Consider the following 477,812-nt stretch of genomic DNA (forward strand, 5'->3'; position numbering starts at 1 on the left):
CTTCCACTCCAATTTATTTTTTGATACTTACACAAAGGGAATTTCTGCAGATAATAATAGTAGCTAACATTAATTGCCTATCATATGCCCGGAACTATACTATGTGCTTCCTGTCTCTTTTAATATGCACAGCCACATCATAAAGTCACAACTTTTTTTTTAACTTTACAGATGAGGCAAAAGAGGTTTGGGGAGATTAAAGAACTTACCTAAATTCACAAAGGTAGCTCAGAAATTACAACACCAGGAATCCAAGGTCTCTGGCTTCTAAAAACCCTGTTTGTTTTTGCTTTCTTTGCTTCTAGCCTGTTTGCAATCTTCAATGTCTATCCCTATCCCATCAGCCTTTTCCTTCTTCCATTCTTCCAACCCATGAGTCCTTCTTTGGTTTTACTTATTTCCTTAAAGATTTACTTGTTAGCCATTTCAAGGAAGTCCTTCACTGCAGGATCCTATTCTTCCACCATGTCCACATCTGTCCCCAGCCCTCCTTCTCTCCAGTCTCTCCTCCCAGCTGCTAAGAAAGGCTGGAAAAAGAAATGAATACACAGGATAGCTCCAACCTCTGCAGATGCAGATACACAAAACTCCCTGCATCTTTAGCTTTTTTCTAACTCTCAGGGTTGCTTTACGGTTCTTATATAATGAACCAATCAAGTACAAAGTGCCTTGTAAAGAGAGCTATAAAGCACCCTGCACGTGTGCAACTAACTATTCACCCTCCTTTTACATGCTCAGGACTTCAACTGAGTTACTCTGTGAGCAAGAATATTCTGTGTGCATCGAAGCAGAGAATGGCACATGTGTGTCCAAGGTGAAGGGAGAATAGAGCCCTAAGTAATATTGAGGTTGGCCAGGAAAATCTCTACTTAACATTACTGCCAGAGTCCAGCTTAAAACTTCATTGAGGTTGTCATAAGCGAGTAAGACAGGAAGAAAATAGTACTTTCTCACTTTAAATCTCCCGAGGAGGGTTCCCCTCCCCCCAGCACCCTCGAAGTTTTAAGTTTTTGCAAACATCCCCCCTTGCATTCACAAGGTCCTGCCCAGGTTCCCGTCCCTTCTAGTACTGGCCGTCCCTCTTCCGGGGGTTTCCGCCCCTCCGACCCCCGCCGACCCGGGGTGGACTACAACTCCCGGCGTGCCGCGCGCGTCCGGCCGGCTGCACCGGGGCTTTGCGCGTGGCGGTCGCCGAGCTCCGCGCGGGGCAAACCTCCCGGCGCGGCCATGCGGGGAGGTAAGTGATCCGCTTGTGCGGCCAGGGCTTGGGAAGGCGCCCGTCCTCTCCTCTCTCCAGGATGAAAAAAAAAAAACGAAGAATGCCGCAATAAAAACCGCCCTGCCCTCCTTCATCTCGGCCGTGTGTCCAGTGCTCCTGCAGCTCGTGCACCCACGGGCATGGGCTCTCACCCTGGCGTGGAACTGGGGGCAGAAGCGTTCCCTGCCCCACGGAGAGCCGCGGCTCGCCTGGGGCTGCTGGCAGGGCTCGGGGAGCCGGACGGGGTGGTGGCAAGACTCGGCGGGGTGCTCCGCGAGCGCCACACCTCCACACTCCACTTTCCAAAGACCGGCTTCCCCCGGGAGCCCCCACACTAAACGCCAGCGAACCGTCTCTCCGTGAAAGTCTTAGCCAGAAACTTTCCCCGCTCTGCCGCCAGTGCCACAGAGAGTCGTGTGGCTCTCGGCCGGGGCTGCTGGTCCCAGACGCAGCCTGGCGTCTTCAGTCCCCACCGTCCCATCTCCAGGCCAGTTCTCACTTGCCCCTGAGACGCCATTCCCGGCGCGGTGAGGTCGGCTGTGCCCTCGGGCGGCTTCAGGCTCGACGCGCCTGGAGTCGGATCCCGGGAGGCAGGGACCGGCGGCTCCTTTGGCGAGTCCTTTTTGCCTGGGGGATGAAAGCTGATCTAGAAAAGAAGCCAATCAAAGTCAACAGCTTCCAGCCCTTCCAGACCGCCTCCCCTCCCGCTACCTGAGCTCATTCCCAAGTGGGTCTAAAGTTCTGCTCCAGAATCTTGACACCAAAGTTATTTCAGCATATAATTTGGAGATTTCAAGATCTCCAAAGTTATCTCAGCATATCCCATAATGTGCTGGATCAGAAGGTCTTGTTTGGTTGCCTCTCTCTCCCCCTCACCCCCACACACCACATACCTACCACACCCACACACAAAGTACACCAAATAGTGCACACATCACACACATTACACACTATACTTTATGCTACACACTACACACACGTCTTTTTTATCAGCAAAGGATTGATGTCAAACAGTTTGTTGGAGGGAGTGTGTGAGTACTACTGTGTATATATATATATTTATATTCACAAGTGACAGTTTACTACCAAAGTTAGAAACTAGCTGGTAAGTGAAACCTCCTGTTGTCATAATTTAGAGTGTCTTTGTGGCTCACTTTTTATAAAACGGGATTAACTTCCTACAACATCTTCTGAAACTTTACTCTTGTGTCACAGGCAAACTTTTGATCACAGCAGGCCAGATGGGAGGGGATGTCCCTTTGTATATGTAGGAAGAGATGCTTGGAAAAACTTCAGAGAATCCTTTCTCCTGTGGCCGTGTCTAAGGAAGAGCTGGGTGTAGCTACAGTTTCTTTGCTTTTTCCGCTTCAAGAGCGGAGAGCTGAATATGCTTTTGTTCTGAGCAGCAGTGTCAGGACAACCCCCGCTCCCCTGTACACAGAACTCCCAGTCCAGCCTGCTTCCAATTTGGATTTACTGGGAGAATATATTGTTCAGGAATTTCAGATCAAGTCCAAAAGCATTATGGAATCTGTTGGTGAAAGAGCTCCTTATCTCTATAAGAGTCCATCATTTGAGATCAGCACCGGTGAAAAATCCGCATGCCTGATACATGCTCAGAAGATAGCGCTAAAAAATATTTAAACTTTTACAATTGGTTCCTAGATTACTGTTGTTTGTTTGCCTTTTCAAGGGAGCAATGGCAAATATTTGAACTCTTTCTAGGCAGTGATCTTCAAGGAAGTCGAAAATTTCTGATATCATTCCTGAATTAAGGAAAGGACAAATTTTTGACCTTGAAATTCAGGTTCCAAATTTAAATCAAAGTTGATCTCCTAGTGTCTTTAAGAATTATTTTTAAAAAGGAGGCTGGCAGTTTTCTCCTCGGATTCTACCCGAATTCTACAGGGTATTACAGCAACAGATAACTTTTTCCAGGATCTTTCCGGGGAACCTGTGTTCTCTGCCCTATCTTGAGTGGTTTTGTTGACCATCTTGACCTAAAAGTGTCCAAATGAAGAGGCAACCATGTATGTTTTCTGTGTATGTGCAGAACATTTATGGGATGAGATTGTTTCCCTGGAGAAGTGGTTTAAGCCAAGAAAGGAAACTGTGAGAATGACCAGTATAACTTAAACAAAAGAGCTTGCCCAGCCTCTCTGCTCCACCTCCCAGTTTTCTGATTTGGTATTTAGAATGATGGCAGGAGAGACTGAATTTTGGGGTGGGTATAATATCTTTCTATTCATATGTAACTAATATAGTACCAGGTACTCATAGATTATAAGTGATGGTTGAATTTCTCAAATTATGCTTTTTTTGCAACTAGGATAAACAGTTAAAGTTAAACCTCCCAGAACTAATTGTTTTTGTTTTGTAGAATAAGGTTTTGTTTGTTTCCGTTTGAATTTTGCTGGCTTCATTTGGCAGGATAAATGCCAAAATAAAAGAATGTGGGCATATTCAGGAGATCTGGTCATCTATTTTGCATCCTCTCTGAAATATGTTACTTCCTGCATAATGAAGTAAAAGGATTTGCTGCTGAGCAGTGCTTTCCTCATTCTCACAAAGGGATTACTTAAAAGCCAGCCCTGGGAACTTTGTCCAGGAATCTCTATTGGGAAAAAAAAGAGTAAAACGGGGACTGCAGCTTCCAAGTGTTCTCTGGTTATAGCCCATAAGCACTGGGTTTTCACTCTTATTTTTCCCTAAGGGGAGAAAAAGAAATAGTTTAAACATGACATTCATGCTCTGAGCAACAGCTAAGACCTATCATGCAGCAACAATGAAGGGGAGGGAGAAAATAAGAAGCTATTGAGACAGCTTGTTTTTCTTTGTACAAGACAGGTGCAGGGAGAATTCTGCAGGTTTTGGACTCCTGATTCATTCACTTGCACTAATTGTGCTGAAGGTAGTTAGCAAAAGTGAACAGGCACACTGTAGCTTTAAAAAGTCAGCCATGAACCAGAAGGCAGTTGGTGCAGCTTGTGTGTGATTCCTAACGTCATGTTGGCTGAGAGCCAGCCTGGTTTTATTTCACTGTGTCAAATTGTACCTCCTTATTGAATTCCTTTGCCAGCCTACTTTGTGAAAGAAAACATTGGGGTTTCTTTGGCTGTTCTTGATAAGCCTATAAAAAATGATATTTTTTAGTTGCTTATAGGTAGGTTTTCTTTTTACTCTTCCACAAAAAAAGAAAATAATAGTAATAATAATAAGACAATGTAGTGTGATGTTGCAGAGTATCATTGTGAGTGTTTTGTTTTGTTTTTTCTGAGATGCTTAGAAAATGGTGAATGTGTAACAGTTTCCAACTGAAGTGAAATCATATTCTGTTAGCATGGATCAGCAGCACTATCTTCCTGTGTACTCTGTAACGGTGTGTGAATGTATGCTAATATCTATATGTATATTAAATGTTGGATTTCTCTATCAATGATCTAAGTGGTTTAGCAACTGGAAGTTTGTGTGTATGTGTGTGTTTCAGGAGTGAAGATTATCCCACACTTACAGTTTTATTTGTTAATCATCTACTTCTCTCACAGTGATAAAATCTTGCGAATATACTAAATGATGCACTTGCCATGTAAGAGTAATCCCTAGAGAAGGAGTGCCGAAGTATAAAGTGATTTGAGTGGAAATGTATTTAATTTATGAAGCCAGTAATTTATGGCTTCAGCTGAATAAGAGCAAACACGTTTCGGGACTGTTTCTTCCTTTTTCTTTTCTTCTTAAAGCAGTTTTGTTCGTAGCTTTTTCATTTTGCTAATTGCATATTAATTGAGGAAGGCTTTTAAATTTTTCACAGCCCTCATCCTACTAAACAAAAAGAGTGATGGATGCTACAATATCTCCTTAAATGTTTTGATGATTTTTCATACATCTAATGAGCTACCTACTCTTTCTTACACACACACACACACACACACACACACACACACACGCCAGCACCACCTTTCTGTGCTAAGGGCTATCTGGCATTTTTTGTGAGCTTCCTGCTTTACCACAGCATGGCCATCTCACAGACGGGTTTTTGAGGCTTTCGTTGAGAATGTGAGGTAGGGGAATACTTGCTGACAAAAGCTTTAAGTGTCCTTCTGCATTGCAATGAAACAATCTAGGAGCAAGGGGGAGTGGACAAAAAAACAAATGCAATAAGAAAAAACAAATCACAGCCCATAATGGGAGGGGGGCAGGAAAAGGGGGATTGTTTTTCTCTACTTTGACTCATTTATGAGTTGCAGTGTCTTAAGTGAGAGCTAGGCACCCAGAAGAAGCTGTGCCAGTTCACACAGCCCTTGTTTTGAACGAGGATTCAATTTCATTTGCAAATGCTTATTGTCAAAGCAGGGAGTGCCAGTACAGATGAAAGCACCCCAGTCTGTCTCCAGTTCTTTAGGTTTAATCACATCTCTCCAATCGCCGAGGGAACTGGAGATTTAAACAAACAGACGTGAACTGGTGTGAAGCTGTAAAAGGGACCATTATGTTTCCGATTCAGAATATATATTCTTCTCTCACTTTCTAAGAATTAAACACAAGCTTTTCTCCCTTATTGATTAGTTGCTGAAGTAAAGGAACCCTGCAGCCTTCCCATGCTATCTGTTGACATGGAAAACAAGGAAAATGGCTCTGTCGGTGTAAAAAAGTAAGTGAAGCTGGCTTCTGAGTTCTGCTTCTGCAAACAACAGAGGGACTTGGTTTCTATTTTCGTACTTCTTGCTTATCTGCTACAATACACAGTTTGGGGGTCGCCTTGGTTTGTCTACACTGGCCACCATTCTCCCTTCTCCCCCCTACCCCAGTTACCTTTTTCTGTATTCCATTTCTAAGACAGAGATGACTCAGACATCAAAAAATATATAAAAGGTTTGTGTATCAGGCTTTGGAACAAGGATGGTTGAGGATTTCAGCCCTGCATTCTGTATGTTGAAACAAAACCTCCAAGCAGAGACTCTTCCATAGACAACACAGAATGGGGGCAGAAAATAGAGTTCGAGTTTTTTTCTGAAAAACAATCACCTCTAACTGAAGAGCTATAGTGTAGGAAGGGAAAAAGCTTCAGTAAGAATACTAGTTTAAGAACTCCGTCCTAATTTTATGAACTGTTTAATGAATGTGAAACATTTCAGTGCATACATGGTGTTTATTTTAATGTCTTTTCTCACATTTGAAACTTGTGTTTATGTGTTGTGTAAGAGTTATATACTTGATTCTTTTAAATAGGAAAATTCAATTGCATTATGTGACATAATATTTTGATATTTATGAGTATATAAAAATGTATATTCTCAGGAGTTATAGCAAAGCAATAACTACTTTGATTACAAGGAGAAAGTAAGTTCCAAGAGGGAGTTATCTGTTTCATTTCTTTCCGTATCATTTAGTTTAAAGTTGCCATCAACTTGAGCTTTGGAGGAAACTAATTAAATATAATCCATGGAAGCTGTGATATCTAAATGAGGAAACAGTGTGCTATATGTTTATGAATAGAAGGTATATTTTGCTTCACAGCAAAGTTACATTAAAACTAACTTAATAAAATCTGTTTTTTAAAGTTCTCGGGTAATTTATATATCAGCGCCATACTGCGATGCTTATTACCATCCCTGAAGTTTGGGGTAGGTAGGTGGAGGAGAATTGAAAGAAACAGATGCTGTTTTAAGCATGAGTTAGATCAGTGTTATCCAACAGTACTTTCAACAGTGATGGAAATGTTCTGTATTTCGGCTGTCTAAAATGGTAGCCACTAGCCACATGTGGCTAAGAACATGAAACGTGACTAGTATTAGTAAGAAACTGAACTTTTAATTCTACTTAATTGTAATTAGTTTTAAAATTAACAGCTTTACTGAAGTATAATCTTTGCATAATAAATTGCATGTGTGTAAAGTATAAAATATGGTAAGTATTGATATTTTTATCCCCTCTTGAAACTACTACCACAATTAAGATAATGAACATTTCCATCACTTCCAAAATTACCTTACGACCTTTTGTAATCTCTCCCTCCTCTCCTTTTCTGCCCCTGTATCCACTGGGCAGGATATATGCTGTCGTTATAAATTACGGTGTCGTTATAGATTATTTTGCTTTTTCTAGAATTTTATATTAATGAATGTGTATACACACACACATACATACTTTCTGTCACTCAGCATAAATTTGGGATTTATCCACATTATTGTGTATATCAATACCTCATTACTTTTTATTACTGAGTAATATTTCATCGTTTGGATCTACAACAATTTGTTTACTATCATCCAAATGATGATAGACATTTGGATTGTTTCTATTTCTTAGGTATTATAAATAAAGCTGCTTTGATCATTTTTGTACAGGTCTCTGTGTGGACATATGCTTTCATTCTCATTCATAATTACTTAGGAATGGAATTGGCTGGGCTCTATGGTGGATGTCTGTTTAACTTTTTAAGAAACTACCAAACTATTTTCTGAACTGGTTGTCCCATTTTCACTCTCACCAGCAGTGTGTGAAGTGTTCCAGTTGCTCCACGTCCTCATGAGCTTAGTGTGATCATTTTCATGTTAGACATTATCAGGTGTTTTATGTTTTAATTTTAATTTCCCTCATGACTAATGATGTTGAGCATCTTTTCCTGTGCTTATTTGCCATTCATGTATCTCCCTAGATGAACTGTTAAGCTTTTGCTCATAGTTTTATTGGGTTAGTTTTTTTTCATATGTATTGTATAGAGAGTTTTTATATATTATGAATATGTCCTTTATCATATATATTATTAGAAAATATTTTCTTTGAGTGTATGACCTGTCCTTTCATTCTCTCCATAGTATCTTTCAAAGTATGAAAATTTTTAAATTTTAATGAAGTCTAGTTTAATCCATTTTTTTTCTTTTATGAATAGTGCTTTTGGTGTCATATTTAAGAATCACTAGCCTAATGCAAGGCTACTATTAGTTTCTCCTATGTTTTCTTTTAGAAGTTTTATAGTTTTAGGTTTCAGGGTTTAGGACTATGATTTTTGAGTTAATTTTCGTTTGTGGTATGAGATAAGGGTTTGAAGAGTTGAAGTGCTTTGTGTGGTGGTGGTAGTGGTGCTGGATTTTTGCCTATGGATAGCCAATGTTTCCACCTCTGTTCAAACACTTCTGCAACTTTGTTGAAAAATAATTGATCATATATGTGTGGGTTTATTTCTGGACTCTCTATTCTATTCCATTGATCTTTTTGCATATATTTATGCCAATACAACACTGTTTTGATAAATATAACTTGAAATCAGGTAGTGTTAGCCATCTAACTTTGTTCTTTTTCAAGGTTGTTTTGCCTCTGTACATGAATTTTAGAATTAGCTTGTCAGTTTCCACCAAATTCTTTTTTAAAACCTGTTGACATTTTGATTGGCATTACATTGAACTATATATCAGTTTGGAGACAGTTAGCATTTTAACAATATTGTGTCTTCCAACAAATGAACATAGTATTTTTCTCCATTTGCTTAGGTCTTTAATTTCTCTCAGCAATGATGTGCAGTTTTCACTATGCAGATCTTGCACCTTTTTGCCAGACGCATCCCTAATATTTCATGTTTTTGATGCTATTTTAAGTGATATTGATATTTTAATTTGAATTTTCAATTTTTTTATTATATATAAATGCAATTGATTTTTATATTGATCTTATATGCCACAACCTTGCTAAACTCACTTATTACTTCCAGTAGCTTTTTAGTAGATTGCACCATATTTTATAACATAGACAATTATATCTCGTGAATAAAGACAGTTTTACTTCTTCCTTCCCAATCTGAATGCCTTGTATTTCTTTATTCTTCTTTATTACTCTGAGAAGAACCTCCAGTGAAAAGTTGGAAAAAGTGGTGAGCTGGGTGCTGGGAGGCCAAAGTGGGCAGATCACTTAAGATTAGGAGTTTGAGACCAGCCTGGCCAACATGTGAAAACCCCATCTCTACTAAAAACACACACACACAAAAAAAAAAAAGAGAGAGAGAGAAATTAGCCAGGTGTGGTGGTGCATGCCTATAATCCCAGCTACTCAGGAGGCTGAGGCAGGAGAACCCTTTGAACTGGGGAGGCAGAGATTGAAGTGAGTCAAGATTGTGCCACTGCACTCTAGCCTGGGTGACAGAGCGAGACTCTGTCTCAAAATAATAATGATAATAATAATAACAAAATAAGAAAAAATAAAGAAAAAAATGAAAACAGGCATCCCTTTGTTCCTCATCTAAGTCTTTTTCATATCTACGTTCTTCTGTATGTATGTATGTGTTTTTTTTTCTGTATGCTTTTAAGATATTCTTTTTTTCATTGGTGTCTTAAGCAATTTGGTTATGAGACTTGGTGTGGTTTCCTTCATGTTTCTTGTGCTTTTTGTTGTTTGGTTTCTTGAATCTGTGCATGGGCCTAGTTTTCATCAAGTTTTGAAAATTGTCAACCATTAGTTTTCAAATATTTTTGGTCTCTCCATTTTTCTTTTGGGACTCCAGTTTTAGATGGATTTGCCCACTTGAAATTGTCCCATAATTCATTGATGATCAGTTCATTTTTTTAAAGTCATATTCTCTGTTTCATTTTTGATAGCTTCTATTGCTTTGCGCTCATGTTCACTAATCGTTTCTTCTAAAATGTCAAATTGTCGTCAATTCCACCAATGCATTTTTCATTTCAGACAATGTAGTTTTCATCTCTCTCTTTTTAAAATTGTTTTAGTCAGAAGAGTAAATATGGCCCCCATTACTCCATCTTGATTGGAGGTAGAAGTTCCATTTAATTTATATAGCCACAGGTTACTAGTGGCTAACACTGAGTAGGGCAGAGTTAGATTATAATGCAGACTCCAGAAAGAGACAAAACATAGAGTCTTAAGGCTATATTGTGGAGGGGGCTACTGTATACATTGTAAGATGTTTGTCAGCATCCCCAGCTTCTACCAACTAGATGCCAGCAGTACGCCTCTCCAGCCTTGACAATCAAAAATGTCTCCAGACATTGCCAAATGTTCCCTGAGGGGAAAAATTTGCCTCAGTTTAGAACCATAGGCTAACCCCCACCTGAGTAATGTGTGACAGGGTGGCTTCTAGGCATCAGAAACGAGCTTACATATTTGTACTGGTTATTTCTGCTTGAAACTCTTAAAAGATCGTGGAGTTTTAAATACTCCAATTTGAAGCTTCTGCTTGCTTTCTTTACCTATCATAGAAGAGAAGGGCAGAGAAAAAGAGAGGGAAAATATTAACATTTTGGAGAATCTGGGCAAAGCGTATATGGGATTTTTATACTATTCTTGCAACTTTTCTGTAAGTCTGAAATTTTTTTAATTAAAAAAAAAAGCTATTTTATTAGTTGAGAAAGAAATTTTTTCTTCGTTAAGGAAAGAAGCAACACTCCTAGCCCAAATAGGAGACCAGGGGGAATTAAACACGGCATTGCAATGGCAAGTCTCAAGTTTAGAACACTTGGATTTTACCTTGCTTTTGTTTCTTAAATAGTAGAAGAATATTCAATAAATAAATCACTGATTTCTCTCTGCCTCAGTTCTCTTGAATGTAAAATAGAAATAGAGAGTTGTGAGGATCAAAAGGAAGCAGTTATAAATTATAGAGTGATACAGCAGTGATAAACTTTATATATTGCAGTCTTTTTTTTTAAAGTAACTAAACAGGAGCTCAAGAAGTGAATACTTAAAAATGGCATGAGAAAGTGGCAAGCCTGAAGTTTGAACCCAGCTCTTCCGACTCCAAGATAACTTTTTTTTTCTTCATACAACTTTTGTTCTATAACTATCCTCACTCAGTCCCATAAACTGGAATGGGTTTCGTTTTAGGCAGTCTTGAGGCAGGCATATTCCAAGGTTGGATCCTGGTTCTTGTGTCATTGCTACAAGAGATAAAAAAGGTAATTGAGATGCATATGTCAGGTCTTCTCATTTGAAACTTGTTGACCTAAATGACCGTGATGGGATAAATGCTACCTTGAGAATTTTAAACAAACATCATGCTGGACTCCTCTCCTCCCTTCCTTGTTAAATTCATTTATTCCTGCTAAAGTCTCCCAGCCTCGACCAACAAAATTCTTAGATCTTTAATGTGGACCCTTGTTCAGATCTCTGTTATTCTGTATATTATGAGTCAATATGATTTTGGCATGACAGTTACCAAGGCTGATTCCACTTGAACACATTCTGAAATGGAAGAGTAAGTGAATCTTATATTTAATTTTATATTCAGGGTCTTCAATAGTAATAACCAACAAATCAATCAGAAAAGCACAAACAGAAAAATACCAAAGAAAAATGGCCAAAACATGAGCAAACATTCCATAGCAGAGGAAAAATATATGGCCAATTAACATATGGAGAGATGTTTAGTACCATTAGTGACCAAGAAAATGCAGATTAAGATTGTAATGATGTACCCATTCACTTGGCAAAAATTTAAAAATGTGGCAATACCAGTCAGCGAAGATATGGATAGGATACAATGCTAGTAGGAATATTAACTGATAGGGCAGCTTTGCAGAACAATTTGATATTATTTTCTAGTGTTAATCGAATATTTTACAAATTAACAATTCAATTTCTGAATATATATATCAGTCAGTGTTGCCCAACAGAAATAAAATCTGAGCCACATTTGTAACTTTCAATTTTCTAGTGGTCATATTTAAATAGGTAAAATAAATTTTAATAATATATTTTATTTATCTCATTATATCATTTAACATGTAATCAACATGACATTATCAATGGAATATTTTTTTTTTTTTTTTTACTAAATTTCCTGAATCTGTTGTGTACTTTACACTCATAGCAGGGGGGTTCAATCTTTTGGCTTCTCTGGGCCACATTGGAAGAATTGTCTTGGGTCACAGATAAACTACCACTAACAATAGCTGATGAGCAAAAAGAAAAAACAAATCATAATGTTTTTAAAAAGTTTGCAAATTTGTGTTGGGCCACAGTCAAAGCCATCCTGGGCTGCATGGAACCTGTGGGCCACAGATTGGACAAGCTTGGCTTCTAGTAGCTCTCATTTTGGACATAACATTTTCATTGGTCATATTTAATCTGCATTTATATTTCCTAAAATTTACAGTTCAAAATGTAGGATCACATACCTAAGTAATTCCAAACATATTTAAAAGTTTTTCAATAACTGAATTAAGTGAGAAATTATTTTCTTGTAATATTTGCATCCACATTGACAAAACTGATTTGTCTTGATTTGACTTGCAAGCAAAACCATATTGACTTCAAAGCTACTTCTGTTCAAGTTAAGTCAATTTACTAACATGTGTCAACTCAATATTACCCAGATTGAATTCAAAGAGGTTTTGCATAAATTGATAAGCAACAATATTTATCAATTTCAATAAATATGCAAATTTTCTTGAAGTTTATTCATGTTAGAAAATGTATGAAATTATTATTGTATATTATATTGCACTCTGAAAAGTTGCAATTTTAGTCTAAACTTTTGTTCCTCTTTAACTAGGTCACAAATCAGCTTTTCCTTTCCTTAGAACTTCAAATTTAGCTTTTTCATATGCTGTGTGCTATCAAAGTTACTCAGTCATTTTTGTCTTTAATTTTTGAATATTTGGCCAGACATGGTGGTTAATGTCTGTAATCCCAGCACTTTGGGAGGCTGAGGTGGGCAGATCACTTGAGGTCAGGAGTTCGAGACCAACCTGGCCAACATGGTGAAACGCCGTCTCTACTAAAAATACAAAAATTAGCCGGGCACGGTGGCGGGCACCTGCAATCTCAGCTAGTTGGGAGACTGAGGCAGGAGAATCATTTGAACCTGGGAGGTGGAGGTTACAGTCAGCTGAGATCATGTCACAGCACTCCAGCCTGGGCGACAGAGCAAGACTGTCTTAAAAAAAAAATTAATATTTAACAAGCATTTCTTTTATTTCAACAAAATCTTGAATTGAACAGTACAGCAAATCTTTGTAAATCTTTTCCATTACTTAATCAACAAACATTGGTAAAGAACACAGATTATTATGTTCATTGTCTTCTATTTCTTTGAACAGTTCCATTACTAGCATTCATCCATAGCATTTGCTACGCTCAACAATTCAACAATAGCATCTGTAACACTTTTCAAGTTTGCTTCAGAAAACAGAACATAGATACCATACAGTGGAATGAAGGAGTAAGAAAACATTGGTCTTTTGTTTTAAAATTACAATAAATTCCAATTTTTAAAATTCAGATTTTTTAAAAAACTAATATTGCTGAAGCACCATCCATCTGGATAGAATTTAATTTTTGTATATCTAACTAAAATTCTTTGACAGAGATAAAAGATTCGAAATATCTAAACCATGAATTTAGTTTTTCAAGGTATAAATTGATGTTTCTTTATAAATTAGGAAGTCTTTGGAGATAAAACATAGCTCAAGTATTAATTAGGCAGTGTCTTTATGTTGTACTTTCATCTAAAACTGAAGTTTTAATGAATGGCTTTTTACATTTTGAATCAGTTGGTCTTAGGTTTTGTTAGAAAGACCTTGTATTCTTCAGGCAATTGTTTGGTGGCTTGATTGGAAAATCTTTTACTTTTTATTACATACCTGTTTAGTCTTTTCTGATAATGTTTTAGCAAAACTTCTATAACTGAAATAACTGTATGTCCATTGAAAAATTGGTCTTTTATCTATGTAAAGATCTAAACCATTTATAGCTAAACAAAGTTATAAGCTCAGATTCTGTTTTAAATCATATTATCTTTACTTTTTTTACATAACAAACTGCATTTTTTTCTCTTGCAATGTTCTAACAAATTGCAGTTGTTATTTATCATGAAATTTCCAACATACCTTCTTTCGGTCCCTTTTTTCTTTATTGTCTGTTACTAGTTTCTGTATCTCCTCTCAATTCTGATTTCTTTTTAGATTTTAAAATTTGTCTATGCTTATTTTTAACTAAAAATATTTAATTATATAATAATTAAAATAACAAAAATGTAAATTTAATTACCAATAACAAGATACAAAGGGATCCTCATAACTTGTGCTGTCCACAAGCGTTCAACAAACACATTACAGTGTTACCTGGATTAATAGGAAAAAGTTATTTGAGCTGAATCAATCTCTAACACCAATTAAATGGGGGATGTACTACCAGAGAGGACACATGGACCTGCCATGAGAGCTTCAACAATAGTACCCTATAGGTTGGAACAGTTTGAGCAAAATGTAGGCAAAACAGAACAATGGAGTTGTGTTTAACATAAATACATTTTGTATCACTTCAAGTTTTTACATTTAAACTAAATTAAATTCAAAACTTAGTTCCTCAATCAAATTTTAAATGCTCAGTAGCCACATGGTACTAGCTGCTACCATATTGAAAAGCACAAGTATATACCCAAAATAAATTCTTGCATCAGGGAAAGGTTATGTGAACATGAGATTGAGGATGATGATTAACTTAGGTGAGGAGAGCATGAATGGGGAGCTCTGAATCATATAGATAGATATGGTTATTATTACGATTCCAGATTTTATTTTGCCTAGTAGGTTCATGGGTATTTATTTCATTATTAAAAATAGCTACCTAAATAACTAAGATGGGGCCATCTGAATAGTTGAGATATCCTTTTTGACAGTTTTAGTACACAAACTCTGTATATCCGTATGTATACATAATAACACAAGACTATAAATGTATATTCACATGTACTAAAGAATGTACACATATGTGGGGGCATACACGAAAATGTATGCATATATTCAAAACACGCACACAAGTAAGCTTTTATTGAACAAATGGGATCATAGCATTCTCTTTTTGTGGATTTCAGATGCACAGATTTGGGATTAATTACAAACTTGGGTCCATGACACACTTATCATTGATCTATGTTTGGCCATGTTAGATTCATGTTAGAATTTTTACTAAATTTTTTAAATCCGTGTATTTAACATGTATGTGCATATCTGTTCAAATCATGAAAGTTCTTTTTTTTTTTTTTTTTGGCCATTTGCTTAGTCTTTCTTACTCCCTTTTTCAGATGAAAAATGTCTTTTTCTCCCCTTTTTCATTTTATCCTAGGATGGGAGGAGGAACTGATGTTCCCACATGACAGATGCATATAGTAAGTTTCTTTTAAACAGGAAGCAGTTTATTTCCCTACCATCACCATGCCCCTGAGCCCCTCAGTGGAGAAGCCCTACTGCAGTAGAAAGTTCTCAGTGATGAAGCTTAGCAAGGACTTTCAAAGCAAACCATTTCTTACTAATGCTACTTCTTTTCTTATACATGTGTCTTCACCATATTCCTCTGCCTTTATGTTCAGTGTGTTGTTTCGTTTTGAAGCAAAAGCATTTAAAAAAAGTTTTTGGAACTAACATTCATGTCATAATTAGTAATGTGATGCATTTTTTTCTTGGTAATAAATGTTGTAAGGTTTTGAACTAACTGTAAAATAATTACTTTTGAAATAGTCCTCTCTGAAACCTAACTATATACCTGTTAAGCTATGTATTATGTTAAGTAAATTACCATTTTTGCTCATGTGAATTAGAGTATTAGAAAGTGAATGACAGAAGTAAAATATTAAGGTAGATTTAGAAATTATTATATTATTGCTAGAGTTTCAAAACTCTGGCTTCATTGTAGAATTTAAAAAACTTGTATAAAACATTGTAGAAAAGAAAACTTTGTACAACAATAGTAACAATGGCTTCTATTACTTAGCTCATTAAAAAAATTCAACCATGTGGCGGGGTAGGGGCTCACACCTGAAATCCCAGCACTTTGGGAGGCCAAGATGGACGGATCATGAGGTCAGGAGTTCGAGACCAGCCTGACCAACATGGTGAAACCCTGTCTCTACTAAAAATACAAAAATTAGCCGGGTGTGGTGGCACATGCCTGAAATCCCAGCTACTCGGGAGGCTGAAGCAGGGGAATTGCTTGAACCCAGGAGGCAGAGGTTGCAGTGAGCCAAAATCGTGCCACTGCATTCCAGCCTGGGAAATAGAACAAGACTCCGTCTCAAATAATAATAGTAATAATAAAGTCCAACCATGCATACATGTACAGCAATCTACAGGTCAGTCAGGTCTCCATCTCCATGAGAAGCATCACATCTAGTATTCAATAAAAAAAACCTTACAGGGTACTTGATTGTTTGCCTGGAAGCCTGATCTGGCTTCTCATGAAAAAAGGAATGGGAAACTGATTGAAGTAACTGCATGCCTATAACTGTGACGGAAGTAACTGTGTGCTAAATTTAAAAAATTTTACATTTGTTTATTTAAAAAAAACCAGCTTTTGTTTATTCACTACTAATCCTGTCCTCTTGTAGTATAGAGCATAAATAATCATCAAGCCTCAGATATGTCTTTGAAAGCAACGAGGGGATTTTATTTAGCTTGCTAGGTAGTTTCTGGGCCATGTTTCCATCAGGCCCACTCTCGTCTGTTCTGTCCACTGTTCCCAGTCCCCACAACCTCACTGTCCTGACCCTACCAGAATGCAATGATGTGATGGTTCCTGGAATGCTCTTCTTCCCAAAAAACAGCAATGTGGAAGGGGTGGAAGGGGGTGTAGCAATGATCATGATGGTAAGATGTTGTATCCTAAAAGCCAGGGAAAGTCTTAACTCCCAGGGCATTGTAACTGGTTAATTATTAAATATCTCTTAACAGATAGTCTGTCAGAAAATGAAAAGAAAGGAACAAACAGCATAATTCAAACCTGAAAAGTGACTTTTCTAGCCAGGATCTGATGTTGTAAACCTTTTTGCAGATACATATAAGTTAGAATGTGCTGTGATTCATTATGTTCCTCTTTCTTTTTTTCTTTCTCTTTCTCTCTTTTTCTTTCCTTTTTTCTTTTTTCTCTATTTCTTTTTTAATGTGGTAAGAACACTTACTATGAGATCTACACTCTTAACAGATTTTTTAAGTGTACTATACAGTATTGTTATTTGTAGGCATAATTACAGCAGATCTCTAAAATGTATTTGTCTTGTAGGCTGAAATTATATCTGTTGATTATCAACTCCCCCTTTCCCCCTTCCCTTAGCCTCTGCCAATCACCATTCTATTCTTTGCTTCTATGAGTTTATTTTAGATACCTCATATAAGTGGAATCATGCAATATTTGTCCTTTGACTTTCTTATTTCACTTAGCATAATGTTCTCAAGCTTCATTTATTTTGTTGCAAATGTAAGAATTTCCTTCTTTTTTAAGGTTAAATAATATGCCATTGTATGTATCTACTGCATTTCTTTTTTGAGGTGGGTCTTCCTATGTTGCCCAGGCTGGTCTAAAATTCCTGGTTCAAGGGATCCTCCCATTTCAGCCTCCCAAGCAGTTGGAATTACTGGTATGAGTCACCAAGCCCAGCTATTACACTGTATTTTAAAAATCCATTAATCTTTCAATGAACTTGTTTCCATATCTTGGCTATGGTGAATAGTGTTGCAGTGAATATGGGAGTGCTAATATCTCTTTGAGTTCCTGATTTCTATTCCTTTGGATACATACTCTGAAGTGGGATTGCTAGATCACATAGTAGTTCTATCTTTAACTTCTTGAGGAATCTACGGTTCTGTAGCAGCTTCCCCATTCTGCATTTCTATCATTTCTACCAACAGTATATAAAGGTTATGACTTATCTACATCCTTGCCAAAATTTCTCATTGCTGTTCTGATAATAGCATGCTAAGAGATGTGAGATGATATCTCACATGGCATTGATTTGCATTCTCTTGATTGGTGATTTTGAGCCTCTTTTCATATACATACATGTTGGTCATTTGTGTGTCTTCTTTTGAGAGATATCTATTATGTCCTTTGACCATTTTTTAAATTGAGTTATTATTTTTTTCCTATAGAATTGTAAGAATTCCTTATATATTTTAGGAATTAACCTCTTATCAGATACATAGTTTGCAAGTATTTTCTTTCATTCCATAGGTTTCCTTTTCATTCTGTTATTTCCCTGGTTGTATAGAAGCTTTTTAGTTTTATTTAGCCCTGCTTGTCTATTTTTGCTTTTGTTGCCTATGCGTTTGGTATCACATCCATGAAACTATTGCCAAAACTAATGTCTTGAAGATTTTCCCCTATGTTTTCATCTAGAAATTTTACAGTTTCAAGTCGTATGTTTAAGTCTTTATCTTGAGTTGATATTTTGTATATGGTAAGAGATAATCCAATTTTATTCTTTTGGACGTGGATATCCAGTTTTTCCAATGCCATTAGTTGAAGAGACTCTTCTTTCCCCATTTTGTATTCTTGGCATTTCAGTCAAAGATCATTTGACCATATATCCATAGATGTATTTCTGGGCTCTCTGTTCTGTTCCATTGATCTATGTCAGTCTTTATGCCATTGCCATACTGTTTAAATTACTGTCACTTTGTAATATATTTTGAAATCAGGAAGTGTGTTGCTTCCAGCCTTGTTCTTTTTCAAGACTGTTTTGGCTATTCAAGATCTTTTCTGGTTCCGTATGGATATTAGAATTTTTTTATTTCTATAAAAAATATCATTAGGATTTTGATGAGGATTGCATTGAATCTGTGGATTGCTTTGGGTAGTATGGAAATTGTAACAATATTAAATCTTCCATCGATGAACTTGAGTTGTCTTTGCATTTGTTTGTGTCTCCTTTAATTACTTTCATCAAAGTTTTATAGGTTTTAATATGTAAATCTTTTACTTCCTTAGTTAAGATTATTCCTAAGTATGATGTTATTATAAATGGGATTGTTTCCCTAATTTTCTTTGCAGATAGCTTATTAATATTGTCTAGTAATGCAACTGATTTTTGTATGTCAATTTCTGTATCCTGCAACTTTGCTGAATTTGTTTATTAGTTCTCACAGGTTTTTTTGTGGAGTCTTTAGGGTTTTCTCTATATAAAATCCTATCATTTGTAAATGTAAGGACGGTTTTACTTCTTCGTTTTCAATTTGGAGACTGTTTATTTCTTTGTCTTGCCTAATTGCTCTGGCTAGGATTTCCAGCACTATGTTGAATAGAAGTGACAAGAATGGGCATCCTTGCCTTGTTCCCTGATCTTAATGGAAAAGTTTTCAGTTTTCACCTTTGAGTATGATTTTAGCTATAACTTTTTCATAGATAGCCTTTATAAGGTTAGGTAATTTCCCTCTATTCCTACTTTGTAGGTTTTTTTTTTTAATCATGAAAGGATACTAAATTTTATCAAACACTTTTTTATCTTAGATGATTGTGTGATTTTTATCCTTCATTCTGTAAATGTGGTATGTCACATTAATTGATTTTTGTATGTTGAACCATCCTAGGAATAAATCCCACTGGGTCATGGTGAATGATCTTTTTAACATACTGTTGAATTCTGTTTGCTAGTATTTTGTAGAGGATTTTTACACCTATGTTCATCCAGGATATTGGCCTATACTTTACTTTTCTTGTGTGTCTTTATCTGGCTTGGTTTGAGGGTAATACGGCCTCATAAAACAAGTTCAGAAGTGTTCCTCCTCTTTAATTATATGGAAGAGTTTGAGGATTGGCATTAATTCTTCCTTAAATGTTTGGAAAAATCTCCAATGAAGTCTTCTAATCCTGGGCTTTTATTTTATGGAAGGTTTTTGACTACTGATTTAATCTCCTTACTAGATAGGTCTGCTTGGATTTTCCATTTCTTCATGATTCAGTCTGGTGGGTTGCATGCTTCTAGGAACCTATCCATTACTTCTAGATTATCCACTTTGTAGACCTACAACTGTTTATAGTAGCTGTATGACCTTTTTCATCTGTAGCATCAGTTATAATGTCTTTTTCATTTCTGGTTTTATTTGAGTCTTCACTCTCCTTTTTCTAAGCCTAGCAATTTTGTTTATCTTTTCAAAAGCCCAAGTTTTAGTTGATTTTTTCTTACTGTTTTTCTATTCTCTATTTTATTTTTTGGTCTAATTTCTTAAGGTATAAAGTTAGGTTGTTTGATATCTTTTTTTTTTTTTTTTTGAAAGAAAGAAAAAGAATAAAGAAGAGGAGGAAAAAGGAAGAGAAAGAGAGAGAGAGAATGGGAATATTGCTTTCTTGCCCAGGCTAGAATGCAGTTTAATAATCAGTATTGAAAACCTCTTTTATACCAATAATTATACTTGATGTAAACAGGAAGGAATAAGGGAAGAAAATAACAAACGAGCAGCCAACCAATATTTCATTTAAACCTATGAAATGCTATGCGATTACTGAGGAGTGATTTACTTCCAATTATGTAGTCACTTATGGAATAGGTGTGAGATGGTAATGTATGTTTTATGTATTTGAAGTGGAGAGTTCTATAAATGTTTATTAAGTTTACTTGTTCCGGGTCTGAGTTCAAGTCCTGGATGTCCTTGTTGATTTTCTGTCTCGTTGATCTATAAAATCGTTAGCTCTTCTTGTTACATTGATCCTTTTGCCATTATGTAATGTCCTTCTTTGCCTCTTTTGCTCTTTGTTACTTTAAAGTCTACTTTATCAGAGGCGAGAATTGCATCTCCTGCTTTTTATTTGTTTATTTTTACTCTCTGATTGGTTGATAAATCTTCCTCCTTCTCTTTGTTTTGAGTCTTTGTGTATCGTTGCATGTGAGACGGGTCTGGATGCAGCATAGCAATGGGTTTTGGCTTTTTATCCAATTAGAATATATATAACTTTAATACTAGCATTTGATGCTAGCTGGCTGTTTTGCCCATTAGTTAGTGTAAATTTTTCATTGTGTTAAAGCTCTTTTCTTTTTGATATATTTTTGGAAAGGCTGATATTGGTTCTTCCTTTATATGTATAGTGCTTCTTTCAGAAGCTCTTGTAAAGCAGGCCTGGTGGTGGTGAACTCTCTAAGTACTTGTTTGTTCGCAAAGGATTTAATTTTTTCTTCGATTATAAAGCTTAGTTTGGCTGGATAGGAAATTCTGGGTTGAAAGTTCTTTTCTTTAAGGATGTTAAATATTGGTCCCCACTCTTTTCTGGCTTGTAGGGTTTCTGCTGAGAGATCTGCTGTAAGTCTGATAGGTTTCCCTTTATGGGTAACCTGACCTTTCTCTCTGGCTGCCCTTAGTATTTTCTCCTTCATTTCAACCCTAATAAATCTGGCAATTATGTGCCTTGGGGTTAGTCTTCTTGAAGAATATCTTTGTGGTGTTCTCTGTATTACCTGGAGTTGAATATTACCCTGCCTTGCCAGGTTGGGAAAATTTTCCTGAATGATATCCTGAAGAGTATTTTCCAACTTGGATTCATTCTCTTCGTCACATTCAGGTACACCTATCAAACGTAAATTAGGTCTTTTCACATAGTCCCATATTTCCTGGAGACTTTGCTCATTCCTTTTCATCCTTTTTTCTCCAATCTTGTCTTCTCGTTTCATTTCACTGAGCTGGTTCTCGACTTCTGATATCCTTTCTTCTACTTGATCAATTCGACTGTTTAAACTTGTGCATGCTTCACGAAATTCTCGTGTTGTGTTTTTCAGCTCCATCAATTCACTTATATTCCTCTCCAAATTGTCCATTCTCGTTAACATTTCGTCAAACCTTTTTTCAACGTTCTTAGTTTCTTTGCATTGGGTTAGAACAAGTTCTTTTAATTCACAGAAGTTTCTTATCACCCACGTTTTGAAGCCTGCTTCTGTTATTGGAACACATTTGTAATCTATTAAGCCTTGTTCCGTTACTGATGAGGAATTGCAATCCCCTGTAGAGGGAAAGGCATTCTGATTTTGAGTATTCTCTGCCTTTTTATGCTGATTTCTTCCCTTCATTATATATTTATCCGTCTGTTGTCTTTGTAATTACCGACTTTCTAACTAGGTCTCTGAGCAGACATCCAACTTGTTGATTCCCAGCGCCGATATCTGAGCAGTCCACTGCACCGGCCAAAATAGCAGTGTTAAGATTGATGGTGCTTTTCTGCCCGGGAATCTCCGGACTCTGCACCAAAAACTGGTGCGCTAAGGCACCAGCAAAACCGCCACGCCGGCCACAAGAGTTGCCCTGGCGACACGTGGGGCTCCTCTGCTGGGAATCTCCTGGTCCGTGAGCAACAAATATTCGTCTGAAAGTGTGGCGTCCTCTCATTCTCTGCGCTTTCACTGGGAGCTAGGAGCCCGAGCTGCTAGTGATCAGCCATCTTGGATCTCTCTCATCTTTCTTTTTTTAATGTAGGTATTTGTGACTATAAACTTCCCTCTTAGTACTGCTTCGGTTTCATTGTGTAAGTTTTGATATGTTGTATTTTTGTTTTCATTAGTCTCAAGATACTTCCCAATTTCACTTTTGATTTATGTGACCTATTGGTTATTTAAAGTTGTGTTGTTTAATTTCCATGTATTTTTCAGTTTTCCTTCTGCTATTGATTTCTAGTTTCATTTAACTGCAGTCAAGAAAGATATTTAGTATGATTTCATTATTTTTATATTTGTTAAGAATTGTTTTGTAACCTAATACGTGGTCTATCCTGGAGAATGCATCATGTATGCTTGAAAAGAAATGTATATTCTGCAGTTGTTGGGTTGAATGTTCTGTATATATCTGTTAGATTCACTTAGTCTACAGTGTTGTTCAAGTTCACTGTTTCTTTGTTGAATGGTTTCTGGAATATTGGTAATGTATGGGAATTAATAGTGATACTTGTAAATGGTACTATTTTATTTTTTGTACTGAAGCTAAAATTCATTTCTTGATATGGTATAGTTATCTGTTCATTCTGATATATGGTCTCATGATAAATAACTCTTTGATAATTCCCTTCAATTAAATTATAATGGGTTAAGGATTGAGTCTGTTTATTATTTTGAGTTATACTATTTTTTTCCATTGCAAAAAACTGCCTTGAAGTGTACATTTCAAAAGAGTAAAATGCATAAAACTATAGTCACCTAAGCATATTAAGACATCATATGTTTTTAAATGTGAAAACAAAAGGAGTTTCAATCAATGCCAGCAGAATTCACAGACATTGACTATGTATCTTTTATACTTTGTCAGCCCTCAAGGGCTGCTCTTTCTTATATAGTTTCTCGCTAGTGAGATCCCTACAGAAGGAAAACCAAGTTTGTCTAAGCAGCGAAGCCACACCCAAATCCTTTGGAGCAGAGACCATTGTACTGTGGCTCAGAGCAGGGAGGGAAAGTTCTTCAGGTAGTCTCTAGACTGTTGTGCTTAGTATTGAGTAGGATATGAAATATTTATATGTTTGTGTTTGGCATGAATTGTATCTGATAGTGAATAAAAAGCATTCATTGATCCTGCTTGAAAAGAGTGTTCTTGGCTAGGCACAGTGGCTCATGCCTGTAATCCCAGCACTTTGGGAGGCTGAGGTGGGTGGATCACGAGATCAGTTGATCCAGACCATTTTGGCTAACACGGTGAAACCCTGTCTCTGCTAAAAATACAAAAAATTAGAGGCTGAGGCAGGAGAATCACTTGAACCTGGGAGGTGGAGTTTGCAGTGAGTCAAGATCGCGCCACTGCACTCCAGCCTGGGCGACAGAGCGAGACTCTGTCTCCCACCCCCCACCCCCAAAAAAGCAATGTTCTTATTTACCCTAGAGGATTTTATTTGTACTAGAAAGTTAAGAACAGGTAGGAAAAGAGGCCGTTTATAAGATCCTTTGTTTTCAGAAAGATGGGTTGGGAAGACATTCTAGGCAGAGGTGTGCCAAGGACAGAATGCTGTATGATTTCCGAGGAAAGCCATTACCTTGAGGGAAGATACCTATACAAAGGAAATAAATTGTGCAGGAAGATGCTCCATCTGTCTGGGGCACCTGCTCCTAGTCTTACTGGTGACTGAGGGCTCCAAAGCCTCTCATCCACACACCTAGCACACCCTGACTCACATTGCCATGTTGACTTTCCATCCTTCCTTCACCCAACTATTTCCCCTGTTCCTTAACCACATTTTGAAATAGAGCAGGAAACAAAACATCATGACCCTCTTCATCCCACAGCTGACCTGAGATTATCCTCTTCATTAGACTATGAGTTTCCAATGCTTAGTAAATGCCTGGCTCATAGTAGGCAGGTTAAAATTAATTAAGGGGAAATTAAACTAGTCTCTTTATAATGAGCAGGACTAATCCCTAAAAGTTGAACAGAAAGGGTTTGACTAGCATAAGCAAAGCCATGGGTATGGGAAAGTCTAGGGTGTTGCCCAGTTAGGTTTGAGCCAAGCATCTAAGGTCTAAGCTAAAGAATTTGGATTATACAGAAGGTTTGATGAATTATTTGCCTTTTCAATACTTTCATCACTTTAATGTACTGCAACTAAGCCACTCAACTCTTCTTTATCTGAATAATTAAAAATCAAAACTGTTCTGTCCAGAATCTTTGAATCATCCTTTTTCTTTTTAGGCCTGCCATTTAGCCAGATCCCTGCTTGTTAGCATGAAGGGAGAGGGAGAAATGAGTGGAAATAACACGAAGGCTCATTTGGTTGCTTCATCCTTAGGTTTGTCATAGGCAAAGAGATCAATATTAATTTATTAGAATCAGAATTAAATTGCTTTTAGCCAGAGGCTGTTTTAAGACATGAGCAAAGAGTAGGTTAATTTCATTTTAAAAATAAGCTATAAATATCCAGGCGGCACAAAGTTAGATTGCATTGCTGAGTGTAAAAATAAGTAAAATTCAGAATTAGCTTTATTAAAAAAGTAATGTGACAAATATATTATCATAATAAGATAACCAGTCTCTAAAGTAACTTTTGCTTTGAACTTTGAAGTGGAAATACAATTGATGAATATAATGGAGTTGTGATATTATATGAGTATCCTTTTGACCTGACCAACTCTCAGCATCTGTAATGTCATAAGTACCATAAAATGTACACATGCTAGATTTAGAAAAACAGTTTCAACTACATTCTGCCTGCCTTCTTACAAAGGGAAATGGAAACTTTTGCTGCCAGACTTAAAATTATGATGTGCCAACATGAAAACCTCATCATAAAGGCTCAATTGATCTGCATGTATCTGCCAAATTTGTTATTATTGCTTTTCTGTCCCCATAGTTGTATCTCTCTAGCTCTCTTTAAAAATGAGGTGATTGTTTAATTAGGGCATAATCATTACCTAGTGTGAATTATTCACACATGATATAATTTTTATCAATGCTTGATGTACCTAATCATATGCACAAAGGACTAAAAGGTGACTGGGCTAAATGAAAACATTGATAATTTGATTAAGTGCTGAGATTTCTTGCTAATTTTTAATAATAAAGCTATATATAGAATATATATTTTAAAGATTCTGTGCCTGGAAAATACTCATAAATTTATCACATTAACATGTATTATATTCTAAGAAACATTTTGCTCTGACGATAGCGAATAATAAATATCATGTGTCTCAATTTGAACAAAATATCAGTCCTTGGGGAAACATATTGCATTCCTAGCAGAGAAAGGTGCTGCTTAAATCTGTCCTCCAAAATCTTCCCGAGTCAGATGTTATCTGGCTTTGGCACTCTCTGGCTCCTGCCCCGCACACCCTTCCACTTGGCCTACCCTTGTGTTGTTTTGAATCATCACCAGCTCTCTCCTTAAAACTGTTGCTGAAACCACTGGAAGAGCCCAGTGAAATCATCCATGGCGCATAACACAAGCAGCCTAGAAGTGATGGTGTGTGCCTGCGCAGATGTACCTCTGCAAGCCATCCCCTCTCTGGGGCCCTGCTCAGAGTGTGTTGAGGGCAATAAATGCCTTTTTAAACTGCCATTGAAAATCTTCAAGTGTTCTAGGAATACTGAACTAACCGGTCCTCCCTGACATAGGTCCTCAACAGCACTTCGTTCACCCCTCGATTTGAGTATTCCTCAGAGCTGACTGTTTCCACATCTGCTTTCCCTCACCAGATTGCTGGCTCCTTGACGGCAGGGACTATGCATTCCCTGTCCTTGTAACCCTGCATCTAGCACAATACTGAGAAGACAGGCTTTCAATAAATACCTGTCATGTCAATGAATAAGTATGGTGGAAAAAAAGCAAAGACTTGGAGTCAAACATATCCGGAATCCAATCCTAGCTTTATCTGCCATGCGATTTGGGGTGCATTTCTTAACCTTTGTGAGCCTTTGTTTCCTAAAAGCAGGTTACGGTAGCCAGTTCACAAAGATGCGGGGGCTGATACTGAGTAACGTGTGAAAAACAGATTGTAAGTTGTCAGTGCTCTCAGGCTGTTAGTCTATTGTAATATTTTTGCTATGTATCAACTGTGCACCAGTCAGACTGTGCCAGGTGCTGCAGCTATAGAGATGAAGATAGGTTTTTCTTCTCAGGATATCAGTAGTCTAATGTGACTTTTTCCCACATTATTTTGACTTTGGGCGGGGGGCGGGGGCTATCAGACTTTTAAACATAGACAGATCGATCATTAAATGTATTGGTTGGTTTCTAACTCCTTGTTTCTTCTCAGTGAGTTCCCTTACCCTCCATATGAGAGAGTGCCCGGTTCCACGTTGCTCCTATTCATGGTCACTGCCAGCAGTTTTACAAGTCTTTATTCTCTGGAGTATTGCTATACTCAAGAATATTTCAAAATTATGGGAGTCATGATGTTACATCCCACCGGAATAAAAATCAGGAAAGCCTCCCATCCTAAAATTACAATGTAGCATATTTTATTAAAATTGAATAATTATTCTTTAAATTTTTTTTTAGTTTTAGGTTTAGGGGTACATGTGAAGGTCTTTGATAACTATTCTTGGTGAGGAAAGGCAACTAACTGAAGTCAACCATGGGAAGAGTGAATTCAGATGTTTCCTGGGGCACTTGAAAGTGTGTTCCACGGGACTCTGTGCTCACCACTAGAAGTCAGCTAATTAGACAACTGAGAAGATTTCTTGGAACTATGAACTCCTTTCTAAATATTCTTCAAGGACACCTTAAGAGAGAGGGAAGGAAAATGGTGCCTTGAAGAGGGTCCTCAGTGCCAGTTGCTGATTGCTTATGTTGCTAGTGTTATCGAAAATTCCAGCACATAGATAATTTTTTTAAAAATTTACCATTGATTTAAAAACACATAGTTAATATTTAGTAATGTTAAGGTGAAAAATAGTTTTTCTTCCCGATGTATATTGCCTGTTAAATGGTGGGAAGATTGTGTGTGTGCATGTGCGCATACGGGTATGTGTGCATACAAGCGTGCAGTGGTTATAGATTCACCATCTTTAAGCCCAAAAGAGAAAACATTTAGAGTATTGGCTTTAAATGTTTTTAAATTAAGTGCTGCTGAGAAATGAATGATCACATGTGCCATTGATCAGTGACTCCCTTTAACTAGTACAGAAGTTGGTTTCGTTTTCTTAAATCAAATATTTTAGGTTCCTGCTTTGGGCAAAACATTGTGCTGGAGAATTAGGTGGCTGGATGCTTGACTCTTAGACCTTTAAAGATCTTCAGGAGTCCCTCAAAATCTAGCCAATTTTTTTTTTCCATTAAAAGTAGACTGGATATTTTCAACTTCCACTAAATATTGAACCTCTCAAATTAGTTCTAGGCCCAGCTCTCCTCTCATCCTCTCTCGAGATTTTAGTTACTGTCTAAATGCCTCTGTCTCTCACAGGTGTACCTAGCCCACTCTTCTGCTTTGTGCTCTAGACTTATATCCCACATTAAATCTCCACTTGGATATAGACAGTACCCCAAATTTAGTATGTTCAGCTCATCCTGGGAGTGCCATCTCAGTAAAGTTACCAGCACCCATCCAGCTCCATGACACTTCTACTCGCTCCGTTCTCTATGTCTGGTCCAGCACTACATTACACTGATTTTATTCATTAACTATCTTTTAAATCCACACACTCCTCTCGTTTTCCATAGCCACCACCCTAGTCTAAGTTAGCATGATCTCTGGCTTGCATGACTGCAATAGATTTCTCACTGGCTCCTCTCCAGCATCCTCTTTTTCAAAATGTGAATCTGATCAGGTTGCCCCCTTTACATAAGGGCTTCTCATTGCTCTTAGCAAAAATCCAGAATCCTTAGTGTGACCTCCAAGGTCTGCATGGCTCCCTTGTTTCTGCCATGGGCCTAGAATAATCTTCATGTGACTTCTTTATACAGTTAACTTCTGGCTGCTTTTTAGATCATACCTGAAAAGAAACTCCCACTGGAAAGCTTCCCCTATCCCTTAAACTATCATAGTACATGGTGCTTGTCCTTCTTGGCGTTTAGCATAACTTGCAGCTGCACATTTACTTGTATGACTGTTGATCAATGTCCACTCCCCACAGGACTGTAAGGCCCATAAGAAAAAGGGTGGTCTCTGTTTTGCTCTCCAGTGTATTCTATTGGAGAGGTGGGAAGAGGCTTTGTCCTGAAGGACCTCCAAAGCAAAATTAGGCTATGTAATTGGATGTACGCTCTGGGAAAATCATCTTGGATGAAGTGTAGAGAAAGATAGACAAATACTCCCAATTCAGAAATGAGGCAGAGTCCCAGTAACTGCAGGTCAATACCATTCTTCTTTCTTCTAATTCATTGTTCCTTCCTCTCTGAACACATTGAGGAGTGTTCCCCGTAGACCCTCTCAGACAAATGCTTGATTCTCATCTGTTTATTTATTTGAACAATATGGATTACATTCCTAAGTACATGCTTGATACTAGGAATAGTAAAATGGAAGTGGTCCAGGCTCAAATGCGTGTCTCCAACCTGCATCTCCCACTCTAGTGGGAGGGTACAATCCAGTGTGGAAGGTGCTACAATGGGAGTCTGAGTGAAGTTCTAGAACTCAAAGGAGGTTATGACTAAAATACTCCCTTGGAAGAGCCAGAAAAATGCCTCAAAGAGGAGGTAGTTACTGATAGAAATGATAGGGTTTTGTTCAGTAAAGTCAGGTGAGGGGGCATTGTAAGTGGCTGGGACAGGATGTGCAGAGGCTCAGATCTATGAAAGGACTTGGCCTGTTGTGGAATGGTTTATCTCTAGATGTGTAGGGATGGGGCTAGGGAAGGTGTTACGAAGACAGGAAGAGAGAGAGGTATGCTGAGGTCACACTGTAAAAGGCCAGGTCTTCTGAACTCAAAAGTATGAATGTCATACTGTGGGCTGCCAGCAGTCACTGGACCACTCTCAATGTCTCTGGATTAAAAACCAGAGGAAATAATTTACATTAAAGCTCAAATGGTTTATTAGCAGTGACTAAGCCAGTGAGAGTATCATCATCTGAACCCAAGGAACACGAGAGGCCTGCCCCAGAAGACCCAGCTGTGAGCCTGGCCACACCCTTGTGCAGGCACTGCCATGAAAACTGTCTGGATTTGTGTTTTGCAGTTCCATGGAAAGTGGGAGACCACCTGATCCTGCAGACTGGGCTGTGATGGATGTCGTCAATTATTTCCGAACCGTGGGATTTGAGGAGCAAGCTAGTGCTTTTCAGGAACAGGTAACTTGGTCTAGAGAAACACGTGACGAACATGTGATGAACCCATAGTTACCTCCTTTCCCGACAGTGGGCAGAAGGGAGTGAGGAGGAAGAGGACCAAAGAGCAGGGAGGGATCAATGAGGTGCTGAGAAACTGAGGGGAAGGGGAATGGATGTATCAGGTGAATTATCCCTTCATGCAAGGGGAAAACTCAAAGCCGGAGACAGTGGCAGCCGTGGAGAGGAAGGCTAAAGTTCATTAACATCTGTCCTCTGAAAGACTCAGGGGTGGAGTGAATCAGTCCTACCTTCAATACAAACACACTAGAAGAGTACAGAAACAGAAGAGAAAGGAAAGGCAGGGACAAACCTGACCAAGGGACATGTGGTGCCTTCTTACACTGGCCTCGGCACCCAGTGAACTATTAAGCCCTCTGCAGTTTGCTTTCTGGGTGCTTAGCAAGGTAGAGCAGAAAGAGCACCAGATTGTAAGTCGAATCCTGGTTCTTCTACCTCTCTGTGACCCTAGGCACATTACTACGTCTCTCTGAGTCTTGGTTTCACATCCGTAACATCAGACTGTCAATAACTTTATAGGGATGTTGTTGTGAGGATTAAAGGACAATTTATGCACAATTTATCATAGGTTCTGGCACAATGTTAATGCTCAAAAAACGGATTTCCTTTCCCTTAGGTCCAGGGTTGGTATCAGAAAGAGGGAGGAAGGGGCAGAAATTCGTCCCAATGGTCTAAGTGATTCACAGCTCCATGCTGCAGGCTATGCCAAGTCTGCAGGGGTGGTCTTCAAGGGGCTTTGACCTGAGGAGGCAAATGGGGACAGCACAGTGTGGTTCACTCCAGGCCAGTTCTGTGGGTAAACACAGAGTTCCTATTTCTCTATCAATGAAGCCTGCAGTTTTCTAAGCATTCCATTTGCTTTTCAAGTATCATAATATTGTCGGGAGAAGCAAAAACTGAAAAATGTGTCTGGCTGCTTGTTTCATATCCCTTCAGCCATTTTTATTCTCTTAAGCGATTAGTTATATGGCCTGATTTGGATAAGGTGAACTTTTCTAATATTGCACACGCCAATTTCTAGATTTCCTTCAAGCCATATTTACTTCAGACTTGATCTTTGTAGATATGTATTTTTTTCTAATTTAGAAAACTTGCTAAAATAGCAGCTTAAATTACTTCACATCCACCAGAAGAGCTAAAATGAGAAAGATTGATAACACTAAACGTTCACGAGGGTGTGGAGCAACTGGAACTCTTTCATTATTGGTGAGAGTGTGAAATAAACATTCAGACATCTGCCCCATAATGCAGCAATTTCACTCCTGGGTATTTACCTAAGGGACATGAAAACTCATGTCTGTAAAACGATTTGTACAAAATTGTTCTTAATAGCTTTATCACAATGGTCAAAAATTTGAAGCCTAAGTCTATATCAATAGGGGAATGAATATACAAACTGTGGCATATTCATACAATGGAAATACTCCACAGTAATAAAAGGGAATGAACTACTGTTATGTACAACCATTTGGATGAGTCTCAAAAACATAATACTGAATGAGAGAAAGCTTACATAGCTGAGTTCATACTGAATGGTTCTATTTAGATAAAGTTTCAGAACAGAAAAATGAATCAGTGGTAAAAAATAATCAGCTGCCTCTGGCTGGGTGGGGGTGGAAAATGACTCGGAAGGAGTATGAGGGAAATTTCAGGGTGATGGTAACATTCTGTATCTTGATACAGGCTCGGGTTGCAGGTATGCATGGGTCACTGCTTGCTTTACACAAGCATAACTGAGAACAAATTTGAACAGCCACTTCCTTCAACTCTCCTCAGGAAAGCTTTGCCCTGCAACTTGACAGAAACAGGCAGGGATGGAGAGCATCCCTAAACCACCTTTGAAAAGGGCAAATCCCGAAAGGGCAGCACGGTTGCCCTTGATGTGGGGGAGGAAGAATACTGATATATACAACTCAATTTAAAATGCAATTGAGTTGGCAATTAAATAGAAGGGTGACTATATGGACATATATGTGATAAAGCAAGTACAGAAAATGTTAATTGTAGCATCTAGGTGTTCAGAATATGGGTATTTACTCTAAAACTCTGATGAGTTTTCTTTACGTTTGAAAAACTTTTATGATAATTGTGATGGAAAAGAACTGCTCAGGTTGGAAAGTGGAAGGAAGGCCGCTGATCAGCTGGAACATATTTTGTTTTTCATTGGTGCAATGTCCATTTGTGTCATTGCAATTGAAAAGCTCTCTTCTAAAATTAAATTTAAGTGATATTGTAGATGATTATCAAAAACATACTTAGCTAAAAGGTCTCTTGGCCAGATTCCCAGCTGACCAAAAGCCCTTTGCAGGTTGAGCTTTTGCTGAGACTCCTTGGAGGCAGACATCTCAGACTGAGGGTACCCAGTGGTCTCTAGACCTTCCAGATCCTGTGAGATACCTCAGAAATTGGACTGCCAGCTCTGAGCCTGGCCATGAGCAGGCCCTTTCTCTCACGGATGACCTCATTCTGGCACCATGGACACTGGGAAGCATAATGGGAATAAACTCTTCTAAAGCATTTCATAGAGAAATCCTTCAAGGGAGAAGTGAGCATTGCCTTGCTGCTATGTTCAGCCTGCCAGCTCAGAAACCTGAGAAATGAATTCTCAAAGGATCAGAGTTCTGCAAGCATGGTCCAGAAGCTTGAGTTTCTTCATTTTCATGGAAGAGTGCTTGGGTGGGGAAAGAGTCTGCCTTGAATTTGACTCTGGCAGTGATTCAAATCTCATTTCTCCTTTTCCCATTAAAGGAGGTAGAGGGCAGGGAGGGCCAGGCTTTGGCTGGTGAGATAAGTCGCTGCTGTGTATTCATGAGAACTGAGGATTGGATCCTCTGCCATGTTAACTTGCTTCTTCCATCATCACACTACAGAGGCCATCAGCATTTTACCTCTGGAGTCTTCCTGGCAGTGAACCCAGTTGGTTAGCACCCACTCATCATCCTGATGGGAAGACTGCAGGCCATCTCCAGCCCAAGTACATGACCCTTCCAAGGTACATCTTCTAGATCACAGCAGCTGAGAAACAATTAGAACAGCTGCTTCCTAAAACTCTCTGCAGGAAAGCTTTGCCCTGCAACTTGACAGAAGCAGGGCAGGGATGGAGAGCATCCCCTAAACCACCTTTGAAAAGGGCAAGTCCCTAAAGGGCAGCACTGTTGCCCATGATGTGGGTAGCTTATTGTTTCATGGCTGACTATTGTGGGCTGAATGTTTGTGTCCCCTCAAAACTCTTATGTTGAAAACCTAACCCACAGTGTGAGGATATTAGGAGGTGGGATCTTTGGAAGGTAACTAGGTTTAGATGAGGTCATGAGGATGGAGCCCCCATGATGGGATCAGTGCCCTTATAAGAGGAGAACAAGATGCCAGAGAGCTTACTCTCAGGTGTGAGGACACAGCAAGAAGACCCTCTCTATAAGACAGGAAGAGAGCCCTCACCAAGAACCCAGCCATGCTGGCACCCCTGTCTTGGACTTCCAGCTTCTAGAACTGTGAGAAATAGCTGTCATTTATGCTGCCCAGTATACAGTATCTTGTTCTCGCAGCCTGAACTGACTAAAATACTGATATTATGGCAAACATGTCCGCCATCAGATGGCCTGACTTCCAGGAGAGTATCTGTCTTTGTGGTATGGTCTCATAGCACAGTACTGGAAACTGTATGGCTGCAGCAACCAGACTCTGACGTGGCTTTCTAGCAACATGACCTCTTGAAAGATACAAGGCCACTGAGCAAGATTTGTCAGAGGGCAAGATTTGTCCTGTGTTTCTGTGGTATGGAGAAGCAACTGGATTGTGCTGATGGTCTTTACCTAACCTCCCTTTCCCTGTGCAGGCACCCTGCTGCCACAGAACAATGATCTCCATTAAGTTTTCCTCTGCTGCAATTGTCTTCATCAAATTTTCTTCTGGCAGTCCTCTTTGGAGCCTTCTGTGAATAATGATCAAGAATGAAGGCCTAAGTCCCTGCCTAGGCCATCACGAATAACCCAGTGTCAACAGCATGTATGTTTTGGACAGCGATGTTGCTGCTCCTTGGGTTGGCATGTGTTTTGTGTCATCAGAATTGCAGTTGTTCACCGTGTGGGGAGTCTGGCCCCCCGGATTCATTCAGCTAGCACTCCAAAGGTTCATCAGCCTATGAGAGCAGCAGGCAATGGGAGCCCTGAAGACGACAGTGATTACAACCTTGTCAGTACCATCTCTCTTTCCCACAGACACTGTGGTGTGGTGGCTATTTTCCCAAGTGCCTTCTAGCAGACAAATGTTTTAGGCTGTGGTGAAGGGAATGAGTGAAAGTCATGACTTCTGATATGTTTTCTTCCAGTTGACTTATGGTTACTGGATGGTCCTGGAGAATTTGCCTTTCTAGGACTGATTTCTATAAAGTGAATTAAACAGAATACTGAGTTTAAAAAGCAGAATACTACTCAAGCTCCTGCTTTAAGAGTCAAAATATGTCATCTTGGAATTGGTCCTCAGGAAGTATGCTTTCAGGCACAACACAGGGCACAAATCACTTGAGACACAGTTGAGCTTTTGTGAATAGATTTTTCTTTTTTAAATGGCATTTTTCCATGGATATGGGCTGCTTGGCTTTCAGGAGTCTAAGGTACCTCAGGAATTTTACTTTGATAAGAGCTTTGGTTTTTAAGAGACTATTTTGACTAATCTTGTTCAAAAGCATCTCTCTCTTCCTGACAGAGAACATTTAGGATAAAGTTTACTTTGTCAAACTCTAAAGGCTAAATGAGCAGCGTTCTCTGTTGTAAAGCCATCTATGGGCAATGCATTTAGTTGCCATTTAAGGAACTCTGCAGTCTAGTAAGTAACTTCACCGCTCAAATTGGACCCTAAATGCAAGTCATAGTTGCAAGACAGCTCTGCCTGTTGTGGTGTAGCCACTTCATTTCTATGTCTTTGTCTGTTTGACTCACGTACTTAGAACATATATGAAGAAGATGGAAGACAGGAATCTGCCATTCAATCAATGTCGTATAGTTCATATTATTCAGATTTCTCAAACTCACAAGCAACATTCATGATTTTATTTCTAGAATAATATGTATCTCTGAGATAATCATGGCAAAATAATATGAAACTCAAGGTAACAAATTAATTTTACTCTATTATCTCTTCATTTTTCTTAAACCATGTGAATAAGAATAGTAGTTTTACTCTGAAATGCCCAGCTGGTTGCTTAAGTCATTCATTTGAAATGCAAAGATTGACATCTCTTTTCAGATGGCTTATTGCTAACTTTTGATAAGTTTCTGGAGTCACTGACTTGATAAAAAAATAAATAAAATTTCTTATGGTTACATGTTGCCGAGTAATACTAACTACCTCAAAATGGAATCGTAGGGTGGGGAGGCCAGTCAGAACAACCGTGAGCATAATGTTCAAAGCACAGCTAAATTGAATTCAGTTGTAGTAATTCTAGATGGAGATTTCTAATTAGAACAGAGATAAATCTAGGTTTTGTGGAGCCTAAAGTTTATACAATTCGAACAGCCCTCCTTGGTAAAAAAAAAATTACAAAATTATGGTTACAAACTTGTTAAGGTGAAACTTAAACATGATTAGCTTTCATGGCAAATCTGGCTTTGAATTAGACCAATTACAACCTCAAAAATTGACAATAACTTGATTTACTTCATCAGCAATAATACCAAGTACTTGAAAATATTTAAGGTGCTTTGATGCCTGATAGTTTTCAACAATTGAAGGCCACTGAAATGCTTAAAATATGTTATAGCATAATGAACAGGGAAAGTGGCAACCCAATTTCTGCTGATGTGTCCTTTCAGCCCATGAAAATTTAGAAAAGAGGTGAAATCGGCCGGGCGCGGTGGCTCACGCGTATAATCCCAGCACTTTGGGAGGCCGAGGCGGGTGGATCATGAGGTCAAGAGATCGAGACCAAACTGGTCAACATGGTGAAACCCCGTCTCTACTAAAAATACAAAAAAATTAGCTGGGCGTGGTGGCGCACACCTGTAGTCCCAGCTACTTGGGAGACTGAGGCAGGAGAATTGCCTGAACCCAGGAGGCAGAGGTTGCGGTGAGCCGAGATTGTGCCATTGCACTCCAGCCTGGGTAACAAGAGCAAAACTCTGTCTCAAAAAAAAGAAAAGGGTGAAATCACGAGTAAATGGGTAATGCTAACAATAAGAAAGTAGCCAAGAAAATTGAAAACTGATAAGGAAAAGTTTTTAAAAGTTTATTTTAGATTCATTGGTACATGTGCAAATTTGTTATATAGGTAAACTGTGTGTCACAGAGGTTTGGTGTACAAATTATTTCATCACCCAAGTAATAAGCATAGTATCCAATAGGCAGTTTTTCATCTTTACCCTCCTCCCACCCTCCACCCTCACATAGGCCCCAGTGTCTATTTTTCCCTTCTTCATGTCCATGTATACCTATTGTTTAGCTTCCACTTATCAGAACATAAGGTATTTGGTTTTCTGTTCCTGCATTAGTTCATGTAGGGTAATGACCTCCAGCTCTATCTATGTTGCTGCACAGGACATGATCTTATTCTTTTTTAATGGCTATGTAGTATTCCATGGTGTATATGTACCACCTTTTCTTCATCCAGCCTACTGTTGATGGGCACTTAGGTTGATTTCATATTTTTCCTATTGTAAATAGTGCTGCAGTGAACATACAGGTTCATGTGTCATTATGGTAGAACAACTTATATTCTTTTGGGAATATACCCAGTAACAGGATTGCCAGGTTGGATGGTAGTTCTGTTTTAAGTTCTTTGAGAAATCACCAAACTGCTCTCCACAATGGCTGAACTAATTTACGTTCCCACCACTACTGTGGTGGGAATTCACTTTTCTCAGCAACCTCACCAGCGTCTATTTTTTTTTTAATAGTAGCCATTCTGACTTGTGCAAGATGGTATCTCATGGTTGTTTTGATTTGCATTTCTCTAATGGTTAATGATATTGAGCATTTTTTCATATGCCTATTAGCCATATGTATGTCTTTAAGAAGTGTCTTCTGAGAAGTGTCTGTTCATGTCCTTTTCATAATATTTAATGGGGTTGTTTGTTTTGTTTTTTAGCTTGTTAATTTGATGAAGTTTCTTATAGATTCTGGATATTAAACCTTTGTTGAATGCATAGTTTGCAAATATTTTCTTCCGTTTTGTAGATTGTCTGCCCTGTTGATAGTTCTTTTGCTGTGCAGAAACTCTTTAGTTTAATTAGGTCCTATTTGTCAATTTTTGTTTTTGTTGCAATTGGTTTTTAGCATGTTCATCATGAAATCTTCGCCAAGGCCTATGTCCAGAATGGCATTTCCTAGTTTATCTTCCAGGGTTTTTATACTTTCAAGTTTTACATTTAAGTCTCTAAACCATCTTGAGTTGATTTTTATATATAGTGTAAGGGGTCCAGTTTCAATCTTCTGCATATGGCTATCCCAGCATCATTTATTGAATAGGGAGTCCTTTCCTCATTGCTTGTTTTTGTCACTTTGTCGAAGATTAGATGGTTATAGATGCATAGCTTTATTCCCGTGTTCTCTATTCTGTTACATTGATCTATGTGTACCATGCTATTTTGGTTACTGTAGTCATGTAGTACAGTTTGAAATCTCTTTGCTAAATCGTAACAAGAGTCACCTTTCCTCCAGTTCCCAACAAGTTCCTCATCTCCATCTGAGACCACTTCAGCATGGACCTTATTGTTCATATCACTATCAGCATTTTTGTCAAAGTCATTCAACAAGTCTCTAGGAAGTTACAAAATTTCCCACATTTTCCTGTCTTCTTCTGAGTCCTCCAAATTGTTCCAACCTCTGCCTGTTACCCAGTTCCAAAGTCGCTTCTACATTTTCGTGTATCTTTTCAGCAATGCCGCACTCTACTGGCACCAATTTACTGTATTAGTCCATTTTCACACTGCTGATAAAGACACATCCAAGACTGGGCAATTTACAAAAGAAAGAGGTTTAATTGGACTTACAGGTCCACATGGCTGAGGAGGCCTCACAATTATGGCAGAAGGTAAGGAGGAGCAAGTCACATCTTATGTGGATGGTAGCACGCAAAAATAGAGAGAGCTTGTGCAGGGAATCTCCTCTTTTTAAAACCATTAGATCTCCTGGGACTTATTCACTACCACAAGAACAGCGTGAGAAAGACCTGCCCCCATGATTCAATGACCTCCCACTGGGCCCTTCCTACAACATGTGGGAATTCAAGATGAGATTTGGGTGGGAACACAGTCAAACCCTATCAGCCATTCTTCAAGCTCTGAGAATCTTTCCTCAGCTTCATCTATTCTGCTGAGACTATAATAATGAGACTCTTGAAGTAAGTTTTTCAACTCTGCCAGATCAGTTTGATTCTTTCTTAAAATGGCCATTTCATCTTTCAGTTACTATATCATTTTATAAACCTTAAATTCCTTGTATTCTGTTTTAACTTCCTCTGGAATCTCAGTGATCTTTGTTCCTATCTATATTCTGAATTCTATGTCTGTCATTTCAGCCATTTTAGTCTGGTTAAAAAATCATTATTGGGGAATGAGTGCAGTCATTTGGAGATAAGAAGATGCTCTGGCTTTTGAGTTGCCAGAGTTATTACATTAGTTTTTTTTGTTTCTTTTTTTTTTCTTGTGGGCTCATATTTCTTCAATCTTTGAAGTTGCTCTCCTTTGGGTGTGATTTTTTTGCCTTTCTCTTCTTTAATGCCCTTGGGGGTTTGATTGTGGTATAAGGTGACTGGCTTTATTTCTGCAAGATTTTAGGAGGACAAGGCTCAGCTTGGCACTTCTGGGTTGCATGCTGTAACTCGGAGGGGCTGGTACCAGGCTACCTGCTTTGTTCTCTGGCCCCTTGTGATTAGCAACCTGCTTTACTGGAGGGATCAAGGTATTTCCTGTCTGCTGGCCACAACACTCTGATGAGGGCTGCTGGCAAAAGAGTTATACTGGGGTAGTGGCAACAGGATCTGTGGTTGCTCATGCATGCCAGCAGCCACAGCAGCCTGTCAGGGTGCACACACATTAGCTGGGGAGGAACTTTTTCTCCAAGTTGAGAAGTGAGTGGGAGGCAGGCCAGTAGGGGAGAAGCCGCAGCTAGAGGGTCATGTAGGCATGAGGGCTCTTTTCTAAGAGAGAAGACATCCAGACTTACTCAAATCCAGGAAAGTAGCCAAAAGAATTGGACAGATGAAAATTGGAATACATTGAGGAAAGTTAAGTGAAGCAAACTCCCTGAGGATAGAGAAAGGGATGAGATCAAAAGAATATGGAGGAACAAGGATGTGGAGAAATTGGAACTTTTGTACATTGCTGGTAGAACTATAAAATGGTGCATCTGTTGTGGAAAATAATTTGGCATATTCTCAGAAAGTTAAGCATAGCATTACTCTATGACCTAGCAATTCCACCCGAAAGAATTGAAAAGAGGGAATTAAACATATACTTGTACTTTACAGTGGATATATAGGACACATAAAGGGATGAGATCAAGAGAATATGGAAGAGCAGAAATGTGGAGAAATTGGAACCTTTGTAAATTGCTGGTAGAACTATAAAATGGTGCATCTGTTGTGGAAAATAATTTGGGAGACTCTTAAAAAGTTAAGCATAGCATTACTGTTTGATCCAGCAATTCCACCCCAAAAAAATGAAAAGAGGGAATTAAAGAGATACTTGTACTTGTGCAGTGGTCATTATAGCATTGTTTACAATAACCAAAGGTGAAAACATCCCAAGTGTCCGTGAACAAATGAACTGATTTTTAAAATGTGCTGTATACATATAATGGAATATTATTCAACCATAAAAAGGAATGAAGTTCTGATATGTGCTACAACATAGATAAACCTTGAAAACATGCTAAATGAAATAAGCCAGACAAATATAGCATAATTCCATGTACATGAAATATCTAAAATAGGCAAATTCATACAGATACAATGAAGATTAGAGGTTACCAGAGGCTAGGGGGAGGGGGGAGTTACTAAGTAATGGATGGAGAATTTCTTTTTGGGGTGGTGTAAGTGTTTTTAAAATAGCAATAATTGCATAAGACTATAAATGTAATCAATGCTACTGTGTACTTAAAATGGGTAAAATGGCATATTTCATGTTATATTAATTTTATCCCAATAAAGTTTTTAAAATGTAATGCCAGCCATAATAAACATCATGATTCAATTTGGTCAATAAAATATTCAAGTATTTTATTTTTAAAAATATTAAGGAATTAGTGCTGGGCAAGACAGGGTTCTTCTAAGTTGGGGACATAGGTGAAGCTGTGTACAGACATAAATAAGATTGTCTTATGTGATGGTTAATTTAATGTGTCATCTTGACTGGGCTAAGAGATGCCCAGATGGCTGGTAAAGCATCATTTAGGGGTGTGTCTGTGAGGGTGTTTGTGAAGAAGATTAGTATTTGAATCAATAGGCTGGATAAAGAAGATGGCCCTAACTGATGTGGGTGAGCATCATCTAATCCCATGATAGCTCTAATAGAACAAAAATGTGGGGAAAGGGTGAAACACTCTGTTTGACCTGAGACATCCATCATCTCCTGCTCTTGGAAATCAAAGCTTCTGGTTCTCAGGCCTTCAGACTCTGACTGGGCTTACATCATCAGCGCCACCTCACCCTCCCATTCTCAGTCCTTCAGACTTGGACTGAATTACACCACTAGCTTTCCTGTTTTCCCAGCATGCAGCTTGGTCATCTCTAACCAGTATCTCATTGGTTCTGTTTCTCTGGAGAACCCTGACTAATACACTTTGTCTTCATGGACATTAAAGGAGTTCCTGAAAACCTCTGTTTCCTTTGCTAAACAAGAGTCAAGCTCCTCTGCTTGTGGTAGATGGGGATTTGTAGAGATTTAATAAAGAACTGGAGGAGAGCAGTGAATGTTACGAATGGCCACCAAGGGGAATGGGAGAGGGAGATGACCAAGGATAACAAAAGAACTGTTGAGGTATTCTACTGGCCAGCTGAGATTGGTACACTGCAAATATGTAGTGTTTTGTCTTCATGGTTTCTTGATTTTTTTTCCCAGCTCCACTAGATAGAGGAGTGAGAGAAGCTGAACTGCTGGACTCATCCTGGATGAGGGGTTTGTGGGATAGACACAGCAAAAAGCTAATGACTTAAGAGGGCTATTTTAGAGGACTAATAAAAGAGTGGCTCCCTGGTGAATCACTAAGTTCAGACTCGATACCAAAAAGGAGTCGGAAAGGGACTGATAACCCTGGAAAAAGTGGAGTTGACATGAAAAAGTGGGTTTAATGGGAGTGAGGAGTGGGAGACAGAACAGAATATTGGGCTTTCAATGTTGCAGAGATGGGACTCTTTTAGTTGATGATGTAATACGAATAGGTTGTAAAAGTGAAGGGGAAATTGTAGAAATGGTTGGTGTATTAAAATAGACTAACAGATATGACAAGTAGTGTATAATGGCTTAATTATAGTAGAAGTTTATTTCTTGCTCATACAAATAGTCCAAGGTAGCTGGTAGGGATTTTCTGCTTTACTGTAATTCAAAGACCCAGGCAAAGGAGGCATTGTTATCAGTTGAATAGCTTTCAAGATCATCTAGGCATTGACATAAGTTAGCATAAGGAAAAAGAGTAAGGAGAAGCCTGTGCAGGTAGTCTTATGGACCTGAAAGAGGTATGCATCATCCCTTCACATCTCATTGGCCAGAGCTTAGTCACATGGCCACACTAAGTTTCAAAGAAGCCTGGGAAATCTGTAGTTGTGTGTCCTGCAAAAAAGAGCAACCAGCAGCTTGCTTTTTTAAAAGCATTTGTTGTTTTGATGCTGCTGCTCAGTTTAGTTCTTAAGTCCAGAGATAAATTTTGAAAAGGCTAACATTAAAAGATCCTTCACTGAATTAGAAGAAACTGTTCTAAAATTCATATAGAATAAAAAAAAATTGCTCATAGAGCCAAGACAATCCTAAGCAAAAAAGAACAAAGCTGGAGGCATCATGCTACCTGACTTCAAACTATACTACAAGGCTACTGTAATCAAAACAACATGGTACTGGTATAAAAACAGATGCCCAGACCAATGGAACAGAATGGAGAACTCAGAAATAAGGCCACACATCTACAACCATCTGACCTTTGACAAACTTGACAAAAACAAGCAATGGAGAAAGGACTGTCTATTTAATAAATGGTGCTGGGAGGACTGGTTAAGCATATGCAGAAAATTGAAACTGGACCCCTTCCTTACACCTTATACAAAAATTAACTCAAGATGGATTAAAGACTTAAATGTAAAACCCAAAACTACAAAAACCATAGAAGAAAATCTAGACAATACCATTCAGGACAAAGGCACAGGCAAATATTTCATGACAAAAACATCAAAAACAATTGCAACAAGAGCAAAAATTGACAAATAGGATTTAACTATACTAAACAGCCTTTGCACAGTAAAAGAAACTATCATCAGAGCAAACAGATAACCTACAGAATGGGAGAAAATTTTCACAATCTGTCCATCTGACAAAGGTCTAATATCCAAAATCTACAAGGAACTTAAACAAATTTATAAGAAAAAAAAACTATTAAAAAGTAGGCAAAGGACATGAAAAGGCAATTCTCAAAAGAAGACATTAGTGCAGCAACAAACATGAAAAAAAGCTCAGCATCACAGATTATTCAAGAAATGCAAATCAAAACCACAATGAAATACCGTCTTACACCAGTCAGAATGGCATTTATTAAAACATCAAGAAACAACAGATGCTGGCAAGGTTGTGGGGAAAGAGGAATGCTTTTACACTGTTGGTGTGAATGTAAATTAGTTCAACCATTGTGGAAGACAGTGTGGAAATTCCTCAGAGAGCTAGAATCAGAAATACCATTTGACCCAGCAGTCCCATTACTGGATATATACTCAAAGGAATATAAATCATTCCATTACAAAGATACATGCATATGTTTGTTCATTGCAGCACTATTCACAATAGCAAAGACATGGAATTAACCCAAATGCCCATCAGTGATAGCCTGGATAAAGAAAATGTGGTACATATACACCATGGAATGCTGTGCAGCCATAAAAAGGAACGAGACCATGTTGTCTGCAGGACATGGGTGGAGCTGGAAGCCATTATCCTCAGCAAATTAACACAGGAACAGGAAACCAAATACTGCATGTTCTCACTTATAAGTGAGAGCTGAACAATGAGAACACATGGACACAGGGAGGGGGACAACACACACTGGGGCCTGTTGCGGGTAGGGTGGGGAGAAGGAGAGCATTAGGAAAAATAGCTGGCCGGGTGCGGTGCTTTACACCTGTAATCCTGGCACTCTGGGAGGCCGAGGTGGGTGGATCACAAGGTGAGGCATTGGAGACCAGCCTGGTCAACATAGTGAAACCCCATCTCTACTAAATATACAAAAAATTAGCTGGATGTGGTGACGCATGCCTGTAATCCCAGCTACTCGGGAGGCTGAGGCAAGAGAATCACTTGAACCTGGGAGGGAGAGGTTCAATGAGCCAAGACCGCGCCTTTGTAAGCCAGCCCTGGTGACAGGGTGAGACTCTGTCTCAAAAAAAAAAAAAAAAAAAAAAGCTGGCTGGGCACGGCGGCTCAAGCCTGTAATCCTAGCACTTTGGGAGGCCAAGGTGGGTGGATCACCAGCTCAAGAGATCGAGAGCATCTTGGCTAACACGGTGAAACCCCATCTCTACTAAAAATACAAAAAATTAGCCAGGGTGGCACATGCCTGTAGTCTCAGCTACTCGGGAGGCAGAGGCAGGAGAATCACTTGAACCCTGGAGGTGGAGGTTGCAGTGAGCCAAGGTGGCGCAACTGCACTCCAGCCTGGGCAACACACACACACACGCATGCACGCACACACGCGCGCGCGCGCGCACACACACATACAGACACACAAAAAGCTAATGCATGCTGGGCTTAATACCTAGGTGATGGGTTGATAGGTGCAACAAACCAGCATGGCACACATTTACCTGTAACAAACGCACATCCTGCACTTGTACCCCGGAACTTAAAATAAAAATTAAAAAAAAACTTTTTTAATTAGCTGAAGAAGACTTATTTGATAATCCGTGGGAGCTCTTAAATTCTAGTTATATTTTGTAAATCTATAATTTAAAAAAAATCTGCCTAGTTTAATCTCTATGACCCAGTTTTCTCATTTGATGAAATGAGTTTTACTTATTTCCCTTCATTAGAAATGTGCTTAAGATTTTGTTTTGTAATACAGACCCTTTATCACTCACTTTGTGCCAGTAGCAAATATTAAATAACACTAGGAAATACTCATGAAGTCACCGAAAGCATTCGCCCTTACAGTGAGCCAAAATGGATTTTGTGTCTGATTTCAGTGCAAAAGCCATTTCGCTGTGACTGTTACTTCAGTAAATGAAATAGAGACTTTTGAGCCACACAAATAGTTTCTCTCTGAATAAACTGCTCAGTGTTGATTTTTAAATAAAGTGAAGCCTCCCCAAAGTATATATTATCCACTTTAAATTTCCCACCAATAGGAAGGCAAGGCAAGCACAGCCATCAGCTGAGAGTCATTGGCTGAGAATGTTGAGCTCATAGTCACTCCACCCACAAGGAGCTGCTGACAGGGGGTGGGGCAGGGGTGAGGGCATGTGAAGGAGAATTTCTCTCCAGAAGATACTTCATCCCAAGAGCCATGTGATAGTATTCAAAAGGCCTTAGTGTAAACCTGAATAGTTCACCATCTTCTTTTCCAACCTCATATAGAAATTCTTCAGAAAACTAACCCTGTCTTGGTGGGGAAAGGCTGTTTAAAGAAACATGGTGAATTACTAAAAGTACTAGGTATGCCTCAAAATGCTTCCTCCTCTGATAGTAAGAAAGCTTATCGCCAGCTGGGTCTACAAGTACACCCAGGCAGGAGCCCAGAGAACAAGGAGGCATCTGAGAAGAAATTCAAACAAGTAGCAGAGGCCCATGAGGTCTTGTCTGATGCCAGGAAATGAAATGAGTATGACACACCCAGAAGGAACCAAACCGAAAGGGAAGACAGAGGAGATGGCAGACACAAAACACATTTGGAGGAGGAACTATGCTTTGAGAGGCCACGCTGTGTCTTTCAGAATGTCTTTGAAGATGAAGACCTCTTCTCAGGAGATGATTTTTCCACTGGCCATGTGGGTTAAGCCAGGAGATTCCACTCCTCCATCTTTGATGTGACTCCCATGTTGGATACAGGATTTTCCACTTTTGTATCTCTGGGCTCCAGAGCGAGTACCTCTACCTCTGAGACATTGGTACCCCTTGTAAGCAGTGGAATGAGAAACTTCAGACTGGTTGCCACTTGTAGCCAGTCCGTAAATGGCAAGAGAGTTGTTACAAAGAAAGTGCTAGAAAATGTGAGGGGGAGGAATGAAGCAGAAAAAGAAAGACTGTTTCATGAGATTCCTCCACATCACTGGTAAGAAGTTGCCACTGTATTCTTTAACAGGGTGTTTTGATGCTTATGGAAGACTGAATTGGATTTGAGAATGTGTTGAACTGGGATAGACAGAGTTCAGCTTAGCTCAAACCTCTCATTTCACAGAGGAGGGGAATAATGTGACAGATGTTGACATAAGAACCTAGTAAGTAGCAGGGCAGAGCATCCTTCCCCAGTCTTCTGATTTTAAATTAAGCCTCCTTTCCCTTACGTACCATCTAGGACAGTAGAGACCACCTCCACAAATATGGCCTTCCCAGTCAGCGCAGAGCCCTACCATCATAAATCCCATTGACTTCTCTTAACTGTTTTTTTTTCTGCCCTACCTTGCAATTGCCTTGTTGCCTTTCTTGATGGGTACTCTTTGTCTCTTCCTAGGCTCTTTTCTCTTTGCTGCTTCTGTTCCCACCCATTCTTTCTTTCTATACATTTCCCATGGACCATATCACAAATAGGTTCAATACAGAGTTACCTATGTATAGATTAATGCAGAGAGAGTGAGTGAAAAGTACATGGGTTAAGATCATGCTTTTCAATTTTTTAATTTTTTTTTATTTTAATTTTGTAGAGACAGGGTCTCACTATGTTGTATGCCCAGGCTGGCCTTGAATTGCTGGGCTCAAGCAATCCTCCCACCTCAGCCTCTCAAGTAGCTGGGACTTCCATGCCCAACTTTTATATGCTTTTTCAAATAGGTAGCATTTATTGAGTGGTCAGTGCACGTCAGGAATTTTCACAAAAGTTACCTCAATAATACTTTCAGCAGTGAAATACAGTAGTCACTTTCCCCCATCATATAGATAAGAAAATAAGGCTTAGAAAAATTCAGTAATGTGTACCAGGCCCCACTAATAAGCAATAAAGTAGCGTCTTAGTCTAAAGCACATGCTTAGCTAGTGAGCTATAATATCTATGAATCCTACTCATTTATTTTTAAATCTAGCCTCTTGCCCTCATTGGAAATTTAAACTATCATCTCTAGACTTTACTTCCATGTATGAGTACTTGCTGGAACTTAGTAAAGACGTAAACATTTTTTTATTGCCCAACAGGAACCTGAAGATTACTTTTACATGAAGACACAACCAGTGTAAAAGTTTTACTGACACTAACAAATGATTATCAGCTAACACAATTCCCAAGATGTGAAATACCTTTTGTTTTGGATTTCATCATAATGTACATACAAAATCTTGGGTTTGTTTTGTTTTGTTTAGCTGGAGTTGGTCACACTCCAACTCATTCATTTATGTTAATACACAGACTGGGTTCCAGAGGAGTTGTTCCTTATGGAAAGTTCCAGATAGAGTCTGCATTAGAACCTCTCCAGTTTCCAGTCCCAAGCTCGTTGTAGTGCAGCATGCTGTTGACAGAATTTGGATTTCACTTGCATCCCATGGAAGTTATGTAACAAGTTATTAGTTTTCTTAATCAAGGAACTTGCCTGTGTGTGCAATTTTTATGAAACGATTGTTTTATGTAGTCTTTGAACTTTTTAATCTCAGTATATTGTCTGAGTCTAAACAGGAATATGCCTACATCTTCCTGGCAAAGGGGAGCACACTTGCGGAAAGGAAGCAGAAGGTGGATTTGGAATCAGAACACATCCTATTTCTTTCAAAGCCTCTCCATTTCCACTTAGTAGTCACTGTGAACCTCCTACATGTCAGGCACCGTGCACGGTGCTTTGCATCCATAATTTCTAATCTCTAAAGTCCTTCACGGGTTTATTTCCATCTTACAGGTGAGGAAACCGAGGTGCAGGGCAGTTAAGTCAGCCACCCAGGGCCACATAGTAGTTTGTGGAGACAGGATTCTGCAGTTTGCCTGACCATAAGTTTCATTTCCATCATGCTCTATTCCACTCTCATTCCTTTGAGCTGCTCTAGTCAGGGTTTAAGGGGAATGTTTGGTTTTATGTATGAATTAACTATATTTATTTCAACATTTCTAAAACGAGGATTTCCAGATGGAGCTTTCTTTTACCAACCCTGGTCTGAGGTGAACTGCAGTGTGTCTACTGAACAAAAGGAAAATCAGATTGGAGCAGAAACATGATTTTTCCATTTTCTCTTAAGTAAAATCCAAATTTCAGCATTTTTCACAGGCATACTTGGCTTTTGACAGAAATGCTGAGTTGTCAAAGGACTTTTTGCCAGCAAAGATTTTTTTAAAAATTCACTTTGAGTTAGTTGAGAAACTTTTCTTGGTGTATAGAAATGAAAGCAGTGTCATCTCTTCCTGATGCCTATTTAAAACATGTCGTAAGTGAAGTGTGAGCACACAACAGCTGAGGCAAGATGGAGTGCAGGAAGGGCTTTGCCGTTCAGGAAAACATTCTGAGCCTATGTGCAAGACACAGCTTTAAGGTCACCTCTAAATTAGTCTCTGTGACCTCACAGTGTCTTCAGCACAGCTACTGTGCTTTCCAGGGGCCAGAGGCTCCTCCGCCAACTCTCAGACCTGCAGGTTTCACTAAACAGCAATCTCTAGGATTACTAGTTGCCTAAATAGGAAGAAAAGTACTTTAGGATTATTGGGTCAATTCCTGTGTCCTTAAGGAAATTTTCTATTCTTGTCCTATCAATCAACTGCTTTTTTATGTGTTACGGTCTCTCACAAACTAATGTGAGATAGTTTGTGTTCTGGTAGCTGACAGAAGAAAGATTTCCCAGACTCAAAACCACCATAGACCAGGTAGAAGTAATTCCTTGTTCTGCTCTGGTTCATATTAGGTGGTTGACAAGTAAAATGAGGACCTGGTCCTGTCAAGAATGATGGAAGGGATGATGACAAGTGATTGTATAACTCATAGCTCACGGAGCGTTTGCAAGAGCAATTTCTCATAGAATCTTGTCAAAAACCCTACCAAGGAAGAAACAGAAGAGAAGGGACTTGCCTAAGGTCACAAAGTGGGTGTTTCTTCAGCCGCCTAGCCTGCTGCTATTTCTCCCACACTCTTAGGCATTCAAAGCACATTTTCTTCCCAGCCTGGCAAGCAAGGCACATAAGAGTTGGAGGAGCCACCCTGGGATAATGTGGGAGGGAGTCTCGTTTTATGTATTTGCAGCTATGCATGGTGTCCCCATGTCTGTCGGTCAGTGGATGAGGTAGGTGCAGAAGTATGTGGGTAAAACCATGAACAGAAATGTCACAACTCACCGACCATGCACAGCTGGTTTATCTCTTGAACCCAAGTCACCTAAGAACCAGCTCATGTTCTTAAGAGAGGTAAGGTTCCCACAACAAAAAATAACAAAAATAATGTGGTATTCAGCATTCTTCTAAGTGCTTCCTTTCCAAAAATGTCAAACCACTTTGTATGTATGGAATCCTCATCTCTTTTGTGAGAAGCCTGTTTTTATTTCACCCCAAAGCTTTGTAGTTTCTCCAGAATACCTGGAGTGCAGTGTACCTGACTCTGTGTGCCTAAGGGTGCAGGGAATGGACTCTGAGCAGAACAGGGAAGGGATTTTCAGCTGGCAGGGCCCTACCCCTCACCACCTTATTTGGAAGTTTGAGGATCCATTGAGAGGGAGTGTGGTAGGGGAACTCATCTTGGAGAGGTTGATTTTGAGTTGAGGTGGATGGTTCCCCCTTTAAAGGGCAGGAAACTATCCCAAGGTGTGAGTCATTTTTCTAATCCCCATTGTTGCAATTGTCTAGACTCCAGGAAACCTAAGACTCTAGTCCCCATAGGACCATCTAAAACACATATATTTAAGTATCAAGAGAAGCAGAGGGGGATTATAAAAATAACATTGGGCCGGGCGCGGTGGCTCAAGCCTGTAATCCCAGCACTTTGGGAGGCCGAGGCGGGTGGATCACAAGGTCGAGAGATCGAGACCATCCTGGTCAACATTGTGAAACCCCGTCTCTATTAATACAAAAAAATTAGCTGGGCACGGTGGCGCGTGCCTGTAATCCCAGCTACTCAGGAGGCTGAGGCAGGAGAATTGCCTGAACCCAGGAGGCGGAGGTTGCGGTGAGCCGAGATCGCGCCATTGCACTCCAGCCTGGGTAACAAGAGCGAAACTCCGTCTCAAAAAAAAAAAAAAAAAAAAAAAAAAATAACATTGGCTTTGGCTGCAGGTATATGAGAGTTCAAATTCTATTCACCCCTTTCCCAACTTCACGATCTTAGGCAAGTGAACTTCTTGCTTGATCCTTGGCTTGCCTGTAAATTAGAGATGATCATCTCTGCCCATTCTAATTTACAGAGTCGTTTTAGAAATTAACTTCACAGAAAATTCTGCATAAACTTTAATAGATTTTAAAAACAGAAAGTGTCATTATTCCTTTCAGAAGCAACATCTTTGATCCTTAAGGATACATGCTGTAAGCTTGCTATCTGTTTTTTGAGATGTGATGTTTGTGATAGGAGCTTGAAAGCAAGATCAGCTATGGATTGTGTTTAATGCCAGAATAAAGCTGAAAGATGTAAGATAAAAATAGAAGATTGCATTTTTTCCATTTTGGCACTACTACAAACATAATGTTTTTAGCTTGGGCACAATTGGTATGACTTTTACTTCCGAACTTCCTTTTCTCTTCATTATCCTTGAGCTTTTGGACTCACATGTTGGCTTTACCCTCTGCTTCTATTATAGGAAATTGATGGAAAATCCCTGCTATTGATGACAAGAAATGATGTGTTGACAGGACTTCAGTTAAAATTGGGGCCTGCTCTGAAAATCTACGAATATCATGTAAAACCTCTGCAGACAAAGCATTTAAAGAACAACTCTTCATAGTACAGTCAAATTGGGGTCTTAGACCTCAAAAAATACATAATGACATAATGTAGTTTCATGTGATGAAACTTTGTAAACAGAATACATACATGTGTATATGTAAAGAATTTCAATCAAATGAAACGTTATCCTATTGGATAGACTAGGCAATTCATCAGCTGACCTGAAATCAGCCAGGAGGAGCAAGGACAAGATGCGCACAGGGTTGTTTTCCTCATGGAATGTGTTAAATAGAATGATCTTTGACACGATTAGACACTCCTCCCCAGAAAGGCTTTGAAATCATAAGGATTTTCATCATCTCTTTATAGATTGCTTTCCCAAACTCCTTTAAAAAAGAATTTAATTGAATGACAATCTTTTGGTTACAGACTTAGGAAGAGTAAAAAAAAGAACATTTGGGGAGGGGGAGAAAGAAGAAAGGGATTGCTGTCTCCCTTGAATTCCTCGGCTCCTTAGAGCTTGTGTTACTTGGATGGAATTGCCGACACCCTTTTTTATAGAGGGTTCTCCACTTGACCTTATTAAGGTTTTATTGGGATACGCTGCCATGTTTGAAATGAACATGCGTCATGGCCCCTTCAGGAGCAGACTCGTAGCTCTGAAAAGAGAAGCTCCATTGTGTACTGAGGGTATCCATCCATATCCAGCTAGCTTTCAAATGGTGTAATGGTATTTTCTGCATAGATTTCCTTTTAAATTGGTTCTTTGTTTTTGAAGAAAGCATTTTTTTTAACTTTATGGTTTTATTTATAATAATTTGTTTCTGAGCAATTTGCTGAGAGTTATAGGTCAAAAAGCCTTGTTACTAGTACAGAATATTTTTATATATATTCCTTTATGATGGTGTAATTTTTTTAATTGTCCTATGCTTTGTTCAGTTCCTGGTTTAAGTACTTGTTTTTAAGAACTTGGAAAAAGTGGGCTTGCTACCTCTCTGTTCAAAGAGACATTTGTTCAATCTCTGTGTGTCAACGCCTTGTTGAATTGGTGCTTTGTGGTTGCAATAAAGCATTGCTTCAGTTTGTTACCAGTGTATCTTTGATATTTTCTCTTTGGCTGCTTCTTCAGTTGGGATTAAGGATTAAGGTCTTCTGGAAACTAGGGAGAGAAAATTAAGCATTTGGGAGGGGAAAAACTTTAGAAGTAGAAATTATATAAATCTATATGTGGATTTAATTTCTTTATAAAGTGACTCATTCAAGTAAATCTCATTTCTTCTTTCATTCCCAATTTTAGGTATTATTTTAGCCAAAGTTTTTTTTGTTTGCTATAGGCCGGTGGGGGTCATGATTTTTTTAAAAATTCTGATAAAAACTACTGACTTCCTCTCCAGACAAAAGCTCACATTTCCACATACAAAACTTGCAAAGAGTTGGTGGACTCATAATTTCCCTCTTCCTCCTCCTCAAGTTAAGAGTTTCTATTTTAGAAAATATCATAATTCAGTCCCCTCTGGAGATAATTTCTTGAAAGAACAGAAAGTCTGAAGATGATAGTGAAAAAAACATAGGAAGTGGTATAGATAGTAGGTGGGGTTTAAAAATGCATTTCAAATTAATTCAATTAGAGAGCAGATAGAGTATCTGAAATTTAAGTAATGCTTTGTTTTCACTGTAAGTGGGAAAAGTGGTTACAAAAGAGACATTTTTTTAAATCTCTAAGTTCCCACAGTCTAAGACCAAAAACACAAGTAAAAGGCAAAATATAGTTAAGTGTTGTGAGGAGTGATGGAGACAAAAGGTGAGAATGGCAGCTGAGACCTGGATAGGAAAGAAGGGATTCCTGGATCAAGAAGAAGGAAGATGGAATGAGAATCTTGATTAAAACCTCTGTGAGGGAGTTTCCCACAGTAGACTCATGATGATGTTTGACCCCTCTCTACTTTAAAGGGGCAGTGTGAGGTATTTCCTAGCCCTGCTTCTGTGCACCCACCTAATACCTTCTGTAGTTGTTTGGAATAGGTTTGGCTGTGAGCGATGGAAACTGTCTCTCCCACCCCCACCTTTGGACATCTTTGGTCACAGGGGTTAGAGGCCTTAAGCTTTCAGCAAAGCGAGGTAAAGCAACCAAGAAATGTTTATTAATAAACAAGATAGACATCAATTAATAAACAAGATAGACACCAACTTCCCTCTCATGCAAATGTTCAGATAGGGGAACCAGAGCCGGTGCCCTACACAATGGTAGGGACACAGTTTCCTTCTATTGTTTTCTTCCATGATGCATGACATACATTCCCAGAATCATTTCAAGCCCAAATAGCTGCTGTTTCTTTGCCATCGTCACTTGAATTCCAACCAGTGGAGAGAAGAAAAGGGGAAAGGAACAGACCTTCCTTTAAGGATACGTCCAAGAAATAGTACATACTATTTCCTCTCATATCTTGTGGACTGGAAGTCAATCACATTACTTGAAATATTTCATCTTTTTATTGGAAACCATGAGCCCAACTAAAATTCAAAGTCCCATTATTCTGTAAAGGAAAAGGGATATTAAGAGACAACTTGCTGTTACCACTGTCCACTGACCACTAAACACTCATAGCAAATGACACTAAAAGTTCGTCTTTGGCTGTATTTTTCTCAAGATTTGAACTTGGGTTCAACTAAGTCAACTAAACCTCAGATTTGGACTGCTCTCTGATACTTGGGGGCAAGGGGAATTGAAGAGCAAACAAAGTATAAAATCATTCCTCAGCCTCTGATGAGAGCATTCAGGCAAAATTAGCAATTTAAAGATAGTCTGCTTTCCCTACACTCAGCATAAAGGCCTAGGATAGGCAGGCCTGCTTGCCTTGGCAATAGCTCAAGGTGATTTCATCTCCCTCTATTTAGGGGAAAACCAATGTGATCAAAATAGGCCAAAAAGAGAGGCTGGAAGTACTTGAAATTCAGCAGGTAGGCAGCCTTTGTCTCCAGACAGCTGTAAAAACCAGAGACAACTGATTCTTTTTCAGATCACACTGGATTTCTGTTAATGTGATCTGGATCTGCAATGAGTAGCGGATACATGTGCTGCGTAGGGAAGCACCTCATGGATGTGAGCGTGCCCTGATGGCAATATATGTAACGGTGAGGTTTATACGAGAATTGGCTAATGTTGAATTTGACTATTCTCAACCGGAGAAGCAGACAAGATATCAGAATCAGAAGCAATTTAAGAAAATAATTGCCACTCCCCACTGCCCCCACATTTGAACCTCTAATTCAGACTCCGCAAAGAAGATTGAGTGAATTGATTTAAAGATGAGGTCACAAACTGGCCTCTTTTCAGTGGAATCTAAAACAACATGTTTTCCTTTGGCCAGTGCAGGATGTGTGTGTTTTTAAAACTACATTTACACACTTCTAGTGAGGCCGAAAACTCCAATCTGTTACTCCTGCATTCCCTAATGTCTTAAAACCAGCAACTTCACATTTTTACATTAACAGGGCCCTGAAGGCAATTGAGACATCAATTTTAGACACGGCCCCAAACACACACCCAACCCAATCTAAAACAAAAAACAGAAAAACAGTAAGCCTCCTTAGAGTGAGTTCATTGAGGAATTAAAAATTGCAAATAGATTCAATTGAAAAGAAAACAAGCTAGCATATTGTATTGGAATGTGCAGCAAATTTGAGCATCATTTTTTATACCTAGTGGGCATGATGAATATGAAGAAAAAGAGGCCAGTTGGTAGCAGTCTTTTCATTCTGTCCTTAGCAAATATCTCATGTGAATACAGTTTTTTGTCCCTCCGAGATTAGCATCTGCAGTCAGGGGCACACACTGTCCTTCAGTTGCATTAGTGAAAATATCTTTGGGGGAATTTAATTTGCAAAAGTCTAATGACCCACAGTTGCCCAGCCATTTCCATATTTGGAAGCCAAATGCAGAAAGGACTTACTGGTGGTGATTCATCTGTCTTTGACAGTCCTTGTAAATGGGATCTGCAGGGGTCAGGTCTGGGCCCAGAGCCATTAAGTGTTTTCTGGAATGATTTGGAAGATAAAGTTAAATGTTCAAAGAGCTGACTGCTGCAGGACAGATACGCCTCTTAGGAGAAAACTTGTTAACTCTGCCTCTAAACCAAGAACAGAAGCCACAGGAATGAGAGAGCAGGCAATGGATGCGTTAATGAACAGCTCGTTAGTTTCATGCTGTACCTCCATAGGCAATTAAAGAGTCTGGGTACCATTTCTGGCCAATTGTGGCAATACTATAGAGCAAGAAGAAGATTAAAATGATTGCATCCAAGTTCATTTGGTGAGTGTGGCTGTCTTATGTCTTAGAATCCCTTGGAGAACCCCAAGGAAGAGTTGTGTCTAGGCTAGCAGTGAAGCAGAATAAGGGAGGATCCTGTGGCTAAAGCAAGCTGACGTCCCTTCGCCTCAGTTAAGTTAGACTGTTCCTGTCTACAACCATCTTTAGGGAGAAATCAAGAAAGCTGGAGATGCCAGGCCTTTCCAAATAGAAACTGTGCCCCTTTTCCTCAGAGCAAGTATACGAGCCAACCTGCCACCTTTTTTAAAGACGTGGGAAAATGGTGAGTAAAGGTGTAAATAATACTGAACATACTCGTTACCTGCAGAGGATGCCTGACTCAGCCAGATAAAGGAAAATATGCTGCAAAATGATTTATGCTATTACCCAGGCACCACCCATGGGGCATCTTTGGTCACACGGGTTAGAGGCCTTAAGCTTTCAGCAAAGTGAGGTAAAGCAACCAAGGAAAGTTTTGCCGTGAGGGCCTCTGGCTCTCTCACTGGATACCTATGGCAAAGTTTTCCAAATTAAATGTCTTCTTTCTGAATCAAAGGCAGCAGAAGCATTCAGCAAATTGTGTTTCATAGCCCTTTTCAATGGATTACATTCTATTTTTATGTGCTGGGGAATATGCGTTTGAGAAGGATACTATAGAATTCATCAGCTTGTAAACACATTTTGAGTGGAAGTCAGTAAAACTGCAAGCTGCCAGCAGTTTCTGCCTATAATAGTTAGTGTTTGGGATAGTATTCTGTCTGCTATACTGAGCCCAACGACACCAGTTGAGGTACACAGTAGGTAGTGTGTGAAGTCACTGAAGTTGCACCAGATAGACCTGAACTTGAATCCAGTCCTGGCATCTACTGGACATGGGAACTTGGATAAGTCGTATGGCTCCTCTTAGCCTCAGGAACCTCATCTATTCTCTAGTTCAGATGCAGAAACAGAGTAGAGCAGCATCAGCCTAGCAATGCTCAATAAAAACAGAATGTGAGCCACTTACATAAATTAAAATTTTCTAGTAGTCATATTTGAAAAGGTGACCCGGAAAAAAATAATTAAAATAATATGATTTTAAGCCAATATATATTGGCTTCCTCTATCATTTTAACATATAATCAGCATAAATATTATTGATATTTTATAAAATCTTTTCATCTGCCTCTGAAATCCAATGTGCATTTCATATTTACTGCACATCTCAATTAGAACAATGTAGCTCAAGTGCATCATTCAGGATTAGTTTCAGTTGAAAAAAATAACAGTGGCTTAAGATAGAAATTCTCTTTTATGCATATGAGTTTGAAGGTAAGCAGTTCAGGGATGGCAGAGCTGTTCCATAATGTTTTGGTCTCAGCCTTCTTGTGCGGCTCCACCATCCTCGACACATAGTTTCCCATGTAGTCCAAGGTGGCTGCTTGGGCTTCAGTTATCACAACTGCATTCCAGCTAAGAAAAAGAGGTAAAGAAGGACACCTCGTATGAGAAACTGCACATAGCACTTTCCTTGATATCCCTTTAACAAGAACTTAGTCATTTGGTGATACTTCGCTGCAGGGGAGGCTGGAACTGGAGTCTTGATTTCAGGAAGCCAAGTATCCAGATAAACAAGGACAGGAGGGTGGATACTTTGGAGAAGCTGGCCGTTCTTCTATAGGACCAGTCTCATAAGCTGATGGAGGACTGAATGAGAGTACACTATACAGTTGTTTGTATTACATTAAAAGAACATTAAAAATATGGTTTTGTTACTATGATCTCATTCCACTTCGAGCTCAGTACTGTCACAGAACTTATTGTATGCTGAGCCTAAATACTGCTCATTGGATGCATCCTAATACTGCTAAAAAACAAAATTATTTTTATAGGTGGATGAAAATGAATATTGGGTGGTACTGGATGCTTTGTTTTCAAAAGGGCACATAAGCAAAAAAAAATTTGCATTATTTAAGCTCCTTGAAAAATTGTTATGCTGAGTTAGGGGAAATGTGCTAAGCAAAATGCATATAAGTTTTTATTGGTCCCCAAATACTTAATAAGTTGGTTTGAGGCATTGGGGAATTCTAAATGGATCCTGTTCCCAATCCAAAATGAGTGTTCAATGACATTCAAAATAGTTTTCTAAGGCTAGGGAAATGGAGGCCTATGGTACTGTTGTGATTTTAATGAAGGTATATGTGAGTCATAAACAGAAAAAAAATTTTTTAATAAACTGAAAAAAGTCTGACTGGAGCTGCATTCATAACTTGAGCCAATTAGGTTGACACCAGTTTGCTAAATTGTCTATTTGGGCAAATTTCTGTTATGAATTTTTAATGCTAAGGTGACTTCTTTCCACCAGAATCTCTGTAGGTTATTCATGAGCCTTCTATATGGTGTGTATACAGAATGCAAAGTAGGTTAACATTGGCCTAATCCACACATAGTAAGGAAAACTGTGCAGCTATGCATCCATAGTGGCAGATGTAGGAATCCTGGACTAGGGGTCAGAAGACCTGGGTTTTGTTCCCAGATCTGCCATTGATACATCCGCAAGATCTTGTACAAGTCTTAACCTCTCTTGCTTCAGTTGCCACTAAAATAAACATGTCTAATTAGAGGTTTATTTCAGCACTCAATTTCTATGATTTTCTAAAAATGCAATGATCTGAGTTATATGTGTCATTGGCCCCCTCCTCCATTCAATTAAAACTCACAGCACTGTCACATTCTACAACGTCATTTCCCTTTCATAAATGTTCTAAAGTTTTGGTTGATTATGGTTCTCTCTGTGCAGTGAGCTGGGAACAGCTGTTTTATCTTGAGAATTGTCAAGTTGGCTGATTGCATACCCCTATAGCTTTAAGTTTAAATCACTCTCACTGTGTTCCCTGGTAGAAGTATCCCCCTAGGAATAGGCCCTCTACACAATCAGAGCTTAGAGTTGAGGGGGTAGGGGAAGCACAGATTTCCATGGTAGATCACTGGGAATGATAGCAAGTGGGACTATTTCTATTTCTACATCTTGGTTACCAGATCCACATGTTATACCTATTGGGGACATAACACAATATAAGAGCTAAGTATTTAGGGGATGCACCTGTATCCTGGAGGACAGCAGCCCAATATCACAGAGTATTATCTCCAAGCTGACATCACAGTTGTGCCTTTAAGAGATTATTCCATCACTCTCCGAGACCAGAAGCTTTGGGATAGTACAGTATGTTATAGGATTCTATGATTAGTTATAGCTTGTCACAGTTCTTTTACTTTAAAGAGGGTCTCTTTGTCCCTAGGTCTGAGTGGTGGTATGTGGAATTTTGTAAGCCCTTGGTTAGTGGTGCTGACTGAGACCCTGTGGGTGAGCAGGAAAGGCAAAGTCACCCAAAATATGTGTCCATTTTAGTCAAGATTAATCACTAGCCTTTTCAAAATAAAAGGGGTGCAATATATTTAACTTGCTGCCAAGTAGGTACCATATCAAGGTCTCACTCAATATTGGTCTCTACTGCTGGAAGTTTGGATATGTGTTAGCAACAGTTATTATTAGTAATGGAAAGCCAGATCCCAGGCTTTTCCTGCCACCATGGCTATTCATGAGTTCCTTGTGTCAGTGCTGGGACTGCCAATGACAAAGGGTGACTGACATCCACTGGCAAAGCCATTGTCTGCTTGATTGTTTAGTGTCTTGTCCATGGCTGATGCTCTTCGGTGGACAATAAGATGCAAAGCAAAAATCTTCACATTTCATGTCCACCCGCGCAGGCCCATTTACAAGCTTCTTTCCTCTCACCAGTCTCCTAATCCTTCTCATTCCAAGTGTCTAACCAACCAACCAAGCCAATTGCCACTGCCCACAAGTTTGTATATGTTATTACCTAGAAACACATTACACACAAAGTAGATGATTGGTGTATTTCCTAAAACTGTATTCCTTGGGAAGATTTTCTTTCAACACTGTCATAAGAACCACCCTCTCCCTAATGGCCATAGTGTGAGGGGTGCTGAAGAAACAGCAGTGGATAACATGGGGATCTGGGTTACCGGCTCATGTGCCTTTCTTGTGCCCTTTAGTCCTACTTCTACCTGCTCCTGGATCTGTCATTTCCATCTTGCAATGGATTCTGCTGGGCCTGCCAGATCTTAATAGTTGGTGGGTTTGACAGAAACCAGCTCATGATGAGCGTCTCTGGCCACAAAGTCTGTTGATGTTCCATGGTCAGACTTTAGTTTTTACTGAAACCCAGTTAATAACACATGAGGAGCTATTTTTCAAATGGTGAATGATTCTCTGCTACAGATAGCATAGCCTAGCTCCAGAACCCTGGGAGTTTATGTTGGAATTTTCCCATTAGGTCTTGGCATAAGCCCCTGTGAGACTGTAAAACATATCTTTGGTTTTCACCCAATTTCCTGGCATACAACTCCTCAAATCTTTAGAATCTCTAAAGTGATGTCTTTTTGTATGCTAATAACTGACTGATGGAAAGCAGTCCCTAGGTAGCTTAAGGATAGGGGCTGGTCACTGGAAAGACCAAGGTTTGATTAGAGGGTGGGGACTTTCAGCCCACTCTCAACCACTGGGAAAGAGAAAGGGACAGAAGGTTAAGTTGATTACCAATGGCCAATGATGTAATCAATCAATCCTGTGTAATGAAGCCTTCATAAAAACTCAAAAGGGCATGTTTCGAAAAGCTTTCAAATAGCTGAACCCATGGAGGTTCTTAGAGGATGGTACACCCAACGGGGTAGGCATAGAAGCTCCGTGACCCTTCCCCCATACCTAACCATATGTATCTTTTCATCTGTATCCTCTGTAATATCCTTTATAATAGATTGGTGAATGTAAGTAGGTGTTTCCCTGAGTTTCAGGAACTGTTCTAGCAAATTAATCTAACCCGAGGAGGGGAGTGTGGGATCCCTGATTTATAGCCAGTTGGTCAGAAGCACAGGTAATAACAACTTGGAGCTTGAGATTGGTGTCTGAAGGCTGCCTGGAGTGGGGCGATGGGTGGCAGTCTTGGGCATTGACTCCTTAACCTGTGGGATCTGATGCTATATCTCAGCAGATAAAGTAAGAACAGAACTGAATTAGAGGACACCTAAAGGGTGCCTGCTGCAGAATTGATTGCTTGCTTGTTGGTGGAGAGAAATTCCCAAACATTTGGTCACAGAAGTGTTCTATGTTGGTTGTTACTGCTGACTGAGAGAATAAATACTTGTGTTTTAGTCCACTCACAGCCCCACACAGCATCTTCCTGAATCAGAGACATCTCTAACAGCATAGAATTTGCTGATTCACATGGTTCAAGCAGAAGGAATATTTGTACCCAGTCTGGACCTACTGCAGTGCTTTTTACTTTGGTGGGCCCCATGCAAAGCTGGGAGCCTTCCTTGCCACCCAGTAAATGTGCTGGAGCAGTATTACCATGTATGGAATATGAGTCTTCCAAAACCAAAGAGAATACAGACACTGTGCTTTCTTCTTAGTGGTAGAAAGCTTGAGACGCAGTAATGTGTCCTTTATTTTGGAGGGGATATCCTATAATACCCTAGACTCTGGATCAGCAAACTTTTCCTACAAAGGGTCAAAGGGCAAATATTTTAGGCTTTGTGGACCAAATACTCTTTGTTTCAACTGCTAACTCTGCCATTATAACATAAAAACAACCACAGACAATATATAAGCAAATAAGCATGGCTGTGTTCCAATAAAACTTTATTTACAAAAACAAGTGGTGGGACAGATTTCACCAATCCCTGTCCTAGACCACCAGACTGCTAGAAATATCACTAATGTGGTGGGGCTTTGATCAGCTTATCTACCATTCTTCAGAGTATAAGTGTCACTTCTTGGTCATCCAGTCCAATTAATATGATGGGTTTAATGGACAGATGTGATGTCCTGTGGAATGTCCTGATAGTCCTGGTCCCATATACAAAGGCTAGAAAATTTAATGTCATCCTGGGGCAAGACCATAAATGTACACAACTGTCCATTCATGTGAGTGGAAACTGCTTCTCTTCTTGCTTCTTGATTTGAAAATTGGATGAGTTTGATCCAGCACCCATGTATAATCTTCCAGCTTTTACCTACATTGGCTGGGCCTTTGCCACTCTTTTGGCCTGTGATCTCCTTCCTTCCTTAGCAAGCCCATCATGTTTCTGGCTGGTGTACAGTGTGACTTACTCTATTTATAGATCTGGTGGTCAGGAGGTGGGGATAGATCCCAAGGGGGCATGTGTTTCCTTGTAGACAGAAGCTTCTGCATTATCTTCAAGCAAGAGGAGCACTGCTAGCTTTTAACAGGGAGAAACAAGCCAGTACTGCAGGCCCAGAAAATTCAGGGACAGCTGAGGATGCAAGATTTCAAGTGCATCAGTCAGGACCCTGACCTTACTGTGACAGAGCTATTAAGGGTGGAGAATTCAATTTTCCTTGGAGCTCTGCTATTCTTCTAATTAAGACCTGGATCTGAGCCTAGGCTTTTTCTGCTATCTAGATATATACTGTCTACATGTGTTGCCAAGGAGGCCCTCTTGCATTCATGCTCTACTTTATATTAATCATCCTCCACTTTTCATTGCCTTTCTTAATGTATTAATGGTCCCCAGTGACACCCATCCAAATTCCAAAGTGCTTATAATAACCATTTCCCTCACACCTCTCAAGCATTTGAGATTTTTGCCCCTTCCAGTGTATTCCTTTCTCCAGTATCTTATCCCAATTCACCTCTGCAGACAGTTTTAACAATCTTGCGTGGTTGCAGCATTCCAAAGGCTCACTGCCAGTGAGCCAGTGGGTGATCCAGTTCCAAAATCCCATTTTAGAGTCTCCTTCCTGGAACCACTCCTGGTATCACAGTCAGCTTCCCCATGAAAAATACAGGAAGACTCTGAGATTGTCATGCAGGAGGCACCACAGCATCTTTAACAAGAGCTTTATCCCCTATTTTGTGGCCACAGAGAAAACATTATCATATATTGAGGATAGCAGGGTGAAGATGGAACGAGCCTGAGGCCCGATGCCATCACAGAATTGGCAATTCCATCCTGTGATAGTCTATTTCTTAAGCTTCTTAAGCAAGCACAATGTCCTTTCTGTTTAAGACATTCTTAGGTATTCAGTTACTTGCTGCCAAAGGCATTCTAGCTTATGCATGATCTCAGTTAATGCTTGGTTACCCTGTGCACTGTGAGGTAGGTGTTATTAGTATTCTCATTTCATAAACAAGAGAGCTTAAGCTTAGAGAGTACTTGTTCAAGGTCACACAGCTAGAAATTGGTGAGGCCCAGTCTAAACCTTAGCACTATCTGTATCCCAGGTCCATGATCTTCAACCTTTTATAAGCATCTGTGTGACAATCGATCAAACTGGGAGGGGGATGGTCTATCTCCCAGATCTGAAGGAGAGAGTAGCTTATGTATAGCTAAGATCCACATACACCAGAAGAGCTACCCTTAAGAAGCTCACTGACACCTTACTTGGTGTATTGGGTTGAATACACCAAGTATTGGTGTATCCCAATGGGTTGGATACACCAAGTATTGGCCCTCAAAACAGAAGTCCATGTCTTCATTGTCAGAACCTGCAAATTTGACCTTATGTGGAACAAAGATCTTTGTAGATGTCATTAAGGATCTTGAGATGAAGAGATCACCCTGGGTTATCCAGGTGGGCCCCAAATCCAATGACAAGTGTCCTTATAAGAGTCATACAGGGAAGACCTGACAGACAGAAGGAGGAGGAGGTAATGTGGCTGTGATGGCAGAGACTACAGTGATGCAGCTGTGAGTCAAGGAACCCCTGAAGGCATGAGAAGCTGGGCGAGGGAAAACAGAATCTCCCCTGGAGTCTCTCGAGGTAGCACAACACTGCCCACACCTTGATTTTGGACTCTGGACTGCAGAACTATGAGGGAATACATCTCTATTGTTTTGCACCACCAAGTTCATGGTAATTTGTTATGGCAGCCTCAGGAAACTAATACGCCTGGAATCCTTGTCTTTTTTTCTGGCTAGTTTTTTTTTTTTTTCTTATGTAAAGGGAGTAGTATACCTTCTAAGTTTGGTTGAATATATTCCTCATGTGGCAAATTTCTGTTGGAATCCTTTATATTTTAAAGATACTGTGTGAACTGCTTCCTTAGCAGAGGTGGAGGCACCTGTAGAGACATGAATGAGCATTTTTCTGGGAAGAAGGTCCAGAGCCATTATATTCTCAACAGGGTCTTGATAAGCTCCAAAAAATTAAGAATTTCTGAGAGGGAGCCTGGGCAAATGGAAGAATGAGAGGTAGCTGAGCTCTAAGAGAAATGAGTGCTAAGACTGAAAAATATAGAGATGAAGTTTCAAGTATGTGGAAGCCAGAAGGGTCCTGTATGTCTGGTTAGAAGGCTTCAAGTATCTCTCTTTGGGAAGAAGCTTTGGCTTCCTCATGAGTGCAGGCAGGAAAGCACTTCGAAGTTGTAAAGGACTAGCAAAGGTGACTGCAAAGGGCCAACTCCACGCAGCTCAGAGTCTAGAGGAGAGGATATGCTCTTTCTGGACAAAGTATAACGAAGTTACAAAAAAGTTCAAATTTCTCTAGTTAAAATCTGCAGGTGATTGAAGAAGGTAAATTCTGTTTCAATGACAAATCAGTAAAATGCTATCTCAACAGACTTATTATGTTTCTATATTGGGGTAGAAAAAAGAGAAGATAACATTGGTTTCTAAAAATAAGGAATGGCATGAACTTAAGTCTGACTCTAAAAAGGAAAAGGAAAACGAATGAGATATATTTTCTGAGTCTGTCACTATGAAAATTATGAGATGAAATTTAAAGAATATGGAACAAATCTTAGGCAGAATCTTGGCTGCCAAAACCACAAGCCCCACATGACAGCCTGCTCCATTGAATGCCATGGAAACTGCCTCCCCGGCAGCACGTAGGCTTGGAACCACCTGCACGATTCCTCCATGAAAACACCTGAGAGAGGGTTGGGGTAAGCAGAGAGAGAGAGAGAGAGAGAGAGAGAGAGAGGGAAGGAGGGAGGGAGGTGGGGGAAGAGGGGAGAGAGTGTTGTAAGGGCAGCTCTGCTTCTCAGAGAACTGGAACTGAACCCCTGGAGACTTCCTAGCAAAATCATGAAGTGTTTTTTAAAACAAATTACCTCACAGGTGTTTACAGTTCAGGTCTGCCTGCCCGTCTGCCAAACTGAAAGGAACAGGTGAAACCCAAACCTGGTTTTCGGCACCATCATTCACAATTGTAACAGGGAAACATCCTTCACAACACAGGAACTTGCTCCTTGAAAATTTCAAATGCTACAGGCTTTCCTGCCACATACCTGGGCTATAACATCCAATAGCTCATTTGCAATCTATTGCACTAAATGTGCTAAGAGCTCAGGAGAAGCAAAATGCACATATGTATAAATGGGCCACAATTCTGTCTAAAGATGCCGCTCTAACGTGGGTTTCTCTGAAGCAAAGCCAGTGTTCCTAAAACTTACAATAATATGAGAACATCAAGTAAGAAAGGCCTAATTAAGTTGGGGTTTTTGTTTTGTTTTGTTTTTTGTTTTTGAAAAGTCATGTTAGTCTCTTTCCTCTTGGAACACAATTAACAAATTTGCAGAGGAATAAAATGTACCAGTCATTTGGCCAGGTAAGTTACATGATGTAGAAGCACATTTTGTGACATGAGTATTCAGTGTAGCACAACACTTTCCTCATCAAATTATTTCATTGTTCTTATCCCACATTAATTTCCAAGCAGGCACTCGCTTGTGAATGGCCTCCAGCATCTTGTAGGGTTTGCTGCTCTCAACACCTCCCATCTCTTGCCTGACCCAGAGGCCAATGATGGCTTTTCTATGTGGGCCTAATAACAAATGAAAAGGCGGTGCATTTATTACATTCAACAAACACGTATATATAAATGTCTATGTGTCAGGCCAAATACTACCATAGCACTTGACAAGCATTAACCCATTTAATCCTCAAAAGACCTGTGAGGTAGGTTCTCTTTTCACCTCCATTTTACAGATGAGGCAACCTGTCTTAGACTTACTGAGAGGTGGAGCTAGGATTTAAATGAATTTGTGCAATTAACCACTATACAATGCAACCTTAAGTAGTGGTATTATAAACGTGAGTGAAGCTGTATTAACAAATAATACTAAGGGCTCATATGTACCCATTTCTTAAAAATGGAGATTTTATTTTATTTTTTTAAATAAAGTTTTTTTTAATGGAAAAGGTTATCTAGAATGTTCATGTGGACAGGTTTTCATCATGAGTTTCTACAATTATAATTTGTGAAGATTTATTATATGTATACAATGGTAGTGTTAGTCAATTGATATAATCAGCCCTCAAATCTGTATGCATCTTTAAATCATCAACTATAAAAGAAATAATTGTTCATATTTGGAAGATTCAGAAAGGTACATAGAAAACACTCATAATCCCATCGTCCAGAAATCGTCATTGCTGATATTTTCACTTATATACTCTCTAGTCATCTATGTGTACATCTACCCATCTGTATATTGGCTTAACATTTATTAAATGTGACATTTTGTGCACATAAGGGATGTATTATTCAAAGAAAAACAATTTATACTCTTTTTCAGTATGCTTATATGTACTAAATATTATCTAAGGATTGAAAAAGTTTAAAATCAATGCATTAAGATCACAGAAGTACTATCAGAGTGGAAATAAATCATCAGTGATATGCTAGAGCATTCTTAAAATCCAAATATTCAGTCAAAGAAGTAACAATGGTGATATTTTTCAATATAATTTTATTTCCTTTTCTGCATTACTTAGGAGCATCAGTAGGATGAAAACATTTGTTTTTTTAAAGCTGTGCACAAATTAATTGATGTGACACACCCATTAATTCATGATTATCTTCCTAATAAATTGATTCTAAAGCTTCTCGAAGCTAGGAAGGCATAAGACAACCAAAAAGAAATACTGATGTATAACTGTTGTAATACTTCTCAGCATTTTAAAAGTAAACTATAGCCATAAAGCATGTTATAATTACTAATAAGGTAATCCACAGAATGCCTTGCTGAGCCAGGTGTAGAAGAAATAAATTGTTTAGTATTGGAGGAAGGTGAACACTATAAATCAGTATACTAGTGTGAAATTTTGCATGGCTACGTGCTATAATCTCCAGCATCACAAATGACTTAAGGAATTCCTCAGCTGAGAGTGGACTCCTATTGGTGGCCACAATGTCACAGTCTCGAAGACAACTTCCTCTTGACTGTACCAGTAATTTTGCCATATGGATTGTCTAATGGCAGCAAGACCTGTAGAAAAACCACATGGTAACTTAAGAGACATTAAAATAGTTCTCTCCTCCTTTCTAAGAATCAATTATTAAAACAACGAAAACAACAACTTGCTAAACAGGAAAATGTATATGTCCTCCAGCAAAGTTACTTCAAGCATGGTAATGCCTTATTATTCTGGCAATAGTTGAGAGATGAGTCAATTTTCTAGAAAATTTAAAAGGTTTTGAAAAATGTTACTCATCGAGATAGAAATATTTCTAAAATGCATTCCATATCTCTGCTTTTTAAATGCAGTGTATTGAACACAATTGACCTTTTCTTGGTGACTCACTTTGGCCATGAGTCATTGGCCAGTGCTGTAGGATCACCGTGCCCTCAGAAGTGTCTGAGGTCTGCAGGGCTGTTCACTCAATTCTAAATGGCTCCAGACAGCCGTGCTTTTAGAGTTCTTCCACCTTCCCACCCTGTCATTTGTCACTCCTCTGCTGGTTCTAATGTGTCTAACTTCCTGTTTCTCATGTGCTATGTTCACTTTGTACACACCTGCTGGGTGAGAGTCCAAGAGTGGCCCCAGCCATTCTCAAAGTACAGACACAAGGACAGCTTGTTCAGCAACTCAGGTGCCTTTTTATGCAGAGCCCTGATCCAAAGGAACTCAGGCCTTCCTGCCTTCAAGTCCCCAGCTGGGCTCCATGAGGGAGCTGTGAGTCTGACTTCCTAGAGGGAAGAACCCTGTGGCCGCGGCCTCCCAGCACGCTGGGATTAGTGCAGACCTGAGGTGTGAGGGGGCCTCAGGAGACTTCCTCTCTCTGCCTGGAGTCCTGAGCTAAGCACTACTCCAGCCATGGCACCTGACCCTTTTTTCTAGTTAGGGTCCATTCGTTTTTGCCTCTGATGGACTTAGCCAGGATTACTTTCAGGTCCCTCTTCTGCCCTTTAGAAGGCTTTAAAAAGGCTTCATGTTCTAATTAATGACATTCTAGTAGCCATATCCTTCCCTTCCTCTAAAGTAAATAGTGCTGCCTCTCCTTGTGGCTGGATGAACAGCATGTGGGACCAAGGCTGCTCTCCTAAGCAACTCAGAACTCTAGATCACCTATGCCGGGTACCTAACCATGACTTTTGTTTCCGGATGTGACTCCCCAGCCTCCACCTGCAGCTGATGGTGGTCAAAGCCTGCCAGAGGCCACCCACATTACTTGCAAAACAGAAAGGAGGTACCTAGCCTGAAGGATTGTGAGGCTCCTGGGGTACCAGGTGCAGAATGTGGGACCTTCTGAAGACCCATTCATTAGCCTTTATCCACCAAAGGATATGAGTCTATGGGAGCAGAGCTATGCTAATAGATAGCTCCTTCCCTATCTCGGTCCCCAACAAATACTGAAAGAAGATACTCAAAGTAATGTTTTCTAGATTATAGAAGTGTGTGGGAAGCTGAAGCAAACTGAGAAATATTATCATCTTGAATGTAGTCCAAGAGGGAAGAATGATTCTGATCTCCCAAGAACTGACCACACCAGGCCACCAGTAAGGACTTCAGGCTGTCTAGTCAGACACGATGAGTGGTTTAACATTCTGCCATGGCTTAAAAAAAAAAGGAGAAATGCTTTTTCCAAGACAAGCTGTTCTTTTCAAAAAATTAATTTTCTCGTTTTACCTTCTGTAATTGCAATTAGAAACAAAAATACTCTTTCATCTTTTCCTGTGTGTATTTCATGCCACTGAATTGACTACTTAATCAAAAGGTAGGAATGATGGAAGAAAGTAAAAATAGAATCTTCTTTTTCTCCTCATTGCCTCATGATGGAAGAATAATGAATTTGTGAGGCACTTTTCCGAGAAGCAGATCTCAGAGCCGTTTCCTTGGGCACACACTGTTCCTTCTCTGTCTTTTCCTCTCTACAGCTTCCAACCTTATATAAGCATTCATCCACTTCAAGGGCACTCCAACCTCAGGCATTGAAAGTCCCAGAATTAAAGAGGGCTCTAATCACTGGCAACTATAAATATTCCCCAAAGCAACAGTTGCTAAGAGTTTTATTCAGTGACATTATCATCCCAGGTTTATAAAAGGGAGGCAGAAGTGGGTGGGTCAGATATGTGCTATAAATATATTTAAAGTTCTCTTACCTCTTCCTTGTTGATCAGACCCATTTTGGACATGTCTATGTTGAAGTAGTGAATGTTTGGCAGGCTGATTTCCATGTCTTCTATCTGGAATCCACAGTGGTATGCATCACATTAGGAGCTGCAAGCCTCCATGTCTGTCGCTCCAGCCACCCTCGCCCTCCCCTACCCTTGTGCCCATTACTCAGGTTCTCTCTCCGATTTGGAGACACCCTCTGATGTTCCTCCACTGCCCGACACTGTTTTCTCTTGCTAGTTCTATGATTAGATGGTGGGCTCACCCTTCTCCCCGTCAGTGTACAAAATGTGTTTCTCTGAAAAGAAAGGGCTCCTCGAGTCAGAAATCTGGGAGACCTCTTTGACATCCAACTGGCCTCCAGTTACTAGCCAGTCAACTTTCTAAATTCCTCCTCATTCCACTCCCTCCTTTCCAGGCCGGCACCTAATGTTTACAGGCCTTGCGGTAATAATTGGAGATCCACATACCAAATGTATAAAGATTTTAAAGTTACATAAATCAAGCTAAATTTTTTTAAGTGAAATATGTTTTACTCTTCTAACTTGACAAATATACCCTTCATAACAACCTGGAAAGCCAGGTATCAATTTAAAATTCTCTAACTCGTTGGAGTACCATGCCAGAGCATGGCAGCATGGGAAGAGCCAGACCCTCGCCTACGCCCATCCCACCTTCTCTCTTGAACTCACATGGGTAGACACTCCAGCTTGCATGTCAAGCACCAACAATACCTCCTGCAAACATCTGCTTTTTTGCCTACTCTCAGGCCTAAACGTGAACACCAATAGCATGATCCGCCCTCTGGAAGACAGACCTCAAGAAGTGATTTGTCCAGGTTCCAGAAGTAGTCTCAGGGCTATTTGGACAGGAAATTCTGGAGAATGCATGGGCCTCTGCAGGGTATGTTGCTGTGGCCCCACTGACTCTTCACCCAGTGGAGGGAGGCCTAGCCAGAGGAAGGTCTGAAGAGGGCCTCTAAAGTGCTGAGCCATGGCCAGAGTCCCACTTGCCCAGGTCTAAGGGTGGTACTCCTCCTTTCCAGCCCCACCATGGCCCAGACTCTCCTTTCAAGATTCTGAAATAGATCCCAACATGTCTCCTTGCCTGTGGTCCATCAACCTTTTAATTCATCACATTTCTGTCAGAGTGATTTTTCTAGAGTCCAAATCTGGCACAAAACATCCTGCTTAAACCCCTCAGTGGCTCCCAGAGGCCTTCAGGATAAGGTACAGACTCTATAAATAAGGCTGCAAAGGCCCTCTTGACTGGCTGCTGTGGTTCCTGCCTCATCTCTAGGCACATGGAAAGACTATAATTCATTCATATATATTCATTCACATGTGGTAGACCCAACAGTAAACGACTGTATCATGCTATCTCTTGTCTCCATACCTATCCTGCTGCCTCACCCTTGAGAGTAAACCCAGATAACCTCTAGACTCAAATCAAACACCCTTCCCTCTAGAAAACCTGGCTGAACCCATCTCCCATACCTGAGTTAGGTGCTTTGCTCTGTACTTTCATAATACTCTTTTCTCTATTGTATTGTTACTTATTTTGTTTGTTCACTGAACGATGAGCTCTTTGAAGGTAGTGACTATGTCTAATTTATCTTTGTATCCTTTGTGTGCTGCCAGAGACATAATCACCATTCAATAAACGGATGAATGAATGGGTGGGGAAGTGGGTGGATGGACAGATGGATAGATAGATGGATGGATGGATGGATGAAATCTCTCTACATCTATCTTTCATTCTCTGGTCCTCCTAAAACACAGAACCTTTGTATAATTACCCCTTTCCCTCAAGGCATTCAAGTGTCCTCAATACGAGGCTTAAATCAGTGGCAGGTTGAAGGGACTCAAAGAATTTTCAACAAAACTCAAGGACTACAACAGTGGCCTGTGTTTTCAGGTTAGACAGATTTTTCCATTTTGTGCTCCCTTCTCACTTGCTATAACAAGCTTTTGAACAACAACAGATGTCATTTTTCATGTGTCTTCCACTTTCTTATTTTAACTCTCAACTCTTTCTCAGAGCTGACAGAAGACACACGTTTTCCCAATCCTCAGAATGGCAACTGACACAACATACCTCAGGGACTCGACTCAGGGAGACCACCTGGATATCATAGAGGGTCTTCTGCACAGACGGCGAGTACTCGCCTTTGTCATAGGGCCCAGCAAATTTCTCTAGGACAACGTCCCGAATGGTGTCCCTAAAACACAGAGAAGGTCACTGAGGATCCTGAAATGATGGAATTTTAGGAATGTGTTAGAAAGCAAAGAAACAGTGACTTATCTGTCCCCAGAAAACAATTTCATTGATGTTTTTAGAAGAGAGTAGTATCTTATAATGCCAAAAACAAAACACCTCACTTCCCACTCCCCTACACACACACACACACACACCCCCCATTGAACAAACATACTGAGCATCACTAGACTCTTCATAGTTTGGCCCCAGGGCCCAATGGGCACTTCAGGGTAAATTTCCCATCATGTTTGAAGAACCTATGAAGAGGACTCCCAAGTTCTCACCATCTTGCTGCTCTGCTTGGCTAGTTCCTTGAATTGTTACATTTAGGGGTTTACTCTGTGCCATACTCTGTGTTTTTAGGTTAGACAGATTTTTCTGTGCTAAGCATTTTATGTGATGATGTCATTGAATTCTCTCAATATAGCTGAAGTAGGTACTATTATTATCCCCAATTAGAGATGAAGAATTTGAGCTTAAAAGTTACATGATCTGCTCTAAGTCTCTCTTTTTAGTAGGAGGCCCAGCCTACAGTACTATCCTGCCTCTGGCATGTTTAATTTCATGCTCTTTTCAACATAAATACATCAGGCTGCTGCTCATGGAGAGTACTTGAAATAAAAAGGAACGAGGACTGAGGTGACATTCTTGTCATGCATTTAAAAACCTATCACATAATAAAAGAAGCAGAGAAAAACTACACCAGTGGGAGGGAGTGCTGTGGGAGTGGGTGGTAGGGGAAGGGTATGCATGCAGATTCTAGCTTATAGTAGGGTAGAAAGTGCTAACAGAGCTTTAGCAAAGGAATGAGATACTTAATCAAAAGGCAAGTTCTAAAAGTTCAGAGGCCTAATTACTCCCTGTCAGGTTATTATAATAATAATCATACCTTTATGTTGTGAGTTGTCAGAATCAAAATGGAGTCACCTGTGTCAGACTCCAGTGAAATAAATAAATAAAGCCAGGAAGCTGAGGGAGGGCTCTCACACACACATGGCCCCAGGAAGCTGAGGGAGGGCTCTCACACACACATGGCCGTAAGAACTATTGAAAAGACTCTCTGAAGGGCTCTTAGGTATATATGCTTGTAACAAGAATTTTGCCAAGGACTTTTCAAACTGCGGCTTGCAACGTGAGTCACAAGACAGCTAGCAGAATGAGGTAATTGCCTGACACAGTCTCCACTAATGAGCTGGCGTTAACTACTGCGATAGCCACTGTAACCAGTGTTCTCTTTGTCTCAAAACAAATATACACATTTTCCTTTTGCTTTTAAAAGCTTCCCCTTGCCTCAACCTCTTAGGATATACCTATGGTTCCTGTAGCCCACAAATTTGCAGATTCCCTATGTGTTCCTAAATAAATTCATTATCTTTGGAGAATCTATCTCAGTTTGTTATTTCAGTTGACAGTATTTTTAAAGCATTTACAACTTATAAAATGCTTTTATGAACATCATGTCATTTTTAGTTTAGCCTAGATTGACCAATTATCCTAGCTTGCCTGGAACCAAGAGGTGTCTTGAGACGTGGGACTTTCAGCATTAAAATCAGGGAAGTCCCTGACAAACGAGAACGAGTTGGTCACCCTTGTTTAGCCCTCCCTGCGTCACCATAAGGTAGTAAGGCCAGATATTCTTTTCATCTGATGCAGTGTTTCTTCAAGTGTGGTCCCCAGTCTAGTGGCATCTGCATCCCCTGGGAGTTTGTAAGAAATGCACATTCTTGGGCCCCACCTCAGTCCTACAGAATCAGAATCTCTGGGGGTGGGCCCAGCAAGCTTCATTTTCTGATTCTGTGCGATTCTGATGCACATGCATGTTTGAGAACCACCAATTTAATAAACTGAATAAACAGAAGAGATTTCTGAATAGTGGGAGGGGAGGTTAAGTTGAATGGCCTCTAAGTTTCCCTTTCAGATCTAAGACTCTATGAAGTCTGTGCCCCTGGGACAAGGGCAGACACTACTTGCACACGTTCATACCAGGTAGCCTCGAAGTCCACATCCCTGCACTGGTGGTAGCGCCACTTGCAGTATACTTGTGTGGCAAAGCATCGGTCCTTCACCTCAGGGAGGGTGGTGAACTGGTCCTTGATGAAACCTTCAAATCCAGACTGGGTTGTTTTCAAGACCTTGAGGTCTTTGATTCCAGAATGAATAACTGGGGGTCCTGTTTCAAGTAGAAGGTCAGGAGTGGATTAGGTCATAAACAAAACAGTGCCTTGTTGCTGATACTTAGCACAGAGGATCCTGGTGATTAAAACGTGACACATTCTGTACAAAAACTACACCACTCCCATGATTTCGGTCATCCTATTTCCTCTGAAGTCCAAGTGAGGAGGATAGTGTACCTTTCTTTCCATCTGGATTCCATGACTCCCTGCCCTGTCTTGCCCTAGAAAAACTAAAGGTCTAAGAATAACCTCCATACTGTATTGAAGGCCACAGAAATGAATACCTTTCTCTCAAGTACATGCGGGATGTCTTCTCAGCCAATTCACCTTATGTATTTTGAGCTTCATCTCCTCCAACAGGTGATCATCCTGCAATGTGTTAATAAACTCCTTAAGAGCCATTCCTCTACCTGCTACTGTGACTCCTTTCCTGGGGGTAGTCCTCATGCTGATCATCTACAGTAGCTGAAGATCCCAATCTCCACTAGGCCCTGATAGCATCCTAGTTCCCTTATGGTTATCAGCTCAGCAAAACCAGGCAACTTCATAAATGGGTAGAAGCGTGGGCCTGCCTGAGCCTAAATAAGACTGTGAAGATGAAGCTGGTGACTCACAAGGGATAGATCTGCATATTTGATATGTATAAAAGCTTTTGTTTTTTCTGCTGAAGGAGACGGGACAAAGTTGGTTCATGAGTACCTGGGGGAGAGAGGAGAGTGGGAAACAATAGAAGGGATGATATGGCTCTCCTTCTGTCTCTGCTGCCCCTTCATAAGGTAATGGGGAGGTGGAAGGGTGACAGGCATCATCTAAAACAGAACAGCATTAACATTACCATGACCTTATTTCTCTGCACAGGCTGGCAAGGATTGGGGACATTCAGGAAGCACTTGGCAAACCCTAATAGCAAAGTGCCACGGCATGATTATTAAGGTCACCTCTTTTCAGTCTCTTCATTAGTTCTGACCAATATCTACGCTTCTTGGTCCGTTTAGTCTAAAAATCAAGGGTTAGAGGTGTCAGGTATCACCACACATAGTCTTAGTTGAAGAACAAGAATATAATTCATGATCTTCAATTAAAATCCAATGAAGTTCTTAAAAATCCAATGGTTTACATCACCTATGTGGTTTCTATTGCTACAGTTAACTCAGGAGCTGTGTAGTTTCAAAAGTAGGTAAATAAAGTCTAGATTTCTGTATTTTCTATACTTCAGTATACACCTACCAGAGAGAACAACAGCCAGTGGTTAGTGGTAGATCTGCTGATTAAATATGTCCTGATTAAAGAAGATATTCTGTGCAGAGCATTCCAGAATAATACAGCAAAAACAGGAAATTATTCTTGTTCAACTTTCTGAAGCACTTATTGGAAGCTATAGCTGAAGAAGGAGCAAGAGAAAGATACCAGCAATGCCTTACTGCCTTCAGTTGGCTGGGTTTATCAGATTCTAAATGTATAAAGTCATGATCCCACAAAATCAGCATTGCTGCATGCAGTGAGTATAAGCCTCAAATCCAGCAGAACTACAGAAGCAATCAATAAGTATTTATTGAATGAATGAATGAGTTAAACCAAATTGATTCATGTCGAGGAATAAGTATCTCACAACTTAGTATCTTTCTTTTCTAGACAGCTCAGTTCCATCAATCTTTACCATTTCCCTTCCTGGTCCCCTCCAACTCACACACAGTGTGGCAGGGGGTGAAAGGAAGGGTGTTAACCTTGGCTAAGAACCTCCTGTCTGTAGACATGCCTTTGGTTGCTGCAGTTTTCAGTCTTTATCTTACTTAGTCCTCAAAACTCTATAAAGCAGATATTTTAATGCAGGTGGACTTTTGCCCATAGTCACATGGCTAGAAACTGTCAGAGGCGGAATTTAAACTCAGCACCACATTATGAGATCTCATGCTTTTCTTCCTGCTTTTTGGATCACTTACCATCTATGCAATATTTCTACCTTCCTTTGACCCTTTCCCCATTTGTGTTCTATAAGTGGCCTTTCCAGGAGACAAGGTTGCACCTCCTATCCACAGTGTGCTTTGAGGACCTCAGATAGAGCCCCCTGCCTGAAAAATACCATCTCCACTGGTCTGAAATAGAGATTGAATAATCACTTTTAGAGTCGGCTTCTATGTATCTAAAAAAACTTTGTATTCCTTAAAAATTTCCTATTGAAAGCCACAAATATACCCCTTAAAGGAGTGACTCCTTAAGCCTTTGTAAGGTACTATGATAAACTACTTCCCATGGTAAGCCTTTCTAGAAAAAAATTCCTATAGAAATAAAACATGGGTTTGCAATCAGGAGCAGGGTTAAAATGAGTAGTAGAAACCCTTGCAGGAGAATTAAAAGAAGGTGAAAAAGAACCAAAGGCAAACTTTACCTACATCGTTTTCTTTTTATTCATCGGGCCTTGACTGCTGGCATCCACGTAAGCGAATCAAACTTTGACTCCTTCAATGGTGTTGATCATAAAAGGATTCCTGGATGTAATGTTGCCTAGTGGTTGAATCTACAGCTTTGGGACTCAGATTCCTGGAACTCAAATCCCAGGGCTCTCCCTGTATCCTCAACCCCCATTCTTATAAGCTCTATGCTCCTGAGGGAATAATTTAACCTCTCTCTACCTTGATTTTGTCATCCGTAAAATGGAGACAATAATCATACCTATTTCCTAGAGTTGCTACACGTCTAAGAGAATGCGCATAAAGGACTTAGTAGAATGGCTGACCTACAGGAAATGCTCTACAAACATGATGATGATGGTTTTGCCATAATTGACTTTTGTATTAACTTCAACCACTTGTAAATATTTCCCATGTTTCACAAAGTCTCACTGGGTTCTGAAAACTACTTCTAATGTGCCATCCTATCCATCTCCAGCCCTGGAATTTATTGACCTTACGGGAGTGTCAGTCCTACTAGGCCACTGTGAAATGATCTGCTTTCTCACTGGAATTTAAAATGGAGAAAGCAGTTGCATTTTTAAAATGTGTTTTGGCATCAGTTTCACACAGAATAAAATGTCTCATGTTCCCCAAGACAATTAACTATCGCCACAGTTTTGGCAGAACACAAACCATCTACTTTGGTGCTCTCGTCATTCTATAAAACAACAACAACAACAAAAACTATTCTCTCTGAATGTTAAAAGAATTTTTCCCTGGCACACATCAGACATGCTGGATGAAATCAGAGAGCTTATTTTATCTTCTCTGTTGGCAGTGCCCCAGCTTTCTGAACATTGGTAAGAACCTGAGGCTTTCAAAATCATGGGCCCATCAACTAAAAATATGATGCCTCACACACTGTAAAAAAGATTCCCATTTAGACTAACAAGAAGTAATTCAAAAAGACCATCCTTTTCTAGGTTACGCCCCATGAAATCACTTAATCAGCTTTTTTGTTTCTTTCTGCCATGGTTATGGAGTAATGCAAAAGAAAGATTTTTCACATTTCACTTTGCTAGAACATGATCTTTTTTAGCGTTTAGTGTCCTCCTACACACTTAGCAAATTGTGGCTTATCTCTCAGAGACGCATACATCCTACCCTTTAGCTATCTAAGGGAAAGTAACTCACTGCAAATTAATAGAAAATAAGCCCAATTCCTTACCTACGCATCAGGTGTCACAAGGCACAAAGCTTTATTGAGCTAAGAAAAAGATCAGATCTTGTCATAAGAAGATAATTGCTTCCACATTTAACACCTCCAAAAAGGACACAAATAGCTGAAAGGGGGATATTTTAAAACCATATTAAATCATTCTAGTAGAAAATCTCGAACTTGTAAACTGCCAGAAAAAGTAAAGATTAATTAAATATTTGCCTTGGAGAGTTTATTTAGCTCATGCAGGGAGAGCGAAAGCTCTCTGTGCAATTCTGGATGGAAAGAGACGACATCATCCAGATGGTAGGAAATTAATTGGGCTTTTGTACAACGAGGTGATGATCAGGAAGATTTTAAAAGACCACAAGCCTGCCAGGAACTTTTCTTACAGAGGAACCGAAAAGCACTTTAGTCTTGATATCGAAAGGACACAACAGATGTTTTGGCAGTAGCCATCTCTGTCCTGGATCTTCCACTTCTTCCATTTTACTTCTTCTCTCTGACCGTCTTGTCACCTCTTAAATCTGTTCTCCTCCAGGACAGATTTCATCAGCTGCCTTCCTTACAACTATCCCCCTACCCTTACTAGCCTTCATGTCAATAGTTGTATAGGAAGTATTTTTCACTACCAGAAGACACAATCTAGTATTTGAGGTCTTTTCTCCATCTTCCATTCCTCTATTTAACTACACTTCAGCTGAATTTCATAATTAGTGTCAAGTGGGAGAAATCTGATGCTAAAAAAACTGTGAGTTATAATTCAAATATTGCAGAGGTTTGGGGGTTGATTTAGTTCAAATTAGTGACTCAATCATACCAATGACTTCAAAGCTCCATTAAGCTTGTAGTTCTTCACTGATACATGATAGAAAGAGTTCTGAAGATTCAATTCCATATGATACCTAAACCAACAACCTGCATCATACACATAGGGCCTAGTTCTTTTCTCAGGGCTTGAGAAGTCACAAATGTAACACCAGCCCTCATTCCTTTGGGTGAACAAATTTATTTCTCTCTTCCAGATTCTCCCGTGAAATCAGCAGGCTTTGAAACAACTGAAATACAGCCTAGTGATGTAGCTGTAAAAGATCCACTAAGAAGAAACCATGTAATGGGAGCAATTCCCAGGGTTTAAAGTGGTGTTTGAAGTTCAGTAGGATTTCTAGAAACGTTTGTTCAGTTGCTACGTAAGAATCAATATAGCCCATTGGGAGAAACCCAGTCACACCTCCAGCTGGGAAGAGTCCTTTTGGAGGTGGCATGACTGAACGTGTGATTAAGCCCATGTGTTTGAGGGGGCAGAAGTCTTAACATTCTAGCAAGTCCCCCAGCAAAGGCACTACTCAGGTGTTCCTTTTCTAACAACAGCCTTCACCATGTGAATTTCTGAGTGGTATGTGTGTGTAATATAATTACTGTTTTCTTTGGTTAAGCCTATACAAGGGCATTTCTTATGACAATGATTATAACATTTTCTCACATTATAATTCCTACAGTTTCAGCTCTTGGATAATAAGAAAATAAAGAATTAAACTTTGCTACCAAAAGAGCATACATCCCTACTCTCCAAAGAGGGACAGAGTAGAAATGTCATCTTCACACACACAACTCTGAAAGATACTCACACCCATATATATGTGCACACACATCCTATGTACACTTAAGGCAACAGATGTCTCTTCCCCTATCCCAATCCCTGCCAGCCCTGCATGAAATCAGAGGGAGAGTGAGGGGCTGGATTCTAGATGAGTCAAGCTGGAGCTTCTGGGAACACTGCCACAATGATCTTAGTACCCTGAAGCTTTGTAGTTTTCTGCAGAAAGAAAAAGTTTTAACCTGATTATGGTGGCTAGTTTTTCTACTAAGCCGCAGCCAGGTGATTAGATTTCAAGCTAATAGCAACTCCTGGTCATTCCTAGAAAGAACAGGATATAAAGAGAAGTCCATTTTCCTTTTGTGATCAGCAGAGCCCTATATTTGGCCATTTCTCTTCCATCTCCATGGCTCTGCTGAAAGTATTCTGGGAAGTTACCAATGATGCCTATTTGCTGACTATGTAGTTTCTCATCAGTCCTCTCATAACCACAACTTCTTAACTCTCCTATGGCAGAGGCTAAATCTACTTGCTCTTCCTCCTGGCACTCAGCTAGATGACATTTCACAGTATCCTTTGCAGTGAGGTGTGGCTATGTGACTGAGCTTTCTCCAGTAGATATGATCCATGCTGTTTCCAGGCCAGGAGCTTATGCTTCAGGGGCTTTACCCCTCCTTTTGCTCCTCCAAGCTGTTTCCTTGGTTGTCTAGTATGGAGATCTACTCTCAAGGTGACACCAAAAAGTAAGGATTAAAAATGTAAAACCATCAACCTGGGTTCCTGAAGAACTTCATGGAACACAGCATCCTCCTGACCCCCATAGCCCCACACAAAGACACTGAACTGGACTTTTACAAAAAGAAGTAAATTTCTAGTGCTGAGCCACTGCATATGGGTCTATTTGTTACGCATCTTGGTACGTCAGTAACTCAGAAATCCCTAATTTCTTAAAATGTTTTTTTCTTCTGTTTCCATGAGACTATCATCCCTTGTCTTCCTTCTATCTCTCTAAATGTTCTTCTGTCTCACTTTTTAAACTGCGCAACCCTTACAATGGGGAATTTTCCTCAGGCCATCTTCTCTTTCAAACTCTTCTCACCTGGTATGTTTTTTCTGGAATGGTTTCCTTCTTCCCTATGGCTTCGCCTACCACTAATCTGCTGATGGGCCCCAAATCTATCCCCATTACATATTCCCACATTCACCAGCTTCCCACCTGAAAACTTCCCCTGTGTGTAATCTCTTTAGTCAGTTGCCCAGTCCTCCCACTTTAGGGCCAACTTTAACTCCTCTTTCTTTCCAATCTTCCATCCCTATTCAACCACTAAGGCCTATTGATTATCCTTCAAAAATGTCTCACATAATGCTTCCCACAACCTCCCAGTCTCTCCATCTCTATTTCTACTACCTTAGTTTAGACCCAATCACTTCATCTTTGCAAGAAGTCTCCAAACGTCTCACTACTGCCTGTTTCTCTAGCCTGTCACCATACCTTGGTCAGAATTTCTGAACAAAAACATGCATCTACTAATCTGACCATTAGTGACCTTCTCTGGTTCTCTGTTGTCATTCTAAACAATAATTATAGCTGTTATTTAAGGAGAGCTTCCTATATGCCAAGTACCATGCTAAATGTTTTAATAAAATAAATTTAGCATTTATCTCCTTTGTTTCTCTGGACAATTGTTTTTTGTTTGTTTGTTTGTTTTTTGTACTTTAGGTTCTGGGGTACGTGTGCAGATCATGCAGGATTGTTGCATAGGTACATACATGGCAATGTGGTTTGCTGCCTCCATCCCCCCGTCACCTACATCTGGCATTTCTCCCCGTTACCCCTCCCTGACCTCCCCACCCCCTGCTCTCACCCCTAGCCCCCCCAACAGACCCCAGTGTGTGATGCTCCCCTCCCTGTGTCCATGTGTTCTCATTGTTCAACTCCCACTGATGAGTGAGAACATGCTGTGTTTGATTTTCTGTTCTTGTGTCAGTTTGCTGAGAATAATGGTTTCCAGATTCATCCATGTCCCTACAAAGGACATGAAGTCATTGTTTTTTATGGCTGCATAGTATTCCATGGTGTATATGTGCCACATTTTCCTTGTCCAGTCTATCATCGATGGGTATTTGGGTTGGTTCCAGGTCTTTGCTATTGTAAACAGTGCTGCAGTGAACATATGTGTGCATGTGTCTTTATAATAGAACGATTTATAATCCTTTCTCTGGACAACTGTTGAAGTGAGCACTGGTATCCTCATTTTACAAATTAAACCCACCAATGTAGTATAAGTAACCTTGTTCTCAATCACAAAGTTATTAAGTAGTGGAGCTCAAATTCAAATACGATTCATTCTGACCTCCAGGCCTCTTGCTTAACACTGTGCAAAACTGCCTCCATCTTACACTAAACTTGTATATAGCACATGAGGCCCTTCAGATTCCAGCCCAAACCACTAACTTCTTTATCTTCATCTCCACTTCTTACATTCTAGAAATCAGACCCACTGAACTTGTTACTGTCCCTCAAACGCTTTGCCATTTCCACAGTTAAATAAATTACTTCCCCAGCATAGTCTTCAGCATGAGACAAGTACTCAAAGTACTTCACTTCCCCTCTTGTACTCCTCATGAATCATACTCATATGTATCCTGTTCCTTCTGCCTATAATTCCCTTTCCATCAGAGTATACCCAGCATACTCTGAATCCGTTTTCAGAAGTCAATTGGAATATTTTTCCTCCCCTGTCAAGCCTTCCAGATAGATTGCTCTGGAAAGAGTTTCTTGCACCTCTCGGTTCCCATAGCATGCCTTTAATTCCTTCATCGTAGTCTTTAGCCTCTCATATTGCAATCAATCTGTCTCCTATTATTCATCTACTGTAAACTCACTAGGGTCAGGGAACACCTTATTCCTCTCTTTATCTACGGCCCTTTACATACGTAATAGGTCCTCGAAGTCTAACTGATGAATGAATAGTTTATGAATGAATGACATAAGAACTTTTCATAAATGCTCTCATTGTTAATTAGCTCTCTTGAGACCTAATCCTAGCTGCTGTTATTATTTTACATAATTGAAAAATGTGCTAAGCATCCCAAAAGTCACCAAAAAGCAGTTTCAAGCTGTGCTGATCAATACAGTAGGCACTAAGCCATATGTGGCAACTGAGCACTTGAATTATGGCTAGTATAACTTGAAATGAGCTACAAATACACAGAATTTTAAAGACAAATTTGTAAAAAGAATGTAACATATTCCATTAGTAATTTTTATACTTATTACATACTGAAATATTTTTGATATGTTAGTTTAAATAAAATATATTATTAAAATTAATTTCCCTAATTTCCTTTTGCTTTTCTAATGTGGTTATTTAAAAAAAATAAAATTACATATATGGCTTGCATTGTATTTCAGTTGGACAGCACTGATTTTGAGTTTCTAATTTTATGAGGGATGTTAATGAGCTTGGGTAGGATAACACTGAGTCAGGAAACTTTTCTTTCTCTCTCCTCCAAAGCCACATATCAAAGACAAGAGGGAAGGAAGAAAGGAATGAAGGAAGAAGGGAGGGAGAAAGAGAAGGGAGAGGGAAAGAAAGAAGGAACCAGAGAGACAGAAAGGAAGGAAAGAAAGAAGTTAGTTCCAATTTAACTTAACAAATAGCTCAGAAAGCTAATATAGCACATGACTACACACCTGGACGATAAAGATCATCTTTTCAATCAAAAACAACAACTATTCAGTCTCTTTTATATAACATTAATTTTATAACTGTTAATCAAACATTGAGAAGGCCCTAGCTATGTCTAGACTTTAATTCAGATAGTGGAAAATTTAAAAATAGCTAATACACTAGAACTTTCTAAGGAGGGCTTTAGCCAAAAGAACTCAGAATGAGAAGGGGCATTATACTTTATGAACTTTATAATGTCTGATATTTACTGGATGCCACTTCAAATTCTTACTAAAGAGAGCTAGAAAAGGAAGGCAGGGAAGGGGAGGGCAGGGAGGGGAAGGAAAGAGGAGATAAAATAACAGCAAAGAAAAAAAAGGGAAGAGGAAAGGAGAAGAGGGAAGGAAAACAGGAGAAGTTAAGAGTCCATGGTTACATTTTATAACAACCATTAAAGTTTATTTTCTACTGGGATAAAGACATAATTGCCAGCTTTGGCTCCATGGTTCTTAGAGGTCCTCTAGCCTAACTTTTAGCCAATTATTGAACTCTGCTCTGACAAGCTCAACAAATCTCTGGAATACAAGCTGTGGAAATTTTAATATCTGCTAAGTTCAGTTATCAGTACTCATAACACCTATATTACAATTATGTTTCAGAATTATTTTTGAATTTTTTTTTTTTTTTTCTGAGACGGCGTCTTGCCCTATCACCCAGGCTGGAGTGCAATGGTGTGATCCTGGCTCACTGCAACCTCCGCCTCCCAGGTTCAAGCAATTCTCTTGCCTCAGCCTGTGGAGTAGCTGGGATTACAGGCACATGGCAGCACACCCAGCTAATTTTTTGTATCTTTAGTAGAGATGGGGTTTTACCATGCTGGCCAGGCTGGTCTTGAACTCCTGACTTCTTGATCCTTCCACCTCGGCTTCCCAAAATGCTGAGATTACGGGCGTGAGCCACCGAGCCTGGTCTAATTTTGAAATTTCTTAGCAAATAGGATTATATAACTACCATTGCTATCTTAAATTAGATGCATTTTATAGAAATTATAATATTAGTGGTTTTATTACACAAATAAAATTTCAGAAAAACTTGACTATTTAGTAAATATTTCCTATAAAGGTTACTACAATTGTGACATGGTATGGTACAAAAAATAGTGGTCAGAAAATTCAGAGATTTGGGATCTTTTCAGCCTGGTCCTTTTTTTTTTTTTTGAGATGGAGTCTCGCTTTTGTTGCCCATGCTGGAGTGCAATGGGGCAACCTCCCAAGTAGCTGGGATTACAGGCGCCCACCACCACGCCCAGCTAATTTTTTGTATTTTTAGTAGAGATGGTGTTTCACTATGTTGGTCAGGCTAGTCTTGAACTCCTAACCTCAGGCGATCCACCCGCCTCAGCCTCCCAAAGTGCTGGGATTATAGGTGTGAGCCACAGCGCCCAGCCTTCATTTTTATACTTTAAGACAAAAAGTAGATAATTCTTTAATGTAATTCAAGTCACAATATTCATTCCTATCTCAGATTTAAAAGCCTTAAACATTCTCTGCAGTTTTCCTCCAAGTTAGTGAACAGCGTTGTTTAGAAGAAAGGAAGAAAAAAGAAAACAAAAACCCCCTGAAGTTGCTACTATAGAATCAAAGCATGAAAAAATAGTTTCTTACCACTTCTCAGCTGTTCAACCTCACAGAAGTGTGTTCCAGTGGGAGTGTGAATAAATGCATGGACATGCTTAACTCCATTCTGAAAATTACGGAAACAAATTATTTCTAGGAAAAATTCAGTACTTGCCATAAAGCCAATTTCATTAATTAAACTGAGAGCACAAATAAGCGAGTTAACCTTTTCAAGCCGCTTCCAAGGAATTTCTTCCACATAGACTTGAGTTCGGATGACATGGTTAAAAGAAGAAAGAAAATGCTGACAAATATTCACAGCAAAGGCTTCTATGCTTTTGATCTGTAAAAAGAAACAAAATGCTTCAAACCAGAAATAACTGTCTCATTTAAAAATAATTTATAAATACTGTTAAATGAAATTATGGGAGGTCATTGCTTTGGACTAAGCTCCTGCATTAGGCCCCAGCAGACCAGACCAAAAAGGAGTCGCTTGGGCTAAATGCCATATAATCAAACTGAAGCTTTAAGGAAGTAGACAGATACCAAAACAGACCAGTTTTTCCTGAAAACAGGAGATTCCAGTCTACCTGAGTCAGTCTAGTAAGGAAGTCCCCTCTGCTTTAACTCTTACCAAAAAAGTAACCTGAACCCTGATGTTAACCAATCAGGTTTTTTTGTTTTTTGAGTTTTTTTCCCCCATTGTTCTGTTTCTGGTCCCCACCTTACAAAACCCAATGTTCTGTCCTTGCCTAATTGGAGCTCCTATTCTTTTTCGTGGAATGGAAGCTGCCCCAATAGTAAATAAAAACCAATTCAATCTATAACTAAATTTATTATAATTTTGTCTTTTGATATTACTCATGACATTGTCTTTCCTGATGAATTGCTTTTTAGAATGAGACAAGCACAGAATAGAAAGAGTCTGTCTCAAGAGGTAAAGGTGTTTATCTTTAAAAAACTATAGTAACATTTTTACTAAAGCTCACAAATGAAGTTAATAATCACCATCACCAGGTGAGACTCCTGTTTTTAAAAGAAACCCGTCTTGCAGGACAGGATGTGTCAGTGGATGAGCAAAAAGTAACTTAACATTCAGATTCTTTTCAGTGAGCTCAGTCATCACTTGTACCAACCACAGCGCACCATAGCACTCTGAACTCTATGAGATTTGCAAATGGGCTTCTGAGTTTCCCAAGGAAAATTGTTAATGAAGAGCCACCTCACCTTTCTTGCCTTGCATACAGGCCTTCTATTGATCCCAGCTGTCCACCCACATAATACAGCTTCCATATTAATCCCCAGGCAATATTTATGGTCTTAGGACAGTCTGCAAATTGTTAATGGCTTTGCCTATAATTAAACTTATTTGTACAGCCTTCCCCAGTATAGTTCTGTTTTATACTTGTTGGCCCAGAATAATTATGAATAACATCCTATTTTGAGTGCAAGTGTCCTGGTTTGGATAAGAAGTTATATGATCACTCTACCATAATGGATGATTTTCAGTGGGTTTTAACATTCAAGTCCATTCTTCACTTTTCTGCAAACTCCTAACAGTACAGGAAATATAAGAATCTATTGTACCTGGCCCTTGTCCATATCACAGTACAGGTCTACTTTCAAATGATTTTTTTAAAGAGTGCAATTCCTTTTTCCATAGCCCTGTCTATGTTTGCTGGGTCATTCTGATTAGCAAGAGAAAAGTTCAGGGTGGAAATAGGACTTGCAGAAATTATATTGCAATGTTTGTTCATTTAATGAATCATGGGTATGGATGTCATGAAAAAACACGAGAAAAGAAGCTTTCCAGTCTAAATTTCTTGTCTTTTTAGACTTCTTGTCAAGTAAAAAAACAAAAAAAGTCACCTTGAATTGCCCAGAAATCTGGGTGGCCTCACACAGCTTCACTCACACTTGAAGAAACCAGATGTGGACATGCTAAAATATCAGTTCTATCAGATCTAAATCTCACTTGAAAAGTCCATTTAACCACTATATATCAATAGTAAATGGTAATAGAGTTGAGAAAGTTAGAATGGCATTAAAATTTGGAAAACAGATTTTAATAATAAAAATAAATGTATCTTATACTCAAGATTTCCATCTGTATTAATAAGTGAAATGATTTTTTTTCTATAAATGTACACCATTCCAAAAAAATAAAAAATAAATGGTAAGACTCAGAAATTCATGACAAAAATGTGTAAAATTGTATTCTAAAATTCTTTCAGGACCTTGATTTTCCTTTGATTCTAATTAGAGATAACATGTATTTTGTCCAATAAGATTCTCTGCCTAAAATATTGTAGTGAGATGAGAGCCAAGGCAAGAAAGATGGGAGGTTTGTTGTTTTCTTTTTTTTCCAGCAGTTTTCTTCAATCTTGAGACCTTTAGGATAGAAAAAAACATTTCAAAAAATGACTTAAATGTAAAAATAGGTTAAAATGCAAAGGGAACTTGAAATAAGCAAGTAACGCCTCATGCTGTTTTATAGCAAATTCTACATCAAGACAGGCAGCATCTAAGAAGAATGACACATACTCCTTTAAACTTTGCCAAGGCATGAACTGTGTTCTTGATGGTGTCTGTAGGGATGATATCTGAATTGTCTCCACGCAGGTAATCTTTTTTGGAACTCAGAGTAAGTTGCACTGAAGTTGCCACCTCTTTAATGCTGTGATATTTTCCATCTCGCTGAATATGGAGGACTTTTACCATATCCTTCCCATAGCCAGTTCGGACAAACTCCACCTCATCGTTCTGCAATGGAAACACAGGCATCTTATTGAAGAAGGCTACATGAAAGCCAAAAGTTAGGTGCAATTTATTTAAGCCTTAATTTGATTAGACAATTATAAAAGATGAGATTCAGAGTATATATGGAAGCAATATCTCATTCTACTTTTGAAAAAGAATGGGAACTTGTATAGAAAAGAGAGAATCCCAAGAAGCAAATGAAAATATATTGGATTGTTCTGAAGACTGACAGGCAGAAGGCTTTCTTGATAATAATAATAAATACATTAATAGGACCTCTCGGGTCAAAACTATACTAACTTGCTCTGCTTTATTTAATCCCCACTAACCTAATTCTTGTAACAGCACTGTAAAGTCCTTATAATCTCAGCGTAAAATGGGAACTAATATTCCCATTTTACGGCGGGAGAAAGTGAGTTTCAAAGATATTAAGTGATCTGCCCTAGTTCATATGGCTAGTAAAGCTAGTAAAGGACGGAGCGAGGACTTGCACTCAAGTGTATTGACTCTAAATTGTAGAATGGCCACTACGCAAACTGATTTTCTTCTATAAAATTTCTTGACTGTATTAGTTGGAAATAATTGCATGCCCTTTTTGTAGAGAGTGATATTCCAGAGAAAATGCTTTGTGATCAATAGAAACAATTTGAAAATTGCCTTTTCTACTTGCTGCCGGGAAGAGGAATAATTAGTGACAGGGTCCAGATTACCTTCAGGAGTGCAGAGCCGAGGCTGTCTGGCTGCAAGGAGAGCTATGCTTTTAGTGAAGAGATACTTAATAGAAGCCTGGTGATTGATTCATTACTACTCTTGTCTGAAGCTGGAGCCTTAGCTCATGAACACATTCATCTCCACCGGTATATTCCCCAAGATTTGTCCCTGGGCTTTACTGCTGTTTGAGGAAAGAGGCAGGAGGGAGCAGAAGAACAGAAAAATCTTATTTTATTTAGCACAAAATTGAACATTAAAATGATAACGAAAGAAGGTGACAAAAATAAAAGTGAATAAAAAACAGCATGTAGTGAGAGTCTGGGTAGAGAGACAAAGAAGGAACCTCACCTGCAAATCACACTTAGGATATTCAGATTAACCAAGAGCTGCCTAAACATCTATTTGAATAAAAAATCACCAGACCCTCTGAGGGGAACTTAGGAATACTAGCCAACGTCAGAAAAGTATTGTTCTTAAAGCAGCTGGGGGAGTGGGGGCGTGCTGGAGGCTGCCTCCAATCTTGGACATACAGCTGGGCAGGGCAGGCTGTTGTTGGTCATTTAACATCCCCTAGGGAGTTAAGATGTCTCAATTCAGTTCTTTCTTGTGAGAGCTTAGTTAAGGAAAACTCTTGGAGAGGCCTCTGAAAAGCCTCTGGACCAACATTTGGGGGACTCATCCTGAAGAAAAGGGTCAATAAGAAAACCAAAGGAGCAGACTCAAGGGATCTCAGTAAGAACTGCAAGACTGATAGGGAAAGAGAAACTGTTGTGTGGCAAAACTCTGCCACTTAAGAGCTTTGTGGCTTGCAACAAGTAATTTAATGTTTCTGAGCCTAAGTTTCCCCATTTGTGCAAATGGAGAGAAGCACCTCTACCTTGTAGAGGTGCTGGTGAATGTCAAAGGCCTGGCTTAGTTCCCAGTAGCTAGTGGTACACTGAAATTAACCCCAGCAATAGAGGCGATATCAGGCCTGGCCGTGGAAGCAGCAGCAGCAGAGGTAGCAGAGGGGACCTTGATTAAGGGCACCCATTTTCAGAGTGGAGAGCACTGCGGGCAGTAACAGGAAGACTCTGGTGTATCTTGAGCCACAAGGGACTCTACCTGAAGGAGGAAGGCATCTGGCTGGGTTGGGGCCCTTGGATGGTATAGGCTAGAGTCTGGAATGAAAGGTCTCTGAGATCATCCATCATCCCCTACACATACCAGGACTCAAAACATGTTACTCCTTAGCTTCATCCCTGCCCCTATATATTCAAGCAACAGTAGTTTAGCCTATAAAGGCAGTGGTACCTATGCGGTACATAGAACGATTAAATGATAGCTGCCCTTCATATCCTCATTCCTGTCCAGCTCACCAGCGTCGTATCTGGCCACACGCCATTGCGAACTGCTTTAGCTATGCTGAGCTAATCATGGCTGCCAAGTGTTACATGCTTTCTCTGTCTGTTGGCCTTTGGATTTTCTGTTCCTTCCTTCTAGAACACTTCTTCCTCCTCACTACCCAAGCACCAGCCTCTTCACCTGCCTAGCTTCTTCTAGACAGCCTTCAGGTCTCAGATGCTACTTCTCCCGGGATCCACCCCAGCCCTTCAAGTCTGGAGTAGTTGCCCCTTTTAGTGCTCTCAAAATACTTGTTATTGCCTTATCAGAATATTTATCAAATTACATTGCAACTGCCTCTTTATGTGTCTGATTCATTCAAAAACAGTAAACTATGAAAGCAGGAACAAGTTTGATCTTGGTCACCATGGCAACCTCGGCACTCAGCACAATGCCTGGAACATAAGTAGGTGCTTAATAAATGTGTCATGAATGAATGGATGGTGCCACCACCGCCTCCACTGCTTGTGTGATGACACAGAATAGTTAATGAAAACACACAAAGGATTTCAATGCAGGAAGAGCCACTTAAGCTCAGATCCCAATTTGGAAGTCCTTTTCCTGGGAAAGGAATTTATGTCCTCTGATTACCACAGCCTGGAGATCACAGGCACAGCTGGCCAAAGAACAAAAAGCCAGGAAGGGCAAAATTGAATATAGAGAGAGTCAGTGAGGCAGCACAAAGTGTTCACATTGCTAATAAGACAGCCTTTCAATGAAGCACAGTCATCCCAGACCAGAGATCATGCAAGATATGTGCGGGACAGGTCAGTGCTCCTCAGCAGGACTCTGACTGGGCAAAGGAGAGGTTTGCCCTTGAGCAAAGTTTGAGTAATCACGTTTACTGGCAATGAGTCCATATGAAAGGAACTAATCATCTGAGCCTGGAGCAGGTGGAACAAGTCTGGTGTGGGACACCCAAAAGTGTCCCTGCACCCAAAGAGCAGATAATGGCCTGGACCATAACCAAGGCTAGTCTCTCCCAGTTGTCTAATCAGAGAAATCAGAAGGAGGTGTCAGACCCCCCTTCCCTGCCCCGTGTAGAATGTAGGGAATGGTGCAGAGATCTTATACAGTAAAATACAAAGGGTGCTCTCTTCTGCAGAGTGGGCAGGTGGCTGAAAGGACGGGCTTTGGGCTCTGCAGTCAGGCAGCCCAGGCGGAATCCTTGTTCTGCCACGTATCAGCTCTGAGTGGAGGCAAATTTCTCCATGTATAAAATGGGAATAATAGTAGTGTCCATCTCTAAGGACTGATGTGAGGCTAACATGAGAAAAAAACATAAAGCACTTAGAAAAGTGTTTTACCAATAATCATTACTCGATTAATAAGCACTTATTAGCTATAATTATCACTGATAAATAATCACATCAAATTTTGCATTAAAGGATCTTTCCAGTTATTGATAGAGATGAATAACTAGAGTGCACACCAACCGAGAACTGGAGTGGTCAAATCAAAGGGCTGCCTCTATGATAAGGCCTACCGCCCTCAGGTACATGGCCTTCTTTAAATGTTCATGAGTACTGATACTCACCCCTTTGGTTGGTCTTCCTCAGGCTTGTATGGTTGCTTGAGAAGTTATAAAAGTAAATTAATTTACTCTGAACAAAATATCAGCAGTAATAATTTCCTTTTTTTTTTTGGAGACAGGGTCTTGCTCTGTCACCCAAGCCAGAGTGCAGTAGTGTAGTCACAGCTCACTGCAGCCTCAACCCCCCGGACTTGAGTGATTCTCTCACATCAACCTTCCAAGTAGCTGGAACTACAGGTGCACACCACCACATCTGGCTAACTTTTATAGCTTTTTTTAGAGATAGGGTCTCACTATGTTGCTTAGGCTGGTCTGAAACTCCTGGGCTCAAGCGATCCTCCTACCTTGGCCTCCCAAAGTGCTGGGATTATAGGTGTGAGCCACCATGCCCAGCCAGGAATAAATCTCCACACAAGAAAAATCTCCTTTTCTTAAAATATAAAGGGATTACTTATCTGCAAGTAATGTTGGAGAGAGCTCTCAGGGATTTTAAATGGTTCATATATTTTCACTTCTGCAATAAGATAGTAAGTGTTCTCTTATTTTCAGGCCATAATGAAAGTGATATAGATTGTCATTACAGGTCTCTGGATTCTTACCTTAGAGTCTTTTAGCCTCTAGAAGTCTCAGTGGATGGATTTGGGTTGGAACTGTGTACTCCACGATGTTATAACTAAAAGTTTATTTGTTTAGGGAAGGGGAGAGGTGGATCATTCTGAGAGAGAATTTGTAGAATTTCATTAGATTCCAAAAGGCTTCATGACTTATAAAAGTTTAAGAACCATTGCTTTGTGTAATTGGTGTTCAAGTTGTTAGCATCACTTTGATCAAACTGACTTTGCCACCGTCTGACAAGTAGCCATGAGGCGGCAGGAGGGAAATGACTTGGTCATTTTTAGTGTACAACTGCCTGGATGCAATGGAACAGTACTGTAAAGATTAAGGCTCTAACGGCTGACTGCCTGAGTTTAATTTCTGCCTCTACCACCTGCTAGCTGTATGGCCCTATGCAAGTTACTTAATTTTTTTGTTCCTTCGCCTTTTGATCTGTAAAATAGGGTAATGACAGCAGCTATTTCCTATCATTGTTGGGAGGTTGAAAGTGACTAGCACGTAGTGTCAGTAACTCTTAGCTATTATTATTATCTGACCTGCCAATTTGACAAAAAAAGGATTTTTCATATTCGTTTCCATAAGTAAGTGGCAGGGAGACATCCTTGTTTATCTCTTTTTTTTTTTTTTTTTCATTTTTAGAAACAGGATCCCACTATCTTGCCCAGGCTGGAGCATAGTGACTATTCATAGGTATGATCCCACTACTAATCGGCACAGGAGTTTCATCTCTTTTTGATAAAGAAGACTAAGGATCCCATACAGGTGCATACTGTTTTGTGCTATAGATGTACAATTAATAAAACAAATCCCTGTCAACACTAATCATATTTTAAAAGAATCCTAGCTGCTTATGCACATTGAAGGCAAATCTTTACATAAATCTAATATTCTTCTCCACCCACATGCCATACCTTTTAGCTCTGCGCATATTTATGCATCTTCCTTTTAATAATAATACTCACATATTTGTACTTACATGTACCAGGTACTAAATGAATTTCTCCATTTTCTAGTTAAGCACTGAGGCAGAAAGAAGTACATTTCTCTGGCCACACTATCAGGATTTGACTTCAAGTCTCTGTGATTTTAACCACCAACCAACACACTTAGAATGCCCTCTCTCCAAAGGGCGTAGCTTATCCCACATTGGACCTCCTCCATAAAGTATTCCCGATGCCCCCAAGAGGAAATAACACCTCTTGCCTTTGAACTCCCAGTGCACTTTAGGTGAAGTTACTAGCTGCTGAGATCACTATTCTCATGTGTGTACATGTCTTAGTATTCCCAATATCAGTGTCTTGAAGGCAAGATCAAGTCATCTTTATATTTCCCCATAGCACCTGACAATGCTTTGAAAATTGTCATAAATTATTTGTCCAAGAAACAAGCTTCCTCATTTTGTAGATTAGTTCAGAAAATTTAGGTCATTTTTATTTTGGCAGGAAAAACATTGTTTTCAGCTCTAAGTCACTCATCAATGGAGCTTCAGGTTCATATTTTCAAGTTACAGGATGAGGTGGAGTGGTATAGGGAGATTCAGCCTATATCAGCACATATTTTCCTACAAGAACTCTTATAGAGAAAATATATAAGGTTGATTTGTGTGGCTCATGAGCTCAAAATCATTCTCAGAAAATAAAAATCCTTGTGAAACCACCCATGGGCCTCTATATTATTAAATATCAGCAGATTATTACTTAAACCTTTGGCACATACTCTTTTTTTTTTTTCACAGAACTGCCTCACTTTAGAGGCTTCTTTTAGCTATAGTCTTATATTTTTGATTCTAGCATGCCATACTTCAACATCAAATTCTGCTGGCAAAGGCATATATTTAAGGTAATTGTTGTGTTTAATTTTAGCTTTTCCAATACTTAAATACAAATTTTTATTTGGTATATGTGTCTGTTTACCAAATGTGTGTTTATATATGTAGTTTTAATTAGAGAAAAATGACTGGAAAAATATTAGGAAAGAAAAGGGGAAACTTATAAATTTAAATTTTAAAATGACTAGAATTTTCTCTCAAGTTTTAGAAGAGCTTCTATAAGCATCATCTCTCTCCTCCATAATAGAGAGAAATACAAAAATCTAGTTGTATAGGACCCATCACATATAGATAAATATCAATTCAGTTGCAGTGTGCCATAAAAGAAGGAAAAATGATCCATGGTGACAGCCTCTTTTGTCTTCAGAATGTGGTAGAGAAGTTGCTCCAATTATTTTCCCAGCTTTCTCCTTTGCCTGCTATTTTTTGGGAATTCATGAACAAAAAGACTTCAGAGAAAATGCTCAAGTAACGTGAGAAAAATGAGCGCTCATATGGACAATCTTAATATCACTTTGGTAGATCTTAACAATATACAATAATAAGAACAATGATAGTGAATAATCTTAGCGATAGCTGATATCTTTTTGGTTGCCTAGGACCTACTAAATATTAATGGGAAAATATTGATATCCAGTAGAGAATGGCATGTTACTTTAACCTGTAGAGTGGCTTATTATTGCTATCACGGGGGAAGCTATGTGTTATGTTCAAAGAATGACTGTAAAGGGATTTGTCAAACAGATGTTTTCAGAACAGTGTAACAACTCATCTACATAATTATGGCAGAAACATAATGAAGACTCCATTTACAGGAGTCTTCTTTTCACTCTTTCATCTATTACCAAGAAAGAGAAACTCATCGCTAAATGCAGGGAGAAATACTAATTTTCTTGCCAGCCTTTCATAGCACCAAAAGCCTTAAGGCAAGGAATCTGGAACAAGGCCCACAGGAGCTTCTAGGATTAGAGGCAGAAGATGCCACAATAAAGAATTGATGGAGACCACCAAAAAGGCAGCTGAAAGAACATTTCACTGAAATTCATACATTGAAAGATGTCTGTTTCCTAATAATGTCTTGAAAGTAAAAGAAATAGCAGCAACTGTTTATTAAGAGTTTGATATGTCAGAAATCAGCATATATTATTTCTTCTACTTCTTTACAAGCCCTGTAAAATAGGTCTTTTTATCCAACTTTGACCAAAAAAGACACTAGGGTTAGGTAATATCCCAAGGTCACATAGTTATCAGGTGACAGAGACAGGATGAGAGCTCAGCCCACGTCCCTCCAGATGACATGCTCTTTCCCACTACATCATACTCACTACACCCACTTTAACGGCTGGCCCCTTCATTCATTAGGGAAAGAAAGGAAGCATTTATTCTGATTCCAACAAAGCAGGGAATTGGCTATGCTGCTGGAGAAACTTGCATTTATATACCACTTTATCATTTTTAAAATTTCCAATCTCTGGGATCCATATTATCTTGTCTATTCTTCACAAATCCTGTGATTTGGTAGAGAGAATCTATTTGAAAATAAACCAGCCCAGAGAGGCCGGGCATGGTGTAATCCCAGTCTGATGCCTGTAATCACAGCTACTCGGGAGTCTCAGGCAGGAGAATCGCTTGAACCAGGAGGCAGAGGTTGCAGTGAGCTGAGATTGCGCCATTGCACTCCAGCCTGGCCAACAGAGCAAGACTCCATCTCCAAAAAAAAAAAAAAAAAAAAACCCAAAAGAACAAAAACACTAGCCCAGAGATGTTAAGTAAGCTACCCAAAGTCATACAGATGTACAGATGACAGGCAGACTGATACAGTAGAAAATGTCCTGCTGAGATGGAAAAGACACTATGCTAGACAAAACTTACCACACACTGAAAGCTACCCCAGCTCAAACCAGCCCTTTTTCTAGCACTTCAGTCACTTTTATTGTTTTAATTACAGAGGATTCTGAACTCACATTAATTCTGTGTTTATGGTGAGAAGTTTTAAGCTGGAAACAGTAGGAAAATCTTAGGGTGGTTGCCCCTGAGGGCAAGATGGAAGTTTGGCTTCATGCCTTCAACAACATGGCACTCATTGGAGTGGAACACAAACTTTTATCTGATAAAGAGCATTGAAAACACAAATAACGTGGGCTTGGGGTCATTTGAAACCTCACCAAAGGACTGATTCCAGTCTACTGCAAGGAAAAGAAAGTTACTTTGTCATGGAAGAAAAGGAAACAAGGTGAGAAGGCACCAGCATTTATGAGACTCAGTTATGACAGGGGCTGTGCACATAGTGTCTCACTGAATCCTGAGAGCACTCTATGAAGGTAGAAATCACATGCCCCACCTTTAGAAAAGGAAGCTGAAGTTGCAGTGAGCCGAGATCATGCCACTGCACTCCAGCCTAGGCGACAGAGACAGACTCCACGTCAAAAAAAAAAAAAAAAAAAAAGAAAGAAAAAGAAAAGGAAGCTGAAGCTCAGTATGGTTGATGTTGATCATTTGATGGAAAACCACATGGCAAGTGAGAGGCAGAGCCAGCTGTGGACCCCAGGTCTGGCTGATTCTTCTTACTGTGCTTAGCTGCCTCTCTGACTTATAAACATCATGATAAAATTCTTTCTGATGGGATTTTTACCTACTGCATACCCACTTTTACATATTTTCTGATTAAATTCATTCTGACTTCCATATAACCCCAAAATAGATGTCTCTGAAAACTGTTTCTTGTTTTTTTCCTCTGACTCAATCACAGCAGGATCTGAAAACTTTTTCATTCAATCTATATATTCACTTGTATTTATTTAGCTCCTTCTAGGTGACAAGCACTGTGGTATGTGCTGGAGATGCAACAGTATAAACAAGGCAGGCACTGTTCTGGCTTCATAGAGTAGAACAAACTTCTGTAAATAATCAAGAAGTTAATTTGTATGCTTTTTAGGCTGTGGGGTCTCTGTTGCAACTGAACCCTGCCACTGTAGCATAAAAGCATCTGTAAGTAATACATAAATGAATGGGTGTGGATGTATTCCAATAAAACTTTACAAAAATAGGCAGATTTGGCCCACAGGAGTTTTCCAACCCTTTCTCTTTAGAGGAGGACTCAGAAAGATAAGCAAGTAGTTAGTAACACATCATGTAATTACTCTACTTGAGAAAATACAGTGAGCTCTGCGAATATATTGCAGGGACACCTAAGCCAGATTGGGAGAGATCAAGGATGGCTTCCAGGAAGAATTGGCATCCTCAAAGCAACCTAATGGATGAGTAGGAATTAACCAAAAATAATTTTCTGGTCCTCTTCCACTTATTGTATTTATGTTTTCCTTTAACCACATTTCTCAATAAAGATTCTTTAGTCTATAAATACTTGAGTCATTTGCTTGTCTTACTCTTTTTCATCCAAATAATTCAAGTCCTTTCCCCATCCTCCCACAACAAGTATATTAACTTTTTCCTTCAGTATGTCAATTTCTAGATTTTACTCAATCCATCAACAGTTCTGTAAAAATCTAAGCAAAAATAAGCTGAACTTTAACATTTAAATTTTATGGTATGTAAATAATACTTCAAAAAGCTACTGGAAATAAATAAATAAAGCTAGCATCCTGACTCCCAGGAGTCCTCAGAGAATGACTGAACTTTGATGAACCAGTAGAGAACAGGTTCTTGAGAAACACAACTTTATGTCAATCCCCCAAAATACTAACAGAATGTGAACTCATAGCCAAAAATCTAAAGTACACACAATAGCAAGGTATTATGAGAAAGAGCTTCAGAAATAACAAATAGAAAAGCCTGATCTGCAAAGACTTCAGACATTTGAATAAGATATAAAAATATATTTAATATTTTTACAGAAATAGAAGATTGGGTGTATGAACAAAAAACAAAACCATAAGAAAGACAAAGTAAATTTGAAAAAATAAACAATAGAACTTGTAAAAATGCATTAATAAGTGAATTAAGAAACATATTAAACATAACTCAAAAAGAAGTAAAATATATATAAGTATAATTTGTCAATGTACAAATAAAAAATAAAGATTTAAAAAAATATTTTTAAAAGAATTAGTTATTTGGAAGAGATAGATTAGGTAACAGATTAATGCTGCCAAAGAGAATTAGAGAACTGGAAGACAGTCCAAATAAATAATCATAAAAATTAATGCAGACATACAAGGAGCTAGAATATATGAACAAGACATAAAATGTTCTCAAAATACATAATAAAGAGAACATGGAAGAGGCACTATTTGACGAGCTCAAGATTGAGATTTTCCAGAATAAATGGGTGACTACAAAACTTCAATCATGAAATTAAAAGCCATTACCTAGCTAAGAATTCTTATTTGTACACTATATAGTACTTGACCAAGTTACAACGAGGGTATTTTCCACTGTTTTTACAGGCAATCAGATTATGAAGGAACTATGGTATTTACATAATATTACACTGCTTTGGCTTCAAAAGCAGATAATATTATGAAAAACATTCTGTACAGTTTGCATTTTCTTCATCGACCAAATTCATAGGTTTCTTTCCAAATTACTTTGCTGTTTTTAGTAAAAACTGAAACACACTGGACTATGGGGTTTAGGTAATGTTGAAACCCCTGAAGATCTTCAAAGTCTGGTACAGTGTTAGACACAGTAGTAATTGTATAAGAAAGCTTGATGACTGACAATCAGCATGATCAGGTTAGCAACAATGGGAGATAAGGAAGTTTATTGAAAGTGACATCTGAAAGAAACCAACTTAACAGTGTCTTTCCAGACCTTGAAATAAAACTGGATTTAGCAAATATCATTCTAATACAGATGTCCCTCAACCACCTTACAGGGAAAGCTCAGGTTGTAATAAGAATCATCTTAGCTAACATTTATGAATCATTTACTATTACCAGGCACTGTGCTAAGTGTGTAATAAGGAGAAGAAAATAGGAATAATTTTAAATCCTATTCAACAAACTGTCTTTAGCCCTACATGACTGAAAACAAGTTGCTTACATTCTCTAAATACATCAGTGAATCCTATTCCTGGTATGTATCTGTTATTAGCTATAATACCAAAAAGTCTCACAAGATAAATAAATAAGTAAATAAATAAAATTAATTTGGCCAGGTGCAGTGACTCACATCTGTAATCCCAGCACTTTGGGAAGCTGAGGCAGGCAGATTATCTGAGGTCAGGAGTTTGAGACCAGTCTGGTCAATATGGCAAAACCCCATCTCTACTACAAACACAAAAATTAGCCTGGCATGGTGGTGGAAACCTGTAATCCCAGCTACTTGGGAATTGCTTGAACATGGGAGGCAGAGGTTGCAATGAGCTGAGATCATACCACTGCATTCCAGCCTAGGTGACAGAGTGAGACTCCATCTCCTATTTTTACTTTAACAGAGAAGAGTAAATATCTCTCTCTCTCTGTACACACACACACACACACACACACACACACACACATTTTTTGAGACATTCTTGCTCTGTCACCCAGACTGAAGTGCAGTGGCAGCATCATGGCTCACTGCAGCTCAACTTCCTGAGCTCAAGCAATCCTCCCACCTGAGCCTCCTGAGTAGCTGGGACTACAAGTGTGCGCCACCATGCCCGGCTAATTTCCTTTTAATTGTATGTAGAGAGACAAGGTCCTGCTCTGTTGCCCAGGCTGGTCATGAACTCCTGGGCTCAAGCAATCCTCCTGCCTTGGCATGCCAAAGTGTTGGGATTACAGGCATAAGCCACTACATCCAGCCAGTAATTTTTAAAAAATTGACAAAACTGTTGGGGTTGTTGAAATCCTTTTTTTTCTGAACACAAGAAGAAAATATATAAAACAAAATGAGGCCAGGTGTCGTCGCTCATGTCTGTAATCCCAGCACTTTGGGAGGCCAAGATGGACAGATTCCAAGGCCAAGATGAGAATACTCCAGCCTGGGTAATAAGAGTGAAACTTCGTCTCAAAAATAATAATAATAATATCCATCGAGGAATGGGTAAGGAAAATATTTCTCCGTTTAACCAATTTAGTCTGCTCCCTGCAGAAAACTGTGAACCTGCCAAATACAGCATAGTCTTGGCCTCATGGCAGTGAGTTTCAAAATGTAGGGTACACCAGCATCACCCATAAGCTTATTAAAAATATAGATTCCTGAGTCCAGTTGGAAGAATCTGATGTAGCAGGTTTGCAATAAGGCTTAGAATTCTGCCCTTTTTGCAGGCACCACAGGTAACTGAGCAAGTGGTCCAGAGCCCTCCTCCCAAAACTCTGTCTTAGGAGAAATAGAGACACAAGCCCTCCCCTTTTCTATGAATCCTGAGAATTGTGAACAGTTCTAGTGCAACCATATATGTAATCTGATTTACAAGGGTTCAGTCTGGTCTGGATCCTCTGATCTGGAACTATTATAGTTATCATAGTGATTATCAGAGAGACAGATTAGGGGCAGCATTATTTCTAGGCATGAAGTAAACTGCTATTGATTATAATAGCAATTTTAATAATTGATTCAAAAGTAGGCATTAAATAAATTATTTTCATATGTCTATATACTCCTTCCCTACTTTACAAAGAAATTGGTCTGACCTTTTTATAGTTGTTAAGGTAGTGGGCCATTTTCTCTTGGTTTTCCACTTCAGATTCAGCTTCAAGAATGAGAAAGCATAGTTTGGGCAAAATAGATGTTTGTAACACTTTTTATTAACCTGAAGAGTGGGTGATCAATATGTTTGCCTATTGCATAGCAGCTAAGTGGACACCAAGGCCTCTTAAAGTAAAGCACACTGAGTGGCTAAAACCAGGGAGGTGGAGAGAATATGTAAACATCTTTGGTAAAATACAGTTAAATTTACTGTTACGTTGTAGAAACCCTCTAAAGTACTGCTTAGTAACTGGTTCCTTAAGAGAGAAATTTATTATAAGTGTCAGATCCTAATTATTACTAAGACATAAGGTTTTATCATTTCTGTTTAATATATGAACCACCTGCATTTGCTCTCACTCATTGAGTCAATCAGGATGGGAAGACATGAAATATGTTTAATTTAACATCTATTTATTAAAATGAAGTTCCCCTGCCTACTGAATTTTACACAACACAATGTTCACTCCAAAGAGTTAACTATATTTCCCTTTTTTTCTGCAGAACTTTCTGATGACTTTGCAAAGCAGTTAACAATTCAGCACAAAGGCATCCGGAGTCACGCTGGCACGTTGTGACAGAATCGCACAATTACATGGGATCCATCCCATTCTGAAAATGCCCCGAACAGCGAACAGAACAGGTAAATGGAATCAAACGTCAGAGCCAGCATAGCCTGAGAGCACCTTGAAACTCAGATTCCACATTTATGGAGAAAGTGTTCTGCTGTGGCATCAAATAAATGAAACAGAAAATGATGGCAAGACTTCTAAGAACATCTTTTGCTTTGCTCTTCCTTGGCCTCTTAGGGGTGCTGGGGACAGCAACAATTTCATGCAGAAACGAAGAAGGGAAAGCTGTGGACTGGTAGGTAAATGAAATGAAAGGATTGCTGCATGCAAACAGCCTCAGTATGGGAGTCAGCCTGGCTCACTGCGAAGTTCCTAAGGGGAACGTCCATTCTCTTTCCTCCCTTTACAAATAAAGGAAGTTAAAGTGTGCAAATGGGCCAAACTCCCAGGCAGGGGTAGGCTTCTGAGTGAGGGAGTTTCCCTCTGAGAAAGAGCTGAGCAGCCCCTCTTGGACCTGATTCACTGTTCTCAGCCGGGCAAGGCTGATAGCCACAGAAATGGGATTGAGCTGACAGCTTCTGTCAGCTGGCAATTTCTTTTAATTACATCATGGCTTTTCCTAACAGAACACGTCCAACATCCTTTTAAAGATTGACAGAGTAGAGAAGGCAGATTACTTTTTTCTGAAAATGGAGCATGCACTTCTCCTTATGAGAAGGAGAAGGGCACCTGGTCACACACAGCACTGTTTGCCTAACCTCGTTTTGTTTGGCAGCACAGGCAGCTGTTGCCGTGAGTGGGAGGTAGGTCACTGGCCTGTTGAACAGTGTCAAAGACATTAAATACTGTGTTGTATTATAGTCATGAGTATTCCTAAAGCTTTAATCACTTTTTCACTCTTTAATTGGGATATTCAAGTTTGCCATTATGGTTGGTGTCAAGCTTTTTGTGTAAACTTCAGGCTAGAGAACACTGATATACTCAAGGCAAGTGGTCCGTCTTCCAGCAGTTACTGAGCTCAACCAAGCTCTGTGTGGAGTTTCAAAAATAAAAATATGGACAATATATGGTTCCTATCCTTGAGGACCTCACAGTTATGTGGTAAGGGCATAAGTGGAACACTAGGGAGCGGAGAGCCTAGAAAGCTTCTCCGAGGATATAGTTTTTGAGCTAAGTTTTAAGAACAATTATGAAGTAGCTAGAAAAGGAATGGATATGCAAGGGTATCTCAGGCCAATGAATGAGGAGGTAAAGAGGCAAGAAGCAACATGGAAAGTTGGGAGTTGCTACTAGTTTGGTATTTCTGGAACTTCAGGAGAATACAGGAAGATGACCAGAGTTGAGGTTAGAGAGGTGAGGAGGGCCGGGGGTCTGTGTGCATTTCTGGAACTTCAGGAGAATACAGGGAGATGACCAGAGTTGAGGTTAGAGAGGTGAGGAGGGCCGGAGGTCTGTGTGTATTTCTGGAACTTCAGGAGAATACAGGGAGATGACCAGAGTTGAGGTTAGAGAGGTGAGGAGGGCCGGGGGTCTGTGTGCATTTCTGGAACTTCAGGAGAATACAGGGAGATGACCAGAGTTGAGGTTAGAGAGGTGAGGAGGGCCGGGGGTCTGTGTGCATTTCTGGAACTTCAGGAGAATACAGGGAGATGACCAGAGTTGAGGTTAGAGAGGTGAGGAGGGCCGGGGGTCTGTGTGCATTTCTGGAACTTCAGGAGAATACAGGGAGATGACCAGAGTTGAGGTTAGAGAGGTGAGGAGGGCCGGAGGTCTGTGTGTATTTCTGGAACTTCAGGAGAATACAGGGAGATGACCAGAGTTGAGGTTAGAGAGGTGAGGAGGGCCGGGGGTCTGTGTGCATTTCTGGAACTTCAGGAGAATACAGGGAGATGACCAGAGTTGAGGTTAGAGAGGTGAGGAGGGCCGGGGGTCTGTGTGCTGAGCTACAAGGTTTGAACTTGACTTGAAAGGGAGCTACCGAAAGACTTCAAGCAGGGGTGTGAATGGTCAGATTTGCACTTTAGGAAGCTCACTGGCAGTATTGTGAGGCTTGGCTGGATGGGGAGCAGCCAAGAATCACAGAGCCCAGGAGCATTTTCACAGAATTATAGGTGAGAAGAGGTGTGCACCTCGGTTAAAGAAGTGGTTGTGGGAATAGAAAGAAGGACATGCTGAGAAGACTTGGTGGTAGATGGGCTGCAGCAGGTAGGAGAAGGGGAGATGTTAAGAAATAATTTTAGGTTTCTGCTTCTTGGACTGCGTCAGTATGTTCCCTAATAGTGTGGGATGAGCAGATTTGGAGCAAAATATTATAAACTTGGTTTCAAAAATATAGAGTTGGAGGTTTCTGGGACATCTTTGTGTTTGGGTTTCTCTGGACCTCAGCAGAGAGGTCTGGGCTAGAAACAGATTCATGACTCTTGATTACATAATTAGAGATGGTCACCCTGGAAAAATGTTTAAAAGTACTAGCTCTCAACTGGTGTGCCATGGCACACTGATAGTTCACAAACCCTTCACTGGTGGGTCACCAAATTGTGATTGATGTGGTAAATCATTTTTGCCACAAGTGAATGGACATATTGCTTAGCAATGTCTGTTAGAGAGAATATAAGCACTTGTTGCCAAGCTGCTAAAATCTACTGAGAAAGGCAAGGAAAGAGACCATCAAGTCAGCACCAAAGAATAGTTTCATGTTTCTTGCCACATGTGAGGACCTGACCCTGTGAGTAAGAAAGCATAGCAGGGCAGGAAAGAGTTCACTTAAATAAAGTACAAGACCAAAGAGGACCAAGTGAAGAGTGTGCAGCTTTTACGGGCTTGTGACACTGTGGTATGGTAATAGTGTATATATTATAATGGTTGGTGCACTGTGAGTGTTTAGGAGTTAATGGTGGGGTTCATGCTATTAGAAAGCATTTGGCTAGATAGGTGGTTCTCAACCAAGGGTAATTTTGCCCTCAAAGGACTTTTGATAATGTCAGGAGATAACCTTGATTGTCACAGCTTGGCAGTGCATCTGGCATCTAACAGGTAGAGGGCAGGGATCCTACAATGCACAGGACAGCTCCCACAACAAAGAATGATCTGGCTGAAAATGTGAATAGAGCGCATTGAGAAACCCTGAGCTAGGTAATCCAATAACGCCTTAATACTACCTTGGCAGAGCTACCTCTCCTCCCTGTGAGATAGCCAAGGGAGATACACAAATAGTAAAGGAAGGAAAGGGCCTACTTAATTACTTGGTTTTGGCCCTGAATCACCAAGAAAGAGTATTCTGATAAACTGAGCTGAAGAATGAAGCTTAGAACAGAGGCTCAAACTACCTTCTACCTCTTCTGAAGCCCAAACCCAAATCTCATACCCAGTCAGCCAACTGCATGGTCTGAGTCTTGGCCTGCTGCCCACTGTAGCCATATGGACCATGGAAGCAACAGAGAAAGCCACTCTCAGTGTATATGGACTTCCAGTTCAGGGACTCCACCCAGCAGGATAACCAAGGTCTTAGAATATATCCAATCAGATTTTTATTTTCTTCTCTGGAGAGGAGCAAAGATAAGGGTGAAGAAAGAGGCAGAGAACTTGAGCAAATCCCTCTCCTTAGAGGCCTTCCATGAAATGTGAGAGATATATTAAAGTGTGTAACACAGCTACTGCCACAGGAAAGCAGTCAATAAATGTTAGTAATTCATAATTATTTTGCCTGCTAGGTTTACCTTTTATAAGTTACCTAAAAGACAAAATAAGGAAAGTGAAGAGACTGGGTTAGAGTACCTGTACTTAGACTCTACAACTAGAAGCTGGAGGAAGAGTGTGCAACTAATGAATACCACCAAGAGTGTATTGGGAAGGACATTACAACAGCTATATGAAGCATATGCCTCCAAGGTATGTTATGTGGTTAATTGTTCACTTGAATAATATAAAATGCATAGAGCTGAATCCAAAGGCTTCAACAGAGTTTTTCTGTTCACCCATCCAACTCCCAGTCCTAGCACCTTGAAGTAAGCTAGCTCAGAACCAGCTCAAGACAATTATCGGAGTCAATCTAAGACCTTAGGAAACATGTCATTATAGTCTACAGCAATGCCAAATTCACTTGGCACCATGTCCAGTGGTATCACTGGGCAAGGTATGAACTAATTGTATATTGAAGTCTTCTGGCCGCCAAAATGTCTGTCAGTTTGCTTATTCATCTAATAGAGATAGGGAGAGGAGCCTCTGCTGCTATAGGGCAATACTGATCTGTGATTAACGTGCCATGAGTTATGGGTTGTTTATGTCATGGTGTTGATCAGTGGTGGTGAGCTCAGTAAAGGGTTCTACTTGATATTCCTTTTAATTCATTGTTTTAAAAATGATATGTTGAAAACTAGGACTCTAGTTCAAGGCCCTAGAACTAACTTGCCTGGATTATCCCTGCTGTATCTGGACTTTATCAGGCAATGAGCTAACCAGTCAAAGAGACACAGGTAAGTAGGCCTGCTGGCTTAATGTGGGCATGCTCCCAATATTCCAGGCACCATCTGTTGCTTAGTTTCAAGATACTGCTTTCCAACCAGGGGTGACAAGTAAAATCAAGGCATGATTAACATCCAATTATACTCACGTATGCATTTCCTAACAATAACTTAAAGAGAAGTAAATATATAACATGACTCTGTTCCTATAAGATGCTGGACTGTATGCTGAGCCTTTACATATGTTAAGTAATTTAATGCCCACAACAACACTGTTTTAGCCTCTAGCATTACTGCACGTGTGTATCTGAGTATTTACTCAAAATGTACAGGGAACTGTCATTGTGTGTGGTAATAGTCATGTTATTTACTTGCCATTAAGACCAGCCTTCAGAGCCAAGTTACAAAGTTAAAACTTATCTGTAGGCTGTTTGAGAACATGTGATGTGCCAAGCACTTTTCTAGATGCTTTTTAAAATTGTCTCAACAATCCTGCTTTGAATAAACAAATGACAGGTGACCCTTGAACCATGCTGGGGTTGGGGGACCGGCCCTCATGCAGTCAAAAATTTATGTGTAAGTTTTGACTTCCTGAAAATTTATCTACTAATAGCCTACTGTTTGACTGGATGCCTTACTGATAACATCAATAGTTGATTAACATATATTTTGTATGTTATATGTCTTATATACTGTATTCTTACAATGAAGTAAGCTAGAGAAAGGAAAATGTTATAAAGAAAATCATTAAGGAAGAGAGAATATATTTACTCTTCGCTAAGGGAAATGGATCATCATAAACATCTTCATCCTTGTCATCTTCCTGTTAAGCTGGCTGAGGAGATGGAAGAAGGGGAGGAGCTGGTCTTGCTGTCTCGGGGTGGCAGAGACGGAAGAGGTGGGGAAGGTAGAAGGGGAAGCAAGAAAGGCAGACACACTCAGTGTAACTTTCATATGAAAATACATAATGACTTTTCTCTATTTGCTTTTTAATTTCTCTAATAATGTTTATATACAGCAGTAATCCTTTCTTCATCATTTGCTTTACTTTCAGTGCCCGTTATCACAGAAGGGTTCATGTTGCAAAAGAAGTTCAAAACTTTATTTTTTTCTTTTGATACTGGGTCTCACTTGACACCCAGGTTGGAGAGCAGTGGCACCATCAGAGCTATCTGTTGCCTTGACCTCCCAGGCTCAGGTGATCCTTAGGTGACACCTCAGACTCTGGAGTAGCCGGGGCTACATTTTTTTTTGTTGGTAGAGACAGGGTTTCGCCATGTTACCCAGGCTGGTCTTGAACTCCCGGACTCAAGCAATCCACTCACTTTCGGCTCCCAAAGTGCTGGGATTACAGGCAAGAGCCACCGCACCAGGCCTAAAAGCAGTCCTGAATGATCCGAATGCTTTTACCAATTGTCTCATGTTGATTTGTGTCCTTGCACCACCTCTTCTATAGCTTCTTCCTCATCATCTGGCTCTGGTTCCATTGAGTCATGTTCTGTTAATTTCTCTAGTGTGGTGTCTATTTGCTTATGAATTTCTCCAAGAATCATATCTTGAAACCTATTATCCCTAACCTTTCTTGCCATGTCCACAATCTCTTTCATGACTTTCTTGACTGACTCTATAATAAATCCTATGAAGTCATGCACAACATCTGGACACAGTTGTTTTTCCAGCAGGAATGTACTGTTTTGGGCTTGATGGCTTTCATGGCTTTTTCTATAACAGCAATGGCATCTTCAATGCTGTAATCCTTTCATGTGTTCTATCATGTATTCCACAGCACTGACAATCCTTTCCAGAGAGCATCATATGTCATGAGCCTTAAAGGTTCTTATGAACCTGATTGAGAGGCTGAATCAGAGGCATCATGTTTGGGGCAAGTAGACAACTTTGACACCTTTGGTGTTGAACTCATGGGATTTTTAGTGGCCAGTGGCACTATCCAATACCAAAACAACTTTAAAAGGCAGTTTCTTACAGGCAAGGTATCTTCAGACTTTAGAGACAAAGCATCAATGGAACCAATTAAGAAAAAGGGTTCTTGTTGTCCAGGACTTCTTATTGTACAACTGGCAGCTGGTATTTATCTTTTTCCCTCAAGGCTCAAGAGTTAGCAGCTTTATAGATAGGTGCAGTCCAGATTGTCAACCCAACTGCATTTGCACAAAACAGTAGAGTTAGCCTATCCCTTCCTGCCTTAAATCCTGATGCTTGCTTCTCTTCTTTACCAATAAATGTCCTTCGTGGCACTTTTTTCTAGAATAAGGAATTTTCATCTGCATTAAAAACCTGTAGGAAGACATCCTTTCTCCTCAATGATTTTCTTGATGGCATCTGGGAACCCATCCGCTGCCTCTTCGTTGGCAGAAGCTGCTTCTCCTGTTACCTTAATATTTTTTTAGGCCAATTCTTTCTAAAATTATCAAACCATCCTTTGCTGGTATTAAACTCTCTAGCTTCAGATTCTCTACCTTCCTTTTGCTTTGTCATATAGTGACTTCGCTTTTTCTCAAATCATATTAGAGTCTATGGTATTCCTTTCTTATAGCAATCTTGCACCCATATAAAAGCTGCATTTTAATTTTAAATATGAGATATAAAAGTATTTTGTAAAAAGTGTAAGGTTTTCATGCCTGCTGGCATAGCTGCAGTGAGGGCTTCATGAATTTCCTTTTCTTTTTTCACAATGGCCCTTATGCTGGATTCACTTATCTTGAAATGGCAGGCAACTGAAGCTGCAGACCTCAATCCACAGTACATATCAAGCAATTCAACATCTTCTTGTAATGTCATGACTTGTGTCTGCTTTTTAGAAGCATTTCCAGCATCAGTAGTAGCACTCAGTATCGGTCCTATGGTTTTATTCAAGGTTTCCGATATTGTCCCAAACATGATGAAAAATACACAAGAGCTGTGAGAGATCACTCTTGACCACAGTATGCAATTTACTGGAGAGAAGAACTGCTCACATGAAGGTTGTTAGTGTCATGTGGCATTATCAGCAGATATTCACAAGACTTAAGCTCACTTCAATGGTGACAGGAGGTGGCTATCAAATTATTACATTAGTACAATATTACTATCGTTAAGTTAATGCAGTTATGACTTAATAAACATGTTTGTTTACATTTCTTGACTGTGAATGGCACCATGTTTGGTCTGTGTTTGTGTATGTAAATTTTGATGAATTTTAACTTTTTATAATAGATTTGTATATATTTTAGAGCAGCAAATGATAAAATAGACTAGTATCTGCACTGTTCCCTTCCCCATTGCTGAGACTGCTAGGGGAGGAAGAAGGAAAGAGTGACATTGTAAAGCCTCTGTCATTACCTTAGTTGGAGTAGATAGCTCTTTGCTTGGCTGAATACAATAATGATCTTTGGAGGTACAAAGGTAGCCCCATACCCTAGCAGGGAGATACAGTTAAACTTCTCTGCTAAACAAAAAAGGGATGGAAAGAAACCATGAATTACAAAGCACAAGAAACATGAAGAGAGACTGGGGTAAGGCCTCATGGTGATGTAAAACCATTCAATATTTCTTATCTTTTGTAAAACCTGCTCACATGCAATGTCTTTAGTGAGGTTCTGGGGGGAAAATGACAGTAAAGGGAGTGACTTCCATGCCTGATTGGCACAGAGCCAAAAGAGAGCAACAGCAGTGGGTGATATCTAAGTGAGACTCAATGTTCTTTGGAAGCTAGAATTATGTGCCACAACTGACTGTGAGAATATTACTCCTCTACCCCCTGACTGGAATTGAACTTCTCACAGAGAGTGAAATGCAAGATTAGACGAACTGGTTTTAAATCTCAAGTGTCAAGGTGACCAAGGCCAATAGTTGGGTTACATTTGGAATTGTTTCCCTTCTCTTGCCTTTACAAATAAGAATCTTCCATGCACCTTCATAAACATTTATCAAACTATATTGCCTATACTTGTCTCTCTATATTTTCTGCTAGACAGGGGGCAGAGACTGCACCCCTCTTGTTCTACACTCAATAGTCAAAACAATACCAAATATGTGTTAAAGAAATAAACCTATTCAAAGGCACATGCCTATATCTACCTATTCTTAAGTCCATGGTCTTTTCCCTTTATCAATAGCCTCTCTTCTCACTAAGGCTACAACCCACTTAACCTCAGCTGGCTGTTACATGCAGTTAGAATAATAAACTTCGTTTATCATAAAGAATAAATTCCTCACTGGATCATCCCAGAATCCCTCCATGTTGTACCCCAAAGGCACACAAATGTCCTCATTTCCACATTTAATGCAGGCTCATAGAGTAACTAACTCTTCAGGGTTCTCCAGAGGATGATATGAATGCTATTCAGTAACTATGAACAATAATGATAAATGAAGGTAAGAAAACAGCTTACTTTTCAGGGTATTCCCAAACACAGTAGACAAGAATGCTACAACAGACTATGTTGTGCCTTTAACATTATTTTTGTATTATATCAAATAATTAAGCAACTGTGAGAGACTTCTTTATTGACTTTGTTTTCAAAGAAAAAAGCAAGGGCCTTTTTAAAGGAGATAGGTTATCCTTTCCTGCTTTTAATTATGTCACTGAGATTTTTTTAATATCGACATTATTGGCTTCAATAAAAGCCATTGTATCATCACACAAATTAAATGGAACCATCCAGAACAAATATTAGCAAGTTTCTAAAACATGACAAATAGAGACTATTGAAATAATAGCTTTATTTTGGCTCTAAGATTTGGCTGTTTGAAAATTGACTCATATTTTGCCTTAACAGAGGAAATCCAATATTACACAGTAAATTTCACCACTTTTTAAAGCAGGGAAAAATCAAGTTGGAAAGGTGAAGTGACACTGAAAAATGGATTGCAGAAAAATCCTCCCATAACGAGAGGAAGGGAGAGCAGATAATGAGGAATCCTGATTAAACACAAAGCTACTATCCAGCAGTGAAGTGAAGCACAAAGTGGGCAGAGGAAATCGGATCCTGACAGCCGGTTCTGCACTGTGCCTATGATATCAATGGAAAAAACCTCAGATGCAATCCTTGGTTGGTTGTTCCTACTTCATTTCCTGAACAAATAATTCAGTACTCCTTTATTATACACTGGTTGCTTAATCAGAAACTTGGTTCCAAAACAACCAAGAGAAATAGGAACATTGCCCTCACACACAGATCACAATGCATAGGGCTCCTGTCACATGAGTAAAAATCATGCATAGTTAAAAATGAACTTCCTTTCCCCTGTCTTACATGTCACAGGCTTCATATTGATGGGGAAGTTGCCTATTAGGGGAATAGATGACTTCTCAGTGTATTAATGAAAGCAATGTATTGCAGGCTGGGTAGTTGGTAGAAACGTTGTGAGAGTTTGTAAGTGGAAGATTTACGCCATTATAACCCTAATATATTCCTGCAGAGTAACAACACAGCCTATCTAATATACAATGATGGAGTCCCTAAATCTGTGAATTACAGCAGGAAGTATGGACACACCAAAGGTATGATGATTCTTGGTTTCTCTTTTCTATTGGAAATTAACATTTTCTTAAACATTTCATCTTGAATATTCTTATATTCCATACTAAATAGATAGCTTTTCTTCTTAATAGTTTGAGTCATTGAAATGTATAATTTCTATATCACAGGTTATAATATAATTGTATAATTTGACTTGGCAACCTCATTTTTAGAAATCCCATTTTATTTCTTAACATATTTTAAAATATATGCTTTGCAGCAGGAATTCAGGTACTGATACTGAGGACACACAAACACCAGCAATTATATATATATATATGCACATATACATATGTACATATGTATATGTGCATATAGCATATATGTACAAAAACATTTTAGTCAGAGTTATTGAGATAATTTATATAGAGTAAAATGAACTCTTCTTAATATATAGTTCCCTTGGAAATAAACATTTTTGAAAAACTGTTTTAAATAGTTTTATATTAATTTTTATCATGTTATTTATATTACCACATATAGTAATTTTGATTATACTTTTACAATTTTTCTACTTATAAACTTTGCATATGTGTTTGTACACTATAGAAAAATTCAAAATACAGGTAAACAAAAAATCTATAATCCTAATACCAATTAGATAAACCATATTTAATCCTTTCCACTTTTTCTAAAGTACGTATTTTAAAACATTTTTACAAAACTACTGTAATGACTATTTTTCAACCTTTTTCCAATTTAATATGTCATAAATAACTTTCCATGGCAACAAGTATTCAGAAGGTTCCAAATTCAAATGCCTTCAGGGAGCAGGCAAACGAGGTCAGCAAGTGGAAAGGAGGCAGTTACTACTCAACTTGCCTGATAGGGACACAATTTTCCAGGAGATGTTGTAAATTAATATTTGTGGAAAATCTCCCCAGTTTTTAAATGTTGGCACTAAATTCGAAGTTTAAAAAACATTCTGCAAGCCTAATAAAATGTATTCATAGGCTGGATTTGGCTCAGGGGATGCCAGTTTGCAGCCTCTGATTTAGAATATAGTTTGTAATGGCTGACAAAGGTCAGGAACATTGAAAACTTTTTATTTAGCAAAGTTGCTCTCCTGAATGCCATATTTACAGGGAACCCAACAATTTTCATAACATGCTACATTCTTCAACTTCTCCTCCAACAATCTCCCACACTATTTCTACTCTACCCTGCTAGCTGCCACAAGAGTTTGAGGAAATGGCTGTAAAGGGAGGAGGGCGCAAGATCAAGTGGAAAGGTTCTCTTGGCCAACAGGTGCCCTAATATCCTATGGCATTCGTACCAGGAGGATAGGATTCCAGCAAATTGGCACACTTTTTTGCGCAGAAGAGAACTCTTGAAGGTCATCCAGTTCTGTTATATAACAGAACTTTCAATATTTTCCACCTTGACACGGGTATTGATTCTATTTCCACCTGAAGAACAACAGTATGCTTTCTTAAAATATGCTCTTTGAAAAAAAAACAGCTAGAAGGCATTTGGTTTTTACTCTAACAATTAGGCAAACATAAGTGAATCTTATGTTTGCATAGTCACATGCAAACTGGAAAGTCTAGCTATCATACCAAACCTATCCTGATAAATTTATAAACATAGAAATAGTCATAGACATCTGTTTTACAGAGTTCTTTTTGCCATGTCACAAAATTATAAAAATCTTTCTATTTTCTTCCATATTGGCTTTCATGTTATTTATTTTGCTCTAGAGATTTTTACAAATGTTATTAACTAGGATGCTTTAGCATAGCTTCATTTTTTTCTCTCTCTCTTCGCTTCTTTTATTGGGCTTGTAGAAATGGTGACTCTTCTGCCAATAAACAGGCAGCAGTTTCTTCTAACAAATTATTGCAAGTACATTTCTTCATTTGATATTTTCTCTTTCAACTCTGTTTTTTAGTTGGTTTTTGAAAACAGCCTAGCTGCTTAACAGTAAAGACACTTTCTAAATCTTGCCAGGTGACTGTATAGTTTAACAAGGTCAAATTCCAATTTAGCAAATTTGTATTCTGCCAAAACAAATTTTCCTTGTGATTTCAACATGAATTTCCTCTTAACTTTTCATAGGATGGCTACCTTGGTCCCTTTTTGTGATGGCTTTTTATCAGTAATCAGGCAATGTGATATGTGCCAGAATTGTATTTGAAATCTTTGAAAAATAAGCATGATCCTTGTGATTATTAGCTTAATAAAACATCAGCTTGAAGCATAAATGGGCTTAAATGTTGCCACTTTGAACCCTATTTTAAAAGAAGCTTTGTTTTTCTGATTTATCTTTGTTAAATGTATTTTTGGTAGGTTTTCTGCTGTGGAACAGAGTCCAAGGGTTCTGGCTGATTCACTCTATTCCTCAGTTCCCTCCAATTCCGGAAGAAGGCTATGATTATCCACCTACAGGGAGACGAAATGGACAAAGTGGCATCTGCATAACTTTCAAGTACAACCAGTATGAGGCAATAGGTAAAACTAGAGTATGTGAGAAAAAAAAGATAACAATGTTGGAGAAAGCATTTGGAAATAATATTCATAAACGTGTCATTTCATTTGTTAATCTATTCATAGACCCTCTGATACCTAGATTCTAATGCTGGTTTTGCCATGGTGAGGTCTTGGGTAGGCTCACTTACTGGGCTTTGGCTTATAATCGACCACTGCAGTTGTTGAACTTGATCAGGGCAGTAGTTTCAAATATATTCAGGTGGCTGGTAGATAACATATATGAGTGAAACAGACAGATGTTACGTGAGAAGTGGGGATAGTGACAAACTAAGGTGTTGATTCTCGCCTAGCTTCCCTCAAAGCCTCAGCTCCATCATGCTGTGGCTCTACAGGAATACAAGTCCAATGATTATAGATCTCCATATTTCTCATGAAGTACCAGAAACCTAGGGGGTGTGTGTGTGAGAAAGAGAGAGAGAAAGAGAGAGAAGAAAACTGATTTCTACATATGAGCTCAATCTTATTTTTTTTTAAGTTTTCCAGGCCACATGTTCCTTGTAGGCTACCAACATGACACCTCTGAACCAGAAAATCTTCCTTTAAGATTTCAAGCTCAGCCAAAAATACTTAGATTTGGCAAACTGTGGCAGGAAAGGAGAAGTAGGAACAGGTTAGTAGCTAAATAGTAGTGAGAAGCAACTTGCCTATAGATATAGGAGGTTTAGAAAATGTTTTTTATCAAATTTCCATCTTATAGCAAGGATCATGAGCTACTCACCCAAGTCAAGCTCTAGTCTCACTAACTGAAATCATGTAATGATTAGAGAGCTGAATATCACAGAGATTAGGCATACACACTGAGGAGCTGATTATTCTTGAAGCTGTTGCATTGGCACATGGAGTTCTCAACTTTTGTACATGTATATGTACATTTAGAAGAAAAAATATATGGTCTACAAGGCTAGATTACCTGGGTTTGAATATCAATTTTATCAATTACAAACTTTGTAATTTTGGGTATATGATGTAAATTTTCAGTTAATTCATCTACAAAGTAAAGATAATGATAACAACAGAATTTACTTGATAATATGGTTGCTGTGAGGATTAAATGAGTAAACCCATGTAAAACTTGTAGAACCATGTCTGGAAACTAGGAAGTGCTTAACAGATGTCAGTTATTTTAACCAAAAGTTATTTGAAGGCTATTGGTTTAAAGAAAGAAATGGCTTTGTTTTTGTGTTGTTTTGTTTTTTAATCCACAACAAAATCTATAATATCAAGAGGCATTTCCATTTGTGTCTTAATTCTCAACATTTTTTTTATTGTCTCTTGATTCAGATTCTCAGCTCTTTGTCTGCAACCCAAATGTCTACAGCTGTTTCATTCCGGCCACCTTTCACCAGGAGCTCATTCACATGCCCCAGCTGTGTACCAGGGCCAGCTCATCAGAGAGTCCCAGCAGGCTCCTCACCACACTTCAGTCAGCCCAAGGACAAAAATTCCTACATTTTGCAAAGTCTGATTCTTTTCTTGACGGTATGAAAGACCATCATCAAACAACAGGCTATATAACTCTGCTGTTGAACTCATTAGGGATAGCTTAGAGAAATATTCTGAGTTTTCAAGGAAAGAGAGATGAAAAAAGGAAGCAAAGAGGTAAGGAAAAAGGAAAGTCAAGGATGAGTTTCAACATTAGCCTGTTATACTTGAATATCCAGGTTACTGAGTCAACCACAAAAGTATCTCACAACCATCCAACCAAGGGCCAGTGAAAACTCACAGTCTCCAGCCTCTGCTTGGCATGAGGCCATAGCTATCTCTATTTCTTCCAGTCCCTGAGCAGTTATTTTAAGCCTTCCTTACTCTCAAGCCCTTTACACTACTCTGCCCCCTCACTTATAGCTTCCTTTTCTCCTTCATAAATAGAACAAAAAATCACTTAGGGAGAAACCACGTCAATATGGCACCCCCACCTCTCCAGCAATCTTATCTGTTCTCCTTCCTATCTCTGAAACCTATCCCAGCCTCAGCATACTGGATCCGTTCTCCTTGTTCCATTTTAGCTTTCCCACTACCAGGCTCCTTCCTCATAACATACAAAGATGCCTAAAAACCCTCCCTCAACTCTAAAGCATTTATAGTTCTATTTTTCCTTCTCTTTCAGATTTATTTTTTTAAAAACTCATCAGGGCCTTCACTTGCCCAATGTTCCTTCACTACAGTCTTCAATGTTCCTTCACTGCAGTCTTACAGATTCTGTACGTAGACACTTGAATCTCTCCCCAAGCACCAATGGCTGTCTTAGATGACCTCACTGTTTTCCTTGCTTATTTGCTTCCTTACTTCATATATTGAATAAAATTTACTGAATGCCTACTACTAGCCAAGCCCTGTGTTAGGCAGTAGAGATCTCAAACTTGAAAGGACAGAGATACTCTTTGCAGAATGTGGCACTGTTGAAATTCTTTCCTTTTTGAAACTCTCACCTTCACTGGTTTTAGGGAATACACAACCCCCAGTCTTCCTCCCACTTCTAAGTTTCTTCTGCCAGGTCTTCCTCTGACTACTCTTTAGGTGACTGAGTTGCCATGCGGCCCTCATCTTTCCTTATCTCATTCTACATACCCATGCTGGGCAATTCCAGCAAGCCCTCCAATGATTCTTAAGTCTAGATCTCTACCCCAGACCTCTATACTGACTAAGTTATTTAACAGCAAGTGAGACATTTCTACTTGAAGGTGGTACAGCCACATGAAGCTCAACATGCCAAACTCACCTCATCATCATCCCCCACAAACCTACTTTTTCTTGTATTCTACATAGTCAACCATCTCTTCTTTTAGTCTACATAGTCACTCTCCATCTCTTCTTTTTCTACATAGTCATTCTCCATCTCATCTTTTTCTCACTCCTCTATCAAACCATCAAATTCAGTCAGTTCCAGATCCTTAATAACTCTCACATTTATTGTATCTTCTCCAAACTCTCTGCCACTGCCATGGGTCACATCTGTGTTTATTGACACAGTTATTGTGACAACCTTATATTTTTCCTTTCTTGTTTCTAACCCATCCTTCCCAATTCATCCTGCCCATTGCCTCTCAACTGATACTTATGATCATAAACCAGTTTCTATTAATTCTTTACTAACATTTCTTTAAAAACTCTCCATTGGTTTCAGGAAAATCCAAACATTTTGGCATGATTTACAAAGATCCCTAGAAACTGGCCCTGATTCCTTCTCTAGCCTAATTTTTTCCAAAGGTCTTTCCAGGACAAAGACCTATATTGCTTAATTCGTTTTATAGAACAGAAGATGTTTGCAAACACCAGCATCATCGTAGTAATGACAATAATAACTTTCATTTGCACATGACTTCAGCATTTACAAAATGTTTTCTCATCCACGATCTCAATTATGTTGTTATTATTGTGCTTGTGACATCCACATATCAGGGGTGAATGATGATTTCCATTCCAGAATATATTTTCAGGGACTAATCTAAGTGTAAATACCAACCTCACTATCTTTCTCCTCTAGACATCTTTGCAGCCTGGATGGCTCAACAACTGAAGACACACTTGTTAACAGAAACCTGGCAGCGAAAAAGACAAGAGCTTCCTTCAAACTGCTCCTTTCCTTACCATGTCTACAATATCAAAGCAATTAAATTATCACGACACTCTTATTTCAGTTCTTATCAGGATCATGCCAAGTGGTGTATTTCCCAAAAGGGCACCAAAAATCACTGGACATGTATTGGAGACCTAAATCGGAGTCCACACCAAGCCTTCAGAAGTGGAGGGTTCATTTGCACCCAGAATTGGCATATTTACCAAGCATTTCAAGGATTAGTATTATATTATGAAAGCTGTAACTAAACTTGGTGAAAGGGCGCATGCACTGTCATTGAAAACCTTGACAACGGGTCTTCTTCCATTACTCCTTCTTTATATTTTAAAAGCCTGTTTATATACTCATAACCTGCATATCACAAAATGGAACACTTTTCTCTCATGTTTACCATTTAATCTTTTATTTAATAGTAATTTATTTACTTTGCACTTATATACCATAAACATAAACCACTATACATAACTGAGAACAGAGGAAATAAAAGGAACAATATTTTTCCACATTAGTCAACTCCAATTATTTATTGACTGACTGGCCACCTAGTAGATTAAATTTCATCTCCTTCACAAAGACTTCCCTGATCTCTTCCCCCACCCTTTTTTTGAAGAAAAACAAACAGCTCTTTCTGCATATTCTTGCACACTATTTGGTCATACTGCTCCTGAAGTTCTCTCTCACTGGTTTATGGTTAAGAATTATTTGTCATTCTTTCAGCTGCTACTTACTAATGTACGATCTTGAGCCATTCACCTGGATTCTCTGAACCTTGTTTTTGTTTCATCTATGAAAGGGAGATAATAGGTAGGTATATCAAGCACCTAGCACAGAGCCAGGCACATAGATGACACTTAAAAATACTGGTGGAATTTGAGTTTGAATTCCAGCAAAAAAAAGAAAAAGACAAAAGAACTTTTAGAAATGAGTAATATTTTTCAAGAAAAATATTAAAATCACATTAGGAGAGAAAAAACTGCACAAGTGCAACTCATCAACTTGAAGGAAGTAAAGAAGTGTAACATAATGAAACCAGAATCAAATGCAATAGGCCTTTTTTTTTCTTTTTTTTTTAATAATAGAGATGAGGTCTTGCTTTGTTGCCCAGGCTGGTCTTGAACTCCTGGGCTCAAGCAATCCTCCCACGTTGGCCTCCCAAAGTGCTGGGATTACAGGAATGAGCCACTGCACCCAGCCAAATGCAATAATCTTAATTTCAATGTGTTTCTTTTTCTGGCATTCTTATCACTAAATGTAACTATTACATAAATGGATAATAATAAACTTGTGTTAAGTACTAGCTGCTTAATAACATTTGACGTATGCATTGTTCACAATTTCAAGAAGCTTACAACCTAGAAAAAGTAATCCCAATAATTAAAGCTAGCACTTACTGAACACTTACTATGTAATAAATATTCAACCCATATTAATTCAGAATTAATTACATTCTTATTTAATTTTCATAACAATTCTATGTAGTAGGAACTGTTATTATCCTCATTTTACTGACAAGGAAACTGAGGCCTACAGAGTTTTATAACTTGCCTAGTATCATAGAGGTCCATCTCACCTCTGAGGCTATCGATCTTGTTATCTCTATACCAATCAAAATTCATGGCACTAGTTCAATGACAAACAGAGGAAAAGCTAACTTGGTTTTCCTGTCAGACACAAGCATAAACTATGTTGAATGTAATCTAGCTAACTAACATGCTTGCAAATATAAGGAGGCCTGAAAAAAAATTATCTGGCCTCTGAGAGAGCATCTGAGGCCAAAAAAGTATAGGTAATCCCAATAATATAAGAGAAAAATTGTAAAGTACAAGATCCTGACTTTAAAAGTAGAGGGCCAAAACTTGATCCAATGGTAAGAGAGAGATGAATGAAAAGGCAAAATAAAGCAAAAGTGAAGACACTCTATTGGACTAAAAATACATAATAGGTAGAAGCCTTCCTCCCTAAAAGGTACATTCAGACCCTCTAGAAAGTGGCTTCATCCTAAACTCAACAAAACAATCTGAAGAGAGGAGAATCGAAATTCGATTCATAAAATTAAGAGTGTAGGAAGGTAACAAAGAAAAAGAACATGCTGGCCCACTGGAGACATACATTACAGATGTGATTCCTGCTGAAGGGGCAATGGGAAGTGGCCACACCTTCCTTGAGGCAGAAAAAAATGCTGGAAAGGAATTGAACAGTCCAAGTAGTTCAAGAATACCAAATAGTCACCATGGGAGGGGTGTTGGTATATCTTGGTGATGGTAATTCCTTGTTGTAGAACCTAAAGCAACCACAATAAACCAAGGAGGGCTAATAGTGTTATCTTTCTCAGGCATATGCCCAGGACTGCTACCCAGTCATGCTGATACCTGCAGGGAGACAGGCATGGTCATGAGCGCCTGTAGTCCTACCTACTCAGGAGGCTGAGGCAGGAGGATCCCTTGAGCCCAGGTGATTGAGGCTGCAGTGAGCTATGGTAACACCACTGGACTCCAGTCTAGGCAACAGAGCAAGACCCTGTCTCAAAACAAAAACAAAAACAAACCCCCTCCCCAACACTGGAATGACTATTTCACTTAATGCAATGTCCTCCAGGCTTACACATGTTGTTGCACATGACAGTATCTCATCCCTTTTTATAGCTAAATGGTATTCCACTGTGTATATATACCACATTTCTTTTTATCCATTCTTCATTGATGGGCATTTAGATTGATTCTATATCTTGGCTGTTTTCGAATAGTACTGTGATAAACATGGGAGTACAGATGTCTGTTTGATATTCTAATTTCATTTTCTTTGGATGTATACCTAGTAGCGGGATTGCTGAATCATATGGTAGATCTATTTTTAATTTTTTTTAGGAACTTCCATACTGTTTTCCATAATGGCTGTACTGATTTACATTCCCACCCACAGTGTATAAGGGTTTCCCTTTCTCCACATCCTCACCAGCATGCATTATCTTTTGCCTTTTTGATAGTAGCCATTCTAACTGGGGTAATATGATATCTCATTGTGGTTTTGATTTGCATTTTTCTGATGGTTAGTGACTGATATGGTTTGGCTATGTCCCCACCCAAATCTTGAATTGTAGCTCCCATAATTCCCATGTGTTGTGGGAGGGGCCCAGTGGGAGGTAACAGAATCATGAGGGTGGGTCTTTCCTGTGCTGTTCTCATGACAGTGAATAAGTCTCAAGAGATCTGATGGTTTCATAAATGGGAGCTCCCCTGCATACACTGTCTTGCCTGCTGCCATGTGAGACATGACTTTGCTCTTCCTTTGTCTTTCACCATAATTCTAAGACCTCCCCAGCCACGTGGAACTGTGCTTCCATTAAACCTCTTTTTCTTTATAAATTACGCAGGTCTGTGGTATGTCTTTACTAGCCGCATGAGAATAGACTAATACAATGACGTTGAGCATTTTTTCATGTACCTGTTGGCCCTCTGTATGCCTTCTTTGGAGAAATGTCTACTCAAGTCTTTTGCCCATTTTTAAATCAGATTGTGCTTTTTACTAATGAGCTGAGTTCCTTACAAATTGTAGATATTAACCCCTTGTCAGGTGTATAATTCACAAATATTTTCCCCTTTTCTGCAGGCTGTCTGTTCACTTTACTGATTGTTTCCTTTGCTGTGAAGAAGCTTTTTGGTTTGATGTAGTCCTATTTGTTTATTTTTGCTTTAGTTGCTCATGCTTTTGAGGTCTAGTGTAAAAACATTCTTGCCTAGACTGATGTCATGTAGCGTTTCTCCTGGATTTTCTTCTAGTGATTTCACAGTTTTGGGTCTTACATTTAAATCTTTAATCTATTTTGAGTTGATTTTTGTATATGGTAAGAAATAGGGGCCCAATTTCATTCTTTTGCATGTTGATGTCCAGTTTTCCAAGTGAAATAAGTTAGGCACATTAAGATACATACTACACAATCTCACCCATACATGGAATCTAAAATACTTGATCTCATAGAAATTGAGAGTAGAATAGTGGTTACCAGAGGCTGGGGAGAATGTGGGGAATGGAGAAGATGGGAAGAGGTTGGTCAATGGGAAGAATGTTACAGTTAGGAGAAGTTCTGGTGTTCTATTTGTGGAGTAGAATGGCTATAGCTAATAAAAATGCATTGTATATTTCAAATAGCTAGAAGATAGGACTTTGAATGATCTCACAATAAAGAAATAAGAAATGTTTAAGGCAATGAATATGCTAATTACCATTATTTGATCATTACACAATATATACATGTATCAAAACATCACATTGAACCCCATGAATATATACAATTATTATGTGTCAAATAAATAAATAAATAATTTGATTATATTCACAGAAAAAATTGTAATGAAAAACAAGTCTAAGTTGAGAGTGTATCTTACAAAAAAGTATAAGATTGTGTTTGGCTGGAAACTACTTAATGTGATTGTGGAGAAAGTAAAATAAAAAAATAAATAAACAGAGTAGAGGATGGCAGTTCTAATGTGGAAATGGCAAACCATTCCCACTCTGCCCTCACACCCTTCTTATAAAAACTATTTTCCACAGTCTGTTGGTATCCAATGACCCTTTTCTCTCCAGCTCCAAATCACTGGACTAAGAGTAGGCTGTGACACCAAAGAAAGTAAGTCATAGGCCAAGCCAAGGCAATCAGATATGGGAGAAAGTTTAAAGTAGAGGTACCAAGATTAAGTTCTGGGGCTTGGACACTTGATCTGAAGGTCATGTGTACTGGAGATAAGATTGTTGTTTTCTGCCATGTGCACACCAAAGCAGAAAATGTGGGGCTGCAGAAGCTGGAGAATGGTGCAGACACACTGTAAGAAGCACAGAAGAACAGACAGAATGAAATCAATTCCCAACTGTCCAGATGTCAGTTGAGTTCCTTAAGGAGCTAAGCTTGTCTCCTTGGTTATATAGTCTATGACATACCCATATAGTCTTGCATTAAATGCCCCCAATTTGAGCTCAAGTTAGTCTGAGAATGTTCCTGTTTTCTGCAAGCAAACAATTCTTGTCTAAGTCATGTAGAAACAAGAATGATATTGTGATTGCAGTTCCAATAATCATTTCAATTGAAATAATCATTAAGACATAGGTCATAAACAATTCTCACAGTCTCACAATGTCACATGTTTTACAGACTAATACAGAACATGAGTTATAAAAGAAGTAAACTTGTACTTATAGCATAGGATGAAGAATATGCTTTCACAGGAAGGAACAGGAAGAACTTGGTGGGAATGAATAAGGAAGAGCAATGATGTGGCTTCAAGTATTTAGACATTTACTAAGGATTTCATTCAACTAGTATAATTCTTGTTTAACTTTTGGCTTCACTGACAATGTCATCTTCCAAAGAGATAAAATGATTAGAGGAACCTAAGTCTTGCAATTTAGTCCACTCTGAACCTAAATCTTACAAACAAGGAGGGGTCTGTTAGTGAAATGAAAATAAGGGGATGGGCACAGTGGCTCATACCTATAATCCCAACACTTTGAGAGGCTGAGGCAGGTGGATCATTTGAGCCCAGGAGGTCAAGACCAGCCTGGGCAACATGGCAAAGCCATGTTTAGAAAAAACAAACAAACAAAACAAAAATTAGCCAGGCATGGTGGTGTGTGCCTGTGGTCCCAGCTACTGCAGGGGCTGAGGTGGGAGGATCACCTAACCCCTAGGAGGTGAACAAGGCTAGAGTGAGCGATGATCACACCACCACACTCCAGCCTCAGCAACAGAGTGAGACTCTGTCTCAAAAAAAAAAAAAAAAAAAAGAATATCCTAGGAGACAGGTGTCCCTGGATGATCATCCAGGAAAGAAAAGCTGAATATAGCTGAAGTTTTAAAAGTCTGAGACTGAACTACAGAAAAAAATGTGATTCACTGGCAAACAACTCTTGAAGGAAATGCAGCTCAAGAGATTAAAATGAAATTCTATGTTATTTCTCCATAAGGAGGAAAGGGAGGAAGAATCTAGAGAAAGCAATGTAACTACATAGCCTACCTTCTCACAAACTCATATATATACAACCTAACTATGTATATATTATGGAAAAAAGAGATCAATGAACAAGGAAAAATAAAAGAATGGTACCAACTTGTACACAGAGTTACATGCAGGCTAATACCTCAATGCTACTGGTTGTAAAAAGAAAATGCCAAAACCAAACACCACATGTTCTCACTCATAGGAGGGTGTTGAACAAGGAGAACACATGGACACAGGGAGGGGAGCACTATACACGGGGGTCTGTTGCGGGGGAGTGGGGGGGACAGCGGGGTGGGGAGTTGGGGAGGGATAGCATGGGGAGAAATGCCAGATATGGGTGAGGGGGAGGGAGGCAGCAAATCACACTGCCATGAATGCACCTATGCAACAACTTTGCATGTTTTTCACATGTACCCCAAAACCTAAAATGCAATAAAAAATAAATAAATAAATAAATAAATAAATAAATAAATAAATAAAATTTGGGAATGCAAAAAAAAAAAGAAAATGCTAAAGGTAAAAAACGGTTTATTCTTATGTATGGATCAGGATTACAATGGAGCTAATAGTAGTTTGTGAATACCAAAAACAACTTTGTCTCTTTTATTTCTCTCTTCTCAGTCAAGGTGAATGATACTTGTCTTGGTTTTTGTGTGTGTGTTGCTGTAACAAAATACTTGAGGCTGGATAATTTATAAAGAAAAGAGGTTTGTTTAGCTCATGGTTCTGCAGACAGGGAAGTTCTAGGGCATGACCCTGGATTCTGGAAAGCCAAAGTTAGGAGTGATGATCTAGGGTATCTGGTGGATTTCTAAGCAGTAAAGCACTCAAGAAGTGGCAGGGGCATTTTAACAGCTTACACTCAGTTACGGAAGCAAAACATTGACCTTAAAGTGAAATTTATAGGTAAAAGAGAAACAGAGGGTAAAAATTTGGAAAATTTGTTGCCTAGCCATGTGTTAGAGAATCAAAGAGTATTTTCAGGAGAGGAATCTGAGGATGTATCTGAGCAACCATTTACTAAAGAGATCAGTATGGCTAAAAGGGAGCTTATGTTGTTCTATTTTCTGCAAATATAACAGAATATCGCAGATTGAGTAATTTATAAAGAAAAGATATTTATTAGGCTCATGATTCTGCAGGCTGGGAAGTCCACAATCTAGGGGCCACATCGGGAGAGGGCCTTCTTGCCACATCAAAACATGGCAGAAAGCATCACATGATAAGAGATGGACAGAGAGCACAAAACAGAGAAAAAGAGGTCAAACTCCTGCAATAACTAAGCTGCCCTTGTGATAATAGTATTAATCCAATTATAAAGGCAGAGCCCTCATGATGTAATCACCTCTTAAAGATCTCAGTTCTTAATATCATCACAATGACAATTAAATGTCAACATGAGGTTTGGAGAAGATATCCAAACTACAGCAGAGCCCAAGCACTTTCTCCAATTGAATCCATTAAACATACTCTGTACCAGGCACTGTAATGAACAGAAGGAAGAAGGAAGAAGACAGACAGTTCCTGCTCTTACAGATTTTATAGTTCACTGTGTCCTTAGCCCTCTTCCAAAAACATTTTAAATGATTTTTGTGAGTGTTTGGAAAATACACTTATTAAATTTGTATACGACATGCAGGTAAGAAAAATAACAGATCCAGCAGATGATGAAATTGGCATCCCAAAGGATCTTGAAAGGCTAGCATATGGGTTAAATCAAACAATATTAAATATAATAAGGATAAATGTAAGATTCTTCCCTTTAAACAAAACAAAATAAAACACAATGTTCACCACAGAGATATAGGTTGAAGAGAAATATAGTTTAGCAACAGATGATGTACAAAATTATCCGAAGGTTTTGGCAGAAAACTCAACATGACTAAACAGTGCGATTGGCTGAAAAAAATTTTAAAAATACAATGTTTAATTGAATGAACAAAGCATATCCTAGAAAGGGTAAGGAAATAGGCTGACTCTATCCTGTATTAGCGGTCTAGGTGCCACTCTTATAAGTAATATAGGTGGTGTGTAAAAGAAATTAGCCAGAATGAGGACAGCTCCTGAGATTGCAGAAGGAACAGTAGAAAGAAATGCAATTGTTTATCCCTGAATAGTCTAGGGATAGGATAGGTGTCTTCAAATATGTAAGACTGCTCTGTGGAAGAGGAGTCTTAGTGATTAATCATAGTTCTATATGATGTCTAGAAGCAGAACTAAGATAAAGAAATAAAACGTCAAGTGAGACAGATTCAGCTCAAATTAAGTGCAAACTATGTTGTCCAAATCTCTTACCACGGCCTATGAGTTCTGCGGGATCTTCCATGGGCTCCCTCTGTAGCCACATCTCTACTTCTCGCCCACCTACTCACTACACTTCATCCATTGTCCTTCTTCCTATTCCTCAAACTCAACAAATCCAACCCCACCTCAAAGTCATGCACTTGTTCTCATTTTCTGAAAAACTCTTCTCCCAGGTGTGCACAGAGCTGGCCCCTTCTCATCATTAAGGCCCTCAATATTAAAGTAATTCTTTATGAGAGGCCTTTCCTGGTTGCCGTATTTAAATTAGCATTTCCAATCACTTTCTAACACAACTCAGTATTTTGTTTTAGCATTTACCACTACATAGTATTATCTTAATGAGGGAATATGGATTTTTGAGTCTTGTTCACGATTGAATCCCCAGTCCCTAGTGTAATGCCTGAAACATTAGTTGTTTAGTAAATATTGGTTGAATGAATGAATATAAAAGACAGCAAGATCTGCCAAGGTAAGTGTTTGAGTACAGACTAAAAGCTCATTGGGAGGGTTGTGTAGAGGGGATTCATGCATAAACTGAGGACAATCTTAAAGTATTTTTCAGTATTGAAATTCTATAATTATTAAACTGTGAAACACATTATAATTATACTATCAGTTCAGAGAGATATGATTAATGAAGACTGGAACAGTCAAGAAGCCTTCAATTAAGTAGTGGAAATTTACAGCTTTTCAAGGATGGGTGGAATTTGAACAGCTGGAATGGGAGGGAAAGGATTTCTAGAAGGAACGACTGGCACGAGCAAAGTCTTAGAGGCAGACCTAAGTACCATATGAGGAGAAGACCGTAAGGAGCTAGGCTTGACTAAAAGAGAGAATGTGGATTGGGAAATTGAGAAAAATGAGATAGATAGGTAGAGTGGGGCTGCAATGCAGGTAGGACCTTAAAACCAAGCAACGAATTAAACTCAGTGGGCAAACTCTGAATATTCTTCAGGAGATAGATGAACACCATGATAAAGGCAATGATTTAGGAAGTTAATCTTCAGCATGGTGTGTCTGAGTCCTATAATTGATTTGAACTAAATAATGTTCCTTCGACTCTAAAACAGTTGATTCTTTTTAAGTCTATTTCATTTTAGGAGGCTTTTACAATAATCCTGATGTAAAGTGATAAGGTCCTGGCCCAAGATATTAACAAGTGAAACAGGAAAATATCAACATGAGAGACATTTCTCCAAAAAAGTAGTCTGGATTTCATGCCTAAATTAATAATATCTGTTATTATTTTCATAATGAGAACCTAACATATAGTAGGTACCCAATAAATATTTGCTTATTTATCATAAAATGATCATATTATTGAACATCAGCAGGCTATCTGCAAGCCTCTATAAGAATGGAAATGAATCTGCATATATTCTCTCACTCAGATTTCTTTGTCATCAGTGTCCTGCAGGTAGCTGGCTCATCATGGTCAGGTGGAAAAGATGTCGTCTACTGTAAATAGACAGCATCTGTGACCTATAACCATGACCCTATTAGAATCATGCTCCATACAGACCAGTTGTTATAACCTGATTTATGAGGAAGTGCCATATTGGGATTTAAATGATGTCTTATACATCTTGCCAGCACTTACATAAATGTCGTCTTTTCCAATTAATCACTTTAAAACTGAATGCAGCCAAATGAATGTAGCTCTTTTGAATTAATCACTTTAAAAGCCCATGCCCTAGTCTCATTTTTTCCCACCCTTTCTGACACTTCTCTTTAGAAAAGGCTTTCAGAAGCCCCATTCCAGCCAAACAACAACAAAAAAAGGTCTCTTCACTCTGTAGGCAGTGTGATGCCATGTAACTCTTACCATGTAACTCTCTGCCAAACACCCTTTAAAGCATCCACACAACTCCTTGCCTTAAGCAGTGATGGTTAGAGATCAGGATCCAGGCTTTCCCTAGCCCCAGTACACTCTCTCTTCCTTGTTAACTGGCCCTTCTTTTCTTCTCTTTCCACATGCCCCATTTATTTCTAACATTGCTTTTTTTTTTTTCCTGTTGTTTCCCCATATTTTTTGTAAAGCTCTTCGAAGGAAATGTTAAGTATATTAGCGGTATTTGAATCAATTAAGTATGGCATCCCATAAGAGCCCAGTTGGATTCGGGTGGTAGCGTAGTACAATATAACAGCTCTGGAACCACTTTGTCAAAACATAACTTTGTCAACCTTGAGCAATTACCAGCTGTGTGACCTTGAACAAATTACTTAACCTCTCTAAGGCAGTTTCTAAACTGAAAGACAAGAACGTTAATAATAGGCATAAGGCAATCTATGTACAACAGTTCAGTGCCTAGCACATAAAAACTCTATCTTCCATTTTTAACTGCCAGAACAACAATTAATATTAACTATATTAATTAATCCTATAATTCAGAAGTTAAGGGAAAGTAAATGCTCTGTCTGTACCACATTCTAACAACTACCCAATTCTGTGAAGAAGTCAGTCTAAGAGATTGGTAGAAATAAAGGAATTGAGAAAGCTATTTATTTGAATTGTTCCCTTTCTCCATGGTGATAGTGTTTTCTCAATAACAGACAAATAGATAAAAACCAATCTTTTTTCTTACTTTATCTCATACTTGACGGATGAAGAGGAAATGAATAGAAGAAATATTCTCAAGGAAGAGGAAGCTACAAACACAAGTGCAAAAGTCTTACAAACATCCATGAAGTTCTTTGCAAATGCTGTCAGTATGAACGAAAGTTCCTGCTATAACATTAACAAGCAGATTAAAGGGAGCTGCTGCAATTATTTACAGAGCAAACAGACATGACGCCACAAGAACAGGGTTCTGGAATTTTAAATTACAGTCCTGGTACTTTAGGTGCTTCAGACAATTTAACAAACCCTCAAAGCCTTGATTTCCTCATCTGTAAAATGGAGAAAATTAAGAAAAATAACATGCATAAGGTTCTTACACAAGATAAACAGGCAGTATATATTTCATCTCTACACTCTTAGGGCAATGTTCTCTGAATAAAATTGTGTGTTCTGATCAAGGTTTCTAGGCTGCAACGTCTGAAGTGTACGTGGTGCTTTAGTACAAAGAACTGGGTATTAGGCAGTCAGGTGTTCAATAAATATTTGGTCATTTGTTTTGGCTTTAATGGAAGTACTTTGTGTACCCAATAGATAGTCCAGGATATTCTTCATTACCTTTGTGGATAGGGAAGCGATCAGTTTGCTAGGTCTGCAGTATCCTAATCTAATCCCAAGATCCTATCTCTTTTATTCACCAATTCACCACTGTTTTTCTTCATTTCCTGTAAGATCAGGAAGTTTCTGGCAATTTGGCAGGAGAGCTAGCCACAGAAGACAATCTTTTTGATATACTTGGACTGTGTTAAGCTTCCCCTATGTTCGAATTATCACTGTACAGCTAAGACACATTTAAAACAGAATTAAAGGAGAGGTATAATTTAAATAATTATCCTAAATAATAGATTAATCTCAATGTCATATATCTACACCTTCTGGAAAGAGGACTGTTTCCCTTTGTTTCCATTTTGAGTGAAAAGATTGCTGATTCATGAGGGGGCTGGGAGCTGCTGACGTTGGAGATAGATCTGAGCCACTTTGGGTCAGCCAAATGATGAGCGAGAGGTAAGGGGCAAAGGGAGAAAATTGCAATCCCACACTTGATGTATAGGTTAGGGAGGTAGTTTTTCCTCCCAGAGTCATTAGACAAAGATTTTGGCAATGGAGCAATCTGTCTCTAGGGTAGCTGGTTCCTAGAGAGCAGAAAAAGAAGCCATAAAAATCCAGCCACTTTTGCCACAGACAAAATAATTTGTCCCCACTGTCAGAAAAACAAAAACAAAACACTGGTCAGATCTCATGACTAATTTACTGCAATGCCTAGTAGCTCAGGACTATATGCAAATAAGGGTTTAACCAGTCTCCTGATGACTCAGGTCTACACACCTCTGTGAGATGGAGAAGTGTCTGGGGACCAAGGAGAGATTGGTACATGCTGCAAGCCTTGTCAGCTGTTTCCCTATATCCAAGAAATCAGACTTGCAGCTAACCTCAGTCCATTCCTTGGCCCAGTTGGAGGAATGGAGGCAGGCCAGTTCAACCATCTTTCCATCAGGGCTTTGCAAAAAAGACACCCAAGTGGCTGAACAAGTTGTCCCTGTGTCTGTGTCTGCACTTTAGGAATGGCTGCAGCCTCTCTTAGGTCCTCACTCAGCAGGTTTATACAAAGTGAAGGCAACACATAAGAACCAGGAAGTCTTAGGCTGAGGCAGAGGATCGCTTGAGTCCAGGAGTTTAAGACCAGCCTGGGCAACATAGTGAGACCTTGTCTACAAAAAAAAAAAATCTTTAAAAACTAGCTGGGTATGATGGTGCATGCCTGTAGTTCCAGTTACTTGGGAGGTTGAGGCAGGACTTGAGCACGTCATTGAGGCTACAATGAGCCATGATCACGCTATTGTACTCCATCTTGTGCAACAAAACAAATTTCTGTCTCAAAAAATAAAAAAGAAAAAAAGGAGCAGGATATCTTGGCAAACACTGACAACAGCAGAGAAGTGACAAATGACAGGGTGAAAAGACAGAAGAACTATAACGGCACAGCTGTCTGGAGCCATTTAGCATTGGGTGAACAGCCCTGTGGACCTTAGTGGCTCCTGAGGGCATGGCAGTATTACAGAATTGAACAATGATTGATGTCCAAAGTGAGTCATCAAGAAAAGGTCAAGTTGTCTTCCGAATATTTCACTTAAGAAGGCAAAGTACTATGTAAAACATTTTGGAAAAATCACTTTCCAAAATGAAAATTTGAAATTGGCATTTAAGTTTGGGTTATATTTTGTTTATGATTGATAGTACCACCACTTAATATATTAGATAAACTACAATATTAAAAATCTTCATCCAGAAATAATTTTTATTTATATGTTCTTATGGATATATAAGTATATTATACACACATATATACATTCACACATGCATATGTGCCCACACCGTATATATTTTTTAATCATCTCTCACCACTGGTTATTTTATTAAATAGATCTCATATCTTCCTACTTCTTCCAGGACTTGACACCATTATTTATCTCTTCCCACTTCTTAGCCACTTGCTCTCTATTAGATCTTTCTCTTTACCATATAAACGTGTTCAAGGCTCTCCCACCTTGAAAACAAAACAAACAAAAAAACCTGCCTGAGTTCTATAGCACCACACCCTATCCTAGAACTGACCTATGCCCCTCCTTTTTACAATCAAACTTGTAGGAAAAGGTCTTAATCTTGTGGCCACCTCTCCAGTGACTCTTCTCTTGCTAATTTCCAATTTTTTTTTTTTAAAAAAAAGATTTATTTGTATCATTTGCACATTTGCCTATGCCACCTTCTTAAGCCAGGCTCTCCTCTACACCTCTGTGATTCTGCCTTGCCTTATTTTATTTCTTCCTCTGACTTACCTGGGTCTCCTTTCAAGTTTCCGTTTCTCTGTTTGAACTCTAAATGTCAACACTTCTCAAGGTTCTATCTTTGGATCTCTTCTCACTTGAAATATTTTCCCAGGGCAATCTTACCAGCCATCACTTTGATGACACCCATATTATATTCTGACAAAGTTCTCACTTGGGGTGTGTGTGTGTGTGTGTGTGTGTGTGTGTGTGTGTGTGTGTCTGCATGCACATGCATGTGGGTGTGTACAACCATGTAGTAAACACCTCCACCTGGATGGCACTGAAAACATACCATATCCATGACTCCTATCTGCTCATCAGAACAGCTCCTCCTTAAGTTTCCCTTTCTGGGAACCATTAATCCAGTAACCCGGCTTTGGAGATATGTGGACTTTTTTTTTCCTTCATTCATTCGTCCAAACAATCACCACCACCTCTTGACTGTGCCTCATTAACATCTCAAACCTAATCCTTCCAGCTTGCCTCCTATGTGCTGCTTTATCTGCACTTTGGATCAGGAAACATCTTTACTCTCCACTTTAATGCATCAGTTCTCTTTGATTCCTAGATGTTTTGCCTCTGCTCCTTTGCTCCTCTTTGGAATATGAGACTTGGTTACCCAGCTCTCCCGATTTGCCTCACAACCATTGTCCTGGAACTCTAGAAGATTTACTCTCACTCACAATCTAGGCCAGAAGGCTTGGTCCTAGTGTACAGTCCAAGGACCACTTCTCCTCTATTCTTACCAACTCCTCTCCCTCAATAAGGACAAGAGAAACAGGAAAATTTCTCCCAATTGATGACAGCCCCCTACAAACCATAGCTCAATTATTACTCTATATTGGAAGTGTTGGTTCTTTTGTTGGCCTCTACCCTATGCTCTAAATTAAAATTTAATATCTAGATAATCTATGAGTCTGCTTCTATTATCTGCCTTTTCTCTTTATTATTGGCCAAATATTATTGCCTTGTCCCATATCTACTAGTTTTTTATTATGTGTCAGACATTGATATAAAAAAGATGAAGATTCCAAATGCTATCAGAGAGGGTTCTCCCTTTCCTCTGTTAGGCAAAGAGGGTAAGGAATTAGTCATTTCAATTACATGAGAAAATGAGGTGTGCTGAGTGTGAGCTGCATTTTTACTAAGACTTGCTCTACCTTTAATTTGCTCCTGTTCTAGGGCATGTTCCTTCTGGGCTTGTGATTGTGAGCCTAGGAGTCTTCATCTCCTCAGACCTGAAAGACTGCAGGAGATCCACCTCTGTCCTTCAGAAGTTCCAGCCTAGATCTTTAGCCCTCTCTCCCTCATAGCTTCAATACTTGGCAAATGTCTTAAGAAAAAACTGGAGGTGTATATAAGGCAAGGTCTCCAGAGGACCTGCTTCCTAAGCATCACAAGACAGTGAGAGACAGACTTCACTCTGTTTTTTAAAAGTGTTGACCCTAGTTTCATATCCCTCTGTACAGTACCAGAATTCAGAAAATAAGTTATGGGAAAATCAGCCATGTGTTTGAGTTGCCTTCTTTTTATTTGTCACGTCGTCCTTTTATAACCGTCAAGAACTTTACTGGTTTTTCCTTGTCCCAGCAGAGATTCTCTGTGTAGGCAAACTCTTCAACCCACACTCAGAGTCATCATATATCTGGTGAAAAAATATAAGATAATGTAAACTCACTTTGGAAAGGATTCTACGCTATCTGGAATTTTGACTCATCTAATCCATGCTTCCACAGAAACTCGATGCCTTTAAAACATAATTTTTATCATTTATCCAGATTACCCCAAGTTGTTACACTGTGAGTGTTGGTCTTCCATGGACATCTACATCTTATCCAGAAGCAAAAGTCTCACTTGAAAAATTCACACTTTAAAAAAAATCCCTTGTGAGTCCTATCTCAATATTTTGTGCATAATACACAGTAACTTGTCATATGAATTTTTAACAAATGAAGAAAGAATTTTTAATGAATGCCTCCTAATGAAATAGTAATATTTTACTATGAATTTAATGCTTACTGATAAATAAAATACCTTCAGTTCAAGAAAGAATGTGGGTCGGGCATGGTGGGTCACACCTATAATCCCAGCACTTTGGGAGGCCAAGGTAGGTGGATCATTTGAGGTCAGGAGTTCGAAACCAGCCTGGCCAGCATGGTGAAACCCCATCTCTACTAAAAGTACAAAAAATGAGCCAGGCGTGGTGGTGCATGCCTGTAATTTCAGCTACTCAGGAGGCTGAGGCAGGAGAATTGCTTGAACCCAGGAGGCAGAGGTTGCAGTGAGCTGAGATGGTGCCAGTGCACTCCAGCCTGGGTAAGAGTGAGACTCATCTCAAAATAAAAAAAGAAAGAAAGAAAAAAATGTGGTCCATATTCAATATTCATTTAATTCTTACAATACCCTTATGTAGGAGTTCTAATAATGATGATGAGAAGGCTAGAGACAGCTACTATTTACCAAGTACTTACTATGTGCCAAGCACCATGCTAAGTCTATATATAAACTCATTTACATAGATTTACATATATTAATCCATTTGAACCCTACAATAAGCTGGGAGATAGGTATTTCTCTCCTCATTTTCATGAGGAAACCAAGACTGGGAAAGATTCATTGACTTGTCTCAGTACTCAAAGCTGATAAATGGAAGAGTTGGGATTCAAACACAGTATGTTTAATTCCCAGTCTTAGATATTTTTCACTGTACTCCAGCTTTTTGTTAGGTATGATATCACAGTTTTCCTGTAGGATTTAATTTAAATACCTGGAATTCTCCATCTTATAACCTTTCCTAAGTATTCCAAAAATATAATTATGAGTGAGCAATCCCAAGATGAACTGAAAACACTTACAAGTGGACAGATGGACGTGGTTGCCTTTTAATGGTAGAAATAGTATTGCCTTATTTACCTGACATTACATTGCCTGGTCTCAGATGTGGATAGCAATAATAATTTTTAAGATGGATGATTACTTAGGATTAGGGATATGTCTGTGGCCATAGTAATGAGTAACCCTGAACCTCACAGGAATTAAACTTATTACCTTGACTTCATTAGCACCTAACTTTTAACCTCTGAGTTAACCAGCCACAGATCAAATAGATCAAATAGCACTTTATAATAGAATAATATATTAGTAAAAATGAAAGCTATTCCATTTGTTTCTTTAAAATTAATTACTTAAAAAAAAAATAAAAGACCTAATGTCACATGTTAAATTACTTCTTGTCATTTGGAAAAAGAGAAAGATTTACTTAAAAAGAACAAGTCAGCCATTTGGATCCTGTGTGAATAAAATGCACGTTTCTTTGGTGCCAACTACATTTCCCCTTATTCATCTATTTCTCTTAAAATGCTTGTAGAAATATTTTGATGCTGTGTTTCCATTCAGGGTACAAAGGAGATGAGAGAAAAGTGATCTGGCAGAGTATTTAATCAGGTATATTATGAGATAAGGATAGCTTTAGTTAAAGCAGCATCTAGAGATTAGAATTCTTTCGTTATAAAATGTTCAAGGAAAATAAGTGATATAAACTTCTCTTCACCGAATAAAAATTTTAGGAAGTAAAAGATTATCAAAAGAGTCCTGGATTCTTTATTATTTCTGCCTGTGAGCTATTATTATTCTTCTGTGAGCTATATTATTAGGGAAATTAAACTGTCATACTTTCAGAAAGAACTGTCTTCACCTAAACACTTCCTTTATGTGTATAAATATCTCTGATACATGTGTGTGTATCTTATGTAAATATAAATATATGCATTTAGCTGTACACACACATATACATATGTACACATAGGCTTATATATGCCTGGATATATATAAGCTAAGCTAGGTCTTTTGTGTAAATTATTACATAGATATTTCTTGATATTTCAAGGTGCTTCCAAATCCATTTTATAATTTCCTCATCATAAAAGTATGAGATGGTTATAAGAGAAGAAATCATGGTACAAACAGTTAAATGTTCTGTCCAAGATGACGGAGCAGAAGCCAGATGAGAGCCTGGTTGCCTGATCCTTCCTGTTCACGATGCTGCCACCCCCGCTTGATAGGCTGTGCTCCAGCTGAGTCTGAGAAGGACACCATGTCCCCATTTCAATTTCCTTGAATCAATTCACTCAAACGAAAGGTCACTTTAGACAGAAATCCAGTTTGACTGATTTCTCTCAGTGTATTGACCAGTTTAAATAAAACAAGCAAGTCAGTGTCTTTCTATCTGTGTCACACAGACACTGCCCTGATACTAACCAGGTGGTATAACACCAGCCTCCACGACACATTTAAAACCCTATCTTCTGGATTAAACTCCTTTCTCTCAAATTAGAAAGTGACTAAAAAAAAGGCAGGACAGAAAAGATGAAAAGACAGTTGATGACCCCTTCCTAAGCAAACACTTTTCAAATACAAAGGCTAAAAAAAGCTTTGTTTAAAAATTGCAAGCACCAGGGAGCAAATGTATCGATCGTATCATTATTTTTTTCCTCCTCGTTGCTAGGATGTGGTCTATATTAAAAGATAGTCGTTGCCTTGGTGAAAAATCTTCCCAGAGCAAAGTAATAGTGCTCCCCCTGCTGACCAAGAAGTCCACGCTGTTATTTTCTTGTTTTGTTTTTCAGTTTAAAACAAAATGAAAAGGGCAATTAGACATCTTTAGCAAATAATTTTGGGCTTTACCTACAAAATTGTATTCCAAGAATGTCAGAAACTTACTTAGATGATCCCTGAAATATTCCTTCCTGCTATATATAATAAGACAAAAAGTAAATTCTGAGCAGGTGTCACTGCTTCGGGTTGTCTTTGTTTCTTCTCTGTCTCTCTCACTCTTTTTTTTTAAGAGTCTCGCTCTGCCACCCAGGCTGGAATACAGTAACATGATCTTGGCTCCCTGCAACCTCAGCCTCCCGGGTTCAAGCGATTCTCCTGCCTCAGCCTCCTGAGTAGCTGGTACTAAAGGCGTGTGCCACCACGCCTGGCTAATTTTTGTATTTTTAGTAGAGATGGGGTTTCACTATGTTGCCCAGACTGGTCGTGAATTCCTGGCATCAAGTGATCTACCCATCTTAGCCTCCCAAAGTGCTGAGATTACAGGCATGAGCCACCATGCCTGGCCTGTTTCTTCTCTTTTAACTCAGGGTAAGCCTAGTGACTCAGATTCTTCTCTCTTTAATAAAATTATTTTGGAATGCCACTGAATTTTTATAAAGGCCCAGGACAAGAAATTGCTTATAATGTTAACTAGTGACTTTTGCTAATCACTAGTTACTTGTAATGAAGGAAAGAGAGAAAGAGAGAGAATTCCACAAAGGTCTTAAGCGTCTTGTACCACAGGTTTTATTAAATGCATCTAACATTGAAGCTGAGAAGTGGTAGGAATGGCCTGGTTAGATTGTGGAGGGGCTGGTGAGCCCCACTGAATGTGAGGTGCCTACAATTTATCCAGTTAGCTATTAGCAGAGGCAGTAGAGTTCGGGAGAAAGATTGGGGCATGGAGTTATCAATTTTAAAATCATCAACCTATATGTTACAGATGAAATCATGAGTATGGGTGAAATCATCCTAAGAAAGAATGTAGAAAATGAAAAGACGATTGAACATGGAAACTTGGGGAACATCACCAGCAGTTAAAGAATAAGCAGAAGAAGAACCATTAATGGAAACTGAAACAGAAAGCTTAGAGATTTTGGAGAAAAACTAAGAGAAACTATTATTGGATTGAAGTCAAGGAGAAGAGAATTTCAAGAAGAAAGAAGTCAACAGTGTCAAAAACCAATGTCCAGAAGGACAAGAACTTCAAGAAACCATTGGCTTTGTTAAGAGCACTCTGGTAACCCCAAAAGAGTTTCAGTATAGCAGTGGGGGTGAAAGCCTAATTTTAGTGGCTGTTTAAACGATAAATGAGAAAGTAAAAGTAATGAGGATATACAATCAAGAAATTTGGCAATAATCAAGAGAAACAAGGTAGCACACTAATGAGAGACTGGGGCAGAAGACTGACTGACTTGAACATGTTTGAAGGTTAATGAGGAAGAGCCGATGAAGAGGGAGAGACAGACGAGAGAAGAAATTATTGGTTCAGCCAGGTTCAATAGAAGCCGGAGGGAGAAAAGGATCAAGAGCACTGATTGAGTTTGGAAAAGAATAGGAATACATTTTCTTCTAGGACAACTAGAAAGTAGAAAAGGAGGTACACGTGACTTCTGAACAGAAGAGGATGATTTTAGGAAGATAGCATGGAGATGAGGGCAAAGAGAGGCAAAGATTGCATGTTACCACAGTTGTTATTGGAGGAAAGGAAAATCAACTAAAAATGTGTGAAAGCCTCTCAAAGCAGTATGGAGGGAATGAGAAATATAAAACTGAAGGAGATGAACATTGACGTGATTGAGCGGTTTTCTCCAGCAGCAACAGGTGAACCAAAGGTGAGAGAAGAAAAAACTAGTAATTGGGTGGATTCAGAGTTACAGATTGCCATGGCCAATGGAGTGGACAAAAGAGCAATGTCCTGGTGAGACGGCAGCAGTGAATATTTGCCTGTGGCATGCAGGAGGATCATGAAAGGAAATAAAGTCATCGTGGAGAGAAAGGACGGGCTGAAGGGGGAAGGGTGAGGTTGACAGTTTGTGACACTAAGATGGGATCCAGAGAACAGAGAAGCTGAAAGGGCTGAAATGCTGATTAAATGGGAGAGTGAACAAAGATAGGGAGAGTGAAAGACAGAGCTGGAGTCTGGAAGGGGTTTTGAGAATTCAGGATGGCTAGGAAGGCCTACAGGTTGCTAAAGGGGATGATCAGGAACACTCTGAGGCAGAGTGAACTAAGAGCCTGATGCTCTAACCCTTGTAGAATGTGGGAAGATGAACCTAAATATCAGGTTACAATGACTGTAAGAAGGGAATAGCCTCTAATTTTTTAAGCCCCTACTATGTACCTAGCAAACTGTGGGGGTAATCTGCACATTATCTCGTTCAATTCTCATTTATTTGTTGCCTCACTGTGAGAAGTTAGTATTATTCCCATTTTACAGAATATGAAACTGAAGCTCAGAGAGATTAAGTTATTCTTTTCCCAAGGTCACTCAGCTAGTAAATGACAAAGATAGAAAGATATGTTCCCCAGGCTGTAAGCTCATACTGTGTAGTTCAGGCTTGTGTCCCCAGCAGCAAACAATGCCAAGCACATTTTAGGAGCCCAAAAAAATTTCAAGAAAGACAGGAAAGAAGGAAGAAAAGTAAGTCATAAATTAATGACAAAAAAAATGAATAAAGGAAGGAAAGACTTGACAGCCCACATGCTTTCCTCTATATTCCAATGCCTCCTCAAAATATATGGTCTAACAGGATGGCAAAATTTAATTACCAGCTGTAAAACACGAAGAAAGTCCTCCAATTGCTCCCTTTTTCTTCCCCCACCATTCACATGGGATTTTATTTTTAAATCAGAGCCTAAGCTAAATTAAGATTTCTACATCAAGCCTTCCTGGTTATCTTCTATCTGTCCTAAATTGTCATATGGAGCACGTAAATAAAACAATCTGTTCTTCTCTAACATGAACCTTTCCAGAAACTATCACAACTATCAGTTTCATGCCAATCCTCCCTCCACTTCCATTAAAGTAATGAAAATACATCTAGACTCCTCTAAGGACAGAAACAATTGATATAAAAGAAAATTCAGCTGAATTTTGCTAGTCAGAAGCCGAAGTGAGAACAAGAAATGTTTTGTGTCCAGACTCACAGGGAAGTTACTTTCTCACCACAGTCTTCTTGTGAAAGGAGAACATTTTCACAAGTCTCTATTTTTGCTAAATATTTTTAAGAGTGTAACGTTATAATAAGAGAAAAGTTAGCACTTATGTACAGGCTCTTGGAATATTTTCAAGGACCCTCATCAGTCAAACCTTGCCTTATGACATTCACTGCTACAAAGTGTTGTGTAGCCTGTGACTGCCAGGGAGCTGGCATCCCACCCTCTAAGTAGGTTGGGGGCAGGCAGACAATAATCTTAAGTTCATGAGAACAGAGATCAGACCTCCAAGGGGCAGGTGGAAGTACAATGTGAAACTCTTTGGCAATCTTCATCTAGTAAATTAGGCACTTTTCAGAGGTCTTCTGTAGAGCAATATGTTGATGGCAAGTGTAGCTGTTCTGGGAATTCGGGTGTGAGAAGTTGAAGGACAGTAGAGACCCACTGCCCCTCCATCAGCACAGCTCTATTCTTACTTGTTTTATAAACTGGACATCCAGGTAAGTTTCTTTTAAGCAAAGATCATGCTGATTAAACAACAACAACAAAACACAGATAAGCTCCAAGGTTCGTTCTAGTTAAAAACATGTGATGATTATAATTCTATGAAGCAGCTGCCCTAAAGGTGGAACGCTGAGATTTGCCATGGTTTAAGGAGATCCATAAGGACCTAGTTGTTCAAAAATCTATGCTGTAAAATTCTAGATGGAGGAGTGAAGGGGGAAAGGTGACTAGGAGAGACCCAGAATGCTCTTGGGATGAAGGGGGCCTGTCAAGTGATCCTGAGGGAATCTCAAGGAATCAAAGGGCAGTGTTGGGGCCCTGAGGGCCTGTAAAGGAGAAGGGCCTTAAAGACTATGGAGTGCTTAGGAAAATTCCACACTGCAGCTAAAACTGGCCCTAAATCCAGAGTAGGCAAAAAGCTGGAATTCTTTCTGGTATCAAGGGATACATAATTAAGGAAACGCAGGTGATAATTCTTCCTAGAATTGACAGAGATATTCCTCAAGGTCTGAATACTGGGTTTGTGTCAAACAAACAAACTTGGCTAATGAGAGGGAATTAGCATCTATAATAAGACAAGGTGAAATAAATGTTTGAGAACCTTGGGAATGGATGCAAAGTAGAAGGAAAAAAGAAAATAGATCCTTGTCTATTCTAAGCCTGAGGAGGAGAGAAGACAGTGATACTCAAATTCATGGTCAATAGAGAAAAGGTAATGTTTTACACATATTTGTAATATTTTATGTAGCTAGGATTCATTTTTAGTTTATGACTAATAACACCTAAAGACAGTTGCTATTAGTAGAAAAGTATAAATTGGAGGCAATCTATATATTCACTAGGATATTTCTTTTGACTCTTGAAAATCTACATCCTCCCACAGCAGCCTGCACATAGTAAGTGTTCAATAGATGTATGTTGAATGAAGAAATAATGAAAGGTTTTTGCGAGTATCAAGCCATGGGATACAGTCTCATGGCAGAAGGTGGTGGGGGAAGGTGGATCCTTGAGAGGTCTTACATCAGTGTTAGTGGAACATCTTCAACACTATTATAGATGTTAAGACTCAAGTTAATTATACCTATGTGGAAGGGTGCTGTAAGGAATCTCTGCAAATTAAAAAATATGCTAAATCTCTTACTAGCATTATATATAGAAACCAGAGTCTGCTGTCAGGGACTAGCTTTGGGAGTAATAATGTTAAAGTTTTCCGAGCATTAATTATAAAAAATAAAGTCAATTTAGCATGACAGCAGTGTAGTGCAGTCAAGTGCATTTAATGTTATTCTAGGAAAACACAAACAGTGCAATGTAAATAAAGACTTTTTTGGAAAGTAGGACGAGTGTGAAAGCTGGTATAAGTTTCACACCAGCTGCATGACTGGTGTGAGTTTCTATATATAAAAGAAAAGAAAGCATCTTTTAATACTGTTTCTTGTCAACAGATTTTCCTAGTTGAAATTGTGTGAACTTAGATTAATACAGTCAGGAACAGACTGCTCTTTTCCATCGAAATGTCCTAAATTCTTTCTACTTGTCACAATTTTGTAACATGGGATGTTTCTAAAAACACAAAATATTAATTAGAATCATGATTGTAGGCTGGGTGCAGTAGCTCACACCTGTAATCCCAGCACTTTGGGAGGCCGAAGCAGGCGGATCACCTGAGGTTGGGAGTTTGAGACCAGCCTGACCAACATGAGAAACCCCATCTCTACTAAAAATACAAAAAATCAGCCAGGCATGGTGACACATGCCTGTAATCCCAGCTACTCGGTAGGCTGAGGTACAAGAATCGCTTGAACCCAGGAGGCAGAGGTTGCAGATCATGCCATTGTACTTCAGCCTGGGCAACAAAAGCGAAACTCCATCTCAAAAAAGAAAAAAATCATGATTGTATTTCTACTCCAAATCTGATCACTTGTTTTTTAAATAAAGATATACTGAGCTAATGGTTCAATGTTCTTGCTTTGTTTTGTTTTTGAGACAGACTCTCGCTCTTTTGCCAGGTGCCAGGCTGGAGTGCAGTGGTGTGATCTCAGCTCACTGCAACCTCTGCCTCCAGGGTTCAAGCAATTCTCCTGCCTCAGCCTCCCGAGTAGCTGGGACTACAGGCGTGTGCCACCATGCCCAGCTAACTTTTGTATTTTAGTAGAGATGGGGTTTCACTATGTTGGCCAGGATGGCCTCGATCTCTTGACCTTGTGATCTGCCCGCCTCGGCCTCCCAAAGTGCTGGGATTACAGGCGTAAGCCACCGCGCCCAGCCTGGTTCAGTGTTCTAGAAAGGATTCCCTACTTTTTGTTCAACTTTTTTACTATATCGTAACTCATTATTAACAACAAACTTTAATCATGACAAATAACCCTGGAAATTAGTAACAAACTCTCGGTTCATGAGGGCATGCATATTCCAGAATAGATGATGGAGTAATTATAAAATCAAAATCCACACTGGGCACGGTGGCTCACGTCTGTAATCCCAGCACTTTGGGAGGCCAAGATAGGCGGATCACCTGAGGTTAGGAGTTCTAGACTAGCCTGGCCAATGTGGGGAAGTAGCCTTGGCTCTACTAAAAATACAAAACGTAGCCAGTCAAGATGTCAGGCACCTGTATTCCCAGCTACTTACCTGGGAGGTTGAGGCAGGAGAATTACTTGAACCTGGGAGGCAGAGGTTGCAGTGAGCTGAGATTGCACCACTGCACTCCAGCCTGGGTGACAGAGCAAGACTCCGTCTCAAAAATAAATGAACAAAAAATAAAAATCCAGTCTTATAGCCACTCTATTGTCACCTTTGCCCTCTTTAATTCCATTATTAGCACTGCAGCCTATTTAAAAAAAATCAGAACATTTCACTTCTTTGCTCAAAACTGCACAATACATAAAATGCCAAATCCTTATAGAGTCTCTAAGATCCTGTCTGGCCTCATCCTCTATGACTGTATCCCATGTATGCTGCATAGCACAGCTGGAGTGGAGTATATATTTTCTAGTCAGGATCTTTGCAAATCTCTTAACTGTGCATGGAACATTCTTCTTCCATACATCCCCATGGTTTGCTCTCCTACTCCTCAACAACTTCATTCAAATATCTTACCTCTTAGGTAAGGAATTTCCTGTCACCCTATCTAACACTGTAGTATTACTCCCCACTATGGACATTACCTGCCCCCTTTATCTGTTTTATTTTTTCTTCTTAGCATTTATAACCATCTTACATAATATATATTTTACTTCAGTATCTCTGTCAGTTCTCCCAACCAGAAAATAAGCTGTATGAGGGCAGGGGTGTTTCTGTCTTGTTCTCTGTAGTAAGAGAGTGCCTGGTACCTAAACAGGAACAAATATCTGTTGAATGAACTGAATGAAGCCAAATAGCACCGATTTCTTGAATCAAAAATAAATAGGAAAAAAGTGAAAAAAAAGTAACAAATTCATTAAGCTTTACTACTTTGTACCAACTGTTCTTTTTCTTTTTTTCTTTCTTTTCTTTCTTTTTTTCTTTTTGACAGGGTCTCTCTCTGTTACCCAGGCTAGAGTACACTGACACAATCATAGCTCACTGTAGCCTTGATTTTCTGGGCTCAAGCAATCTTCTCACCTCAGTCTCTGGAGGAGCTAGGACTACAGGTGTATGCCACTGTGCCTTGGTAATGTTTTAGTTTTGTAAAGACAAGTTCTCACTATGTTGCTCAGGCTAGTCTCAAACTCCTGGCCTCAAGTGATCCTCCTGCCCCAGCTCCCAAAGTTCTAGGCATACAGGCATGAGCCACTGCACCTGGCCAACCAATTGCTTTTGATAAAATTAAAACACTTATATAGATTGCATCTTCTGATTAGTGGATTTTTTCATTTATTCAATGGTTTCTATCTTCTATCCCACAAAACCTCCCAAAGATGATGTAGTAAATAGCAAAAGAAGTGCTTTGCTTTTCATCCACTGTATCGATTCCTCACCACCAACTTAAAGGTACAGTAAGAGAGATTAGGAGTAAGAGCAAAAAACATAGATAATGTCAAATTGGGCAAACAGTCTCTGAAAAAAAGACAGTCTGTTTTACCAATGGAAATTATCAAATGTAGGCACAACATGATTTTCTTTAAAGAGACACCCTAACTGGTTTGAGTTGTTGAAGCCACTGAAATACAATGAATATACTATATATATACACACACAGACACATACACACACACACACATGCACATACATATACACACACTCATGGACTAGAAGATAATTGTCATTATACAAGGAGGCAGTGTTGTGCATAAAACCCAGAGATTCTACTTCCTTAGCTAAGTCACAGACATGAATCATCACCATTAACCCAAAACCACTAAAGAAAAAAAACCAGCATAATTTTTGACTGTTTTTTTTTTTTCACATGACTAGTGGTCCAACTTCTCCAAAACTCATTATCTCCTCAACGAAAGTTGATGTTGCAAGAAAGCCAACACAAATGCATTTATAAAACCCCACCGAAAGGTATTCTGTGTAAATACTCACTAAGAATGCAACCTTGCTTCAGGTCAAGATTTTGCCTTCTGTAGGAACTTCCAAAAGATTTTCTTTGCAAAAGCTTTTAAGAAGGTAACTTTAAATGTAAAAAAAAGTAGATGGTTTTCTATCACCATTTAAATTCTACAACTTTTGGGTGGCTGGCAAGATGGCCAATACTTCTGGTCTGTAGCTCCCAGCAAGATCAATGCAGAAGGTGGGTGATTTCTGTATTTCCAACTGAGGTGCCCAGCTCATCTCACTGGGACTAGTTATACAGTGGGTGCAGCCCATGGAGGGCGAGCCAAAGCAGGGTGGAGCGTCCCCTCACCCTGGAAGTACAAGAGGTCAGGGAACTCCCTCCCCTAGTCAATGGAAGCTGTGAGGGACTGTGCCATGAGGAACGGTGCACTCTGGCCCAGATGCCACGCTTTTCCCACAGTCTTCGCAACCCACAGACCAGGAGATCCCTTTGGGTGCCTACACCACCAGGACCCTAGGTTTCAAGCACAAATCTCGGCAGCCATTTGGGCAGGCAACAAGCTAACTGCAGGAGTTGTTGTTGTTTTTCACACCATAGTGGTGCCTGGAACTCCAGCAAGGCAGAACCGTTTTCCTGGAAAGGGAGCTGAACCCAGGGAGCCAAGTGGTCTAGTTCAGCGGATCCCACCCCCATGGAGCCCAGCAAGCTTGAAATTCACTGGCTTGAAATTCTCACTGCCAGCACAGCAGTTTGAAGTCGAACTGGAATGTTTCAGCTTGGTAAGGGGAGAAGTGTCTGCTATTACTGAGGCTTGAGTAGGAGGTTTTCCTTTCACAGTGCAAAGCTGTGGGGAAGTTCCAACCGAGCAGAGCCCACAACAGCTCAGCAAAGCCGCTATAGCCAGACTGCCTCTCTAGATTCCCCCTCTTTGGGCAAGGGATCCCTGAAAGAAAGGCAGCAGCCCCAGTCAGGGGCTTATAGAAAAAACTCCTATCTCCCTGGGACAGAGCACATGGGGGAAGGGGTGGCTGTGGGTACAGCTTCAGCAGACTTAAACATTCCTGCCTGCTGCCTCTGAAGAGAGCAGAGGATCTCCTAGCACAGCACTCAAACTCTGCTGAGGGACAGACTGCCTCCTCAAGTGGGTCCCTGACCCTAGTGCCTCCTGATTGGGAAACACCTCCCAGCAGGGGTCAACAGAGATCTCATACAGGAGAGCACCTGCTGGCATCTGGCAGGTGCCCCTCTGGAATGAAGCTTCCAGAGGAAGGAATAGGCAGCAGTCTTTGCTGTTCTGCAGCTTCCACTGGTAATACCCAGGCAAGCAGCGTCTGTGGTGGACCTCCAGCAAACTCCAGCAGACCTGCAGCAGAGGGGCCTGACTGTTAGAAGGAAAACTAACAAACAGAAAGGAATAGCATCAAAACCAACTAAAAGGATGTCCACACATAAACCCATCCAATGGTCACCAACATCGAAGACCAAAGGTAGATAAATCCACAAAGATGAGGAAAAACTGGTACAAAAAATGCTGAAAATTCCAAAGACCAGAACACCTCTTCTTCTCCAAAGGATCACAATTCCTTGCCAGCAAGGGAACAAAACTGGATGGAGAATGAGTTTGACTAATTGACAGAAGTAGGCTTCAGAAGGTGGGTAATAATAAATTCCTCTGAGCTAAAGAAGCATGTTCTAACCCAATGCAAGGAAGCTAAGAACTTTGAAAAAAGGTTAGACAAATTGCTAACTAGAATAACCAGTTTAGAGAAGAACATAAATGACTTGACAGAGCTGAAAGAAACAGCACGAGAACTTCATGAAGCATACACACGTATCAAAAACCAAATCAATCAAGTAGAAGAAAGGATATCAGAGATTGAAGATCAACTTAATGAAATAAAATGTGAAGACAAGATTAGAGAAAAAATAATGAAAACAAAAGAACAAAGCCTCCAAGAAATATGAGACTATGTGAAAAGACCAAACCTACATTTGATTGGCATACCTGAAAGTGACAGGCGAAATGGAACCAACTTGGGAAACACTCTTCAGGATATTATCCAGGAGAACCTACCCAACCAAGCAAGACAGGCCAACATTCAAATTCAGGAAATACAGAGAACACCACAAAGATTCTCCTCGAGAAGGGTAACTCCAAGACACATAATCGTCAGCTTCTCCAAGGTTGAAATGAAGGAAAAAATGTTAAGAGCAGCCAGAGAGAAAGGTCGAGTTGCCCACAAAGAGAAGCCCATCAGACTAACAGTGGATCTCTCTGCAGAAAGCCTGAAGCGAGAAGAGAGTGAGGACCAATATTCAACACTCTTAAAGAGAAGAATTTTCAACCCAGAATTTCATATCCAGCCAAACTAAGCTTCATAAGTGAAGGAGAAAGAAAATCCTTTACAGGCAAACGAATGAGAGATTCTGTCACCACCAGCCTGACTTACAGGAGATCCTGAAGGAACATTAAACTTGGAAAGGAACAATGGGTACTACTACTGCAAAAACACCAAATTGTAAAGACCATCGACACTATGAAGAAACTGCATCAACTAATGGGCAAAATAACCAGCTAGCATCATAATGACAGGATTAAACTCACAAATAACAATATTAACCTGAAATGTAAATGGGCTAAATGCTCCAAATAAAAGATACATACTGGCAAATTAGATGAAGAGTCAAGACCCATTGGTATACTGTATTCAGGAGACCCGTCTCACATGCAAAGACACACATACGCTCAAAATGAAGGGATGGAGGAATATATACCAAGCAAATGGAAACCAAAAAAAAAAAAAAAAAAAAAAGAAAGAAAAAAAAGGCAGAGGTTGCCATCCTAGTCTCTAATAAAACAGACTTTAAACCAACAAAGATCAAAATACACCAAGAAGGGCATTACATAGTGGTAAAGGGATCAATGCAACAAGAAGAGCTAAGTATCCTAAATATATATGCACCCAGTATAGGAGCATCCAGATTCATAAAGCAAGTTTAACTTAGAGACCTACAAAGAAACTTATACTCCCACAAAATAATAGTGGGAGACTTTAACACCCTACTGTCAATATTAGACAGAACAATGCGACAGAAAATAAACAAGGATATATACAGGACTTGAACTCAGCTCTGGTCATAGCAGACCTAATAGACATCTACAGAACTCTCCACCCCAAATTAACAGAATACACATTCTTTTCAGCACCACACAGCACTTATTCTAAAATTGACAATATAATTGGAAAAAAACACTCCTTAGCAAATGCAAAAGAACAGAAATCATAACAAACAGTCTCCCAGATTATAGTGCAATCAAATTAGAACTCAGGATAAAGAAACTCACTCAAAGCTGCACAACTACATGGAAACTGTATAACCTGCTCCTGAACGACTACTGGGTAAATAACAAAATTAAGGCAGAAATAAATAAGTTATTTGAAATCAATGAGAACAAAGACACAATGTACCAGAATCATTGGGACAGACTTAAGACATTGTTCAGATGAAAATTTAAAGCACTAAATACTAACAGGAGAAAGTGGGAAAGATCTAAAACTGACACCCTAACATCACAATTAAAAGAACTAGAGAAGCAAGAGCAAATAAATTCAAAAGCTAGCAAAAGACAAGAAATAACGAAGATCAGAGCAGAAATGAAGGAGATAGAGACATGAAAAACACTCCAAAAAAATCAATGAATCCAGGACCTGGTTTTTTGAAAAAATTAACAAAATAGATAGATGGCTAGCCAGACTAATAAAAAAGAAAAGAGAGTGTGATAGAATATTAGGAAAAATAATGGCAAGAAAAAAGAATAAATAAATAAATAAAAAATAAAAAAAGAAAAGAGAGAAGAAAGAAATAGACACAATAAAAAATGATAAAGGGGATATCACCACTGATCCTACAGAAACACAAACTACCCTCAGAGAATACTATAAACACCTCTATGCGAATAAACTAGAAAATCTAGAAGAAATGGATAAATTCCTGGACACATAACAACCTCCCAAGACTAGAGCAGAAAAAACTTGAATCCTTGAATAGACCAATAACAGGTTCTGAAATTGAGGCAGTAATTAATAGTCTACCAACCAAAAAAAGGCCCAGGACCAGACGGATTCACAGCCGAATTCTACAAAAGGTACAAAGAGAAGCTGGCACTATTCCTTCTGAAACTATTCCAAACAATAGAAAAAGAGGGACTCCTCCCTAACTCATTTTATGAGGCCAGCATCATCCTGATGCCAAAACCTGGCAGAGACACAACAAAAATAGAAAATTTCAGGCCAATATCCTGATGAACATTGATACAAAAATCCTCAATAAAATACTGGCAAACTGAATCCAGCAGCACATCAAAAAGCTTATCCATCATGATCAAGTCAGCTTCATCCCTGGGATGCAAAGCTGATCCAACATATAGAAATCAATAAACATAATCCATCACATAAACATAACCAATGACAAAAAACACATGATATCTCAATAGATGCAGAAAAGACCTTTGACAAAATTCAACACCCCTTCAGGTTAAAAACTCTCAATAAACTAGGTATTGATGGAACATATCTCAAAATAATATGAGCTATTTATGACAAACCCACAGCCAATATCATACTGAATGGGCAAAACTAGAAGCATTCCCTTTGAAAACTGGCACAAAATAAGAATGCCCTCTCTTACCATGCCTATTCAACATAGTATTGGAAGTTCTGGCCAGAGAAATCAGGCAAAAGAAAGAAATAAAGGGTATTCGAATAGGAAGAGAGGAGGTCAAATTGTCTCTGTTTGCAGATGACATGATTGCATATTTAGAAAACCCCATCATCTCAGTGCAAAATCTCCTTAAGCTGATAAGCAACTTCAGCAAAGTCTCAGGATACAAAATCAATGTGCAAAAACACAAGCATTGCCATACACCAATAACAGACAAACAGAGAGCCAATGGCTACAAAGAGAATAAAATACGTAGAAATACAACTTACAAAGGATGTGAAGAACCTCTTCAAGGAAAACTAAAAAAAACACCGCTCAAGGAAATGAGAGGATACAAACAAATAGAAAAAAATTCCATGCTCATGGATAGGAAGAATCAGTATCATGAAAATGGTTATACTGCCCAAAGTAATTTATCGATTCATTGCTATCCCCATCAAATTACCATTGACTTTCTTCACAGAACCAGAAAAAAACTACTTTAAATTTCATATAAAACCAAAAAAGAGCCCATATAGCCAAGACATTCCTAAGCAAAAAGAACAAAGTTGAAGGCATCACACTACCTGACTTCAAACTATACTATAAGCCTACAGTAACCAAAACAGCATGGTACTGGTATCAAAACAGATATATAGACCAATGGAACAGAACAGAGGCCTCAGAAATAACTCCACACATCTACAACCATCTGATCTTTGAAAAACCTAACAAAAATAAGCAATAAGGAAAGGATTCCCTATTCAATAAATGGTGTTGGGAAAACTGGCTAGCCGTGTGCAGAAAACTGAAACTGGAGCCCTTCCTTATACCTTACACAAAAATTAAATCAAGATGAATTAAAGAGTTAAATGTAGGCCGGGCACGGTGGCTCAAGCCTGTAATCCCAGCACTTTGGGAGGCCGAGGCGGGTGGATCACGAGTTCAAGAGATTGAGACCATCTTGGTCAACATGGTGAAACCCCGTTTCTAAAAATACAAAAAATTAGCTGGGCATAGTGGTGCGTGCCTGTAATCCCAGTTACTCCGGAGGCTGAGGCAGGAGAATTGCCTGAACCCAGGAGACGGAGGTTGCGGTGAGCCGAGATCACGCCATTGCACTCCAGCCTGGGTAACAAGAGCGAAACTCCGTCTCAAAAAAAAAAGAGTTAAATGTTAAGATTTAAAACTATAGGGATTGATCCAAGATGGCCGATTAGGAGGAAGTCGGGATTGCAGCTCCAAGAGAAGGCACAGAGGGTGAGTGGACGCCGCATTTCCAGACGTATTTTTACTGCCCACAGACCAGGAGATTCACAGGAGGAGGAGCCCCAGGGATCGCCAGCGCCATTGGTCTGACCGGCGTGGCCACTCGGCCTATGCCCTGGGGTGGAGGGGAGCGGCTTGTTGAGCAGAGTGAGAAAGACTGAGTCCCCACTGAGCCAGCAAGGGGAGCTGAAGCAGGAAGTCAAGCCAGGAGATTCCTGGGCAAGGGCGCACCACGAATCTCAGAGCCGCTGCTTCGGCTGACGCAGTGGCTCACAGGGCAGCAGATTTTTATGCCCACGGACCAGGAGATTCACAGACGGAGGAGCTCCACGGGTTGCCAGCGCCGCTGGTTGGAATGTAGCGGCCGCTCGGCCAACACCTGGGGCAGGGGACAGCGGCTCCTTGTGCAGAGTGAACAAGACTGGGTCCCCTCTGGGCCAGCAAGGGGAGCTGAGGCAGGGAGTCAAGCCAAGAGATTCCCGGGCAAAGAGGGCGCCACGGGAAGCACGGCTGAACCCAGGACGGTCCAGCTCAGTGGGGGAGGGGCGTCCCCCACCGGAAAACACCCTGCAGTTCCCAGGGCAATTTGCCGTAACCAAGGTAACCCGCCACTACAGAGACTCTGACACTACAGGGGCGGGCCAACATAGAGGAAGCAGTTCTAACTACACCCATATAAACAGGACTGCAGGGAAGTTCACACGGAAGCTGGGCGGAGCCCACAGCAGCTCAGCGAAGCTTCTGCAGGCTGAGTGTGACTAGGCTGCCACATTGTGGGCAGGGAAAACGATAGCAAGACAGCGGGAAATCATAAAGCCCTAACTCCCTGGGACAGAACACCTGGGGGGAAGAAAAGGGGGTTTATGAGTTCAGCTGCTGCAGACTTGAAATTACCAAAACCAGAAAGACAGCAACTACAAAGTCGATAGGTGGATAAATCCACAAAGATGGGAAGAAACCAGCGCAAAAAGGATGAAAACACCCAAAACCAGAACACCTCTCCTCCTACAAGGGAGTGCAACTCCTCACCAGCAAGGGAACAAGACTGGAGGGAAAATGAGTGTGATGAAATGACAGAATCAGCTTTCAGAAAATGGATAATAAGAAACTTCCATGAGCTAAAAGAACATGTTCTAACCCAATGCAAAGAAACCAAGAACCTTGAAAAAAGACTTGATGAAATGCTAATGAGAATGGACAACTTAGAGAGGAATATGAGTGAATTGATGGAGCTGAAAAACACAACATGAGAACTTTGCGAAGCATGCACAAGTTTCAACAGCCGAATTGACCAAGCAGAAGAAGGGATATCAGAGGTCGAAGATCAACTCAATGAAAAAAAACGAGAAGGCAAGATTAGAGAAAACAGGGTAAAAAGGAATGAACAAAGTCAACAAGAATTATGGGACTATGTGAAAAGACCTAATCTACGTTTGATAGGTGTACCTGAATGTGATGAAGAGAATGCATCCAAGCTGGAAAATACTCTTCAGGATATTATCCAGGAAAACTTCCCCAACCCAGCAAGGCAGGCCAATACTCAAGTCCAGGAAATACAGAGAACACCACAAAGATATTCCTCTAGAAGAGCAACCCCAAGGCACATAATCATCAGATTCACCAGGGTCGAAATGAAGGAGAAAATACTAAGGGCAGCCAGAGAGAAAGGTCAGGTTACCCATAAAGGAAAGCCCATCAGACTCACAGCAGATCTCTCAGCAGAAACCCTACAGGCCAGAAGAGAGTGCGGGCTGATATTCAACATCCTTAAAGAAAAGAACTTTCAACCCAGAATTTCATATCCAGCCAAACTAAGCTTCATAAGTGAAGGAAAAATAAAATCCTTTGAGAACAAGCAAGTACTCACAGATTTCATCACCACCAGACCAGCTTTACAAGAGCTCCTGAAGGAGGCACTACACATAGAAAAGAACAACCAGTACCAGCCACTCCAAAAACACACGAAATGGTAAACAGCATCAACACAATGAAGAATCTGCAGCAACCAATGGGCAAAACAGCCAGCTAGCATCAAAATGACAGGATCGAATTCACACTTAACAATATTAACCCTAAATGTAAATAGACTAAATGCCCCAGTCAAAAGACACAGACTGGCAAATTGGATAAAAAGCCAAAACCCATCAGTGTGCTGTATCCAGGAAACCCACTTCACATGCAAGGATACACAAAGGCTCAAAATAAAGGGATGGAGGAAGATTTACCAAGCAAATGGAGAGCAAAAAAAAGCTGGAGTTGCAATTCTCATCTCTGATAAAATAGACTTTAAAGCAACAAAGATCAAAAGAGACAAAGAAGGACATTACATAATGGTAAAAGGATCAATGCAACAAGAAGAGCTAACGATCCTAAATATATATGCACCTAATACAGGAGCACCCAGATACATAAGGCAAGTTCTTAAAGACTTACAAAGAGACCTAGACTCCCACACAATAATAGTGGGAGACTTCAACACACCATTGTCAATGTTAGACAGATCAACGAGACAGAAAATTAACAAGGATATCCAGGATTTGAACTCAGACCTGGAACAAGCAAGCCTAAAAGACATATACAGAACTCGCCACCCCAAATCCACAGAATATACATTCTTCTCAGCACCACATCACACCTACTCTAAAATTGACCACATAATTGGAAGTAAATCACTCCTCAGCAAATGCAAAAGAACGGAAACCATAACAAACAGTCTCTCAGACCACAGTGCAATCAAGTTAGAACTCAGAATTCAGAAGCCAACCCAGAACCGCACATCCTCATGGAAAATGAACAACTGTCTCCTGAATGTTGACTGGATAAACAATGAAATGAAGGCAGAAATAAAGATGTTCTTCAAAACCAACGAGAACGAAGACACCACATACAAGAATCTCTGGGACACATTTAAAGCAGTCTCTAGAGGAAAATATATAGCAATAAGTGCCCACATGAGAAGAAAGGAGAGATCTAAAATTGACACCCTATCGTCAAAATTGAAAGAGCTAGAGGAGCAAGATCAAAAAATCTCAAAACCTAGCAGAAGACAAGAAATAACTAAGATCAAAGCAGAATTGAAGGAGATAGAGACACGAAAAACCCTACAAAAAATCAATAAATCCAGGAGCTGGTTTTTTGAAAAGATCAACAAAATAGACAGACCACTATCCAGACTAATAAAAAAGAAAAGAGAGAATAACCAAATAGATGCAATAAAAAATGATAAAGGGGATATCACCACAGATTCCACAGAAATTCAAACCATCATCAGAGATTATTACAAACAACTCTACTCACATAAACTAGAAAACCTGAAAGAAATGGATAAATTCCTGGACAGTTGCCTCCTCCCAAGCCTAAACCAGGAAGAAGTCGAAACCCTGAATAGACCAATAACAAGGTCTGAAGTTGAGGCAGCAATTAAGAGCCTACCACCCAAAAAAAGCCCAGGTCCAGATGGGTTCACAGCCGAATTCTACCAGACATACAAAGAGGAACTGGTACCATTCCTTCTGAAACTATTCCAAATAATCCAAAAAGAGGGAATCCTTCCCAAATCATTTTATGAGACCAACATCATCCTAATACCAAAACCCGGCAGAGACTCAACAAGAAAAGAAAACTACAGGCCAATATCCATGATGAACATAGATGCAAAAATCTTCAGTAAAATACTGGCAAGCCAATTGCAACAGCACATCAAAAAGCTTATCCACCATGATCAAGTAGGATTCATCCCGGGGATGCAAGGCTGGTTCAATATACGCAAGTCTATAAATGTAATTCACCACATAAACAGAACCAAAGACAAAAACCATATGATTATCTCAATTGATGCAGAGAAGGCCTTCGACAAAATTCAGCAGCCCTTTATGCTAAAAACTCTCAATGAACTAGGTATCGACGGGACGTATCTCAAAATAATAAAAGCTATTTATGACAAACCGACAGCGAATATCATACTGAATGGGCAAAAACTGGAAGCATTCCCTTTGAAATCGGGCACTAGACAAGGATGCCCTCTCTCACCACTCCTATTCAATATAGTACTGGAAGTTCTAGCCAGAGCAATCAGGCAAGAAAAAGAAATAAAGGGTATTCAATTAGGAAAGGAGGAAGTCAAATTGTCTCTATTTGCGGACGACATGATTGTATATCTAGAAGACCCCATCATCTCAGCCCAAAATCTCCTGAAACTGATAAGCAACTTCAGCAAAGTCTCAGGATACAAAATCAATGTGCAAAAATCACAAGCATTCCTATACACCAATAACAGACTTAAAGAGAACCAAATTAAGAACGAACTGCCATTCACAATTGCTACAAAGAGAATAAAATACCTAGGAATACAACTAACAAGGAACGTAAAGGACCTCTTCAAGGAGAACTACAAACCACTGCTCAACGAAATAAGAGAGGACACAAACAGATGGAGAAACATTCCATGTTCATGGTTAGGAAGAATCAATATCGTGAAAATGGCCATACTGCCCAAAGTAATTTACAGATTCAACGCTATCCCCATCAAGCTACCAATGACCTTCTTTACAGAACTGGAAAAAACCACCTTAAACTTCATATGGAACCAAAATAGAGCCTGCATAGCCAAGTCAATTCTAAGCAAAAAGAACAAAGCGGGAGGCATCACACTACCAGACGTCAAACTCTACTACAAGGCTACAGTAATCAAAACAGCATGGTACTGGTACCAAAACAGAGATATAGACCAATGGAACAGAACAGAGGCGTCGGAGGCGACACAACATATCTACAACCACCCGATCTTTGACAAACCTGACAAAAACAAGCAACGGGGAAAGGATTCCCTGTTCAATAAGTGGTGTTGGGAAAACTGGCTAGCCATATACAGAAAGAAGAAACTCGACCCCTTCCTGACACCTTACACTAAAATTGACTCCAGATGGATTAAAGACTTAAACATAAGACCTAACACCATAAAAACTAGAAGGAAACCTAGGCAAAACCATTCAGGACATAGGCGTAGGCAAGGACTTTATGACCAAAACACCAAAAGCATTGGCAACAAAAGCCAAAATAGACAAATGGGACCTAATCAAACTCCACAGCTTCTGCACGGCAAAAGAAACAGTCAATAGAGTGAATCGGCAACCAACAGAATGGGAAAAAAATTTTGCAGCCTACCCGTCTGACAAAGGGCTGATATCCAGAATTTACAACGAGCTAAAACAGATTTACAAGAAAAAAACAAACAAGCCCATTCAAAAATGGGTGAAGGATATGAACAGATACTTTACAAAAGAAGACATACATGAGGCCAACAAGCATATGAAAAAATGCTCATCATCACTGGTCATTAGAGAAATGCAAATCAAAACTACATTGAGATACCATCTCACGCCAGTTAGAATTGCGATCATTAAAAAATCTGGAGACAACAGATGCTGGAGAGGATGTGGAGAAATAGGAACACTTTTACACTGTTGGTGGGAGTGTAAACTAGTTCAACCATTGTGGAAGACAGTGTGGTGATTCCTCAAGGACCTAGAAATAGAAATTCCATTTGACCCAGCAATCCCATTACTGGGCATATATCCAAAGGATTATAAATCGTTCTACTATAAGGACACATGCACACGAATGTTCACTGCAGCACAGTTTACAATAGCAAAGACCTGGAACCAACCCAAATGCCCATTGATGATAGACTGGACAGGAAAAATGTGGCACATATACACCATGGAATATTATGCAGCCATCAAAAACGATGAGTTTGCGTCCTTTGTAGGGACATGGATGAACCTGGAAACCATCATTCTCAGCAAACTGACACAAGAACACAAAATCAAACACCGCATGTTCTCACTCATAGGAGGGTGTTGAACAAGGAGAACACATGGACACAGGGAGGGGAGCACTATACACTGGGGTCTGTTGGGGGGAGTGGGGGGAACAGTGGGGGGGTAGTGGGGAGTTGGGGAGGGATAGCATGGGGAGAAATGCCAGATATAGGTGAAGGGGAGGAAGGCAGCAAATCACACTGCCACGTATGCACCTATGCAACAACCTTGCATGTTTTTCACATGTACCCCAAAACCTAAAATGCAATAAAAAAAAAAAATTAGATGCAGGTTTTCCATTTAGGATAATGAAAAAAATTCTGGAACTAGGTAATGGTGATGGTTGTACAACATTGTGAGGGCATTTAATGTCACTAAATTGTATATTTTAACATGATTAAAATGGTAAGTTTTATGTCACATGTATTTTTCCACAGTAAAAATTTCATTCTAGAAAAAAAAAAAAATCTAAAACTATAAAAACCCTAAAAGAAAATTATCATCAGAGTGAACAAGCAACCTACAGAATGGGAGAAAATTTTTGCAATCTATCCATCTGACTAAGGGCTAATATCCAGGATCTACAAAGAACTTAAACAAATTTACAAGAAAAAAATAAACAACCTCATCAAAAGTAGGCAAAGGATATGAACAGACACTTCTCAAAAGAAGACATTTATGTGGCCAACAAACATATGAAAAAATGCTCATTATCACTAGTCATTAGAGAAATGCAAATCAAAACCACAATGAGATATCATCTCATGCCAGTCAGAATGGCAATGATTAAAAAGTCAGGAAATAACAGATGCTACAGAGCATGTGGAGAAATAGAAATGCTTTTATACTGTTGTGGGAGTATAAATTAGTTCAACCTTTGTGAAAGACTGTGTGGCAATTCCTCAAGCATCTGGAATTAGAAATACCACTTGACCTAGCAATCCCATTACTAGGTATATACCCAAAGGATTATAAATCATTCTACTATAAAGACACAAGCACACGTATGTTTATTGCGTCATTGTTCACAATAGCAAAGACTTGGAACCAACCCAAATGCCCATCAATGATAGACTGGATAAAGAAAATGTGGCACATAGACACTGTGGAATACTATGCAGCCATAAAAAGGATGAGTTCATGTCCTTTACAGCGGCATCGATGAAGCTAGAAACCATCACTCTCAGCAAACTAACATGGGAACAGAAAACCGAACACCGCATGTTCTCACTCATCAATGGGAGTTGAACAATGAGAACATATGGACACAAGAAGGGGAACATCACACACTGGGGCCTGTCAGCAGGTGGGGGGCTGGGGAAGGAGAGCATTAGGAGAAATACCTAATATAGATGACAGGTTGATGGGTACAGCAAACCACCATGGCACACGTATACCTAAGTAACAAACCTGCATGTTCTGCACATGTATCTCAGAACTTAAAGTATAATTTTAAAAAAGATAAATTTGCCATATGACCTAGCAATCTCACTCCTACCTGTCTACTGCAAAGAAATAAAAATGTATGTCTACAAAAAAATCTACAACTTTTGAAATGTTTAACTTATTTCAACAGTAATTCAAGTCTTTACTTCATTTAAATGGAACCTACAGGTGTCCAGGGTTTTGCCCATGGTGAGGACCGAGGATTTCCCTTATGGAATTCTATCAGAATCTGATTAACTTGCTCTCGGATATAAAGGTATTGATGAAGTATGCCAGGGAGATTAGAGTTACAGCTCAACAAAGTCAGAAATCAACTGGAGCAATAAGTTGTGCTTGCAAAATCAACTCTTTTCCACAAAGAACATTGATAACAGGCTGTCTTTCTTCTGCTATTAGCTTTCTCCCAAACCCATTTACTCTCCTCTCAGGTGGTGGGTGCTCCCCAAAGTAAAATCATTTTAAATGCCACCTGCCTAAAGCAAATCAAAATTAGAAGGGAAAATCTGCTACAGGACAATAACGCAATGTGTCTCAAGTCCAAACAAACTACCGGTTCAAAGTTTGAACAATTAGCACCACAGTCCTACTTTTTATGATACCAAAAACTGACTGCTAATAGAAATACATCTTTTTTGAAGATAGATGATATTTCTCTAGGCATACTCCTAAAGCCTAATCCAGGAGTCTCGGTGACCCAATGAGCTGCATTTTTACAAATCGGTTTCTGGAGAACAGGATATGTGCAGAGCTCTCCCTAGACTCTTATAAATATATCCAAAGAGCGCTCTTCCAATTGTTACACAACATTCTTTTCAGTTCTCCCCACTATATCAAATCAATGTTGACACATATTTGAATTTGATGAAAAATAGATTGCAGGAAACTTTTTGGATATCAGGGTAACCTGAGCATGCTTTATTATTAAAAAGCAGAATTTTTTAAAATTGAAAACTCAAGATACTTCAAAATTCATTAAAGTTAGATATTATTTTTTTTCTATCATACACAAATAAGACAGCTTAACCATGTACTCTTCACTGTATGCCTTTACCAAAATGAAGGTCTAAGAAGCAGCCTCAGAGCAAAGTCCCTCTCTACCTTCTCTCACCCTCCTGTCTCTTACCCCTCATCCTCCCTCTGGTCAAGTCATAGAAACTAGAATCTGGGGCCGGGTGTGGTGGCTTATGCCTGTAATCCCAGCACTTTGGGAGGCTGAGGCAGGTGGATCTCTTGAGGTCACGAGTTTAAGACCAACCTGACCAACATGGGAAAACCTTGCCTCTACTAAAAACACAAGCATTAGCTGGGTATGGTGGCCGATGCCTGTAATCCCAGCTATGTGGGAAGCTGAGGAGTAGAATTGCTTGCATCCAGGAGGTGGAGGTTGCAGTGAAGCCAGATGGCACCATTGCACTCCGGCCTGGGTGACACAAGAAGACTCGGTATCAAAAAAAAAACAAAAAAACAAAACAAAAACAACATAGAAACGAGAATCCCTCTTCCCTAAAATGGGTCATAGAAACCAGAGCCTCTTTTCCCCAAAGTCAGCCATAAAGTCTAAAAATGTTACTCTAACCTTTCCCACCACCACGTTTCTGTGTAATAGCTGGCCATAAAGCAATTAAGACCCTTATTCCAGAGGGGTCCTACCCCATACTCGTGAGAAGAAATCCTTTGCAAAGAGAGGCCAAGAGAAATCTGAACAGACAGACGTTGCTGAGTTTTCCCACTCAGTCTATTTGCATTAGCTCATACCCTTGATTTCTGATGACGGTTCTACATAGCTGTCCACACTTCATTGAACGTAAGCACAAAAATGGACAGTTTTTCCTGTATCTTTGAGTTTTCATTCTGAAGCCTCCCATGTAGTGTAAAATTATGATCGAACACATTTTAAAAGGCAGAGATCCCTTTCTTCAAAATAAATGCTAATTAGAACCCCAATTTTTAGATAGATAAAACAAGGATACCCTGGTTGAAGTGGGAGTGGAGGCTCAGACCCCTTTAACACCCACCATCAATAGCCCTCAGACCGCAGAAACATCTCTGTCCAACCCTAGAGATCTGCAGGAAGTAGTTTGAATCCACTGCTCAAGACATTCTTAATTTTATTGTTGGATTAAGCCAAGCCACCAGAGATACACACATTTGAACAGCGATTAAGGCCCTTGTAGAATTAATTCTCTGAAAGTACTAAGTCAAATGTACTCAAATTGTATTGAGGTAACTTATTTTAAAATTAAATGAAACTTAAGAAGTAACCCAAAGACCTGCGCTACCTAGAATCATATTTAGCAGAGTGGCCAGAAGTGGAGACTTTGGAGCTAGGCTACCTGGGTTTGAATCCCAGCTCTGCCATTTATTAATTTTGTGATCTGATGCAAGTTACTTAACCTCTTTGTGCCATTGCTTCCTCATCTGTAAAAAGGAGATGAAGACGATAATATTACCTACTCAGAGAATGCTAGGAGAAATTAATTAATTTAAGCAATTTGAAGAAAGCTATTTATTATTTATAAAGAGCCATGGAAAATCCTTTCCTTTAGTCCTCAGTATTAAGAAAATTGGTCAGGCACAGTGGTTCACCCCTGTAACCCTAGCATTTAGGAAGCTGAGGCAGGTGGATCGCTTCAGCTCAAGAGTTCAATATATGGTGAAACCCTGTCTCTACAAAAAATACAAAAATTAGCCAGGTGTGGTGGCACACACATGTAGTCCCAGCTAGCTGGAGGGCTGAGGCAGAAGAATCACTTCAACCTGGGAGGTCAAGGCTGCAGTGAGACAGGATCACACCACGGCACTCCAGCCTGGGTGGCAAGGTGAGACCCTGTCTCAAAAAAAAAAAAAAATTTTATCTATACCCTGAAAAATGAATTATTTTTATTATGAAAACATTGTAAATTCTTCTTTAGTGTGGTAAAATATAAGGATAGGTCTCCATTTCTCCATCAGGACCCATGGGAAGCACAACTAGTCAATCTTTCCCACTGAAAACATGTAAAGCCTCCGAATTTTTTGCAACAGAGATGTCCAGGTAGTTACTATTAAGAAATTAAAGTTGGCATATAAGTACAACCTACTACTCTCCCATGGCTAGAAGTACTCTTTCCAGTAATCCACCCTGTATTCTATGTGGGAGAAACAGCAAGACCAAGGAAATGAATACAGAGAAATACCAAGCATATTCATGAAATAGCAGATATTCAAGAAGTCAATGTAAGCTTTTATTTATCAAACACTAATATTGATAAATATTAATTCCAAACTATTTAAATTTGTTTTAAATTTTAAAATATTTTTCTATTATAAACATTTTAAAATATTAACTATTAATAATATGAATTTCATAGTAGCCCTTTGAAGTAGATACTATTATCCTTGTCTTACAGATAAGAAAACTGGGACAAAGAAAAGTTAAGAAGCTGCTCAAGATCACACAGCTAGTAAATGCTAACCCAGGCAGTCCAGCTGCAGAGGCCAACTTTCAACAACCCTGCGATGATGCTTCTCTTTAAGCGTAAGAAAGAGACAATGTCAGAGCCATGCTTTAGGGGGATTAACCTGCTAGGAGGAAGAAGGATGAACAAGGAGAGCGAACAACATAATTACCATTATGCGTTAAACTCTTAATATATGTTAGGCACTGTACTGAGTATTTTACACATGTTCTTTAATTTACTTCTCACAATTCTTTACGATCAACACAATTATTATTTCCATTTTAAAGATAAAGTAACTAAATAACAAAGAGATTAAGCAGTGGCACCAGGTAGTAAGTGGCAATATAGGACTCAAACCCAGTTCTACCTAAATCCAAATTCACATTCTTAACTACTCACAAGATATGACTTTAAGTGACATATGTGAAAACTAACAGGAATGAAGTAAAACCAGTGCAGGATATATTGTGAAGGAGAACTCCATGAAGTTTAGCAACTGTTTCAGTATATTAGAGAAAGGGGAGGAGTCAGAGATGACTAAGGTTTGAAGGGTGAGTAACTTGAAGAAGTGACACTTCAAAGAAATAGGGAAGTCAGAAAGAGCCCAGCCTCCGAGAAAAAGATGAGTTCATACTTAGACAACACTCATTTCTAAGCAGGGAAATAATGCATGGAGAAGAGAACTACCATTTTCATGTGAGTTTATGCCACACATCCATCCAGGTTCTCCAAACCCCAGAGTCTGGACTAGAACTCCTGGTTCTTGCCTGCCTGAACAGATTTTTCTGACTTCCTCTACTATTTGAACAACCTGCCTGATTTTAAAAGTTAAGTCAGAAAAAAGAATTAAAGAGAGTGATTTAAAAGAGGGTGGACTTTTTCCTCCAGGAGTTTCTGGTCTGTGCTTAATTCTAATGCAACCAACACATGTCTCTGCACAACAGCCAGCAGCATTTTGGCACAAGATATTCAGGGACTGTCATAACAGGCAATGCTAACCAACCTAGCAGAAATAAGAATTTAACATTTTTGTGAAAACTACTGCTTCCTCCATACCCACCACGACCACCAAAAGGTAATGAGGAGAGTTTCTCTGAGGAAAAAAAACTCACGATTTGTGGTTAAATGTCAGGTTTCTGCCATTAATTAGTAGCGTGACCTAAGCAAGTAACTGGATTTTTCTGTGCTCATGTAGTTCCCTCGTATATTAACTGAGTGAGTTGGCTATATTCAATTTAACTCAGATTTAACTAACATTGACTTGGCCAATGCTAGGATTCTTTTTAACTCTTTATACTCCATTATTCAAACTGATAGAAAGAAGGGGCAACGGGTCTTCAGCCTAAATAGATGAGAGCGGAAAGTAGTGCTATAGTTCATTTCATGAAATTCTCTTAGTTTATAAACCAAGAAAGTGAGGTACAGAATCTTGATTCATTGCAAATAAAAAGCTAGTTAGCAACCAAGTCCAATCTAGAATGAGCCCTGATTTGCCTTCTTGGGCTCTTCCTACTATACCACAGTGTCGTTTCTACCCAGCTAGTTTAGCAGTGTTTGTCTTAGATCAACTCAGAATGAGTTACAAAAGAAAAAAAAACACAAAGCCTGGCTGATCTGAGAGAGACTTATGTGTTGGATTTAAGTTCTTATAAAATCCCATAACACTTCAACTGCAACATAAAAGTATTAGGCTATGTTACACGCTATTTATAGCAAAGTATAATGGCTAGAGCCTCAGACAGAACTTCTGTTCTTACTGCCTTAGACACAGCCTAACTTCCAAAAGGTCACTCTGAAGTTGTGACTCCTGAGACAACAAAAGAGAGGTGATGGTGCCCTCCCCACCTGGGGAGTGCACCTGACCAAGTCTGCATTTGATGCCCACTTTGACTTTGCCAGTGGAGGAACAAAGGAGGAAAAAGATGTTCAGAGCTAAGTAGACAGGAAAGAAGGTGGGTGAGGGAGGGTGCCAGTCAAGTCCTTCAGCAGCATTGCAGATCTCTATCTTTAATGCCCCATCTCTTTACTTCTAGCTCTAAGAAGCATACAGAAATAGAGGAACAGCAAATACAAAATTCAAAAACAGAAATTCTAGTGAGAGTTGGCTTGGCACTGCCATAGGAACTCTAGGCAGAAGTACACACTGCATACCCCAAGAGCTGGCTCTGCTCACAACTTCCATGCTGAGCTGTGAGGTTTAATAAGACTACCTGGTCGATGCCTTAGGTTCCTTAGACACAGGCATTAAATAAACTCAGAAAGACTAGTAAATAGAACTAATTCATTGTTTTTATAGATAAGAGTCTTTTTTTCCTTCTAAATAGAAGTAAAAATGAAAAAGATAAATTTAACCACATTTTTCCTTTGAGGCAAAACAATCTGAACCATAAAATAGCTGCCTACTCTGAACACAAAGGAGCATATCTCCTGTGACCCTTGCATGTCAAGTCTTCCTAGGGCCCTTTTCTAATTGATATTATATTCACAATCCTACATCCAATGTACATAATACACCTCTCATTCTAAAATGAATATTTTTAAATCAAACTAGTATTCATTCATTTACTCATCAGCATATATTTACTGAGTACCATCTATGTGCCAGGCACTGTTCTGAGTACTAGGAATAGAACAGTGAACAAAATAAACAAAAATCCTGTGCTCAATGGAGCTTACCTTCTAGTTCAAATCTCTCTCTTTATTTTCAAAGTGCTTAATTTAATAAATGTTTGTTAAATGAATAATAAATAATATTTGGGATAATCTGTGAGAATCAGACAAATTATGCAGATTGCCTGTGAGCCATACAGAATCTAAGATAAAATGTATGAATTTAATTAATCCTTGAATTTTACCTCCATTTCCTGTCAAGTCTCTTTTTCATTTTTGCCAGCCTGTTACAAAATAAAATAAGATAATTCCCAGGAAGTATTTCTCTGAAGGCACAGAGTATAAAATATCAACAAGGCCAAGCGGGGTGGCTCACAACTGTAATCCCAGCACTTTGGGAGGCTGAGGCAGGCAGATCATGAGGTCAGGAGCTCGAGATCAGCCTGGCCAACATGGTGAAATCCCATCTCTACTAAAAATACAAAAATTAACTGGGTGTGATAGTGGGCACCTGTAGTCCCAGCTACTGGGAAGACTGAGGCAAGAGAATCGTTTGAACCCAGGAGGCGGAAGTTGCAGTGATCTAAGATCACACCATTGCACTCCAGCCTGGGCAACAGGGTGAGACTCTATCTCAATAAATAAATAAATAAGTAACAAAAGAGAAAGAGGCTCTTATAAACAGAAAAGAAGAGAGAGCCTGGTAGTGATCACCCTCATTCAGTGAAGTCCTACATTTAGAAACCTCGTGCCTCTATGCCAAGCATCAAAATTTTAAAGACCCAATAAAGTAGTATTTCAAAAACCAACACTAAAGGAATAAATAACCTGGCTGAACACTTACTTCCAGGAGGTTCAGAGCTGACCCTCTAGAGCATAGCCTTGGGGGTTCCATGCTGGTGTACGTTCATCTGGATCCAGTGCAGTACTGCTGACCTCCAGTCAGCGGCAATTTCATTTTCATAGTGTCCTGGGTGGTGCAGCCTGAGGAGGGGTGGGTCAGACAAACAGATGTTTCATAATGCAGTCAGGTACAAAGCAAGCCCTTTGCCTCTGGGAAGTGAAGTTAAAAGGATAAGAGATTACAAGAGAAATCCACTATAGCATCAAGGAGTGGTAGCAAATGTGGAAATGTGGCCATCAAAGTCCAGTGATTAATAAAGCAAATCTCCAAAGAAAAAAATGGATGAAGTCATCTTTCATACTCTCCTTCTAAGCCAACTGAATGAAAGAAGAAAGGGATTTATTATTTTATCAGGAAATCAAAAAAAGAGAGAGGGGATAAAGAAACATCAGAATGACGCAAGCATTTGCTAGCAAAAATAATGCTAAATTCATCTCAAGGTAACTTCCACTTAGAAGGCAAACCTATAATAAAAGGAATGAAATTGGTTTTATTTGCCATCAGTTAAGCAAACTACCATTTGTATTACTACCAGCTACATTCATATCCAAAGAAAACAGCAGAAGCCAAACACAAGTTTTCAAATACTACCAAGGATATACAGGTAAAAAGATATCACAGGCCGGGAGTGGGTAGCTCGCACCTGTAATCCCAGCACATTGGGAGGCCAAGATGAGAGGATCAACTTGAACCCAGGAGTCTGAGACCAGCCTGAGTAACACTGGGAAAACCAGTCTTTAAAAGAAAAAAAAAATTTAGCCATGCATGGTGGCATATGCCACCATGAGGCAGAAGGATTGCTTGAGCCCAGGAGACCAAGGCTTCAGTGAGCCATTATCAAACCACTCCACTCCAACCTGGGTGACAGAGTGAGACCTCTTTTCCAGAAAGAAATCACAGAAAGTAAACTATAAACATGAACAAAAATAGAAAGTGGTTTTATGGGGTCCAGAATATAAGTTACCTCCATCATGAGGATAGTAGTAAGAGGTGGGTCCAAATCTTGATTCCCATCTTTGGTTATCCTCCCAAGTGGTCCCCTGTAAGAGGGATAACTTTACTACCTAGTAACGACAAAGCAGTTAGAAGCAGTTCTCTGTTTAATTAGAGGAATCCAAATACTGCAATAATGAGCAATAGCTCTAAGATGCATATTAAAACAACATTAAAGACCATTGTAACTTTTGTGAAATGGCCTCTAACACAACACGCAGCTGAAACATCATGTATCAGAATGGCTTGAGAAGGGAAAATGGATAGGGAAACGGGGGTGCAGATGTATAAGGACAGCAGGCATAAGTGCCCCTTTTTTTAATATTTTGTTGTTGTTGTTGACTAACTCTAATCCTTTGCTTTTGAATATTTAAAAGTATTTTAAGGGAATTGATTCCACCCTCTCTTTCAAATTTTCAATTCTCTTTCCTACTTCCTTTACTGGCTTTCCCTTCCTTTCAGTGCCTTTATTCTTCTTCTTTGCCTCAGTCTTCTCTGTACTGCAAAGTTCCAAGTTTCTGTGGCAGAGAAATAAATTAGGTGAGGAGGGGGAAAGACAGTGTGATCAAGATTAGAGGAAGAACCATTTTAGCTTCCTTGATCCCTGGTTCTATCAGAACATCTATGTAACCTGGTGAATATCATTGAAGAATGTGGCAGACACGGAGGCTTAGGAAAGAAACTCTACCATTATAAATTCCAGCCAAGAAAGATGTTAAAACATTCAGTCATTTATTGCACCCACATATAATCCACCATCTGGATTCACATTACATAAAAGCATACAGAAAGCTTTGCATGCCAGAAATTGAAGGTATGCATGAAGAAGATAACTAAATAGCACCTAGCCAGTGACGGAAAAGCCAGTGTTGAAGATAGACAGGCTGTGTCTCAAACATTCTGATGGGAAGTGTGGCTTCTGATACCTCTTTTAGATGATTTGGAAAATGCATGAAGATTGTTCATCTTCATATACAACCATCATCATTGCTGATATTACAGTGACCCAGGAAAGCAACCCAATACATTGAGTAGTAAATTTATACTCTCCATCTGTGAGTAAAATATAAAACAAAATATAAAAACAAATAAAATGATTATAAAGAATGACAATAAAGATACGTTGAAAAGCACCATTATTTTTATTACTAAGCTACCGAGGTATTGTGAATTGTTAACTTGCTTTATTTTCTTCCCTTATGTCTTCATTTTTGTTCCATCTTCAACCTTCAGCTCCCCCTCTCCAACATTCAAGCACATAGATAATTATGTGTTTATGGTCTCTGAGTAGCTTTGGGGCAGGATGAGAAGCAGAAGAGGCCTGCGAGTCTTTTTCATTATTCTTCCAAAGTCTTAGGATAACGTAAGTGCTTTTGTGAAGGAGATGTTTCTACACTAAACATTAAAAAAAAGTGTCACGATCAGAAATATAAAATGAAAAGGACTTTCACAAGTAGAGATTCCTCCTGTTCCAGGTTGGTAGCTGAGGGGAGACGAGAAGGAGCGTGAAGGTCTACAGGTTCTGAGAGCAAAGCAAATGTGAGCCCATTCCTTGCCAGCACACTGGTTCAGCACCAAGACTCAGAGAGAGAAAGGCTGCCTGCTGTGTCTAGGCTGATAGGAGTACAACCACCCCAGTACAAATTTGCAGCAGATAAAAGTAAGCTGATCATCCTCCCCAGGAGATACACAAATTAAGGTTCTTAGCTTAGAAGCAAACTGTACCTGATTTGAGCAGAATTTGTTACCTCAAGCACATATGGAATTTACTGGAAGGTTATGGGGAAATTCAGGGAATCAGAGGCAATAACTTTGGTAACCTGGGTACCTGAAAGTGCAGCACCATCCCCTCGAGGTGCTGATACTAGAAGGATCAAATCTAATCTTGTCCTATCCTTGAGTCACCCCTCACAAAATTTAGATTTCTGAAGGAGTTGGAGGACCTTTGCTTAGCTCTCTTGCCGAACCCTGAGCCAAGAAGGGTAAGACAACTTATTTCACAGTGGTAGAACACTGTAGGCATTGGAGGTAGGTAAATCCCCAAAGGAAAATCTATTAAAAAAAAAAAAAAAAAATTGATGCTGGGTAGGCATAAAAAACATATGCCCACTGCAAATGGCCACTTCAGAGATATAAAAATCTCATGTTTAATTACTTTTTAATACATTCCTTATGTGTGATAATCAATTGGAAGAAGTTGGAGTTCAATCTGTCTGAACACTAAATTCACTGTGTCATTCCTGCTTCCAACTATTTATTGGTTCACCAGTCCCTCCAGTAAAGCTCCAAATTCCTTCATATTCTTCTAGTCTCTGCCTACTCAACCCTTGTCATCAATTCTCTTCCTTCCCTGCACCTACATCCCCATAATATGAAGGGATTTGCATTTCCTTAAACACATTATCCTGTTTCACATCTACGAATCTTTGCACATGCTGCTCTCTCTGTTCGGAATGTCCCTCCCTATTCCTTGTTTTCCTGGAGAACTTACTCAATCCAAATACTTCCTCTTTCGGGAAAGTTCTAGGGTACTCTTCTCTCCCTAACACTCTTTCCCCTTCCCCATTATTCTTCATCTCAATATATCCACTGTATATCTTGCACATGCCTCTATTTTTTATTTTACTGTGTTGTAATTATTTGTTTATATGTTTGTCTCCCTTAAAAGTCTGTGAGCTTTTAGGGATGGGTTCTGAAAAAATGAGTGTTGAGAGAATGAAAGAACTAATGAAGTTTCCAGTCAGGCACTGTCTTCGTCCATTTGTGTTGCTACAAAGGAATATCTGAGGCTGAGTATTTTATTTTATTTTATTCATTTTTGAGACAGAATCTGGCTGTCACCCAGGCTGGAGTGCAGTGGAATGACCTTGGCTCAAGTGATCTTCCTGCCTCAGCCTCCTGAGTAGCTGGGATTACAAGCGCCCACCACCACCCTCAGCTAATTTTTGCATTTCTAGTAGAGACAGGGTTTCACCAAGTTGGCCAGGCTGGTCTCAAACTCCTGACCTCAAGTGATCTGCACACCTCAGCCTCCCAAAGTGCTGGGATTACAGGCGTGAGCCACTGCGCCTGGCCTAGGTAATTTATTTTACAAAGAAGTTTATAGCCGGGCATGGTGGCACACATCTGTAATCCCAGCTACTCAGGAGGCTGAGGCTGGAAAATTGCTTGAACCCAGGAGGCGGAGGTTGCAGTGAGCCAAGACTGTGCCATTGCACTCCAGCCTGGGCAACAGAGCGAGACTCCATCTCAAAAAAAAAAAAAAAAAAGAAGTTTATTTGCCTCATAGTTCTGCAGGTTGTACAAGAAGCATGGTGATGGCATCTGTTTCTGGTGAGGGCTTCAGGCTGTTTCCACTCATAGAAGGCAAAGGGGAGCCAGCTGTGCAGAGATCACATGGTAAGAGAGGAAGCAAGAAGAGAGAAGAGGGAGAGGCCACATTCAACAACCAGCTCTCCCGGAAACTAAGAGAGTGAGGACTCATACATTACCATGAAGATAGCACCAAGCCATTCATAAGGGATTTACCCCCATGACCCAAATGCCTCCCAATAAGCCCTACTTCCAACACTGAGAATCAAATTTCAACCAGAGGTTTGGAGGAGTCAGAAAAACCAAGTTATAGCAGATACCAACATTCCCCAAGGGCCTGCTTTGCCTGGAATCATACACAGCAGGTGTAGTAAGGAAGAATGTTTACTAAAGCAGTAGTTCACTACTAGGGGTATGCAGATCATCAGTGGGGAGGGACACATGGTTTCATTACAATTTCCAAATACTCTCCTTAATCCCCATGTTCACTTGCAAGCATAATGTACCATTTTCTGCCTCCCTTATTTGCCCATATTGTTTCTGCAAATTTTTATCTATCTTCATTTCAGATCTGTAGTGGTAAAATTCATACTCCAAAATATTGTATGTTTTATTACTAATGAAATACTTGGTTTTATATAGCAAATCATTTCATAGCATAGACCCTAAGAATGTGGGCTTAGGAGCCAGATGACCTGGGTGTCTATCATGGCTCTGGTTGCCTGACTCCTCAAGGTATTTAACCTCTCTGTGCCTCAGATACCTAATCTATGAAAATGAGGCCCATAATAGTACCCAACCCATTAGATTAGTGAGAGGATTAAATGAGTCATAGATGTAAAGCATACAGAACATTGCTTGACCTTAGAAAGACCTAAATAAATGCTAGCTGTCATTATTATTGCAATAAAATGGACTCCCTACCATATTACCACAATTTTTTTTAGTAATTACAATAATCCAGTAAATAAGAAGTATAATAACAGAATGTATGTAAGCAGGAGTTTTATTTGTTGCCACCATAGTAGGATCCAAGTTCTTTAGTGAAGTAAGTTTCAGGACATAAACAATTCAAAACCACTGCAATAGAGAATGAGACCCTTAAGGAATCAATAAATTAATGAAGGAAATAGGATAAACAGAATACAAATCTACCCAGAAACATTTCAATATACCTTTTTGTGCAAGAGCTTAGTAAGGGGAAAATAATTAAATATGATTCAAAAGAGGTTACCTAATTTGAAGTAGTGAGAGAGGATGGGAACAGCCTTTTAGTTTAGGAGGAATGCAGCAGTTAAAAGAGTCTTGGATCACTGAGGATCAGCAAGGGCAGACAGAGGTTCATCATGGGTGGCTTTTTCTCAAGTATATTTTCCAGTCTGTTTGGAACTCAGGGAATGAGGATTTTAATTTTGGGATTAGATGGAGCAGTAAAAACCACAATCTTGTACAGATTACAAGTTGGAGAAGTCTTTACTACTATACCTACCATTGGATTTAATGTAGAGAAGGTGACATACAAAAACTTTAAATTCCAAGTCTGGGATTTAGGAGGACAGACAAGTATCAGGCCACACTGGAGTTGTTACTATTCAAACACAGATGCAGTCATTTATGTAGCAGACAATTGTGACCAAGACTGAATTGGCATTTCCAAATCAGAGTTAGTTGCCATGCTGGAGGAAGAAGAGCTGAGAAAAGCCATTTTAGTGGTGTTTGCAAATAAACAGGACATGGAACAGTCCATGACTTCCTCAGAGATGGCAAATTTACTTGGGCTACCTGTCTTGAAGGACTGAAAATAGCCTTGATGAGGCAATGGAATGGTTAGTTGAAATGTTGAAAAGCAGACAGTAATTCAGTCCATTCTTCTCCCCTGAAATGAAGACTACATCACCTCTGTTCCCTTTGCAGTCAAGTGTACTTCACATCAAATACATGATTTTTGGCATGTAATGACTGACTGCAATGTTTGTAGTTAATAGGGAAAGGAAGTATTTGGTTGGAGGGCTAACACAATTGAATCACCTGAATGTTCTATGTAATGTAAAATATTATTTCCTTGCTTTCTTGTGTTAAAATATATATTCTATTTGTATGGAATTCTTATTAAAATACAGTTCTATTAACGAATATACTCCTAATTGATGAAGAAACCTCCTATTTTTGAATAGTAGTTGCAGCTTGTTTGCATAAATACTAACAAATACCTTAACAGATTTTTTCCCCTTAAAATGAATTATCTTTCCAAAGATTAGACTCAGTAAAGTAGGTAAAGAATATAGTGTATATAATATAATCTTTGTTTGCTTACCTGACCACCTTTTATTAAGCTGTTTTATTTAAAAGCTTTTGGTTATAGGCATGAATATTATTTTGATGGTTCACTGACTTATCTGCAATTGTCATTTTATAGTACTTCACAGTTGTCAAAAAAATCTTACATATATTGACCTGGTTGATCTGTACAAGAAGCTTGTGAGGTAGGTAGGACAGGTTATGATGTCTTCACTTTATGGACATGGACCCAGGGTTCTAATAGGTTGGCTTGCCCAAGGTCACCTGCTAGCTAGTAAGGTGGGAATAGGGCTCAAAGTAAAACTTTTGGTTTAGAAGCTTGACTCATAAACTATACTATATATCCCCCAAAATGTCAGCATTGACAACACAATCTAACTCTTGAATAAAATTATGCTAATTAAAGTGGTTACATTAAAAAAAAAAAAAGAGTCTTGGCTGGGAGCAATGGCTTATGCCTGTAATCCCAGCACATTGGGACACTGAAGTGAGCAGGTCACTTGAGCTTAGGAGTTTGAAACCAGCCTGGCCAACATGGCAGAACCCTGTCTTTATGGGGGAAAAAGTTAGCAGGGCATGGTGGCGCACCTGTAGTCCTGGCTACTCCACTGAGGTGGGAAGATTGCGTGAGCTTACGAGGTCAAGGCTGCACTGAGCTAGGATCGTGCCACTGTACTCCAGCCTGGGAAACAGAGCAAAACTCCATTTTCCCCACCTCAGCCCCACCACAAAAAAAACGAGTCTTAAACTTTGTGAAAAACAATTTTGCCCCACCTAGCTTGGGGAATTAGAACTAATTAGTGAGTCCACTTACTTCATGAACTAGTATTTATATTTTCAGTCAGTCTTATTTCTTGGGGTCAGAACTAAAAGGTTTACTAATTAGATACATGTCAGAGAATCCCATCTCATTTATAATAGTCCCCCCTTATCTTGGGGATACATCTCAAGACCCCCAGTGAATGCCTGAAATGGCAGATAGTACCAAACCCTATATATACTGGTTTTTTAAATTCATACATACCTATGGTAAAGTTTAATTTATAAATTAGGCACAGTAAGAGATTAATAAAAATGACATAATAAAATAAAACAATTATAACAATATACTATAATAAAAATTATATGAACGTGGTCTCCCTCTCTCTCAAAATATCTTATGCTGTATTCACCCATTTTTGGACCATGGCTGATTTCAGGTAAATAAAAGTGTAGAAAGCACAATCACAGATAAAAGGAGACTATTGTGCTCAGAAACTGACTTCTGTTAAAGAAAATTTAAATAATTTATTCTTTCACCTCTAGGTCTGTAAGTCCATTTGAAATTGGGGCCATACAATACTCACTGTCCTGGTTTTCTAGGCATGCTGGTCACCCAGTAAATGTTTTATAATGAGATATGTTATAGTTATTCAGGAGTTTCTAACTTTGTTTCTATGGGAAGATGCTTAGAAATCCAAGCTTATTCTGTAGTTTTTGCTTATTACATGTTGACTAAGGACACTGTATTTTATGGTAATCATGAAAATAAGCCCTGGAGCTAAAGTCTATGGTCAAAGATAAAGTGATCTTAGAACCAAGCCTTTAAATTTAAACTACAGAGATCACTGAAATACTTTGCTCTCTTTCCTAATCTCATAGGGTGAGCTTTTGTTGGGATGTGTATTAATGAGTAAACTAATAATGGCTACCAAAAAAAACTTCTGTTTTAGCTTTCAAAACATTTTAAATCTTCATTTGTTTTTAAAGCAGGATCTTTCTCTGTTGCCCAGGCTGGAGTGCAGTGGTGTGATCCTAGTTCACTGCAGCCTCAAATTCAAGCAATCCTCCTGCCTCAACTTCCTGAGTAGCTAGGACTACAGGTGTAAACCACCACGCCCAGCTAAAGTGTTTTTTTTTTTTTTTTTGGTAGATACAGGGTCTTGCTATATTGCTCAGGCTGGTCTTGCAACTCAGCCTCAAGTGATCTTCCTGCCTCAGCCTTCCAAAGTGTTGGGATTGCAGGTGTGAGCCACTGCACCCGGCCTATTTCAGCAAATTTGAAACAATACATGGGGAAGGAGACATGTTACCTTGGAAAATGTCATAGGTCAAATTGAATTTGGAATCTGAAGGCTTTTAAGATGATCACAAAGCAGTAATAATAAATACTCTTTGTTTTTAGTGTACCTAAAATCTTTTCCTAAAACTTCACCTCTACTATACAAAAGGGTCAGAAACTCCCTCAATTTCCACAAACTGAAATCTATACATCTACATAAAATTGTACCAACCCTTTCCTGCTTCTCTTTTTCCCTAAGGCCAGTTTATCCTGCTGTGCTCTGGATTCCACCCTATCTGCCTTCTCTCTGACATATTCAATTCCTGCTCCTCCTAGCCCCCCATACTGGATCCTTCCTATCAGCTTTCAAACATACTCAGTTCCATAAAGATACTCCCTCAACCCCACTTCCTTCTTTTGCTACAATGCTATCTCTGTCTCCCCTCCACAGACAAACATAAAGAATGTGTCTACTCTCTGCCTTCTTTTTCTCACTACACATTTCTTTTTAAACTCACTTTGATCTAACTACCATTTCCACTTGTCTGAACTGACTGTCACTAAGATGGCCACATGGTCTCCAGGTTGTTAAATCCGATGGATATTTTAGTCCTCAGCTTACCTGACCTTTTAGCACTCTCCTTGTTTACCTTCTACCATTCTTTCTCAGTCTCTTTGGTCAACTTTTTCTCCTCTATTCAGCCTTTAATTGTTGGAATTCCTTAAATATCAATATTAGACCTACTCTTCTTCTTACTCTATGCACTCCCTAGGTAGCTTTATGCCTATTGATGCCCTTGATTATTATCCATATACCAATAACTCCTACAGTTATACCTCTAGCTCTCCTCTGTCCTAACAATTTAATCCTCTTGACTTTTCCCTATCTCACCATCCTTCCATTTTCTTGGTTAGAAATGGGAAATCATCACTGACTCTCTTCTCCCACATTTAATAATTCAGGATGGTAAACTGTTCTCTTCTTGTGTTCTCAGAATTGCCACCAATGCTCCAAAGCTAAATACAATAGACATCAAGGAACCCCCATCATTTAAAGAGAACGAGGGGGTTAATGAGAGGCAACAAAACTGGCATTGCTTCTCCAAGCATCAGTCTCCCATCCTTTCCTCCTCCTCACTGCGTTATCTACATATTATGTGTTATACATAGACGAGAGAAATACATGGGAGTTGCTGGAGACAAGTAATGTGGCTCTTCTTCTTCCCCGAAGCCAAGTTAAGGAACCCAGTAAAATTACTTGTAAGGACTACATATACCCATAAGAAGGAGATAACAGTGTCTCATTGTTGGGCTGGACATCTATGCAGGCAGTGGAGTTAACTAATCTTGGCACTAACCCAAACAGGAGAAAAACAAGTATTGGAGAACAAAAAGAAGTGGCACTAGTTGAAGTGCCACTTGGATTGGAGCAAGATTCTTGGATTTTCCAGAAGACACTGAAGAAGAAAGTCAAGCTTGAACTTAATTGCTGGTACATGCCCAAGGGGGCTGTGCACCAAGTGATGGGATCCCAACACCAAGAGGCTAGGGAACATGTTGCTAAGGAAAGTATCAGAAGAGGTAGCCTGTCCCACATCAGGGAACTGTGCAGAGGCCCTTGTATGGCTTCCTGAAGAATGGCTCATCAGATAGAGGCAGCATGTGGATGCCTACCAAACCAAGTATATCAACAGCAGCTCACATTAAATAGGATACATTTGTGACTTGTCCCCAGTCCTCCACTCAGCTCTGAAGGCTGGGGAACAAAGCAAAACCTATAATAGAGAAGAGTGAAAACACAGACTATTTGCCAACTCCACTTCCAAGGATGTCCCTCATTCCTTGACACATGATTGAACTGGAAGGACACTGAGGGAAGGGTGAGGCAAAGGTTTAAGTTGGACATGTAAGACTGGACTAGGTCAGACTGTACTTTTAATAACAGAAAGTAATCCGGAAGCTATGATAATCTGCTGAAGATATTAAGGAATTTGAAGGGAAATGTTAACAGCACATTTGAAGACTGTGGTCAGCAACAAAAGTAGAATCTTTTTATGTTTAAACTCCACTAAGTTCAGTCCCTTCAATCACTTGGTTACACAATCGATCACAGGGACACCTCTCTAATAGTACTCTTGGTCTTCCCCACACTATAGCTAGAGCGCTCTTCCAGACACAGATCTGACCATGTCATGCCCTTATTTAAACACTGTTAATGGTACACCATTAATATACCTAGGATAAAGATCTCAATCCAACCCCCAAAGCCCTGCTTACAGACTCATGAATCTGCCTCCACTCTCTCTACACTCCATCCACATTGGTTTCGCAGGGTCTCAGGCATACCAAACTGAGCCTTCACCTATGCTATTCCACCTGCCAAAACCTATGCTCCTCCTCCCATCCTATCCAGTCCATTTGATTTCGGCTTATAAATCACTTTCACAGGAAAGTCTTCCCTGAACTAAGCAGGTGTTTCCTTATTATACACTCTGAAGACACAGTATAATCCTTCATAATACCAATTATAATAATGATATATCCTTATATAATCATTTTTTCAGATGTCTGTCTTCTCCAGTAGTCTGAAAGAAGACTCCAAGTGTTTCTACTTACCTTTGTATTCCTGGTACATAGCACATGAGCCATCAATGAGAATGCACACAAGAAATATTTGATGAATAAATACATAAATGAAATTACATGCATTTACTCAGTTATTGAGTAGGCCTCCAACTGAGGCATCACTGTTCTCTCATCCTGAGTATCAGCAACAAATGAGGCAGGGCTTGCCCTCAGCTCAAACATTAGGCAGGTCCACCTTAGTTCTTGTTTTCTTTGGGAAAATTTCTGATTGTAATAATAAACACTAATAACTGGAGGTACTTAGAGCATATGAGTGCTAGACAGAGCTTTTCTGTGCACTGTTGATCTCATCTATTCATCACAACAACCCCATAAGCTAGGTGATTTTATTACCTACATTTTTATAGAAGAAAGAAACAGCTTCTGCGTGGTCACGCCAAGCCAGCGCCTCAGCCTGGAAGCGGGCTGCAGACCCTCACCTTCACCCACCACCTCCCAACCATGGACCCCCACAAAGTGAACAAGCTTCGGGCCTTTGTGAAGATGTGTAAGCAGGATCCAAGCATTCTGCACACCGAGGAAATGTGCTTCCTGAGGGAGTGGGTGGAGAGTATGGGGGGTAAAATACCACCTGCTACTCAGAAAGCTAAATCAGAAGAAAATACCAAGGAAGAAAAACCTGATAGTAAGAAGGTAGAGGAAGACTTAAAGGCAGACGAACCATCAAGTGAGGAAAGTGATCTAGAAATTGATTATGAAGGTGTGATTGAACCAGACACTGACACCCCTCAAGAAATGGGAGATGAAAATGCAGAGATAACAGAGGAGATGATGGATCAGGCAAATGATAAGAAAGTGGCTGCTATTGAAGCCCTAAATGATGGTGAATTGCAGAAAGCCATTGACTTATTCACAGATGTCATCAAGCTGAATCCTCTCTTGGCCATTTTGTTTGCCAAGAGGGCCAGTGTCTTCGTCAAATTACAGAAGCCAAATGCTGCCATCCGAGACTGTGACAGAGCCATTGAAATAAATCCTGATTCAGCTCAGCCTTACAAGTGGCGAGGGAAAGCACACAGACTTCTAGGCCACTGGGAGAAAGCAGCCCACGATCTTGCCCTTGCCTGTAAATTGGATTATGATGAAGATGCGAGTGCAATGCTGAAAGAAGTTCAACCAAGGGCACAGAAAACTGCAGGACATTGGAGAAAGTATGAGTGAAAATGTGAAGAGCGAGAGATCAAAGAAAGAATAAAAAGAGTTAAGAAGGCTCGAGAAGAGCATGAGAGAGCCCAGAAGGAGGAAGAAGCCAGACGACAGTCAGGAGCTCAGTATGGCTCTTTTCCAGGTGGTTTTCCCGGAGGAATGCCTGGAATGGGAGGGGGCATGCCTGGAATGGCTGGAATGCCTGGACTCAATGAAATTCTTAGTGATCCGGAGGTTCTTGCAGCCATGCAGGATCCAGAAGTTATGGTGGCCTTCCAGGATGTGGCTCAGAACCCAGCAAATATGTCAAAATACCAGAGCAACCCAAAGGTTATGAATCTTATCAGCAAGTTGTCAGCCAAATTTGGAGGTCAAGCATAATGCCCTTCTGATAAATAAAGCCTTTGCTGAAGGAAAAGCAACCTAGATCACCTTATGGATGTCGCAATAATACAAACCAGTGTACCTCTGACCTTCTCATCAAGAGAGCTGGGGTGCTTTGAAGATAATCCCTACTCCTCTCCCCTAAATGCAGCTGAAGCATTTTACAGTGGTTTCCTATTAGGGTATTCATTCAGATAATGTTTTCCTACTAGGAATTACAAACTTTAAACACTTTTTAACTTTAAAAATATTTAAAACAAATTTAAAGGCTCTGTTAATTCTTATATTTTTCTTTACTAATCATTTTGGATTTTTTTTTCTTTGAATTGTTGGGCAGGGAAGATAATGTATAGAAGATTTTTGCTCTAATTTGAGTGAAATAGAAGTTTATTAGTGCGAGGCAAACATAACTCATTTGAGGATAAAGTTTGTGTTGGATATGTGGTTTCTGAAGCATTTTGACTTGTCTTTTTAAAAGCTTTATCTTTTTCTTTAAAGATTTATTTCAATAAAACTAATTGGGACCACCAGTACTTCAGTAGGACCTGGGTAGAGACTGGAAGTACTTGGCAGGGCAGCAGCAATCTTGCTGTGTTTTATATAACGTGCATCCTTGGGCAGGTTGTCCTTACATCTTACACTGTGGTGAAGGGATGATTTTTTTGTAATGCTGCAGTAGAGTTGGAGTACTTAGTTCTGTTCTTGTCTAGTATATCTAATAAATGTATCATATTATTTCCACATAGGGGAAAAAAATAAAAAGAAAGAAAGAAACAGGGGCCTAGAGAAGTTAAGGGACTTGCCCAAGATCACACAGCTACTGGGGAGGAGCTGGGACTGGAACCCATATCTGGCTGACTCTAAAACCTGTGTTCTTAACCATTATAATACATAGCTTCCAAAACACAGGGCTCTCTCTTTACTTAAGATCAGAGCACTTCCTCAGCATTTACTACTAAAGACAATCTTTTGACACCTACAGCACTGTTCTTTTCCAATGCCATTCAAAGCCTGGATTAAGATCTAAGATTTAATGTTTATATATTTTAGTTCTTCATTAGATTTTAAGTTCTTTGCAGAGAGGGGTCTTTACTGTGCTGTGCATCTCTGGTTTCCTTACAAGGTCCATTTCTGGTTTGAGTACTCAAAAATACTTGTAGTATGAATCAATATATAAATGAGTACCAGAACAATCTCACTCATTAGTTTATATGGATGAAATGTGCTATATTCTTTAAACACAATTCCAGGTTTAATGATACTTCCATTTTTAATGAGGATGGCTGTGGAGCAATACCATGACTCCTATTTTAATATGGAATATAATAACACAAAGTGTTCCTGGAAAAGATGACACACTGTATCTCCTTATCTTTAACAACAAACCTTATGACCACTTTATGTTAAATGCTGGTTTCACAACAAATGCAGAAATGTTCATGTTCGATTTGAGACATAATATAAAGTAGATGGTATCTTTTATCAGATATGTAAAGTATGTTAAGTTGCATCTTCATTTTGTAGAACGCTAGAAGGCACAGTTTTCTAGCAGGTCAGTGTAATTCAAATGGTAACCTCTTTTTATCAGCTCAAATATTAAAACTTCCTGTGAATGATTTGAATGTAAAATCTTACTCAAGTATTTGAAAACTATTTTATTCCTAAGAAAGAAACCTGTAAGAAAAATCAACAATTTTCCTGGCTTCTGACCAACAATATTGTGATTGTGTCAACCAAGTAATTTCTAATTTATTACTTCCCCACAGGAAATCATAAAGATAACTTTCCCACTTTTTATAATTGGAAACCCCTGAGGTAAATCTCTCTAGTCTGATTATAGAAATAGGAAATGATATATCAAATATATAATCTTTTTCTTAAATTCACTTTGCCAAAACTGTAAAAAGCTCTACTGTCTTTACAATAAAAAATTGAAATAATTAAATGAAAAACAAATCCTGCTCTTACGTTCACTGCTCCAAACTTCATGCATCTGTCTCTTTTAAAGGATCCACATGGCACGGAGTTCAGCTTTCTTCCTTAGCAGAGTTAAGAAAATGAGTTATTTGCAGATGTACGGGGTTGTATTCATTTAATAATTTAAGTAATATGGATCTAAAGATATGCCACATGATTGGTTTCAAAAGTAATGATTACAAATTACAATTGGCAGTTTAATCTGGGTATTATTTTTAATCTCTTTGAATTTTGATTTTCCCACTGGAAAATGATGATAATTTCTGCCTTGTATCTGTTTTATAGGAATTTTAGAAAGGTGGAGATGATATATTAGAAATACTTTGAGAATCTCTAATGTTAGATGGATCATAATTCTTGGCATCTTCTTTATTTTTATTTTTCTGTTTTACACAGAACTCAGTCCCAATTCTGGATATCATTACATAGCTTTGGCTTTAGTTCACATAATACTACAGAGGAAGATAAGAGAGATACATGGTCCTTTCTATTACAGCTCTTTGCAAAATTTCTCAAGCCATGGCAACAACCACAGGAAGATAATATTTATAAGTCTTGATTATCATAAAAAACAAAATGAAATAAAATTAAAAACATGAAAGAAGACTGGTAACTTTGGATTCAGCCCAAAATTTATTCTAGAAATGTTAACTTCACCACGAACTATTCACCTTCAGTCTTGAGTGTATTTCACATGGATGATTTAAATTTTTGATATTCTGGCTTCCACTGACAAACTCTGCATTTTGACAAGTTTTGATGAAGCCTATTCATTCTAGACAATTTATGCACACCTAACTTGAATAGTTGATTTTGACTTTATCCTCTTGAGTTCCTAGACCTGCCCTGATTAAATTTTAAAACATAATTACAGGTAGCACATTGAGTCAGTCAGTTAGTCAGAGAGATCTGAGCTCTGTGAATACCTACTTCCTGCAGCACTGCATTAAGTGCTCTGGAGGAGGACGGGGGTGGATGGGAACAGTCACCCATGAAATGATTTAAGGATTATTATTAAAACAACATATCACTAGGAACAAAGTACCTGAGTAGAAACTGTACATGAAAGCCCAAGGAATGGAGAGTAAAGAAAGCATCAATTCTGCTTTAATTGTCAGTCCTATATATTTAGCAAATGTGTTTTGTGATTATTAATAGGTTTGCAAGCACTCCAACAAAACAAATTAAACAACTGTTGTTCTACCTACAAATAGGCAGCCTGAGTTGATGTAAGGCAGTTCTTTAATTTCTTTTACCTGGTAATATGTCAAGGGCTTTGTTAAGTGAAGGATCAGGAAGAGATTTTTTTTTAAGAATTTTTTTATTTTGGATTAATTTTACATTTACAGAAAAGTTGCAAAAATAAGACAAAGAGTTCCTATACACCCTCACTCAGTTTCCACTAATGTTAACATCTTATATGGTCAAAGTACATTTTTCAAAACTAAGAATCAACATTGGTATATTACTATTAGATGAACTTTGGACTTTATTCTGATCTCATCCATTTTCTACTACTGTTTTGGGGTTTTGTTTTGTTTTGTTTTCTGTTCCAAGATTCAATCTAGGATACCACACTGCATTTAGGAGGAAAAGATTTAATGTCTTATTGCTGAGATTTAAAAATCAGCTATTTCTGGGCAATGGAGCTAATCAGTGTTAGATATTAATATGAGCAGGAATGAATATGAATAACATGTCTAAGAGCCACCTGGGCATACTATAGTGTCAGATTTTTAACTAACTTCAGGAAAAAGTAAACATGATTTTATAGTCAGTCATTAATGTCTACTTTATTTAGTTAAAGGTGCTGATTATATCAAGCTGTACAACCATTGCTAGAGTAGTGTGAACTAGTGTGAACACCAAGATTTCCTACATAAAGACATGAAAAGAGGCTGATTTGGTTATGAAATCTGCTCATTAGGAAAGCTTACCATAGACACCACAGAAACAAAGCCCTAAATAGTCAACTTATTGATATCGGAAGATAATAATGTATCAAGACCAGTGGATTTACAACTTGGACATGCATCAAGATCACCTGGAGGGCTTGTTAAAATCCAGATTTGTAAGTCCCATACCCAGAGCCTCTGATTCCGTAGAGCCCAGGCATCTGCACTTCTAGCAAGTTCCCAGGTGATGTGGATGCTGCTGGCCCAAGGACTATACTTTGAGAATCACTATTCTAGAACTTCCCTAAGTTAATCTTCATGGGTAATTGACTGAAAGAAAAGTAAAGCCATTGGTTCTGACAAGGTATATTTATAGATCCCTGAATTGTTATGTTGCCTACCAATTAGATAAGAGATCTGCTAAATCTCATTCCAAATCGGTACAAGGAGTAAGTGAGAAAACAAATCAAATATTTTAGTTTCTCACAATAGTTTTTACCAGTCTGTCTTCCCTTCAGGTAATGCAATCATATTTAAAATAATAAAATACTACTTTTAACAACAATAAAATAACTATAATTTAAAATCAATCACAAATGTTTGGATCAAAACAAGGCTTCTGACTGATAAACAGAAATTAGTGGGGATAAGGGATGTAACACACATCTTCTTCAACAATGCTTTTCAAATTTTAATGTGTTTATGAACCACCTGGAGATCTTTCAGTTGGTCTGGGGGTGAGCCCCAATATTTTTCATGTCTACTAGAATTCCAGATGATGCTGTTGCTGTTCCTCCACAGATCATACTTAAAACTGCTCTATAGGCCTTTGGCAAGATTTTAGCAAGTGTAAGATGTTCTAGCACCTAGTGATGTCTGGAACTTTCTACATCTCAGTTATGGGCAGTATTTAATGCCCTTGATTAAGGCAGATTTTGGGATATGCTAGTCTCTATCCTGAACTCTCAGCTTTAGAATAAAAAAGGAATAATTTTAGGGAAACTAAATCAACAAAATCTTCCTGGAGTGTACTGGAATATAATAGAAACTTTTAGAACCTAATCACTTACTGAGAAGTCCTTTATATAATCCCTACTTTTTCACTCTAGTATCAGTCTAGTAAGTAACAGTCACATAGAGAAAAAAATAGGAAAAGTGTCATCCAATTCTGTATCCTGATGATATCATTACTGTTAACGCTGATCCTATAAACTCCTCACACTGCTCTTCCTCTCCTTATCTTTCCCTTTGCCAAGGAAGCCCTCTTGGCTCTTGTGATGGGAATTCCAAGAAAGCTATTAAATTTCATTATTCCCCCTAAATGAAGCTTAACTCTCTTCCAATTTTTTGTTGAGTCAAATATCCATGTTATATAGGACCTTTTCATCACTGTTAGAGTACAGAGGGATAAGGGATTAGGAGCTTTTTTTATTTATTTCATCTGTTTGCCTTACAGGAAAAAAAAAAAAATGGAAAAGTTTATTGATTGCCTCAAGAACAAGAAAAGAGACTGTGAGAAGACATTGTTTTCTATAGTGGGTGAGGAAAAAAGAAAAGCCTTGGCCAGAAGCAACAAATGATATATAAACTTTGACTCTCCCAAAATGCTGCCTTAGGATCCATCATACAGTGAGATGGTGGCTTCCATCCTGCACAACTGAGTAGAGTGGAAGGACCCCTACAAAGCATTCCTCAGATTGCCTCCCTAAACAATTTCCCAGAATATATTAAGGCTTCATGTAAGGTTGCTCATTAACTAATGGGGTAGTTATGAAAAAGTAAGCCAAGTTTCAGGGATCCACAGATGAAAGAAGATAATTGAAAGATGGCCTAGCCTGAAAAATAGCCCTGGAAAGTTTCTATCAACAATGGGCCCTTACCACCCCAAACTCCTCAGTCCCTTAAATTCCTACCTCCTACCCTGCACTGCAGGAAACCACTATCAGTGACCTGGAGCCAAGAAGGCTCCTATTCAAGTGAAAATCTCTAAGCAACCTAGGGATTAAAGTAAGGAAATTTGTATCCATCACTGTGAGCTTGACAATTTACCAGCACTTCCTGACTTCCCTGATAAAATTAGTAGTAATCTTCTTAAATGTGATTTCTTGAAATTACATAATGAATGTGTCAACTTTGGGAAAATATGCAAAACTCCACAAACCAACATTTTCCAAATGACCAATGAATGCATGTTGTTATAAAATTATGCATAGGTAAAAGGTCCATTCAAAATGCAAGACAGACCAATAGATTTTAATGTAACAGAACAGGCAAAACTCACTGATATTATTTCATATTCCACATTGCAACTAACATCTAAAAAACTTACACTTCTCAAATTTTAATGCAGTATCAAAGAAGAATATTCACAATTATCTGAAAAAGCTCTTAAATACTCCTCTCTTGTCCTACAACATACTTGTTTGAGGTCAGAGTTTCTTCATATACTTCAAACAAATGCTATATTACAACAGATTAAATTCAGAGAGGCATATATAAATCCAGCTATCTTCCATTAATTATAATACAAAAGAGACTTGAAGAGATACATTTTAAATGCTATTTTTCTCATTAATTTTTTTGTTTAGGAAAATATCAACATTCTCTTTGTTTACAGAGGGCAGAAAAAATTAAAAATTAAAAGAAAATATAGTAATTTTCACAAAGTATGTAAGTTATCATATAATGGTTTATTTGATTACATTTAAATAAATAAATGCATATTTAATTTTTTTCTTAGTTTTAAGTTCCACATGGTGAATATTAACAAATATAACTCACATAAACAAAAGCTCTTCGGGGGTCCTCAATAATTTTTAATAATGTGCAGAGGTTATGAGACAAAAAGTTTGAGAACTACTAGGCTAAGCTAAGGACTGTGCTTTATTACCTTGTGTTTTAACTATTTGTGTCTCTGGACTGGACATAGGTTAATTTCTATGGAAAACAGATAGCTGAACTACCAAAAAGGAACTTACAAATATACCTACTCTGGCTCTTTGAAGAAGGCACTAGGAAGTTGTAATTCTAAATTTGGTCTTGATTATACAACAAGATGGCTGTTAAAGAACCTCTTTTTTGTACTTGCTAGTGTATGATTCTCTCCTCACTGGAGTTCCATGGAGCAGGGAGTGGTGACTTTTTGATTACTATATCCAGAGGACAAGAATGACTTAAATATTTGTTGCATGAATAAATCAACAAAATAAATACTTAGACACTGAAAAGCCATTCCAGACTGATATTTAAATTATACTTATGGTTGCTCTATAGTTCTATAGTCAGAAACACCAGCCAGAGGTACTATATACATTCCAAAGATATAAATAGAAGCTCCTATGATGGATTCATACAACCAGAAATCCTTTTAAGAGATGATACTTTAGTAAAACTGAATTTGATTGTGGCACTGCTCTCTCTCTCTGTTCAGAAATTTGGATCTCCTAAGAAGACTCATGTAGAACTATACACTTTCTAGAAATATTAATAGGCATAAAAATTCCCATTTATCTAAATGGCTCACCTTATTGGTAGGGATCAATCTACCTGGAAAATATCTGGAGGATTGTCCTTGCATCCATTACCATCATGGCCATGTTTAGGATCTCCTGAAAAAAGTAAAACACCTGAATGAAATGATTGGAAATTATACCAAAGACATAATTTTGGTTTCTAAAAAAGCCAGCACACGTATTATGTCTGTTTCATAGTATGGAGTATATAGAAATGACTGTATTCAGCATACAATTATTCCCCAGGTTTTCAATTTCTGAATAGCACTCCAATTCAGCTTTGGGTGGGAGGGTGTGTAGCTCTAATGCCTCCTCATAAAATTGTATTAATTCTACTCTTGTTGACTTTTTTTTTTTTTTTTTGGAGACAGAATCTCACTCTATCAGCCAGGCTGGAGTGCAATGGTTCGATCTAGGCTCACTGCAACCTCTGCCTCCTGGGTTCAATTATTTTAAGTTTTTTAACGGCAATTTTAAACTTGTAGTCTAATAGCAGGTTTGGATGGGGCTTGTGTTCTGGAAGACACAGTTTTGATGCTTTTAATACCCTGCTATTGTTAAACAGAACTTAAATGGGTGCAAAATGAAATATGGACAAAAACATACTGGATTATCAAAATACTAAATGTAGACATTGGTCCATAAAATTTGAAATTAAGGCAGTTTCTGGAAAACAGACTCCTAAATCAAAAGGGATTATTTTGTTGCTATTTGGAAAGCATTTTCCTAAAATTAAAATGAAGAATACAGCAAATTTAACCACTAGGAAAACACTGTCTTCTGTTGCCTTCCACAACATTCTACTCTCTTGATTTTCTCTTCTCCTTCTCCTTTGCTTGGTCCTCCTTTTCTCTCGATCTCTTCATGCAGGACTCTTCCAGGGTTTAGTTCTTGATCTTTTTCAGTTTTCAATCTACACTCACTCTAACGGTTTGAAATACTATCTATGTGGCAATGACTCTCAAATTTTGATCTCTAGCCCACACCTCTCTCTCCTGCTGCAGAATCATACATTCCAACTGACTAGTTGACAACACCAATCAGATCACTAATAAGTGTCTCAAACTTAACATTTCCAAAACTGAATTCTTGATCTTACCTCTCAAATTTGTTCCACTTGAAGTTTCCCGCATTTCACCTGATGTTAACTCCATTCTTTTAATCACTCAGGTCAAAAATCTTGGCATCCTCCATTCAATTCCATAAGCAACTTTACCTTCTAGAAGAATCACTTCTCAACCACCTACACTAGACTTACCCTGGTTCAGGCCACTGTCATTTCTTCCCTTCTTCCACACACCCTGCCCCCACATTGGCTATTCTCAAAAGAAGATTCTGAGTGATGCTTTTACTTTATTTTTATTTATTTTTTTTGAGAGAGGGTCTCACTCTCTCACCCAGGCTGGAGTGCAGTGGCACCAATATGGCTCAATGCAACCTAGCCTTCCAGGCTCAAGGGATCCTACCACTTCAGCCTCCTGCATAGCTGGGACCACAGGAGTGCACCATGCCCAAATATATATATATATTTTTTTTTTTTATTTATTTTTTAACTTTTTCTAGACATGGGTTCTTGCAGTGTTGCCCAAGCTGGTCTTGAACTCCTGGGCTCAAGTAATCTTCCTGCCTTACCTCCCCAAACTGCTAAAATTATAGGCATGATCCACTGCACCGGCCTGATGCTTAAAGACGTTAAGATCATATCATTCTTTTCCTCAAAATCCTACAAGAGATCTACATCTCATATAAAATGAAAGCCAAAATCCTTTCAAAACTCTACACCACCTGTCCAATCTCAACCTTTCTTGCCTTTCCTTCCTCTCCTCCCTTCTCATCTGACTTCTGACCTCCATAGTGTTTTCTTGAACATGGCAGGCTTGCTACTGACTAGAAGCATTGGAGCTGGCTGTTTCCTTTGCCAGGATGGCTTTTCTCCTAGATAACCAACTTTTTCTCAGATTAACAGCTCTTCACTAAGATAATTATATAATTTATCTCATTACCTCCTTCAAATCTTGGCTCAATGTAACGTTTTCAATGACACCTACTTTGAGAATCCTATTTAAAATTGCAACGTACGTTGGCAGTCCAAGGCAGGCAAATCACCTGAGATCAGAGAAATAAGAGACCAGCCTGGCCAACATGGCAGGCAGATAACCTGAAATCACGAGTATGAGACCAGCCTGGCCAACAGGGTGAAACTGCATCTCTGCAAAAATACAAAACTTAGCTTGGCGTGGTGATGCATGCCTGTAGTCCCAGCTACTCAGGAGAAGTTTGCAGTGAGCAGAGATTGCACCACTGCACTCCAGCCTGGGAGATAAAGCAAGATTCCATCTTAAAAAGAAAAAGAAAAATTGCAACATGCCCCTCTACCCTCTCTCTCTTTTATCCTGTTTTATTTCTTTCCATACCATGTCTTACTTTATAGCTTACCACAATTTATTTGTGTGCTCATTTCAGGTTTCCCTCAAGTAAAACGTAAACTAAATCGGGGAAGATTTTTTTGTTGTTGCTCCATCATTTTGAGGGTTGGGCACATAGATGCGCAAGGAGTGCCCGAACTCATCATCTCACAATTCATACAGCTGGGTAAGCTGCCTAAACTTTCCTGAAGCCTCAGTTTTACTACTTTCTTAAATAGCTAAAACTCACAAAAGCCGTCTACAGTTTTAAAAACTTTGCAACCCCGGAAGTAAAAGGTTAACGAAAGGGTCACAAACGAAGGCTATTTCCGTTTCCGTACGGACGCAAAGGAGCCGACACCATGGCGAAATCCGGGGATAAGAGCAGCAGCGGGAAGAAAAGCCTGAAACGGAAAGCCGCTGCCGAACAACTTCAGGAGGCTGCATTCGCTGGGGATGCGGCGACGGAAAGCGAGGGCCAGCCCCCGAAAGCGGCTGCCTTTCCGCCAGGCTTCAGCATTTCGGAGATTAAAAACAAACAGCGGCGACACTTAATGTTCACGCGGTGGAAACAGCAGCAGCGGAAGGTACGCGAGGGGCGGGGGCTGCCGGGCGCTTGCGCGGTGTTCCTCACGCTTAGGGCGGTCGCGGGGCGCACAGACGTGGTTGTCTGGTGGTCTCGAAGTGTTCGCTGTGGTTCCGTGGGAAGGGAGTTGCCACGGCCCACGTGTTCTGGTCCCCTCTTCCTGGTTTAGAGACTCTAGGTTCAGCCTTTTGCCTGAGTGTCAGGGTCGAAGATTTTCTTGATAGGCCCTTTCCTAGGGTGCTGGATTCAGAAGGAAAGCTGGAAGCCCAGCTGGCTCAGTAGTGAAAACTACGCCCTCCTGGCCCAGAAGGCAAAAGTCTCAGCTCTTCGGCCCGTCTAGGCAACGTTGGTTAATTTGCGGAGTCTGAAATGCAGGCAATACATAATAAATCCAAAATACTGCTTCTCTGATTCCTGCAGCAGCTCTTTACTGGAATGAGTACTGTAAAGTTTCTGGTAATTGTATTTGTTCTTTACAGTCTTATCCTCATACGTTTCTGGTAGCTAAACAAAGTGAAACGTAAGGAGGTTTAAACGACTTGCCAAGGTCGCAGTGCCCATTTCTGGTCAAATTGCAATTGGAAGAAAGCGTTTGGTTATTCTTGCACATCTTAGAAGTTCACACAACATTCTTATTATGTGTCTGCCTCCTCTTACAGGCCTTACTGAGGCCCAGCACTGATTCTTACTCATGTTCAGTGTCAAGGTGCTATTTGAGTACGTATAAGGGCCATTTAACTCATCCTGGTGTGCGCGTTTTGGGGAGAGATGTCCTAGAATACTTATTGGAGCTATGATTTCTAATCTGAAACCTGGGGGATTGAGGATCAGTAGGTGCTGGAAAAAAAGAATATTTTTTATTTTGTCAGGCATTCTATTTAGAAATCTCCAGAAGAATATATAGATTGATGATACAGATACAGATCATTCTAATCCAGATCTTGCTAACCTTGCAAGCTCTTACTAATTTTAAAAGTATATTTTGATTATAAAATATGTGAATAACTGGTGATGGTTTTATGGAAAACAACCTGAAAACTCATCTCCCATTCCTATTTATTTTTAGTGCTTTTCAAGAGAAGCAAGCAGCATAACCATGGTTGTCTTTAGGATGCAACCAGTTAGGCAAAACAAAACACAACGGAAACCGTCACATTTCGTACTTTAATTAATTTGAGGCTTTATGGAAAAAGATTAAACTAGTGAAGTTTTAAATGGTCAAACTTGCCAGTTTAGATTTTTTTTTAAAGGAGCAAGGTCTTTGTTAAATCTTATTGATTGGCCAGCCCATTTGGCTTACAGTAATTTAGGTAGAAAAATCCATGTGCAGATGCTTATTTCAGTAGATTACAAAGACTGCCCAGTTCGAATATTCATAGCATCAGTAGTTTGTAGTTTCAGTATATGTTTGTGATATAACTGGTTGTTTCTCAATATTGTTCTTTTTTAACCCTTTAGGAAAAGTTGGCAGCTAAGAAAAAACTTAAAAAAGAAAGAGAGGCACTTGGTGATAAGGTAAATCAAATTTTTAGCTGTTTGATTTCTGTCTTATATTAGGGAATTCTTATATTTATGTTGAATTACTTTCTTTTAAAATGTATTTTTACGTATTTCAGATGTGTAAAGAAATACAAAAGTAATATAATAAACATCTTTGTATCATTTATCCAGCTTAAGAAATAATGCATTAGCAAAGAATGTTGGAAGCCCCTCCTTGTCTGGTTCTTCGTAATTGCTTTTCCATCCAAAAATAACCACTCCTGAAATTTTTGAATATTTTTTTCATGTACTACTTTTACCTTTATTGTGTATGTTTGTGTACCTATACAGTAACACAGCGGGGTGTTTTGCTCGTAACTTTGTGTTTGAGAGGTCAGCACCTCTCGCTGACTTTTGGAATTTGGAAGCTCCCCAGGTTAGGCCTGGAGCTGGGCTCTTGTGATGTGAAGCAAAGGTTCTTGGTCAGGCACGGCTGGAGAAAGGCATGACAGAGCCTCTTCTAGAGTAGGGTGATAAGGGTGTGTTAAGCATTAGAGCTGGTACAGAGGATATGAACCTGTTTTTGAAAAGTGAGAACAGGGAGTGGGAGGAGGGTGAGAATTATGGCAAAGAAAAGAGCAGAGAATGCATCAAGAAAGAATCTGGGGCCGGGCGCAGTGGCTCTTGCCTGTAATCCCAGCACTTTGGGAGGCCAAGGCGGGTGGATCACGAGGTCAAGAGATCGAGACCATCCTGAGCAACATGGTGAAACCCCATCTCAACTAACAAATACGAAAATTAGCCGGGTATGGTGGTGCGCACTTGAAGTCCCAGCTACTGGGGAGGCTGAGCTGGAAGAATCACTTGAACCGGGAGGCAGAGGTTGCAGTGAGCCAAGATTGCACTGCACTCCAGCCTGGTGTCAGAGCGAGACTCCTTCTCAAAAAAGAAGAAAGAATTTGGCTATATTTGTGGTACTGATAAGAAGTGAAATCTTTCTTTCTTTCTTTTTTTTTTTTTGAGACGGGGTTTCGCTGTTGTTACCCAGGCTGGAGTGCAATGGCGCAATCTCGGCTCACCGCAACCTCCGCCTCCTGGGTTCAGGCAATTCTCCTGCCTCAGCCTCCTGAGTAGCTGGGATTACAGGCATTCGCCACCATGCCCAGCTAATTTTTTGTATTTTTAGTAGAGACAGGGTTTCACCATGTTGACCAGGATGCTCTTGATCTCTTGACCTCGTGATGTACCCGCCTCGGCCTCCCAAAGTGCTGGGATTACAGGCGTGAGCCACCGCACCCGGCCCGAAGTGAAATCTTTCTATTGAAAAAAATGTTTACTAAATAATCCTACATTATTGCATAGCTAAGTTATTTTTATTTTCAGTGTATTTATAGTTACTCCTAGTTTATGGTTTATTTTTGCAAAATTTTGAAAACATACATGTTTCCCCCTCCCATTTAAGATACCAAGTAAGTTACCAAATAAGGGTGTTTGAGGAAAGAGAAAAATGTAAAGACTATACACACTCAACACAGTTGCATTCTTTGAATAGTATTAGGTTAAACCATATAAAATTGTCAATAGTAGACTGTTTTGACCTAAAGTATCCCCAGTGTTAGTCTCTTTTTAACTCTAATTTAGTAATCAGTCTATTACAGCAAATTAATGTTATCCTCACCATTTGAAAATACCACCATTCTTATTTTTTGAGATGAAAGATGACTTCTTAAAACTCCCCCCTTTAAAAAATACTTAAAATGTAATATTTGTTTCATAGAGTAATAAAATGCTAGTTTCAGTTTATATTTTCTTCATACCTCTGCTAGTGTACATATATTTTGAATTAGTTTTAGTATACTCTTAAATTCTGTGTTCTCCTTCTTGACAATTCATTTACACTATTTATTTTTTTGTTTTATTTTTTCCTCTTTGGTATGTTTCCCCTTTGATAAGGGGATAATTATTAGATAATTATCTTGATCCCTGTTTCTTCTCCTTGTTACTTCTGTACAGTTTTAAGCCATTTCATTCAATGTTGGCCATTCTAGTATATGTGTGTCTCTGCCCAAATTGTTAAAAAAAAAAAAAAGCCTCTTATTCAATATTGTTATTAGGATTGATGTAGCAGTAGCAGTGGATTGATATGAGGAACAGATTGAGTTTGGGGTTATTTGTAGATTTTCCCAACTGTAATATAAAATAATTAATGTAAAATGCTTCTATAATGTAATCCTTTCTTTTTTACTTAGGCTCCACCAAAGCCTGTACCCAAGACTATTGATAACCAGCGAGTGTATGATGAAACCACAGTAGACCCTAATGATGAAGAGGTAATGTTCGAAGTCTTAAATTAGTTTGAATGATCACATATAATTCATAAATTATATGTTTTTATGTTCATATTTAAAGTGCTGGCCAGCAAAGTTGTATAATGGACTGATTCAGCTAAAATGTTGGCATATTATCTTATTAATTCATATAGATTATTTCATAATTGAATTTCCCAATAATGCTATAGAAAAATTAAGTAAATATTTTCTAGTAATCTATTTTATGTCTAGGTAAACTTTTACATTTGTCATGTAATCCCTGAATAGTATTTTGGAGGTTTTGTTTGTTTTTGTTCTCTTTGAGATGGAGTCTTGCTCTGTTGCCCAGGCTGGAGTGCAGTGGTGTGCTCTCGTCTCACTGCAACCTTCACCTCCCAGGTTCAAGCCAATTCTTCTACCTCCTTAGTAGATGGAATTACAGGCACCTGCCACCATGCTTGACTAATTTTTGTATTTTTAGTAGGGACGGGATTTGGCCATGTTGGCCAGGCCGGTCTCGAACTCCTGACCACAGATCATCTGCCCACTTTGGCCTCCCAGAGTGCTGGGATTACAGGTGTGAGCCACTGTGCCTGGCCTGGGGGTTTTAAAAGAATTCCTGGTACTATAGACTTTTGTAGTATTTGTTAGACATTTTGATACCTAAGAATAACATTTGATGCTATTTTTTGTATTCTCATAAAACTTAGTTTCAAGATAATCTTCTACTTTGCTTATTCTCCTTAGATACTTTGCAACAGTGAAGTAAGGGAATCAAGATTTTAAAACTGTATATTTTTAAAATTTGTGTAAAGGAAACTTGCTTTTGAATGATTGCTTTGAAACAGTGCTGTTATATCAGCATTCTTTCACATATCTCCTGGTATAGTCATTCACTGATTGAGTCTGTCTTTCTTTCAGCAAATGTTTCTTGATCGCCTGCATTGTATTGGGATCTGTTTTAGGGACTTGGAATCCATCAGTACACAAAATACACACACACACACACACACCCCTACACCCCTTTACCCACCCAGAGCTTACATTCTAGGAAGGGAGACAAACAGTAAACATAATGAAATAAATAAGTTAGACATAAGTTAGCCAGTGATAGGTTACTAAAGGAAAATAGTATGATAAAGGAGATTCAGGACTGCCTGGAGTAGAGAGGGTTTGCAGTTTTATGTAAGTAAGGTATTTGTATGTATATGCATTTTAATTTATTTTGACATTATTTCAGACTTGATAGAAAAGTAAGAATTGTGCATACCCTTCACCCAGAGGTCCTAAATATTCCCTCTGAAATGAGAGTAAGTGTCAGACATGGTGCTCCTTTATTCCTTTATATCTCATTTTGCTTTTTATAAGCACAGTTAGCAAAATCAAGACAGTTAATATTGGTAATACAGTATTATCTGTTCTATAGATGTTGCTCAGATGTCACTAGCTGTTCCCATAATGTCCTTTTTAACAAAAGAAAAGTCCCAGGTCATATATTCCATTGTAATGACTCTTTAACTTCCTTAAATTCAGAATAATTTCTCAGTCATTTAACTTCCTTAAATTCAGAACAATTCCGCAGTCATTTGCTTTTTGTGACATTCATATTTTTTGAATTGTACAGACCAGATGTTCTGTAGAAAGCATCTTAATATGAGTTTGCCTGTGGTTTTCTCTGATTATAATCAGTTTATGTACTTTGGACAGAAATACAGGTTGAGTGTCCCTTGTCTGAAATGCTTGGGACCAGAAGTCTCTTTTTTTATTTTTTCGAGATGGAGTCTTGCTCTGTCACCCAGGCTGGAGTGCAGTGGTGGTACAGCCTTGGATTACTGCAGCCTCCGCCTCCCAGGTTCCAGCGATTCTCCTGCCTCAGCCTCCCAAGTATCTGGGATTACAGGCACTCGCCACTGCCCCCAGCTGATTTGTATTTTTAGTAGAGATGGGGTTTCACCACGTTGGCCAGGCTGGTCTGGAACTCCTTACCTCGTGATCTTCCCACCTTGGCCTCCCAAGTGCTGGGATTATAGGTGTGAGCCACCACGCCTGGCTGGAACAGAAGTATTTTTGGATTTCAGATTTTGGAATATTTGTGATAGATAATGAGGTATCTTGATGATTGGACCCAAGTCTGAACGGAGTGTTTATGTTTCATATACATCTTATACACATAGCCTAAAGGTAACTTTTTTATTTTTGGAGACGGAGTCTCGCTCTGTCACCCAGGGTGGAGTGCGGTGGCACAATCTCGGCTCACTGCAACCTCTGCCTTCCAGGTTCAAGCAATTCTCCTGCCTCAGCCTCATGAGTAGCTGGGACTACAGGCATATGCTGCCATGCCCGGCTAATTTTTGTATTTTAGTAGAGATGGGGTTTCACTATGTTGCCTAGGCTGGTCTTGAACTCCTGAGCTTAGGCAATCCACCTGTCTTGGCCTCGCAAAGTGTTAGGATTATAGATGTGAGCTACCGCGCCCAGCCTAAAGGTAACTTTTATACAATATTTTTAATGATTTTGTGCATGAGACAGAATTTTGACTGTGACCCATCACATGAGGTCAAGTATGGAATTTTCCATTTGTGGCGCCATGTTGATGCTTTATCAAAAAGTTTTGAATTTTGGAATATTTCAGATTTTGGATTTTCAGATTTGGGAGGCTCAACCTATGCCATGAATGTTATGTTAAGTCCTTTTTAGTACCTCTTACTGAAAAAGAGAGGCATATGATGACTTTCCCGTACTGGTTATGTTTACCTTGGTCATTTGGTTAAAGTGGTGACTGCCAGGTTTCTCCACTCTGAATTTACTGTTTTTCCTTTTGTATGATAATTAATAAGTATTTGGGGAGTAGATACTTGAATGTTACTCCTCAAACTTACACTCAAGATTTGGCAGTTACAAATCATTTTTTCTATTCTAATATGTGAGAAATTTATATATTACTATAGTTTAATTTGTAGTTCTCATTTTGAATGAGGTTGAGTATCTTTTCATATTTTTTCCCCGCTTGATCAATTGATTGTGTCTCTTGTCCATTTTTCTATTGGGGAGTGATTTTATATAGGATAGTCAGGGTAGGCTTTATTGAGAAATTGACCTTTTAGCAAAGACTTGAAGGATGTGAGGAAATTAGCCATCTTTGTGCAAAAAGAACCCCAGAATGAGAGAACATCCAGTGCAGAAGCTCTAAGGCAGGAGTATATTGAATATGTTTTTTTAAGAATAACGAGGCCATTGCAACTGAAATCAAGTGAACAATGGAGAGGATTGTAGAAGAAGCCCTAGAAAAAGTATGATGAAGAGGAAACACCAGATCAATGACTTTGTTGGCCAGTATGAGTACTTCGGTTTATACACAGTGAAATGAGGAGCCATTGGATGGGTTAGAATAGAAGAATGATGTGATCAAACTTAATTTTTAAAAGTAATGGGCTGCTTTACAGAGAATATAACTGGAGAGGTAAATAGACTAATTAGGAAGCCACTGAACAAATCCAGGAAATAAATGATGGGCTTTAATCATGACCTGGGCCAGGGTGGTTACAATGAAAGAGTAAATTGAAATGAAAACGGATCTGATTCAAAATATTTTTTTCCCCCAGGTATATTTTGAAATTAGAGCTGCTTAAATTTCCTGACAAATTGGATGTGGAAAGAGAGAGATATAGAGGATTCAATGATGGCATTAAGGTTTTAGACTGAGCAAATTTGAAAGATGAAATGGTCATTGACTAGATGTGGAAGACAAGGAAGGAGATTTAAGGGGAAAGCAAGAGTTCAGTTTTGCATATATTATGTTTGAGATGACCCTTAAGAGTTTTTAGAAGAGATGTTAAACAGGTAGTTGGGATATGAACTTGGAATTCAGGGAAGAGGTCTTGACTGGAGATACATTTGGGGATAATAGGCATATAGAGAGTATGTATACATAAAGGTTTCCCTAGAATATTTACCTACAGTAGGATAATTTGGAGTCATGGGGTGTATAAATGTTTAACTTCACATGATTGTATCAAAATAGTTTCCAAAGTTGTGGTTGTATCATTTTATACTTTTGTGGTACAAGAGTAATGTTCCTGCTCATCTACATTCTGACCAACTCTTGTTATGTTCAGTCTAATGATGAAAGGCTGTCTCATTGTGGTTTGAATTTGTATTTCCTTGTTTTCTAATGTTGAGCACCATTTAATATAAGTTGTTTTCTTTAGAGATAAGCCAGTTCATGTCTTTTGCCTAGTTTTCTATCATGTAGTGTATTTTACTCATTTGTGGAATTTCTCTATATAATTTGGATACTAATCCTTTATACATATTAAAGGTATCTTCCAATTTATGGATTCTCTCTCTTTTTTGTTGTTGTTGTTTGTTTGTTTGTTTGTTTTTGAGATGGAATCTCGCTTTTGTTGCCCAGACTGGAGTGCAATGGCATGATCTCAGCTCACTGCAACCTCAACCTCCCAGGTTCAAGCGATTCTCTTGTCTCAGCCTTCTGAATAGCTGTAATTACAGGCATGCACCACCATGCTCGGCCAATTATCTGTTTATTTTCTATGGTGTCTTTTGAGGACCAGGACCAGAAGTTCTTGATAGAGTTGAGTTTTTGAAAGTTTTAGTATTGAAAGCTTTTTATGTTGTAGTTAAAAAATGTTTCCCTTTCCTTTGATCATAAGTTCTTTTTTCTTTCTTTCTAAAAAAATTGAAGAGTTGCCTCTCACATTTATTTACTTAATTGTCAGGAATTGTTTTCTGTTTGGTGTGAGAAAGGAAACCTTTCCTTCCTGTCTCCCACCCCCTCCTGTCCTTTTGCATATATATGTAATCAGTTTATCCAGTACCATTTTTGGAGTAGTGCAGCCTTTCTCCACAATGGATTGTAATGCCAGGTTGTATATCAAATATTTATGTATGCTTGGTCTTTTTCTGGGCTGTTTGCTTGGTCAGTTTGTCACTGCATCATTACGTTCTTAATTATTTAGCTTCTTAATAAGTCTTAGTATCTATAAGGGCAAGATGCCTCTCACTCCTGCCCCTAAATCCTCTCTCTTCAGATGTGTTTTGGCTTTTCCTAGGCCTTTGCTCCTCCATATAAATGATAAATGCACTAAATCAGATCAATTTGGGGATATATTTGTATGTGTATAATATATATTGCTTTACTTAGGTCTTCTTTAAATAGTGAAGTTTATTTCATGAATTTCATAATTCTCTTCATGCAAGTTTGACATGTAAATCTTGCTAGAGCTGTTCCTGGATATCTTATGGTTTTTGCTGGTGTAAACGGCTTGTCTTTGAAAATTGTTTCATTTGCCAATTTATAAAAATGCAATGGAGTTTTGAATAGTGATCTTCTAACCAATAGCTTACCTAAATTTATTTCTTACTTGTTGGAATATTGTTTTCATTTTTCTGTTTAGATAATCATTTCTGTAAATGACAGTTTTCTAATTTTGATCCATTTCCCCCCTCCCCTTTCTGCCTTCTAGAACTTCTAGCTTAATATAAAATAAATAGAAAAATCAATAATGCCATCTTTGGCATATTCCTGATTTTAAAAAGAATACTTCCAATGCATCATCATTAACGTTTGTGTCACTAAGGATAGAATATTATGAGTTAAGGGTTAAGTAAATTCTGTTTATTCTTATTATGCTTTTTTTTTGTTTTGTTTATCATGAATGAATGTAGAATGTTATTAGATGTTTCTCTGCAAATATTGAGGTCCTCTTTTATTGCATTAAACATTGTAACCACTATGTTCATGAGTGAGACTATAGTAATGTCTACTTTTCATTCCTAATATTATTTTATTTGGGCTTTTTTGAAATCAGTTTTTACCAAGATATCTATTCTCTTAGTCTTTTCTAAGTACTTTCTTCTTTGATCTTGTTGAATCTTTGTTTTCTAATTCATTTATATCTCCTTTTATCTATATTATTTTCTTCTGCTTCCTTTGAGTTTCTTCTGTATTTATTGATTTGCTTAATATGTATATTTTCTAATATGAGCACTTATAGCCATAAAACTCTTTCAGAGTACCACTTTTGGTATATTCCACAAATATTGAAAGGTATTACTTTGATTATTGTTTAAATCTGAGTGTCTCTTAATGGAAGATTTGTCTTCTTATAATTCATTAGTTTTTTTGCTTGATTTTGTGTGTGTGTGTGTGTGTGTGTGTGTGTGTGTGTGTGTGAGATTATTTTCATCAACCAAGTTGATGAGGGAAATGAAAGTAGTTCAAGAGTAAGCACATCTCGGTTTCTGCCCTGAAGTTATTTCTGACAGTTTTATTCAGTTTTGTACTTGTATTTTACACAGGAGAAATCCACTCATCCATCTTCTTCATGTGGCCATTAATATCAGTCTTTAAATCCTCTATCAGCTAGGTAGTTAGTGTCCAGCAGTCCTGCTGAAGCTACTTGTAAAATTCTGGCCCAGGAGAGTATTTGATGTAAAATTATCCCTCTTCTCTGTTCTCAGGTTGCTTATGATGAAGCTACAGATGAATTTGCTTCTTACTTCAACAAACAGACTTCTCCCAAGATTCTCATCACAACATCAGATAGACCTCATGGGGTAAACACATTGATTAGTACAGTTCTTGAATTCTCAATTTTCTTATTACTTCTATTTAAAGTACTCTGTTCAGATGTGTTAAATCATTAATTAATTGCCTTAAAGAATGCTTGTGAATAAGTAAATAAAACGTAGTACTGCTGATAGGATGTAGTTTACTAAACATGATTCTTCAGGATAGAATTTCTCAACCTCAGCGTTAACATTTTAGCTGGAGAATTCTTGTTATGGTGAGCTATCCTGTTTCATTATAGGATGTTTAGCAGCTTTCCTGGCCTCTATGCATTAAGTGCCATACAACCACACACCACTACCACTACCACCAATCATAACCATCAAAAATGTCTCCAGACATTGCCATATGTGTCCCCTGATGGAGCGGAATCGCCCCTAATTGAGAACCACTGCTTTAGGATGATCAGCCTTTGATAAAAGAGGAGACTGTTCCCGTTTCATTCTTTCCTCAATGTTGCTTTCTATTAATTATAATATTCATTATTTCTTTCCTTATGAACATGTACCATATAAGATTTTTATTCTTTTTCAAAAACTATTCAGAATTTTTGTTATTTTGTTTTGCAGAGAACAGTACGACTCTGTGAACAGCTCTCCACAGTTATACCAAACTCACATGTTTATTACAGAAGAGGACTGGCTCTGAAAAAAATTATTCCACAGTGCATCACAAGAGATTTCACAGACCTAATTGTTATTAATGAAGATCGTAAAACCCCAAGTATCCTTTTTTTTTTTAAAGGAAGTTTTCCTGTCCTCTCCCTCAACCCCTTAAAAATATATTTAAAAGAATAAGGAAATATTGCCTGTAACTTTCAGAAAATAATTTTTTTATCAGAAAATTATATCTTTTTCCAAGAGCCTATAAACTGATTTTTCCTTTGTATTCACCAAACATTTATCAGGCAATGCTACAGCCAAGAGATTGTTAGTAAAAGATGAAGAGATAAAACAAGAGACAAACTTCAGGAAATTCATAGGTGGAGTACATGGATATGTAAACTGACAAAATATAATGTGGATGGTACAATTAAAGAGAGAAATGCAGGATATAGTGGAGACCCTGTGACTGGTAAAGTCCCTGAGAGGAGGGACTTCCCATAGAAAGAGATGCTAAAGCTGGGTCTAGGTGGATGAGGGTGAAGGAGGGGAATGAGGCAGAAAAAAGTGCTCAGTTCAGAGGGAAAACCATTTGGAAAGAGGAGGAGTAAGGGCTGATCCAGTTGGGGATCTGCATATAGTTTGGTATGGCTAGATTTTACATTGCCAGAGGTGGTGTAATAGGATTATTTAAGGTAGAGACTTGGACCCATATTATGTATTTGTTCCAATCTAAAACTTTTTAATTGCCTTAAAGAATGCCTGTGAATAAGAAATACTCAAGGTATTTCTTCCTGTTGAGATCAGAGATTTGATAAAGGATGTCTAGGTTTGTTGTTATTGTTGCTGGTCTTTTATTTATTTATTGAATGATGGCTGTGAATTCAGCAGCTTTAAAGATGACCAATTGAATGAGTCTTTATGATTTTTAATTTCATTAAAATAATAATTTACAAAAAAAATAGGGACAAGACTTCCTGTGCTGCCAGAATAACATTTTATTTCTAATATCAGTGAACACTGATCTTTTTGAATTAGTGGTTTAAAAGGCTGTTTTTAAAAAATCTGAATAACTTTTATGACTTTTATTGTTTTCAGTATAACTTACTTTATCTGCTCGTACTAGTAGCTTTCCAGAAATAAACTATAACAAGCTTCGTAATGTGTTTTGTTGGACATAATATAATTTGGCTTAACTGGATTAAAGTACCAGAGTATCTAAAATCTCTTGAATAATTATTCCAGAAAAGATTTGTTTTTAAGGTAGTTGCTGCCTCTTTTTCTTTTTTAAACTGCCTCCACAAAGTGGCAAGGTCTGTTTTCTTTTATTTTTGGCAGTTAAAAAACAACTGCTAATCACTTTGAGGCTGCTAGTAAGCCTGCTAAGAAGCAGGCATTCATCAATTCAGTAAATGTTCTATCCCTGTTTTATCCAGGGTGTTTTATATAGTCACACAAATTTCATTTATACTATCTTCTGCCTTTACATTTTCTGGCTGGGCACAGTGGCTCACACCTGTAGACCCATCACTTTGGGAGGCCTAGACCAGCAGATCTTGAGGTAAGGAGTTCGAAACCAGCCTGGCCAACATGGCAGAAACCCATCTCTACTAAAAATACAAAAATTAGCTGGGCGTGGTGACACGTGCATGTAATCTCAGCTACTTGGGAGGCTGAGGCACTAGAATCACTTGAACCTGGAAGGCAAAGGTTGCCATGAGCCGCTGCATTCCAGCCTGCGTGAAAGAACAAGACTGTCAAAAAAAAAAAAAAAGTGGTGATTCCTGGAGACTTAGCATGGGTTCAAGAATAAAAATCACAATTCCTAATGATGTCACTAGGGGAAAAGTTGAAAAACAGGATTTAGCCTGTGGGAAATTAGATTCTAGGAACATGGCATCTTTCTAAAGATACTGGAGGGGCTACTGTGTGAAAGAGTAGTGCTGAATGGTGGAAGTTAAAGGGATATACTTTTTGACTTATTCTAAAATGGAACTTTGTTGCCTAAACTGTAGAAACTAGTAGTGGCTTCGAGTCAGGGCAACTATAGTATCATCAAATTCCATTACTTGCTAGTTTTGTTATTTTAGTCAAGTTTCTTAACTACTCAGTTTCCTCATTTTTTAAATGTAGGAAATAATACCTATCCTTAGAGTTCCCACAAGATCATATTAAATGTATTATGTTTATAAAGCATAGTGTCTGGCACATGGTAGGCATTTTAGTAAATGTGGTATAGTGAGAAGCATGTAAACTTGATCTGTACAGACCTACATCGTCTATTCATTATTTCTAATGGGAACTACTGGCATTTGAGTTAGGATAATTATTTGTACTACAATCTTGGCAGCTTGTAAGATGGTTTGCATTCCTGGCCTTTGGATGCTAAATGCCAGTAACACCTCAGTCACCCTGACAAACAAAACGCCTCTGTACATTTCCAAATGTACACTTCAGCCAAGGGCTTAAGCTAGGTGCAGTCCCACCCTGGTTGAGATCCACAGTTGCTTTGGTCTGATTTACTTTGGCTAATTTACTTGAGCCTCTTCAGCCTCTTTTCCTCATTACTGAAATAGTCATGATGACTCCTGTTTTGTGTGATTTGTGTTAGGGATTAGCAGTAATGTAAATAAAGCCTCTTGCACAATGCAGGTACTCAGGAAAAGAAGTTATTTAGAAACTGGTAAGGTTGGATTTTGTACTTTGCTTTTGACACAGACCACAATTTAGTGGGAATGTTCTAGAAAGGATTTAAGCCTCCTTGATTTGGAGGTTGGAAGAAATGACTTTCGTATCTCCTAAACCCCTTAATAAATACTTTTGGCTGTATTTCATGACGTTTAGCCTGTGGTGAATCTTTAAAAAGGATAGAATTCAAACGTTTGCTGATAATCTGTTATATGGTAGGTACTAATATCTTAAAAGAAAAAGATCAAAAGATAATTAAATAAAAAAGAATGAAAAAGAAAGAGAAAAAGATCTGCCTGTAAGTCCTAGCACTTTGGGAGACTAAGGCAGGTGGATCACTTGAGCCCAGGAGTTTGAGACCAGCCTGGGCAACATGGCAAAACCCTATCTCTACAAAAATTAGCCGGGCATGATGGCATGCCTGTAAGTCCCACCGACTTGGGAGGTTGAGGTGAGAGGATTGCTTGAGCCTGAGAGCTTGAGGCTGCAGTGAGCCACAGTTGTGCCATTCATTGCACTTCAGCCTGGGCTGCAGAGTGAGACCCTATCTCAAAAAAATGAAACAAGAAAAAAAAAATCCCATTTCTATCTAAGTGTTAACAGATTAATTGGGAGGAAAGGTGTTTTCCTGACTGTAACTCAAGTGATGAGTGCTGGGGTAACAGTGAGAACTGAGAAGATTTAGATCTTAATTCTGACTGCATAAAAAGGTGACTTGAAGTAGACCATAATAGATGAGTAAAACGTTGCAGGTATTCAAGATAGTGTAAGCAAAAAATGCATGCTAGGATTAACATACATAGTACATAAGACTGTGAATGCCTACCAGTTAGGAAACAGCTTGGTGTGGGCATAGGGGAAACAGATTGGAAAGGTAGTTTGTGGCTTTAGTTAGTATGAGACTCATACTCATTAGTATACTCATCTCACACTAATGTCTTTTTTCTGTAGATGAGTCTGTGATGACAGAGTAGTAGGAAATTAGCTACAGCTGTCAAGATGATCTAGTTTCACTTAGCACTTGAGAAACTATGGTGCAGATAGAATGAAACAGCCAAGTCCTATAGCTAGTTACTTAGAGAACCAAGGCCGAAGTCCAGACTTCATTTTAGGAGATGTACTTGAGATGGTGAGAAAAAAGGTCAGACCAACCACAGTAACTGCTTTAATAATCTAGGTGGAAAATCTCGAGGACTTCATTAAGACAGTAAGGGTAAAGAGGAGGCTAAGTGAGGAACTTCTGAAGGTAAAAGTTAAGATTTGGTGGGAGAAGGAGAAGTTGAAGATGCCATAGCTTCTAATCTGGATGAATTAATGTTTATGTCATTGTAAAAAGATGGCAACATCTGTTTTGAAAGATACGTATTGTGTGCAGACAGACTTGAAAGTCTGATTCTGACCTATTTAAGTTGTTGAAAGAATCAGATGAAATGTGCTTAAAAATTTCTCCTAAACTAGAAAGCATAATATAAAGTGAAAGCCCTATCCATTGCCATTAGCATGCCTGCTTGTAATGCCATTAAGCAATAGTCAGGAATTACTCATGAAAAGTAAAGTTGTTTCAAGTGAAGCTCAGATTGTGCTATAAAAACCTGAAGAATGTTATAGAGGTAGCAATCTTAGTTTGTAGCACCCCAGGACTTCTAGAGCCCTTGGGCTGAAAGCCCTGCTGGTTGTGGGTAGGTGATCTTACATTTCATTTGTAGTTTAGTGTGTCTAGCATAATTCTCAGTCATGGGAAATGACAGTCAGTGAATGGCTATTAATTGGTTTGATTATAATTTGTGGTACAGTAATCTTAAGTAAGGGCTAATCTCTTGCAAAATACTAGTAACCTTAATTTCATAGAAGAAAGCTTAGGAGTCTAGTGTCATGGAATGTTATTCAAAGTTGACAGCATATTCTGACCATATAAGTTTATAAAAGTGACATTTTGGGTTATAAATCTTCAGAATATGGAGGTAAACTTATACTCTATTTGCAATGTTACATGATTGTAGAATCCCATCCTATTTTACTCCCAAGAGTAGTGGTCAATTAGCTTCTTTTCACCTACTTTAGTTTGGGGTACCTTATGATACCCTATTGAGGGTGATGATGATTATATTGTAAAAAGAAGAAAAAGGGACTACTCTAGGTTAGTCTATTTTCTTCAAAGATTTTAACTGATTTGAGTTTTTGATATGCTAGGAAAATGTCACTTAACCCCAGAAGAATGTGTACATCTGCCCATTCACTTGGGTACAGATTTTAGGGTCCTTTGGATGTAGAAGACCAGTTATTTAAACAATTATATTTAGATTATGGAGTTCAGTGTGTTTTTCTTAACTATGAACAGATGGACTTATTTTGAGTCACTTGCCAAATGGCCCAACTGCTCATTTTAAAATGAGCAGTGTTCGTCTTCGTAAAGAAATTAAGGTAAGTTTTATGCATTCCATGATTGGCATTGATCTCTTCACAGTATTTAATAGTTGCTGTATCTTACAGCTAATTTAATAATGGCATTTGTTCCAATTAAAGCAGTTTTTATCTATCAGTTTTCTTGGGAGACTGTGATTAAGTTACAGCCAGCAGGCAATAGCCCTCATTATTATGAAGCATGTTGATTTTCTCATAAAACTTTTTTTTGTTGCATTCACTGCATATTAAAATCATTTTAGATACATCTTAATTCATGGGTTTGATAAGCCATCTGTGGTAGTTGGTCATTAAAGATGAATTTTGCAAATTTGTCATGTAAATTTTGATACTTAAAATTGCATTGAGAGGTATTGCCAATTAGCTTAGCTCATTGTGCTATTTCTCATTATTTTTCTAGAGAAGAGGTAAGGACCCTACAGAGCACATACCTGAAATAATTCTAAATAATTTTACAACACGGCTGGGTCATTCAATTGGACGTATGTTTGCATCTCTCTTTCCTCATAATCCTCAATTTATCGGAAGGCAGGTGGCCACATTCCACAATCAACGGGATTATATATTTTTCAGATTTCACAGGTGAGGAAGGTAAACTCGTTGAACTTCAATATTTTCAACATGAACTAATTTTCCAATATATTCTAGCAAGTATCATACAGGATACAATGAATTACCTTTTGAACCCTGTCATAATGTTAAACAGTAGCTCATTCAGACCAATTTAACTTTTTGTCTTTGAAGATACATATTCAGGAGTGAAAAGAAAGTGGGAATTCAGGAACTTGGACCACGTTTTACCTTAAAATTAAGGTCTCTTCAGAAAGGAACCTTTGATTCTAAATATGGGGAGTATGAATGGGTCCATAAGGTATGTGCTTATTGTTTAAAAAAACTAAGTAATTTTAAAAGTATGGGATAAGAGGGTGGGAGGAGAGTGAGAATCAGGAAGAATAGTGAATGGATGCTGAGCTTAATACCAAGGTAATGGAATGATCTGTTCAGCAAACCACTGACACGTTTACTTATGTAACAAACTTGCACATCCTGCGCATGCACCCCTGAACTGAAAACCATGTGATACAATATCTGGGTCTGGTGATTAACCTTGGCTCATCTGAAATATAAACAATGGTTCTTAAAGTGGGACCAGCACCATTACCTAGGAACCTGTTAGGAATGAAAATTCTTTGGCCTGTAGACCTACCGGATCAGCAACTTACTTAGGGGGTGGTGCCCAGCAATCTGTTTATAAGCCTGTGTTATAGGCAACTCTTCTGCATGTTTCTTGAGAACTATTGTTAGAAGTTTGGAGATCATCATCTTAAATCATAAATGAAAACTTCAGTGTTTTAAAACATCCTTTTCTATCTAGTATAAGCAGTACTTCACTTGGTAACATTTTATTAAAATCACACAGCCAGGCCGGGCGCGGTGGCTCACGCCTGTAATCCCAGCACTTTGGGAGGCCAAAGCGGGTGGATCACGAGGTCAAGAGATCGAGACCATCCTGGTCAACATGGTGAAACCCCGTCTCTACTAAAAATACAAAAAAAATTAGCTGGGCATGGTGGCGCGTGCCTGTAGTCCCAGATACTCGGGAGGCTGAGGCAGGAGAATTGCCTGAACCCAGGAGGCGGAGGTTGCGGTGAGCCGAGATCGCGCCATTGCACTCCAGCCTGGGTAACAAGAGCGAAACTCCGTCTCAAAAAAAAAAAAATCACACAGCCAGCGTCTTTTATATTAGGCAGAAGACTATTCGGGGTCTCACACAAATGCAGTTTTTCAGCACTAGTGTTACCTATAAAGATCTAGGGACATTGACTTTTACTATCTTACCTAAATTGTTCATTATATTTTTGTTTTCTTTTCTCCCACCACTCCCCGCCTTTCCACTTTCAATCAGCCCCGGGAAATGGATACAAGTAGAAGAAAATTCCATTTATAAAGTACTGAGAGAATAATACTGGATTTTGCTGAACAGGCCTATCTTGCTTGGTAAATTATTTTTGACAGAATACTCTTCGAAATGGCATTTGCTGATTTCATAAACCTTTCATGTCTGGACAGATTACCAAATGCCATAAATTGCCACTGTGTGTTTATGTATGTAGAAAATACAAATAAAAGTTATTTTGGTGATGACTTAGGTTTAATTTTCTTGTTCTTGGGTAATGGTGAATAAGTTGGAATCAAGATTCAGATTAACTTTTCTATTTGCATTTGCATAGAACACATGAGAGGAATAAAATGATAAATACTAGCTAACCCGTGATTTTTATTTTTTTTTAAAAATAGAATTTTTGGATTTTTATTAATCCAGTGTCTGGCACATAGTATAAATAACTAACTTAAATGGAGGCCAGGTTTCATGAATGTTTTAACATTGTCTTAAACCTTCCGAAGGGTAAAAATATTAAAGCAAAATGATCTAACAAGGTTTAAAGCAAAGTTGCAAATTACTGAAGCTAATGCTTGCTTCCTGGTTTGGGGTCTTTTTTGTTTGTTTGTTTTATGGCCAGGTTAGGGGGGAACTCTTGTACCTGGTGCTGTAGTACTCCATTCAGGCACTGAAACAAAGTTAGCCCTATAAATAACTCATGAATGGAAACTGTACAACTTAACAGCCTCCTCCTGACCTTAAAAGAACAAAGGTTCACAGTTTACCTTTAATTCCCTAGCGGTCTTGCCAGAAGTATGGCATAAATCATGTGAGAAGAGTAGGTGGAACAAACTCTACAGACTTAACCCTTTCAGGTGTTCAGAACAGATTAATATACCATGTATTTAATACCATTAATAATGCAAAAAAAAAAAAAGCTTTTCATATTAAGTTTTATTGTATGCTGCTGCCAGTGTATATAAAACAATTACCCTTGTGAAATAGAAATTCATGAAAATTCAGAGAGGTAGATGTTAAGGACTGAAAGAAATAGAAATTTGTATATTATGGCACAAGTGTTACAGGGATAAGCTTTTGTACAGGCTTCAAATGGAGCTCTCTTGAATATTCACTGGATCATAAGAAGTGGTTTGGGAAACCTAAGGTGGAAAAAAAAAAGGTGAGTTAAACTATCAACATAGTTTTTAATTTTTTTTCATGAATAACTTGTTTAAGAAAGAGAAACAGGATGGGAAATTCCTATGGTGCAGTAACAGTAAAATCTTTCCCTTAATTTTCACAACCAGTCTGATGTGTAAGTCATTCCTGTTTTATAAACAGACTTACAGATTAAGATTACTGCCAAAATATATTCTGTATATAATAAAAAAAGGTTAATAAAGCTCTCTTAAATCAAGAAAAATCCTTAGAAAAATGAGCAAGTGTGTTCAGCAGGGCAGTTTGGCAGTATCTAGTCAAGTAGAAGATGCAACCACACTTCTAGTTCCCTAGATAATCCTAGACATAGAGAAACACATACAAGGATATTGCTGTATTAGTATTTTAACAGCAATGAACTGGAAACAGCCTAAATATAATTCTGTAGGAGAATGGATAAATAAATGAAGGTTGCCACATATGATGGAATACAAAGCTGGAAGTTATGCCTTAAAAAACAAAAGTTATGTTTTCAAACCATAAAATATTTCAGTTAATAGAGTATAAATAAAAAATTAAAAAAAAATTAAATTGAAAAAAAAGGTGTATTAAAAAATTAAAACAAGCATACTAAGTTTAGGATTTGTTATTGATATGGAAAGGTAGAGAGTATTAATTTGAGATATTCTGTAACAAAAATGTTCAAGAGGCATAAACAGAATCAATGCTATGAAAAATGTTTAATCTCACCTAAAATAGCAGCAAAAAATGAAGGTTTGTTAGGGCTCGAGGAAAAAGCATTCTCATGTTTCTAGTGGAAGGCCAAAGTTTTATATTGGCAGGGGATATCAAGTACAACATTGTAAAAATGTTAAACATTCACTCCTTGTTGACTAATTTTACTTATAAAAACTAAGGAAAGAGAGGTACTAAGTATACATAGATGTTCATCAAAATCTTCACCTCACTGGAACCTCAAATTTTGGAAACTTAAATATTCAATGAAGTATAATTCAGTCATAGTTAATACACCACTAAAGATCTTGTTTACAAAGAATATTTAATGAAGAAAATTCATCATTTTAAAAAGGCAGAATGAAAAATGGCAAATACTGATCCTTATTTTTAATTAAAACATTTTTGTGGCACCCATTGTTGCATATGTTTTTAAAAATGTTTCATACAAAAACTACCTTAATTTTACATATTTCTTCATTGTCAATAAGCCTGTCATCTTCATTTTTTGTGTATACATGTCCTACTGTTTTAACAGTTTTTAATCCTGTATTATTTCTCCTACTTTGTTTTGTATAAGAGAGGAAAAATTTTAAAAGCTGGAATGTCAAAAAAAAAAAAATTCCTCTTAAAAGGAAATACAGGGCTGGGTGCAGTGGCTCACGCATGTAATCCCAGTACTTGGGGAAGCTGAGGTGGGCAGATCACCTGAGGCCAGAGTTCGAGACCAGCCTGACTAACATGGAGAAACCCCGTCTCTACTAAAAATACAAAAATTAGCTGGGCATGGTGGTGTGCACCTGTAATCCCTGGTGTGCACCTGTAATCCCAGCTACTCAGGAGAAACACCTGAATGCGGGAGGCAGAGATTGCAGTGAGCCAAGATCATGCCATTGCACTCCAGCCTGGGCAACAAGGGTAAAACTCCGTCTCAAAAAAAAAAAAAAGAAATACAATTTATTACCCATGATTATTTCTAGGTGTAATGATCATGGTGATTTCTATTCTTCTTGTATTTCATGTTGCTAAATCACCTATGCTAAGTTTTGCAAGTTATAAAAACCATGTATTTTTAAAACTATATTTACATACATAACTCCAATGTAAATTCTTTACATTCATGCCACTCAGTGTAGGTCTAGTACCATCAGCATCAGTGTAAGTCGGCAGTTGTAAGAAATGCAAGTTCTAGAGCCTCACCTCAGATCTTCTGAATTAGAATTTGCATTTTAACAAAGTGATCTGCATATATTCAAGCTTGAGAAGCAATGCTTAGATGCCCAATTATTCTTTCCCTAGCCCAAATTGCTTCAAATCTTAATACCCACAAAGCTGTTCTCTTACACTGCTGGGATAGACTGGAAACATGTACTTATACAGACTTCCTGGACACTCCCAGGCCTATAAAACTTAACTAAGGCACAACTATGTAACAACGTATTTTAGGAAGCAGCTTCCTGGACTTTGCAGAGTCAGAATGTTAGTAAGGGGTGTGTGCCATATACAAAATCTTTATTTTTTTTTAAGTACTATTTAAGTTGCTTCTCATAGGTCAATACTAACGAGTACATTCCCTAACTAAAGTACAAAGAATTTATAAAAAGGCAGCACCCTTGAGTTACATTTTAAATGATCCAAAACGTTTTTGGTCACACCCCTTAGACTAACATACATTTTGTACATATGACATTTGATCCGGAAGTCACAAATTAATGTACTGAAGCATGCTCTAATAAAGTCAGCAGGTCTTTAGTTTTTAATTTTCTGACATTCAGTCCACTGTCTGTTTGCCACCAAAAACTCATATACTGCATTTCCTTTTAGTTTTATCTTTAATCCAACAAATAAGAACAAAACATAAAGCCTGTTCTACCTCAGTCCAAATGCCTGAACCACACTGGCTTTTTCAGTTACATCTGATTTTCTCTTGTATTTCCAATTCCCAATCTTTGCTATACTGTTCTACAGCTGGGTTCAGTTAGAGCAGTAACATCAGAATTAATCCAAATCAGTTGGTAGTACTTTAAGTCATCCCCAAAAACATTGCAGATTTTTAAAAAACTGTCTAAATGTTTGCCAGGTACAAAACTAGTACTTGGTGACTCCCAAGATACATAGGCCATTAGGTCAATGCTCTAAAAAGTGACACATGGCTTGTTACAGTAGTGGCATTTTATAGTAACTCTCCTATAGCCTATTGTCATTAAATCCTCAATTTATCCTTCTTTATAGTAAAATAGAAACAGCCTTCATGATTACTAACTCAGCAAGTTTCATGAATCATCACTTTGCAAAACAGAAAAATCCTGGAAATGGAGAGTCAAAGCAAAGTGCATGGGATGACCTTTTAAGTGCTGCAAAGAGAAGGCTAGTTATTCCTACAGTGTCGGCTTTTTTTTTAAGGAAACTTACCTTTGAAAGATTCATTTTACTACAAAAAGGAACAGACTTTCTGGGGTCTGAACGGATTTGTACTTGAAGATACTCCAGTCAGCAGAGGATCATGTTGAGCATTCTGCAGACAGAATTGTTTCAAGTCTGCAGCTGCCTGGGAAACCTATATAGGGGAGAGAGAGAGAGAGAAAGTGCCAGGTGGTAAGAACATTTTAACGAAGGTTTTCTCAAATCTCTGGAAATACTGTACTTAGAATAAAACAGTACTTCTCTTGCTTCAGAAGAAGATACTATTTAATAATTTAAGACTTAAGTCATATAGTTTGGTTTTTTTGAGATGGAGTCTTGCTCTGTCATCAGGCTGGAGTGCCATGGTGCGATCTCAGGTCACTGCAACCGCCTCCCGAGTTCAAATGATTTTCCTGCCTCAGCCTCCAGGGTAGCTGGGACTACAGGTGCGCATCACTATGCCCAATTTTCGTACTTTTGGTAGAGACGGGGTTTCACTATGTTGGCCAGGATGGTCTCGATCTTTTAACCTCATGATCCACCTCGGCCTCCCAAAGTGCTGAGATTACAGGTGTGAGCCACTGCACCCGGCCTAGTGAGCTCTTAATACTTAAAACTAATGCTTGTAAATAAGACTGATATAAAGTATGTTTTCTTTTGCTTGATTGCTAGAAACATCAGATGACTGCATACAAACAGTACAATTATGTTTCTTTTTGCAAAGCATAGCACATCTTGCTTATTAATAATAGGCTGTTCAAGTGCAAACCTGAGGCTAGTTAACATCTTGTTTTTATTAAAAGCATTACAGGTTAAACAAAAAGAGCAATAACATTCTAGAAAACGATTACTTTGTCTTGAAAGCAGAATTACTGGAAAAATGCTACTTTGAATAAACATAATGTGGGATAACTAGCACATAATTTAGAAAACCAAACACTCTAAGAATGCATTCAGTATACTGATCCTCAAATTTGTCAGACTTTATACTCTCTTTAAACTAAAACAGATTTAAAAAGCCATGCATTCATTTAAACTAAAACAGATTAAAAGAGGCATGCATTCATTCACTTAAAACATCTACTATTTGTATATATTCTGTTAAGGTAATGTAGACTATCAACAAAATAACCATAAAGCCATATAAGTTCCTTAAGTCTTGTTTGGGTGGCTCTGTATATGTATATTAACACTTAAATCAGATTTAAGGCAATAGTTTCTTAAAGGCAGGCTGCTTAGAAAAACAAATTGAAGTTTGCTATCAGCCTTTCAGTCACATGACACTGGGCAGAAAACTGTCACTGTCTAGTTTAATAACATTGAAATACTGTTGGTACACAAAACTATGAACTGAACCGTTCAGACGTGGAACATGAATGACTAAAACACTCCAAATGCATCTAATATCTGAAGTCTTGAACCGAGATTTAAGAAGTGGGAGATATAATCATGCATTTTATTCTCAGTCTTAACTCAGAATAAAGGAGGCTTAGAGCAAGGTGTCCAGTCCATCCAGCTGGATATGTAGCCTTAGGGACTTATTAACAGCATCACGAATGCTCTCTATACCAAGAAACCCTGCAGATTACAGCTGTACCTCTGACCTGATCAAATAATTTGTCATACTAAGATGAATCTAAATGCTTCTTGACTCTATTTGTGTGTTTGGCTTATACAACAGGCCAGGTTAGTGAGTTCCATAGGTTTATTAGCTCCTATGTAAAAGCATTTTACTAATGACTACATGCCCCCTCGTCCCCTCCCTTCCAAAGAAGTGTAGCCAAAGTAGGACAGCGGTGTCATTTTTCACCAAATATTGTAACAATGTTTAGTGTTTTCATTCATATTAACAGGAAGCATAAAGAGTACCTGTTAATTTTCTGTTTAAAGTGTAGGTAGGGTCCAATGTAACTCCTTTTCACAACTTTTCAAGCACCACTATGTGCCACATATAGGTACTGAGAATACATAAGAACAGCCAGAGCCCTGTTGTTACGGAGCTGACAGTTCAGAGAAAATGACAGAAAAGGTGCACTGTGGTAAAATTAGTAATCTTTTAGATGGTGACTGGGTGGCCACCTAAGGGAAGGTGTCTGAGGTGACATTGAACCTGAGACTCAATGACAAGAGATCCAGCCAAATAACCATCAGTGAGAAAATAGCATTCCAAGCAGTGAGGAAAGTTGAGACAAAGACTCTTAAAACTGGAACAAGCTGCTAGCCCCCAAGGCACTATAACAATCACCATCCAGGAGGTTGAAACCCTGCAATCCTGGCCTAATTACTAGTTCCCTTTTCACTCTCAAAAATGTCCAGACATACCTATGACAGTCTGTCAAGCACTTGTGATAAGTTCTGTCAACTGCACTCAAACATACAGGTTAAAAATAAGCTTGTACTAGTTTAAAAATATCACCAAAAATCACCTAGCCCAGTCATTGGTAAAACAGATACACAAATGGAACCTAACCACATTTAGCAACATGTCTAACGAAAAGCTCATTTAAAAATCCCAAAATGAGATGTCCTCCCCTCCTTGCTACAGCCTTAACATCAGCCAGAAATTGAGAACTCCAAAACCAACTCATTTCTGATGGCTTTAATGATCCGACGAGAAGCCTAGTGAAGATTAAGGTAGAATCAGTTTTGTGGGGTTAGGGGAGCAGCAGCTAAGGTTTTCCAGGTAAAGCTCTTAGAGTATTTTCGTCTGAAAACCTCATGTCATTTTCTTTGGAGACTAAGTGTGTGCAATTTACTGCTTTCACTACCCTGCCCCAACTTTTTTCTCTCCTGGTCCATCCTATTTATGATAAAGGCACACCTGAATGATACATAATGGTTGTTAAGAAACGCGTGATTTCAAATTTCAGAGCCAAGACTGACTAGAAACCACTGGCACTGGGATAAGGTAAGAATTGGGAGAGTAGAGAAACGGATTCCAAACTGCAGTGAGGTCTACAACACTGCAAGGACTGGAAGTGAGGGGGATCCTACACCAAGACGAATGAGAATTTCCCTTCCCTTCTGAGTTGACCGCAACTGAGTAAGCTAGGTCCTTGACATTTCTAGTTAAGAAAGCTTAGAGACCAGAGACCCTCTCTCATCCACAAAAGGTTTCAGGAAAAATAAAGACTAGCCTAACGAGTATAAAATCCAATCATCTTAGGAACAGGCTGCTTTTAACAGAGCACGTGATTTACATTCTTTCTTTCACTGCAGAAGTGTTTCACATGTAGCCTGACCCATTGTACCAGAAAGAAGCCAATACATTTAGGACTGTAATAATAAGGAAATACTTAGAATAGCACTTGAATGTCAAGTTGTTCTATCAACACAGACAAAAGACTTTTTCCCCCAAAGTAAACACCTCAAGACAAGGCCAATACTAACCAGACGCCAAAATAAGACCAATAATTACCCACACTAATCACTTTCTTAGGCATGCAGACGAGATGATATCCCCAAGGTCAAATACGAGCAAACTGTGCCATAGGTATGAAATGCACGCTTTGATCGAGGTTGTACGGGACACTGACCAGAACTTTACACTCCAGGAACGTTTCGAAAAATGCTGCATTAATCTATAGTTTAAGTTATGCAATAATTCGCTTAAAAGTATGTGTTAAATGGACAAGAGAAGCTAAAGGTAAGAACTTAATACTAAAGGAAGCAGGTCTGGGAAAGGTAAAATGGGGGAAAAAGTCTGCTCTGAATCAAAAGTCGGAAAATACCCTGTCCGATGAGAAACAGGAGGCTGGCAGAGCGGGAAAGGAAGGGTGCGGACCGCGCGCCGAGGCGCAGCTGTTGGCGAGGCCAGCCGAGGAGGCGGCCAAGGGAGGTAGAGAGGGAGGAGAACCGGAATGCGGGCCACCGTTCAGCCAAGGGGCCAGCCCGCCTCGGAAAGTCCTGGGGCGGAAGGGCGGACTAATCGTCCCCCTGAACCACAGCGTAGACCCACGCGGAGCCTTCTCTAAAGCTGGCCGCTCCCGGATTGCCGCCGCCGACAGCGCGTCCCCTCCAGGGAAATGAGGGCCGCAGCCGCGTGTCCCGCCAGCCCCCGCTAGCTGGGCCGCCGAATCCCACCGTCCGCCACCGCCTACCCCTCGCCTCGGCCGCCCGCCCCTGCTCACTTTTACGCGGTTGAGCCCGGCCTCCAGCCGGAGCTGCTGAACCACTTTCTTCATAGCGGCGACGCTGGAGGAGCCAGACATGGTGTACTGGAGGGCCGGGCCGATTCGTGGGTCGTGGGCCGTGGGTCGACAGGGCCAGACAACTGAGCGGCGCGCGGCGGGGGCGGGGCTCCGAACTTTGTAAGTTTCCGGTTCTGTGCTCAGCGGCTCCACCCTCGGTGCGCATGCGCGCCTTGCCTGCCTTCTTTTCCAGCTCCTCACTCGGCCCTGAGCACGAGCGTGGAGGAGCGGGAGGAGAAGGGGCGGAGCAGTCCGTGGGCGAGGTGGCTGCTGGAGGCGAGCACGACCCGCCTAAGTTCTCCTTTCCTCTCCAGTGGAGCCGATTTGGGAGAGGTAAGGAGAGAGCTTATTGTTGGCCGCTAACACCTAAGAGGGGATCTGAAGAGGACCAGTGAGGGAAGTCAGAGCTTGTGGGAGTTTCTAAAAGGCTTGGCGGCGGGTGACCAGGAGGTCTCAGTTTTTCTCCCGGAGTTTGCGGGAGGGATTGAGGGAAGTGAGGGCAGAGGCTCTCTGAGCGGCGTGAGTCACCCACACACCCCGTCCCGTACAGGCGTGTCTGAGTTGACCACAACTGAGTAAGCTAGGTCCCTGACATTTTTCTTGTTAAGAAAGTTTAGAGACCAGAGACCCTCTCTGTGACCCGAGTTTGGCCAATGGGCATTCTCAGTGCCCTCCACCCCCCATCCCGCGCAGCCCGATAGACCGGAGGAGATCCTGTAGGCGACCCAGCGGAGCCGGGCGGGCGGGGTGCAGGGGCGCTCATTCGTTGGAGAAAGGATCTTCTCGAGGTTTGACTTCACTGGTCTGTTAGCTCTTGAATCGGTTTTCTGAAAGATTGTGAAGAAGCCAAGGTGCTGGCTGAAGATTACACCTGTCTACTCTGTTACTCATTTAATCTGGAGAATTAACGCTTACTGTATACAACTTATTTTTGTGTTTCCGGAAAGTTTCCTCTTTAGTATTTTCGTTGTAATTTATTACCTCCTGCTTGAAATTGAGTCCCAAAGAAGTTTTTAGGAGAGATGGTAGGATCTAACCAAACAAAATAGGCTCAGGCAGTACGTCATTCTTTCATCAGTGGAAATGTATGTGTTATGGCACAGCATTAAGGGCAGATGTTTTCTATTTATTTTGGGGTAGTCTCCGAATGAATGCGCTGATGTTTTCTATTAATGTCAGGTGTTTCCTATTTCTTTTGGGTGGTCAGTCTCCGAATGAATGCGCTGTTTTCTATTAATGTGAATAATTTCATCATTAATGCATTTCAAATTTTTTATTAGAAAAGCATGTGTAATTGCTCTGGTCAACAAAACCTAATTTATTTACTCAACAGTTTATATCAGTTCACAAAAATGTACAGTGTAAGTTTAGCATTTTACTTAATTCGTACCGACGTACTGATTGGGGTTAAAACCAGGGTTTGAATTCTGGCTCTGCTACTACTTAACATGGTATTCTTGGGCAAGCCACTTAAACTGTTGAGGCTTTATTTCCAAATAAACAATAAAGCTTACTTCGTGAAGTTGTTTTTCAGAATGAAATGATATTTTATATATATAAAGAATATGAAGGATATCTCAATAAATACTGTTTTTTCCCAAACGGTATTTTAATTATTTCACCTTTGGTGCTTTGTTGACTGTGTAATGCTAAAACGTCATTCATACTTTACAGATTTGTAAGATTAAACACAAGTATCTTTATTCAAAGAATGATTTATTTTACAGTAGTTTTAGAATATATCACTGAACTGTTAAGAACTGTGGAACGTTAATACTGGAAGAGATTTTAGAGAATATATGGTCCAATAATTTCTTCTGTGAGGGAGGCTGTTGAAGAATAAGCAGTGTCTTAGGCCAAAACAATTTCAGAAAAAGTTTTTATTGCTTTTTTTTATTAACCACTGCATTGAGAAACCACAGACTGGACTGCTGTCTCAAACACCAGATAGTATTTTTTTTTGTAGCATGTCTTTAAAGATTCTATGTAGGATAGCAAAGAAGAAGGGAAAAAAACATTGAGGCCAGATGCAGTGGCTCATGCCTGTAATCCCAGCACTTTGGAAGGCTGAGGTGGGCGAATCATGAGGTCAAGAGATCGAGACCATCCTGGCCAACATGGTAAAACCCCATCTCTACTAAAAAATATAAAAATTAGCTGGGTATGGTAGCCCGTGCCTGTAATCCCAGCTACTCCAGAGGCTGAGACAGGAAAATCACTTAAACCAGAGAAGCGGAGGTTGCAGTGAGCCAAGATCGCCCCACTGCACTCCAGCCTGGGTGACAGATCAAGACTCTGTCTCAAAAAAAAAAATTAGTAAACTTTAAGTTCAGTTGTATCTGAAGTGATTAGCTGTAAATATAGTTTATGAACTATCTGTATCTTGTAAACTTTTGATTAAGAGATGTTCTTTGACCTTCCACAATCCTCTAAAAATTTCAAACATGTTACCAACTGTACAGACATCGATGCTCACCGTTCAGTTGGTTGAAGACCGGCCTGTTATAAAAAGAATTTGTCACCAAGGGGATCCTTTTAGCAATAAATGGCAAGAAAAAACAACCAAGTAATCTGTCATTTTATGTTTTGTTAGCAGAACACTATCAATTTAAATTTACCTTAGATCTTCACTTTATTTAACTAATTAGTACTGTAAGTTCTTTAGTTTACTAGGTCTAAATTCAGAATTTGAATAAATAAAATAAGATGCACATACCTTACTTCGTAGTTTAAACGCTAAATTTCTTCCAAGGGGGATTTCACAATTCTGACTTCTTTCTCAAAGAATGAGCTTCTTCTGTTTTTATAATGGTTAAGGAAATTGAAGTTTGGAGGAAAATAATATATACAGTAGTTACAAATAAAATACCTAGGAATTAACCAAGGAAGTTAAAGATCTCTACAATGAAAACTATAAAACACTGATACAAGAAATTGAAGAGAATCCCTCAAAAATAGAAAGATATTCCATGTTCATGTATTGGAAGAATCAATATTGTTAAAATATCTAAACTACCCAAAGCAATCTACAGATTCAGTGCAATCTCTATCAAAATACCAATGACATTCTTCACAGAAGTATTAAAAACAATCCTAAAACTTATGCAGAACCATAAAAGACCCAGAGTCACCAAAGTTATCCTGAGCAAAAAGAATAAAAATGGAGGAATCATGTTACCTGACCTCAAATTATACTACAGAGCTATAGTAACCAAAACAGCATAAAGTACTGGCATAAAAACAGACACATAGACCAGTGGAATAGAATCGAGAACCCAGAAACAAACCATTCATCTCAAGTAAGCTTGTTTTTTACAAAGGAGCCAAGAACATACATTGGAGAAAGGACAGTCCCTTCAATAAATGGTGCTGGGAAAATTGAATATCCATATCAGAAGAATGAAACTAGACCTCTCTCTCTCCTCATGTACCAAAATCAAATCAAAATGGATTAAAGACTTAAATCTAAGACGTAAAACTATGAAACTACTATGAGAAAACATTGGAGGCAGGGTATGGTGGCTCATACCTGTAACCCCAGCACTTTGAGAGGTTGAGGCGGGTGGATTACCTGAGGTCAGGAGTTTTAGGCCAGCCTGCCCAACATATAGTGAAACCTCATCTCTACTAAAAACACAAAAATTAGCTGGATGTGGTGGCACACACCTGTAGTCCCAGCTACTTGGGAAGCTGAGGCAGGAGAATTGCTTGAATCCAGGAGGCAGAGATTGCAGTAAGCCGAGGTCATGCACTTGCATTCTAGCCTGGGCAACAGAGTGAGACTCCATCTCTCACACACACACACACACACACACACACACACACACACACACACACTTTGGAGAAACTTTCCAGGACATTGGATTGGACAAAGATTTTTTTAAAATAATACCCCACAAGCACAGGCAACAACAGCAAAAATGGACAAATGGGATTATATCAAGTTTAAAAACCTGCACAGGGCCAGGCATGGTGGCTTATGCTTGTAATCTAGGCACTTTGGGAGGCTGAAACAGGTGGATTTTTTGAGCCCAGTAGTTTAATAACAGCCTGGGCAGCGTGGCAAAACCTCATCTCGACAAAACTACAAAAATTAGCTAGGTGTGGTGGCATGTACCTGTGGTCCCAGCTACTTGGGAGCCCTCAGAGATCAAGACTGCAGTAAACCATGATCATGCCACTGCACTCCAGCCTGGGCAACAGAAGCCCTGTCTCAAAAATTAAAATAAAAACAAAAAACAAAAACTTCTGCACTACATAGGAGATAATCAGCAAAGTGAAGAGACAACTCACAGAATGGGAAAAAAATATTTGCAAACTATCCATCTGATAAAGGATTTATAACCAGAATATATAAGGAGCTCAAACAACTATATAGGAAAAAATATAATAATCCATTTTAAAAATGGGCAAAAGAGCTGAATAAATTGTTTTTCAAAAGAAGACATGAATGGTAAACAGGTATATGAAAAGGTATTCAACATCACTGATCAGGAGAAATGCAAGTCAAAACTACAATGAGATATCATCTCACCCCATTTGGCCTTTATGCAAAATATAGGCAATAACAAATGCTGGTGAAGGTGTGGAGAAAAGGGAACCCTTGTACACTGTTGGTGAGAATGTAAATTAGCTGGTCTCCATATGGAGACCAGCTTGGAGATTCCCCAAAAAAACTTTAAATAGAGCTTCAATATGTCCCAAGAATCCCACTGCTTGATAGAGATCCAAAAGAGAAGAAACCAGTATATCAAGGTACGTGCACTCCCTTGTTTACTGCAGCGCTATTCACAATAGCCAAGATGTAAAAGCAGCCTACATGTCCATCAACAGATGAATGAGTAAATAAAATGTGGTACAAATACACAATGGAGTACTATTCCGCCATAAAAAAGAAATGAGATCATCTCATTTGCAACAACATGGGTGGAACTGGAGGTCGTTAAGTTAAAAAGCCAGGCACAGAAACATAAACTTCATATGTTTTCACTTATTTGGCAGTAAAAATTAAAACATTTGAACTCATAGAGATAGTAGGATAATGGTTACCAGAGGCTGGGAAGGGTAGTGGGTGGGGACTGAGGATGGTTAATGGGTACAAAAATATAAGTTAGATAAAATGAATAAAATAGTGTTTGATAGTGCAATTATTGTGACTATAGTTAATAATTCATATATTTTAAAATAAGAGTATAATTGGATTTTTTGTAACATGAAAGGATAAATGCTTGAGGTCATGGATACCCTATTTACCCTGATGTGATTTTCACACATTGTATGCCTGTATCAAAATATTTCATGTACCCATAAATATATATACCTACTACATGCCCACAAAAATCACAAAGTAAAAGAAACCTAACTCTATAATTCATTTTCCAACATAGATTCTAATCCTATATCATTCTGTTACTCTCTGGGAGACCCTCTCCCACCCTAAAATGTCTTTATATATCCTGAAAATATTTCAAATCAAGACGAGTATGCCATTTTGTCTACATTAGGACCTGTATAGAAAACAAACCTCATTCCTCAATTGGTTCTACAAGTATGACTATTATAAATTCTTATAGATTTTGGAGTGCCCTCAGGCATTTCAGGCATTTTAATCTATTTACCTAAGACAGATTGCCCTTTAAATGGATTAGAATTTGCCAGTCCCGGTGGCTCACGCCTGTAATCACAGCACTTTGGGAGGCGGAGGCTGCCGGATCGCCTGAGGTTGTGAGTTCGTTATGAGACCAGCCTGACCAACATGGAGAAACCCCATCTCTACTAAAAATACAAAATTAGCCGGGCATGGTAGCAGGTGCCTGTAATCCCAGTTACTCGGGAGCCTGAGGCAGGAGAATCACTTGAACCCGGGAGGCAGAGATTGCGGCACTGCACTCCAGCCTGAGCAACAAGAGCAAAACTCCATCTCAAAAAAAAAAAAAAAAACAAATGGATTAGAATTTTACTTACAGCTTAACCAGGAATCAAATAAAGCAGAACTCCCAGGACACATATGTAACCTGAATTTATCCTGATCAGATAGATTTCATGCTTTGGTGATTTAAGAATCAGGAATTGTGCCAAAAATTCTCCCATCATCTGGCATGAAGTTGACTGTATTCTGATTTTTTAATTCCAGAATGTAAGATTCCCTGTCACTTGTTGCATTCCTTGAGTAATCAAAAAATTTTAGAGCTGCAAAAGTTATTGAAGAGTTCAAGTCACTTACCACTAAGAAACTGACACGCAGACTAATGAATGGTTTTACAGGTTATGAGGGACTAGAAACCTGCTTTTCTGGCTTCCAATCAATCTGATTATCTTGTGTGAGATTCTACTTTATTGGTATATTTAAACATAGCCCATGTCAGCATTTATTAAGTGCTGGTGCTTAGTTATAAACGTGAATCAGCTATGTTACTTCCTCTATTTGCTTCTCACTACCAGCTTACTTAGTAATTTTCTCTATTCTTTATCTTTTTCTATCTCTCTGTAAATATGTATAGCTTTCCCATAATATGGGCTTGCCTCATGGCTATGATACTACCTCATGACTTCTCTTTTTTATATTCTTATTAAAAATGTCAGCATTTATTAAATGCCAGCATTTATTAAAGTACATTGAGCATACCTGAAAGGGATCCCAATACTAGCAGGAAAAAAAAAAGTGCATTAAGCAATCTTTGTATGCCATATTATCAAATCAAACAGGAATCCTTATTTTTAGACACTGAATAGAGTGTCAGAAGTTCTTAAGCTTGATTTTCAGCTCTGCTTCTGACATTGAAAATCATTTTGGAAAAGTGTAGAGAAAACATGATAGATAACTATTTTGAAAGGAGAGACTAGATCAGAGATGGCAGATAGGTGATACATCTACCAACAGTTACTCCTCAAATGCATAGTTGACTGTGATAATTCAGTTTTGTACTGTTTCCTTCTGAGATTTAGCCTTGGGATCCTACTTAGTAATTCACTTTTAGATAGTACCAAGTGATGGGAATTAGCATGCAAGATAAAATTGATTTTCCATTCCTGGCAGCAGAGTTGCAAAGCAAAATTATGTAATAAATGGAAGATTAGATCAGAACTTCATAGTCACTTTATTTTTGGTTATTGAGATATCGGTCTCCTTTTGTTTGAATTGTTGGCATCATTTGGTTCATTAGCTAATTAGTAATAGGAAAAAAATTTGAAAATTCCACGTTATATGTTAGGATATAGTATATGATTTAGTAAATTCTAAGCATGCCTAAAGTTTTAATTAGCTTCTTGTGGTTTCAGTAGCAAAGACTTACTCAAGTTACCATAAGCAATGAGGAGAGTATTGTAAAGATCAACACAGAGCAGCAGTGGAGGCACATATCCCATGTAAATCCCAAAACAAAACTGTCACGCTAATAGGCCAAACTGGAAGTAGATCTAAGGCTAGAGACGTCAGCCCCAAGAATTCTTGATTCCTCCTTTCTGGTGCTTAGTTATAAACATTAATCAGCTATGTTACTTCCTCCGTTTGCTTCTCACTACCAGTTTACTTAGTCATTTTCTCTATTCTTCATCTTTTTCTATCTCTCCATATGTATAGCTTTCCCATAATGTGGGCTTGCCTCATGGCTATGATACTACCCCATGACTTCTCTTTTTTATATTCTTACTAATAATGTCTACTAATGATTGAATCTTGAGCTCTTTCCCAGGTCCAGTTCCCAAGGGATCATCTTTTCACATCAGAACATTTTGTTTCTGGTCAGCCCAGGATTTAGACTCCAGCATTGGTCCCATCAGAAATGATAAAGGGAGTTTTTGAAATCCCAAACATGGCTTCTTTGCCATTACTTTAGAAGGGATACTCTAGGTATCTCTTACCCAGAATGCTTGGGGTCAGAAATATTTCAGATTTCAGATTTTTTCAAATTTTGGGATATTTGTATTATATACTTACCGGTTGGACAACCCTAAATCAAAATCCAAAATGCACCAATGAGCATTTCCTTGGAGCACCATGTCAGCATTCAAAACGTTTCAGACTTTGGAGCATTTCAGATTTCAGATTTTAAAATTAGGGATACTCAACCTGTATAGTGGGGTCCTGTATAGGTTTACCACAGGACAACAATAAAGCAGGTCTTGACTGATCTATCTTGAGTTTGCATAATTAAAAATTTGTTCTTTGCCTGGCACAGTGGGTTGCTCACTCCTGTAATCCCAGCACTTTGGGAGGCCAAGACAGGCGGATCACTTGAGGTCAGTAGTCCAAGACCAGCCTGGCCAACGTGGTGAAAGCCTGTCTCTACCGAAAATACAAAACTTAACTGGGCATGGTGGCACAGGCCTGTAATCTCAGCTACTTGGAAGGCTGAGGCAGGAGAATTGCTTGAACCTGGGAGGCAGAAGCTGCAGTGAGCTGAGATTGTGCCACTGCACTCCAGCCTGAGCAACACAGGGAGACCCTGTCTCAAAGAAAAAAAAATTGTTCTGAATTAAAGTATCAGATTTTAATATGTAACAGAAATTAAAACTTTTAGCCTACTAATTTACATACCAGTGAATCAATAAATGTCCATATGCTATAATTATTATAGATTAATTCTTATCTAATAATGAAGTGACTATATATGTATCTGAGTCATGTTTTGCCTAGGTTCACAATAGAGGTTAATATTAATACAATGGCATACAGAGTTTTTGGATAGATCTATAAATACTCTCTTAAAGTACTAATGTGTTCTTAAAATAGCATTTGACATGGTCAGAATGACTAATCACATTTTAATTATTGTAAGAAATATAGGAAGTAATATGCAAAACTAATTTAAGGAGATTGTATATTTCAGGAAATAATCTTTTAATTTTGATACTATTAAAACAATTAGTAGTACTTGTTAGGGTTTTGTAGAGCTATAATCAGTACCAGATCAGAGGAATTTTAAGTTTTGTTAGATTTAAATCATTATTTTAACATAAGCCAAGGAAGAGCAATGCTTTGAAATCTAGAAAAGCTTCAGTTTTGTGTTGTTACAATTAGTATATCCTTAAGGATTATCCTACTTTGATAATTCCTTTTAGAGTAATAATTCAGCTACCTTATTTTTCAATTTTTCTTACATACATTTATATATTTTTAATTGTATCATACATTCTGGTAAACTGCCATAAATCCTCTGAGGAAAAACACAGGAAATAATACACAAATGAAGCCTGACATATTTAAAGATTGGCATTTTCATCTGTAATAATAGTTCATATTTTTTATTATTGAGGCATCAAAGCCCAGGAAGAAATGTCTATGGTTAAAGAGTTTTCATCATTCTACAGACATTTTAACTAGCCAAGAGACTAATTAAAACTTTAGGCATGCTTAGAATTTGTAGTTGATCCTAACCCAGGATCATAAATTCTTTCTACTTCCAAACGTATACTAGTAAAATGCTGTTTATGTAAACAATTTTCAACCAAGATTTAGAATAGTAAAATATGTCCTAGTCACAAGTTCATTATAATGTAATTTATCACTTTACTTATTTTTAATTATGTTCTATTTAATGAAATTGTCATTTCATTACAATTACCAGTCGTATTTACTAGTAATATGTCCTTTTGAGTTAGAATAATGAAGATTGTATATATTCCTAAGTTTTCATTTTTAGTTTATTCAAAGCTTTTGTGTTTTCCTTTTTATTTCTTGAACAAATCAGAGACCAAAAATGAGTGGAATGCTATCTTAAGCCAAAAAAACTGTTACAATTTTTATTTAATACTACTTAAATGAAGAAAGATAAAAAAAAATTCCAATTGATAATTATCCCATTCAGACATTAGTGAATATGTCACTCAATCCAAGTCGACCTTCCTCATCAGAGGTAAGAAAATCTTTTTATACTAAAATATAAGAAAGACTTGCTTATCATTTTTGAAAAGTTTTATAAAAGCAAAACCGTGAATTACATAAAGTGTTATTGACTCCACCATGATCCCAACTTTGTGTATCCCATTGTCTGATTACACTTCTCATGTCTCTAGCTCACTTCCTCTAATACCCCAACCATATTGGGACCCCCAATGCATTGATCCTATCACCTTTTTTACTATTTCTCAATTGTATGATTGAAGGTGGTACCCTCCATATCTAGCTTAATTCCATAGCGCAATCATGGTCACTCCTTTGCATATACTTTTGACTTCTTGCCCCTTTCTCACTTCATTGTGTTCCTTGGCAATACAACAAACACGGTTAATGCATGTCTCCACCTATTCCATACCTACAACTGAACAGCTGAATGTGGCTAGAGAGAAAAATTTATACCATCATAAGTACCATTCTCACTTTAAATTCATGACCATGAATTTCCAGTGAAATCTTTTTCTTGTGGGCAATCTTACTATCTGCCATTCATTGATTCACTCTTCCTCTCTTCTTCCTTTTTTTTTTTTTTGTTTGTTTACTTGAGATGGAGTCTCACTCTGTTGCCAGGCTGGAGTGCAATGGCTCGATCTTGGCTCACTGCAACCTCTGCCTCCTGGGTTCAAGCAATTCTCTTGTCTCAGCCTCCCAAGTAGCTGGGACTATAGGCATATGCCACCACACCCAGCTAATTTTTGTATTTTTAGTAGAGATGGGGTTTCACCATGTTGGCTAGGAATGTCTCAATCTCTTGATCTCGTGATCTGCCTGCCTCACCCTCCCAAAGTGCTGGGATTACAGGCATGAGCCACCGTGACTGGCCCACTCTTCCACTCTTCTAAACAAGTATGTCATACCATCTCAGACCCCCAGTGCCTTCTCATTTTTCTCTTAAACCAACTGCAATAAAGGTTTCACCTCCATTATTCCAACAAAACTATTCTTGATAAATTCACCTTTTCATTACTAAATCTGTTAATTATTATCCTAAACATTCTTGACCTATGTGTGCACAACAGTTGACACCATTAATCATGTTATCTTCCTTGATATAGGCTTCACTAGGCTTCTAGCATACATATTATATTTGTTTTCATCTTCCTGGTTATTCATTCTCAGTCATCTTTATTGTTTATTCATCTTCTTCCTGACTTCTTAATTTTGAAATATTTTAGCTCTTTGTTCTCTTTTCTACCTGCACTTATTCCTCGGTGATCTCATCTAGTCTAATATATTTAAATGCCAACTTTATGCCAAGGATTTCCAAATTTATAGCCCCATCCCAGTCCTCTTTCCTAAATTCCAGATTGATGTATGCATATATTCAGCTGACTGACTGACATCTCCACTTGGATGGTCAATAGATATTTCATCTTAATATGTCTGAAACTGGATCTTTTCCCCTTCCCCAAAATTTGTACTACCCATGATTTTTTGCCATCTCAGGTGATGTCAAACCTACCCTTTCAGTATCTGAGGCCAAATGCCTTGGAGTCATACTTGATTCTTCTTGCATACTTGAGTCTTCTACTTGACTCCTCTCTCAAACTCCACTTTCAATAGATTGACTCTGACTCTTCTGCTTGACTCTTGAACTCCACTTCCAATGGATTGTCTCTAGTTTTTAAATATATACAAAATCTGATTACTTTTTAATCAACTTGACTGCTAGCACATGAGTCACCATCATCTCACACTGTAATTATTCCAGTAACTTTATAACAAGTTTTCTTGCCTCATATAGTCTCTTCTAGCTATTATTCCCTTTACCCAACTAATTAAATTTAGAAAGATTCAAATGTAAAGCATTATGTATATCCTGATATAATGCAATATAAAATACAGGGCACTATTTATAAAATACTATTGCCCCAAGTAGTAACCTGTGTCACTTTAAGGCTGTATATTTAACTGTTTATAGGAGATAAGAGAGTTTGGAGAAACAAGTTAAATGACACCTTAGAGATAATTAAGTACATTCATAATGTAGAACATTCTATGAGACAACTGGCTCAATCTCTTAAAAAGTCAATGCTGTGTTAAAAAAAAAAAAAAAAAGCGAAAAAACAGGTTTGGGAACTCCAAGAAGAAAGTTTTTAAAAGTGGGAGGCTGAGGTGGGTGGATCACGAGGTGAAGAGATCGAGACCATCATGGCCAACATAGTGAAACCCTGTCTCTACTAAAAATACAAAAAATTAGCCGGACGTGGTGGCACATGCCTGTAATCCCAGCTTCTTGGGAGGCTGAGGTAGGAGAATCGCTTGAACCCAGGAGGCGGAGGTTGCAGTGAGCCAAGAATGCGCCATTGCACTCCAGCCTGGGCAACAAGAGTGAAACTCCATCTCAAAAAAAAAAAAACAACTTATCAACCAAATGCAGTGTGTGATCCTGTTTGAATTCCAGATTAAGAAAACATTTTGAGGACAATTGGGAAAATTTAAATATGGACTGGATATTAATTGACATTAAGGAATTTTAATTTTTTTAGATGTGGAAATGAAATTGTAATTATGTTACCAGAGGTCCTTATTTTTAGAATATGGATGTCAGAGTATTTAGGGATATATTGTCATGATGTCTGATTTACTTTAAATGTTTTATGCAAAGAGAGAGACTTATTTTTATATGTATGTATCTTTAAAATTTTTTATATTAAAAATATGTCAGATCTTCATGTTTCTCTTAAAACCATGCGTTAGCTTCCCATTTTATAGGTGAAAATGGCTCAGAAGGTGCTCTGTGTTTCCCCTCTACCTCTTTATATTTCTGAACTTGTCGTCTTCTACTCTTGTTTTTTTTTTGAGTTGGAGTTTCATTCTTGTTACCCAGGCTGGAGTGCAATGGCGCGATCTCGGCTCACCGCAACCTCCGTTTCCTGGTTTCAGGCAATTCTCCTGCCTCAGCCTCCTGAGTAGCTGGGATTACAGGCATGCGCCACCATGCCCAGCTAATTTTTTGTATTTTTAGTAGAGACGGGGTTTCACCATGTTGACCAGGATGGTCTCGATCTCTTGACCTCGTGATCCACCTGCCTCGGCCTCCCAAAGTGCTGGGATTATAGGCGTGAGCCACCACGCCCTGCCTCATCTTCTACTCTTTACTCTCTCTGCTGCAATCATACTGGCATGCTGTCACATGAATACCTTTGTTTTATCTCTTTCTGGAACTCCTTCCCTCTAGATCTTCACTTGGCTAATTCCTTCATTTCCCTTAGGTCTTTACTCAGATCTCACCTCTTCCATGAGACCTACCCTGACTATATAAAACTGAAAACCTCAAGCCTGTAATCCCAGCACTTTGGGAGGCCGAGGCAGGTGGATCACGAGGTCAAGAGATCGAGACCATCCTGGTCAACATGGTGAAACCCCGTCTCTACTAAAAATACAAAAAATTAGCTGGGCATGGTGGCGCGTGCCTGTAATCCCAGCTACTCAGGAGGCTGAGGCAGAAGAATTGCCTGAACCCAGGAAACGGAGGTTGCGGTGAGCCGAGATCGCGCCATTGCACTCCAGCCTGGGTAACAAGAGCGAAACTCCGTCTCAAAAAATAAAAAAAAAAAAACCTGAAAACTTCTCCATCCCATATCTTCTGATTCTTCTTTACCCTGCCCTACTTATTCTTTGTTCCTAGTAATTACCACTTTGTAATATGCTATATTACCTATTAGTATTTTATATTTTTTTAATTTAAAAAAAATTTAAAATTTTACTTCTTAGAAGTCAGTATTTATTGTGTATTGGCTGTATCTCTCACAGAGCCAGAACTAGTCCAAGGCAAATGAGGTGCTTGCCATGGATCAAAAATTTAAGGGGCTACCAAAAAAATATTTAGTATTAATGCAAAAAAATACATAATGAACAGGATGTCAATATTTAAATTAGAGACAGGATCCAACAGTGCCATCTGTAATCATTTTGAAGCCTATGGCAAAAGAAAAAGTATGTGCCTTTATATATATATATATATTCCTTGTAATGTATTTTTAAAATAGCTTTTTAACGAAAATATTATTGATGAGTAGCTTCCATTACAGCCAGGAAAGTAAGATTATAATAAATTAGGGTTTGGGTGTAAATAGAATATTTAACCTTAAAATAATGTCAGATTTAATATATACTTAAAATTTTTTCCATATTTTTTCAACTACTTTGTTGTCCTGGAAAAAATAAAACCATTAAAAGTGTATTTTTAAGAAGCGTGTGTATAAATGTTTAGTTCAAGAAATAGTTTCCCCCTGTAAAATATTAATACATTTATATAAAGATGAGGTCATATTTACTTTAAATTTCTTAAGGTTTTGCAAATGTTTAATAGTATAGCTAAAGATTAATCTTTTAAGTGCTCTAGTGTTCAAAATGCAACATATAGCAAACTTCACTATTACATCTATACAAACATTTTAGATTGTTAGTTAATATTTCATCATTAAAAGCATAGAAGTAATTTCCTTGATTTATAAAACCAACTTGAAGAAAACCTTATGTTTAAGATTATTTTTATCTTCTATAAAATTAATGATGTTAATAGTAGGTCATATTCAGACTTTTAAAGATTTCTCAGATATTTAATATCGCATTAGAGTATATTCATTTAAATATTTTGACTTTTAATATGCAGTATCAAACTTAATTTGATTAAAAGATAAGACTATATTTGTAATCATTCTGTTTCTGTTGTGGTAATATAAATATTCTAGAGAGAAGGATTCTAATCAAGGTCATAACAAAACATTAATGGAAAAGTGGATAGTTACATATAAGCACAGACATGCCCAGTGTAAGAACAGTCACTCCTTTCTCATTTGGTCAGAAATAAGTTCTTCCTGGAATTCTGGTGAATAAGTACATTCCTCAAACCACAGTATTAAGCCTTTTGCAGGTGCTGAGAGCTAGCAATCTTCAGAACTATTAGGGAGAAAATATACAAAGGATAAGGATTCCACACGTTCACTCCAATGGAACAGAGCAGGTAGGGAGTGAGGTGAAGTAAAGGTTGATGTTAAGAAAACTAGTCTGGGTACCCTAGGATTCTTACTGCAGGCCACAGAAAGAACACCATATGCCAAAAATATTGAGATAATCTCATAGCCATTGCTACCAAGGGAAAATGTACTCCAAGTGCCAAGTGACCAACTTAAGAATAGATTTTTAGTTCATTTTGTTTTTTGTTTGTTCAGAGGAATGTATGTATTCCGTGTTTTTTTCAGTTGTGTTTATTAAACTTGATTATATGTGACATCGTTGTTTTTTTTCACTTTAAAAATATTTTAACTAATGTTCTTCTCAATTTATTCAGTTAGTGGAACTTCATGTTTTTTATGTCCCTGAGGGATCATGGAACTATAAGCTAAATACCATTTTGACAGAAGTTGTTAACAGATTCATTTCAGCTGGATTTCTGAGGCAAGTGTTGTACAGTGATGTAACAATATGCCTGAGAGAAGAGTCTTTTTTTCTGCAGAGAAAAATGCTTTCTGGAAATTTAAGAACTATAAGTGAAAAATATTTTGTCTATGTGGTAGTTCCATTTCCTAACTTAATGAATACTATCAATATGTAGTGCTATGTAACAATTAAACCAGTTCTATAGGAGTAGCTCACTTGGCCATAGTTCTGCTACCCAGAAAACAGTATATAACCTGTGTGTTATTATGATCATACACAAAGTGAATTAAGAGAGAAGTTACCTGAAATTAAGAATCTGCTGAACTACTCAGAAGGCTGTGGTGGGAGGACTGCTCTGAGCCCCAGAAGTCAAGGCTGCAGTGAGCCATGATTGCACCACTGCACTCTGGTCTGGGAAACAGAGTAAGACTCTGCCCCCCACCCCACCCACCCCAAAAAAAAAGAGAAAGAGAAAGCTGCTGAAGATCTGAAAACAGTAGTTAAAGCAGTGTATCTAAAATGTCTCTTTCTCTGAACTGTTTAAAAATATAAACAAAGGACATATGTTTATATGTATTTAGATGTGTATTTTCACATTCACAAAAACACATAACACTATATGATCTGACTGTCTGTTATCTCTTGAGCACACCCCTCTTCCTAATCTTCATAATCACTTTCTTCAACCATATCAGCCTCCTTTCTGTTCTGGAACACATTGCCCTATCTCAGGACCCTTGTACTTTCTGTTCCGTTTGTCTAGAATGAGTTTTCTGCCCTAACCATATGCCCTCCCATCTCTTTCAGCTTTTTCCTCACATATTACCTTTTTCTGTAGATATTCTCTAATCACTGCATTTTAAATTATTGCTACAATCCCTTTCTTTATTCTCTGCCTTATTTTTCTCTGTGGTACTTAGCAGTGTCTTATGAATTACTTTTTTTTTTTTTTTTTTTTTTACTTATTTACTTCATTAATTTTCCTATTCCATCACCAGGTTGTAAAGTCCATGAGGGCAGGGATTTTTGTTTTGTTGACTGCCATATTCCCATACCTTGGAACAACGTCTGACACATAGTAGGTGCTCAATAAATATGTGTTGATTGAATGAATCATCTAATATTTCTCATAAGGTCCTAGAAAAATAAGAACTTGGAATGATAGCATAAGTGATGGTTTTAAATTTTAGACATTCAGGAGCAAAGTATTCCTAATAAGCAAAGATAAGGACTCTGACAATGTTAGATGTTAGATTATTTTAAAATTATTTAAACACTAGCTAATAAATATCTGTGGCTATATCATTTCTTGATATATGTCTAAAAGTAAATAAATTCCACAGCAAATTTTAACAATAAAATTTGGAAGCCGGGCGCAGTGGCCTATGCCTGTAATTCTAACACTTTGGGAGGCTGAGGTGGGTGGATCACAAGGTCAAGAGTTTGAGACCAGCCTGGCCAATCAGGTGAAACCCCATCTCTACTAAAAATATAAAAATTAGCCAGGTGTGGCAGTGAGCACTGGCAGTCCCAGCTGCTTGGGAGGCTGAGGCATGAGAATCACTTGAACCCAGGAGGCAGAGGTTACAGTGAGCTGAGATCACGCCACTGCACTCCAGCCTGGGCAACAGAGCGAGACTCCATGTCAAAAAAAAAAAAAAAAAAAAAATTGGAAGTAGATTAGCAAAGAGACAGTTATTTTCCTTTTCCTTATAAAACATTTATAAAGTGTTTATTTGCATAATTTTAAAGGCAGACTTTATTTATTTTAAGAGATGTTTATGGAAGACCTACAAAATGCCAGCAATGTAGAAACATGATATGTTAAACTATATCTGACACATTAAATCAACATTTGTGTTTGAGATAGCTGACTAAAGTTACTGAATCATTAGTATATCCAAAATCTATTTCATTTGACATTGTAAGATGAGTATCATAATATTTCAGAGTATCTCCTCAACTTACTTTACAAGCCCTGAGGGAGTGTCTTGGTGAGTTCCTGGGTGAAGATGCTATTGCAAAAAAATTTTTGTTTCTGAAATGCATTGGAAATAATTTAGCTGTGGTAAGTTTTCTTGTTTTTCCTTCTGATTGAGAAAGACCATACCTTCTCAAATTATATTTCTTAAATGCTTATCAACTCAGCTCCTTAAAATACTGTTAGATTTGTAATCTCAATCATTATCAAATGGAAAAATCATTAAGCATACAGATCAACAAAGATAGGTCACATAGGCATGTTATTGGGCATGAAAATAATGGGTTTTGTGTGTGTGAATTTCTTTGCAAAGCAAAGAAATACCAATTTAAAATGTTATATAATTAATATAGTTCTTAAATTTAAATGAAAGTTTTTAAGTGTTTTAAAAAAGTGTTTGTGTTCTGGAGAAAAATGGGGTTCTCATTGCTTGCACCACAGCTAGACTCATTTGATGTAAAAATGATACGGCTCCAATGTATTTTTTTGGTGTCAACTTTTTTTTTTCTTGAGACAGTTTTGTTCTTTTGCCCTGTCTGGAGTTCAGTGGTATGATCTTGGCTCACTGCAACCTTCACCTCCCAAGTTCAAGCAATTCCCCTGCCTCAGCCTCCCAAATAGCTGGGATTATAGGCATGTGCCACCATGCCCAGCTAATTTTTGTATTTTTAGTAGAGACAAGGTTTTACCATGTTGGCCAGGCTGGTCTTGAACTCCTGACCTCAGGTGATCTGCCTGCCTCAGCCTCCCAAAGTGCTGGGATTACAAGTGTGAGCCGCCATGTCTGGCCGATGTCTGCTGATATTTACTGAACACTTCTATTTGTAGTTGCTATGACTTAGTGGCCAGGACACTCTAAGTAGAGAGTATTCCTAGCCTAAGTTTCTAATTTAATGAGCCATCACATATCAAAGTTTCTGGTGTCTGATATCCATATAAATTTTATTTCCTTAATCAAGATTTTCTATATTTAAACTCTTTAAAATGTGGTGTAGTCTTATTTCACTTTAGTTAACAGATTATATCATTATTATGTGTTTATGTGATTATTTGCTTAACGTCTAACTCTACCATTAGATTATAGTTCCTTGTGGGAAGGGAATTCATGTTATTCACTATTGTATTTCTAATCAGTGCCTAACAAGGTATTTTGCACTAGAGGTGTTTAAATGTTCACTGAACAAATTAAATCATGAATGATAATGGAAAAAATAGGCATTTTCTTCCAAAATACCACTATAATTTGCTATGTGAGATTCTTGGGATCAGTAGCTAAATTTGAAGAAGTTTTTGTCATCAGAGTTCTATTTATTGTGACTTTTGGCATATTAATGTTAATTTACTGATCATTAAGTCAGTTTTCCTCCAAGAAGAAAACAACTCATAATTTTTTGTTCTTTTTCATGATGTATAAATGTACAAAATATCAATCATAGAATCCCAGATTGCAAGGGACTTTCAAAGTAATTTAGGTCAATCTAAAATCCTTTTAATATTATTTTAAACAAATGTTTATTGATGTTTTTCTATATACTAAACTAGAAAACAGAACTAGATATGGATCTTGCCCTTAAAGAGTGCTCAGTGTAGTGATGAAGATTAAAATATATTAAATAAATAAATAAAATATTATATTTTATATATTCAGAAGAAAGGAGATTACTTCCAGCAGGGGAAGAGGGGATGTACAAAACTTTGAGGAAGAAGCAATATTTCAGTTTGGATCCTAAAAGAAAAATATTTGTTCTTGCAAAGATGAAGGGTGAGAAAAGCTTTCTGAGCAGAGAAAATAGGATAAGCACAGGAGTAGAAAAGCAGACAACTCAGAAATAATAAATGGTACATTTTTTAATGGGGCATTGACATGAAAGGAAATAATAAATGGTACATTTTTAATGGGGGCATTGACATGAAATAATAAATGGTACATTTTTTTAATGGGGCATTGACATGAAAGGAAATAGTGAGGAGCAAGTTATAAAGTTGTTTGTTGAAGGTCTTGAATGCCTTCAAGTTTAGATTAATAGTTTGGATTTTTTCCTGAAACCCTAGAGTTTTTGACTAAAAGAATTACACGTGAATCAGAGCTTTCAGTACAATTAATTGGGCCTCACCGAGAAGGATGAATTGAAGTGAGAAGAGAATAGAGGCAGGGATTTCAGTAGGAATGTTTTACAGTGGTTCAGGCAAGAGATAATGTGGGCCTAAGGAACAGGCTGCTTCTCAAATTTCTTCTATGACCATTTTCTCCTTGGTTTCATACTTGAGCTACAGAAATCTTCCTTTGGTCCTCAAATATGGCAGACTTATTTCTGATTTTTGGTCCTTGCACTTGCATAGAAATCACTTTCCCCTGATTTTCAGATAGCTGGCTGCTTCTTTTCATAAATCAGGTCTTAGCTCAAGTATTACCTTTTCAAAAAGCCCTTCCTTGACCAAATAGTTTTTAGATGTTCTTTCAAGTTACTCTCTATTACATCACTCTGTTTTCTTTTCATAAAACATGTATCACCATCCTAAATTGTGTTTGTTTATTTAATATCTGCTTTCCCAAGTAGAATAAAGCTCTATGACAGTGGAGATTTTGCCTTACTTATCACTGTATCCCTACCATGTAGAACACTGCCTGACAGATAGTAAACCCTCACTGTTTGTTTGTTTGTTTGATTTGTTTGTTTTTTGGTTGGAGTCTTGCTCTGTCACCAGGCTGGAGTGCAATGGCTTGATCTCAGCTCACTGCAGCCTCCCCCTCATGGATTCAAGCAGTTTTCCTGCCTCAGCCTCCCAAGTAGCTGGGGGAGCCACCACACCTGGCTAATTTTTGTATTTTTAATAGAGATGGGTGTAAGGGTTATTGTCGAGTTTAAAATGAGGAAACTGAGGCCAGCACAAGAAGATCCAATGCTAATTTATTCAGCTCCTGGGTGAGGTTCTGCAGCCCGACAGGAGGGGCTGGATAAGTCGCGCGGACTCCTCTCAGACGTGGGGTTTTATAGGGAGTGGAGGCGTTTGATTGGTTGTGGGAGAGCAGGACATGGACGTGGCAAGCTGCTATTGGCAGGTAGGCGGGATTTCTGGTAAGCGGGCTGCCCAAGGGAAGTGGGACCTGGACGGGACAGAATGCTACTGGGCAGGTTCTGGCGGGGCTTTTTTTTTTTTGGTGGGATTCTTCAACAGCTGGCTAGGTGCTGAGTGCAGAGCCTAGTGTCGAGTGCAGGAGTGCGTGCAGGATGATGACGTGGTTTCTAGGCGCGGAGGAGCGGGGATGTGTCCAAGCTCCCGGAGGGGGTGTGGGCATGTCTGAGCTCCTGGCGAGGCAACCAGCCTTACATTCCTACCTTTTTGATGATATAGGATGCCGCTCTTTCTGGCTACTTCCTGCTGAGTAGGGGTGGAGTGAGGGGATGGGTCAGTTGGCTGGTGCCTTGGTTGGGAGCTGGATATAGGGCAAAGCAGCATTTGGTTAACAGCCACTCATCCAATTTCTTGCATACAAGCTTGCAGGAACCTGAGAAGAAAAGGGGCTCTTAGTAGTAGTAAGCAGATTATGATGATGGGAGTGATGATAGGGGTCAACCAGGCAAACATGGGAGATTGCCACCAGCTGAGAGGTGAGACTGATGTATTTTGTTTTTTACGGAGGTCTTCCTGGAGGTGGTGGAGAGTGTTGACATTTTCCTCTACTAGGCCTGATTCATTGATGTAATAGCAGCACTGTTCCTGGAGAAACAGACAGGTACCTCCTTTTTCCACCATTAGTAGGTCAAGGGCCCGTCGGTTTTGGAGAGTTACCTGGGCCAATGATGTAATTTGTTGCTGGAGGGAGGCCAGCGAGGTGGCGGACGCTTCAATGGCCACATGGAGCTTGTCTTCCAGTTGAGCGGCTGAAGTGACACTGTACCCTAGGGCACCGCTCCCGAGCCTGGCTGCTGCTAGAGAGGATGCTAGAGAGAGACCAACGACTATTGGGAGGAAGACTGCTCATTTGTTTTGGTGAGCAGAGGGAGGCGTAAGGAGATATAGGAGCTCAGCTTGCCCGTATACCTCTAACTGTGGGACTAGAGTTAACGGGCACATGGGGAGGGGAGGGAGGCATTTATAACTTTGGTTAGGGTCCCATTACACCAAAAGTATCCTCCTGGAGGCGCATAAAGAGTGGATCTTACTTTTGCAGTTGTGTTGCAGCTGGAGCTGTTGGTTGTTCCATAGCAGAGAAAGAGCTATTGGGAGTGTACCTTGAACAGCGGGATACCCCTTAGGGTGGGGTCAGGCCCCATAGATGATCATGACAGGTTGAACCCAGTCTGGAGGGGAACTGTGGCTAAGGGGGTTTGTTAAGGGAGGCACATAAAAAGCAATTAGTGAAGTTTATGGCTTCGACTAGTGTTAACCAAGAGAAAGGTTGGGGGTTGTTGCACCTTCGTTATCACCCTTATTATCATCACGGTCATTACTACAACCTTTATCATCACCTCCTTCAGCATTATCACTTTTACCATCATCACCATTACCATAACCTTCATTATGATCATCACCACTTTCACCATCATCACCATCACCATCACCATAACCTTCATTATGATCAGTGTCATTACCTTCGTCACCACCTTCATTACCACCTTCATCACCATCTTCATCATCACCTTCATCATCACCTTCATCATCATTACCACCACTATTATCAACAGTCACCTTCATCTCGAGGGGGCCTGTTCCCGTGGAAGGGCAGTACTGTTTAGGAAGATCCAGCCCTGATTAGACTCTGTTTCCCCTCTTAATATGAGGTCCTGTTTTTCCAATGGCAAGTAAACCAGCGGCGTAGCCATAGTAAGGAACAGGACCAGAGTGGGAGCTAGCCTGGTACTGGTCAAGGATTTTGCTGCCACATCTGCCCTTGCATTGCCCCAAGAAACGGCATCCTGCTGGGCCTGGTGTCCCCGGCAGTGAATGACAGCAACTTCTTTGGGCAGTGACAGGGCCTGCAGATTTGAGATTTGGGTAGCATTGACTATAGGACTATGAGGGACCCCTTTATGGTAAGGAATCTCCACTCTTTCCAAAGGGCAGAGTGGCAGTGGGTAATAAGAAAGGCATACTTCGAGTCAGTGTAGATATTTGTTCGCTTCCCCTCTGCTAGCGTGAGAGCTTGGGTTAAGGCAATGAGCTCTGCTTTTTGTGATGTGGTTCCATCAGGGAGGCAACATGCCTCGAGGATGGCTGAATCTGTGACTACTGCATAGGCCGCTTTTTGTCGCCTCTCAGCTGTCACTGTTGAACTCCCATCTACATAAAAGGTAAGGTCTGGGCTAGTGAGAGGAAGGTTAAACAGGCCCTCTTGAGGTTTGGCAAATGTATCTATTAGTTCAGGGCAGGAATGGGTCGGGGAGGGGGAATGGGATGGAAGAGGAAACAAAGTAGCCGGGTTGAGTGGAGAAGTGGGATGAAGGCTGACTGAAGGATTTTCAATAAAAAGTAGATGAAACTCCTGTAGGCGAGAAGGTCCTAGGTGTGCGAGAGATTTGTGAGAGAGAAGGTAGGTGAGCCGATGGGGAGAAAACACCAAGATGGGCTGGCCCAAGGTAAGTTTTAGGGATTCCTTAGTGAGTTCTGTTGCTGCTCCCAGGGCCCGCAGGCAAGGCTGCCATCCCCTGACCTTGGGGTCGAGTTGTTTTGATAAGTACGCTACTGGACAGTACACGGGACCCAGGGGTTGGGTTAAGACCCCAACTGCAATTCCCTATTTCTCGTCAGTGAACAAGTGGAAGGGGCAGTTGAGATCTGGCAGTTGGAGTGAGGGTGCCGTGGACAAGGCAGTTTATAGGGTTTTAAAAGCCTGTTTTAATACCCCGGGGTGAGAGAGGTGTCCCGTGGGTGTGCCTTTAGCAACTGCATATAGAGGTTTAGCTAGAGAGGCAAAATTAGGTATCCAATGATGGAAGAATCCTACAAACCCTAAAAAGGAGAGAATTTGGTCTGCCGTCTCTGGAGGCCGTAGTGAAAGAAGTGCCTTTTTGTGATCTGTTGTCAGGTTTTTAGTTGTAGGGGTGAGGCGAATGCCCAAGTAAACTATCGAGGTGACTGACAACTGTGCCTTAGAGTGAGATACCCGGTACCGTTTAGATCCCAGAAACTTAAGGAGGGTGGCAGTGTGTTGTTGAGACAGGGAGAGGGAGGGGCTACAAAGTAACAGGTCGTCCACATACTGAAGGAGGAGACTGGGTTGGAGGGGGCAGGAGCTAAGGTCAGCTGCTAAGGCTTGTCTGAAAATATGGGGGCTGTCTCTGAATCCTTGGGGCAGGACCGTCCAGGTGAGCTATTGTGACAGGTTAGTATCCGAATCAGTCCAGGTGAAGGCAAAGAGAAAGTAAGATTCAGGGTGTGGAGGAATGGTAAAGAAGGCATCCTTGAGGTCAAGAACTGTAAAATGGGAGGTAGTGGAGGGAATGTTGGAAAGCAGGGTGTATGGGTTGGGGACTACAAGGTGGAGGGGTACCACCACCTCATTGATAAGGCATAGGTCCTGAACTAGGCAGTAGTCACTGGACAACTTTTGGACCGGTAAGACAGGAGTGTTGCAAGGGGAACTGGTGGGGATAAGGAGTCCCTGGGCTAGGAGTTGAGTAATGATAGGCTTTAGACCCTGGCGGTGGGTTTTTGAGATGGGAAACTGAGGACGTGAGGGAAAGTGGGTAGGATTTTTGAGAAGTATTTTAACTGGCGTGTGATGTCTGGTCACTACAGGCTTAGAGGTATACCATACCAAGAGATTAACTACATCAGGAGGGATAGGAGGTTGAGGCTAAGGGTTAAGACAGGGCGTTTGGTTAGGAGGGGCAGTAGGAGGTGAGCAGGTGATGGGCTTGAGTATGGGGGGCTAGTGAGTTGGAGAGTGGCCCCCACAGTCTGGTGAATATCTCATCCTAACAGGGGAGCTGGGCATGAGGGTATGTTTAGAAAAGAGTGAGAAAAGGGGTGTCCCTCAAGGACACAGGCTAAAGGATGGGTTTGATTAGGACAGGAAGGCCTTCCATCAATTCCCATGACTGAGACCTGGGAAGGTATGCTAGGTCCTGAGTAGGAAGGCAATACAGAATAGGTAGCTCTCATATCCACTAAGAAGGAAGTGAACTTACCTGCTACCTGCAGCGTTACCCTGTGCTTGGCAAGCGTGATGGGGGTTCTCCAGTCTGGGCTGTGTCAGTCGTCCAGAAGTCCGAGCAGTTTAGGTGAAGGGATTGTCTCCTGCTGACCAACCTGCCCCTCACATAGAGGTGTGAGGGGTGAGCCCATAGTCCGGGACGGACAGTCAGCCTTCCAGTGTCCAGCCTGTTTGCAGCTTGGGCAGGGTCCGGGAGGTGGACAAGGACAGGGCACTGCCAGGCCTAATGTCGCTCTTGACCACATCTGAAACAGGGTCCGGGCAGGGCCCTTGAAGCATTTCGGAAGGGTTTCAATGGACCCCCTCCACCGGATGTTCGGTGGGCTGCCGGCCTCAGGACTGCTACAAGAGCTAGGATTTGGAGGCCTACCTTCTGCTGTAGGTGGGCCTGTCGGGTGGCCTCAGCCTTGTCCTCTTGGCCATTAAAAACTTTAAATGCCATGTTTACCAGGTCCCATATGGGAGTCTGGGGACCCTCCTCAGCTTTTTTAAATTTCCTCCTTATATCAGCCGCTGACTGGGAGATGAGGTGGGTGGCTAGGACTGTAGCCCCTGCTAAGGAGGCTGGATCCAGCCGGGTGTGGAGGATCATAACATGAGTTAATCGGTCAAGGAAGGTGGCTGGGTTTTCATCAGGTCCCTGAGTAATTTCCCTTAACTTGTCATAATTAACTACCTTTTGGGCTGCACTTTGCATGTCCGCTAGGAGGCACTGTAGCATTTGGTCTCGGTGGCAGCGACCATCTTGACCAGTCTGATAGTCCCAATTAGGGTTGGCCTCGGGGACCGCTGCTGTGCCTGCCGGCATCTGGTTATTAGTTAGGTGTACCTGATCAGCGTGTGCTCAGGCTGCTGTAAAGATCGGTCCCACTTGTCGGGATGAGGGTGGAGGATAGGATTACATACGTGTCATGCCAGGTTAGGTCATATGCCTGAGTAAGATAGCGGAATTCTTTGGTGTGGGCAGTCGGGTTAGTGAAGAAAGACCCTAGGTGCTTTTTGATAGCCGATAGGTCAGAGAGAGAAAATGGAGCATGCACTCGTACAACTCCCTTGACCCCGACTACCTCACGCAAAGGGCAGAGGAGTGGGGGGTTGTGAGAGTGGGTACGAGCACTGATGGGGGAAATCATATTAGGGCTTTGGGGAGGAGAAGGAGAAGAGGCAAGAGGGAGTTGAGGCCTCGCATAAGGAGGAGGGTTGGTAAAGAAGGCGGGGCAGGACAGGTCTTCGGGGTTTTCGGAGAGTGCAGAGTTGGGTGGGGCTGAGGGCAAAGGCGGGGTTTTGGCTAACAGGAGTTTAACAAAACTGGTGAATCTACAATAAAGACAGAACCACATATAGGATTGACGGACAAAGGATGGGTGCCCCCCAGATGGGAGACCAGTCTGATGCCTTCCCAGCCACGTCCCTGAAGGGATGTTTCAGGGTGTCTTGGCTGAGGTGTACCCGTATAACCCCCAGGCCTGGTCACCTCAGAACTTTCGGTCCAGAGGTGAATCACCGTTATGCCTTATGATGTCCCCGTGGAACTGCAGGTTGAGACCTACACAAGCCCCATAGCTGTTAGGCCGTGGGACTACACATAAACTCTCACTCACTCACTCACTCGTGCTGGGGGTAGGAAGAGAAACTGAAGGTACAGTTACTTCATAAAGCAGAAAACGGCTGTTATCTAGAGAGAGAGAGAGAGAGAGAGATAGAGAGTCAGAAGCGGGAAACAGCCGCCATCTTGAGAGAGAGAGAGAGAGAAAGTTAGGAGCAGGAAGCAGCCGCCATCTTGAGAGAGAGAGAGAGTTAAGAGATAGGAGCAGAAACAGGAGCTGAGAATACAGCCGAATCTGAATTTACTGCTTACTTATCTGCTTGTTTGTGCCGAGGTTAGGAAGAGAAATTGAAAGTGTAGTTACTCAATTAACAGGAGTTTATATGCCAAAAGGCGAATTTGAGATAGACGTTTTGGTGGTGTAAGCCGGGGGTTTGGTTCCGCTCTGGGGTAGGGCCCGGATTTACAAACAGGGCTTCTGACTACCCAAGCCTCGGCCGCTGCCGCGGAGATGATCGGAAGGGCGACTCAGTGTCCTGGGCCGCATCACCGAACACCGGAGAATACAAGAGGGTTCAGGAAGGTGGGGACGTCTCCCTCGGAATCCTGACCCTGACGAGACCGGGGTCCCAGACCCACGGTGAGAAACAAGACGAGGCCAGGGTCCCGGACCCACGGCGAGAGAGGGTTCAGGAAAGTGGGGGCATCTCCCTCAAAATCCTGACCCTGAGAAAACCCCTCACGGGGAGAAGACAAGAGTGTAGGGACGTCTCCTCTACGCTCAGGTACTCGAGACGAGGCCTGGGCCCTGGGCCCTTGGCAGGAAGCCGGAGTCCCAGACTCACAGTGAGAAGCTGGGGTCCCGGACCCACAGTGAGAGACGAGAAGGAGTCCCTGACGCTGCAGCATTTACGAGCAGGGAGTCCACGAGGCAAACAGCGGGAGGGGTGGTGGGCAACAGAAGTCTTACCTTGTGGTGGAATGGCTCTACCTTGTGATGGAACGGCAGCTCCCCAGTCCAACTTTGAGTGGAGGAGTCCGTTCCCCCAGGAGGGGTCTTACAACTCCCCCCCGGGTTTCAGCACCACTTGTAAGGGTTATTGCCGAGTTTAAAATGAGGAAACTGAGGCCAGCACAAGAAGATCCAATGCTAATTTATTCAGCTCCCGGGCGAGGTTCTGCGATCCAACAAGAGGGGCCGGAGAAGTTGTGCAGACTCCTCTCAGACATGGGGCTTTATAGGGAGTGGAGGCGTTTGATTGGTTGTGGGAGAGCAGGACCTGGACGTGGCAAGCTGCTATTGGCAGGTAGGCGGGATTTCCGGTAAGCGGGCCACCCAGGGGAAGTGGGACCTGGACAGGGTGAAATGCTACTGGGCAGGTTCTGGTGGGGCTTTTTTTTTGGCGGGATTCTTCAACAGCTGGCTAGGTGCTGAGTGCAGAGCCTAGTGCCGAGTGCAGAAGTGGGCACAGGATGATGATGTGGTTTCTAGGCACAGGCTGGGGGGCGTGTCCAAGCTCCCGGAGGGGGAGTGGGCGTGTCCGACCTCCCGGCGAGGCAACCAGCCTTCCAACGGGGTTTTGCCATGTTGGTCAGGCTGGCCTCAAACTCCTGACCTCAAGTGATCTGCCCACCTTGGCTTCCCAAAGTGCTAGGGTACAGGCGTGAGACACCATGCCCAGTTCCCCAATATTTGTGAAATAAATAAATAACATAAGAACTCTATAGAGTTGAATATGTAAGAAATAAAGTTTACTACGTTGGACTCTGGGGTCAGATGACCCGGCTTTGAATCCCAACTTGGAAATTTCCTAGTTATACAATCTTTACTAAGTGTAAAGCACTTAGAATAGTGCCAGGCACATAGTAAGTCCATGTAAGAGATAGGCATAGTTATTATTAGTAAATGACATAAAATATCTGTTTGATACAGTGAATAAAAGTAACATTATATTCTGCATTTTCTAGAATCTACCTGTAGTTACTAGCTTCTAAATTTGATTTTTATATTTGCCACAAATATATGCCTTCTGCAAAAAAAAAAAGTAGAGGTAAAAATAATTGAAAAAAATGTAGCAAAAGCTTTAATTTTTTTCTCACTTATTTCTAGGTGAAGGAAAAGCAAGAATCAGAACTGAAACTCAGATCATTTACTCCTCCATATGTATGTAAATGTGGCATTTTAACTTAGGCTAGTTTTTAATTTACAGCACTGTTTTTAATTACAAACTAATTTTTTAAATTTCCTATATGTTTTAGGCTGTTCAACCAGAATTATATTTGCTTCCTATAATGGACCACTTAGGAAATGTTTATTCACCATCATCAACAGTTATTTTAGTTGAGCGGCAGACTAATAATGGTATTACTGAGGTTGATGGAACAATCCACAGACCAGTTAGTGTAAGTTTGTTCAAGGAGGAACCTGGAAGAGATCCCAGTTTGTTAGAAAACACTTTGAAAGAGCTTCTTAACAAGAATCAGGAAGAAGGTGATTTTAAACTGAAACAGAAAAAAGAAAGAGGCTATTATAGTATATTTTAGCAGTCAGGTCTGTAAGCAAACTCTGAGCAAACCTAGCCTTACAAATATAGGCAGTATAAAAAGAAAGCTGCAATTTAACTTGGGGATTTCTAAAAACATAATTTTGCCAAGTGAGAGGAAAAGAAAACAATTAAGTACTATGTTAAAATAAAAACAAAATCAAAATAGTTATAGCACTTAGATGAACTCTACCACCTACTTCTTTTGTAATAAATAGTTTTAGATAAAAGTAAAGCTACAGGGGAAGAGAAGGGAAAGATGACTGCATAAAACTTTGGTATTGTTCAGAAACCAGGAGGATCAAGAAAACAGTATCAAACGAAGACAGACAACAACAAAAAACTTTAATGTTGGGGAACATGTGTATTTCAAAGAATTTTAAAATTTTTATCTGATTATAACTATCAATTTACTAACAATTTCTAATAATTTGATTCTTCAAAAGTAATAGGAATGGTGGCTTATATCTGTAATAAGCACTTTAGGAGGCCAAGGTGGGTGGATCACTTGAGCCCAGGAGTTTGAGACCAGCCTGGGCAACATGGTAAGACTCTGTCTCTACAAAAAAATGCAAAAAAAAAAAAAAAAAATGCAAAAGTTAGGCAGGTATGGTGGCACACTCCTGTAGTCCCAGCTACTCAGGAGGCTGATATGGAAGGATTGCTTGAGACGGGGAGGGGAAGGTTGCAGTGAGCCGAGATTGTACCATCACACCCCAGACTGGGTGACAGAGACCCTGCCTCAAAATAATAATAATTTTAAATGTTTAAATAAAAATTAAACTCATAAATACATAAAGCTGACTATACTCTAAGAATCATAGGAAAAAAATTAGTTGAACTTTTTTTTTTTTACCATATTACATTAAAAAATAAACTGTGAGGGAAAAGCAAATATACTAAACATTTACAGATGAAATGCATCCCCCAGAAACTAAAGACAACATCCATTAAAGCTGTAGAATATACGAATTCTTGATCAGTTACATTTCTTTTATTCTAAATTTATGCTAAATCCAGCAATGTTCCAAAGTTAGTAGTTTCTTTCATCTTAGGCACATTTAATATTTATTGTTTATTACTTGATACCAGTTAGATGCTCAGTGAGAATCTTTACTTTCTTTGTCTGGATACGTCTCTGCTAAAGGAAAAAACACCTAGCAAGCAAAAATTCAGCCTTGAGTCCTGGTATTTCTTAATAGTACAAGGTCAAGTGGCTAATGAAGTTGGAAATTGCCATGCATACTGAGAATAATGTCATATTTCACACCCTGGGCTATTAGCCAAATTTCTGAATTATGCTATTTGCATGAAACTCTCTCACCAAAAAAACAAAAAACCAACTTTGGTAGGAGTAAGTTTCTAATTCTGTGAATTCTTTGCAAGTACAGTTTTGAAATGTTATTAATTTCTTGGTGCTTTACTCCAAAAAGATTATGCTTTAAATGAGAGGCCAGTGTGTGCTCATTTTCGAAGTTCTAGAAACATCAGTAAGTATAAGAAAGAAAATAAGTGTAAAGTATACTTAATAAATGTAAAGAAGAATAAAGACTGATGATAATTTTACTACTCAGAGATAGCTTCTCTTAGAATCTGATGTATATTCTTCCAGTTATTATTTTTCAGTTCTTATATATAAAATATATTTTTATTTGTCAAAAATGAACACACATAGACTCTTAAAGCCTCCTTTATTTGAAAGTAGAAACATTTTATATCAATATAGATCTATATCATTATAGAAGTTTCTATGTCATAATTTACTTCCCCAACTCTTTATAGAGTTTTTGCTGTCATGTATAGTGCAATCAGCAACATTTTTTTTTTTTTTGAGATGGAGGCTCGCCCTGTTGCCCAGGCTGGAGTGCAATCTCAGCTCACTGCAACCTCCACCTCTTAGGTTCAAGCAATTCTCCTGCCTTAGCCTCTCGAGTAGTTGAGACTACAGGTGCACACCACCATATTCACCTAATTTTTATTAGTAGAGATGGGTTTTCACCATGTTGGCCAGGGTGGTCTTGAACTCCTGACCTCAGGTGATCCACCCACTCCTGCCTCCCAAAGTGCTCGGATTACAGGTGTGAACCACCGCTTCAGGCCAGAGCAACATTTTTCTAAATGCAGTTTCATGCATTTTTTCCTATTACTGCTTTTAGAAGTTTAACTGCTATTTCTAAGGTAATGTAGTATTGTCATTGTTCTTAGAACTTCCAACCTTGTATGTTTTTCTCTGGTCACAATTCTTCCTTCTCCAGTAGAAATAACTACTACTTTGATTTTTGTGGTAATTATTTTCTTGCTTTTCTTTTGCTTTCTGTATTTTGAAGCTCTGTTATTAGGTACATGCATATTTAGGATTATTATGTCTTCTTGATAAATTGACCCCTATATCATGTAATGTTTCACTTTATCTCTGGTAATAGTCCTTATTTTGAATTATTTTCTTAACTTTAATTTGTAGTTTGTCGTTTTACTCTGTGATTCTTTTGATCATAGGAATTCCTTGTAGTTTCACAACTGAGATATATATACCTTAATAATACAGTTTAGTTTTGTCTGTTTTGAATTCTATTTATGTGTATAATTTTGGACTTGCTTCTCTTACTCAACATTGTAAGAGTCATACCATCACATGTAACACTATTTATTTTCATTGCTGTGCTGTATTTTATATTCATACAATTTATTTATATTACAATTTATTTGTCTAGTCTATGGCCGATGGACATTTGGTTTGTTTGCAGCTTGAACTATTACAAATATGCTGTTATGTACATTTTTGTACACAAGTCCTAAATGTGCATGTCCAAGAGAATTGGCTTTGTTCATTGTTCATGTTCATGTAGATGTTCAACTTCACTAAACAACATCCATGTGTTTCCAAGGCAGTTGTACCCAGCAGCAATGTCTAAAAGTTCCTGTTGAACCATAATCTTGCCATTGTGTCATATATTTTCTGTCTTCTTGTTTCTCTGCTCCACATTCTAGAAAATATAGAGAATAAGGTAGTATAGATTTCTTCCAAATACATTTTCAGTTATCCCAAAATATCATTCATTCCTTCCCCGCTGATTTCAAATGACACCTTTACCACACTATATATATATCATATATATATTCTTTTATATATATGACAACTTTCAGACATTATCCATCTTCTGAACTAGTACTGACAATATTTTTTATATGTCTGGCAAGGGGATTTCCCATTCAGTAGTAGTATTCTTTATTGTGAGGTTCAAAGTTGGGTATCATATGTGAAAATGCTTTTTATCTGTAAGTCACCACAAAAATAAATACAAGTAATCTTTTCCAATAGTTTTGGTTTAAGCTTTTATTTCCTCTGTGGTTTATTGGTCATTTTGTTGGAAAGAAATCTTTAAAAAAATTTTTTTATAAATATTATGAAGTATTTGAGGACAAGGATTTATTGCTACTTACTCTGAGTCAAACACAGTGCCTAGACCACAGTCCTGAATAAGCATTTGTTGCAAATTAATAACTGTCTTAACATATCAATGAGTAAATAATATATAATCAATTACTGTGTTCTTAGACAATAACTGTAATGGTATAAAAATGATAACAGATGGTATCCCTTTTGAAACATGACATTTTAGAGGATAAATTTATGATAAATAATGAAGTTTGGGGAGAGCATAGGTAATATGCTTTTAAGTAATTTTTAGATGTTTTTATACAATATTTATACTGTGAAATACTTTTTAATTGTACATCTTGCTATTCTTTCATTTTGCTATTAGAAATTTTTGTGAATAAGCCAGTTTTCAATAATAGCAGAGTCAACAGCTTTATATTTGACCAAATAACATATTCATTGGGAGTTTTCCAGCTGTATAGTATAGTTTGGCTCATCAGTTAATAGCATTTTACTTGTAAATGTGTTTAATGCCATAATATGAAACTTTTTATTTATATTTCTTTGCAGTGAACAAGAAGGAACTTATTTGAAAAATACTAGTCTGTTTTGTGCAGGAGATTAGCAGATCTAGGATAATTTTCCTTCTAGTTTTCTGACTTTCCCTATTCATTCTTACCTTACCCTATTCATGCTTCTTTCAGATTTGAAAGAAGCATGAATAGAGTAAGATGAGAATCCCCCGCTTCTTTGGAAAAATAAGGCTGGTGAGAATATACACACTTTATGTTTTCACAAGTACTTTACAGAGGGAGAAAAGAAGTATTGCTTTCCCCACTTTTATACTGAAATGGGTATTTCCTCTATTGTTGTCTTCTGTTTTTTTCTCAGGGATCTGTGCTACACATTTCTATATTTATGAAATGCCTCAGCTGTAACATATTTACCACTTGACTCCATCATTGTCCCAAACTACCACACTATCTTGACTTTTCTTTGGTTTCATACTTTTTCCAGTTCAGACTTTAAGCTCTGAAATTATCATTATTGTACAATTCTTGGATTCTTAGGGTAAAGAAACCTTAAAAACCATCTTATCTATTCAACCTGAGAAAGCTGATTAAAAGAAAAGAAAAAAAATCTTGTCTAGCTTCCTTGCTTGTAATCTCCTTTATAGTGTTGTCAGCATCATTCTGCTTGTTACAAGTTGGATTATATATCTCCCTGTTTAAAAACCTTTGAAAGACTCATCAATTCCTATTTGAAGCCTAAGCTTTTTTTTTTTTTTTTTTGAGACAGAGTTTCACTCTTGTCACACAGGCTGGAGTGCAATGGCACGACCTCAGCTCACTGTAACCTCTGCCTCCTGGATTCAAGGGATTCTCCTGCCTCAGCTTCCTGAGTAGCTGGGATTACAGGTGACTGCCACCACATCCAGCTAATTTTTGTATTTTTAGTAGAGACGGGGTTTCACCATGTTGGCCAGGCTGATCTTAAACTCCTGACCTCAGGTGATCCACCCACCTTGGCCTCTCAAAGTGTTGTGATTACAGGCGTGAGCCTCTGCACCCAGCCAAAGCCTAAGCTTCTTAAGATGGCATATGGAACTTTTCAAACCCAGGGCTATAGTGTATGGCTATGCAGATTGTTTAGTGCCTACCTCCAGAAGGCTTCCTTCTCATCGGTCATGATGTGAATGAGGCTTTCAGGATTTACTTAATGCTGTGGTTAGTTCAGTAATTTTTATCTATTATTATTAGTAGTAATACTAATATTAGTATGAGGGTAGGAAAGGGAAGAAGTACTATGAACTGGTACTTCTGGAGAGGTAGGTAGGGACTTGAACTACAAGAGCCTTGCTTGCAAAGCTAAAGAGTTTAGTAGGTAATGGGAGGCCATCTGAAAATTTTAACTGAGTGGCATGATTGGATTTTAGTTCTAGAAAAACAGCTTAGGTGACAAGATGTAAAATAGACTTAAGGACTGGGAAAATGGCAGTGGGATATAAATCAGAACTTAAACTTAGGAAACTTCTCAGGATTAGACAATGGGCTAGGTGCTTTACATGCATTATGCCATTTTAGAAATAAGGAAACAGAAGTTAGAGAAATAACTTACCTAAAGCTATACATGGCCATGCCAGGACTTCAGCTCTTGTGTGTTTGACTAAAGCCCATGCTGTATAACACTGTGCTAGAATCATACTGAACTTTTCACTATGGATAAAAATGCTCCACACATTATTGTATTCTGCTCCTGGCACATACCATATTCTTTGCTTAAATTCCTCCTACTCTCTTCTTTGACACCAAACAGCTCATAGTTCAAAACTTAGTTTCACGGTTATAACTCCTTTTTCTGTGACTGTATCATATTTTAAACATATATTTTTTGGAGTTCTCAAAACACTGAGTCCTACATTGTTTCTTTTTATGGGTGGGTAGGGGTGTTGTAGTTTACTATTAGCTTTACACAGCTGGTATGTCCATTTTTTATTCATTTAGCATTATATAGATCTTTTAGAAAATCCATTTCTTTTGTTGTTTTGTTTTGTTTTGTTTGAGACAGGGTCTCAGTCAAGCCCAGGCTGGAGTGCAGTGGCACGTCTTGGCTCATTGCAGCATCTGTCTCTTGGATTCAAGTGGTTCTCCTGCCTCAGCCTCCTGAGGAGCTGGGATTACAGGCACACGCCACCACACCTAGCTAATTTTTGTATTTTTAATAGAGACAGGGTTTCACCATGTTGGCCAGGCTGGTCTTGAATTCCTGATTTCAGCTGATCCACCTGCCTCAGCCTCCCAAAGTGCTCGAATTACAGGCATAAGCCACCATACCCAGCCTCTGTTTGTTGTTCTTAAGTGACAGTTTCAGTGCCAGATGGGAAATAAATTGTAGCAGCCAAACTAAAACCAAATGGGCTTCAGGTTGCAAAATATTGTGGCAAGTCTTTTTTTTTTGGAGGGGGGATTTTTGTTTGTTTGTTTGTTTGTTTGAGACAAGTTCGTCTCTGATGCCCAGGCTGGAGAACAGTGGTGTGATCATGGCTTACTGCAGCCTCAACCTTCCAGGATCAAACCATCCTCCCACCCCAGTCTCTCAAGGAGGTGGGAACACAGGCATGCACCACCATGCCTGGCTAATTTATTTTATTTTTGTAGAGATGTTGCCCAGGCTGGTCTTCAACTACTGGGCTCAAGATATTCTCCTGCCCAGTCTCCCAAAGTGCTGGGATTACAGGCATAAGTCAACATGCCCAGCAACAACTCTTGTAAAATGACTTTTCAAATATAATTTGGCTCACTTAATCTTTTCTGAATTAAAAAAATTTCAGAAAAGAATAAGTGAGCTGGGCACGGTGGCTCACACCTGTAATCCCAGCACTTTGGGAGGCTGAGGTGGGTGGATCACCTGAGGTCGGGAGTTCGAGACCAGCCTGATCAACATGGAGAAACCTTATCTCTACTAAAAATACAAAATTAGCTGGGTGCGGTGGTGCATGCCTGTAATTCCAGCTACTCTGGAGGCTGAGGCAGAATCACTTGAACCCAAGAGGCGGAACTTGCAGTGAGCTGAGATTGCGCCATTGCACTACAGGCTGGGCAACAAGAGTGAAACTCTGTCTCAAAAAAAAAAAAAATTGATTTCTCCAAGGGAAAAAAAATCTGCATTAATACTGCCAGATTCATGGATCTTTTGTTTATACAGACCATGTAGAACATTAGTGTTAATATTTTAAAGATAGATTGTGTAGTTTTCCTATACTAAGAAATTCTGTTAAAACGAAGGGAGATTTTATCAATGAAAATGTATGTGAAATAACAAATGATATTTTACATTCTGTATTTATACCAGCATTTTCCAGAGAAGTTTCCTCAAAGCACTTTTTCAAAAAATGCTTTGGCATACGGGTTTCTAAAGACAATTAAGGCCAGGCACGGTGGCTCACACTTGTAATTTCAGCATCTGGGGAGGCCAAAGTGGGGGGATCACCTGAGATCAAGAGTTCAAGACAAGCCTGGCCGATATGGTGAAACCGTATCTATACTAAAAATACAAAAATTACTGGGGTGTGGTGGTACACACCTGTAATCCCAGCTACTTGGGAGGCTGAGGCAGGAGAATCATTTGAACCTTGGAAGCAGAGGCCAAAGTGAACCAAGATTGCAGCTACTGCACTCCAGCCTGAGCAACAGAGCAAGACTCTGTCCTTAAAAAAAAAAAAAAAAAGGCAATTAAATTTCAGGAAACCTCCAACTTACCTACCCCGTCTTGCAGATTTAGTTGTACATAGAGACAGACAAACCCTGCAATAGGAGTGACTGTGTGTAAGGGACTGTGTTGCTGTTTGATGTTGCTTAATTCAGCATTTCCCAAGCTGAATTAACCAAAGAATTTTCTTTTCACATAAACTAATACTTCATGAAATTCACTTTGGAAACTGTTGCCTTATATCTGTATAGTAAAGTTCATGGGGATTCTGAAACATACGACAAGATTATAATGTATACATATAAAAACAAAATTTTATTTTAGCATTTTCTTAACATTCTGAACTTTATTTGCTATGGATGACCATCAGCATCAGCTGGGGGAAAAGCCACTGCAGAACAAAGCCAGATTGCAAAAAATCAAATTGGAAATTCTGCGTTGCCAAGATCATTGGAAGATTCAGATAATGATTATTTTGACACCAAAAAAAGGTAATAAAGTATAGATGCTGATTCCACGTCATAATCTAAACAATAAAAAAAGAGAAAGATATTCAGAGTACTGTTATAAAGACTTCTACTTAAAGATATGAGTGATATTAGTGATATTTTAATTAAAATTACCTTGATTCAGATCTTTACTTTTTGCTAACATTCCTCTCCAAGATAATGAGGGATAATTTATAACTTAGATTTGTTTCTATTGTAATATTTTTATCATCAGGACAACTTGATGACAGAAAAATTTCTGTCTTTGTTTGCCTTCATTAGAACTAATTATTCTGCCTCTGTTCTTAGTTATAGGTAAACTAATCAATATGCTTGATTTTCACATTGGTATCATTTCATTCAAATGTATAGTACTTAGGCAAGAGTTTTACACAGTCTTTTGAAATTAAAATACAGATTTTTTTTTTTTTTTTGAGACGAGTTTCGCTCTTGTTACCCAGGCTGGAGTGCAATGGCACGATCTCGGCTCACAGCAACCTCCGCCTCCTGGGTTCAGGCAATTCTCCTGCCTCAGCCTCCTGAGTAGCTGGGATTACAGGCACGCGCCTAAAATACAGATTTTTATAAACAATTACTTACAATAGGACTATAAACAAATATGCTTCTAAAATTTTCAGTTATTTTATCTTGCTATAGATATTGAACTAGAATTTAGCTATAATAAATGAAATACGATTTTATTACTCATACTAAATGTAGCTTTACATGAATCATTAATGAGTCTGAAAGAACATATGATAATGGTCTCAGGCTGACTTTGAAAATTTCAATATTTGTGTTTATAGAGCATCAAATAAAATACATAAAATATGAAAAGCTAATATTCATGGGATCATATTTTAATATGACTTTCAAATCTCATTTCCTTTAAGTCAGTGTCTTTGGAAAAATGAAGATGATACAGCTATCAGTAGAACACGGGACAATCAGGCACTATTTTTAATTTTTTGTTTAAACATGGTATTGCAACATATTTTTACTGAGATTAAACAAACTTCAGATTAAAATGTCTAAGTTTTCGAGGAACATACTTCTAATATCAATATTATCAATAGTAGTCCAGTTTTTCTGTTTTTATAATTAAGGTAACGGCGTACTCAAAAAGGGGAAAAAAGTTATCCACCAACACTTTACCTGTACTTGATTAACTTCTCTTTAGAACAGAATTATATAGTGTGTTAAGAAGCAGTATGCTAGTAAATTGTTTATTATGTTATAGTTACTAGCTGGTGACCTTGGATATGTTACCTAATTTGAATTGCAGTGGTTTAAATGAGTTAATGAACACTATTCAAATTACCAGTTTATTCTCAAGAAATGATGGGAAGACTAGGAGAATTTTGCTAATATTTGCAGGATAAATTTAGGACAGTCTTAAGAATGATAACAGTACTAATTTTAATCATAGCTATCAATGAGTACCAACTACCAGGCACTATTCTAAGTATTTTACACATACTGACTCATTTTATCCCCACAAAACCTACCCATGAGGTAGGTTATGGTTGTCATTCCTGTTTTACAGATGAGGAAACTGAGGCACAGAGAGATTCCATGGCTTTCTCAGGTCATTCATATAGTTAGTAAGTACTGGAGCTGAGCTTAGATCCTAAATAGTGTAAACTGGCTTCAGAGTTCGTAGTCTTAACCATTTTAATAACGACCTATCTAAATGGTAATACTAATAATATAGCAACAACCAATTAGACAGCATTTATTGAGCCAATCACTGTTCTAAATGCTTTATATATGTTAATTCATGTAATTCAACAACTATTTGTGGAGGTATTTATTTTCAGATGAGAAAACTAAAACACAAAGTTACATTAATTTTTCCATGGTTATGTCTTTCATACTCATTGGAAAAAATCCCAAAAATGAGGCTTTAATTCCGCCAACAAATATACTACATTTTCTTGGTCCATTACTATTTTTCTAGACAACTCTGTCATACTTTCTCCTCAAACAATCATGACCTTCTTTCTCTTGCACTCTCAGTGATATTTTTTCGTTGTTAAATAGAATTAACTTGAAGAAAACCATTAATCTCAAAATTTTATGTACAGAATGAGGTTGGGGTTGTGGTTCAGCTGAGATCCTCAGATAACCACTTCCTACACCATTTGTTAAGACTTTATTTTTCCTATTGCATTATTCAAAACTCAGTTGACTCTATAGATCCGGGACAATTTCTAGCCTCCCTTTCTGCTCAATGATTTTTTTTATCCTTATGCCGATACAGCATTATCTTCATTACTGAGGCTTTATAGTAGTTCTTGTTATCAGATAGTATAAGATTTCCAACTTAATTTTTTTTCAAGATCATTTTGGTGATTCTAGATTCTTTGTGTTTTCATATAAATTTTAGAATCAGCTTGTCAATTTCTTACCAAAAGACTACTGAAATTTTTGGGTGAAATCACCTTGAATCTGTCAATCAATTTGGGAAGAAAACTGATAACCCTAACTATACTGAATCTTCGATCTATGAACACAGTATGTCTCTATTTATGTCATTAGGTTCTTTCAGCAGTGTCTGTGGTTGCTCCTATAGTGTAGTGCTCTTATAGATCTTTTAATATTACATTTATTTTTAGATAGATGGTATTTTTGACGCTTCTCTAAAATGGTATTTTAAAATTTTTATTTTCTAATTGTTGCTAGTTTATAGAAATGTAATTGATTTTTACACATTGAACTCATCTATTGAGATTTTGCTAAATTCTGTTCTATAATTTTTTTGTAGATTCTTTAGGACTTTCTACATACACATTCATGTCATCTGTGAATAACAACAGTTTTACTCTTTCTGTTTGTGTTATGAATTGTTTTTTTCCTTCAGCTTCCTAAATGTAAGAAGCAGTAATGGCAATAACAGTGATGGCTTCTTGCTTTCAGCATATTTCTGGTGATGGCCTCAACAATGGTAACTTCACTAATGGAAACATCATTTTAGGAAACCAAACCCAGAACCTGCTCCTTCAGTCTTTCTGTTACACTTAATTTCCTTTATTACATTCCTTCGTGCTTGAAACTGCACTGAACTGATTCAGCATTTGGTACAGAAAGTGTGAATGGGCCAAAAACTTTTACAAATGAGAATCTCAGACTAGTTATTGCAAAATAACTGCAATATTTTGTTAATGTGTGCAAGTAGAAACTTAGAAAAATGTTATTGGGAATAGATTCAAAGCAGAAATGAAAGAATATAACTTTAGATTGGCTCAAGTTTAATAAATGGATACACTTATCAGAGATTCTGGATTTAATGTGCTAGCTCCAGCAACTGCAAGTGGTAAAAAATATTTTTGCTACATTGAGTCAGGCTGACAGAAACCTAGACAATATGGTAGCTCATACTGAGTAAATTTAGAATGCCAGGAATTTTTTGTTAAAAAGTAGAGCAAGAAATCCAAAGACTTTGGGAAATAAAAATGTTAAGAGAGAATTTATATCCAATTACCTCTTTAACCAGACATTGGGGAATATATTGGAAAGGCAACCCCAGAATTCTTTTTAAAAACCTTATAGTGGCTGTTTTATGTCACATGGAATGAAGATAGGACTATACTTGATTTTTTTTTTTTTTTTGAGACAGAGTCTCACTCTGTCACCCAGGCTGGAGTGCAGTGGTGCAATCTTGGCTCACTGCAACCTCTGCCACCCAGGTTCAAGTGATTCTCCTGCTTCAGCCTCCCGAGAAGCTGGGATTACAGGTGCATGCCACCATGCCCGGCGAATTTTCGTAGTTTTAGTAGAGACGGGGTTTCACCATCTTGACCAGTCTGGTCTTGAACTCCTGACCTCGTGATACACCCGCCTCACCCTCCCAAAGTGCTGGGATTACAGGCCTGAGCCACCACGCCCAGCCTACTTGATTTATTTAGAGATGACAGTGTCCCCAAGTGACAAGCCAATTTACAGCATTTTACTAAAAAAGATAAAACAGTACCTTTTTTTTTAAGAAATCCTTGACAATTTTTTTAAAGACATTTCTTAAAAAATTTTAAGAAATCCTTGACAATAGTTAGTTGCCAAGGTGTCCCTAAGACTAATCATGATGTTCCTGAGACTTAAGTGGATAAGCATACCAGTATGCTCTTGGTCTGTATAACCAAAAATTATTTTTAGTCTTTGCAAATAGATGTCTACCTTGAATAATCACACATCCCCTTATTAAATTACCAGACCTTAGCCAGTTTACATAACCAGAACTTATTGAGCTTTACTCAATATATTGAGTAATATCTGGGGAGGCCAGGTATCCTTGAGAAAAAACCCTGTCACTCAGCCACAAGTACGGATTTAAATTTCCTGCTTTACCTTCCTTAAGGGGATCAGAGGTTGTTTACCCAGATGACTACAATGGGGAAAGGGAGGTACCCATACTTTTCAGGATTCATGGCAATGGCTTTGATATGATTCTGATCCTTAGGGACCTGAATAACTCTGTGTTCCACCAATATGTTGGAGGTTTAGAGGGGTCAGATAATAAGTGAAGTTTTGGCTAAATCAGTCTTCTAATGTGCTGAATGGCTTTGCAAATTCTCCCTGTAGTCATTTCCTTAATTCATGAAGGCATACTGTAAAGGACTTACTCAGCAAATAGCAGAATCCTCATACTGCCTCCCTGCCTCTTGCAGCATGTGCAGTAAGGAATGTTATGGTAGAATGGGCCAAGTGAAATATGATGGAACTGCCTATTCCTTACCAAAATAGTAAACCAAAGCATTACCAACCTCCTGGAGGAATTGCAGGGTTCTGTGCCATGATCAAAACTTGAAAATGGCAGAAAAGGTGATTCTTAACATAGCCACATTCAACTCACCTAGTTGGCCTGTGCAGAAGATTAATGGGCCTTAGTGTCAGGTGGTGACAATTGTAGCTGCTACTCCTTACATGGTTTCTTTATTAGAATACATTATTACAGCCTGATGCTCCTATGCCATTCTTAATCTGGAAAATGCTTTTTCTTCATCCAGTTAGCAGAGAAAAGTAGCAAATAGGAATAGCAGTAGACCTTCATTGTTTTGCCTAAGAGCTGTGTCAATTCTGGCTCCTTGTCATAATCTAGTTTATAGGCAACTTGACCATATCATGATCCCCTTGGACCTGATAAACAGGAAATACCAAATAATGTAGATACCTTAGGTAAGACATGTTTGTTAGTGGGTAGAAGATAAGCTGCAAGAAAATTCAGGAGCCTCTACCAATTCAGAGAAATTTCTAGGAGCTCCATGGTCTGTGACATGTTCAGGTATCTCCTTGCTCCAGCTACCATTAAGAATGAGACAAAGCACTGTGGACCTTTTTTGGAATCTGTAGAGAGATGTACTGCATTTGGATGTGCTGCTCTATGTATATTTTTTAAAACCAAGTGAATCAGAACCCTGCCAACTTTGAATGGGACCTAAACAAGAGAAGGCTTGCAAGGTGATCCCAGAGGAATTGCAAGCAGTGCTGCCACTTACGGGGTTTTTGTTTTTGTTTTGAGACAGGGTCTCATTCTGTCACACAGGCTGGAGTGCAGTTGAGTGCTCACAGCTTACTGCAGTCTTGACCTCTTGGGCTCAATCCATCCTCCCACCTCAGCCTCCTGAGTAGCTGGGACTACAGGCACATGCCACCACACTCAGATGGTTTTTGTATTTTTTGTAGAGTTGGGTTTTGCTGTGTTGCCTAGGCTGGTCTCCAACTCCTGGACTCAAGCAATCTGTCTTCCTCAGCCTCCCAAAGTGTTGGGATTACAGGCATGAGCCACTACAACCAGCCCACTAGTGTTTTAATGTCTGTCCCGGTTGTCCAATGATGCTTGATGAATAGTAGATTGGAATGCTGAATGGAGTCTGTACAAGCCCTAGTAGGAGAATCACAACTCTAAGCCCTTGGGTTTGGGAGCAGAGGCATACCATGTTCAGCAAACGTTGTTGTTATATTGTTGCTGTATACTTTTATTGTTTCCAAATTTTACCTATTAACAGCACACACAAACGAGAGGAATAAATACTTATGTGGAGAATAGCTGGAAAATGCCTACCTATAACTTAAATAATGCCAAAATGTATTCCAAAATGATTATACAAATTTACACTCTCACTAGGAATACAAGACATTTCCTATTACTCTATATCCTCAATAATACATGCTATCTTCACACTTTAAAATGTTTTGCACTCTGATGGATGCTTAATACTATTTAACTGTGGTTTGAATTTTTTGATTTTTTAATTTAATTTTTTTTAGATGGAGTTTCCTTCATTACCCAGGGTGGAGTGCAACAGTGCAATCTCGGCTCACCACCCTCTGTCACCTGGGTTCAAGCAATTCTCCTGCCTCAGCCTCCTGAGTAGCTGGGATTGCAGGCATGTGCCACCATATTGGGCTAATTTTGTATTTTTACTAGAGACAGGGTTTCTCCAAGTTGGTCAGGCTGGTCTCAAACTCCTGACCTCAGGTGATCTGCCCACCTTGGCCTGCCAAAGTGTGGGGATAACAGGCATGAACCAATGTGCCCGGCCTGTAGGAGTTTTTAATATGTCCTGGAAGATAGTTCTTTCATGCTTACGTGTGTTGCAAATATCTTCCTCTATTTTGTGGCTTGTCTATGGTTTACCTTTCTGAATACATTAAGTATTCCATATTCTTCTTTTTTTTCCACATTCTCTAAGTCTTAGACTGAGAATGGTATGTTAGAATCTCTCTTTATTACTGTGTTACTATTTATGCTTACATCTCCTGTGGTTTCCGCTTTATCTTTCTATGTGTTATTGGCACCAAGTTGTTCTTATGTGAATATTACTACCTTTGCATTATGAAGCATCTTTCTTTGGTTCATTTAATGCCTTTTTGGCCTGAATTCTTCTTTACTGCATATGAAAATACTCTGCTTTCTGTTTATATTTATTTGATATATTTCCATTCTTGACTCCCCTCCTTTTTATCTGCCTTTCTGAGTCACTGTGTTTTAGATATATCTCTTATATATAGCCTAGAGTTGGGTTTTGCTTTGTAAGCTAGTCTGAAAATCTTTTTTATTTAGTTAGATGAGTTATGTCCATTTACATAATTGATATGACTGATATGTTTAGTCTCAGGTTTGTTATTTTACTTTATATTTACTGTGTGTCTTTTACTATTTATTTGGGGTTTTCTTCATCCTGGTATTTAGGAAGATTTGTATTTTTGTTTTAATATTTATCTTTATAGTAATACACTTATGCTAGTATTTTTGGCCCCTCTTTTTTTCCTTTTTTTAAAAAAATTTATGCTTCTGCTTTTGATTTGCTACCTCTAAAATTATGCTCTGACTCCTCCTTGTTATATGTGAGGCAATCAGAAAACTTGTTCTACTTTCACCTGTTTCTCTCCCTTTTCTTCTCATTTATTTTCAGTGGTGTTATTTCTACTTTGTCAAACAATATAACATTTTTGTACTGTTCACTTAGTCTTATCCCCTTACCTTTGTTTTAGTCTCAGAACTATAAATATGTTTAACACTTAACTGCCAGTTATTTTGCAAAAGATTTTTCAATGATTTCTTGGTTGGATGAAGCTCAACCTATACTAGGCCTGAGTACAATATTCCCTTAGTTCTTTCACATTTAAAACTTTCTCTAGAACCAGGATAGGCAAACTAAGGTCTGCATCATGTTTAGTAAGGCCTGTGAGCTAGGAATGTGTTTTATGTTTTTAAAGAGTTGAAAAAAAAAAAGGAATATGACAGAAACCGTATGTGGCCCACACATATGTATTTACTCTTTGGTCCTTTACAGAAAAGATATGCTAATCCCTGTTTTAGAGCCTTCATACTTTAATACTTGAAGGATAGCTTGACTGACTATAAAATCCTTGGCTGACTTCCTTTGGGTTTATTTTAAATGTTGCACTACTGATGTCTTGCTTTATATGTTACTATTTAGAAGTGTGATACCAACTTAATTTCCTTTTCTTTGTAAACTATCTTGAGTATTTTTGCTTGGGAGGTTGGAGAATTCCTTTAATGTGTAATAGTTTTAGCAGGCTATGTATCTCAGTTGAGAATTGTAGGTCGGATTTTTCTAGGTATATAGTGAATTCTTTCCATATGAAAATCAGAAATTATTTCAAGAATGTTTTCTAAAAGTATGATTTTTAAATAGATCTGTTTCATTGTTTTTTTTTCTTTTGGGGACCACAAATTAGTCTTATCTTAGATCTTCTTTACTTTTATATCTGCCACTTTCATTCTGATCCATTTCACTCTTTTTATTATGTTGCATTTTCTTGGCTCCTTTTATTTCTATTCTATGTTTTTCTTACTATGTTTTTGGTCATCTCTGTTCCATCTTGGAAACCCGCTAATTCATTTCTGAGACTTTTTTTTTCTTATTTCTTGAGTTTGGCTAATCTTAATTTCATACCTTCCTATTTTTCCATTTAATTATAAGTTTTAAAATTTCTGTTTTATCATGTTCATTAATATCTGCAAATGCTTAATTATATTTATGTTGGGAGCATTGTTAACTTTTTCTCTGCTTTATGGATGTGTTTTGATTTTACTGCTCAGTTTTGAGGTTTTCTTCATAAGTAACTGTGTGAATGCTAGATTATTTTGTAGATGTTCATGTTTATTTGTGTTGGATTCTTCCGTTATCAGTAATAACGTGTTCTTATAGAGGAACAGGGAGTGGTGTTTTGGTGGCTTACTGTGTTTCTTAAATCAGGAGCACCCTCTTCTGTTGCCATAGTGAAATGCAGTCATTTATGTTTTTTTTTAAGTAAATGGAGCCTTTTGGGGAAAGGGGTGTTTTCTTGGGATTCCTTTCCGCTAGCTTAATTCAGTGGAACTCTTATCCTGGCCATTTTCTTCTTTTTTCTTCCAAACTGGCTCCCAAGGATACCTCTCCCTTCCAAAGCATTTTCTTCTCTACCAGAAGCTATGTCTTCCCATGATTATTGCCTCAGACTCTGTGTATTTTTCAAATCCTTTCCTTTGAATTCCTCATAGAATCTACCAGATTTTTTTTACTTTGCTCTATTTCTCTGCTTCAGCTAGAGCCGTGTCTTTTCAGGCTAACTCGTGATTGATGTTTCCTGTTATTTATGTATAGTGCTGACACATAGTCTATATCTGACTCTCTGCTCAGATGTGGGCTCCTGACCACACTCTGGTCTAGAGTCCTTACTTCCTCACTTATATGTAAAGGATTCTGTGCCCAAGTTATGTTGTAGGCATAAATTTGGGTGGTTTTACTTGGCTTCTTTTTATGGTAGTTCGGAAGATTTGTAGAGCAGTTCTAGTTTAGGTGGCTGCCATTATCCTGTGGGAACTCAACTCTATAACATAACAAAATAAATAAGCTAGAAAAAGAATACAGTACTCTATGCTTTATCCATGGGGATAGGTTCCAAGACCCTCAGTGGTTGCCTGAAAACACAGATAGTACTGAACCTTATATATACTATATATATATATATTGTGTTTTTTCCTATACATATATACCTATGAAGAGTTTAATTTATAAAGTAGGCACAGTCAACAATAACAAAAATAACTAATAATAAAATAGAACAATTATAAGGATATACTGTAATAAAAGTTATGTGAATGTTGTCTCTCTAAAAATATCTTAGTGTACTGTACTGTGGGTAACTAAGAGTGCAGAAAGTGAAACTAAAGATAATGGGGGACTAACTGTAAGATAAACAATATAGAAGTGAGAGCTTGATGAAGATAAAAATGAAAACATGAGTTACAGAAGCATAATTGAAAACAAGATCAATAAAGTGATAGTGGTAGAAACATCAACATGATAAGGCTTGAGGTAATTTATCAGAAAAGGGTAGATTCTAGTCTGTTCTCGCACTACTATTAAAAAAAATACCTGAAATTGGGTAATTTATAAAGAAAAGAGGTTTAGGCCGGGTGTGGTGGCTCACGCCTGTAATCCCACCACTTTGGGAGCCCAAGGTGGGCAGATCATGAGGTCAAGAGATCGAGACCTTCTTGGCCAACATGGTGGAACCCCGTCTCTACTAAAAACACAAAAATTAGCTGGGTGTAGTGGTGTGCACCTGTAGTCCCAGCTACTTGGGAGGCTGAGGCAGGAGAATCATTTGAACCCAGGAGGCAGAGGTTGCAGTGAGCTGAGATTGTGCCACTACACTTTAGCCATTTAATTGTTTAATTGGCTCATAGTTCTGCAGGCTATACAGGAAGCATGGCATCATCTGCTTCTGGGGAGGCCTCAGGAAGCTTTCAGTCATGGTGGAAGGCAAAGGCAGAGCAAGGCTGGTGCAGGAGGAAGGGGTGGGGGAGGTGCCACACACTTTTTAAATGATCAGATCTCACGAGCAGTCACTCACAGAACAGCATCAACGGGGAAATCGGTCCTCATGATACAATCACCTCCCACCAGGTCCCACCTCCAACACTTGGGAATTACAATTTGACATGATATTTGGATGGGAACATAGATCCAAATAATATCAGGTAAAGCCACAAAAATTAGGAAAGATGAAGGCAATAGAAACACAAACAGAGGAGATAAGATATTAGAATAAAATGTAAAATTCTTTGCTAAAATTTTGATATATGACAGAACTACCAATTTTCTAAGCAAATATAAATAAAATTGGCTCAAGATGCAAAAATATCAATAGCCATCTTAGAAAATATTGAAAGTTATCATAACAGGTAACAGACCAGAAATCTTGAAAGGAAATCATGTTTAGAAAGAAAAATAACAGATTTTTTTTTTAAGTGTGATAGTGCTTGTATATGATGACCAAGTAATAGAATACAGAGACTGGAACGTGGGAGATAATCTGTAGTTATAAATACAAAATTTGGAGTTCATCACCACTGAATAAAAAGAATGCATTGCTGGTATGCATTACCAAATACCTATGGGCAAGTGAGAAAAGAATGTGACACACTAGCTGATCTTACTCATTTTCATGTTTGCTTACAGATAGGTGAAAAAGAGTACATCACCTTACCAGATCACCCTTTACTTCCTTGTCAGCCTATTCTTCCTTCAGGAATAACTGCTATCTCTTTATTACACACTGAAAGTAAGTATAGTACAATCATAAGTACAGATGATTCTGTGAGGTAAAGTAAATAATGCCAATGGGGAGTTGTTTAATGGGTATAGAGTTGCAATTTGAGAAGATGAGTTCTGGAGATGGATGGTGATGATAGTTTCACAACAATGTGAATGTACTAAATGCCACTGAACTGTACATTTAAAAATAGTTTAAATGGTACATTTTGTTATGTAATATATTTCACTATAATAAAAGAAGTTAAATTATAGGAATTTTATTTTTATTTTTTTATTTTTTGAGACGGAGTCTGGCTCTGTTGCTCAGACTGAAATGCAATGGCATGATCTTGGCTCACTGAAACCTCAGCTGCTCAGGTTCAAGCGATTTTCCAGCCTCAGCCTCCCAAGTAGCTGGGGTTACAGGCATGCACCACCATGCCTGGCTAATTTTTATACTTTTAGTAGAGACAGGGTTTCACCATCTTGGCCAGGCTGGTCTTGAACTCCTGGCCTGAAGTGATCTACCCGCCTCAGCCTCCCAAAGTGCTGGAATTACAGGTGTGAGCCACCATTCCTGGCCAGGGATTTTATATTTATTATTACATATGTTTAGTCACCAACATTATTTCATTTTTAAAATATATATTCTAAAATACACATTTGCTGTGTAAGATTTAAGTACAATAATTTTGAATCCCAGATGAATTTACCAAAAGAGTTAAACCAAAGAATATCAGCATAACTACTTGAGTTTTACCAAGTTTCTACACATATATGTAAATGCAGAAAAAACACACTATTTTATAAATCCCCTTATAAATCACTCTTAGAAACTGAAATGACTTCTCTGCATTTCCCACATGATAAAAGCTATACTGTAGCAAGAAAAACAGTTTGGGGTAAAATTTATTCTTGCTGCTTTAGAAATTTTTAAGTTTTACACTCCATATTTTAGGATATGAGCCATCTTTCAGCTTTGAGACATTGATGAATATGAGTTATAATCTCTTTAGGAGAGAAGGTTATCAAACAAATGAAACAAGTAAAGGAAGAAAGAAGGTATCTGGAAAGAAATAAAGAAGAACTAGTAAAAACAGATGAAAAGCTATTTGAACAAATGAAATTAAAGCGGTATCATGGTAAAGTTTATTACATACCTTTTATCACTATAAAGAAAACTTAAGTTTTATAGAATTAATCCTTTTAGAATAAATAATAAAGTTATAATTAATATTCACTGTTTTACTATTTTAGTTTAAGTGGTACATGATTGAGGTAAGTTCAATATAGAAAACCTGAAATTATTATTCAACTGTATACAATAAATGCTTTACATAGGGTTTTAAAAATTAAAATTCAAATATTTTCATAACTGAAACTCATTTACTTGTTTATTAATTCTTCTATTCATTTATCACATGCCTATTGAATCTGGCCATAGGAGACACTATTAAGACAGACACAATCTTGTCCCTGCCCACATAGATCTTATAGTCCAGTGGGGAAATGATAAGCAAGTTAAGCATTAATGATACATCCTGGCCAGTGCAGTGGCTCATACCTGTAATCCCAGCACTTTGGGAGGCCGAGGCGGGTAGATCACTTGAGGTCAGGAATTTGAGACCAGCCTAGCCAACATGGCAAAACCCCATCTCTACTAAAAATACAAAAATTAGCCAGGTGTAGTGGTAGGCACCTGTAGTTCCAGCTACTGCAGAGGCTGAGGCAGGAGAATGGCTTGAACCTGGAAGATACAAGTTGCAGGGAGCTGAGAATGCACCACTGCACTCCAACCTGAGTGACAGAGTGAGACTGCCTCCAAAAAAAAAAAAAAAGATACATCTTGGTGAAAACTATGATAAAGGAATTACAGAATTCTGTGGATAGGAATACAAAGGAAGAACACCTAAATTAGATGGAAGAGATCAAGAGAGGCTTCCAGGAAAAGTGTTGGATATACTAGGATCTGAAGTATGCTTCTTGGCTCTAAGTCTTCAGGCGTGCTTTTCCCTCTACCATCTACTTCTCTTCTTACCTTAAGGTACCCTCTTCCCAGTTTACCTGCCTGTTTCCTATTAGTCATTCAAGATCAGCTTGTATATCACTTACTCTAGAAGCCTACTTTGAGTACTTTGGACTCCTCTGTACTTAATTTTTTGGTATGTGTATGTGTCTGCTTTGCTTTTAAGTGAATGAATGAGGGAAGTTAAGTAAGTTTTCCTGCAGTACAATTAGAAACAGTGCTTTTAGGACTGGTGGACATAGAAAGATGAGCCAGGATGAAGACAGTACATGATGGTGGCTCGAGAGTTGCTAAATGATTTGAGAGGGCTTCGTTTTGGGTTGTGTTTGAGGATTGTAAGGATAAAAGCTATCTGTGGAATTAAGTGGTTTTAGGATTCTCAATTTACAGCAAAATTGTTTCAGCATTAGAATGACTGAAGGTTATAGACAATGTCAGGAGATATTTCTGAAGATTCTGCCTCAAAATAATCCTGAAAGTGGTGGCAATGAGTTAGCTTTGTTGTAGTGTTAAAAAAGCAACTTTATCAGACAAATTAGAACAATGGACTAAAAATCACAAGACCAGGATTGTAACACCAGATCTGTCTTTCTCTTAGACAAGTTATTTCCCCTCTTTTGTGCCTCACCCTTTCTATTTATGAAATGGGAATGATTTGTCACTTCCTATTTAAACAAGAATATTTCAAGATAAAGGTATTTATTGGCCATCAAATATTTATTGAGCCTACTATGTGCCAGGCACTGTTTTAAGTGCTGGGGATACAGCAGTAAACAAGACAGACATGGCCATGCCCATAAGGAGCTTGCTTCTCAATGGGAAGAGACAGTAAACAAATAAGACAATATCAGCTTTGATCAGAGCTGAGAATGCAATTAAAAAGAGCATCGTAGGCCGGGCGCGGTGGCTCAAGCCTGTAATCCCAGCACTTTGGGAGGCCGAGGCGGGTGGATCACGAGGTCGAGAGATCGAGACCATCCTGGTCAACATTGTGAAACCCCGTCTCTATTAATACAAAAAAATTAGCTGGGCACGGTGGCGCGTGCCTGTAATCCCAGCTACTCCGGAGGCTGAGGCAGGAGAATTGCCTGAACCCAGGAGGCGGAGGTTGCGGTGAGCCGAGATCGCGCCATTGCACTCCAGCCTGGGTAACAAGAGCGAGACTCCGTCTCAAAAAAAAAAAAAAAAAAAAGAGCATCGTAAAGAGTGATGAGGCAGAAAAGAGATGGTTTAGGTAGAATTTTCAGGGAAAGTATCTCTGAGAAGATTAAGATTTGATTAACAGGGAATTAGGCACAAAGGGAACACTAAATATCAAGGACAAGAAATGAGAATGACCTTGTGGTATTAAGGGCCTGAAATAAGACCAGTGCTGCTGAAGCTTGGTATGTAAGGAGGAATGTAGACAGGGATAAAATCAGAAAGGTCAGCAAGGAACAGATGGTCCAAATCAAAGATTTTGGATTTTATTCTAAGCAAGTTAGGAAGCCACTAGACGATTTTGAGCTAGGATTCATATGATTTTAAAAAATATTTTAGATCAAAGTGACTGCTGTATAGAATAGCGTGTACAGGGGCAAGAATGAAAGCAGACAGATCAGTTAGAAAGATAATGCAGATTTCAGCCGGGCATGGCGGCTCACACCTGTAATCCCAGCACTTTGGGAGGTTGAGGCAGGTGGACCACGAAGTCAGGAGTTCAAGACCAGCCTGGGCAATATGGTGAAACCCCGTCTCTACTAAAAATACAAAAAATTAGCTGGGCATGGTGGCGCGTGCCTGTAATCCCAGCTACTCAGGAGGCTGAGGCAAGAGAACTGCCTGAACCCAGGAGGCGGAGGTTGCGGTGAGCTGAGATGGCGCCCTTGCACTCTGGCCTGGGTAACAAGAACGAAACTCTGTCTCAAAAAAAAAAAAAAAAAAGAAAGAAAGATAATGCAGATTTCTTGGTAAAAGATGAGATTGACTAAGGGTGGTAGCATTAAGGAAGGTGGAATGTGCTAGATGCTAGAAGTATTTTGGCAGTAATACCAGTACAAGTTGCTAAGGGATTGGATAATAGAGCATGAGATAAATAGCCAAAATCTTGAGCTAAAGTCCCATTTAGCTATATAATTTTAATTAAATCATTTTATAAAGTAGAATTTTTAAATTTGAGATTTTTGTTTCTATGATAACCTAAAAAAAAAAAAAAAAAAAAACAGATTCCGGTATACTGATGTATAGTTTGTGTTCCTATTAAGTTTGTATTTAGAATCTGATTGTTGTCAATGCGGTTTGTTAAACTGGTAATGTTTAATTTCCTTCTTTTTTTTTTTTTGAGATCGAGTTTCACTCTTGTTGCCCAGGCTGGAGTGCAATGGCGTAATCTTGGCTCACTGCAACCTGTGCCTCCTGAGTTCATGCAATTCTCCTGTCTCAGTCTCCTGAGTAGCTGGAATTACAGGCACATGCCACCACAACTGACTAATTTTTGTATTTTTAGTAGAGACAGGGTTTTGTCATACTGGTCAGGCTGGTCTCAAACTCTTGACTTCAGGTGATCCACCTGCCTTGGCCTCCTAAAGTGCTGGAATTACTGGAGTGAGCCACTGCGTCCAGCTGGCAGTGTTTAATTTCTAATGATTAATCCGTGGATTAATTTTCTATAATCATGGGAAAAAGTAATATATGTATATTACTTTTATAGTTATATATATATATGTATGTTATATGTATATATGTTATATAGTTTTATATCTATCATCTATATTACTATATATAACAAGTATATATATTGCTTTTATAATATATTACTATTAAATGTATTACTTTTGAATACATTACTTTTATAGTAATGTATATCACTGTAAAATTTTTTTAACAATATTTCTACACAAGTTCTATTATTATCCAAAAAACATCTCTTCCTCAGGTCTAATGTCCTCAGTATATAAGGAGAGGAGAAGAGGAGAGAAAAGAGGAAAATGGTTTAAATTAATATTAGCTCTAGGGTCCTTTCCAGGATGAAAAATTGAATCCTTTAATACTCAAACAAAAGCCTTTGCTTTTTTTTTTTTCAATAGCCTATGTTGGTTGGAAGAAAAAATACTTGGAAACAAAGAAAGTCACAGCATCAATGGAGGAGGTTTTAACAATCCTTCAAGATTTGGAACTCTACTACAAAAAACTGCTCATGTAACTTGAAGCCAGGGAGATCAAGATGAGACCAAAGAATCTGGCAAACATCACAGGCTGTAAGGTATTACTAAATGTAATAGTAATAGAGAAGTTAGAGAAATTCTGTTCAAAACACATGCTTTATAAGTACTAGTATTATTATGTAGTATTATCACAAGATGCATTGGGCTAACTTTGACTTAACTTGCTTAAACATAAAAAAAAAAACTCGGCCGGGCGCAGTGGCTCACGCCTGTAATCCCAGCACTTTGGGAGGCCGAGGCGGGTGGATCACGAGGTCAAGAGATCGAGACCATCCTGGTCAACATGGTGAAACCCCGTCTCTACTAAAAATACAAAAAATTAGCTGGGCGTGGTGGTGCATGCCTGTAATCCCAGCTACTCAGGAGGCTGAGGCAGGAGAATTGCCTGAACCCAGGAGGTGGAGGTTGCAGTGAGCCGAGATCGCGCCATTGCACTCCAGCCTGGGTAACAAGAGCGAAACTCCGTCTAAAAAAAAAGAAAAACTCAGCTGGGCATGGTGGCTCACGCCTGTAATCCGAGCACTTTGGGATGCCAAGATGGGCAGATCACCTGAGGTCAGAAGTTTGAGACCAGCCTGACCAACATGGAGAAACCCCATCTCTACCTAAAATACAAAATTAGCTGGGCGTGGTGGTACACGCCTGTAATCCCAGCTACTCAGGAGGCTGAGGAAGGAGAATTGCTTGAACCCAGGAGGTGGAAGTTGCAGTGAGCCAAGATCGTGCCATTGCACTCCAGCCTGGGCAGCAAGAATGAAACTCCGACTCAAAAAAAAAGAAAAAAGAAAAACTCATGACGTTATGTAATAGGAGGAAGATTGCTGTGGAGATACAGTCAGCAGCTTTTTTGTTGCCTTTAAGGGGGCCTAATATTTCCTCCCTATATTTTCATCTTGATTTCATTGTAAGACTTCTTTTTCTAATGGTAGCAATAGAGTTGTCTGGCAAGTAGGGCTTTATATGCCAAACAAGGGAGAAACCTCTCTCTGAATTGTGGAATATATAAATCTTTCCCTTTATCCTGAATAAGGGATCAACTAGGCCTACCCCTGGATGAGAAATAGTTGCCAAGGAATGCTATAAGCTGACTGACTTAGACTAATTAGGATTTACCTCTGTACCTGGGACAGGGTCCATTTCCTGACTCTGTGGGAAAGAGATGAATACCTGATGAAGTAGGGCAGGGGACTAACATTGTCTGCTATAGTCCTATTATTTGGTGGTAGTGGCGGGATGGGTTATAACACCCAGGAATTTAAAGAAGTTATGAAATTTTGATCAGTTTTTTTTTTAGACAGCCTTGAATCAGAGACACGAAGTTTATTATTAATTCCACCATATAATTAAACAACAAACACAAAAAATTCAAGAGCGTATTTAACAATTTGACTTGGGTTGGATCAATCCCACTTACCCAAAAGTGATTTTAAAATATGTTAACTATAATTAAAAGTAAGGATTTAACTTTAGACAAGATGAAATGTTAAGAGTTTACTATTTTAAATAAACTTAATATAAAACCCAAATAGACTCAAGTAATGATTTGTCCATAACAGTTGGTACATTTTTTTTTAGCATAGCTGATACTTTATCTTACTGTTTTATCAAGTTCAATATGAGAATTTTTTCACAAAGGCAGTTTAAAACTCTTAAATAACTTCTTTAGAGAGGACCACTAGAACTCATAAACTTTCCTGGACAAAAAACAAAAAGTCTTCTTATTTTCAATAGGTTTTCTTGTATTAAATGAATTTAAGATATTATTCCTTTCATAGTAATAGTTGTTGGTTTTTATGGTGCTAATTTAATGGTAACTTTAGAGAAACTGTCTCCCAAAATGCAAGAAATCAACAGAAACAAATAATTTTTCCAAAGCAATTTAGTTTACTTTATGGAATAGGTTATTTTCATGATTTGCTCTTTTGATATTTATCATTTCATAGTTTATGTTCACAAGGCAGTTACAAATAAAAATGTTTATATGTTATACTAAATAAATGTCTATCCACACAGAATTACCTTATAATCCAGATCACTGAGGTACAGCATGCAATTGACCAGCTTAAGAGAAAACTGGATATTGACAAAATGAAACTCATAATAGAAGTTAAGGTAATTTACATTTTTCCTAATCAGATTACATTTTTCCTAATGATTTTCCTAAATTCATATTATTTAAATATGAATAATGCATCTTCTACTAGATGTTAAGTTTCCTTCTGGGCAGATACTATGCCTTAGTAAACTTTGTTTCTTTCATGGGACCTTTTGTATACCAGATGCTTAGTAGAGGCTTCTGGGCATACTTTATTTCGTGAGAATTGTGTACAACTAACTACATCACAGGAATTATCTCTGAAGTACAGATGTCTTAAAAAGCTTTTTTGTTGAACAGAAAACAGAAGAAGATTATACATTTTCACACTAATATCCATACAAGCCAGGAAAATAAAAACAATAATCATATGAATGCACTCATTTCTTTATCAGAAACAGCTTTATGATACAGAATAGTGGCTCTGTTCTAGAATTAGCTCTTTTTAAAAAATTTTAAAAGGAAAATTAGAACTTTTCTGGGTTTCAGATAAGAATAAAAATAAATACAATTTAAAAATAAAAAAATAGAATTAGCACTGTCCAATAGAACTTCATGTGATGATAAAATGTTCTATGCCTGTATGAATAACCACTAGTCACTTACTGATAAATGAGCACTTGAAATGTAGCTTGTGTGACTGAGGAACTGAATTTTAAATTTTATTTAATTTTAGTTAATTTAAGTTTAGTTACATATGGCAATTGGCTTCTACTACACTGGACAGTACAGTTCTAGATTATTTTTACAAGCAGCATTCTCGAGGCTATATAAGCCCTGGGTCAGCACTGAGAAGCTTAAAACTTAGAAAAGTAAAAGAACAGAGAATGATTTTTAACAAAGTATCAGTTAAATATGCACTTAAAAAATAATTTGTTCAAGGAAGGAAAACTGTGTTATTCAATATATGGAGATAGAGCCAATATGTAAATTTGTACACTTAACAACAATTGAGTAGGTAGCAAGGAGTAATAAAAATGCCCCCAGAGGCTTGGATTATGACTCCCTTTATGCTGTTTTCTTCTGGAAAGCATGTGCATTAGATCCTATAATCTTTGTATATTTTAGCATTATAAATGTCACTCATGATTTGAACCCAAATTAGAATTGTTAGTACAAAAACAGTAAAGACAAGTGAAATAGGAGAAAAAAGAGAACAAAGTTTTCAGCCCATAGGCTGGGGGAAAACATCCTATATTTAACCATAGTGCCTGATCGACACATAACAGACATTGTATAAGAAGTTTTATTGATTTCTGAATGATCTCCCCAAAACAGCACTACCTACAAGATTCAGAACTAAGGGACAAAAAAACCTAGCCTGAGTCTCTTTCAACCATATTTATTCAAGATAATACAGCATAAGTAATGCTCCTCAAAGTTTAATGTGATATCATCTGAGGATACTGTTTAAAAATGCAGGTTCTGACTCAGTAGGTCTGGGTGCAGCCTGAGATTCTTCATACCCATCGAGCTCCCAACTGATGCTAATACTGCTGGTTCACAGACAACACTTGGAATAGTACGGGCTCTGGTACCAGGTGGTTTGAGTTTGAATCCTGGCTGTACCCACTTCACTTACTAGTTTTATATCCTGAGCAAGTTACTTAGCCTCTAAATGTCTCCATTTCAACTGTAAAATGGGGATAAATACTAATAAGTATCTGACGCTGCAAAATTTTTGAAAAAAAAAAAACAGAGGTTAATACACTTAAAACAGTGCTTGCCACAGAACAAATACTGTATTTCCTAAATATTTAGTTCCTAAGGGCTAGAAATTACAGGATTTTTTTGTGTTTTGTTGTTTTCACTATTTTCTTTACACATTGAGAACAACAGGTTTTGAAGCTTAAGCAAAACATAAAATTCTTTCTCACTCTAGTTTTTAGAACAGTTCAATTGTATTGTCCCTATATACTCATAAACGAGGTTATCTTACAGCATATCTAGCCAGTAGATAATCATGTTTATTAAACAGCATTCATAATCTACACATTTATTATAGTAATCCAGTGGGAATGAAAGCATTGAAGGCAAATGAGAGAAGACAATTAAAGCAGTTACAAAAACTCTATTTACATGTCAATTATGATGTACTTTTAGAAGGGTACGATGAAGTTCACTTTTTGAAAAGTAATTCTTTTTATAGAGGAGAAAACAAGCAGTTTCAGATTTACGAACATTGAAAACTGAACTGGCACAGAAAAAAATTAATATCTCTATAATCTCAATAAGGTATGTTAATTTAAAACTTTTATTTATCAAAAAATTTAAATATTTATTTGAACAGATTTGTTTAACTATTATTCTCCTTGGCAATGTTTTATATAAAGCATAGAATTCTCTTTCTGCATTTTGCATGTAGGTATCACAAAATGTTTCAGGAAATATTAGATGCAATATAAAGCAAAATGATGACTGGTTAGTTGTTTTTAACATTCCAAGTCTTTTATGTATTATTTTACAGTATTATATTTTATAATTTTCATTTCTAATAATCTTAAAATTTAAGAGCTAATATGACTACAAAATTTTTTGCAAAGAATAAATGTGTATTAATACTAATATATTTGCATGAAAATAGAGACTTCATTTAAATTGTTCATTATATCTTAAAAGAAACCTGGAAATAGAATGGGGGTATTGAACTTGCATTCTGAGCTATGACAGAGGTTAGCATCTAAGAATTTAAATTTTTTAATTCATTTATTTTAGATATATGAAGACAACAGTGATCCAACATATACTATGAAAATGGTTGATTTTACTCTCATAAACAATTGTGTAAATAGGAAATGTAATATTCTCATAACAGCTGGTTCAATCATCATTTATTCCAATTTACATGGGGAACATGTACAGGGAAGCCAGGATTTATGTAAATCTAGAGTTCAAAGATACAGATCTTTAGTCTGTAATTAGCAACTAATAAGGGCAGCACAGTGTTGTTCTTAATTCCCTTGAGAAAGAAAACAGAGACTTTATTACATTTAGAAAAGTTATTTGTATAAAATTGATCTTTTAGAAAGAGAACTAGTTAAGCTAACCAGTGTCTTTAGATCATTAAAAGTACAGTGCTGCTCATGCCTATAATCCCAGCACTTTGGGAAGCCAAGGCAGGAGGAGTGCTTGAGCCCAGGAGTTGGAGACCCACCTGGGCAGCATAGTGAGACCCTGACTCTACAAAAAAAAAGATACATTGCAGATGTAGAAAAAAAATTTAACCATGTAAATTAGCCAAGAATATATATATGTCCATAAATGAAGGAATATGAATAATTAGAAGTATAAGTGAGAGTGAATAGAATCAAGTTCAACTCCAAGTTATTACTAAAAATTTTACAGATGAACCTCATAAAAATAATGTAGTTGGAAAATATTAGGTAGTTCTAACTTACTAATTCAAAATATTACTGTTACATCCTTGTATTTTGTGAATACGTTTAATCTTCTGGATTCTTTTTAAATTCTCATTGTCCAGAGGTTTAGTTCAAGTACCTCAGAGAACATAATACTATATGGAGTCAGGAAGCAGAAAAATTATTTTCATCAGTTTCATGAACCTAAAGAGGAGACACTAAATTGTAGGTTTTAAATTTAAGGTTTATTGGGGGTTTGGGGGAAAAGTATAACACAAAATGCTTTTCAAAGACGGTTTTTAAAACTCTAAGCAAACAACTTCCACTTCAAATTATACATATTTTAAAACGGCATTGATTTGTAAGCATATATTTTACTAAATGAAGGGAAATTAAAATGGCATAATAAAATTCTGAGAGCAATTTTTCCTAATTATAGTTTGAAACATCTAATAGAGGAATATTTAATAGGTAAGCTGACTTGTTTCTTGCTTTTATCTTCCTGGAAAAATACATTAATATGTATTTTTCAAATTCAAACAAAACATTTCTTTATTCTTTTTTTTAGTATGCCAGTAACTAAAGTATATAGCAACATAACAAAAAATGCAAGAAACTAGATCTGTTTATACTGATCATTTTTTAAAATCTTAATAGTTTGACAAAAGGTGTTCATCTCTGAAACAGCTTTGGCTTTAAGACTTCCCACATTTCTTCAGCTTGCTGTTTGGCTACAGCATCTCCAGAGTAGTCAAGACAATTTGCATTCCACATGCCAATGCCCCGTAAGCCATAGTTTTGTATATATGTTGCCTTTAAAGAAATACTCTGAGGGTTATCATACCACACTTGATGAAAGTGGCCAGCAGGATCCTATATAAGTAAATTAAAATAGAAATTTAAAGTATTTAGTACAATTCAGCACCATAGGAAAGGGAAAATAAAAAAAGTATATAGTACAGTAAGAGGGAAAAGTTTCTTAAATCCAATTATTCAAAAAGGATACAATGAAATAAAATTTTTAGGGCATAACATTTTCCTACTGTATAATTCATTGATTCTATGTTTGATACAAATGGTCTCCAACTTACAATGATCCAACTTATAATTTTTAGACTTGCGATGGGTTCATTAGGGTATTTCATTTTCAACTTATATTTTTATGGTTTTATTAGGACATAATGCAATCACAAATCAAGGAGCATCTGTACTTTCTAGGTATTATTGCTTATGGCACTTTTGACAATGTCAACAATCACACAAAGGAGCCTCCTAATAGATTCTATTTGAGCTTCTCAGTCCTGCAATTCTTTCCTTGCCCTTAGCCAATGATTATCAGCCAAGATGTACATCTGAATCACTTGTGGAGCTTTTAAAATACAGATTCCTGGGTCCCACACCATGTGAAACCTATTAAATCAAAATCTCCAGGGTTAATGCTAGAACGTATATTTGTTTTGTGTTTTAATGTTTCATTAGATAATGATGGTATGCAACCAAAGTTAAGGAGAATCAGTGCTCTGGTCCTCTAAAACCAGCTTATGTGCTTATTTGTATTCGCTGTAGTTGCTAGAAGGGTGCCTAGCTAGGAGCTCTACAGAAGATTTTAAGATGAATCATCCAATTCAAAAGGTAATGGCAATGGAGGAGAAAAATACATTCTTTTCTAAGTCTTACAAATTCATTCTAAGAGTCTGTTAGGTCTGCACTTCATTGGTGACTTAATACACACCTGATTATGAGCCATAAATTAGATTCTAGTCTCATGCTCACCTTCCACCCTAAAAACAGTCCTCCTGTCCAGAATCAACTATGTCTACCTAGTATTAACACAGTCTCTCTTAGGAGACACATGAGCTATTGGAAAGGAAAAGAGAAAGGAGCAGATCTAGGGAAAAGTGTAAAGGAAGGTGAAAAACATAGGAGATAAAAAATAGATAGACCTGCAACTAAAAATAATTTACCTGCAACTAAATATAATTTACTTATTTTTATACACATCTAGGAAACTCCTTAAAAGTATTTTTGAATTGATGCTAGCAATATTTACAGCAGCACTCCTGGAATTAGAATAGTCTCTTAAGATGACCACTTTGGAAGAAAATAAGTCACCTGGTAAGTGAATACACTGTGGCATATTTAAATATAATAGATTAATTGTAATTAAGCATATCTCAGTCTATATCTTATATTCCATTCTTTAACATTTTTAGAACTAGACAAAGCCATGCATACTCTAGTAATAGTTGTGCTTCATTATTAAAAGGCAACTTGTAGAAGTTGTACTTAAATATGACAGATTTGTCGAAGATTCAGGGGCAAACCCAAAGACATATACCTTTGAATTTTGCCATCATTCTAGCTAGTACTTTGAGCCTTTTTGATATTAAGAAACTCAAATGTCTCAAAATTGTGAAGGATCAAAGAGCAAAAACTAAGCACATGTAAGACTGATTTATGCATGGTTAAGGCACATTTGCCTTCCAGAATATTGAGTCCAAGATGAGCTGCTATTGCTGAAACAGCTCAAAAGAGTGATTCTCTTCAAACAAAACAGAAACTTGATTCATGTTGCTATAGAATTTTGCAATGAATAAAAAAAGAGGAAGGAAACAGTTACAACTAGATTGTTTTCTAAAGTGCCATTAAATGGCCTTCAATGCCCACCAAAATGTTTCCTGAATTCTAAGACTTTAACAATGTGTTGGCTGGGTGAGGTGGCCCATGCCTGTAATCCCAGGCCTTTGGGAGGCCAAGGTAGGCGTATCACTTGAGGTCAGGAATTTGAGACCAGCCTGGCCAACTGGTGAAACCCATCGCTACTAAAAATACAAAAATTAGCCGGGCTTGGTGGCTTAACGCCTGAAATCCCAGTTACTCGGGAGGCTGAGGCAGGAGATTCACTTGAACCTGGGAGGTGGAGGTTGCAGTGAGCCGAGATCGTGGTACTGCACTCCAGCCTGGACAACAGAGCAAGACTCTGTCTCAAAAAAAAAAAGTATTTCTTCAGAAATGTTCAAGTAAAAAGAAGTGTCACTTTGTCTCTCACTTTAAATCAAAAGCTAGAAATGATTAAGCTTGGTAAAGAAGGCAAGTCAAAAGCCCAGACAGGCCAAAAGGTAGGAGGCCTTTTGTGCCAAATAGTTAACAAAGTTGTGGATGCCAATGAACAGTTATTGAAGGAAATTACAAGTGCTACTCCACTGAACACACAAATATTAAGAAAGTGAAATGGCCTTATTGCTGATATGGAAAAAGTTTTAGTGGTCTGGATAGATCAAAGCAGCTATAACATACCCTTAAGCCAAAGCCTAATCTAAAGCAAGGTCATAACTCTCTTGAATTCTCTGAAGGTTGAGAGGGCTGAGAAAGCAGAAGAAAGTTGGAAGCTAGCAGAGGCTGACTCATGAAGCTTAACGAATGAAGCCATCTCCACAGCATAAGGTTATGTTGCAAGGTGAAGTAGCAAGTGCTAATGTAGAAACTGCAGCAAATTATCCAGGAGATATTTGATAACGGTAGCTACCCTAAACAGAATTTCAGTGTACACAGAATAGCCTTATATTGGAAGATGATGCCATTTAAGACTTTTCTAGCTAGAGAGGAGAAGTCGATACCTGGCTTTAAAGCTCAAAGTACAGGGTGATTCTCTTGTAGGGACTAATGTGGGTGGTTAAGTTGAAGCCAATGCTTAATTACCATTCCAAAAATCCTAGGGCACTTAAGAATTATGCTAAATTGACTCTGTCTGTGATCTACAAATGGAATAACAAAACTTCACTCACAGCACATCTGTTTACTGAATATCTTAAGCCCACTGTTGAGACCTACTGCTCAGAAAAAAACAGATTTCTTTCAAAATATTACTGCTCATTGACAATGCACTTTGTCACCCCAGAGCTCTGATGGAGAATAGACGATGAATGTTATTTTCATGCCTGCTAACACAGCATCCATTCTGCAGCCCATGGAACAAGGAGTAATTTAAACTTTCAACTCTTACTAATTAAGAAATACATTTTGTAAGGCAGTAGCTGCCAAAGACTGACTCCTCTCATGGATCTGGCCAAAGTAAATTGAAAGCCTTTGGAAAGGATTCACCGTTCTAGATGCCATTGAGAACATTCATGATTTCTGCATGGGAGGAGGTCAAAATATCAACATTAACAGGAGTTTGGAAGAAGTGGGTTATAACTCTCATGGATGACTTTGAAGGGTTCAAGGCTTCAGTGAAGGAAGTAACTGCAGAGGTAGTGGAAATAGCAAGAGAAATAGAATTGTAGGTGAATCCCAAAGATGTGACTAAATTGCTACAATCTCATGATAAAATTTGAACGGATGAGGATCTACTTCTGATAAATATGCAAAGAAAGTGGTTTCTTGAGAATGGAATCTATTTCTGGTAAAATGTTGTGAACGCTGTTCAAATAACAGCAAAGGATTTAGAATATTCCATAAATTTATTTGATAAAGCAGTAGCAGGGTTTGATAGGATTGACTCCAATTTTGAAAGAAGTTCTTCTACTGTGGGTAAAATGCAGTCAAATAGCATCACTTTCTACAGAGAAATCTTTTGTGAAAGGAAGAGTCAATTGATGTGGCAAACTTCACTGTTGCCTTGTTTTAAGAAACTGCCAGGCCGGGCGCAGTGGCTCACAGCTGTAGTCCTAGCACTTTGGGAGGCCAAGGCCAGTGGATTGCCTGAGCTCAGGAGTTCAAGACCAGCCTGGGCAACACGGTGAAACCCCGTCTCTACTAAAATACAAAAAAATAATTAGCCTGGTGTGGCAGTGTGAGCCTGTAGTCCCAGCTACTCAGGAGGCTGGGGCAGGAGAATTGCTTGAACCCGGGAGGCGGAGGTCGCAGTGAGCCGAGATCACGCCACTACACTCCAGCCTGGGTGACAGAGCAAGACTCCTTTTTTTTTTTTACAGACAAAATTGCCATGGCCACCCAGCCTTCAGCAACCACCACCCTGATTAGTCAGCAGCCATCAATGTCAAGGCAAGACCCTCTTCCTGCAAACAGATTATAATTTGCTAAAGGCTCAGATGATTATCATTTTTAGCAATAAAGTATTTTTAAATTAAAGTGTGTGCTTCTTTTTTAGACATACTGCTATTGCACACTTAACAGACCACAGTATAGTGTAAACATAACTTTTATATGCATGGGGAAGCAAAAAATGCATATTGCTTGCTTTATTGCTATATTTACTTTATTGTGGTGGTCTAGAACTGACCCTGCAGTATCTCCAAGGTATGCCTATATATGTAATTGGTTACCATAGCTTTAACAAACTATATCCATGAAACACTGTTCCTCTGCATGTTTCTAAGAATGCTGTGAAACAAGATTCTATGTCAAACATTAAACTGCTTTATGTATTACAGCACTCCTCAAATCCATTAATATAATGATTGTTATAAATCTCCAAGACGGGCACACAGTATATAGTGTTTTTCTAAATATATTTGGCCATGGCACACGTGTGTATTTTGCACACATGTGCATCTGTGTGTGTAATATTACCAGTTCCCAGAACAGAGTAATATAAATACTGTTTAGGAAAGACAAGATTACTACACGCTCTAGTTTTACTAATAGGTATATACTTTCAGTTCTAAAGTTTAGAAAGCTCTACACTAAAGCTCTCTGTTTAGTTGATATACAGGCATACACGTGTATATCAATTATAACTTATTACATGTAGTGTTTGCAGTCATTTTTTTATAAATGGGTACCAGACCATTAGTCAAGAGTATAAATCCTTGCTGAAATTAAATCATTTTAGTACTCCTTTTTAAAGTAACAATCTGAAATACATTCAAAGAGGATTTGTACTTAGATTTTTGAGCTGTGGAAGAACCTTTATAATGCTAAAGGTAAATTATGAAAACTATAACTTTTCTTTGCCACTTTGATATAGCAATTCCTAGTTATTAAACACTACTTGACAGAATTGCTAATCATTTAGTGTATTTCTTCATGTTTCCTTTATGTAATATTTTTGTAATTTTTGACATTGCTTATTTATAAAATAAATTGAAAATGATAGTTTTTCCTTTGTAAAGTTGATTATGACACCTCTTCTGTTCTCAGCCTCGTTCCTCCCTATGTAAGAGTCTCAACAGAATCTGTAGGCCACTTTAAAATGGAGGCTTTCAGAGATGGTAACCTATTTTGGCCCAAAACCCTTTCAAAATCAATAGTCAACCTAACATAATTGTCAACTATTAAAGAAATCCTGTTTGTGATATGCACATTTTTATGACATCATCTAAAATGACGAATGGCCCAAGCAGAGTAGATTCACTATTAGTAAAACTCCAATTGTTTGCCAGGGAATTAAAGTTTCTGATTACAGAGTCAAAGACAAGTTTACTCATGTAAACAGCAGTCTACATGTTATGCCCTAAAGGAAAACTGATAGACGTTTTTGATATCAAACATCTGATTATAAAAATAAACAATTTTGAAAAATAACAATAAATGCTCATAACTTATGAAAGATCTTACTTTATAGTTATAATAAGGAGCCTGCTGATCTTGATCCCATTGGTTTCCAGAAATAGAACTATTTATTTGTTTCATGATCAGTCTGTAGGGCACCTGTCGTCCTGCAGCATCACTACAAGGAGCTCCCCGGAAAGGGACTTTTGCAATGGTACAAACATGATCCTAGAAGTGCAAAAGTGCTATGTTACAGATTATCAGTTATGCAATTCTTAAAAGCCAAATCAAAAGCATAAAAATTGTTTAGAAATAAAACATATACCATAAATAGATAAACTGACTATGTAAAGGTTAAAATAAGTTTCATTATTAAATGAAAATGTATGATAATCATAAGCTTTCATGGAATTAAGTAAAAATAAATATTTTTTATTTCAAACTATATTTCAGAAATTCTAAAGTTTATATATGTCTAATGAAAAGAAAACAGACTCTAAAAAAATATAATAGAGAATAAAAATTATGTAACAAATGACTTGTTCTTACCTCAGACAGATTCAGGCAGGTATAATCATAACCATACCAGGGAACACCCATTACAAGTTTCTTAGGATTAATGCCCATCTTGATGTAGTCATTATAGCCTAGTCAAGCAGGGGAGAAAAAGCATATTTGTCTCTTTTCATATGTCAATGTGTTCATACAAGCTATGCAACCATTCATAATCTGTTTGTAAAAATGAGTACATTAATATAAAATACTAATAGTGTTTAATGTGATGTTATAAAACATCTTTTAAGAACCATAAATTCTGTATATTGCTTTCTAAACCATTTCTCTTTGAATAAAACATTCAAAACAATTAAGATCATATTGCAACAAAATATTCACAAAATCTAATTCTAGAAAGAATGACACATTTCAGGAAGGCATACTAATTGTATCTGTTAATTGCCAAAACATGATATATTTGATATTCCAGATTCTAAAGTTTCAAAAGTTTTACAAATCTTAACTCTCTAGCAGTGATGGTCTCAGAGTTTCTTAGAAAGTACAAGTGTTCCACATTTTACAAATATTCTATAAGTATGAATGATAGCTGGGGTAAGAGATGTGTCATCTATAAACAAAGAGAAAAATAAACAAATCCCTGAAACTATCAGTCCTTTTCTTGCCCAGTGCTGCAAAATATGTTTTTCCACCAAGACATGTTCACTGGATTATCTGGAATGTTGAGGTAGATAACTTTATTACTTTTCAGAGTCTTTAATGTTATTGTATACTATTAAGTAACCAAAAATGGGGTGGGGTATGCATCGGTTCCCAAATGTATTGGTTTATTTAGTTTATTTCATTTATTTATTTATTTACGATACAAAGTATCACTGTGTTGCTCAGGCTGGCCTGAACTCCTGAGGGGCCTCATGTGATCTTCCCACTTCAGCCTCCCAAGGCTTGAACCTTTTATTAATAGAACACAATTATCATGTCTTTCCTGAAACACAGTTTGGGAACCCTGAATTAATAATTACTTTGTGATTTTAGTAGAGTAAGTTATTTTTCAACTTTAAATAGATATGTGGCCAGGCACAATGGCTCATGCCCATAATTGAAGCACTTTGGGAGGCTGAGGTGGGAGGATCACTTAAGGCCAGCCTGGGCAACATAGTAAGACCCCATCTATTTTTTTAAAAAATATTTTTTAGATTAGCCAGGCATGGTGGTGCATGCCTGTAGACCCAACTACTCAGGGGGCTGGGTGGGAGGATCACTTTAGCCCAGGAGGTTGAGGTTGCAGTGGGCCATCATAGTGCCACTGCAGTCCAGCCTAGGCAACAAAGCAAGACTCTGTCTAAAAAAACAAGAAAATATTAGCTGGGCATGGTGGCACATATCCATAGTCCCAGCTACTCAGGAGGCTAAGGCTGAGCTCAGGAGGTTGAGGCTACAGTGAGCCACGATCATGCCACTGTACTCCAGCCTGGGCGATAGAGTGAGACCCTGCTTAAAAAAAATTAAAAAATAACAAAAGAGCAAGCAATTTGACCGATGGGATACAAATCAAACTTTGAAGAGGATAATGCAAAGACTACATCATATGAATGACAGGTCAAAAGTACTCAAATTCTAATACCAATATAACTTTTAATTTATCACAGATACTAAAAGAAGTTAATGCCTATCCTATTAATCATGCAATGAAGGTACCCAACCATAAGTATCTTTGCTGTTATTTAACACTGATTATTTCGACAAAAATACCCTGTCAAATTCTAGATAAGCATGTGATTTTATGACAAGAATATTGGACCTGAAATGAGAATACCTGATTGAGCCCCAACTATGTAATACTTAATAGTTATGCAATCATGAGAGGTTAATTCTTTTTCTCTCGTCTATAGAAGGTTAATAATAAATATACCTATCCCACAAGATTGTTGGAAAAATTAAATGAAAATCAAAATGTAACAACTTTTTGTAAACTTTAAAGCTTTCAATTAAGTGATTTTTAAACATTTGAAGCAAGCTTTACAATTGAAAAAGGCGTACAAATAACTTAGAAATACTAAAAACATCTTAATATTTTAATTTCTAGAATATTACTAATATTATTAATAAATGATCATGTTTAGAGTCTTACCAGTCAATGTCTGATTATAGGGAGCATTGGCTGCTGCAATACATTCTGACCAGATCTGACTTTGTTCATCATAAGACATCACGAAGAGGAAGTCACAAGCATCTGCAATTCCAGTATAATTATAGCACCTTCTGTCTATGTTGTTTGGAGACCAAGCAACATCAAAAGTTACCTGTGGAAAAAAAATTTATATGTAACATGATCGAATATGCATATTATTGTCAGATTTTTAAGATTATATATTTTCTTACCTTATACTACACACGGAAGAACTGTTTACAGTATATGAATGTAGGGTTTGACACACACAGAACTTGAACCATTCTAAGAAATATTTTTTTGCTTACACTTGACTGACTCAGACATATATTTGGACATACAATGACCAGGAGCAGGATACTATATAGAAGATGGCCTTTAAACTCAAAATGTCTTCAAACACTAGGATGGTACTTCAGCTGATTAAAAGAAGCACGTATAATGACAACAGGGTATGGTAATGCCCCTGAGCAACTAGAGAGTAAAGGCACACTAAAAGAATTCAAATACAAAAGTTTTTAAAATATTGTGCAGGTTAAATGTGTCACCTGTTGGCACAATCTGACTGGGTTGCGAGTTTCGGCCCCTGATTCACAATCACCTCACATGGTAGGTTTGGCCCAATATTACAGTTAGACAATAGTAGTGTCATGGCCCACAGGTATAGATTAATCAACTAAAAATGTTGAACAAATCATTTAAATGATATTATTTTATGGAAATATTCACGTAAGTGTTGAGTAATATATTATCTTTCATTTTTGTGGTTTTTTTTTTTTTTTTTTTTTTGAGATGGAGTCTCACTCTGTTGCCCAGGTTGGAGTGCAGTGGCAGGATCTTGGCTCACTGCAACTTCCGCCTCCCAGGTTCAAGCAATTCTCCTGCCTCAGCCTCCCAAGTAGCTGGGACTACAGGCACATGCCACCACGCCCAGCTAATTTTTTTGTATTTTATTTTCTTTTTCTCGCCACTATACTAACGAGGAATTTTTTTTTTTTTTTTCGAGACGGAGTTTCGCTCTTGTTACCCAGTCTGGAGTGCAATGGCGCGATCTCGGCTCACCGCAACCTCCGCCTCCTGGGTTCAGGCAATTCTCCTGCCTCAACCTCCTAAGTAGCTGGGATTACAGGCACACGCCACCATGCCCAGCTAATTTTTTGTATTTGTAGTAAAGACGGGGTTTCACCATGTTAACCAGGATGGTCTCGATCTCTTGATCTCGTGATCCACCTGCCTCGGCCTCCCAAAGTGCTGGGATTACAGGCATGAGCCACCACACCTGGCCTATTTTTGTATTTTTAGTAGAGATGGGGTTTCACCATGTTGGCCAGGATGATCTCAATATCTTGACCTCATAATCCACCTGCCTCGGCGTCCCAAAGTGCTGGGATTACAGGCATGAGCCACCACGCCTGGCCTTTGCTTTTTTGAGATAGGGTCTCGCTCCGTCACCCAGACTGGAGTGCAATGGTGCGATCTCTGCTCACTACAACCTCTGCCTCCTGGGTTCAGGCAATTCTCTTGCCTCAGCCTCCCAAGTACCTGGGATTACAGGCATGTGCCACCATGCCCAGCTAATTTTTTTGTATTTTTAGCAGAAATGGGGTTTTGCCATGTTGCCCAGGCTGGTCTTGAACTTCTGACCTCAGATGATCTGCCGGCCTCGGCCTCCTAAACTGCTATTTATAGGCATGAGCCACCGCACCTGGCCTTATCTTTCATTTTGAATGGTAAGCCAGCCTTCAATAAGAATGTAACTATTTATGTTTACTGCCTTAACCAAATATTAATTAGCCTTATTTTATGTGTACAGATGTTCTAAAATTTCATTAAAGGTTGTTTTTTTCCCCCTTAATTAGGCATTCAATAAACACTGATTATTTTTAAAACTGAGATACTTTAGGTAACATTTTTATACTTTGAACAATTTATTCTAGCAAAACTCTTTTTAGGACCTCCTCAAAGTTCTCTTTATAATTCTCTGAGTGTTAGCACTTTACAGTTATAAGCTTTGCTCAATAGTTCTCCAACAAAACATGTTATCAAGTAAAACTTTTAACTATTGGATCCTAGTTTATCACTGTCTCCTGTTACAAAATGGGAGGTATATTATCATAATAGAGAAAAATAAATAACTACATCTAAGATAATTTTCAAATTCATTTTGTAAGAGTATTTTCACCAGGATTTTCTCTCACAGTTAATCTCATATTTTTGAGAAGGTACTATTAATATATTAGACAAGAAAGCAAAAGACTTGGGTGGTAATATCAGCTCTGTTATAATTATGTCTATATTACTGCTAATTCACTTAAAGCATCTGAATTTTTCCCACCTATAAAAATGAAGATGTAGAAAGAATTTTTCAAGGCATTTATTTCTAGCTCTTTAATTCTGTGACCACAATTCTGTAAACTAAAGTTATCATCTTATCCCCAAAACTCATTCTCCCCTCTAGATTCTCATTTTTTTTGTTGGTTACCAGTTTAAAAACTTCTGGGCCATTTTCTCATTCTTTCTTCCCTTCAAAAATCTAACCTCACATTTCCCTTTCTTTGGGTGGCCTCTCACAGTTGTTCTGCTCCTTCCTTTCCATTAATTAATTTAATATGTATTTATTATATACCTGCTGATTTAGGATTAAGTCATCATCCAAATCCAGATTAAATCCTTTGATACTGTATTGTTCAGTTAGTAGTCCTTACTGATCTTCCTTTCTCTTCTAGTTTTACATACTCCTACAAAATAATCTCCCCAAACACCATTTTACTCACATAACCCATTACACACAAAATAAAATGCACAGTCCTCAGTGTGACATTCTGCATCTTCCACAAACTGGCCTAGCTTTGCAACTGTCCCTCCCACTAATTGACCTAACATGAATGTGACATATAGCCCAAATTGTTCTCTTCACCTCTCAGACATGAAAAGAGATATTCCTACTGCAAGGATTTTGCTCAATCTCTTCCTCCCTGCTCTTTCACTACAGCTTAATCAGGATTGTCAAATAGGTTGTTTCCTACATACTCCACACATCAATTCTAACCTATTAGTAATGACTATCGAGAGAATGAAGGAAAAGTTTCTAAGGCCAAAATGTGTGAGGAGAAGGGGTATGGTGGCCTGTATGCCAGGTATTTGCTGTTCTTAATCTACATTGTACTATTCTGAGAAGTTGAATTCTATACTGACAAATCTTCCCTATTTGCGTAAAACCAGAGAAGTGTCAGTCCTCATATCACTTATTTTAGCAGTAATTCTCAAATTATTTTACCTGTTATTCTCAAATTCATGATGACCAACTCTACCAGAATCACCTAGAAAACTTGGTAAAAATACAGTTCACTAAGCTCTATCCCAGACCTACTGAGTCAATCTCAGTGACATGGTTTGGATCTGTGTTCCCACCCAAATCTCATGTTGAATCGTAATTCCCAATGTTGGAGGTAGGGCCTGGTAGGAGGTGACTGGATTACAGGGGCAGATTTCCCCCTCTGGTACTGTTCTCCTGATAAGAGTTCTCACGAGATCTTGATTGTTTAAAAGTGTGTGGCACTCCCAACTCTCTCTCTTGCTCCTTCTCTGGCTGTTTGAAGTGCTGCTCCCTCTTTGCCTTCCACCATGACTGTAAGTTCTCTTGAGGCCTCCCAGAAGCCAAGCAGATGTCAGCATTATGCTTCCTGTATAGCCTATGGAACTGTGAGCCAATTAAACCTCTTATCTTTATAAATTACCCAATCTCAGGTATTTCTTTATAGCACTGTGAGAACAAACTAAAACACTCAGGATATTTTAAACAAGCACTCTCAGATAATTCTGAGACAGGTTTAGAAATCACTGGTTTATAATACTCATAATGCTCTATACTGGATTAAACTTTTAAGGATTCTGTTAGATATCAAGGAGCTGGTCCCTGTCTTCAAAAAACTGTCTAGCCTATTCTTAACCATAATCACCAATGAAACTTTTTAAAAATGTCATGTATACATATAAACAAGTTTACTTTTTCTTAAGACCTATGGTTACCTTGATATGTGGCCAGGTTTGAGGATCACTGATCTGGGTTCACATTATCCTGTTACCCATCTGTTGCCTGGCAAGGTGCCTTGTGTTGTTACCTTCTGATCTAATCATGTTCATTATGGCAGTGGGGAAGCACACTGCCTATTGTCATAGCTGTCACAAGTTCTGTGTAGTTAGTCCTTTAAGCTTTACTGGGCCTTGGGTGCAAGTAATTCAGAGACTGTGGGGCAAGTGATACACTTCCCCAGAACTACCTCTACTCCTGGGTTGTTTCTGTCCTGCCTTGGTAAAAGCTGGTTAGGACCCCTTGATTCTTGTTCTCCATTGCCTAATACTTCTAATTGTGCTACAAGGCAAGTAGTGGGGCAATCCCAGTGTTGTATTTTGATGTGAACAGACAATAGATGTAGTGCTTTAAAATTCCTTAAATAAGTGATTTTTCTTCAAAGCGATTAAAAAAATTATAAAAATTCCTTAAATAAGAACATCAAAGGCTCCAGAGAAACTTTTTAGGAAATAAGTGCTGAAACTCTTTCCCATTGCATAAGATTATATTAGTTATACCCTCATGAGTATATTCTGATATGGAAAGTTTGAGGTTTCAAAAAAACAAATGAATTTTTACCTGTGATCCCTCAATTTCACGATGGAAAGAGTCTGTAGTTTCTTTGACTAAAGCAGTTAATGCATCATATTCAGGTGATGAACAATTAACTTCTTGCTCTATATCTAGATTAATTCCATCCATATGTTGTATTTTGGCCAAATTAAGTTTTTGAGCTATCCAGGATGCTCTGAAACCAGGATCAATTATATCCTTTAAGGATACATCTCCTGTGGAAGAAGCATATATCATTTGAACATGTATGCAAACACATTTCATTTTGGAAGACTAAGCCCCTAACTGAAGTTTTCCAAATGGAGAAAATATACCAAAGTAACAGAAAGCCATTACTCACAAATCTCCACAAAAATTGTTCTCAAGTTAGAAGCAGAAATTGTGGACCATGATTAAGTAAAGGTCATCATGCTAATTTGGCAGTCACATTTCATTCAAAACCATACAGTGGTTTAATTCTTCTAAAAAGATCTATATTTGTGAAATGAATGAGATAATATATAAGATCAATTATAGGATCTTAACAAAAACAGATAAACATTAAAGGAATTTTTTGGAAAGTTGGGACTATAGCAAGTGATACAGACAAATTTCTCAATTGCTCGACACATGGATCTGGTAACAACATACCTTTAAGTACCACTCTGGCTCCTTTCGAATGAGCGTAGCACATAAGTTCTGAGTCATATTTTCCAAATGCTGCCACAGTTGTAATCTGTGACCAATCATAAGATTTCCAAGTTTTCTGTCCAACATCAAACACAAAGACCTGCCAGAACAGGGATAAGCACCATCATTTAAATCAAGAATATTATGCTGACCATCCAAACTAGCATTCATCAAACACCACCATGCACCAAACACTATGGTGGCAGTGAGGGTACAACAGTGAATAAGACATAGGGGTCCCAATATAATTGGTGGCAGGAGTAATTAGCCAGGCTGGGAAAGAGGGGAAGTATGGGCCAGGAAGGAATAGTGGCAAGTGCCAAGGCCTCGAGGCAGAGACAGTGTGGTGGTTGCATAATTAAATATTTAGTATGGCCAACATCTAGAATTTGTGGAGAGAGCATAGTGAAGGACCAGAGAGTGGTAGGGCACGGGTTAAATTATGAAAGGCCTCATAAGCTCTGTTGAGAAGTTAGTACTACTACCTTGTTTATCTTGAGGTAAAGGGAGAGAATAAAAGCATTTTTAAAAGGAGAAGGTATGCATTTTACAAAAATATTTTCAGCTGCAGTGGGAAACGGATAGGCCAATACTGGAGGCAGAATACAGAAGCTGTTGGAGGAATCCAGGTTAAGAGATGATGGTGACCTCAACTAAAATTGTGGAGCAGTGGACTTAGTGAACAGATCTGGAAGATCCTAAGGAGGCAAAATTGACAGGACTTTGTGACTAATCAAATGAGTAATCGAAGGAGAGAAGTTTGGTAATACTCAAGTTTCTAGCTACTGCAGATGAAGCCATAAATACTACATTTACTATTGTTTGTTTGGTGAAGCTAACTTCTTAAAATAGTACTTAGGTCAAATTCTAAGGCAGCTGATGTTTCTCTGGTTATTTTCTTCCCACAGTTAATTCTAGAAGCACAGAAGCCTCACTAATTATTTTATTCCAAGGTATTAATTCATTGGTTCAGCAAATAGTTACTGAATTTCCAATAAGGCACAAGAAGAGTATTTTGCTAGGCTCTAAGGAGATAGAGATTAATGAGAGAGACCAGGTCCAGTAAGGAGTTAATTACTTAATTACAACAGGTATTAAGGACTGTAGGGGTTGCAGGGGGCCATGCCAGCATATTAAGGGGACCTGCTAGCCAGATGAGGCAGGAAAACTTTTCTGAGTATTACACACTTTAGGGGAGGGCTGTAATCAGCAGAATGATGGAAAAGATGTACTTACGGACGAAAGATTGCATTCTCAACTGAGGGAAGAGAAACCCAAAGGTTGCTATACCTCAGGAGAACTCTGAGATTGTAGAACTGAAAAAAGGTCAGTGTAGCTAGAGCACAGAAATCCTGCAAGTATGTGGACCTGGATAAAACCCTCAGTAGTGGCAAGATTAAGCAGGACTTCCTAGACCACTGAAGATTTTGTATTTTATCTTGGATCAGTGGGAATCCATGAGAGTTTTAATTCAGGGGATCTGCATTACAAAAGAGATCACTGGGTCCTTGTGAGGGAAATGAATGAGGGAGAGGCAGTGGGGACAGTAGATGTGAAAGTTAAACCAGGCATTTCTTAATTTTCTCAATCTCTCTTTTTTTTTTAACTTTTCAGAATTAACTATGTATAACTCATTTTTCTGCTAAGAAAGTGCCCATTGAAATAATAAAAATTCAGAATGTGAAATTAAGTGGCCCACTGTTTTCAGACTCATATTTCTATCAAACCTTCTATTTTAATTCTGATAATTAAGATTCTGTTTGTTTAAAAAAATACTAAGAGCCTGTGATATAATAGAAATCCTTAAAAAAAAAAAAAAGCTGGGTGAACTAATTGAAAATTGCAAGGTGCTTTGAACTGGCTGCACCATGAGCTATACCATGGTCAAGCCATGGTGACCCCTATGACCCGCACATACATCTCCAGAAAAGAAAAAAGAATGGCTAGCTCTGCCATTTTTCTTGCCTCAACTGTTCCTGCCTTACCTGATAAGCCAATCTTGTGACACTGGACCTTGGACCTTGTGACACCCCCCCCCCCGCGACACCCCCCCCAGCTTGCAAAAAATCGCCCTGAACTGTAACTTGTGTAACTTTCCACTGCCTACCCCAAACCTATAAAACCAACTCCTATCCCACCACCCTCTGCTGACTTGGGACTCGGCCCACTCACACCCGGGTGAATAAACAGCCTTGTTGCTCACACAAAGCCTGTTTAGGTGGTCTCTTCATTCAGAGCGCGCTTAACAGTTGGTGCCAAAACCCGGGACAGGGGTACTCCTTTGGGAGAACAACCCCCTGTCCCCGCTCTTCCTCTGTGAAAAGACCCACCTGTGACCTCAGTGCATCAGACCAGCCCGATAATCCTCTCACCACCTTTAGATCTGGTAAGCAGTCTCTCCCTCTCTCTCTCTTCCTTTAAATCCTCCTCCTTCTAAATAGAGAAAAAAGGAGACAAGTCTCTCCCTTTCTCTTTCTTCCTTTAAATCCTTTTCCTTCTAAGTAGAGAAAAGGAGACAAGTCTTGGAGACTAGTCTCTCCCTCTCTTTTCCTTTAAATCCTCCTTCTAAGTAGAGGCAAGGGAGACACTCTATCCATGCACTCAAAAACTCCAGTGTTGGTCACAGCCTCAACTAGGGAAGATGCTCTTCCCTTGGTGTCTGGTGAATAGCGGGGACACCTGCCTTGATCACTCACCCACGTTACAGCCCAGGACTCAATCAGGGACTCTTACTGAAAACCCTGGTAGCTGCTCACTCCTCGTCTCTACTCTTTTCCTTAAAACATATCTCCTTCCCTATGGGCAATATTCCGCCCTTTATTCCTCAGTCTTCGCCTCTAGCCTGCATCCTAAAAAAACCTAAAACCTCTTCAATTGTTGCCCTATCTGAAACTTAAACGTCTCAATTTTTTCTGTAACACGGCCTGGCCTCAATACAAATTAGACAATGGTTCCAAATGGCCAGAAAATGGCACTTTCGAACTGTCCATTCTGTGAGATCCAGACAATTTTTGTCCACAAATGGGCAAATGATCTGAGGTGCCATATGTCCAGGCATTTTTTACACTCCAGGCCCTCCCTAATCTCTGCTCTCAATGCAACGCGTCCCAAATTTTCCTTCTCTCCCTTCCATCCACCCCTCCCCTACCTCCACCAGTGATTCAGAATCCTCCTTGTCCATCGACCCTTCCGAACTTTTTCCTCTCCACCTGTCCAAATCAGAACCTAATCCAGATCCTAACCCCCCACCAGAGCCTCCCTCCTCCACCTCTGCCTCCAACCCACCTCCTTATACCCCTCCTTGTCACCTCTCCACCTCATACCTGGTCCAGCTTACAGTTTAGTCTCTCAACTACCTCCTCCACCCTTGCCCAACAATTCCCCCTTCCAGAGGTGGCTGGAGCCTAAGGCATAGTTAGGGTTCACGTTCCTTTCTCTTTATCCAATCTTTCCCGAATCAACCAACAATTAGGCTCCTTTTCATCAGATCCCACTAAATATATACGAGAGTTCCAATATCTCACCCAGTCCTATAACTTAACTTGGAGCGACTTAAATGTCATCCTCACCTCTACTCTCACCCCAGAGTAGCGGGACAGAGTTTACACCTTGGCCCAATCTTATGCTGAAGACTGCTGGCACCTTGAGCCCAGCCTACAGGAAGGTACTAGGACAGTTCCCCAGGAAGATTCCCAGTGAGAATACCAGGCAGGCTCCCCTGGTATAGCCAGGTGAGATTACATGATCTCCTGCCTCGTTGAGGGATTCAAAAAGTCAGCACATAAGGTTGTTAACTATGACAGACTTCAAGAAACTACCCAGGGCAAAGACAAAAATCCAGCCCAGTTCATGGTGTGTTTAGCAGCCACCCTTAGGTGACTTACTGCCCTGGACCCAGAAGGGCCAGAAGGCAATCTTATTCTTAATATGCATTTTATCACTCAATCTTCTCCCGACATTAGGAAAAAAAACTCCAAAAACTAGATTCTGGTCCTCAAACCCCACAACAGGAATTAATTGACCTCGCCTTTAAGGTGTTTAATAATCGAGAAGAAGCTGCCTAGCAACGGCGTTTTTCAGAATTACAAATGCTTGCCTCTGCTGTAAGACAAACCCCAGCTACACCCTCGGCTCCAAAACACTTCACAGTGCCCAAACCACAGCGTCCAAGCTCCTCTTCAGGACCTCCTCCTCCAGGACCTTGCTTCAGATTCCAGAAAACTGGCCACTGGGCCAGGGAATGTCCACAGCCTGGGGTTCCTCCTAAGCCGTATATCATGTGTGTGGGACTCCACTGGAAGTCAGATTGTCCGACCCACATCACAGCTGCTCCTAAAGCTCCTGGAGCTCAACCTCAAAGCTCCCTGGCTTAACTCCTTCCCAGATCTCCTCGGCTTGGCAACAGAGGATTGATGCTGCTCCAGTCTCGGAAGCCCCCCTGGCCCATCACAGATGCTGAGCTTTGGGTAACTCTTACAGTGGAGGGTAAGTCTGTTCCCTTCTTAATTGATACAGGGGCTACCCACACCACACTGCCTTCTTTCCAAGGGCCCATTTCCCTTCCCTCCATAACTGACAGCCAGACTTCTAGACCCCTTAAAACCCCCCAACTCTGCCTGAATCGGGCAGCACTCCTTTACACACTCCTTCCTAGTTATCCCCACCTGTCCCCTTACTAGGCTGGGACATCTTAACAAAATTATCTGCCCCCTTAACTATTCCTGGACTACAGCCACATCTCACTGCTAACCTTCTACCTAATTCAAAATCTCCCTCACAACCCCCCTCATATCTCCCTACCTCAACCCAAAGGTATGGGATACATCCACCCCATCCCTGGCAACAATCACACACCTCTTATCATCCCATTAAAACTAACCACCCTTACCCCACCCAGCACCAGTATCCCATCCCATAACAGGCTTTAAAAGGCCTAAAGCCTGTTGTCACCCATCTGTTACAACGTGGCCTTTTAAAGCCTACAAACTCTCCTTGCAATTCCCCTATTCTACCTGTCCCAAAACCAGACAAATCCTACAGGCTAGTCCAAGACCTTCGCCTCATCAAATTGTACTTCCCATTCATCCTGTTGTACCAAACACTTATACCCTCCTATCCTCCATACTCCCTTCCACAACTTGCTCTTCTGTTCGTGACCTTAAAGACGCCTTTTTCACCATTCCCTTACAGCCATCCTTTCAGCCTCTTTTTGCCTTCACTTGGACTGATCCCAACACCCACCAGTCTCAACCACTCACCTGGACCATTCTGTCCCAAGGTTTCAGACAGCCCACACTATTTTGGTCAAGCCCTTTCCGAGGACCTACTCTCCTTCTGTCCATCTGCCTTCCACCTTATTCCATATGTGGATGATCTTCTTTGCAGTCCCTCTTATAAATCCTCCCAGCAAGACACTCTCCTGCTTCTTCAACTTTTATACTCAAAGGAGTACCATGTGTCCCCTTCCAAAGCCCAAATTTCTTCCCCATCTGTTACTTCTCTTGGTATAATCCTTCACCAGCACACACATGCTCTCCCCGCCGACCGTATCTGTATCTGGTTAATCTCCCAAACCCCAACCACATCCACTAAGCAACAGCTTCTCTCCTTCCTAGGTGTTGTAGGATACTTTCGCCTCTGGATACCAGGTTTTGCCCTACTGGCCAAACCACTTTATAAACTTACAAAAGGGAACTTAGCTGAGCCCACAGACCCTAAATCTTTCCCCCATTCTTCCTTTTGTTTGTTAAAGAAAGCCTTAGAAACAGCCCCTACACTAGCACTTCCCAACTTTACATGGCAGAAGTAAAAGGCTGCGCAGTGGGGGTTCTTACACAAGAGCCAGGCCCACAACCAGTTGCCTTCTTGTCTAAACAACTGGACCTCACAGTCCTAGGCTGGCCGTCATATTTATGCTCAGCGGCCACTGCGGCTGTAATACTTCTAGAATCCCTTAAAATTCCAGGTTGTGCTCACTTTCTATAGCTCATACAACCTCCAAAGTTTAGTTTCTTCACACCTTACACACCTACTTTCAGCCCCTCGCCTTCTCCAGCTTTATGCACTCTTTATTGAAACCCCCACCATAACCTTTGCTCTCAGTCCTGAGTTTAACCCACCCTCTCAATACCCAACACAAACCCCAAGCCCCATGACTGTATCTCCCTAATCAATATAGCATCCTCCCCATTTCTACATATTTCTCTCTTTCCCATTCCAGACCCAGACCACACATGGTTTATTGATGGCAGTTCTTCAAAGCCCACTCAGTTGGCACCGGCCAAAGCTGGTTATGCTCTTGTACCCCACTCATCTATTATCAAGGCTGCCACACTGCCCCCTCTACCACTTCCCAACAAGCTGAACTTACCGCCTTAACTCAGGGTCTCACATTTGCAAAAGGGTTGCACATCAATATTTACACTGATTCTAAATATGCCTTCTACATCCTTCACCACCATGCTGTTACATGGGCAGAAAGAGGTTTTCTCACTACACAAGGGTCCTCTATTATCAATGCCTCCTTTAAAAAAAACCCTTCTTAAAGCTGCTCTCCTTCCAGCCAAAGCTGGAGTCATTCACTGCAAAGGGCACCAAAACCCATCAGACCCCATTACCCAAGGAAACGTCTATGCCGATAAAACAGCTAAAGAAGCAGCTAACACGCCAGTACCTGCCCCTCATGGCCAGTATTTCTCCTTCTCATCTGTTACTCCTACCTACTCTCCCTCCAAAACCTTAACTTACCAATCATTTCCTACTGAAGGCAAGTGGTTCTTAGACCATGGAAAATTCCTTCTCCCTGCCTCACAAGCCCACTCTATCCTCTCATCCTTTCATAATCATTTTCACATAGGATACAAGGCTCTAGCCTGTCTTTTAGAACCCCTCATTTCTCTTCCATCATGGAAATCCATCCTGAAAACAATCACATCTCCATGTTCTATCTGCCACTATACTACTCCCCAAGGCTCCCTTAAACTCCCTCCTTTTCCTACACATCAAGCCAGGGGATTTCCCACACAAGACTGGCAAAAAGATTTTACTCATATGCCCAGTGTCCACAAATTTAAATACCTTCTAGTCTGGATTGACTCCTTTACCGGATGGGTTGAAGCCTTTCCTACCGGGTCCGAAAAAGCTACCGCAGTTATTTTTTCTTTCCTAACTGATATAATCTGACTTGGTCTTCTTACTTCTAAACAATCTGACAATGGACCAGCCTTCATTATACAAATTACCCAAGCAGTCTCCCAGACCCTTGGCATCAAGTATAATCTCCACGCCCCCTACCACCCTCAGTCCTCAGGAAAAGTAGAAAGAACCAAAGGTCTTTTAAAAACACATCTCACCAAACACAGCCTTCAACTAAAAAAAGACTGGACAGTTCTCCCCCTTGCTCTTCTCAGGATTCAAGCCACTCCTAAAGAACCCAGAGGGTATAGCCTCTTTTAACTCCTGTATGGCCACACTTTTCTGCCTGGGCCTAACCTTAATTCCAGACACCAGTCCTCTTGGTGACTATCTTCCAGTCCTCTAATAGGCCAGACATGAAATCCACCAGGCTGCTAATTTTCTCTTACCCACTCTAGAACTCCAGACAACCAGGCATATTAATACACCCTAGCCGGAAGGTCAGTCCTAGTTAAAAGCCTAACCCCTTGGTCTCTGCAGCCTCGGTGGACAGGACCCTTCCTGGTCATCTGTAGCACCCCAACTGCTGTCCATCTACAAGACCCTCCCCAGTGGGTCCATCATTCCAGGGTAAAGCTGTGTCCATCAGACAATCAGCCTAACTCCTCCGCAGCCTCCTGGAAGTCGCAAGTACTCTCCCCCACTTCTCTTAAACTCACCCACATCCCCAAAGTGGAAGAATAACCCTATATAAACCTAACATACCTTTTCTACTTAAACCACACCTCAGAAAGTCTCTGTTTACATGTCCTGCTCTTGTTTACATTGCCAGTATACACTTTTCCTCCAAGCAATTACAGCTGATATTTCATGGTTTTACACTCAGGCTGCCACCCATTACTCTCTCTTAGAGTGGAGAGATGACCTTCTATGGCAGGGAACTCTCCAGTTCTTCCACCTCGATGAAGTCCTCTTCTTTTCTTTTATACTCACTTAACCTCACTCCCATTCTCCTGCTACCCTCTCCCCCTTCCTAATTACCTCCAACATACCATCAGCTTAACCCACTGTCTCCTATTTCAGACCCTTCCTTAGCTAGAGATTGTTGGCTAAGCATACCCCTCTCCTCTTTCTCCTACACAGCCGTCCCCGCCCTACCAGCGGACTGGGCAAACTCTCCCATCTCTACACCTCCAGACTTCCTTCAACAACCTCCACCTGTACCCCTCAGAAGAACTCCTCTACTTCCTGGAAACATTCGACAAAAACACCTCAGATATCTCATACTAGTAGGCTGCTGCTCTTCTTCATACCAACCTACATAATTTTTCCTCTTATGTCAACTCCACACCCCCCATTTTTGGAGCACTAGCCATACAAACAACTATCCCTATTGACGCTCCCTTATGCATTTCCCGGCAATCACCTAATGGAATTCCCCCAGGAAACCTCTTTGTGTTCCTTAACACTTCACCTCCAAGGCCCTGTCACCCATGTTAACCAAGAAATAGGAACATACCAGCTTCACGTTACTGAAAGGCCCTCCCTCATTATAGCACTCTTAAGAATGTCAATAGCAAATTTTGCTAGGTAGGCATTTACCCTCTCTCTCACTCCATCCTTGGCTGCCCTCCCCCTGTTCATCAGACTCTCCTCCAGATCCCTCTTCCTGCCTGCTCATACCTAACCTTGTTAATGAAAGTGAATGGTTACTCATAGACACCAAACGCTTTCTCATACACCAAGAAAACAAGACCTCTCCTTCCACACAATTACCCTATCAAACCCCGCTACAACCTTTAACAGCCGCAGCCTTTGCTGGTTCCCTTGGTATCTGGGTAAAAGACCCCAGCCCCCCAGAACACTTTCTTACCTCTTCAGTTACACTTCCAATTCTGCCTCAGCCAAGGACTTCTTTTCCTCCGTGGCTCTTCCACCTACCTCTGCCTTCCTAACAACTGGACAAGCTAATTTTCCTTACTCCCAAAATCCAGTTTGCCAATGGAAATGAACCCCTCTCTGTCCCCTTTGTAACTCCTACACGACAAAAACCCCCTTGCTTGTAGGATTAGGAGTCTCCACTGCTGCAATCAGGACAGGTACAGCAGGCCTTACTACTTCACCACGTTCTGCAGTCCCTCTAATGATTTTTCCGCCAGCATTTCAGACATAACTCAAACTCTGTTCTTCAAGCCCAAGTTAATTCCCTGGCTGCAGCTATCCTCCAGAATCGCCGAGGCCTTGATGTACTGGCTGCTGAGAAAGGAGGACTCTGCCTATTCCTAAATGAAGAATGTTGCTTTTATCTAAACCAATCCAGCCTTGTATATGATGCCATCAAAGACTTAAAGACAGGGCTCAAAAGCTCGCCAATCAGGCAAATAATTATTCTGGATCTAGATGGCTACTCTCTAACTGGGTGTCATGGCTCCTTCCATTGTCAGGCCCCTTAGCCCATTTTTCTGCTCCTGTTATTCAGACCTTGCCTTTTCAGACTAATCTCTTAATTCCTACAAAATCGTATCCAAGCTATAACCAGTTAATACAACAAATGCTCCTTTTAACAACCCCACTATATCAACCTTTGCCCCAAAATCTCTTGGCAGTCTAAATTCTTTCTCATTTTTAGATCTGCACGCCACCCCAATCCCACTCGAAGCCCTGAGAAACATTGCCCATCACCCCTCTATACCGCCCCCAAAATTTCACTACCCCCACAACTTTTTCTAGTTTTTACCTTTTTCCTTTATATTATTAATATAAAAAGCCAGGAATGCAAGGTTCTTTGATCTGGCTGCACCATGGGCTACACCATGGTCAAGCCATGGTGACCCCTGTGATCTGCATGTACATATCCAGAAAAGAAGAAACAATGGCTAGCTCTGCCATTGTTCCTGCCTCAACCTTTCCTGCTTTAACTGATAAGCCAATCTTGTGACACTGAACCTTGGACCTTGTGACACTCCCCTCCCCCTGCAACAAAAGAAGAATAGATAGATCCTGCAGTGCCTGATTAACCAACCTTGAGACATTCCACCACTGTTCTGGCTTAACTGATAAGCTAACCTTGTGACACTGGACCTTGGAGCTTGCAACACCCCTTCCCTCTCCCCACACCCTTGGGCTTGCACAAAACCACTCTGAATGGCTGGGTGGGGTGGCTAACACCTGTAATCCCAGCACTTTGGGAGGCCAAGGTGGTTGGATCACAAGGTCAGCAGATTGAGACCATCCTGGTTAACACAGTGAAACTCCGTCTCTATTAAAAAAACAAAAAATTAGCCGGGCATGGTGGCACGTGCCTGTAGTCCCAGCTACTCCAGAGGCTGAGGCAGGAGAATCACTTGAACCCAGGAGGTGGAGGTTGCAGTGAGCCAAAATAGTGCTACTGCACTCCAGCCTGGGCGACAGTGAGACTCTGTCTCAAAACAAACAAACAACAACAAAAAAAACACCCTGAACTATAACTTCTGTAACTTTCCACTGCTTACCCCAAACCTATAAAACCAACTCCTATCCCACCGCCCTCTGCTGACTCTCTTTTCAGACTCAGCGTACTGGCACCCGGATGAATAAACAGTCTTGTTGCTCACACAAAGCCTGTTTAGGTGGGCTCTTCATTCAGAGCGTGCTTAACAAAAATATAAGGGGAAAATGCCATGTAGTCTAGTCTTTGTGTTTGAAAAACATAGGAAACGCCAGCAGAGGAAAAAGACCATTTACCATGAACATCCACGAGCATAATTTTGCTTCTTTCTATAGTTGGTTTTCAAAGTGCCCACAGATATTGTCTAACCCATTATTGTTTTCTGTTGTTTTGTTTTGTTTTTTTTGAGACAGTATCTTGCTCAGTCGCCCAGACTGGAGTGCAGTGGCGTGACGTCAGCTCACTGCAACCTCCACCTCCCGCTCCACCTCCCAGGTTCAAATGATTCTCCGTCATTAGCCTCCTGAGCAGCTGGGATTACAGGCACTCTCCACCACACCCAGTTAATTTTTGTATTTTTTAGTAGAGACGGTGTTTCACGATGTTGGCCAGGCTGTTCTCGAACTCCCTCAAGTGATCCGCCCGCCTTGGCCTTACAAAATGATTATCAATCTCAAAAAGAGATTGAGAAAATTAAGAAATGTCTGGTTTGGCCGGGCGCGGTGGCTCAAGCCTGTAATCCCAGCACTTTGGGAGGCCGAGGCGGGTGGATCACAAGGTCAAGAGATCGAGACCATCCTGGTCAACATGGTGAAACCCCGTCTCTACTAAAAATACAAAAAATTAGCTGGGCATGGTGGCGCGTGCCTGTAATCCCAGCTACTCAGGAGGCTGAGGCAGGAGAATTGCCTGAACCCAGGAGGTGGAGGTTGCGGTGAGCCGAGATCGCGCCATTGCACTCTAGCCTGGGTAACAAGCGAAACTCCGTCGCAAAAAAAAAAAAAAAAAAAAAAAAAGAAATGTCTGGTTTAACTTTTACAGCTACTGCCCCCACTGCCTCTCCCACCGCACTCGGCCTCAGATTGTTTAAAACTTTTTAATTGGGAGGCCATTATGCTGAAACTGTTCCAGCTGCCCTGGATTTCCTGCTTAAGCAAACTACAGCCCAGTGTAAATAGTGAAGGGAAACTTAAGCTTAACCTATCAGAAACTGCCAACTAGGCAGGAATTTTTCTAACTAGGAATTTTTCCCCAAGTCATAGCTAAATAAGGCAAACAGTCATAGCCAACCAAGTAATTATTTTCCTTTGCTTCCGTGTTCAGCCTATAAAAGCCCATGCTACTAAAGCAGACCTCTTTGAAACCCTTCTGATTTAAGTATTGCCAATTCATAAGTTGTTTTTTGCTCAAATAAACAAGGTTATCCTACTTTGTCTGAAATTTTTCTTTTAATAAGATGTTAGGTTTCTACACTAGGCAGGTTCTCCATAAACACTTTCACCATTTTTATTTCTTCTCCTAAGTCATGTATATATACTTTTTTACTGGCACCTAAGTGCCCATGCCTCAGTTTAATGGACTTGAAGCCTTATAAATTGTTATGCAGATAGAAGAAAAACGTACTGAAAGACCTATTTTTACCACTCTTCTTGGGTGGTTTTGAGATGCTTTAGAGGAAAGGGCGAGTAGGTATAGAAAAGTAAAGGTAAGCAAAATACTCGACATTCTAATGAACTGTCGGGAATCCTGCCATTCTTAGAAACAAGATCCTCATTCTCTTGGAAACACAGAAATGGATTATCCTACCTTGTTTGCTTTTTACACCCAGAGTGCCTCGGCAGAAGCAGAGCAGGGGAATGAAAGGAGCTTTGAACACTCGCATGCCTAGGCAGGCAGTTACAGGCTGTGAGGCCTGTGAGGAGTTAACCCCGAGCTTCCTCATCTATAAATTGAAGGATCTGTAAGCAGGAAGGCCCTCAATGAGTGGTCAAAGCTGGTTTCGGCGGTCACAGCACCTCTCCTTAGGGCTCGGTTCTACTCTTGACAACTTCTTCGTGCCCTGAGGCCCAGACATAAAGGAGCAGGGGAAGGCGCTGACCTCGAAGTCTGGACGGTGGCGGATCGGACGGCAGAGCTCGGGCTCCGGGCACGGGCAGTCGGTCCCGGCCGCGAGCGGCAGCGCCAGCAGCGCCAGCAGCGCTAGACCCAGAACGCCGCGGGGCTGGCGAGCTAGGAGGCGCCAGCGTCGGAGCTGCAGCCGGGACATAGCAGCGGGTCGAAGGGGCCACAGCTTGTTCCCTGCGCCTGGGTGGGCGGGGCCTGCTGTGCCTTGGAGAAGGGAGGGGCGAAGAGGGGGAAGGGGAGGAGCTTCGTGGTGGGGACGGGCGGGACTCTGGGGTGGGGAGGGGCTCAGGGATGGGGCGGGGCTCCGGGGCGGGGCTCCAGGGCTGGCAAAGGTTGGGCGTCGAGCGTCTGGGTCGCTGCGGGTGGGTGAAGTTAAGTGGCTGCTGGAGGGTCTCCGGGGACAGCCAGTGCCTGCAGCGCCGAGAGAGCCGTTCGTGGACTCAAATGGGTATCACCCCTACTGTTTATAATCCTCCCAACAGTCTGCATCTCGTTTTGTCGTGGCTGGTCGGATACTCCTTGTGGAGTCTGAAGGTACAAGGGGATCCCCAAAATAGAGAAATGGGTGTCTTTGGAAGGGCCTACTGAGTAACATGGTTGGAGTAACCAAAAGACTTCTCGTTTTTATTTTGCTAATCAAAAGAAAGCTGGAATACCAAAAATTTTTACTTACAGATAATCAGGTCTGAACTAAGATCGCGGTTTGAATTCAAGCATCTAATTTTGACTACTCTCCTGTTAAAATCAAGTAACAACCTAAACACACAAGGACAAAGAGATAACAACAACAAAATGTTGGAAGCTGGAGAGCACAAGTATGAGTATGACAGGTAAATCAAAAAAATGCGAGATAGTCGAAGGCTGCTCAAGGACTCTGACCGCTAGATCCATTTTCCAGCTTCACGTCTCTGGGCAGCTGCCCCCCTTCCCCACCCACCGGCTCCCCACCCCGGCTGAATTCCCCGGAGGGGGCGAATTCTCTGCTGAGTGGGTACTCCACCTAAAACGGAGAATAAGTGGCTTTATGCCAACTGAAAACTGAAACCCCTTGCTAGGCTGATCAGAATCTGATTAACCTAAGAGGCTGAGCAAAGATACTGACCTCAGGGATTTTCTGAACAAATCATACACCCAGATCACCCTACAGTGAAATTCAAAGTCAAAAGCACCGGCTGTCTACTTGGAGCTTCCTCTCTTTGTACTTAATTTTTCCTTTTAATCATGGACAGCAACCAAGAAAATCCAATCATGTAAAAGGAAGGGACCCAAACAACAGACCAAGGCATATAGAGGAAGCAGATACTGCAGGAAGAACACTTTTTAAAAATCCTCATAGTAGCCCCAGAAAAATAAGAGAAGATGAAGCCACAACAGGGTGCAATAAAAGGGGTAGGGGATTTTTAAAAAGTTATTGGAAATAAGAAAGAAAGAAGTGAAAAAACTATTAGCAGAAGATAACATTAAGGAATGTAGAGCAAAAACTCTGAAAGATAAGAAAATTGGAAAAGCAGTGCACAGGGGATGAAATAATTAAATAATTCTTAAGGATGCTTGAGAAGCAGAGTAGTACAAATGAGAAGAAAGAAGTAATTTAGGCCAGGCACAGTGGTTCATGCCTGTTATCCAAGCACTTTGAAGGCGAAGGCGGGTGGTTGAGGTCAGGAGTTTCAGACCAGCCTGGCCAACATGGTGAAAACTTGTCTCTACTAAAAATATAAAAACTAGCCTGGGGTGGTGGCAGGCGCCTGTAATCCTAGCTACTTGGGAGGCTCAAGCAAGAGAATCGCTTGAACCAGGGAGGCAAAGTTTGCAGAGATCATACCACTGCACTCCAGCTTCAGTGACAGAGCGAGACTCTGTCTCAAAAAAAAAAAAAAAAGAAAAGAAAAGAAGTAAGTAATTATCAAGGCTCTCAGGACTGAAGAATATGAGTTTTCAGAATGAAAAACTGGGCCAGGTGCTGTAGGTGACACCTGCAGTCCCAGCACTTTGGCAGGCCGAGGCAGGAGGATCGCTTGAGGCCAGGAGTTTGAGACCAGCCTGGGGAACATAGACCCTGTCTCTACAAAAAAATCAGAAGCAAAAAAATTAGCCCTGTTTGCCAGTGTGGTGTTAAAAGCTTATAGTCCCAGCTGCTTGGGAGGCTGAAATGAGAGGACTGCTTGAGGCCAGGAGGGTGAGGCTGATGTGAAGTGTGATCACACCACTGCACTGGGTGACAAAACAAGATCCTGTCTCAAAAGAAAAAAAGCTAAAAAAAAAAGTACAATTGAACCACCATAACCAGAGGTTCCACATCCATGGTTTTAACCAATGTCAGATAACAAATATAGCAATTTAAAAATACAGTAATAGCAACTGTCAACATAGCATTACATTGTGTTATAATCTAGAGTTTACTTAAAGCATACAAGAGGATGTTCATAGATTATGCTATTTTACATAAAGGACTTGAGCATCCATGGATTTTGGTATCTGGGAGTCCTGGAACCAATCCCCCATTATACTGAAATATAACTATGTTGTTAATATGGATGGTTGCATTGAATCAAATTTTCAAGAAAAAAGCCTTCTGACTCATAGGATCAGACTGTATTCTGTGACGCAGAAGAAAACACATATGTATCTGTGTTGGGGATCCCTATGATCACCCCCAGGTTCAGTGATGCACTAAAAGAACTCATAGGACTCAGTTGTACTCACAGTTAAGATTTATTACAGCAGAAGAATATAAAGCAAAAGCAGCAAAGGGAAAAAGTGCACAGGAAAAAGGCAGGAGGAAGCCAAGCACAAGCATCACGTTGTGACAACATGTGTGAAGTGTTGTCTTCTCTAACGGAAGCTCATTAGAGACTCAGGGAACAGCGGGAACACTCCCAAATCCACCTAGAGGTCAACCTTTAGGAAGCAGGACTTTCTGAAGATAGCAGTCTTAGGCCTGTTAGGGTAACTCTTTTCTGCATACTACCCAAATGAGGAATTCCTGCATATTTGTATTGAATTCTCTATTGGTGCTGTATGTTCTGTGGGTTTTGACAAATGTATAATGATGTGTATCTATCACTATAGTATCATACAGAATAGTTTCACTGCCCTCAAAATTATCTGTGCTCCATCTATTCATTCCTCTCTCCCTGCTAACCACGGGCATCCACAGATTTTTACACTGTCTTTATGGTTTTGCCTTTTCCAGAATGTCACATAGTTGGAATCTTACAGTTTATATAGCCTTTCAGATTGGCTTTTTTCACTTAGTAATGTGCATTTATGGTTCCTCTGTGTCCTTTCATGACTCGATAGCTCATTTCTTTTTAGCACTGAATAGTATTTCATTGTTTGGATGTACTATGGTTAATTCATTCACCTACCGAAGGACATCTTGCAGTGATTTGATGAAGCTCACAGCAGCCTCCATCTCTTGGGCTCCAGCAATCCTCTCACCTCAGCCTCCTAAGTAGCTAGGACTACATGCACATGCCACCATGCCTGGCATTTTTTGTTTTTTAGTAGAGACAAGGTTTTGCTATGTTGCTCAGGCTGGTCTTGAACTCCTATGCTCAAGTAGTCCTTCTGTCTTGGCCTCCCAAAGTGCTAGAATTACAGGCATGAGCCGCTGCACCCAACTCAATGTTATAACATTTTTAAGCATAGTGGAAATTTTTGTATTTGACAACTGAACCACATAGAACTAAATGTTTTATTGAAACCATTCACAATTCTAACACTATATCCATCTAGTTGATCCATTGATTCATGGTAGCATGCCATAGAGCAAATAACAAATTTATAATAGCTACGTAAAATATAAAATATTTAGTAATAAATATAATGTGCAAGAATACAAAGCTTCTACATAGAAAAGTATAAAACACTATGGAAATGTTAGAAAATCTAAGCAAATAAAACATGTACTATTTGTTGGGGAAGGAGGGTTGTTGTTTGTTTCATTTTTCTTTTTGCTGTTTAGTTTTGGTGGAATTTGACAAGCTGATTTTAAAATTTATAGGAAAATACAAAAATAATTATGGCATTTCTCAAGAACAAGGCAGGAAGTCTTCTATATGGTATCAAGACTTAAAAAGATTAAGTGATTAATTCCACTCATTATTGGTGCAAGGATAAACAAATGAACCAATGGTACAGAGTAGAGAACTCATAACAGATCCATGTGTATACACTTGATTAATGACAAAGGAATCACTGCAGCGCAGCAGAAAAAAGATAATGTTGTCACAACTGGTTATCAATATGGAAAAAAATGGAAACTTGACCTCTACCTCCCACCATATACAAACAACTCTAGGTGATTTCTAGATGATATATAGTGTTAGAATTGTGAATGGTTTTAATAAAACATTTAAATGTAAAAGGCAAAACAACAAAATTATTAGAAAATAATATAGGAGAATATTTTCATGATCTCTAGAGAATAATCTCTTAAATGAAGCCCCAGAAGTATTAACTACAAAGGGAAAAAATCAATACATTTGGCTACTCAATATTTAAGAACTGTTTATCAAAAAACACAAAAGTAAAAAGCCACAGTGCGGAAGAAGGTATTATTTGTAAAATATATAACCGACAATGGACTGGTGTGAAGAATATACAAAGAATTCATACAAATTTAAAGAAAAAGGTAAACAATCTAGAGAAAAATGGGTAGGAAATCAGACACTTTACAAAAGAGGATATCTAAATGTTCAATAAACATATGAAAAGATGCTTAATCTTGGTAACCAGGGAAATGTGAACTAAAACCACAGTAAGACACCACTACATATTCATTGAAATGGCTAAAATTCGAAAGACTGATAATACCAGCTATTGACAAAGATGTGAAACAAAGAAATTTATATATGGCTGGTGGTAGAGTATAAAATAATATAATCATTTTGAAAAATAATATGGCATTGTTTACTGAACTTTAAGGTACACATCCTCCATGAACCAGAAGTTCTGCTTCATAGAAATGAATGAATGTATGTGCCATACATAGAAACATGGCATCCCTTAAATGCAGAAAAGGCATTAGATAAAATTCAGTATTGGTTCACCGTAAAAATTCCTAGTAAATTGGGAATAGAAGGAACAATACAAAAAGATCCCAAATCATTAAACATCATACTCAATGGGGATATCATAATAGCTTTCCCCTTAAAATCAAGAACAAGTAAAGGTGCTCATCATCACCACTTCTAATCAGCATTGTACTTACCAGAGAACACAGATGAAAGAAATAAATGGAATAAGCATTGAAAAGAAAGAAACAGTCATTATTCACTAATGATAAAAATACCTACATAGAAAACCTAAAAGATAAAAGAATCCTGAATACTAGACATAAGAGTTTAGCAAGGTTGCTGTATATTAAGTCAACCTAAATCAATTGCACTACAAATAGAAAACTAATTTTAAAAAGATACTATATATAATAGCTACATATATATGGAACTTAAGGACAAATACGACATGTCTATTTGTGCAAATGTTTATGGAGAAAATTCTAAAACTTACTGAAAGACATTAAAGAAGACCTAAGTACATTTTTAAACATTTATTTAATTTTTTTAAAAAGTCTTTTTCTTTTCTAAGAGAAATGGGAAGAAAACCTTTGGAAGGTTTTAGGCAGGGAAGTAGCTTAATCTCATTTACATTTTTAGAAGATCATTCTGACTGGTGTATGAAAGATGATTGTAAAAAGGCTTGTGAAGAAGAGCAGACAAGCTATTGGAGTGCAGGTCCAGGGCTAATATTTAGCTGGCAAATAAAGGTACTGCTGCCTGGATTCTTTATGGCCAGCATTTGCTGACTGGATGCAGTTTCTAGTTGGTTGGTACCATGCTGTGCCATTAGCAGTTGTTAAATATTTTGATTATTTCCCAGTGTTCCCATGAGATTTCCAGGTGGCTCAAACCAGGGTGACTGCAGTGGTCATCAGGATATATTGGTTGATAAAGGATATCTTTGGAGGAGCAGCTGAGAAGACTCGCTGATGTGGTAGATGTGGGGGTTGGAGGAAAGAGAAGAATCAAGGACAATGACGTTGTCTGTCTTCTCCACTAGCCTGTGCACTTCTTGAGAGCAGGGATGACCCCTGGTGCAGTTTTATCTCCAGCACCTATCCCTCTACCTGGCACTAAGAGGGTAAGAACATTTCTGCTAAATGAAATTGCTACATGGGGATGTGAGTGCAGAGTATAGAGGTGTTAGTGTGGTCTAAGAGTGAGCACTGTAAGATAAGAAAAAACAAGCAAGAATCAAATCCTTTATAAATAGTCTAAATAGGACCAAGATCTCAGATGACCATCCCACTAGGAGTGGGGTAGAAAGTTAGTGAAATTTTTGTTCTGTAGAGATGGAGGTCTCACTGTTTCCCAGGCTGGTCTCAAATTCCTCCTACCCTCAAGCAAGCCTCCAACCTCATCCTGCCAAAGCACTAGATGTGAGCCACTGCACCTGGCCACTTAGTGGCATTTGACCCAGGAAAAATTTCAGGATGAAAAGCACTGGGACCTCAGATGGCAGCTGTAAGAGATTCAGTTCCCTGGGACAGTGGGTTACAGGAGTCAGGAAGCCCAACTCCTGAGGAACAATTCAGAAAAGTAATCTCAGAAATAATGGCTTAAGGAATGGAAAAGATAGTACCAGAAATGCTAACAAAGCAGGTTCAGAGTGAAAAAAGTGGCAATGCTGACCTGATAATGGAGGAGCAACACTGGCTGAATCCTATGACTAAGCGTTCATGACATCAAGACCTTCTTATGCTCCTTGCCTAGGACAGAACTGAGCATAACACATGAGAGTTAAGGAAGCCCAGCTGCTGGGGTAGAGAGGCCCTGGGAGTGAGAACCAGGTGGCCTTTTCACCTGTCAGCTGTCTCCTCATTCCAGGAGCCTGCAAGAACCCTGTCGGTGATTTATAACCACTTGCTTAGTATCCCCCAAGCTCAGCACAGTGCTTGGCACACAATACGTGCTTAATAAGTTTTTACTTTTTGTAAAATTTAAAGATTTTTGAAATCCAAAATTTATTGGGTTTGGCACATTTAAGGTCATTTTCTTCCAAATCTCAAAACAGGATGTTAGAAAACCATAAAATTAATGGGATGACATTAGTTTCACATTACCAACTATCCAGTTAAGTATGTTTTGTAATTTCCCAGTGAAAAATAAAATAAATTTAAATAAAGATAGCTCAGAGGTTTTCCTACAGGAACGTGATGTGTGAGCACCGATGTTTCCGCCAGATTCTCTGACTTGTGGATTACTCCATTCATCAACACCAGTGGATCTCAGAAGAAAAGAACATTTTGAAAGTGACTTTATGTCTTTGGAGATGCTCCTCTTTAAACATCAGTAGGAATAAACTTTCTCTTCGTGGCTATAAAGGAAATTAAACACCACAGACCTCATAAAATATAACAATTAAAATACTAATTACAACATATGAGTTTACATTTATTTTAACCCCCCTTCACACCAATAAAAATTTAAAAGTTGTAAATTCCCTTCCCAGAACCAATTATCAGAACAAAGATTTCACTTTAGCTCTCTTAGGAGAAGATAATACTTAAGCTAACTAGAGACAAGAATGAATTAATATATTTCTACTTTTGGTAGATTTGAAAAGTGTAGTTTGAAATACAGTTTCTGAGAGAAAACCAGATTTATTTTCCTCATCCTGAAGTCTTCTTTTTGGTTCCTGGTACCACCATTTTTTTCTTTTGAGATAGTCTCGCTCTGTCGCCCAGGCTGAAGTGTAGTGGCAATATCTCAGCTCACTGTAATGTCTGGGTTCAAGCAATTCTTCTGCCTCAGCCTCCCGAGTAGCTGTTACTATAGATGCATGCCACCACACTTGGCTACTTTTTGTACTTTTAGTAAAGACGGGGTTTCACCATATTGGCCAGGCTGGTCTCGAACTCCTGACCTCATGATTTGCCCGCCTCGGCCTCCCAAAGTGCTGGGATTACAGGCGTGAGCCACCACGCCCGGCCAGTACCACCATTCTTTCATACTCTTATGCTCAATCCCTAGAGAAGATTTTGGCTTTTGTTTTATTTTGTTTAACTGTTTCCTCTCCATTACCTGCTATGACGCTAATTCAAATCCTTCTTAGTTGGTAGTAATGGCCGTGTAAGGCAGAGATGATTCTCAACCCTATTTTACAGATAATCAAAGTAAGCACATCAGACGACTGCCCAAGAAACAAGTGACTGAAATGGTGCGGCTGGGCCTCCACCCTGCTGTCTGGCTGGTCGAGGCCTGCACATGCTCTTAGAGCGGCATCCTGCTTGCGGCCTCCAAGCTTTCCTGGCTGCAGCCTTTCTTCCAGTCTCTTTTAATTACTTAGGCAGATAGTGACAGTGAGGAAGCCCTCCGTAAGGTTTTCCTTTTAATGAAAAGCAGCCCCAAATCATTTTCCTTTCTGACACAGAGCAGCCTGTAAAATGGAGCTGCAGACATAGATGCCGGCAGTTGGGCCAGTCGTGTTCAGAATGGTGGCTCCATCTTCCCTTCTCTGCCAGCCACGTGTACAGTAAGGAGCAGACAAGATGGTGCCTGCCAAGGGGAAAGTTCATTTGCATAATAAGTTTAGGGTGGGCTCCACCAGCCTTTCCCGTGCCCTGTGTAAACATCATACCTGATGGAACCAATCTGTGAGCCCTGGGTAAATCAGACAACGCCTTCTCAAGCCTGACTCTAAAATCCTGAATGTCCAAACCTGCGTGTCTGCCAGCTGATCTTTCCTCTCAGAAGTCCCCTCTCTCTCACTAGAGAGAGAGCTGTTTTCCTTTCTCCTTTCTCTTCTTTTGCCTATTAAACCTCCACTCCTAAACTCCTCATGTGTGTCTGTTTCCTAAATTTTCTTGGTGCGAGATGATGAACCCCGGGTATTTACCCCAGACAAGGTAGCCACTTCACTTAATTCTTAAATTTACCCAGACTGACCTTTCTAATTCCCTGAGGCCACTTGTCATTTTCCTGCTTCAGAACCGGTAGGAACTCCTGAATCAAGTCCAAATTCTTCTCCCAGACTTTGCCATTTCTCTGTGATCTGGCCGAATCTGGACAAGTCAGTATTTCCCCACTGCGGGCCCTTCTCTGCAGCCGGGTGGTCAGCACTTGGCCTCCTTTGTGCCTCAAACTGCAAGCTTCCCTCCCTCTTCAGCCTATTGGCTTCACTCTAGTTTCAGCCTTCTGTGCTTTATCGTTTCTCCTGCTGCACTCAGGTGCCTCCCTACAACTTCAGAGTCTTAACTGATCTCTAATGGTTTCATTTGTGTCAGTCTTAGCTCCCCCAAAAGAGACTCAGAGCCAATAGCAGTGGTTCTCAAAATGTAGTCCCTGACCTGAAGCATCAGTGTCACCCAGGTACCAGTTAGATGCACACCTTGATCTTCACCCCAGATGCACTGAATGAAGAATGCTCTTAACCTGAGCATGCATCAGAATCTCCTGAAGGGCTTGTTAAACTCAGATGACTGGACCTACTCTTACAATCTCTGGTATAGTAGGACCAGAACGGGGCCAGAAATATTTGCATTTCTAAAAGCTTTCCAGGCAATGCTGATGCAGCTAATCTAGGGACCACACTTTGAGAACTCGTTGCTATGAAATTTGGCATGGAGCTTCAGTAGATACTTTTAATTAGAACAGAATATTTTGGTGGTTTTCCATCCAAAATCTGATTTCTGTTTCAAGGATTGATTATAGACTGCTGGGATGACACTTCATGTTTGAATCTAGGTGGAATTTCTACTTATTGAAATGGTTTTAGAGGCTGGGTGGTGTAAGTGCTCTAATGCAGGTTTTAATCTGGCAGCTGGGGCAGATTAAAAATACAGTGTAAAATGCGGAGCAGTGAACTCTGCTCCAAGGATGCAACATCCTTTTACTCGTTTCAGTCTCAAAACAACCCATGAGGCGGGTTCCATTATTATCATTTGTAGTTTACAAACGAACAGTCACCAGAGCTTAAATAAAAGAAGGTTTCATATGGGTAGTAAGGTTGGAGCTAGAATTTGAACTATGCAATGTAGGTCCAAAGTCCGTGTTCTTTTTGTGTGTGTGTGTGATGGAGTTTCGCTGTTGTCACCCAGGCTGGAGTGTAATGACGCAATCTTGGCTCACTGCAATGTCAGCTTCCCTGGTTCAAGCTATTCTCCTGCCTCAACCTCCCTAGTAGCTGGGATTACAGGCACCCTGCACCACACCTGGTTAATTTTTGCATTTTTGGTAGAAATGGGGTTTCATCACGTTGGCCAGGCTGGTCTTGAACTCCTGACCTCAAGTGATCTGCCCGCCTTGGCCTCCCAAAGTGCTGGGATTACAGGTGTGAGCCATTGCACCCAGCCAAAGTCTATGATCTTAACAGTTGTGCCATGCAGTCTCAATTTCCTAGTTACAAGAGCAAGGCTCAAGCTGCTGAGGCACATGGGAGCCTCAATCCTCCCTGCCTTTGAGCAAGTAACCTGTCAGCTTAGATGGAGGTGCCCAGCATCCCAGGGCCATTTTCAGTAACCACAATAGCTCTCTTTTGGTAGATGGTGATGCAGGATCTTTACTCCTAAGCTTAGCTAATGCTTGGGTTCTTGTCCTATGACCAGGAAAAATTAGGCACATGGACACATTAAAAGGTGAGAGAGCAGAATTTATTAAAAGAAAGCTCTCAGTGGCCAGGCACGGTGGCTCATGCCTGTAATCCCAGCACTTTGGGAGGCAGAGGTGGGCAGATCACGAGGTCAAGAGTTCAAGACCAGCCTGACCAACATGGAGAAACTCTGTCTCTACTAAAAATGCAAAAATTAGCTGGGCGTGGTGGCCGGCGCCTGTAATCCCAGCTACTCAGGAGGCTGAGGCAGGAGAAACGCTTGAACCTGGGAGGCAGAGATTGCAGTGAGCCAAGATCGAGCCACCACACTCCAGCCTGGGTGACAGAGCAAGACTCCAACTCAAAAAAAAAAAAAGCTCTCAGCAAAAAAGTGGGGGTCTGACCAACAGTCTCCCACCTCACAAATTGAATACCAGGCCACCACACATGAGCTGAAGAGTCCAGGCTCCTCCCCATTGCACAAGGCACAAATTCCCAGGGATTCCACCCCACTCTCCCAGTGCACAGGTGGGCCCCAGTCCATTGCGGGTATGACCAGACAAAGCGCTGGGCAGGTTCCCTCATCTGCACAAAAGCATCTGATGCAAACACTTGTGAGGCGAGTCAGAGATTCTCCAGGTACCCTTCCTTAGCTGCCTCCTGCATCTATCAATGGTAATTTAAGTTAGATAACATGCCTATGCCTACAGTCTATTTTACTAAGATGGAGAAAACAGTTACCATTAGGGTGACTCTGGCAAGTGCTGCTTCCTCTGAGCTGACATGCCTTAATTCTCTCTGCTGATTAATGTCACCACCCTGACACTGCCTAACACTCTGTTGGCAGCATGAGCCAGGATGGCTTCTAGAATCTCCATGGGCCGTCCTCATCACAGCTTTGAATAGCAGCTCTCAAAGTTCCACCTTACATCCATCTTTCCCTCCCTGTAAGAAGTGCTTTTCAGCCTTTGCTTGGGTCTTCCAGTATAATAAGCTCACCATGCCACTAAGCAGCCCAGCGTATTTCAAGGGAACTAATAATTACACAAATAGCTTTTTTACCTTGAGTTGGAAATTGTCTACAGTAACTCAAATTGGTCCTGACTCGACCTCTTGGGGACCCCCAGAACAACTATGATCCTCTTTCCACATAGTACTCTTTCTGTACTTGATGATGAACAGCCAACATTTCCTCCTCCTTTGCTTCCTAAATCTTCGCTTTCCTAGGCTACATAAATCAATTTCTATCTATTGTTCCTGATATAACATAATTTCCTTTTACCATCTCATCCTCAACCATCCCACCCACGTTCCTTTTTGATGAGCTCTAAGGGTGCAGTGCAAAGCCAATCTGTAGAGTGCAGGTCAGGCATGATCTGCTCAATGCAGCATACAGCAGAATTGCTGCCTCCTATTAGCTGACCTGCTTTAATGCCTTATGGGCATTAGTGATTTCTTAGCTTTCTGGGCAGCCATACTCCTGTTGGTTCATTGTAAATTCATGATCAATGAGGCCCTGTGCTCTGTCTAGTTGAGAAGAAGTATTGTTCAACCAGATCTCTTTCAATTCATCTTTTGGCCATACAGTAAACTTGTTTAAGAAATGACTGTACATTCTTCCCTTGAAATTATGTTTTATGTCCAGGTGTGGTGGCTCACACCTGTAATCCCAGCACTTTGGGAAGCCTAGGCAGGCGGATCACAAGGTCAGGAGTTCGAGACCAGCCTCACCAACATGGTGAAACTCCATCTCTACTACTAAAAATACAAAACTTAGCCAGGCATGGTGGCACGCGCCTGTAATCCCAGCTACTCAGGAGGATGAGGCAGGAGAACTGCTTGAACCCAGGAGGCAGAGTTTGCAGTGAGCCAAGATCGTGCCACTGTACTCCAACCTGAGTGACAGAGCGAGACTCTATTTCAAAAAAAGAAAAAATAATTATGTTTTATTTGAGCCAATCCATCCTGAAATGCAAAGACTCAGAAACGATGTGTCTTTGTGTACTTTGATTAGAGAAGTTTAGTAAACAGATTGACAACCTGTAAACACAACACTTTGAAATGGCTTTTGTTGGCATGGATGACCACTGAAAAAGTGTCCACTTAGCAGCTGCCAAATAATGGAAACCAACACAGACTGAGACTCCGTGGCGGCCAGGCCTTCTGTTGATGCACCAGGATTGGCTGAAGTGAGAAGCCACTAGAAGCCTCTTGATAGGCCATGCGTAGCTCACCTTTATGACTTTTTGCCACAGCTCACACACTGGGAGGACAGTCACAATATTTCATTTGATGTCTCTATTAGTTTACTAGGACTGCCACAACAAAGTACTACAAACTGGGTGTCTTATAAAACAAATGTATTGTCTCACAGTTCTGGAGGCCAGAAATCCAAAATCAAGGTGTTGGCAGAGTTGGTTCCTTCTGAGGGCTATGAGAGAAGGATCCATTCCAGGCCTCTTCTTTTTGGCTTGTAAGCGGTCATTCTCATGTTCAGATGGTATCCTCCCTGTATATGTGTCTGTTTCCAAATTTTCCCTTTTTATAAGGATACCAGTCACACTGGAATAGAGCCCACCCTAATGACTTCATTTTAACTTGATAAAGACCATATCTCCAGCTGAGTGTGGTGGCTCATGCCTGTAATCCCAGCACTTCAGGAGGCCGAGGCAGGTGGATCATGAGGTTAGGAGTTTGAGACCAGCCTGGCCAACATGGTGAAACTCCATCTCTACTAAAAATACAAAAATTAGCCAGGCGTGGTGACACGTGTCTGTAATCACAGCTACTTGGGAGGCTGAGGCAGGAGAATTGCTTGAACACAGGAGGCAGAGGTTGCAGTGAGCTGAGATTGTGCCATTGCAGTGAGCTGAGATCTTGCCATTGCACTCCAGCCTGGGCAACAAGAAAGAAAGATTCCGTCTAAAAAACAAAACAAAACGGTGGCTCAGGCTCATGCCTGTAATCCCAGCACTTTGGAAGGCCAAGGCTGGCAGATCACAAAGTCAAGAGATCGAGACCATATCCTGGCCAACATGGTGAAACCCCATCTCTCCTAAATATATAAAAATTAGCTGAATGTAGTGGCACATGCCTGTAGTCTCAGCTACTTGGGAACTTGAGAGGCTGAGGCAGGAGAATCACTTGAACCTGGGAGGCAGTGATTGCAGTGAGCCGTGATTTCACCACTGCACTCCAGCCTGGTAACAGAGCGAGACTCTGTCTAGAAAAAAACCCCACCATATCTCCAGACAAATAAGGTGATATTCTGAGGTATTAGGGGTTAGGACTTCAAGATATGAATTTGGAGGAGCATAGGGGGACACACAATTCAACCCCTAAGAGTATTCATGCACATGTACCAGTCAACTTGGAATGTCGGTCTCTTCTACAGGGCTCAAGATTCTAGGGAGTCAGGAACAGAACTCTCCAGTATTCTGGTTGATTTTTAAATATTAAAATTTTGCTTTAATTGTCACAGAGACTATGATGATGGTGAAGTTGATGGTGAGGCTAACTGTGGAGAGGATAGTCATGGTAGTAGCAATTAAGAACCGCATTTCAGTACTGTGCACAGAATAGCATAATGGTGGCCTAAAAGAACTGCCAGGCTTCAATGTGCTCCACATGTTTCCACAGCCAGAAACATACATCCCTATAAGGCAGGGGTTAGGTCAATTAATCAAACTTAATTTTATAGAGAGCTAACATGTCTGTCTGCAAATAACATTTCTGGTTCTTAGTGTATTGATCTTTATCATCCTACAATTCCATTGGTATTTGTGCACTCTTTCAGTACCTTTAATTTTGGACAGAATCAAAAGACTTGAATTCTACTCCAGATCTAACTCTTTAACAGCTATATGGCCCCAGGAAAATTACCTTACCTCACCAGTTATTCAAAAGAGGAATAAAAAAAAAATAATAAAAATAAATAAATGAATAAATAAAGAAAAGAGGAAAGACAGAAAGAAATTCAGGTTCTGGATTATGCATTCATTTCTGGATTCAGTTAGTATAACTCAGTCCTTCTGAGGCTGACAACTTGTGGTAACCAAGGAAGTCAAGGTGATGCAAGGTCAGCTCCAGGGCAGCAGTCATTGCTGTCTTGCCCACTATGCCCCTGCCTGACGCTGTACCTAAGTCTCAAGTGGGATTTTCATAGATTGCAAAATCTAAGGCAACTTACACACCCATTTCATTACAGGGATGTGTTCTGTGTGTCCACAGATGTATCAGTTTCCTAGTGGCATGCATTCTTTCCTGAACTATTCAGGAGAAATCCTGTCAGCACATGAAATGTGTTGTATAAATTCAGTGATAAACTGGTGAAGGACCCTGCTATGTTCACCAAACTAATGTTGATCAGGATAGTCAATTTGCTCTCTTAGCATAAAAGTGGCATTTGGCGCTGGGCGCAGAGGCTCATGCCTGTAATCCCAGCACTTTGGGAGGCTGAGGCGGATGGATCACGAGGTCAAGAGATAGAGACCATCCTGGTCAACATGGTGAAACCCCGTTTCTACTAAAAATACAAAAAATTAGCTGGGCATGGTGGTGCGTGCCTGTAATCCCAGCTACTCAGGAGGCTGAGGCAGGAGAATTGCCTGAACCCAGGAGGTGGAGGTTGCGGTGAGCCGAGATCGCACCATTGCACTCCAGCCTGGGTAACAAGAGCGAAACTCCATCTCAAAAAAAAAAAAAAAGTAGCATTTGGAATATTAGCAATTCAAGGAACAAGGGTGACATTTCCCTTCATATCTGTTGCTGTTAATGATATAATAATGATCACAAACAATATTACTAATAATTAAAAATGTCAGTTTTTTTCATCCATATCAAAGAGGTTTCTGGTTATTTTGTTCTCATTAATTAGATGTAAATGGGCCCTATTTCCCATCCTTTTAATTCTATGAATAACCACCATATGGTAAGATACTTACCTTGCAAGAATGAACAACTGGACTTTATCAAATAAACCTGGGCCAAATGATGCAAATCATGCTGTATACGGTTCTAATGCTGGGTTTTCCTCAGTTCCTTTGCTTTCCAAAAGGAGTCTACCTGCCTTCAGAATTCTTCATGTGATCATTACACTGGAAAAATCCAGCAGCTAGGGACTAAAGTGGACCCTCAGCAAACCACAGCAGCCCTACAGAAGTGGCCAGACTGTTAAAGAAAAACAAACAGAAAACAACAACGGCAACAACAAAACCCCAAAAAACCTCACCCAAAGGTCACCAACCTCAAAGGTCGAAGGTAGATAACCCCACAAAGCTGAGAAATAATCAATGCAAAAATACTGAAATGAAATTCCTCCAAATGACCACAACACCTCCCAGCAAGGGCTAGAACTGGGCTGAGGCTGAGATGGATGAAATGACAGAAGTAGGCTTCAGAAGGTGGGTAATAACAAACTGAGCTAAAGGACTGTGTTGTAGCCCAATGCAAACAAGGTAAGAATATGATAATACATAAGCTGAGAGCCAAAATAGCCAGTTTCGAGAGGAACATAACTGAACTGTTAGAGCTGAAAAAGACACTAAAAGAACTTCACAACGCAATCTGAACTATTTTTTAAATTTATTTTTCTTTTATCTTTTTATTTTTTTCCCAGTCTCAGGTATTCTGTTAAATGTGAACTATTAATAGCAGAATAAACCAAGCAGATGAAAGAATCTCAGAGCTTGAAGCCTATCTTTCTGAAATAAGACAGGCAGATAAGAATAGAGAAAAAATAATGAAAAGGATGAACAAAACCTTTAAGGAATATGATATTATGTAAAGAGACTGAATCTATGATTGGGGTACCTGAAAGAGATCAGGAGAACGGAACCAAGTTGGAAAACTTAAGTATATTAACCAGGAGAACTTCCCCAACCTAGCAAGACAGGCCAACATTCAAATTCAGGAAATTCAGAGAACCTCAGTAAGATAATCCACTGGAAGGTCATCCCAAGACACATAATTATCAGATTATCCAAGGTCAAAATGAAAGAAAAAATGTAGGACAGCCAGAGAGAAAGATCAGGTCACCTACAAAGGGAACCTCATCAGACTAACAATGGACTTCTCAGCAGAAACTCTACAATCCAGAAGAGATAGGGAGCCAATATTCAACATTTTTAAAGAAAATAATTTCCAACCCAGAATTTCATATCTGGCTAAACTAAGCTTCATAAGCAAAGGAGAATGCTGAGGGAATTTGTTACCACAAGACCTGCCTTGCAAGAGTTCCTGAAGAAAGCACTAAATACAGATAACACTAAATAAGGAAAAACCGTTATAGCCACTACAAAAACACACTGAAGTACACAGACCAGTGACACTATGAAGCAACCACATAAACAAGTCTACAGAGACCTGACAAAATGGCCAAATAGGACCAGCTCTGGTCTGGAGCTCCCAGCGAGATCAACGCAAAAGATGGGTAATTTCTTCATTTCTAACTGAGGTACCTGGCTCATCTCACTGGGACTGGTTAGACAGTGGGTGCAGCCCACAGAGGGTGAGCCAAAGCAGGGTGGAGGGATGCCTCATCCGGGAAGTGCAAGGGGGTCAGGGAGCTCCCTAGCCTAGCCAAAAGAAGCCCGGAGGGACTGTGCCATGAGGAGCAGCACACCGTGGCCCAGATACTATGCTTGCCCATGGTCTTTGCATCCCGGAGATCAGGAGATTCCCTCCAGTGCCTACACCAGCAGGGCCCTGGATTTCAAGAACAAAACTGGGTGGCCATTTGGGCAGACACCAAGCTAGCTGCAGGACTTTTTCTCATACCCTAGCAACGCCTGGAGCACCAGCAAAATGGAACCGTTCACTCCCCTGGAAAGGAGGCTGAAACCAGGGAGCCAAGTGGTCTAGCTCAGCAGATCCCACCCCCATACAGCCCAGCAAGCCAAGTTCCACTGGCTGGAAATTCTCACTGCCAGCACAGCAGTCTGAAGTTGACCTGGGATGCTCGAGCTTGGTGTGGGGAGGGGTGTGTGCCATTACTGAGGCTTGAGTAAGCGGGTTTTCCCCTCACAGTGTAAACAAAGCCACAGGGAAGTTCCAACTGGGCAGAGCCCTCCACAGCTCAGCAAAGCTGCTGTAGCCAGACTACCTCCAGATTCCTCCTCTCAGAGCAGGGCATCTCTGAAAAAACAGCAGCAGGCCCAGTCAGGGGCTTATAGACAAAACTCCCATCTCCCTGGGACAGAGCATCTGGAAGAAGGGGTGGCTGTGGGCGCAACTTCAGCAGACTTAAACATCCCTGCCTGCCGGTTCTGTGTAGTGGATCTCCCAGCACAGCATTCAAACTCTGCTAAGGGTTAGACTGCCTCCTCAAGTGGGTCCCTGATCCCCGTGTATCCTGACTGAGAGATACCTCCCAGCAGGGAACAACAGACACCTCATACAGGAGAGCTCTAGCTGGCATCTGGCAGGTGCCCCTCTGGGACGAAGCTTCCAGAGGAAGGACCAGGCAGCAAACTTTGCTGTTCTGCAGCCTCTGCTAGTAATACCCTGGCATACAGGGTCTGGAGTGGACCTCCAGCAAACTCCAGCAGACCTGCAGCAGAGGGGCCTGTTAGACGGAAAACTAACAAACAGAAAGGAATACCACCAATACCAACAAAAAGGACCTCCACACATAGACCGCATCTGAAGGTCACCAACATCAAAGACCAAAGGTAGATAAATCCATGAAGATGGGGAGAAACCAGCACAAAAAGGCTGAAAATTCCAAAAACCAGAACACTTCTCCAAAGGATCACAACTCCTCACCAACAAGGGAACAAAACTGGACAGAGAATGTGTTTGACAAATTGACAGAAGTAAGCTTCAGAAGGTGGGTAATAACAATCTCCACCGAGCTAAAGGAACATGTTCTAACTCAATGCAAGAAAGGTAAGAACCTTGAAAAAAGGTTAGAAGAATTGCTAACTAGAATAACCAGTTCAGAGAAGAACATAAATGACCTGATGGAGCTGAAAAACAGCACAAGAACTTTGTGAAGCTTACACAAGTATCAATAGGTGACTTGATCAAGCAGAAGAAAGGATATCAGAGATTGAAGATCAACTTAATGAAATAAAGGGTGAAGACAAGATTAGAGAAAAAAGAATGAAAAGGAACAAATAAAGCCTCCAAGAAATATGGGACTATGTGAAAAGACAAAACCTATGTTTGATTGCTGTACCTGAAAGTGATGAGGAGAATGGAACCAAGTTGGAAAACACTCTTCAAGATATTATTGAGGAGAACTTCCCCAACCTAGCAAGACAGGCCAACACTCAAATTTAGGAAATACAGAGAACACCACAAATAAACTCTTTGAGAAGAGAAACCCCAAGACACATAATCCTCAGATTCACCAAGGTTGAAATGAAGGAAAAAATGTTAAGGGCAGCCAGAGAGAAAGGTCAGGTTACCCACAAAGGGAAGCCAATCAGACTAACAGTGGATCTCTCAGCAGAAACCTTACAAACCAGAAGAGAGTGGGGGGCAATATTCAACATCCTTAAGGAAAAGAATTTTCAACCCTGAATTTCATATCCAGCCAAACTAAGCTTCATAAGGGAAGGAGAAATAAAATCCTTAACAGACAAGCAAATGCTGAGAGATTTTGTCACCACCAGGCCTGCCTTACAAGAGCTCCTGAAGGAAGCACTAAACATGGAAAGGAATAACCAGTACCAGTCATTGCAAAAACATACCAAATTTTAAAGATCATCAACACTATGAAGAAACTGAATCAACTGATGGACAAAATAACCAGCTAGCATCATAATGACAGGATCAAATTAACATATAACAATATTAACCTTAAATGTAAATGGGCTAACAGTCCTAATTAAAAGACACAGACTGGCAAATTGAATAAAGAGTCAAGACCCATTGGTGTGCTGTATTCAGGAGACCCATCTCACATGCAGAGACACACATAGGCTCAAAATAAAGGGATGGAGGAATATTTACCAAGCAATTGGAAAGAAAAAAAAGCAGGGGTTGCAATCCTAGTCTCTGATAAAACAGACATTAAACCAACAAAGATCAAAGGAAACAAAGAAGCCCATTATATAATGGTAAAGGGATCAATGCAACAAGAAGAACTAACTACCCTAAATATATATGCACCCAATATAGGAGCACCCAGATTCATAAAACAAGTTCTTAGAGACTTACAAAGAGACTTAGACTCCCACACAATAATAATGGGAGACTTTAACACCCCACTGTCACTATTAGACAGATCAATGAGACAGAAAGTTAACAAGGATATCCAGGACTTGAACTCAGCTCTAGATCAAGCAGATCTAATAGATGTTCTCAGAACTCTCCATCCTAAATTAACAGAATATACATTCTTCTCAGCACCACATTGCATCTATTCTAAAATTGACCACATAATTGGAAGTAAAACACTCCTCAGCAAATGCAAAAGAACAGAAATCATAATAAACAGTCTCTCAGACCACAGTGCAATCAAATTGGAACTCAGGATTAAGAAATTCACTCAAAACCACACAGCTACATGGAAAATGAACAACCTGTTCCTGAATGACTACTGTGTAAATAGTGAAATGAAGACAGAAATAAATAAGTTTTTCGAAACCAATGAGAACAAAGAACCAACGTTACCAGAATCTCTGGGACACAGCTAAAGCAGTGTTTAGACAAAATTTATAGCACTAAATGCCCACAAGAGAAAGCAAGAAAAATCTAAAATTGACACCCTAACACCACAATTAAAAGAACTAGGGAAGCAAGAGCAAACAAATTCAACAGCAGCAGAAGATGAGAAATAACTAAGATCAGAGCAGAACTGAAGGAGGTAGAGACACCAAAACCCTTCAAAAAAATTAATGAATCCAGGAGCTGGTTTTGGGAAAGATCAACAAGATAGATAGATCACTAGCCAGACTAATAAAGAAGAAAAGAGAGAAAAATCAAATAGATGCAATAAAAAATGCTAAAGGGGATATCACCACTGAACACACAGAAATACAAACTACCATCAGAGAATACCATAAATACCTCTATGCAAATAAACTAGAAAATCTAGAAGAAATGGATAAATTCCTGGACACATACACCCTCTCAAGTCTAAACCAGGAAGAAGTTGAATCCCTCAATAGACCAAAAACAAGTTTTGAAATTGAGGCAGTAATTAATAGCCCACAAACTAAAAAAAGTCCAGGATAGACCAGACAGAATCACAGCCGAATTCTACCAGAGGTACAAAGAGGAGCTGGTACCGTTTTTTTTTTTAAACTATTCCAAACAATAGAAAAAGAGGGATGCCTCCCTAACTCCTTTTATGAAGCCAACATCATTCTGATACCAAAACATGGCAGAGACACAACAAAAAAGGAAACTTTCAGGTCAATATCCCTGAAGAACATCAATGTAAAAATCCTCAATAAGGTACTGGCAAACCAAATCCAGCAGCACGTCAAGAAGTTTATTAACCAAGATCAACTCAGCTTCATCCCTGGGATGCAAGGCTGGTTCAACATAAGCAAATCAATAAACATAATCCATCACATAAACAGAACCAATGACAAAAAACACATGATTATCTCAATAGATGCAGAAAAGGCTTCAGTAAAGTTCAATACCTCTTCATGCTAAAAACTCTCAATAAACTAGGTATTGATGGAATGTATCTCAAAATAATAAGAGCTATTTATGACAAACCCACAGCTAATATCTAATGAATGGGCAAAAGCTGGAAGCATTCCTTTTAAAAACCAGCACAAGACAAGGATGCCCTTTCTCACCACTCCTATTCAACATAGTATTGGAAGTTCAGGCCACAGCAATTAGGCAAGAGAAAGAAATAAAGGGTATTCGAATAGGAAGAGAGGCAGTCAAATGGTCTCTGTTTGCAGATAACATGATTGTATATTTAGAAAACTCCATCATCTCAGCCCAAAATCTCCTTAAGCTGATAAGCAACTTCAGCAAAGTCTCAGGATACAAAATCAATGTGCAAAAATCACAAGCATTCCTATACACAATAATAGAGAGCCAATGGCTACAAAGAGAATAAAATGTCTAAGAATACAACTTGCAAGGGATGTGAAGGACCTGTTCAAGAACTATAAACCACTGCTGAAGGAAATAAGAGAGGACACAAACAAATGGAAAAACATTTCATGCTCATGGATAGGAAGAATCAATATCAGGAAAATGGCTATACTGCCCAAAGTAAATTAGATTCAATGCTATTCTCATCCATCTACCACTGACTTTCTTCAAGAACCAGAAAAGACTACTTTAAATATCATATGGAACCAAGGAAGAGCCCACATAGCCAAGACAATCCTAAGCAAAAAGAACAAAGCTGGAGGCATTATGCTACCTGACTTCAAACTATACTACAAGGGTACAGTAACCAAAACAGCATGGTACTGGTACCAAAACAGAGATATAGACCAATGGAACAGAACAGAGGCCTCAGAAATAACACCACACATCTACAGCCATCTGATCTTTGACAAACCTGACAAAAGCAAGCAATGGGGAAAGGATTCCCTATTTAATAAATGGTGTTAGGAAAACTGGCTAGCCATATGCAGAAAACTGAAAGTGGACCCCTTCCTTACACCTTAAACAAAAATCAACTCCAGATGGATTAAAGACTTAAATGTAAGACCTAAAACCATAAAAACCCTAGAAGAAATCCTAGGCAATACTATTTAGGACACAGGCATGGGCAAAGACTTCATGACTAAAACACCAAAAGCAATGGCAACAAAAGCCAAATTGACAAATGGGATCTAATTAAACTAAAGAGCTTCTGCACTGCAAAAGAAACTATCATCAGAGTGAACAGACAACCTGCAGAATAGGAGAAAATTTTTGCAATATATCAATCTGACAAAGGGCTAATATCCAGAATCTACAAAGAACTTAAACAAATTTACAAGAAAAAAACAAACAACCTCATCAAAAAGTGGGCAAAAATATGAAAGACACTTCTCAAAAGAAGACATTTATGTGGCCAACAAACACATTTAAAAAAGCTCATCGTCACTATTCATTAGAGAAATGCAAATCAAAACCACAATGAGATACCATCTCATGCTAGTTAGAATGGTGATCATTAAAAAGTCAGAAAACAACAGATGCTAGAGAGGATGTGGAGAAATAGGAATGCTTTTACACTGTTGGTGGGAGTGAAAATTAGTTCAACCATTGTGGAAGACAGTGTAGTGATTCCTCAAGGATCTAGAAATAGAAATACATTTTACTCAGCAAACCAATTACTGGGTATATATCCAAAGGATTATAAATCATTTTACTATAAAGAGACATTCACATGTGTGTTTATTGTGGCACTATTCACAATAACAAAGACTTGGGACCAACCCAAATGCCCATCAATGATAGACTGGATAGAGAAAATGTGGCACATAGACACCATGGAATACTATGCAGCCATAAAAAAGGATGTGTTCATGCCCTTTGCAGGGACATGGATGAAGCTGGAAACCATCATTCTCAGCAAACTAACACAGGAACAGAAAACCAAACACCACATGTTCTCACTTATAAGTGTGAGTTGAACAATGAGAACATATGGACACAGGGAGGGGAACATCATACACTGGGGCCTATCAGGGATGTGGGGGGATAGGGGAGGGATAGCATTAGGAGAAATACCTAATGCAGACGATGGGTTGATGGGTGCAGCAAACCACCATGTCATGTGTATACCTATGTAACAAACCTGGATTTTCTGCACATGTACCCGAGACCTTAAAGTATAATAATAAAAATAAAAAAACAAGTCTACAAAATAGCTAGTATCATGATGACCAAATCAAATCCACACATAACAATACTTATTTTAAGTGTAAATGGGCTAAATGCCCCAATTAAAAGACAGAGTGGCAAGCTGGATAAAGAACAAAGACCCACTGGTATGCTGTCTTCAAGAGACCTATCTCACATGCAAAGACATATATGGGCTCAAAATAAAGAGTTGGGGGAAAATTTACTACACAAATGGAAAATAGAAGAAGCAGGGGTTGCAATACTAGTTTCTGATAAAAAGATTTTAAACCAACAAATATCAAAAAAAGACAAAGACGAGCATTACATAATGGCAAAGCTCAATTCAACAAGAAGAGCTAAATATCCTAAATATACATGCACTCAATACAGGAGCACCCAGATTCATAAAGCAAGTTCTTACAGACCTTCAAAGAGACTTAGATTCCCACACAGTAATAGTAGGAAACTTTAACACCCCACTGACAATATTAGAAAGACCATTGAGACAGAAAATTAACAGACATTCAGGACTTGAACCTAGCTCTGGATCAAGTGGACCTGGTATATATCTACAGCACTCTCCACCCCAAAACAACAGAATATACATTCTTCTCATTGCCACTAAAATTGATCACATAATCAGAAGTAAAACTCCTCAGCAAAGGCAAAAGAACTGAAATCATAACAGTCTCTCTGGTCTGAAAGACTGAGTTCTCACAATCAAATGAGAATTCAAGATTAAGAAATTAACTCAAAATCACACAACTACATGGAACTGAACAACGTGTTTCTGAATGACTCTTGGGTAATGAAATTAAGGCAGAAATCAAGTCGTTCTTTGAAACCAATGAGAACAGAGATACAACATACCAGAATCTCTGGGATGCAGCTAAAGTAGAGTTAAGAGAGAAATTTATTGCACTAATTGCCCATATCAAAAAGCTAGACAAATTTTAAATTAACAACCTAGCATCACAACTAAAAGAACAAAAGAATCCAGAGCAAACAAACCCCAAAGCTAGCAGAAGACAGGAAATAACAAAGATTAGAGGTGAACTAAAGGAGATAGAGACATGAAAATCCTTCAAAAAAAAAATCAATGAATCCAGAAGCTGTTTTTTTGATAAAAAAATTAATGAAATAGACCACTTGCCAGACTAATAAAGAAGAAAACACAGAAGATTCACATAAACACATTCAGAAATGATAAAGGAGATATCATCACTGATCCCACAGAAATACAACCATAAGAGTTGTTTGTATAAACACCTCAGTGCATATAAACTAGAAAATCTAGAAGAAATGAATAAATTGCTGGACACATACACCCTCCCAAGACTGAATCATGAAGAAATCAAATCCCTGAATAGACCAGTAATGAGTTTTGAAATTGACGCAGTAATAAATAGCCTACCAGCCAAAAAACAAACAAACAAAAAAGCCCAGGACCAGATGGATTTACAGCTGAACTCTACCAGAGGTACAAAGAATAGATGGTACCATTTCTACTGAAACTATTCCAAAAAAATAGAAAAGGAGGGACTCCTCCCTAACTCATCCAATGAGGCCAGCATCATCCTAATACCAAAACCTGGTAGTGATGCAACAAAGAAGAAAACTTCAGGCCAATAACCTTGATGAACATTGATGCAATAGTTCTCAACAAAATACTGACAAATGAAATCCAGCAGCACATCAAAAAGCTTATGCAGGCTGGGTGTGGTAGCTCATACCTATAATCCCAGCACTTTAGGAGGCCAAATCAGGTGGATTATTTGAGGCCAGGAGTTTGAGACCAGCCTGGCCAACACAGCAAAACCCTGTCTCTACTAAGAATACAAAAAAAAAAAGAAAGAAAAATTAGCTGGGTGTGGTGGCATGTGCCTGTAGTCCCAGCTACTTGGGAGGCTGAGGCATGAGAATTGCTTGAGCCCAGGAGGCAGAGGTTGCAGTGAGCCTAGATTATGCCACTGCACTCCAGCCTAGGGGACAGAGTGAGACTCTGTCTTAGTAGTGGTGCACTCCTATAATCCCAGCTACTCAGGAGGCCGAGGCAGGAGAATCATTTGAACCCAGGAGGCAGAGGTTGCAGTGAGCCAAGATTGCACCACCGCATTCCAGCCTGGGTGATAGAGTGAGACCCTATCTTAAAAAAAAATGCTTATCCACCACAATCAACAAGGCTTTATCATCAGAATGCAAGGTTGGCTCAATATATGCAAATCAATAAATGTGATTCATCACATAAATAGATCTAAAGACAAAACACACATGATTTTCTGTATTTCTCAATACAGAAAAGGCCTTTGACAAAATTCAACAGCCCTTCATGTTAAAAACTGAATAAACTTGGTATTGAAAAAACATACCTCAAAATAATAAGAGCTATATATGACAAACTCACAGCCAATATCATACTGAATGGGCGAAAGGTGGAAGTATTCTCCTTGAAAACTGATACAAGACAAGGATGATTTCTCTCACCACTCTTATTCAACATAGTATTCAAAGTTCTAGCCAGGGCAATCAGGCAAGAGAAATAAATAAATAGTATTCAAATAAGGAGAGAGGAAGCTAAACTGTCTTTGTTTACAAATGACATGATCCTATATCTAGAAATCTCCAATTTTCTCAGCCCAAAAACTTCTTAAGCTGATAAGCAACTTCAGCAAAGTCTCAGGATACAAAATCAATGTGCAAAAATTGCTAGCATTTCTGCATGCAAACAGGCAAGCCAAGAACCAAATTGTGAATGAACTCTCATTCACAATTGCCACAAAAAGAATAAAATACCTAGTAATACAGCTAACAAGGGAAGTAAAGAACCTCTTCACCACTACTCAAAGAAATCAGAGGTGATACAAACAAATGAAAAAATATTCCATGCTCAAGGATAGGAAGAAGCAATACCATGAAGATGGCCATACTGCCCAAAGCAATTTATAGAGTCAATGCTAATGGTAGTTTAATTCCTGTTAAACTACCATTGACATTTTTCATAGAATTAGAAAAAACTATTTTAAAATTTATATGGAAACAAAAAAGAGCCTGAATAGCCAAGACAATCCTAAGCAAAAAGAACAAAGCTGGAGGCATCATACTACCCAACTTCAAACTATACTACAAGGTTACACTAGCCAAAACAGCATGGAACTGGTACAGGAACAGACACATGGACCAGTGGAATAGGATAGAGAATCCAGAAATAAGATGACACACCTACAACCATCTGATCTTCAACAAACCTGACAAAAACAAGCAATGGGGAAAGGATTCCCCATTTAATAAACAGTGCTGGAAGAACTGGGTATCTGTATGCAGAAAATTGAAACTGGACCTCTTCCTTATACCATATGCAAAAATGAACTCAAGATGGATTAAAGACTCTAACGTAAAACCTCAAACTATAAAAACCCTAGAACAAAATCTAGGGCAATACCATTCAGGACATAGGCATAGGCAAAGATTTCATCGCAGACTCTACAAACAATTGCAACAAAAGCAAAAATTGACAAATGAGATCCAATTAAAGAGCTTCTGCACAGCAAAAGAAACTATCATCAGAGTAAACAGACAACCTATGGAATGGGAGAAAATTTTTGCAATCAATCCATCCAACGAAGGTCTGCAAAGAACATAAACAAATTTACAAAAAAAAAAAAAGAAAACCCACTAAAAAGTGGGCAAAGGACATGAACAGACATGCATGTGCCAAACAAACATATGAAAAGAAATTCAACATCACTGATCACTGGAGAAATGCAAATCCAAACCACAATGAGATACCATCTCACACCAGTCAGAATGGCTATTACTAAAAAGTCAAAAAACAACAGATGCTGGTAAGGTTGTGGAGAAAAAGGAACGCTTTTACACTGTTAGTGGGAGTGTGAATTAGTTCAACCATTGTGGAAGACAGTGTGGCCATTCCTCAAAGACTTAGAGGCAGAAATACCATTTAACTCAGCAATCCCATTACTGGGTATATACCCAAAGGAGTATAAATCATCCTATTATAAAGATACATGCATGTGTATGTTCATTGCAGCACTATTCACAGCAGCAAAGAAATGGAATCAACCTAAATGCCCATCAATGATAGACTAGATAAAGAAAATGTGGCACATATACACGATGGAATACTATGCAGCTACAAAAAAAGAATGAGATTATGTCCTTTGCAAGGACATGGATAGAGCTGGAGACCATTATCCTCAGCAAACTAACGCGGGGACAGAAAGTCAAATACCACATGTTCTCACTGATAAGTAGGAGCTGAATGATGAGAACACATGGACGCATCGTGGGAAACAACACACACTGGGGCCTGTCGGAGGGTGGGGAAGATAAGAGGGAGAATATCAGAAAGGAGAGTTCATGAATGCTCAGCTTAGTACCTAGGTGATGGGATGATGATCTGTGCAGCAAACAACCATGGCACATGTTTACCTATGTAACAAATCTGCACATCCTGCGCACATACCCCTGAACTTAAAATTAAAAAAAAAAAACAAAAAAAAGAACTTTCCCAAAGATTTGATCTTATATCAGGTAAAACCCGATTATTTTTGAGGAGTGTGTCTTCCTTCAAAATAAGAGATTATACTCTCAAAGCTTTAAAAATAAAACACCCACACTCATACACACAAACTTTGTCAGAGAAACATTTGCAGACTGTTAGTGGCATTTTTGTAGTCTGTGAAAAGATTTTCTGTCCTATTATATTATTGAAAATTATTATTATTATTATTTTAGGATTCAAAAAACGAAAGCTTTCAAAAGCAAAGACAGCAGCACAAGCAGCGGCAGGTCAGTGACGCCTCGAGCTCTGACACAGCAGCAGCTGCCACCCCAACAGCAGCCTCCACAGCTACGGACATGTGTTACAGGAAACGTAATACTCCATAAAAATTATATTTAATATTTAAAATAATAGAGGCATGATAGGGGATATTAGAATTCAATTTTTCTACTTGAACTTTTTTTCTTTTTCATTGTAGAGCCCCATGTTCTGGTTGAGCATGAGAAAAATGGTTTCATATTAATAGCCCCTGATTACAGCATTGAACTTTGTGATGAAAAACCATGCAAGGTCCTTTTTCCTGTACTACTTTAGTCCAAATAACCATCACCTCTCTTTGGGCTGGCTGTAATAGCCCCCTATTTGAACCTCTTATCCCCTCAAAGCACACAGAAGTACCTTTCAAAATCATAAATCAAATCTTACACTTTCCAGGTGGGTGTGGTTGTGCACACCTGCAGTCTCAGTTACTGAGGAGTCTGAGGCAGGAGAATCATTGGAGCCTTGGAGTTCCAGTCCAGCCTGGGTAATGGAGAGGGACTTCCTCTCAAATAACAAAAACCAAAAAAAGAAACAAAACAAAACTTACCACTTACCATCACATTCCAAATTAAATACAAAGTCCTTACTGTGGCCTCTAATGCTCTTGAACTCTGGCAAGTCTGGTATCTGGTGAGGGTCCATTTTCTGCTCCCAATGGCACCTTTGTGCCACATCCTCACATGACAGAAGACGGAAAGGCAAAGAGGGTTCAAACCATGTGTGAAGTCTCTTTTACAAGGGCTTTACCCCATTCATGAGGGAGAAGGCCTCATGACTGGATCACCTCCTAAAGGCCCCACCTCTTAATAGGATTGCATTGGATATTAAATTTCAACATGAATCTTGGAGAGGACACTTCCAAACCATAACAATGAGAAACAATGAATACTTCAGTAACTGTTTCTTTGGGCCACAGACACAAATCAACCGATTTGATCAAGTTTTTCCAATGAAATGACTGACGACCTTAAATTGATCATTTGTGATGTCACGTAGGCTTTTTGGGATATTTATTTCTTGCAATAACCTTATTTATTTCTTGTAATAACCTTATTATGACTCCCATTTTACAAATGATATAACTGAGGCCTAAAGAAGCAAAATGACTTGTTCATAGTCACACAGCTGATGTGAGAGCTGAAAATGAAAATCTCCTGATCCTTGATGTTCTACTACCCTGGGCCCTACTTTAATTGGGAAATTGAAACTCATTCAGCTCGTCGAATGCTGGGTCACTTGCTTGGTTACAGCTTCAGTGATCAGGGCACTTCGCTCTTCAGAGTTCATTTGTATATAAGTGAAGTTCTCCCTTTTGTAGACTTCTGATTGTGTAAGTGCAAACGAACCAGAGGCATGAATGAAATTGGGAATGAAATTAATGACTCTTTTATGTCCCATGCCAGGGAATCATCTCAGTAGTTTATGCAAGCTTAGCTCATCCACACAATATCAAACGGCAATCACAGTTCCCCTATGATGCCAGACAAAACAGAACTTTGTTCCTCCCACACAAAAGAGCTCAAAATCACAGGTTTAAAAACCTCTCACCATTCAGTTTCATCCCACTATTGTGTTAAACATGCTTAATGAAAAATCTGTGCTGAGTTCTTTTCTGTTTTCCCACAATGAAAGTCACAAGAATGGAAACTCAGTTCCAAATGTTTCCATTTGGAAATGAAGTTGAGAGAAAGCAGTCTCATAAGTATGTGTTAAGTGCCTATGGAAGCAGAGTCTCATGTTGGACGCAGTGACATTCAGAAACAAATCAAAACACATATTCTTGGCCTCAGAGGAGCTATCATTGTTGTTTGAAGAATGGAGCACTTACCATCTAATAGACGAGTGAAAGTCTAAACATACAAAATCAATTTCAAAACAAAGACTAGGACTTCTCAATTTAGAAGAGGAGATACTTGAATTTTTCTCACACATCGTCCCCTCACCAGGGCTCCTGAGTAGAACATTTTAGACTGTGTAGGACATAGTTTGAAAACCACTGATCAAATCAGTACAGCATTGATTAAAGAGTAGGCATTGAATACCATGCCCATTGGGTGTTGATCCAGGAAAGAAGCTGGGAGCCCTAGTCTTGGAACCCACCTGAGTATAGCCTAGAATGTCATTCATGTATAGTCTTCAACCTTTGCAAGGGCTGAAGTCCCTGGTCTTGTTCACAATCATCCTGCTGTATTTTGGTCTTCTTGGATGGCATATCTGGTGGGCAAACTCTAGAATTGCCAACTGCAAACAAGGAGTAAGAACAATCCCTCTGTCATCTGGCCATCCTACCCCGTAGCTGAGGGGAGTATCAGCAAACCTGTAGCATTTTCTGGAGTTCACAGACTAGTTGTGTTCTCTTGATGGTCACATGCAGCATGTGGAGGATACTACAGAATATGTTAATGATGGTTTTGAACATATTTTCAGAAGCATAAAGCTTCCAGCTTTCTGTGGTATGTTTAAATTTAACAGGGACAGAGAGGTGGGCTGCCATCACAGCGGTTTTGGGGCCAGAAACATTTATATTCATCTATTTGAGGAGATCAAATCTAGAAACCAGATTGTGGGAAATGCTAGCATTTTTCAAATAAAAATGTTTGAAAGAAAATATTAGAAAACATCATTAGTGTTTAAGAATTTTTTTTTTCAGTTTACTCTAGCAGTCTGTTCATTCTTTCATCCTATAAATATGCGGCAAGTATCTGCCTTGTAAGTCCTGTAATGTGCTAAACCTTGGGATCACTTTCAAAGAGCTGGATGAGGTTTCCATGATGTTATACCAACCTGAAGATTTTCCAGGGCATTTAAGGCCTTCACTTACTGTAATTTCTCCCCAATTCCCTTCCACTCCATTTCTGAAAACATACAAGCCTTTGGGAAATCACCAGACCTGGGCAGAAGCCTAATTAGCCTTTTGGAGAATCCCCAGTGGCTCCAGTGGTCCTCATTGTTTTGATCTCAGCCTCCTGACCTGGCTTAGAGGCAAATCTGGTGTTGCATGGGATAGCGTTTTATCATCTGCAGGAAGAGATCTGGCTAGTGCCTTGCATATGAGAAAAAGAGAACTGAGAAAGCCAATTTCAAATTGAGTTGGCAGAAACCAGTGTGCAGGAAGAACTATTCTGGCAGTTTTTAAATGACTTCCAAAGTATTTTGCATTTGAGACAGCAACTAAACCGGTAAAATAAACACCTGGATTGTACAGAATGATTGATGGAGTTGTGTGGAGGGGTATGGGCAGAGAGAGCCTCTTCCTCCCCATTCTCTGCCCTCCCCTCAGTTCCACCTCACCAGACCTCTCTGGGCTCCCTTTAGGAATGCTATATAGGCTTAGCTCTCCCTGCAGACTTGGGGGTGAGTTTCCCCTGGTGTTAACTCTGAAAAATTCAGGAGGAGAGCATGAGAGTTTAAGACCTTAGCCTTTCTTATCTGTGATTCAGATCTGTGTTTCAAAGAGGATTTACTCGCAGAGAGAAGTCCATAACCTTAGAAGATTCTGATCATGATGGAAGAAGAATTTGCGCTGTTCTCACTGATTCGACATAGAAAATCATTAGTTTTGCTTCTAGGAAATAATTTAAACAATTGAGAAAACTGTGGATTCTGCAGTCACAGCAGGAAGAAAGTGGAAGAAAAACATTGAAAAGTAGCAAAATTATTAATAAGAAATGGGCCCCTGTCTAGTTTCTATAACTTAGTTCTTCTGACTCATAGACATTATAAAAAGCATGCCGCCTGAGTCAGAAATTTATTTTGGAGATATTACAGCTGCTCCCTTACTGTTGGAAGGCACTTGTGAAAAAACTGTATAAGACTGAAGACTTCTAGCAGCATTAGAAATGGTCCAGGCCGGGTGTGCCTGTAATACCAGCACTTTGGGAGGCCAAGGTGGATCACTTGAGGCCAGGAGTTCAAGACCAGCCTGGGCAACACAGCAAAACCTCATCTCTACAAACAAACAAACACCCAAAAAACAAAAATTAGCCAGGCGTGGTAGCACACACCAGTAGTTACAGTTTCTCAGGCATCTGAGGTGAGAAGATCACTTGAGCCCAGGAGATCAAGTCTGCAGTGAGCCATGATTGTGCCACTGGGCAACAGAGTAAGACCCTGTCTCAAAAATCAAACAAACAAAACAAAGCAAACAAACAAACAAAAAAAACAGAAAGAAATAGTCCAAAAGAAAGGTGAAAGTACAAAACAGAAGTGTGGGCCCTCTGGCTATTACCAATACTCAGAAAACTGCCTATTTGAGAATTAGGCCAATTCCTGTTATGTATCCAAGAGCTTGAACTATAGTCAATGGATGGTCCGTGTTGGTTTAGAATGATTGGTTGAGTGAAGAATTCTTTCAGAATAAGCTTTGTTTACACTCCCAGGGCTTAACAAGCCCCATTTTTATCTCAGGTCTCTTAAAAAATTTTAAATGTAGAAACAAACAGTGGACAATTCATTATGGTACACTCCATTATACTACTTGATATGAAGGCAGATAAATCCTGTTTCTAAGGAGCAGAGAAACTGACCAGGAAAGTTGAAACATACAGCTCTAGGAATTGTACTTTATTTAAGCCTCAATTTAGACAAATTAGACTATGTTAACTAAGTTAGGAACAATAATATATTCTCATCACATATGAGTCTTCAGTAAGCTGTTTTGAAATAGAAGGTTAATAAAAGCTTGGAGGCCCAAACATTCAATTCTGTTCTGGTATTTTCAATATTGATTAACTATTTTTAATGAAGCCCTTCATATGGGGTTTTCTTAAGACATTTTGGTGGTAGTAGAGGTGGTGAAATTAAGGCCAAAAAGAAAAACAAGTTGCTATTTCATTATAGGGGTGGGGACAGAACAAGACGGAAGGGATAGGGACCAGGGGTGAGGAAATGGGGCAGGTGATGGCCACTCATTGAGAAGATTTTGGTTAAAAAATACCAATAATAGCACACAAATGGAGTAGCTGTGTAGACTCAGGAGACTCAGGGAACTCTGTGTGTGTTGAAGGTTTGACTTAAAACTGTGCCCAACAGGGTTGTGGGGTGGGAGGCAGAGGCGTTGTGGAGAAACGCTGAAGGTTGAAGATGTCTGGAAGAGGCTGAGTCCCAAAGAAATGAAGTCATGAGATGCAGGGCACAGGTGGAAGCTTTAATCCTATGATCAGGGAAAAAGGAGTAGCTTAGGGAGAACGGCTTGGTCTTAGAGGCTGGGAACTCAGCACAGGCCTGTGCTCTGTGCCCAACAGACTACCCAAAGCTCACTTGGACTCAACTGTGTCTTCCCTTCTGAAGCTCTGTGCCCTTAGAATCCAGTTTGGGCCAGGTGCAGCAGCTCACACCAATAATCCTAGCACTTTGGGAGGCAGAAGCAGGTAGACTGCTTGAGTCCAGGAGTTCAAGACCAGCCTGGGCAACATGGCAAAGCCCCATCTCTATAGAAAATACTGAAAATTAGCCAGGTGTGTTGGCATGTAGTCCCAGCTACTTAGGAGGCTGAGGTGGGGGATTACTTGAGTCTAGGGCAGTTGAGGCAGCCGTGAGTCATGATCATGACAATGCACTCCAGAGGGTGACAGAGCGAGACCCTATCTCAAAAAAAAATCAATTTATGCCACATAGATCTGATCATATGCTTTTCTCCTTAAATACTTCATTGTTTTTAAATTAAAAATCTAAACCTGAGAGCTAGCATATGAACCCCAGTTCTGTTTCTCACCATTTTCCTCTAGCCTCTAGTCCACTCACGATGCTCTGGCCTCCCAGTGGTCTCAGTGTGGTCTCTGGACCAGCAGCAACATGAATATCACCTGAGAACTTGTTTAAAATGCAAAATTTCAGGCCCTACCCTAGATGTAATGACTCAGACACTCCAGAGGAGGGATCCAGCAATCTGCTTCTTAACAAGGCTTCCAGGGCCTTCCGGTGCAGGCTCAAGTTTGAGAACCACTGGGCTGGTTCTGCTGAACCACTGGCTCTTCCCTACACCCCACTGTATAACCTCTCCAGGCCTTTGTGCATGCTATTCTCTCTGACCAAAAGTCTTTTCTCTCTCCCACTCCTTTTTTAAAAGTCAAAGCCAGGATCATTCCTTCTATAATTCATTTCCTGTTCAGCTATTTCATTCCTGATAATGATGACTGCCTCTGTCATCCCTGCATCCATGGAAACCAGTGAAAATGTCTATCATTCGTGTGCCATGCTTTGCTGTCTTCATGGTTTCTGTGTCTACCTCCTCAAAAGACAGCAAGCTCCCCAAGGTAGTGGCTCCCCTAGCATACTGCTGGGGCTCAGAAAATGTTTGTTGAGTTGACATGTTACTAAAAAGCAAGTGCAGAGAGAGGAGAGAAAAAAAGGGAAAGTGAAGAGTGTGCAAAGGATCGACAATTACCACAATTAGAAAAGCTGGCAATGATGGAGTTCTATCTATGTGCTAGGTTCTGTGCTAATGCTTCACAGGGACTGTGTCATTGAATCTTCCCAACAATCCTGTAGGTGTGATTATCCTCAATTAACAAGAGATGGAAATTAAGGCATACAGAAGTTACAGAATGTACTTAAGTTGCCCCTCAGGTACACAGTAGAGCCAAGATTCACACACACAGTTTTCTGTCAGAGCCTATGTTTTTTTTTTTTTTTTTTTTGAGGCAGGGTCTCACTCTGTAGCCCAGGCAAGAGTACATTGGCATGATCATGGCTGCAGCCTCAACCTCCGGGGCTCAAGTGAGCCTCTTGCCTCAGTTTCCCAAGTAGGTGGGACCACTGGTGCCACCACACTTAGCTAATCTTTAAATTATTTGCAGAGAAGGGATCTCACTTTGTTGCCCAGGCTGATCTCAAACTCCTGGCCTCAAGCAGACCTTCCGCCTCTACCTCCCAAAGTGGTGGTATTATATGAGATAGAAATTATTTAGGTAGACAGGGTAAAGTGAGTCCCTGAGAGAACACTTTCTTTCTAACAAAAAGCAGTTCAGAAATAGCTCCCCTTCTAACCTCATGCAGTTCAAAGAAAGAAATCACTTCTCTTCTAACAAAGAACAGCCTGTAAAAACACAGATAAACAACTCAGGCACAGAAGGAGGTGGGGAGTCCCCTGGGTAATCGCCAAACTTCACTCTCATACTATGGACCCCAGTAAAAACAGTGGGCCTTACTAAGCACATTCCTTTCCCTTTAGGCTCACTAAGATAGGGAAGCTAAAAGCAGATTTGGGGGAGATACCTGTAACTACAGGAAGATGTCTGGAAACAGAGAAACTCTCCCTCCCAGATAAGCAAAACAAAGCAGCACAAAACAGCACAGACTAAGAGTCTGCCTGTGTGGTTAAGGAATGAGGTGAGAGCTGATAGAAAACGCTGCTCTAGGGCTGGGCGCCGTGGCTCATGCCTGTAATCCCAGCATTTTGGGAGGCCGAGGCAGGTGGATCACGAGGTCAGGAGTTTGAGACCAGCCTGGCCAACATAGTGAAACCCGTCTCTACTAAAAATACAAAAAAATAGCTGGGTGTGGTGACACTCGCCTGTAGTCCCAGCTACTCCAGAGGCTGAGGTAGGAGAATCACTTGAACCCGGGAGGTGGAGGTTGCAGTGAGCTGATACCACACCACTTCACTCCAGTTTGGGTGACAGAGTGAGACTCTGTCTCAAAAAACAAACAAACAAAGAAAACTCTGCTCTATGCAGAGAGTACACCTGGTCCCAACTAAATCTTTGGGTCATAGTAAGATAAGATACCCCTCCTCACTAGCCCATTTATAAAATCCCTGATATTTTTACTACAACCTGGCAACCCGCCCAGGACCCCTCTCTGTGACAGAGAGCTGCTATTTCCTGTTGCCTGTTAAACTCCTGCTCCAATCTCATTCTGTGTGTGTGTGTGTCCGTGACCTCAATTTCCTCGGCCATAAGACCAAGAACCTTGGTATTTCCCCAGACAATGAGGCTGCTTCATTGTGGGGCCCTGTCTAGGATTTGAAGGTGAATTCATTGGAATGGTGAGTAAAGGAGCAGACTCTCTACTTTCATTTCTGAGGCTTCTCATCTCCAGTTTTTATTCTCTCAAAGAACTGTCAAAAAATTGGGTATCTGTCAGCAGATTAATGAGTCATAAGGGCTAGCCGCCAGTCTTAAAGACTCAGATGTGAAGCTTGCTGGGGAGGACTTAGTCGATCCCCCAGTGCCCTCAGAGTGCTGGGAAGGTTGGCTCTGTCCAAACCAGTTTCCTTTCATGAAGAGCTTTGCCATCGCATGGGGCTGGAATAGGTCCTGGGGCAACAGAAGATATCTGGCCAGGGCTACACCTTGGTATTGTCCGAAGGCTCCTGGACTGACCCCAGCCTCTGACTGCCCGACTGGGTGTCGGCCACAAGATCGCCAAGCTTTCCTATTGCAAATCTTATTTTCCTCCTTTCCTTTGCAAGGTCACCATGTCTCCCACCCCTTCTCTGTAGGCAAAGCTGCAGGAAATTTTACAGGCCAGGGAAATAATTCAGTTAGGCAGGCTTAGCAACCACCTTAACAACAAGGAATTGCTGGTCAAGGGATTGCTGCTTTTGTGACTTTCTACAGACAGGAGGATTTCATGATTCAGATCTCAAAGACTATTTAACTCCTAATGATAGCACTTCCTGGGGTTGAGTAGAAGTTTATCTCCCTATCAGTGAATGTCCCTCTCTCTACCTAGGTTGATTCTTTTCCCATGTGAGGAGCCAGCACTACTCAGTCAGACTGGATAGTCCCTCTATGAGGTAAATTAACTTTCTCCTGCCAGGAGGCATGCTGTAGGGATGAACTGCCACATTTCAGACTCCCCTCTCTGTCTATGGAGGCCGTTACTGCCTGCTATTTCAAAGCTTACAGCACCACCTAGTGGAATGGGAATTCTTTCCACTGGCAACCTAGCCTGCCCTTTGCCAAAAACCTCTAGCTTTTCACTTTTTCTCCCTTTGACATTCCTCTAATAGAGATCAAACTATATGCCCCTCTGAGAGCGGGAGAACTCTGCTTTCAGCAGTGAGGAGAAAAATGTCCTCCAAAACCAAATTTTAGTCTCAATACTCTCTCCATTAGCAGAAAGGCTATCGACCCTTATGTTCTCTTGAGACACCTATTCTGCCTGCAACTAGTATTTCATGTAAATAGAAAGATTTTATGTTTGGAAGGAAACTGGAACCACCACCTAAAAATAAATTCTCTAGTCCAGTCCATAATAGCAGAGTGCTCCGTCCATTAAGGGGCCTTGCTCCATTATATACTCCCTCCATTAAGGGGCCTTGCTCAAATGCAACTGTTACATAATCTCTTCTGATACTTATCCATCAAGAAGCCATGAGGTCACACAAGACTGAGAGGTCACAGGGCAGTTACCAGGTAGAGGACTAAGGTCACATGGGTAAGCGTGACTATCACCATTACTTAGCTCCTCTGGGACAATGGTTTGAGGGTGATGCCTGCAACCATGGGGTGGCACACACTGTGCTGGGACCCAGGGACCAAGGAGGGAGAACAGTCAGGGGGACACTCCCACTGTCATCCCCTCCACCCTCGGTCACACCAAAAAGAACAAGGAGACTGAGGGATACCTCTTGTCTCTTTTCTAGGATGGGTAGCAAGCCATCTTTGGTCTGCACTCCTCTGGAGTACATTTTGAACCTCTTTGACCCCCAAACTCTGAAATGTGTTCTTCCTACTATCTGAGGAATGAACAGAACCTTAACTTTCTTAAGGTTCTGTTTCTTAACTCAGGAATGAAGGGAATCTTAACTTTAATCTTATCCAACAATTAGATTTCTTCTGTAGATGGAAGGGCAAATGGTCCAAGGTTCCCTGTGTACAGGCTTCCTTTGCCCTGCAAGACAACCCAGAGCTTTGCAAGCATTAGACAATCCACTCAGCCCTTCTAGTAGTCATATCAGGCAGGTCTGTGGAGAGTAGTTTCCCTAAGTCAGAAGAGCAAATTTTGGTGGAGCCATTGGAGGCAGCTTCTAAGTGCCCCAGTCCTTCCAGTCCCCTTTATCCAGGGCCTGCTCCGACTGCCCCATCAGCTCCTCCAGCTCCACCATCTCCAAAGCACCCCACTGCCCCAGCTTTACTCCTACCCCTACAAGAAATGCCAGGTGGAAGGAGCACCACTAAGGTACACGTTCCCTTCTCATTGCAGGACCTAAGGCAAATAAATGGGCTGATTTCTTGACAACCCTAATAGATATATAGAGGCCTTCCAAAATTTAACTCAGTGTTTGACCTCACAGGGAGGGATGTTATGTTGTTTCTAAGCCAAACCCTCACTGCAGCTGAAAAGCAGACATCTCTGCAAGCAGCAGCAGAGTTCGGAGATGAACAACATGTCCCCTGTAGTAGACCAAAAAGGGAAAAGGGAGATAAGGAAGGTAAGGAAGTAACAGAACCACCATTCCCAATAGGGAGAGCGGCTGTACCTCCTGACAATCCTGACTAGAATCCCTGTGACCCTGTAGATGAATGGAAAAGGAAGCACTTTTTAATGTGCGGATTAGAGGGCCTAAGAAGGACTAGGACCAAACCTCTCGATTACTCTAAACTGTCCCTGTTGAACCGGAAACCAGATAAAAATCTCCCTACCTTCCTGGAAAGGCTGAGAGAAGCTTTAATAAAACACACTTCCCTGTCTTCCAATTCAATAAAAAACAGGTTCATTACTCAGGCAGCCTCTGATATCAAAAGGAAGTTGCTGAAACAGGCTGTGTCTAAAAATCTTTCTAGTTTTTCTCACTCTCAAGTTGAAACTTTGCAGTATGTGAATGACACTCCTCAGTGCCCCAGTCAAGTCAGTCTCAGGAAGGCACTAAGACTCTTCTCAATTTCTTAGCTAAAAGGGAATATAGGGTCTCAAAATCTAAAGCTCAGCTCTGTCAAACTTCAGTAAAATACCTAGGCCTAATCTTAACAGAAGTGTGGGGGAATCAGTCAGAGTGGTGGAAAACCTGTAGGGAAAGGCCACAAACCTTCTGAAAGGTCGGAAGGTTCTTCAGAGCCCCGGGGGAGAATAGCTGAAGGCAGCAGTTCTATAACCCTGAGGCAGAGGCCAAGGAATAGGAGCAAGGGAGTGTGGGGAATTTACCTTAAACAGGCTTGTTTACTTATGTTGACCAAGAACTGACCTTTGATCATCCGTGTGCATGATGCTCCCTCAAAGGAAAACAATAAATGTTAAGTACCTGCAGGTTGTGTTGGCTCCAGGTTTTCGGCATTGTGCCTGCACTGAATGAAAGCAAGCAGCTCCAGCTTTTTGGGGGTGCTCTCTGGCCACTAGAGCCAGTCACCTAGCTGCTCTTACACTGCATACGTGTGTCTAAGTACTGATTCCATCCAGCTGCCAGGGTCTATGGGACACACCTGGCCCAAAAGGAACCAGAGCACCAGGTGAGGAAAGGATTAAGCCCATTTCCTTGAACAATTAAGAAAATTCTTGAGCATTACTGAATTTTGCAAACCGTGGGCACCTGGGTATGGTGAAATAGCTCATCCTTTATACCAACCCATAAAAGAAACTCAAGCAGCTCCCTAACTTGGGAACCTAAAACACGAAAGCCTTAAAGCAGCTAAAGCAAGCCTTACTTGAAACACCAGTTCTCAGCCTTCCCAGAGGGAAGGTATTTAATCTTTATGTATATCAGAAAGGAAGAAAATAGTCCCAGGAGTTTTGACTAAGACTGGAGGTCCCGCTCTAGAGTCAATGGGTTAACAATTGGGGATAACTTAAGTGTTTAACTCCACACAGTGTAATAGGACTAGTGTCCTCTAAGGAAAGTCTCTGGCTAAACACAATTGCCTCCTCAAATACCAACGTTTGCTGCTAAAGGGATCTGCAGTCCAGTTGAAAACCTGCCCCCAACTGAGCCCAGACACTTTCTCCCAGAGAAAACTGGAGAAACTAACTGTGATTGTGGACAAGCAGTGGTGCAAACTGGGGGAAAATGATAAGAATCACTTTATCTCCTCTGTAAAGTTTTATTTATGAAAAAAAAAGTTCCTAAAGAGCACTCAGCTTAATTAAAAGTGGATATCCAACGTATGGATATATTTTAAAGGCCTTTGTTTTTCTCTTCATAGATCTTGTTTTCCTGGAAAAGGTTTTTTTTTTTCTCAGTTGACCGAATTCCTTTTTTCACTGTGTCTTGCCACTCTTGGAGCATGCATGAAAGACCCTACAATGACTTCTGGTGGCCTGGGACTCCTTGGGAAAACAGAAAAGTTGCCACAAATCCCATTTTGGGAAAAATCTCTGTTTTCCTCATGGAACCCCTGGAGTTAAAGGTGAATAAGTAGCTCTCAAAATCTGTCTTTGTCTTTCAGCTTTGCTTATTTATGAGGCCTTGGAAGCTGTATTCCTAGCCCTGTTCTTAAAGGCTCTCACCAGGAGGCCAATAATCCAATTGGGAAATTAGCAAATGGAAAATCTTATAACTACTGGATCTTTTTCTGTCTGTCTGTGTGGCTATATATGTGTTATGTGTGTAATGCATATTTGAAAAGAGCTCTAATAATTAATTGGCCTAAGAAAAATAAGCACTTAAATATTTTTAAAGAAAAAATAAAAGTTGTGGTATCTTTCAGTTCACACAACTTTAATCTTCAAAAATAAAAACAGTCTTAGAAATTATTGGTAAAATACAAATGCTTTCAAGATGTAAAAATGTAATCTAAATTATGCAGGTCAGATGCTAGGTTTGATAAATGTTTTAAGGTTGTAACTGTTTCTTTAGCCTTTAAAAATTGTCAAATTGCCTGCTTCACAATGGGTAAGACCTGGGAACATATGGAAGTAACCATGCCCCTAACTATGCTGAAAGCAGTCAGACTTTATCCGCATCTAGCACATAATTAAAAGTATCTTCCAGCTTTTACGTTAAAATTAAAAATTGCTAAGAGCTACCAGAATGACATGTAATTGAAACTACTGAACATGGATTTGCATGAAAGGCGTTTAAAAAAATAGTGAAAGCTGTTTTTAGTTAAAGATCAGAAGGCATGGAAATGTACATTTTGCCTAGAAGGATTATCTTAAATAAAATAAAGCAGAAGGTTTAAGCAAATTGTTAAAAGATTGTAAAAATTAATCCCGCAAAGGAAACTGTGTGTGAACATATTCACTAATTTCTAAAGGGTATCATATAGTTTTATAAATTAAGCATTAAAATATGAGCACAACAAAATTTTCTTAAAATGCTCATCTACTCTTTAGCAAAATTTGTAGAGGGTTACAAAAGGTTTGTGTAAATCTCACCTCAATGGCCAAACCTGATTAAGATTGAATAGGATTGTCTATAAAGCTTCATTAAAAATCAAGGTTAACATTATTAGCAAATGAATGCAAGGGTGAAATTTAACTTTCTCTCTTGAATAGGATTTTCATGTAATACAAAGGACTGATGAATGGTTTTTGCTTTTTTAAATTTCTGACTCATCATTTTGGCAAAACAAAAAACTTATGGTAATCTAAAATTCTATTTTACAATATCAAATGTTTTAAATTTTGAAGATATTTAACAGGCTTCCCAAAGTCAAACTTCAGTTTCAAGGTTGCCTTTCCCAACCCCCAGGTTTTGGTGCTGCACAGGACTCCTGGGACATCCGGAAGGGCGGTAAATAGGATTCTTTAACATGTTTAGGAACGTGAAATTGCCAAAATGAAAAAAAAAAAGAAAGAAATTGCCAAAATGATGTCTAATACTCTTCAGGTAATATTTTAGGGAATAATATTAACATATGTTCCCAAACCGTATGGGACGTCTAAGGTTCTAATGTCTGAATACATGCTGTCAATCACAATTAAGGTTGTGAGCTTATTGTAAGCCACAGAAATAACCAAATTTGCCAATCATGTTCTTGACTGTAACCACCCTGCACATTTTGTCATTTGCAAACAATTGTTGTCTTGTTTGAATCTTCTTCTTCAAAAAACATAGTTTACAATCGGCTGTGGGACTTTAACAGGCGCCCTTAAATGCAGGTTTTTGATAAAAGAAAATGTACAGGACTCATAAAAAGCTGAAATGTTTATGAATAACAAGCAGAACAAGAGTTAATGGAACGGACTAAACTAATAGAAAACTAAAGCAATATTCTTGATTTATTCTTGGAATACTGGTGACCCTTATTTTGTTTTTCAGAATCAAGGAAACTTTCTTAAAAGCCTTTAAGAACTAAGTCAAATATACTCCTGTAAACGAGGTTTGGAGCATGTTTGTTTCTGTCTGCCTAGTTCCTCTAGAATTTGGAAACTAGTTATAAGTGTTCTTGAATTACAACAATATATTTATTTGCATCATCAATCCAACAAGTTTTTTTTTTTTTTTTTCAACAAAACACCGGATGTTTTACCAAGGGTTGGACTGCAAGGCTTTGACTTGCAGAACCAAAGAAAGCCCCTTGGAAAAACTGGTCTCATACCTTGTCTACACAGTCTCTACAGGGTTCCTGACCTGTGGTGAGTAAAGAATGTCACTTTCTAACAAGCCCATAAACCCCATGCTCCTGGAACCTCAAGAAGAAAGAAGTTTCTCCAACTCATAGAGATTTGAGGGTACAAACGCATGGCTGGGCTTGGCTTTAAAAAGTCCTATCCGAAATTCTTTGTGGAACAAACAGAGTTCTATCAAAGCCAATCAAAAAGGCCTACATAGAGGCAACTATTCCTGCCGCACTTTTTGCAAATAATCAGGCCAAGTGTAAGACTAAAGTTTATTTTGCAAACAGCTCAGTCCTATCATGAGTTGTTTTTAATAAAAATGGGGGCTGAAGAGAGAGAATTTATGTTCCACACTTATTGTAGTCTGTGATATGGTCTGGCTGTGTCCCCACCCAAAGCTTACCTTGAATTGTACTCCCAGAATTGTGGGAAGGACCCGTAGGAGATAATTGAATCACAGGGACAGTTTCTTCCATACTGTTCTCATGGTAGTGAATAACTCGCATGAGATCTGATTGATTGATAAAGGGAAACCTGTTTTGCTTGGCTCTCATTTCTCTCTCTTGCTACAACCATGTAAGAAATTACTTTCGGCCGGGTGCGGTGGCTCACGCCTATAATCCCAGCACTTTGGGAGGCTGAGGTGGGTGGATCACGAGGTCAAGAGATCGAGACCATCCTGGTCAACATGGTGAAACCCCGTCCCTACTAAAAATACAAAAAATTAGCTGGGCATGGTGGCGCGTGCCTGTAATCCCAGCTACTCAGGAGGCTGAGGCAGGAGAATTGCCTGAACCCACGAGGCGGAGGTTGCGGTGAGCCGAGATCGCACCATGGGACTCCAGCCTGGGTAACAAGAGTGAAACTCCATCTCAAAAAAAAAAAAAAAAAAATGACTTTCGCCTTCTGCCATCAGTGTGAGGCCTTCCTAGCCATATGGAACTGTAAGTCCATTAAACCTCTTTCTTTTGTAAATTGCCCAGTCTCAGGTGTGTCTTCATCAGCAGTGTGAAAATGGACAAATACAATCTGTCATTGACTTCTAGTCTCATTAGTTGTTTTTAAGTTCTTGTCTGCATTTTAAACTGATCATGCTTATTCCTGTAAACCAACCATCAATCTCCAGCTGTGGCTCAAAGGAGACAGAAAGGAATGGGTAATGTCAAAATCTGGAGCAATGTTCTGGTTCTGGGCACTTATCTTACAAATCCTGCCAGGTAACCTATAACCTTGAGGTTTCCTTTTTTGGGAAGGAAAGTAAGACCAAGGAAGCTAAACAAAGCCAAGTCCCATACATCCACTTACAACAGCACAACCCATCTAAATGGCTCACAGTTATCCAACTCTGTTGTCATGGTTACGGCCTATAATACCCCACTAATAATGATAGTCTTAATACTCATATTTGAATCATATATTCTAAACCTCCTTGTAAAGTTTATCTCTTCTCGCCTAGGAACCATCAAGCTTCAGATGGTGCTGCAAATGGAGCCAAAAACAAAACCAGCCTCCTACCAGGGATCCTTAGATCCACCCCAGGAGGAGCCCTGGCTGCTGTTTCCATACCACAGCCCTCTCCAGCGGAAAGTAGCCAGAAAAAGTGAAAGTAGCCAGAAGTTGTCACCCAATTCCCCCTAACAGCAGTTAGGGATTCCATTCCATAACATATTTAGGGGGAAATATGTTAAGGGGACTGAAAGAAATTATTTAGGTAGACAGGGTAAAGGAGTCCCCCAGCAGAAAACTTTCCTTCTAACAAAAAGCAGCTCAGAATAGCTCCCTTTCTAACCTCACGCAGTTCAAGGAAATCACTTCTCTCCTAACAAAGAACAGCCTGAAATATTAGGCTGTAAAAACACAGATAAACAACTCGGGCACAGAAGGAGGTGGGGAGTCCCCTGGGTAATCACCAAACTTCACACTCATACTGTGGACCCCAGTAAAAACAGTGGGCCTTACTAAGTACATTCCTTTCTCTTTAGGCTCACTAAGGGAAGCTAAAAGCAGACTTGAGGGAGATGCCGGCAGCTGCAGGAAGATGTCTGGGAACAGACACAGAAACCCTCCCTCCCAGGTAAGCAAAACAAAGCAGCACAGACTAAGAGTCTACCTACATGGTCAAGGAATGAGGTGAGAGCTGACAGAAAACTCTGCGCTATGCAGATAGCACACCTGGTCCCAACCAAATCTTCCGGCCTTAGGAAGATAAGACACCCGCTCCTCACTAGCCCACTTATGAAATCCCTGACATTTTTACTACAACTTGGCAACCCACTCAGGAGCCCTCTCTGTGACAGAGAGCTGTTTTATCTTTAACCTATTAAACTCCTGCTCCAGTCTCACTCTGTGTGTGTGTGTGTCTGTGACCTCCGTTTCCTTGGTCATGAGACTAAGAACCTTGGTATTTATTCCAGACAGCAAGGCTGCTTCAGTGGGATTAGAGGTGTGAGCCAGCACACATGGCCAGAGTCTATATACTCTTAACCCTCTGATCTAAGAGAGGAGGCAGCTTTGGAGCCGTTATCAATATTCACAAGTTTGACAAACTGTCTCAGCAACTACTCAGAGCCTGCAGCAAGCAGGATAGATTTGCTCTACTAGGGATAATGTTGGATTTGGATATTGAAAGAGTAGCATAAGCTCACAAAGCAGAGAAAGGAGGGAGGGAGAAAGATAAGATTCAGGGCAGAAGAAGATGCAGAAATGACTTAAAGGAAGCCCTACCATCTTGGCAAGTCTGGCAAAGAATGACTTGTCTCATGAGGCTGGATTGAGGAATGTTTGCCAGACACTCTGGATCAACTCACTCAACATCTGTTCCCAGCGTTTTGCCTGTTCTGCAGATCTAGAAATAAAGCCACATTTCAAGAATTCCTTGAAGCTATGGTTCTGGATGTGATTCTGCCAATCAGATGTACTTTGCAAGGCCTACCAGTCTGTGGCATGCAGTGGCAGAACAGTTATTTAAATTATCACTTGTAGGCCAGATGTGGCTCATGCCTGTAATTCCAGCACTTTGGGAGGCCAAGGAGGGTGGATCATCTGAGGTCAGGAGTTCGAGACCAGCCTAGCCAACATGCTGAAACCTCATCTCTATTAAAAATACAAAAATTAGCCAGGAGTGATGGCAGGTGCCTGTGATCCCAGCTACTCAGGAGGCTGAGGGAGGATAATTGCTTGAACTCAGGAGGCTGAGGTTGCAGTGAGCTGATATTGCACTATTGCACTCCAGCCTGGGTAAGCAGAGTGAAACTCTGAATCAAAAATAATCACTTGTAGTCACCTGGGAGAAAAAGTATCCATGGAAATCAAATGTTAGAAGGCCAAGTGACTATGGTAATAAATCTTTGTGGCAAGCATGAAGAATTCAGAGATTGTGGGGTTGACCAGCTTCTTGAATTCTTGTGAACATAAAGAAAATGGTAAGCATGGAGTGACCTGTAGCATCTCAGGTCTGGTACCAAATTCTATGTCAGTTAGGATTAGGCACAGCAGCAAGGGCCAGATACTCAGAATAACAGTGGCTTGACCAAGTTAGAGGTCTGTTTCTGTTATGGAAACACAAGGGGTTCAGTCTGGGTCCTGTGGCACAGAAAGCCAATCACTGAGATGACAAGCATTGCCAAGGAAGAAAGCTTTAATTGGGTGCTGCGGCCAAGGATATGGCAGCTCAGTCTCAAATCCATCTCCCTGACTGACTAAAACTAGGGGTTTATATAGCAGGGAAGATACGTAACAATGTTTAAGAAAATAGGGGGCAAGGAAGCATCTGGTGAGTGTCAGTTTTCTGGTACTTTTTTGAGAGGCCTGAAGGTCCTTTCCTGAGGAGGGAACTCAGATAAAACAAATGTGAATTTCAAGGTTTAATAGCAGAAGGGGCCATTTCTATGTTTATCCAAAAACAGTTGTTTATGGGATTGTTGGGCTGGTTTCATTTCTCACAGAAAGTTGCAGTGGTGGGTAGTCAGGCTATGGCAGTCCTGCTCCATAGCGCATTCCAGCTGGCCGCTTCTCCTTCCCTTGGCTGTGATCCTCATGTTCATAGTCCAAGATGGTAGCCATCATATCTGTATTCTAGGCTGTAGGATGGAGAAGGGAGAGAAAAAAAAAAAGGAGGGCAAAGGACATGTGTCTGCTCCCTCCTGAAAAAGTTCCTGGAAATTCTTACATGATACTTCTGTTTACATTCCACTGTCTGGAACTTTGTCACCTGGCCACATCTAACTGCAAAAGAGAGTAGGACATGTAATCACCAATTGTTATTATTTTAATCAGGAAGATGAAGAGAATGTAAAATTGGGGGGCAATCATAGGATGCATGGTAGAGAGTGTCAGAGGAGGTAGCTGGGATGATGGGCACCAGAGAGGGAAGGACTTGATATGACATGCCAAGGTGTTTGGACTTCATTCTAATGGCAATGAAGAATCATTAGATAGGTTTAAACAGCAGAGAGATAGAAACTGAGCTGTTTTACTGCCATCTCTCTGACAGCTATATGAAAGGGTTCTGGTGGAGTAATACCAAGCCCCAGAGACCTGTTAGAAAGCAGTTACCCCAAACTGACAGTTTCTTTAATAAATGATGCTGGGGAAACTGGATATTCACATGCAGAAGAATGAAACTAAGCCCCTATTCCTCATCATATACGAAAATAAACTCAACATGGATTCGAAGATGTAAATTGAAGACCTAAAGTTATGCTTGAAATGCTTTATGACATTGGTCTGGGAAAGAATCTTTTGGATAGAACCTCTAAAGCACAGGCAACAAAAGTAAAAATAGACAAATGGGGTTACATGAAACTGTAAAGCTTCTGCACAGCAAAGGAAGCCATCAACAAAGAGGCAACCTACAGAAACAGAAAAAATATCTGCATACTATGCACTGGTTTAGTGGGTTAATATTTGGAATATATAAGAAATTCAAACAACTCAATAGCAAAAAATTTTTTTAAAACCCCATATAATCCAATCAAAAATGGGAGTAAGACCTGAATAAACATTTCTTAAAAGAAGACATAGAAATATATATATATATTTATGAAAATGCTCAACATCACTAATCATCCGGGAAATGCAAATGAAAACTATAATGAAATATCACTGCACCTCAGTTAGAATGCCTATTATCAAAAAAAAGACAAAAAATAACAATTCCTGGCGAGGATGTAAAGAAAGGGGAACTCATATACTGTTGGTGGGAATGTAAATTAGCATGGCCACTATGGAAAACAATATGGAAGTTCCTTAAAAAAAATAAAAATAGTCCAGGCCTGATGGCTCACGCCTGTAATCCCAGCACTTTGAGAGGCTGAGGTGGGTGGATCATGAGGTCAGGAGTTCAAGACCAGCCTGGCTAACATGGTGAAACCCCATCTCTACTAAAAATGCAAAAATTAGCCGGGCATGGTGGCACACGCCTGTAATCCCAGCTACTCAGCAGGCTGAGGTAGAGAATTGCTTGAACTGGGGAGGCAGAGGTTGCAGTGAGCCAAGATCGCACCACTGCACTCCAGCCTGGGCAACAGAGCGAGACTCCATCTCCAAAAAAAAAAAAATTAAAAATAGGACTGCCATATGATTCAGCAATTCCACTACTGGATATATATCCAAAGGAATTGAAATCAATATGTCAAAAGAGGTATCGGTACTCCCAATACCTCTTTACTGCAGCACTATAGTGAGGGCTTAGCACAATAGCCAAGAGATGAAATCAAGCTAAGCATTCATCAATGCACGAATGGATAAAGAAAATGTGACAGATATATATATATGCATGTATGTATATATATGCAATACAATACTATCCAGTCATAAAAAAGGACAAAATCCTGTCATTTGCAACAGCATGGATGAACCTGGAGGACATCATGTTCAGTGAAATAAGCCAACCACAGAAAGACAAATGATCTCACTCACATGTGGAACTGAAAAAAGTTGATAACATAGAAGCAGAGGGTGGAACAATGGTGACCACAGGCTCCAGAGTGGATGAGAGTGGTAGGACAGGGAGAGGTTGGCCAACGGGTGCTAAGTTACAGTTAGAGAGGAAAACTAATTTCTGGTGTTCTACTATATAGTAGGGTGACTATAGCTAATAACAATGTATTGGACATTTCAAGATAGCTAGGAAAGAAGACCTTGAAAGTTCTCATCAGAAAGAAATGATAAAGCTTTGAGGTGATGGACAACTATCCTGATTTGATCATTATATAATAAATACATGTCTTTGAAACATTACACTGTACCCCACAGACGTGTATACTTATTAGGTGTCAATTATAAATAACAAATTTTTAATGAAGAAAAAAGAAAACAGTTGCCCACTTCCAGGTGAGAAGTGATGAGAGCCTGAAATAGGGCAGTGACAATGGGATGGAAGCAAGAGAATGGAAGGGTAAGATATGTTAGGATAGGAGACAGATCTTGGTGACTGTTAGACAATGGAGGTGAAAGAAGAGAGTGAAGTTGAGGCTGATACCAGGGTTTTGGCTTGAGCAGTTTGGTGAACGACACTGCTTAGTAACCAAAATAAAGGAATCAGAGGGTGAAGAAGGTTGCCAGTGGTGGGCAGAATGTGATTAGTTTGATTTGGAATATGTTGAGTTTAAAGTGCCTGTTGTGTGGAAGATGTCTGGCAAGCAGAGAAATACATGTGTCTGGAGCGCTGAAGAGAAGTCAGAGCTGGAGGTACCAATTCAAGAGCTGTGCGGCTCTAAGTGACAGCTATAGCTACAAGTCTGAGATGGCCTGACGTAGAGAAGAAGAAGGGAACAGAGTCAAGCATGAAGCCTACGGAAGCACCAATGTTGTGTGAGTCTTCTACAAAGTCCTTTCTGATGGAAGGTTCTTTGAGAATCAAATTCAAGAAATCTGAGGTTACAAATGCATGCCCTTCCCAGACATCCAGGACCTGGATCAAAGTTTTCCATTTCAAAACAAGATAAAACCACTAAAGTGTTTTCTTTCCGTGGTTGAAATATGTTAACACCAACTAATTTCAAGTTTGGAAAGAAACCCATGGTTAAGGTTGAGGTTGTCATTTCTACTCTCTAATATAGTAGAGCCTGTGCCCAGAAAAACTCCTGCCTGTCTCATTGTCCAGGGAGCTTCCTTGTAATTATTCTACCAGGCCTGTGGGCGGGACAATGTCAGCAGGTTGAAATATGAGACATGCATTGCAGGCATTGACAGATCAGAAGAGCTCTCCTACAAACTGCATGCCCTTATTATTGTTTTTAAGGCATGGGAAGTTGAATGTTGTCCTAATATCTGCTTCAGTTCTAGAAAAGGTTAAAAGATTGTTTGTATATAGTACTCCTTTCATTTCTATGGATTCTTATTGTGCTTCCCCTCAACTGATTTAAGTTGTTGGCTAGTAGAACCCACCTTCAAAGCATTGCTTTCTTGAACTTCAATTATTATAATTTGGAAAAGACCTTAGGCCAAAGAGTATGATATCAAAATTCTCAGTTCTTTGGGTGGTCACTGGCAGAGTGCCTTCAACAGACAAGAATCCAAGTAAAAAGACCTTCAATTGTAATACCTAGAAAGTACTGTAAAACTCAACAGAAACAAAAACAATCTCATCTGAAGTTAAAGTAAATGGTAGTATATTTGTCTAAATTAGGACCTGTGGTTGCAGGATTAGTATAAGATCCCAGGATTAGAATGAATTCAGCCAAGTGTCTAGCATCTCTCAACTTAATGTTCTTGTTACTGTTCACTGATATTCAGCATCATGGCCCTAAAATGTTAAAGACTAGGTCCCATCAAATAAAGATTCAATTATAGTCATTGGGCTGTAGTAACTAAGCCAGGCAAATGGGCAAAATGCAAGTTGGTAACAACATTTTCATTCTGGAAAAACGAAAAATTTTTAAAAATATGGCAAAATAGTTTTTTTTTTTTTTTTTTGAGATGGAGTCTTGCTCAGTTCACCCAGGCTGAAGTGCAGTGGCATGATCTTGGCTCACTGCAACCTCCGCCTCCCCGGTTCAAGCAATTCTCCTTTCTCAGCCTCCTGAGTAGCTGTGACTACAGGCACCCGCCCACCACCACGCCCGGCTAATTTTTGTATTTTTTAGAAGAGACGGGGTTTCACCCTATTGGTCAGGTTGGTCTGGAACTCCTGACCTCAGGTGATCTGCCAGCCTTGGCCTCCCAAAGTGCTGGGATTACAGGCATAAGCCACCACGCCCAGCCAGCAAAATATTCTATAAGGTGAATTTCTTTTTTAAAAAAGTCTTTTATTCTGAGATCATGCCCATTTTTTGTGGTCAACATGTATTTCATTTGTAAAAAGAGTAGTGCCAGTAGATGGCCAGTTCAATTTCACTTGGCAAACTAAAAGTTGGCATACCACCATCAATTCCCAAAATTGTTTTGAAATTTTACTTGTTAGTGAAAAAGTCTAAGAATGTCCCCAGAGTAATGGCTCCCTGTTGCTGATCGTACTGGCTGGTGAAGTAGACACTTTACATAACTTACTAGAAATGATTGATCCGCAGGGAATGAAAGGCTTACACAGGGCTCTTGTTTGATTCCTTTCTCTGTTACCAAAATGTTAAACATTTTAATTTACTTTTAAAATTGTGATTTTAAAAATATCGCTATTTGCAGATGACATGATTGTATATTTAGAAGACTTCCTCGTCTCAGCCCCCAATCTCCTTAAGCCAATAAGCAACTTCAGCAAAGTCTCAGGATACGAAATCAGTGTGCAAAAATCACAAGCATTCCTATACACCAATGATAGGCAAACAGAGAGCCAAATCATGAGTGAACTCCCATTCACAATTGCTACAAAGAGAGTAAAATACCTAGGAATACAACTAACAAAGGATGTAAAGGACCTCATCAAACCACTGCTCAAAGAAATGAGAGGATGCAAACAAATGGAAAAACATTCCATGCTCATGGTTAGGAAGAATTAATATCATGAAAATGGCCATACTACCCAAAGTAATTTGAAGATTCCGTGCTAACCCCATGAAACTACCACTGACTTTCTTAACAGAATTGGAAAAAAACACCTTAAATTTCATACGGAACCAAAAAAGACCCCACATAGCCAAGACAATCCTAAGCAAACAAACAAACAAAAAAACAAACAAGCAAAAAAAGCTGGAGGCATCACACTACCTGACTTCAAACTATACTGCAAGGCTACAGAAATCAAAACATCACGGTACTGGTACCAAAACAGAGATATAGACCAATGGAACAGAACAGACGCCTCAGAAATAATGCCACACATCTACAACCATCTGATCTTTGACAGACCTCACAAAAACAAGCAATGGGGGAAGGATTCCCTATTTAATAAGTGATGTTGAGAAAACTGGCTACCCATATGCAGAAAGCTGAAACTGGATCCCTTTCTTATAGCTTATTCAAAAATTAACTCAAGATGAATTAAAGATTTAAATGTAAGACCAAAAACTATAAAAACTTAGAAGATAACCTAGGCAATACCATTCAGGACACAGGCATGGTCAAAGACTTCATGACTAAAATACCAAAAGCAATGGCAACAAAAGCCAAAATTGACAAATGGGATCCGAGTAAACTCCAGAGCTTCTGTACAGCAAAAGAAACTATCATCAGCGTGAACAGCCTACAGAATGGGAGAAGATTTTGCAATCTACCCATCTGACAAAGGGCTAATATCCATAATCTACAAAGAAATTAAATAAATTTACAAGAAAAAAACAAAGAACCCCATCAAAAAGTGAGCAAAGGATATGAACAGACACTTCTCAAAAGGAGACATTTTTGCAGCCAACAAACATATGAAAAAAAGCTCATCATCACTGGTCATTAGAGAAATGCAAATCAAAACCACAATGAGATACCATCTCACACCAGTTAGAATGGCGATCATTAAAAAATCTGGAGACAACAGATGCTGGAGAAGATGTGAAGAAATAGGAACACTTTTACAGTTGGTGGGAGTGTGAATTAGTCCAGCCATTGTGGAAGACAGTGTGGCAATTCCTCAAGGATCTAGAGTGAGAAATACCACTTGACCCAGCAGTCCCATTACTGGGTATATACTCAAAGGATTATAAAAATCATTCTATTATAAAGACACTTGCACACGTATGTTTATTGTGACACTGTTCACAATAGCAAAGACTTGGGACCAACTCAAATGCCCATCAATGATAGACTGGATGAAGAAAATGTGGCATATATACACCATGGAATACTGTGCAGCCATAAAATATGGATGAGTTTATTTCCTTTTCAGGGACATAGATGAAGCTGGAAACCATCAAACTAACACTAACACAAGAACAGAAAACCGAACACCACATGTTCTCACTCATAAATGGGATTTGAACAACGAGAACACATGGACACAGGGAGGGGAACATCACACACTAGGGCCTGTTGGGGGGTGGGGGCGGGTAGAGGAGGGAGAGCATTAGGAGAAATACCTAATGTAGATGATGGGGTGATGGATGCAGCAAACCACCATGGCATGTGTATAACTATGTAACAAACCTGCACATTCTGCACATGTACCCCAGACCTCAAAATATAATAATAATTTTTAAAAACACGTATTTAAAATAAGCCGTTTACATGTACAATGCCAAACCAGATCACCCCTGCCCAGCAGCACACCCAACAGGCGAGTGTCTCAGGCTTTGCATACATGCTTCTCACAAACACCCCAATGCAGGCCTTGGTTTAGGGTTCCAATGTGCTAAGAATAGAGCATCAAAGCCTTTTCTGCTGGGAAGGAAAGGAAGAGACTTGTGACGTCTATGTAGCTCCCAAAGACAGAAAGACTCTAAGTTGATTAGAATAAGCTCTAAATCAGAAATTGGATTTTCTGCCTTCAAAAATCAAAGACAAATTTCAAAATTGCTTTCGAAGAAGCAAAAAAACAATGCGGCCGGGTATAGTGGCTCATTTTTGTAATCCCAGCACTTTCGGAGGCGGAGGCGGGCAGATCACTTGAGGTCAGGAGTTTGAGATGCCCCTGGCCAACATGGCGAAACCCCGTTTCCACTAAAAATACAAATATTAGCTGGGCGTGGTGGCACGTGCCTGTGGTCCCAGCTACTCGGGAGGCTGAGGCAGGAGAATCGCTTGAACCCAGGAGGCAGAGATTGCAGTGAGCGGAGACTGCGCCACTGCACTCCAGCCTGGGCAACAAAGCAAGACCCCTTTTCAAAACAAACAAACAAACACACCAAGACAAAAAGAAAGAACGCCCCTTTGTAAAGGTTTTTAATCCGCAGAGACTTAGCATCACCATTGTGTTTCTATTGTTATTTCCCAGAAGCCAGCAGGGAACATTCTCTGATTAATCGGCTCCTGGAGCTGGTAAAAACACAGGAAGTAGCCAAGGGCATTATAATCATTAGTCACTGAGATACAAACCCTCAGTTCTGTCACCAGGGGACCTAAAGTTTGCTTGGTGTAGGTGGGAGATGATGAATCTCTCCCGGCACCATAAAAAGACTCAGAGCTGCCACCCGGAGTTAGTCTGTTTATGTAGACAGAGGACAGCCCCAAGAGTAGATGCAATTTAAAAATAGTCACAGTTCTGCCGCAACCCCAAATACACCATTTCTGAATGTTGCAGAACATTCAGGAAACAATAATCATTCATAATTGTACCCCTAGAAGTTACCAATGTTATCAATGTTAACATTTTGATTAACATTGTAAACAGAAATCTCAATGTCTGTAAAATATCTTAAAGAGAGGTTTATTCAAGCCGATATGAGTGACCTCGGCCCCCCCGGAAAACAAACCCAAGAAGCCTTGAGTAAGTGGTCCCGAGGAAGCCGCATGTGTTTGGTTTTATACATCTCAGGAGGGCAGGAGTTACAGGTGAAACAGAAATCAAACAGGGAAGGTATATATGAGTTCAGGAGAAAAGGCAGGCTATCTTGAAGCAGGGGGCTTACAGATGTAAGCAGGGGTTTTATAGATTATAGGGAATTCAGAGATTTTTAACATTTGCAGTTAGAGGAATAAGGCTCTAAAACTTGGAGTGAGCAGAAAGGACTGATTTTTTAAATATACACACACGTTATTCAGATTTTTCACAACTACATATTATTATGTATTATTACCTTTCTTTCTTTCCTCTCTCTTTCTCTCGGTCTCTTTCCTTTCTCTCTTTCATTCATTCATTGCAAAACCAATGCAGTCACTCTTGGGGGCAATGGGGTCTCGTCAGGATCAGGCGCTCCCCTGGGCACGTGCTGGGTGACCAAGCCGCCTCCGGGAGAGGGTGGAGCTCCAGCGGGGAGGCTCTGGGCGCAGGAGGCTGGCGGAGAGAGGTCCGAGGGCTGCCCCGCGGGCTGCCCCGGGCTACTGGGATCCCACCCCTCTCCGCGATGCGGGTCCGCGGCGTCCTCTGCAGGGAAGGGGGTGGCGCAAGCGCGCTGGGCGCGCCGGCATTTGTGGCGGGGTGCCCTTCTGGTTATTGTAACATCTGCATCCCCGCTTCACCGCGTACAAGGTGCCTTCCCCTCGGCACTTGCTCTCCCGCGGCCCTGGGTGGGCTTCTGTCCTCCACTGGAGAGGACGCTGAGAATCGCCGTTCCTGGCAAAGGACGAAAACACAACGGCGCCTGGCTCCATAGCGCCCTCTGCCGGGCAAGAGGTGCGGGGCACGCGGGCGGCTGAGTGGGCGGGCAGGGAGGGCCGCAGATCCGCGGACCCCCGAGGGAGGGGCTGCCAGCCTGGGTCAGCCGCTGGTGGCTTCCTGAGACTGGGTTATGCCTATTTACCACTTCCCTGCCTCTCCGTCCATACTTCCCTCCACTTGTGTGTGTTTCTAAAGCAAAACTAATTACTTTTTTTTTTCTATTCTTTGAAGTAATGCTTATTCATTATAAAAATTTTTTGGGGGGAAGCACAGAAAGCATAAAAAAAGAAAATAAAAATACTTTTAATCTCATCATTCAGAGATAAACACGTTTAGAGTATTTTTTCCTAGTGTCTTTTTCTATACGCAATTATATACCATGATAAGCATATATTTAAACCAACTGGGCAATGCTGTTGTAGGAGTCAGGCCCGTTGTTGAACTGGCTCTGATGAAGAGAAAACAGAATGGCCAAATGGCAGGGAGTAGGGGCTTTTGGCCTTAAAAACGGGGCCTGTTTCTTGATTTGATAAACTGTTCTGGTTCCCAAGGAAGCTTATCTTTTCCTCCTCAGCGGCGGTCGCCTAAGCTGAAGTTACCCCTTGAATGGGTGGTCACTGGGTCCCAGAAGGAAAGAAAACTTGGTCTCAAAGTTCACTTTAGTAACTAGAAGGTGGCCAGGCACAGTGGCTCACACCTATAATCCCAGCACTCTGGGAGGCCAAGGCAGGTGAATCACCTGAGGTTGGAGTTCGAGACCAGCGTGACCAACATGGGGGAAACCCCGTCTCTACTAAAAATACAAAAAATCAGCTGCGCTTGGTGACAGGCACCTGTGATCTCAGCTACTTGGGAGGCTAAGGCAGGAGAATGGTCTGAACCCAGGAGGTGGAGGTGGCAGTCAGCCAAGATGGCACCATTGCACCTGGGCAACAAGAGCAAAACTCAATCTCAAAAAAAAAAACAAAAACTAGAAGTCTCAGAGAGAGTATTTCATCGTGTGATGGAACTTCAGCCCCCATCCCTACCCCTGGACCCATGCTTCTTCCTGCTGAGTTTCACTGACTGTGTGCCTCCCTCCTAGGCTGTGAGGTCTCAACTGCAAGATCAGTCTTCTGGGCCTTTTCACCTTTTTCCTTCACCTGGCGGAGCACTGAAGTCTCTTTGGTCACTGTCTTTGTCTTTTTTTTCCTTTACACAAACACTCTTTCATATAATCATGTTTCTGGTTTACCAATGTCACCCCAGATAAGCACACAAGCTAAATGAAAACAGTGTGTTTGCTTTGCACATGCAATGTCAAAACAACACCCCCCACCTTTTTTCCCAGCTAGATTGGGACCCCTAAGCAACACTCTTCTTTATGGAAGTTCTGGAACTGCCCCTCTCTGCTGGATGTGGTTAGAGTCTGGATTACAGCCACTGATTTGGGAGTGGAGTATCTACTTCACTGTTTACATGTAGCATCCTGGGCTCTGCTTGCTTGCTCTCTCTCTCTTTCTGCCTGTCTTCTTCCTTCCTCCTTCTATCTGGTCATCTGCAGCCTGGTGGAGGCTGAGGCAGAGAGAAGAGTCTGTAGGAGCAGACCCATCTGTGGTGATGATGATGATGTGGGATGTGGATGTGCAAAGTCAAATCCTCCAACCTTTCTATCCCCATGAAATGAAGTCTCTAGTGAGATCGACATTGCTCAGCAATGCTTAGTAGAGTATATTTTCCAGTGTGGAAGCATGGGGAAGGGCTACACTCCCCTTATGCTTTGCAAAAATAAAAGCTTCGGAAAGTATTGGGTTGGAGCAAACATAATTGCAGTTTTTCCCATTAGAATTAATGGCCAAACCCGCAATTAATTTTGCACCAACCTAATACAAGCCAGCACCTGGATGACCCTGGTAAGACTGGTGGACCCTGCCTGGTCTGGCCAGTTTGCCCTTTTTATAAACTCAGTGAGTAGGGTAGAAAGTCTACAATATTCAGTTAAAGGCCCAAGTTCTTCTTAGGCTACTTATTAGCTATGTGCTTCTGAGTAAATTACCTAACGTCACCTAAGCTTAGTTTGCTCATCGCAATAGGGAATAAAAATATTACCTGAAGGTTATGCTTCCTGATTGCTGTGGGATTCAAATGAGCTGGAAGGAGGGAAGTTGTCTTGAAGCTGCATTTGTGAATTTTCTAAACTTGACAGCGTTACACCTCCTTACATTCGATTCTCCCAAGCCTCCGAGCTAGCAGTGTGGGTATCTTGATGGAGGCGACATGACGGTGCCTGAGTCCACGTAGTGGCAGTGACTCACACTTGCTCAGATTCAGAGCTGGAATCGTCCCTGTTGCAGTTGAAGAACTAGGCTTAGAGAGTTTGAACAACTTGCCCAAAGGAACACAGCTTGGCCATGAAAGGGCCGGGACCAGAGTGTAGCACATAATACTTTTAACCAGACTGTCCTTCCACCGCCTCCAATAGCAGATGGGAAAAGAGTGTTCCTTGGGATTGTTCCAGGGCCTGGCTGTTCCCATGCAAGGGACACGGAGAAACGGGTAGAAGATGTCAGACTCTAAGTGTTCAGTAGTGGGATGATGAGCTCATTATTCTCTATGCACTTAGAATCTTTTTCTCTTTAATAATGTTCTTCACATGCCATAACAAAGCTGAATATGTATTTAGAAGCCTTTTGAAAACTTTATAGAGTGAAATTTCAAAATAGACAACTTAATAGGCTGCTTTTATGTTAAATGAGTCACTTAGGTTACAAGTTCTCTCTACATTTCTCAGAACTGGTGGGGTGATTCTCTCAGGTACTGTTTGGAGAGAGAGATACTCTGACCTGAACCTCTGTAACTATTGATCAACCAGTTTGATGCTCAACACTTTCTGGTGCAGCTTTCTTTACCAATTTCAGAGACTGAGCCCTTAGCTGAGTGGGGACACAGAAGCAGTTTTTAAGACTTGGGTACTTATACTCAACCCCATAGAAGATGGTCATCTAATTCTGACCTGGCTGAGCAACCAGTACAAATTTTTCCATTAAGTCACATAGTTTACATCTTGCCTTGTTTTTATTTGTGCATTTGTTGGCTGTTTATAAAGTATACACTAAAACATAGGAGAATTGCATCCCTCCTGTTAGCGTAATTTGGCCATGTTATACTAAAGGGCAAGGGCAGACTTTCCCCTTCCAGGATCAAACTGGACGGCAAAGACACCTATCCTCTGGTCCCCCACACCTAAGTTTCTCTTGGGATGCACACGGGTGAAGAAAGATGGGCCATCCAAGCTTGAAAACAAGAAGCAGAAGCATTTAGAGATGACTTCTGAAGACAGGATAAGGTGAAAATGCAATGTCCTGTGAGCAAAAATAGTCCCTTGAAATGAAGGATCTTTTGGAATCCTGTTGGAAATTTTTATTTTTGTCTATTTAATTCAGTAGTTCACCTAAAGTCAGAACTTTCACATTAAGATTTATTCTTCTCTTTTCCCCAGATGCAGAGGATGATAAACAGCTTTCGCACTCCACGTGCTAAGTGTTCATTGTGTTTAAGGGTGAGTTTTGCAGGCTGTGGCTGCTGTGACTATGAGCACAGCTCAAGGACCAGTCTGGACACCCAGCCACCGGGAATAGAGCTCAGGCCACCATGCATACCTACCTGATGACCTCTAATAAAAACTCAACTTCATCCACGTGGACTCAAATGGCTCAGAGACCCTTAACTTCAACATGTCCAGGACAATTCATTATCCCTGTGTCTGGGGTCCCTAAGATCACCCTTAAGTTTGATAAACTCACATGAACTAGAAGGACTCACAGGACTCACAAAAGCTGTTACGCTTGTGGTCATGATTTATTATAGCAAAAGGATATAGATTAAAATCAGCAAAGGGGCAGGGACCTGAGCAAAGTCTCAGAGAAGACAAGCACAGACTTCCAGGTATCCTCTCTGAGTGGAGTCACAGCAATATGTGACAATACAGGTGAAGTGTTGCCACAGAAGTTCACCTAAGTCTTGGTGCTCAAGGTTTTTATTGGGGGTCATGAGGTAGGTATGCAGTGCCTACCCACGTGACTGACCTCAGCTACTCAGACTCCAGCCCACAGGAGAAAAAGGCATTCACCGTAAATCACATTGTTAGGATAAATGTAACTAGTCACACCGGTACAGCATGGCCCAAGGCCTCAGGCATGCAAAAGCACTCTTAGCAAGCAGAATGTGCAAGGTTTAGGGGCCATTTTCCAGTCCTGAAGACAGACTTCTGCTGGGGGGTAACACACAGGCAACCCAGGTCTGCTGACTAAACTATTTTCTGCCCAATCCCCTAAAACTGTTCTTCCGTAAGCCCTATCGTCCACCGCTATCTGAACCAGAAATCAACCTAGATTGTTTTACTTAACCCTGACATCCAATCAGAGTCTACCTGTAAGTCCATGCCTTCATCTCCATCACTTCTTGCTTGGATTATGCGACCTGGTCTCACCTCCATTTTGCTTTCTTTTCAGCAATTCTCCACATGGAAATTAGAATTGTGATAAATGCTATGACAGAAGGATATTTAATTAAGGCATTTGTACTAAATGCTTTAATAGAGGAATACTCAACGCTATGAGAAGGAGAGAGAGAACAACACTCTTGTGTCACAGTTCTGCTTGACCAAGCACATCACTAAGCCTTCAGGATAAATACAAAACTTCTTGAATCTAACACCCTTTTAACCTGGCTCCTCTCTACCCCTCCCACTGGTCTCCCACACCCTTCACTTTGTTCATACAGAGCAATTTGTAGTTTCCCTGAAGGTCATGTGGTTTCACACCTCTGACCTTGTATGTTTTGTTCCCTCTACCTGTACTATTCACTCTTCAATACTTAGCTCAAGCATCCTCTCTGAGCTCCTATTCCACAGGCTAAGATGCTGCTCCTGCTCTTCCCTGCCTCAGAGCCCTCCAAAACCTTTATTGGAGCACTTACTCAGCTGCCTTAAGTGGCCCACTGGCTTACTGCCTCCAGCAGTTTGTTAGTTTCTATAACTAACATGGAAGGTGACAATGACCAAGTCACCTTCCATGTTAGAGTCCCAGCACCTAGCATAGCAATCCTAATAAGTACTCAATAAACATTTGCTGAATGAATAAAAGAAAGTTCAATTCTCAGCAGAGTTGTGACTGCCTCCCCACTGAATCAGAAAAAGCATAAGATGTAAGAACCATTTAAGCTGATATTAAAGGAAAATAAAATTTCATCAATTTTTGATTTGACCATAACCAAAACTTTATTGAAAAACACCAAAATAGGAGATCACTGCTGTATACCTTACAAAATCAAATACACTTACTTATCTTGGTAGATTAATCAGAATTACTGAACTTATGATAAGGCTTTCTGTGACATAACACAAATTCAGGAAGTTGTGTGAATCATTAGTGTTGCTTTCTTCTAAATGAACACTCTTCTGTGATCTTGGTGTTCCGTCCTGTGGGCTGGCACAACACTGTTGAATAACCTACACAAAGATCCACTGTCTGAGTGTAACCACCAAATGGGTTCATTTTGCCGACTGCCTAGATAGAACTGATTTATCAAGACAGAGGAATTGCAACAGAGAAAGTTTAATTCACAGAGAGCCAGTGAACAGGAGACTGGAGTCTTATTGTTACTCAAATCAGCATCCCTGAAAATTTGGAGGCTAGGGTTTTTCAAGGATGGTTTGGTGTATAAGGGAATGGGTGCTGCTGATTGGTTGGGGCTGCAATCATAGGGGTGTGCAGAGTTTGCTTCTGGGTGGGGCCGCAGGACTGGTTGGCAGGCCCAGGTGGAGCCATGGTAGTCAGAAATACAAAACCCTGAAAAGACATCTCAAAAGACCAATCTTAGGTTTTAAAATAGTGATGTTATCTGCAGGAGTAATTGGAGAAGTTGCAAATCTTGTGACCTCCAAAATAATGGTTGTCAATTGTTTAGGTCTACACTTTAGTAGAGTTCACACTCCTCTCATCCACCAAAGCTGGTGGTCTTTCATTTGCCTTACAAAGGTGGTTTAGATTTTGGAAGGGCTGTTATCCCAAGCCCAGGAATGACTCAAGCAGCCTGGAGGTTCAAAGCAAGATGGGACTTGGTTAGATCAGATAGATCCCTTTCACTGTCATTGTCTTTTCACTGTTACAATTTTTGCAAAGGAGGTTTCATGGGCAAGGCTGAAAAATGTGGTAATCTTGTGGCAACTAGGACATGTTATATCCATACAGTAAGAATTTGAAGTTTCACTAGCCATTTCTTTTCCTTTTCCAAGGATGTGACATAACACAAATTCAGGAAGTTGTGTGAATCATTAGTGTTGCTTTCTTCTAAATGAACACTCTTCTATGAGCTTGGTGTTCCATCCTGTAGGCTGGTACAACACTGTTGAATAACCTACACAAAGATATTGAATAATCTGCCATCAAGAATGGATGCAGTAAATCTCTAGTTAAAGGCATGTTGATCCTTTCTCAAGCCCAACCCTTCGAGACCACTCAGGCAACACCCCTAGGGAGCAGCACGCAATCAGGCACTTGCAAGTTCATCAGATTCAGTAGAAAATGTGCTATAAAATGATTCCTGGTGTTCAAATGCCTTCTTCACCACGTATTAGCTGTGTGACACTGGGTAAGTTTACCTTTCTTTGCATCAGTTTCCTCATCTCTAAAGTGAGTATAATAGCTTCTGCATAGAGTTTTTGGGAAAAGTCAAAGAAATGGCTTATTAAGGCTTAGTATGTGCCTGGCACAACAACGGCTTGATGTATTTTTGATGGTTTTTAATTTTTAAAATTTCTGTCCCTCAAATAATAGTTTGTTACAGATGAGTAGAGTGAGGAAAGCTGGCATGGAATTTTGAGAGGCTATCAGCAGTCAGCATGTAAGTGGAGAGACAAAAGATGCTTTTTCATCAGCTCTGCCTTAATACAACACATATATCCCTAAAAACCATGCTTTGCAGAATTGTAGTAAATATCACAGGACCTATGAAAAAAATAGAGTTGGGTGCACAGCATTAAAAAATTTCATCAGTGACTCATTTAAAAGTAGAATCCTAATAAAAAACCATAGCAGAGTTTTATACATGTTAAGAAATGCATAAACAATACAAACATATTTTATCTTGAAAAAGACTGGAAGTAAGCTTGTGGAAGTAGGGTTTGGAAGGGTTGCAGCTTGTATGTTGTGAAGTGGTAGAAGGAGAGTTGTCTGAAATCCAGGGGAACATTGTAACATCAGATAGGGATGGGTATTGTTTATAACATACATGGTAAACTGAGATATCTGGTAGTGTTAGTGGTAGTGAATATCCAAATTACTGATGGGTCTGCAGTAACCTCAATTCTTGTCTCCTCAGAAGAAATAATTCAACTGAGGGGCTTAAGACAGAAAAAGAGACCAAGGCAAGTTTCAGAGCAGGAGTGGAAATTTATTAAAAAGCTTTAGAGCAGAAAAGAAAGGAAGTACACTTGGAAGAGATGCAAGCAGACAACTTGAAGGACAAATGCAGCATTTGACTTTTTGACTTGGGGTTGAATATGCTATCATATTTCCAGGGTCTTGTGTCCCTTTTCCCGTATTTCTTCCCTTCGGGTGGGCTGCTCGCAGGCAGTGCTCTCCTTGTGCTTGGGAGGTGAGCATGCACAGTGTGTTCAGGAAGTTGTATACACACCCATCTCAGGCTTTCTTCCCTCTTCTAGTGGAATGCCCCTGGGATTCAGACTCCACCATTTTGTCTCTAAATACATGTGTTCAAGATCACTCACCCAATTCCTGAGATTTTAATGGAAGTTGATTACCAATTTCAAGTGTTTTTAATATGTTTGGGAAATCGCCTCTCCCTGGTGCCTGCAGGTTAGTGTGACAACCGTGGACCATCAGGAAATTGCCTCTCCTTGGCCTGGCTGCAAATTATCATTTTTAGGGAGGCAGTGTGAAAGCTGCTGTACTATCATCTGATGGTCACCTGACATTCCTGGTGGGTGGTGAGGGATCCCCCTCCTGTCCCGTTTATGCCTATTTGTCTACAGTAGACATGTGAGATGTATATTTGTGTTACTGTTTAGTTTGGATCAGCTGGGCACAGTTTGCTGCATTCACCTAGTGTTTCTCACTCACAGAATCACACATAAACAAAAACAAATTTTGCATTATGCTCAAATTGTTCCCTGATACGTCAACTGCATTGAGACGAACTTCTGCTTTTTTGCATGCCGTTTTGAGTGTTATAGGATAGACCACAACTTGATTCCATCTTTTAGAAACTATACCTGAGGCATAAATTAAAGGAAGTAGTTTTGTGGGGATTAGGGTTTGTGAAATCAAAAATATCTGAGACAGGTCTTGATTTAGAAAGTTTATTTTGGCAAAGTTAAGGACAGGCCCATGACATAGCCTCAGGAGGTCCTGATGACATGTGCCCAAAGTGGTCCGGTGTGGCTTGCTTTGACACTTTTTAGGAAGACATAATACATCAATCAATACCTGCAAGATGTACATTGGTTTAATCTGGAAAGGTGAGACAACTTGAAGCAGAGGCTTCTGGGTTATAGGTAGATTTAAAACTCTTCTGATTGGCAATTGGTTGAATGAGTTATTATCTAAAGAGCTGGAATCAATACAAAGGAATGTATGGGTTATGATGGTTAGAGGCTATGGAAACTAAAGTTTTATCATACAGCCTCCAGGTAACAGCCTTCAGGGAGCATAGATTGTAGAGGAAGAGTGTATAATCAGGAATGTCTGACCCCTCCTTCCCATCATGAACTAGTTTTTCAGGTTAACTTTGGAATGCCCTTGGCTGAGAAAGAGCCCAATAGTTGGGGAAGGGGGCTTAGGATTTTATTTTTGGTTTAAGGTTCAACAACCAAAACTCAAGACAGAGTTCTGCTTACTTGGACAGGGCCTTCCACTATGCACAGGGTGACCATTTGTCCCAGTTTACACTGTGGGACAGGCCTAATCATTAATAGCTCCTCCTTTCACTATCAAAAGCTTCTCATTTGGGTAACAATTTATAGTCACTTGAGCTATAATTAGTGAACCCATTATACAGTGCTTGGGAGTCTGGAAACAGAGGGCTACCAAGTCCAGAGAAACAGACCGTTGAGTCAGCAGGAATGTGCACCTCCAGATTTTGGGAAACCACACCACAAGCAACTGTGTCTCCAACGTACACCCTTTCTGGCCCTCACTGCCAAGGCCAACTCTGCCTCTGAGATTTACCATAGTCTTTTTGTTCCTTATCAAAGAATTTCAGTTAAAAGCATTTATGAGGCCAGGTGCAATGGCTCATGCCTGTAATCCCAGCACTTTGGGAGGCTGATGCAGGCGGATCACTTGAGGTCAAGATTTTGAGACCAGCCTGGCCAACATGGAGAAACCTTGGCTCTACTAAAAATACAAAAATTAGCTGGGCATGGTGGTGCATGCATGAAACCCCAGCTACTTGGGAGGCTGAGGCAGAATTGCTTGAACTCGGGAGGCAGAGGTTGCAGTGAGCTGAGATCACACCACTGCACTCCAGCCTGGGTGACAGAGTGAGACTGTCTCAACAACAACAAAAAGCATTTACGAGTTGTTTTCTCAGATCTTTGCCCTTGACAAAAATGAAGACAAGTGCTTCAGAAATAAAAGGGCAATGTGATTTTTAAATTTCCAGTTAAAATGTTTCATGGTTTTAAGATCAAAATGGCTTCTTTAGATATGTGCCAAGGCTTTGTGTGGCCAGTTGTTGGATTTCTAGTTTTCTTTGGGGCATTAACACAGAATCTGAAAAACTATTTGTTTGGAAAAGTTTAATTTCACTGAGATCTAATTTATAGAGATTTTCCATATTATTTAATACCTCTTTGCTTAAGAGGAAAAAACTACAAAACCAAACCAACTAGTTATCCAGGTAAAAGAGATTTTCAAGATAAAAGAGACTAAAAGTGGTTAGAAATTAAATTGATATTCCACAAAAGCTTTATACTCTTGGATGACTATTTGAAAACTGCATTTCATTGAGCCTCTTCACTAATTAAAAATCTGAAATACAAGTTTGGTTTGAAATAATAGTTCTGGGCTGAGAATTACAGAAGAAAAAAATCTCAAGGTAGGGTAAATAAATTACAGCACATTATAGACAAGTAAGAACTATACTTACAGGTTAACAAAACCAGCCACAGTAGTCATGGCTAAGCACTAGCATAGTCTAAACCCAGGGAACTCAGCTATCTGACCTTATGCCTGGCTGGGATGAACAACTGACCATCTTGGTTTAGACACCATATATAATAGAATCGGATCCAAAAAGCCAGAATAGAGGGTAGGTTCTAGTTGTTAGTTTTAGGATTCTAGGAAATATGCAAACGTTTACTTTTTTCTTTTTTCCTTTTTTTTTTTTTTTTTTTAGATGGAGTCTCACTTTGTCACCCAGGCTGAAGTGCAGTTGCACCATCTTGGCTCACAGCAACCTCTGTCTCCTGTGTTGGAGCAATTCTCCTGCCCCAGCCTCCTGAGTAGCTGGGGTTACAGGTGTGCACCACCACAGCTGGCTATTTTTTATAATTTTAGTAGAGACGGGGTTTTGCCATGTTGGCCAGGCTGGTCTTGAACTCCTGACCTCAAGTGATCCACCCCCTTGGCCTCCCACAGTGCTGAGATTACAGGCGTGAGCTACCCGTGGGCTGAGGTACGGTTTGCTTTAATGGAACACTGTAAACAGGAATGAGACTGTCTTGACAGACCAGAAACAAGAAAATCTATCTAAATGCAGATGCAACAGGGAAACTGGAAAATATCCAGCTGCCCTACATCAGCTGTTTTCCTTCTAAAATTGAGTAAAAATATTCACATGTTCCACTACTGTATTTTTCAAGACAAAATGTCTCCAAAAGTTTACTGAATCTTTTGGACAAAATGAAGTATTTCTGGTCACTGTGACTGTAGCCACAGTGGGACATGGTACACAAACTGCCAAGAGTGAACAAAAAGGCAGGGTAAAAAAATACAAGCTGGTCAGAGGTGGTGGCTCACGCCTGTAATCCCAACACTTTGGGAGGCCAAGGCAGGATCATTTGAGCTTGGGAGTTTGAGATCAGCCTGTCCAACACGGTGAGACCCCCATCTCTACAAAAAATACAAAAAAACCAGCCAGGCATGGTGGCACACACCTGTAGTCCCAGCTACTTGGAAGCCTGAAGTGGGAGGAGTGCTTGAGCCTGGGAGATCAAGGCAGTAGTGAGGCAAGATCGCACCACTGCACTCCAGCCTGGGTGACACTGTCACACACACATACAAATTGCAGGTGCTCTAGACATAACTTCAGATTACTCAATGGCCTTTAGAGTATCATAAACTACTAAATTAGCTATTTCAATGAAATTCTTAATACCTTAATTGCAAAAAAGTAGTGGTGGAACCCTGAATAGATTGGCCATGGTAACCAATCACAAAAAAAATGAGGCCAAGTCTTGCACATGGACCAAATGATCACTACTTTTGATGTAGATTATAGCTGGCAGCTAATGGGTGAAGAATTTCACTTAAAAAGCTCTACAAGCGGGCACTGCAGCAGTGTGGGAAAAGGTGGAAACTTAGCAAACCTCAGATATGGGTTAAGGTCTTACCACTTAATAGCAGTTATGTGACCTTGGGTTCATCATTTAACACATGAATCTGTTATCAACTCTCTAAAAATAAGGTTAAGATTCTCTGACAATTGAAAAATAAAAGTGTTCGGTGCACTGTAAGATACTTTAATAACTAAATGAGTAAAACTACCATTTGAACATTCAGAAACTTGTATTATGAAAAGGCTAAAAAGTGTGAGAGAAGATTTAAAATACATTCCTTGCAAAAATTAAGAATTTTTGCTTTAATAATCAGCAATAAACCCCTTGCAGAGTAAGCATGGATGAAATATCTAGCATCAACTACATTCAGTAGCAGATTGTAAGTGCTCACCAAAAAGCTACATGTTCTATACCTTCCAGTCTTGTTTGCAGTGAGGCTGTAGGTGGAAGGCATGTCTCTTTCAGGTCTGGTTCTTAAAAATACTCTACACCATCTGCTAGTCTGCTCTCTCTGATTTGGCAATGTTGGAGACCATGTGTTCCAGATGGCATAGCTAAAAATGGAGGATTGCCCAGTCCACAATGGACATTTCATGAGCATAAATTTTTGTATTAAGACACACCGACTTAATGTTTGTTAACTGTGGCATAACCTACTTTATCATGATACTGTATATGCAAGGATTTGAGATAGGGTTGAAAATACACATGCATAAAGAATCATAACAAGGTTCCCACCCTCTTGAGAAAGAGTTAAGGATTCTAACCCCAAATTTATAGTCCATTCATTCCAGTAAAGAAATATGTTTCATCAGCATATTTCTCATCAACAAATATTCTGTGCTGTTAAGCATTATACTAGGTACATATATTTCTGAAGCCTACCATATGAATATTGAGGTGGATCTTTATCAAGGAGCTTCATATGTCACTGACATTACAGTACTTCCTCAGCCCTCAGCAATCCATTATTTGTAAATGTTCAAAAAATCTCAACCATTCGATTTTACATAAATGAATTTAATCAATATCCACCCACTCTAATTTACAACCAGCTTGAAAAACACTATATTTAGAAAAAGGACTAGAGTGACGAATTTCATTATCCTTATCTGCATGGCCTTATCTCAAATTTTTGAGAATGCTTTTTCTACTATATGATAATACATGTTCTCGTGGAGAGAAAATCCTACGATCCTTTGCAAGTCAACATTTTGATTGTAGAAAACAAAATCTAGCAAAACAATCTCTATTACATAGCACTTCATATAGGAAATAATGCTAAGACTTAGAAATGGAAGCCTAGCCACGTTACTGTTAGGAAAGGGATGTGGCCCTGGAGCAGACCCACCAGTCCATGTTTTATGAACAGCTTGAATGTTTCAGTAGCATCTACCATTGTTTATTACAATGTAGTTGGTCTTCCACTCAGTTCAGATTCTCAATAGCAGGCAGTGTGCTTATCTGTCTTCACATTTCCAAGGATGGGAAAGTAGTAGTAAGCCTTTACATACAGAAGGTACTTCATAAATGCCTGTCAAAAGACTTAAAAGGACAAACATAGGGAAAAGTATATTTACTAGGCTTCCACAATCCATACTTACTTTAAATCCAATCTAGAAATAAGAACACGACTTATATTAGGCAATATACTTGCAGATTTGTACAACAGCATTACCACAGCAGGGTCTTGCTAACTCACAGTGTGTTCCAGGCATACATGCTGCAAAAATATCTCTCCTGGGGTCCTAGGGGCTTTCAAATGTTCCACCAGGTGCGGGCAAGATGAGATTCATAGTGCTCAATTCATCATGCACATGAAATATATTTTCCCACAACACCACATTATCACAAGCCTATGAACAATTCTGGTAAGGTAGGAAATATAAAACTCTTTCCAAATAACAGTATTTCAATTATGCCACAAGGTAAACAATTTGCTGTGAACTGTCCTGCGTATCTAATCATTTAATACATTGCTTCTATAAGAAAATGCTATTTAAGTTAAATTTCAGTCATTTTTTTCTCATTATAGACTGCAGATGCAAACATTTAATAGTAAACAAAATGTTTATCTCAATTTTTCTTTGACATTTTTATGCTTTGAAAATTCAGAATGGATATATGCCATGTAAAAACAAATGAAGTACAAAATATTTCAGATTTACATACTGATAAACAAAAAAACACTTATCAGGAGAACTTACAAAAATGAAGTGCACTCTAGTACCATCATCTATCATGACTAAATGTGAGATTAGCACAGCTATATTATTTGTACATTGCCAACAAACACCTAGAAAGAGATGGGAAGTAAAATCCTAGGAGTTTTATGTGTGGAGTCCGGGGTTTTCAAATACAGACATCATTCCAACATTCTGAGATTAGGGTGATTAGGGATCATTTTGGAGTTGGAATGTTCAACAAAAGTGATGTTAAGTAAAATGTACAACTTCTGGATCTGTGCAGACATTGAAGGTGTAACGAGTTTGGCTTTCACTCTGCTGTTTCTTTCACACTTTATATTTTAAAGTAAGTCTCAAGGAACTTTTCTTTCCAGTTTGAGAATTCAACCCACTTTAAAATGGAAACACAAAACAAAAAACGGGTGACCTCCATTGTCATGAAATATGAGATTTACTTTAAAAATCGGAATGCTTATTTCTTACAAAGTACACCATGGAAAACCCTGGGGGGAAATTCTTGACAAATGTATTCATTAACTGTATTTAAAATTTCTGCCTGCCTTTCTTTGACCATGTTACTGCCAAATAGCAAAAAAATAAACATAACCCAGCTAGATTTCTTCCTTTAGAATATGGTAGTGTCTTTGATATTTTGTACCATGTACAGTATTTTAAATAGCAAAGAAATGACCATGCATCAAGCTAAAGGTAGTGAGTGATTAATGCTCAAGAGCCTGCTCTTTGAGACTATAAATATGGTTACTGTATTATGAGTATATCCACTAATGTCTCATAAGATCCTCTTAATGATATCCTATCAACCCTGAAAAAATGGCTGCTGCTAGGCAACTCCAAAGAGTTACATAGTTACGTATAGTGGATGGATAACACAAATAATTTTTTTTTTAAATAATATGAATTTAAAATAGCCACAAACAGGGTGACTGCATGTAAGTGGCTGAACTACCAGTAAAGGGGAAGGTAAATGGGCCTAAACTACAATACCTAGCAAGGACTGGATCTGTGCAGGCTTCTATGTACAGAGACAAGCAGGGTTAGGCACTTAAAGCTTTTTGATGAAAATCCTGGGAAAGAGCTGAGCCTATATTTATATTATACTATCAAAACAACAATATACTTTTCATGAAGAAACATGCAATCAGAAATATTACAGAGAGTGAAGAGAGCCTAGGAGTTTTCTGAAAATGAAATGACACGTTTTTCCAGAGTATCATAATATCTCAATTATAAAATTTGATAGTTTTACATTATCATATTTCTTTAGTGGTAAATACCTCATTAAAAAATTATTTAAAAAATTATTGACAACAAATACAAAGCCTTAGTTAGTATAGATATTACTATACTGGCACCCATCTCGTAAGGAAAATATCACCATCTAGATATCTGAAATATCTTCTATCATCCAGTATCTTAAACCAATCTCTTAAATTGTTCTATTCAACGGTACTTTTGCTGTCTTGCCCCTATTCCTCTATCAATAGACCTTTTAAAAATTATAATATCCTACATATATAAAATAAAAATCTAATGTCATAAAAATCTCAAAAATGTAATGTTAGTAGTGTTGATTATCTAAAGACTTCATGGAATAGCTTTAAACATTTATTGCCCAGATGTATTAAAAAGAATTCTTCAATGTAATGATATCAATGGTCCTAATACATCTGTAAACAGAATACCACTAAAAAATTTTTACTGGCATGAAATACTATACTTATGGTTGTGTGAAACTTTAAAATCTTAAAGTCTCTTAACATAATCATGTATATCTATGTACAAAACATACATAAATTTCACTTTATTTAAAACATATGAAAGAGGTAATTTCAAATCACACTAAACATAATAAATATAGAACTTGCTTTGTTAAAAATCTACAGTATACATTCAAGTAAAGGCTAAACTTCCAATGCCAATTATATTTGAGACAAAATTAAACGTTTACAATAATCAGTTTCCTAAAAGTGCTATTTTTAATACCTATAAGAGGAAACTCATTCTAGTGCTTTTGTTTCCATCCAAACATCTATACATTCCTTCATTCACAGAACCAGATGCTTCTGTTACTAAAAATACATATCCAAAGCTTTTATATCCTTTTAAATAGATTTAACATTTCAACTCTTTGGGGGAAGACAGGGAAGTCCAAACAAACGACTTAGACCATCTTCTTAGAGATAATTGACTTTATGACACACCCTGTTTCAACTTAGATGTGAAATTTGATGAATATGTTAATGAAAAAAATTCCAGTCCACATGTCTAAGGTAAGTCATCTTTTTCTACATGAGAATTTGTGTAGGTCAAGGAGCATCCACTATAGCAACCTTCCTGTGATCCAGGTCTTGATGCCACACTCCATTTCTGATTTGTACATTCTCCTCCAACCTGATTTGGTTTAATATCTTCAGGAGTTATATTCAGTACATTGATTGAACTGTCGGAAAAAGAAAGGCAGATCTTAGTGACTCTCCTCTCCTCCTTTTATACTGTATATATGCCTGATGTCTAAGGTCTCATTGCTTCCATGTCTTGTGCTAATTTACATAAATTTGGAGGACACATGATCAAAAACATTAAAGTGTTTCAAAATGGTGTAATGTATCACTTTTATCCTATCTATCCATCTACTTATTTATTCCTTTAGTCGACTTTGATGCATGTTGTCCAACTGGAGCTTAAGGGTTTCGAAAGCTAATATTCCAAATGTCTCCATTTTTCTACCACTATTATTTATCTTGTTATGTTTTCTTTCTTTACATGTCCACTTGTTAAAAAGCATCCTTTCATCTATTCACCAAGACAGATACTTAATGAGTGCCTTCAGAAGTGGCTAAAAGACCAGACTCTGTAGTGAGATGGTTTTGGTTCAATCAGCCTCAAAACAATAAATCTGCTAAAATGGTAACTTTAAAATCTATGCAGTTGAACCAATGAATAATACATTTTTCATCAATTGAATATGTTATGTAATTTTCTTAAAAACTTTTCTAAATGTACACTTCTTGTGACTTTTGTTTACTAATTCAACCTCATAATGTGGCAATCTTTTAAAAATACTGTTCCTTTTAATTCTAAAAATGTAAACCAAAAACCTAGTTTAAAATATTACTTAAAAAAAAAAAAAAGGCTGGGAGCAGTGACTCACAACTGTAATCCTAGCACTTTGGGAGGCTGAGGCTGAGGCTGAGGCACCCAAACAGGAATTCAGGAGTAGCCTGAACAACATGGTGAAACCCTATCTGTACCAAAAATTAGCTGGGATTAATGGTGCATGCCTAGTTTGATCATTTGTATAGGGATTCTGATGACTTATAGTAATTTAGTCATCAGAATCCCTGTACAAATGATTAAACTAAGTTTTGTAACTTATGCACGAGTCTCCTTGCCCGGAATCTAAGGCACAGCCTTTATGTAAAATTCCATTCTACAGTGAAGGAGCAATGAGGATGTTTTAGAAATTAGCTACAAATACTCCTAATTATTTTGTTGTAATATTATTATTAATATAAACCAAGATCTGAAATGCTTCAGGAGCAAGAGAATCAAATTTATCAAATTTAAAATGTAAAGAACCATGTCAGGAATCACAGCTTCCCTACTAGTTATAAAACTCTTTTCTGTTTATTCTTGGAGGCTAGTTAACAATGAATAGCTTGAATTCCTTTAAGCTCCAAAATTGTTTCTATACCACTGATGTTGTTGAGTGGAGCATTCGGAAACAGAAAATCATGTTTATATTTGTTTACATATATTTTTATTTTTTATTTATTTTTTGAGACACAGTCTCCACCCAGGCTGGAGTGCAATGGTGCAATCTTGGCTCACTGCAACCTCTCCCTCCTGGGTTCAAACGATTCTCCTGCCTCAGCCTCCCGAGTAGCTGGGATTACAGGCACCCACTACCACACCCAGCTAATTTTTGTATTTTTAGTAGAGACGAGGTTTCATCATGTTGGCCAGGCTAGTCTTGAACTCCTGACCTCGTGATCCACCTGCCTTGGCCTCCCAAAGTGCTGGGATTACAGGTGTGAGCCACCGTGCATGGCCTATATTTTTATTTTTATAGTCTGTCACTAAATGTTTACAATGTAACTAGGTACTGTTTTTAAGTGCTTCTAATATATTAACACTTCACTTGCAAACCCTATGATTTAGGTACTAAATGCTGAACTTTAAACACAACACAATGCCTTCAAGAAATACTTATGCCAAATATTTCAAAATTATTTGTAAAAACAATTATGTAAAACAATTATGTAAAACACTAAATATTTAAAATATATAAAAACAATTGAGACAACTACATTATGCTATCTCTTAGATATAAAATGTATTCTTTGTAAATGGTAGCAGAATTTGCATCTGTATCTATATAGATAGGTCTGATTGGTCAAATTTGCAAGTCTGAATAACATTTTATGTAAGAAAATACTAGGAGCTTACACATTATCTTTTGACTGTAAAATAAACTTTAACTTCCCATATCCAACTCATCTATTGGCTCTAAGTTCAAAATATATCCCAAATCCAAGCATTTCTATCTTCACATTATGACCCTAGTCCAAATTACCATCACCTTTTGTTTCCACTCCAATAGTGCCTCCTAACTGGATTTCCTGGTTTATATTACAGACTCCTACAATCTGCTTTCAACATTATAAAACAGTACTCTTTATAAAACTTGTTTTCACTCTCTTGCTTAAAACTGATGTTTCTTCTGTTCCCCTTAGAACAACATTTGACCTAGAAATGCACACTAAAATATTCTGTAAATGAAATCCCAGATGTGTGCATGCTGAGTGGGATTACATATGAACAATACTGATCATGAGTTAATAACTGCTGAACCTGAGTGACAGGTACACGGGGGTTCATGATCTTAGTCTCTCTGTATCTGTGCATATTTGAACTTTTACATCTCTCCATCCTCATCTCACACCTCTAGGTCTTGTTCACTACGCTCACCATCACAAATGTATGAAGTGTGTCCCACCTCAGGGTACCTACACTTGGCTAGAGTGCTCTTACCTAGCTCTTTTTCATTCCCTCCAACAGTTACTTGGGGTCCTAATCCCCTCGCCTCTTAAAAATCAACATGACTTATAGGGTGTTCTCCTCCTTCTCCTTTTAAAAGTTTCATTTCTTGTTTTAAACTCCATCTATTTCATACTTCTTGGCCCAAGGGCCAGCTGGCTTATTTGACACTTAGTTCCACTCCAGCCTCTAGCACAGGCCAAGTTTGTTTCAGCTCTGACTGGTGCTTTCCAAGGCCCTTGTCTCCTATTTTTAATTAAGAGCAAAGAGATTATCACCACACTTTCCAACTTCTCTCTCTAATCTTTTCTATTCTCTATCTTACTAGGAACCTTCTACCTGCTTCCTCTGCTTCATTTAAAACTAAACTTGGAACTGGCTCTGAAGTAGAGTATTGATGTTATCTCAGAAAATGATTAAATAACTTGAGATAGAGGACAATACCAAAATGTAGCAATTAAGAGCAATATATGGGTTTCCTACGGTGGAGAGCCAAGTTTTTTTACACTGTCATCCTTGGGCACAGATCTTTATCACTCAAGATGAATAGGTTTTTTCAGTTCTTTGCCCTTCAACAACAATAAAATGGGCATGCCAGAAAAAAAATTTAAGATATGTACTCTACAAAAACTGTCAAAACAACATCCTTCTATTGAATACAATTAAAGCACTTAAAACATTAACTCCTATAATTAAGACTGTATTCTAAGTTGTATCTTAAATGTGAAATAAAAAGACATTCATACATACGATTTACCTCTAAGAAGACAAGGAACAGATCTACTTGTTTACTATCGTATTCCCAGCATCCAGCAGTGTCTATATATACTGGACACTCAATAAATATTTGCAGAATGAATAAATCATCTATTAATTCCTCTCCAAAGTCTCTACTGTTGCTAATACTACATACACGCCACCTTTTCCTTAGCAGAGCAACTTCAGCAATTTTTAGAAATATGTGAAAAGATCACTTATAGACAAATACCTATGTTCAGATACGCAGGAACGAGTCTGGCAAAAGTCTGAAGTAGAAGGTGAAGCAGGAAGAGATTTAGTAAGTTTCGACATGCAAACTGGAGACCCATTAGACATACTGTGAGGCTTCTTTTGCAGTTGCCTCGAGTGCACTGTAAGATTGTCCTGATCAGAACCTGTTTTAAAACAAGGAAGGAAAAAGGCAGTACATATGGTGAAGAATTAAATATGGTGAGGGTAAATAATCACCAGGATGATTCATCTGCAGTTCTGAGTCAGGTAAGAGATGGAACAAATTAATTTGAATATCATTAATCTTGCTATCTTTGTTGCATAGTCCACACATATTTAAAAGGATCTAGTTTTAAAAGTATTTCTAGGCTGGGTGGGGTGGCTCATACCTGTAATCCCAGCACTTTGGGAAGCTGAGGTGAAATGACTGCTTAAGCCCAGGAGTTCGAGACCAGCCTGGGCAGCATAACGAGACCTTGTCTCTACAAAAAAGTTTTAAAAATTTTCTAGGTATATTGGGTGTGTGCCTGCAGTCTCAGCTACTCGGGAGGCTGAGGCAGGGAGGACAGCCTGAGCCCAGGACGTTGAGGAGGCAGTGAGCCGAGATGCACTCCAGCCTGGGTGACAGAGTGAGACTCTGTTCTGAAAAAAAAAAAAAAAAATTCCAGAGGTAAATTTTCAAAACCTTCACATTATTACAAACTCACAACAAAAGTTACTTTGGGTATGCAGAGTCCCCCTCTCATCCCCACTTCGACTACAGTAAATAAAATATTAAAGTTGATTTTTGGGTCAGGAGTGGTGGCTCACACCTTTAATCCCAGCACTTTGAGAGGCTGAGATGGGCAGATCAACTGAGGTCAGGAGTTCAAGACCAGCCTGGCCAATATGGCGAAACCCCGTCTCTACTAAAAATACAAAAATTAGCTGGGTGTGGAGGCACACGCCTGTAATCCCAGTTACTCAGGAGGCTGGGGCAGGAGAATCGCTTGAACCCAGGAGGCAGAGGTTGTAATGAGTGAAGATCACACCACTGCACTCCAGCCTGGGCAACAGAGCAAGACTCAGTCTCCCAAAAACAAAACAAAACAAAGTTGATTTTTAGTTATAATTAGAGAGCTGTTATTGGTGATTTCAAAGTTTTGTATTAATAATATGTAGTATTTTGTATTAGAAATATGTAAATGATTTTATTTATATGCATGTTCAAATTAAAAAGTTTATAAAGTACTCACTTCCTGAGAAGGCACTGAAAAGTTTCACATTTTCTGAGTTCTGGTGGTCAAAGGTAGTCATATTTAAAAACTGCTGCTTTAACCAACTGGCTCTTTCTTCTTCAAATGCCTTTCTCTACCATAACAAATCAAAGAAATGATGATCAATATTTCAAAATCCACACAGTTGCCATTTCACATAATTGCTCCAGCTATCTGTGTTTGCTCTCTGGCTATCTGTACATGCTTCTTATGTCAAATGAGTTAACCTAAAAAATTTTGTCTCTTGTCTGTAATCCTAGTACTTTGAGAGGCTGAGGTTGGTGAAGCACTTGAGCTAAGGAGTTCGACACCAGCCTGGGCAACATGGCAAAGCCCTGTCTCTACACAAAATACAAACATTAGCTGGGCATGGTGGCACAGGACTATAGTCCCAGCTACTTAGGAGGCTGAGGAGGGAGGATGGCTAGAGCCTGGGAAGTCAAGGCTGTAGTGAGCCGAGATAGCGCCACTGCACTCCAGCCTGGATGACACAGCAAGACCCTGTCTCAAAAAGAAACCTAAAACAATAGAAATTCATCTGTTTCACCTAATAAACCAACCATCACTGTTTTTATATCAACTTTAAGTTCAAATGAACAATGCAAAAAATTAAACAGAATATTAGCATAACTTCTGAACACAGAAAAATTATGAAGTTACAAACAACAGAAAAAGTCTATATTGTAAATTAGTCACTTGAGAAAAGGACCTATGGCTTCATCAAGCGTTTCTCTCATCCTCTAGCCATCTATCAGTACTGGTAGCCACCACCACTAAACCACAAGAGGGCATATGCAAATTATGTCAAACCGCCCCCTTCTGAACAGCTGATGAATCCTAAACTAAATTCCCTATCACCCCTCAGGTCCTGCATGCCTCCCCTCCCATCCCTCACTATGCCCACTGTCCCCAGTGACCACACGGAGAAAGACTCTCATGCAGGGAAAGGCACCTGGCAACTGGGAGTGATATGCAAAGTAGCAAGATTATCTCTTGGAGTAATGTGGGGAATATGGGCTCAGAAATGGGTAGGAGACGATGCAGGTGCAAATGTTGTTTCCTGAAGACAGCTACTGATAAAACAGACGTTCACATTGTGAACTGAGGAAATCCACATCAGCTACTTAAAACAAGCAACACTCAGTCTTTCATTCATAAACATTAATATAGAATCACGTATCACCAGACATTTGAAGAAAACTAATAGTATAATATAGAAAAAAGGTCAAGATAAATAGAAAACTATGGATAACAGATAACTTAAGATATGAAAGAAATATTTTTTAAAAATGTAACACATATTACCAGACAGTATTAATCAACATCTGTAAAACAGCATCATGTTATATAAAGAAAAGCAAAAATTAAGGGCATTAGAAAATTTTAAAGATAAATTCTAAAACAAAAACTCAGTGGCTAAAATGAATAATAAGATTGACCCTGAAAGGCCAGTTTGGTGATCCCTAAGATAAAGGAAAGAGAATATCCCAGAATTGAGAACAAAGGTCGACCTATAGATATATATTTGGAAGGCCAAACGTGTGTCTAACAAGAGTTCCAGAACACAGAGAAGTCAAAGAAGGAAAAAATAAAGAAGAAAATGTCCCTAAATTAAAGAAATGCAGAATCTTTAGGCTGAAAGGAACTCCGTAGATATACCCTGGTAAAATTTCCAAACTTTAAGAGTAGAAAATACTAAAGCTTCCAGAGAGGAGATAAAAAATAAAACACAATTTTCTACAAAGTAACACAGGTATATTATAATCAGCCTTCTCATCAGTAAAACTAAACACTAGGAGAAATGAAGTAATTCAAAATTTTGAGGGAAAAAGTTGGAATCTAAATTCTATACCCAACCAAACCAATCAAGTATAAATATATTTTTGAATATTCCAGAATTCAGAATGCTTATCATTCATGCACTACTTATGAAAAAAATTACTCAAGAAGGTAATACAGCAAATTGAATAGAAACCCAAGAAAGATGATAACATGAGAAATAAGAAACATGGCAGCTGAATCTGATTCAGGAAATCACAAAGGAAGCTACAGAGACAGTCAAATTATTCACTAGATAGTGATGTATCTCTCTGGGTTGCAAAGACATAATAATAAAGAATATTTTCTATGTGTTCAAACATACTCTGTTATAGAACAATTTTCTGTTATCAATTTTCTTTCTTGGTTTTCCAACTTTTAGGTTTCAAGTTTAGACAAAGTACTTATATCTACATTGTATTAGAGGACAAACTGTAAGTGTAATAACAACAAAAAATAGTACCACAAAAAAAAATTGCAAAGTAGAGGAGCAAGAGAGGTAAAACAAGAGTAACTACAAGAATGTCCTCATCTTTCACTGCAGGGATGAATTGATAATAACTGAAGTGGAACAAACATGAAATGGAAGCTTTACATTATTTCCTTAAAGCCAAAAAAAAAAAAAAAAGGCAGCCAGAAGAACGAAAGGAACAATATTATGAAGAAATGAGATGCGAATGAGGAAGGGTGTAGGTTGGAGGTACAAGGACACAGAATTTCTTATCTTTCATAGCAGAGAATCAATAAATTGATAAAGAAGAAAACCCGAAATACATTAAAAGTTAAAATAGTACTTCCTAAAAGAATTACCAACAAATATTTTTAACAGTGGTTACCTCTAAGGAATGAAACTGGGGATGAGAAAGGAGGATACTTTCTCACTTCATAGCTTCTTGTATGAATTGAGTTTTGTTGACTTCTTTTTTTTTTTAACCATGTTCAGACATTACTGCTACAATTTTTGAAGGGGGAATACGTAGAAGACACATTGCTAAGTAAAAAAAGCAAGCTGTAGTGTATATATAATAATGACGGATTGGGGATAGGAGAACTTTATTTTTTTTAACTATACTTCCTTTTTTTCTTTTTTTGAGACAGAGTTTCGCTCTTGTTACCCAGGCTGGAGTGCAATGGCATGATCTCGGCTCACCGCAACCTCTGCCTCCTGGGTTCAGGCAATTCTCCTGCCTCAGCCTCCTGAGTAGCTGGGATTACAGGCACGCGCCACCATGCCCAACTAATTTTTGTATTTTTAGTAGAGACGGGGTTTCACCATGTTGACCAGGATGGTCTCAATCTCTTGACCTCGTGATACACCCGCCTCGGCCTCCCAAAGTGCTGGGATTACAGGCGTGAGCCGCCATGCCTGGCTATACTTCCTTTTTAAACAGCAAATATAGCCTTGGTTGCACTGTCTTCTGACACCATACCTACTGACAGTGGATGAATGACGGATACCCAAAAGAGATCTCTTGTATGAAACTAAACACTTATCAGGAGAAAGCCAATCTGAAAGGAGTAATAAATGCTTATAGTGTTTTTTTTTTTAAATTCAATTCTCAAATCTGGTAAGGGGAAATGATGCCATTCTATATGCTCAGCCTCCCTTTCATTTCAAATTATTTATGAGATCACCAATAAATATTTTAGAAAAGAAGTAAATAGCAAGAAACAAAAGCAGACCTTAGAAGCATTCTACTGAGACCCACCCACCCCCAGTATTTTCAAAAGCACTACAATAGTTTAAAATACCTCCAATCCCAGGCGAATAGCGGCTTCTGTAAAGCTTCGTCTTTCTCTCTCAAAATTCTTTTTCTGCTCTTTAAAAAGGGACCATTCTTCTTTGAGGCGTTCCTTTTCTTCCAACAAATAACAGTCTCGTAATAGTGAAGTGGTATCATCATCACATGCAGTAGCCAGCTGCTGCTATTAAAATTTAAAACACAGTGAATTCCCGAGGGACCCTGTAACATTCCAACAAGTTGAAATAAAAGCAAGGGAAGGCAGGTCAAACTTCAGGGCAGGAAAAGAAATTATTAAAAATCAAAAAGTCAAATGAGAATTCTCATTTCCCAAAAGCTACTACCCAAACAGCAACGTATGGACTACTTAAGGAATGGTACACAATGAATCTGTTAGCAGGGAACACAGACTAGAAAACTGTCAAATATAAGGCCTTATGAAATACAGGAATACAAATCTAGTAAGTTTCCACACAATTCTGGCTTTTCATGGAGAGCAGCTTTAAAAGGTAATTCATATTCACCTGTAAAAGCTGTTGCTGAGTTTTAATCATTTCTTTACACTGCTGAATTTCTAACTCAAGTTTTTCAGTTTCCTGTTCATGGTCTTGTCGTGAGATTACATCTTCATCATTAAAACCTTCCAGGTGTACCTTTGAAACTAACACAAAATCAGTAAGTTGACATAGGTTTTACAGCTGCCATTTAGTTTATGGTGTTTTGCACATGTCTTTAAAACAAAGGCTCTCAGAAATTTTATCTTTCTAGAATCTTACAAGTTTTCTAAAAGGTAGTTATGTTCTTTGGCCTTTTAATATTTCATAAATTATAATAAAATTTATATTATTTTAACATTATAAAAAATTTTAAGTAGCAAAGCAACTACAGTTCATAACAATTATACACTTGTACAATTTTAAGACTAAATGATATGCTTACAAACAGAGCTCAATTGCCAACATTTAATTTGTAATCCATATTTATTCAAGACTACATCCCAATTAAAAACAGACAAAATGGCCATATTCTGAGAAGAGAAAAATAAAATCATTAACTATATTTTTGTTGACACTGCTTCAAAGATCAATGAAGTGCCACAAATCTTGCTCTCAAATATTAAATTCAACAAATACGAAGTCCAAACATACTTGCTATTTACTAATAGACGGCACTGACTCAAAGGAACAAAATCTTGCCTACATTCATTTTGGTGCTGTGATAATAATTTTGCTGATTGCTCTTTACTACTTAACACAATGGCACTGAGTTCATACTTTGACAATTTAAATTATTCTTTAAATAGGCTTCATTTACTGAGCAGAAATCTTTATTTTCCTGATTTAAAAGCATTCAAACTTTACCAAGTAGAAAATATTAAGAATACATTCATCAATATAGAGCTATGTATAAGGAAAGAGAATAATATCTGAAATAATACAGTTAAGAGAAAAAAGCACACTGAAGAAAAATATAGGTAATATTCAATTTTTAAAATAAAAAAAAAAAGTATCTTGCAAATCCATAAAGGAAAGTCTAGAAAAATATGCACCAAACTGTTAAGTGTTATGTGTAATGGAATAGAGATCTGGATATTCTACTTTACATACTTCCAAATTAATATTTTGCACTGAACATCTATTATTTTGAAAATAATTTTAAGTGAATTATTAGAAACATAGTAATTTGCAAGCATCTGGAAATAAGCAAAAGGTTCCTATGTTTACATGATAAACATTTCTTGATTTTTGAGAGTCAGTAAAAGAGACTCAGTTTTCTCTTTTTTGGTGGGGAACAGGTGGTCTTTGGTTACATGAATAAGATCTTAGTGGTAATTTCTGAGATTTTGGTGCACCCATCACCCGAGCAGTGTATACTATACAGAATGTGTAGTCTTTTATCCCTCACCCCCTCCACCCAGCTCAGTTCTCTTTATTCGATTGTATACTGCATCCAGAGCAGATGGATGCATGATGTCCTCTTTTCAAACATTCACTCTGAGACCAAAGTGTATTTTTCTCAGTGAGAATCAAACCTCACATCTAAATGTATGCAAAATCTCGGCTGTGCTCTGTGGCCCATGCCTACAATCAGTATTGGCCAACATAGCGAAACTCCATCTCTACTAAAAACACACCAAAAAATTAGTTGGTTGTGATGTGTGTCTGTAGTCCCAACTGCTCAGGAGGCTGAGGCAGGAGAAATCACTTGAAACTGGGAGGCAGAGGTTACAGTGAGCCAAGATCACACTGCTACACTCCAGCCTGGGTGACAGAGTGAGATTCTGTCTCAAAAAATAGAATAGAATAGAATAGAATAGAATAGAATAGAATAGAATAGAATAGAATGAAAAAGTAAATGTACGCAAAATCTTGCTTTCAAACCACCAAACTGAAGTACAGTACTTTAGTTCTGAGCTTATAATGTGGCTTTCTAAGTGATTGAAAAGCAACACCTTAACAAATGCCACAACTCACTTTAAATGCATAGAAGCAGTGGTTACCTTGGTTATCAAGTTTTTCTACATGACTTTTCAGAATTCTCCACTGTTTTCTGATGCTGTTTGTAAGCTGCTCTCTCACAGTTTCACAGGAAAGGTCCCACATACTCTCTCTGCTCAGTTCCCCGGCATCTTCTTCAACATCAGAGATAACCTACAAGTGGAGAAAGATGAGGAGGAAAGACTAGTATCTTAAAATGGCTTTAGATGCTCAGGCAGTAGTCTTCAGGTTGATTACCAGAGGGAGCCACATCAAAATCATTTCTGTGCTATATCTTATGCATATATGACCCAGTATTTAACATAAATGTCTTGAGAAAAAACAGTTAATACTGATAGAAACTCTCAAATTCAGAGCTCTCCAAACCTGAATTTGAATCCAAATATAGTTAATGACAAGTCATGAAGGTGTCTGAGAAGTAAGTATCACCACCCGTCTAATGTTTTCACGTGTTACTTAATCCTCAACTCATTACAATGTGGAAAAACCGAGGCTTAGAGAAGCAGCATAAGAGGCAGAACTGAGATTTGACATTAGAGGAACTTGTTTCTAATCCTAGGCTGCTTAAAGAAATGCACTTGTGAAATAATCTTCCAAGTATTTTATAAAAACAACTGTTAATTCTATTTTCCTCATTTACTTTTTTATACAACTGGAGATATTTTTCTTTGTAATTCTGCCAAAACATGAAATCATAAAGTAGCAAACTTTACTGATGTATGATCATGCAGGATAAAGAACATGGGGAAACAATACTAAAATGGATATATGTCATAATAACCTATATCTAAATAAAGTAGTTCTAATTTGTCATTAATATTCAGGAAGGTAGAGAGATATGCTTCACTAATTTAACAATCAAAATCTTGCTGGGGAAAAAGCATGACAGAAGATGAGAAGAAAGAAGGGCTGATTTGACTGTTCCCACATGGAGATGAGCAAAATGAGGGAGTGACTTGAGTCTGAAGAACTCTATCAGTAGTCTGAAGTCAACAACGGGCCAGAGCAGAGGTCAGGGTCTCTGAGGCAAAGCAGACAGGGGAGAAAGGCCCAGGATCCTGCTCATGGTAATTCTAGCCCCTGCCAATCCTCAGGAGCTACTTGCCAGTAACTCTTCCAATGAAGCACAACTTCTCTTCTGCACATTTTAAAGCCTATCACAATACTACAAATACGCTGTTAGAAAAATTAATGGCTGGGCATGTTGGCTTATGCCTGTAATCCCATCACTCTGGGAGGCCGAGACAGGCAGATCACAAGGTCAAGAGATTGACACCATCCTGGCCAACATGGTGAAACCCTGTCTCTACTAAAAATACAAAAATTAGCGGTATGTGCATGCCTGTAGTCCCAGCTACTCGGGAGGCTGAGGCAGGAGAATCACCTGAACCCAGGAGGCGGAAGTTGTAGTGAGCTGAGATCGCACCACTGCACTCCAGCCTGGTGACAGAGCGAGACTCCATTTCAAAAAAAAAAAAAAAAAAAAAGGAAAAAGTAAAATAATTATTGCACATTTCTCAGATTGAATTCTGTAACCACAAAGTGAAAATTTAAAAATTTGGCTGGCCAGGCACAGTGGCTCATGCCTGTAATCCCAACACTTTGTGAGGCCAAGGTGGGATGACTGTTTAAGCCCAGGAGTTCAAGACCAGCCTAAGCAACACATGAAGACCCTGCCTCTAAAAAACCAGAAAACAAAACAACAAACTCACCTAACCTGAATTTTTGGTATATGTTTTAGTTACAGGTAAGTCAATCAAATAATAAATGAAACCTGGATGCTACCTAGGCGTTCCAACATTACATCTCATTTCTCTTGCTATAATTGCTTCAAAAATCTTTCCGTACAAAAATTAGAGAGGAAATGGAGCTAGAAAAATGGATCTTTTAAAAAGATATTTAAGAGATTATTGTTTGTCCACTTAAACATTTGAACTATGAAGAATTATACATGATACTACCCACTGGCTGAGTAATGGGAGTGAAGAGGGTCTAATCATCTGAGAAAGATCCCCCTGATTTACTACATACTGAAATGCTGACTGAAATCTGGTGATAACAGTTTAAGGCTGGACCAAAAACTGAAGACGCTGCAGGAGTAACAGATACTATGCTAACCTTGAAGAGGTATTAGTGAATGTTAAGAACTGACTAGAAGTGACAGAGTTTGAGAGAAAAGGTTAATTACATATAAGAGGCCAAGCAGATCTCAAAGTGGAGAATGTAAAAGAACATTCAAGTAATAATAAAAAAATGTTAAGGAGAAAAAAAGTAAGTGGTGTGATGGGCTTATCAGTTGGACTGATTTGTGATACAACAAAATAAATAATCCTCAAATACAGGTTTAAAAGACAAGTTCTGGCGCCTTGCTGTTAACTAGCATTTTCCATCAACATTATTTTCAGATTTTAATCACTGTCAACTTGCTGAAACCTACAATTTTAACTTATATGTAAAGCAATTAAGTACAATGAACTTTTCACCATTATGTGATGCTTTTTTCAGACGTCTGCATATATTACTGCCTTCCTATGGAATGCTTTCTCCATGTTTTATTTTTAACCTCGAAAATATTTATGTTCTAAGAAGCAGTGAAAATGTCACTTTCTCTGTGATGGACTGATTGCCATAACTGTTCTTTTCTGCACATTGTACTACCCTATTACAGCACCTGACACATGTAATAATCACTTCTTCACATCTGTCTCTCCCAAAAAGAGCTTCTTGAGGGAGAAAGTCAAAATCTTTTTAGTTTTTCCCTTCCAGAGACTAGAACATAAAGGACACTCAATAAATTTAGAAACTGATTATTTGGTTCCCAAAGTTAACAAAAGTTTTACTCTCTGGAAAGTAGAGTACACAATACTAAAACAATCGAAAGGTTATTTGACATAGTGGTTATGATGGTGAGCTTTGGAGTGAGACAAACTTGGATTCAAATCCTAGCACTGTCATGTGTGATACTGGGCTACTAAGTATTGTGCCCTAGTTTCCTTATCTATAAAATGGGAATATTTGTAGTATCTAAGTCACCAAATTATAACATTTGAAATAATCTCATGTATTATGAAGAATATTTTAAAAATGAAATAATGCTTATAAAGCACTTCTTACAGTGCTTGACATGTATTAATTCCTTAGAAAATCATCTCCAGCATTTTCTAGGGTATGTTTGAAAACACAGGAACAGTCTTTTTGGTTGTCACAGTAACTGAAAGTAGCATAGCAGTGAGTGTTCTATTCAAAATACCAATAGTGTCTCCATTGAGAATGCCTATCATGTGTTTTAATTATTCATATTAGCAATCTGAAGACTATATCAGAGAGGAAAGAGCCACTTACAGTTCCTGTACTATCATCTACTCTTTCCCTGGGTTTCTTCTTTTGGGGAGAAAGAAGAGAAATCATTTCCTTTTTCATTTGCTGAAGAACCTTCTTAAGTTCAGCATTTTCCATTAGGATTTGTTTCTGACGATATTCATAATCATTCAAGAGAATTTTATACATTTCATCTTCATTCCTGAGAAAGAAACTTGTCAGTATGAAAATGTAGTACAGAAGGAAGTCTGATTACATTTGTCAATTTAAACTGGACTTTACCTGGCTTCAGTTTTACCAGTCCTCCAGGAGCCTCTTTTTCCATCAGCTCTACCAACATAATTCAAAATGTCCATAGCTACAAACGTGAACACACAAAATTAATTCTTACCATACGTGCTTAAGTGTCTAAAACCCTAATGCACTCTATACACATAAGTGGTGTAAGTGAACCTGGTATATAGGTTAGGATTTGGGCTCAAACAGCCTAATTTTTGAGTTTCTAATTCCAGCACTTGTAAGCAATGAGATCTTGGCACGTTATTTAACTGCTAAGCCTGTTTCTTCTTGGACACTGGGAATAACAAAAGTATCTACCAAAGAGTGAAGACAAATGGTAAAGCACCTAACAGTAGAGGTAAACACAGTATCTGGCACACAGTAAGTACTTAATGTTACTTTATCATTATTAATTTTATTATCGAGGTTGGCTGATAATAGCCCGCAGGCTGGCTGACTGATTTTATAAATAAAGCTTTATGGAAACACAGCCACATCCACTTGCTTACATACTGCCAATGGCTACTTTTCCCGCTACAATGGCAGAGATAAGCAGGTTCAACGAGTTGTAGATCCCACAAAGCTGAAAATATTTACTATATGGACCTATAAAGAAAAAGTTTGCCATGCCCTGTTAACATCATCATCTTCATCAAAGGAGTCAAAGCTCCTGATAGCAGTAGTATCTTCTGCTGCAGGTGGCCATGGAAGCATTTGGCATAAGAAGTAAGACTGAGTTATTGTAATCTAAGAGTTAATAAAATCATTATGAAACTATCACTTATAATTGGACCAGGAAACAGCAAGACCCCTATAATGTAAGAGCTCTGTTTCCAGAACTAAATCCTTAACAAACTTCTCTATGTTACATTTTATACTTTCAGCATTTCATCCTGCTTTTTAATTTTTTTCCCTTCATGAATGAACATGAGGCTAACCAACCTTAAAAACCAGTGATTGCCCAAATGAGTAAGATTAACTCAGGATATCTAAAGATTTCCAATCTTAACTGCGTATTACTGAATCTTGATTTCCATTTTTCAATAATTAAAAAGATAAAGTCTTAAGATGCCTGCAACAGCTCTGCTGCAGAATGACAGTGACGTAGTCAACACTAAACTCCTTGCTGATAGCAGGCAGTCTATGACATGACAGCCTGAAATGTATGCTCATCAGCTGTTTTTCAAATCTAAGGTAAGACAGTTTAGGGGTGTCATGGTATAATATAGGTAAGAGGACTGCCTATAGTCACTTGGAAACCACTCTTCAATAAATCAATCCACACAGTTCTTGTGTCTCTTATTTATACTAGGCCAGCAAAACTGTATTGTAAAGCTCTACTTTTGTGTTTCTTTATTTTTTAATCTACACTATGTGAAATTATGTACATATTTGGATGAAATAGTTTAAAGTTTTGAAAAAGAGCACTGTTTATAATAGCAAACACTTGGAACCAACCCAAATGCCCATCAGTGATAGGCTGGATAAAGAAAATGTGCACATATACACCATGGAATACTATGCAGCCATGAAAAAGGATGAGTTCATGTCCTTTGCAGGGACATGGATAAACATGGAAACCATCATTCTCAGCAAACTGACACAAGAACAGAAAACCAAACACCACATGTTCTCACTCATAAGTGGGTGTTGAACAATAAGAACACATGGACACAGGGAGGGGAACATCACACACTGGGGTCTGTTGAGGGGCAAGGGGCTAGGTGAGGGATAGCAGTGGGTGGGGGAATTGGGGAGGGATAACAATAGAAGAAATACCTAAAGTAGGTGATGGGGTAGGAGAGGGACGCAGCAAACCACCATGGCATGTGTATACCTATGTAACAATCTGCACATATACCCCAGAACTTAAAGTTAAAAAAAAAAAACTACTATTAGGAAAAAAGTAGACACATATGCATAACTGCTATAGTCCATGCTTTTGACTAGTTGCTTCAAAAATGCACAAGCTAAACTTATTTAAATGAACAATTTTATGAAGTTTATTCTAAAATACTTCTTTTGATACTCAGAAACTGAACCTGATTTTTAATATTATCAGTTCTTTGCTATGGAAAATCAGAATGTTCTCTGGCTGAGTTTTCCTCTATGGATTAATCCTACACCAGTCATGTTAAAAATACATGCAACTAAATAAAGCAAAGCAAAATGACTTATTTTCCATTAATCAGTTGTCTAAATTTCTTTATATAAACAAACACCACCAAAAAGCAATTGTATAAAGCATGAAAATAACATTTCATGAGTTACTGTATGCAACCCTTTTACAATTATTTCTAAGCATAGTATTAGCATATTTATTCCCTTAGATGATCTTTGCCAGCTGTTTACCTATTTTTTTATCTTTCTTGTTCATAACAAGTTGATGTAGACGTTCCTTCAGTTTATTATATTCACGCTCCTTTCTCTTCATATCATGATTATACTGAGTAGCTCGACTTGCAATGATATTTTGTAATTTTTGTACCTGAAAAAAGCATTTGCTATTATAATTCCAGTTACAATGAACAAATCCAGAAGAGAAAAGTCCTAACATTCATATCCCCATATAGGTTTTAAAATCCTAGGATGATTCTTCCTTATTTGTAACCACTAGAAACCACTTTTAAAAATATTATATGAATTACATAAAGTTTTATTAATTCTGAAATTTCCAGAAGTGCTAACTTTCTAAATTATCTCCTATACATTTTACCTTACATAAAGACTCTGATCATTTAAAAACCAGATATTCTTTTTTTTTTTTAAATTTTTATTTTTTGAGACAGAGTCTTGCTCTGTCACCCAGGGTAGAGTGCAGTGGTGTGATCTCGGCTCACTGTAACCTCCGCTTCCTAGATTCAAGCAATTCTTCTGCCTCAGTCTCCCAAGTAGCTGGGACTACAGGTGTGCGCCACCATGCCTGGCTAATTTTTGTATTTTTAGTAGAGACAGGGTTTCACCATGTCAGCCAGGCTGATCCTGAACTCCTGACCTGTGATCCATCTGCCCTGGCCTCCCAAAGTGCTGGGATTACAAGCATGAGCCATCACACCCGGCCTAAAACCAGATATTCTTATGGAAGTATTAAAATGATTAAAGCTTCATCTGAGATAAAGAGAATTCATCTTATCATTTTTAGTGAACTCCTTGTATTACTGACTTAAAATCACTTACATTTTTTATTAATCTATGGCAAAGTGAATGAAACCTGTGGTACATGGAAGCAGGTAAACAGGCTCATTTTTCTAATTAAAAACAGTTCTCAAATAAGAGTAAGTCCAAACAGCAGACAGAATCCATTTCAAATATTTGCTGAGTACCTACGACGTGTCAGACACTGCTGTTCAAAGTTTAGATCTATTACACCTTCTCAAGTAGCTCCTGACAGAGTATGTCCTATTCTTTTATAAAGCTATTCCCAACCCCAGCTGGAAATGAACATGATTTACTTAATCCCTACTGAAGATAAACTATATTCAAATCATTTAAGTGTAATCAACAGATCAAGTGAAAATTGTCTGTGAACTCAAGGAAACATGTATAAGTAACCTTACAGTTTAGTTAAAATACTAATTACCTACTAAATACACTACTAATAAACAAATATGGTAAAACAAATCTATCTAAATCACTACAGGGCTCTTTAAGGAAATACACTTCTCAAAAGTCTTTATAATTAAAACAACATATAAAACACTGAAACTATTAAATTTTTATACTTATTTTACACAGTTATATAGTTATTTACACGTCATACTGTAGAGCAATAAAAACATAATGGTTTCTTCCTACACAAATTAAAAAATAATATTTTGACATGCATTAGCACTATAGGTCCAAGTAACCACTAAAGTAGAAATTAGAATTCTGCTAAGTAACCACTAAAGCAGAAATTAGAATTATATATTGTGTCAGAAATTAGATTTTTAATGTGAACTGCTTCTGTGCCCATTTAATGAAGAAACTGCTTGACTAAATGAACAATGCCAGTATTTAAGATAGTGCATGCAAGAAGGGGCACCCCGCGTATCACGTACAGGTATAGCAGAAAATAAAACATCCGCATTTAAAGCATTCTTGTGCCTAAGAAAAAGTGACAGTGAACATGAGTCCAGGAAGGGCAGTCCAGGACACTGGCTGTTACTAGCTATGAACCAATGTATCTAAGCCAAATGGATCCACTGGGGGTGAGGGCTGTTGTGGTGAAGGTACTTGACCTTCCAGTTAAACACTGTACATAAAGGTCCACCACACCTATTTGGGGAAAGATGAATAAATGGTTCTTTCATTTTTCAAGTAAAGTGCCTCTTATGGTCATCTCGTATTACAAAGAAAACAAAAATTTACTTAAACTTCATCTGCAATAACTGACAACTCACCTCATCTTTCTCGTTCTTTAGTAGCTGATGCAAATTCCTGTTCTTACACTGTAACTGTCTGTCTCTCTCCTGAAGCCCAATCATTTCCCTCCTGGAGGTTTCCAGTTGTTCCTAAAACATTTATGTGCAATTTTGATTAAAATTAATGAAAGATGCAGAATAACTGAACTCTTAAAAGAGCAATAACAAGAAGTTATACAACCTAGTATTTATTAGCCAAAATCAAATGTTAGTGGCACATGAAATGTTTATTTAAAGGAATTATTATAAAGCACAATATAAAATTATAATATTTAAATTTACATATCAAATTTTAATTGATATCAAATTGTGTATATATATACAATAGTATATATAGATTCCTGGAAAGAGCATCACTCCATGATGCTGCCACTGAATATTTTCGAAGTTTATTTTTAATGCTTTTTAACCCTTCTATACCACACTTTTGAAGATCTCCTCAGGTAAATCAATGTATCATCCTTCGAGAGTGTACCTGGCTTTGAAAAAGAAGCAAAAGTGACTTGGAGCTAAGTCTGAAGAAAAAGATGGGTGACCAAGCAAAGTGGTAACACTTCAAGTCACAGAAATGGGACTTCTGTGTGACACCACTTCTCCCTGCAGGTGGTAGAGTCTCTGAAGGCACTTCCCAGAGAGGAATCGCAGCAAAACCAGAATTAGTATGAGACAAGACGCTCATTTTAAATGCTTATCGCATTTCCCGAGGAACCATGCCGAGTTTTGATGAGGCCACCCACATGAAATATTTTTAAAATCACACTCTTATTTTTATAAAATTCAAAGGCCAATCAAGTTATGTCATAACCAACCATAAATAATAATGTGTACAATTTCTATAAGAACAGATCTCAAGAAGATACAGAAAATGTAAGAACATAACTTGGATAACTCTAAGGTTGTCAATTTTTGGCACCCTTTTTTTAGAATGTGTATAACTTGCCACTAGGCAGATCAGATGGCATGGCATAACTTACAGCACTAGGCCAGCTGATATGTGGCATATATGTGAAATCAGAAATTCACTCAGAGCGACTATCAACACTTTACCTGAACTCAGCATCACCCCTGAACATCTGCACACACCCCTCCTTGCTTTCTTAGTGAATCACATCGCCATCCTCAGTAACTCAAGGCAGAGCAAGGCAGAGACATGAATGGGGTCTTGAATTTCCAAATTCTTATCTTTCATAAAATCCTACCCATTCTACCTCCTAAGTGTTCTTCAGATCTCACTCTTACTACTCTCATTAGCACTACCATAGTACATAAAGGTTTGCTAACCAGGCATCCTTATCACAAGGCTTCCTGAGTCCCCTAACTCCATCCCAAATACAAATCTGCAATCCCCCTGTAATTTCTCCATCCCATGCCAGAATATTTATACATTGTCTTCCCCCTGTTTACAACTCCTCAGTGCTTCCCTGTTTTTGTACAATTCCTTTTGTATCATCTGGAGATGAGGCTCCAGCCCTACTTTATACCGCTCTTCATACCCATCACATACCCATTGCAGCCCCAACAGAGATATTTGTGGTTCCTCTAAAGTGCAATGATCTCTCATGCCACTACACTTATACAAGTCATATATTCTGCCTAGAATGCTATGTCCAAACTCTAGCAAATTGCTACTTATTCTTCCAATCTCAGATCAAGTGTTACCTCTCTGTGAACCTTCCCTTGCCTCCTACACCAAGAACAATTAATGAAACAAACAGTTATGTTTCAATATGTCTCCTTCCCCTGGACTGTAATCTCCTCGCTAACAAGGACTGGGGTTTCACTTGTCTCTGAAACTCAGTGCCTAGCACATAAATACTCAATAAATTTTGTTCAACAAGTTGAATGAATCATATGCTAGATCTAGCAACTTTTCCAGATAGATTGGCAACTTTCCCCACTGAATATACATTTCTGTCCAAAATAACAAGATTCTGGCCCAGGTCAAATCCCATATTAGAAGACATCCTGGAGAAACAGTCTATGCTCTGGGTAGTCCTAATAAATGGGACCACTCTTTGAAGGAAAGGCTCAATAGCCTCCGATCACCAACATATCATTATATAATTATTTGCTAGCTACTTACAAGACACGTGGCCAAAAGTTACAACTCTGGATCAGCCTAATCCTTAATAAGACCTTCCATAGATCTCTCTAATCTGGATTAAAGTAGCATCCATAACTCATAACCTTTTCATAAGCCTGGGGGCACCAACTACCCCCTCCAATCTATCACAGTTTCCCAGTCAGCCAAGACACATAGCTGGATCATCTATCCTTTAGGAATATAGGATGCACAAAAGTCTAAAAACATTATTAGGAGAAAACACACTTTTATTATTGTGTATGAGCCAAGAAGACAACATAAGACAGCATTATCAATGACAGGCTGGCAGGCTGGTAGGGACAGGTGCTCATTAAGAGTGAAGATGTCTCTAAACCAATCCCCAAGTGTTTCTAGTATTTCCACATAGGCCAACTCCATGCCATTTCTTTATAGCACATTTCCTGCTAAGGGATTTAAAAATGTTTTATAGAAAGGTCCTATTAGTCTCTCACAGAGCTCAAAGATTCAAGATTCTGAGTGGGTTTTTTGTTGGTTTTCTCAGATGGCGTGGGATGGGAGTGGATGTACACAAAGAAAAATAAGGAAAAGTAAAAGCGCACGTACCAACAGATGAAAACTAAAAGGAAGCTGATCATCTGACAGTATGCAAATGCAAAGGCTTTGATTTTCACAAATAACAAAACCCAATATAGAATAGTATATTTAGGAAAAAATGTGACTTGGATTCATTGATTTATGTTACATCCTTAATAATACACAACTATAAGTCCTGACCACACCATGATTTTGAATGCCTGTTCCCTTTTCCTTGAATAAACATTTTTAAAATAAAAATGAAAACATAAAAGGAAGAAAAAGAAATAAATCAAAATAGAAACCATTATCAAATATTCTACATTTTAAAGGTAGTAGGTTCAATGGTCCTGTGAAAAATACTTCCTTTTTCTTAAGAGAAAAGCAAGTTTACTAAAGCATTTTTCTATGGTCTTTTCTGGAGACACAGGGCTTCTAAGAGAAGTTATCTAGTCTGCTTTAATTATTGACCCTTACCTCATTTGGCATCATAGATGTCTTAATAATACTTTTCTTGGAATTAACTTGTGCAGCCTCTTACAATAAGACTTTTAAATGAAGCATATACTTTATTAACCAAGATTTGATGGGGTGAGGGAATCCTTATTTTCCTAAAACATAAATATTTCCTAATCTAACTTTTTACAGATTCAGTCATTAAACAGCTCAACAAATTAATGCCTTAAATATGCTTTAGGTATTGGGAAGCAGACATGCACAAACTATAAGTTCACTTCTATTTACTTGTTTAAAAAGAAAACCCTAAAGCTTTTTAAGAAAACCTTGAAATATTTGATAAAGTCAGTAAAAATTTATAGTATTCCATTATATAATTATGGCATTAAAATGAAGATATGCAATTTGTACCTTAAGTTTTGAGTAGCAGCTCTGTAGATGGTCCATATCACTTCCCAGCTTCAAATTCTGCGTTTCCACATTTTCCTGAGCTAGAAGGTTCTTCCGCTGAAGCACAAGCAGCTCATTCATACAATTTAAAACAGCTACTATATTTAATTCTCTCTTTGTCTCTTTACCTTTGGATTCCTCATATAATGAAGGAAAACCAAAAGTAGTCAATTCCTGGTAGGAGAAAATATTTTCTTAAAGTTGGTTACAGTTGAGGAGATATTGGTCAGAGTATACAAACTTTCAGTTAGAGAGGAGAGTAAGTTCAATAGCTCTATTGTACCACACGGTGACCATAGCTAATAACAATGTACTATATTTCTGAAATTGCTGAGAGAGCAGATTCTCACCACAAAAAATGATAATATGTATGTGAGGTATGCACATTAATTAACTTGAACCATTCCACAATGTATATTCTGAAACATCACGTTGTACATGGCAAATATATTCAATTTTTGTCAATTAAAAATAAATGTTATTTTAAAAGGTTGGTTACTGGACAACATAGTAAAAAAAATCAAAAGACAGAAATCTTTTCTGAGAAATATAGAAATTATCTTGAAATAGTTAAGAAAACGGTAAATATCCCAAAGGACAAAGAGTTAAGAGGATGGGGCTCTTTCAGCCTCTGCTATGAATCTGTGACATGGAGCAAGGCACTTGGGTTTCTGCATCAATAAAGTGATGGCTAGACCCTCAGTGGAGGAGCCCCTGGGACAATGAGGAGGCCAAGCTTCTCCAAACAAAAAAAGCCTTGCATCTAGATGAGTTCATCACCAAAATTATCTGGTATCTAAGTTTCAGGGGCACTACATAAACAACAAACTTGTGTTTGACAAATGTTTTTCTCATAACTTTGATACATTCTATTATATAACATGATTTATGCTATTTTTTAAAGAAACATGTTACCTGATCAAGATATGAAATACTCTGTTCAATATTATCTTCTGTGCAGAAGGCACTGAAAAAACTGTGCACATTTTTTGATAAAGGTATTGAAGAACATAGCACTTGCTGTGAGTATAAACTTGATGGAGACATCTTTGTTTCTGAGGTATGTTGAGAGATAGTTTTGCTTTCTGAAAGAATAAAAGGCATTTATATAAATGATTTAGAAAAATGTGCATAAAGCTAACAAAATCTCCGTTACTAAAGACTTTGAATTATATATACATGTAAACATAGATATAATATACACATACATATTTTAAGGTATTTTCAAATTAGGACAAAGCTTCCTTTTTATGAAAACTATACACTTATTTTTCCAAAAAGATACAACTAAAGTGGTATTCTCAGTAGGCATGAAAGTATTTTATAACCATTGTCTCTCTTTAGTCACATCTTCAACATCTGCAATAATTATTTTATATTTTCATTGAAAAATTCACCATTGGAGTTTCTGCTTTAGTTTACAATTATTTAGACTTAGTTACCTGAAGACAGACCTGGATCTGTAACAGTCATCCAATCTCCCATAGCAATCTCTAGAGCCAGGATACCTGAGGAACTAGTTCAGCAGTGAAACACTTAGTCCAGCTGCTTTCACTCTTCTATGTAGGCATCTCCTTAAAAAGCAAATTACAGAATAATAGCATCTGATTTAAAATATCAAAGCCAAAATAAACGCAATGCTTATGTATTAGCTGTATGTGCTTCAAAACAGAAAATTTTGCAATATTTATTCCCATGCACAGATATAGAACATGGTGTGTGTGTGTGGATATATATAAACATAAATAATATGTAAGGATCAAGGTTAAAGGCTTCCCAAGTTCTACTGAGGTATTCATATTACTTTATATAAAAGATACATGGTACATTATTTGATTCAATATACATCTAAGGTATAGCACTGTACTAAGTAGTATTTCATACTATACCCTTTAAAATAAAAGACAATTACTTATGTAGATGAGAAGATGAAAAACTTCTTCTTGGCCAGCATTTCCATTTTTGTTTGTTTTTATCAACTATATTGGCAAAACTTGTAAATTACAATTTCCAGTGTTGGCAACGATGTAGAGAAATGAACACTTCCATAGACTCTCTCCAGATTATAGCAATTTATACTACTACCAAGAAAGTTGACAATACGTATCAAGTTTTAAAAATGAAAATATATTTTGATCCAGAAAAATCTACTTCTAAAATATCACCCTAATAAAGTGATGTGTACGAAGATTAATCTAAAATTTGTTCTTTACAATAACAAAAAACCAAGAATAACATGCATGTTTTCATAGAACAATGGGTAAGTAAACAATATATTTATGCAGTGTTTAAACATAACTGTGTACAATTAGGGTGGCTAACATACAACCAGAAATACAAATGAATGGTACAGACTAAGTATTAGACGCCTTTTCTGTTTCCATTTATGTTTTCACTTTTTTATAGAGACAATGGAAAAGATAAATATTTCTCCATCATAAGAAAAACAATTCAAATGAAATTGTAAGTGGCAACTGGCAATTGACTTCAAGGTCAGAGGGAAGAGGAGGAAGGGTGAAGATTGCAGGCAACCTGGGGAACACGTGTCAACACTTTGGACAGCTGCTTCTCAGCTACAATAAATTGTGATCAAGGGGAAACTGGTTGTATTGATCTTGATGTTTTTATGAGATACTGAAACTCTGGATTTTTATGTGAAGTCTCCCAATTTTAAAATATTAGTAGCTAAATAATCTGAGAAGTGGTTACACTGGTATACACAAGTTCAATGTAAGTTTTACATTTAAGATATATGCACTTGAACTGTAAGTTATACCTGAAACAACAGCACTATGTAATAAGCCAAATAAAATGTGTCTTTAGGCCAGATCTGGACTGTGGATCAAGAGTTCACAATGACTGTTCTAAATATTTAAGACGGTGGTAAAATATTCACAATATAATGTTAAATGAAAATTCAGGCCAGCCACAGTGGCTTATGCCTGTAATCCCAGCATTTTGGATGGCTGAGATGGGGGGGATCACTTGAAGTCAGGAGTTCAAGACCAGCCTGGCCAACATGGTGAACCCCGTCTCTACTAAAAATACAAAAATTAGCCAGGCATGGCGGTGGGCATCTGTAATCTCAGCTACTCAAGAGGATGAAGCAGGAGAATCACATGAACCCAGGAGGAGGAGGCTGCAGTGAGCCAAGATCACACCACTGCACTCCAGCCTGGGTGACAGAGTGAAACTTCAACTCAAAAAAGAAAGAAATTTACATTCATTCAATAAATACTAACTGAGCTCCTACTATGTGCTACTACATTTTTCTAGGCACAAGGGAGGCCATGCTCTCAAGAAGTGAAGTTCTGATGGAGGTAGAAATAAATACTAAAGAAGTGAGTAACAAGCTAAAATAACATAACAGAATGATAACTAAAAAGAAAATAAAACATGGTAATATGAGAGTATTAAGGTAGGGAACATCTGGATCAGTGAGAGAACCTCCACTGAAACAGTGACATCTGAAGTAAAACCTAAATGATACGGAGTCTGCCACAAGAAAATTGATGACCAGAGCAGCCCGGGTGAAGGAAACAACAGATACAAAGACCTAAGATGAATATTAATGTGTTAAGGATGAAAACCAGAGAGGCCAGTATATTTGAAGCACAGTAAAAAAGGATAGAGCGTAGCAAGTTGGATTTCCAGCAAACTGACACAAGAACACAAAATCAAACACCGCATGTTCTCACTCATAGGTGGGTGTTGAACAACGAGAATATATGGACACAGGGAGGGGAGCACTATACACTGGGGTCTGATGGGGGCAAATAGGGGAGGGACAGCGGGGGGTGGGGAGTTGGGGTGAGAGAGCATGGGGAGAAATGCCACATATAGGTGAAGGGGAGGAAGGCAGCAAATCACACTGCCACGTATGCACCTATGCAACAATCTTGCGTGTTCTTCACATGTACCCCAAAACCTAAAATGCAATAAAAAAAAAAAAAGAAAGATTACTGTGGCTACTCTGTGAGTAGACTGTAGTTAGGCAATTGTAAAAAGTGGGAAGAAATCAGAAGGCTACTGCAATAGTTCAGGCAAGATGACCCATGTAACAGTGGAAGCAGAAACAGGCAGATGAATTAGGGATGCATTCTGGAGACAGAACCTTCAGGACTCAAAGATGGATTGAAACGTGGGCAAAAAAGAAATCGAAGATGATTTCTAAGTCGTAGAGCGGCATACAATATATACTAAGGCAGATGATGTTATGTGTCATATTACATGTTATGATGTTACACACACACATACACACAGAAGGTAATTTAGTCTGGCAATGGTCTTTTGCCATTTTCCTACTCATGTGCTTGGTAAGGAAAGGCAACTTGAACTGTTTTGTTATTCTCACTCTCCTTAAATGGGTGTCTTTAGCAACAGGATGAGAAAGATAAAGGTTGAGTCTGTACCAACTAAGAATGAGTCTGATTTTACTTTTGGCTTTCTGAGACAATCACTGTAAGTAAAACAGAATCCAAGGGACGATAAACCCTTCTATTTTAATAGAACTCTGCTTTGGGTAAATTCCTTAACCTCTCTGAGCCATAGCTTCTTCACAGGTAAATTACCGTAACAATGAAACATCCCAAGAGAAAAGGCGTAAAGTACTTATCCTAGGAGGTAAGTCATATGTAGCACACTGCTTAACATATAAGACACACATAAGCTAATATTAATCATCATCATCATCATCATCACCATCATCATCATCTAGACACAGGGCTATTTGGTATAAATGACAGCCTTCTAAAACCTGTAACAAAATGCACCACTGCTCTTAATAAAGGTTGAACACAAATTCTTAGACGATCTAGAGACAAATATCTTTATAAAGACATGGTAGGCAGTGAGCTAATTTCTGTAATCAACTGGTTGGGGGAAGAAACAAGATCAGAAGAGAAAGTAATAGGTTCCTTTCCAATTTCTTTTTGTTCTGTCAAGGTTATTTGTAAATAAGACAATAGTGCCTTAAGTGTCTTTTCTCCTCATACAGAAAGAACACCAAAATGTGTCTATTATATATCCATTCTTTAAAACTGCAAATTAAGTCAGTTACTCTCTCTCTGTGAATTTAGCTCTCCTGTGTCTATAGGTTAGACAGTGAATTGTTCCCCATCCTATTGATACAAACAAACTTAATAAAATGTTTATAATGAAAACCAAAACCCCATTTTGAAGTCCTATGAAATGAAAAACTTATTAACAGTATATGATTTCACACAATCTAAAAGTTTCCATGAATCCTCTTCTGTTCAATGATGTACCAATTACATGCTAGGAGACTTGTGATAAAAGAAAAGTTGCCGCCAGGCGCGGTGGCTCACGCCTGTAATCCTAGCACTTTGGGAGGCTGAGGCGGGTGGATCACGAGGTCAAGAGATCGAAACCATCCTGGTCAACATGGTGAAACGCCGTCTCTACTAAAAATACAAAAAATTAGCTGGGCATGGTGGCGTGTGCCTGTAATCCCAGCTACTCAGGAGGCTGAGGCAGGAGAACTGCCTGAACCCAGGAGGCGGAGGTTGCAGTGGGCCGAGATCATGCCATTGCACTCCAGCCTGGGTAGCAAGAGCGAAACTCCGTCTCAAAAAAAAAAAAAAAAAAAGAAAAGAAAAGTTACCCAGTTTTTCCAAGAAGGGGGACTTACAACTCTTTATCAATACATACCCTAAAACTAAGAAGTGAATTTAACCAACTTATTGCATTCTAGCTCAATCATAGCTAAAACCGCATTGCTGAAGTTTGCAAAGTATTTTTATGAAGATGGTAAACTAAGTCAATGTTAATTTCAAAAGCAAAAGAAAAAGGTAACAGAAGCATTATCTGTTTTGCATAAATATAATACCATCACAAGCCCAGTTCAACTTGAAAGTGTTGTCAAATGCAACCAAGAAGGACTCCATTACAAAGTCAGTGCAGGAACACAGGTTAATATTATAAATTAATCAAATACTAGGAAGCTATTATATAATGGACATGATTACTCCTCAAAAGTGGACTAAGAACTTAGTTATTCAGGCCGGGCGCAGTGGCTCACACCTGTAATTTCAATACTTTGGGAGGCCAAAGTGGGCGGATCACTTGAGGTCAGGATTTTGAGACCAGCCTGGTAAACATGGTGAAAACCTGTATCTATTAAAAATGCAAAAATTAGCCGGGTTTAGTGGTGGGTGCCTGTAGTCCTAGCTACTTGAACTTGGGAGGTTGGGGTTGCAGTAAGCTGAGATCACACTACTGCACTCCAGCCTGGGCAACAGCGCGAGACTGTTTCCAAAAAAAAAAAAAAAAGAACTTAGTTATTCTAGTACTGTTACCATAGTTACATTAGAAGAAAATGGTAAGTAGTGATTCATGTTTTAGTTCAAGTAATTTGTAACGTAACAAATATTCTCTCTTTATGAATATTGTTGGTTAGGGTATGTGAAAGGAAAATACACCTTGGGACCCCAAAATCACTAAGCCAAAGGGAAAAGTCAAGCTGGGAACTGCATGAGGCAAACGTGCCTTCCATTTTATTCCTAAATAAAATAGCTACAAAGATAAAAAAGCTACATTTGTCCAAAATTCTTTATGGGCCTCAAGATGTTTACCCTAAAACACTTTTGTTAGATTTCACTCTTGCAGTTTAAATTGATAGCTTATCTCCCCAGGTGCGGGACAAAGGACAGAGCTCAAAGTCATCCCTCTGCTTACCTGAGACAAACACACATCTGATTGCTTCCTATGCCCTATTATTTACGTAAAAATGCAGATTCGATGAACCAGACTAAGGCATAAGTCTATATTCCTCTATCTTCCTCTCACATGTAAATTGCCTATTCAGTGAAAGGCTGATCAAAGACCAAAAGAATGCAACCTTTCATCTCATCTACCTGTGTCCTAGAAGCCCCCACCCCGCTTTCCCTTCCACTTCAAATTGTGCCACCTTTTCAGACTGAACATGAATGTACATCTTACACCTACTGACTGATGTCTCATGTCTCCCTAAAATACATAAAACCAAGCTGTGTCCCAACCACCTTGGACACATGTCGTCAGGACCTCCTGAGGCTGCGTCACAGATGTCTCCTTAACCTTGGCAAAATAAACTAAATTGAGACCTGTCTCAGATACTATTGGGTGCATAGCTAGCTACCCACATTCCAAGATGGATCATATTCATGAGTGAATTTTATGAGCAAAACTTGAAGATTAAAGGATTTAAATATCTTGTAAAAGACATTTCATTCATCTAAGATTGTTGGGGAACAATCCTGAAATACATCATCATAGCAAGAAAAATGTATAAAGTAATCCATAAATAAGAGACATAGTTTTGTTCATTAGTGGTGGGTAACATGTATACAGTCATCTAATAAACTTCCTTGTTCAAAGTACTTCTCATTATAGATTCCAATCAATGTCTTTATACTATAATAGAAATCTTATAATAATTTCAGTAAAAGCATTACCTTACTATTTTTGAAAAAGTACTTTTCAAGTACTGTATCTTCCCTATATGTCGCTATGGGTTGCAAAGTACTAATGCCATATACTTCAGGTATAAAATAAACAAGGGAACTCTGGTCTTTTCTGGGTAAAATGATCACGCAGAGTTTAAATCTATCATTCTTCATGCCCAAGTGTTTTCTCTTTTGCTTTCTTTCTGTATTACAGATAGGAACTAGGGCTCAGAGAGATCAACTAAGGCTTCCAATTGGTTGTGAAGCCAGGAAACGAATCTGATTTCAAAACTCTGTGCTCTTTTTTTTTTTTGAGATGGAGTCTTGCTCTGTCACCCAGGCTGGAGTACAGTGGCGTAATCTCAGCTCACTGCTACCTCCGCCTCCCAAGTTCAAGTGATTCTTGTTTTAGCCTCCTGAGTAACTGGGATTATAGGTGGGTGCCTGGCTAATTTTTTTATTTTTAGTAGAGATGGGCTTTCACCATGTTGGCCAGGCTGGTCTCAAACTCCTGACCACAAGTGATCTGCCTGTGTCAGCCTCCCAAAGTGCTGGGATTACAGGCATGAGCCACTGTGCCCGGCCAACTCTGTGCTCTTTTCATTCTATCGCTATTCAACCTTCCAACTCTGTACACATAAATCTCTATCAAGTATGCACATATAACTGAAAATGGAATATAATCAAAATGATTTCCATTGTCTCTTTAGAAGACTGTGTTTTTATAGTTCATTTTAAATGATTCTATTCAGAGCATACAATTCTCACCGGAACTTATATACACTTAAATTGAGGCACACATGTAAAATTGATCTCTGCTTGGCCACAAACAATAGCTTAGTTCTTATACTTCTCTATTGTAAATATTAACATAACATTGAAACTAACTTTACAGACCTTTAAGCAAAAACATCCTGTGGTTCTGGTTAATCACACCTGTTTCTTCGATCAGAAAAGTTCCTTGGCTAGCTCATCTTTTTCCTTCTACCCCAAAAACGAAGAGGTTCTCAATACACAACAATAACTTGTAGAACTTTGGGTAGGCAGTCTCTAAGATGGCTTTCAGTTATTCCTGCCTTCTGGTGGACACACCCTTGGGTTATTCTGTTCCTTGAGCATGGGCTAGATTTACTGACTAGCTTCCAACAAATAGAATACAGCAGAAGTGAAGGGATTTCACTTCCAAAATTAGGTTATAAAAAGGCTGTGGCTTCCATGTGAGGTTCTTTTTTACTTGCTGCCTCTTAGATCCCTCTTCCTGGGGAAAACAAGCCATTACATTGGAGCAGCTCTATGAGAGGTCCGTGTGGCAAGGAACTGATGTCTGAGGTCAACAGACCTGAGGCCTGCCAAGAGCCACACAAGTGAGTTTAGAACTAGATCTTACCTCAGTCAAACCTTGAGATGACTGCAGCCCTAACAGCTTGACAGCCTAGTGAGACACGCTGAGCCAGAAGCACTCAGCTAAGCTGTGCTCAGATTCCTGACTCATCTATTGTAAGCTGGCTGTTTAAGCTGCTAAATTTTGGAGAAATCTGTTATGAAGCAATAGATTAATATGCGTTTTAAAATATGTATATCATATATAAATTTCTTGAGAAATTTCTGATTCCCTTCTAAAACTTATGACATAATTTACTGAAAGATAACTAAAACTGATTCCATACACCGCAAATGCCACTGATCAGGTTTTTAACAGTATCATTCAGTATTACAATTAATCATTTCATATTATTATGGTTACATGCCTTCCCCACTAGTTTATGAACTTCTAGAGGGCAGGCAATGTATGCATCTTTGTAGCCAACAGTACCTAAAAAATAGCAGGTGCTCAGTAAATGTTTACAATATGAACCGAGTCCCACATATGGCACACTCACTTCAGTCTCTGTGCCTCCACCTGCTTTCTTCTTGCACCTATCTCAAAACTAACACTTTTGCAAAACAGTGCACAACCACCGTCCCTGCCACATAACCTTCTCCAACTACTCTAGCTCACCAATCTCAGTCTCTAAGCCCTCCATATACTTATTGGTTTGTTTCACCTTTCCCATCCACACTCTCAAGTACCACACATTTTACATTTCTGTATACCCTCCCACTAAGCTTAAAGGATGGCATAATCGATGAACATGCAAGTAAATAACTGATAGCAAATTAACATGTTCATTCTGGCAGGTAGAAATAGAATACAGAGGAAGGAAAACAGCAATAGAAAAGGTGCAAAAGAAGAGTCAATCCTTTAGAGAAAAGAACTACTCTCAATTCTCATTTGTCTTGTCCTCTTCACCCCTAAATCTCTGCAGCTACAACTAAAAGAGAACTCTTCAGAAACACAGTATCCTGATTACAAGATTTTCCTCACAAAGTACACTACTTTAAGTGTTCTTTTCAAGCTCACTTGAAATTCAAACTTGAGAAGGTACAATTGCCTACCTACTCAGAATTCTAAAACAATTTCAGCTGTCAGAAAATAAAAGCTTTCCATGATAAAGGAACATGGTAACTTTACACCATCTGGGCTTCTAAACATTGCACAGAATTTTTCACAAACAGAGCTAACTGAGGTCTTGCTAAAATCTCACAAAGTTAGAGTTACCACACTGTTGGATTAAGAAAATAAAGCTAAGTCTTTTAACATTAGTCCTATCTTACAAATTCAGTCCTAAAACTTAAGAATTTAGTTATCAGTATTTCCTTTTGAAAACTAAATATATTACAATTATTTAAAACTATAATACCACCTTCAACTATGATTTTGTTACAAGAGACTATAGCTTTGAATTCCATTACAAATATCTCTGCACCTTAAAATCGTTCAGATGTACACATCAGTACAAAAACACATTAAATCCAACCTCAGAAAATCTACTCTTTACTAATTTAAAATCTAACCTATTTCTTCTGAGTGGTGTAATTTTATAGATATTTTCCATAGAAATAAACTCTTCCTCATAAATTTAAATACACATGAATGGTGGAAACTCAAAAATTGATATTAACAATTTGCCTTTTTGATGTTTTGTGGTCAATAGAGGATTTATAGTTGGAAAGTACAGTGCAAACAATGCAAGCCTCAAGGGCCCAGGTCAACAGACTGGGTCATATCTGCACGTCAAGACTCTCTCTTCAAGCTGGTTTCCTCACCTGTAAAATGGGGTGATGATAATCTACTTCTTAAGGTTATGGGTATTTAATGGAATAAGAGGTAGAAAACTAAGTACACTATAACTAGGACATAGGGTGCTGGTTTAATAACACATGTGCCAGGAGCTATTCTAAATGTTTTACGTATATTATTAAGTCAATCTTCACAACAATCTTATATTATTTTTTCCCTTTTACAGATAAGGAAATTGATGCCGAGAGGTTAGGTAATTTGCCCAAGGTCACAGAGCTAGCAAGTGGCAGAGGCAGGAATCCAATCTCCAACCCCACATTGGACTGCAAAGCCCATTCTCTTAACCATCACACATTGTTGCTTCAGTGGGTGAGGGGCTCAGGAAGCAGCATCTCCTCCTACCACTCCTTTAAGAACCAGTAAAGACAGAACTCAATCATATCTCCCAACTGGGTTCAGACTGCAGAAAATAGTGTGAACACACAAATTATGGTACTATTCATAGTGTATCTCTGGGTTAAGGGATATAATCTCAGTGAAGTTAATAAAAGAACAAAAGAGTTAAAATCTATAAAGTTAGACCATCCAGTTCCAAACCCTGGCTTCCCCACTTACAGACTAAGTGATCCTGAACATAAATCTTCTCTGGGCCCCACTTTCCTCATCTGCAAAAGGAGGGTAAAAGCAGTTTACCTCAAAAATTAGGTGGTTAAATAGTAAATTCAGTTATTAAATTTCTTTAGTAATTTTATTAAATAAGCTTATGCATATAGAGGGTTTAAAAAAAGGTCTTGGGTACATGGCAAGTGCTCAATAAATATTAGCCACTACTAGCTATTTTACTCTTGGAAAGGCTTCCATCATATTTTGTTAAGCAATTAAAAAGAGTTACAAAATCATATCTAACATGAGCTTATTGGTTTTTAGAAAAAAAAACAATGTCAGTAGATATATACAGGTATAAATTCTACTCTATAAACACAGAAGTTTGTATAAGGACAGAAAAAACTGGAAGAAAAAAACTTAAAAATAGGGAAAAGGCAAGGGCAGGACTTTCATTCATGTACTTTAATGCACAAAAATATAATTTTTACTTTATTGTCTGTCTTCCAAATTTTCTATAAATGAATGTATTTTCCACATAAAGAAAAAAAAATCTGTTTTTAAAAGGCAATTATGGTGACGATAAGCAGAGGAAATGGGGATGAACAGCACCACTCTCAAACACCAAAACTAATGGTAGAATGGTACGAGTGATTTAAAAAAATGCGTAAAATAAAAAGGCAAGCAGCCTTGTTGGGCAAAAACTGGTTAGAAAATTATACAGATGTCCTAGAGTTTTTTAAGATAATCAATTACATAAGGAAAATAGCACTTTACCAGAGGTCAGTAGTTTGGGCAATTCCAGCAGTTTAAATGTATAAATCCTTCCACTAATCAATTATACTTCTAGGCACATAAGAGAGCAAGCATAATATATATTGAGGACATTGTTGAATTGCAGTATTATTTGAAATGGCAAAAATTAGAGACAATCTTAATATCCATCATGGTCAAACAGTTAAAAGCCAACACATATGGTACAGCCAGGCTATTCTGGGATTATTAAAGATGAAAGCACATCTGCATGTACAGCACGAAAAAAGAAGTTACAGGTTAGAACAGTATGATCACCATTTTTTGTTAAATCAAACTACCTATATATTTAGGGGCAAGTTCTGGAAAAATTACGAACTATTACAAATGACCTTCCTGGGGATGGAATGATTGGGGGGATAGGGAGGGGTGGAAGGCCAGGGCTTTCTCCTCTTCCACAGCATATCTGTATATAGCTTGAATGTTTTAGGAGCATGTATTATTGTGTAAAATTTTTAGAGGCAGAGTATTCAAGCACAGTTAAATGAGATAATGTGTGAAAGTACTCTTAGCTCAATTCCAGAAAGTAGCACCTGCCCGTGAGTGGAAATCTCAACTAAGACAAATGCCACCAATCAAGTACACTTCTAGCACCTATTCCACATATGCACGCATACCCATGAGCAAAGGTAATGCAGTTTTCACATATATGGGAATGTCTGTCAGAACCTGGCCCATCAGGAAGACAGAGAACAGAAACACAGAGGCCAGACTTTTCCCCACCTGCTGTGAAGGGCAAAGCCATGGTGTGCTGGCAGACCTGGTAAAAGTGGACTCTCCCCCTGGCTTAACGAATAATCCAACCTTGGTAAGAGGAAAGAGGGAAACTGACTTTATAACTATTAACATGCTCTTCAAAAACGAATGCTCTTAACCTTCAATGAATGAAACAACTAAGAAGGTGCATTTCCACTTCAAGAGACAGTTCACAAAATTAAACACGGTAGGGACTTCATCTATGTACACCATCTGATATTCCATTATACACTGACTATTTATTGCTATGTTTTCATCTGTTTTGGACTTGGCTGCCAATTAAACTGTTAGTTTTCCCTGAGAGAGCATTGGACTGAGCATCAGAGGCCACGGTTCTCAGCAACACTTCTATTATTTATTGAGTAACCTTGAACTGGTCATAATTTTTTCAGGTTTCAGTTTCCACATCTGTAAAATTCTGAAGTCAAACTAGATGTTCTTTAAAGAATTTCCAGTTCTATTACCTTTGATTTTTACATTTCTCATGGGACCCAAATATGGAACTGAGTACAGCTATTTATATCAAAATTATTTTTTCTTCACTTTTTTTTTTTTTTTAAATAGAGTCTCACTCTGTTGTCCAGGCTGGAGTGAAGTGGCACAATTTTGGCTCACTGCAACCTCTGCCTTCCAGGTTCAAGTGATTCTCCTGCCTCAACCTCCCAAGGTATGCAACCTACAGGTGCATACCACCGCACCCAGCTAACATTTGTATTTTTAGTAGAGACAGGGTTTCATCATGTTGGCCAGATTGGTCTCGAACTCCTTGGCCAGATGGGTCTTGAACTCCTGACCTTGTGATCTGCCCGCCTGGGCCTCCAAAGTGCTGGAATTATAGGCATGAACCATCATGCCCAGCCTTTTCTTCACATTTTTATAACAATGTGCACATATTGTCTTTACAACCCAATGTTTAGCAAATGAGATTTTACCTAACTTTAATAATTTATTAAGCTGTAGCATTTACTTGGAACAATTGTAAGCATCATATGTGTATGAATTTATTCAACCTTACAATGATCCACATAAATACTTTCCAAGATAAGGAAACTGAAGCCTGGAGTTTTATTGACCTAGGACACAGAGCTATAACACAATAAAGCCAAAATTCAAACCCTGGTAGTCTAGCACATTTATCATTACACCCTACTATCTTTATTACAGGAGACGGTAAAGTATACACTATTCAAGCTTTTTCTTTTTTAAGTTCTGGGATACATGTGCAGAATGTGCAGGTTTGTTACATGTGCCATGGTAGTTAGCTGCACCTATCAACCCATCATCTAGGTTTTAAGACCCACAGGTATTAGGTATTTGTCCTAATGCTCTTCCTCCCCTCAAGCTGCTTTTTCAAACTGAACAAGTATTCTCTTCTTTACCACCTCACCTGAAACTAAATTATACTCAAATAATTATGCCAATTAAATAACTGGAATGGGAACTGTACAAAAGCAGTCCATATATTAAATGCTGTATGTAGCTATTCAAAAAATTTTTCTAAAAAACCTAGCAAATATATAGCCGGTCTTTCTCTGCACTGCCATCTCTTCTCTTTGTATTTCTATAACACTTAATATGACCTCTATTACAGACCAGACCTAACTGGAATAAAATTTCTCTCCCATCACCTCAACTGAGTTCTTGGTTGGCAGGCTTGTCAGCATATTCTTTGTACCCCACTTCTGTATTAGGCATCATCAACGATGCAAAGTTGGACCCCAAACAAGACTGCTGAATGAACATCCAACTACATTCAAGGATGTATTAGTGTAAGGTTTGCTACTGTTTTAGTACAATAGACAAGTCAACACTTTAACCATGCCGCAACTTAGAAGGGCTTTCAACCTAATCTTGACTGGTGCCAGCTCAAAGAAGGAGCAAGGTGATTCAAGGCAGGAATCAAGAGCATGACAATTTAGAAACCATGTATCAGTTTCAAATTCTTCCAGTGTACACATAGGAATAGCAGCGATCATATTCTTACAAGATGATTACTAAGAAAAGAGGAAAAAAGGCCCTTTTTAGAAGTCTGTCAACTTCTAAGGTTAAAAGTCAGCTAAGATCCAAATCCAATCTAAAAATTACTATTTATTGGTATTTTACTCCTCAAATAATAAAATGGTAATAACATCCACTAAAAGCATTGGAAATAACAAATAAACCAAACATAATTCATGAATCTACTAAGTGTTTTTTCAATGATTTAGTCCAAATTCAATCATTGGTTATAGTTCTCAAAGTGTGGTCCTGGGACCAGCAGCACCAACATCACCTGGGAACTTGTTAAAAATGCAAATTATCAAGTTCCACTCCAGATTCAGAAACTTTAGTGGTGGGTCCAAAAAATCAGTGTTTTAGCAGAACCTCCATGTGATTCTGACACAAAGTTTGAGAATCACTGCTGTGTTCTACAGAATGTGGTTCAGTATAAATTAGTATTCTATTTATATGCAGTTTCAATTAGAGAACACCAAAAAGGAATTCTTATCTAAGGGTCCTACAAAATAGATTCCATGAACGATGTAAAAGTGTTCCAAAGTACTAAATGGAGGTTGAAAATAACAGTCCTAGGGAATGCCTGAGTAAGCAACTTATTAAATCTTGGAGGGTGGGGGAAACTCTGAAAAACAAATAGTTCATCAGCGGAACATTCATTTATCCTATTCACACACTCTACAACCCAGCAAGTTCATTCCTAGCGAAACCCAAGAGAAACTCTTGCCTACATATGCCAGGAGATGTGCACACGTACAGCACCATTCTTCACAACAGCAGAGAAGCACAAGAGTATCACCCTGGAAACAACCCAAAAACCACCAACAAGAGAATGAATAAATTATGCCATATTCACAAAATGGAATATTATGCAGTAATCAGAAAACCTCAGTGACACATAATATAAATTTCAGCATTATAGAGTGAAAAATTTTCAGAAGATAGGGCATGTAATATAGTTTTTAATTAAGTGATCCAACCATATTTTAAAAGACACCAAGGGAAGGCTGGGTACAGTGGCTCTTGCCTGTAATCCCAGCACTTTGGGAGGCTGAGGCGGGCAGATCACGAGGTCAGGAGATGGAGACTATCCTGGCTAATACAGTAAAACCCTGTCTCTACTAAAAATACAAAACATTAGCTGGGCATGGTGACAGGTGCCTGTAGTCCCAGCTACTGGAGAGGCTGAGGTGGGAGAATCACCTGAACTCAGGTGGCAGAGGTTGCAGTGAGCCGAGATCATGACACTGCACTTCAGCCTGGGTGACAGAGCAAGACTCTGTCTCAATACAAAACAAAACATCAAGGTAATGATGAATAAAGGATTTAGTAAACAATTGCTTCAGGTGAAGGAAGGTGGAAAAAGAAATGGACAGGCCCATAGAGTTATGCAGAGGGTTAGGTGGTGCTTATGGTATTATTAAAATTATAAATGGACCAATTAAACAAATGTGTCATGAGCCATGGAATATAATCTAATTCTTTGCACCTGAAGTCCTTTAAAATGCTTTAAATACATATATAAACTGTTCCTCAAATATTTCAAACAATTCTAAATTCTACCCAGTCAGATTGGCTGTAGAGGCACCAAGAGTTCTGCATCCTTCGCCTTACTGCCAACTCGGGTTAAAATGTTTTGGGTCCCAAAACCCAAAGCCAATGACCCTCTTCCTTTAAAAGTACAAGAACAGACAATTCAGGATAGAGTTTCAGAGGATCTATGAAGACATTCATTTGCAAAGGGTCCATGGATGGGGAGTTAATAACTCCTGTACTAGCTAATTATGTGAAACTGGTAGGGGAGAAGTTGATGATGAACTCAGAGTACCTACTGCATGCCACATGGTGTTCCATCAGCTGTATCACTTAATCTTCACACTAGCACTAGGAAGGAGTAAAGATAGCACTAGTTTATTGATGGAAGAAACTGAGGTAACAGATCAGGTACTTTACTCACAGTTACAAACCTGGAATACATGAATAAAATCCAGCTATTTAACCTGGAAAGACTAAAAACTAGCTATTTATGATTCCAAAGCCTCACAGGCCTCGTTTTCTCCTGACACTCAACAGATATGCTGAGCAAATGATATCAATTCTCTGAGCCTGACACCTCATTATAAAACAACATGGCTAATGAGGGGTTGTACGTACAGATTATTTCTATGATGCCAGCTTGCTTTTATAGTCTAGATCTTAGCAGGGGGATATTCCTAAAATTTGGCTATAGAATAGAGAATAAAGTCGAAGGAGACAACTCTTAGATAGGAAAGCACAACCAGATTACAATTAATGGGCAAATGAAAAGCATATGCAGTGGCTGGAACCAATCTTAAATTATAAGTATTTACTGGACACTCATTAGGCTCTATATATGATTTTAAAATCATATTTAGTCCTACAATTCTTTTAGAAAAATATTTCTCTACAAATCTCCTCCAAACTTAATGCTTGTAGAATAAGTTCTATCTGTAACACTATGGCACAAAAGTATATTCTCAGTGCTCTCTGTATGGCAGGAACTATACATAAAGTAATTTAAATACTTTTTGCTTTTTATCTTAATTTTTTCTTATAAAAAGTATACAATACTTTCACAATCTGAAAAAAAAATCTTTAAGACAGATATTATAGTAAACTGGGCAATTAATGGTCAGGAGCCAGCTGGCTGACTTAGCCAGTGACAGAGGATAGTGAAGAACAGGCAAGAAATAATTCAGAAGGCTGGGCGCGGCGGCTCACGCCTGTAATCCCAGCACTTTGGGAGACCGAGGCGGGTGGATCACGAGGTCAAGAGATTGAGACCATCCTGGTCAACATGGTGAAACCCCGTCTCTACTAAAAATACAAAAAAAAAATTATCTGGGCATGGTGGCGTGCACCTGTAGTCCCAGCTACTCGGGAGGCTGAGGCAGGAGAATTGCTTGAACCCAGGAGGCAGAGGCTGCGGTGAGCTGAGATCGCGCCATTGCACTCCAGTCTGGGTAACAACAGCAAAACTCCGACTCAAAAAAAAAAAAAAAAAAAGAAATAATTCAGAAGTTGGACTGACAGAACATGGTGACAAGTATACAAAAGGGAGGCATTTACTCATGTGAAAACCTGTCTTTGGCACTAGACAGATAATAGTGTCATTTAGATAAAGGGAACAGAGGAGTAAGAGTAAAACTGGGTTTGGGCAAATGTGTGGAGATAATGAGCTTTGTGTAGCTTACTGGGTTTGGAGATGCCCTCATGAGACATTCACATGGGAATAAACTCTAGGCCTAGAGATCACAAGACATAAGAGCACATTTAGGTAGATGAATTCATAAAGAAAAAAGGGGCAGGAGAATGAACCCTGAAGAACATCAACATGAGTGAGCAAAGGAGATGCAGATGCAGGAGATACAAAGAGGCGGGAACGGCCTTCAAGAAAGCCAAGGGAGCAGAGTTTTAAAGAGGAAGTGTGACAGCAGCAAATACCATAGAATGGGCAAGTTTTGAATTTTAAAAACGTGTTGGAGTTGGTGATTAGTGACTTAATGACAATGCTGAGGGGTAAAAACGAAAATCAAACTTCAGAAAGATGATCACCAAATTAAAAAAAAAAACTTGTTCAAGAATCTTAGTTTAAAAGAATGTTAGTTTCTCTGAATGTAGAGGCTTTATTAGATGCTCATGGATAGCTCTACCATGACATTAAAAAAAAAAATCCTGTCTTTAAAGTCAGTTCTTATTTAGTTACAGCATTTTAATATCAAGTAGAAATGTTAAGTGCTCAATAAGTATCAGCTATTTTTCCAGGTATTGGTCTAGATACTAACATATTTTTCTAATCACACCCCAACGAAGTAGGCATTGTTATTGTTATTCACAAATGCGACAACCAGGGCACAAGGTCACATAGCTAGTAGTATGGTAGATCAAACCGAAAACGTGACTCAAGAATGAGAAAAGGACATGTGTGAAGCAAGAATTAAAAGATGAGGTAGTTAAGATTACTCTGAACATTTAACTGCTAGCAGTTTAATTTCTATTTAAAAACTTATTTTTGCTAATTCAAAAGACTATTTCTTCTCTTATCTCAGAATCCTACACCGCTAGAGCCTGACATTTTTGTCTGACACTCAGATTCTGCACTGCATTATAATTGTGTTATTTCTCCTACTGAATTGCAGGTTGCTTGAAAATAGGGAATTGCCTTATTTAATTCATATCCCCATTCTTCCAGTCTTAAAAGTATAAGATACTCAAGAAAGGTTTCTTGTATAAATATTTCTGCTTTTCTAGAGTTTCTGAGAGCTTCAGCAAAATATACCTCAAGTCTAATTGCTGTGTGGGACTTCTGTCTTTCAGATATTTGGATTATGTTCAATACATTTTGGATCATTCAAATTATTGATTTTGGTGGAAATATCCTTCTGAAGTAAAAATCAAATATAATTTCCCTACATAAAACCTTCTGAAGATTCCCTGTAATCTACCAGTCAATGTTCACAGCACCGTTCTACAGCCTTATTAATACGACAACCCCAACCTGTTCCAACTCTACCAAACCACCTGTAACTCCTCAACTGTACACTGCTGCAGAATGCACCAGCTGCTTGACAAACTCCACCGCCTCAGCCAGACACAGCTGAAATTCTCGTTCTTTTCGAAAGCCTTCCTATATTTGTTGTGAGACTTTTTTGCTATCTCCCTTACTATACTGATAATTTCCAAAATACAATTCCGCTAGGCAAGACTCATCTTTTTACCCTCAAGTCAGGCAAGTAGCAGCTTACTAAGCGTTTAATGAATGTTTATTGAAAGAATTATTAAAGTATAATTCAGTAAGTCTGCTGGTACTACATAAAATATTGGCCCGCAATCAAAAGGCATGATTCTAGGTTGTGTTTCATTACTAATGGTGCATTTCTCTGTTCCATCTCATCCCATAAACTCATGAATTCAAGATAACTTGTACCTTCACTTCTAACCATATCACCACTACCAAAGCCACAAAAGAAACCTACGTCGTATCAAAACCTCTTTGTATCATGAGCAAATGGTCAGACCAATAAGAAAGCATGTTGACAGCTACTGAAAAGATATGGAAGAAAATAACTTAAAAATCTTTGAAAGCAATCCAATTTAAGCATGTGAAATGAATTAAAATTTCATGCACCTAGTTTCTCTAGGTGCATACTACATAGAAAGCACTCAAATGTCTAGTTTATAAAACCAGTGTCAGGGCCAGCTTTGGCCAAAGAGCAGACTGTCAAGTATTAGGAGATCCCAAGTATATAATCAGACATTGTGCCAGACCTGAGGTCTTTAGCAAACAATTTCAGCATAACATTTTAGTTTTCTCATATATCTGTTTCATTATGTTCAGAACATAATGTGCTTTAACAAGCCTTGTCGCAAAGCATAATGTGTGATGAGATCTCCACATTTCATCCTAGAATAACTAAGTCTTTACAGTTATCTTCAAGCCGCCTCACCCATGTTACGTAATCCATGAGCTTTATTATCTTCACTGTACAGCTGGGGAAAGAGAAGGGAAGGAAGAGTATAAAATGACTTGGCCTAAGAGGCCCAGCCAGTCACTGATTAACTATAGTTCCTAACCCTCTTCTCAAAGAACCGTTTTTGAGAAACTTTCATTGACAGCAGGCAGTACAGTGTTAAATTAGTTAAGCTTTCCTCACTTGTTTATTGTGAATGAATAACCTAAGCTGGCTAGGCCTGTAGGTTGATAGTTTTAGGATATGAGATTCCATGGATCGAGTTTTGCCGACTGGATCCAAATTCATAAATCTACCTCGAACTTCTAAATTTCAAAACAGCTTGATGTCAACTTGAAAGGCATTTCTTTTCTCTCCAAATTTCTAATTCTTTACACATTTTATTCGGGTTCCTAAATGAGTCAAGTCATACCAACCTTTCTAGTTCAGGATCAAACTACAGGACTACCAGAATTTTCTTCTACCCCAGAGTAAACCAATCCCCCATGAACCATGAAGGGTTCCATGACATCCATCGCCCACAGCAAACTCTAGTTTGCTCTAATCTGACTAATTTGACTCTAATCTGAATTGTCAGGGAGCCCAGGAAGTTCAAGAAGCCTCCACCCTTACACTTCTAAACCACCCTCTTTTCTTAATCCTCAACCTATTACAGCGTCCAGAAAAATCTCAATTCTCTTAGATTCAACAAGAACTTTATCAGCGTTGCTAGTAATGACAGTCTGGCATTTACAACTATGGGCCCTGAAACTGAGTAATAATCTAAAGATTTCCATATTATACGTGATGATAGCAAATTCTTTAGTAGATTCTATGCCCTGGGCCCAAGCGATCTACCTAAATCGGCAATTAGCATAGGTTCAAAAAAGGTATAGGGAGCTTACAATTCAGTTTACTGTCACTGACTATAAAATTCTAAACCAAAGTATTTTCACACATGCCTGCCTCTTGGATGATGTAAGTTCTTCCCCTAGACTTTTTATACCACTATCTGGGTTCTCTTCCACTGCAGCGGCCACTGGCCACCCAATAAGTCATTTTAAAGACTGCCTCCTGCGGCTGCACTAGCAAATCGCCAAAGCCCGCCTGCCCCACAGCCGTTTTGAGACTCTGCAGCCCCAAATTGACTATCCCCTCCTCCTCTGCGTCTCCGCGCCGCTTGTCCCCCCACGCTGGGCGCCACCCTCGCTCCATCCCGGAGAGGGTTTGGGGCTCCTTGGGAAGAGCCCTTCGCGGGCTCACCGCCGCGAACGCCAGCGAGCGCGGTCCCGGGGCCAGCACCTACCTCCCACCTCCTCTTCCAGGCGCGGCCCGGGTCGACGCTTACCCGCACCCTGCAACGGCCCCAACTGCCGCGCGCAGCCTCCCGCCGAGCCGCGGGGCGCTGAGCCAGTGTACCAGCTCTCACCTCCGCGCGCGTCCGCCCCGCGCCGGCGCCCACCTCACCCCCGGCCCTGCCTGGCGGGGCGCGTCACAATCCCCTCCGCGAGGCGCGGCCGCTCACCGTCACGGCCCCCGGGAGCGGCGGGGAGTCACCGCTCGGCGTCCTAGCCCAGCTCCCGCAGCCCCGAGGGCCAGCAGCGCTTCACAGCGCCTCCAGCCGGCGGCTCCTCCTCCGCCGCGGACTCCCGCCTTCCCCGCCCCTCGTGGCCGCCTCCCGGCCTCCGCAGGTTCTTGAGGTTCCCACCCCGCCCCAGCGCGCCGGCGCCGCAGGCCCTGCCGCCTCCCATTGGCTCAGCCAGTTGCTAGGCGATGAACAACCGCGGCTTACATTGGTCGGGTGGGGGCCTCTGGAGTCTCCTCCTCACCTCCAAAAAAACCCGGAGAAAAAGAAGACCTTATCCCTGGAGTCCGTGCGCAGCGGGAGCAGCTGCGGCTGCGGCACCTGTTACGCCCTGTGATTCACCCAGCCAGGCCCTGTTCCCCGCCTCCTCCTAATGCCTGCAGGGTTCGGGGTCGGGACTCTGCGGGTACAGGGGGTCGTGGTTGCTTTGGAGCACATTTTAGGAGCCCCGCTGAACCCCAACACCCAACCTAGCAGCAAAAGTGAAGCTTCCAGAAGAACCACGTGCGTTTGCCAAAGTGGAGAAATTAATCAAACAGCCGGCACCTAGAATTAGGTCAGGCGCTAGGGACGGGAGGTTCAAGCGTCGGGAGTTGTGGATGCAAACAACCCAACCGGGAGAAAGTTACATGTAAAATTAGGGCGAAGAAATGGACCTGGACAGAAGACAGCAGGCAAAGGAAAGACTAAGAAATAGCATTCATGAACTCTCAGTTTATGCAAAAATGTCTTACACCCACTCAGCAAAATATGTGCAATGAAAACCTATACCTGCTGCACCCGTGGCCAGGGTCAGGCCGGCTCCTCCCTGGTTCCCTGGCAGCCTAAAATTCTCCGGGGAAGAAAAGAGGCCAGAGAAAGGAAGCAGATCGGATGGAGAAATCACAGGCATATGGGTTACACAAAGATGTACTTTGATTTTTGTTTGGTTTGGTTTTGGTGAAGCCAAGGGATTTATTCAAAGGGCGAAAAACAGGTTTGGTATTTCAAGGAGGCTCCTGAGAGTATTTTGAAACCAAAACAATATGAGAGATGAAGATGTATTAACACTGAAAAACAAGAGCGGGAGGAATGCCGGCCTTCCAGTTTGCATGAACGTATCCCCAATCCTGGATGAAAGATCAAGGCCAGAAAAACAGCAGAAGAAGCATGCCGCAGTGACAACTTCAGGCCCCAATGAAATTCTCCTCTTTTCCTTTGGCCTAAGCATTCAGAGGTCCAACTAGCTGCTGTTGAGCCCAGGTGCCCTTACCATTAACAGTTATATTTTTAAAAGGTTTGAGCCAAGCTTAGTTGAGATCTGGGAAGTTTGGCCCTGCCCCCAGCAACCCCAGGGAGGAATAAGATCTGCCTGAATACATCAGTGGTCTCAATCTTTTGGTCACAAGACCCCTTTCCACTTGTAAAATTATTGAGAGCACCAAGAACTTTTGTTTATGTGGGTTACAGCTATTGATATTAAAACAAATTTAAAAAGTTATTTTTTAAAAATAATGAACAAATATTAAAATTATTGTCAAGTAGTACATTTTAATTAAAAATAACTATATTTTCAAAAAATTAGTAAAGAATGGTGCTACTTTAAAGTTTTGCTCATATCTTTAACGTCTTGCTTAATATAAGGCATTTGGATTTTCATATGTTTGTGCATTCAATCTGTTGTGCTATTTCAGGTAGCCTCTGGAAACCTCTACTGTACACTCATAATGAGAGTGAAAAAGGCAAATAATATCCTAGTATTATAATAAAAATAGTTTTGACTTTGCAGACTACCTGGAAGGGTCTTGGGAACTTGCCTCCTGAAGGTTCTGCAGATCTTTGAGACCCACTGGTCTAAACCTCTTGGTACTCTGTCCCTCTTTGTCAGCCAGTAACTGGTTGAGGAGCTAAAAATGTGACCTAATTCTGCTCAATCCATAATGAAGAGTGGAGGATGAGGAGCTTCATGGGAAAGATTTTATCCTGACAGCTCAAGGACAAGTTTTTTTCCTTACTTCTTGCCTTGGACATCCTCTAGTGAGTGAGACATGTTTGGAGCTGCGGCAGCATATTCTGCAACCATGAGAGAACAGCAATGAAAATACATGCCTACCTTGTTTTATGCTTCACTTTATTGCACTTCACAGATACTGTGGTTTTTGTTTTGTTTTTTAACAAATTAAAGGTTTGTATTGCTCAACCCTGCATTGAGCAAGTCTCGTGGCACCATTTTTTCTAACAGCACGTTCTCACTTGGTGTCTCTGTGTCACATTTCAGTAATTTTTGAAATATTTCAAACTTTTCTGTTATATATGTTATGGTGATCTGTGATGTCACTATTGTATGATTTTGGGGTGCCACAAACTGCACCCTTATAAGACAGCAGATTCAGTGTATGTGTTGACTACACCACTGACTGGCTGATCATCTCTCTCCCTCTCCTGGGGCCTCTCTACTCCCTAAGACACAGCAATATTAAAATTGGCCAATAAATAACCCTACACTGGCCTCTAAGTGTTCAAGTGAAGGGAAGAGTCACATAGCTCTCACTTTAAATCAAAGGCTAGAAATGATTAAGCTTAGTGAGGAAGGCATCTTGAAAGCTGAGATAGGCAGAAAGCTAGATCTGTTCCAGTTAGCCAAGTTGTAAATGCATAGGAAAAGTTCTTGAAGGAAAGTAAAAATCTCCCCTCTTGAACACAGGCATGATAAGAAAGTTAAACTGCCTTATTGCTGATAAGTAGAAAGTTTGAGTGGTCTGGATGGGAGATCAAACCAGCCACAGCATACCTTTAAGCAAAAGCCTATTCAGAGCAAGGCCCTAATTCTTCAATTCTATGAAGGCTGAGAGAAATGAGGAAGCTTCATTTAAAAAGGCTAGCAGAGGTTGGTTATGAGGTTTAAGGAAAGAAGTCATCTCCATCACATGAAAGTGCAAAGTGAAGCAGCACGTGCCGATGTAGAAGCTGCAGCAAGTTATATAGAAGATCTAAGATAATTGATGAAGGTGGCTACACTAAACAGATTTTCAGTGTAGACCAAAAGAAAGCCTTCTATTAGAAGACTGCCACATAGGACTTTTCTGGCTAAAGACGAGAAGTCCCTGCCTGGCTTCAAAGCATAGGCTGACTCTCTTGTTAGGGGCTAATGCAACTGCTGACTTTTTATTTTTATTTTTTATTTTTTGACACAGGGTCTCACTGTGTCACCCAGGCTGGAGCTCACTGCAGCCTCAAGTGATCCTCAAGCGATCCTCCCACCTTAGCCTCCCGAGTAGCTGGGACTACAGGCATGCACTACCATGCCCAGCTAGTTTTTGTATTTTTTGTAAAGACAAGGTTTTACCATGTTGCCCAAGCTGGTCTCAAACCCCTAAAGTCAAATGCTCCACCTGCCTCAACCTCCCAAAGTGCTAGGATTACAGGCATGAGCCACTGTGCCCAGCCCCAACTGCTGACTTTAAGTTGGAGGTAATGCTCATTTACCATTCCAAAAATCCTAGGGCCCTTAAGAACTATCTAAATGGACTTTGCCTACGTTTTGTCAATAGAACAACAAAGCCTGGCTGACAGCACATCTGTTCACAGCATGTTTAGTGAATATTTTAAGTCCACTGTTGAGACCTACAGCTCAGAAAAAAAGATTCCTTTCAAAATCTCACTGCTTGTTGACAATGCACCTGGTTACCCAAGAGCTTTGATGGAGATATACAACATGAAAGTTGTTTTCTTGCCTGCTAACACAAGATGCATTCTGCAGCCCATGGACTAAGGAGTAATTTTGACTTACAAGTCTTATTTGAGAAACACATTTCAAAAGGTTGTAGCTGCCATAGATAGTGATTCCTCTGATGGAACTGAGCAAAGTAAATTGAAAACCTGGAAAGGATGCCGTTAAGAACATTCATAGGTGTGGAAGGAGTTCAAAATATCAACATTAAGAGGAGTTTGGAAGAAGTTGATTATAACCCTCATGGATGACTTTGAGGAGTTCAAGACTTCAGAAGTAACTGGAGATGTGGTAGAAATAGCAAGAGAACTAGAAGTGGAGCCTGAAGATGTGACTGAATTGCTTCAATCTTATGATAAAACTCAGACAGATGAAGAGTTACTTCTTATGTATGAACAAAGAAAGTGGTATCTTAAGAGGAAATCTACTTCTGGTGAAGATGCTGTGAAAGCTGTTTAAATGACAACAAAGGATTTAGAATATTCCATAAACTTAACTGATAAAGCAGCTGCAGGGTTTGAGAGGATTGACTCCAATTTTGAAAGAAGCTCTACTGTGAGTAAAATGCTATCAGACAACATTGAATGAGACAAAAATATTTTGTGAAAGGAAGAGTCAATCGATGTGCAAACTTCACTGAATTATTTTAAGATGTTGCTACAGCCACCCCAACCCTCAACAACCACCACCCTGACCAGTCAGCAGCCATCAACATCAAGGCAAGACCCTTCACCAACAAAAAGATTATAACTCACTGAAGGCTTCAAGATTTTTTTAGATTGTTAGCATTTTTTAGCAATGAAGTATTTTTCAATTCAAATATGTACATCGTTTTTAAAGACATAATGCTATTGCATATTAATAGATAACAGTATAGTTTAAACATAACTTTTATGTGGACTGGGAAGCCAAAATATTGTGGGACACCCTTTATCGTGATATTTGCTTCATTGCTGTGGTCTGGAACTGAACCTGCACTGCCTCTAAGGTATGACCATACAGAAAAGGCAACCCCAAGCTCAGATGTTATTGAGTGGCTCCATTAACCTACCTTGGCTCTGTATATCTCTATACTGCTCAAATATCATTTGAGATAGTAAATGGCCTGTTGCTTATGGCACTAGGCTTAAGTTTAAGAACATTTTTAGCCCATGACTAAAAGAAATTGGGCTTGATAGAGCTTTACTATGGTAAGTGTGTTAGGCCATTCTTGCATTGCTGTAACAAAATACCTGAGACTGGGTAGTTAGTATATGAAGAATAGGGGTTGAATTGGCTCATGGTTCTGCAGGCTGTGCAGGAAGCATGGCACTGGCATCTGCTTCAAGGGAAGCCTCAGGAATCTTCAGTCATGGTGGGAGGTAAAGTGGGAGAAGGCACATCATATAGCGAAAGCAGAGGCAAAAGAGAGAGCAGGGTGACACCCACTTTTAAGCAGCCAGATCTCATGAGGAGTTACTATCATGACAGCACCAAGGGGATATGTTAAACCATTCATGAGAAACCACCCCCATGATCCAATTACCTCCCACCAGGCCCCACCTCCAATACTGGGAATTACAATTCAACATGATATTTGGGCAGGGACACATATCTGAACTATATCAGAAAGGAAGGATAAAATCTGATTATTTTACTTTAAAAATGCTTACTTTGGCTGCTTTCCACTTTTTTAGCAAAATTAAGGGGATGTGACTATGAAATGCTGCTGCTGCTGTTGTTTTCCAAAACATATAGAAACTTCCACTCTTGCTCTTCTATAGTCTATTTATTTACAGTAGGCAGAGTAATTCCCTTAAAATGCGAGATCCTGTCACTTCTCTTCTTTGGCTCCCCTGACTCAGTGTTAAAGCTAAAGTGCTAACCATGGCTGCAAGGTTCTTACGACCTGACCTTCACCACCTTACCTCTCTGACTCCATGTCCGACATTCTGTCAACTAGCCATTCAACTAAGCACTCAACCAACCACTAGCCACCTCACTGTTTCTCAACTTTGCCAGGCACTTTCCTGCCTCAGGACAGCTGTCTGAATGTTCCTCCCCTTAGCATCTGTATTACTTACGTCATCCCTTTAGAGTCTGCTCAAATGTCACCATCTTGATAAGGCCCAACCTGACAACATTATTTAAAATTGGAACCCCCTTCCAACTTTCCAAGTTTCTCTTACTTTGCCCCTATGCAGTCTTAAACCATAACAGATCATTTACTTATTTTGATTGTTCATTTAGTCTATCTCCCTCCACTAGAATATAAACTCATCAGGAAAAGAAATTCCCTCTACTTGGTTCATTAATTTATCCCAGGGCCTGAAACAGTGTCTGATGCTTTGTGGTTGGTACTCAATAATTATTTGGTGACTAAATAAATTTATAAATTCAAATAAATGTTTTCCATTTCAAAGTAAGCCCTGCTGTAGCAGGCTGTATACATATACCAATGTATACATATTCAAAAGGTATCACATCAGTATTTACTGAATTTGTTGAAAATAATTTTCTTTGAGCTGGAGTTGCAAGGTTAAAAGAAAAAGAAGAGAAAGAAAATAATTATTTTTTAAGAATAAATCTGATTTCTGCGATAATCCAAAAGTCATTCAATAGCCAAATCTAATGAACACATACTGGAGCAAAATGTTAAAATCCCAACCTGTTTTCCTACTAAGTTATTACATTTGAGTGAGTAAGGAAAGGTCAAAAAACAAAATGTGTTTGATTTTTCTAAGTGACAGTAAACTAACTCTGGGCATAATTTCAAAGAGGAGTTCTAAAAATGTACACCAATAATTAGTTGCAGAATAAGTACTATATATCACCATTTTTGTTATTTAAAAATAAAAATATTTATTTCTATATGCCTATGTGTATGTGTGAATCTATTTCTTCCAATCTGTCTGAAGACTTCCATTTTTGCCCCCATTACATGAGAGGCATCTTTCAAAAGTGAAAATCAAATTCTGATTCCCCTCTTCCATTTAAGAACCTTCAGTGGCCTCTCATACTTAGTAACTTCCCACCTAGCCCTCCCCGGCACGATCTGGCTTCTGTTCCCCATCCTCCTTTCAGAACTCTCACTTTGGCCACAAAGTGCCAGCCATAGAGGCCCCCTTTTCAGTTTCCTTGGCTCTTTGTACTTGCCATTCAGTCTGCCTAGAAGTCTCTTTCCATAAAGATTCAAGACTGATTCTTTTTTATGATTCAGATCCCACCTCCATATATAAAGAAACCTTCTGAGGTTTGGTTTTATGTTTTATTTGTTTCCTTGCTGTGATCTTTCTCCTTCAACTAAAATATAAGCCCTCTGAAAGCAGGGTCCTTGTTCATGTTTGTCTCTGCAGCCCTAGTTTCTCAGTGCCTGAGATAATGATGAGATTGAGGGCCAAAAAGATGAAGAGCTGACACCTCGTCAGAAACCATGGAGGCCAGATCCTGTGAAATGACATATTCAAGATGCTGAAAAAAAAAACAGGCCGGATGCAGTGGCTCATGCCTGTAATCCCAGCATTTTGGGAGGCCAAAACCGGCAGATCACCTGAGGTCGGGAGTTTGAGACCAGCCTGGGCAGAATGGTGAAACCTCATCCCTACTAAAAATACAAAAATTAGCTGGGCATGGTGGCAAGCACCTGTAATCTCAGCTACTCAGGAGGCTGAGGAGGGGAATCACTTGAACTTGGGAGGCGGAGTTTGCAGTGAGCCAAGAATGCACCATTGCACTCCAGACTGGGTGACAAGAGCAAAACTCCACTCAAAAAAAAAAAAAAAAAAAAAGTTAACCAAGAACTTCTAGCAAAACCATACCTCAAGAACAAGAGAGATATTAACACATCCCCAGATCAACAAAAACAGAATTTGTTGGTAACAGACCTGCTCTATAAGAGCTAATAATGGGAGTCAATCAGGCTGAAATGAAAGGACACTATGCAGTAACTTGAACCCATACAAAGAAATACATGGTAAAGATAACTACACAGGTAAATGTAAAAAAGACTGGGTGTGATAGCTCATGCCTATAATCCAAGCACTTTGAGAGGCTGAGGCAGGAGGATTGCTTGAGCCCAGGAGTTTGAGGCTACAGTGAGCTGTGATTGTGCACTGCCTTCCAGACTGGGCAACAGAGCAAGGCCCTGTATCAAAATAACAATAATAATAATAATAGTGAGATTGGGAGGAAGGCAGATAGGAGGAAAGGAACATCTGCCCTGCATTCTATTGACTTTTGTTCTATGAATTTTTATAAGTATATAGTATTGTGATCTTAAAATATTTTAATTTTGCTGTAATAAATAGGCTCTGATTTTAATATGCATTAAGCTAATGACCCATCCTTTATTCTACTCATATGTGTTCCTCAGGAACAAATGTTTCAAATACCCCGCCAGCATTCAGGCCACAGCACTTCCACTAACATGCATATTCAGATTTGGATAATAATGGGCCAACTTATAAAGGCTTTCTTCTGTAATGCATACCATCTGGGTTATTTTAATAGGAACAACAATTTCTGGATGTGGTAGAGAACATTTCCTGTTAGGGCCTTATGCTGTAACAGATGAGAATATGGGCTGAGTCACCTCTGCTTAACAGCCCCACTTTCATTAATTCTGTATTCTGACCAGGACTACTTTTCCAGAAATAACAGAATGGATAAACAAAGTCTTGCTGAATACTGTGCTAGGCACTTTGATATCCATGGCTTCATTTTATTAGCAAGATCAACTTAAGGCTGTTTGTAATTTACTGCAAAAGAGTATGGGGAAGAGTCCAAGGGCCAAGAGACTTCAGAGGCTTCCCAGTGGGCTGGAATTATCAGGAAGTACTCCATGGAAGAGAAAAATCTCGACCAGGGCCTAGGGGCAGTCTTGACTCTGCAAGCTTCACAATAGTTCTGTGAGTTAAAAAAGCTCAGAGTCCAGACTTCCAGCTCTTCTTTCTGACTTCTAAAACATGGCCTTAAACTTAGCTGGGATTGACTCCTCTGACTATCTTAGTGAATCTCTGCATCATGCTGCATTTCCAAAGATGATTCATTTCTATCTAAACCCTTTGGATTTTGGCCAGTAGTAGTAGTAGTTGAAATGACAGTATGTGCCACTTACAAAGTGCTGGCTGAATTTGCGGGAAAAACAGACCACTGCTGTTCACTCTTCCTCCCACTTCCACCCAGGTGAAAATCTCCAGAAAAGGAAACTGTTCCTCTCCGCTACCATCCAACCCTGTCATACACAAACACACAGATCACCAGACAAACGCCTGGGTGTTCCATTCTCCTGGGTGTTCCATTCTTAGTACTTTAGATTTTTGTCTGATCTGCTGAGTGTTTTTTGCCCTATGATTTCTTTTGAAAGGAGTCTTTCTGAGTAAGAACACCTGATGAATTTTATCAAGAGCTAACACATTGGTTGCCAACTCTCCTAGTGTCCCAAAAGTGATTTATTAGTTTTAAAATATGACATGTAAAACTCGATTATGCATAAATTAAACAGTTGATAAGGTATTATGATAGAAAGGTGGTCAGGTACTAACCAGAGTGGTTTTCAAACTGTATTCCCAAGACAGAAATATGTCACCTTTAGTAAATGCAGTGTGTACATGTTCAAAACATGGGTATACACAGAGACACACACAGAGACACACACACATGCATGCACATATGATAAGTAATCATTTTAAGGATTTAGGTGGACTGTCCTAAATTCTGATATAAACTCTGATATTTCAACCATGTTCACCCAAGTTCTTGACACAAACTCATCTTCATCAGTATCCAACAAAACCAAGTATATCATATGACTTTCATAGATTTATTGAAAACTTGTAGGGTCTCATCACACAGCCTGTAGCATTTCACCTTTTTAAAAACTGCCAGCAAACATATCACTCCTCAATTGTTTTTGCTACTTTGTTTTTGCTCAATTCCCTTTTCCTTTCCAGTATATTTACACACACACACACACACACACACACACACACACACACACACACAGAGCTAACCTTGCTGACTCCAGAGTCAGCCCCTAAGCCTTTCTCATGCAGAGCAATTTAGCTCAGTTCACTCTTCTAAACTTGCAAATTTAAACCCAGGGTCTTATTCAGCCAACAAAGTTTGCCCCCCCAAAAATGGGGGACTATAATTGATCCAAAATGTCTTCCAGTTATATTGAAATCTCTTAAAAAACTACAGAACACAAAGATTCAGCATTAATTTGGATAAGGTAAATTAATCTAGTTCTGTACCTAAGTACCTTTTTATTTCACATAGTTCTAGCTTCCCTCCTCCTGTTTAAAATTGATCTCAATAGTTTAATGAATATTTATGATTACTGTGTGTCAAGCATTGAGGAATATAAGAAAAGAAAAGATCTCTGTCCAAAACAAGTACTCAGTCTCCTAGGACAGAATAGTGACAGTATAAGTATTGCAGAGAAGAAGTAGAGTGTGCCATGTGCACATAAGTCAGACTGCCTAGACTGAAATCAGCTCAGTCACCTGAGTCCATGTTCATAGCACTGAGCTCACGAACCAACCTAGGATCACCTTCCTCTGGGTATTCTGTTTAGTAAACAATAAATGCTTTGTGTTCTAAAACACTACTAGGTTGTCTGTTACTTGCAGCCAAAAGCATCCCCAATAGTACACTGAAAAAAAGGATTTTCATGAAGGGAACTGAGGCTGTGATATTTGATTTCATTGGCACAAATATGCTTAAGTGTCACAGAAACAGCCAAGTGAGCAAAAAAAGTCGGTGAGAAATGAAGTATAGATGTTATTACAAAGCACTGACTGGAAAAATTAAATAAGAAACAGGAAAAATGTGGGACTCTTTATGCTTTATATTATCAGCATGCTTTATATTCAGATTTTTCTGAATCATATTTTCTTTCTTTACTAATTTAATTAGGCCAGACAAATTAAAATATATTGATAAGTACAACTTTTTACAAAATGATTTTTTTTCTTTTCTGAACTTTTCAGGCCACAGCATTATGTTTTCTTGCTAGTACTTGCTTTATGTAATAGACACTTTCCAGGAAAAGTCATGTGTAAATAATGTACTTATAAATCAAATCATATTCTAAACGTACTAGCAGAGCTAGATGTTTAAAAGAAAACTGTAAGTCTTTTTGCATGATGAATAACACCTTTGTAGAACACATAATCTCTTTATCATTTATCTTTTCTATAAGATCATATTTTAACATGCTGGATTTCCTTTAAAGAGTTTTACCTATCATTTAAAATCAGACTTTTGTGCAAATAATTTTAATAGAGAGTTTTCTGTAATGTGAATCACACTACAGAAGGCTAAGATGTTGCAAACAGTATCTTTTTTTTTTTCTGAGACGGAGTTTTACTCTTGTTGCCCAGGTTGGAGTTCAATGGCGTGATCTCAGCTCACTGTAGCCTCCACCTCCCAGTTCAAGGGATTCTCCTGCCTCCGTCTCCCAAGTAGCTGAGATTACAGGCATGCGCCACCATGCCCAGCTAATTTTGTATTTTTAGTAGAGATGTGGTTTCTCCATGTTGGTCAGGCTGGTCTCGAACTCCTGACCTCAAGTGATCCACCTGCCTGAGCCTCCCGAAGTGCTGAGATTACAGGCATGAGCCACCACGCCCGGTCCATATATTTTTTTCTGTAATTGACAATTTAATTTTTATCTTATTTATAAATCTGCATTTGCTTTCATTATTTATATTTCACTAGGCAAAGTTTCTTTTTTTGCAATCTCAGGGAAGAAGAAATCTGAAGGTTTGATTCCTGATGGATTCACTTTTTACTTTGTAAACCTTTCTCAATAATGTCATCAAATAGTTGCTCAAATTGAAGTATAGTGGAATAGAATCTTCTATGTACTGAGAAAAACACTCACATAAAATTTTAGATTTGGAAAACTTTGATAGCAATTAAAATATAATATGTTTTAAATAACAGCTTAAGACTGAGATCATATATGAGTCTGCCTGTCCCTTTAAGAAACGAAATCACGTCCTGCTTGCTGGGCTCTCTTGGATTTATTTTATCTTAGCAGCTGTTCCTGAAGTCAATGTTATTCAGATGCGGGTTTTTAAGCTCTTTGTTGTGTTTTTCAACTTATTGTATATGCTATCAAACATAAAACCCAGATTTAGAATGAGGTGAGGAGGGGGACAGCTAGAAATACTGGAAAAATAAAATAATATTGGGAAAAGGACCTCTAATTTTCATTTAATAAAACTGTTGAACATGATCTGCTTAAAGCCCCAGTAAAAGCAGCAAGGCAAAACCCCTGAACCTCTAAGCACCAAAAGTTGGATGATATATTTAGTAATAAGTGTGTGTGTGGTGCGGGGGGGCATTGGGGGAAGTATCCAAAATGAAATAATGGAAATTTCTGTGGTTATAAAAGGTAAGGAAAGAACACAGTGAACACTTCTTGCTACTTTGAAAATAAGCATACTATACATTTTGCTTAACATATGCTACTTTGATCTAGAAAGAACAATTTTACAACTCTTACGCCTCTTATATCATTTATTTTTGTTTCATTTATTTTTCAAGAGGCAGTATAACACAGTACTGAAGAGTGGAAACTCTGGGTAAGAATATTGGCTCTGCCACATACCTACAGTGGAACCTTATACCTTTTTGTTTAGTTTACAAATTAAAGCAGTTAGCTTAGGTAATAGCAAAGTACATATCAAACTTAAACTTATATGGGGGTTATTGTCCTCATTTTTATGTCATATACAGTCATTTCCTTGTACTATGTGATGATTTATTGCATAAGTACTACTTGTCAAGCACTGCCCTAAGTGCTTTATGTATTAGCTCATTTTATCCTCACAACCACCTTATGAGGTAGGTATCATTATTGCTTTGATTTCCAGGTAAGGAATTTAACAGGGAGAGGTTAAATAATTTGCACAAGATTTCATGTATATAGTTAGTTAATTTCAGAGCTAGGATTTATAGAGCTCTCCTCTTAGCCACCATGTCATTACCAATCCGTTTAGGACTGCTTGATCTCTTTTGCTCTCTGTCATTTTTATTCAAAAGATGATGATTAAGAAATAGACATCTTCAAACTGGGATAAATCTGTACTTTCCCACAGTCCCCAACCCCTAACCTCTCCCCCAAAATACATGAAGACTCACTTTCAGTGGTGCAGAGCAGGGTAGTTTCAAGAGAATCAATTCCATGTCCTTGATCCATCTCTACACTATCCTAAAACTCATCTGCCTGAGAATGTGCATGTGTTCTCCATTCCATTCCCTTTTCACAACTGCCATTTCCCACTTGGCAAAAAGTTATTCTTCTCACAGATCCCACGTCTTACTATGGCATATTGTCCCCAGGTGTACAAAATATGGCAAAGTAGAAGCCTGTGTTGAGAAAGAGAATGCCTATGATGACTGGGGAGCAAAATTGCTACCTGACATAGCATTAGAAATAATGTAAATGATTTATCATTGCATGATATTTGGCATGTAATTGAAAGGAATTCACAGAATTGAGGAACACTGCTACAACCAATTTCTCCAATTCACCTCTACTCAATTTCTGTGAACAAAGTACCTTAGCATTTATGTCTATAAAGACAGAGTCAAACACATGAATACAATTGGGGAGGAGCTCTGTTTCCTTCTAGCTATAAATAATATTCATCCACCACTAGGAAAAGAAAAAGTCCCTTACATATAATCAATGCACACACTTTTATTTTTTGTTTAAATATAGTTATTAATTTGTAATACAGTTACTGTTTGATCAATTGTATATTACCAATAATTATAAGGATAACTTCACCCAGAGACATTTTTAACACCTCAATCTTTAGAATCACAAGAAAGTAAAATGATATAAATATGTAGTTATAATGTCTGTTTTGAAGAATGAAATATTGATCAATAATTTTTCAAGCAAGAGAATATGCAACATGATATTCTGTGGGGAAAATGCAGTGAAAATATGAGTTTAAGAAGAAAAGGGAACAATGCAAATTTTCTGACTGTGAAAGAAGAGCTAGTTCATGTATATTTAAAATGAATAATGTTGGGTAACAAATCACCGTGGGATTTAGATTCTTTGGGATAAATTTAAAAGAGTGAACTAACAGCTTTATTTTAAAATATCATGAATTGCAATATGCTGGAAATAACATCCTTTGCAAACTTGTGATGAAAAATTATACTGTAGGTGGCAACAAAAAATGTGAAAGGGATACAAGGTTTTCCAAGGTTTTTCAGAGCAGCATGTGGGCAAAAATGTCTGAAGACCACTGATTTTGAAGACCACAGAATATCTCCCCAGGATGCTTAAAATCGAGTCCAGATAATTATTAACAGAAATATTTTACATAGAAAAACATACATTGGTTACTGCTTTGAATGCCCAAGGAATTCAGCAAATCCTTACAAATGAGAACTGGGCTTTGAGCTGTGGAAATCACTTTTTCCTGTGCTATACTTTTATCTCTAGAGTCACTGGTGTATAGCCGTCTACCACATTGTGTGTTTCAGGAACACGGTAACACGAATACAGACTTCAATTTAAAGAAAAGTGCCACAAGATTTCCTTGTGAATTCTCTGCCAGTATAAACATGGCCTATAAGCTATTTGGGATATATGTTTTCCTAACTCCAGTTTAGGACCCAAGACCTGATACATGAAACTGTTCCTTGGAGGTTAAAGTGGCAGTTTACTGGAACTGGAAATTTCCTGATAATCCAGAGCCTTGGGACAAAATAAGTAGATATAACAGGCATCATGTCTGCTATCTCAGAGTTACCATCTTATAACTTACCCTAGTACCAAAATTGGACTCCAGAAAATTTGGGTTCTCATTTAATGCTGCTAAAACTAGTTGTGAAATCATTAATAAATAACTTTTCTGGCCTTCATTTTCTTCATCTGTGAAATAAACGTGAATACTTACATTTCACTTGCTTCCCTTCTGCACAGAAACTCTATTTGTTCGTGAATTCAGCAAATCTCTGTGAACCCCTCCTCTGTACTGGCACCATGCAAGGGGCTGGAGATTCCAAATTGAGTGAGACAAAGTCTCTTCCCTCAAGGAGCCCCTGGGCTGTGAGGATGGTGGGACTGCTTGCTTGTTTGCAGATACTTAACGATATAAAGTGATAAGCGCTGCCATGAGGGCGTGTGGAGGGCACAGTGGTAGCTCAGTGGAGATTAATGTCAAGTTAGAGAAGACTTACAGGGGAGGAAACACTTGACTCTATCTTTTTGGGCGTCTATTTAATGGTTAATTTTTTTTCAATTCTATTGCTTAAAAACTGAAGTAATACATTCATAGACTATAAAATTCAAAATGTACAAAAGGACATACTGTGAGAAGTTTCTCTTCTACCCCTCACCAAGCTGCCCAGTTTCCCTTCTCAGGAACAACCAGGAGTGTCTGTTTCTTATATATTCTTTCAGAGACTTGAATTATTTCTTAAAAGAATGTATACAAGATACTCAAATGAAAAGGAGGAAGCTGAGCATTGCAGACAAAGAGAACAGCATGAGACTGTGGGGGAGCTGGACCCATGAGGCTGAAGGCAGTGAGAGAGTCCTCTCCAGAGGGGCCTTCCCATGCTAAGAAATTTGGATCTTATCCCGAAGCGTTAGGAAAGCCATCAGTGGATTTAGAGCAGAGGAGCTACTTGATGAAATTAATGATTTACAAAGAACTCCCTGGCAGAAAGGTGGAGGATGGATTGGAGAGAGGTGAGATCAGTGAGAGAGACCAGTTAGAGGGCAATTGTAATACTCCAAGGAAGAACTAATAACGACTTAAATCAAGACAGAATCAGTGTGGATTGGAAGGGGAGCCAACTCCAGTTGTTAAAGAAGAAAGATGAACAGCATTTTTGGATCAATTGGATTCCAGTGAATTTAATTCTGTTCTCTCCTTACCTAAGAACTGCCTAAGAATCATGTGCCAAGTATAATCAGAATTCATTGCCCTCTCCCTTTAAACAGCCACCAGGGCACCCAGTCTGTCTTAAACATTTATTTCAGTGACCTTAAGATGTCTAAGCCTCACAGGTCAAATTTCATCACTCAAATCCCTATCCCCCTCTGTCATCAGAAAAACCCCTCCAACTACATTCCTCTCCAAACAGTCCCTTCACAAAGAAAACTTTCCCTGAACACTCGGAATTCCCTGCATTGGTGGCCAGTTTTCTCTCACCTGTCACTTTCCACTGGGTCAGAGGTGATGCAGATGCCCTCCCTACTCCTCACTGTCATTTCCAAACTGCTGTCCCTTCTTCATCCTCCCCCATCAGGTCCTTTGAGGCTCATGCCATCAACCTGCTCCTCCCTACAGGCCTCCTGGCTGTGGGCTGCCCCCGTCCTCCTGGTCACTACCACACATTTCTTGGAAATGTCAACACCAGGTTCGCTGTCTTTCTCTCTTGCATTCTTTTGTCATTATTCCTTGTGATTTCAGTATCTACACAGATGGCCCATCTAATCCCATGACTTCTCCATTCCTGCATCTCTTTATTCCAGTGCATCTGTTCTTCAACCATTCCCCTTCAGCCACCATCCTCCATGGTTAGCTGCAGACCTTGTCATTTACAACAATTGCATTCCCTCACATATTTTAGTTTCAAGCATCTCATTTGTATAATTTCAGCTCATGCTTGTACCCCAGCTCAAAAAATTATTTTAGTCCACTAGGTACCTTGTTTATGTGACCCCTGACCCTGAGGGGAGAGGGGTTTGAGTGATGAAATTTGACCTGTGAGGCTTAGACATCTTAAGGTCACTGAGTAAATATTTAAGACAAGACCAGGTGTCCTGGTGGCTGCTTAAAGGAAGAGGGCAATTAATTCTGATTATTCTTGGCACTGGATTCTTAGGCAATTCCTAGGTAAGAAGAGAACAGGAATTAAATTCATTGGAATCCAATTGATAGAAAAATGCTTTCCATCGTTTATCTCCATCTTTCAAGCCCCATTCCCTCCTTGCCTAGCTTAGATTCCATGGTCCTTTATATAGTCACTCCTTTAAATATACCCTTACCCTTACCTTTCTTGGCCCTGTAATATCCCATTATATTATTCTGAAAAAAAGTCCCAACTCTAGTAATAGTTCCATCTCTACCTTCTGTGCTCATTCTCCTGAGAATCTAAATGTGTCTCAGGAGAAACATGGTTACTCTGACCTCAAACATTAAGTTGGCCCTCAATGCTGCTTGGTGATCCTTCTGCATTTTCCTAGTCAATTAATTATTTGACGCTCCCAGAGTACTTCACTCCTCCTCCAAACTCCATCACCCTCCTCCCCATCAATCATGAATCTTATTTCTCTCAGAAATATATAAGCAATAGAAGAGGCTCTTAGCATCACATCTACCCCCTTATTTTCTCTCTTTCCATATACATACTCGCTTTTCCTTTTGTTGTAATGGATGAGCTGCTCACCTTTCTTCCTGAAACCACCAACTTCACTTGTGCACATGATGCTACTTCTTCATCTCACTCTTTATCTCACTCCCATTGCTTTCCTATATGTTCAATTTTTTCTCTCACAATTGAATCATTCCCACTAGTAAACAAACATCATTTTTAAAAAATCCTACCTTATCTCCATAGCTCCTCCAACTATCACATCACTTTTCTGCTTCTCTTTATAGAAAATAAATAATTGTCAATGCTCAGTGACTCCACCTCTTTACTAATCAGTCTTACATTCCACCATGGAAACCCCTTTTGTCACGTTCATGTTACCAAATCCAATGTTCAGCCATTGGTCCTCATCTTCTCATCTTACTCAGTGTATGACACAGTTAAAACAATTTTTTCACTTGATTTACATACCCCAGCAATCTCCTGTTTCCCTCTTTTCTCATTGGCCATTCTCTGTTTCTTTTTCTCATTCTTCTTCGACCACTAAATTTTGGAGTATAGACATACTCTAAGGTGAGCCTCAGTGAATCATCCCTTGTACCATACACTCCCCTTGAGTGAAAGTGGAACTTGTGTCTTGCTTCTAGCCAATAAAATATAGCAACAGGGGAGGCACTTTGCAGATATAATTAAGGTCCCACATTAGTTGAATTTGAGTTGACTAAAAGGAGATTATCCTGAGTGGGGCCTGACCATAATTGTTTTCTAAGAATGGTAGCCTAAATTCTTTTTAGGCATAAGCTCGGGGGTTATTTTTATGGTGGTATGGGAGATAGGTGAGGGTAAACTGGGATCAAGAGTTTGAAGACGTGATAAGGGTTTAGAATAGCTGTTGTAAAGAATTAGTTTCACAAGTCTTTATAGCAGTGGTCTACATGGAATATCTGGTATCCTCTGAGTAGTTAAAAGTCCTAGGCTTTTACTGAATAAAGAATATACAGTAAAGAAATTAATAAATGGTGGCTTAATTAAATATATGTTATCAAATTCCTCATCTTGAACCATTTTAAAAGTTGTAGGTTATGTCCTTTAACTTGGCAAATAAACTTAACCCTTATATACAATTTATTTTTGTAACATAAACCTTTCTTTTGCAGTTTATTTTTCACTGTGATCCTTTCAACCCTGATGATATCCGAAGTACCTATCCTTCAAGCTAAGACTTGAAGGCAAACAAGGCTTGGATATTGAAGGCAGAGGAAAAAGGAACTCAGAGCAACGAGAGGAGCATGAATAAAGGCTTGTAGCAACAGCTCTGTTTGCATTAGTCAGAACTCCTTCTGTTGTAGGTGTCAGGAATTCCAGTTAAATCAACTTAAGCAAAAATTGAAAATGGCTTTCAAAACTGGGAATACTAGGGATGGATCTGGCCTTAGGCATGATTGGATCTAGGATTTTAAACAGTGTCACTGGGACCCCCCTGCAGGGGACTGCTTTTACACTCTGGCAAGTGAGACCCCTGTGCTAGACCCTGAGTCTTGGGGAACCCTGTCATTTGGACCTCCTTTGACATTTTCAAGTCTTCCTTTGAACTAGCAGTGCCAATGGGCAGAGTACCCTGGGCTACAACCAGATACCACATGCATCCCAGCTGCTGGAAGCATTGTCATCAAAATGTTTTAAGTCCTCTCTGTGACTGGGATTGACCAGGGCAAGTAGAGTTACCTGAAACTGGATCAGGTAACTGGGCCCCTTTCCCTGTTTTGTGCTTTTGAGGTGGTCTCAAACCTGCTATCCTGCGTGTGGAGACAAACAGATGCCCCAAGAAGCTCCATGACTCATACCTCTAGGGTCATCCTCAGGTTCTGAGGCTGGGCCCCAGTTCCAGGAAGGAGCCTGTTGATAATTATTCCCATTGGCCAGAGTGTTAATTCTTTTGTGGGATTGTGTGAGATTGGGCAGCCAGAATGATGCTGACACTCTGATTTTGGATGATGCTCAGTCGCTTCAGACAAGATGAGTTCAGGTCTTCAGGCTACTAACAATCCAAGTTAACCCTTAGCTTGAGCTGCACATGTGGGCCCTTGGGTTACCTGTTTCCCATCCAAGTTTCAGCCACAGTGCTGCTTTCAGATTATAGCACTTGAGAGTGGCTTGGTGGTGGCAGACACCCTTTACCTTGTGCCCCAACCACTGGTACCCACGGCAGTCATTCCACTCTCTCTGCTGACTCCATACTTTGGGTCAGGCAATCCTTCAGGTTGGCCGTGCCTCTCCTCTGAGTGCTTTCAAGATCATTACCATGCAAAGCCATTGGATCATTTGCATCAATGTCCACCCTTGCCCTAAGTTGATAAGGGCTGTGCTCTTCTAAGTCTTAAGCTGTGCTAGACAAAGGACATACATTTCTTGTGCAAATGAAACCACACTTATCTACTGCTCCACGTGTTCATTCCCTATCCCCTGTTGTGAGAAGTATAGGTAGGACATGGGTGTGGTCAACATAGAAAGAGATCACATTCTACAAATGGAGGGATTATGGCCAAAAGAACTCAAAAGAAGGTGTAGTTGAAATATGTGCTGTTATGTTTATGCTTTAAAGTTACAAATGGTAAGTTTAACATGAAAAGAAAAACAACTGATATTTCATATTTCCCTGCATACACTGGATAAGACTTGTGTTTGTGGCCATCATGCATGAAGCACAGTAACCACCTCTGAGCGAGTCATTGGAAGCCACTATTCATGTGTGGCACCATGGATGATGCAGCATAATGAGCGATAATGCAATGAGCACTAAGTAAATTGTACTGGGGAACTCACAGGGGCCAGAAGATCTATACTCTTCCAATAGGAATGAGATTCTAGAGCCATGACAGTGTGAGTCAATGTCATGTCTCAATGTGACAATGAGAGCACTGTTACCACGTCATCATGGTAGAAGATGTACTATTAGTGAGGAAGAGTGCATTCAGCAATAATGGATATGAAGCCATGATTCCTAAACATGAGCAGAAAAGATGGTCTCTGGACACTACAAAGACTCTTCATGTAAACAGACTGAACCATAAACAAATACAAAGTATCTCTTCTCTACCCAGTATTCCAGATCTTCAGCAAAAAACTTCTACATCTTACATGGGCTCAAGAACTTTGTAATACATGTTTGGATCCAATTATTTATATAAACAGGAGTCCTGCAAAAATTCTTTGCCTGAATTCTGTCTCCATCTCTTTCTTGTTCCCCCTTTGGTACCTTTGGCTCATTCTGTCCTCCTGCAGACAAGATTTCTCCACAGGGAGGAAACGTGGATGAAGTGTGGCTCTTGGGTTACAACTTAATAATGAGAGATGAGAATGATATCTATTCCAGAAAATTCTGGGAAGACACTGATTGTTTCAGTGTGGGGGATGTGCCACTCCTTGAATCAGTATTGTGTCTGGAGGGATGTGATCAAGACTAGCCTAGCTTGAATCACTGCTAAAATCCTCTGCCAGAGGCAGCGCTAACATGCTTGACAGTCCCACCAGAACCACATGGAGTAAAGGAAGAGCAGTTGAGGGATTAGTGCTGTTTCCAAAGTAAAAGGGTTGCAGGACAGATGAAAACAACAGATGCACCTACTAAAGTTCCTAACGTGGAATAGGAACCTGGAAAAGTGGGTGCCGGACGGATCCCAGAAGACATGATTGTAGTATATTTAGATTACAATGTATTCCATAACCAAAGTGGAGTTGGCGAAATAAATTAAAACACCCTTTCCAATCATCTATAAAGCTCCTAAAATAATATTAAGCAACAGCTCTATAAAATAAAACTTAGGAAATGATAAAAGGAGTCTAAGTTTTATATTCCAAATTGGCAACACATGAGACACATACCTAAATCAGAACAATACGATTAATGCTCTTCGCTTTTCATTTTTATAAGAAATAAACCTTTAAATTCACCTTCACACTTTCCTGCAAACCTAGTATAGAAAACCAAACACACAAATGGGTTCAGAATTATTCAAACAAGCATGGCCTTAGGAAGCAAAACTAAGTATTTGAAGTTTTTAGTGTTAGACTAATTGTTGATAATAACATGTCTTTTTCTAAACTATGCAAAAAAAGCAAAACAAACAAAATAAATAAAACAGGAAACCTTATAAACCCTGCTGAAGGTTTTGAGAGGCTAAAGTTTTCAGAACTGCTGTTTGCATTTCTAAAATATGATGAACTATTTATAATCCTAACATTTCCAGAATTCAGCATATTTAAATGCTGCTAACTGACTTTATAAGCCAAGAGATTTAAGCTAGAACTACAAGCAGCATGTATAGAATAGTCAAACCCAGACCAGATGGCTCTTTAATGCAAGTGAAGTAGGCTGATGGTAAAGAAGTGTTATCTAAGGATTGTTGGGGGAGGGAAAAAACCACACACTTCAAAAATATCTCTCTTATTCAAGAGTCTTGGTGCCTGAAACTCTACCTTTAGCAAATGGAGAAGGCAAAGGACATATGTTGCTTTCTGCCTGCCCAGCATCTATTCCTCCTACTGGTAACAAATCCAGTTTTATTTTTCCTTAGGAAAGCACCTTTCTCTAGCTCTTCTTCTCCATTTTTTTTTAAACTACGTTGCTGAGGCTGGTCTTGAACTCCTGACCTCTAACCATTCTCTCACCTTGGCCTCCCAAAGTGTTGGGACTACAGGCATGTGTCTTCATTTGGCCCTTCCAGCTTTTCTTGAAGCAATTAGCTTAGTTAATTCTGATGCCAAATTTGGGGTGGGCATCATGAGAGGTAGTCTTGACCAATCAGAGAACTTCATCTTTCTGCCTTCAGCAAATGGTTAAGGGACAGACACACAACCTGATGAGCTTCTGTTGTGGGATTATGGATGGAGGGACTGAGAAAGAGATAGTACTGCTCCCTGGGAATGCTAGCAGTGAGCATGATAGCTTAGCACCCAAGCTTAGCTTGGGTGGCCAGGGCTGTTCCCCTTTCTCCCCACCCACCCACTGGGCTGATGGGATTGGGGAATGCTTTTGTAGGTTTCTGCCTAGGCCTTAAAAGTCAACCAACATGGCTACCCAGTGACATTTTCTAGCCCTCTTAGATACTCTAGGATGATTTCATTGATGCCTGTAAATCACTAACTTCCATGTTTTCCAAATCCCAAAATACGTTTCAAGAGAACCATGTTACCCTATGTAAATGTGTGGTGTTAATATTGCTGCTAATACTCATACAAGAAAGAAAAAGAGATCTCCATTTGTAAGGAATCACTGGAATTTCCTTGTTTGTATCAGTCCTCTTGGAAAGAAGCTAAATGGGCATTCATATTTTCCCATTATAAAAGTAGAATATAAACAATGAATTTACTGTATATACGGTAAAGATGTTCTGTATATTGTAAAGGTCGCAGAATATTGTAGTCGACAAGGGTCTTTGAAACAAATCCATTTTGTTCCACTCTTGGAAGTCTTCCATGGTGACTGACAAAGCCAACAGTGGGAAGAAAGGCATGGTAAGATTATTTCTCTAAGTGTATGTCTCTTCCCCCTTATTTCCAAATCTGGCAAGGTTCTGGAAGAAACCATCTACAGTGTGAGGGGAGGTGGCTTAACAGTAGGCCCATCTTATAAACATTTAGGAGTAGAATGACATGAGTTTGTGCATACGTTTTGTTACTTCTGTTTCTACCCTCCTCCAAAATTGCTTACTGTCCACCTCTATTGAGACAGAGGATACTGTGTGACAGTGCCCTAGGCATCATGGATATAGCAACAAAAAAAGACAAGCGAAATTCTTTTCTGGTGAAGCTTATACTTTCTGTTGAGTGGTACAGGGATAAAACAAAGTAACCAACAAGGCAACTTTAGATGGTGATCGTAGTATGAAGAAAGTAAAATAAGGTGTGTGATAAAGAATGGTGGCCATGCGGGATACTTCAGGTAGGGTGTTCATTATCAAATTTCAGGGAAGAGCTCTCCAGGCAGAGGGAACAGCAAGTGGAAAGGCCCAGAAGCCAGGACAAACTCAGTGTGTTCTGAGTACGGGAGAAGATCAGTGAGGGAGTATGTAATGATTTCTCACTGCTGCTCAAATCATCAGAAATTTAGTAGCTTAAGATAACATACATTTCGGCTGGGTGCAGTGGCTCATGCCTGTAATCCCAGCACTTTGAGAGGCCGAGGCAGGTGGATCACCTGGGGTCAGGAGCTCAAGACCAGCCTGGCCAACATAGTGAAACCTCGTCTCTACTAAAAATACAAAATTAGCTGAGCATGGTGGCAGGTGCCTGTAATCTCAGCTACTTGGGAGGCTGAGGCAGAGAATTGCTTGAACCAGGGAGGTGGAGGTTGCAGTGAGCCAAGATCACGCCACTGCACTCTAGCCTGGGCAAACAGGGCAAGACTCCATCTCAAAAAAAAAAAAGATAACATACATTTGTTATCTTACAGTTCTGGAAATCAGAAGTCCAAAATGGGTTTCACTGGGCTGAATTCAAGGTGTCAGCAGAGCCTCTAGGGAGAATCCCCTTTCTTGCCTTTTCTAGCATCTACAAGCCACTTGCATTCCTTGGCTTTGGCCTATTCCTCCATCATCAAAACCAGCAGTGATGCAGCTTCAGATTTCTGTGACTGCCCCGTCTCTGTTTTTTTCTTTTCCTCAGGAGGACGGACCCCTGTGGCTACATCAGGCCCACCCAGATAATCCAGGATAGTCTCCCTTCCTCAAGTTCCTTAATTTAAACAAATCTGTCCCTTTTGCCATGTAAGGTAACAGGTTCCAGGGATTAGAACGTGGACATTTTGGGGAGGCTATTATTCTAACTACCACAGAGTATGAAGGAGAAAAGTTGTGGGGACTTTGAGCTTTAGTCAGATAAGTAAGAGGGGAAGCCATCAGGGCAGGGACTTGATCTCATATAAAATTTTAACACAATCACTCTGAATGTTGTGTGGATAATGGAAGCAGTGATGTCAATGAGGGAGCAAGGAGACCAATTAGGAGGCTCTTGCTGTGGTTCAAGGGGGAGATGATGGGGGCCTACCCTTGGGGAGAGCTGCTTGGCTTCTCCGTGGCTCAGAAGGCTTAACATAAAATAAAGTTAATATTGTGGGGCAGTACTGAGTTAGCAACAATACGTGTAAAAGATTCAGTGTAGTACTTAATTCCAAATAGTGCTTAAGAAATAATAGCTATTATTTATATTATGCTTTAAAAGTTAAGTTCTATAAAGAATTTGAGCATTTAAGAAGTAGAAGAGATCTTTAGAATTAAGAAAATGAAACCCAGTGAGGAAAAGCAACTTGCCCAAGGATACCTCGTAGTTAGCAGATACCTATCAAACAGCACTACAGAGAAGCAAGGAGAAAGGGCCACTTTCTGTCCTTACAGTAACCAGGAAAGGAAATTCAGAGCTCAGCGGGAAGGGACTCAGGGAGGCTGATACCATGCAGCCGTTAAGCAAAGGACTTGGGGTAGAGAGGGATGTACAGATGGCACCCAAAGACCTAGTTTTAAATCCTATTACTTATTGGATATGTGATTTAGAGCAAGTCATTTAATCGCCCTTTACCTCATTAATTTCTCTTAAAAATGGGGACGATAGCACACTCCCCAGGTTGTCATGAAATTAAAATGAGAAAATATAAGATAGAGCATTTTGTAAACTGCCAAAGCTATAAAGTTAATTATTATTATGTCTCTCCTCCCAGTAGCCTACTTTCTATTCCCTCAAATCTTTAAAGGCATGGGGACATGCTTCTTTTTTCAGTTGTGTAGCAAATGTCCTCTTTTCACAGGATTTTTTTCTGAGTGACAGCCTTCTGATGCTCCTGTCTAGATAATGGTTCCAGCTGTGTTCACCAGTTTCTACTTCTGAGTACATCATTATTTCCCTTCAAAAGTTGACATCCAAATGCAAATTATGTTTTCTCTGGTAATATGATTCTGGTTTTCATTTCTCCAAGCTTTTTTTTTTCTGTTTGCAAATTCATTTATTATAATGGAACTCAGAGGCAATAAAAATAACTGTACTCTTCAAAAAGATAGACTAGATTTGAAGCTATCTGCAACTGGGAATTATTTATAGCAAAGTCAGTTTAAGGATGTATTTAGCTAACTAGCATGTCTATGTCTTACACAATAGCATTTGGAGAGGTCTTAGAGAGCATTAGAAATGACACAGTTTTCAGGCCAAATAAATGGATATAAGCCAGTGCTACTGTCACCCGAAAGGCCAAATAGGTGAAATAGTAATATTACCTTTCAGTGTCCACACACATGAGCTACAATAATGCCAGCTTGTGGATGGCTGATCTGATTAGTAAACTGCAACTACCTACTCTGAATACAACATGACACTCTCCCTCCTCCACCTGTTTGTTTTCATGAGTTCACAGCTGTGAGTATATCAAATGCTGTCTACGATTAGGCCCACCTTGTTTCTCCCAGGGGAGGATCCACTGGTCTGTCTTCTCCATGGAGGCCTGAATGGAACTAAGCCATTCAATACGTCTCATCAGATGAAAGTCTATTCCCTGAGGGATGACCTCAATCCCACAGTGAATGAAGAATGGATCAGCATATCATGGATCCCAGGGCACCAGGCATTGTCTGGTAAACAAAAAGAAATTAGAAACGCAGGGGTGGGACACAAAAGCCAAGACAAATTAATGCTTTATGTATGTGAATGTTTATCTTTGTTTAAATAAAGGTTTTTGAGACAAGTGGTGAGTCCCTGTAAATAAATGTCTGGTTAGACTACAGTGTGGGACGGAAGGGGAGAATACTTGTTCAACAGAACCTGTGAGATTTAGATTTCACAGGTGAAAGCTCTAGAATCATTAAAAATAAAGCAGACTTCCTCCTACCACCAAACCTGTGTTGTACAACTAGTCTTGTTTTTAGGCAGCCTCTAATAAATTGCAGGCATATGTACAGCTGAAAGGATGAAGGAAACAGGCAAAAAAAATGAGACTAAAGATTAGCAGCAACTACAGGAATCAATAGTGGCCAGGGGACAATGCTAAATGATATATGATGATCAACAAAACTCAGAATGTAGAAAATTTTGCAGGACTGATGACCTAGAATTTTCAATAAATAAAATGCTAGAAAAAAATTAAAAGAGGAAAGGAAACCTATAAAAAAAAAGGGACACAAGAGACATATCAATCAAATGCAATATGTGGACCAAGTCTGGATCTTGAGTTGAAAAAATAAGTGTTAAAAAAGTCCATGAGACAACTCAAAAGGGAATAAAAATTTAGAAATGTAAGGCCTGAAACTATAAAACTTCTAGAAAAAAAAAAAAAACAGGGAAAAACTACTTGATACTAGTCTGGGCAATGATTTTTTGGATATGATGCCAAAAGTACAGGCAACAAAACCAAAAATAAACAAGGGGAACTACATCAAATTAAAAAGCTTCTGCACAGCAAAAGAAACAATCAACAAAATGAAAACGCAACCTACAGAATGGGATAAAATATTTGTAAATGCTGTATCTGACAAGTGGTTAATATTGAAAACATTTAAGGAATGTGTACAACTCAATGGCACAAAAAAAGAAAAATAGACTGTTATATGTAAATTTTCGGTGCCACAAAAGAAGTATCACTCAAATATAAATTTCCTCAGCAAGGCAATTTACTTCTACAGAAGGGTGTGGCTCCCAGATGGAACAATGGCAAGCACACACCTGGACCAGGGAGGGGAAGGGGTGATGGAGGTAGCCCCTGCTGCTGTGTCATTTCCCTGTTGGCTAGGGTTAGATCACACAGTCTAGGCTAATTCCGATTGGCTATTTTAAAGAGAGTGTGGGGGCGGGGAGGGGGGGAGTACCAGCCAGAGTGGCAGGATGAGTAGTTTGGTGGGAAGGATAGTTACAGGACAGGTCAGAGCAAGTGACCAGGGGTAACTCAGGTCAAACAGGTGAGTGGAGCAGGTGACCGGAGCAGGTGACCAGAATGAGTCAGGAAGGAGTAGGGGACGAGGGGAACAGATGTGAACTACTGATTAGACTGGTGGGAAAGGTTGTTTACTCAAACTACAGGAAAGTTAAACTTTAAAATGGAGGACAAAGAACTGAACATACTGACATATTGATTCTTTGAAAAGAAATTTAGAACTCATTGTATCCAACATAAACCAATTAAAAAATAGGCAAAAGATCGTAAAATAGACATTTTTCTGAAGAAGACATACTAATGATCAGCAGGTGTGTGAAAATGTGCTCAACATTACTAATCATCAGGGAAATGCAAATTATAACCACAATGAGATATCACCTCCCATCTGTTAGGATGGTTATTTAAAAAAAAAAAATAAGGCAAAAGATAACACGTGTTGGCAATGGTATAGAGAAAATAAAACCCATTTACATCACTGGTGGGAATGTAAGGCTATAGCAATTATAGAAAACAGTATGGAAGTTCCACAAAAAATTAAAACTAGAACTACCATATGATCCAGCAATTCCACTACCAGGTATGTTTCCAAATGATGTGAAATCAGTATCTCTTGAAGAGAGACATCTGCATCCACAAGTTCCTTGCAGCATCATTCACAATAGTCAAAATATGGAAAAACCTAAGTGTCCATCTACAGATGAATCAGTAAAGAAAATACAGTACATACATTCAGTGGAATATAATTCAGCCAGAAGGAAAAGAAAATTCTGCCATCTGTGACAACATGGATAAAACTGGAGGACATTATACTAAGTAAAATACACTGGACACAAAAAGACTAATAGTGTATGATTTTGCTTATATGTGGAATCTATAGTCAAGCTCATAGAAGGAGAGAGGTGCATGGTGGTTGCCAGGGACTGGAGGTTGAAGGGTAAAAACTTTTAGTTATAAGATGAGTAAGTTCTGACAATATAATGTACAGCATGGTGACTATAATTAATAATAGTGTATTTTATACTAGAAATTTGCTAAGAGAATAGATCTGCAGTGTTCTCACTATTCCCCCCAAAATGGTAACTATGTGAGATGATGGATGTATTAATTAAATAAATTGTAGTAATCACTTCACAGTATATGCATATATCAAATCATCACATTATACACCTTAAATATATACACTGTCAATTATAACCCAATAAAGCTGGGGAAATGAATTCATGAGACCTTTGGGAAGGTTGGAATACTGGACATTTGACAAAATTAAGCCATATTTTTAAGAGACATATGTTGAATACTTGTAGATACAGTGATACAATGTTCAGGATTTGGTTTAAAATATGAAACATGATTGTCCATGGTTAATTATTATTAAGGTTGGGATATGGATACATGGGATTCTTTATACTATCCTCCTTACTTTTATATATGGTTACAATTATACATAATAAAATATTTTTAAATGAGCAGTCTTTGAATAATAAAACAGAAATCAGAAATACTTTATAGTATTTTTAAGTATTTTTGTACAAGGATATTATGAAGGTCAAATCAAAGTTTATGAACAGAGAAGCTCTTTTCTAAGTGAGTTAATACACACAGAGCACTTACGATGCTGGTACACCATATGATGAGTGCTCGGAAGGTTAACCGTTGTTATTGTTTTCTTTAATGTAATGCGTCTAAATCTTGATTTACAAAAACAGTTATATAAGAGATGGAGCTTTATTTTTTTTTAACTTGACATAATCCCTTTTTCAATCCCATTTTCTCCTAGGGTGGTAGAAAAAAACTTCAGTCAGTTCCAGGATTCTCCCAAACTTTTACCCGAAATTGTATCTAAATTGCAAGAGGCTTCTAAAGCTCCAAGTGTTGGACTTGGAGGTATGCAGAGAAGTCTACCTGATCCTCAGAGTCTGTTCGCATTTGCCATTGACTGAGACATCTGTTGTCCCATATGACACACTCACCTGTGCATTCTCCCTTTTTCCCATCTTTGGGTTGGACGGGTCTCTAATCTACTTCTAGGCCAATCTCTGGCCCTTGGGAGTCATCTGCTCCCATCACAGTGATGCTTCCCTGAGATACTCCAGGCTCATTTCTTCTCTGCATTTTCCCACTCTCTGAGGCTCCACCTGGGAGACAAGACACTGATTTCTTCTTCTTTTGAACCTCACAAACATAGGCTAGATGTTGCCCCTTCATTTTCCTCCACTGCTTCCAGTCCAGGCTGAGCCGAGAACTGGAGCAGGGCCTCCTTTCTTCCAGACCCACCAATAATGATTTCTCATGTACCTTCCATTTCCCCTCAGCACTGTCTTTTCTCCCAACCTGGGAAGCCCTTGTTCTTTCTGAGCTGTTTTTCCTCACCTATTTTTCTGTGCCCTTTAAAAACTGAAAAAGCAGGAAAAAGATATCTTTTTCTCTGCTTTCTCTTATCATATCCCTTCTTCAAGGCAATGATTAGAGAAAGAGTAGCTGACTACAAGGGGAAAGGAAATGATGGGGGACTATGTCCTTAAAGTATTTCAATTATTCCTCCTTCCATTCCAACAATGCATGAGTGGAAAAAAGTACACAGCTGAGTTACTTAATCTTATTCAAACTCCCGTAATTAGTTTAGACAGCCCGGCTATGTTTCAGAACATCCGGAATGAAGATCATATTGAATGTCTCCCCTCCCTCAGCCTCTGAAAGAACAGATAGCATCTCCATTGTAGGTTTACAGCTACAAAGAGTTCCACTTCAAAACTTTCCAAAAACACATAAATTCAATTCCAGTAGAACTAATAAAAGCTAGCAAGCTCAGACCAAGAGAAATGTGGCCAGATAACATTCACCAATTGCTGCACTTTGAGTTTTATTTGAAGCAATCAAGTTTTCAGGAAAGTCCCTTCCCTCCATTCGTGCCCTTTTAATAGACAAAAATAGAAGCTAGTGAAAGTAAATTTTAATGCATCTAGTTTTGGATTGTCCCATCCAGCTGCACATTTGGATCTCATGCCATGCTAGCAGTTGCGTTCATTTTTCCATTCATGTGTTCGGTAAATATTTAGTGAGTATATGTTAGGCACTGTGCTGAGAACTCATAGTCACAACCAAGCATGCGGCGGTTTGGTTCTTCTTAATGTATTTTGGGCTTGTTTCTCAATCCAACTCGACCAGTCTATGGAAATGAATTTGAAAAACCACTAAACTATTAAATGCTCTGGCCAGATACATTAGTTATTATGGGCTAAGAAATGTGTCATCAGAAAATGTGTGATTAAGGAAAAAAAGCATTAATAGTGGCTTTCAGCTGAACAGGCAGAGAATGGAATGAAAAGGCCTTTTATTAATGTGTAACTGTGCGAATGAAACAGGGTGGTGAGAGTGCTTTGTGCCATCTGAGTATCAGGTTAAATGCCACTGCATTATTGCTGGTCTAATGAATTTTAAAAGTATCATTCTAACGCAAATCTAGTGAGCAACAAAGATAAGGAAATTCTGCTGCCACAGCTGAAAACATTGCCACCACCAAGGCACTGTCTAAACCAGCATATGCTCAGAATGGATTACACTTAGCACCCATTGGAAACTCCCTCCTCAAAACAAACATCTCTTTGAACTTGCAGTTCTTAACTCAAGTTAAAGACTAAGAAAAAAAGCACTAATTGTAATCTAACAGTTCGGGGCCCAAAAGGCCATGTGTTCTCCTTAGTTCACACTGTCATGCGTATCCACAATTTCTAGTTCACCGAAAGTAACTATTCGATGTTACATTTTCCCTTACATATCCTATATTTTTTCCTCCAAAATCAAAAGCTGAAACTCTCTTGCTAAATTTCTATTAATTAGTAATAATTACAGGGCCTACTGCCAGCTGAATCAGATCATTGGCTAAAAAGAAAGTTTCCCTTACAGAAGTTGCTGGGTTGTTTTCTGTTCTTTTCCTACAGCATAATTTTATTATTTATAGAATAGTTAATGGGTCAAAGCTATTTCCATATGAAATCTAAATAAAGTGGATATTCAGATGAGCTCCCATCTAGAGATTGGTGACTTTGAAAATGCAGTATATAAAAGAGAAATAAAAAGAAATATCCTTTCTCAAATGCTTAACCAGCAGTTACAGTATAAGGATTAACCCTATTTTACATACCACACTTCTATTTAAAGCACATTTTGTCATAAAAGCCATGTCTGTGCAAATCTACATAGGAAGTGGTAAAAAGGAAGAAAGAAACAGTTTCTTCAATTAAGAGCCATAAAATACCTCATTATGGTATTTGTAAGTCATCAGGAACCATGACTCAGTCTGCACCAATGGAAACCAGACTTTCTGATAGAAGAGAGGTTTGCTGACTCAGGATCTTCTTGTCTCCCCCAAATTAGGCCCTCTGCCTCAAAGTCCCAGGGTTTCATCTACAGATCAAACTGGGTAATTCTTAGGTAACACTGTACAAGGGGTTAGTAATAAAAGGTGAGCTAATTATAGCTCAAATCCAATGCACGTTATTTGACAAAGGATATTGAAAGATAGTAGGTAGCGCAGAGGGTCAGTAGTAGAGGCTATCCTTGTAGAGTCAGAAGCAAAGCTCAAACCACATGATAGGGGTTACTCTGGAGAAGACCCCATAGCTCATACTAATAGGGATAGGACTAGATGCCAAGAGCTCTGCCATGACTGCTCTTTAAACATGGGATATTTCCAATCCCACTTTCACCAATAGATCCTTTCTTCACTGTACTTATATTTTATTTTATTCACTTCTAAATAAGAGGTATGCACAGTGTGAACCCCAAATATCTGGGATAGGGCTCAGTCAATTTTAGGAAGTTTATTTTGCCAAGGTTCAGAATGCGCCCGTGATGCAGCCTCAGGAGATCCTGATGACATGTGCCCAAGGTAGTCGGGGCACAGCTTGTTTTATAAATTTTAGGGGGACATGAGACATCAATCAATATATGTAAGATGTACATTGGTTAAGTCCAGAAAGGTGGGAAAACTTGAAGTGCAAGTCATAGGTAGATAAGAGACAAATGGTTGCATTCTTTTGAGTTTCTGATTAGCTTTTCCAAAGGAAGCAGCCAGATATGTATTTATCTCAGTGAGCAGAAGGGATGACTTTGAGTTCTGTCTATCTTTTGTCTACAGGGAAGTTCTTTGTGAACAAATTGTGAGAGAGGTAGGTAGCTTTTTAATCTTTTTTTTTTTTGAAAAGAAGTTTCACTCTTTTGCCCATGCTGGAGTGCAGTGGCCTGATCTTGGCTCACGGCAACTTCCACCTTCCTGATTCAAGCTATTCTCCTGCCTCGGTGGGATTACAGGCACGCACCACCACACCCAGCTAATTATTGTATTTTTAGTAGAGACAGGGTTTCACCATGTTGGCCAGGCTGGTCTCAAACTCCTGACTTCATAATCTTCCCGCCTTGGCCTCCCAAAGTGCTGAGATTACAGGTGTGAGCCACTGTGCCCGGACTTCTTTTTTAATATTAGTAGCTATCTTTATTAGGAATAGAATGGGAGGCAGGCTTGCCCTAAGCAGTTCCAGCTTGACTTTTCCCTTTGGCTTAGTGATTTTGGGGTCCCAAGATTTGTTTTACTTTCACAACAGATAGGGCTGAATCAGGGTCACATGCCTGTACCCTAGTTGCAAGAAAGAATAATTTGAGGAAGAGGAAATCAATGTGGAAATTCTACAAACAGTGGGTCAAGGGATGCTAGGTGATCACAAACCCGAATAATGCTGACTTCGGTCTACCCCTTGACTGTTCAAAGGTAATATTCAGCTCTCCTTCTATACCAGCATTTCCCAACACTTCATTTTGAGAGTCAAGAACATGTTCCTCTTCTTCATGTCATATCCTTTTTCTAACAACAGTCAGGATTTGATCACAACTACTTCCCCCAATTCATACTCAATTATCCTCTCTTCTCTTGCCACCATTAAATAACCACATGGCTCTCTGTTTTTGTAGGGTTGATAATTCCTCGTCGAAACAATGGTTATTTATTGTTTTGATTGTTACTATACTAAGCTTTGGGAGGGATGGTGTGGGACAGTTAATTTTGTCAACTTGGCTAGGATATGGTGGCCAATTTTCTCGTCAAATACCAATAACAGATATTGTTATGAAGGTATTTTTTTAGGTGTGATTAACATTTAAGTCAGTAGACTTTGAGTAAAGCAGCTTACTCCATAAAGTGGTGAGCCTCATCCTTAGCATTATTCAATTTCCACTTGAAGGCTTTTAAGAGAAATGACAGAGGTCCCTCGAGGAAGAAGGAATTCTGCTTCCAGATTGCCTTAGACTCAAGATTGCAACATCAATTCTTCCCTGGGTCTTCATCCTGCTGGCCTGCCCTACAGATTTCAGACATGCCAACTCCCACGATTGTGTGAGGCAATTCCTTAAAATAAATGTCTCTCTCTCTCTCTTTCTCGCTCTCTCTCTCTCTTCAACCCATTGGTTCTGTTTCTCTGGAGAATCCTAATACAAGGGGGAGGAAGGTTGAAGGATATTAATAACTTCCTGGCAGGGAATTTTGAAGACATAATTTAAAAATATATATATACGTATTTTGTTTAGTCTATCTTTATTCTATGAAGAAACATAATATATATATTTTTAAATGTCCCATTGTATTTTTTTTCAACAATTCTATTGTTCCAGCTTTTCTTTAAAAGTTTGGCCAAAAAGTTTTATATATCTCTTTCCTCATGCATACCCTTTGTTGGAAAGAAGGACTGGGTTTTAATTCAAGATTGCAACCACTGGCTTGAATCTCTCCCAAAGTTTCTTGGGCTCAAGGCTTCCTTGGGGCTCAGTGACCTAGTAGAAAATTATTCTCTTTCTCAGGAAATAAATCTAACAATCTCCACTTTTCTCCTTATGTCGAGGGTGACTCACTAGAATGTAAGAGAGGACCAGATACATTATAATTCATTTATTCATTTTGTTCCTTCATTTCTTTACTGTGTAAGAAATGTAAAGAAGAAATGTAAGAAGTATAAGGCTTGTAAACCCAGAGGTTATGCAGCTCAGTATCCTAACAGCCTCATGTTCAAGAAGCACAGCCAGGGAGAATTCCACTGCTTTTAGAATTTCTCTAAGAACTTTAAATGGAGCCTAACATACACTAACACCTCTCCCAGCCACTTCCCACTACCCCCACCCCGCCATGATCCAGTGGCTCTCTCCTCAAATTAGCCCTCAAAAACCCTCTCTCCTGTAGCACATTATCTCATACTTTTAAGTCCTTACTCCAGCACTCGTCACTTATTACTACCTAAATATATGACAAGAGGTGGGGCAACTCCCAGAGGGAGCTAAGATTGGCCGAGGTATCAGCATTGAGCATCTCAGAGGATTCTGATGGGGAGGCAGGGACGGTCCGTGAAGAGCGGAGGGAATTGCACTTAAGGCAAGTGCCAGTGGAGTACTAATAAATCAAGCTCCCTCCCCTTCTCACCCATTAGCTAATCTCTCGATTCCGTCTCTCTCTTCCTATTTGCCACCACTAAAGTCCAAAGAGCAAGTTCATCAACGACAGAAATCCCCTCAGCGGGTGGAGGGAGCGGTGAAAGAAAAGGCAGAAATCCATTTCCCCATAGCGGGGAGAAGAGAGGTTAAGCATGCAAATACCTGGGGGCTGGGCTGGTAGATGGTGCAAACATTCAATTCATTTTTGTCTGGTCCCAATTAATTCATTTGTTCATTTTTTTTCTTCTTAAAAGTATTAAGATGCCGTCGTGTTGTGTTCCAAGGCAGTGGCCTAGTTATTGGGAATTCAGGAATAAATAAGAGCACAGTCCACGCCCTCGTTAACCTCCCCGTGGGTTTCCTCCCACCCAGCCTGGCTGCACCTGCTGCGCTTGGAGTGTTTTAACTCAGACTCGCAGAGTTGCGCCCCCTGGCGGTTCCCTTTTACAACAGCGGACCCTGGGAGCTGAAGACGTTCCCTGCAGCGCTCTGTTTAGGGCAGCAGCTTCCCAAATTCCCGGTTCCAGGGCCTGTTTCTGTCAGCAGTTCTCTTAAGGCGCCTGTTGACTGCACTTTGAGAAATCGATTTCTTTTTAGCGTCAGGGCTGGGCGGTTCGGCATCACCTCCTAGGACACTGCTCACAGTATGTGCTGCCAGCAGGCAACAGCAATGGCAGATCAGACCCTTTCCAAACGTCCTTGCTCAAAGACACTGGAGCAGGTTGCTCAACTTCAGTATGTGCAGACGCTTTTACATCTTCCACAGCCCCCAGGAGCATGCCTGCAAACTCCAAGCGACAAATACTTTAAGTAACCCCTAAATCCATTAAACTATCCATCAAGAAGTTTTATCTATACTGTACATAAAATAATTTTTTTTCTTTTACATTACTATTAAAAATGAAAAAAAGTGTTGAGAGTTCAAGGGTCACCCAGAATATACCTATGGCCCCAAGCCTGACCCTATATTCGAGGAGGTGAACCTTACTCTATCCCACAGCGTTTCACTCCTAGCCATCTCCTGCTGGGCACCCCTGAAGCAAGAGGCAGAGGACTCACGCAACAATGGCTTAGAGCAAGCTTGTCCAACTCACTGCCCATGAGCCACCGGAGGCCCAGGACGGCTTTGAAAGTGGCCAAACACAAATTCATAAGCTTTCTTAAAATATTACGAGACTTTTGTGTGTGACTTTTTTTTTAGCTAATCTGCAATCGTTAGTGTTAATGTATTTTATGAATTCTGCAAATGTGGAACCAGGAAGCCAAAAGACTGGACACCCCTGGTTTAGAGTGAACTTTCAAGCCCCAGTCCTCTCAGGACTGATGTGTGCAAATGTAGGTAACCAGAGAACTGGCAAAAGTGGAGCTTTTTTCTTTGCTCATTCCCTTCCCCCATCCTCAGAGGGCACAGGAACACCAGACAAGTCAAGTCCCAGAAACTATCTCATCGTTCTCCAGCTTAAGTATGAGTGGAGGACACTGCTAGCAGCCTACCTAGTAGTATCTATTCTTCATTACCAAGAGATTCTCCATTTTGTTCAAGGTAACAATGTACCCAACTACATTTCCCTTGTAGCTAAGGCTGACTAAGGTAAAGGGTTTTAGCCTTAGTCTAGGTTTACAAGCAGTGCTGCTAATCACGGCTTCTGGAAAGCTCTTTAAAGGGCATAGGTTTAGGTGGTTTCTGCCCTTCACCCTACACCTTCTTTGATATGTGGAGGCCACATGATACGGTTTGGATCTGTGTCCCGCCCAAATCTCACACTGAATTGTAATCCCCAGTGTTGGAGGAGGGGCCTGGTGGCAGGTGATTGGATCATGGGGGTGGACTTCCCCCTTGCTGTTCTTGTGATAGTGAATGAGTTCTCATGAGATCTGGTTGTTTAAAAGTGTGTAGCGCCTTCACCTTTCCCTTCTGTCTCTCTTCCTTTTTCTCTAGCCATGAGGACGTGCCTGCTTCTCCTTCACCTTCTGCCATGACTGTAAGTTTCCTGAGGCCTCTTCAGCTATGCTTCCTGTACAGTCTGCATAGCTGTGAGCCAATTAAACTTCTTTTCTTTGAAAATTGGTCAGTCTCAGGTAGTTCTTTATAGCAATGTGAAAACTGCCTAATACACTATAGTAGAAGTGGAACTGCTGTCACTTACCAGGGTGGGGCTGTGAGCCTGAAAGCCACATGCTGAGGGTGGCAGGGCACTGAGCCTGAGTCCCTGGTGGCTCTATGGATCCTTTGTACTGGCCCCAGATTCCCTACCTCCAGATTTTATTTCTGTGAGGAAAACAAACATCTGATTTGTTTGAACCAGTTTTTAGAGACTTCAATTACTCACAACCAAGCACAATCTCAACTGATAAGCTGTTTCAACAAAACTTGCATGTTACCCTCACAGTGGTATTTCAAGTAATATTGCTGTGAGATGATTCTGAAGCATGATGAGTTTTCCCCTCCTTTGAGACTTACAAGTATTTTGGGCAAATTTGTTGTTTTTCTTCTTTATCAAAATGAAAAACAGATCCATATTTCCTGTATCTCACAGTTTTGTTGACATAGAGTTGACAGTTTAATATATCTAAAGTGGATCATACTGCTTTGTTTTTGTTCATGGGTTTAGATTAGTCAGTATTCTCCAGAGAAACAGAACAAATAGGATGTAGGTTTATATAGAAGGAGATTTATCATAAATAATTGGCTCATGCAATTTTGGAGGCTGGCAAGTCTAAAATCTACACTGTGGGCCAGCAGAGTGGAGACTCAGAAGAGCCAATGTTGCAGTTCCAGCAGCCTAGAAAATTCCCTCTTGGTTGGGGTGGCTGGTCTTTTTATTCTATTGACTTGATGAGGCCCACCCACATAGGGAGGGTGATGTGCTTACTCAAAGGTCACTGACTTAAATGTTAAACTTACCCAAAAACACCTTCTGAGTTGACACATAAAATGAACTTTGTTTATTTATTTGTGTATTTATGTATTTATTTATTTTTGAGAGGGAGTCTTGCTCTGTTGCCCAGGCTGGAGAGCAGTGGTGCGACCTCGGTTCACTGTAACCTCCACCTCCTGGGTTCAAGCAGTTCTCCTGCCTCAGCCTCCCAAGTTGCTGGCATTACAGGCGCTCACCACCACACCTGGCTAATTGTTCTGTATTTTTAGTAGAGACAGGTTTTCACCATGTTGGCCAGGCTGGTCTCAAACTCCGGACCTCGTGATCTGCCTGCCTTGGCCTTCCAAAGTGCTGGGATTACAGGTGTGAGCCACAACACACTGACCCATTTATTTATTTTTTATGGCGATGAAGTATTCCATGGTATATTTGAACCAATTTTCTGTATCCAGTCTACTGGTGATGGGCATTTAGGTTGATTCCATGTCTTTGCTATTGTGAATAGTGCTGCAATAAACACACGCTTCTATGGGTCTTTATGGTGGAAATATTTATATTTCTTTGGTTATATATCCAATAATGGGATTGCTGGGTCAGATGGTAACTCTGTTTTAAGTTGTTTCAGAAATCACCAAACTGTTTTCCACAATGGCTGGAAATTTTCCACTAATTCACATTCCCATCAGAAGTGTATAAGCATTCCCTTTTCTCCACAACCTTGCCAGCATCCGTTATTTTTTGGCTTTTTAATAATAGCCATTCTGACTGGTATGAGACCACAAGCATCTCACTGTGGTTTTGATTTGCATTTCTCTAATGATTAGTAATGGTGAGTATTTTTTTCATATGCTTGTTGGCTGCATGTATGTTTTCTTTTGAAAAATGTCTGTTCGTGTTCTTTGTCCACTTTTAATGGTGTCTTTTTTTTTCTTGTAAATTTAAGTTCCTTATAGATGCTGGATACTAGACCTTTGTCAGACACATAGTTTGCAAATATTTTCTCCTATTCTGTAGGTTGTCTGTTTACTTTTTGGAGGCTCTTATGTTTAATTAGATCCCATTTTTCAATTTTTACTTTTGTTGCAATTGCTTTTGGCATCTTCATCATGAAATCTTTGCCCGTTCCTATGTCCAGAATGATGTTGCCTGGGTTGCTTTCCAGGGTTTTTATAGTTTGGGATTTTACATTTAGGTATTTAATCCATCTTGAGTTAATTTTTGTATATGATACAAGGAAGGAGTCCAGTTTCAATCTTCTGCATATGGCTAGCCAGTTATCCAGCACCATTTTTATTGAATAGGGAGTCCTTTCCCCATTGTTTGTTTTTATCAGCTGGGTTGAAGATTAGATGGTTGTAGGTGTGCAGCATTATTTCTGTCCTCTTATGTTCAATTGGCCTATGAATCTGTTTTTGTACCAGTACCACACTGTTTGATTACTAACCTTGTAATATAGTTTTCAGCCAGGTAATGTGATGATGCCTCCAGCTCTGTTTTTTTTTCCTTAGGATTGCCCTGTCTATTCAGGCTTTTTATTTGGTTCCACATGGAGTTTAGAATAGTTTTTTTCTAATTCTGTGAAGAATGTCATTGGTGGTTTGATAGGAATAGCATTGAATCTATAAGTTGCTTTGGGCAGTTGCCATTTTAACAGTATTGTTCCTATTCAGGAGTATGGAATGTTTTTTCATTTGTTTGTGTATCTCTTGATTCTTTGAGCAGTATTTTGTAATTCTCATTGTAGAGATCTTTCACCTCCCTGATTAGCTGTATTCCTAGGTATTTTATTCTTTTTGTGGCTATTGTGAATGAGACTGCATTCTTTATTTGGCTCTCAGCTTGGATGTTGGTGTATAAGAATGCTATTGATTTTTGTACATTGATTTTGTATCCTGAAATTTTGCTGAAGTTGTTTATCAGATCAAGGAGCTTTGGGGCAGAGACTCTGGCGTTTTTTAGGTATAGAATCATATCATCTGCAAACTGGAATAGTTCGATTTACTCTCTTACTTTTTGAATGGCTTTTATTTCTTTCTCTTGCCTGATTTCTCTGGCCAGGACTTCCAGTACTATATTGGATAGAACTGGTGAGAGAGGGCATCCTTGTCTTGTTCTGGCTTTCAAGGGGAATACTTCTAGCTTTTGCTCATTCAATATGATGTTGACTATGGGTTTGTCATATATGGTTATTATTTTGAGGTATGTTCTTTCAATTCCTAGTTTGTTGAGCATTTTTAACATGAAGGGATGCTGAGTTTTCTCAAGTCTTTTCTGCATGTATTGAGATAATCATGTGATTTTGTTTTTATTTCTGTTTATGTGATGCTTCACATTTATTGATTTGTGTATGTTGAACCAAGCTTGCATTGCAGGGATAAAGTCTACTTGATTGTAGTGGATTAGCTTTTTGATGTGCTGCTGGATTCGGTTTTTGCAGCCTCTGATCCCTGAGTTTAAGCAATTCTCCTGCCTCAGCCTCCTGAGTAGCTGGGATTATAGGCACCTGCCACCACACCCAGCTAATTTTTGTATTTTTAGTAGAGGCAAGGTGTGCCATGTTGGCCATGTTGGCCATTTTGGCCAGGCTGGTCTCAAACTCCTGACCTCAGGTGATCCACCTGCCTCAGCCTCCCAAAGTGCTAGGATTACAGGCATGAGCCACTGCACCCAGCCTGGATTTGGTTTTCTAGTATTTTGTTTCATTGTGTCTCTGACAGGTTTTGGTGTCAGGATGATGCTGACCTCATAGAATTAGGTAGGGAGGAGTTCTTCTTTTTCCATTTTTTGAAATAGTTTCAGTAGGATTGGCACCAACTCTTCTTTATACATCTGGTAGTGTTTAGCTGTGAATCTATCTGGTCCTGTTTTTTCTTTGGTTGGCAGGCTTTTTATTACTGATTCAATTTTGGAACCCATTATTGGTCTGTTCAGGGATTCAATTTCTTCCTGGTTCGGTCATGGGAGGTTTTATGTGTCCAGGAATTAATTCATTTCTTCTAGGTTTTCTAGCTTCTGTGCACAGAGTGTTCATAGTAGTCTCTGAAGGTTTTTTGTATTTCTCTTGGATCAGTGGTAACATCCCCTTTGTCATTTCTGATTGTTTTTATTTGGATTGTCTCTTCTTTATTCTTTATTAGTTTAGCTGATAGTCTATATATTTTATTAAATTTTTCGAAAAAATAACTCCTGGATTTGTTGATGTTTTGAATGCTTTTACACATTTCAGTTCCCTTTAGTTCAGCTTTCATTTTGGTTATTTCTTTTCTTTTTCTAGCTTTGGGGTTGGCTTGTTCTTGTTTCTCTAGTTTCTCTAGTTCCACTCATTTCCTCTTGTTTCTTTAGTTCCTCTAGTCCTCTCTAATTCATCTAGTGATGTTAGGCTGTAAATTTGAGATCCTTCTAACTTTTTGATGTGGGCATTTGTGCTACCAACTCCCTCTTAACACTGCCTTAGCTGTGTCTCAGAGATTCTGGTATGTTGTATCTTTGTACTCATTAGTTTCAAAGAATTTCTTGATTTCTGCCTTAATTTCCTTATTTACCCAAAAGCCATTCAGGAGCAGGTTGTTTAATTTCCATGTCATATGGTTTTGTGTGATTTTCTTAGTATTGATTTCCATTTTTATTGCATGGTGGTCTGAAAGTGTGGTTGGTGTAATTTTTTTTTTTAATTTGCTGTGGATTGTTTTATGTCTGACTGTGTGGTCAGTTTTAGAGCATATGCCACGTACAGATAAGAAGAATGTATATTCTGTTGTCTTTAGGTGGAGTGTTCTGTAGATATGTATTAGGTCCATTTGGTCATGGGTTGAGTTCAGGTCCTGAATATCTTTGTTAGTTTTCTGCCTTGATGATCTGTCAGTGGGGTATTGGAGTCTCCCACTATTATTATTATGCGGTTATCTAAGTCTCTTTCTAGGTCTGTAAGATCTTGCTTTATGAATCTGGGTGCTCCTGTGTTGGGTGCATGTATATTTAGGATAGTTAGTTCTTCTTGTTGAATTGAGCCCTTTACCATTATGTAATGCTGTTCCTTGTCTTTTTTTCATTTTTGTTGGTTTAAAGTATGTTCTGTCTGGAATTAGAACAACAACTCCTACTTTTTTCTTTTTCATTTGCTTGGTAAATCTTTCTCTGTCCCTTTACTTTGAGCCTATCTCATTGCAAGTGAGATGGATCTCTTAAAGACAGCATCACATTGGGTCTTGCTTCTTTATCTAACTTGCCTCCCTATGCCTTTTATTTGGGGGTATTTAGCCCATTTACATGCAAGGTTGGTATTGATATGTGTGGATTTGTTCCTGTCATATGTTGTTAGCTGGTTATTATGCAGACGTGTTTGTGTGGTTGCTTTATAGAGTCACTGGTCTATGTACTTACATGTGTTTTGTAGAGGTTAGTATTAAGCATTCCCTTCAGGACCTCTTGTAAGGCAGGTCTAGTGTTACAATCCTTTAGCATTTGCTTGTCTGAAAAGGATCTTATTTCTCCTTTACTTATGAGGCTTAGTTGGCTGAATATAAAATTCTTTACTGGAATTTTTTTTTAAAGAATGCTGAATATTTGTCCCTAATTTCTTCTAGCTTATAGGGTTTCTTCTGAAAGATCTGCTGTTAGCCTGATGGGGTTCCCTTTGTAGGTTACCTACTCCTCCTCTGTAGCTGCCTTTAACATTTTTCTTTCATTTGAACCTTGGAGAATCTGACAACTGTGCCTTGGGGATGATCTTTTTGTATAGTATTTTGCAGGGGTTTTCTGAAAAAAAAATAGGACACTCTTAAGGGTTGGGGGGCGGATAAAGTCAGAGGTAAGATTAGCAAACAAAATAAAAACCACATATTTTTACATATTTGCTAGAAATGACCACAATTTTAGCTCCAATATTTCTGTTTGTTTTTGCTTTTGTTCCAATATTTCTAGTGGTCAAAGGAAAGTGAGAAACCCAATCAGTTACAGGATTCAGAATTTTCCATAAGATAAAGTAAAAGGGAAAAGAAATGTTCTACAGAAGCACAGTTATACTTGATTTTGAGTTTCCTACAGACATGAAATGTCATGGATAATATTCCTACTGAAATATGCACATTTATTATTTTCACACCACTGTTTATGACAGGGTATCTTAAAGTGGGCCAGTTCTGCAGAAAAATATTCTACAATGGAGCAAAAAGTATGTCACTCTCTATAGCTTGATCTAGGGGCAAAACTTGACCTAGAATAGTGGGTTTTTTTTTTTAATTTGTACATCTTGGACACTCTCGAATTTCAGAGGATGCTCCTAGGGCTGTCCTGGTTTTGGGAGCAAGGCTGAGTCTGAGGAATCTAGGCTGTTGTTATCATCTGTTATTCCATTAATAAATTTCTGGATTCAATTTGCTATTCTATTTTTTGTTGAGGATTTTTAAAAATCTATATTTAACAGGGATTTTTTTCCTTTTTTTTTTTTTGAGATGGAGTCTCACTCTGTTGCCCAGACTGGAATGCAGTGGTGCAACCTCAGCTCACTACAACCTCCACCTCCTGGGTTCAAGAGATTCTCCCACCTCAGCTCCTGAGGATCTGGGAGTACAGGCACACACCACTATGCCTGGCTAATATTTGTATTTTTAGTAGATATGGGGTTGCCATGTTGGCCAGGCTAGTCTCAAACTGCTGGACTCAAGTGATCAGCCCACCTCAGCTTCCCAAAGTGCTGGGATTACAGGCATGAGCCACCACAGTTAGACTTATCAGGGATATTGGGCCCTAAGTGTCTTTGCTTGGAATGTCTTTGCCTGGATGATGCTGACTTTATACAATGAGTTGGGAAATGTTCCTTCCTCTTGTATTTTCTGGACAAGATTGTGTAAGGTGAATATTATTTCTTCCTTAAATATTTGATAGAATGCCTCATAGTTCTCCCTTTTATATCCTAGTCTCACCTAGGTAGGGTTGCCAGATAAAATAAAGAATTCCCAGTTAAAACTGAATTTTAGATAAGCAACAAATAGTTTAAAATATATTTGTCCTATGCAGTAGTTTAGATGTACTTATATTAATAAGTACATCTTGTTATTAATATTATGAATGAAATATTGTTCATTATTTATCTGAAATTAAAATTTAACTTATCCATGAGAATAAAAAGCACGTGTTCACACAAAAACTTGTACATGAGTGTTCACAGCAGTACTATTCATAATAGCCAAAAGGTGGAAACAATCCAAATGTCTGTCAACTGATGAATGGATAAACAAAATATGTTCTATCCATATGTATTAGTCAGGGTTTTCCAGAGAAACAGAACCATTAGACACAAAAATCTATATGCATACGTAGACTTATTATGAGGAATAATTAACTCATGCAATTAAGGAGGCTGAGAGGTCCCATTATCTGCCATATGCAAGCTGGAGCCCAGAAAAGCTGGTCATAAAATTTAGTCCATGTCCAGAGGACTGAAAACTAGGGGAGCCAATTAGGTATATTTTAGTCCAAGGGCAGGACAAGATGAGATGAAATGTCCTAGCTCAAGCAATACGGCAGAAAAAAGGAGGAAATTCTTCCTTCATCCACCTTTTTGTTCTATTCAGGCCTCAAAGGATAAGATCATGCCCACTCCCATTGGGGAGGGTCATCTCCTTTGCTGAGTCCACTGACTCAAATGCTAATCTCATCTGGAAATATCCCCACAGACATACCCAGAAATATCTGGCCATCCCCTAACCCAGTCAAATTGACATATAAAAATTTTCCTATGATAAAATAGAATATTATCAGCCATAGGAAATAATTAAGTACTGATTCATACGGTAACAGGAGTGAACCTTGAAGACATGCTAAGTGAAAGAAGCCAGACAAAGAAGGTCACATATAGAATGATTTCATTTATATGAAATGTCCAGAATAGGAAAATTCATGAAGACAGAAAATAGCTTAGTGTGGTAAGGGGCTGAAGAAAGGAGAGAGTGAGGTATAGGGGATAGGGAGTATAGGGTTTCTTTTGGGATGATAGATATTCTGGAATTAGATAATGGTGATGGCCAAACAACTTTGTAAGTATACTGAAAACCACTGCATGGTATGCTTTAAATGGGTGAATTTTATAGTATGTGAATTATATACCAATTAAAAATATATATGTAATAAAACATTTATCTTTCTGTATTATTATCTAAACCTGGGTGCATCTGATTGGTGAAACCCATTACATATCTCTGTATTCTAGCTGCAAGGGAGTCTGGGAAATGTTGCTGCTGGACTCGCAGTGTGAAAAACTTTTGATATGTGGAGAGACTGTATAAAATGTGTTCAGTCTGTAATCCCAGCACTTTGGGAGGCTGAGGTGGATCGCTTGAAGCCAAGAGTTCACGACATGCCTGGGCAACTACGTGAGACCCTGTCTCTACAAAAAATAAACAAAAATTAGTTGGGTGTGGTGACATGTGTCTGTAGTTCCAGCTACTAGGGAGCACGAAGCAGGAGAATCACTTTTGCCCAGGAGTTGGAGGATACAGTGAGCTATGATGGTGCCACCACACTCCAGCCTGTGCCACAGAATAAGACCTTGTCTTTGAAAATAAATAAATAAAATGCGTTGATCATCCTCAAATGGCAGATACTTACTCCAGATTCTGAAGTCAGATGCCTAGATTTGAATGCTGTCTCCATTACTTACCAGTTAGGTGGCTAGAGAAGGTGATTTAACCATCTATGCCTCAGTTCTCTCATGTATAAAATCTGTCAGTACTGGTACTGCAACTGTTTCCTAACCCATCTCCCTGTTTCCTTCTGTCTTCTCTCCTGCATTCTTTGTTCAACAGAGAGGGAGAGAGATCCTTTTAAGGCATAAGTTAGATCACTTCTTTGCTTAAAACTCTTCAGTCATTTCTCAGATTACTCAGAGTAAACGGACAGTATGAACTGAGGAGAAATTTCGGGAAGTGGAATCAAAGTGGAGCAAGACAGGAACAATACAGATAAAGGAAAGGGAGCTACAAATAAAAGCAGTGGCAGGAAACAGGCCTTGGAAATCTCAGGAAACAAACCATCATGTTTTCTAAACTCTACATGAGAAAAACAAACACACAAACAGAAAAAGCAGCTCTGTGATGTTAGAAAAGCTCTCTTTAACTTATTTTGAATAAAAATGAGCAACAGAAAAGAATCAAGATCAAATACCATACAAAGTTATTACAAATACAAGACAGTAAGTTACAGAATTATACCTGGAGTCAATAAAGCAGACAAGAAAGATAGTGCCTTTAAAATAAATCAACACTGTTATTTCAAAACAAGCTAAAATACATTCAGAAAATAATTGAAACCATGAGAGAACAAGATAAATCAGAATTGGCAAAACACAGAAATGAGATGACAGAACTCAAGAACTCGATATGAGGAATACAAGAAAAAACTATTTTAGATATGAGGTTTATAGGAAGGACACCAGCAAATAAACACAATAAAGAATGTCTTAAAAGAACCAGAAGGTGAGAAAGAGAAAAATGTTCAAAATCAAAAGATATAAAGGAAAGTACAAATACTACTGATGAGAGGCAGAAACAGATCTGTACATATAATGGGAGCCACTGAAGAAGAAACCCAATGCAAGAGAAGAGAACAAATAATAAAAACTGTAATTCAAGAAAAAAATCTTGAAATAAGAAATGATTTAAAAGCATATAATGAAAAAGGACACCATTTACCTGAGAATATAATTCCAAGATGACTGGCACGGCATGCTCCAGTAAAATTACTGGACTTTAAAGGAAAAGAAAAAAAGTCCTTTGGACATGCAGGCAAAAAAGAGGAAGTGCCTTATAAAGGAAAGGAAATTTGATTATTTTCAGACCTTTCAACAGCAATGTTTCATGCCATAAGAAAATTGAGTCACATATTTAAGGTAAAAAAAGAAAGAAATATAAGCCAAGAATTTAATATTCAGCAAAACAAATTTCACTATAAAAGGCACAAGCTGTTATGAACATACAAAAATCCCAGAGAATACTATTCTTCTGAACTCTTCCTGAGGAATTAACTTGATGTGTGTGAGACAGCATAAATGATTTGGGAAATATCAACATATGACTGGTGGTGAGCACTGAAGGTGTAGTTAGCTCTAGAATTAAGACTAAAGGAGAGCTAAGAGGGAGAAAGCATTGTATGTCATGGCTGTATTCTCTGAGAGTGTAGATACAGAACAACTTTATATAATATAAAGTAAGAAAGAAAATGGAAATAACAGATAAAAAAGTTTAACTGTTTTCAGTAATCATAATGAGTAGTGATAGTGTTAGTATTGTCGTTCTGAGACTGCTGTGTATGTAATGTGGGATAAAGCAAATGAGTAAGCATGGCATTTTCTAACTCTACCATCCTTGAGAACCAGAAATCTTACTATGGAAGAAAGCAGGTTTGAAATCTGTAGCCTTGATATTTGGATGGAAAATATCAGTATGAATACTAATGAAGTATTTTATCTTTCAGAAACAAATTGTGTGTGTGTGTGTGTGTGTGTGTGTGTGTGTGTGTGTGTGTTGAAACACTGAAAAGTTTCAGGTACGATGAACTACCCAGGTACCCATGAATACCCCTAATGTCCAGACTGTGATCTTGAAATATTATTACCTATTTTTTAAAAAACCTCAAGCTTCTTGTTTTTGATTTCAGGTATGGGACAAGAAATGTCCAAATGAGCCTGAATCTCATCAATGCAGATAGCAAGAAAGCTGTCAAAGACTGTAGGGTCATGTCGGAACGACTTGGAGCAAACTTGCAAAGATTTTCACTAGTCAAAAAGAAAGACTGTGAGTTTTAGTGATGATGATAACCACAATGGGAGAAGGAGAAGGTTCTTACTATTTTTAAGTCAGAGCACATGGGGGGATTTCTAGAGCAGTTGATGAAGCTCTTTTCCCTAGATCCGGATGGTGATTACAATGGCATTTGGCTGATAATACTTCACTAAGCTATACAGTTATTTTGTATGCTCTTCTGTGTTTTTGTTTTATTTCACAATAAAAAGTTATGAAAAGTTTCTGTTGATTGAATGACATGATTTAAACCTCCTGGGCCTCCATTTCTTTGCCTGGGCCATGAAGCAATAGCTTCTTACGTTCACTCTGGAACTTTACTTTACAGTTCAAATAATGTTGTTCATCTAGTAGTGATTTGTCCTGGTTATGGGAAATGACTGTATGCATTTCAGCTCTCCAGGCCAGTGCTTAAATTGTGTTTAGGGAGTGGAGGCAGTAGAGAGATCAGGCTTAATTTTGACAATAATTGCCTCTACACTTCCCTTTTCTCTTTACAACTGTCTGAGAAACACACTTTCTCACCAGGAACCCATCAGGAAGAGGAGGAAGGTGTAAAGGCGGACTTCTCTGAGGCCGTAAAATCTCCTTGCTCCATCTCTTTCTTTCTCCCAGGAGGATGTGTGTTTGCAATCACCAGTCACAGTATCCTACTTAAGGTCGAAATCATCACACAGCTAAAATCGCTGAGAACTCTCATGGGATTCAAGGTTCAACAATTCTTTCAGCCCAAAAAAAGGAGAGCTGTGGCGAGGAGGCTTGAGTGATTCTGCGTGGTGAGGTCCAAGCCCATGGATGGCAGAGACGCTGTAGATGCAGAAAGCTCAGCAGAAGGGCCAGGGCAGCCCAGGATATGGGAGAGCCACAGGGGACTGGCTTTGTCCCAGCTGACAATAGTCTGCTGTGCCCCTAGGTTGTGGGTTAGAATGTGGACAAAAGAAATTACAAAGGGAATTATGAGGAGCTGAAACCACTCACCTGGTTTTGGAACATTTACATCCCTTATTTCTCTTTCTTCTTCTTTTAAATACATATTTATTCCTCTCATATATAAAATTTTAGTCTATTATTTATTATAGTATTTTATGGCTTTCTTGACCATAATATTTTAATATATTAAAATATATTTTAAATTATATTTTTAATATATCAGTTTTTATTTTTTAATATATTAAAATATATTTATTTTTAATATATTAAAATATTTTAAATTACATTTTGTTTTTAATATACTATTTTGTATGTTTTAATATATTGTTAAAATACACTTATTTTTAATATGTTAAAAATATTTTTAAGGCTGGGCGCAGTGGTTCATGCCTGTAATGCCAACATTTTGGGATGCTGAGGCAGATGGATCACGAGGTCAGGACTTCGAGATCATCCTGGCCAACATGGTGAAACCCCGTCTCTACTAAAAATACAAAAATTAGCTGGTTGTGGTGGTTTGCGCCTGTAGTCCCAGCTACTCGGGAGACTGAGGCAGGAGAATTGCTTGAACCTGGAAGGCAGAGGTTGCAGTGAGCCGAGATTGCGCCACTGCACTCCAGCCTGGCAACAGAGTGACACTCCATCTCAAATATGTAAGGAGGAAATAAATTTTAAATTTAACTTTTAATTTTTATTGTATTTTACATACCTATCAGTCAGTAACTGATTGAAATTTTTAAAACAAAAAAAATGAAAAACAAGTGTTTATCGAAGATAGTTTGAGAAGCACTGAACTAGAACGCATTAAAGTTAAGAGATTGTATTCATTAAAGGTCATCGAAAAGAGTGAAAAAATAAGCTACACAGTGGAAGAAAATATTTGCAACACAAAACAGACAAAGGACAAGTATGTAAAATACCTGAAGGATTGATTCAAATTAATTTAAAAATGGGCAAAAAAAACCTTGAACTGCACATAAGAGGAAGTCCCAATGGCCAATGACCACTTGAAAGAGTTTAATTCATCAAGGAAGTAAAATTAAAACCACAGCGAAAAAACCTCACACTCACCAAATCAGCAAAAATTTAAGCCTACCAATTCCAAATATCGGTTGAGGGCACAGAAGCTCTCACATATTGCTCCTAATAGTTTTTAAATCAGTGAAAAAAATCACCATAGAAAATGCTCTGACATATGTATCTGCGAAAGCTTAATATACCTTTGCCTTTTGAGCCAGCAACTCCACTCCCAGACATGCCACAGGTATTTGACGTGGTAAGTCAATTGGCAGGTGCAAAAATTCTCAGAGCAGCATTATTTTTAATAGCTCCAAATTGAAACAAGTCAAACGTACTGTCACCTGAAGAATGCATGAATTGCGGTATATTCACAACATGGAATACTAAACAGGAATGAAAATGAACAGCTTTGCATGACAACACAGATGGACCTCCTATGCACACTCAATTGTCATAGGAATTCATCATGGTTCTACCAGAGAAGCAGCAGGATGTTTCAGTGCACAGATTGGTTTATAAATTTAGATATATCTTGCTGCTGGAATGTTCTCATTCAGAGACTCAACCTCATCTTGGAACTGAGGTGTTCTGAAGAGGAGGTGCATGTTGAAGTCATCAATGAAGTCTGGTGCTGGGGGAAATTTCAGATTCTGACTTAGAGTATATGGCATGAAAGACAGAAGTTAAGACCAGAACTAAAACCACCAGACCCCTCTGCTGGAGTTCTTGCACTGATGCTGATAGGACTGAGTGGACGAGACAGAAAGTCTTCCTGCTGTTAGAATTCCCAAGGAGCTAGGCAGAGGGGAGCTGCAGGAACCTAAGACCCTGGGACAATAGGATTGGCAGAGGCAGATCATGTGCCCAATGTCACTTCCCAAAGGTCTCCTAATGCCAGTGCACTGGGGATTGGGTTTCAGCATGTGAATCTGGTGAACACAAACATTCAGTCTATAGCAGTATGAGACTGATTTATAAAGTTGGGAAATTTACGCATGTTTCACCCTTCTCTGTCAGCACAAATAATGAAGAGTTAGCTAAGCTGGCTCAGAAATGAAAGCTTTTATCATTCACACAGTTACTGCTTTCCTGCCCACAGTGAGCAGAGCCCTCGGAATCACTAAATATCTTGCTGTAAGAGGCACAGAACTCACATTCCCACAGAAAGCTTCTCCTGCTGGGCCCCACTATAGAAAGAAAAGCTTCAAATTTTGCTTAAAAACTATATGTGGGAAAAGGGTTCTATTTGGCAAACATATGAAACAAAATGCAAAATGTTATATTTAATTACAAAAGTGAGAATTGATTTTCAGTTGTCTTCTCTGTGTTTCTCTGAGGGTTGCAGATTGCTGCTTTTTGTAGCTCATATCTATGCGTGATTCACTATTGAGAATAAGCATCTCTCTAACTCAGAAACAGAATGAAGATTAATAGTCTGCTGTAAATCCTGTTGCTTCACAGTTTGGAAGCTTATTTTGTGCAGATGTTAATACCAATTTGTGGCTTTAAAACACTCCTTCCACTACACCAATGTTTCAGTCCGATATCCCCCATGGAGGGCTTTGTCTATTATATTGCTCAACCCCTTAATGCCAAGCCTTACCTGACAGCAAGAAACACAGTCCATCTTTGAATATGCTAGAACACAAGAAGAAAGCAGTCTCTCTTCTGAGTTAGAAAATGAGGGCTACACTTGTGAGGGAGAAATGTGTGTGTGTGTGTGTGTGTGTGTGTGTGTGTGTATACATATATATATATATATATAATTGATTTTTACATTGTATTTTTTTTTAGACAAAGTCTCACTCTGTCATTCAGGCTGGAATGCAATGGTGTTATAGTGACTCACTGCAGTCTCAACCTCCTGGGTTCAAGTGATCCTCCTGCCTCAGCCTCCCATGTAGCTGGGACCACAAGTGTGTACCAACACATCATGCTAATCTTTTGATTTTTTGTGGAGATGGGGTCTTACTTTGTTGCCCAAGCTGGTCTTGAACTCCTGGTCTCAAGTGATTCCCCAGCCTCAGCCTCCCAAAGTGCTGGGATTATAGGTGTGAGCCATCATGACTGGCCTACACTGTATGTATTAATTTTATCAGTCAAAATGTATTAAGAATCTGTTTAACGCAGATACCATGCTAGGGTGTTGGGGACATGAACAAAATATGGTCCCCAACTTCAAAGTTCTAAATTGTCTGGTGGGTGTGAGTACTTGACCACTGTGGAGTGATGCAATATAGAGCTAGAGATTTTTACTGATCTTTTCAAATTACACATTTGTATCTAGACCCATCATTCATGTGAACATCAGCCTCTTTTAGATTATGAGAAGGGAAAGCATGAACTTAAATATCCATCTTCTTCCTCCAGCCAGTTATATCCACGAAACACTTTCCTGAGGTACGTTTGTCCAAAGAAGAGCAAATGCAGAAACACGGCACCCACTCTCGGTAGTGGCCCCATGTTCACGGACAAGTCAGCATGTGGCCATTTGGCTACAATGAAGGAAAGCATTGGGATTTACAGCCATAATCATTTTCTAAGGAGGATGGTACTTGTTACATGAAAGGTCATCTTTTCAGCAGAGCTCTTTCCTGCGAGCTGAGTTTAGACACAGGAGCTGCAGTAAGCTTAATTAATTTGCATAACAGACTGATAAGAATTAGGAGTTCTCTGTGCAAAACTGCAGGGGATGAGATGAAGAGGCAAGAGGAGAGGCCAAGGAGGAAGGAGTCGGAGGATGGGGAAGAGAAGTGGAAGGGGGCTAGGATGCTACCCAGGGTGAGATGTCCAGAAAACTACCCTCAGTGGCGGAATGGCCAAAAGATTGCTGTATGAGAGTCTGTTTGAAGTAGCTGTGTGGTGCAGCGAAGCACCCCTCCTCCCTGAAATCCTTCCCGTCCTGCAGTAAAGTCTGCTATTCATACCTGTGACTTGTGTGAGTGGGTATTGGAGTGTGCGGTAGACAGAATAATGGCTCCCAAACTTGTCCTAAGCAGTGGAACTGGTGATTCTGTTAGATGATTAAATTAAGGATCTTGAAGTGGGTAGATTACCCTGAATTACCTGGGTGGGCCCCAAGTCATCATAAGGGTCCTTGAAAGTGGAAGGGGAGGCTGAAAAAAAGCATTTGAGAGAGATGTGACTTCAGAAGAAAGGCACAGAGAGATGCAACGTTGCTGGCTTTGAGGATGGAGGAAGGAGGCCAACTCCAGCCCTGGAAAAGGCAAGGAAACAGATTCTCCCATGGACGCCGCAAAAGGCAAAGCAGCCCCGTGACACCTAAACTGTAGTTCTGAGAGGCTCCTGTTGGACTTTTGACCTCCAGAACTGTAAGCTACCCAATCTGTGTTTTAAAGCCACTATGTTTATGGTAATTTGTTATAGCAGCAGTAGAAAACTAATACAGGGTGTAAATCAGGGAGAAGAGCTGAGTGCAAAGACAGGAAAATCTAAGCATGATTTAGGGACAGTCATTAGGCCAGAGGGTTGCTGTGGTGGGCATAATCAACTTAAAGCCAGGAAGGTCAGTTTGAGTCAGACCGGAGAGACTTACATGAGAAATAAATGAGTTGAGTCACTATCTTTGGGCCATGGAAAGCCACTGAAAGGTTCAAGGGTGGAGTGATGTAAGAAACAGAATGTCAGAAGTGAAGACCAGGGGAGCTCTCTGTAAGGATGCCCATAGCTGCCTAGGGAGACAGAGTAATGGCCCCCAAAGTTGTCCTAAGCCCTGAAATCGGTGATTATGTTAGATGACTTTGCAGATGTGATTGAATTAAGGATCTTAAAGTGGGGAGATTACCTTGGGTTATCTAAGTGGGACCGATGTCATAAAGGGTCCTTAAAAGTGGAAGGGAGGGTGAAAAAAGCATACGAGGGAGACGTGACCACAGAAGAAAGGCACAGAAAGATGCAACATTCTGGCTTTGAAGATGGAGGAAAGGGACCAACTCCAGCCCTGGAAAAGGCAAGGAAACAGATTCTCCCATGGACCCCGCAGATGTGGCTGGGTCAGGGCAAGTGAACAGGCCCTGGGACTATCATCCTCACTTCCCCAGGACCCCAGCCTTGTTACCTGTCTCATGTTCTGGTCTTCCATTTCAGGTTTCATTTGAATAAGGCATTTTCTATTTAAGAATGAGCACAACTCGGTGCACAGAGAAGTTCAGTGTCTTGTTCCAGGTCACCCAGCTATAAGGTGAGAGGACAGGGACTTATTCCCTAGGAATCCTGATTCCCAGTCCTGGACTCTTCTGATGCAGGGCCAAGGGGACTGGAATGGGGAATAAATAAGGCCATCTGTTAGGTGATCCAGGTATTCATTTCTGGACTATGGAATCTTTGAGCAGGAAAGGAAAGGCCTAGATAGGAAGGACAAGTCCCACGAATCAACATGCCTGGGAGAGTCAATGGATCCAGGAGCACCAGTGCTTCATCCTGAGGCCAGCAGGTACTATGAGAAACACTACACTGACCTGCTCTCAAGTCCAGTAATCCATAGATGGAAGGAACTGGACACTTTAGGGCTCCAGCATGAAGGAGAATCATATTAGCAGACTCCAACGAGGACACACTACAAGATGCAGAGAGTGCTTTCGAGGGTGGGGCCAGTCTTGGGTTAACAAAACAAGAAAATGAATGAAGTGATAGGGCAAGGAAGTGGAGACCTGGACTTGGGCTTCTGCCAATGATCCTAGAAGAAACACATGCAGCCCAATCTATTAACTTCCTCATGACCTCACTTCCAGGAAACGGGGAGAACCATAAACCAACAAGCTCTGTGAGGGCTCAAAATGAATGTTTAGGGCCTGGTGGTTCTCTAAGCACACCCTTCAATTGTCAGGGTATTACTACTTAAACAGGAACACTGTAATTACTTGTGCATTATTACAATATACAAAGTGATTTAAGCAGTAAAAAGGGCTTTGATGAATTAGTAGTTCTTTTGACTCCCATAGTTTTGTGGCTCACGTCCAAAGACATCTTTTAAAAATATTCAGATTCATGGGAAAGCTGCAATATCTCTTATCCAGATTTTGTTTTCCCAACTCCAAATCTGCATACATTACTGCTTTCTGGACACTACACCCACAAGCCCCATCCCACCCTCCTACTTGACTTGTTCAAAATTGATATTTAACCCCTTTCATTCCCAGCTTGCTCATCTTCCCCTGTTTTGTACCTGGGTAAACTGCCCTTCCACCCGTTCAGTCAAACAAGTCCAAAATTTGGGGAGTCATCCTCATTCTTCTCTTTCTTCTCCTGTCTGCTGCCATCATTCTTTACATCTATGTAACATCCACCACCAAGACAATAAATAATACTGGCAACCCTTTTTTGAGTGCCTATTACATTCTTAGCATCTTAGATATATTATTGCTAACCCTAACAAATCCTGCACAATTTGTACTATTATCCTCATTATATAAGCCAAAGAGCCTGAGGTTCAGAGACATTATTTCCTCAAGGTTCACCTGCTGGTAGGTTGCAATTGGGGTCAGGATACAAACCCACATTTCTCTGATTCTAAAGCATATGCATTTTATATCACACAGGACTGCATCCAATAGAGCACCAATAGTTCTGCCAAATTTGCCCGAGTCTTGGCTGAAATCCACATACTTCTTTCCCTCCATAGGCCATTTGCTACCTTAGTGTATGCTGTCATGAGTTCTCACCTGGACTGATGGCATAAGCTTTCTCACTTGTCTCTCTACTTCCGGCCTTGCTGTATTCTCTAGTGGTACGTCTGTAAACTTACTGATCATAAACAAGTTCCTGTGTGCTCACCCTGAACCTACTAAATCACAATCCCCAAGCCTTCATGTCAGTTTTAGTAAAAAGCACCTCCTGTAATTCTTAGATAAGCCAGTATAGCCAAAGACAGTTCTAAAAAGAAAACTCCACGCTCAAAACCTTCAGTGGCTCCTGGTCACCTACATGATAAATTGAATACTCTTTAATCTAATATTTAAGGGCCTGTTATGGTCTGGCTACAACTCGTCCTTTCTAATCATGCTGGCACAAAGAAGTCACTTAGCAAACTAACGCATAGTATGGTAGGCAGAATAATGGGCCCGCAAGATGTCTGTGTCCTAATCCCCAAAACCAGAGAATATGTGCCTTACATGGCAAAAGAGACTTTGCAGATGTGATTGAGTGGCGGACCCGGAGAAAGGGAGATTATCCTGGGTTATTCAGGTGCTACCAATCGAATCACATGAGACATTAAAGGCAGAAAATCATTTCTGGTTGTGATCAGTGAGAGATAACATCATGAGAGAAGGGTTAGAGAGACAGAAATGTAGAAGGATTTGACCATAGTTGATTTTTATAATGGAGTACGGGGACCATGAGCCAGGGATGTGGTGGCCTCTAGAAGCTGAAAACGGTAAAGAAACAGGTTCTTCCCTAGAGTTTCTAGAAAGTAGTGCAGCCCTGCCAATACCCTGATTTTAGCTCATCTTGGACTTAAAACCTCAAGAGTTGTAAGATAATAAATTTGTATTGTTTTACGATATTAAATTGATGGTAATTTTCCGTAGCAGCAATAGAAAATAAATGCACACAGTTTTTTGATAGTGACTTGCTTATCTATACTTCTACATGCATCATTTTCTTTGCCTGGAGTTCTCTGTTTGGTTCACTTGGAAAACTCTCATTCATCCTTCAAAACCCAGCTCAAAATGGTTGATTCAGACAGGAATTTATACATGGTCCTTCAATTCCAATAACGCCCAATATTTATTCATGATAAATGTTAATATTATTTTGCTTTGCATTTACTTATGAACTTACCTACATGCCCCACCTCCCTAGAGAGCGTGTCTTGCTCATTTTATGCTCTTATCCTGGCATAGTGTCTCACATATGGTCAGTGCTCAAAAAATATCTGCTGGGTAATAACTACAGAATTGTATTATAAAAGCACGTCATGTAAGCCAATAATTGTTGGAGTATATGAATTCTTATCATTTGAATATGTTGGTTTTAAATATCAAAAGTAATGATTTCAAAAAAGGTAATAATTCCAAAAATGAGTCTCTCTGAGATTGAGAGTTAATGTTTATCATTTATACTTACTTTCTTTTGAAATCAAATTATTTTCCTTTTTTATATGAAAACCATTTATTTCTACATTTTACTCCAGGCAGGAAAGACAGAAGAAAAAAATTACCTCAATTAAAAGTAAATCTTGGTTGGGAGAGATAGTCCATGCCTGTAATCCTAGCACTTTGGGGGGCTGAGATGGGAGGATGACCTGGGGCCAGTAGTTAGAGACCAGCTGGGGTTACATAGTGAAACCTCATCTCTACAAAAAAAAAAAAAAAAGATTAAAAAAACAATTAGCCAGGCACAGTGGTGCATGTCTGTGGTCCCAGCTACTCTGGAGGCCGAGGTAGGAGGATTGCTTGAGCCTAGGATGTCAAAGCTGCAGCCAGCTACGACTGTGCCACTGCACTCCAGCCTAGATGACAGCGCCAGACCCTGTCTTTCTCTGTAAAATAAAAGTAAATTCTGTATCCCAATGTCATTATCTAGGCTGAGTTTACACATCTCCCCAGGTCTTCAATGCTCACTGGTGCCCTCACTTTACAGGCATATGAAGTTAGAAGCCTTGTCAAGTTTCCTCTATCACATGTAAGAAAGCCCACAGGAGCTGGGGAAGTCCTAGCCAGGTAAGAAGTGAGAAGGAAAGACCAGGTAAGAAGTGAGACACTCTCAAAAGGAATCTTATGGTTTTATCCTGCAACCCCTGGTTTGGCTCCACTTAACATCCAAAGGAGCCCAGGGCCTGCCTCAGCCACAGGAGAGGAGCTAGGACAGGATTGTGAGATGTTACACAGACTTATTCCCGAAGGGACCTGGAAAACTGTTAAGTTTGTTTTGACCAGTTGCTTGGTTCTCAGAGTTGACTGCAAATTAGAATTACCTGGAGAGCTATTATATTCTGATGTGACCAAAGGAATTCTTTTCTCTTTTTTTTTTTAGATCAGTCTCACTCTTGTCACCCAGGCTGGAGTGCAATAGCACAATCTCCACTCACTGCAACCTCTGACTCTTGGGTTCAAGCAATTCTCCTGCCTCAGTCTCCCGAGTAGCTGGGATTACAGGTGCCTGCCACCACGACCAGTTAATTTTTGTATTTTTAGTAGAGACAGGGTTTCACCATGTTGGCCAGGCTGATCTTGAACTCCTAACCTCAGGTGATTCGCCCGCCTCAGCCTCCCAAAGTGCTGGGATTACAGGCATGAGTCACCATGACTGGCCCCAGGAATTCTTACCAATTAGTCTGTGACAAGCTCCCCAAATGATTTGGATGTGCACTCAGGGTTCACACCAGGCAATATTGTTCAAATTTCTTTTGGAATAAGAATGACCGGGCGTGAGCATTAGGCACATGGAAGGCAGGTACTTACTGGCCCTGCCCTTCAACTGCCCCTTCCCCTGGATTCCAGTCAGCAGGTCTGCAGTGGAACCTGGAATCTGCTGGTCCGATGTGCAACTCTAGTGAGTCCAATGCAGTAGATGGTACCCCCGCCACTCCCTGCAGCCTGCCCTAGGGAGCACTGATACTGTCAGTAGCTGCATCTGTAGGCGTCTGCACCTATGGAGAAGGACTCTTGGCTAGGGCCTCTGAAACAAAGGCTGCAGATCCTCTTTGTCTATACAGTGCTGACAATGTGAAGAGGACAGAAAAAGATGAGTATGTTCACAGCGCTTATACAGAAAAGGCCCCTCCTTTCATACCAAGTGGTAAAAGCTAAGCGAGCCTTTAGGAAGTGCCCTAGCCATCCACAATGCCTGAAATCTCAGTGCTGCCCTGGCCCCACCCTTTCCCATAGCCACTGGGTCCTTTGATAACATGTTAACATCTTAAATTCCAATGATAGATTTTAAAGGCTGAATTTCAAAGAAGAGTTAAAGTGAACACCCACACATTAACTCCCACCACACATTGCAAAATCTGGTTGCTTTAGATTCATCCAGCTTTTCATCAGCTTAAATTCTGTAACAGAAATGTTTGGACTTTACCGATGTAAGTATAATGGAAATCGTGTGAGTTGGTCACAGTCATGGATAAGGCTGTTGTCAGGCAGGTCGGCTTTACTTGGTAATCTATGGTTTCACTCTGGAATATTCACATTGACAATCCTACTCATTACAGACAAGCAAATCTTTCCCTACATGAGGCAAGAGAACATGGACTTCCTCACCTCTCACAATCACTTTTCCTATCTAATTGGTTAGTGCAAGATGGTGTCAGGTCACCTTTTCTTCTGGGAACAGTGGGCTTCTAATACACCCTGTGGATGCACATCTGGACTGATCCCGACAGAGACTTAAAGCAGTGACACCAGAGTGGGTCATCTCCAGGTCGGCTCTGCTCCTGAGAACTTTGGGGACAATGAGCAGTTGGGTTAGGCATTTTTTTTTTTAAATGACCAAGCTCAGTGATGCCAGCGTTTGCTAAGATCTCAGTGTTAAAAATAAATTTTTCTTTAAATCTTCCACAGACAGATTCAGGAGTCTTGAGGCAGAGGTAGCCTTGGCTGGTGATGGGGTCAACAGTCTTCAAGGTAAGTTGACACAGGCTGGCATCTGTGTATCCTCCCAGCCCTGAAGCCTTGGACATGATCACAATCCTTTGGGTCACTCCCTCTAACTACCTGAGATCACACCCTCCCCTTCTCCAGGAAAGGCTGTCAAACAGGAACTATAGAATTAGAAAATTATTGCTGGTATATCTGGAATCGGTAAAATTTCTAAGAAATGTGAAAGTGCGAAGAAGTGACTTATTGTTCATCTGAATGCACTTACCAGCTTGTTAGCTGCCGCTTCATGAGAGCAGATACTGAAAGCATCAAGATGAATGTTGACTCCTTCCCTTTAGCATTTTAGTGGCTTCAGGTTGCCTGCAATTTGTGGGAACAAAGTGAGAACCACAGAGAGAAGGACTAGAAGGCATTTCTGCATATGCTTGCTCGAGCCTCACCTGATTCCAAGTTCTCCTAACATGTTCAGACAGCATATGCATGCTTTTGCTTAATTCTTAAGATTGGTTTGGATCTTGTGTAAAGGAGAGCAACCGCTTCATAAAGCCACAGATCACCTGCACTGCTGCTGTGATACAATCATTAAAATGTCTTCATTTGTTTAGAAAGGGTTGAGGTTCATTCTTTTCCCCAAAATGCATTATTCTCCATAATTCCATCCCCAAAAGCAAAAATGTCACAGTGACTTGCTGAATGCTCAGTGCGATTTGGGCTTACTGACTAGCAGAGACCATGCTTGTCTATCATCGGATCCCCAGCAGCTACCAAGGTTCTTTGCACTTACTTGGTGCTTGTAAATGTTCATTGAATGAAGGAATTAATCAATGAATGACAAGCTAGGCATTACTTGATTCTATCAAATTTAATCATGCTTCCATGGTTTCATAATCTACCTTTGAAAGTGGAAATTTGAGGCATGCCTTACATTCCATCAATAATGCAAAGGCTTCTATGAGACACAAGGGAAGTGGAAAACTGGTTTATTGAATCAGACTAAAATCTGTTAGTGGCAGAAGTACACATTTGCAAACAACTCTAACAAAATGACCTGGAGGGACTTTAAAAGGCTCCACAGCTTTGTGAGGCTCTGGGTGACTCCCTGGCGCAAACATTCCATGGCACTTTGACTTGTATTTTCCTGCCTGATGAGGCATATTACTCAGAGTGTTGACACAAACTTCCTTTGGCTAGCCATGGGAGGATGTGTGCACATAGGCATAATAAGATGCAGAACTGAGAATGTGTTAGTGCCACTCCAAAAAAGACATCTGCTTTCAAAAAATGTTTATGTTTAGCACAAAAATGTATTCCACTGAATTATGGCATGCATTTACATATTCATGGACCTTAGAGGATATCCAAGTTTAAATTAGGAGCTTCCTCTTCAGTTCTGTCAGAGCCTGGAATTGCCATGGGAGTATGGCACCAATACTCTGGCAAGGAAGTTTGTCCCCTGGAACCTCTCAGAGAAGGATCACCCAGCAGGGCTGCCACTATTCACACCTTATACTTAACGTATAGAAGCTTTCCCTTACCAATCAATGCACCCTAATTGTTTCCATTCTATTCTACTCCATTTTTTAAAAAGCCGGTCACCTTCACTGTATTGATTACCTGACCCACTAATGGACTGTGATCTGTTGTTGGAAAAACACTGCAGTAGGAAAATGAACAGTGACCCCAAAGTAAAGACTCTAACAGGAAGCCACAAAGACCTCTTGGAAGGTTCGGGAATGTTGTGGTCAAATCCACACCCAGAATGTACTCATCAAGTGTGGCCTGCAGCTCATGATCTGGGATGCCAGTCAGTCTGGATGCACCATGGCGGCAATATCATGGGCTCACAAAACAGGGAGAAGGGATGGGAGATGGATTTGAATGCTTTCTCCTTTAGCGCTGTGTTAGAGCTCTGGCATCGAGGAGGAAATCTCCCATCCTTTGAGAGGAAATGGCAAATGTTACCATCAAGAAACTTTCCTTTACCCTTACAATTGAAAGTCCTCTTTCTACTTAACCCCTACAGCACATAATTTATTCCTCGCCATGAGTACATAACACTCTCTAAACTATGCTTTCAGTTTTTTTCCTTCATTGACTGTAAGTAGCGTGAGGACTGTGATGATGTCCTACGCATTCTGTATCCCTGTGTTTAGCACATGCCTTGCACATATCAGGTGCTCAATCAATATTTAGGACATACACAAAGAGACCAAAGAAATCCTTTGTCTTATTACTCTTTCCCTCTGTTTCCATGGGGAATTGGTTCCAGGAACCACCCTCCTCCCCACCACCTTGCAGACACCCAAATCCTGAGATGCTCAAGTCCCTTATATAAAATGGTCTAGTAAAATAATGTGTGCACATGGATATAGAGAGGGGAATATTAGATATTGAAGACTCAGAGGGGTAGGAGGGTGGGAGGACGTGAAGGATGAAGATTTACTTAATGGTCACAATGTTGCTAAAAACCCAGACTTCACTACTACACAATGTATTCATGCAACAAAATGGCATTTATAACCCCCAAATATATAAAAACAAAGTAAAATAATGTCATATTTGCATACAACCTATGCACGTCCTTCCATATACTTTAAATCATCTCTAGATTACTGTATACCAAATATAATGTAAATGCTATGTAAATAGTGGTTATACTGTATTTGTTTTTTATTTGTATTATTTCTTATTGTTGTATGGTTATTTTTTATTTTATTTATTTATTTGAGACAGTCTCGCTCTGTCCTCAGGCTGGAGTGCTGTGGGGCCTCTGCTCACTGTAACCTCCGCCTCCCAGGTTCAAGCGATTCTCCTGCCTCAGCTTCCCAAGTATCTGGGACTACAGGTGTACACCACCATGCCCAGATAATTTTTGTATTTTTAGTAGAGATGGGGTTTTACCATGTTGGCCAGGATGGTCTGGATCTCTTGACCTTGTGATCCGCCTGCCTCGGGCTCCCAAAGTACATGAGCCACCGCGCCAGGCCTATTTTATTATTAAAAATATTTTTGACCCAAGGTTGGTTGAAGTCATGGATGTGGAGCCCATGGATATGAAGGGCCACCTGTTCTTGGAAGTTGAGAATGATTTATCTTTGAGATGGTGTCACTAGGATTCTGTAGGAGACTCAGTTATCAGCACTGGTATTTCCACATCTCTTACCTTCTTCTTACCCTTCTCCTTCTCCCTCCTTCCCTTCTTTGTCCTCCTTCTTTTTTTTAGAGAGAGTCTCTGTTGCCCAGGCTAGTCTCAAACTCCTGGCCTCAAGGGACCCTCCCACCTCAGCCTTTCAAAGTGCTGGGATTACAGGCATGAACCACCTCTTACCTTGTGCCTGCCCATTTTCCCATGCATCCATCCTTCAATCCGGCACTTATTGAGAGCCTACTGTGTTCCTGTGCTAATCGTGGTGGTTACTAAGGTGGGTGGGGCAGTCCCTGCCTCTGGAGTCTAGTGGGGCAGAAGACAAGGGAGGGGGTAATGACCGCAGTGTGAGAAGCGCTATGAGGGGGGCAGTGACCCACGTCTCCCAGCTCATGTCACAGTCCAGTGCTCTCTCACCACATGCTTTTTGTCTGCTTCTCTCAGACTTCTTAAACTCTGCCCCACCAGCAAAGATTTTGTTAAGCTTTGTATCCTATGGTTTGGATTAGGAAAACAATAGCTATGTTAAAAAAATTAAATTGTGGTCGGGTGTGGTGGCTCATGCCTGTAATCCCAGCACTTTGGGAGGCTGAGGCAGGCGGATCACGAGGTCAAGAGATCCAGACCATCCTGACCAACATGGTGAAACCCCGTCTCTACTAAAAAACCAAACAACAACAAAACAAAAGAAATTAGCTGGGCCTGGTGGTGCGTGCCTGTAGTCCCAGCTATTCCGGAGGCTGAGGCAGGAGAATTGCTTGAAATTGGAAAACGGAAGTTGCAGTGAGCCGGGAACGCACCAGTGCGCTCCAGCCTGGTGATAGAGCGAAAAAAAAAAAATTAAATTGTTATAATATTGAATATGGATTTTTGAAGTGTTCTCATGTGTCTAAAGCAACAGGTGACAAGTGGGAATTGCAATACGGACTGAAAAGAAAATTATTTAAATAATAACCTAATAATCTTCAAGACCCTTCCTTTGGCCCAGGAATAACATCTGAACAAGAGCGTGACCCTGGCCAACAGCTTTCTGCATGATGTGGTTCCTACCTGCTCATCCCGGGCCACAACCTCTCCCCTCACTGTGCAGCACCCCTGGTGGGCTTCGCTGTCCCTCTTGTTGGTACACATCCCTTCCGGGTCCACGGCCCTTCTTATCGTTCAGGTCTCAGCCTAATAAGTCACCAGAAAGGTCTTCCCTGACGACTTTGCAGAAAAGCAGTTGCCCACCTTAATCTCCATCCTTGGAGTCTGATCTTTTCCTTCATAGACCTAATTATTTCATTTGTTTGGTGTCTCTCTTGCTAGACTGTGAACTCCACAAACTGTTCACCAGCCTATCCCCAGAGACTCGCATGGTTTCTGGCACATGGCAGACACTATAAATACATTTCGAATAAATGCATGTTAGGGCGGCTCACAGAAAGCGCCTACTTGAAAGGGAGGACATCTTACCAGCGAGGAAGGCGCCGCAGAACCTAGCGGCGGAGCAACAGCGACACCAAGTGGCCAGTCCGCATTACCCACAGCAGCTGTTCCTTGCCAGAAATCTCAGGCATTAGTAGGCTGAACCTTAAGTGTTTTAAGGTGGATACTAATCCACTAAGCTTGTTTATTCATTTCCTTAATTAACAAAAAAATCCAGAAACTGCCCTCCAACATCTCCCACTATAGAGCAGGACACCTGAAAGCACGTGGCCACTAGCTAGACAGACTTTAGGAGTTGCTATGGTAACTTTTCCCTTTTTTGTTAACCATTTGGAAAACCTTACATTTTTCAAATCTGCATGCTTTGAAAAGGCCTGCTTGCCTCTACTTTGTTTTTCAAGCTTTGCTTTTACTGTATTTAATTTGCTTCGCCTTCTAATTTGTTAAATGACCTGTTATTAAAATTCCCCAGGGGGTCGGCAGGAATCTGTGCCGCTGAGAGACAGCATACGCATTCTGGAAGTCGGTGATTCACCTCTGAGCACCCCTCAGGAGATTTTGGAACCCCATCAGTTTAGTACCGCTGAGCCGCTGTGGACAGAATCAGCGCTGGCAGGGACGCTGCATCAGACAACTCAGGTCTTTAGGTGATGCTGAAAAAGCCTGCCCTAGCTTCTCGTTTCCTCGGTTCCCCCGCGAATCCCTCTGCTGCTGCTGTCCTGGGTATAAAAAGGTGACACCCCCCCCCCAACTGCTTGCTTTCTCTCCTCAGTCACCCCTACAAGACAGGAAAATGGCTAAAAAAGCCAGAGCGTTCCGCGCTCCATTACAATGACGCTAAAATGCATCCCGAGGCCTGTCCATCGAGGATATGAGAAGAGCAGGAGCAGCAGAGCACGCCATCAGGCTGTAATGGCCCGGGCCCGCTCCAGTCCCAGGACCCGGGAAATTGGGGTGATTTAGTGACGCCGCAGTGCCAGGCAACAGCGCCGCGGTAGGCAAATGGCCGCAAATGGAGGTTTTAAGTAAAGGAAGTGCAGGCAAAATGGTTACAGAAAGGCTCCTAATATTTATAGAGCTAACCCTGAAGGAAAGTTGGGGCAAAATTTCTTTACATTGCGAGAAAAATAGATCCCAGCACTCTCCTAAACAGTGTTATTTGCTTTAGGGTCCATCTTGTCCTTCAGATAAAAACGGAGGCAATTTCTCCCAGCGAAGACCAAGCCCCGGTGCCCATTTTGCTAGTTTGGAGCTTCCGCTCCTCTCCCAACCCTACTCATTTCATTTTTTTTAAAAAAAATAAATATGTGTTAGTTGTTTTATCTGATTCATGTCCCTTATGTAAGAAAAAAGGTCGTATGACAGGGAACTGTGAAAGTGGAAGCTGTGTGTGTGGGGGGGCTACACATACAGTTATAAATATATGTGTATATATACACATACAGTTATAAATATATATGTGTATATATACACATACAGTTATAAATATATATGTGTATATATACATCTGTAAGCATACATGCATACAATTTAGGCATAAAATTCCACTTTACAATGCAATTATTTCCTGCTATTTCTGGAGTGCAGTCTTTATTGTTCTTTCGATTTGGGTCCACTTTGAGTCTCAGGCACACCCCTTTTGGCTGAGCTGCTTTGGCTGGTCCCAGAATCTGACCCCTCCCACCCCCCAGCACCTCTTGCTGGTCCGCCTACACCCCATCCACTGGGCTTTGACTGTTGGATCTGTGCATCACGAATGGGCATCTGGATTTTCTTCATGTTCCTGCCACCCTTTGGTTTTCTTGAAAATCACAGCTCTGACAGTGACCACATGCTCGCAGAATCATTTCACCGGAGGAAAATCCACCCCTTCCTTACCCTATCCAGCGTCACAAAAGTCTCCAGCAGCTTCCATCATGTCTCCTTATCTTTGGGTGGGACACAAAATTCCTGGTGCGTCTTCCACCTGCAAACCCTTTTTGCTGAGCAACTTGTCATCTTGCTGCCTTAACACCTGGGCTTGGCTCTTTCAGCCCTAGGTTTTCCCAAATTTGGGTAAGTCGAGATCACATTCATTGTGCACACACACAATCTATCTGGTTGGCGTTTTGTGTTAATTACATGATGGTGGCCATTTTGCTCAAGAACAAGGAAGAAATGGGTCATCGTTGCAAAGCTAGCACAATAGCTTCACAATGAAATCATTTTGCCATTTGCTTCTAAGTGGAATTGTAACGTTGGCTTCTAGGTACACCTCTCCCCTCCTCCCCTCAACAATGTATCTTTTCACATCCTTCATTTTTACCTATAATTTCTTTAGCGTCGATTGAGAAAGTCTTTATTCAGGGCATAACCCTGTGATAGGCACTGTGAGAGATATGAAGAAAGCCATGGGGCCAACTCTTTTAAAAAGGTGTTAATTGGATTTTTCCCATATAAAACCCCCCATAGCATTTTATTTCCTAACTCTGCTTCTCACAGTCAACTTCATTTGCCCATTTAATGCAATTTGCTTCTCA

The 477,812-nt window shown here is 39.3% G+C and overlaps 9 protein-coding genes and 1 pseudogene across 20 annotated transcripts; 6 read left to right on the forward strand and 4 right to left on the reverse strand.

Annotated features, from left to right (window-relative positions):
• The first annotated feature begins 3,915 nt into the window (after positions 1 to 3,915).
• SAMD13 (sterile alpha motif domain containing 13) lies at positions 3,916 to 50,972 on the forward strand. 2 transcript variants are annotated; one of them, XM_012442529.3, is made up of 4 exons: positions 3,916 to 4,421; positions 5,822 to 5,906; positions 29,543 to 29,654; positions 49,799 to 50,972. In XM_012442529.3, the coding sequence occupies exons 2-4, from the start codon at positions 5,854 to 5,856 to the stop codon at positions 49,940 to 49,942; spliced, it is 309 nt and encodes a 102-aa protein (XP_012297952.1). In that variant the 5' UTR covers positions 3,916 to 4,421; positions 5,822 to 5,853; the 3' UTR covers positions 49,943 to 50,972. The 2 variants fall into 2 exon arrangements, with proteins under 2 accessions (XP_012297952.1, XP_012297951.1); XM_012442528.2 differs by lacking the exon at positions 3,916 to 4,421 and adding an exon at positions 5,253 to 5,316.
• DNASE2B (deoxyribonuclease 2 beta) lies at positions 29,598 to 115,926 on the forward strand. 3 transcript variants are annotated; one of them, XM_064372565.1, is made up of 8 exons: positions 29,599 to 29,654; positions 98,516 to 98,654; positions 98,821 to 98,878; positions 102,294 to 102,471; positions 108,465 to 108,546; positions 110,855 to 111,016; positions 112,337 to 112,534; positions 114,540 to 115,926. In XM_064372565.1, exons 2-8 carry the CDS (start codon positions 98,630 to 98,632, stop codon positions 114,878 to 114,880), a joined length of 1,044 nt encoding a protein of 347 aa, XP_064228635.1. In that variant the 5' UTR covers positions 29,599 to 29,654; positions 98,516 to 98,629; the 3' UTR covers positions 114,881 to 115,926. The 3 variants fall into 3 exon arrangements, with proteins under 3 accessions (XP_012297941.1, XP_064228635.1, XP_064228636.1); XM_012442518.2 differs by having other exon boundaries at positions 29,598 to 29,654; positions 98,516 to 98,878; XM_064372566.1 differs by lacking the exon at positions 98,821 to 98,878 and having other exon boundaries at positions 29,605 to 29,654.
• LOC105710282 (uricase) lies at positions 64,952 to 184,454 on the reverse strand. 6 transcript variants are annotated; one of them, XM_012442522.3, is made up of 10 exons: positions 181,512 to 181,598; positions 162,261 to 162,336; positions 161,237 to 161,376; positions 85,089 to 85,307; positions 82,771 to 82,887; positions 82,593 to 82,671; positions 71,858 to 72,044; positions 69,713 to 69,836; positions 67,603 to 67,686; positions 64,952 to 65,487 (listed from the first exon to the last, which is right to left on the reverse strand). In XM_012442522.3, the coding sequence occupies exons 3-10, from the start codon at positions 161,285 to 161,287 to the stop codon at positions 65,413 to 65,415; spliced, it is 936 nt and encodes a 311-aa protein (XP_012297945.1). In that variant the 5' UTR covers positions 161,288 to 161,376; positions 162,261 to 162,336; positions 181,512 to 181,598; the 3' UTR covers positions 64,952 to 65,412. The 6 variants fall into 6 exon arrangements, with proteins under 6 accessions (XP_012297945.1, XP_064228638.1, XP_064228637.1 ...); XM_064372568.1 differs by lacking the exons at positions 161,237 to 161,376; positions 162,261 to 162,336 and adding an exon at positions 184,224 to 184,454 and having other exon boundaries at positions 181,512 to 181,596; XM_064372567.1 differs by lacking the exons at positions 161,237 to 161,376; positions 162,261 to 162,336 and adding an exon at positions 182,600 to 182,839 and having other exon boundaries at positions 181,512 to 181,596.
• LOC105710280 (hsc70-interacting protein-like) lies at positions 173,028 to 174,122 on the forward strand (annotated as a pseudogene).
• Positions 184,239 to 202,724, forward strand: RPF1 (ribosome production factor 1 homolog). Its single transcript, XM_012442520.2, has 9 exons — positions 184,239 to 184,492; positions 185,950 to 186,006; positions 188,220 to 188,300; positions 194,760 to 194,855; positions 195,438 to 195,591; positions 200,497 to 200,579; positions 200,980 to 201,161; positions 201,324 to 201,450; positions 202,486 to 202,724. The coding sequence occupies exons 1-9, from the start codon at positions 184,268 to 184,270 to the stop codon at positions 202,525 to 202,527; spliced, it is 1,047 nt and encodes a 348-aa protein (XP_012297943.2). The 5' UTR covers positions 184,239 to 184,267; the 3' UTR covers positions 202,528 to 202,724.
• Positions 202,725 to 203,395: 671 nt separating this feature from the next.
• GNG5 (G protein subunit gamma 5) lies at positions 203,396 to 211,063 on the reverse strand. Its single transcript, XM_021667729.2, has 3 exons — positions 210,888 to 211,063; positions 206,767 to 206,911; positions 203,396 to 203,621 (listed from the first exon to the last, which is right to left on the reverse strand). The coding sequence occupies exons 1-2, from the start codon at positions 210,966 to 210,968 to the stop codon at positions 206,786 to 206,788; spliced, it is 207 nt and encodes a 68-aa protein (XP_021523404.1). The 5' UTR covers positions 210,969 to 211,063; the 3' UTR covers positions 203,396 to 203,621; positions 206,767 to 206,785.
• A 48-nt stretch (positions 211,064 to 211,111) lies between these two features.
• Positions 211,112 to 258,581, forward strand: LOC105710284 (spermatogenesis-associated protein 1). The gene is given in 10 exon segments (XM_021667731.2): positions 211,112 to 211,280; positions 211,556 to 211,735; positions 220,713 to 220,801; positions 226,139 to 226,245; positions 228,178 to 228,295; positions 239,024 to 239,077; positions 239,173 to 239,404; positions 247,421 to 247,535; positions 248,430 to 248,483; positions 258,506 to 258,581. Coding segments are annotated over 10 exon segments (1,194 nt in total).
• A 53-nt stretch (positions 258,582 to 258,634) lies between these two features.
• LOC135273421 (spermatogenesis-associated protein 1-like) lies at positions 258,635 to 294,822 on the forward strand. Its single transcript, XM_064372571.1, is given in 6 exon segments — positions 258,635 to 259,722; positions 263,672 to 263,847; positions 265,823 to 265,921; positions 268,054 to 268,139; positions 288,098 to 288,198; positions 294,688 to 294,822. Coding segments are annotated over 6 exon segments (660 nt in total). The 5' UTR covers positions 258,635 to 259,616; the 3' UTR covers positions 294,780 to 294,822.
• CTBS (chitobiase) lies at positions 267,628 to 351,214 on the reverse strand. 2 transcript variants are annotated; one of them, XM_064372570.1, is made up of 7 exons: positions 351,143 to 351,214; positions 283,675 to 283,813; positions 283,051 to 283,259; positions 278,361 to 278,532; positions 276,266 to 276,363; positions 275,783 to 275,944; positions 267,628 to 270,136 (listed from the first exon to the last, which is right to left on the reverse strand). In XM_064372570.1, exons 1-7 carry the CDS (start codon positions 351,197 to 351,199, stop codon positions 269,936 to 269,938), a joined length of 1,038 nt encoding a protein of 345 aa, XP_064228640.1. In that variant the 5' UTR covers positions 351,200 to 351,214; the 3' UTR covers positions 267,628 to 269,935. The 2 variants fall into 2 exon arrangements, with proteins under 2 accessions (XP_064228640.1, XP_012297940.2); XM_012442517.3 differs by lacking the exon at positions 351,143 to 351,214 and adding an exon at positions 296,373 to 296,540.
• Positions 351,215 to 364,784: 13,570 nt separating this feature from the next.
• Positions 364,785 to 437,610, reverse strand: SSX2IP (SSX family member 2 interacting protein). 3 transcript variants are annotated; one of them, XM_064372573.1, is made up of 14 exons: positions 437,594 to 437,610; positions 391,761 to 391,892; positions 391,234 to 391,403; positions 390,280 to 390,492; positions 386,754 to 386,864; positions 384,724 to 384,859; positions 382,375 to 382,450; positions 382,117 to 382,294; positions 378,777 to 378,927; positions 376,801 to 376,937; positions 376,287 to 376,460; positions 372,696 to 372,810; positions 371,459 to 371,624; positions 364,785 to 367,870 (listed from the first exon to the last, which is right to left on the reverse strand). In XM_064372573.1, the coding sequence occupies exons 2-14, from the start codon at positions 391,801 to 391,803 to the stop codon at positions 367,696 to 367,698; spliced, it is 1,845 nt and encodes a 614-aa protein (XP_064228643.1). In that variant the 5' UTR covers positions 391,804 to 391,892; positions 437,594 to 437,610; the 3' UTR covers positions 364,785 to 367,695. The 3 variants fall into 3 exon arrangements, with proteins under 3 accessions (XP_064228643.1, XP_064228642.1, XP_064228644.1); XM_064372572.1 differs by lacking the exon at positions 437,594 to 437,610 and adding an exon at positions 412,048 to 412,139; XM_064372574.1 differs by lacking the exon at positions 437,594 to 437,610 and adding an exon at positions 412,048 to 412,066 and having other exon boundaries at positions 376,287 to 376,457.
• Between the last annotated feature and the right edge of the window lie 40,202 nt (positions 437,611 to 477,812).

Source organism: Aotus nancymaae, unplaced genomic scaffold, assembly GCF_030222135.1.
Source record: "Aotus nancymaae isolate 86718 unplaced genomic scaffold, 86718_ANA_hifiasm-v0.15.2.pri h1tg000007l, whole genome shotgun sequence".
Lineage (NCBI taxonomy): Eukaryota > Metazoa > Chordata > Mammalia > Primates > Aotidae > Aotus > Aotus nancymaae.

Bases quoted from the DNA above. Each gene is read 5' to 3' on its own strand.
- SSX2IP (XM_064372573.1), bottom strand. From the start codon at position 391,803: ATGGGAGATTGGATGACTGTTACAGATCCAGGTCTGTCTTCAG. The intron at 382,451-384,723 runs GTAAACAGCTGG...TCACGTTTGTAG, and splicing joins CAAGAAAGATAAAAAAATAG to CTATGGACATTTTGAATTAT. The intron at 371,625-372,695 runs GTGAGTACTTTA...GTTTTAAAACAG, and splicing joins TTTCAGTGCCTTCTCAGGAA to GTTCTGATCAGGACAATCTT.
- RPF1 (XM_012442520.2), top strand. From the start codon at position 184,268: ATGGCGAAATCCGGGGATAAGAGCAGCAGCGGGAAGAAAAGCCTGAAA. The intron at 184,493-185,949 runs GTACGCGAGGGG...TTAACCCTTTAG, and splicing joins GGAAACAGCAGCAGCGGAAG to GAAAAGTTGGCAGCTAAGAA. The intron at 195,592-200,496 runs GTATCCTTTTTT...AACTATGAACAG, and splicing joins TGAAGATCGTAAAACCCCAA to ATGGACTTATTTTGAGTCAC.
- LOC105710282 (XM_064372568.1), bottom strand. From the start codon at position 181,565: ATGCAAGGACAATCCTCCAGATATTTTCCAGGTAGATTGATCCCTACC. The intron at 82,672-82,770 runs GTTAACTCGCTT...CGTAATTTTCAG, and splicing joins CTTGGAAGCGGCTTGAAAAG to AATGGAGTTAAGCATGTCCA. The intron at 67,687-69,712 runs GTATGTTGTGTC...TGTGGATTCCAG, and splicing joins CCCTGAGTCGAGTCCCTGAG to ATAGAAGACATGGAAATCAG.
- SAMD13 (XM_012442529.3), top strand. From the start codon at position 5,854: ATGCTATCTGTTGACATGGAAAACAAGGAAAATGGCTCTGTCGGTGTA. The intron at 5,907-29,542 runs GTAAGTGAAGCT...TGTGTTTTGCAG, and splicing joins GGCTCTGTCGGTGTAAAAAA to TTCCATGGAAAGTGGGAGAC. The intron at 29,655-49,798 runs GTAACTTGGTCT...CTTCTATTATAG, and splicing joins CTAGTGCTTTTCAGGAACAG to GAAATTGATGGAAAATCCCT.
- DNASE2B (XM_012442518.2), top strand. From the start codon at position 98,754: ATGAAACAGAAAATGATGGCAAGACTTCTAAGAACATCTTTTGCTTTG. The intron at 102,472-108,464 runs GTATGTTATGTG...ATATTCCTGCAG, and splicing joins ATGAAGCATATGCCTCCAAG to AGTAACAACACAGCCTATCT. The intron at 108,547-110,854 runs GTATGATGATTC...TATTTTTGGTAG, and splicing joins GAAGTATGGACACACCAAAG to GTTTTCTGCTGTGGAACAGA.
- GNG5 (XM_021667729.2), bottom strand. From the start codon at position 210,968: ATGTCTGGCTCCTCCAGCGTCGCCGCTATGAAGAAAGTGGTTCAGCAG. The intron at 206,912-210,887 runs GTGAGCAGGGGC...TCCCCTATATAG, and splicing joins CCGGGCTCAACCGCGTAAAA to GTTTCCCAGGCAGCTGCAGA.
- CTBS (XM_012442517.3), bottom strand. From the start codon at position 296,540: ATGTCCCGGCTGCAGCTCCGACGCTGGCGCCTCCTAGCTCGCCAGCCC. The intron at 283,814-296,372 runs GTCAGCGCCTTC...CTGTTCTGGCAG, and splicing joins GCCACCGTCCAGACTTCGAG to GTCTTTGTGTTTGATGTTGG. The intron at 270,137-275,782 runs GTAAGATCTTTC...TTACTTATATAG, and splicing joins CTCCTTATTATAACTATAAA to GATCCTGCTGGCCACTTTCA.